The 537956-nt window shown below is 39.5% G+C and overlaps 14 protein-coding genes and 1 long non-coding RNA gene across 24 annotated transcripts; 7 read left to right on the top strand and 8 right to left on the bottom strand.

The window, feature by feature from the left end:
* The first annotated feature begins 61229 nt into the window (after positions 1-61229).
* mchr1a (melanin-concentrating hormone receptor 1a) lies at positions 61230-67648 on the top strand. The gene is made up of 2 exons (XM_034688305.1): positions 61230-61562; positions 62305-67648. Exons 1-2 carry the CDS (start codon positions 61454-61456, stop codon positions 63324-63326), a joined length of 1131 nt encoding a protein of 376 aa, XP_034544196.1. The 5' UTR covers positions 61230-61453; the 3' UTR covers positions 63327-67648.
* A 19337-nt stretch (positions 67649-86985) lies between these two features.
* Positions 86986-224471, bottom strand: usp43a (ubiquitin specific peptidase 43a). The gene is made up of 16 exons (XM_034689029.1): positions 223558-224471; positions 206873-207043; positions 167509-167612; positions 151408-151500; positions 146616-146751; positions 144944-145085; positions 132588-132756; positions 127835-127946; positions 116745-116848; positions 112511-112588; positions 112176-112305; positions 107118-107237; positions 99127-99376; positions 96933-97091; positions 90493-90654; positions 86986-90398 (listed from the first exon to the last, which is right to left on the bottom strand). The coding sequence occupies exons 1-16, from the start codon at positions 224173-224175 to the stop codon at positions 89218-89220; spliced, it is 3729 nt and encodes a 1242-aa protein (XP_034544920.1). The 5' UTR covers positions 224176-224471; the 3' UTR covers positions 86986-89217.
* A 2876-nt stretch (positions 224472-227347) lies between these two features.
* Positions 227348-239195, bottom strand: cfap52 (cilia and flagella associated protein 52). The gene is made up of 14 exons (XM_034688897.1): positions 238971-239195; positions 238461-238660; positions 238226-238362; positions 237992-238120; positions 237724-237823; positions 237383-237499; positions 236067-236167; positions 235702-235872; positions 234903-235051; positions 234504-234649; positions 234082-234233; positions 233256-233358; positions 228038-228149; positions 227348-227698 (listed from the first exon to the last, which is right to left on the bottom strand). The coding sequence occupies exons 1-14, from the start codon at positions 239029-239031 to the stop codon at positions 227514-227516; spliced, it is 1863 nt and encodes a 620-aa protein (XP_034544788.1). The 5' UTR covers positions 239032-239195; the 3' UTR covers positions 227348-227513.
* A 2447-nt stretch (positions 239196-241642) lies between these two features.
* Positions 241643-245101, bottom strand: LOC117816503 (zinc finger protein 501-like). Its single transcript, XM_034688797.1, has 3 exons — positions 244939-245101; positions 244129-244186; positions 241643-242870 (listed from the first exon to the last, which is right to left on the bottom strand). Exons 2-3 carry the CDS (start codon positions 244175-244177, stop codon positions 241750-241752), a joined length of 1170 nt encoding a protein of 389 aa, XP_034544688.1. The 5' UTR covers positions 244178-244186; positions 244939-245101; the 3' UTR covers positions 241643-241749.
* Positions 245102-245766: 665 nt separating this feature from the next.
* LOC117816168 (TBC1 domain family member 24-like) lies at positions 245767-251619 on the bottom strand. The gene is made up of 11 exons (XM_034688329.1): positions 251189-251619; positions 250491-250663; positions 250106-250367; positions 249848-249964; positions 249320-249736; positions 248952-249191; positions 248682-248837; positions 247255-247318; positions 247033-247131; positions 246583-246892; positions 245767-246503 (listed from the first exon to the last, which is right to left on the bottom strand). The coding sequence occupies exons 1-11, from the start codon at positions 251386-251388 to the stop codon at positions 246307-246309; spliced, it is 2235 nt and encodes a 744-aa protein (XP_034544220.1). The 5' UTR covers positions 251389-251619; the 3' UTR covers positions 245767-246306.
* A 1255-nt stretch (positions 251620-252874) lies between these two features.
* stx8 (syntaxin 8) lies at positions 252875-308032 on the top strand. The gene is made up of 8 exons (XM_034689048.1): positions 252875-253006; positions 253768-253867; positions 253977-254071; positions 254337-254447; positions 260736-260866; positions 262614-262706; positions 295863-295964; positions 307311-308032. The coding sequence occupies exons 1-8, from the start codon at positions 252990-252992 to the stop codon at positions 307373-307375; spliced, it is 714 nt and encodes a 237-aa protein (XP_034544939.1). The 5' UTR covers positions 252875-252989; the 3' UTR covers positions 307376-308032.
* A 2354-nt stretch (positions 308033-310386) lies between these two features.
* LOC117815328 (netrin-1-like) lies at positions 310387-382423 on the bottom strand. The gene is made up of 9 exons (XM_034686980.1): positions 382315-382423; positions 382131-382155; positions 381381-381478; positions 380148-381207; positions 343055-343243; positions 333004-333153; positions 330725-330778; positions 320827-320901; positions 310387-313550 (listed from the first exon to the last, which is right to left on the bottom strand). The coding sequence occupies exons 2-9, from the start codon at positions 382153-382155 to the stop codon at positions 313222-313224; spliced, it is 1980 nt and encodes a 659-aa protein (XP_034542871.1). The 5' UTR covers positions 382315-382423; the 3' UTR covers positions 310387-313221.
* Positions 382424-385157: 2734 nt separating this feature from the next.
* Positions 385158-406430, top strand: pik3r5 (phosphoinositide-3-kinase, regulatory subunit 5). Of its 2 annotated transcripts, none has more exons than XM_034686911.1 (18): positions 385158-385432; positions 393256-393371; positions 396921-397036; positions 397241-397309; positions 397794-397932; positions 398648-398717; positions 399140-399314; positions 399506-399674; positions 399788-399856; positions 400289-401148; positions 401296-401421; positions 401614-401745; positions 401854-401947; positions 402495-402571; positions 402896-402989; positions 403145-403227; positions 403752-403867; positions 404743-406430. In XM_034686911.1, the coding sequence occupies exons 2-18, from the start codon at positions 393272-393274 to the stop codon at positions 404891-404893; spliced, it is 2640 nt and encodes an 879-aa protein (XP_034542802.1). In that variant the 5' UTR covers positions 385158-385432; positions 393256-393271; the 3' UTR covers positions 404894-406430. The 2 variants fall into 2 exon arrangements, with proteins under 2 accessions (XP_034542802.1, XP_034542803.1); XM_034686912.1 differs by having other exon boundaries at positions 385192-385432; positions 403755-403867.
* Positions 406431-406616: 186 nt separating this feature from the next.
* On the top strand, positions 406617-429642 carry LOC117816589 (phosphoinositide 3-kinase regulatory subunit 6). 3 transcript variants are annotated; one of them, XM_034688928.1, is made up of 23 exons: positions 406617-406752; positions 412713-412736; positions 415423-415508; positions 416166-416250; positions 416416-416520; positions 417164-417255; positions 417512-417580; positions 418081-418213; positions 418708-418777; positions 418918-419116; positions 420309-420456; positions 421584-421673; positions 423503-423746; positions 423893-424177; positions 424495-424594; positions 425519-425641; positions 426250-426357; positions 426469-426571; positions 426698-426759; positions 426976-427066; positions 427161-427222; positions 427345-427448; positions 427779-429360. In XM_034688928.1, exons 4-23 carry the CDS (start codon positions 416193-416195, stop codon positions 427933-427935), a joined length of 2403 nt encoding a protein of 800 aa, XP_034544819.1. In that variant the 5' UTR covers positions 406617-406752; positions 412713-412736; positions 415423-415508; positions 416166-416192; the 3' UTR covers positions 427936-429360. The 3 variants fall into 3 exon arrangements, with proteins under 3 accessions (XP_034544819.1, XP_034544818.1, XP_034544817.1); XM_034688927.1 differs by having other exon boundaries at positions 412713-412745; XM_034688926.1 differs by lacking the exons at positions 412713-412736; positions 415423-415508 and having other exon boundaries at positions 427779-429642.
* A 1733-nt stretch (positions 429643-431375) lies between these two features.
* LOC117815414 (bMERB domain-containing protein 1-like) lies at positions 431376-444817 on the top strand. Its single transcript, XM_034687115.1, has 6 exons — positions 431376-431808; positions 437386-437506; positions 438964-439037; positions 440492-440606; positions 443294-443364; positions 443781-444817. The coding sequence occupies exons 1-6, from the start codon at positions 431730-431732 to the stop codon at positions 443891-443893; spliced, it is 573 nt and encodes a 190-aa protein (XP_034543006.1). The 5' UTR covers positions 431376-431729; the 3' UTR covers positions 443894-444817.
* A 10740-nt stretch (positions 444818-455557) lies between these two features.
* Positions 455558-459921, top strand: si:dkey-45d16.4 (trichohyalin). 3 transcript variants are annotated; one of them, XM_034687991.1, is made up of 7 exons: positions 455558-455733; positions 456584-456706; positions 456791-456932; positions 457019-457127; positions 457236-457353; positions 457842-458027; positions 458814-459921. In XM_034687991.1, the coding sequence occupies exons 1-7, from the start codon at positions 455697-455699 to the stop codon at positions 458939-458941; spliced, it is 843 nt and encodes a 280-aa protein (XP_034543882.1). In that variant the 5' UTR covers positions 455558-455696; the 3' UTR covers positions 458942-459921. The 3 variants fall into 3 exon arrangements, with proteins under 3 accessions (XP_034543882.1, XP_034543884.1, XP_034543883.1); XM_034687993.1 differs by having other exon boundaries at positions 455561-455733; positions 457269-457353; XM_034687992.1 differs by lacking the exon at positions 455558-455733 and adding an exon at positions 455793-455982.
* A 282-nt stretch (positions 459922-460203) lies between these two features.
* LOC117815879 (phosphoribosyl pyrophosphate synthase-associated protein 1-like) lies at positions 460204-475168 on the top strand. 3 transcript variants are annotated; one of them, XM_034687875.1, is made up of 11 exons: positions 460205-460550; positions 460851-460934; positions 464389-464441; positions 464585-464651; positions 466328-466500; positions 468537-468652; positions 468798-468853; positions 469114-469259; positions 471961-472031; positions 472605-472751; positions 474663-475168. In XM_034687875.1, coding segments are annotated over exons 1-11 (1074 nt in total). In that variant the 5' UTR covers positions 460205-460548; the 3' UTR covers positions 474822-475168. The 3 variants fall into 3 exon arrangements, with proteins under 3 accessions (XP_034543765.1, XP_034543766.1, XP_034543767.1); XM_034687876.1 differs by having other exon boundaries at positions 460831-460934; XM_034687874.1 differs by having other exon boundaries at positions 460204-460934.
* A 2513-nt stretch (positions 475169-477681) lies between these two features.
* rasd4 (rasd family member 4) lies at positions 477682-479227 on the bottom strand. Its single transcript, XM_034687877.1, has one exon. It carries the CDS (start codon positions 478914-478916, stop codon positions 478290-478292), a length of 627 nt encoding a protein of 208 aa, XP_034543768.1. The 5' UTR covers positions 478917-479227; the 3' UTR covers positions 477682-478289.
* Positions 479228-510059: 30832 nt separating this feature from the next.
* Positions 510060-515615, bottom strand: LOC117816512. Of its 2 annotated transcripts, none has more exons than XR_004631970.1 (3): positions 515514-515615; positions 510516-510699; positions 510060-510415 (listed from the first exon to the last, which is right to left on the bottom strand). It is a non-coding gene; the product is annotated as an uncharacterized LOC117816512 (long non-coding RNA). The 2 variants fall into 2 exon arrangements; XR_004631971.1 differs by having other exon boundaries at positions 510060-510410.
* A 7270-nt stretch (positions 515616-522885) lies between these two features.
* LOC117816219 lies at positions 522886-537531 on the bottom strand. Of its 2 annotated transcripts, XM_034688399.1 has the most exons (6): positions 537464-537531; positions 537262-537346; positions 536746-537078; positions 534491-534570; positions 525400-525507; positions 522886-523576 (listed from the first exon to the last, which is right to left on the bottom strand). In XM_034688399.1, the coding sequence occupies exons 2-6, from the start codon at positions 537323-537325 to the stop codon at positions 523568-523570; spliced, it is 594 nt and encodes a 197-aa protein (XP_034544290.1). In that variant the 5' UTR covers positions 537326-537346; positions 537464-537531; the 3' UTR covers positions 522886-523567. The 2 variants fall into 2 exon arrangements, with proteins under 2 accessions (XP_034544290.1, XP_034544289.1); XM_034688398.1 differs by lacking the exons at positions 522886-523576; positions 525400-525507 and having other exon boundaries at positions 531515-534570.
* Between the last annotated feature and the right edge of the window lie 425 nt (positions 537532-537956).

Here is a 537956-nt window from a genome sequence, read left to right as displayed (position 1 = left end):
AAAAAAGGTGGATCAACCGCTCCTGCTGTAACAAGTTTATACAAAAACTTAAGTGTTGATTGGATCTTGAAGTACTCTAAAAAGTCTATGAATTTCCACTGGGTTATGCAAACTACAAATATTCTCCCAGGGCGCTGTTCAGGTGCACTCCATCTGCACTATGATTGTATGCAACCCCCAGAGGACAAATCTGAAACAGTAGTTAATTTTATTGAAAAATTGTAGATAATGTCTTCTCTGTAATTGTTTCACTTTGGGAATTCATCCATGGGCTGGATTGGAACCTCTTGCGGGCCGGTTTTGGCCCGCGGGCCGTGTTTTTGACACCCCTGCTTTAGACATTATTCCTAAAAGCAACTGGAGTTGCTTGGAGCTGTAAAGGTGTTTAAATTCCTACATAAAAATAGATTTGATAACCCTCGGGCTAATATGAGAAACCAGCTAACCTTAGCATTTCACTGTTTTGTTGCAGGAGAGTAAAAAAGAAACAACATCAATTCTTGGCCTAAGATAATATTAGCTTATAAGAGGCAATTAGGTAAATATCGGTAGGCATTTCAAGGTAATACAAAACTTGTAGTCACTTGTGAGCTACTAATGGAATTGCTACAACACTCACTGTAAATCAACAAAATTACTGTTAGCTAGCTGACATTATTCTTTTGCCAGAAACTGCCTTTTCTATTGTATTATATTGAACACAAATGGTAACACTAAATAATAATTGAATGCTAACTTTAGCCATTGTAGGACTTAGATAGGGCTTTTCTGGGTATTCAAAGTCGCTTTACATAAAGTGGGAAAAATAAAATAAATAAATAAACAGAACAAAGACAGAGGTGGGGAGGGGAGGGAGTAGAGGTGGAGGGAGAGAGTTCCAAAAATGTGGGCAGTGATGGCAAAGGCTCTGTCCCCCATGGTGCAGTGCTTAGTCTTGGTGATAGGAGACAAGAGATTAGCATCAGATGATCTGAGGCTGGTGTTTGAGGAGGTTGGTCAGGTATGAGGGGCAAGGTTATTGAGGGCTTTGTAAGTGATGAGCTGGATCTTGAAGGTGATTATGTGCTGTATGGGGAACCAGTGGAGGTGCTGAAGGATAGGTGTGATGTGAGCTCTGGAGCAGAAGTGGGTGAGTAACTGGGCAGCTGAGTTTTGGACGCATTGTAGTTTTTGGAGTACAGTGGAGGGAAGGCCGTAGAGAATGCTGTTGCAGTAGCCCAGTCTGGAGGTCATGAAGGCGTGGATGAGGGTTTCAGCAACAGAGGAGGAGAGAGAGGATCTGAGGCGTGCAATGTTACAGAGTTGGAAGAAGGATGTTTTGGTTATGTTTCTGATTTGTGGTTTGAAGGATAGAGTGGGGTCGAGGATGATACCAAGGTTAAGGACTGCTGGGGAGGGTGTGACTGTATGGTTATCGCTGCTCAGTGAAAAGTTCTGGGTGCAAAGGAGGAGCGATATGGGGCAGATGAGAAAGATTTAGGAAAGAATAGCAGGAGTGATGGTTTTTTGGAGATGCACAGCTGAGTATCATCGGCGTAACAGTGAAAAAATTGAAATTGAAATTGAAATTGTAGTCCATGGTGGTGTACTGTATGTATGTATGTATGTATGTATGTATGTATGTATGTATGTATGTATGTATGTATGTATGTATGTATGTATGTATGTGTGTATGTGTGTATGTACAGTATATATATGTACAGTATATATATGTAAACACACTACCAGTCAAAAGTTTGGAAACACCTTCTCATTCAAGGGTTTGTATTTATTTATTATTATCATTTTTATTTAAGGTTATCAAGTATGCTCCTCATATCATCAGTCATCAAGCAGGATCTAAAAACGAAGTATTTGGAGATTAAAAACACCTTCATTGATACAGTCACTAAAAACTGTGAATCTTATTTCAGAAATAAGCTTGGACTTAAAAGGTGACACACGCTGCAGGCTGGTGGTTGAAACAGGCAGTAAGTGGAAAAAAAACACACTTTCACTCACACCTTTTTTCACTCAGTTAACCACTGTTATTAACACAACCTACTTTTTTATTTTGAATGATAAACATTGTGAAGTTACTTTAAATCTTACAGGAATGAAGAGGAAAGACATTAGCAGTTTTTTCTCACCAAAGACAAAGGTGAAAAAAATAAAGTCTGAGCAACTGGGCAAGGTAGATGGAGAAGATGACCAGGGATAGGACCAGGTGGATGGAGAAGAGGAGGAGCAGAGAAGTGTCAGTGACAACGTGGAAGGCCAAGGTGATCAGAGACAGGAAGAGATGGAAGGAGAAAAACACAGCAATGAAGAGATGGAAGAGGGACAGCATTGTTAGAGAGACAAGAAGACAACATACAGATTCCAGACACTGAGAGGGAAGACAGTGCCAGAGTCATCACAAATGATCTGCAGTCGAGCTGGTCCACAGGGTATAAAAGTTACAACTAAATAAGAACCACAAATGACACAATTTAACACAGTCTGATCTTTAAACACATAGCAAATCAATAACAGACAGTGTTTCCCCTACCTATACTGTTCATTACATTTGCGTTTACATCTGAACATTTAAGGAAAAATATTTAAAGTCTTATGATTTATTTATATATCTTATACTTCAAAATATTTTTACCCATATCACATATATATGTTTTGGCATTTCTTAAAACTGAATTGTCTGTTAACTAGATTTTTAGGGAGGGGGGGGATAAATCGACTCAAAATGACATCCAGAAAACAGAACAATCATTGTAAAAAGAAATATCAAGCCTTGACCAAAGTATACGTTTTTAAATTAATTCAGCACATAGACGTCTGCCATGTTGCCACCACTCAAAAATGTACTCTTGCCACCCCATTAATATTTTTCTAGATCCGCCCCTGCATGAGCCTTGTCAAGATTTAATTTGTGGAATTACTTGCCTTCTTAATGTGTTTGAGACCATCAATTGTGTTGTTCAGAGGTAGGGTTAGTACACAATGGATAGCCCTATTTGACTACTGTTGTAATCCGTATTATGGAAAAACCATATTATTTCATAGTTTTGATGTCTTCAGTATTAATCTATCTAATCTATCTAATCTATTAATCTAATATCGAAAATAATTCAAATAAATAAAAACCATTGAATGAGAAGGTGTTTCCAAACTTTTGACTGGTAGTGTATATATATATATTTACCAACCAGCTCCTATAAAACATGTTTGAGTTAATGTCCAAGCGTTTCCTGCAAGGTATGGGGGCATGTTTCTGTGATTGCAGCCCTTCGTCACAGAGGCAGCATCTTTTAGAGTCTGGTCTGTTGTCAGATGAGCTCAGCTTTCCTGCTGTGATTCCACTCAGGCCCTGGCACTCAGCTTTCTGCACCAATCCTCAACAAAGGTAACTGGAGCAAGTCCTGATTTCCAACACTGATACTGCTTTTCTCAGGCCAGCTTTTCAATCAACTGTGGAACAAACGGACGTGTGCTGCCTGAATCTACTCTTTTATTTTTCCTGAGACAGGGCACCTCCTGAATAAACCCTTTGAGAGTGGTTGGGTCATCTCCACAAGTTTTTTAAAGTTTCTGGGCTTTATCTAATAAACGTCAAAGCTGTCTCTCACCCATTTCACACATGCACTGCACTTACGAAATTTTCTCGGCATTGTCAAGGTGGCTGGCATGTGTGAATGCAATCTCCTGAATCAGATCACCCAAACTGTCAGCACACTTTTCTTGAAAGCCCCTTGGTGAAAAAATCAGCACAAAGTTGAAGTGAGCTTATGTGTGAATGCAGCAGATATGTTTGATTGCTCACCACAAGAGGACAGGGTAATGATGTCATTCATGAGTGGATCTTTTGCTTTAAGCTATTTACTGCTCTCTTCAGCATGTCTGCACTTGACCCAATTAGCTTAATAATGGCCTCATTTTAACTCTTCCTCAGAGCTTCTCTTTCTTTCTGGCCACATGGCGGCGATAACAGCCCAGACAGGATCAACACTGTTGACTGTGTTTCTATAATTAGGAGTGATGTAAAGCAGCATTTTGTTGTGCAACTGATTTGTATGCTTTGTGTGAGGACTGTCACATTACTGAAGTTCCAGCTTTTAAAATATAAGACAGAATATGAGACAGGGACAGTAAAGCCTTAAGTCCACAGGATGCGTTGCGTTACAGCTGTACTGCACTGCGCAGCTGATACGTTCCCATTCTAGTCAGAGCTCTAGGGTCTCTCTCTGGTCTCTGATTGGGACTCTGCAAAGGAGATGCTGATTCTCACTTAGCAATCAAGTGCTATTTAACTTATTCTATGTTTCAAATAGACACTTAATAATTTCAAATATGGTCTTCAGACACAAAAATAGAGTCTGTATTGGGAGCAGCGTGAATAGACTTGATATTAAGTTCATCAGGCAGAGTACCACGTGACAAAGCAAGACTTAACGCATGGAATTTTTTTCTTAGCATCCAGATTTATGCAAGGTAATCCAGTTGATTGGTATTTGTCTTTTCTTTTGTTCTTCACAATGAAATTGGTTTGAGGCTGAATCTCAGCAGCTTGAGTCAATAGAACTGAATCAGCACAAGACTCTACCAAAGCATTCACTGAATCTTCTGCAAGATTCACACCAAAAATCAATTGTGGAAGAACGCATTATAATCGTTGTTTGTTAAGAGTGGGTGGACGTATTGTAAATTAGCTTTCATCCTTGTTACAATAGCCCAGGGGGATGATGCAAATAAAGCACAATACCAAGACTGTGTAAAGGCCTTTCAAAGGCATCTTGTTGCTCCTGCTTGTACACACTTTTTGATAGACATATTAATTCCCTACAAATGTCAAGCAATATGTAATTGCTTAACGGAGCTTTGAGTGTAACACACTTAAGCAGAGTATGGCCTGAAATAACACGTGTCTAAGCCATGTGTTTGACTTCATTTCAGCAGAAGAGATTTCTTATAATTCACTTCCAAGAAGGATCAGAGACTGCCAGCTCTGGGGCAACACGTTAGCTCCTTGTCACATGGTGCATTAGGGTCCATGACTTGGAATATAGATGTTGCTCTCATCTCTTTAACAGTCTCTCCCCATAACAAACATGAGCGGGAACACTAGAACAGGAACACTGTGCTGACACTTTATATCTGTTGGAAATTATTGAGACGATGAAACAAAAAGAGGGAAATGATGATAGTTAAATTCAAAAGGCACACTACACAGAAAAGTAAAGGACTAAGTGCATGAGAAGGAGAAGAACAATCTTGCAATGAGTGAGTGAACAGGAGTGGCTTATATTGGCTTGATTGCTGTCGGGTGAGTGGACAATCCATTACAATTTTCACAACGTTTTTTTTTCTTTGAAAGAAAAGAGCCTAAAGTTATCAGGTTGATAATAAAGTCAATACACAAAATGATGAAGGTCATGTAATAAAATTTGATGTGGCATACCAAGGTAGAGATCATAAAATAAATCTAGTATCCTAAAGCAAGATTATATTCACATAAAAATCCTTGCTTCCTTTCATGGACATATCGTTCTTGAATGTTTTAATTTGTTTGTTGCAGACAAGATGACATCTTCAATGACATGTTTCAAGGTTACATTGAGAATTAATGCAACAGGTGGTTTTACTGCCACTAACAGCAGTGAAAAGAACCCTCTTTATTTTTTCATGTCCAAGAGTGGAAGAATAACAGCCAGCTGTTCGGTGTTCACTGATTTGTCAAAAAACATCACATATATCTATTGCCTTTTATTTCATCATGTATGGTTACTTTTCAGGGTTGAAAGATGTAACATAATTCGGAAGAAAAAAGCTGGACTTCTTGTTACACATTCCTTTCCAGCAGCTGGCATCAGACTCCCCATCTTCAAATTCAGCTCGCCCTCTTCCTCTGCTTCAAAGTCAAATAGCATGTCTGTATGAGATCAAAATACAAGTGTCACAGTTTTCTGAAAGTATATAATTATCTGAATTAACCATCATCTAAATATAAAACTTATAAAGTGAAAATTTATATCACTCTTTAAATTACAGTTTCATGTTTTTCAATTGAATTAGTGGTCCCCCTTTCTTGGAACAAGAAAAATTGCATTTGAATATGCCATGGTATCATGCTTCTCACTGGCAGGTTATATTTGAATACCATAAGGTTGGAAGTGAAGTTATGCTTAGAGCAACATCGACTGGGAAACAGCGCCACATCCATAAATAGACCTTTGATCAGGAGCAATCCAGCTCCAGTCTATGCAGGAATGCATATTTCAAGGAGCTTTTGCAGGACACTAAAAGGTAAAACTAATAAAAGCAAAAGTAAAAAATAATCTTTCATGTTGGGAATTGAAAGCTTCATGAAAAACATTGAAATATACAGAGCCCCTAGAGTCCATAAAGGTGATTATTTTATTCTGTGCCCAAGCTGTACAAAATTCGAAGAAACGCAACAACCAAACCTTAGAGGGCAGGTAGGAGTGTCTCTGAAAAAAACAAACAAAGAGTCAGCTCACAAACTGCAGGGCTCCAATGTTCCTGACAATTTATTTCACCAGGTTACAGGCTACCTGTAATTTAAGTTTGATAGGCAGTGATGAGGCACAAGATAATAAGTTGTGCAGACAAGAGAAACATTCTCACAGACGCAGGAATTCAGGGGCTCCATATGATTATGAAACTTTGTTTGCTCATAAAATTGGTTGAAAAAGATTTTCACTTTTGCAGAGCTGCTTCTCTTATCTGGAAAATGTTACCTTTAAGTAATCAATCTTAAATGTCACTTTCCGTTTTCTGAGAAAGTGACAGACCTTTCTCAGGAAAATCAACTTAGTATTTGAGCACATCCAAACCAACAAGACATTTAAAGTTCATTTAAACCTTGGCAGCAGCTGTTGACACTAAAATCTCAGTAGAACTTTTAATGCAGTAGCTGTTTTGAGTCACATCACACAAGCCCCATCAATAGATGTGATGACACAGTTGTGAAATGCTATGAAGGGCTATGTTTCAACACAAACACCAACTCATGAGGAATATGGTTTGATGTCACCAGAAGTTCCCGAGCAGCTACGTAATGGACCATTTCAAACTACATGCCTTATGTACATTTTCTTGAAGGCCTTTCTGTGCATGTCTTCTGGCTTTGTGGAAGCACTAAAAGTGTTCATGAGCTGTTTTAGGTCAAATTGTACCATGGCAGATAGATTATCCCATTACTTATGGATATTATATGGTTGAAGCTATTATTAAGTTAAAAACAGCATACATGGAGCACCATTGGCCTAGCAGTGTAAGCATGCGTCACACGTACAGATAGCTATAGCCTTTGTCGCAGAGGTCACAGGCTCGATTTCCAGCCTTGACCATATGCATGTCCTCCCCACGCTCTGCTCCCCACATTTCCTGTCTCTCTTCAACTGTCCTGTGGCGGCTGTGGCTCAGTGGGTAGAGTTAAATTGTCTATCAATCGGAAGGTTTGCGTTTCGATCCCAGCTCTGGCAGACCCATGCAGAAGTGTCCTTGAGCAAGACACTTAACCCCAAATTGTTCCCGCTGTTGTTCAGTGGTGTGAGAATGTGTATGAATGAGATTAGCTGATGGTCCCTCACTATAAAGCAGCGTCTACCATCAGACAAAGAGGCAAGTGAGTACAACCCTAATCCCAGACAAAGCCTGTATGCATACTAGCCAACACTGGACTTTGAAAAATAGGGATGTTTCCTGGAGTATCAGCCTATACCCAGGATATATAAGCCAAACTGCAGATTAATACATTTATTAAACGGATATGTAAGTATAATAATTTAAATGTCTCTTAATTTCAAGGTTTGCAGTAAACTATAGCAATGAAAACATACAAAATAAAAAAAAATCCATACAAAAAATTCATAAACATGTTTAAGAGTGAGAGTAGAGTGAGCCACTGCAGTGAGGAGTAATGCACACAAATTTCAGGTACAGTGGTTTGTGCTGACACCATATTTTGATATTAATACCATTATAGAATTATTTCAATACAGCTTTGAATGCAGGAGTCTCTGTAACATTAATCTACATCTCTATGTGCTTTTTAAAGTAATTTATCTGGGTCCTTTAAATCATATTTGTTACCTACAGCTAAATGTTATCTGACCTCTGCATCATCAACCTCTGCTGCTTTCTGCTCTTTACTTCAAGAAGGAAGAGATTTCCTCTGCATCTCCACCTGAGGTTATCAGGTAGAGTTTAGTGTTTTAATAACTTCACCTGTAATATTGTGATAGTTACACTGTCGGCACTCTCACTGGCATAAGATTCACACAGTTCTAAACTCTCCTTATGAACTTTAAAGAGGATGCTGGGTTATTACATTTCACAACTTCAGTTAGCTAGCAAGGAGACGGCTAAACCACTTTAATGAGGGATGGATAAAATCTTTAAACAGTGCAGAAGTTTGTTGAACTCATAACAATTCGTCTAATAAACACTTCAGCTATCGGTGTCACAGACCTACCTGTAGCTTGATGTCTGTGGGTCTGTGTTTACCTGCTGTCAGAAACGATGTCATGCAAAATCTTTTGGATCAAACCATCTACAGGGAGAGGAGGGGTGGATATTTTTTTAAGTTTGAATCAAGCGGCAACCTCCGGTCTCAAAATATGAAGCATCAATAAACACGTTTACAGGCTGGTTAAAAAAACGGCTTAGGTCTACGTAGCCAATTTCTCTATCTGCACACACTGGGTCTCATTCATAAACCGTGAGTAAATATGTGTGTAGATTTGCTCATAAAAGCTCACGCTACTAAAACTGTACTACGGCTTCATGAACGGTGCGGGAAACTCAGAAATGAACGTAAATACGCGTGTAAGATCATGAATGCCAAACCAATGTAAATTGACAGCGCGCTCCTGGTGATAATCAATTAGCATAAATCCCTGCCCCTGGATAGCAAATAACCACCATATAAGGACACAGACCTGTGCATCTGGTCAGCCTGCCCTGCAATCAATGCGCAAGGAAAGAAGGATAGTGAGTGAAAAAAGAACTTCTTCGAGGCGGAGAGTATGGTCTTACTTGTTTTGACAGAGAATTCAAAACAGCATTGTATGTAGAAGACAAATGGTGTCTTAGTCCACTATCTCTGTTAAGAGGAGGGAGTTCAAGCTTAACATATACTTAACACCCTTCACCCAACACACAGCTGACCCATCACCCTAATGACTATCAGGAACTAGGCTAACGACTGCCAGGAGGTACTGAACGACTGTCAGGAACTAGACTTCATACTTAGGACCCTTTGTGACTCCTGGACACACCCACGACTGTTAGTGGCTTATATCTTCGAGCTCTTCCCCAGTCTGGTCAGAACTGAAGAAGCCTTTCGGAGTAGAGGTGAAACGTCTTCAAGAATTTCTACCAGTCTAGTTGCCTTACGGATCCCCCGTAAGAAGTTGAGGGACACTCATTTGATTGATATCAACGTGAAATAGGGAGATTGTTGAGAGAAATAACAACTCAGGAGTACACCCGGAGAATAAGTTAGAAAAGTGGTTGACTCCCGCCTAAATCAGGAGTGTTGGCAGTATGTTTATATGCATTAGGCATTTCTGACCTGCTGCATGATCTCCTCCTTATCCTGGGAACTGACTGTTTGCCTGCGAGACACTGACGATGTCAGCTCTGTCAAGTGTGATCCTGAGGTCCTGTTCATCATTGTCACACCTGAGGTGAATGACACCTAAGTTTAAGTGCCGACTTCATTCAGTGAAGAGTGAGTAAGCAAGTTTCAGGGAACAAGTGTCTGAACTTTTCTGTTTTAATCTCAGAAAGAGAAACTTGAGAAGTTGAGGGTAAATGTTAATAGTGTTTGAAAAATTTCAAAGCACCACCCAAGATATGAGAGACTGTCAGATCTAATATGAACCTTTGGGTGTGACAGATGATTCACCAGAAGAAATATGATCATTGACGCTCTATGCAAAAAGGCACCTGTTGCATGGACTACAAAATTAGGAGAGACTCAGTGTTCAATCCTGTTATTTTGATATCTTGATAGATTTGAAAAACTATATTTTAATATGCAGGTCTAATTAAGATTGTAATGCCATTTTTAACCATAATGCATGAAATGATTCCTTAAACAAATACTATTAAAAAACAATTGGCATATCAGATTTATTATTAATTGGGAACAGTAGAATATAAAAAAAGGAGGTAGGTATACAAAAAGCACAAAATTATAAAATACTCACTGAAAAACTGGCAGTAAATGCAGAAGGCAGGTTTCAAACTCAAAGTATTTCCTTGGTACAAAAGAGACAGTTACCATGACATCCAGACCACACGCGTTTCATCAAGTTGCATCACAAGTGACAATGGGACCAAGGGAGGTGGAAACTCAGCTTTAACATTCTGCCATTGTATAAATGTAGAAGAAAGTGTCATCCAGCTTTGACAAGATGTTGAAAGGCCAGTTATCATGCTTTCAGATTGAGAGATGACTTGTTTTTTCAAAGAAGTCACCTTGGATGTGACAGGCAATTTAAGAAAACCAACACTGTCATAACAGACAACAATCTGTGCAGCATAATGAGATGATTCAGAGGGGTTATCCATGGTGAGTTTGTTGTTTTTCTCTGGTTCTAACAGTCAAATACATTTTTCTGCAATGGTGATACAACACAGATATAAGTTACAGGAACACTTCTGACTCAGTGAAGCAAGGTTTGAAAAATCAAGAAATAACAGCTATGGCTTAACCCAAGTTACAGCGTCTTAACTGTATCTGCCAAAACTAGAATTTTGCACAGTATATTTACAACCTTTTGCTGTTGGATTGTGAGCTGTTAGAGACTCAATGTCAGGATAAAAATGTGTTTCTATGACTTCAATGCCACATAACATAACCTGCCGTCACATATAAATATCTAAACCTTCCAAGTAGAAAATGCGGCAACACTTTTGGTGAGCTTTTTGTTCTTCTTTTCTTTCAGTTTTGGGACTCTTTCCAACATAAACTGGACTCCTAAAGCTTTCCTTAAATTATCCATGAGAGCTGCAAGTGTTAAATCAAACAACAAAAGTCACTGACCCTGGCTTTCTGTGAAACTTTTTCCTGGCAGGCCTTTTATGAAAAGTCTGTTGAAAAGATGTCTGGGTGAGCCAATATGTGAATGCAGAAGGTAATAATCTGAGTTTTCACAGCAACTGAGTGGGCAGGTGGTTATTATCATTCACAGTAAGGGCAGTTTAGCTGCTTTATTCTCTCACCTCAGTTTTTACCGTAGCATGATGCTTTCTTCTTTAAAAATGTTGCAAGTGGCCTGTGCACGGGCTGCATTTGGCGAAATTAGAAGGCAGCTGCGAGGCATGGAAGGGGTACGATACAGTCTTTTCCCCCTGACTCCGATCAGCTACAAAGGTACTGAAAAAGACTTTAATACAGCAGAGGATGCCAAGGCTTACATTAGGAAGATGAACAATGGGTGATGTTTCATGCTACACAATGTGCTGTTGCCACCACACTTAAATGGTTAAATTTACATAATGATGCTTTTCCAGCAGTCGTTCACATTTTTCTGCATGTGGATGTTGTATTGTTTTGATTTTGGAGATTGAACTTCTGATTGTTTAATCTTGCATTGTACACCTCTTAAGATACAAGTAGCAAGACATTTATTTTTTGATTTCTTTATAAATATTTATATATATTATTTAAATAGACGTGTACACTTTAAACACTATTATGAGTAATTGCATTGTATTATGAAGCCAACTGTCATGGAGAAGTTAGGCCTATTGCAGCATGCTCTGGATTCTGTTGGAGCTCTTGCTTTTCTTTTTTTCTTCGTAGCGCTTAGGATTGGATTAGTTTTCTCTCCGAGTTGTTGCCACTCTTTTAGGGCAACAATTAGTTTTCACACTGCTGTCTCCCTTTTGGAGACTTTTTGGTGTGTGCGTTCTTTATGGTTATATGTTCTATGGGGTATGTATGGTGGTGGGGGGAGGGGGGTACCCAGCTCTTTTTGTTTATTTTATATGCTCATAAATGTCTTCTACTAATTTAAGTTCTGGCACTCCGTTTCCTCAGTTGGAATATAAGTGGGATCGGCAACCCAACTAAAAGAAATAAGGTTTTCAGCCACTTAAAGCGACTTAACTCTGACAGTATTTTTGCAGGAGACACATCTTAGACTTAAAGACCACCATAGACTTAAAGTTCCCTGGATAGGACAAGTTTACCATTCAAATTTCAATTCAAAATCTAGAGGGGTTGCTAATCTAATCAATAAAACAATCCAGTTTTCATCCTATGATGTAATTTCTGATAAGAATGGCAGGTACCTTATAGTTATCGGTACAATAATGCAGATCAAGGTTTTGTTAGTCAATGTATATGCACCAAACTTTGATGATGTTGAATTTTCTAATAGACTACTTAATAATATACCTAATTTAAATACCCATTTGTTAATCTTTGAGGTGATCTTAACAGTGTTTGAGACCCAGTGTTGGATCGTTCTAGCCCACCAAGGTTCTACCAAACAGTCATGGCCAAATCCTTTTTTGAATTTATGGCTTAAAATGGTTTGATGGACCCCTGGAGGGTCCGTAACCCCTCATTAAAAAAGTTTTCTTTCTTTTCACCGGTGCATCGATCTTATTCAAAAATTTATCATTTTTTCATTTTTTTTTTTCATTTTTTCACAACAGCCTTGACTTATGTGTTGTTTCCTCTGACTATTCAAGCGTTGTAATATCAGATCATGCACCCTTATTTATGGACATTAAGTTATCTATCCTTTGCTCTTGTTGAGCAGCCATCATTCCAAAACTTTGTCCTACACCAAACTAAACCAAATTGCAATTTCATGTCTTAAACCACAGTGCGGCACAAGATTGATAATGCTACAGTAGTCATGAAAAAGCAGGTCAAAGAAGCAATGAGGAAGACAGCGTACATAGCCACAACAGCTGATTGCTGGAGTGCAAGGAGAAAAGGTTCCATTGGTGTTATAGCGCATTGGCTGGATCCTGCCATTCCGTTGGTCTTGGATGCAAGCAGTTGAGGTGTGCGCATACTTTTTAAGCCTTGGCATGTGCGCTGAATGACATACACTCAGAGTATGACATCCGTGAGAAAATAGTCAGAACAACTGATAATGGCTTGAATTTCATTAAAGCCTTTCGTGTCTATAGAGAAGATGAAAACAACAATGTTGTGGCTGAAGAAGTTGTAGAGGGAGAGGCAACTCAAGATCAAGGGACATACTACAGGGATAATCCTGTCACTGAATAGTCACTGAGATTCTACAAGGCACTAGTTGATGCCCTGCTGGATGGTCTGAAGAAATGATTTGGGAAAATGATGTCTGACAAAGAGCTGGATGCTGCAGTCATTCTTCTTCCAAAGTTCAAAACACCCTGGACCAGTGATGAAGATGTCCTCAAACAAGGTAAAGAAAAGCTATGACTACCTATTCTATTGTCCATTTCTCATTTCCAAGTTTTTACACACTAAAATTGTATTCTTGCTTTCTTACTTGCTTAATTTAGATGATGAAGAAAAGGGAACAATTTAAAAACTTTAATCACTCCAATTTAGGCTTCAGTTACACCAAGGAACATCTTCCCAACCACGATGGCTCTCTGCTGCAGCTCCTGACAACTCCTCCAGCGCTTCTGATGAAGATGACTTCTTTTCTAACACGACACACAGAGGAAACAACCAAACAACTGGATGCATATCTGACATGTACATGGCTTTTCCTATCACTGCTATGCAGATGATACACAGCTTTTCCTGTCTTTTTCACCTGACAACACAATTGTCTCAGCTCGGATCTCATCCTGCCTTGCTGACATTTCTAAATGGATGAGGGAATGTTACCTACAGCTCAACCTGTCCAAGACTGAGCTTATTATCTTTCAAGCCAGTCCCACTGTTGACCCACAGATCAATATACAGTTTGGATCTCAAAACCTCATGCCCACTAAGTCTGCCCTAAATCTGGGTGTCATGATCGATGACCAGCTAACCTTCAAGGTTCATGTTGCCTCGATTGCTCAGTCCTGCCGTTTTTCCCTCTATAACATCAAGAGGATCAGACCCTACCTAACAGAACATGCGACACAGCTTCTGGTTCAGGCTCTTGTAATGTCACGCATTGACTACTGCAACTCTCTACTGGCAGGCCTCCCTGCATTCACAGTTAAACCTCTGCAAATAATCCAAAACGCAGCAGCACGTTTGGTCTTCAACCAGCCTAAGACAGCTCATGTCACTCCCCTGCTCATTTCGCAACACTGGCTTCCAGTTGCAGCTCGCATTAGATACAAAACTCTAATCATGACTTACAAAGCAGTAACCAAAACCGCTCTAGTTTACCTGGAACCCCTCATCCAGGTCTACAGCCCTTCTCGCCCGCTACTCTTAGCCTCTGAAAAGCGCCTAGTGCTTCAAGAACATAAGGCCTCAAAATCACTAGCTCAACTCTTCTCTTCTGTTGCCCCTAAATGGTGGAATGAATTGGCCAACTGCATTCAATCTGCAGAGTCCCTCTCTACTTTCAAAAGACAGCTAAATACCCAGCTCTTTAGGAAGGACTATGCACTTAGCTAGACTGTTCTCCACTGTTGTCCCCAGTGGCAGACAATGTCGTCGAGCTACAATTGACTCGCACTGTCCTGCTCTACTCTGGGAATCTGTGTTCAGCTCTTGAGTGACCCAGCACTTGGTACTTTGGTCATTATTGTGGTGATGTTGATTGTTGATGATGATAATGGAAGGTCTTAAATGGTTTGGTCGCTTCATTGTAGATGTTCCTTATTTTATTAAGAAAAAAAAGAAGAAAAAAAAACGTATTTACTTTTGTGCATTGCCTTCACACTGCTTGGCAGTACCTGCACCCAAATTGACTTGAAGCACTTACTGTTACTCTTACTGATCTTTTTCCTCTTGTCTAGATCTTTGTTTGTGTTGTTCTTGTTCTCGTATGTACGTCTCTTTGGATAAAAGCGTCTGCTAAATGACATTGTAACATTGTAATCGTTCAGCCCTAGTGATCAGTCCAACACAAAGACAGGACTGGCTTGGCAGGCAGAGTTGGGACTTCATCTAAATGAGGAGTGGTGGGAGGATGTTGTTACGGTGCGTTCACACCAAACGCGAACGATCGCGCTATTCGCTTGAATACAGACCAAAGAGTGTTTAATGTTTACTCGCTCAATTCGCGCGTCAAAATTGCATGTACACGAGTGCTCAAGACGTGAATTTTTCGCGAAAGGCAGGGGGGTTCCCACACCACACTAGTCTGTTGTCATCAAACAAGGTTGAGCTTGGGAACATTTGAATGGGGAGCCGGTTATACTAAAGGGGCAGAGCTAACTTCCTACTACAACCGACAGACAAAGTTTATCACAACTCACCAGATAATCCTCCTCCCTCTCTGTCCTCACAGAGAGCTCCTGTTTATTCCTGATCCCATAAAAAAGTAGGAAGAGTCACAGAGTTTGGGGAATCGGGACGTAGAGAAATAGAATCAAAGTGTCCCATATATTCCAGATGAGGGAATCTCTGCTGGTCCATACGTCACACCTCACGTCACCGGGTGATCTGCACGCTGATTGGCTATCGTGATGCGATGGATTTGCTGGAGTTCAGATATTTCAACTCGTGCAAATGATTTGCATCATTTGTGCGAATCGCGCCATTCGTGCCATTCGCACCATTCGCACCGCTAGACCACTACTCGCATCTCTACATTGACTTTTTTTTTTTTGGAAAGTTATTTTTGGCCTTTTTGCCTTTATTTGATAGGACAGCTGAAGAGAGACAGGAACTGTGGGGAGTAGAGAGAGGGGAAGACGTGCAGGAGATCGTTGACCGGCCGGGAATTGAACCGGCGACCCCTTCGACGAGGACTGTAGCCTCTGTATGTGGGGTGCTTAGACCGCTAGGCCATCAGCGCCCCTCTTCATTGACTTAACATGTAATTATTTCGCGTGAATGATTTTATTTGCGTTTCTTGTGAAGGCACCATAAGAGGGATGCCTACTGTTCTCCGTCCACACTTATGAATCTTTTGGTCTTGGTACTTTAACACTATGTCAGTCATCCTGGGTTAACGCTTACAACCTTGCCCACTAATAGCTAGGATTCAAGTTGAGTCATGTCACTTCAATTCTGTTCAAAAGAAAATCATTAAATTTATGTCACTGCTGGCTAGACGCCGTTTACTTTTACATTAGAAGTCTCCCAACCCTCCATCTGTTGACTTTACGTCAATGCAATGTGTCATTTGACATATTCACAATTTCAGCACGACTGGAAAAGCTATTACTGGCATAAAAGAGTATGAAGCAGCTTCATTATGAGCACAGGGATCGCATTGGTTACATGAAATAAACATGGTAATTTATCTGTTGTGACTTCAACCTGCTGTATTCACACATCAGTTCACCTCAACGTCTTGCAGTAATTTTACCGAGGGGTGGGCAGGAAAATTCAATTCAATTCAAAATCTTTATTTATTCTGGAAAATACATTGATGTTTCCTTCATTTCCAATGTCATCGAGATAACAGGCACATTAGAAACAAAAAACAAACACACATTGGAACACAAAACAATAGATTAATTAAAACAGACAGAAAAGGTCCAGGTAAAGTTGAGATGAAAAATTCAGCCATTTGTGCTCACACATGCAGCCTACCCTGAAAATGTCAGAAAGTTTTCTACAGCCAAGTACATGTGTGAAAACAATGTGAGCGAGGAAAGGGGAATGAAATGTAAGATAGTGTCACGAGTTGATTAGTTTGTTTTTTCCTTGTGTTTCTTACCTTGGTTCCCCATGTTTATTCTGTATTGTCCTTTGTCTCCCTTGTGTGGTTAGTGATCCATGTCTCTCCTTGTACTTTCTTGTGTTTTTCAGTCTTGTCATGTGTTTCCTGTTTTGTTTTGTAGTTTGTGATCCTTGTGTTTCCAGTTTAGTTTTACTTCCTACCCTTGTGTGTTTCCCTCCTTTTTTGATTACCCTCATTAGTTTCACCAGTGTCTTGTGCTCCACACCTGTGTCAATTACTCTTGTGTATTTAGTTTCTCTGTTTCCCTTGTCCTGTGTTGGATCATTGTATGTCTCTCCTGTGTTCTCTGTGCGTTTCTTATGTTCCCTGTGTTTTATTTGGGTTTCATTCTTGGATGTTTTTAGTGAGTTTTGTTGGTACCTTTTGTTTATTTAAACCTTTTATTTTAAATCTGTACTTGGTCCACCTTCACCATTTTTACCCCATGTGACAGATAAGTCCTGGCAGGACTTGTGATCTCATCTTAAGAGCCTACAGGGTGTCAAGGGGTTTCAGAGAGGGTTTTATTTCCCAACTCTGATTGTGATTTCCTGGACTATATGTCGATACCAAGAACCCCTTCTGATACTGGAAAATAAATTACACAACATTGGAGGAAAGACTGACTGCTGACATTTTCTAGTTTTGACCACGATCACAATCTCTGCACCACACACTGTAGATTGTAATTTTCAAAGGGTAATTCATTCACCTGAAACCAGACAGTTGCTTTTTCAGGGGTTCACTGTCTATGGTATTGGTTTAATGCACAGACTGGTGTACTCAAAGAGACTGACATCCCATTTTACTCAGAATCTACTCAAGTCAACAATAGTATTAACAGTGGCTCTCTAGTTTCACTATAAATGATCACTATGTGACGCAGAGCCAGCATGAAAAATACAAAGTCCCCAAGTAAACTGAATTTTGCAAACCGATTAAATAAATGGCCCTGATCTTGTTTTTTCCATTATTGCAGATGTGTTGGTTAAGAAATTGTTCAATCTGAAACTTGAGGCCTGTTCCCATGCAGCCCGCTGTGAAAGTCATCAACAAAGTAAATAACACCTGAACACCTTGATACTGTTTACCCCAAAAGCACCATCATTTAGAATAAGAGAGTTGATGTGCTATTGAGAAAATAATTACTAATTTTTTTTTTGCCATGTTTGCTGCCTAAGTTCATCTGGAAACCGATAAATACTGAAGCCCATATAAAGTCCCATTTCACAAACAGGGATTTTTTTATTATTCGAACTGTTCTCATGAGCTGAACTGAATTCATTCAGTAATGTCTCTCATACATGAACTTCTGTTGCTGATCTTAGTCATGGATAATGTTTAGTGAACAGTTGGATATGCAAATTAGAATCCCATCCGGGTGAGCAGGACTCTGACACGAAGCAGTGGGGTCATGGTCCTGCTTATAAACTGGCTACCAAGTGAAGACATGACCAAGATACCACAAAGATGATTTTAATCATTTAAAAATAAATTATCTATACAGCTCAAAATAGTCCCACAAGTTGCGCAGTCAGTAACACTTCCATGGCAACAGATCCTTGTCAGCCTTCTTGCAGGACAAATTAACATTTAAATTCAAGGCTAGGTTAGATAAATAGTCTGCTTACTTCTTTAATTAATTTCAAACTGAACATTTCCACTGAAGATAACATTAGATATTTATTTATGTTGACTTGCATGTCCTCATTCAGCCCTCTTTCTCCTTGGGGCTTTGCTGTTGTCACACCTTTAACATAAATGAGGCAAATGTAAACCATTGTTGCCATTGTCACTTTCTATGGTTTAAGTTTGTGTCACCTGCTCTGCTGCTGTTGCCTGGATTGCAGGACAGGATCTTGGTGGTTGATGTTTTTTGTCTAGTAGCTCCTCAGGCTGCCCTCACATCTCTGTTCAGTATCTGTCATCATTTCCTGACCCTTAAGACCAGCCTGAGTCAGGAGCTAACTTTTTTTTTGATAACAAAAAAAGAATGTTTCTTCCACGGTATCAGCAGGCAGAGGTTAAATGTGCCAGTGTTGCTGCCCATGGATCGATTTGATACTATGACAAATCAGAACCAAGTATTTGTATTTATACATACATAAGTTGTATTTGTGCTGTTTTCAGGCAATGGGTTGTAAAAAAAATACAGAAGAGACATGTTATCAGTAAGCAGCATATTTAAAATTTTAATTAAGAAAATGACATGGAAACAGGCTTTCAAATGGTCATTAATTACACTTACAGTCTGGGGAAGTATGAAAGCACTGTCTTGTTAATACTAGTATGTGACCAAGCTTTGAGAAAAAAGCTTCAAGAGCTGTTATGTTTGCAGTCTTTATCTGAGGCTGCATTTCACTTTGAGTCCTAACAGTCCCTCTTGTTTTGGGCTTTCATTTCTTTTGGCAGTTTACACTACGAATCAACATTTAGTTCATGGCCTGATACTTTACAACACCAGTTTGCAATGTGAATGAAGTTTTGGTTCATGGTCTTACACCAAACCCTCCAATAATGCTCACAAGCAAAACTTTTCAAGAAAGATTTGTTGACAAATAACCTTATCAATCTTTGTTAAATTATTTAAGCTCTTATAAAACTGAATGATGATGTAAAACCACAGCAGAAGCAGCAAGTAATACATCATCCTGTTCTTGGATACATATTTAATATGACATTTTGTAGCATTGTCCTCCAGTTGGTCACTCTGAGCTCTTAGTGATTGATGGCATTTCATGACGCACAGATGGCTCCCTAGTTACTTTAAGCTAGTCTGCTCAGTATGGACCTGCTCTAAAAGTTCAGAGCACTGCAGGAGTGTTAATGCTAACCTTACTGGCAAAGACGCTTTGTAATGCCAGGAGGTGAATAGTGGTTGGGATTGGCTGCATGGTGAGCACCAGAGCTGGGGACTGAATGAGGCCAGGCACGGGATGGATGGATGGGCGCCAGTATGACCATAGGGAGCACATTAAAAGATATTTTGAGACTTTACAGAACACTCTGACTACAGGGATGAGACATTTTTCAGCATGATAGTAACAAGAGGGAGGTCATGCACTAAGAGCCCACCATCTGAGTGAGGCCTGAAGAGTGTTTTTTCAACTGAATTCTGTTTTTTTTTTTTTTTTGTTAAATCAATATTTGACACAGTGTCACAAGATTTTTGGATTTGGGGTGGTTCCTCAGTTTTACTGATTATTTTCATCATATGTTAGCAACAAAAAGCAGAGACCACACCAAAGCCCTCTTACTGACATGGCAAAAAAAAATAGAAAGTAGTAGAGGAACAATGGTCTTTACCTTAATCATAGATAACTATCCCTGTTATAGAAAACAATTATTTGGTTCTGTTTTGCTGCTCCTCACACCAAAACTATTTTTATTGAAACAATGGGAACTTTGCCATCGCCATTGAGCCTCTCGCTGTCGCATTTCGTTCCAAGCCTCGTATCAGCGGTGTGATGAGGGACGGCACTGAGCAGAGGGTTTCTTTGTATGCTGACGACCTGCTTCTTTATGTTTCCAGACTTGACACATCTATGCCAACTCTGTTTAACACCCTCAGCCATTTTGGTGTCATTTCTGGCTATAAACTCAACCGAAGCAAAAGTGAACTATTCCCGTTAAATGTTGCTGCCCGTAAATACCCACTTCATACACTACCATTTAGAATAGTCTTGGACAGTTCCATATACTTGGGAATTAAAGTTACTGACAAATTCATGCATCTTTTTAAATATAATTTTACCCCTCTTCTCACCAAAATACAGCAGGACTTGGAGAGATGGTCATTACTCCATCTGGACGTATTAATACGGTCAAAATGAGTATCTTGCCTAAATTTTCTTTTCTCTTTCAATGTGTTCCTGTCTTCATCCCACAGTCCATCTTTCAAAAATTAGATGGGATCATTTCAGGGTTTATTTGGGATAAGAAGATTCCCAGGATCCGAAAACTCTTATCTGCAGTGGCCGAAGAGGTTGGGTGGCATGGCTCTACCAAATTTCAGTTTTTATTATTGGGCAGCCAACTTCCGTATACTTCAATACTGGTTGAAGGTAGACAGGATGAGTGGCATTCCTGCTTGGTTAGGGTTGGAGGCTCGTTCTTGTGCACCGTCCTCTTTGGCTGCCCTGATTTACACCCCTGCAGGTTTACCTTGTCCTGAATATTGCAAAAACACACTGGTCAAATCAACTTTAAAAATCTGGAATCAATTTAGACGCTACTTTAGGTTGCAAACTTTTTCATTACAAGCCCCCATATTTATGAATCATGTTTTCCCTCCCTCCCTAGCTGACAAAGCCTTTTCTGTCTGGTCTGAGCGTGGTATAAGATCGTTCAATGATCTATATATTGAAGGTGTTTTCCCTTCCTTTCAACAGATTTCTTCTAAATTCAACATCCCTAACAGTCATTTTTTCCGGTATTTACAGATTTGCAGCTTTATACATAAAACAACATCTGATTTTCCTTCTCAACCCTCAAGCCATGCTATTGATACCTTTTTACTACCTCCGCCACAATCTAAAGGTATGATCTCTTTTCTATATGAGAAAATCCTCTCTCTTAAAATCACTCCAATGTCAGATCTCAGATTATCATGGGAGCAGGATATAGGTGAGGAATTAAATGAGGACACGTGGGACAAAATCCTCTCTATGGGGCACTCTTCTTCCCTCTGTGCGAGAAATGGTTTAATCCAGTGCAAAATTATACATCACACTTACTGGACCAAGCTCAGACTTTCCCGAATTTACCCTGATATAAATCCTTTGTGTGACAGATGTAAGCAACAACCTGCCTCACTGATACATATGCTCTGGTCCTGCTCAGCTCTACAGAATTACTGGTCTCATGTTTTTGATGTCCTTTCAAAAGCACTTAAAGTGTCCCTGCAACCAACTCCACTATTTGCACTCTTTGGGGTACTTCCTCATGCGATGGTCCTCCCAAAAACCAAAACTGTCTTTATAGCCTTCCTCCCTTTGTTGGCCAGACGTCGGATCTTGTTTTGCTGGAAATCTGCCTCTCCTCCATCCTATGAGGGTTGGGTCAGGGAGGCCCTTCATTTTAGCAGACTTGAAAAGATCAAACATACTCTGCGCGGATCCACAAATATTTTTTTTAAAGTATGGCAGCCTTTCTTTGAACTAGTAAAAACCCTGCAGTTCAAGGACGCACCTCAATGAAGCTGGTTGTAGTTCTTGAGATCTTTTCTTAATTTTCCTTCCTCATAGACTGTTTCTTTATTTAATACTTTGAGGCCTTGAGTCCCTTCGAGAGCACAACTATATTCAATGAAGAACATGTTCTGTTGTTCCTATTTGACATTGCCATATGTGGTGTTTTTTGTTTGTTTGCTTTTTTGTTTGTTTGTTTTTGTTTGTTTTGTTTATTATACTTCTTAACTTGTTTTTGGTACTTCCTTTTATTATTATTTGTTTGTTTATTTATTAATTTATTCAGGGTTTTTTTCTTGTATGATTATATTATTTTTTTTTTGTGTGTATGTGCATGTATGTATGTATATGTATGTATATGTATGTATGTATGTAGGTGTATCTGGATATATATGGATGTATATTTGTTTTTTTATACTTATTGCTCTTTTATCTTTTTCAATTATTTATTTTTTGATATTCACCTACTCATCGTATTATAGTTTCACTATTCTTTATTTTCCTGCTTGAGTAGTTATCAGTCTTTTATTTTAAGTTATTATCACATATTATTGGCTTTTAATTTTTTTTTTTTTTTTTTTATTCATTTACTTAATGTGTTTCTTATACAAAAACGTCACTTCCTTGAATTGTTTGCATTGATCTTTTTTTGTAATGTGTCAACATCTAAATAAAAAGATCTTTGAAAATAAAAAGAAACAATGGGAACATATGTGAGAGGACTTGCATTATTTTTTTGCCAGGATCTGCCTATTGAAGTATCTGATATAAGTAACTGACGTAAAATAAGTCAAGGAGAGACCTATGCTGTCCGAGACTCTCAAGGAAATTAGATTGAGATCCCCTTCCTGTTTAGTGACTTGCATGGGCAAGTTCTGTGACCCTTAGGCCAGCAGAGCCCAGGAGAGTATAATAAATAACTAGAGGTTAAGATAAGTTTGGGCTTGGTAGTAGGCTATGTCATTGGTTCGCAGACCTGTAAAAGGTGTTGGTCAACAGCATTCTGGGAGTCAGCAGATTTGCAGAGCTGTTCTCCCAAGCATTCCGGGTGCTTGTTCGATACTGGTTTTGATTCTAGTAATAAACATATTACTATGCAAGCAAGCCAGTGTCACGAAGATTCCTTCTGCATCTACACATCACGGGCGGTCAAGATACAACACTATCTAACATATTGAGGCAACAGCATGTCCACTTATTTACACACAAAGATTCAATACCTGCAGGCAAGGTGTGACAGGTGGCCATCTTTGAGCAGTCCAGAGAGCTGCTTAACTTTTTCTATTTATTTATTTATTTTATTTGGAAAGGGTAAAATCACAAAATCTACAACCCTTGGATATTTGTGGTTATCCTTTTCCAGTCTTTTATATGCGTAAGCACAGAAAGAAGTAGTATGGCCAATCAGGGCCGTAACCAGGATTTGACAAATACCGAGGTCAAAATTTGATACAGATGGCACAAAATTTTGCATACAGATGGCACAGTATGCATTATCTTCTGACACTGAATACCTCAACCATGGATATTTATCCTCCCATTTATTGCTGTATCGTAAAAGCCTCTGACCAAACTTCCTTTGGGGGTAACTGTGGCTTTGATTAATCCACTTGTTGTTCAGAAGGCTGTACTTCTCATCATTTAGTTTTTTATTTTTATACCTGGCAGAATCCAATTCATGTAGACAGACTCTCCCCTCTTCTGTCATCTCTCTTCCATCTTTGTCTCCCTCGGTGCTGCTCTCCCTCTCTTGTCCCTGTGAGTCTGCTTCACTCTTTCCCTCAGCCTCCCTTTCTATGTCTCTCTGCTGTTGAGCTGCGTTATCAACACTTCTGCCTCCATGCTGTTCTCTTTCTGTTCCTTCATCCACTGTATGTCCCTGTCTGTCCTCACTTGCCTCTCCTGCTAAATTGTAAGGAGGATCATGAAGTTAAATAAAATACACCTCCTTCAAATCAACACTGAGACACATTTAAATAATTCATATACTAAATAGTGACACAACAGTAAAAGTAAAATTTTGTTTATACAATGATCCTATTACTCTTACAGTTGGTGTGTTGTTAAATTCAGGTTATATAAGTTCCATTATGATTGCCACAGAAAAACTCTATGGCCATTACATTGTTTGAACTGGATGAGGACAGTATTGTTTGTTTAACATCAGTGTGTGTGTACAGTATATGGTACAAGGATAATCCTGTTCTTCACTTTTTCAAATAACATTACAAAAAGGCCATGTGCAGAAGTTAACTAGCTGCAAGTCCGGTTGCACTTTAAACTTGACCAAACAGCACTTTTCCTATTGTGCTGCTTTGCCTTGTAACAAAGAAGTTTCATTCAAAATCATCAAAAATCGAATTTATATACTGAAGAGAATATGTTACAAAATGAAAAAAATATCACATTATCATCTTTTTCAAACTCCCACAAAAAAATCCCTGTTATAAAAAAAAAGAAATCAGTTTTAGAGAGACATAATTGCCCACCACACTGCCTTGCTGGAGTTTCATCATTTCTGGGCCTGGATGTGTTATTTAAGTTGAGTGTGTCTATGGCTGAATGAAGACCAAACCCTCAACTGGGACTACTCTAGATTCTTGTTTAAGTAACAGTGTGGGATTTATCACATGGTTCAACTAACAGACACCACCAGGCAAACTCTTATGGTCCTAACATGTAGTTGAAGAGTACCTGACCTGGAGGAGACTATGTACTTTACTTTCTTTTAGTTCAGAGGTTAATAGTTTGCTTCAGGCTTGGTGGTATGACACTTCCTTCTGTGATATTCAAAAAGTGATTCAGAGAGTTGCTGCTTTGATATTCAGCTGCAACATCCAGGTTGTGACAGCTTGAAGAAAAGTTGACAAAACAGCCTGCTACATACTGCCTACGAATGTAGTAGGCAGTAGATACTGCATACGGCATAATGCATACTGCATACTGCGTTTGAATTTAGCGTGTAGTATGACTGCTCTGTTGGATATGATCTGCAGTATGCTGAGCCAGACCTCACGGAATTTCTGGTTTTGGAAAGCAGAAGTAAACAACGGCCAAGCTGATAGAGAAACTGCTTCTTTAGCATCACCTATGATTTAAAAAGTTAAGAAGATGTTTAAATGGAATTTAATAATTTTCACAGCACCTAAAAATGGAGTTCCCCCCATCAAAATAAGAAAAAAGAAAAAGGGGAATGAGCGCTGTGTATTGTGGGAAACAGTACCCGAGGGAGACTGGTCCGACTCATACTGTGAAATTTTCCTGAATCAGTAGACATCTGAGGAGTTTTGGCATACTGCAGATTTTGCTCTTTTTCAAATACTACATACTAGCAGAAAATCTAATCAAATATCATGTTTGCTTTTTCACAATTAAGCAAGAGAAAAATGTCATTATATTAATTTATATCACAATAAAACTAGTAAGTAGTCTACGCTGCATGCCAAAACTCTACATAATCTTTTTGTCTTTGAGAGTCACCAATTTAACATCCTAATGAACCAAATGAATCATAGCCCAGGTGTTCACTCATGAGAGGGAGAGTAAGTGCTCTATCCCTTGCTGTGATGATAATTAAAGTCACAGTGAGTTATTTCAACCTAGACTTTGCTGGAGTTACCAACAGTGGCAGTTCTATGATCAGGAGTTACAAAAAATATGAGCATTAAACAAGTTAGGTGTTAACTGTCGGTGAACCACAAGTATTTAAGTCCGCCTCACCAGCTCCCTGAAACAAACTTGTAATTAAACAAAAAACTTTATCTTGTCTTTTTCTGTGTGTAGTTCTGCCCCTTTTTTGTTATATTAATTATTATTCCCCAAAACTCCCAAACTGGACAAGCTAGCTAGCTGGTTACTGAGTCCTCTTCTGCTGCTGTTTCTGTTTCTCCTTTGTCTTTCCGCCGTTTTTATGGTGGGTGGTAACCAGCATAAAGAAAAATAACTTACCTGCCTATATTTATATTTATCTCTCTCTCTCTCTCTCTCTCTCTCTCTCTCTCTCTCTCTCTCTCTCTGTCCCTCTCTCTCTGAAGATAAAAACTCATTAGGTTAGTGTAAGTGTTGTACTTAATGATAATCCTAATTACTAATTTTACTGTTTTTTCACAGTAAATCATGCTCTCTGTATACATGCAACTTATGATCCCACTTTTGTTCTTTAATTTTTGTCTCATAGTGAACCATTTTGAAGACCGCTTTGTTGAATTTCAGCCTTCTGATTAGGTCATCTTCCTTTGATTTCCCCCCCCCCCCCCCCCGCCTTTGTGTGTTTCCCAGGTTTGTGATTGAACATATTTATGATAGAGTGAATAAAGGAGGGGGAGGACCCAGGTGCAGATTCAAAATAAAAAGGATTTAATAAACTTAAACTGGGATAAAACAAAACTTACTACAAACAACAAATACTATGGAAACTTTGGAAACACAGGCAACAACATTGCAAAACACAGACAAACACACGTCACAAGCACAATGAACAGAAACAGAAGGGAGGGAACACAGACTGAATAGACACACTGGGAAACGAGTAAGGACACACAGGTGAGGACAACAAGGCACGGGTGAAGACAATCACAAAGGCGGAAAACACAGGTAGTAACAGTAAACTTAACACATAAGATTATTCTGAAAACCAACTCAAGACCGCAGGAAATCACACAGGGAGTAACAAGACAAAATACTAAATAAACAAGAACACAAAAAAGGTAAGAAATAAAACACAGGACATGAATCACTGAAGTACAAGGATAACTATAAAACCAGAAATCAAAGTCAGGATATTACAAAGAAAATACAAATCTAAAGTAACCCATGTCAATTTAAATCAGGATGGAAAGATACAATGTTTTACTGCCTTATTCCAAGTCTGTTACAATATAAATGTATGTACAATGTACTGCTTCTTAGTGGATTGATGACTGGAAATAAAATGCACAGCAAAAAATCCATTTAGCATTTTGTCTTATTTTAAGTTAAAACATGCAACAAACAACCAGATAAGAGATGAATGTGTAGTTTTATAACAGCAATGTTTTATTTGATGGACACTGGAGTGTTGATATCATTTATGCTAAATGTATTATCATAACTATCATACATCATAAATAATCATAACCCCAAACTCCTGATTTGTTTTCCAGTCATGATCTAAGTTTTGCTTCGATTTGCTCTGATGCCAAGAGGAGCAAACAGCTTAATCTTAAAGCACATGTTTCCAGTAAAATAAATTCTGTGTTTGCTGAGTGACCCAGTTTCTGTCAACAAACACTCTTGGAGAAGGATCAACATTAGGCACCACCATGAAAGACAATAAACGTCTGTGATATTCTTATGCCTCAGTGGGAGGAGGGAAATGATCAATCATACATTAACAGTAAGTGTTTCAGGAAACATGAAACTTTTGTTTACCTATGTCTGAATTTACTTGGTGTATACCATTGTTTTTTGTTTTCTGTGTATTCTTTACTTGCTGCAGTTTTGAGCTGACGTAGTAATGTCTTACAATGTAACAGGTCTGTAGATTTTACAGTGTGAGATATTGTTTTATTAAAATTATTTCATCTTTTCCTCTGAACATGTCTTTGCATCTGCTGCTGCATGTGCCACCCATCAGCTCTGTTTAGCCTCTCTTTGTATCCACTATGTATCAAAGCCTGTCTTCCTCAGTGAAACATTGTTATTTTTAAGAACCTCATCCTGAAAGGCCGACTGGCCTTGGTGCCAAAAACAAGCTCCATGAGATGATTAATTAATGCCTTAAAATGGGTCATATCCCTTGAGATTTTGTAATGATTCGGGCTTGCCCTAATAAATACTTCAGTGTCTGCAAGAGTGTTTGTGTGGTGCCTTAAGAATGTGTGTATGTGTTTGTGTTTGTGTATGTGTGTCTCTGTCTGTGGGTGTGTGCGTGTGTGTGTGTGTGTGTGTGTGTGTGTGTGTGTGTGTGTGTGTGTGTGTGTGTGTGTGTGTGTGTGTGTGTGTGTGCGTGCATGTGTTTTCAGCTTGCTCTCACAGATTGTCTGAGGGGAAAGCAAAACGCACTTAGCTCACAACAACCTATTTCAAATTGTAAATCAAAATGACTGATATGGCAGCACAGACACAATCGCACGCTCTACGCTCTACCGACGTGTCTTCCTGTTCACAATTGATCACAGTTCTCTCTCTCATCAACACACACAGACAGTTACCCACAGCATCTACCACTTCACATACATACACTGACATCTATAAATGGTGACTCAACATGTCAGTTTCCTGTGTGGTAGCTCTTATGAGCTCATTGGTGTCTTTCAGCTGACACCTTAGGCTTTAACTGGTGAATCAGTCAGGATGTCCCATGTCCAAGGCTGTTTCCGAAACCGTCTACTATACAAGCAGTACGTACTGATCTGGCCAAAATCCAGTATGTAGTATGTAGTATGTAGTATGTGAACAAGAGCAAAATCTGCAGTATGCCAAAACTCCCCGGATGTCTAATGATTCGGGAAAATTTCACAGCATGCATCGGACCAGTCTTCCTTGCGTAGTTTCCCACAATGCACAGCGCATTGTAAATATAAGTAAATATAATTTTTATAAATTTTAATATATTTGCTATCAGTAATTTATTTTAAAGCAGACAGAAATACAGTTGTGAGTTGGCTAACCTTATCGAAACATCTGTAAAGCTGATTAACCAGATGTCATTAATTAAGTTGACAGTTCAATCAATATCACAGTTCAATAACGTAACATGAATTCTAGGGACGGAGCAGAACACGGAGAACCTCATCCATTGGTGGACTGCCAACAACCATTTTTTTAGTGGCCGCCGGAATGCAAGCCAAAGAGGTTTCGAGTAAGTTAATGTTAGTGTTATTACTGGTGAAAAATAGCTTCTCCGTTAGGTGGGATAAATTATGTAGAAACACACACACACACACACACACACACACACACACACACACACACACACACACACACACACACATGTATGTATGTATGCATATTTGATGTATGTCTGTATGTATGTATGTATGTAAACTACAACAAGTTGTTCAGTAAAGTTAATATTCAAAGCAATGTCAGATTCAACTTTTTTGTGTGTCATTGGTTAGGTCATGTAAACACCATCTACAGTTTGAGTGATTTTAAAAAGCTGATAATTATAAAACATTTATTTGTGCACTTAAAATCTAAAGGAAATATCAAGGTGCTGCTGGACATATCATAGAAGCAACAGAGTAGAAAGGCAAGTTAAAATAAATATAATTCAACCAATTAAAATTGGAGAAAATGGATTTTAATAGAATGCAATTTAACACAGGAATTCAAAGAATATATGAAACTTCAAAAGAAACACATTAAATCAATAGTTGTGGTCCTGCAGTTAGATGAAACCATGGCACTTTCTCTCACCTCCAGGGCCTTGAGGAAGATGCTCCGCCACCGCGTCTTTATCATTTCAATTGCCCTCTCCACCACACACCTGGCCTTGGAATGATGCCGGTTGTACCTGGCCTGAACAGTGTTTTGCACCGGCTCCCTGTATGGGGTCAATAGGCTGATTGGTGCAGCAAGGCAGGGATACCCCCCATCCCCAAGGATGCACCAGCCACGTGGGGGGTACAGTTTCTCCACATAAATGGAGCTCCACCGCAGGACCCTGGCATCATGTACAGAACCAGGAAGCCCTGTGAACAAAGGTGATGTATTGTGAATGTTTCATTGTAGTTTACATTGTTTAGAATATATTCTGTTAAAAGAACGATGTACAAACTCTTCTGAGATGTGTTATTGAAAAGTTTCTACTGATGTGAAGTAAGTTCACAGTTGACAAATAAACGGTCTGTACAAATTCAACACAAAGCTAATATGAGGTTACAACTGTGCTTGGGTGACAAAAACACTTTAAATTTTACAGGGATTGTTCATCTAAAAATACAAATTCATGCATTATCTCCTCAGTCATGCTGATGGAAGATGGGGTGAAGATTAGAGTACATAATGACTAATTGTTTTTAAAGAACTATCCCTTCAGGAGAGTAAGCTATATTGCTGTAACATGTTAATCTAATGTTGAGTTTCATTTATACCTGTAAATATATTCAGGAAGCGGCCTTTGTGATCGCAGACCACCTGCAGCTGAATAGAGTAGAAAAGCTTCCTATAGAAAACACAAAATGTAATCTGCAGTTGGTGACATTGATATGAAACAAAAGCAATTATTTAATATGAAGTGGCATTGTTTATTCAGGTTCACCTGTTAAGGTAGTCTTCTTTGTTTTCCACAGGTGGCTTAGTCCTGATGTGTGTCCCATCAGTGCTGCCAGCCACTCTGCGGAAGGCACGGGAGCCAGCCAGTTGGGCAAAGCCGTCCCCTATGCCCTCTAGCTCATCAGAATCAGGGAGATGGACCCCCTATTGATGATGCTGATGATGTGTCCAGCGACCAGATGAACAACATCATGTACTGTGGAGGTGGGGATATCAAAGGCCTCTGACACCACTCGATATGAGGTGGCACTGGCCAGCCAATATAAATAAATCCCCACCTCCAAGTTTTTCCCCCAGACAGCTCACCAAGTTATTGACCGTCTGCCTTGACAGACGGAAATTCCTTTTCAGCTCTGCATTGCCAAGGTAGAGACGGACAATGGCACTATGGTTCAGGTGCTGATATGATCCTCGTATCAGCCCATGCTGCAAGAGTAGGGACAGTTGTTTAAATTAGTGCTACATTTAGAATGAAATAAGTAGTACTGTAAGTGTAAGTACTGTTTCTGAATTGTTTTTTTCCTTGATGTTATGTTACTGTTCTCTTAAATCACTGTAAAATTATTTTTTTAGTGTTTAGTTCAGCTTTCAGAAAACAATAAAGTGGCTCCCCAGAAAAATATTTGTCAAAGAAAATTATTTATCTGACAGTTTCAAACTAATGTGACAGGTCAGGTGCCAACCTAAATTTCCTTGATTGACCTGAGAGAACACTTAAACTTAGACATGGGCTACTTACATCATATTCATTTTGCAGTAGGATGGTCAGAAGGTCCCTCCTTCTGGCAGCTTGCAGTCTTCTTCTTCTTGCCACATTATGAGCATGGATCACCAACAACAAGGACATTTTGACTCTCCAGTTATCTACCATCCCAACACCACATTCCCTGCTTCTCCTCCTGTTTATATAGCACGTTCAATCAGCACAATTCACATCACACAGCTGGACAGTCATCTGCAATCAGTTGGGTCCCTATTGAATTATTACTATAGTATTCAAAGCTAAGTAAATGATTGCCCTTAATGTTTCAAAATTAAGATACATCACATTATCAAGTCGATAACCACTCAGGTTGTTGGAAAAAACATGACAGGAGACGAGAACATTCGTGACTATTTTTTATTTTAATTATGCGGCAATCATTACAGGGGACGTAATGACTACAACACCAAACAACAGAAAAATACATTCAAACACTAACATTTAAGAAAAGGCACATACTTTAATTAAGGCAGGATAACAATGATAACGTAATGTGATTCCAAATTAATGCATGGAAACAACCTCCAACTCTGTTACATATAAAGTGCCGTGATGTGAATCAAACACTGCCTAATTTAGTTCCTTATAGGCATTGCACATTTCACAGGTTCATTTTCATCCCTTTGACACTAACGAAAATCTTAATGAAACACTTCATTTTTCTCTCAGACCGTAACTGTATGCTGCGGCATAGCGGTGTCACCAGCTGGTCTATTGTTTACTTCCGCATTCCAGACTGGACACCGATGAGACGGGTCCAGCATACTACAAAATAAAAGCTAACTGGCAGGCATACTACATGCTACTATCGCACGCAGTATGTAGTAGGCAGTACTTACTACATACTACATCAGTAAGTAGTATGTAGCAGGCGGTTTTGGAAACAGCCAAAGTGTGACACAGTTCTTAGTAAGAGTGCCACAGATTCTGATGCATGTTTCCAACACATACACTTTACCTGGGTGGACTACCCATTTAAAATTGCTCTATCCCTCTCGAACTGTGATGGTCTACACAAATGTTCTGAAGAGAAACATACTAATGTATAAAGAGATACCTCCTTTGGTACGTGCCTACAGCAAATGCATTGCTTGAGGTACAGCGTCTCGTGTTTCATACAGTGATTTGTGTTTTTAAAAGTACTTAGGGTGGTCTTGATATGTTGATATGTTGTTATGTTGTCATTAACAAGACTCTACATACAGCTAACCTGCCAGGTAAGAATGGAGTCCTGGGTTGAAAAAAAATCACAACGCAAGTCGTTAAAAAGTCATCAACATCACCTTCAATCGTAAACAAGCTTGTATAGATATTAGCTTATATACCTGCCAAAGGTACAGCATTATTCTATGAGAAACACTGCTGTGACTTCAAGCTCTGGGTGAACCAGACATTTCCTGAATTGTTCTGTGGCCAGGTTGTATTATTATGATGGTGCATGGTGTGCAGGAAATGGGCAGAGCATAATTTGAGTTCAGTCATCTGCTGTAACAGGTGATTCAAGCTTAGTCTGGCATGAGGCAGACAGAAAGATGGTAAAAAAGAGAAACTGAAGGAAAAATTCTGTGTAACGAAAACAACAAATGAGTCCCAGTTTCACAATTTAAAAAGGAATTGTTCAGGAACTTTTAACAGTTGAATCTCTGGACACTCTTAGTCATGGCCAACCCCCACAGAAACACTTATGACTAAGTACAGCTCAGAACAATAACTCTTTATTCCTAACGCAGTTCAATGTATTGACAAACTAGGAGAAATCAAGTTTTGACATGGATAAACAGTAATGGTGGCTGTGGACGTGCTTGACTCCAACTGACACAACTATTAAGATCAGGTCTTACATGTTTTGTTGTATGGCATCTCATCATCAGCATAAAAAAAACCTTAAATAGTATTTAAAGTAACCACATTGCTTCACTTGGGAATATCCTGGTTAAGCCACAGACACAGCCAGTAAACAGGGGATGCCACATGCACACCAAATGAGGAGATGTAACATTAGGGGACATGGATTCTTAAGTGTGTCTTCTTAAGTGAAACTAATGAAGAAGTTAGTTTATGATTACTGAAGGAAGTGTTCTTTTATAAGCTTGACTCTGAAAATCAAAGAGCTGGAAGATCAGCACTTTTATGATGTGATTGGACTATTGTAAATTGCCTGATCCATTCATGTAAAGTAAATAACCTTGTAGCTGTTGAGTGCCGTTTTCAAAGCCAAATCAATCATCCTTATGGTACTGTGTAGCTGTTTACAGAAAATGTTACCATGAGGTTCTTTTACTTATTTATTATTTGTGACAGCTTTGCCTCAATATTCACTTCATTTTTTGATACACATTTAGTAGTTTGGTGTAACATCCGTTATTGAACTTTTAATTTTGAATTTAATTGTATTCTTCATTTTAAGCGTCTTTCGGTGTGTTTTTCTTATTCTAAAAATACAAATAATGAGAATGAGGTATATTGTCTGCAAACCAAACCAAAACATTACGTGAAATTAGGATGAGTAGCACTTCACTGTAAACATGAGTAAGTTATGCAAAAATTCAGCAAAATAACCATTAATGTTGAAATCAGGATGTTTGTAAGAATATCTTGGCTGCCAAAAAAAACAATCTGCCCACTTACACAATCATCTCCAGACAGAAGTTTCCTGCTCTCTGATAGAACATTTGGTTGTCACACAGCAGAGCAGACTTTTTCAGGTAAGTGAACAAATGAAAGTATGAAACACCTCCACTATTTTTATTGTGCCTGAAAATAAAGGTACATGGCATAGGGTCCTTGTGGAGCCTGTTTTTACACCTCTAATGTACACACAAAAAAGCAAGATGTTAGAGGTAATTTATAATGCCTCCCTATTATACTTCAGAACTTTTTGGCAGATGAGGGGAGTATGGGATGAAAAAGGGGAGAGATGATTAAGCTAGAAAAGGTTAAAACACATCACGCTGCAGGCTGCCATTTAGCAATGGTTTTGAAAATCCTAAGTTTAAAATGAAATCAATATAAAAAAGCAGGTGGTTTAAGAATTTTCTGGTATGTCACTCAGCAGAAAACAGACACTGAGTAATGCAGGTGTCAGAGATATAATGTGAAGCCATTTTTTGCACAGGTACATGCAATAATAGTCATGATAACAACAATACTGCCATAAATAATACTTATATTAATGACAATAATATCAACAGTGATTATTATAATCATCATTATTATTATTATTATTATTATTATTATTATTATTATTATTATTATTTGTTTATCCTCTTAACTGCGTGCCAAGTATTGTAACCAATTAAGCTCTGTCTTTGCCTTACATACATTTTTTAACCAAAACATGATCTTTCCTTTTCCAATTCCATATCCAATCTTTCCACTTGCACTCATCATGAAAGGGATTTTTTTGCATTTAAACATTTTCGGGTAGGCATAGAATAGTGATGAAATTTGGCCGAGCAAACCAATGCAACAGAAAATACTTCCATGTTTCACTGCTGAAGGCTTCAACAAACTTTATATTTTATATTGCATGATGTTAGGTAAAGTCAGTGGCTTTTCTCAAGCTGGATGTTACTTTCACTCACTAGTATAATTTCCAAACTCCAATCTAGAAGAAAGCAATATACAAGAGATAATGAACTGTATAGTACGCAAGTGGTCATCCAAAATACAATCCAACACGAAGTGAAGGGGTCTTGTCTCACCCTGAAGCAGCTACTAAAGCTGCTACCAACTAAACACACAAACAAGTTGACCCAGAAGTGTTGTTTTAAAGATGATTTTATTCATTTAAAAGTGATTTACTATAGGGTCCCTCAGATTTGACGATAGGTAGTGCCTCTATGGCAAAAGTATCCATTTCATCTTACTAGCTGAATTTACAATGAAACTTAACATTTTCATTCATGTTAAAGTCTTCAAATATGCTCATATAGCGTATTGTGATATATCTCAAATAATAATAATAATAATAATAATAATAATAATAATAATAATAATAATAATAATAATGATTTATAGGACGTTCTGGGTACTCAAAGTCCCTTTACAGAAGTTGCGACAAATAAAGTAAATAAATAAAACAGAACAAAGACAGAGGTAGGGCGGGAGCAGAGGTTATGTGTTGTAGGCTTTTTTGAACAGGAAGGTCTTGAGTTGGTTTTCAAATAATTGAAGAGAGTCAGAGTTGCGAATGTGTGGAAGGAGAGAGTTCCAGAGAGTTGGGGCAGCAATGGCAAAGGCTCTGTCCCCCAAGATGCAGTGCTTTGTCTTGGTGAAAGGGGACAGAAGATTGGCATCTGATGATCTAAGGCGTCGAGATGGGGAGTGGCGTTTGAGGAGGTCAGTCAGGTATGAGGGGGCGAGGTTATTGGGCTTTATGGGTGATGAGCAGGATCTTGAACTTGATTCGGTGCTGTATGGGAAGCCAGTGGAGGTGCTGAAGGATTGGTGTGATGTAAGCTCTGGAGCGGGAGGGGGTGAGCAAACGGGCAGCTGAGTTCTGGACATATTGGAGTTTTTGGAGGTCAGTGGAGGGCTGTCGAGAATGCTGTTGCAGTAGTCCAACCTGGAGGTTATAAAGGCGTGGATGTATCACAACAACAAAAAAACAATCAAATTCATGGGAAAGTCTAACCATTATAAATTTTTAGTTGATGTGTATAACAGATGCAGAAAATAATAGCAGCACCTGAATTAGATCCTCTGCCCCTCAACGTTTCTGTTGGCATTTTTTTTGCTCAACCAGACCTATACTGTCAAAGCCCATACTGTATTTCCCAGTTTGCAGATACAAGGGTAATAATTAGCATTTCTTTTGTAATGTACTCTATTTTCACTCATCTGTTGTTCCACTTTTACTCAAAGTAAGTTTAATAAATGCGCGGCAATAATAAAAAAAGATCATGATTAACCCTAAAACCCTGTATACGTAGCTGTCATTGTATTCACTGCATGTGCCAGTTAGTAAAGACTTTATGTGAGGGTAACATTTGCCAGAAAATTCAGTACCATAAATCGGTCAGCAGTGGTTGCAATAGTAGGTAAAAGTTGTGTACTGCATTCTCAAGTCTTAACAGAGTTGCCATAAATTATTACAGTGGCCAAACAATCAATAAAATATTGATCACCACAGGCCAACGGACTTGATATAAGGCAGTACTCGAGGAGAAGGAAACTCATTAATTGCAAAGTAAACAAAACTCAAGACACTTAAAAAAGTAAGGGCAAACCACAGTAGAATGAAACAAAATGATGGTGATGAAACAGCAGCTGCAGCAGAGGAGAAGATGCTGGAGTGGCTCTTGTTCCCAGAGACCAGGGCTTCATGCTTGGAGAGGCAATACAGTGCTCAGCTGAATACTAGATCTAGACGAGGTGCAATGAGTGTGAAACAGCAGCCTCGTGTTCACAAACAGAAGATAAACTGCACATCAGTCATATCATTATTGGATGTGTTTAGGTGTATTGTACCCTAAACAAACCCCATCTGGACTGAGCAACTGTGTAAATTATAATTTTGCACGTGCTATAAGTGGGCGTGTTGCGGGTGATCTACTATGATTTTTTGAGCAATTGATAACAAGTGCAAAAGTGGTACGGACCACCCTATTTTAATGAGGATTTTGGGTGTGCTAACGGCTGTCCTCATGGAGAGTTTGAGAGAGCAGATTGGCCGTAAACGAAAATGGCCATGGAGTTGGAGGTCTTGGTGGAGGAGGCAAATAAGCACATTGGTGAACTCCAGCAGAGACATCTCAGTGTTGCCAGAAGAAACACGAGGGTTGGGAGGTCATCTGTGAAAAGTTGAATGCTGTGAGAAAAAAAAAGTCTAATAAGTCTTTAAGTCTAAACAACTCCAATTCAGGGTAAAGTGTGAACATTGGCATTTTGAACTGATGCGCAAAATGACTGCAGCATCTGACTAAGAAGCTCTACCCTGTAATTTTAAGTCTATTGACCTTTTCTTGATACTCAAACAAGTCTATCAACACTGCTAAAGACAAAATGCTCTGTCTTGAGTTTGCTTCGTGTCTGTCTCTTTCAGTTTTGTCGACTTCTCATTTCACTCTGTTTTTCTTTGCTGCTGACTGTTTATCACAAATAAACAGTCTGGTGCTCTCTAAATAAAGAGAGAAGAGTAATGGAAAAAAATCCTGAGTGTTGTTTGCTGATTGTGCTGCCATGCCAGCAGGTGTCGCTATTGGTTTCTTTTTGTGTCATGTGATGTATTCTATAGCCAATCAGGCTCAGGCTGGTTTGAGGCTATCCAACAAAATCTGGGGAATTGGCCAACTTCCTGCAGAGTGGAAGCAGGCAATTATTATGCACGTTCTGAAACCAAGGAAAGACCCATCAGACCCGTCAAATTATAGACCTATTGCTTTAACTTCCCATTTATGCAAGATAATGGAAAGAAATATAGTAGAAAGAGTGACATATTATCTAGGTCAGAAATGTGCCTTATCTCCATATCAAAGTGGGTTCAGTAGAGGTCGAAATATGATGGATTCACTATTATGTTTGGAATCCGACATCAGGAAAGCGCAAACAAATAATGAAGTATGTACAGTCTAAAATGCAGAATATAATAATAAAAGTGGAAGACTGGCCCACAAGTGGGGATTCAAGTTGTCTGTTTCAAAGACGCAAATTATTTGTTTCTCAAAACGCCGCAGAGTTGTAAATGTTTCTTTAAAGGTGACATATCATGCAAAATGGACTTTTTAATGGTTCTCTACCTGAAATATGTGTCCCTGGCATGTCTACAAACCCCCTGAGAATGAAAAAAATCCATTCGGCCCCTGTTTTGATTTCTACACCTTTCTGTAATGTGTGTGAAAAGAGCCGTTTCAGACTTCCATGTTTTTGTTACGTAACAACAATGTCTGGTCTGTCATGGAGTCAGAGCTCGGAGCTTGTTCAGTCCATAGACTGTATAAAATAATACTGAATCCCCCCTCTGTTTTTCATTACCTGCACAAATGTGTGGTAACAAGGAGCTTAGGAGGGAGGCATGCTAGTTGTAGGCTGTCTTAATAAACACAAAGGTCGGTTTTACTCCCCACGTCTGCAGATTTGAAGATCTAGTGGATGATTTTTATTTACCATGGATAAGTGCTAGCGCTAATTAGCATAGCTACATAGCTACATGTCGTAGCTGTAGCTGTGTACCAAGACACACGTCTACATACTGACAAATAAAACAACAAGAAACACAGAATCTGTGACCAATCGTTCAGAAAAGGTCCTGCTGCCTTTCTGGCAGAGGTCGGTTTTACTCCCCACGTCTGCAGATTTGAAGATCTAGTGGATGATTTTTATTTGTCATGGATAAGTGCTAGCGCTAATTAGCATAGCCACATAGCTACATCTTCATAGCTGTAGCTGTAGCTGTGTACCAAGACACACGTCGACATACTGACAAATAAAACAACAAGAAACACTAAATCTGTGACCAATCCTTCAGAAAGGTCCTGCTACAGGCGCCTCTCCGTCAGGATCAGATTCTGGATCAGATTCAGAGGGTTGAAGTAACGTGATCTCTGAGCAGCCGTGTATATTCAGCCAACATGTAAACATTAGATCAACGTGCTGGACAGCCGAGGCACATCCACTTCCTGAGGGGGCGTGGTCAGAGAGAAAACAGAGTGTTCTGAGGAGGACTGAAGAAGAGGGCTTTTCAGGCATGCCAAAATCTGATTTCAAAGTGTTTCTTTGAGCAAAAACTTTAAAGACAGCTAAACAAAGACATTTTATTGCTATTGGGTGGTTGGGGTTGTTGAGACTGTGCTACACAAAGAAACTGTCAAGAGAAAACTGTTTATTTTGTTTGTCAGTCCAAACATAGATTTTGAAATAACAAATCATTTTATGATGTGACAGAGCAATTACTTATTTTCCCTCTAAACATGATGGAACAGACAAACTGGCATTGCTGTGCTAGTCTTTGTGGTTTACTTTGACACAAACATTGTTTGATTTGTTGCCCCCAACCACCACAAAGAATGACAAACTTGGTCTCACTGAATGTGACATAATATTTTCACAAGTATTAGTCACAGGTTGGGTTTTTATTTGAATGTGATGTGGTGCAGTTTTTCTTCTGTCAAAAGACACTAGCTAAGATGCCATCACCACTCCCGAGGGGAGCTCAGACCTACAATCTCTTCACTAAAGCTGTGGCTGTGGCCACCTCTTTCCCGTGTTTAGTGTGCTCAGGCCTCTCCCTATCACTGGCTGCATCCACCAATCACAAGCTGTCCAATCCATCACTCGAAAAGACAAAACCTACACAGTCAAAATGTCAGGGATTTATCATTCAGTCACAGCAGTCTGTTACATAAGCAGTCTCTTCCCTCTTATCACACACAGTAAATGGATATTTCTAAAAAACTTTTTTTTTCTCATGGTTTTCAAAAAAATGCTGATGCTGTCCACACCAGAGCAGCTTTCGAATATTTCTATGCCAAAAAAACAATGCAGAAAATCCTTGCATAAGCAGTATTGCTGCCTTTTTAAGCAGCTCATCAAGATGAAGGAGTACAAATATTGAAAAGTTGAAGACAGCATTAACAGTAAACTTAAATGCAATCTTCAGGGCTTTTACTAAAAGCTTGAGTAAATCTTTCCTGCAACCTCCTGTAAGTATGTTGTTTACCTTCTATGTCAGTGAACCCAGAACAGCTCTTCCATACAGAGCCTTAAGTACCTCCTACAACCCACTTAAAAAAAAAAACACGAGTAGTTCTTTAAGTGAATACATGGATAATAAACATTGTAGGGGACATGGGGATTATTTAATTGCAAGGTCTTACAAAAGCATTTCATTCAGGTTCCTTCTTCTTTTGATTACAGGCACAATGGAACATTAACAATGGCAGAGCCCACACACCTGAGAGAGATTTAACTCGTTATGTTCTTCCTAACTCTCACTTTTATTTTAAAGGGTTACTTTGATTGACTACATTTCATTATTATATTTATTTGAATATCATTTATACAGATTATCTCATTTCTAAGAGAGACTTTAAAATTATTGAAGTTATAATGAGTGAGCTTTTCTTTATGGCTCTACACATTATGTGACACGTGTTGCCCTTGGTAGACGCTAGTCCCACTTACTCCCAGCAAGCTGAACAAAGAGGCAAATGTATGATGTTGCACTTGCAGGACAGCTTGTACTGATGAAAATCAGGTTGTAGCTCCTGATTTACCACAGTATGGTGAGAAAGAGGTGTTTTTCATGGCACTTCTACAGGCTCTGTAGAAGAATTCCACGGATTCTGATAGACAAAATGACAGCTTCCTCACTGTCAAACATACAGTATCTCTGTTATCATGGCTATGTATTTTGCAGTAGATTGGGGTGCCTGCACATTATAGGTCTCACAGAAAATGATACTTTTCCCTTTTCAAGTATCACTGTGATTTTAATCTCATCTGAGGCGGATCTCTCCTGCTTCCCCACTCTGCATCTGACTCTATATAAGATGATTGCCTATGATGTGAAATGCATAAATAAATAGATACAAAACATTTTCAAAACTAGGTTAAAACGTTCACAAACGTTCTATATTCTGCTTCTCTTACACAAACACAGTCCCATCCCCAACAGTAACACCTCAAGACACACTGTGTCAAGTTTCATGACTTAGCAAAAATGGGCTGCAATGTCTGGTTATCCCTCGAAACACTCTTTGTAGCAATGTGTAGCAATCAGTACAATTAAGGTACATGCACAACAACCTCAAATTACTGATATCTACAGAAAAACAAAGCTCTGGTTGGTCTCTAAAACCTGCAATGCTTCCTTCCTTCAATTATTTTTCCAGTCATTGAGGCTGTCCCTGTACTACTCAGAGCTTAAGTTCCGTATTTGATGTATCATTCCTTTTTCTTTTTTTTGTGATCAAAATTTTTATTTATTTTTTTCACAGCAGACGACATTGCCGTCAAACTTTTTACATATCACCAATGCAGTGTTATAAAGATAATATAAATCAAAAATAATGACAGAGATCAAGTAGGTAAATTAAAGAGAAGTGACACAAGGCCACACCATCATCCATACATTAGGAATAAAAAAATAATAAATATAAATAACAAATAAAATAGAAGAGGGAGAGGATTGAAAGGACATATCCATCAATTAGATAGCTCATATGTGTAGGTTTCATGTTCTATATATTAATAAAAAATAAAAATAAAAAAACACATCAGTCATAGCTTTACCTTTAAAAGAGAAGTAATAAGGAGATCCCAAGACTCAACAGTAGATGCTCGTGCCTTATGAATTACAGCCAGTGACCTTTCTATGAGAGCGATATCTCTAAAGTAATTAAACCATTGTTTTAAGGATGGAGGGTTAGTAGAGAACCAGGAATGTTTTATGGTCTTCTTAGCAGCAGTTGAACTTGCAAATATGATTTTCCTTAAGGTCAATCTGGTTGTATCTCTGAAAGCAGAGTCATCATTAAATAAAAGTAATGATGGTTGTATAGGGATTGGACATTTTAAGATATTTTCAAGGAACTTAACCACCTTAGACCAAAGATTAAATACCATGGGACATTCCCAAAAGACATGGACATATGTGCCAACAGTACCTTGATTACATTTAGTACAGTTTGGACTATCAACAAGCTTAATTTGGAAATGTCTGTAAGGTGTTGCATAGTATTTATGGACAAACTTATAATGAATTAGTTGGTGGGCAGGATTCCTTGATGAGATAAATATATCGGTCCAAATAATGTCCCAATGAAGTTCGAGGTTTTGTCCTTCTAGATCACCGGTCCAGGATAATCATTCCTTTCTATAAGCATGCAGCAAATCGCTATTCAGTCTACGCTCACAGAGCACACAACAGGAAAAAAAAAAACCACAATCTTACAACTACCTTCCAAGCAAAGCCACTCTGATGTCCCCGACAGTCACAAAACAAATAATGTTGTGCATCTATGTGTTTATATTACTAGAGTTAGCATCTAGCATCTTTAGATTTAGTTAGATTGATTTTAGGGTGAAAATGACCCACTGATTATCTCAAGAGGGGAAGTAGGATAAGCTCAATTTCTGCTAACCCTCTTACAACACTAGGTTGTCAGACTCATACAGCAGGTTGCTGTTGTTGTGTCATGCTTTTAAAAAAGTCTTCAGCACCTCAGGCTGTGACAACTAGCTTGATTAAAAACACAAATAAAAGATTTGAGTAAGAAAAGACTGAACAGGGAGTCACGTGGTGCGGTTGGTGAAGATGGCTGCCTGAACCGAAGCGCCGACTAGCATCAGTTAATTAATCCTGTAGTTTGTGGTTACATAAGTTACATACACATTGTTTTTGCATCAGAAGACTCCTTTGGTTGCATAGATGGCAAAGCAGCTCAAAAGCAGGGACATTGAGGTGCATTTGCAATCCAAGAACATGAATCGAGATGGCGACGGTAGCAACTCGGAAGCCCCAGAGGCGATGCACGTTGGGCAAGATATTGCTAATATATTTGCCACACTGAAAAAAATATCCAGTTAACCAGCCTCGAGGACATACGCCGAACCACAGCGTCGGTTGAGGGTAAACTGTTGTCACTGATTTCCAGAAGGGTGGATGTGGAAAAGAGAGTGGACTGGCTGTAGGAAGCAGAAAGGGAAATGAAAGTGACTCTGGAGGCTAACCCACTTGCTACTAAAGCTGAGGTAGATGACCTCCAAGACAAGTTGGAGGATATGGAAAACCGCAACCAATGCAACAATCTACGATTTGTGGGTGTCCCAGAAGGTAAGGAAAACGGGGATATGATGGTGTTTATGCAGGAACTACTGGCATCAGTCCTCGACTTGGATGAAAGTGCACAGCCACCTGAGATCGATCGAGTTCACAGGGCCCCGATACCACGGCCAAATCCGGGGGAGCGACCGCGCACCATCCTAGTCCACTTTCTCCGCTCAGCTGAGAGGGAGTTGGTTTTACACGCTGCACAAAGTGAACCTGAGCTGAAGTGGGAAGGGAACTGCATCATGATATTCCCTGATTTCTCACGAGCCACGCAGCTGAAATGGGATAAATTAAGGGAATGCAAGAAAGCTCTGCGGGAACACAACACAAGTTCGCCCTCATCTACCCTGCTATCCTAAGGATTGATCACAACGGAGGACAGAACTGATTTGATGATCCGAAAATAGCGATGGAGCATATTCGGAAGATTCCAGTATGAGGACCAAATGAGTGCTTCAGGATTATTTACACCATAAAGCAGGGTAATTAGTAAGAGGTGACTGGTTTATGGAGACAGGGAGTGAATAGGGAGTTATATAGCCTTTCATAGGCTACTTTTATTTATCTGCTTATTTTTTGACTTGTATGGTAGTTTTATTACCATTATTATTATTTTTTTCTCCCTCCTCCTTCTCTTATTGGACTTTAAAATGAGACATCTTGTGAAACTATAGTTCAGTTAATAGAATGTCATTTGCAGTGAACTCCTCAATGTGTGTTTTTGATGTTTATGTTTTGTTCTTTGATATAACTATCTAACCACAATGGATAAGGATGCTGTCGGTCTGTAACATAAGTGCATAATGGAGAGGTGGCAAGCGATCATGTATATATTTCCAATTGTAGTCTATGACTGCTAAATTTGATAATTTCCGCATATCCACTTGGAATGTGAAGGGCCTAGGACATCCAATTAAGAGAAAAAAGATTTTGTCTATTCTGAAATCGAATCAGCATGATGTAGTGTTTTTACAGGAGACGCATTTGTCTGCTGAAGAATCAGATAAAATGTGTAGAGACTGGGTGAGCCATGTCTATTACAGTGTAGGATCTAGCCAAAGCCGTGGAGTTTTAACACTTATTAACAAAAGATTACAATTTAAATGCATCAGCCAAATTAAAGATATATTGGGCAGGGTCCTTATAGTAGTTGCTGAAATACAAGGTCACACGATTATTTTGGCAAATATCTATGCCCCAAACGGAGATGATCCAAAAAATTTTGACAACCTTGAAGCAAAAATACAGCAGGCAGGAGATCATAATGTCATTCTAGGTGGAGATTTTAATCTGGTGTTGGATTCCCTGCTGGATCGGAGTAGCTCTAGCTCAGTAAGGAGAATGCCTAAGGCCTCAATTGCAGTGAGACATATGGCTGTCTTTAGGTTATATAGACGTGTGGAGGATCTTGCATCCAATAGGAAGGGATTATACTTTCTTCTCAGCTCCACACACAACATTCTCCCGAATAGATTTTTTTCTAATTTTCAAAAGCCTTATGCACTCTGTAATTTCTTGCTCTATTGGAAGCATTTTAGTTTCAGACCATGCTCAAGATCCAAATGACCCGATGGAGATTTAATTCATCTCTTTTGCAAGAAACTGAGTTCAAGGAAATGTTAAGAAATCAAATTAAGATCTACGTTGAGTTGAATGAACCAACATCGCCCTTTGCAGGAATAAGTTGGGAAGCCCTTAAGGCGGTACTGAGAGGCTTTATAATACAATACGCTTCCCATAAGAAAAAAGGGCAAAAGCAAAACAGGCTGAAATAGAAGAAAAAGTTAAGAAGGTTGAGAAAAGGTTAAAAAGACACTTTAATGTTGAGGACCATAGGGTGCTGACACAACTTAAATATGAATATAACAGCATTCTGTCACGGAAAGTGGAGTTCTCACTCTTTCGAATGAGACAAAAATATTATGAATCAGGAGATAAAGCAGGTAAACTATTGGCAAATAGCTTAAAACAGAAAGAGCTTTTGTCGACGATCTCCTCCATTAGATCAGAGGGGGGAGAATTAAAAACCAATTATGTTGAAATAAATAATATCTTTGGAGAGTTCTATGTAAAGTTATATACAGCAAACACTCAACACAATGAAGAGGGTATGGAAACATTTTTTCAAGGATTGGCTCTTCCCAAATTGACTGAGTCATGCAAGACAGAACTTACCACCTGATAACCAGTGAAGAAACTCTTAGGGTTATTAAAGGTCTCCCAAATGGGAACGCCCCAGAGCCAGATGGCTTCACGGCCTCTGAACTGACACCTCTACTACTCGGTATGTACAATGAAGCATTTGAAAGGGGGAAACTACCATCTACATTGACTAAAGCACTATTCACACTTATTCTTAAAAACGATAAGGACCCATGTGATTGTAAGAACTATCGACCAATCTCCCTTATTCCATTAGATACTAAGATTCTCTCTAAAGTTCTTGCAAATAGATTGGAGAAGATTATGACATCTTTGATACATGAAGATCCGGTGGGTTTCATTCACAAACGTAGCTCAGCAGATAACATAAGGCGATTTATTAATATTATGTGGACAGTCTCAAAGTCTAATTCACCAATTGCCGCTGTTTCGCTTGACGCTGAAAAAGCGTTTGATAGGGTGGAATGGAGATTTTTGTTTAGGACTTTTGAAATGTTCGTTTTTGGAGAAAATTTTATTAAGTGGGTGCGTCTCTTATATAATCGACCAGAAGCAGCAGTTCAGACAAATGGGTATGCAAAAGCTCTTTTGGTCAAGTATACAATCTCCAAAGTCAGCGGATAAGTTAAATAAAATTATAAAGGTATTGGGGGAAGGTCATGAAGCCACTAAATATTATAGGATGCTCTAGATTGTGGAGGAGATGACATGGTCGCAGCCCTTAACATTTCCTGGGAAAGAGATTTAGGGGTATCATATGATGAGCAAGAGTGGCATAAGATTGTCGGTAATTTTCAAATAATGTCAAGGGATTTGAGGGGGAAGCTTATCCAATTCAAAATTCTGCAATGGTTTTATTGGACCCCAAGTAGGCTCTTGGCTTAAAGGATTCGCCTACTTGCTAGAAGTGTGGCGTAGGTGAGGGAACCCTGGTCCATGTACTTTGGTCGTGCCCCATGATTAATCAGTAGTGGAAGAAGATTCATTGTTATATTGTTAATGTTGTAAAAGGGCAATTTGTACTGTGTCCTAAGCTCTACAGTTTTATCTGCTTTTTCAAAACCACTGATCAAATGGACACAAACTGCAATTATGCCTGGACGACAGATTACCCTCAGGAATTGGAAGACCCCGGGAGAGCCTCCTTTTCTGAACTGGTTGGCTGAACTGGGCACAGTAGCTGCATACGAATGGATGGAGGACAGAACAGAAAAATATCCTCTGAAGTGGGGCGTGTATCTTGATGGGATTAACAGACCAGAATGAAGATCAAGTGTGAGAACTAGAAATGGTCTTGTATTGTTTTTTTATTTCTATGTCAATTGGATCATATTATTTTTATATGTCATAAGCTGAGTAAGTGACACCTTATGGTGTAAATTCAAAGGGACTTTATGACTCAAGATGGAGGTGACTGTTATTCCACGACTGAGGTGTTTGAAGCTCCTCTTTTGCTGTTTGATCGTTTACCAAAAATAAATGAAGTCTCTGATCAAATTAAAGCTTCAAATATTCAAATATCCGGATTCTAGGTTTCCATAAGAGAAAAAAAGCTAGCTCAGAAAACTGGTCTGTCAGAAGCAGACGCCTTCATCACCTTTTTTCGCTCTCGCCATAAGCAACAGCAGTAGTAGTGTGGCTGAAAGTCTTGCAGCTGCAGAGCAGGATTAGATACTGCGTTAACCTGTGACCTATAGGATCGCTTGGATATAATATCTGCCTGTCTGCAGCCAGACCTGTCACAGCACTGAAAATCGGCTTCACCTCATGAAAGTGGAGCATGTACATCACATTACCTTGCAGCTGAGCGCAAGGCAAAGCAGTGCATATAAATGTCAGCTTCCATTTATTGCATAGCACTTGATGAAAACTGATGGGATTTGTCTTCCATGTATTTGATTGTACATTTATCATGAATCATTATACAAACAAAGTCATGTATGAATGATGTCATCTAACCTCTTAACATTGACATTTTCTGTTTTTTTTCCCAGCCAATATGTCACACTATGCATTTTTAAATGCAGACCCTTGTTTTTCTCATTGCCTCTTTCGATTTTACAACACCGCTTGATTTCTTTAGATACCATCAGTGATTAGACTGTTTGGCAGAATCAAAGTCTGCAGCATCAAACATTGAACATGGCCATACTATTCACAGACAAAAAATGAGGAGGCCACGTCTCTGTTACTACGTACACACAACTGTTAACCAGCAGTCACTTCTTTCCTTACAAAAAGACCAGACAACAAGTGAGGTGCACCAGAGACTACATTTCTTGATACCTGGAAAATATTTGGCATTAAAGACGGAAAGAACCAAAGTTAACCTTGAAGAGAGACTCTGCTTTGATCTTCAATTACTTTAAAAGTCGTGGAGAAATAATTCTTGTCTTTTCTGATCAATTTGATAAATCTGAATGACGTGAATGTGAAATGTTTGATTCTTCATTCAGAACATATTATAAAAGTGACCCACCTGATCACTGCATATTTGACTGACTTGAATCTTAAGAGAACTCTGAAGTATTAAAACACTAGCTGCACACGTACAGGACAAAATCGACAAAGATGTCCACTTGGCAAAAATAAAAACACACTGAACATTTTTTACAGGAGCTTTAAATTTAAAGGACTTAGTATTACCAATAGTGAAAAACTAATGGACAGATGGCTTTGCTAGAAGTTTCATGTTTTGGTCTGTTCTTTGTTATCTTTTAGTGATTTTTGGTTATTCTCTTCCCTGATTCAGTGTATTTAGTTTCTAGGGTCTTTTGTTTCATGTGTTGATTTACCTTTTGTTACAAGTTTTCCTTTTTTGTATACTCACGTGTATTCCTTGTCTGTGTTTTTTTATCCTGTGCTTCCTGTTGTACCTGTGTGTTAAGTTTTGCTTCCTGCGTTTTCTGTCCTTTATGATTGTCTTCACCTGTGCCTTGTTGGTCTCACCTGTGCCTTGTTGGTCTCACCTGTGTCCCCTTACTCGTTACCCAGTGTGTGTGTGTGGTCTCTTGTTGTTTTCGAAACTGCCTGCTACATAGTACGTACGAATGTAGCATGCAGTACATACAGCATACTGCATACTGTGTTTGAAGGTAGTCTGTAGTATGACTGTTCTGTTGGATCTCTTCTGCAGTATGCTGGGCCAGGAGTCACTGGATTTAAGGTGTCAGAAAGCGGAACTATACAACGGCCAAGCTGATAGATAAACTGCTTCGTTAGCATCACTTATAATTCGAAAAGTTAAGTGGTTTATATGGAATTTAATAATTTTCACTGCACCTAAAAACATAGTGCCTCCCGTCAAAAATAAGCATAACATTAGTGCTGTGCATCGTGGGAAACAGTACGTGAAGGAGACTGGTCCGATGCATACTTAGAAATCTTCCCGAATCAATACGACATCCGGCTAGTTTTGGCATAGTGCAGTTTTTACTCCTCTTAATGTGGCAAGGTGGGGGACACTAAGGGTTGCCGTATAATAAACAAAAAACAACAAGCTAACTGACCTGACAATGCCATCTGGGGAATATCACCCCAGGAAATATGTAAACACCTTAATCAGTCAAAGGCAACACAGGTTCAACAACTGAATTAAGACAGAGATGTGGTTCCAAAACAAATTTTTATTTTATTTATTATTTAGACTGGAAGTATCTGTGAAGCGATGGGGGTTAGTTATTGCTGTAAGGAGGTAAATTATTCAATTTAGGAAGATGTATCAAAGTTTATTACAATATAATTAGTTGCTTTTTTTCTAAAAGGACACTTCCAATCGAAGGTTATGTAAAAATAGCAAAATGGGGGGGTGGGGGGGGGTGGTAAGGGGTGCCAGCAGAGGGGAGGCAGCCTAACATCAAAGAGTGTGTTCCAGGAGTGCAGCTTACTCAATACTCATGAACTCACAACAAACAGCAACCACGGCAAACAGGTGCAAACTATTGTGTCCTGGTGCGCTTACCACTACAAACGGTGCAGGGAACCACCTAGAGCTGACAACCACTTCACTACAGGGGAAATAACAAAAGTATTAAACAAAGAAAAGCAAATAAAACAGTTGGTTCAGTTGAAAAGGCATTAAGGCAAATACATTCACATAGGCAAATAGCAGCCAATAAAAGGGCTGAAATACACAAAATAAGTACATTACATGTTAAAACTTCTTTACAACAATGTAATAAATATGTAGTCAACCTTCAAGTTATGTTGCCCTGCTTACCAGTTAATTGGCTTCAATATTACACTGACACAAGGTGACAGCTACCCAGACTTCTAAGTCTTTACGCCTCAAGTAAAATACCCATAGGAAAACAGACACTAAATACAAGTGAAAAAATGGGTCCTTTAAATATATCCACATCTCAGCAATGAATTAATAATCTTATAAAACAAACCTTAGCAGACCAGACACCAGTTCACATGAGGCAGAGAGGCAGACTAGCCAACAGGGTGCTATTTCAAGACCAATTAAACTTTGTTAGTTTTAAGTAAATGCAAAATTACTTAGAACAAGCTTGGAATAATGTTTAATTATTAAATAATGTTTCCCTATCACTTCCAATGTCTTATTTAACGCACAATGCCCTAACCTTAGTCATTACTATCTCCTCTCTCCTGAGTCCACTCTTCTGTAATTTGTGTAGATGCCTTCCTCTTCCTTTATGTCCCACCTTCCTTGCCATACTTGGTAGATTTTGCTCCATACCTCACACTTGACCTCTGCTTTACTAATGTTAATGTGCATTTCAATGTTTCCTTTTTTCAACACCCTTTTTGCCAGTTCATCCACCCTCTCATTCCCCCTCACACCTACATGAGCTGGCACCCACATACATTTTACCTGACCTCCCTGATGTAGTTGTCTTGCAACTGTCTGAAGGACTTCAAATAAAATATCCTGACAGCTGTCTGAACTGAAAGATTTTAAACTCGCCAGGACTAAGGCTCCCTTTGTTTAGTTACTTCCACCCCCCTTAGTGTAACCAACACTGCCACCATCTCCACTGTGTAAACCCCTAACTTATCCAATATTCTACTACCAATCCCAATCCCTATTTCTGGCAAAAAGGCAGCCATCTTCTTCTTCTTTTTTGTGTTTCACAGCAGCTGGCATCCAGCTTAATGGTGCATTACTGCCCTTTTCTGCTCTGGAGTGTGGATCAAACAGTGAGCTGCATTCAAGGCCAACAATGAAAAACCAAGACTAGAACCACTGCTGCCACTACATTAACATACTGCGTTGGATTTTGGCCAAATCAGTATTTATTACAAGTATAGCAGGCAGTTTCGAAAACATCCTCTGTGTTTCCTCCCTTCTGTGTTGGTTAATATTTTTTGTTATTGCATGGATTTTTAGTTCAGTCAGACAACTCATGTTTGAATTGTTTATTGTAGCAGCAAATACATATTCATGTTCGGCGCCCAGGCTCCGGCCTCATCACTCCCTGCAGAAAAGTTTACATGCAGACATTAAGGAGTAATAAGCAAAACATAATGAACACCCCCAAAACAACAGATTTAGAGCCTGGCGCAGCCGATGTGGGATCTACTATTTGTAGGCCTTGGCTCCAGCCGCCATGTGGCCATTCCCCGTGAGCACCTTGGCTGCAAGGGAATATTCTAACTCGACAATGCAGACTTAATGCATGCTGAATTGGACAAGTACCATGACCCAGCGAACCACCTGATATGCAATGACAGAATTAGGCAGCGAAGTAGATGCAATATTTATTAAGCATTAGGTTCAGGAACTCATGAGCTTTTGTGCAGACAAGATCTCTTTTTTGTGAAAGCTGACATAGCGTTGGTATGCAGAAGATGACCAGCGACCCAGGGATTTGAGTGTCTAGGTGGAGAGCTGCAGTTGTAGCTGCGCCAGTTGTCAGGGAGTGAGGGGAATGGTGTTCGGGTTGCAGGCCACAGCTCAGGCGAATGTGAAACTGAATCCCTGCCAGCATGGCTTTAGTACTTTGCATTTGGAGATTGCGTGATTTAAAAGGAAAATACGATAAATACACAGACTACAGAAGTGTTTATTGGAAAAGGGCTAAGGAGAAGACTGCAACAAAAGGAAGAAAAGAAAAAACAAGCTGAATCATATGCTTTAATGGTGCTTTTGGCTAACCCAAGTCTCATATAATTGGAAGCTGATGACAGGAGATCCTCAATCTAGTGTCATCTGAGTGAAAGGAGGGCATGGCAGGCTGGAAGGCTTGGCTTGGGGACACAGTTTTGAACTCCTGAAATTTGAAGTGAGAGAGAGCATCAGCAATGTGATTTGTATGACTAGGAATAAAACAGAGAAATAAAACTTTGAACGCCATTTTACACAGAAAAGATGCCATTGTGAGGGGTGAAGCGGTGTGACCTTGAAGGTGTCAGAAATGTCTGCTTTCCCCAGCCACACACCAGTCCCCGCAGATTTAATCATTTGCACAGTGTTATCGACAGAAGTGTAGTACAAAGAGAATGGTTCACAGGGAATCAAGCTGTTTATACTCAGGATTGAGGAGTCGCGAGGAGCTGAGAGATCTATAATGAGACGTTTTTTGAGAGAGTATTTCCTCATGGCAACACCCATAGGGCTCACTCTGAAAATGGAGAAGGGAGATCTTGAGAATGGACCCACCATGTAGCCCTTTGAAACTTCCCTTGACAGAAGCCCATCTACTACTTCTGGCTCAGTAAGTGCTGACTGAAGATTTCTACACACATGGGTTACTTTCGGGAGCCAGCACATTCCTGCTAGGAATCCTTGAACTAGACCAGTGATCAGATACTTAACAAAACATATTGGGGTGATTAGACAGAGCTTTGGAAAGAGCTGAAACATTTACTGGAGTCAAAGGATGCTTTGCATTTACTTCCCTGATTTTGCAGGATGGAGCCTCCTGGGACACACAGAGCAGGGGTGGCTGTCCCTACACCAACTACACACATGCATAAATCTACAATTAGGAAATGTACAAACATTCTCATTGAAATTAATGCAAATAGGAGTGTTACGGCTTGAGCAAAGGACCAGGACCCAAATGCAGAGTACAGGGAAAAAATTATTTATTAAGCAAAAAACCAAGGTTCAACTAAAGCGCCTTGAGGGTAAAAACAACTGAGAAAAAGTACAAAACTAGGAGTAACACAAAATCACCCAAAAAGGGGGAAAAAGGTTCTATCAAAAAACTCACAAACAAAAAACTAGGAATCAATCCTCTGGAAAACACTCGAGATAAGTACACAGAAAGCGTGGCTTGAATCTCCTCAGGAGCAAGGCTACAATGGGACATGGAGCATGCGGCTAGAGGAAAATAATCTGGCACTGGAGGAGTGTTTGGTGGCAGCTTAAGAAGCCAGTGCTGATGAGAAAATCAGGGACAGGTGTGCCTGATGAGCCTCACTCCTGAGGAGACCGGCCCCGCCCCTACCCATGCAACCTGCAGGCAGAGAGAGAGAGGGTTAGGGCAAATAACAAAAAAATCAGGACCATAACAAGGAGACTTGTATCCCGAAGAATTAGGTACCTGACGCTTTGAAGGATGGCCTACAGAGCTAGACAAAGGATGTGCCTGAGATTTCGGGGCCAACAGTTGTTGCAAAGCAGTCTTTGGATAGAGAGAGGTCGTGTGGGAGAAGGAACCACAGATGGAGCCGGCCAGAGTTTTATGCCCAGTAAAATGTCTGCTTATGAGGGCAAGGTCGAGTACAGACCAATCCAGCGTCTGATTGAATTTCTGGATGTACATGGCAGCTTTAGCAGAAAAAGATTTGTGGTACTCATAAAAGAGAGAGCCACCATAGGTGAGTGCGAGGTCCGATACAATGGCCAAGTAGGTATCAAGCTCCTCTCTGCATTGGTGTCTTGAAAAACGCCGAAGGCCACATTGAATTCCAGGTTTTCGACAGTCTTGGATCACTATCCTTAAGAACCACAGGAAAGTCCCCACAATCCACAAATCTTTTGTCAGCAGATTCAGAACTAAACAACAGAATCTTCACCAAAATAATGTCAAGGCCTGTCGAAATAAGAGCAGAGTTTAATGTGCATATCAGATAATTATGCAATTAAGTCTAGTCACAAAGAAGTAAAATAAAACAATAATGAATGAAGTTGCCTCTCCCTCTAAAACTTTTTCAACTCTTTGTTTTCATCTTCTCTATAGACACGAAAGGCTTTAAAGAAATTCAAGCCATTATCAGTTGTTCTGACCATGTTGCAAGATGTTTAATTCTGTTTTAGAAGTCACTTTAACAATTAGAGACACACACTTCAGTCTAGTGGCTCTTAGCTGGAAATTGCTTTGTAAGTATAACTGGTCCATATATGCATCTGAATGCTGCACAGGCTTTAATGACAGCAAAGCAATCTCTGGTAACAGCCACACCAGATGAATGAGGTTTAAAGTTTAATGGACAGATGGATTGTCACTTTGACAGGCTGAATTTCTGACATGAGTTTGAAGAGTACTTCTAACAGATCCTCATAGTGGGCATCGGAGTCGTGACTGCCAGATTAAAACCCACACACCCAGAACTTGGAGTTCCTTCCAGTGGAAGACTTAAGCAAGAGAAAACTCCTGACTTTTTTAAAGGTTTTTTTTCCGATGCTATATTTAAATTATATAATGCAAAATCTTTGCAACTGCCTTCGTGGAGCAAAATCCTGTGAAGATGAGCAAAGTGGGAGAGGACGGTCCCTTCAGAGTATGGACGTTGCTCTTGCAGGAATAAAGACTCTATGACTGTATTATGTATTGCTTGTGACTATGACAACCTCTTCCTAAGGAAGAAAAAAGGGAATAGGGCTGCTGAAAGGAACCTCTGTGTTCTCTGATGATACAGTTAAATTAGCTAAAAAGGACAGGCTACTCATTTGAACATGCGGCCATAGCTAAACAATTCCACAGAAACAGGATTGGCTGATTGTCTCTTTCTTTGGCAAATTATAGCGCACTTTCATTAATTAACCAATAGCATAAGAGGGGAATGACAAATTTAATAGAATATATGACATTTGTGAATTTCAAATACTTTAAAGTCACATACAGAGACGAAAAATTAAAAAAAAGAGCACAATTGTGAAAATAACAATTTGAAGATTAAATTGCTCTGATTCTGTTCTTATAGTTAAAAAGGAACTGTTCAGTATTTCACGTAGAGCAGCCTATGACCCTGCATTGTTTTTTCATACACTGGTAAGACAATCATACATCTTGTTTTAATCTTGATTGGTGTGTTAAAGGTGTTCTTAAGAAGGCACTTTTATCTACTGTTTTGACACTGAGTGTCAATTTGTATGCATTGCCCACCCTGTGATATCAGAAACTCTCATACCAAAGATATTTTGTAGAAGCTCTAAAATTTGAGCAACAAGGTCATTTAATAATGATGCAATCAAAAAGTTATTTTTTTTTTTAAAACTTGTTTTTATTGGTTGAGAAACCCAGCACCAATATTTTGTACACAAAGAAATAGGGAGAGAGAGAGAAAAAAACTTTGGAGAATCAATATCATCCATCTCATTCATTCACTTCCACATTATATTATAAAAATGTTTGCACTCTGGAGGAAATATATTTTTCTTTCTCTTATCCTTTATGAAACTCTGCAATATGTAGGTCTCAAAGGGATGCTATGCATTCCTTATAGTTAATAATTTATCATCCAGTCAGACACAATTCTTCAATGTCTGTAGAAGGAGACATGTAAATACATATTTAACAGAATACAAAGAGCAGGCTAATGAAGTTTTCAATATTACAGTGATTCATCTTTAAGAGCTGATCAGTTTTTGTGTCTGCCAAACACACACGCCAGCTGCAGAGAGTTTAAACCCATGACCAACTATGACATTTGGGATCAAGTAGTTACTGTTTAACATTTTAAGAAAACATTTCTTAGACTTTTTTTTATATATATTGTATGTAGTATATTTTATACAGTATGAGATACACTTTATTTTTGTCCAAATAGTGCTTCAGAATTTCTCCCACCATGTCATGACAGTAGACACCCAAATGGCATTGCTTTCTTCAGTTTGTTGTGGAGGTGTGAAAGGTTTTGGGTAAGCATGTTGTCAACAAGAGAGGTAAAAGAAAATGTATCGGAGCAAAAACGGCCCCTTGTCAAACTTGTCGCTGGCTGGCTGATTCTCCAAACTCCTGGTGACAAGTTTGTACGTCTCTTGCGGGTACTCCAGCTTTCTCCCAAAGTCTAAAGTTAGTCTAAATTGCCCATAGGAATAAGTATGAATGGATGTCTACCTGTGTGTGTCAGCCATGTGATTGACTGATGACCTGGCTAGAGTTTGCCCAGCCTCTCGCTCCAATACCAGACAAAATCAGCTCCAGCCCACATAACCCTCCAAGGAAAGATAATTCAATGTATTGAAATAAACAGAGCGTTTTTAAATCAATATTTCATACTGATGGCAATCTGGCTGTTCTGGAGCTTAGTGTCCCTGATCTTTTATCATAAGTAGCAGACAGAAGAATCTGTAAAAAGCTCTACACTTCTTTTAGTTTCTTTTTAGTGGCTATACGACTCTGATTGAGCCACTAAAATAAGCGTTTGATGGCTGCACAGCACAAAACAACGCAGCAAATAACTGACTTGTAAGAAAAGGAACAAAGCTTTGAACCCGTCGTACCCCTGAGAGGTTGCCAAAGTGTCTCTATTCTTCTATTGCCTTGTGTCTGCAAGAGACTACCTGACAGAAATTGCCTAACAATGAGAAACATATATTTATCACAGATACTAACTTATACTAAAATCCCTCATTCAATGCACACTTAATCATATCTCTTGTTCCATGGCTCTGCAGTTGCTTTCAGCTGCTACTCAGATGCACTCTTTACAAATGATAGAATTGCTTATTTAGTTAGATTTATCATCTCCCAACAGCTGCAATGGTCGCTTCACTCGACAGCACATGTTTTGTACTGGCTGGCCAAATGAATAGTGGTTTTCCTCATGGCTTGCAATCAGTCAAGCGCAGTGATGGCACTGCTGAATAGAAAATTGATAACTGCCCTCTTTCTCCTATGTGTGCCTAAAAAGTGAAGTCTTTCCAATAACACTATCTATCCCACATAACATAAAGGAGACAACAGACCCTCTTCACACGACATCTTAGAAAAAGTAGTTATCACAGACCTATCAGCTCATGAAACATTGAAGGGTGCAGCTGAAGTTTCCTGTTGTTATCTGGCTGGCTTTGTAAGCAATAGAATGACTACAGAAAAAAGTACCAATATTTCCTGCTCTTGGCTTTTGCATGAGGAGCAATTAACTTGCTTTTATTGTGAAGCAATCACCAAATATAATGTCCTTGTCAGAGGGAAAGCACAAACCCATCATTGTTTATTTGAGAAGCTTACTCAAAAAAGGAGAATTAGTTTTGTCATTTTTAAATGACAGACTCAGGAACAGTCAATTTGTACAAAAAATTAGCTGCCACAGGGAGCTGTTGTTAGAGGAAAAGCTGCAGGCAACATGCTGCTCCTCCAAACACTTTCTCAATACGGAAGTCAACTTTTTTCGCTTCCATTGTGTTTTTAATTTCAAAGTTATATTTTTTTTTGACATTTTTGCCTTTATTGAGAGGACAGCTGAAGAGAGACAGGAAATGTGGGGAGAGTGGGGGAAGACATGAGGCAAATGGTTGAGGCCGGGAGTCGAACCAGCGACATCTGCGACAAGGACAATAGCCTCTGTATGTTTGGCCAACTGCGCGCGTCACTTTCATTCTTTAGTATAAAAAACAGATCTTTGCTGTTCAGGAATATTTACCAATATCTTTATATTAACAAAATATATGTTTATTTGGTTGCACTGTTAAAACATTCACCAAATGTTAACCTTTTTATTCCTGACAATGAATCTGTATTTGCTTTTCATAGCATATTGGGACCTGTTACATAAACAAGGGAACTATAGGTGTTACTAAACCACCCAGAAGTTAAAACTGTAAGATTCCTTTCAGAGGGCTTTTTTCCTTCCTTTATTTTCTGGTAGGGAGTGAGGAGTTCAGAATTTCATATATTTTTTCAATAATTTCCTGACAACCTTGAATAGCAGAGATAGGAAGTAAATGCTCAATGGTTATTAACTGCAATTTGGACTAGGGCTGTGACTCCATTGACTAAAGCCTGAGAGGAATCTTTGATACAAGCCTGCACTGAACTCAAGATGCCTGGGCTACTATTTCATTGGAATCACCACTTGATTGCCAAACCCTACCAACAACCAATTTCAGTGTTATAAATATCCTCCAACTGAATTTACAGTGGAGTCACTACTTTTACATACCACATACTAGATCAAGAATCTGGTTGCCAGTTTAATAGATTCTGTCTGACACAACCCTATTATCTGTTTGGCTGGACAGGGGCCTTCAGGGTTGTAATCATCTGTGACTGCTATATAACTTTATTATAGGGGTTGACACTCGCAACCAAATGCTCAACTGAAAAATTCTACTGAAAATAACATGATATTGAAAAATCAGGACTGAGGTTATCTCAGTCTGAACTAATTAACATACATTCTAAAATTAAAGTACCCATTGACAATAGTGAATCATTTTATGATGAACACACGTATAATCTAAACTGAATGCAAAGCAAGTTATTCTGAACTGTAATGACAAAATGATGTACAGCAGGGCAGCACAAAGTGCTCCAGCTGTGCTCATCCTTCTTCTCCCTCTGAGACTTCAGCAGAAAATCTACACAGGGAGGCTTCTCTGGAAGAACACTGATAAAATGCCTGAAACTAGCAAGCAAAAAAGCTGTCACAAGGAAATGGTTTAAACCTGATCCCCCTACTATTGATGACTGGATTGAAATAATATATCAAATTTATATTCTAGAAAGGCTTTCATTCTCCCTCAAGGTTCAAAAAGAAAGATTTTACTGAATCTGGTCCAAATGAACAGAATATGTTAAACCTGTAAGGCCAGATTTCATCTGACTGAATGTAGTGAAGGAGTGAAGATATGGTTCATTTCTATTTTATCTTTGGCTTGCTCTTTATTTGATCTTTGCAATCTCTTCAATCTATACCTTTAAAATGTAATCTTCCCATGTTCTGTTGTATGTCTTAAATTCCCTAAAAAAAATAATAATCAAAGAGCTAAATTGCTGCAGAACTATCAAGTATAAAAAGAAAACAGGGTACCTTCTTGAACTTTTGCTTCAACAATATTTAACAGGGCATGGCATGATCTTAAATAAATATAGGGTGTAAACATGCCATAATAACTTTATTTATATATAAAAAAATGTTACAACTTGCTTAACAAAAGACAAAAAAAAATTAAATGAAATAAAGATGCAAACAAGGCAGATAACAGTGAAGCAGTAGTGTAACAGTGAGAAGTCAATACTGTGCCTATGCAGGATTTGTCCTAGGGAAATAGAAGTAAATAAGAGGGGATCCAAAATAGATCCCTGTGGGACCCCACAAGAGCTAGGAGCACAGGAGGGCGATGCATTTCCAGATAAATACCTGTTTGACAGGTAGGAAATTAACCAGTCCAACACCACATCACAAATTCCAATAGAGGATTGCAGATAGCTGATAAGACATTGTGGTCTATTGTATAAAAGTCTGAGCTGAGGTGAAGGAGAATTAGATTGAGTACAAGCCAAAACCAGCAATGAATTATGGAGACCTTGGCCAAAGCTGTCAAAGTTCTATGGTGAGAGCAGGAGAGGATCTGATTGTCATTCATGAAAGAATCAGGTGAGTAAACAAAAGTTTTTGTAAGATCCTAGGTAAAAACAGCAGCTTAGAAATGGGTCTAAAATGACTAGGGGGTTTCTTTAAAAGGGGTTATACTGTGCATGTTTAAAGTAGGAGGGCAAAACCCCAGGCAACAGTAATGAGGTAGGACTAACCCCCTTCGGAGCTCGCAGGTGGATGCCGGGGAGGAAGTAAGGACGAACTTTCACACAGCACTAAGCAGGACAGCAGGAACACTGGCAAAGCAGCGGCAGAGACAGGGGGACTTGCAGCTTCAATAGACCGCCGAATGAGGATGTTGAGATCAGCTGATAGAGAAGGTGATGACGTGTCAGTAGGAATGAGCGCAGCTCGAGTTGTCTGCCTCAACTAGCTTGCAGGCGGCGCTCCATTTTTGAATAAGAGCACGCTGAAGCACGCTGGTATACGTTGTAGCACAGCGAGTAAGTCAAAAAATGTTGTGCATGCACACATTTTTTTGAAATATGGAGTGTATGGATCATTCGTCCAGCATACGCCTGCCATAAGTTATGGGTAAGTTATGCGATCGTTGACACACGTTCACACACGCAGAGCTGTGTGTCTGACGTATTCTGATGAAACATCTAATGAATTCTGATGAGGAAATAATGTTGCTGCAATTAAGAAGTGACTAAGATGGAGCAGCAGTTGGCCTAGCCAGCGGTTCATGCCTGCTCCCCATATGCGTACCCAGTAGCTGATTTGATCCCCTGCCATGACCCTTTGCTGAATGTCTTACCCCACTCTCTACTTCCCATATGTTCTGCTTCTCTTCAGCTTTTGTTTCTATGAAATGTTCAATATTAGAAATGGGGCAGGACAAGTCTTTCCTTTTTTTCTTCTGCGGGTATCTTGCCATCGTCTTTTTATTTCATTGGCAGATCTTCTGTTTTTTCTCACAGCATTCACATTTTCACAGATGGCCTCCCAAATCGTGTTTCTTCTGGCAACGCTGAGATGTCTCTGCTGGAGTTCACCGATATGTTTATTTGCCTCCTCCACCAAGACCTCCAACTCCATGACTTCAAACTTCATTTTTCGTTTACGACCACTCTGCTCTCTCAAATTCTCCATGGTGACAGCCTGTAGCACACGCAAAATCCTCATTTAAATAGGGCGGTCTGCACCACTTTTGCACTTGTTATCAATTACGCATGCAATCATAGTAGATCACCCGCAACACGCCCATTTATAGCATGTGCAATATTATAGTTTGCACATGCAAATTAGAGCTCGTTATTTGGGATCTTAGTAGATTAGGCCCAAAGAGTTCAAAGTGCCTTTTCACCCCTAAAGACAATTATGCTAACAGAATACAGGCCCTCTTTGTGATGCCCTATCTCCTTAAAAGTAGTATTTGAGATACGTTTTAACAAATCTTTGGGAATCATCTACCAATCATGGTGAGGGAGGAGGACACTTGTGCAATTTTGAGAGTAGACTTGATCCCTAAACTTTGCTTGGGGATCTGTTACATTGAGCTCCATTCTCTCCCTCTGTCCTCCTCCATTAGTATCATTTATGTTACTGATGACATAACTGCATGTCACTAACTTTAAATGTTCATGTTCCATGAACATTACTACCTCATAGGTACCCATGGATTGATGCTGCGAACACACTTCTGCCTTGGACCTGACTGACTCCAACTGCTTCAACTGTTGGTCGGGCTTCTCTGATGTTACTGCTTACATTATTTCTCTGAAAATAACATAACAAAGAGTACAGTACAGATCTGCTTCTTTGCAAAGTTCCTATGGAGGGAAGTTTTGCTATGACCTGATCCTAAACAAATCAAAGCTGATTGACTGATTCAATCAAAGATTAATTGAAGGAAAACCAAAAGTAAAACCAAGCTGCTTGTACAACAAAGGAGACATAGAAAAAAACGTTTTAGGGAAATTGTCGTCCTCAAACTTCAGCCAAAAAATCCCACTTTTGGAGTTAGGCTGGGTCTTAACTCAGAATAGACCATATAATCTTGTGAAATGTTTACAAACCCACCACTAGCCTACACTTGTGCATAAACGCCTAAGGCCTAAGGACACAAAATGATGCGCAACAGAGCCCTCTTGTGGTTAAAACTGGATGCGTACTCGTTGTGCAGTTGAAAGAGAACGAACCTGACAGTTAATAACTGAGACATGGATTCGTTTAAGCAAAGTGGAAACACCTTTTGATTGATAGCTACACCTTGTAACGCCGTTAACAAGCGGTGAATGCGGTCAATTGAGAGGGGACATGGCAGTAAAGAGTGATAACTTCAAAAATGAAAACGGCTGTGCAAAGAAGTACACATTTAAAAAATATTAAACCATACTCTTCATTACGAGTGCTGTTTTTCTCTCCCCATTTGTCACTGGCTGATTGATGCGGTGATGTTTAATCTTATACAAAACCTGTCCAACCATATCTTGGCACAGCAACACAATAAATAAATTATTTTTTATCCGTGCGCTCGCTTTTACGCACACACCAGCTCTTCCTAGAGGCAGACCAACAAGTCTTCTAACTTCAGAACGCTGACACCTGCAGCTGCAGTCGCAACTCCGCAGAGAGTGAAGATGCTCACAATTGCTCCTCATCCACCGAGAACGCAGGTCGTACTGCTCCAAGTCCTGTTCACAGAGTCAAACACTGTGCTTTGTGTGCATAGGATTCAACTATTTCAACAAGGATATCACTCAGAGATTAAGAGGATTTTTCGTCATCACGCAGCCTCTGGTGCATTTCTGGGGGCATGCGATTCTTGGTAATACCTCTTAACTTGGATTTACTTTTGATTATCCCCATGGATTTTTTAAACCTTTCCAATTTTTCTCTCGTCGACTCAAATTCAACAACAACAGGTAGGTAGAGCAAACATCCCACAGTAATTTATTCCAGCCTAGTTTCCCCTTGCTTTCAGGCATGATAAGGAATGCAAAAAAACGCAGCTTTTTCTAGTTATATTATTATCAGTCCTTCAAAGTTATCTCATAGTCTATCCATTTTTTTTAATCTCACAACGTCCATTCATTTCATCAAATTTAGTATTCAGGGAAATAAATGAACTTCCTCATAAGCTGATGAAAAATTTGATATATGAATGTTTTGATGTATCAGCTTCAACTTTCCAAACAAATAAATATTTAAAGGAGCTCTGTTTAGGTTTTGATGCACATAAGTTGAGACAAAATGTCAGATTTTAAGTTTCAAATGTTGCCATCAAGAGTAACATTAAAAATACATTATAGTTCTCTCCTCTTCCATTATCATCTTCTCTTGCATTATCATTTGGACTGTCAGAGCAGAGACGCATTGAAGAAGGCACTCGCACACATGCACACGAATAAATTATTTCTGAAATGAAACTGCAAGACCCAAATGGAAGACATTTCAAAGAGTTGACTGGCATTAGACTCGCCCACATAATAATCCCCTGACAGAACTAAAAATATTATGCTGCCCTGGTCATTAAACTCTGACATGAGGACTGCATTATACACTGTGTATACTTCAACAATATATGATGTTATATCAGCATGATTACATACAATGTGCAAAACAGAATACTGTCACTAAATATTGTTATTTTCCCCTTGTCTCCAGCTGTAGATGGAACCCTTCACTGCAGCTCTATCCTTCATGTAATTTCTGGCATCATCTGCTTCCTGGGTATTATGGGCAACTGTATTGTTATCTACACCATCATGAAGAAGACAAAGTGTCGCGCCAAACAAACTGTTCCGGATATCTTTATCTTAAATTTGTCACTTGTGGATCTCCTGTTCCTACTTGGAATGCCATTCCTCCTCCACCAGTTGCTGGGCAACGGTACCTGGCACTTTGGAGCTGCGATGTGTACGGTCATCACCGCACTGGACTCCAATAGTCAAATTGTTAGTACTTACATCCTCACAGCTATGACACTTGATCGTTACTTGGCCACAGTCCATCCCATCCGCTTCAATTACATCCGCACACCTTGTGTGGCAGCACTGGTGATTGGCTTAGTGTGGGGTCTGTCATTACTCACAATCATCCCTGTGTGGATGTACGCTGGCCTGATGACTCTCCCCGACGGCATGGTGGCCTGTGCTCTTCTCCTGCCCGACCCTGTCACTGACACATACTGGTTTACACTCTACCAGTTCTTCTTGGCGTTTGCCATACCTCTGGTTATCATCTGCTTGGTGTTCTTCAAGATCCTGCAGCACATGTCCACAAGCGTGGCCCCCCTCCCTCCTCGGAGTTTGAGGGTGCGAACCCGGAAGGTGACCCGGATGGCGGTAGCCATATGCTTGGCTTTCTTCATCTGCTGGGCCCCTTACTACATCCTTCAGCTGGTCCACCTCGGGGTGCAGAAGCCGAGCTTAGCCTTCTCCTATGCTTACAACATTGCTATTAGCATGGGCTACGCCAACAGCTGCATCAACCCGTTCCTCTATATTATCCTTAGTGAGACCTTCAAGAGGCAGTTTTACAGGGCTGTTCGGCCAATTAACAGGAAATTCAGAGTGAACCCAAGCACAACAGATGGTGGAAGTGTGAGTGTGAGGATGATACCTGAAGGGGCTCAGCAGGAGCCGGCCTCTGAGGAGTTAATACCATCCAATGGGGCACCACAGTGAATAAGAAACAGGGAAGAATAGATATCCATGCAAATCCCACAATGAATGGAAGAGGAGCTAAAAAAAAAAAAAAAAAAAATAGAGACAGAGGCAGTAGTTTGAATGTGTTATGCAGCTCAGAAAACAATCAAAGGACTGGATAGTTTTGGAGATAATATGTAATGTCTGACTTTACAATGTTCTTCATCCACAAAAAAGAATGGTACAAAAAAATAGGGGGATAAATCTTTGGCTTGATGCAAGTTAATAATTGAATCCCAAGTTACTTTATTTTAAAAAAATTGACAGAGTGTATTGTAAAACAGAAGAGTGGGGATGTCTCCTTAAAACTGCAATGGTGAAAATATTTCCAGACATTGTTTCTCTTTCCCCATAGTGTCTCTCTCAGTCTTACATATGAATTATAGATGACATTTGACATATAAACATTTCTGTCAAACTCAGTGAATGTTGTCTTGTAAGAGTCATCACTTCAAACATCACTGTAATGTTGTCAACTTCAGTAATAAAACAGGCTGTAGATATCATGATAACCATACCGTCACCACGTAGTAGCTGGGAAGAGAATGTAATATTTAAGGCTGTTCGCTTATGCTAGCATTGTGGCTCAGGTTTTGTCATGGGGTCTTGTGAGGTGAAATTAGTTTTGCAGCCAATGCACCTAATTGCTTCTCCACAAAGAGACTGGCAGACTTTTATAGAATTTTCAGTCTTTCATATTAAGTCCCCATGACTTGATTTTTGAGGTGGAGACTGTAAATGTACACCTTCGCTGATCACTGTATTGGTTTCCTTGACATGAGCTGATGAACTCTATCTGACCTGTCACCTAAATGAATTACTCTTAAGAAATGTAAGAGGTCAACATCCAAGTCCTGCAAGATTGAAGCACTGAGCACATTAGGCCTATGCAGAGAAAAACACGCAAAACCTCAGTCAACTGGATTATACCTTTAAAATCCCGGACCATCGACTGGTTTGTATGAAAGCTTTAACGATCCAGGATGCCGCTGAACGGTGCAATCGGACCTTTAACTATAAGTTTGGTTATAGATTACGGATCAGTGAATCTTTACACCCCTAGAAAAAAAGCCTTTCCCTACTGGAATGTGTTCACAACTTGTTACAGGGTGTTGTTCAGACATCAGAGTGTCTCTATGCTTCATTATCTGCTGGATATCAGACAAAATTCTCATGTTACTCTCTGTTTCAACTTTTATCAACTCCTGATGGGGAGTTGGATACATTGATGCTAAACCAGCAACCAGAGACAAACACATCCCCCTGATGTCGGAGCTGCTCCTGCCTGCTCATTGGCTTACCGGTCAACCCGGCAGTGTGGACAGAATTATGGCTATGACTCAGACAAGACAGAAGAGCACAAGATGTGCATTGACTCAGAGAACTCCTGTTGTTTCAGTTATGCTCCTCAAGGTTTTTTTTTTGTCTATGCTCAAGTCTCTCAAAATTATGTTGTACCTTTGTTCAGCTTCGGTGACATCATATTGATGTAAAAGGAGAAAATATGAATTCTTACACCAGTTAAATTAATTGCACATAATTTTGTGACTGTGTGCAATCTCTCTAATGTGCAGTCTGAACATGACTAAATACTACTAAGGCTGCAATACTGTGTAATTAAATGACTGTTAATGACTGATCTGGGAGGAAGTCTTTGAGGAACATGTTCCTCAAGGCAGGAATCATTGTTTTGTCCAAATCTTAAAGAAAAAAGTGCACTCAGTAACTGAGGGTTACATCTATGTTAAATAATTTATGTTGATAATGAGGAGAACGGGATGGATACAAAGTTTACAAAATACAATATAAAAGGTGACTCATCATTACTGCACACATTCGATATAAGAGCAGTGTGTGCATCCATGCAGCACCCAGCATGTACTTCCAGGCAGAGCAGTGATTTCAGCTGTGTAATGGAAATTTTGCAGCAGACAGTAGGCTGTCACACTCGATGATGGCAGACACGTGGGTTGTGAGCTTTTGGGACTTATAGAGTTTGCAGTAAAATACTTGCATAGATGTTGTTGAGGTTGTAATTATCTGTCAACTTGTTTCTTCATGTGTCTTTGTGTGATTCTGTGATTTGTGTGAATATGTAACTTCAGTATGGAACAGAGACAAAACTGTCAAGGTACCACATGCCATGGGTATTAGGAATTTAAAGTTCTAATTCGTCTACTTTGTAAAGAAAAAGATAAAAGGACATTGTACGTTTCAAAAAACCTAATTTTATCTCTCCACACTGTGCAAGAGCAGCTGGAGAACATAATGATTGTATTACATGAAGCACTTTACATTAACATTCACTCTGTATAATCGCTTTGAGGAGGCTGGCTTTAAATCAGAGACCATTAAATTAATCATTCAATTCAAGTCAGACTTCTTCACATTTTATGAAATATGAGGTTCAAAATACAATATTTTTATGTTAAATATGAAACTTGAGCATATATGAAATGCGAAGTAGAAAATTCGAGAGACTGAAAAGATGTTGTCTTTTATATTTGATGTCCTGTGTTTCTTTTAGCTGTGCTTTTACTCATTTAAGCATTTATATATTTTTGTACACTTTCTGTCCTGCTTTCTTGTCTATTACCAGGTGATATAAAAATGATTAACAGATTTTAATTAAAAAAAATGGATACAGTTATGTGCTCAGGCGCAAAGAAATATTTTGAAAAGCTTAATTTTGCAGCTCTGTGACAGTGTGGTGTAATAATCAACACAATGATTATTAAAAATATATCAATAATAAATTCCTGCATATGAGTTACGAGAGCTCAGGCTTTGGTCCAGTGAAATCAACTAATCAGAATAGTTCTTGGTAATGTCATGCCAAGCACACAAATTATTATTCCTCAGAAAATTTGTACAGGCCACCCCAAAAAGAAAAAACTTTTTTTTTTCTCCTCCTGACATGTATTGTTTCCTCCAGAGAGACCACCATAGTCTCCTCCTAATGAAACATGACAACACTTCAAGCAGGAACAGTGGTTATTTGTTCGTTTTTCAATGTGGCAAAAGAAATGTACTGCTGTGTTCTGAATGTACCGATCTCCTGAAGTACCAAAAAGTGATAATTTTATCACACAAGTTCATTATCTTGTGCACACAAATCATAAAGCTTGGCAAATGCAGCAGTGGTAAAAAAAATCTACTTGAAATCAATTGCCAATATTTGTCATTAAATAGAGTGATATATGCGAGCTAGTTCAGGCGGCCATTCAAGTTTAATTGATTTCACATTTGCCATTCATCAGTCTCAAAATCCCTTGACAAACATATCCTTCCAGTTAGGCAGTCTATTCAAGCTGGCAGATTCCTGATCTCTGCCTCTGCTTTGCCAATGCCACGATTACACTGCACTTGTGCTGGGCTCAAACTTTCAGCTACACATCCACCCCAGCATCCACCTGCAGGCTCCAACTATAAGGGTTTAACATGTTGTCTCATCCTCCTTAATTTTTGCATGTAAAGATAACCTACAAAAGTGATGAGGATCTGAAACATTATTTCTACAAAGGCAACCTGGAGAGACAGTGAATGCTTCTGTTATTATCAGAATAAACTGCCAGTTGGATCTGAAAGTAGGGATATCTTGATCCCAATCTCAATTATCAGATTAGGGTTTTTCACAACCACCTCACAAACAACGTAGCTTTTGTTTGCAAAATAATTTTCTTGTGTGCACAAGATAAAATCTATAATCTATGCAGGACTTCAGGGGCTCCGTATGGTTGATTTCACATGTCAAAACTTTAAAAAGGGGCCGGTAAAGGTGTTGTTAAGTTTGTATTGATGCTAAGTGCTTCTGTATGTTTGTACAATAAAAACAATCAAATGTAAATACAACATTTATATCTGTATTTCGTTGCTTTGTACTTGTGCTATGCGCAATGACAATGAGTTTGAATCTAATCTATTCATCACAGAATAGGAAACACAAAGTTTCTCATCTTTTCCTGGACTTTAACTTACTTAAACAGACAAAAAACTTTTAAAAGTGAAATAATCACGGTGGTCAAGTTCCCATCCAAATGTTTTACTTGGGGTCACACAGAATCTATGACATAGTTTAGAAATTTCCCATGAACCCACTTACTTATAAAACTACACCCTGTGCTGTTCCAACACAAAAGATGAGAAACTGCTGTATCTGTTGTTCTTGTTCTGTTGTTTTGGAGCAAAAGAGAAAAGGCCTGGGTTCAAACATGCCTAATTGTTGAGTAAACAAATCAAATGTGAGACTCTTTCTCTCTCTACTGTGCATTTACAGTCTAATAAAAAATGCGTATGAAACCATCCTATTACTGTCTGCCATGTGATTTCACCTAAAGTACATTCAAGGTAGGCTTAGCGAAGCCCCCGCACCACTGCACGCCGCCATCTTCTCTCTTTGATGACTTAAAGTGTTTCCCTTAAAAGGGTTTGAAGAGCAGCCACAGTACATTTTCCTGTCTCCAGGTATATACTGTAAGTGTACCATAAAGGTCATGAAATGTTTTTCAAACCAGGACAAGTCCAACGTGTAATGGAAATGTATGAGTTATTTGATAGCTTGAAAGAGAGAAGAGTGACAGAGTGAGAAAGGGCAGTGAATCCATACCAAGCTGCATGAGGTTATGTAACAGACATTATTACCCGGGTCTCTTAGTGATCTTCCGGTTGTGTAAGATGCTTGATTCTGATTGGTCCAAATCCTTTGACAACCCCTTAACAACTGTTAAGCAACTTTCACTAACATGAGCAACACCAGAGGTAAACTGATCACACGTCATATCAAATCAATCCACAGAAACCGTTTCCATTAGCATCAAGCAGGTAAGCAATGTGGCTTAAACGTTAGCTTCAGTTAGCATGCTAAATCGGCAGGCTACGGACCGGACAAACATATTGGATCCTGTCCAGAAATATTAGCAACGGCAGCAGAGCAGGTGAGAGCCACTTTATGTTACCGTTCTCTACAAAGAAACTTAACCCATGACCGGTGGTGATGATAGCAGAAGGTTTCAAAGTTGTGACATTTACCTTGTTTATCTTTAAAGGTAATATAATATAATAATATATAATATATAATATAAGGTAATAAGAGGGGCACCGACAGGGTGAGACAAGAACCCTGTCGGGATTCTTTTTCCCATAACAACCTGCTAACCATACATTATCCCTAACTTAAAGCAACTTCTGTTGTTTCATTACCATTCTAAATACAGAGTGCAGATGAAAGGCCTCGCTGTGTCTCTCCACCGCTTGGTATGACTACAGCTTCTAATGAACTATGGCCTTATTTATAGAAAAATAAAAAAAGTTGATTACAAGATGCTACAATGAGGTCCATAGATTAAAGTTAATAGGGGACAGTTTGCTAAATGTTAAATAGCATCATAGTGACCATTAGAATAATAACTGTGATATATGTATACATATGTATATATGTAGCCTGCAGAAAGGGAACAAATCAGTCCTATGACATGCAGCCAAAACAAAAACAAAATTGTTGTAGCTGAAAATACTAGGTGTCAGCATGTCAGAGGATAATTTTAGCACACAGTGCAGCAGAGAGGCCAAAGAATATCAACACACTTAATATTGTCACTCTGTCCCAGTGCCTTTTCCCTTTACCTTGACTTCTGGAGAGAGGATCCTACTGAATGTCAAGAGAAGAACTACTCAGCTGTTTCTGTTCTGTTTCACCACATCACCTGGTGAGATTCATACCATTAGAATTTAGTTTAAATGTTTTTTTATTGAGGTAGCAATAATAGAACAGTCAATGTTACAGATATTTCCTCCTTTTCAATTAAATGAAGAAAAACATAAACAACAAACAAACATACAAGTCGACATATGTAGTGAGTAACACTAAAAGAAAAACAACAACAACAACATAGAGGAAAAATAATACTCAAAACCACCCACCCCTCCCCACCTCCACCATACCCACCCACCCTGTCGGGACTGTACTTCCAGCCACTCCAAAGGAGGCCATTAATGTTATGTCATAATAAGTTTAGCTTTTTTTTCCGATACATTCAATATATTGAAGAAGGGGAACCCAAGTCTTGCCATATTGCCCTAGATTGTTTAAAAGTGAGAGCCGAATTCTCTCCATATGAGAGAGTTTTACCATTTCTTCTAACCATACTTTGACAGGTGGAGCCGCTGCTTTCTTCCAAAACATCAAGATAAGTTTTTTAGCTATTTTGAGTCCATAGGACAGCAGTTGCTGTTGACTTTTATCCAACTGGAGAGTCTGGTCAGAAATTCCAAATAGCACAAGAAGGGGGTCAGGTTTCAGAATTACATGCAACATTTCAGAAAGAGTATTAAATATACTAGACCAAAACAGAGTTAATTTTGGGCAGTTGAAAGAACTATGCAGAAAGTTTGCTTCTCTGCTATGGCATTTGTCAAAGAGTGGGGAAACATCTGGAAAAAATGTATGTAACTTTCTTTTAGTATAGTGAAGTCTGTGAACTATCTTAAATTGAATAAGGCGGTGTCTAGAGTTGGCAGAGTGTTTATGTATGTTCTCTAGAGCTTTGTCCCAGATAACATTTTCAATCTCTACACCCAACTCCACTTCCCAATGAGCTTGTATACCCTGTGTAGATGCTGATGTTCCAGATAACAGTGAGTTATAAAGTAAGGATAACAAATGTCTGTCCCTGCCCCTCCTCTGAAAAAAACTATCAAACTTTGCTGATTCAATATTCTCCAATGTCGGTAAATATTTTTTAACATAGTTCCTGACCTGCAAGTATCTAAAGAAGTTATTCTTATGGAGACCATATCAGAGCTGAAGGTGGTTGAAGGAGGCAAAGCTCCTGTTTTCAAGCAGGTCTCCAACCTTCCTGATGCCCAGACCTTTCCATTGTGTGAAAGCTGAATCCAAAGTAGATGGGATAAAAGAGGGATTACCCTCAATTGGTAAACATCTGGATAAGGGTTCAACATTAAAATGAGATTTAATCTGTTTCCAGGTACAGATAATGCTGTGGATCATATTACTGCTGTTATATAATGACTCATCTACTTTAATTGGTGATAGGACCAATGCACCAATCTCATAAGGTATACATTCCTCTCGTTCCATTTTAATCCAAGTAGGTTGCGTAAAAGTGTGATCCAGCCACATTATTATGTTACAAAGAGCACAAGCGTAATAGTAATACAACAAATTGGGAAGGGACAGACCCCCCTTTGATTTTGATTTGCATAGGTGAACATTACTAATTCTATGTCCTATGACTTCCACTTTAGTGGTTTGTAGGTCCATGAGCACGCAGCGAGCAAGTTAAAGCTGGGGTTGGTAATCAGATTTAGATACACTTTTTGTCATACTGGTTAAAATGATCTTTATGTCCTGATGGCAATCATTACATGATGTGTTCCTAAAAAAGAGTGAAAAAAAACTGCTATCTACAGCCAGAGTAAACCTGAGAAAACACCAACCAATCACCGTTTTTTGGCTCCCCAAATTTTAAACCAATCAAATCCCGTCCAGCCATTCTGCCCTCCTCCTGCGCGTAGATTTCCCCTGCGTGCACTCCTCCCAGTCCCCGTCTCCTGCCTCTACTTCCCCTGACTCTATTTACTGCCCCTCTCGCTCGTCCTTGGGCCTGTCCCCTCTGACCTGATGAGGTGCTTTGCTCAGGACTGTAGTCCGGATCAGAGTCTAAAAAGCTCTCACCAACAAGCAGAATAATTAATGACGTTCAGTAAGTCCTACAGAAAATATATATGTACTGTAGCGCTGTAGGGATGACGAGCCGATTGGTGAACACGTTGAGTTTTAATAACCGCTCACTATCGGCCGTGATCACGCCAACCAACAAAGCAACAATCAATGTTTGAATGAATGAAAAACTGCTCCTCTCCTCTCTCCCACTCGCACACTCTACACCTCTCCTGATGCCTTCACTGACCGTCAACACTGTAGGAATTAAGAACATCTACACTGAACCCGTTTAACAAACAGTAGATCTGTTACAGTATTATATGTGTTATAACTTTTCTCCTGATATCGTGTCACCGGTACAACTGGGTAATGCTAGCATGATAGTTGTGAGTACTAACAGCAGCCATGTTTGTTTGTGTTTTTCACTTTCACTATGATAATGTTTTGGTGAGGACCGGTTTTGAATCAGTCACCATCATATGGTCGAGAATCAGCGGCGCTCGTGCATGTGAGTGGGGGGGCGTCGTTTTGGAGGAGCTCCGAGGGAGGAGGGGAGGGGTTAGACGGAGTCATGAGGAAAAGCTACATTTAAATTCGTACTGGTTTTCCGAGACTACCAACCCTAGCTTTAATAGTTTCCAGAATAGTGGCATCCGCCGACCGATGACCTGTTTCAGGCAAGTCCGGGGCGGCAGGGCCCTTTTCCTTCTGTTTCTTGTCTTTCGGACTGCATCCTCAAGTTCGACTTCATGTTCTCTTACTGTGTAAATGTAAAGCACAGGCTTGTTCCTTTCCACTACGGTAACTTATCACGTTGTTTGGAGCATCAAAATATGAATTTAGTGCAAAAGGATTTTTTAGATGCAGGAGCTACCTGGGAAAGCTGCTTATCGAACCATGGCTCTCTAGCGCCCCCGATATTCCACCATTAGAATTTATAAACAAAAAAAGATCAAACCCAGCTGGGCTGGAATACAACAAATACATTTGCTCTTCATTCCTTAAAAACATAAGGTTTTGCAAATGAGTCAAACAAGTTTTACAGGAAAATAGTTAGAATGGTAAAATCTAATATTCGACAAATCAATCTCAAAGCTTATCCTTTCAGAGCTTTTCTTTCCTTTTCTTTTTTTTTTTTTTTTTCCTTTTTCTCTTGTCTGCATATATATTTCTGGTTTGGGTATAATTTATTCTTGCAGCAAAAGAAAAGAGAGAAAACCTTTTTCTTCTGTGCTTGTGACTGTGCATGCGACCATCACCATCCCTCTTAGAACTCTGGCCTATCTTTTATTGACAGATAATATCATGTTCTGTAAAAGAGGGCGTGAACACCTCGGTGGACCAAAACAAATTAAATTTAATTAAATTAAAAAAAGAATACACAAAGATGTACAAAAGGACAGGGAAAGAGATGGAGAGAGAGACCTAAGACACTTAGATGGGGAGGGACCATCTCACCATGACGCCAAAAACACCGTGCGGTGATACAAATGATTAACCAACCCTTAGTGCCCACAATCATTACTGAAGCTTGGGTCACAGAGGGTTGCCGCCGTGCTGTGTTCTATTTGTGTAACAAGACCAACACTGGTGCATATGATACCATTTGGGTCAGATCAGCCGGGTGGTTCAGGGCCGAGGGGGCCCAGCACCAATAGCAGACAGCCAGGCAGCCGGGCAGGACCTGGATCATAGCCCGCCCCCCCCCCCCCCCAAGAGGACCACAAGGGAACCATCGGGAAACCCGGCCCCGAGGGCAACCGCGGACCAGGCCCCCGCAGCGGAGGGGACAGCAGAGGGACGGAGGGTGAGCCAAGCCACACACACCTAATCTGTATTTGTGTCATATAATTTGTGTCAATTTTATTTATTTATTTATTTTTTTGTATGTATATTTTCTAGTGAGGTGGATTAAAATAGGGGGGGGCAGGAAGGGAGGCGGGAGAGAGGGGTGTGAGCCGTAGTGCACTACTGCAGCACACTCTGCCCCCCCCCCGTATAAAGCCCGCCCACCCAACCTGCACCCCCAACCCTATGTCTTTACATCAGTATCTAGGTGCATTAAAATAGGGGGGTGGAAGGGAGGCGGGAGAGAGGGGGGACAGCCGTAGAGCTTTTCTTTCCTGGTAAGTCTCTTTGTTAATAAAGTTAAATACTAAAAATGTTAGTAGTGCAAGCTGAAATAAACCATGTCAGTTCTAAAGGAAGAAACCAAAGCAAGCCCGGGATGAATAGAGGATTGATGTTAATAATCACATTTGAGTGGAGGCATTGCATTAGCATTATCTTCTAGAATACTGTGGGGATTTTTTTTCCCTCAAAATTACAGAAAACATTTTTTTTTGTGGTGCTCAGTTGGCATCAAGGACATGCATGTAGTGGCTCTGAGTGAAAGTTGAATAGATTTTCCAATTTCCCAAGTTATTTAGTCGGTGGGGTGTGTAGTACTGAGAGGCGAGTGAGTAACGAATACAACTTATCTTCACAACATCTTCATTCATGATATGAACACCAACAGTTGGACTCAAAGACAAACAGAGCCTTAATTTTAGAGGACATTTTGCCTTCCACAAAGATAGATTTTTTCAGATACAAAGTTCCATGTGTCCCCTCCCTAAGAGCCCTGCTGATAGAAAAGAAGTGGATCTGTAAACAGAGAAATGAAGAGGCTATGAATGGCATTTTAAAAGAAAATAAGTGAAGGCAAGGTCAGGGTTAAGATATGAAGGAGCTCTTACTACAGAACAGTACACCAGAGATCTAAAGATGACTTTAAACAATCTCAGGCTTTGATGTCATTTACAAAATGCATGCTGGTCTCACAAACAAACATCAGGGCACTAACCAGGAAGTACCAATCACACCCATTCTGCTCTCTGTCCCGCAGGAGTATAAAGCAGAAGCTTTCCTCTGTGCACTTCAGCCAGAAACCAATCTTGTGATTTCCTTGCAGTTAGCAGATCTTGTGTCTGCTAAGATAACGGCATCATATTGCAGATGCAGACAATTTAAAAATGCAAACAGGTCTGTCCTCTTGAGAAGAACAAAACAACTTTTAATTGCTAGTTTGTTGAATGAAGGTGGGATCCATTATTTCTTATGCAGTTCAGGACTCAGAAAATCTCAACGCTGGTTGAACTTTCTGACACAGTGACAAAGCGTTTCAGTTGCTATATTTGATCCAGAACAGATTGTTAGCTGCAGCATGAAAAGGTCTGTTTACTCAGATAACTTGAAATCCTGGTACTTTGCCCATCCAAGGCAGTTGCAATCTTGTTTGAAGTTGTTTTGCCTGGGAGATGGCAGCATGGAGACAGATTGATAAGAAAAAGCAAATAATGGATGAATTAGAGAAGAGGGCTAGTTCTGCCTCTGGCTTTCATGAAGAAGGAGGGAAAGAGGGAGATGTTTGCCAAACTGAGATTGATCAATGTTAACACTTACCCCCTGCTTTAGCCCTAACAGCAGTCAGACTTTTTAGCATCAGCTTTATACAATCTTACATTGGTGTTGTCAGAACCATCAAAGACAACTGACAAAATCATGACTGTACATGGGTGGTCATGCCCCCCCTCCAGCTATTCTACTGGTTCAGCAGCAAAATAGCTTGGTATGGATGAGAAAGCATGTGTAGCATTGTCAGACACACTTGTACAGCGACTTAATCCCACATCTTCTTGGTTGGTTTCTAATAGTTTTAGTTTTGGGGCTTTTAAAATAGAAAACAATCTAATACTTTCTACTGTGACATTGTTCAGCCCCTCCTGCTACTGCAATATAACTCCAAGAAACTGAGACACCAAATCGACCCTTTTACCTTTGACCTGACGTGATGACCGAAGTCAGAAAAAATATATTTTCACTTATCAAAAATACTTAAGGCTGATTTATACTTCTGCGTCGCCCATACGCAGCAGGGGCTAATGCGGACATGAGCATTACATACTTGTGCATCAATGTGTCCGTGTCTCGCAGCAATTCTCTGCCGAAACTCCTGAGGGCAGTGTGGTCTCTCTGATAGCCGGTTGCCTGCTTCCGGCCCCACGTCGATCTCTGTTTACATTTCCAAAGCGATTCAGAGCGATTTATGTTAATCTACAGCTGATACATGTTGTTGTTTATCATACAGACATGATTACAGGGAAGAATAGAGAGGAGGAGATGAAATACACGGCTGATGTGCGGCCGATGAGCGGGGATTCCGGTGTTGTAAATACGGGAAATACAATGCTGCCGAGCGGACCAATCACAGGGCTTGTGGTCCGCGTCGATTTTACGTGTAGTTACATTTTGGAGGAGGTGCACATCAGCTACGTGAATAGGCCTCTGCGTAGGTACAGGAGCTACGCGTACCCTCATCGTAGGCTACGCCGTCGATTCGACGCAGAAGTACAAATCAGGCCTAATACTAACTAATAATAAGTACCCACCTCACTCCCATGGCTCCGCCCCTGTCAGGCAAACTAGTGATTTGCTTACTTTTTCTGAAGTATATGAGGATGAGATAGTGTGCAGCTACAAAGATGTTGCAGGGTTCTTTTCTAAAAACTCATAAAAAGTGTAAAAAAAAAAAACAGGTGTTGTCGAAAAATTATGTGATGGTGGAATTTATTTATTGCTGGCCTCCCAAAATGCAATGTAAAACTATTTACAAAAAAGTGCAAAAGGGTGAAAAAAGTACTTACAAAAAAGTGCAAAGAAAGAGTTCCACAGTAACTCATATCTATCTACAGAGGGCAAAAATGGCAGTCATGAAGAACTTGACTGCACAGCTACCTTCCCTGCAACCAAACCAAACCAAGGCTGAATAGAGAGTCCTGAGTGGACCACTTTAAACTCCTGGAGACCCTCCCACTGGGAGTCAATGATTACATAACTTGTAGCCAAAAATATTTTCATATTGTTTTAAAGCATATAAAACTTTTACACCTTAATGGCTACATTTTACAGTAATATTTTGAACATTTTAGGTGGCATTTTATTTCAATCCAAAATACATATTTATGAGATAAATGTCAACAAAACCAAAATTTCATCAATCATGTCATCACTTTTGCGCACCATATTCACCTATTTACTCTTTACCTATTAACGCAGAAATGTTGTGTTCTGTTTCCTTGTTCGGAAAAACGAGCGGGACATGGCAGTGCATATACAACGTACCTGAAGCAGGTAAGTGGACTGAAGGTTTGGGAAAAGGAATGTTTCAGATAAAAATATAGTTCTTATGCGGCCTTAATTACTCTATACAACGGAGAATGACAGTGGAATGCTGGCAGTGTTTAGGCTACTTGGTGATTCAAGACACAGGCAGAGAGGGGGAACATCGGTGTGTATATGCGTGCGTCGGTGTGTGTATGTGTGTCAGTGATGGTGCCACTCAGTCATGTAGAGTTTTAAAACCAGCAGCTGAATTCAAAATCAACTCTCAGCAGGATTGATCAGCATTTTGAACGAATGTGGGAATGGTCAATCTCAGGCACAAGAAATGTGTAAGACTGGTGAGCTATGATTTATTTCTGCAGTTACAAAAATCTTCAGCATGTCAGAATTTGCAAAAGAGATTTCACTTGTCAGCCTTCATAACCAAAAACCCATGCAGAATTTCATAAGAGCTTGACAGAGCTACTTATTGACAGAGTGGATCCTCTCAGGCTATGGTTTCAGTTGACCCCTTCTGTTTTCTCATCACTAAATGAACACAGGAACTGCAGCTGTCGGGCTCTGAGAAGTAGTACTTTGGAATAGATGCAGAAGGCTCCTTTGTGTTTGTTCAGCCTCTGATCACTATACCCAGATGCCAGTGCTGTCAGAATACTTTAAATATCCCAAGTGATGGATCCAGATCCAACCCAGATGCCCCAGAAGATTAACAAATTCATATATATGAAGTCAATATTCAACAGCTGGGATGTGCTTATCCAGGGAGAAAAAAATAATTTCTCATTTTCCTGAGCATAAATATGCAGCAGTTACCCAACATTACCCTCAAAGTTTTCTATTGCAGAAGTTTTGGAAAAGCCTTTAACAGCCTTCAGTGTAAAATATAGCAGCCAAAAAGTTCTAATATTGCCAGTTATTGGGGTAATGAAAGGCTCAAATTGGATAATACTCCTGATAGCAACTAAATTGCAAAATTACCCTGATTCAGAATTCTCACTCATCATTTGGGGCATTGTATTTCAGCAAGGCAGTTATTAATTATTTGTATGAATACAAACGATATGCAAGATATTTCCGTGGAAGCTTTGAGTTTCTTTCTGTATGTTAGCTGTGCAAATGTTTTATGTTGAGAAGCGGCTTCATAAAATGGCAACAGTGAAAAGACATTCAAAACTAGTTTAACATTAAACCTTTCTTTACTGACTTATCGAAAACAATGATTTAACATTTAAAGCATTTTTCACAAAGATTGCATGTATGTGATTTTAATAACTCTTTATAACGGCTAACTTCCAATAGATCCCCATTTGATTTAGCTAAGTGTATATGAATAATGTATCCGTTGTCTAGTCATATATTTAACTTGCCTCCAACTTTATGGTTATCTTTGAAGACAAAGACCACCCCGAAGGGATGGGCAGACAGAACTGTCTCGGCATTGAACTGCACTCACCTGCCTGTGTATTGTTGATTTCACTTCTCCTTTATCAAGTTCTACATACACTATTTCAAAGTTGTCAATAAATTCCTCCACTTTTTCCCCTCAGTTACGATTTTGCTCTTTCCCAGCTCCAGCAATCCGAAGCCCTCCAAAGTAGATACGCTAGACTTTTTTGTCTGATGGCGAAGAATGGTGCATTAATCAGCACAGGGCAGATTGAGTGGAACAGGAAGTCAGACACTGAAACAACATTAAAATATCTGTTTGATTTTTAGAGTAAAACACTCGGGAATGAAGCCAAATTGTGTTTCACTTAACTACCACAACAAACTGTCAAAATGAGCTCAGCCAGGCCTATAGTCAACAGGTCAGAGGTTCTCAGAGGCCATTGACGACAACATGGATGAGGAGATGGTGGTAGAAATCCTCTGTCTTGTGACTCCAGCTGACTAAGCTAAAAAAAAAAAAAAATCAGCTGTTGTTGACTGAAGAAAGAGCACCAACCTATACTGCAATGGAGTGGAGTCAGGAAGTCAGTAATTCCGAGACGACCATCTGATACGTCACCCATAACGCATCCTGAAGTCAGTAATCCTGAGCTCGAAATCCAAGATGTCCTCTCCCTGCATCAACAGTAAAAATTGTACTGTTAGAAACATTTATTTGCAATTTAAACCTGTTCTGTTTAATTTAATGCAATCAATCACACGGATAGTCTTGTTTAAGTTCTATCTGTGGACATGTTGTCATTTTGCTTTTGCCCACAAACTACCACATTGTGTGTTGTCATTGCCTGGGATTGGCAAAATACAATGGCACCAGTTGTAACTGAGATATTTAACATAAAACTGCTTGGTAATATTTGCAATACATTCCTGTAATTGGGTTGAGTTTATGAATTTGCAGATTTGGAACAGTCCATTCAATGGTGAATTTTTGAACAAAATTAGTGAAACCCCTAACCTTGTGGTGGTGTTAGAGGACAGGTGACTGGGTTTCCAAAGCCATTTAAATGTGTCCTCTGCAGAATTTGCAATGTAAGAACAAAAATGTATGGAAATGCATGACCTTTTCATGAGATATGATTTGTTTTTGTCTGTATAATGGTGATGGAGTTAAGACAGTACACCGCTTGAAAGCATTTCATTTGTATTGTCTCTGGGATTACTGGCTGAACATAAGCAAACAACTGCAGAAAAAGAAGAAACAAAGTTTTCTGCCCTTGTGACCCATACATCTATCAGGAAATTACACAATAGCTTGGAGCACTGGCCAAGGAATATTTATGGGCATATCTATTGATCCGTGAATGTTGGGGCTATCACTGAATCTTTCATGCCCATGCTCTGCTGAATAATAAAACATTGGGTATATGTAGGAAATAGATATTTTATGTTTCTGTGTATGAGTAAAACACAAGCGGCAACCTCTCTGGTCTCAAACTATGAAGCCCATGCAGAAGTGTTATAAACTGCAATTCATTGAGAATCCGCTTGAGGCTGGCTGCAGAAACACCGGAAACCACATAGACATGAATAGGTAAAAGACGCTCTTACAAGTTTTTGCCCAAATAAGGACATGACTGACTTGACTCCCGGTCAGGAACACATAGCTGTTGGCCAAGAGGCTCAAACTCCAGCCCTTTACGTCACATTATGCCTGGTTGAGTTCCGCATTTCCAATATGGCTGCCACCATCAATTGGATTCAAAACAGCGCTCAGGAACAGATGGGTGACGTCACGGATACTGCGTCCATATTTTATACAGTCTATGGTAATAAAGTACTTAATTTGCTCTGAATATTTTACTGAAAGATTGTTGCTCAACTGGAAAGCAGGGGAAAGTCACATCTGGGATGTGTCTGACAGAACAGAAGGATAAAGCTGCTAATGTATTTTAATATGAAGTTTTTACTGGTGAAGTTGTGTATAATTGAAATGCACTAAGTGTATGATTAAAACAAAAGTGTTTTCTGTCTGGACAATCTGCACTATCACAACTGGATATTCCTGTGATGGTTTCTGACTAAAAACAGATTCTGCAGGGCTGACTGTCAGAATTAAATTAGGTTATAAAGAACACTGTCTTCTAAAAAAGTACAAGTAAATTGTGCAGCTTATATAAGCTCTCGCACACCATCATTACCTAAAGCCTCCCGCACATCTGTTACTTTTTGGGTGATTTAGGGGAAAATATGTTAAAAAATTATCGGAACATATGATTTCACCTGAGGGATATGTGCTCTCTGTAATCTCTATAATAAGATTTTCCACATATCTTCCCTTCAGAATGTTCCTCCTTTTTTCTGGAATTGAAAATGTGTTGTTAAAATAGATTTTTTTAATATGAGTTTTTCAACTGAAATTTTCCCCTACAAACTGGAAATTGTCACAATGGGGGAAAATGGTGGAAGGAGGACCCAAGTTAAGATTAAAAATAAAGTATTTAAATAAACACAAGAACAAAAGGTACAATCAAAACTTATTTAAGATGTCCGAAAAACTAAATCCAACTTGAAAGACTGGGAAAACACAATGTACAAATAAACAGACAGAAAACACAGGAGAGACATACAATGATCCAACTAGGACAGGGGAACAGAGAAACTAAATACACAGAGTAATTGACACAGTTGTGGAACACAGGACACAGGTGAAACTAATGAGGGTAATCGAAAAAGGAGGGAAACGCACAAGGGAAGGAAGTAAAACTAAACTGGAAACACAGGGATCACAAACTACGAAATAAAAACAGGAAAGACAAGGCTAAGAAACACAAGAGACATGGATCAATAAACACACAAGGGAGACAAAGGAGAACTAATACAGAATAAACATGAGGGCAAGAAAAAAAAGGAAAAAAATCAACCTAAACATCAAGTCATGACAGACTTACCTCATTGGTTTACAACTAACACCTGTTTAATAAGTGTAGTAATCACATAATGAAAACACTTAGTTTAATTTGACCTGAGATAGATGTCCCCTCATAGCTTTAAGACTTGCTTGCAATAGGATAGGAGTGGGGTGCATCTCAGGAGGCTATGTACATTTATATCATATATAAGATAAATAACAACTGACCCACTTGTTCCCCTCTGTCAGCAGGGCTGTTCAGGTGTACAATCTTTCAAGTACGCTAACAAGCACCTTCTATAAAGGCTGTATAAACTGGTACAAAGACAGCACCAACTTATATGTCAATCTCAAAATCAATGTTTCCCTAACATGTAAAAACCATAATCACCACTTGTTAGAGATTGAGTAGAATCACATTATCTGCAAAAAATTGATGCATTCTTCAGCTTCCCGAACTGTTCTCTGTTCAGTTCACCAAATTCTAGGTACAGAAGGCTTGAGTCATGGTATGCTTTTTTGAGCCTTATATTTTCATGTAAAGGTACCATTAATACAATAGAAAGGACATTTTTATATTGTTTTGTTGTTTCCACTGGTATACTTCAGAGAACCAGCAGACCATTCTTGGTAATCAGACTAATGCTTCTTTATCCACAACTGAGACCACATCCTGTATTTATGAGTCTAGTTGCTTATCTATATTTTTATTGAGTCTGTACTAGGGAGACTGATGACCTTTTCAAGTTGTGCCATGCCTCTGGATGCCACAATATTAACTCCAAACAATCACCTGTACCTTTTGACAAAAAAGCCCAGCTCCAAGGGATTCTTTTTAACAATCCAATCACTGATAAAACTACCATGGAACAGATGAAAATGACTTCTGTTTTCTTTATCACCACTTTTTGTCTTCAAATAGTAAATTGATTTTTAAACTGCCTATAGAACTGTAAAAGTAAACTCTTATTATCCTTTAGCACAAGTCGATATCTGAGTTGAACTAAATGAGCAATATCATTAAAGTAATAACTAGATTTTTATATTCAGCCCTGTGTTTGCCTGTAGAAAAAATGCTATCCTTCAAAGTAATAGTGGTTATGCCCTTTTAAGAAAGCTCCACTTTTTGCATTCATGTTCTGGCTCCTTGAGATTGTCTGTCTTTGTAACTTCATTATTCAACAAGTATAAAAGAGAAGTAATAACTAGGGGATATGGAAGTAAAGAACCAATAATCCTAGTATTCGCTTTATCGGCTACAGAAATATATGAGTAAGCAAGTGAACTTCCACTCTTGTTGCTGCCCATCAGTTGTGACATTTGTTTCATTTATGTTTGAAGGTGTGTAAACTGCAGAGCCCTGACAATGAGAGCTGATTAAGTAGAGAAATGCATCTTTTCTAAGGTTACATCAATTGACTAGATATTATGCCTACCATAAAATAGCATTATGAAGAAAAATAAATACAGTCTGCAGGCACTTTCAATTTATAAGCAATGATGAAATGCAGCAGGGCATCCGGGAAAAATATCAACTCATTCTTTATCTAAAAAGTATTAACTGAGGCCATAGTCATAAATAATACTTTTTTATTTGTATTGAAAAATAAACAATATACCATTATATACAGAAGATAGAACAGGCAGAAGCTGTTGCTGTACAATGGAATTGAACCCCTTTGTACAAAATGTTGAATACAATTCATACGAGTTCAGATGGATACCTTTGCATCTTAATTCCAATTCAGTACTCTGCACAGGTGTATTGTCAATGATACTAAGGGTACTTATTCACCTTTTGTTACTCCATTATAAGCACACACGCACACACACAGATTGGTCTACGTGTATCCCAAATATATTCATTGATTCATTTTTGATACAAAATGTAGAAAAATTGCATACAAAACATCTGTAACCCACATGTCCTAAAAATGTGTGAACACAGAAGTGCTCAGTTTGGCAGAGTAAACTTTGTGTGTATGTGGCAACAAGTGAATTGAGCCATGCAAACATAAACAACCTTATGGATTTATTAAGTAACACAGACCTTGTGTACCTATACAAAACTGGTGATCCTGTTCACACAGCGCCAACCTCGAAAAAAAATTGCAATCCAGTGCTTTGTCCTCAGAGACAAGCAAAATATAACATGAATCAGTTATTTCTGTATGAATGATTATTTGCTGCTTCTTAATAACAGGGTACAGGCTGCACTCAGATCTAAAGTTTCAATTTTGATGTAGGTGGTAATCTTCACTGAGAGGATGGAAAGAGTGATTTGGCCAGTGAATATAGTGATAAAGTGATTTTTCATTATTTATTTGTTCTAAGTCATCATTACTGTCAACATATTCAGAAAAAGAGCAGCAGAGATGCAACGATGTGAAGTGTCTGTTCTGTCTAGACTGTGTTATCGGGTATAAGCAAGTATGCCATTCAATGCACAAATCCAATACCATAACCACTGAGTCCTTGGCAAATTACTGTGCTACATTAATAAACAACAGAGCGGTGCTAGCAGAGCATATAACCCCAACAAGGCCGGCAAAATTTCAGCAACCAGTGTTTTTCTAGGCACCAAAGTGGCTATCAAAGAATCTTAACATAGCAGAGACATTTCCAAAGGGAAGTTCAGATGTAGATGAAGGATACCGATTGGAAGGTGACATGTTGTGTTATGACAGGAGGTCCTGCACTACAATTTTCAATTCAGGTGTGAATGTTTGAATGGATAAATCATTTTGAGTATAGCACTATTGATATCGATTCAAAGGGGCTTGCCCACTTGGAACATGATTCTCCTTGGTATAGTGTTGTATTTCAACAGCAGTGATAGCAGACGTCTGTTTTTGTATAATTTACTACTCTTGTTTTTAAAGAGGGGGGCTGTCTTTGTGGATCCAGTCAAAAGTTTCTTTTTAAAGCAGACAGCTGGGGTAAGGAAAATAACAGCTGCAGCATTAACAAAGCCACTAAGATAAAATAACTAAGTTAAATTGTGTATTGACTGTTAAGTTTTTATTCAGATGACAAGAGATGCTGAGATTTATTTTCTGCTTCAATTTTCTGCTCTGCATGTGTCCACTAACAGAACGAACAAGTTTCATTAACAGCACTACTGAGAGAGGGCTCGTACAAGGACCAAGAATTATGATTAAAGTCTGGCCCACACGAAAAGATTTCTAAATTTGTCTTCAACAAATAATAAAAGGTTTAACAGTTTGTTTTTATATAGTGTGTTGAGAGTAATGAGATGGCCAGCACAGCACAGCACAGCACACCTGATTCTGACCTCTGTTCACCAACAACCAGAATCAAGACACCCAAAACAGGAAATTAAACATGACTTAAGAGTAAACAAATGTGGCAGACAACAGAACGGTCGTCAAGCCAAATGCTGCCAACTACTTAGTCATCTGGTATTTTTTCAGAAGCAATGTCTGTTCAACTCCTCTCCTCATCACTTTGCTGTATGTTTAATACAACACTTAGTATAAACACTTACGATATTGCCACAAATCAAAGAGTTGGTTCTGTATTTCTGACTTTAAGCTTTGTGTTTACTACTATCTTCATGGCTCTTTCTATATATTTCTAATATTGACTACATCTGAGTTGAGAGCAACTTTTAACAAATCTCAGGCGAGTTTTAACAACACTCCACTGATGTTGATAGGTTTTGTACACTGTTGTTTCTGACAATAAAACTAAATGCAATAGAAATCCACACTTGTAGACATTTTGATGGTCTCTAGTTAAGTACTCTAGATGATGAGTTTCATTGTAAAACACAGAAACATTATTAAGATCCCATTTAGAGACATTTTTTTGGTAGGTGATAATTAATATAATCTTTTCAAGACATCTCTTAAGACTAACTATTTAGAGCTCCACAGTACGATACCCTCATGTAATATTTTTGTATTTGGACTAGAAAGTGCTCTGTATTGCTGTCTGAAACACAAGCTTGTATCTTTGGTGTAAAAAAATTTGATTTAAGGGTTAAATGTGTACAAAGAACAATGTCAACAGGAGCTACATCATCTGATCATCTGTATAGAAACTTCCCTCAGCAACAGTTTGTTTTCATCATCTGATTTTTATCCTATCCTTAACAACTCCTGAACAAAATAAACACCATCCTTCTTTGACATTGAAGGGCAAATGTGATACTTCTTTGAGTTTTTATCGGATGTGTTTGATGTGAGATCAAAGGGAGGCATGTAGAAAAGCTTGGGCTAAAAAATAACATATGCAGCACATGACACTTCTAACTCTGGTTCATTATGTACGTCAGTGTTGGGTCACTCCATATTTATACCAGTACTGAGGATTTCTATGGCTGATCCGTATCTTAAGAAATAGAAAATAAAAGCATGACCAACTCATATTCAGATCGGAATTTCTGGTTGGGATTGCGGATGTGGTCGTTCATGGTCTGAAAAGAAAAAACAAAGAAACAGAGAAAACAGCCTTTGTTTTCCTTATGAAGTAACCCGCTCACATAAGTAAATTGGTGTTTCAGGTTTCTGATACAGATTGAAATAAAGATGCAAGGACAGAACAAATTAGAAAAATGGTACAAGGTCAATGCTACCACAGAATTTAGGTCATTACAAGAAACTTCCTGTCATTGAAAGTGTTAGCTCTATCTTGAAAATTTTCAGCTGAGATTGAAATAAAGATGCAAGGACAGAACAAATTAGAAAAATGGTACAAGGTCAATGCTACCACAGAATTTAGGTCATTACAAGAAACTTCCTGTCATTGAAAGTGTTAGCTCTATCTTGAAAATTTTCAGCTGAGCGGTCAGCTAAATTTAAAGACACACCTACAGTATGTTCTGCTTTCCTGCTTCTGAAAACTTCAGAAAGTCAGTAAAACAGCAGCATGTAGTAAAGCCTGGTTTGTACTTCTGCATTGAATCAATGTTGTTGCATGTCATAGGTTTGCTTAGCCCTGTATCTATCCAGAAGTCTACAAACGTAAGCAGAAATGCATGTACTCAAAAATGTAACTACATGTTGAAATAACATAGACAGTAAGCCCTGTGATTTGTCCACTGGGTAGTTATTCACTGATATTACTGAGTTACTGATCTTCCGGTTATGTAAGATGTTTTATTCTGATTGGTCAAACCCCCTTGACCACCCCTTGACAACAGTGATTAACATTCATTAACATGAGCAACACCAGAGGCAAACTGATCACACGTCATGTCAAATCAATCTACGGAAAAGAGTTTTGACACATTTAGCTTCTGTATGTTGACACCATAGCCCGTATGGTGAGGTAAAACTGTAAGCTTCTGTTGGCGTCCTATTGGTAAACAATGTGGCTAAAACGTAATTGCAGTATGATCAACTGCTGCTCATCATTAATAAGCTCAAACTCAAAAAATAATTTGCTCAGATTCAGTCTTCAGGGTTTCATGTGCACAACCAGGTAGAAAACTAGCATTTTGACAGAGTTTCTATGCTCATGACAGCATATTGTGCAACGGTGTGGCTACGGTGTGGAGTCAACGCAGAGGCATAAACCAGGCTTAGGGAACCGTAGATGGCAAGCTATGCAGACGGCAGCTGTATTTGTGTGTGGTATGTGGTATGCTCTGACTCAAACAGGTCTTGAAGTATCATTGTTACCAAGTCCCACTTGTGACCTCAGTAATTATCTGGCTTTGTGTACATAAGCTTACAGTTAACATGTCTGCACCACCAGGCAACTTGGAATCTCCCCTGCTTGCCAGTTGGCACAGAAGTGTCTCCCATCTCTCTGCCAGTCCTTCAAGTCTCCATCTTCAAAGATACTGAACTATCCCTTTCAGATAACAGATAAACTGTAAAGAGATGGTTTTCAGGTGTCAAGGTCAGTTTACAGTAACACATTTCTAAACAGTAAATGGCTCTTTGTTAATTTAAAAAATATATATATAGCTCTAGCAGACAATGAAGAGTATTTGTTTTTATAGATTATTTTCACAGAGGAGAAGTTTATAAAATGACATCTACTTCTTGCATGTTCAAGGGCATTATGTTTACTACTCTCAATGCAAGATACATGAAGATTCTGAAGAGTTTGTTTTTTACTGTTGACCTCCTCAGACTATTGAAATTTAAGAAGCCTCTTCTAAGTTTGTGAGGGTCAATGTTAAATTGTTTTTAATATGGTGAGAAGTGAAAATAAGAAGCTTCCCGCAATGAAGTTCTAATAGAAAATCCTATTTAGCTTTAGATAAGTGTTGTTTGAGGTCAATCCTTGTGAAAAAATCAAAATCTCAGGACTGTGCAAATATTAATGAAGGGTCATAACGGTGACTTTATCCTAGCAGTTCTAGCTGAGGGTGCAACATGGCCAAAGAAAGAGGAGTGTAACATTATGTATTCCAACTTAACCTTAAAAGCTAAACACATAAACCTGGAAAATAGAAGAAGGGTGAAACTGGGCCTCCCAAAAATAACACTTTTTGCAAAGTAAATCATGCTCAGAGGACATAAACTCCATCATAATTTATCAAAATACTCAAGACAGTGTGCACCACAATCCTTCATTCAAGCCTGATTCATAGAATGACCCCTAAATTAGAGCTGATGAAAAGGAAGTTTAACAATGCTACAATCAATTATTCAAATTCAGAATTGGAATACAATATTCATCACTACATGTATTTCCTTTGTTGCTTACATTTACTGTCTGAATTGAATCAAAACATAGTTTCATAAATGAAATGTATCATTTCTATTGTTTCTACATAATGGTTTTCCATAGTACCATAATTACATGTCTGCCATATGGAAATAAATTGTTAAATGTCATGGATGTCTTACAGTAAACACACAGTAAATGCACTCATAAATGGAAATACATACAATGTTATTTGTATTTCAATCATTTTGGGATTTTTATGACATTTTAATAATCCTTCAAATAACACTGGTCAAACTCAGAATAATTGACGGAAAAGTTACATCCCACATCACTAACACATATGGCACCTCAGGTTCAGTGGATGATTTCCCTTTTTAGTAACTGGCTGAAAATGTCTTTTTTTTTTAAAGTCTACAACCTTTCCGGATCTCTTACAGTGAAGCATGATTGCAGCAGTAATCATCAGTGGATGCCAGGGTTTTGTGCAAGTTCCTCATTTTCACTGGACAGGGAGTGCTTTTCAAATGTCCTTTCAATGGATGTACATTCAACAAAATGAGGCTCAACATTTTAGAAAGAGGTTATTTTTTCAGTAAAAAACAACTGATTCAAAAGAACAGCATGTTATTTAAAGTGAGCAGCTTATCTCACACTATGTGCTGTGGTGATTATAGTTATATCCTTCATATAAGCCAAACCTTTATGCAACTGTTCTCTGACAGCTGCATGACAAAGGAAACATAAATTAATAAAATTACAGTGGTTATGCCAAAATAGTACATTAAATACAATGAAAAAAACATTGAATGCATTCAACATTGTTAATCTGTGTCATTTAAAGGTGTAGAACATTTTCTTCAGGTTGAATTTGCATCAGCATAACACTTCACAGCAGACAGATGTACTTTTCAAATTCTCTCCTGCTACAGGGAGATTAGTGAGGCTCAGCTAGGAAGTGCTAATGGTCCTCGAAGGGATTCTTTGATTTGGCCAAACAGATTTAGAGACCAAGTGATCCTGCAGAGTACCACTTATATTTAAGGTGTCATGTGTAATTTCCATTGTAAGTTTAAATTCAACAAACAAGAACCCCAGCCAGGTTTAAACGGGGACAAATCAAAGCTGTATAAACCCACAGTTTTGTGTTCAAAGCCATCATGTATTTTCAAAACATACCAAAGCTCCTGTGAGGTGTTTTGAGTCTAATACACAGTAATACAGACGGAACAGCTACTCAAGCAAACAAGACAGCAGGATTGTGTATTTCTAGACATATCTTTATGCTGGAACCTCTGCTGCATTGTAGAAGTCAGACAAAGTGACTGTCAGCACCATGCACAAATAAACTTTATATTTTTATGGCAAAGACTGTTGATGCATAACACATATGATTAAAAAAAAAGAAAATTTGATTTTTTTGTTAAAAAATGCTACTTACACGTTGTACGGGACAAAGTCTATGAAGAGATAAAAGGTAGTGCTTTGTCCCAAATTTTGGGAAATTGGAAAATTTCACAGAAGCTTCAAAAAGAGGAGAAAGTGAAAAAAAAACAAAACTTTTGCACTTCAGACACCACTGCCTCCTAACACTACCATTAATCAAGTGAAAACCATACATTCCTGTAAAGGACACAATCACTGTGTCTTCAATGTAAGCAAACCATCATTAGAATTTCACCACCCATACTACAGTAATAAGACACAAACGTGGATTATGCTTGTATGTGTGTGTAGGTGTAAGAGATTTCCAGTGCTAAACAGACAAGTTCATTGGTCTAGACTGCATATTAGTTGCTCAGGCACTTGTTTAAAGTCATAGAAAAAAACAAAATAAAAATTGACGTCCTCCGACGTTCCAAAGACAGGTCACATGTTATCCTGCTCTTCATATCCCAGCAGTGAAGAACCCTTCATTTACTCCGTGGTGCAAACAGCTTAAGTCAGTGAATTTTCTGGGAACGAAAAGGCAAACCATTGTGAGTGGAGCTCTATTGCTTTGATCTCAGGGATTGGACGTCATTCACTTTATGACATATAAAAGGCTTTGTGTGATGATGGGTTGAGTAACTCTATTTGTGTCAAAAGCTTGATTCAGGGACTCTCTTTTTGCGTCCCAGCGAGGTAGTGCTGTACCGAGCTCTCTGCAGGGTTCCATAAGATGGTTTGTCCGTTGTGAGGCTACGTGATGGTGCTGGGGCCGTAGACATCCCGTTACGATGCAAAGATGCCGTCCTTCGCATGCTCTGCTCTGCTTTGGTGGGGATGTTGGAGGAGCTCTGAGAGCGCTTAATGTCAGCTGGGTTTCGCCCATGCATCTTCCCATTTGCCAGATCCTCACCCAAATGGCTTGAACTTTTGGCCTTGCCTCCCTCGACTCCAGATACTCCCCCAGCTGCCCCATTGGACGAGGACAGTCTAGGGAGGGTTCTACTTCGACCTATTTCCTCACCTCCATCTCTTGCTGAATTGCCCTCCTTGGATTTCCTCGAGTCTCTATCCTTCTTCAGGAAGTTACCTTTGAGGAATGAGAGCAGTCCTTCGTGGGGAGAACTCTTGGGTACTTCTCCTTTCTTACTCTTAGAGTTTCCTTCATATACACTGTGGTTTTCTCGTTCAGGTGTCCCTCCTTTTTGCCTTCTAAGAGTCCCATCATTTAGGATGGGGGTGCTGTAGCTGGATTTCACTCCTGCACTGGAACTCTGTTTGGTCTCAGTATCCTGGGAAGCTTTGGAGGAGCTCTGCTTCTGGGCATCTTTTCTCCTGGTGAGGGTGTTACTGCTAGAGCTACTGCTGATATTCGTGCTGCTCTCATTTCTTGCCTTGTTCTCTTTGCTTCGTCTCAAGCTGGTTGTTTTATCTGATGACCTCCTCTGACCCTCTGGAACCTGTGGAGGCTCAGGTGGTAGGTCATCTTCTGCCTTCCCCATGCAACTCATGCCCCCAACACTGGGAGATCGTGCATTTGTTGAAGTACGGCCATCAACAAATTCCTTGCTGCGTGGTTCACCCATCAATGTTACGATCGGATCCTTTGTGCACCGAGGCCGTCGGCCAGATTCCAGGTACTGTACCAGCTCAACAGGGGCAGGATCTTGGACAGGTGGAGGCATTGGGTCAGGTTTACGTCTGTCCTTCGAACCAAAGGACCAACGCAGGGGGAGCATTTTGCTCAGGGTGTCCTTGGTTTTGCTGGGTGCTCTCATGCTTACACTGCGTCCCTGAAGACCCCTAATAAATGGCCTGGTCTCGAAACCCCCTGCTATTAAGCAGAGCAAACATGCATTAGTTTTTACATTAAAATAAAAGACTTTTGAAGTTACTGAATCTTCCAAATCTTAGCTGTGGCCTCTTACCCTTTTCCTCTTTTTCACCATCATCAAGGAAGACCGGAGACTCAGGCGAGTCAGGTAAGGACGATGGGCAAGTTGTGGAGGATCGAGAGACCAGACTGCCTCTTTTGCTGTCTCCTGTAAGCCGAATAAGCCAGTGGTCTGACATCGATGAACTTGTGGAACCTGGCAGACACACAGAGTGAAGAGGCAGAGAATAAATAAAAAAAACACAAAACGGACTGAGCATCAGACTCATCGTTAATATTTAGAAACAAATATGATGAATATTGGTTTCAGCAGAACCTGAGTTACAACCTTCATCACCCATAATGCAACTTGACTGCCAACTGTTTGTTTTGATATTTGGGTATGTTATGATAGTTAAAGCTAACATAGCCTCAAACCCTTAAGCAGAGAGGTGGAATGGACTACAGATATCTGACAAAATGTCTTCTTTTGACCTACACATCCCCTTATCTCATTTATTTATTCCACTTGTAGTTTTCAACCCCAACAAAATGCTGACATTTGTGGGCAAGATTTTTACTTTGAAGAATTCCCTCCAAGGCTTTACAGGATCTAACATTTCTGTCTGTGCAGAATTACTCCCAAACAGTCCCATACACTGGCAATGTTATGGCCATGGACAGGAATTAGGTTATTTGCTTTGTGTTTCTGTCTAGCCCTTTAGATATCTAACAGTGTGTGTGTTTGTGATTGTCTGGGCAGAAAAGTCAGTGCAGAGATCACAGTAAATCAACTGGCTGCATATCATCCTTTAATCAAGATTACAAAGGCTCTGCTCTGTAACTTCTACTTTGCCAGGGTGTTTTACCTGCTGTTCATGACCTCGTTTCCTGGCAACTTGATTTGCTTTTTACCCATTGACCCATGGCTAATCTAGTTCCTTCCCTTGCTGCAGTTCTATCTGCTTTGCTCCCTTCATCTATGTCTGCCCTGCACTCCTGCAAAGGATCTCTGCTGGGCTCAGATAGTCCACAGATTCCACTCCAGATTTTCTCAGCTCATCTGTCCTCTGCCAGGGCTGTTGGCTCGGCTCAGCCCTGGCTTGTTTGTGAGTGACCAAATACTTATTTTCCAACATAATTTACAAATAAATTATTTAAAAATCCTACAATGTGATTTCCTGGATTTTTTTCTCATTTTGTCTCTCATAGTTGAAGTGTACCTCTGATGAAAATTACAGACCTCTCTCATCTTTCTAAGTAGGATAACTTGCAAAATCAGTGGCTGACTAAATACTTTTTTGCCCCACTGTATATACTAAAACGTTTCAAAAAACTATGTTCAAATTTTGACAGTTCAGTGCGGACAGCAATGAAGATACAGAAAGTAAAGCAGCATAATGAGTCATAGACAACTGACTTTAGCCTGAGGACATATATTGTATCAGTGTATAGCTTGCTGAAGATGAGGGGATATACTGCACTACATGCTAAAGCCTGGTACACATTAAAATGTGATAGACCCTACACATGATGGAAATGCAGAGAGCACACTCGTCTGCCCTTGGTCCCTACTCACACAACAGGATTTCTGATTGAACATGTTTAATAAATTAGGATCTGCAAGTTCCTGATCATCTTTCAACCAGATCTTGGAGGGTAAATCACTTTTAGCATACAACACACCACAGGAAAATCTGACAAGATAACTTTTCAAGACATCACATAATCAGGCCTTCGCTGACTTTGGTTGGAAGGTGGAAATTTGGCCATAAATTAGTGTGTACCCTGCTTAAGCTATGAATAGTCTGTTGTGCACTCCAGCCTGGAGCCTCCGCCAGCTGTGTAACTCACTGAAGGGTGGGTGCACAAGCATGATGGTGTAGAGCAATGGGTAGCTTGGTCAGTTCATCATATTTGTGTGTAATAAATCAGAATACGCTTGATATATAAGTGCAAATGGTTCATCAGTGGTCGGTGACCTTGGTTTTGTTGTCTCCAAGGAGAGGGGTCAGATAGAGCATAAAGAAGAAACTGAGAAGTAAAGATAGTTGGGTTTGGGATGCTAACTTCAGTTTGTTGCTCTTGTGATGGAGAAACACAATACATTAATTTGTGCCTGTCTCCAGGGAAATCTTGACATGTTTTTGTTATTGTCCTAGTTTATTCTTTAGTTTTGTATGTCAGACATGTTTCCTGATCTATTGTGTAGTACAGTCCTTTTGTGTCATGCCTTTTTTTACCCCCTGCTTTTGTGTTTCCATCCAGTTTGATTAGACACATCACTTTCACCTGTGTTGTGTTCACAGCTGTGATTGATTACCTTTCATGTATTTCTTGTTTGTGTGCCTTCCCTTTTGTACCAGTGTGGTGACTAACCTTAAATAGATTTGTGTCAATCTAACTGTGTATCTGTGTGCATGTTTCCTCTTGGCTTTTCTGTGTTTGTGTATGTCCTGGGTCTGTTTGAATTGGTGAGTTGATATATGAACTGGAGAAAACAAGGGGGCATAGGCATAGACAAAAATTCTAGTTTGAATGTGGATATGATAAAAAAAAGTATACTTGGGAAACACGGAGAACATTTAGGAAATTTTAGACAGCAGAACAAAAAAAACTGTCCTGACATTTACTGCAAAGTTACTGAAAAAACACTGTTGTTTTGATTATTTAGATTGAGGAAAAAAATGTTTTTTTCAATGTTTGTAAAAACCACAGCCTCATAAGAGTCTTTCAGACATTTGTGGTATGAATTACCTTGTTATGAGACCTGAACAGATCTGAGGTATAAATCCTGTGGACAGTCCACAAATAAGCACAGGCAGGTTTTTTATTTGTTAAGAGCAGTTTTAAGGCCAAGGGTTGAAGACCTTTGGAAATGTAATTATGTTACACATTTGTTGACCTTTACTTCACTTCACCTCACTTCATTTCACTATACAGGCTTACTTTTGAGCATAATCTCTTAAATCATCCACTCTATACTGAGAACACCTCCACACACTTTCTTCTTTGTAGTCTGCCTTTTCATCTGGTTACAAGGTTGGTATGCCTACAATAACAGACTGTAGGGTAGAGCGGGGACTCCAGGACCCCTGCAACCTCACACATGATAAATAGGGTATTCAACATTTCTTTTCAAGATTTCTCTAAGTATTTCTTTGATGCTGACAAAGCTCACAACAGGCTTATTTAGTATTGTCCGTGAAGACAAAAAGCTGCTAATCAATCTGTCACCTGTATGGAAGCAACAGTGTCCACTGAAGAACCTCAATCACATGTTCAATAATCTCATACTTTGATTTTTACACCTTGTTGTTTGCAATGGATGACTTTGTTCCACAACCAGTGTTGTGTGGAGTTGTGGCAGATTATCCCGACTTGCAGATGTCTTTGTGGGTGTTCAAGGTTATACAATTGTATGAGTTTGAACACAGCTAATATAGAAACAAATGTTATGTAATCACGCCTCTGCAGACACACAATATTTAACTAGTTCTCAGTTCTGCCACTGTGTCTTCAATCAGCTATTTTACATGACAGGGTCATGATAAATGAGCTTCACAGGGGTGCCATTGGCTCATTATATACTGCTGTTAGAGTTCTTATCAAACGAGCTCTTGAGGGGTACCTATGCCTTTGAAGCTATGATTTCTATCACAGATGCCAAAATGAAATTTGCAAGTGACATAACAACCTTTCTGTCGGTGTTCATTTGCACCTGCAAGTTCACTGTAACCCCGGTACCCACGCAAATGTCTCATTTTGGAAAGATGAAAGAGAAAAATCTCCACTCTGCTCTCCAAGGCAGACTACAGCATATAATGGTCTCCCTATTATTCATCGTTCAGTACAATGGAGGAACCACGGCTGTGACTTACAACTATTTCCACAAGCGATTCATCTGCAGGTTGTATTATAAATTTTGAACCAAAAAAGGAAACAGAAAAGACTCATAGTTTGTCCCATATTCTGTTGGCCTGTTTCAATGTACTTAATTTGTCTAATCATTTATAGAAAGCTAAGCAGCAAACCCTTAAATGTAAAGAGCTAGAACCAGCAAATGCGAGACACCTACCTGCAGCTTTGCTATTCACGTCTCCAAGCCTTGTAGGTTGAACTGAGGACATTCCAGTGATAACACTACTGCTGTCAACAGCGTTGGTATTTTGCTACTATGATAAAGGAGATAAAAAACTGCTCTGCCGCAGTTATAGAATGTTGAACTTGTGTTTCATGAAAATGATGGTGTTACCCCCCTCAAGACACAATTACCTCTCTACATGAACTGCAGAAGAACTCAATTAACCTTGTAACCTTGCTCAATTAAAAAAAAATAATACTTGAACTTCTGCTTGGAGACGTGCCACTCAATGTCTGGTTTGAGGTTTGCACATTGAGTTAAGGCACAAAAAGGTGACAAATGTCAACTCTGTCATTGGTTTGAAAAATGATGACACAGCTGTTGACCATTACTCTTTTTCAAATTGAACAGTTTAGTGAGTAAAAAGGCCCCAAAATGTTTGGTGGCACTTAGAAACTTCAACCAACTTTTCTTCAGCATGTGCAGGGGAAGATAATGACTGAAATTTCCTTTTTGGGTAAACTATTTTAAGGTGCATTTTGTAATTTTGTGTACCTTGTGTTAACATTTTTCGTATTGTTAATTATCTAGGTTTTGAGAGATTATTTTTCAACTTTAATTCATCAATTTAGGCAAAAAGAAAAATATAATTATAGGAGAAAAACTGAGAATTTCATTTTAAACTTTACAAGTCAGGAGGACAGTGTTATTGGTCATGTTACTGTAACTAAGGGTGGTCAGCTCTTTTACACTTGTTAACCCTGTTACCAGTGTTGACTCCATTTTTTTAATTTTTAATTTTTATTTATGTATTTATTTTATATTTTATTGTTTTTAATACTATTGTTGCATTCATTGAGTTCTTAACCTTAGGATTGTGGGGTGGGTTTGGGGTCTGCACTGGGGGTGGAATAAGGATGGGGGTCTTGTTTATATATTTTTCTTAATTTATTCTATTTTAAGTTGTTTTAATGTACAGCACTTTGTGTTACAATGTCACTGTATGAAAAGCGCTTTATAAATAAAGTCTGATTGATTGATTGATGTGACAAAGTTACTTACCTCCATCACTGTCTGGTTTGGATCTGCAACCAAACTAGACAAACACAGACTGCAACGGACTATGAGGACTGCAGAAAAAATCATCAGCGTTGACCTGCCCCCCATCCAGGACTTGTACCAGTCCCAGGCCAGAAAACGGGCAGCTAGCATCACCACTGACCCCTCACACCCTAGACACAAATTCTTCAAAATCCTCCCCTCCGGCAGGCGCTACAAATCACTGTGCGCCAAAACAACCCGCCATAAGAACAGTTTCTTCCCCCAGGCTGTCACTCTGATGAACACTAAACCAGAACAGTGTCATACCTGTTGGATCAATACTCTCTGTAAACATACATGTAAATATACAATGCAACAATTCTCCAAGCAGAATTCCATATTTCTATTTTTTGTTGTATTTAACTACTATTTTTTTAATGTAAAAACTACCCCTGCTACTCACTACTGCACTTTTATCATATTATTTTAGCCTGTACATATTAGTCATGCCTATTTGTTGTTCTTTTGTATTTATAGCTGATGTTATTGTTATTATTTTATTTTATTTTTATTTGTAGGTCCCATTCTTATGCCGTGTACAAAGAGAGCACAGTTTACCAAGTCAAATTCCTTGTGTGTTCAAGCATACCTGGCCAGTAAAGCTGATTCTGATTCTGATTCTGAAAGTTTGGTTTGGTTGATAAAATTAGTTTCATTGTTAACTATTTTGCCAGAAGCAGTGTCAAGCTGCCATGGAAGACATAAAACTTCCAGTATGTATTTTCATTAATTTCAATTATATGTTTAGAGGAATTGTGCATTATCTTGACAGCTGTTCAAAAAATACATGGATATTCTTACTTTAAAATCAAAAGTTTGTATGAAGATAACTTTAAATTTTGTACCAATTACATTTTAGGAAACATATAGAAAACCAAATATGTTCATGAAAAAGCTAAACCGTTTTTTCTCTCATTCGCAAAAAAAGAAGAAAAAAGGTTACATAAAGTGCCGTAAAAAAAAAAAAGGCTTTAAATGTTCTCGTTATTCTGGAATAAGCCATGGGCCTACTGAACTTCCATACGCATTAGACCACAACAGCATTGTCACCTGACGCCACCACATCACCAGAAGCTGGATGACAACTATGTTTTTTTGTTTGTTTCTTAATTCCAGCATGTTTTTAAAAGAAAATTATGTAATGAAACATTTGGATGTTCATGACATTAAGTAAGAGGACACGTTCAGATTAAACACCAATAGTCACATTGTTTGTCCATGAACTGATCTTTACTTTGTTATGGATCATTCATGTAACAGTATTAAAACTAATGGTTCTTGATACCAATCCAACTTGCTATATAGCTTACCTCTGACGGAGCAGCTGGCTGACCATGGAGGGATGATGTTGCGTCTCTGGTAGAAGAGGATATAGGCTCCTCTGGTGCATACTTCCTCCTCTGGCACCAAGTCTACGCTGCTGTCATCATAGCTATACCACTGTGCGTCCACCGAGTTCCTACAGTAAGCTGTGGGACACAAAATGACCACAAAAATGAACCATGGGAACCTGTATGCCTGTAATGTTAGTAAGGGATTCAATTCTCCAGCAGGATCCTTTGTAGGCTCAAGACTGAATATGAGACAGTGAATAGCCAAAGGAAATAAAAGTTATTCAGTTCATCAAAAGCATCTAAAAAATATCTAATTAAAACATCTCTTCCAACAATTACTTGGGTTTCAGCATCCACCAAAAATGCCAAGAGCTTAACTTTCTGTGGTATTGAGACCATGGCTCTGTTTAGATCTGATACTAACATGCGTACTGGGTGATCTAATAAAAAGTGGACAGCTCTAATTACTAGTATTGACACCTGACTCTATCCTGCATCCCCTCAGGGACCTCTTACAATCAGATCTTACTTTCCTGCTGTGTATGGAAACAAACACTTTGCCTCTATCACCCTCTATAGCTGATAAAAACATCACTGTTTAAAACAATTAAATGTAGATTTGAAGTGCAGAAGGAAATCTTCATTAATTTGAAGAAAGATAGAGAGTGGGTCATTACCGCATGTTGCTCTTGGGTTCTGTGGTTTATTCATTCAAGTGGGAACTGCACTGCTCATTAGAGTCTCAGTCCCTTGTAAATATTGGCCACGATATGTCCCACATTTCCAAGCATGATACAGGTGTATCTCAAGAAATTAGAGTATCATGAAAAAGTTACATAAATCCCATCGCCAAATATAACATAAAAATCACAGAAAGTGATTTGTGGTAAAGGAGCCACAACCAAGTACAAAATTATTAATGAATGTCATTTTTAGAAGTTGGACATTTCTGTATCTAAATCCTTTTTTGTTCTTGGGACATATTCTAATCATTTTAAGATGCTGGATTTCTGATTTATATGAGCAATAAGCCATAGTCATCAATTTTGAACAAAAATGGGTTCTTCACATGTCATGGATATATGATAGTTTACCTTTATAGAAGTCTGGTAAGTCTGAACCTGAATACAAACTATTGGCTGTCCATCAATTTGGCTTAGGGCACATGAGCATATACTGCCAAATGAGTCTAGATGACTGTGCCCAGATATGGCCTAGCCCTAGGTGACTTGATTCAATTTGGTCCTAAATGCGTCCTCCTAGCGTTTACACCACCTTAATGTAATGAATTGATTGCTATTACAGACTTATAACAACTGCAGATATCAACATCCCCTTTCTCTGATTTATAGATTGTTGTGAAGATTAAGAATTTCAGAAAGTATAACAGTATATTTGTGCTAAATGCTCTCTGATTAATGGTGGCACCCAATTCACTGTACCCACCACATCCAAGTTGTGTTCAAAGTTGGCTGTTGTTAAAGCTTTTCTTCCTGAATAATTGCTTGTGTGCTGGCTCTGGATTGTGTGTGTCCTTTAGTAACAAGTACATTTGATTCCACTGATGCTTTGTGTTAAGTTGTTAAGAGTGATTAGCTACTAGCTGTAAGCAGTAGCATAGGCACGCAAGCTGTTAGGGCACTAACTAGCTCAATGGACAATATATGCACTTGTACTGCTATGATGTATTGTTAACAATTGTTATGATTGCACCCTCATACAGTTATGTTGTATGAATATTCATTAAGTTTACACAATGTTGTGATTCTAGTTGTATGAATAAACATGCTAATCATGTTAACAGGGTGGTGCTACAGGACACTACTATAAATGTATGCACTGGTTAAATAACAGGATAGCAGAATACTAATGAAGACATTTTTCTTCCTCATCTGTTGCAGATCACATTCACATACACACCCCTGCACGCCCACTCAGCTGTGTTTCACAATGTAAATGAATGAGGCTAAATCAAGGATGAACACTGCTTTACAAATGTTCTTACTGATGCTTCCTGAGCAACACTTATCATCCAGCTACACTGTTACCTTTTTTCTGCTTATTGTATTCATTGACGAAATGCCTACTCTGGCTTCACCAATGTAGTATTGCACACCCATAACTAAATTATTATGTTGAACATAAAATATTGTATCACATAGCTCCATACCAGTATAATGTCCTCCATGCATTCCTCCATGGTGGTTGCAGACAGCGTACAGATCGTAGAGATAGTCGTGGGGGAGGGTCAAGTCAGCAGGCTGGTGGTGTTGGTTTGAAGGCTGCTTCCAGGAAGGTGGCCAGGCTCCTAAGCTCACATTCCTCATACTCTGACTCCTCTTCACTACATGGGGGGCCATGTCCAAACCAGTGAGGGGGAAGCGCACAAGGGTTGATAATTTGTTCCTACGCTCGCCAACCTGTTGAAATAATGATTCTTGGTCATAAATGGTACATGAATGACAAAAAACCACAATTTCTTAAAGAAAAATCTATTAGGAATGGATTTGACAGGAATGAAACCAACAATGATGGATTTCTACACCTTTCAAAATAAAGCTACAGACAATAAAATTCTAATCAAACCAACACAATTATATACAATAATAATTATAAGATCATATAAAAACTACTGGAGTACAAAAATATTTTTATGGGATCCTTTGAGTTTATACATTTGTGAAAGTTTGACCATTGCCCTGTTTGCATTTTCACAGCAGGCTTTTAGTTTTAATGAGAAAAAAAATCTGCCTCTGTTCTGTTGTATCTCTGGTTGTTATTAGAGGCCAGGGACCAGACTTGGTAGAGTGTTTGAAGAGAAGTTCAGCAGCAGCAGTTCTCTGCACTAACAAATCAAAACTTGAAAACTGCCATGAACCTGAAAAGTTTGCATGCAAATCAGTGGCTTTTCTTGTGCAACAAAGGCCCTTGGCACAAGTTCAGAATAAGTGATAGACCGAGGTCCCACAGAGACTGAGTGTAATCACATTTGCCAGAGGGGGGCATGGCATGGAATGTAAGCATGCAGCAGAGCACCTTCGGGTGATTGCTAGGGTTGGACAGGTGGAGACTCCTGGGCAGGTGCCATAATCAGTGGGGAGGAAGCAAGGTGGTGTCAGTTAAGCAAGGTGCAAAAAGAAGAGGCATAGCTGAACCTTACCTTGGCTACAAATTTTTTTTTGCTACATTCACTGTGACCTTTCTGACGGCAAAAGGCCAGAAGTTGGGTGGGAGATGCCAGTTACATAAAGTCTGTATACTCTTGTAGGCAGAGGCAGAGGTGATATGGGTTTTTAATATGAGACTGTCTAGTTTTCCAGACCTAGCTGAGGCAAACAGTGCCGTCAGGCAGGTATGTGCACAGACATTTTGATGGGGTATAATTACAATGAAAAGGAAACAACTGTTTAGTAAGCACTTTCACTTGTACAGTTAATCAACTTTACTCAGTTTATTATCTGTAAAAATGCAGACTAAGCAATGAGCAATTTAAGTCTTATAGACTGATAGACCAATTGACTAAGTTGTCCTTAGATGAGATACACTGTTTAATCAAGTGAAATAATTTGAACTAAATACAAATGGAAATAAATACACACTCACCTACATTTTTAAGCACATCAATCATACTCTCTAAGCAAATTCTGCAAACTATGACAGAACACAGCTTACATAATTAATTTACAACTAAAGACACAAATCTTTAGCAAGAAAAAAGTTGCTACAAATAATTTCTGCAAAGATAAAATTCAGGCTGGATGATCCCAGCTACAGCAAGATCAACATGACTTCTAGAAATACCAAAATAATTATTTTTATATCTGGTCTAGAAATGGGAACAAGACACAGAACATCAGTTTGAGTAATGCAGCAATGTGCATGAGAGTTGTCATGGCATTCGTAGCTATACTAATGAGTCACCTGTTGATACTGCTGTGCTGGAGTTTATCCCAGAAAATGAGAGGGTTGTCTGTGTGTGACTGTGTGATGCTCTGTTTTTTCTCTTTACCCAGCAGACAATCAACCTGTCATAATGGGAAACTAAAGGTGTAATCAATAACATGAACTAATCTTATAAGTATAGTGTATTTGCATTTGTACACAAGTAAGTGTCTCATGCCAGATGTACTTGGGCATGGCAGTGAGTCTAACTTAATTATTACAGTTACCAGCCTGGCAGCATGCAAACAATAGCAATGCTAAATGCTAATGTTAAAGGGATGTACTGTGTTTTTTAAACTGGGCTTGAATGAAACTTGACAATAGTAAGTACACTACCAGTCAAAAGTTTGGAAACACCTTCTCATTTAAGGGTTTGTATTTATTTATTTAAAACTATGAAAGAACATATATGGATTAATTTAATTAACAAAAAGTGTTAAACAAAGCAGAATATGTTTTATATTTTAGATTCTGTAAAGTAGCCCCCTTTTTCCTTCATGACCGCTTTGCACACTCTTGGTATTCTCTCAGTCTGCTTCATGAAGTGGTCTCCTGGAATTGTTTCTAATTAACATGAGCCTTGTCAAGAGTTCATTTGTAGAATTACTTGCCTTCTTAATGTGTTTGACACCATCAGTTGTGTTGTTCAGAGGTAAGGTTAGTACACAAAGGTTAGTCCTATTTGACTACTGCTGTATCCACATTATGGCAAAACCATATTATTTCATAGTTTTGATATCTTCAGTATTAATCTACAATGTGGAAAATAATTAAAACAAATAAAAACCCTTGGATGAAAAGGTGTGTCCAAACTTTTGACTGGTGTATATTACTCAGAGGGGATGCTGGTCCCTTTGTTGAGTAACTGGCTGTAGAACTGGCACAGAAGCTAGGCTATCAATCTCTGCAGACAGGGTCATTTTTACCACATAATAAACAGCATAATTAACTTTAAGAAGTTTTAACTTAACACTAGTGTTAGTTTATATGTACGCTATATTTGAAAATGTTAAGTTCCTTTTGCCAACAGAGAGCTATTTTGTTTTAGCACTATCTACTGCTGCAGGGCGCTGATTAAGTTGACCCTGTCTGCAGCCTTTGTAGTCAAGTCTGTGCTTGCCGATGAGTGCCCTGTGGTTAATAACTTACTATTGACAAGTAACACATACAACCCCATGTAAAGAATAATTTAAAAAACATTCCCTTTAACTAGTTTGATGAGATCATGTTTTTAAGTTTGGTTTGTTAAGATGCTAACATTGGTCATTTGGAACAAACTATAAGTCAGCTGAGCCCCACATACTGTAAATATCTTTATGTTTCAAAATCAAGCTACATATTTGACATCAAAATGGTGGTAATTTACATGTCAGAAGATCATGAAATTGCTTTTTTTTTTAAAGTAACCCTGAGGTTACATGAACATCCATTCAAAATGTAAAGTCAGTTTTTTGAATAGATGCTAAGTCCGTTAGGTCTGGTCTGTTAGGTCCGTTTCCGACGGACTTTTATTTATTTATTTTTGTTTAAAAAAATTAATAATTGCGAGTACTCGAGTAATCGTTCATTAGGAAATTTGAGTAATCGATTACAAGGATTACGGTAAATCCCCATCCCTAATTTATAGCAGAGCCATTAAGATCTGAACAATGGATCCAACCCCTCTGAGGATGATGCAGCACCGTGACAAGCATTAGACATGTATACCTTGTCTTGAAAAGTTATCAGTGGCTGATATACTTGTTTTACTTTACTTTCCTGCAGTGTGACAGGAGCTCTCCACTCGAAAATGGGCAGCAACCAAGCCCCTTTACTAGTCATGGAGGATCTTATTTTTAGAAAATGCTCCAATGTTTTTCCTTCATCTCAGGTGTTCTCAGTGGTGCAGCAGCCTCAACAGCCCAAGGCTAATGTGTTACCTGTAAAGATGGGGTCGACTCTTTTCCTTGAATCTACCTGTCTGAGGTCACAGGGCTTGTTTAAAAGCTTTGCATTGAAATAAGGCTCACCCTGATAAAAAATTTCAAGGTGGCTGGTTGTTGACAGGCTGTTGTTACGACACAGGTTTAAAATAATGCATGGGGATAAGAATGTCTGAACAGTGGACGAGGGAGTATGTTTAGATGATTGGGGTATTATAACAAGAAAGAGGGAATGCTTAGGAGTTGACCGGCTGTCTACACTTACATTGATTAAGAACAATTTAATGGATTTGTTTTGTAGTGGACATTTCCTTCAGACTGGGCAGGAGTGTGTCCTGCATTTTGAATGTTACCCCTCTGTCATTGATTCACTCTTTACTCTGCATCTCCTTCACTAAAACCCTATATCTACCAAACATTTAACGCAATCAGAGCATAACAGAGCATATCCTTCAAATTGGTTTGATGTAGTTGTTGATAATGCCATCACGCAAATATAAACTCTGCAGGGAGTACAGTTATGATAGGAGTGACAGTCTTAAATAATAGGGCCAACAAGCTGCCACCTTAATTAGGTTTTAAATACATTTGGATTGATTGATTGATATTACGGCTTACAGAACCTACTATCCTGTCTGGAGGGCTTAAGGGACCTGTGAGGCTGGCATAAAAGTTCAAGGGTTGATAAAAATTTCAATTGAGATAACTTTTTGATACACTTGGGTCACCTGAAACTACCAATAGCAAGCAACCAAGAAACAGACCAGCTCAGTTCCAAAGTCTATGTTATAAGTCACTTCTAGACCTCAACTTCATTCATCTGTTACTTAAACCAATAAGTCAACAAATACTTTCTCAATGCTAGCTCTGTGAGCTATAAAGTAATGACTAATAATTAATAACACAGTTATAACATGACAGCTAATTAGCTGATTCAAATCAAATAGATTAAACATACCATGAAACATGTACTATATCACAAGACAGTTCCACCAAACCAGCTGTGTTACAGTGAAGTAAAGACAGGCAAATTGGCACAGCAGTCATATAAGCATCAAGATTGATAGCAACAGAGCACTGACCAGCCAACATATTTTTGTGAAACCAAACTCATGCATGTTCACCACTGCAAAGTAAGTTAACCCAAAATAAGCACTTTAATTACTTGTTGTCAGCCAACTTCGTGCACTTTAAAAGATTTTCCTTTCAGTATAACAGATAGACATGCATGTATTTTTCAGGCAGCCATCCAACTAGAGGTCGATTTAAGATTCAGCACAACTCCCCTGACCTTAAAATAAGAAGGACTTACAAAGTTAGTCTGTCGGGAGTTCTCTTGAGGACGACCCCTTGTATCTCCATATTTCATTATTTATAATTTTTCAAAAATTTATGATTTTGGTAACTATTAGTGCCTGTCAGTGGGCCTTACAAAATTGCAGCCAATGAAAAGCATTAAAAAGAGATTGTGACTGAATCCTTTTCAGTGTTTTGTTATTTAAAAAAAAAAACGATTGTTTGCGCAAAACTTGTTTAATAATTAATTATATTTGGCAAATTTAATGTAAAAAATATTGTACATGAACTGAAATGTGGTTGGAGCTACAGTATCTCACAAAAGTGAGTACACCCCTCACATTTCTTCTAAAGATGATGCACAAGAAAGTCTGCAAACAATCTGCTAAAGACAAGCAGACTAAGGACATGGATTACTGGAACCATGTCTTGTGGTCTGATGAAACCAAGATACACTTTTTTGGATCAGATGGTGTCAAGCGTGGTGCCCAGATAAGGAGTACAAAGACAAGTGTGTCTTGCCTACTGTCAAGCATGGTGGTGGGAGTGTCATGGTCTGGGGCTGCATGAGTGATGCCGGCACTGGGGAGCTACAGTTCATTGAGGGAACCATGAATGCAAACATGTACTGTGACATACTGAAGCAGAGCATGATCCCCTCCCTTCAAAAACTGGGCCGCAGGGTGGTATTCCAACATGATATCGACCCCAAGCACACCTCCAAGACGGCCACTGCCTTGCTAAAAGAGCTGAGGGTGAAGGTGATGGAGTGGCCAAGCATGTCTCCAGACCTAAACCTATTGAGCATCTGTGGGGCATCCTCAGATGGAAGGTGGAGAAGCGCAAGGTCTCTTAACATCCATCAGCTCCGTGATGTCATCATGGAGGAGTGGAAGAGGATTCCAGTGGCAAGCTTCAAAGCTCTGGTGAACTCCATGCCCAAGAGGGTTAAGGCAGTGCTAGAAAATAATGGTGGCCACACAAAATATTGATACTTTGGGCCCAATTTGGACATTTTCACTTAGGGGTGTACTCAATTTTGTTGCCGGTGGTTTAGACATTAATGGCTGTGTGTTGAGTTACTTTGAGGGGACAGTAAATGTCCACTGTCATACATATTGTGCTCAGGGATGGAAGTTCAAATACTGTCACAGTTTCTTAATACTTAGTTTCAAATTCTTAGTAGTAGATATATCAAGTCATGTCAAGCTTTATTTATAAAGCACATTTAAAACAACCTCAGTTGACCAAAGTGCTGTACAGTTATTAAATACAATATAAGAGAATAGTAAGAGCTCAATTTAGGAAATAAAAAGAGTAAAAAAGTAAAAAGCCAATGATTCTTGCTTAGCTGGGACTGAACACCAAGGAAAAAAGATGGGTTTTCAGTAGTGTTTTAAAGTGCTCAACAAACTCAACAGATATATCATTATCATTAACAGATTAATATGCCACTGATATTCAATGAAAAGTCAGCATTCTGAGAGAAGTACTTAAAGTTGATTCAATGTCCAATAACTATCATTGGACAACAGCTTGTTTTAGCAATCTGCTACTTCCAAGCTAATTATGCTGTAAGCTAGCAAGCTAGATTGTAGAGGCTACAATTATTGCTTCATAGTGTTACAATCAATGATGAGAAATGCGTACTAGAATGTTAAAACAAGGGATTAAATGCTGACATTCAATGTTGTATAATTGCGGCTGATAGGTGATCTAACATGTTATGTTAACACTCAAGTATGGCCTGATGTTAAACCAGCATTTGAGCTTCCCTCTCAAGAAAAGTTGAAACTACAGCAAGTTTAAAACTGGACTCATGTACAACAGAAGCAAAATGTTAGCATCTCAGACTGCCAAGTTTTCATGAAACGTCACATCTGCTGCTTTAAATTTAAAAATATGCCAGAATATTGGCTCAACATGACTGCTCTAGCTTGGAACTGTTACTTGCATTTTCCAAAGCAGCCTGCTTACCAAGTTGGGGGTTCTTGGCTGAATATATCATCAACTTGCACCTTTAATGGCTGTGTAGCTAATGTGTGCATCTTTAATGGGACACACAGGCACAGTTATGAGCTTCATATAACATAATATAGTAAATTAAAGTGGCAGTAACCTTTTAGAACCTTTTGCCTCTCACTACTGCCTTGTACCACACCGCTGTCTTTTGTCCCCTTCCATAAAAACATACAATAGAAACCCTAAAAAAAAGCTAGGTTACTAGACAACTTAACATTCAGTGATGGTCATCTCTCAATCCTAGGTCCCACTGCCCACATGCAAAGGGGTTTTTGAGCAAGACCCTAAACCCCGAACTACCCTCAGTGGCTGTGTGGTCAGAAGATGAGAGAAAGTTAATACAACCAGCTTCCAAGCTCTGCGTTATTTCCATATTATAACTAAACATGTTGTGTCTAGACTAGTTTAAATCAATTTTCACAATTTAAAAATGTGTCTGTTATTTGTCTGACTGTTATTCTTCTCCTCCTTATACTTTACAAGGGCTGTACATTGGTAAAACCAATACTAAAGGGAATGGATGTCATTTTTTGAAAATGAACTACAACATAAATACTTAATTTGACATGGCCCCTACCTTACTCTACCCTAACCTTTTGTGCTAGACTCCTCACAGAAAGAAAGCGCACGAGGAATAGTCATACAGAATGCAATCCAATTTTAGGGCCAATTAAGAGCAACAAAGACAAGAGGTGAATGCAATATTGGACCATGCATTGTTACAATGCTATGATAAATGTGCTGACTTGCAAATATAGAAAACCAATACTTGTGAAAAATTAGTCTGAATCAAAACAATGAAGTTTTATTCCCAACTCTGTGCTGACAGTGGCCAAGAGGTCATAATTAAATCCTTGAGAGGTACCAAGAGACTGAAAGTCATTTGATGCTTGGTTAACTGAGAAATATTAAGTATAGGCCCTTGAACAGAAAAATAATTGAAGTACGACAACAGCAGTCCATGTCAAAGCTCACCTACCTGGCGAAACCGCTTGAGATGGAGTATCAGGATGTCAGGGAGTGTCCACAGGCTCATTTTCACCATGCCCTGCTGCAACTGCTTACAGTGTGGACACTTCCAGGCATCATCTGGGGCAAGCTGGAATCAGTCAATGAAGATACCAATTACATGGTTATAAAAAAACACCAATATTATTTCAACAATGTTTCAACCTATTTGTGGTCATTGTATTTTGTAATGCAATGTGAATCTTGTCCTTATATGAAAGATAGTGTTCAAACCTGACGATAGATTGTGCAAAACATGGATGTAAATGGTAATAGGAACGTACTGATGGTAGAGGATGGATGGGCTTTAAAGTGTAGCACTTAAAGATAAAGGATTCCCATACTTCCTTTTCCCTACTTTCTCACCGTCTCCGGTCCAACTTGCAACTTGAGTGGCGAGACTGTATGTGAAGCTTTGAAGCAAGAGTAGGAGAATATTGTACATGCCTACATGTGTCGATTTATAGCTAATCTATAGCATTTTTATTGTCAGATAACTGCAGATTGGTCTTTGAGCTGTATAATGCTTTCTGCCATTTTTGCCCTCTGCAGGTATTGCCCTCAAAAGCCAGCTGAAATGCAAGTGGACAATTATGGTCATACCACGGGTGGAAACCAGAAAACTTCTGATTGTATCCTTTGCCAACAGACTCCAACAACTTCCAGCCTTATTCTAGTTACTAGGAGTTGTGAGTTATAATTTTTTCTTTAATCGCCCACCTCCCCTCCTTTGAGGCCTTAGTCTTAATGAAACTCAGAGTAGATATTGTCTTTTCTCATGGTTTTTATTCGGAGTTGGTGATGTGGACAAGTACACATTTAAAGCTACCTTTTCTACTTCCTTTATTGTACTAGAGGCTTCAAACTGCAGGTAGAGGAATTAGAAGATTAAGTGCCATGTTTACCCGGGTGTGACTGACACATTGAAGGCACCTTTTAATAACGTGCTTTTGACAGAGGAGAAATCTTTCTGACCACTGCTTGTCAGTTCGTGGAGCTACTCAAAGCCCTGCCAAAAGTAACTGTCTGTTAACCTCAGTCTACACCTCTTCACTTGGCCGGTCATGACAGTAAACAAACCCTAACATTTACTGGTGCTATGGTTACAGGCACTGTTTAATAAGCTCATTATACTCCTTTAACTCCTCCAACCTATTTCCATTCAGTACTGCTCAAGATTTGCAGACTGTGTTTCATAAAATAAGATCAGGAAATGAAATCATCTTATCTCCCGTCAGTGCTTTGTTTAGGAAAACAAGATCTATTGAATCACATGCTCTAAACTTTTAATCCTGACAGGCAGAATCAAAGTGCTGGATCTGTAAGCTGATCTCAGTGCTTTGAAACTGTTGTGCGGTAACATATTGTCAATAGTTGGCACAAGTACACACAATCCATCCACCTGCATTTAGAAAGACTACAGGACAGATGGATCATTATCAGCTTGTTAATTGCTGTTTACATGGAAATTAAACTAAATTTGTATTTCATCAGCTGGTGATAGTAAATGGACTGTTTTTTAGTAGTGCTTTCTCTCATCTTCTGATCACTGGGGTCAAGGGTTTTGCACAAAAGTACGAGGACGGCATGAACTGGGATCCAAGCCCTGAGATTGAAAGACGTGAGTGTAGCACTGAGCCTCAACAACGTGTATAGTAATGTCCAACCAGCAGGCTTTGTTTAGAGAGCTCAGCACTGAAGCATGGAACAAAAGGGGAGTGTAATTATAGAGTACCATCATGTAATTAAATCCGTTCATATTACATGAGGACTGATGAACACATCTACACTGAAATCCACACAATTATATGAGCAGCAAGATTTCAAATGCAGCTTTTGTAATTCTTCCGTATGATTTTCATGCCTTTCAACTTATACCTGTTAATTTGAAACAGTTTAATAGTTTTGGTTCAGAGTTTAATGATTAAACTGGCCCATTTTTAAATTAAAAGCCACCTTTCTACTGAGCCAAAGAAGGTCAATGAGCAAAGAGGCTCTTTTCAAGGAATACCATGCTGAATATTCAGGGTTAAGAGACATTTAGAGAAGCACTTCATCCTTACACTTTTAGCTCTAAGATTTATTCTACTTTCTTCAGAAAATAATCTGATGTGGATGTTAACTGGCTTTCCAAACTCTGTTGGGTGAATTACACAGTTTTTATTTGGCTGTGTGATATCATTCAAATAAAGATGTTTCATTGGAGCATTTAACGCAGAACATTTTTTTTGTTTAATTGCTTTTTATACAGATTACAATAAACATAAGTATCACATTAGTAAGTGCATTCCACCATTGTCAGTAAATTATTATATATTTTGTTTACCTTTTAACAGAGTCAGTACAGTGGTTTGTATTTTAGCTTACCAGTTGATTGTAAATTCGTATTCACAGACATGCGTTCAATAACAACCTCGTCCTCCAACTGCAAATGAAAAATACTTTTCTAGCTTTCTTTTGAGGTGGAAGTTTGGCAGAGCCTGATTCAGAGAAACAGTGTTGAGACTGACTGTGGCGACAAAATAGTTTAAAACGAAAGCATCATTTGGAAGATATCGGACTTTTAGGACTGCCAACTTATTTGAGAGAAATCAAATGTGTGCAATAAGCAACAGGAAAGCCAAGGCAAGAAAACAGATTGGTGATTGTTATTGGCTGTCATGTTTGTCCTTGATGAATGGTGTAGTGGTATAAGCACAGGGCCATAGAGGGAATTGCTTTCATCTGATATTTCAACAGAATAATTATGATAAGGCCTTTGTTTCTCCTTGACTTACTGTCAGAGGTTTTTATTCTTTGCTCAGTGTCTGAAAGTTGCTGTTGAAATTGAAAGTTGTGAGAAGGCAGAATGCATTACAGAAAAAAAGAGACAACTTGATTCATTTTCCCTGAGCTTTAACAGGTGATTTAAACGTCTTTGTCTTGTGGAGTCCTCTACTAACTGAGGGAACCTTCACCCAGCTTTTTTAATAATCTGTGAAGCTTTGTGTTGAAAAGCTATTTTTTTTACATCTACTAAGTAAGCAGCATCCAATACACAACTTCAACCAACATCTAACAATTTGGCTTCAAGATAGAAAAAATACAAATGGTCTGCATGGACAAACACTGAACATGGTAAGTAACTTGCAAGAATGTAGGATACAAATATGCCTTTTTCACACTTAAATGTTTCAGATCATCAAACACATTTTAATATTAGACAAAGATAACAAGATTAAACACCAAATGCAGTTTTTAAATGATGATTTTATTTTTTAAGGGAAAAAATGTCTAAACCTACCTGACCCTGTGTGAAAAAGTATTTACCCCCTAAATCTATGAACCCGTTTGGCCACCCTAGGAGGCAAAAACTGCAATCAAGCGTATGGGATAACTGGCGATGAGTCTTTTACATCGCTCTAGATGAATTTTGGTCCAATCTTCTTTACAGAATTGTTTTAATTCAGCCACACTGGAGGGTTTTCGAGCATGAATGGCTTGTTTAGGGTCATACCACAGCATCCCAATTGGATTCAAGTCCAGACTTTGACCAGGCCACTCCAAAACATTATTTTGTTTTTTTTAAGCCATTCAGAGGTGGACTTGGTGGTGTGTTTTGGATCATTGTCCTACTGCATAACCCAAGTCCAAAAAGTTAAACAGAATATTTTCCCATAAGTCTTGGGGATCATCAAGATGTTTTCTGGTGAATGTGAGACGAGCCTTTGTGATCTTTTTGGTCAGCAGTGGTTTTCGCCTTGCAACTCTCCCATGGATGCTGTTTCTGCCTGGTCTCTTTCTTATTGTGGAATCATGGACACTGACTTGAACTGAGGCAAGTGAGGCCTGCAGTTCTTTAGAAGGGGTTCTGGGTTCTTTTGTGACCTCCTGGATGAGTCGTCACTGTGTTTTTGGAGTAATTTTGGAAGGCCAGCCACTACTGGGAAGGTTCACCACTGTTCCAAGCCTTCTCCATTTGTGGATCATGGCTCTCACTGGGGTTCTCTGGAGTCCCAAAGCCTTAGAAATGGCTGTGTAACCCTTTCCAGACTGATAGATGTCAATGACTTTGTTTCTCATCTGTTCTTGAATTTATTTGGATCGTGGCATGATGTGTTGCTTTTTGAGATCTTTTAGCCCACTTCACTTTGTCAGAGAGGCTCTATTTAAGTGATTTCTTGATTCAACAGGTCTGGCAGTAATCAGGCCAGGATGTGGCTACTGAATTTGAGCTCAGCTTTCGAAAAAATCAGGTTTATCACAATTCATTTGTGATTTCACAAGGGGGGGCAAATACTTTTTCACATACGGTCAGGTGGGTTTGGATAACTTTTTTTCCTTAATAAATGAAATCTTCATTTAAAAACTGCTTTTAATGTTTACTCTGGTTATCTTTGTCTTATATTAAAATGTGTTTGATGATCTGAAACATTTAAGTGTGAAAAATGTGCAATAATTTGATACATCAGTAAGGGGGCAAATACTTTTTCACAGCACTGTAAGTGTTAAATGCAGAAAGGGTAATCATTTTTCTTTATTTGGGTTTGAAAAAGATCTAGAAAAAAAGTCTTAAATTTGATTTAAAAAAATGTGCTTCAAAATTGTTTAAATGCATTAAAGTACAACAACTGCAGATAACCTGTCTCAGGTTGGGATGCCATATCAGTTGCCAAGAGTAATGTTGTGATGACGCCTGGAGAAACTAACCTCAAGAGAAGTTGAGGGAAAGGTAACACATATCAGGCAGGTTATTTTTTTATACTAAAACCTTGTTTGTTTTTTTGTTTTTATAAATATCATTGTAAAACTTGAAATCTAGACACTGAATCAAGTTAAATGACTTGAGGTTATGTATACAATGCCATGCAACCTTCCTAGGATTCTAAAAAAGCTATACAAAACTGCTAACAACCTTTTGCAAAACTTTTTTCCCAACACATGCATCCCTTCCCAAAAGAAGTCCTGAGCCTGGGGCAGGAGAAAAGTCCAAGACAAACAGATGGTGGTACTTACTGTGGGGAATAGGTTGTGTTACTGTGAGTCTTACCTGCTCTTCTTTGGTATACAGCTGAAAACATTCATCCAGTGTACAGCTGTGCTGCTGCAGATGCTGCTGTTGTTGGTTCCTAACACTCTCTGCATCCTTCACCACCTCTTCCTGAATGCTGCCAAACAGACTGAACACATGCACACACAAGAAAGCTTTATAAGTTTGAGTTGGCTACTGAAAGTGTGTTTCCCTCTTCAGATCAGTGGGTGTGTATGCTGTTGTCACTGTTGATTGACAAAACTGAATCTCTGTTCTTTAAATGATACATTTTCTGTATGTGTGTGTATCACCTACATAATTGAGCGTATACAAAGAAAGAACTTGATGCTCACCATTCTTTAGTCTTGTGCTCCCACTCAATGACAAGCTTCACATGCGGAGGTCCTCCTGGACCACAGAACTTAAGAGCTCTGAAATACAGCAAAAGCAGAAAATGTCAAGATTAAACCTAAGATGAACAGAACACAACTTACGGTAGAAGTTCTGTAAGAGCTTGAAAGTCTTGCCTCATTTCAAGGCTGAAATGATAAAACCACCAGTTTGATTTTCCTTTCACAAAACAAAATAAAAACCTTCTTTGGGGAAAATGAAACTTCTTTGAAATGTTTTTGCTTTGTATTTTCACATCAGTTTATTTTCCCTTTCACACAGACAACAGCTTGAGCTCACAGGCTGATACCTGATGAGACCAGGTTCCACTTAATGGATTCATATGCAATAAGGCATGATGAGTCGTTGTGTAGTGGGGTAAGTTGCATGTGTATAACAGAGATAAGTTTGACGCTTTGATGTCAGGGAAGCAAAGATAAAAAGCATCAGTACTCTCTCATAGAAAGGTAAGATTTAACAAACACTGAATGTTAATTTCAAAAGTAATGTTTTTTTCTGTCAAGGATGTTTGGATATGTTTCAAAGTTCAGGCAAGGCAAGGCAAGGTAGCTTTATTTGTATAGCGCATTTCATACATGAGGGCAACTCAATGTGCACACGAGGACAACTCAAAGTTTAAACCTCTTTGATTTCAATAAGAAATAAGCCTGAGTTTCCAGCAAGATATTGACTGAATGTGACTGTGAGTGTTTTCACTCTGTCCTCAAAGCACACATAATGCTGGTATTTGTATAGTTAGCTAGTCAAAGACCAACATGACGAAATTAAATTCTTTCAATAAAGAAAAGTGTGCACACTTTACTGCTTGTTGCTTCAAATGTTGCACCTTTATTTCTAACCTTGATTATGGCGTGTTTGATGCTTTATATGTGTACCCCGATCAGCTGTAGCATTATGACCACTGACAGGTGAGGTGGATATTATTATCACTTTATAGTAGCACTTGTGGTGGTCAGTCAGTGGTCAATGGGAGGAATACGTTTGGCTCCAAGCAAATGTTTTGTCCTCTAAGTTTATATGTTGGAAGCATGGGAAATGGGCGAGCCAAAGGAGGTGAACTTTGGGAAAATGGGCGAGCCACAGAACCTGAACTTTGACGAGGGCCAAGTTGTCATGGCTGGATGACTGGGTCAGAGCATCTCAAACACTGCAGCTCTTGTGGGGCTTTTCCTACCAAGAGTGGTAAACTGGGGACAAGGTCATGGGTAGTCAGAGCTTTCTGATGTGTGTGAGTGAGGCGAAGATTGGCCCAAGTGGTCCAGTTCAACAGTAGAGCTACAAGAGCGATAATAGCTGAAGTGGTTCTGAAAGAAATATGTCAGAACATACAGTTGTACACAATTTTTTGCATAATATAGAGCTGAGTATTGGGACATGAACATCAGAGCAATCAAAAGAGATGGCCTTGAGGAACATGAAGGCGCCCAAAGTCCCAAAATCGCAATTCAATCAAGAATCAAGAGTCTAATCCATGGAGGCCCCACCTCATAATTTACAGGACTTCAACAACCTCTTAATGCAAAACACCACAGCACACAGAGGTCCAGTGGGGCCCATGTTTTGTCAAGTCAAGGCTGTTTTGGTCCCATCCTAATGAGAGAGGGCCCTACATAAGGGGTGGAGTTAAATCAAGAACAACAGTTTGTTTGAACTTTGTATCACTGCCCTCCATATTTTATTTTCCTTTACACTATCTATGCTCACTGGTATGAATTGTGTGGAGAAAGTTTTCAATGTCAACTTTCTGTTAATTGCATTTGCAGAGGGGGGGGGGGGGGGGGGGGGGGGGGATTAGCAGAACGAGGTATAAACACAATCCGCATATTAAGGAAGAACTTTGTGTGTCAGCACTAAACATAATTCTACGCATGAGCCGCTCTAATTGACACAAGACAAGCCAACCGATTAATAAAGGCTCCTTCAAGGGAGCGTTTGGAGAGGGTTTTTTCTCAGTACAGAGGATCATTATGTGATTCTTCTAACTAAAGCTACTTCACGGAATTATGTGTGCGATTTTTCTAATGCACAGTTATTGCTGACCGGAGCCTCCAGTAACTGCTATGGTAAAGACTTCATGCTTCAAATAGAATAAAAAAATAAATCAACTATTGTTAAGAAGTGAGCGCTGCGCTGACTGAGGGCCTGTGAGACTTAATGAGTTTTAATAATAATGTTGTTTTATGGGTATGTCAAGTAAGAATATTATTGTTGTGATACATCTGTTAAATAACACATGCATTAGTAGAGACAGCTGTAGCAGATGAGGAAAACAGAAACTGCATTTATTACAAGGACATAACACACGCACGCATGCTCTCACGCACACACACACACATCAATTGAAAGCGGCATATACTTTCATTTCCTCACTCCTTTGTGGAAGATCTGACCTTCAGTGCAGCTCAGTGGAACAACAGGGGAGGTTCAAACTAAGCTCCTCAGCTGTAAAGAGACCACTTGATTCTCTTTATCTTCCTGCAAAAATGGCTTTATCTTCCCACCTTGAAACTTAGATCATTATCTCTGTTCCCCGTAATCCTCTTATGGGCCATTCCTTTTTTGAAGGGTGCTGTAGCCTTTTTTGTCAAGAGCACTTGAAAGCCTGTTTGCCAAGGTTCTCAAAATGAGTCCATCACACTTCAGTTGCAGCCCTAATTAGAAGCTATGTGCATGTTTCCCTGTAAGCAGTGGTTCATCGCTGTGGACTAGCCATTGAAAAGGCTTGTTTATGCTGTTTCTAAAGTACAGTAAATATTGGATTCTTCCTTACTTCACCATCCCAACTTATAGGCTGCATGGAAAAATAAGTGCACTTTCAAGTGTTAACTCTAACTACCTTGAACATTCAAAGACAAACTGTTGTACAGTACTCATGTTCCCTATGTATGAGCGTGTCCACATTGCTGTTAAGCAAAGTTCATAATGTTGTTGTCCTTTGTAGAAGCAGAAATTTGTCCATCATCAGTGAAAGTGTGTTTCTATAGGCATTCCTTCTGATTAAATACTAACAGTTAACTGTTTAAAGGTGACATATTATGCTTTTTTCATCAAAATATATTGGTCTAAGAGGTCCCCAAAACATGTCTTTAACGTTTATGCTCAAAAAAACACTTTGAAATCAGATTTTGGCATGCCTGAAAAGCCCTCTTCTTCAGTCCTGTTCAGAACGGTCTGTTTTCCCTCTGACTACGCCCCCTCAGGAAGTGGATGTGGCCTCGGCTCTCCAGCACGTTGATCTATTGTTTACGTGTTGGCTGAATATACACTCTGCTCACAGACCGCGTTACTTCAACCCTCTGAATTTGATCCAGAATCTGATCCTGATGGAGAGGCACCTGTAGCAGGACCTTTCTGAACGATTGGTCACAGATTTAGTGTTTCTTGTTGTTTTATTTATCAGTATGTAGACGTGTGTCTTGGTACACAGCTACGAAAATGTAGCTATGTGGCTATGCTTACTAGCGCCAGCACTTATCCATGATAAATAAAAATGTTCCACTAGATCTTCAAATCTGCAGACGTGGGGAGTAAAACCTCGGTGTTTATTAAGTCAGCCTACAACTAGCATGCCTCCCTCCTAAGCTCCTTGTCAGCACACATTTGTGCAGGGAATGAAAAACGGAGGAGAAGTTGAGTTGTATTTTATACAGTCTATGGGCTGAACAAGCTACGAGCTCTGACTCCGTGACAGACCGGATATTGTTGTGACGTAACAAAAACACTGCAGTCTGAAACGGCTTGTTTCAGCACACATTTACAGAAAGATGTAGAAATCAAAACAGGGGCAGAATGGATTTTTTCCATTTTCGGGGGGTCTGTAGACATGCCAGGGAAACATATTTCAGGTAGAGAACCATTAAAAAGTCGATTTTGCATGATATGTCACCTTAAATGTTACAACATTTGTAAAGTACTTTTGGATATTTATGAAACAGTTCCCAGTGACCATCTAAAACTATTTTTGCTTGAAACGTCAATCTTTACAAGAAGGTGCAGCGTCTTCCTTTAATTAGGGCCTCTTCTTTGTAGGGTAGCACAAGTTCTGAGAGTGTGAAAATACCATCAACTATGGTCACAAGTGTCCAAAGTCTCTTTTGTAAGAGGAATGTTCAGGAGATCCTGCTGCAGACCTAGCACAGTCAGAATAATACATTTTGAGTCTTGTGTGTGTCCTACCTGTCAACAGCTGGATGGTACAGTGGTCGGCTGTCCTGTGGGGAGAGGTAGCTGGAGGCTGCTGATCCCCCAACCACTCTGATCCTGAACAGCACCCCAGCATTCTGCCGGGAGATGAACACATTTAAGGACTTATGTGTGCTTAGACTGCAGATTTAAAGAGCTGTTTATTCACCTTAAACAATTGATTAGTATCTACAGAGAGAGTGCGACCCATGGCTGTTGAAAAGATGATCCCTCTTGCAAAGATAATACAGAAATTACGTTTTTCATTTTTGAAAAGATAAAATAAACAAAACAAATTGCAGACAGGTGCAGTCAGTGATGCCTATCTTCAGAAATCTGACAGGAATAAAACTCAAGGAAAAGCCTTGCAGCATTTAACATTGATTTTTAAACAGCAAACACAACAGCAAGGTAATGATTAGGGTGTGAAGTCTGCTATCCTGATTTATAAATCAATGACAGATGTTTTCTGTAGAATGTGAGAAACCATTAAGAAACAACAGACAATACTGAGGTGTATTCTCCTCAAACAAAAGTTAAAAAATGTGTTACTCTGTCCAGAAAAAATAGTTATGCATTTCAACTTATTCACACACAAACAAAAAAAATGCTGGGGGAAAAACAAGCATTTTTATAAGGACAGCTACTTTAAATATCCCAGTGTTTTCTCTGAGGAAAAGCAAAGATGAATGCTCACAGTGGAGATAACACTTGCACATTATGTGAGACAGTCTCGCTTTGAATAGTGTCACCTCATATTCAAGAGTTCAGAGAGGCAATGATGCAAGAGATGTCATTGCAATTTTCTGATGGGGGACGGATAACACAAATGGTTTCTTAATTTAGCAGCAGTACCAATCAGTTAATTAATCTTTACTTGTATGGCGCCAAATCACAACAAACATTATCTCAAGACACTTTTACAAACATAGCAGGTCTAGCCTATGTTAAATTATTAACAAAGACCCAAAATCAAGACAGGGTAAGACTCAGTCTTTGTCATCTTAATCCAACATGAGTAGAGCACTTTTCAGCATTTAGCAAGTTACAGTTGCAAGGAAAATGTTCCTTTTAACAGGCAGAAACCTCGAGCAGAACCAGACTCATGTTAGACGGCCATCTTCCCTGACCGACATATACTGAAAAGATATTTGAAAAAAAAGTTTTTAAGTTTATTTTCCTTTGCATAGTCATACGCATGCACGGCACTAAGCACGGAGGATTACAATAGCAAAAAGGCAACTGAGAATAAATCAGTAGGGATTTGCAAGACAGTCCAGCTGCAGACCTCCACTCTGAGCTCACCTCCACCGTCAGATGGAAGTGACGTCAGGATTAAGAGAATGGAGGTCTGCAGCTGGACCCCTCTCGGTTTTTCTGCGTTTTGATTACCTTGGTTAACCTGATTCCTCAATAGTGTTACATTGAAAAAACATAAACTCGTGGGCACGACCTTTTGGTCTATTGATCTCGACCCCTTTCATTTCCTCATGAGAGACACAATTGTTTCATTTGCACTACAGTCCTATCACAACCTCTGTGTTTACATTCATTGTTGTTTCAACCGTAAAAGGGGGATAGAGGTAGGATAAATTCAAGGTTTAAAGATTCACAGCAGTATGATTAACTTCATATTATATGCAACACATGAAGGCAAGATATGTTCATTTAATTTTGTTTCATGTTAACTATTTTATGGTTATTTTGTTATAGTTTGGTGTAGTTTGTGTTATATGTGGACCCTCCTGTATTAAGACACTGAGATGAGACTTCCGGTAGCCGTTGTCCTTTAGTGGTAGTCATGGCAACAGCAAACAATCCCGAGCCCACATCTGATTACAACAGACAAACACAATCGAGCACCGAGCACTCGATCAAAATACATCACAGTTATTTTTTTTTTTTATGCTGATTAAAGTGATTCCAACAGTTCATAGCTAATTGCCTTATGCTAAACTTTCGAGACGTTGTTTTACGTTAGGCAGGCATATTTTATCATGTACAATTTATGTTAATGTTTTATGCATTCTCTTATCATAAAAATAGTGCTGTCACCCTGTTCAATGGGAATTACAAAGACAAGAGTTTCTGTCTGACGATAGAGGAGGAGGAGCTGGAGGAGCCAAAAGACGGCTGAGACTGCAAAGGAGGATTAGATTTACATTTACAGTATAAAGCACCATTCATACAAAGAGCAATTCAAAGTGCGTTACATAGTTGAAAACAAAAACCAGAACAGTAACAATCAACAAAAACACACAGCAAACACTTAGGACATTTACATTTTATATGCAGCCAGTTATGTTTGATCTACTCTCTCTATATCTCTGTACTTATGTAGCTTAACGTACATAGTAAATAGTGTTGGTTATTATCATTTATTTAAATTAGGAGGTATTATTCTAAATAATCTGGCCTCCTTCACTGCTCTGAAGTCCGTAACTTGCAGAGTTTTAAGGCTGATTTATACTTCTGCTTTGAATCAACGGCGTACCCTACGCCGGGGATCTGTGTAGCTCCCGTACCTACGCCGAGGCCTACGCACGTAGCTGACATGCACCTTCTCCAAAATGTAACTACAAGTAGAATCGACGCGGACTGCATTCCCTGTGATTGGTCCGCTCGGCGGCTTTGTCTCTCCGGCATTCACAGCACTTCTGTGTATTTCATCTCCTCCTCTCTATTCTTCATGTAATAATGTCTGTATGATAAACAGCAACATGTATCAGCTGTAGATTAACATAACACGCTCTGAATCTCTGTGGAAAAGTAAACAGAGATCGTAGCTGGGCCAGAAGCAGGTGACCGGCTATCAGAGAGACCGCAACGCCCTCATGCGTTTCGGCGGAGAATTGCTGCGTGACACGGACACATCAATGCACAAGTATGTGGGGCTCATGTCCGCGTCAGCCCCTGCTGCGTAGGGGAGACGCAGAAGTATAAATCAGCCTTTACTGTCCCGCCCGGACACAGAATCACAACTGATCTTGTCTTAACCGAAATGAACCCTTTAATCATTTCATTCATCTCAGAGCTTCTTCACAAGGATTAAAACTCACACATTCTCAAAGATTAAGATTCACACAATCTTAGTCATGTTTAGAGAACAACATGTGTCCAAGACTACTTCTAGAGGCTTTAAATTTATACCAATTGATGTTGTGGCCTCAGTTGCAAAACCCTGATGTTACCAATCACCTAATGAGCAGGACAGGCCAAAGAATCACTCAGCTGTGTCTTAAGACTCTTACATCCCCATCAATTTAACCACGATCACACCTGACAATGATTACACAAGTTATTTGGCTTCTTCTGTGAAGGAACATGCAATAAAACCGAGAAATAGACACTCTTCTGTTGTCTGCCCTCAGGTTGCGAGATATTACCACATCATAAAGCCTTTCATTGGTAATAATAATAATAATAATAATAATAATAATAATAATAATAATAATAATAATTTTATTTGTAGAGCACCTTTAAAAACCAGGTTACTAAGTGCTTTACATTGTCAGCAAAATAAAACAGGCAGATCATAAAAACACACAAGTCAAGATAAAGAAATAAAACATATTTTAAAAGACATAAAATTCCCCTAAAATAAATCTAAAGGAATACAATTATTTTAAAATATATTTCTTAGTATTTGGAATGCACAGTAAACCTCTGCCCGAGGATCTCAGTGTATGTGTCGGCTCATATATAGGGTATTAAAAGGTCTGCTATATAGCTCGGAGCAAGACCATGCAGGGCTTTAAAAGTAATCAGTAAAATTTTAAAATCAATTCTAAAACATACAGGTAGCCATTGCAAGGAAGCTAAAACCAGAGAGATGTGGTCGAATTTTTGGGTTCTAGTTAAAACCCTGGCAGCTGAGTTCTGTTCAGTCTGGAGAAGATGTAAAATCGTCTGTGTCTTCAAAGTTAAGGTGGTAAAAACACGACTGTGCAAGATTTGTTATATGATGTTCAAACATTAAATTGCCGTCAAACCAGACGCCAAGAGTCTTTGCAACAGGTTTTATGTGATTCACCATTTGACCAGCAGATGGCAGTAACTGCTTGGTCATGTGTGGTGGTCCGATTAAAATGATCTCTGTCTTGTTTGAGTTTAATTGTGAAAAGTTTCTTGACATCCAGCTCTTTATTTCTGACAAGCAATTGTTCAGTGAACTCAGCATGCCTGGGTCTGTGTGTCTGATGGGCAGGTATAACTGTGAATCATCTGCATAAAAATGAAATAAAATACCATGCTTGCTTATGATGTACCCCAGGGGCAGCATATACAAGGAAAAAATTTAATCTGACCTAAAACCGACCCCTGAGGCACACAATACTTCACCTCAGTAAAACCAGAAACACACTTATTTACAGACACACAGAACCTTCTATTATTAAAATAACATTTGAACCATTCTAAAACCGTACAAGAAACCCCTACCCAATGCTCTAATCTGTCGGATAAAATGTTGTGGTCTATAGTGTCAAAGGCTGCACTCAGATCCAGGAGCACAAGGACTGAGCACATGCCTTTATCTGCAGCCATTAAAAGGTCATTAGTGACTTTAAGTAGTGCCGTCTCTGTGCTGTGATGCTTGCGAAAGCCAGACTGGAATTTTTCAAAAGTCTTGTTATTTCCCAGAAAAGAGAGGAGTTGTTTGGACACTACTCTTTCTAAAATCTTTAAAATAAAAGGTAACTTAGAAATGGGCCTATAATTCTCGGGAAGGGAAGGATCCAGTCCAGGTTTTTTTTAACAAGGGTTGGACACAGGCATTTTTAAAATAATCAGAGACACAACCATTAGACATGGAGCAATTAAAAATGGAAAGCAGCCAAGGCCCCACAGAATCCATTACTTTCAGTAAAAACCTTGTAGATATCACATCAAGAGGGCTGGAGGACACTCTCATACGTGATACTATTTCTAAAAGTTCATCTAAAGTAACTGGATAAAACTGATAGAAGGGATTAAAACCGTCGTGTATAGTAGGGACGTCAGAGTAATTAAAATCAAGAGTGATAAAGGCTCTGATAAAATCCACTTTCTCAGTAAAATATGATAAAAACTTCTCACAGTCAGTGTTACTAAAAACCTGGGCAGGAGGGGGCTCTAGATTTACAAGTTGATCGACCATTTTAAATAAAAAATGTGGGTTGTGTTGATGAGTAAAAATCAATTCAGAGAAATACTGTGCTCTTGCACTCTTAACCAAGGTGTTGTATTGAGATAAAAGGTCTTTCATGATGTTGTAGGGTACTTGTAAGCCAGTTTTCTTCCATTTGTGCTCTGCCCTTCTGCAGTTCCTTTTGTTATTATGGATATTTTTATTAATCCAAGGCTGCTTCCTTTTGGCTGACTTACACCTTACTTTAAAAGGTGCGATGGTATTTCAAAAGGACAAACACGTCAAGTTAAAAAGATGGGTTAAGTCATTGGTGGGTGAATGTACGGGTTGGTGAGGGCATTGGCTTTCAAATACTTGGCAGAATTTTGCCGCACTATGTTCGTGAAAGATGCAGCACAGTGAGTGGGGTGGAACAGTGTCTACAGCTGGTGAATCACAGTAAAAAACTACACATTGGTGGTCAGATATAGTAAAATTAAGTAATGATATGGAAGATATTGTCATTCCCAGGGTAAAAACATGGTGCAGAGTATGACCACGATTACGTGTTTGTCTGTTCACATGCTGTTCGAAGTTAAAAGGCGTAGTGATGTTTAAAAAATCTGCTGCGTAATGATTATTTGGGTCATCATCATGAATATGAAAATCCCCACATAAAACAACTCTGTCATAATTTAAAGCAAGAGTGGATACAAATTCTGGGAGTTCTGCTAAAAAGCTGCCAATAGGTTTTGGAGGACGGCATATTAATACAAATACAACTGTATGAGGACCACACAGTTTAAAAGTGAGCGCTTCAAAGGAAGAAAATTCATCAAGGGCGATTTGATGACATTTAAAACCTTTTCTAAAGATGCAAACTATACCAGCACCACGACCAGTGGCCCTGGGTTGGTTAAAACAACTATAGTGAGGGGGACACAGTTCAACAAGGTGGCTAAAATCATTGGTTTGCAACCAGGATTCAGTTAAAAAACTAAATTCCAAGCTGTTAGAAGAAATAAAATCATTCATAATAAAACTTTTGTTTGATAGGGATCTCACATTAAAAAGGGCCATTTTTAGTGAGCCTGTGTTGGGAGTTGGAGGTGATTGATTTTCAATGGTCTGCAATAAATTATACGGGTTTCTGCATGATGAGACTGTGTTTCTTCTGGTAGTGGGTCTGTTCGTTATGATCACCGGGATTTGAGAGACGGCACTAGTGGGAGGCGGGGTTTTACATCTGTAGTGCAAAGTGCTGGATGACAGTGGCACTGAAGGGGTCTGTTCTGTGACAGGTGCGGTGTCCAGGTGTGCGGTATGAGTGATTAGTCAGGGGTGTTTGAGAGTGGAGGAGGCATGAAAAATGTTTGCTGCAAGGGTGCGGGAGCCAAGTGGACTGGGGTGAATGCCATCCCTTATAAAAAGTGCACAGCTATTTTCAGGTCTTTCCAGAGATGTTCAATCTGGTTTAAGTCCAGGCCCTGGCTGGGCCACTCAAGGACATTCAGAGACTTGTCCTGAAGCCCCTCCTTTGGTATCATGCCTGTGTGCTAAGGATTGTTGTCCAGTTTGTATGTGAAACTTTGCTGCAGTCTGAGGTCCGGAGCGCTCTGGAGCAGGTTTGCGTCAAGATTCTCTCTGTACTTTGCTGTGTTCATCTATCTCTCGATCCTGACTAGTCTCCCAGTTCCTGCAGATGAAAAACATCCCTACAGCATGATGCTGCCACCACCATGCTTCACTGTAGGGATGGTATTGTCCAGATGATGAGCTGTGCCTGATTTCCTCAAGAAATTCAGGAGTTCAATCTTGGTTTCATTAGACTAGAGAGTGCGGTTTCTCATGGTCTGAGAGTCCTTTAGGTGCCTATTGGCAAACTTTCATGTGCTTTATGCTGAGGAGTGGCCTTCTGGAAGGTTCTCCCATCTCCACAGAGGAACGCTGAAGCTCTGTCAGAGTGACCGTTGGGTTCTTGGTCACCTCCCTGAACAAGACCCTTCTCTCCCGATCGCTCATTTTGGCTGGCCCGCAAGCCCTAGAGAGAGTCCTGGTGGTTGCAAACTTCTTCCATTATGTATGATGGACACCACTGTGCTCTTTGGGCCCTTTAATGCAGCAGACATTTGTCTGTACCCTTCCCCAGATCTGTGCCTCGATACAATCCTGTCTCTGAGGTCTACAGACAATTCCTTTGACTTCATGGCTTTGGTTTGTGCTCTGACATGCACTGTTAACTGTAGGATCTTATATAGACAGGTGTGTGCCTTTCCAGATTGGAGTCAATCAATTGAATTTACCACAGGTAGACTCCAATCACGTTGTAGAAACATTTCAAGGATGTCAGTGGAAATAGGATGCACCTGAGCTCAATTTTGAGTTTCAAAGCAAAGGGTGTGAATACTTATGTAGATGCAATATTAGAGTGTTTTATCTTTAATTAAATTGCAAAAATTTCTACAAAACCTTTTTCACTTTGTCATTATGGGGTATTGTGTTTAGATTGTTGAGGGAAAAAAATAATTTAATCAATTTTGGAATAAGGCTGTAACATAACAAAATGTAGAAAAAGTGAAGGGGTATGAATACTTTCCATACCCACTGTATATCCTGCAGACTCATTGCATAATATCACTACAGCAGTGACACGCAAAAAAAATCACAGTCCCCCTGATTCACTGTACATCTAGGAACAAGTATTTGCTACATCCTCCCCTCAACCCCTCAGAAAAGCATTTGAACTCCTCTGAAGCCTCAGCAGCAAAGAAAACAGGCCTGAGTTATTGGGGAGAGGAAACGGTGCAGAATCGGGTAGCTAACGCACTCTGCTGGTTGCAGAAGAGCATTAAGAGAAACAAATGAGTTGGTTTGTAGCAGCTTCAAGCACGAAATGGAAAGAGAACAGTATGATGGTCTTATCTGTCAAGTGGACTATTAAAGGTGGAACTGAGCAGAAACTCCATACGTCTGAGTCATTGAGAGACTTTGAGATTCTTAAATAAAATAAGACAGTGAAGCATCCAGAAGCCTTTACTGGATGATGAATAGGAGCTGTCGAACTGCTGGGTAGAGATGAAAAAACTAAGTCCAGTTGTATCAGAAACAGTAATGAAAATTCACAACCATACAATGCCAAATTGATTCAGCCGCCTATGAAGCAAATGACTGAAGCAAAACCAATATTAAAAAACAGAAAGATTGTCTAGAACTATGGATGAATCACAGTGAAGTAAAAGACAGAGGGAAAGTTTAAACCCCTTACAAATGTACCTGTTTGGTCTGGGAAAAAAATACAACAAAAAAACAAACAACTCGGGCACTCTTTTGCCAGAGAGGCTGGGAGTCCAGGCGGGAGTTGAGCTAGGAGTCAAGCTGAGAGTTGAAGCAAGAGTCTAGATGGGAAATGAGCCAGGAATCAAGGTAGGACTCCAGCTGGGGGTCTAACTAGGAGTCAGCCTGTTGGCAAGATCCTCTGCAATAACATAATAATACAGCTAATGTTTCATTAATTTCATGTATTGAACTTGAAAGTGTAAAACTTACATTAATTCAATTAACTCATTTATCTTGTTTGCTTATGAAAAACACTGATTTAGCTGAAAGTTATGTCTTGTAGACACTTCACCTTGAATGCTGGATATTACTTCCTTAAGAGCTCTTCAATCTTAAACTGTTCTTCAACCCAATGTGTAACATTCTTGAGAAGTATGTCATCTCCTTTAAGTCAATTAAGCAACCATTGTCATTACAGAGCAAAAATAGAAGTCTTCTGACACATTTCCCAACATTTTATACATTTTCTTTCTGCCTTACCGCACTTCACTGATCATTTTGCACAACACACAATACATAATACACTATTTTCTTTGGACAGAACAGCAGGGCTGAGAAGTAAGAGCTACATTTTGAAATACAGTCATGTTTTCCTTCTTTTCCCAGCCTGAACTGGATCTTGTAATTTGCTAACCAAACCTCTGGGTGGTGCCAAAACATCACTGAGTGGAAAAGGATAGACAAGCAGCACACTGACAGTAATATATCCTCACAATTCATGTCTGTTACGTTATATTGATTTGCAGTACAAACCACAAACCACCCTCTTACTTTTACATCAGACGAAAAAGAGCTACTTTTTTAAACATTTTTCCTTTTAATTATGATTATTATTGGTAAGAATGACGCCCATCAGGCCTGAGAAGTAGCATTTTTAGATAAAACAGTATGTGTACAATTAACCAAAAGGATCTATTGATTGTTATAGAAAAGCACATGAGGAGGGCAATAGGAGGTTAAGTGAATTTGTATCTGGTCGGACCAGCATCTCAATAAACTGAGATAGTGATCAGTAAGCAGGCTGATATTCCTCCTTCTCTTCCTCTGTAGTTCTTTCCTTGTACACTTCAGAGCTGCTTGCTCTGGATAAGACCACCTCAAATATTGCTTGTCATCATGGTGTTGCCTGTGGCAACTCAGCCACCGGCAGAGAGGACAGTGTGTGTGTGCGCAAATGTGCTTGTGAGTGTCTGTGTAATCCAGAGTAAGGCTGTGGTTTGTGGCTTGTGGTGTACAAACACTTGAACTGTGGCTAAACAAACAGGTAAAACTGAAGAGGATGTTTGTTGGGGATCACTGTCACAGTCTGTGGTACAAAGTGAGAGGAGGAGAGGTTGGGATAGAGCTGGTCTTTAACATGTAATATGTGATGACACTTCACAACCATGCAGGTAATGTTTAATGAGCAGGTTGTTCTGGTGAACTGGAGGCATCTTGTGTCCTTTTCAAGGGGTTCCCCCACTCCTTTTTCACACAATTTTAATTTGGGTACTGATTTGTGAAATCCTTAATTGATTATATTTCCTCAATTGAAAATAATCTGTAACACTCACAGTTCGAGCTGCATCAGTAGTAATGGTTCACTGTATAGCCTTCTTGAAATTAGCAAACTTTAGCTAGCATTATCTGAACTTTTCAAATTGAGACAAGGTGAACAGAACTACATGAACATGTGCTGCAACTGTTTTAGTGTTTCTGCCACATCACTGTCAAAGCCTGTGACATTTCCTTTTCAATTAAACATTCCTTAAACACAACCATATGAAATACTGTTTTCTGTTAGCTGTGTACTTCATGTGTCATCTTCAGTTTTGGAGATATATCTGTATAGCCTAGAGTTTTTGTGTCTCTTACCTTTCTTGCTTAGTATAAGTAGTTTGACATCAGAAAACTTCAACAAACTTCTTGTTGGGTACGGATAAAAATTGCATCTTGCCTGCTTAAGTCTGTGATTATAGTAGTAATGTGTCCTCTGTAATCACTTAAGTGAATATGTGGATTCAATACATTTCAAATCAAATCAGTGATTTCCTTCTTTCCCCCATAAAATAAAGAACACATTCTTACGATGGGGATTCATATAATTTGGCTGTAGATTGACAATGCTGTGATTAACTGTAATCATCACGTAACTACTCTCTTATGAAGGACTTGAACTGTGTTTTAGTGTGTTTGTATATCTGGGAGTATATGGTTTGCTCCGATGGAACTCACAGCATTTTATCTTTGAACAGAAGTCGTTTCACTGTATAAATGATACAAGGAATTAAAACAGGCTAAAACTAGGATATCTATTTTGCTGTCTCTGCAAAGCAATGAGCTCTTACTGATTAACCTTAAAAATGTTAAACAAACAAGAATCTGAAAGACATTTTGAAAAGCTATGTGTGGTTCAACCTTTGTCTTTGGTTTAAAATGAGAGAAAGAGAAATAGAACAATTGCAAAGAACAGACAAGCAATTTAAACAGAACCTTATCTTAATGAAAATTGATCAAGCTCTGAGGTTACTTCTGCTCCATGCTACTATTTTAATTTGGTTCACAGGTGTCAAGAGGGTTTAAGGCACTGCAGAGTTGAAGTGTTCGAGCCTCTGAACTGAGTGGCTGACATGTTATTGGTTGTATGGGGTGCGGGCATTACCTGAGCCTGAGATCCATTCAGCATCAGATAATAGAGCTTGCTGAGGATGCTCTGCTGCAGCTGGTCCCAGGAGACGCTCCTGTCCTCACACATGAGAAAGGGGGGTCCAAACCTGAGAGGGGAGGAGAGGAAAGGTAACCAATGATGGCAAATTCAAGCACTAAAAAATGTAAATACCATTCTGTAGATTTAAGGTGCTGCACTTTTCCAAATGGCAAATACCTAATGCATTTTATTCAGCGTAACCCTGTACTGGTGTTTCACAATTAAAATCAATGCATTCCTCAGCCCTGTCTTTTCAGATTGATCAACTCGGTAAGACATCCACTCTCCAAAGCAGGATGAATTAGTTTCCAAGAGGGTTGAGCTTGTTGAAAGTGCAGAAGGTACCTGTGTAAAGGTCAGTGGAACTTATTTTGACATCACCACATCTGTCAAGCTGTCAGGTGTCTAGTGCATCAAGGATTTACCTGCAGAGCTGTGTCCTGTACTGACAGCTAAAAGTGACTTTGTGTGGGGTCAGAGAAATCTGTCTGTATAGCAGCAATGCATTAATGCCTTATGAGTATGCAGTCTGTCTGTCCATAGGTTAACCTATGGCTTATGCTCACCCTAGAGGTTATTATATGTGAGGGCTATGAGGAGAAGTAACTGAGGAAGCATTGATGAGTAAAAGATAGGGGTACTTCATACACATAAATCAGCATGGAAGGAACTAACTATTATAACAGAAAGCATGCAAGGCATCACACACAGCATTTCCCCAATCACCAGAAATGCTCATTATATAAAGAGAACAAAGTCAAACAGGTACCGTCAAACGCAGAGTGAGCATCAATAACAACTGATTCTGAGCATCGTGATTAACATTATTATATTTTCTAACACAACAGAATTGTTCTCCTGTCTGAGCAGACACAGAGTGCTGTCATGTAGCGTTTTTTTCTGTCTCCTTTAATAGTTTGATTGGCTTTAATTTGTTCTTTGGGGGAATTAAATGTTTTAAGTGTTTACAAGGCTTTGTAAAGAGACAGAAGAGCTAAGACTTCAGTGTTGTAGCAAATTTTCATATTTCACCACCAAACTAACTGTCGAAGTGAGACTCTCCCTGTGTGGGTGTGTTCAGGTTCCAATTCATATACAGTATGTAATGTCAAATATTTGTGTGTACAGTTGGTCTTTCTGTTGCATTCTGGAAAAGTAATAAAGACAGGGAAATGTTATTTCTGGAAATATTTCTCAGTTTTATAAAGTAAAAATGTACTTTATTCAGTCAACAATTTGCATAAGACTGAATCAAAAATAATCAGATCAGATTAGATCAGATCAGATTGGATTGTTCGGTGTACTTGTCCCTAAATCCCTTCATTACCATCATGACTTGGATCGGGTCTTCTTGTAAAGGAAAGATGCACACCATTAAAATTTCCCTAGGAAGTAGTAGGATTTAACAAAACAGGGTCAACCAACTAAGATTTGATACATTCTGGTTATTTATGGCAGCAGTACGTTAACTACAATCAGTGTAACTGGGCCTTGTGGCGGGTAAATCAATGACACATCAAACATAACAAGATTTTTTGAATGCCTGTCTTTGTAATGTCTGTTGACCACTGTGCACTTAGCAGCAATGTAAGCTCAGTCTTACTGCTGTCAGCTGAGAGTAAAAAGTCAGTTTTTTTATGCCAATAATAGTGTAAGAAAATCTGAGCCCCCCTTGATAAGTTAAGAGCACTAACAATGGAAGCGGGAACACTTTCTTTGTACACAATAAGCCCCTTAGCATGAGAGGATTACTGTCTGCCCTCGGTGAATGAATACTTTCATTAAATAATGCTTTGTGTTGCAAAGCACAAATGACTTATAATGGGTTCAGGACCATTACAGTTACTTAATTATACAGCAATTTCCTGAAGTCTTTGAACAAACCTGTCAGAGTACTGTGGGGATGAGGAATAAAATGTAAGAAATGTGTTTCTAAAACAGGATAAAAAAACACAGACCAGGTAAGCATGCACCAGGTTTAACCTTCCTGCACAAATGAAGGGATGGCTAAGCTTAACCTAAAGTAGACACACTATACTAAACTAGAAAGTCTACCAATGAATTCATACAGAGTGGAGGTAGTCATTGGTAAATTGGTTTGTGGGCTAGCATTTTAAGGTCAAGTGCTTGGAGTTGGTTGTCCCTAACTTGTTTTTGGATCCAATGTTTAAGTTTTCAAAGCCTCTGCAAGTAATTTTAATTAACACCTTTACCAAGCCTTAATATGACCTGCTTAACAAACAAGATCATCAGTGACAAGACTGAATACTATACAGTATATTGTTATTTCTAATGCATGAAACTGCTGCTGTGGTGCAGGTGTCAGTGATTAACAGCACACAGCTGAAACAACCTTCATTTTTTTTACATTCATCACTGAATAGATTCACAGTGAGAGATACATGTAACATTTAACACTACTTATTGATGTACAGGAAAATATTAGCATGAAGATCAGAGTTGATAACCTTAGTTAGTTAATATCCTAAAGTTGTCCACAGGGGGGCACCAGAATAGACACATACTTAAAATTCCTCTTAGTAGCTTTAAGTTGTCAACTAAATCTAGTGCTAGCTTCTTCATTTAGCAAGTAGTGTTCAAATTAGTGGTAATTGTGATAACTTAAGTGGTTAATTTTATAATAAATTAGGTTATGTCACTTAATCAGTACCTCAAGTGTTCAATTGTTTAAGGCTTGTTGATACATGACCCTCCTCCTTAGTCTTCATATTTCACCATAAAAAATGTAATCACACAAAATGCAACGATAATTCTCACCATACAAGAAATCAAAACTACATGAAAGACTGGATTAAAAGCCATGACCCAACATGTTATCAATAGAAAGAAAGTACTCTATAGAACATTTACTTCTTTATCAGTACTGAATGATCCCACTAAACCCTGCTCTTGCTATAATGTCAAGTGGAATAAATTGTAAAGTCAATGGCAGATAATCATGCATTTCTATGGATTGTGTGCAAAAGACAGTAACATCATTGGCTTACCTCCGACAAGACATGAGGATTATTATCTTTGGATATCTTGGATGAGATCAGAGAATTTCATCTCTGTTTTGTGTGTGATTCAGCTCCCTGGGGAACATTTTTTTCTGACAGCTCATGTGTGAGCAACAAACAAAAATTCTCAAATCAGCAGTAGCTGGAATACAGCTGTTTTATGCTGTTTGGTCCCGCTGTGTTGTTTCTGTTCAGAACAGGCAGTCTAAGTGCTTTGTGAAGTAATGGTGCTGCTTTTTTTTGTTTGGGTAATATGTGCCAACTGATATGACTATGCCTTTGCAAGTTGAGTGTTGAGTGGTCGCAATACCAGTTTTGAACTTTGTTACAATGTAAGAACAAATCAAACAGTACAGATACCTGTTTTGATATAATGCCAACAAATAAATGAACTCCTAGGCATCAAAATTTGTTAATTTTGTTGAATTACAAGTCACTGAACACAGACCAACATTTGATACACATTGATTCATAATTAAAGATTACATTGACAAGATTTTCTTAAAAATAATATTGAGTCTTAATAAAATATTTCCAGAGAGTTATCTGTAATAATCCAGAGGAGGTGTAGTGGTGTGTGTGACTGCAGACAGTGTATTCTCTGTCTGTATTTCCTCATATCTCTTTCAAATGTAGTTATTTTATGGGCGTTAATTATTGTGTTATAACATGAATCTTCTTGTAAACAGTCTGCAGGTTAGAACTAATAGAAAACCTACAGGGACGAGGGCTCTACTCTCTTCTTTGTCTGTCTGCAACAGACATATAGGTAACATGCTTGTCTATATCAGTAGCTAAAGGAGCTCACAAAATGCCTGTAATTGTCGACCTGTGAATGATAACAGCTAGCGGTAAAGTGGCTGTGATGGAGGGCGGAGCAGAGAGACATACAGCAGGCCAGAAGAAGCGCAACTTTAGCAGCAAATTATTCAGTACCTTATTGCATGTTTGTGCAGAGGCTACTGGACGTTTGTGGCGTGTCCTTTGAATCATAACCGCCAGGGAAATCTCTCTCTCTCTCTCTCTCATTTGCTCATGGCAGCCTCTGGTTGAAAATATGACTAGAGACCTGTTTTTGTCATAGGCCTTTGAGATATTTGATATTATCGGGCATAAAAAGAACTGATACTGTTTCGTTCAGTAGCACATGGTATTTAAAAGTACCAAAAATGTTGACAACCTTAGTTAAGTGCTTCTATTTGAGCAAAGTGCTTCATTCAGTCTCACGTTTCTGCACTTTCAGCTTTTATCTCCAGCTGAACAGGAACTCAAGCTGCACATGCTAATTAAAGCTGCCTCGGTTTTGGCATTCTTGCAGAAGATATACAGGTCAAAGTCAAACAGAAGTTGGGAGTTGACATTGAGATAGCACTGGATTATGAAATTGGAAAAGAATAAACATGATTTATACATATAAAAAAGTATTCAGAAGAGCAGGAGGAAGAATGTCTCTACATCTCTAAAAAGTGTCACAGAAAAATAAAAAAAAGTCTCAAACCTCAAAAAGAAATTCCAAGTGAACTGAATTTGCTGCAATGTGCAAAAACATCTCTATACAAGAATAGATTCTTGTAACTCTACGACTGAATTAACTGAGTCTGAACTCGATCTTAAATCAAATCCAAACCATCAATAAAAACTGAACCTACAACAGTAACAGTCTGAGAATCCATCAGACCACAGCTCACCTGACAGCCTGCTGGCCACTTCCAGCTGTGTTACAGATGAGGAAAAGGACCTTGGAGAAGCCTCCCTGGTTCAGGTATTCAGAGGAGAGAGTGCCAGATGAGAGCAATCTCTGACCATCAGGTCCAGCCGAGGAGGAGTAGGGGGAGGAGGGGAGGCTGTGGTGATACCCTGAGCAGAGCAGAGGGGAGGAGAAGAGAGGTTTAATAAAATAATTTCACATTGATTCTCCCTTAGGAGCAGCAGGAGAATTACGTCATTGACCACTTGGAACATTTACACACAAACAAGCCATGATTAATCGGAGGTAATAGCTTAGGGGGTACAGACCGCACAACCTCATCTCCATGGAAACATAAACTCTGACATTATCAAAGGATTTAATGAACCAATGCTTGTTTCAACCATACTGTGCAATTAATCATTGCCACCTTCAAACATCACACACAAACAGAATAAACACAGCAAGTGAGTGAGAAAAGATATAAAGCTGAGGAGTTGGTCAAATCCATACACAAGCAAGCATACCAGTGTTAAGACACATACGTACACGACAAATACTCCAGTAGACACACAGTGAGTGTTTGTTTGAGAGTGTTTATTTTTGCATACAAGGTGAGGGCAGAAAAGGCTGCTGATGAGTGACTGGAATTTCTATAAGTAAATATAACTATACATCCAAAAATAACAGGTGCTGAGTAAGAAAATTAAAATGATGACCTTTAAACAAGCTGACAGAACCCAGAGGCTTTGACTACTGTGTTTGTTGAAACTTCAATCAAATCAAACAGAAAAAACAGACAGGAGACACTTGCGGTGGAATTTTTTGCGTATCGGCTGCCCTTTAGACGGACAATTTATCTGCTGTCTGGTTATGTCAGTCATCCATCCCTCTATCTTCTCTGTCACTCCCAACTAACAGACACACACTTTCACACTTGAGAAAAAACCCCACTGTTTTTGTTTCAACTGCATGCTACCATCAACCCTTTGAGAAACTAATAGAGCACCTACGCATAAATTACCTTGAAACCAACTCTGGCTTGTATTTTAAAAGATGCGTCACTCAATAGTAGGTTTTTTATTTACCTTCATTACATTTCTTTTTAGTTAAAAACCTCTTTACTGATGGAAAACAAGCAGACACTTGAAGAAAAGAACACATTCACTTACTATGAATATAACTATACAACCCTGACTCCCTCAGATGACATGTGTGCTTTGAGTGTTTTTACTATTCAGCTTTCAGGAAAAAATGATGACGACCAGGTTTATTTCCAACATTATGCTTGTAGTAAAGAGGCTTTTTAATTACTTTTTCAATATTTGTTAAAGACCAATTATTTCACGAAACCCTGACAAGAATAGTTTGTTCTCTAACTAGAGTCCAACTGATTGAGATTTTGAAATGATGCCAATATATAACAGCAAAATATGAAACTTAAGGCTGCTGTTGGTAGGAATGGTGTAAAAAGGTGACTTTTTTTTTCTAGTGGGTTTGGAGAAAAGGTCCTAATACCATTCGGTACTCATCGGTATGTGAAGTCATTTGAGATTTATGGCAAAATCTCTGTGTTTTCGGTTGCCTTTGTATCGAGCAATGTTATTATTCCCCTCTTTCCCGTTATCACGAACCAATCAGAGCTACTCCCCGACCCTCTGTCACCCTGATTGGCTGGGAAACCACTTTTTCATCACAGAACGCGCAGAACGATCTTTTGTGGGCAGGGTTACAGGAGCAGAGAGGGGAGGGGGAGGTGAATGAGAGGAAATCTGGTGGGAAGGGGTAGTGTTGGCATTCAAAATCTCTCTCCGAAACTGATGTTTATATCACGACTACCAACAGCAGCTTTAAAAAATGTGGCAGCTGTCAGAGCTGGAATGAGACACACCTTTTCTATATGTGTTGTGCACTTTTTAGGTCTTTGCAAAGGTATCTTTTCAAGAATAAGTGAGATTTATATGCATTGCAATTAGTGCTAGTGCTGCAGACAGTGCTGAGACTCTCATGAACATTGTGATTGAGTCTTCTCTGCTGGATTAACTATTCAATGATACGGTTTCTAAGTTATTCAAAGAACTGTTTTCTGCAATAAATGTTTGAACAAAAAGGTTTAATTTCAGCTGACACTGGCAAACATCAATGTCGACAGCACCATATATTTTTGTTCAGCCCTCTTGAGGCCCAATTCACAGTGAGTCTGTAGTCGCTATCAGCAGATATTGTTTTGTAAAAGCAGGTATTGTTTGAAAGAACGTAACATGTTGTCGGTTAAATTCTACACACTCATTTTTAATGGATTTGTAAACAATAATTTTGTCCAGGAGTTAAAAAAATCACTTTATCTGCACTATTTTAATGCCAGTATTTCAGTAGGTAGATACAAACCAGAAAGTAAATCTTGGAAGGCAAAGAGTGTGATCCTGCCTACATGTCCCAAGTGTGCTTGGCAAACCTTCTGCTAGACTCTCATTCTCACCTCCTCTTCCCTGAGACAGAAAGAGTGAAGCCACTGATGGAGAGGTGTTGCGGTTGGTTAGATAGGAGAGGGAGAAATGAATGAGGGAGGAGACCAGAACAGATAGAAAGGGAGAGAGTTTGAGAGTGAGAAGTTCTCCCAGGGCAACAAGGAGAGAGAAGTGGTGGCTTATTTAAAGAAAAATGTTTCTCAATGGATAAAAAAGAAATACATTCAGACATTGCTACTGGATGATTTTCAATAAGGACAGCACTCAGTAAGAAAAAAAGATCCATATATCATTTCCTCCCATGAATGCAAACAATTGATGACAGATAAGCATGGTATTGTTAGTTGTTGGTACTGCCACGATGTCAAGGCTGCCTCTATGATACGCTCATTTTACACATTTTTATCACTAGATAAACACAGGAACTGAATTGAATGCAAGCGAGCACATGAGGAGGTAGAAATGCAGAAAGATATCCTTTAGATACGTTTTTGAAGTCTGTTAATCAGCTGCTTCTTGTGCTCCCTAAAACCATGAATTATGAATGAATTACATATAAAGTCAATGTAGAGACGCGAATAGACGCGAATAGTGGTCTGGCGGCGCAAATCGGGCGAATGGGGAATGGTGCGATTCGCGAATGATTCGCAAGAGTTGAAATATTTGAACTCCAGAAAATCCATTGCGCCGCGATAGCCAATCAGTGTGCAGATCACCCGGGGACGCGAGGTGAGGACCAGCAGAGATTTACTAATCTAGAATATATGGGAAACTTTGATTCTATCTCTGTTTGGCTTCCCCAAACTCTGTGACTCTTCCTAATTTTTATGGGATCAAGAAGGAACAGCAGCTCACTGTGAGGACAGAGAGTGAGGAAGATTATCTGGTGCATTGTGAATAACTTTGTCTGTCACTTGAATCCAGCTATCCGTTGTAGTAGGAAGTTGGCTCTGCCCCCTTTAGCATAACCGGCTTCCCCATTCAATGTCCGCGAGCTCAACCTTGTTTGATAACAACAGACTAGTGTGGCGTGGGAACCCCCCCCTCGCTCTCACGAATATTCGCGTCTTGAGCACTCGTGTACAGGTGTTTTTGACGTGTCTGTATTCGCAAATAATGCGATCATTCGCATCTGATGGGAACTCAACAAAAGTGTTTACACTAAGCCACCTCCTAGATAACAGCATTATTAGCTTGAAAGTAGAATATGTCACCGGTAGTTTGGGCTGCAGTTTTGGCTGCAGCAACGGCTGTAAAATATTATTATTTAACCTGATAAATTGTCTTATGTCTCTCAAACTGTCTACAATCAAAATACTAACAATGAAGTGATAATAATCTGTCAGATAACCTTAATTTATTCACCTTTATGTAACACAGCTGTGCCACACTACAGTAGTAGCCAATTTGAGCTTCTCAACCCTGAGCATGATACCAAGGGTCTATTCTTACATATCTATTGCACTACAGCAAGCTTTCATGGGTGACAGTCTTTTCTTTCATTGGGACTCTAAGATCCGTTAACTTCATGATCAAAGACAACTTCTTTCTTGTGAGACTTGTAAGGAAAATGTCTGTTGACTGAAAGTTGAATATGACTTGAGGCTAATGAATAAGAACCCTCTTAGACTGTCAGTGTTAAAAGGTTACATCCTGCAGTGTCTCTACTTATATGAACAGATGATGAGTGTCTGCATGAGTCAGAACTGAGTTCTTGATGGTCCCATCACTCTGAAGGAATACACACACACACACACACACACACACTCACACACACGCACACACATGCACGCATGCACACACGCACACACACACACTTTATTTTAAGCAGATAATCATGTGTATTGTAGGACCAGAGGCAATGAGTCAACACTTATTTCATACTTGCACAAACAGTTATTTTGGTAATTGACATTTGTGTTTAAATAAAATAAAAGCTCTGTAACACAGAAACAAACACAGACCTTAGAGAAGACTTCGGCCACACACTGACAACAATTGAAGCTCTTCCCAAGTTGCTCAATACCAAATGAGTGACCCTTGTCAGAGCAATCCACACACCTGACTAAAAATACCCAGGGGGGCCTTGGGCTTAGCCCCAGACACAGACACATCACAGGTCCTGGCAGTGAGCAGCCATCTGACCACAAGTGCCCCCACTGTCAGCAAAGCACCTGAGCTTTCTGCCAACAGCGAAATGACAGATTAAGGAGACAGCAGGGGAGTATCACACACCTGATACTCCCACCACCCTCCTTCTTTTTTCTTTCTTTTTCAGCATCCCTCTTAACAGGGCTCTCTTCTTCTGCAGTCCTGTTTTGTAATGAAAAGTCACAAATTGTTCCAAAACCCCTGCTGCCTGCTCACATTAAACGCAATAAGATACACAAAGATGCTATCACTGAAATTGCCTATTGTATTTTGCACTACAGCACACTGTGGAATAACTGTATAACATGGAGAAGGGCAGACAAACTCAGGGTTGTTTGGTATTTATATAGGGCTATCTTTTTCAAAACAAGTATGTTTCTGGCTTATTTTTCAACATTAATATATAACCCCTAGATAAAAATGATCACAGCACTTGGGCCTGTCTGATGAAACATGAAAACACTGGGCATGGAGTGTTGAGTTTAACTCTCAGTGCAGCTAACCAAAGCTGTTGGTAGCCATTAACACTTAAAAAAAAACTGTTTGGGGGGTGCTGGTTTGCCTAGCAGTATAAGCTTGCGCCCCATCTAAAGAAGCTATAGTCCTCAAAATAACTTTCCATTTGAAAGGTACAGTGGGGCAAAAAAGTATTTAGTCAGCCACTGATTTTGCAAGTTCTCCCACTTAAAAAGATGAGAGAGGTCTGTAATTTTCATCAGAGGTACACTTCAACTATGAGAGACAAAATGAGAAAAAAATCCAGGAAATCACATTGTAGGATTTTTAAAGAATTATTTGTAAATTATGGTGGAAAATAAGTATTTGGTCAATAACAAAAGTTCAACTCAATACTTTGTAACATAACCTTTGTTGGCAATGACAGAGGTCCAATGTTTCCTGTAAGTCTTCACCAGGTTTGCACACACTAGCTGGTATTTTGGCCCATTCCTCCATGCAGATCTCCTCTAGAGCAGTGATGTTTTGGGGCTGTCGCTGGGCAACACAGAGTTTCAACTCCCTCCACAAATTGTCTATGGGGTTGAGGTCTGGAGACTGGCTAGGCCACTCCAGGACCTTGAAATGCTTTTTACGGAGCCACTCCTTCGTTGCCCGAGCGGTGTGTTTGGGATCATTGTCATGCTGGAAGACCCAGCCACGTTCCATCTTCAATGCTCTCACTGATGGAAGGAGGTTTTGGCTTAAAATCTAACAATATATGGCCCCGTTCATTCTTCCCTTAACACGGATCAGTCGTCCTGTCCCCTTTGCAGAAAAACAGCCCCAAAGCATGAGGTTTCCACCCCCATGCTTCACAGTAGGTATGGTGTTCTTGGGATGCAACTCAGCATTCTTCTTCCTCAAAACACGACGAGTGAGTAAAGCTTATTTTGCTACAACCTTGTACACCGCGATACATTGCCCAGCTTCCATGTCAGTACTTTCATCAGCCCCCGAAACAAGGTTTTTCTGACCGCCTGCTTCTCTAGGTGATAAGCTGACTATTAATAAGCAACCTATACAATCCCACCTGTTCCTTTTCATACTATCAGTTTAGTTTTTACAGGCTGGTTGGCAGAGGACGTTTTTTTGTTGGCAATCATACACACATTTTCCATCATTCGTGTTCTTCATAAGACAGCTGAGGTGAGTGTTCTTATTTCCCTGATGATTTGAGAACAAGTTCCAGAGGCAGTGATGATGATCAGCACACCGAGTGTAGACACATCAAATTTCTTTCTGTCTCTAAACTCTTCAGGTTATTTTAAATGATGAATACCACTGGAAGGGTGGGAGCTCCCCTGTGAACGTTGCTGGAGTATTTTTGCTTTACTGCTCTGAGTTTGCTTTAGGCGGCCTATAATTGCCTAAATGTAGCAGCACAGGAAGTGTACTTATCAAGGTTTTATTTGCATGTTGTCTCATTTAAGTCAATCCTACAGGTTCATGAGCACAGAAATACCAGAATTTATAAACGTCTATCACACTGTGTCATAACAAAACGCCCTCTACTCTAAGATATGATCAGTTATCTTTAATTTTCCAACTGTTTAAAAATGAAAAATGTTTTCCTTTTTTGTTCATGTTGATTTTGAGGCCCCTGTGAACAAAATGTGCATTTTATCTCTATGCTGATTGTGTCCTGTGTATGCCAATGCTGTCATTTCACAGAGAATGCTTTCTTTCAGTGGTCAAACATACCATTTGCGGCAAATATTTGCTTTTGAAAACGCAAAAAACGTCCGTCTCTTCAGTGTGCTGTCAATCATCTAGTCTAACAGCCCTCTCACAGCTGTTACATTACAGGCATTCAAAATTATACAATCAAATTGTCAGTCATTAAGTTGATTTGATGACCAAATTTGTTGGTCATCAAGAAGCATCAATATTAACTTAAATTTGTTTCACTACCAGATAGAAACTCCTCACAGTGGCTTTAACTAACAAGCATGCAAGTATTCATCATCTTTACTCTGATGGCCCTTTTTAGTACTGATTTACCACCACAGCAGGAACCAGATGCTCAGTTATGAGAACTCTCTGTACAATACCTGTACTGTAAGTAAGAGGTTCCTACAGATAAAAAGAAACAAAAAAAAAAAAAAATGGTGGCACTGAAAATGTGCCAGTTCACAATGTGACATGCTAAAGTAAAAATAGTAAGGTTTTCAGGTTATTTCCTATTTGCAGATCACCCAATCCACTCCATAATTATGTATATAAGAACCACAAGGGTAAAAAAAGTCAACCACACTGACCATGAAGGACTACGTCAAATAGTCTTTACTTCTGTCCACATAAAATAGAACTCTGTGTTGGTCTGTGTGTTTTAAGAGATAATACTTCAACTGTAATAGGTAGTTGGAAAATGTGACTACCCCACTTAGTGTAATGTTCAAGCCCTGGCTACCCAGTACAAAGCCCTCAGCAGTTAGAAGCACCACAAAGTAAGGTTAGTGTGTGTAGGGAGGGTAGAGAATGAAAAATGACTCTGCTTACTGCATTTTTCTCAGAGAGAAGATAGTAGTCGTGTGAGTCAATCTTTCTCAGGTCCCTCAGATGTCCACTGAGAAATCCTCTTTTTTTCAAGCACACACATTCTCTCTTTTTGCCGTACTCTGAATAGGCAACTCCCACAATCCACTCTTCTCCATCTTGATTATATTCTCCATTATTCAAGAGGCATGTAGCTAAGCTTAACCTGTACGTCTTTATTCAAGGGCACCAAGTAAACATCGCACAAAGTTTACACGCTAAGCTTCCCTGAGCCTCTATGCATCACAAATTCTTCTTCTTTCTGCACTATTAGGGAGCTTTAACACTCTATCTATGTGCAAATTGCTCCGATTGTTGGGGGTGAAATAGGATGTTATTGTAGCGCTTTGGACCTAATTGATTTTTCAGTGTTTTCAATCTTGAGACCTCCTGCTGCCATTTCCTCTAAATGCAAATCCTCATTATTGTACCTTTGAAGCGGCGCTGGTTCAATATTCAATATTCAGAGCCTTCAGTGACAACGAAATTGGTAAGGAGCATCTCCCACCCGCTAGAACACACAGTAGGTTGTGATGACAGAGGGAATCCCTACATATGATACAGCATCTCCATGCTATTTGTTTGTGTTTGTATTATACTGCCACAAGGCGTTCGGGTTTTACAGCTCTGATAAGTAGTCTGCACTTTTTTTTTTGCAGTATGCTACCTATGTTGTTATTATGGGCTTAGAGTGAGGTCCATCTCCTGATTTTAGAAAGCACTCTGACACGTTGTGAATATGTGTGTGTTTCAACAGCACTCTCTTTTACATCCTCTAATACTCCAGCAGCTATAACATGCTGGCAGAAATATCATTTTCAGGATCACAGAGGAAAATATAGAGAGGTAGAGCAAGCACGAAGGTGTTATGATGAGCCCCATATCACATAGAAAATCATCTGTTCTTGTTCGTATTCTGTAAATGTAAATTGACTTTTCTCTGTTTCAGTGTTCCCTGTCATCTCATGCTGTTTGAGCACACTTCTCCCATGTATTCTCACCCTTCCACCAGTGCAGACAGCCATGACTGCATGTCTTGTACTGATTTAAGTCACCACCAAGTTGCGAAGTGACCTTCAAAATGGCAAGATGTTGTGACTTGACAGAGATAAAAAAAACAGCCCTGGGATGACATCAGTCCTGTCTGCTGCCGACTGCTTTCAAAATCAGAAAACTTTCATTCCTTGCCACATGCCGATCTAACCTCTCTGAGAATCTATTAAGCTAAAATCCTGTTTCGGTAACAAGCTTTATTACACAATTTCAACCCTGTTGTTTTTCTCATTAGTGTGCTCACTCCAGGTAAATCTGAAGACCTCACAGATTCTACTGTATTCAAATGCTAGTTCATTGCAGAGTATCACCTGGCTGTGTTAAATACTTGATTCTTACTGGTCAGAACCCCATGACAACCTTGAGTGGTGCTCAACAGCAAAAGTGATGTGAGTGAGAACCTGATCACACACATCATATCGAATGAACCTGCAGGAAAGAGACAAGCACATTTCACTTGTGCCTGTTGACACTGTGGCAAAACTTTCAGCTTCCATCTTGAGAGATGGGAAATACTGACAGTTACTGGGCAAATATGTGACAGCAGCCTAAGGAGCAACTGGGCCTCAACAACCTCTGATGGGGAAAAGCAAGAACCTGACCGGCAAACCACTCACTCACTCACTATACAATACACCCAGGCAGCAACCTCTGCTTCAGAGACCAGTCTCAACTCCACCTCTTGCAGGGTTGACCTTTGCATTGACCCCAGTGGACAAATTACGTTTTTTGAATTGAGTTGATTTGAATTGCGTTGAATTGAAATGACCAAAATTTAAGTCAAGTTGTCATTTCTAATATGGTGACCACCATCGTTGCACTTTAAAACTCTGCCTCAGAAACCAATGAGTGATGTCACTGGGATTAGGTCCACGTTTTAATATCCCTATCACAGCAGGCTGATACACTGGATCGACATTTTGAGGCCTCCTTAAGCACAAGAGTAACTATGGCCTTACATGAACTCAGTATCCATAGCAACACATAGATTTGTTTCCACATTACTATGGCTTATTTGTGTTTTGCCTTTGAAAGCTTTGATTAAAGACCAAAAACAGACTATCTTCAGAGTCTGCTTTTGAACTCCAATTATTGAAACAGTCTTTATACAGTGAAGACAAAGTAAAAAAACACAAGTATGCTTGACAGGTGAGTGTAAATATGTACTCTTCTACTATAAGATATACAAATTCAAAGTTTTATTACTGTCTATATTTAAATGCTCTTTTTGTTGGATCTTCCATGTGCTCTTTCAAACAACTGTCCCCCCATCAGAATGAAATAATGCACTGATTGTTGTTACACATCATCTGTAACCGCCACTGTGCTGTGATGTGGTCTGAGCAGTAATGCTTGTGTAAATTCTGTTTGCTACACAACGTAAATCCACTCCAATGGAGTTATGATATCCTGGAAGCTGCTCTGCTTTGATCTCATGAATTATTCTGAGTTGAGGACCATTCATCATTTTCATCAGGTTGCTCAAGATTGGAAGTCACATTTCCCAACGTGCACTTAAGTGTGATTCATTACAGGGACATTTTCGTGCGTGAGAGAGAGAGAGAGAGAGAGAGAGAGAGAGAGAGAGAGAGAGAGAGAGAGAGAGAGAGAGAGAGAGAGAGAGAGAGAGAGAGAGAGAGAGAGAGAGAGAGAGAGAGGGTGCATGGTTCCCTCTGGGTATTTCTGAGAAACTCCAGTTTAAGTTTAATGGATTTGCAGTAACCAGAGGTGGATGTGTTTTATGAGATCGTGTAAGCACATATAAAAACATATTTTATGTGTCTGCTCCCCTTCCCTCCTGTTCTCTTTTGTTTTCCGAATTGCTAACTTTTTGTTTTTGGCTTCAGTCCACAATGAAGCTGTCGTCATAAAGTGTGTAGTGTGCATAGTGATGATGACAAACACAAGTCATGTTGCCAATGTTCAATCTCAAAGCTTCACAGGATGACCCCGTGTCCACTTGTAACCTTGCTGATAATTTTTTCTCATAGATTTTGTGTCTTAAAATCAGATGGCATGGTTTCTTCTATTTATACTTCCCCAATGTGTTACATTTAAAAATACAAAAATGTCATGAAAGAAAGATAACTTTCTTTAATAGTATTAGCTTGCTGTAGACTTTGTGGGTAAAGAATCTCTGTGGGTGTTGGTCCAGTATGTTGCTGATATAAATACTGTAGAGCTGATAATGAACAGCCACAAGTTAGAAAATATGTTCACTTGTTGACATAGCAACATCATTACTTAAACTAGAATAGGCTCGATTTCAGTTATATTTTAGTGTTTATGCTGATGGGACTTATGCGTGTTGTAAAAAGTTATATTTACATAAATATTAAAAACGTGGAAACCAGCTGGGAGGATATGGCCCATGATTCTTCATTCATTTTTTTAAAAGTTATTCTAAGCAGAATATAAAAGTTATTCTCAATGGCATTATTATTATTAAATTGCAACCTGGAACAAGAGAAGAAGCAGAAATTGAATGGATGGATTAAGCAATGAAAAAGAAACTACCTATTTTGGTTTATTTACATTTTTGCAAATGTCCAAAGTCAACATTTATGACATTGCCAAGACATTTCTAACTACTTAAGCTAGTAAAAAAAACATGTCTGCAAACAGTTTGATGGTGCTGCTGACTTAAACTGGGTTCAATGCTAAAAGGTTCCTTTGAGGCCATTCATAGAGGATTTTTAAGACCTACAGATCTACTGTGCTAAAACCTACTCTTATCTTTCAGTGTGGGTCAGACTTTGAAAACAATCATCCCACATTTCCCATAAGAAAACGAAAGCTTTTATTTTCATTGTGTTCAACAAAACCTGTCTTGTAAACACTCAATATCTCCACCACCTGAGCTGTAACTCAGGCTTTCGTTAGAGAAGTGTGGTGTTACATGGAGATAATCCGAAGATCATATAACACATCATTTACCAGTTTTCTCAATGTCCCAGATCAGATTTTTTAACCACAATACTGTATTCACTAGGGAAGTTTTAAAGTAATGCAAAAAGACCTGTGGAGATGTTTTGTTCAAAGAATAAGTCATGTTTAAAAAGATTTACACATGCTGATTTAGCAAAACATTTACAGACACAAGCAAACAACTCAAAGCAGCTTAGTCAGCCAGTTTGCTCTTGAAAGCAGCAAGTGTGTGTGAGTATGTCATTACATTCATCCATAGTCTCAGCTCAGTGAAGCAGCTAGGAGTGCCCAACATGGAGAAAAAGGGTTTCTAAATTGTTTTAATGGTTCAAGGCTGAATAAACCTCAAAGCTTTTTCTTCACTTAATGAGTCTAAGGAGACAAAATTCTCGTGCTGCTGCTCAAGCTAATGAACAAACTATAAAAGGGTGCATTTGACCTTTGACATGTGGTGTTATATCAAGGGTGACATCGAGCCTCATTCACAAACTGTTCTCATCAGGAAATAGCCTTTTAAAGCCACCTATGCAGTTTACAAGAGGATTATATCATCAACTAAAGTTTCCTTAACAGGGTTTGTTCCCAAATCTGCAAACACTCAAGGATGTACTTACTTACTTACTTACTTACTTACTTACTTACTTACTTATAAGTAAGAGCTGATATTCCAGTGTAGAATTACAGGTTACTGTGTTCTGGTTACCTCCTGTTATCTCTCACCCACCTGAGTGCTGTGTGCCTCCACGACTGTAGAGGGGAGGAGCCTGAAAGGCGTAGACGACGTCACTGTCAGCAATAGCTGTCAGGTCGTCTTCATCGGAAAAGGAACGCTGGAAACCCGTCGAGTAGAGCTCTGAGAGGATGACCTTAAATGAGAGAGAGAGAGAGAGAGAGAGAGAGAGAGAGAGAGAGAGAGAGAGAGAGAGAGAGAGAGAGAGAGAGAGGGAGGGAGGGAGGGAGGGAGGGAGGGAGAGTGACTGTGAAATCAAACACAGCTCTTAAAATCCTCCCAACTTAAAAGACTTGTTTTGGAAAATGCAGCAAACTAAATTAAGAATGAATAAAGAATCAATTTGTCTGAAGCAAAAGCAAAAACAACATTGAGCCTTAGAGGCACAAGGACTTACTCTCTGTGATAACTTGGGAAGATGCATAACACAAAGAATAGGCTGACATGTGTTCTGTTTGATTCAGATAGAAAATAAAACTCCATATTTGTGTAATCACATCAAATAAGTACAAAATCTAAAGGTTGTTGATTTAGAGATAAATCCTATAAAGCAGCTTATACAAGACGAAAATTGTTTTTTTTCCAAACAATCCATAAACCAGTTTGAGAACTCAGATACATCAAGATTTATAATCAAAACATGAACATCTGCAAAGAGAAATATATCAAGAAACAGTTTCTTTTTCAAATGTCTCATTTCTTTATACTTTACAGATTTGTTCCTCCTCTCATTTTCAAGTCAAGATCACCGCAGCCCTTAGAGTGAAACCCAAAAAACAGTACCAAGGACTCAGACTGCGGAGTATTCTGTTCTTGAAGTGCAGACAGAAGTCTTTTTTATTCTGTTGTGTTTTAAAACATGACCATGGGAAAGTACAAGACTTTTGATAGGTGTACTTTTAAATTGTTTCACCCTGCCAAATCTATGAGAGATGATAAAAGAACTACAGGTGAGCACAACAAGCACCTGTGACTCTCACTGGGGAAACAGATCAAGCCTTTTCAAACTAATTATAATAGATCATTTAATGACTAAGAAGAAGAAAAAAAGAAGACATGTTTTATTAATCCCGGAGGGGAAATTCAGTTTTTTCACTTTCTATGAACAGGCTACACACAGTTGTACTGACATATACACACAGATGCATTAATGGGATAATATGGACATGCATTTACAGAGAGATGTCAGAGTGAGGGGGCTACAATCCCATAAACACTACCATGCTAAAGTGGCATCTCAGCAGTGCCAAGGAGGTGAACCGCCACCTCTCACATTTGATGTAATTTTGTCACAATCTTTGTTTAACAGAGCCTGCTAACTTTTGGATGTTTTCTCTGTTTGGACTGAACATAAAACTCTGTTTTGACACACCTGCCCTCATGTGAGTTGTGCATTTTTGGTCCGTCACTCTGTTTCCATTGGTTGTTATTAGTCTGTAGATACGTGTGTTTTTTGTGGATTGCTTTTGTTTTCACTTTCATTAGTCTAGTTTTTCCTTAGTTGTTGTAATGGCTTTTGTTTGTTTGTTTGTTTGCTTGTGTTTGTGTGTGTTCGTGTGTGTGTGTGTGTGTGTGTGTGTGTGTGTGTGTGTGTGTGTGTGTGTGTGTGTGTGTTTGCGTGCGTGCGTGCGTGCGTGCGTGTGTATATATACATATATATATATACCTGTTCTGGGGAGATGTTGCCCTCCTCTGCCACCATGGATCTCAGACCAGACATGGAACCAAAGAGAGGAACAGCCAGCCCCACCCGCAAGTACCTCTGACCCTTTGTACTGAAAACTAGCGTCGCATACATCGGTCTGTGGGGTAAACAAAAAAGAGGTAGGAAGAGAGACAGAGAGGGAGAAGAGGGGAGCAAGATAAATTACATGTAGGAACAAAGTGCCATGTTGTTTAGCAATTCTGATTATGCAGATTTACATTAGATAAGATTTTAAACACATCTTTCTTCTTTCTTCGTTCTTTTTAAGATAAAGATAATTATGTAGCCACCAGTGTTACGCTTACGCAGATACTGTCTTTAGTCACATCAACTGAAGCAAAAGAAAGAGAAAGAACAATGCACATATGAATTCAGCTATGCCAGGGGCAACTGAGATCATGCTGTCAGTTTGTTCAAGAGACACATTTTGAGCAATCTTGATGTGTTTTTTCAGTGCTAAACAGCAAAACAAAACCTACATTAATTGAGGCTTTGACGGCTCTGCTGTGAACAATCTGAATTCATGAGCATCTGATTGTCTGTGTCTGATTTAAGAAAATGAATTAAGTGTAGGGTTTTATTTCTCCCTCATGTGTGTTTGTTGATTTAGGTGTGACTGAACAAGCACATTGGTGATGGTCCCTCAGGAAGCTGCTGTGTGCTGAGTTATGTTTGATTCCCAACAATCTGAACAGCTCCTATAAGGGATGAAAATGATGAAAGGATCATAGAAAGATAGAAAAAATAAGAGATGAGATGTGTTACTACAGACTGAGTGAGATAAAAAGATGAGAGAAGGTAGTGAAGAAAGAGAGATGGAAAAAAAGTCTTCAAAGAAATGACAGAGCCGGTGGGACAGAGTGAGGTCACGCCTTCTCATTTGGGATAATCGCTGACACCTCCACTTCCTGTTTCCCATCATGCATTATTCAGGTGAGTAATGTGTTAGCAGTGGGGTGGCTGACAGGGCAGACGGCAGAGGATCTGAGCAGCTGTTTTATTTACGCTGTTAGATACGCCGAGATGAGACACTGAGATGTGATATGAAACAGGATGAGAGGCATGGGATGATCCTCTAGAGGAACAGGAAATAGAGATGTCATCTTAAGAAGCCCCCCACTGGTTTGAAGCCTGATAGTCTCTATTTTACAAAAAGCTCTCATATGTTTCCTTCAGGAGTATAGAAACTGGATATACAGTAGTTCTCCAGGTCTATGAAATTGTTCTTGAAAAATCCATGTCAGAGCTAAAATCATGCTGTAATATTATCTTTTTTATCAACCCTACAAGTGTTTCTGCATGTTTGAGAGCTTTTGCTACACATCATGTCTACCTCACATCTCTGTTGGCTGTTTCATTGGGCAATTTCTCCTAAAATCTTCCCATACTTCACAGGAATCCATTTGTTCCACTTGATACCATGAGGCATGGAGTATGAGTGAAGATGTGGAGCTTATTGGAAAGAGATAAAGTTTAAAAGAAAGGCTGTGATCATCGTGGGATAATTTGTCATTTCTGCTGTGACGGTATTATCACGTGCTGAATGAAAAACTCACTCTGAAGAGAATTGTAGGCACAGTGCAGTGAATGAAATTGCGCTCCACTAACAAGGTACACTTTTGGACCAGAAATGTGCTCTCAGCAGGATGTAAATCTCTGCTGCATGTCTTGTGGGACACTGTCGGCCTTATTCAAAGGGAAATCATGCCGCTTTGCAGCAGCTAAACCAGTGCAAATAAGACAAAAAGGCCGCCTAGTGTTCAAAGGGGGACATGCGCCCCTACTGTGCTACAGAAGAAACAGCATATTTGTGCTCTGGTACTGTTTGTCCCTTTTTTTCCATGTTTACAAAACCAGCACCTGTAGACACACGCACAGAGTAAAAATTAGAACCATCCACTGAGAGTTGGTTGTACCAGCAGTAAATTATTTATGCAGGGTAACATGCTCAGACTTTCTGGTTATCATGGCAGCAGTTCAATTTCTTGATGACCTGAAATAAATGTCTGTAAATAAATGTCTGTTTTTAAAACTTTAACATTACTTTTGTTATCATAATGCGTGGAATCATTAAATATGACAAGAACAAGCCAGTGTGTACTGGACCAGCTGCTCTTGCTGGCTTGTTCCAGGGAGGAAGCTCTTTGAAATAGTGACTGATATCATATCTGTAATGTTTTTAATTCACACTAAGCAGGAATATATATATATATATATTTAATAAAAGACCTCTTCTCCCCTCCCTGCTCATCAGCTGTTTGTATATGATAGCAGTAGGAGTGTAGATGCAGACAGTTCTTCTCTTCAATCAGATGGAACAAACTGCACGGAGCTACAAAGCTTTCTGGACTTGCAGTGGTAAATGACACATAACTCACGGTGATATCAGCAGGTGCAAAACATTCTTTGTGACTCATTGGTAACATTTTCACGGCTCCTTTAGTTCCACATGGGGATTAATTTCAGCACATATGCAGGAGTACTTCCAAAAACTGAAAACCTAGCTCCATTAGACTTTAAGATCCTCTTTCATATGATTAACCATCATGCATCACTTCAACATAACATGATCTTTGAGGTTATAAATGTTCCTACCATTCAGTAACATCATGTAAGGAGACTGATGGAATGTAATGCAACATTTGGCTTGTTCAGGAAGTATTTGGCTTGTTCAGTGAAAAGATCGAAACAGTACAATTGATAAATACAGAGCCAACTGTATGATGCATCAACATGAGTCATTTAAGTAGTGATGATGTATCAGGCAACTGTGTGATCAAAATTTTGAGACAAAAACGTGCATCTTTGAAAGTTATGCATGCCATCATTTAATCAACAATACTTTGGAAAGTTTGGGTTTTTACTCTTTTTTTTTTTACTTTTGCAGCTTAGTTTCAGAAATAAAAAACACCTCTTGAGACAGATTGTGCAAGGAGAAACACAGTCAGAGACACTGTGCACTTTTCTCAGCAACAGAGGCAGTATCTGCTGCACCCAGACCTCAATGCCCAACTGCTAGCCAGACCCTGCTGTGTCCCCGAGGGCCTCAGACTTTTCAGGTATTCTGCAGGGATACTGCTACAGCAGGACCATGCAAAAGGCTACTATGTGTGTATGTGTGTGTGTGTGTCTGTGTGTGTAAGCTTTGGAGTGCATGTGTGTGAAGTCAGTGTGGGTCCAGCAGTGAGTCCACCCCAAATGTGAATGCATTTTTTGCCCTGTGCTGGGCCGAGGCAAATGCAGGGACAGACCACACACTGCCAGAGAATTGCAGTGCTGAGTTTGGGGTTAGAACATGCAGAGAGGATGCAGAGCATAGGCTTCTGCATGTTTGAAGATAGGAGGATTCCCTGAACACTAAACGGGCGGGCAAACCATCTGGATGGAGTTTAAATGATATTTTTTGTTTTTGTTATCTTTAAAGATATTTGAAGTCATGCTGCACACATGAGCTGAGAGAAAGCGAAAGAGAGAGGTAACATAACACAAAACCAAGAATGTTAGGCAAGTATTTCCCCACATCTCGATAAAGGTATTTAAGTTCTTCTGCCTGATTTGATCTTTGTTCAGTTGTGATTTAAATAAGCTAAATTCACGGGATTCCATCCAGAGGTAAGAATAATAAGATGTAATCTGAATTATGCAACAAATTGAGATTCATCAACAGATCTTCATCAACAGTAGTCTATAGATCTCATGGTCCTGAGAACCATCAAATCAAGCAAAACAATCCAAATCACATGAGTGCGAAAGGCCAATTAGGTTAATTGTCCTCTCAGTTGTAGTCCTTCCTTGTTCTCTTTTTGCCTCTTCCTTCATGTGTCAAAGTCACTCTGTCCTACAGTGAGACCTTGCTGATGTACAGCTTCTGGTGCAGTTAAGAGTGGAGACAACACAGAAAGTGTTTTGTCAGGGACTTTTGATAGGCAACATTTATCACTGCCATATAACCATGGTCAGTAGCTGTTGACATGAAGCATATGCCTGAGAAAATACCATTGGTGTTGAAGGTAGAGTGTGGAGACATGAGAATATTTAGCGATATCTAGCGGCTAAGTTCTAGATTCAATGCTCACCTTCCCATCGGTAAAGTGTGGGTGGCCTTTGAGGATAAGAAGCTGGTGTGATGCATGATAAGCATGATTGTCCATTTGTTGAGTTTTTTGCATCAAACATTTCTGTCAATACAAATTATTTTGACAACAACCACTTTCTTATTTTTTCCATAACACATGAACAAACAATTTTTATATTCGGGTTAGGCTAGACATGGTTGTGATCTCTGAAGGCTCCAAGCAGGTCAGTCTCTAGGAACAAACCATATCTTGAGAAAACATAATCATCATGAAGGCCAACAAAAGGAAGAGGGACAGGTTAGAAACAGGTACCTAGGAAGGTGTGAACTAGGTCAGTAACCCCTGAGTAACACAAAAGCCAGCCGATGAGGAGCCGTCAAGTTGACCAGTGAGGCAGCGGAAGTTGCTGTGTGGTTGCATTGAGATGGCTGAGAATCAGGCGAGGAGAGCTGTGGGTCAGGTAAAGCTTCCTTTATCATCTCGACTAGGTCACCTCAGCAAGGCTGTCTAATGTTCCCCTGATGAAGCCATGGTAACATCTCTCATGTAAGGTCCGGGTGCATCCGGGTGAGTCTTTTACGGTGTAATCTGGTAGTTTTCCCAGCTTTAACCTGCTAATCAAATTTTAGCGAATGTCCACAAAAAAGTGTCCACATTTAATGTACATCATACGTTACCTTGTTTGCCGAAGAGGGATGGGCAAGGAGATACAGGAAAATGGGTCGAAGGTGTTGCTCTGCTTAAGGCAATGAGGGCATGTCAGAGAGGACCTGGAGACAGACAGACAGACAGACAGACAGACAGACAGACAGACAGACAGACAGACAGACAGAGAGAGAGAGAGAGAGAGAGAGAGAGAGAGAGACAGACATTTTTTATCATTTTTGCAAGATATGACCTCAGCTAACAATATCATCTTGTAAATCTTGTAATATCCTGTTCTTAATTTCAGTTCATTGGAGTCATAATGTCTCTCCCTAAAATATTCAGAGACAACAGGCACTGGAGTTGAAGGCTCTTTCAACTTAGGATGAGTTCACTCAGTGTTGGACAGATAGATGTACAGTTAACGCCCTCCCTATACTCTCCAAATGCTTTCATTTTCTCTTTAGTGTGGAGTAAAAATGCAACAGATATTTTATTGTTTTGAGCAACATGAAGTTGAAACCTCTATGGCACTTAAATGTGCATACTCCATGTGGACGTTTATTAATACTAAATGATGGCACAGCACAGCACAGCAGACACAGGGGGAGCTGGAGAGGCAGGTAATACTAGAGTGAAACAGGAAAGATGACACAGTACAGATATTGGGACTCAGTGGGACAACAGATTGAAATTGAACAGAAGGCTGGCAGCAGGACAATCAAGTTGACAAAATTACAAAGCAAAGCGGAGAGAGAAAAAAGACATGGACAGGAATTGTCAAGGTCTCTGAATCTACGGGAGTGCAGCTGATAATAATAGAAGAATGACATCAGGACAGAAAAACAGGGGATACTAACCATCTGCTGGCAACAGCAAAAGTCTTCAGCCAACAAGTTAAAAGAAAAAAGGAGGGAAAAAAAACGCTGTCATGAAAACACTGCTATAATTAATCTGTCCTTGCTGAGAACAGATCAGAAAATTGATTTCTTTAACATCTGTGTAAAGTTAAACCCAAAGGTTAGTTCTGGTGTGCTAAGCTGAGAGATTACAAAGAAGAGTCAAGGTTTGACAGTGTGAATTAACATAGAAATAACCAGTCCTGTTGTAGATTTCTGTTTGTTTTAGCAGGTCATATTGAGGCATCAAGAGTCATGCTTGAACATAAGAGTGAAATCTAGTTTCAAGTCAAATCTAATCCTGGCAAGTGGTGGCTATTGAGGCGTTTAACAACTCTTACTTATTTGAATAAGAATTGTTTAATTGAGTTTTTTAGTCTTGAAATTTCTAGTTACATTTTCAATACGTCGTTATAGCAGGTTATACCAGCAACTCCTCCAAGGTTTGGATTGATGCTCAGTTTGAGCATATTTAAGGAGACATAATAAAAAATCAGCTCTGACATCAGCGCTCCCCATGTTTTGTAAGTTTTCTCTTTGGTAAGTAATGCTTTTGCTTTATCTGGAAACAAATCTATGGCAAAGCCTCAAATAACCTGCTGTGCCTCCTTAAATGTAATCTACCCTTTATAAAAGAACAAAGGGACCAAAGTGTACACTTTGTTCCTGCACTATATAGTCATCATTTGTTCTGCTTCTTCATAAGAGGTCATTAAATGCAATTCAGTTGCTGCATTGCATTTTGTGTACTGGCACTGTTGAGGGTATACTTTATAATAGGGTATGTTTTCTATATAAACTATATCTTAAGGTAACTTGACAAACACAGATGAATTACCCATTTTACTCCATCTGAGGAAAATCTATTATCTTTTAGAGGATAATGAACTTTAAAGAAGCTTGCTGATGTAGCATTTCTCACTGCTGTCTTAATGCAGTTATATTAAGTTGTGCAAGGGTAGATAGCTGAAGTTTTAGAAGGAAGGTACAAGTTTCTAGTGTGCTCTCCTTGATGTACTAAAAACTTTCTCTATACCTGGGCTGATTTCAAGTTTTGGTGTCATTAATGTACGTGGGAAAATTATTGCAATTTTGCTGCATAAAGCTCCATTTCACCGAGAGCATACAGAGTGCCTGCACGATTGTCTGTGTGTGTTTGTGTGTGTGCGTGTGTGTGCGTGTGTGTGTGTGTGGTGTGTGTGTGTGTGTGTGTGTGTGTGTGTGTGTGTGTGTGTGTGTGTGTGTGTGTGTGTGTGTGTGTGTTGCAAAATGCTCCTTTCATCTCCCAGTGTTACATCATCATTTCTGCCAGTTGAGCTGTATCCAAGTTTGAGGAGATACTAACATGTCAGATGTACAAATATGTTGGAAATAATACAAGCTTTTTCAGGCTCTGCATTTCCCGGCTGTCAGTGTTATTAAGCGGTGTGCCGTGGCAGCCAGTCACAGGCTTGCTAATGATGCCAGTTTGTACTCAGTAAAGCAGACTGACGGGCAGTCATCACACACACACACACACACACACACACACACACACACACACACACACACACACACACACACACACACACACACACACACACACACACACACACACACACATATACACAGTAGCGTGCACATCCAAAACTCTACACTGACTCACACTGAACATACACACACAAAAACTGTGGTGGCGGAACTGTCTCTGTTTCCTGTCTGGTGCACAATATGAGATCAATATTGCTGCTCATGCTTTGTCTGTTGGTGTATGAACGGTTGTGTGTTTCTGACAGAGAGAGCAAGGGGTGGACTGTGTATACATCATTGATATGTTAAACAGAAAGACCACAATCCTTTGGTGAGGACCAGATACCTGGAGCCGCACCACACACACCAACAAACTGCAGCAGGCCGCCACAGCAGCAGCTGCTCGTATTTATCAGAATGAAAGTTGGGCTGCTCAGCATCCCTCTGTTGTGCTTGGAACTAAATAAATAGCAGTCCACTAACAGAATCTCCAAGCATTATGCACAATCACGCTGCTTGATTCCAGCATTTTCATCCTGTTATTCTAAATTGGAGAGCTGTGCAGCACAACAGGAGGGTGTGATATAGGTGATGTGGATAATGCAATGTATGCAGCTCGAAATAGGTCAGGGTGTTGGTACATGGCACTGTATAAAATATCATGTGATTTATACATTAATGATTTAAGTGATGAGTTAGAAAGAGAAAGTCTTGCTCACACCAGAATGCAGTGGAACGGGTTCAAATGTACATTCTTTTTTGTCATGATCACCTAGTATTCATTTAATGATGTATGAGGACAGAAATGTCAACATAAATATTCCTGCAGAAGTCTTGTCAATTTAAATGTTTAGTAAAGTAAATTATGGAGGGAGATTTTTTAACAGGACCTAGTTAAAATATATAGTTTAAAATGAATTAATCCCGCAAGGAGGGTGATCGTAATCTGTTGCCACAGAAGTGTTACTGACCACAGAACAAGAGGGACTGTTTATTTTTGGCTCTATAAATACATTATTGTCAAATCAATCAAATCCTTTTTAGATCAATATTTCGTTTCAATTTGTTTATGTCTTCAGTTGGTAGCCGGGTAAAAAAACATGATACTATTTACTGAGCAGGCCATTATGCTAGATAGAAATTGGACAGGGTGAGAAAGGACCGTGACAAAAAGTAAGGAGCCTTGTCTCATCTTGAGGGGCATATTGCCGAGTAGAAGTCTACAGGGTTTAAGTAACTTAAAGGTCAGAATTGTTCATTATTAAATAAAAACAATATCTTGTCTCTCTTTTGCAAGCAGATATACATGAACAATCTGCAACATGGTGTGTGCTTAATGATTGTGACTTTTAATGTTATTCTTCAGCATGCCAACCTTTAACTTAAAGTGTCTACTCTGTGTATAACATTGTGCTGCATTTCATCACCTTTTTTTTCTTTTGTTCAGAACAGGTTCCCTGTTTTAATTAAAGGACAAAAAAATGATATATGACAAACCTTTTTTTCACTCAAAAGTTTCATATTCATCCAAAGTAATAACCCTTAAAGCCATGCTTAAATGTACTTGTAAGAGAGAATTGTTATTGTAGTCACCATGCAGTCTTGATCCTATTTAATGTGTAAACCATGTCAGCCAACAGTGTTGGATGAAAGCCCTGGCTCAGCCTAAAAACAGAAAAACACTTTGTTGTTGCCGTTATTTACACTTTGATGACGCGGAGATATCAAAACTACATGGCTGAGGCTGAGGACAACACATGGTAAACTATAGCACCAGATGCACTGCATTGGTGAGTTGAAAAATACATATTTTCTTATCTTACCAAATCCCCCCAGGCTGGTTATGAATGATAAATGATCAAGTTTTGAGTGCAGAATACATATTTATAGCACCTGGCTAGACTGTTACGTGCAAAGCGTCAGTGCACATTCATGACTCAGCTGCCTCAGGCGTGTACTGCATTAGATGCAAAAGTACACATAATGACTGTATTTCAGAGGTTTTCATCAATTATCAATACTTCAGATCTGCAGCAATGTTTCCTGGGTAAATAATAAGCGCAAAAAAAAATCTGAGCCCTCTTCCCAGTGAGTGAAATTATTTTTTAGTTTTTAGACAATCCCTACCTCAAAGAAACGTCCTTCAGCATTCTCTTGCCACTTGTTGATTCACTAATTAAGTGAGCGTGCTGCGCAGGTACAACACACTAAATCACTTCATACATTTTTATCACAGGTGACATTAAACTTCACTTTAAAGCCCCTGTTGGGAATTTTCAACTGGTTGTGAAACAGATTAAAAATCATAGCAGTGTCTCCTTATGACCCCAAAAAAGCAAAGGGGACTATCAGAACCACTCTAAAGCATTTTTATGTTGTAATATTTAATGCCTTTGACTAGTGCAAGGAGGGAGGTGTCAGGCCAGATGATTGATAGCACACTGGAAAAACAGCATTTTTCTACAACTTCAACTGCAAATATTCAAAATGTGTGATTTATTTGACTCTCAAAAGAAAGCAGGACGAGCTTTTGTCAGAAATTACTCCCATGGCATGTACAGGACAAAATCAGCAAAGTAATTAAGTTTGCATCTTTGTCTACAGGGGGCGCCAAAATCAACACAAACTGAAAGTTCCTCATAGCAGCTTTAGCTCAACTTTAAAGAACTGTATATATCTGTTAGGAACTTCATTTAAGTAAAAGCATCAGTGCAAACGCAACAGAAGGGCAAGCATACTTAAAACAAATGTAGAAAACACGTGTAGCTTTTAAAGGAGAGCAGTTCAAAAAGTCACTACTAAGAATAAGTTAGACTAAAAATACTGATGAATGAGGAATGAATTGATTAATAAATAATGACACTTAAAAGTGCATGTCTAAACAGAAGGCTACTCTTTGTTACACATATTTATACAGCAAACATTAATACACCACTGAGCAAGCACTTGGCAGCAGTGGCATGTCAAAACGTATTTTAACAGGTAGAAACCACAATCAAAACAATACCCGTTGGTAGACAGCCATCTGTTGTGACCTGTTATTAGAGGAATAAAACATTTATACAACCTATTGTAGGTCTGAGCCTGAAATACCTAGACAATGTATAATAAAAGGGTATGAGGTGACAAGACAAGACAGTGACAATATTACAATAATATCAGGACACAACAGTTCTACTGTAATTACTAAGAGCACAGTATAACTTTTTATTTTAAATGATAAATATTTGGTGGCAGGGGTTTAGTTAATTTATTTTTGTAATTGCATGAGCAGGGGCGACAGTATATCACTGAACTGATATTTTGTACAAACCCAACCAATGGTGATTGTTTTGAAGATTCGTTTCATGCTTCATATTTCCAAGAGAGCTAAGAAAAGGTACTAAGAGGTCTGACATGTTAATGTTTGATATTGTAAATAATGCATTCACTTTTGAGGGAATAAGGATCAAAAACACAACAACAGAAAACACATGAGTGAATTACACTGTTGTCTATAGTTCAGTGCTCCCGTGAGGTCTGAAGGAGAGAGAGATTCTGGAGTTAATTTTCTTCTGTTCGCCTGTCAGTCAGTCAGTCATGTGTCACTGGTTGAGGATTGGAGGGCACTCATCTCTCTCTGTGCAAGAGCAAAAGAAGAGACCTCCCGTCAGGGGAAATTAACTCAGTTAAAGGGGCTGTCAAGACACACACACAGACACACAACACAGACTTTCTCTCACAACTTCACTTTTATTAACTCTCCCTCCTTGATTTGAAGAGATAAGAGAAGAGAATATTTGAATTGTCTGCTCTCAACATCCCCTTCATACAAATTACTTTTTCCCTCTCCATGCTCTGACTAACCGATCAAAGGACAAGAGGAGAAACTTCAGCAACCATGCAAGCTCTTCAACATTAACAGTTTGGGACTAAACTGGGAAAAGTGTACGAATATAAACTTTTGTGAGGCCAAGGAATCACAGACACATGACACACACACACACACACACACACACACACACACACACCAAACTCCACACAGACAGAGTCATGGAATCAAACTAGTAGTTTTCCTGTAAGACATTAACCTTTTTATCTAAAAATCTTCAGAAAACAGCAACAACTATTCATCACATTAGCCCCGGCGATGTCCCTTAATGTCTTGTGCAATAAAAAGTCCAGAAACAAGTTTTTTTTAGCTGTAATTCCTGATCTTATCTGGTGACGACACTGTCTATAGTCTCAGGATCAGAGTCAGGTACTCTGGTGTTTATTGTGTGCTGTAACTCCATGAATTTCCCAGTTGTGGGACGAATAAAGGAGTATCTTATCTTATCTTATATTCTAAATAATGTCTAGAGGTTATTTCACACCCTAATCACCAATGATTAATCTGTTATGTGCTTGCTAAAGTTGACTTTTTGATTTTTTTTAAAGACAAAAAAGGAAAACAAAAACATCAAAGACTTTCTTCCATTGGATATTGACCCGGACTAACTGGCCAACACCCACTTCAAAGTGTAGCAGGTTGGTATCAGCAGGGTGCTGCGTGAGGCTGGACTCCAAGAAAGCTCTGTGGGTGGTGAAATTTTCCAAAATCAAAGTACTGAGGGTCAACGTCAGGTCATGTTTTGAGCAGCCACTCAGCTGTGCGCCATGGAATCACCAGACAGAGGCTTCAGAGCGGTCAACGTGAGCACATCCAAACCTGAGTGCATTGTTGTGCAGAAGTGAAGCCCCCACGGACATCTTTGAAGAGGAGAGAAAGTTTAGAAAGTTTTCAGTCTTCAAAGGATCTGGTTGAGAAATAAGTGAATGGGTGGGCATAAAAAGGATACTGAGCTGGTATCAGTTTGCTTAGCTGCATGAATGGCTTTTAAAAGTTAGGCTTTGAGGATCAATAATTGTTAAAGGCTCTGCATTTAACCTCTACCTGAATAAGAAAGAAATTATGAATGTTCTATTAATAATTTATCGACCACTAATTAAATTTGGGTATCCCTGTTTACTGCATTGTTATCAGTATCAATTACAGTACAGTATCAATTACAGTACTGTTAATTTTGTGAATGAAAATTATGGTGATTTTTCTGTCTAGGATCTAGACAAGCACAACATGTTAGCGGTGAACTGCCATATGACACATATGAAATCTACGATATTTTCCCCAACTGTGCGTCTAATTTGTCTATCGGAATAACTTAAATTGCATTCCTGTAACTGGCCGAATTGGTTGAGGGGCACAATACAAATTTTGTTACTTTCATGCAACCAGTGTGCCCCAGGTAAAAATTCTCCCTGCCTGTCCTTGTCATATCTCTCATTGTCATTGATGATTTTCCAGACAATTGTCAGCGATAAGGTCAAAACCAGTAACCAGGGTGATATTAGTTTAATGTTAGACAATTGTCATTTTTTGCTGCTGTTAGCTTTAATTGCTCTGTGTCAAAGCCTCATTTTATCCTATATCCTGTATATATACTAGGGGTCGACTAATAGTGTTTTTTTTCAGGGCCGATACTGATAGCGATGATAAGTAGCTGATGAGAACCATAACCAACATTTGGATAACAGATACAGTAGAACTGTTAAACTTGCCGAATTTGGAATTTGGAATATTACAAACTCCAACTCAAGACTTTTTAAAAATGCCTTCAGCAAAGGTTATAGGACTGAACCTTCGAGCCAGTTAGATAGTGTTGTGAGCGGGATGTTAGGTTAGACAAAGTGGTGAGTGCAAACAGACCCAGAGAGAAAGACACACAAGCAGCAGAGCCAAATAAGTGCATTTTAATTAATATATTTCATTGTCAATCAGTAAAATTAACAGTGATATAAAAAATTCAGAATATCTGCCCTGATAATCTGCCAAGACCAAAAATCCACCCCTGATATTTACCGAGAGGTTTTACCGTTTTGATCCGCTTCTTATCATCAGAGATGTCAACACAATGCACTAATACCAGGATATCTCTGGATCTATCATCCTATTGCACACCCCAAAGTCCAAGAAATCTGATATAATTATAGTAGCCAAAGAAAATGTGTTTTGTTTCTTGACTTGGAGTAAGTAAATTTCTCTTCTTTTTTTTTTACCATTATTATCTGTATGTAACCCACTTTCCTTATCTAAGCAGATCAGCGTGGACGTTGTGATATTGCACTATGACTAGATTATCTAACAAAGACAGCAAATCTAGATACCACACATGTAAAAAAGAGCTCATTGAATGAAATGTTGCTTTACAGATTGAAAAACTTGGTACAACCCTGATAGCAATTTCTGACAAGCAAATAAATTAGTTTAAAGAGAGAAAACACTGAGTAAAAGTACACTATAACTTCAGAGGTCAAAGACCAAAATGTGAGGGGAACTAATGGGCACTTAGTCCAAAAACTAAAACTAAATTCAAATCTAAAACAGCTTTCCAAATAAAGCAAACTTCTCTTATTTCAGTGCCTCTCCTGACCTGGAAATCCCAGAAACTAGAGCATCTTTTTGAAAACATTTATTTTACAAATTGTAGAATTTCCCAAATGATTTCACATCAAATCTGCATCATAATAAATGCTGCTGTGATATGGAAAAAAGTACCCATCCCTGTCTATCTTGTTTGCTCAGATGCAGACAGAGGCTGAGGCCTACTGCACGTCTCCCAGGCCATTAAAAATAGATGCAACAAACTCAGAGTGACAAACCGAGGAGGAGGGAGAGCCTTTGACAAAGACTCATTTAAACGCCTCGGCACGATGGAGTGACTCGAGCACCAACTCCCACACTGGCAGCCCAAACCACAAGACAGCCCCGGCTCTAATCGCAAACATTTATTCAGATCAGACAACTGCACTGAATGCCTCTGAGGAGCTTCTCAGTGAGATATAAAAAGATTCAGCGAAAGAAGAGGAGTGAAGAAAGAGATCGAACAAGTGATACAGACAGAGAGAAAGAATGGAAGGTCAGAGAAAGAAGAAAAAAAGGGAGAAGACAAAGACCCAGCCAGAAACAAAGAAACAAAAATTAGACACAGCAAGACTGAAGGGGAGTGAAAGCTCTTTTGTTAGCCTGCATTTAGAGACAAAGTGACTCCAATCCCCCAGTGATTACATGGAGTAAAGAGGGGTGAAAAAAAGGAGTAGATTAGGAAATAAGTCTCCTGACTCGGCAGACTAAATCCAGCTCAGACTGAGACGGACTAATGAGACGAGAATACAAATTTATAAGAGGCATATCCACACAACAGAAGTCTTGATGGAATCCGCGCAGATATCTTGGTTGATTATTTATTAAATTAAACTGGGTCACCAGGAAGAATATCACCTCAGAGTTTGGAAACCAGCAAACACTCAGTGGTTTCAGATTGAGGATAAATTGATCATGTGATGCATTCTTTTTTGGAGTGACCAGTTTTTCACAAAGGTCTAATACTAAGGTTTAATTAACGTAATGTGGAGTGAGGGGATTACAGTCAGACAAGGTGAACTTCTTGAGTACTGTATGTACTCACCATGAAGTTAAATGGAATTTGCACATTCATGGATATCACTGTACTGCAGGAATGTGCCAACTGAAGCAAAATGCATATCTAAGGCTATGGTATGATACAGTTAAGTTTTTTGATTTGATCATTCTTTGACATCTGCTGACCAAGCTTCATTCACAGTGATACTGCAAAAAAAAGTACAGTTTGTATGTCTTGAAAAATCTATATATACAGAACTTTTGATTACACATAAATGATGGTGAATAAGATATTTTTGTATCAATTTAAAATCAAGTATACAATTATTTAAACTCCGTAATGTGAAATCTCCTACAGCCTTTAGAAAGATCTTTATTTTTTGAACATTTGACGATTTGCTGTGTATTATAATATTACAAACTTGGTGTTAAAGACTCATATGCAGCTCCAGAGCAGGCTTTAAGAGAACAGCATACCATGATTGTGTCTGATTCAGTCAAATTCACCTGCTTTGACTTCATATGTGTTTTGCTGACAATAAAATACAGTTAAAATTCCAGCTGTAACAGTGTTGACGAGACTGGAGTGAAGGAAGTCAATACTTGAGGCTGACACTAGAGCAAAATGTTCTCTTCTCTCTGTCTCGTTTTATTGCCTTTTGAACCTGAAATGTGTTATTACTACAGCTGCCCTGTCCTGAGTACTTACTTTTACAGTTCTGTTTGTATCAGTACTACAGGAATGTGGCTTGAGCTTAGAGCAATAGGTCATGTTTTATATATTAAGCTTCATTGAAAACAAAAAAATGATTTTGTCTTATGGAAAATTGTTTTGTAAAAAAAAAAACAAAGACAAAAACTGGTGGAGTGTACCAATACAATGTGTGTATGCTCAATGACAATACTATTAACATCTATTACCATACATTAGCACTGTGTTATTCTGCTGTCCCGCAGAAATACATTTCCCCAAGCTAATCTAATTAGCTAATGAATTGGCAGCTAATCAGATAATGTCTGATAAACACGAGTATGTGTGTTTGTGTTATCGTGTGTGTGTGTGTGTGTGTGTGTGTGTGTGTGTGTGTGTGTGTGTGTGTGTGTGTGTGTGTGTGTGTGTGTTTGTGTGTGTCTGAGTGTCTGTGTGAATGTGTGTGTGTGAATAAATGGTGAAGAGAGTAAAGTGAAAGTGTTCATTCAGTGAGGCAGTGAGCATCATGGGACACAAGGCTCCATGAGGATACAGGCCGACTATAATTGTTCAATCCATCATCTGCCAAAGAGGGAGTGGAATAATCTCATGGATAAACGGATGGTTAAAAACACATACTGTTGTCTAAACTGGAAGAGTTTCAAGGGTTGACCATTTCGCTAGGGGTCGACTGTGCGTGAAACGTGACAGGACTATTTACTTTTGGCTGTGAATCAAGAGATCACACTCTGACTCCTGGATTTCTCATCTTGGAGAAGGACAATTGTAAAACTGTAGATTTGTGGTCACATATTCAGATTGATACACTGTGTTCCAAATTATTATGCAAGTTGCATTTTTGTGAATATTTTCAAAGCTATGTTAACAGTCATGGTAAAAATGGTCAGATAGTTAATATATTTCTTTAAGTGTGTGGTTAAAATGGGGCTGTTCAAAGTAAGTTGGCTGTATTTTCAAATAAATGCAGAATCTGCAGAAATGAGTGTGCCAAATACATAACTTCGTGAAAATTAAAAACTAAGCACCATTTTAAACATTCTATTGATTGAAAATAATATTTACTTCAAATGTATTCAAACTTCAACAAAAAACAACATTTTTTTTTACTATTGTGTACAAAATAAAACTGTTAATGTCTTTTAACATCTCAAATCTAAAGTGTCCCTGTTAATGAGGGTCAGAAGTCGCTGGTAAACAGATTTAGTTAGGTTTCTGATGACTTCTCTGCTGACACTGTGTGCTGCACCTTGTATGGCTTTCCAAAGAGGCTCTTTGAGCTGTATTTCTTGCCATCACTGTAAATTATCTTCTTTATTATTGACCACAAGTTCTCAATTCGATTGAGATCAGGTGAGCAGGCCGGCCAGTTCATGAGGCGATCCTCTTTAAGCCCTGAGATGTCAACCAGTCTTGGGAATAACATTAGGCATGTGACGGTGCATTGTCATGCATGAACACTAGCATCTTCTTCACCGGAGCTGATCTCTTTTCCACCATGGAAGGAAACTTTTACACCATCGTGAACCCGGAAAGGACCGATAGGTTCATCATTAACAATGACAGCCCTGAATATAACACCACCACCACCTTGTACACGTCGTAGTCGAGTTGGAGCAGAGACTAAAATCCAATCAGATGCCCACCCCTCTGGTCCATCTAGGGTTGCCCGGCACTCATCAGTGAATATAACTTTGGAGAAGTCGGCCTTCATGTATTGATTAGTCCATTCCAGTCGTTATTCCCAATCCATTTTCTTCAGCAGAGGTCTTGTCTTAGCCTTTTGGACCATTGTCACTTGTCTTAGCATCCTACATCGAGTAGATCAGGGTACATCATCGAGCCCCACAGCTTAATAATAAGGCCGGACTGGTAGCTAAGGGTCTTTTAGTAATCTCACATTTGATTCTTGACCGTTATTGGCTTGATAATGTACGACAAGCTTTTTCTACTCGAGGTTTTCTCCCATCCTGACTATTTTAAATATATCTTTTATGGTTCGGTGGTCACGCTGTAATTTCTTGGCTATATCATTGGTAGATTCCCCCTTGCTCAGACTCTTGACAATTTGACTCTTTTCCTCTTTGGTCAGATCATTTCTCTTGCCCATGGTCAAGTTGAATAGGACTTGCATAATAATGTGGCACACCTATATACACGTGTTCTGTGATAAAAGATATTAGAAAGTGTTGTAGATTCAAACTAAAAAAATTTTTTTAAAGCACAAGGCCTTAAATAAATCATACTAAAACAATATTTTGTTCTGAACATCAGTCTTCCAGATTTTTTCAAGAAAAGGTTACCTGCATTATAATTTGGAACGCAGTGTAATCTTAGTTACACGCAATACAGCATAACAAAGAAAAAAAAGCAAAAACAGCTTTTCTCAATTTATCTACAAAATACAGAAGAGAAACCACATGGTAATCCATTTACATGACAGAATGCAGAAAACACAAAATGATAATCACAAGTCTTCAAAATTAATGTCAGACCTGATTATATAAAACCATGTATGTACACATAGTATGAATGTCATTAATCCATGATCATTAGTCCTAAGGGCTGATGCAGTGCGTCAAACTGGGAGAGTAATCTGCTTAGAGTGTATTATTATTAAAGTAGAGTATTATCTTTACTGTAAGCATTTACCCTCTAGATGCTTACAGTAAGGGTTAGTAACAGTAGAAGGGTGTGCAACTGGCTCCCAAAAAAATCCATTCATTTTCCACAGAGCTGAGCAGAACTCAATACAATTTTCATCCTTGTCAAATTTCTGAGAACTCTCATCAGCAGTCATCAACTGATAAATTCACCACTTCCATGGATCCCTGCTGACTGCAGTACAATCCCTGAACAGTAGCTCAAACTGAAGACTGCAAAATTGATATCATGACAGCCCTCCTAAGATCCAAAGTTAACTTTTACAGAAAAACTCTAGGCCAATCAATCTTAAAATGCACCCAGGAGAGCTGTTAAGTTCCAAGTATATAATTTGGGAGTTGTAACTAAAATGTAATAAGCATATTTTTTTCACAACACAATAACCTTTTCAGTTTCAACATTTGTTAAGTTGTCTTTGCACTATTTTCTATTAATAATAATTAAATACAGGATTTAAATTACTTGCTAACCATCAAAATCTGTTTTCATCAACATTAAACACAACGTCCTAACTTCTTTGGCATTGTGGTTGTATGATATAATATAATCTTCCCTATGTTAAGTTACTTTTTAACGCTAGTGTCACAGTAGTACAGTTTGTGCAGGAAAGGAAGTAAGACTCTCATAGGAAAAGGCAAAGTGGCAGAATAAAGTGCACGATTACACCGAGGCAGCCATCAGCAGAGCTATCTTGGGATGAGAAATGTTTTCACCATCTTATCTCACATTGTTCAGAAGACAAGTGAGAAGTAATGGTAAGTGGTTGAGGTAAATGCGCACCACCACGTGTGGAGAAAAAGGTTACAGAAGGTCTACAGTCTCTTCCATTAGAGGGTCTATTTGACGACAGAAGTTTAGTTTTAGACTCTTCACTGTGAATAAAGCAGTGCTGAAGATAGATCTGCTGAATCTTTCACAGGTCTGTCTGACCTATTTTCTCCAGGCACTGATTCTTATCCGCAGGAGAGAAAACACTTTCTCACCTGTGCTACCTTTTCTCTTTAATGGCATGTATTGCACTCAGTTTATTCAAACACCACCGCAGGACATTAGAAGTGGTGCCTGGGAGAATCCTGTCTGCATATTGCATTATTGATAAGTGACTGTAGATAGTTTCCAAAATTAGTTCTTGTCCTACTTGAGCTTCGAGTTAAATGATTTTGAAAGAAACGTTGTACAACTTTTTGATCAAATTCACCATCATTTGTCTTTCTAAATAATCAGCATAATTAGTCTGCAGGTCCTTGTCTCCACAAATATGCTCTTAATTGTCATTTATTGTCTTATTTGGAACAAGAGCATCAAAGAGTTTAACCAAAATGAGCATATGACTGGCTCTGTGGTCTGAACAAACAACGGGGGGCAGTGAGTCCTTCTAATGCAGATAAGGAAAATGTATGCCCCCTCAGGAACACAGGGATTAACTGGGAAGCAAAGCAAGTACATTATGTCCTCATGCAACCCATGCAGGAAGTTGGTTGGTTGTAAGAATTTTCTTTTCAGGATACCCATGCATAGTATGATTCCTAAACATTTTCTCATTTGAGCTGAAACTTTGTTGTCCTACGGTGGTATTTAATAAAAAAGAAACATCAAACAAAGTTGGGAGTCAAAATAAGTGATGATATTAAAATAGAAATTGCCTTTTTGATGGTATCACTCAAAGTTGCAGGAAGACTTGACTTTCTTTATTCTTTGGTCTGGCATATATTGTTTAGGCATCAGGTTTTATTTTTAGTCAGTGTCTGACACTAGAGTTTTATCTGGGCTACTTCTCAGTTATATATGATTTAGTATAGGTACATAGAAGTTGAAGATGAACATTTCCACACATCAGATTCTTTGGCCAGCTGTGGCTGAATGGTAGGGTCGGTCATCTTTGAGATGGAAGGTTGAGGGTTTGAACTCAGGTAAAGTGTCCTTGGACAAGACACTTAATCCAGAACTGCCCCTTGTGGCTGTGCCATTGGTGCCTGAAAGGGATTGGATAAAACTGATGGGCTCTTTGCATAGCAGCCTCTGCCATGAGTGTGTGAATGGGTAAATGTGACTTGTAATGTAAAACTGCTTTAAGTGGTCAGAAGACCAAAGAAAGCGCTATATAAACACAGTCCATTTACCATTTAGTTACAAAGCCTAAAAAATGAATCAACAAACAACATACCACTGACTGTTTATGGATGACGCGCCTCTACCATCTCTTACTCTCACGAGTCGGCACCAATATTTTTATTAATGTAGGCCAGAAATGCTAGTCCTGTGCTGTGTCTAAGCTCTAGTGCAAAAACCTGCCAGAGGGGGCTGTAGATTGGGTTACTGGTTACTGCCATAATACTATAAAACCAAAGTGCCAGGATGCAGAGAAGCACAGCTGGCATCTCGTAGTGCAGCACAGTTTGGCAGTATTGCTATCTAGAAAATACATAGAAGATAAGAGTTTTGTGAAGGCTGTGTTGGTTAAACTGGCATATAACAACTATGCTAACGTCAGCCACAATTGAGGAAGACTCTGTGATCCCATGTTGAACAATTTGCTCTGAATTTACACTTTATGAGTGTTTCTTGACTTTAGACTAGACTTTGAACCGATCGAAAGTCGGTTCGCTTCAGAATATCCTTGTCTATGAGTTCAATGACTCTTGTGCAACTGTTTGTAGTCTCTTCCTGTCCCTCCTCAAGATTTCCTATTAAAACAAAGACTTCTCTGAAAAATAGACACTTGGGCATTCATAAGCAGGATGAATGTCTGACCCATGTCCCATTTGTTCTGTCTGGTTTAGCTTTACTTTTGGGGAGATGTCATGTCAGCCATCTTTTTATAAAGTCCATGCAACAGACCATCTGCCACATTAAGTGTAACCAACAGGCTTTTGTAATACCTGAGCACACTGCTCATATCTCTGCCTCTCACCTGTACTGAGCCTGGAAGTGTTCCTGGACAAAACTGTGTCGACTTCGAGGCTGCTGTGTGTTGGCTGAACTGGGACTGGAAGGCTCCTCCAGTGAACCGGGTCCCTGCAGACAAAGAAAAAGAGGTATGCTGAAGAGAAAACTTTTTCACTTTAAGGAAACTTTGCAGGCAGAGACACTCACAAAAATTCCCATCACCAACATTGTCTTCAGAATTCTTTAAATAAGACAGTTTAAACACTTGTTTCCACCATGCTGTCAAATAAATGCACTTAAGCTGCAGAGAAGAGATTTTCTTTCACAAATTAGTTGTCATATCTGAATAACAAATGGAGGCTGTATGCAACATAAGGTATCCCATCTGTGTTTTACTGGTTTTGACAATTTTGTTGCACAAAAAGAGATTAAGAAAAGCTCTTTCAACAAGACCCAATGAGCACTCTATGCACAGCTCAACTTCTGCACCATCTGCAGCATCTGTTTTTTGTAAACTGAAGCTGTAAGTTGACTTGATGTCAGATATAGACAGAATGAAGGATAAAACAATAACTTGACCTTATGGATGTAACCCTTTTCCTGCATTATTCACAGACAAACCTGAAATCCTGAGTGTCAAGGTGGTTGTCCTGAGAATGTAGTGTCAGGGATGAATCACTTTCTTTGCACATTGAAATGGACTTGTCCAATAAATTACAGACTGATAGAGAAATAGAGGATGAGTCAAAAAGAAAAATGAAACACACAGAGAGAAGTTTTACTTTTAACTTGTTTAGTACAGTTACTACAATGGCTGTGATACCCTGCATGGTGTGTCAGACTCAGCAGGAGACGAGAACAACTTCAAAGGCAAATGTAGAAATAAAAAAATGGGGGTTATGAATTAAATATGGACAACTATGACTCGAGGAAACAGAGCAACTGGTTGCTCAGTCTCTGTCTGCTGCGACTGATTTAAAAAGCTGAGAGTGAACACGAAGTGGTAATGACTAATTTAACACAATGGCTGACATACACTAGCAGTTTAGTCCAAGTCTGTTGCTACTATATTCATGCTGTCAGGTCATGCACCACAGCGGTTGTTCGTTAGTCTCTGTTAGTTGCTGTAATTTCATAAATTATAAATGTTTAGTTGTTGCATGCTACTTTTGATAAGGTATGAACAAAAGCAGAAATGTTAGTTTGTCGTCTCAAAGCACACTGCAAAATGTTCTGTATCAATAATGCATAATTAGCATGAAATAAAAAAGCAGGATGTAAGATGTTCTTTTTGACTTGGTGAAATAAAATAATATATTTTTTAAAAGAGTACAAAAAAAGTTAGGGTTTTTTTGTTGTTGATTTTTTTAGCTGTTTTGCCTTTATTGGAAAGAAAATCCTCTAGAGAAGAGGAGACATGGGGAGAAGAGATTTGGGGGTAACATCCAAAAAACGGAATAGCTAAATTCTCTATCCACAAATGTAGAGGGGATGTTTTTTTTTTAACTCATTAGTTATAAAGATATTAAGGTTAAGAGTTTTGCATTGTTAGGAGCATGGTTAATTCGATTGACAAGCAGGCACACTGTCGCTGTTAGCGAGAGGCGTGGCAGTGGTTAAAGACTTCGAAACTACCTAAATGTCAATCTTAATGCTGATGTGTGTGAGCAAATTGCCTCTATTTTTTTGTGAACATTTCTCTCCTATGCACCTGTTGATAGGGATGTAAAAAGTATTTTTCTAATAACATTGACTGTTAATTAGCCGCAGGATGAATATGTTGGTGGTTAAAAAACACTGTTTACACTTACACAGGAGAAGAGTAGCAAAGAGAAATGTGACATTTATCAAAAGTAGGCTTCAAAATTGACACAATTGAAAGTTCTTAACGGGAGCTTGAGGTTTCTCTACTTTTTTTGCACGTAACAGTGGCTTAGGCCAAAAAGCATGTCCTGCTGAATCGTTTAAAGCTTTGAACACGTCCCACACTTGTTTTCAATTACTCTGCCTAATTAGACCTGTAGCCAGGTGAGTGAAGGTGATTTAAATGAAGCACAGCGTGTGCTAATCCACACAGTCCTGACATCTAATCAGGTGGTAAAAGTGAAAACGCCTGTGCCTTCCTATCGTGTTCACAATTCCTGAAGTACTACTTTTCTTAAGATCAAAGTTTAGAAGCTATGGTGGAGTTTCTGTTTTCAAAAATTGCAGGACCTTAAAGTTATTTTTGCCGTGTGTAGATATTTAGAATTCTTAATTATCGATTATTATTATTGATTCTTACAAAAAACAGCCTGAACTGCCTGTTGGTGAACAAGAACTTCAAATAAAACTTTAATTTTTATCTGGATGAAATGTTAAAATCTGCTGGCTGTGCTGCAGTCCCATTAACTGTTCTGAGAATAACAGAAAATTTTAAAGCACAACTCAGTCTCCAAACTGCATCTTCAAAGGGTAATACTGTACTGAAAATATACATTACAAAGTTATACTTTATATCATCTTTGAAGTTATGAAAGGTTTCTTTTCTCAGCTGAGACAACAATTACAACCAAGCCAGCTTAATCGTAAATGAAGACTTTTATGGACAATAGTTTGATATTTTGTGGTTCAGTCCAGCCCCACAGCTGTGGAATGAACTGCCTGAGGAAATTAGGTTGGCGGACTTTGTGTTGTGTTTTAAGTCATGGCTCATAACATACTTTATCGGGGAGCATTCCTGATTTTATTTGACCAAAGTGTCTTGCACAGGGTTCTGTTTTTATGTTTTTATTTTGTTTCTATGATTTTATGTTTTTTTAAAAGTAATGATACTTGCACTAATTGACTGGTCTTTTAAAATGTTCTTTATTTTGCACATGTCATTTGAGGCATTGTAAAGCACTTTGTAACATAGATTTTGAAAAGTGCTCTATAAATAAAGATTATTATTACAGCCCTCAGATTAAATACAGCCTCTATTAATTTGTTGCAGTATTTACAAAAGCTCAAACCATAGCCATTTCTATAGATAGACTGAAGAAAAAAAATTGACATGGCCTTTAAGATAAGACACATAAAAAACATATAATATTAAAGCAGAATTAAGCTATGAGATGAACTAGAAGAAGACACCTCAGCCTCAGAGCTAACCCTGAGCAGCTTATCTCCTGTAATGGACAGTTAAGGAGGCCTGTGTGAGCTACAGAGATGAAAATGGATTCATATGCACCTGGGGACCATGCAATGCTGCTGGGGAAATTTAAACTTGACTCAAATTTCCATTTTGTGCTACTGAGCCTCAGTTTTATTTAAAGGTGCAGAGAGTTGGGTGACAAAGAAACAAGAAAGTCACCAAAAAGTTTTCCTGGAAACTTGAAATACAGAGCCTCTGAATTTTAGATAGACTGCGCATTAAAAAATCCCTGGCAATCATCTAATTCTTGAGCTCCATTTTGCAGAAGAATGCAAGAAGAATTATGTTTTTCACCTATTTTTATCTACATACATTTGACAACATGTCATACAAAGGGTAAATGACAGTGTGTTATTTAAACATCAACGGTCTGTATTCCACGTATCATCTCTTGTTATCACATCACATGCCAAGCTATTATTGGTTCTCTGTCTCTCAAATGTTGCCCCCTTTTCTTCATCTCTCCACTGAAGGACAATGGAGAACAATCCTCCGACCCTCAGAGACAGACTGGGTTACAAGCATTGCTATGGAAACTCTGGCCTCATTCCCCAATGAACATGTGGGAACTTTTTCATTAGCCACAGCGTGGTCTAAAAATAAAGAAAAAGGCTAACTGCCAGAGACATTCATGTTTGACTGAAGACATTATGCATACTGAAAGCTTCATGTCAACATCCAGTATACATACTTTTCTATCAAACCACAAAAATATACCAACCCTACATGATTAGTGAAAAAACTTGTTGAATGTTTCGATTGTAAAATTATTGTCCTAAAAAGAGAGGAAGGACGGCACTAAGAAGGATTGGAGATCTTTCAAGATTAATCAATACCAGGATATTCATGCCTAGTTTATTTCCTCAGTCCAAGCTTCTATGAAGAACATTCACTTTGTGTTGATCTTAGCGCCCCTGTGGAGAAAGTGGAACCTCTTAGCTCATCCTGTCCAGCACACGTGTGAGAAATCTGGAACTTATTGGCAATCACTTGATGGCAGTATATGCTAAGAAGAATAGCAGACTTAATTTTTTATATGCTGCATTGTTTGCCATCCAATCTGAACACTGATTGTGTGTTCAGATCCCAATCAAAGCTAAACTTGTGCCCAGTCATTTCTTGGCTCATGAACAGTTGAATTTTGTTCATGGTACTATGTACAGATTTTATTCTTATTTGAGGATGCAGCAACAGCAATGAGTTGTGTACTAAGGGACATAATTCTAAAATTGTCAAACTATTTGCTCACACAGTCTCTCACACAGTTGTGAACCTCTTCCAAACTTCTGAGACACTTTTTTGCTCCTTTTATAGCCATGTTACTGTTAGGCTAATTAGTTTGGGTTGTTCTTCCATGTGTGTTTTTTTAGCTGTACATAACCTCTCAGTGTTTTTTTGTTCCTGTCCTGGCAGTTTTAAAACATGTTGCTAGCATCAAATGCAAAACAAGCATATATATATATATATATATATATATATCATTTCACAAAATAATTTTTTGGTTTCAACATTTGATATCTTGTCTTTGCACTGTTTTCCTTCAAATATAGGTTTTAATTTATTTGGAACCATAACAATCTGCTTTATCAACATTTTAAACAACATCCCAACATTTATGGAATTGGGAGTCATAGGATTCAGACCTACACCAACAGACCCTGGAGCTTTAAATAGAATCCAGAAATCCAGTTGAATGCATGGTTGTACAGTTCATCATGCATTCTTTCAACAAAGTTATCAGCCGTTGTCAATGTTTTTTGGGGGGGAAATTCAAATAAAGGTACTTATTGTCCGAGTATTGCTTGGTGGTAGCAATTACAGGCATTAAAACGTACTATATAAAAAATAAATCTTATTTCTGGTTGTCTGGATTGGTTTTGTAGGTCATATAGGTATCAGTATACATGTTCTTTTAAATCTTTACTTAGGTCAACCATACTCACCATGTCGTATTATTATTATTTTTTTTTTTCTCTCAACTCTGTTTAGACTTTATTTGTGTTTTTCTCAAATTCAAAGTTACATATTATACTCAATTGAGTGGTCGTGGAATAATTGGAAAAACATTGCAGTGTCAACACAATATTACGAGAAGATGAATAAACCATGTCGTAGTCTTGAGTTCACGAAATGCCATGCAAAATCGGGACCAGTTCGAACTTCTTACTGACCTCAGTAAGTTGTATCAGTACTGACACTAAGTTGCAACAGGGAGTACATCACAGTAAAGAAAGACATGAGTAGGACACACAGGCAGGCTTTGATACCTAATTGTCTATGCATAATAAATCAAAAAGAGCTCTTTAACTGCCTACTTGAAAATTCATATTTCCCTATAAGGAGATCAACAACCTCAGAGCCAACCTGAACACAATTGACTGAACTGGGCCTGAATTATGGCAAAGAAACACACACTGAATTCTGCAAACACACACATTTAAGACACAGGCAGAGACAGAAACCCTGAGTGTTCTCTGCGTCTTTATTTAGCAACCAGGGAATAATGAACACTAGCACAATGTTGTTCCAGCTCTGCTATCGTCTGCCAAAAATAGCTGCGTGGGGCAAGCAGCAGCAATAACAAGTGAATACTAACATAGAGAAGCACAAAGCTGCTCAATTGTCACTCTGGGTGCAATCCAAAAAAAAATAAAAATAAATAAAATACCAACAGATGTAGGACATTTTCAGCTGCCTCCTGTTGCTCAGGGACAGAGTTACTGGCAGCATCTACACACCCCTGGTGATGTGTTGCATTTTGTGTCTGGTCTCAGAACTCAGCATGCTTCAGCTGAAATAGCTTTATACTTGTCTTGTTATCTCAATAACTGTAGTGTTAATGTGTGAACGAGCAACAGAAAAAGGTAGGAGAAAACTGTGTAGGTGCATGGAGACTTGAAATCAGAAAAGATAAGGAGGCATTTAAGAATAGACTGGAGGAAATATCTGCTTATGAATAAATGAATAATTTCTTCTCATTTTTGGAGCCAGTTTGACATCTTCTTTTTGTTCACTTAACCACGTTTTGGTCAGTTATAAAGACTCAAAAAAACTGGATGTCATGTCTCTATATCTCTTCCTCTTGTTGTACAAAAGTGATGTCAAAATACCACCTGTGAAATGTGTGCTGGTGACGATTCCGGGGCCAGTCTGCAGTCTGTAGGTAGCAGCTCATGGAGCCAGGACATTTACATACCACCCCTTCAACTAACCAAATCACACATTTAGCTTAGTGATTTAACCAGATAGATCCCTCAAATGTGCCCTCAAGTTGGCAGAGTTTCCAGCAAAACATATTTTTTGGGTCAATTGGAAAATTAATCTCACAGTTAAACAAAGTTTAAAGTGTCTTGTGTCAGTGTTTGTAACATCATCTCTTTACACTCCTCCTTGGATAATCCTAATGCACAGGACAACATGGGAGCCGGACATATTGGCCTTCACTTCTGAGAAGCTGTCACTGCGCTCTTTTGATAGTGTATTAAGGCAAAAGCCTGTGGTACTTGAAGCAAAGTGCTCTGAGATTGGGACGCAAGTTCCTCTAAGAATAAGAACTGGATTATTTGTGACAAATGTTGATTGGAAATTTGATTATCTCTTTTCTTCACAGAACACTGGTGCTCTTAAAATATCTACTTCTTAGCTCTGTGCGGAGACACTATTCCCAGCATGGTGAACAAATATTGAGTGTTATCTGGAGTGAATTAGGTCGCTTGGAAAAGAATACTTAGTTCTCTTACTTCTCTGTTCTTTCTTTTAATAAAATCCTCTTCTGCGTGATGGGAGGTCAAACGGGTTCGTATTACCACCATCAGCAGAGCTTGCCATCACTGCATCACAGCAAACCAACAAGGACTTGTGTATCACTGAGAACAATTTGCTAAATCCATAGACACTCACACAAGCAAACCCCATTCACAAACAAATTCAAGCATGAGAACACAAAAACACAGAAGTCAAGGGCACACAGCTTCAACCATTGCAACTTGACAAAAGAGACAGGTCATGCTGCCCTTTCAATTGGCCCCAGTCGGCTCGTCTATGTACTGACTGTACTGGTGATGTAATACAAACAACAGAGTCACTGGATAATCTTTCAAATTGGTTTCATTTATTTTACAGCTGAACTAAATACTCTATGCCGATTGGTCAACTACAGCAGTCCGTGGCTTTATAGCAGAATATTACCACTAGGAACAGACCATTGCTACAACTCCAATCACAGAATTAGGTTGCTTAAAAGTGTAATTAAATAAATGTGCAGGAAGAAGTCAGCTGCATTTCCCTCCTCGGGCTGCTCACACACTTGTGCCCAGTAGCTGACATTATCTGCAGACTCTCAAGACATGTGCCCATAATTTTTCCACAGTGTCAACAGGTAGAGCTGACCTGTGTCGGACTCCTTTCTGTCCCAGATGGCACTTTTGTTGATGAGAAATAATTACAGTTGTTATGGGGGTTTTGACCAATCAGAATCAAGTACTTAACACAGCTGGGTCATGCAGTGTAATAGAACCCCTTCAGTACAAGAATATACCTGGTGCTCTGTATGTGGTTTTGTGTGTGTGTGTGTGTGTGTGTGTGTGTGTGTGTGTGCGCATGCATGCATGCATGCATGCTTGCGCGCGTGCATGCGTGCGTGCGTGCGTACGTGTGTGTGTGTTTCATTGCCAGCAGTCTATGTGCACAGTTAAGCTAAAATTATAAACAATTAGCTAAACTGACTGTGTTTGCACCGTTCGTTGCAGCATAATACTTTTGTCCGCACCTACAGGTCTCCTACTCTGCCGTCTTTGTGGGAACTCAGCTGCAACTTCTAGAAAGACGACCGGATCCCTTTGCATGTTTACTTAATTTTTAATGGGAACTTTGCAGCGTTACATCAACAATGCATGGCATGAACAATTTTGTTTCTGACTCACTCTCTTTCTTTCACTCTAAGGTAGCTATGTCATTTTTACGTCACTGTTTTACGTTACTTCTTTACGGCACTTGAACAACAACATAAACAGGGGGAATGCTACCATCTTGTGGACTGCATAAAGAACTGTTTTACCATCGGTTAACATTAACTGGAGTTATTATCTGTAACAAACCATCGTCACTACGTAAAGTAAATAATATTATATCGCATCAATGAACTAAAGATACAACATCCTTCTCATTCACCCTTCCTGTGTCTCTTCCTACTGCTTACCCCCACAGGAAATTACCACATGTAGGATTTGGCAAAGCCACCAAGACACTGCTGCACAATAGTTTAGCACATACATAATAATAAAAAAAAAAAAGCCTATGCCTCTTGAATTTCTGGCATGTAAGTCTTGTTTCTTTATCCCACCATGGCTCCCCTACAAGTCAGTGTAAGACACGATTACAATGCCAATGCTTTGCTTTTCTGGTCAGTTCTGATACTCTTGGGTGTCCCTCCAACACATAGTATTGGTTTTGAAATACTGATTGGTGGCAAGTTCCTCACTATGATAACATTACGCTCTCCGCTAGCATTGACCTGATGTTATTTTGCTATCATCACATGATAAATTATCTGAAAACCGTTGAGTTTTTGGGCGGCGAATACATTTTGTTATCTTATTAGTATAGTAGCTGGCACAATCATAAATTCCCAAAGCTGTGTTGTAAGTTGTATCAGAGGCCAATATTAACACCATACCATCAGAATTGATCAAACCATGGCAGATGTGTAAAGACATTGGAAGATATGATTTGCATCCCTGGAAGTAAATACATGTGACAACTAGTTGAATGACTAAATATAAATTTTCAATAGCCTAGTCCATTGCTAAATCCCATTGTTGTTGACAGGCACTCAGTATGGCAGTCCAAATGTTGCCACACCTGAGTGGCCAAAACATAAATCAACCTCCATGAGAGGAAGCCCTTGTTAAAGCATTTGTAAAAAAAGAGTAGGACCTGGTCTCTGCTTTTACCTGAGATATTTCATTCTCCTTCCAGAGCTCCCTCCTCTGAGTCCTCACCTCAGTTTAGGACTTAATTCAGCGTGATCAGTGGAACATTTCTCCAGTGCAGCTACTGTAAATCTCTTTGGCCCTGAGCCTCTGGCAGAGACACAGCTCTCCTCATGAGATCTTCACACTCCAATCCCTACATGAAAACATATGCTGTTATCAAAGCACGGCTGATTCCCTGCGGCATGCATTCATGTGAGACGTTACTGAGACGCTCCTCTGCAGCGTGCTGCGGAGATAGTGGGAGTTTGGCTCGCTACGTGTGGTTGTATTTTTGAAGGCCTGAGTTTATGTACGTGTTTTTGGGTATAGTTGTAGTTTAAAGCTAGTGGAAGAGTCTGAAATCACTGTTACAGTAGGAAAGCGTTGGTGTGAGGTGTTTGTGGATGGGTGAGTTGTTGCAGCTGCAAAACATCCAAAAACAAACCAGCAGAGGCAGCTTGGCCTGGAGGGAGTGAGACAGACTGATAAACTAAAGATACAGAGCTCTGAGAAGGGGTGGGATCTAATAAGTATTACTTCTTCCCACTCCATTTCGGACATGTTACAAAATTCATATTATTTTTTTTGCATTGTTTGTGATGTTTACTTTTGGGGGGGGATGTGTTTTTGTTTATTTGTATTTATCTTTTTTTGACATGTTCGAAATAAACACTTAGAAAGAAAGAAAGAAAGAAAGAAAGAAAGAAAGAAAGAAAGAAAGAAAGAAAGAAAGAAAGAAAGAAAGAAAGAAAGAAAGAAAGAAAGAAAGAAAGAAAGAAAGAGTACACCACTGCAGAGCCTCAACACTGGTCGATACCTACTTTAAATTACTCTGTGATTAATAAACATCACGATAAAGACACATTATCATTTATGGGAATGTAACTGACAGCAAAACAGATGACATGGTCTACTTGGAGGTTTTGTCCCTCTATCATTACTGAAGTCGCATCGTGTTTGTATGCTTTGTTTGTTTTCTGCAGTGAGTTTCAATGTTTGCATTTCTTTTGGACCTTTGCATGTGCTTTTAAATTGACCGTCTTTCTGAAATTGCAGCCTGTTTCCTCAGATGTAAATCGCTTGTGGCCATTGCGGATCATGATGAAAATAGATGTCTAATTACTGTAATGGCGACATTTTTTACCCCAATTGTATTATGGCCAATTTCCACCAGATACGTGTTCGGTTCGTCAGGCAGGGGTAGAGAATACATTTCAATACAAGAGCAGCAAGAATACCTGCACGTCTGTCTGTTTACTCATAACATTGATATAAATGCAAAAACTGTCATAATAACGTGAGTCTGTGTTGTTGATTTGTCCTGCCATCCTCGTCTATCAGGGAAGACTCCACACTTTGGGTTACATGTAGGAAAGAGCAACTTTAGAAAAATCTCTGGGGCTGAGCATGTGAAGAAGAGGCTAATGATGCTCTAGTTTTTAGGACAGTTATGAGGCATATAACAAGCTGAGCAGGGCGGTGGCAACAGCTGAACTTATGACAGCTTCACTCCAGAGACGGTCACTGTTGATTTTTGCCATGCATGCAAAGAGTACGGTCAAAATGAACAAAGGTAAACTATGACAAACAAGTCCACTGAAGCGGGTGGGGAATTTGCACAAACAGGAAATAGTACCTTGAATTTGTTTGACAACTTAGCTCGAGAATAAATTAACACGGCTCAGGTAAATATTTGGAGGGCATCAGTGAAGTGTGAGCACACAGCCTGAGGAACAAGAAAAAGTTGTGTTTTAGTTTTGTGTTTATTATGTACTAGCATTCAAACATACTCCATTTGTTGCTTTTTTCAGTCTTGTAAACCCACTACTTAAAAGCAGCAGGTACAGAGTGTCATCTTCACACACTCTTACTGCAGATTCATTTTTCAACAATGTCCAATTTTGCATTAAACGTCAGCGGGCAAGAGTAGAAGTTCTGCACTGAACTAAAGTGATTTCAGTAAAACAACCTGAGTAACTGTCATGTTTAATGATGACAGTGTCAGTGCCACTGTGTCAGTGTGCTCAGCTGCAGTTAGGTAGAAACCACGTCTTCTTTGTGGAGTTTAAAAATAATCCCTAAAAAATAAATGGTGTTGGACTGAGGAGGGCAATGATCCAGTTATCGGCTCAAACCACATTTTTAATCAACTGACTGGCTGGAGGAGCTCAACACATTCACCTTGACTGCCAGAAACTGCTCTGAGTCATCCCTATACACATACAAACAGAAATAAGCTCACACACACATTCCCAGAAACATGTTTATGTATAAATGTGAATTCACATGTACCTACACACTGTCATTCCCTTTGTCTTTGATTATCTCACACACAAACACAAGCATTCCGATTGAAATCCATATTCAGATAGGCTCATATCACCGCCCACTTCCTTCAAAGAGACTGCCATTTACCAAGGTGACGAAGCAAAAACTGTGTCAGAAACATGAATTAGTGGAAATGAATTTTGAGCTGCCGCCATGGTTCTTCTCCAAAATGTGTCCTCACCAAAGTGAAGCCGGGCTTTGTAATTCTAAAGGGCCAAATTCAGCCAGAGCTACCGAACATGTTATCTTACACAGCCATACCCACAGCTCAAACGATGAAGGCTGAAAACATTTCCTATGAAAAAAAATTGGAAGTCCAGAGCTGAGCCAAAGGCAGCAGAGAAACTCTGTGTAGTTCTGACACAACTCTTTTCCTGTCGGATTTTTGGGGAGCAAAACAAGTAAGCGCTGGAAACATGTAACTGAAGCAGTAACATTTTATCTTGCAAAGGACATGATCCCCCAGCAAGTGTGCACCTTACTTTAATGTTGTGTTTAAGTTGTTTTTCATTTTCAGTCAAGAAAAGAAAAAGACTATGACTAAAAGAACTTGAAGTTATGCATGTCAATATTTTTGTTTGATGTTAATTGTTGTTAAAAGTTTTCTAAATTGCTTAACTAAATTAAAAAAGTGTTCTAACAGTATCCTGTCTTAAATTATCTTTTATCCTTTTATCTGTATAAGCTATGATTTTAAATAGGTAAATTGGTTTGTTTTACTGGTAAATGACTTGTAAAATTGTCTGAATAATCTAAATGAAAGAATCGTGATAAAATTATGATCTTGATTTTGCAAAAGAAATTGTGATATGATTTATTTTTCATATCGCACACCCCTAATGTCACCAACATAATATGTCAGCACCTGTTGATGGGGGTATTTTAGCCTCACTTTTGTTCAGCAGGAGGGGTTGGAGTCACATTGTACATCTTCATACACATTCAATGTGCCGGTCACTGGATCTCTTTGGTTCAAATCCCAGATAAGAAGATAGGAGTAGAGATAGTGGGAGAAGAGAGCGAAAGAGAGATAGAGGGTGACTCCCTGTCAGAGAGACAGAGACCAACTCAGAGGGAGGAATGAGAGAAGCGCTGCCTGTGCAGTAAAGTGGCTGACTCACCTCTATTCTTTCAGCTCTGGACCACTGCCGCTAATTCAGCCCATTCAGGCCCGGCTTACGCTAACAAGGCAGTCAGGGAGACAACAAGGGAAATTGCAGGCTTTTTTAACTACCCCCACTTCCCCAAATTGCCCGTCTGTAATAGCCCTTGTGCTTAAATTGGAGATATTGATCAGACTTGTTTCACTTTTGTCAACAATCATGAAAACCAAAAGCATATACCTCCACTGTGCCATTCACTAATTTTAAGCCTATTGCTATCTGAAGAGCACTGCATGTACCCACTCCATTTCACACAGTGCCCGGTCCAGCCAGGCCCGCCACTCTATGGCTGTTACCATGGAGACACCAGCCGAGCCAAAACAAAGGCAAAACACAAACTAAGCAGCCTCAGACAAGAGGCCCTGGCAGAGCATGTACAGCCAAATCTGGCTTGGCTAACACCATCTCTCTCTCTCTCTCTCTCTCTCTCTCTCTCTCTCTCTCTCTCTCTCTCTCTCTCTTTCTCTCTCTCTCTCTCTCTCTCTCTCTCTCTCTCTCTCTTTCTCTCTCTCTCTCTCATCTCACACTGGAGGAGTTCATTCCCAAGCAAATATTGACTCAGAGAAACAAACAAATCGACGTGACTAATCGAGATGAAAGGGGGGGAGAATTCATTAGCCTCTAAAGAGTGTGGGTCCCGTGAGGGTGTTTTCCCTTGCTTTGATGGGAGCTGAGCTTTGAGATAGCCGGTGCCAGATCTTCCAGAGCTAGCAGAGAGAGGGAGAGAGAAAAAAAAAGGCCTGTATTGTACTTAGCATTCTGGGAACTGCAGGGAGAGATCTTGTACCAGGCAACATGCTGAGAACTTAAAAACTGAAATGTGATCACATGTTAGACTGATTAGTTTCCCCATGGACCCTTTCTTAAATGTCACAAAACACACTAATGTAGAATTTCCACTCAGAGGTAACCTTTATGACAGTCCCTAAATACAAGCAACTGAGAAGGCAACACCGCTGCTATAGCGCTTTACTGTTTTGAGGGCTTCTGGTTAGAGCTGAGCAAGGTCTGTCTGTTTTTTTAAATCCTTTATCCTTCTGCAAAATCTGCCACGCTGGCATATTAAAGCTAAAGCCTCACTAAAACCAAGAGAAAACACACAAACGCCCACAGAGTCAACCACAATCTGCTATGTCACACTGCGAAAAAAAAAAAAACAGCAAACAAGCTGTTAATTCAACACTGAGAGCCTGGATATTCAAATTTTAGCAAATAGTCTACAGTTATCTATATTTGCAGGAAGAATATCAATTAGTTTGATACAAGAATGCAAACCACATGAGCTCACATTTTTGTTTATCACACTTTTGGACATAAAACTAAATGACCTGGACTAGAGTGAGACATCAATATTTTCTTTTCAGTTCCTGCTCCTAAGGATAATAATGCTCAATGAAGAACAGGTCAGACTGCATCGGCGTTACCAGGCCTGCAGGTGCCAGGAAGGTGTGACCATATAAGGCAGACCATTACGTAAAGGGTGTGTTCGAAGGAACACAAAGCAATGAACCTGCAGGACAAACTGTTAACCTGCAAAGGACCAACAAAGCACCAGCAGGACCTGTTCTCAACACCAAACACTAAGACACAGAAGAAGGATCATAATGAGTGTGAAACTGTGTGAGAGATTCCTCAGGGGTTTGAAGAAAGATTGGTTATTTTTCCACTCTGCTCTATTGTGACAGCTAATAGCTAACAGGTATCTTTAATTAATCTCTGCATTTTTTACTGCAAAAAAGCACAAGCTGGATGTCATACCTGATCTGCAGAGCTTATTTCACAGCTTCCATCTACAGTGTGTTATCATATAAACCTGATGTGTATACCCCAAAGCCATTAGGGATAATAACAAGCTGATAAAAGTGTATGCAGTTCAAGGAACAACTAAATATCTAGAGAAAAATGGACATTTTAACTTCAAAATTTAACTTGTTGCAATCAATCGAATAACATGACAGATGAACTTCTGTTACTTTAAATCATTTAAATTAACAAGAACTCCCAGTCTTAAAAGAACGCTCACATGGGTTAAATTTCATTGCATCAAAGGATAAACAGGGTTCCCACTCTTTTCCAGAGATCATTTTCCAGGACATTTCCAGGACATTTTCATTGATGATCAAGCTGGTATGACAGTCTAAATTTAGTTCCTAATTTAGTTCCTAAATAGTCTAATATGTTCCTCTCAGTGGAAGTCTACATTGAAAGACATGTAGTCTAGGAGTCTAGGAGTTTCTGTGCAGCTGTGTCGCTCTTTTTGTTCCGTTTGTTTTCACTATCGGGAGTTTGCACTCCTACTAGCTAGAGCAGGGGTTCTCAAACTTTTTGGAGCCAGGGACCCCTTACAGGTGAGAAAATTGTCCAAGGACCCCCTCATAATTCTAACACAGATTAAGCACATTAGTGATGTGTCATGTTCAAAAGCTGCGGCTCTGAGAGCCGATGCTTTATAGTGAATCAGAAGACCCGGCTCGCATCCAGACAGAGCCGGCTCCCAGTTTTTTCCTTTCGTTTTTTTCTCACAGTGCTCAACCCCAGCTCTGCTCACAGCAGAACTTTGTGTTGATTGGTCAGCTTGGCAGCCATGCAGCCAAATCACATGTGAGGATATAGGATACAGGTGATGGAGGGGAGGCTGTGTATCCTGGCTTCATCTGTTCCTTCAGAGAGTCTTCTTGAAGACCGGGCAAATACTCACTGAGAGGAGAAATCAGATCAGCCCATCCAAGCTGAGGCATCGGATTTTTCTCAATGCCAACATGAGGACATTAATAATGTTTGCTTGAGTTTGGTTCTGGTTCTGTTTGCTTAAGTTCGGTTCTGGTTCTGCTTCTGGTTCGGTTCTGATTCAGTTCTGGTTCGGTTCTGGTTCGGTTCTGGTTCGGTTCTTGTAAGGTTCTGGCTGGGTTCTGGTTTGATTCGGTTTGTTTCTTGTTCTGGTTCGGTTCTGGTTCGGTTCTGGTTCGGTTCTGGCACGGTTCTGGTTAAGTTCGGTGCGGTTCTGGTTCGGTTCTGGTTCGGGTTCAGTTCTGGTTAAGTTCTGGTTCAGTTCTGGTTCGATTCTGGCACAGTTCTGGTTCGGTTCGGTTCTGGTTCGGTTCTGGCACGGTTCTGGTTAAGTTCGGTGCGGTTCTGGTTCGGTTCTGGTTCGGGTTCAGTTCTGGTTAAGTTCTGGTTAAGTTCTGGTTCAGTTCTGGTTAGATTCTGGCACAGTTCTGGTTCGGTTCGGTTCTGGTTCGGTTCTGGCTGAGTTTGGTTCGGTTCTGGTTTGGTTCTGGCATGGTTCTGGTTCGGTTCGCTTCGGTTCTGGTTCAGTTCTAGTACGTTCTGGCTCGGGTCTGGTTCGGTTCTGGTTGTGTTTGCTTGAGTTTGGCTCTGGTTCTGGTTCGGTTCTGGTTCGGTTCTTTTAAGGTTCTGGTTCGGATCGGTTCTTGTTCGGTTCGGTTCTGGTTCGGTTCTGGTTCGGTTCTGGCAGGGTTCTGGTTCGGTTCGGTGCGGTTCTTTTCGGTTCTGGTTCGGGTTCAGTTCTGGTTAAGTTTTTGTTCAGTTCTGGTTCGATTCTGGTTCGGTTCTGGTTCGGTTCTTGTGCGGTTCTGGCACAGTTCTGGTTCAGTTCGGTTCTGGTTCGGTTATAGTTAAGTTCTGGAACGTTCTGGTTTGGATCTGGCTGAATTTGGTTCGATTCTGGTTTGGTTCTGGCACGGTTCGCTTCGGTTCGGTTCGGTTCTGGTTTAGTTCTGGTACGTTCTGGCTCGGGTCTGGTTCGGTTCTGGTTGTGTTTGCTTGAGTTTGGTTCTGGTTCTGTTTGCATGAGTTTGGTTCTGGTTCTGTTTACTTAAGTTTAGTTCTGGTTCAAACCCTTACCCTAATCCGAACCCTAACCCGAACCCTAACCCTAACCCTAATCTGAACCCTAATCCTAACCCTAACCCTAACCCTAACCCCAACCCTAATCCGAACCCTAACCCTAACCCTAATCCTAACCCTAACCCTAATCTGAACCCTAACCCTAACCCTAATCACAACCCTAACCCTAATCACAACCCTAACCCTAATCCTAACCCTAACCCTAATCTGAACCCTAACCCTAACCCTAATCTGAACCCTAACCCTAACCCTAATCTTAACCCTAACCCTAATCTGAACCCTAACCCCAACCCAAATCTGAACCCTAACCCTAACCCTAACCCTAATCTTAACCCTAACCCTAATCTGAACCCTAACCCTAATCTGAACCCTAACCCTAATCTGAACCCTAACCCTAACCCCAACCCTAATCCGAACCCTAACCCTAACCCTAATCCTAACCCTAACCCTAATCTGAACCCCAACCCTAACCCTTATCTGAACCCTAACCCCAACCCTAATCTTAACCCTAACCCTAATCTTAACCCTAACCCTAATCCTAACCCTAACCCTAATCTGAACCCTAACCCGAACCCTAACCCTAGCCCTAACCCTAATCTTAACCCTAACCCTAATCTGAACCCTAACCCTAATCCTAACCCTAACCCTAATCTGAACCCTAACCCTAACCCTAACCCTAATCACAACCCTAACCCTAATCCTAACCCTAATCTGAACCCTAACCCTAACCCTAATCTTAACCCTAACCCTAATCCTAATCCTAACCCTAACCCTTATCCTAACCCTAACCCTAATCCTAACCCTAATCTGAACCCTAACCCTAACCCTAATCTTAACCCTAACCCTAATCCTAACCCTAACCCTAACCCTAATCACAACCCTAACCCTAATCCTAACCCTAATCTGAACCCTAATCCTAACCCTAATCTGAACCCTAACTCTAACCCTAATCTAAACCCTAACCCTAATCTGAACCCTAACCCTAATCTGAACCCTAACCCTAACCCTAATCACAACCCTAACCCTAATCCTAACCCTAACCACAACCCTAACCCTAATCATAACCTTAAGCCTATCCCTATCCCTAACCCTAATCACAACCCTAACCCTAATCCTAACCCTAACCACAACCCTAACCCTATCCCTTATCACAACCCTAACCCTAATCGTAACCTTAAGCCTATCCCTATCCCTAACCCTAATCACAACCCTAACGGTAATCCTAACCCTAATCACAACCCTAACCGTAATCCTAACCCTAACCCTAACCCTAATCCGAACCCTAACCCTAACCCTAATCCTAACCCTAATCTGAACCCTAACCCTAACCCTAACCCCAACCCTAATCCGAACCCTAACCCTAACCCTAATCCTAACCCTAACCCTAATCTGAACCCTAACCCTAACCCTAATCACAACTCTAACCCTAATCACAACCCTAACCCTAATCCTAACCCTAACCCTAATCTGAACCCTAACCCTAACCCTAATCTGAACCCTAACCCTAACCCTAACCCTAATCCTAACCCTAACCCCAACCCAAATCTGAACCCTAACCCTAACCCTAACCCTAATCTTAACCCTAACCCTAATCTGAACCCTAACCCTAATCTGAACCCTAACCCTAATCTGAACCCTAACCCCAACCCTAATCCGAACCCTAACCCTAACCCTAATCCTAACCCTAACCCTAATCTGAACCCCAACCCTAACCCTTATCTGAACCCTAACCCCAACCCTAATCTTAACCCTAACCCTAATCTTAACCCTAACCCTAATCCTAACCCTAACCCTAATCTGAACCCTAACCCTAACCCTAACCCTAGCCCTAACCCTAATCTTAACCCTAACCCTAATCTGAACCCTAACCCTAATCCTAACCCTAACCCTAATCTGAACCCTAACCCTAACCCTAACCCTAATCACAACCCTAACCCTAATCCTAACCCTAATCTGAACCCTAACCCTAACCCTAATCTTAACCCTAATCCTAATCCTAACCCTAACCCTTATCCTAACCCTAACCCTAATCCTAACCCTAATCTGAACCCTAACCCTAACCCTAATCTTAACCCTAACCCTAATCCTAACCCTAACCCTAACCCTAATCACAACCCTAACCCTAATCCTAACCCTAATCTGAACCCTAATCCTAACCCTAATCTGAACCCTAACTCTAACCCTAATCTAAACCCTAACCCTAATCTGAACCCTAACCCTAACCCTAATCTGAACCCTAACCCTAACCCTAATCACAACCCTAACCCTAATCCTAACCCTAACCACAACCCTAACCCTAATCATAACCTTAAGCCTATCCCTATCCCTAACCCTAATCACAACCCTAACCCTAATCCTAACCCTAACCACAACCCTAACCCTATCCCTTATCACAACCCTAACCCTAATCGTAACCTTAAGCCTATCCCTATCCCTAACCCTAATCACAACCCTAACGGTAATCCTAACCCTAATCACAACCCTAACCGTAATCCTAACCCTAACCCTAACCCTAATCCGAACCCTAACCCTAACCCTAATCCTAACCCTAACCCTAATCTGAACCCTAACCCTAACCCTAATCTTAACCCTAACCCTAATCCTAATCCTAACCCTAACCCTAACCCTTATCCTAATCTGAACCCTAACCCTAACCCTAATCTTAACCCTAACCCTAATCCTAACCCTAACCCTAACCCTAATCTGAACCCTAACCCTAACCCTAATCTTAACCCTAACCCTAATCTGAACCCTAATCTGAACCCTAACCCTAACCCTAATCACAACCCTAACCCTAATCCTAACCCTAACCACAACCCTAACCCTATCCCTTATCACAACCCTAACCCTAATCGTAACCTTAAGCCTATCCCTATCCCTAACCCTAATCACAACCCTAACGGTAATCCTAACCCTAATCACAACCCTAACCGTAATCCTAACCCTAACCCTAACCCTAATCCGAACCCTAACCCTAACCCTAATCCTAACCCTAACCCTAATCTGAACCCTAACCCTAACCCTAGTCTTAACCCTAACCCTAATCCTAATCCTAACCCTAACCCTAACCCTTATCCTAATCTGAACCCTAACCCTAACCCTAATCTTAACCCTAACCCTAATCCTAACCCTAACCCTAACCCTAATCTGAACCCTAACCCTAACCCTAATCTTAACCCTAACCCTAATCTGAACCCTAATCTGAACCCTAACCCTAACCCTAATCACAACCCTAACCCTAATCCTAACCCTAACCACAACCCTAACCCTATCCCTTATCACAACCCTAACCCTAATCGTAACCATATGCCTATTTATTATCCCTAACCCTAATCACAACCCTAACCCTAATCACAACCCTAACCGTAATCCTAACCCTAATCACAACCCTAACCCTAATCCTAACCCTAACCCTAACCACAACCCTAACCCTAATCATAACCTTAAGCCTATCCCTATCCCTAACCCTAACCCTAATCCTAACCCTAACCACAACCCTAACCCTAACCCTAATCGTAACCTTAAGCCTATCCCTATCCCTAACCCTAATCACAACCCTAACCCTAATCACAACCCTAACCGTAATCCTAACCCTAATCACAACCCTAACCGTAATCCTAACCCTAATCACAACCCTAACCCTAATCCTAACCCCAACCCTAATCCTAACCCTAACCCTAATCACAACCCTAACCCTGATTACAACCCTAACCCTAGGATCAGGGTGAGAATGGTTTTGTAACAGAAATGCACAAAATTGGGCAATTATAAGGCTGCTCATAAAAACACGCTACGTTAAAGGGTTTTCAACACAAACCATTAGTTTTTTCAAAGTTAAGGTAAAATATACGGCAACAAAAGATCCTATATTAAGAGCCGTTCGGGAGTCGAAAGAGCCAGCTCTTCTTTGGGAGCTGAGTTAAAAGAGATGGCTCTCTGAAAAGAGCCGAAGTTCCCATCACTCAAGCACATGCTTACTACCATTTGCACTCTTAGTTGCCCTTGGAACTATTTGTATTGTAAAACGTATCAATGTAAATACTTCAGACCTGTACCATAGTGATAAACAGATAACACTTCAATTTGAATCAAGTCAATACCACTTGGATACTTTAAAACAGAGGGTCATTTCATTCCTTGTGGACTCAACATGACAGCATTTATACTTTTCAAGTAATTGATCTTAAACGCTTTCAGAAAATTAACAGTAGCAAGACTCACATATCCCTTCGAGCCACCAAATGGTATAACAATGGTGTATGCTGTTTTGTAATGACACAGCACAATTTTATAATTTATTACAAATGTATTCAAATTATTTCACGGACCCCCACGCTATGGTTCACGGACCCCCAGGGGTCCCAAGACCCCACTTTGAGAACAACTGAGCTAGAGTACGGTAAATGAGCTCTCAGCCTGCAGAGAAAGTTGTGAGGCACAGACCCCCAAGCTCTCTGCCCGACTCCACTGGTCACACTATAACTTAAATATAAGACTCTTTGAATCAATAGAGCACTCTACAAGGTTAATGTACCATAAAACATAAACAATATACCCCCGTTTTCTGTGAATGCATGATTATGAAGTGAAGGAGAAAAGATGTGAAAAAAGTTGCACAGTGTCGCTATCTTTTCCAGCACAGCGTGCACTCAACTTTCAATGAATGGGGATGTGTTTTGTTAATAGGGTCAGGTCGCACGCAGCCATGTTGGAATAATTTTCCAGAACTATAAGTGCTTTTCCAGGACATTTTACTTTTTCTCCCATTTTCCAGGTATTTTCCAGTACTGGAAAACTGGTCAACTGTTTTCCAGGTTTTCCAGGACGCATGGGAACCCTGCCTAATCCTAATCTCCCTTATTACCCTAGTTGGTTCTGTTTCTGTTTACCTGAGTTGGTTCTGGTTCTGTTTGCTTGAGTTTGGTTCTGGTTTTGGTTCAGTTTGCTTGAGTTCTGTTCTGGTTCGGTTCTGGTTCTGTTTTGGTATGGTTCTGGTTCTGTTCTGTTATGGTTAGATTCTGGTTCACCTCTGGTTCGGTTCTGGTTCAGTTCTGGTACGGTTCGGTTCTGGTTCTGGTTCAGTTCTGGTTCAGTTCTGGTTCGGTTCTGGTTCGGTACTGGTTCAGTTCTGGTTCGGTTCTGGTTCGGTTCTGATTCGGTTCTGATTCGGTTCTGGTTCGGTTCTGATTCGGTTCTGGTTGAGTTTGATCCTGGTTCTGTTTGCATGAGTTTGGTTCTGGTTCTGTATGCTTAAATTTAGTTCTGGTTCTAAACCTAACCCTAATCCTAACCCTAACCCTAATCCTTACCCTAACCCTAACCCTAATCCTAGTCCAAACCCTAATCCTAACCCTAATCCTAACCCTAATCTTAATCATAATCCTAACCAAAACCCTAATCATAATCATAACCCTAATCACAAACCTAACACTAACCCCAACCCTAACCCTAACCCCAACCCTAATCACAACCCTAACCCTAATCACAAACCTAAACCTAATCCTAACCCTAACCCTAACCCTAACCCTAACCCTATCCCTAATCACAACCCTAACCCTGATCACAACCCAAACCCTAACCCCAATCCTAAACCTAATTACAACCTTAACCCTAACCCTAATCACAACCCTAACCCTAATCATAACCCTAATCACCACCCTAACCCTAGCCCTAATCAAAACCCTAATCACAACCCTAAGCCTAATCCTAACCCTAACCCTAATCGTAACCATGACCCTAATCACAATCCTAACCCTAACCCTAATCCTAATCACAATCCTAACCCTAATCAAAACCTTTACCCTAACCCTAATCACAACCCTAACCCTAATCATAACCCTAATCATAACTCTAATCACCACCCTAACCCTAACCCTAATCACAACCCTAATCACAACCCTAACCCTAACCCTAATCACAACCCTAACACTAACCCTAACCCAAATCACAACCCTAACCCTAACCCCAACCCTAATGACAACCCTAACACTAACCCTAACCCAAATCACAACCCTAACCCTAATCACAACCCTAATCCTAACCCTAACCCTAATCTGAACCCTAACCCTAACCCTAATCATAACCCTAACCCTAATCACAATCCTAACCCTAACCCTAATCCTAATCACAATCCTAACCCTAACCCTAACCCAAATCACAACCCTAACCCTAATCACAACCCTAATCACAACCCTAACCCTAATCCTAACCCTAACCCTAATCGTAACCCTAACCCTAATCACAATCCTAACCCTAACCCTAATCCTAATCACAATCCTAACCCTAATCAAAACCTTTACCCTAACCCTAATCACAACCCTAACCCTAATCATAACCCTAATCACCACCCTAACCCTAGCCCTAATCAAAACCCTAATCACAACCCTTAGCCTAATCCTAACCCTAACCCTAATCCTAATCACAATCCTAACCCTAATCAAAACCTTTACCCTAACCCTAATCACAACCCTAACCCTAATCATAACCCTAATCACCACCCTAACCCTAACCCTAACCCTAATCACAACCCTAACACTAACCCTAACCCAAATCACAACCCTAACCCTAATCACAACCCTAACCCTAATCACAACCCTAATGACAACCCTAACACTAACCCTAACCCTAATCACAACCTTAACCCTAATCACAACCCTAACCCTAATCCTAATCACTCTAATTACCCTAGTTGGTTCTGTTTCTGTTTACCTGAGTTGGTTCTGGTTCTGTTTGCTTGAGTTTGGTTCTGGTTTTGGTTCAGTTTGCTTGAGTTCAGTTCTGTTTCTGTTCTGGTTCTGTTCTGGTATGGTTCTTGTTCGGTTCTGTTCTGTTCTGGTTCGATTCTGGTTCACCTCTGGTTCGGTTCTGGTACGGTTCTGGTACGGTTCTAGTTCGGTTCTGGTTCGGTTCTGGTATGTTTCTGGTTCGGTTCTGTTTCCGTTCTGGTTCAGTTCTGGTACGGTTATGGTTCGGTTATGGTTCGGGTGTGGTTCGGTTCTGGTTTGGTTCTGGTTCAAGTCTGGTTCGGTTCTGGTACGGTTCTGGTACGGACTCAACATGACAGCATTTATACTTTTCAAGTAATTGATCTTAAACGCTTTCAGAAAATTAACAGTAACAAGACTCACATATCCCTTCGAGCCACCAAATGGTATCATAACAACGGTGTATATGCTGTTTTGTAATGACACAGCACAATTTTATGATTTACTAGAAATATATTCTAATTATTTCACGGACCCCCACACTATGGTTCGCAGACCCCCAGGGGTCCCAGGACCCCACTTTGAGAATAACTGAGCTAGAGTACGGTAATTGAGCCAAATGTACCATAAAACATAAACAATATACCCCCGTTTTCTGTGAATGCATGATTATGAAGTGAAGGATAAAAGATGTGAAAAAAGTTGCGCAGTGTTGCTGTCTTTTCCAGCACAGCGTGCACTCAACGCTGTTGAACTTTCAATGAATGGGGATGTGTTTTGTTAATAGGGTCAGGTCAAACGCAGCCATGTTGGAATAATTTTCCAGGACTTTATGTGATTTTCCAGGACATTTTACTTTTTCTCCCATTTTCCAGGTGTTGGTCAACTGTTTTCCAGGTTTTCCAGGACGCGTGGGAACCCTGATAAATCTGGTAATCCATTCATCCAGAGGAGAGGGGGCAGCTGGCAATCATAGCTGCAGGGGCATTTACTCCCAAAAGCCAAGAAAAAGCCAGGCTTCCTCCTGGTTTTCTAAGTCTGAGGTTGTCATTTTTGTAAAACAATTTTTTTTGGCAGTTTAGGTGATTGTGTCATGCTGTTGCTGACATCCCAAGTCTTGCTCATTTCTCATGAAGCAATATTAACAACAGCATCCCTCTGAATTCCATGTGGTAGATGTAGAAATGAATTGATTCACTTCTGAAACGCTTCTGAGGAAGCAAGGCAAAGATGTTGCCAAAGAAAGCAAAAGCAAATCTTTTCGAAATTGGTTATACATCTCAACATTAAAGGTCTGATTGCACTGTTCCATGGAGCCGTGGATTGGTATACACGTTCCATGTAAAGGATGATGGTCTTGGTCTGAGTTTGACGTGTTGAACAGAGTTGTGCAAGTTCACACTAAAAGAGAGCTTGCTCAAAGTTCAGCTTACACAAACGAATTAACTAGTTCACATTCACTGTTTTTAGCTGCATCTAAATTATTTTGCAGCAGAGCCGCCTGTGACTCAATCCCTAGCCCTCAATCACTGACATTTCCTAAAATAAATGAAGTACTGTACTCTAAATGATAAATGGACTTGTACATTCTCCATCAGCACAATGTTTCATTTAACCCCCTTTAAAACTCCAAGTTTTCACCTATTATCTGTTTATACAACAGCTGAGCATTCATCAGTGTACAGTGACATTCACATTATGCTTGTATGTATCAACACAGAGAAGTTAAGACATGCAGACAGCATAGGAGCAAAAAATGGAAGCTGTAGGTAACCCAAAACTCAAAAGTTATTATTTTTATTACACTACTATTATGGCACGAACATTTACTCGCCAAAAGTAAAATCTAGTTGTATTTAGTGCATTGTTTGTGTTAATTAATGACACTAAATGCTGGTTATTCCCAGTGACAGGCCTCAGCCACAGTTTTAATTTGGTGTCCCCCAGCCTCTTGTCAGATAACTTACATTTCTTCATCACATTTTGTTAGTTGAATTAGTAAATCTAGTTAAGGGTAGTTTTTCAAGCAGACAGAAGTCAGTCAGTGAAATGGAGGTGTATCAGTAGGGTGAAAAATGTTTGATCTTTTCAGATGATGTCAAATTTCAGGATTTCACTTGGCGCAGCTCTATGACGACTAGACAGACAATGACTCTTCAGGGGCCTGAGAGTCAAACATTTTTTTCAATATCAATTGAAAAGAAAAAAAGAAATCACTTTCACCTCTGCAAATCACATCCTAATGAAAATTATTATTTTCTTAAACTGTTGCAGAGTGAAGGTCATTAACTTTCACTTTCATACAGAGCTCAATCTGAAAATGTCAAATCCTTCAACATTAATAATACAAGCCAAACTTCCATTAACTTCCCATAGACCTCAATTCAACCTGCTCTTTATTAGTGAGACCTCTCCACCAGCCCCCCTCATCTCTCTCTCTCTCTCTCTCTCTCTCTCTCTCTCTCTCTCTCTCCCTCTCTCTCTCCCTCTCTCTCTCTCTATAGACTGAAGTTTATCTTTCAGATGTTCTTGAACTATTTAAAGCAGGACATCTTTTGAAACATTCATGTACTTAATTAAATGATTCTGGAGAAATTTCGTGAATATTTCATTCACATAGTAGGATCCATTAAAAGCCTCTCACTGAGAATGTCCACCTGCACGCTGGTGGAAGTGTTTCTTATGCCCACCTGGAGAAACTGCAGTCAACTGTGAGTGAGTGAGTGAGTGAGTGAGTGAGTGAGTGAGTGAGTGAGTGAGTGAGTGAGTGAGTGAGTGAGTGAGTGAGCGAGTGAGTACTGTTCAAAAAAATGGACAAAGTGTGGACGAAAAATCCATCCAAGGCCTAAAAGAAAATCACACAAAAAGAGGGAGCAAATAAGGGCATTTCTGTCTGCCCTTGTCAAACATGCAAGAGAGGGTTTTAAAAGCTCATCCTGAAAACTCCTTCACACACGCAAACACACATACAAATACACACAGAAAGGACACTTGTAGAATGTGAAGGAGCTACAGAGGACAAGAGGAGGTCTGAAGGATGTACCTGCTGGCATCTCCTGAACATGAATCAATCTCTGGACTCATGTTGCTGCAGCTGCATATGGATCTCCTGTGTGTATGTATTTGTGTCTTTCTCTCTCTCTGTGCAACTGTTTTGCCCCCTGAGAGGACATATTTAATTTTTCATAACCTCCTGCTGAATGGCATTTCAATCATGGCGCTCCTCTGCAGGGTGGCTCCACAGCTGGTTGGGGGGTCCCTACTCTAGATCCCTCTGCTTACCAACACTCTGGCACTCTGCTTCTCTCTGTGCTGAAATGTCATGCATGATTTCTGTGATTTCTACTGCGGGGTCAAACAGGTCTCTCTAGGCTTTTAGCAGCTGTTCACAAAACTGTCAACACCTTTAATATTAGAGTTGTTGTTTTTTCAGCTCTGTGGTGGTTTATATCTAAACAGGGTTGCAGTGAAACAACCGCAATATACTTGGGCTGAGACAATTGTCAGTACTTCTCTGACTGGAAGAACGAGGACCCAGCATGATGGTTATCAAGAGACCCATTAGGGATGGGCAAGGATTTTTGAATATTCGAATACTTATTTCACTTAGCAAAAACTGAAGAGTTACTGCGGACATTTTATCATTTTAAAAGTACAATTTTTCATCATTTTTACCATTGCCTTGTTGTAATACGGTATTCCCACCAGATGGTAGCTATAGAGTGTCTTAAAGCTGTTTGCTACCTACATTAAGTAACAGAAGAAGAAGAATGCTAACTGCTTTATATAGCAAAAGAAGAAGAACACATTAGCGAGGGTCGCAGCTAGGGATGGGTACCTTTCACATTTGAACCAATACGGTATCGATACCCGGTACCTGGGAATCGGTACCGGGTACTCAATGGTACCAATTTTCGGTACTTTTGTGTGTTTATGTGGTAATAAATGTTAATTTAAAAAAAAAAATTAAAATTTGTTTAATTTGACATATTTATCTAATTTAACATGAAATGAACAGAAACACGATTATATAGGTGATTAGATATATTAGCTGACACGTGCTCATGGCGTCTAATTGCTCTTTCGGGAGTTTATCAATGAACACACGTGAACGCCTGTGAATGGGGAGAGTCAGTTCTCCGTCTCTTTATAATAACAGGACACACAACTTACTTGTTGGGCATTCACGCACACAGCAACGGTTATAAACAGGGCAGGTAGTCGGAGCGAGAGAGACCCTCTCAACCATAGACTGTATGAAATAAACGTAATCCTCCTGCAGCTCTGCCTCGCTGTGAGTGCGCGCACTTGTCAGCTGCAGGCTCCGTTTGGCGCGCTCACGTGCAGATGCAGAGAGCAGAGACGTCCACCCGATCAGTCTCTGACTTTATTACAGGGCGAAAGTATGGAAACTCGCCTCCTCTTCCACTCCCTCACAGTCACAGGGATGCATTCAGGTACCGAAACATGGTACCGTTTGATTTTACGTGGGTCGGTACTCGGTAGTACCAACGGAATTCGGTCGGTACCTATAAAAGTACCGAATTCGGTACCCATCGTTAGTCGCAGCGATTTTCTCAGTTTTTGAATCTCACACTATTACAGACGTATTTCCAGAGACTGAGCTGTTAAATGTAAACATAAACGCCATGCCGCATCACAGATACACTGACATAAAGATCAAGACAGACGCTGTCAGTGCCTGCTACTAGCAGTACCTCTTCCTGCTGCTGGTTAACGCAACTGCCACACAAATGGGCCATGGTACAGGTCTGTGTGCATGTGTTCGGCGGATTATTCAAATAATTGTTGAATAGATGCAATGATTATCAAATAGTATTTTGGCTTGAAATGCCCATCCCTAAGACCCATACCAAACCTAGTTTTACAATCTAGCAAGGGAGTGATTTCTGACAGGGAATGGATTGACTGATATAATGGTTGGGGGTGAAGATGTTCATACTGCAGTGGTTCCATGTAGGGGCGATCGCACAAGATCGCCGTCTGCAATCCATGATCTAGACATCCCCTCTAACCCTTCTTATCTCATAACCTGCAGCACTCGACTCAAGCTCTGCAGGTAATCAGGATTAAGATTAAGGTGTAACATCTCTTTTTGAATATAAACCCCTCTCTTGTCACTGCCTAAAAATTAGGTGTAAATGGTAGCTGCCCATGTCACTCTGCACTTAACAAGACTTGACTTAACACAGACCACCTGTTGCTATAACGTAATAACAAGTCAGATTTAAAAACGTGAGTTGTGTTATTTGGGTGTCGTTATAAATGATTATTGTCAAAAGATCAGACACATACAGAAGAGAGGAGGCAGAAAGGGGTAAACCACTGTGTGTATAAAGACAGCAAAGTTGTAGTGAGTCATCCACTTAGAGAGGCTCCCCACCAAGACCACTCTCTGATATCTGAATGTAGCTGCATAATCATGCTTAATTTTCACGAGAACACCTGCTGTGGTTTTATGCCCAGTCCATGACTGGTGCATTTTAATGCCACAGGTTGTACACATCAAGGTTTGTTTACAGGTATTGGGGAATGCCTCTGTGCATGTAAAATAGCTGTATAAAAACTATTGGGGCTCCAAGGAGGAGCTGTGAGTCTGAGAGATTGACTTAAGTGATGTCACTTGTTGGGGCTGAAAAGTTCAAGTTGTTTTACCTTCTTAGGTTGCTGAGGGTTCCCGAGTCAGAAATAAGTATGCTTACTTATGTAGACCTCTGCAGCCCGCTCCTCGTCTTTGCTTGAAGCTAGTGGCCTGAGGCTACAACAAACCTGGATCCCTGGCTGTATTTTTTATTTTTTTGACTAGGGACTCAAGTTTGGAATAAGAAATGCTATATGTAAGTTATGTAAAAATGCTCAAAGGAAAAATTTGCAAATTTGAACTGATGCTCCCTAAGTCCTTGGTAAACTCCTGGTGACCTTAGGACTGGTATCTTAACTTTGTCTTTTCATTTATACTCCTGCTGTGCCAGTTTAGACCATGGTAGCTCCGAGCATGTGCACAACCAGAGTGAGAAAATTTCAGCTTGCATTCTTTTAGAAAGTGCTGATGTGATCAACCTTGATACTGCACATTCTTGGGGCTTTGCTGAGACAAACTTTAAGAGTTAAGTCGATCGGTAACAGTACTCAGATGCCGTCACAGCGCCACCTATAGGGCAAATGTCACCAAATTTTTGATGCACACTCAGACATCAGCCAACGTTCTGTCTTAGAAAGCTATGATTTGTGAGTTTAGACACAAAAAGTTAAGTCCTAGGGTTAGGCACTAGAGTCAGAACTGAATGCTACAAATTCAGCCTCTTTCAGTCCCTTGGATCTTCAACAATGGACCTGGGGCACCAGTTGGCCTAGTGGCTTAAACCTGCGTCCCATGTCCTGAGCGAGGCTACTGCCCTTGTTGCAGTGGTTGCTGGTTTGACTCCAAGCCTCAGCCCTTGGTTGCATGTCCCCGAGGGCTGAGGTGTATCAATCCAATCAATGTTAAGTTAAAAAATTGAAGGTCCTGGGGCACCAGTTGGCCTAGCGGTTTAAGCCTGCGTCCCATGTACTGAGCGAGGCTACTGCCATTGTTGTAGTGGTTGCTGGTTCGACTCCCGACCTCAGCCCTTGGTTGCATGTCGTCCCCCAAAGAAATTATTAAAACAAACAAACTTGAAGGACAAATGCACAGACAGCCCTTCCTTTTGGGAAAGAGAGTTGCTTAAGTAGGTTTGGCACAGTCACAACAGTAACCTGTATCTAATGTTCCATGATGCCGTGCAGGCAGTAGCCTATTCTCCAGCATCAACATACAGGTATCACATAAATCACACCAATTCAGAGATGACAGTGTAAAACCAAGAAGCTGTCAGCCTTTAGAAACTTCTTTCACAGGTCAAAGAAAAACGCCAACTCAGCCCTTTTGTTTCATCCCAATTCAACCCTAGCCAAATCCAAATTCCAAGTCTGACAAGGTTACAGGAGTGGGAAGGGGCAGGGGATTTGTCGGCCTACTCAGTCATTCAACCCTAACTTGCTGATAGATCGAGACATTACGTCAGAAAAGAGGCTTTAAAAAGACACTTGAACAGTCGGAGTGAATAATGGATGAAGCCATGGCGAAAAAGTCAAGGCAGAAATATGGGAAATATATATAAAAAAAATAAGTTTTCATCTCCCCTGTGTAAATCCTATTAGAGGGGTAGGGTAGCACAGGGGGATTAGCTGACCCTGCTCACTCTGTCCAGACTGTTATGTACTGATAAAATGTATAACTCTCAGATTCACTCCAAACTGGTATCTATATCTTCCCTACATATTAAAGCAGGGTAATAACTTCTAACAGGATTACTGTTACACAGGTCTTTACAAGTCAGAGTCAATCAAAGTAGCAACAACATGCTTCAACGTTTATTTTTCAATGTGAAACATTTCCCATCCATATTTCTGAACACTTTCTGAGAAAAGTTTAAAGAATGAAAATACACAGGGGTATCTCCAAGACACCCCGTTCTCCCTTTCTGTCAGCAGGAATTTGTGGCATCTCACAAATGTCACTCTCAGTTTAAATCAAGTTGCTGGCCGAGTCTGTGGAGGTTGGGTGGGTGGGTGGCTGTGGCAAGGGTTATGCTGTTTTGAAGTAACCTGTTTGAGACTTAGAGCAGGAGCTAAGCAGTGAAGGGAACGAGCAGCCAGAAGGTGACTGAAGGCTTCAAAAAAGAACAGCTTCACCTGGACGTGACACAAACACCAGGGGGAGGACAGGAAATGTTTTCTGGTGGTCGCTCCTCTGTCATCTTATGTTACAGCCACAGACACTCTATGAAAGTTCAAATCTAAAAGACTTTGTCAGTTTCCCAGACCATGATATCAATCTCAGAATTGGCTCAATTCGACAGGTGTCTGAAATGAGAAAAAGTGTCAAACACACTGCTACGGGGGTGAAAGTGGGCCGTTACGGTAAGGTACTTCTCATACCACTAAAAGATTCCATGGTGGTACACAGTACTGGAAAGAAAAGGCATGCCAAAACCCACAGTCAAAACCATTCATGGTCACATTTCCAGTGAGAAAACACATCTGCCACAGCTGCATACAGCACATGTAGAGTGTATATTAATCTGATGCTATAAGTGTTCACTGACTATGAAGGCAAAAGATTTAGAGCTCCCCCTGCTGACTAGCTGTAGTATAGGTCATAAACCCCGCCTCCCCCATGCCAAAAGACAGAACAGAGGTCAAACTGTAAAAATTGCATGTCAAATACATTTCTCAAATATTTGTGTGTCCCTATAGTCGGTTCTCCTCATGCTGATTCATGTCAAAGTGTTATTTGTTATAAGTTTTAATGATTGATGGACAGCTCTGTTAAGAATGCAGGGTCCTGCAGCAATCTGTCATCTGTGCTTGTTTGCATCATGGCAAAGGACTTTAGCAATATGGCAAATGGTAAATGAACTTGTACTTATGTAGCACTTTTCTAGTCTTTCTGACCACTCAAAGCGCTTTTACATACTACTCTTCACATTCACCCATTCACACCCATTCATTCACTGATGGTAGAGGCTGCTTTATAGTAAGGGACCATCAGTATTAGCTAATCTCATTCGTACACATTCACACACCGCTAAACAACAGCAGGAGCAATTTGGGGTTCAGTGTCTTTCCTAAGGACACTATGGCATGTGACTGCTCTGATAACTTCTTTATATTTTCTACCAATACTTAAAACAATCAAGGGATTATTAAATAACAGAGATATAAATACATATAATACATACACCACCACACCTCTTTTCTAATAATTTAGCACAGAAAATGGAATGACACTTCGTAGTGTCACCATTACACATTGGATGTGATGTCACCTTCCGAACAGTACAGGATGTAAGCTGCATTCCAGCACACACACACCCTCCAATCATCTTATCAATGTTTAAGTCCACTTTTCTTGATAAAACTGTTGGTATCGGGAAAACATTCTTTACTGGCGCTGTACAGGGGAAAACAGTCCTTGGCAACACACCTCACAGTTCTGAATAACACAGAATCATAAAGTTGGAGGTAGAGTTACGACTCATTAATGACTTAATCTGAAACCTAAAAGAGAAATGACTGTCTGATTCCAGTTTAAGGTGTTCTGTTGTTGTCATTTTGTCTAATATTTATTTGCTCTGAAGTATCAGTTCAATAAGTTATTTTTAACTTCTGCACAAGTTCAAAGCTGTTTTTAAAATTTGATAAATGCTCTGATTTATGTTTTAAATATTTACAAATGCTTTTTGACTCTCAACAACTATACTCCCGCAGGGGCAAATAAGTTATTTAATAACTCATTAAAACTTGAAATATTTATGGGACATTTGCATTTTTTATTTACAAGAGTGTGTTACTGTCACTCAGCAACAGCAGTGAGATCCTTCAAGCAGTTATGCAGTTAGTTTAGTCTCTCTCTATCTTCCATGGTACAGCACACCCTGCAAAAGAAAACCTGTCACCAGATTCTGTCACAGGGTTTCTTGGAGTCATTTTAAAACTTTATCTCAAACTGCGATGTTTTTGATTGAAACCAGGGAGGTGGATGTCATATCAGAGCATTAATGCCCTGATGACTGACAGAGGAACAGGGGACTCCAGATCAAGGACCCATCAGCTTCGCCCTGTCAACCCACCTGTCAGCTGATTCATCTCATTCATCGACATTTGCTCTCCTACTCCCTTGAGAACACAAGCCAAAAGCTATCAAACTCACTATTTCAGTCCCTGTCGATAAGAGGGCTTGCTCGCTTTACAGTATCCACTGACCTGATTTCAAAGTCTACACAGTCGGCTCAGGGGCCAAGGGGATTTTTTTCTCTCTCCCGCCACAGTCTACCCTCAAGGGTAAGAGAGGCCGACCACTATCGACGCTTGAAATTGAATAATGCATACATAATGCTCTGGCAACCCTTGTGTCCCACTACTGTCCATAGGGGTAAGACAGATGAGTTTTTAAACACACTCGCTCTAAATCTTACTCACGGGGGGCCTGAGGCTAAATGTAGTGCGATGCAGGAGCCCACTCACAGAACGCTGAGAAACGTATGTCGCTGTTTGACAATACCAAGCTGGAGTTTGCTGTCTTTTTCTCACCATATACACAGGGACAGTTCAGTCAATCTTAATAATTAATTAAGAATTGTTGAGCTTAAGAGGAGAGCATGATACACAATAGTAAGTGTGGATCTGACCTTTGATATAACATTGTCTGCCATGTTTCAGGGGAAGCTGTGTTGCGTAAAGCAACATTAAGGTTAGGAAAAGCCTCTTTCTCTTGTCGTTCACCATCCATACCAATGGGTTAGAAAAAAGCTATTACTTTGCACAACATGAAACATTAGGGCTGGGCCATATGATGTAGAATTAATCACTTGTTCTTTTTTAGTAACAGTAATGTATCGCGGCAGAGACAGATGATTTTATAATCCACAAGTGTTCAGTTCTCAATAAATTGTATTTTATAACTGAATCTGTATGATCTGAATTTTAATTTATCTCCAGCTCCTCCTGTTTGTATTTTCAGACATCTCATTTACTTTACTGTTTGACTTGTGTTACCCTTCTGCCGAAAACATGCCATTTCCTGACATGGCTGTTTCAGAATTAAAGGTATGTCAATAACATACAAATTGGGGACTTTTATTGTGAATAATTTGTGGGAAACTAATTGTGCTTTTCATTGAATTAGCTGAGATTTGTCGGACCTACAATTAGCGGCAATTGTTTGGTGTTACAGTTTCTGCAGTCACTTCTTTGACCATGAGTTTACACAATTTTTTATGATTTTGGACTTCAGACAACAGTGATACCGGTTTAAATTCCCCCCCTTACAGGGGAAGCTTTTCTGATGAGAGAGGAAAACCCAGCAGTGCTGTTACTTTCCAGCAGACTTGGATCACAAGTGTACCTGATCACTGTGGCACAAGTCACTATCACTGCTAACACTGGGGCCCACCTTTGATGCAACAAAGAGACGATGGTGCTCCCCAGTTAGCAAACGTAGCTCTGCTTTCAAGTGTCAGAGGAGAACAGGAAATAGGCCAGGATTTAATCTATGTTGCACTTCTTTCTTTTTACTCACCATCGTGGCTCTATCTGTGTTGAGGGAAGCAAATCTTGGTCATGTGTGCACTAAAACCAGAATATGTGTTAAAAACCCAAACGCAGGTTTAAACCTGTGATGACAGTATAGCAATATTCAATTCTTGGTAGAACATTACACTAGTGATGGTATTGAGACTGGTGCACTGCTCAACATCGCTCAACCCTACTCTGACCTGGCTGTGGTCTTCAGTTAGCCATTGAGAAATGCTGCTGATGTGACTCCAGTGAGGCGAGGAAGAAACCGAGCAAGTTGAGCGAGGCCCCATTGGAAGGAGGATTAACATTACTGAGCTGCCTTCATGTGTGTCCACAGTTATGTAATGTGTGTGAAGCTGCAGAACTACTCCCACTGCTCGTTCACCAGGCGCGCTGCATTCAACATGAGACATTGTTACACAAATCAGCTTCTTTACAAAGGCATACACTGTATCATGTACATGAACATAAAGTACTTGTAGTTCGTACACAGACTTACCAGAACGTTAGGTCCACACGTACAATCTCATGCAATCAGATTTGTAGTTAAATCCAAGCTTTTAGTCAGAGCAAACAAGGAAACAGTTGGACACTCTTCCTGAACAGAAAAAAAAGAAGTCATGCTATGCTGGGGTGAAGACACACATCTCCATTCACCAGGAAACCACTTCTTTTTTTTGTTCCTGACAAACTGTGTCAAGTCGTCAGCAGCATGACACTGTGAAAAACCCTGATATGTGCTTGTTTAGGGGAAGTCATTACACTCGTTCCTTGAGAATTTCTTCTCCAGAGAATAAATCGTGACTGGAATAACAATGAAGTAAAAAATATATCACAACATGAGGAGGCTTTCAAAAAAATATGAAACTGAAGCAGGTAATGCACAGGATGTAGTGATAGCTACTACACCGTAAAGAGCTGGGAGTGCTGCTGAGGTGATGCTTGAGTATGTAGCAGCAGACTGCTTGACTGGAGTGCTGCTGTTAAGGTTAACTCAGCTGAACAGGTCTTCAATACACTGGACAAAATGAAGAAGTGACATGTTTGGGGAGTTCTGGAGGTCCTCCCATGTGAAAACAATTACACATCATAAAAATGTATACAGAATTGTTTTGTTTTTTTAATGATGAACTAATGTGAAAAATTAAAATGGCCTTATTTATGAAAGTTGTACAGTAGGTTCAGAAGAGGACTGAGGGTGAACTACAGGTCAAGGTGTGAGTCAGTAAATGTCTGTGACAGTGACAGGGACAACACTGGGGCTGTCAAGCTTCTGTCAGCTCAGCATGACCTGTATCATCCTACATGTCTGTTTCCCAGGCTCAGGTGACGGACAGAGCAGTCAAAGACACTTTACTGACTTCCTTTCCCTCAACTCAGCCATAACTTCATCTCTCTCTTTGTCTCTCTGTCCATTTGCCCTCATTCAGAATGAAAATACTAAGTAGGATGTATACTCTCATTCATACTACAATGAGTTAAGAAAGAAAGAAAGGAAGAAAGAAAGAAAGACAGAAAGAAAGAAGTTCTAAATTTTTTTTAACATGAACAGCAGTGTAAGCCTGCGCACAGTACTGTACATGAATGAAATAAATTTTTGGGACAAGCTCAGTTTACAAGCTTTCACTTCAAAGAATCAGACATGTTCCCTCCTGGTGAGAAAATACCAGGGATTCTCTTCTTCTTCTCTCTCTTATAGCAGTAGCGGGGGAAAGCCAGCTTTATGATACCGTGATTCACTGGCAGCCCTAATGAGAGCTACAGCCCTAAGCAGTTTATGTGGCACAAAGGCTGGTTCTATTAGTGCTGCTGTCAGAGGAAGGGAGCTGGGCATTGGGTGGCAGCGCAGCAACAGTTCAGCTCACAACAGTTTTCATTTTACAAACAGGACTGGAGGTTGTCCACTGGCAGCACAGAAAGGCCCAGAGAGGAAGTAGAACCAGCAGAGGTGCTGCCAAACTCCACACCGACCCAGAAAACAGGATGCTTAACAAACGTAATTAACACTAGGGGTTTGTCACAGTGAGTGGTGATCACAGGAGGTCTGCTTATCCTGTATTTAATACCATAATAAGCATGCAAGCACACACGCTCAGAATCACACAGTTTCTCTATCCTGAACTTTATGCAGCTTTAACAGACTTACTCAAGGGTACAAAAAGACTACTACTTTAATATTTCAAAAACAAATGCTAATATGATGTGGTCTACTTCTCGTGTCCCCTAGACTCATAAACTGAAATTACTTTTTGTGATAGCCTGCAGAGAACTGGTAGGAAATATCTGTGCAGATCAATTCAAATAAATGTAAATATTCAGAGAACCAATGCTTCACCAAACCTAATTTCACAGCTGTATAGAGACATGTGAAATAGATAGACCAAGGTAGATTAAGTGTAATTTTTACAACTTAATCATGGGCGTTTTATCTTCACTTATTTGGAAACAGAAATTGGGATAATCATTCAGACACCAGTAAAGCACACATTTAGATACTATAGCATTGTTTAGAGACAGCATAAGAGGTATGGGGACAGCATGAAAGCATTTTAACTGCACTTGACTGCATCCTGCACCTTTTCTCTTGTCTCGGCAGAAAGGACTGGAAAATCTTTCTTCTTACTTTCTTCTTTTTGGTCTCTAAAGTCGCTAGCCTATCTCTTGACTTCTTTTCACTATTATCTGAGGATATCCCGCTGTTTTCTTTCTTTGCTATTTTGCTGTCGCCAACTTCTTCTTTAGCCAATTAACTGCTGTCCATATTACGCTCATTTATGACATTGGCACCACCACAAGGAGTCACGAAGTAGCAACACGGAGTCAGACTGGTACAGTGTCTTGCTGAGTCACTTCTTTTTACAGTGGCACATTTTTTCTATTATAAATATCAACATTGAGCACAGGCATATCAGTAATTGGATCATACAAGTCAGGATTAGGAAATATTGCCACATCAATATTTAGTCCCACCCTGTAATCAGTAGCCAGAGGATTGCAAACTCCATATAATAACAGATGGTACTTGGACACAGCTGCACAGATACTGCACGTTGTGGACCCTCTAAGAGACCCCCAAAACAGACAGCGTCTTTTATATCCAGGGACTTATACTTCAGACGGCAATAGCTATAATCTGTATGCCCAGTATCAGTTACTACAGCTGTTTGTAACAGCCATAAATTGTACTATGTAATTTGCACTGTCCCTATCAAATATACTATGTAATAATAATAATAATAATAATAATAATAACAATTTTACTGTGTATTGTATCATACCTTAATAATGTGTTTGTTTCCATCTAGATTAAGACAAATCTCAGAGAAATTATTCACTTTGATTCTGTCCAATAAATCTTTATGCCAAAGGACGACAAATTGTAAGTCTTTTGGTGCTTGGCAAGCGACAGCACAAAAATCCAATCCTGATAAAAAGTCATCAAGTCAGTCATGATGTGTCTGCCCTTCATTTCCCTTCACCACATCAACTCCAGTTCTGGCTCCCCTCCAAGTGCAAAGCTCCAAGGTGAACGTCTCACAATAGAGACACAGACAGACAGACAGACAGACAGACAGACAGACAGACAGACAGACAGACAGACAGACAGACAGACAGACAGACAGACAGACAGACAGACAGACAAGGAACAGATCCCTGCTTCCTCCTTGTACGTCTCACAAAGAAAGAGTCAGCATACACACAGGGTTCATTTCAGGACAAAGCTCAGTGAATTTAACTCTACTGTAGGTGTCAAAACCACAAAGCCAGTCAGAGCACTGCAAAACTGACTCTTCACAGAACAAGCACCATTCTGGGATCTGTAGGGTATCTGGGATTGAAAAGACAGACTCTCTCTGAAAAAATATTTTCTGTTTGAACATGTGTGAAGTGATTCATTTTGCTCAAATCAAACAAGCATGTTGCTGTGTAGGAATGATTTCACAGCAGGGTGACTAGATAGTGGACCTGTGATGTGCAAGGTTGTTTGAAATAACAAGGTAAATCGTGCAACTGTAGCCCAAACTGATGCAATACTCTAAACTGATCAAACAATCCTCTCGGTGTTGTATGCAACATGATTCTGCAGTTAAAGACGGACCATAATAGTACTCGGCAGTCTACAAACACAAATGTGAAACTTGATGGGTTTTATACATGCCAGATGGTGCTTGACTTGGAGCAGCAGGTTGCTGTGTTTTTGCAGCCTTTGAAATCGTTTGTGGATAAAAAATGAAACCAGAGAGAAAACCCATGGAATAAAAATCAAACCAAATTTCTCATGTTCTGTTTGTGTGGAGCTAGTCATAGCTCATTCAAAATGGTCACATAGATTAGTTAACTTGATAAGTCAGTTGTCTGAAATGCAGGCGCATGACCAGATTTTGGTATTTGAGGTGCTGTGGCCTCAGTTTGTAGTCTGAGTAGTAACATCCACTAGTGTTACAGCGGGCTTTGGCTAAATGAAAATAGTTTGTGTGGAAATCAAAAGGGTTGGAATGCAATCTGCCAAAATGTAATGCCAGTACCAACTGACCATATTTACATAGATTTAGCTTTAATTAACGTCTATAAACAGACATCTGCATGCAAGCTCAAATGTCCTTATCAACACCTACTCAACAAAGAGTGTGCACTGGAAATGGAAGTCTTACTTAGAAATCTTTTATTGCTAATTGCTGGTTGCACTCAGAAGCCCTGGGAAGTTGCTTCGTGCTTCCAGAGGCTATAGGGTCTTTAAGACCTGGTATTAATATCCCTCCTGGGTAATCTCAATGCAAGTAGACAACTCTGGTCAACTACTCCAGTTACACAACTGATAATGACACCAATTTTTACAGATAATACCATTAAAAAATCTTTGTTAACAAAAATTATATCTTATCTTATCTTCTCCCATAGCTCCAGTGCAAAGGCTTGCTAAGAGCAGTGTGTTAAGTGTTGGAAGACACTGGAGCTTTGTATGTTTGTGTTTTATATGTGTGTGGGTGTGAGACAGCAGTAACAGAGACCAACTCACTGCTATACAGCCTCTGGCTGTTGCTTGATGATGTGGACTTACCTTGGTGTTGGCTTTGGTCTTGTTGTTGCTGCTGCTGCTGCTGCTGCTGTTGTTGTTGTTTGGGCTAGAATTAGCATCTTCATGAACTCTGTCCAGAAGCCAGAGGAGGAACTCGAGGGCATCGTGCTGGGAATTTCCCCGAAACTGAGAGCCGTACTTGGCCACTATGCTCTGAAAGAGAGGAGAGATATGGTTATTTATCTGTCACTGCAGGTGATTACAGATGTCATTGAGAACAGCCCTCCTGACAAAACAAGACAAATTGTATGAGGAGTACTATTAGGCTATACTGTATTTATTGTATTATACGTCAACATTTATTACAGTTTACTAATGATATGAATGTCTGATCCTAGAGAGAATTACATTGAGAAAAGGTGTCCAACATATAAGGTACACTGAGAACAGTAAATCAAACGCACCCCTCTGCGTGTTTAGGAAGTGGCTAACAGCTACCACTGGATTAGTCTGTCAACAAACACTGGCTGGCTTTTGTTAGAATTTCACTAAATACTGCAGGAAAAGCCACCATCAAAAACTCCACAGCACACAACGCTGTGGACGACAGTATCAGTTTTGGCCGGCTAGCGTAAGCAATCTCTAGCAGATGACCTTGCGAATGCAAATCAATCTCAGTTATGTCACGTTTATGCTAGTCTAAGTGAGAGCTACCATTCACTCACACTGTCACTGGCTCAGTAGCAGGAGTGCATTAGCTTTAGGGTGAGCGCAAGCACGAGCAGTCAGAGAAGAAAGAGTGACTTGACGGACAACGGCATTCTTTCAAACTTGTATGAAGAGTCAACACGTCCCTGCCAAGCAGCAACCTCCTGTCTTAAAATATAAAACCCATGTGAAAGTGCTAAAAACTTCAGTTCATCAAGTGTCCACTTGAGCCTGGCTGCAGAAACACCAGAAACCACACCCATTCAAAAAAAGACAATCTTTGCAGCAATAATAAACATGTTTACAGCCTGGTTAAAAAAATGGTTTGGGTCTGAGTAGCTAATTTCTGTATCGGCATACACTGTACAGGGGGGGTGAACATTTTTATAACTCGGTATTACTGAAGATATTAAACTTCAAGTTTTGCTCGAATAAGGACATGACTGACTAGACTGACAGATGGGCAAAAAGGCTAAAGGCCCACCTCTTTACCTCACACTAGTGCGGATGAAGTTTTTCCATTTTTTATATGGTCTATGGTCCCTACACAGCACACCAGCCCTGATGTGTGTGGGGGAGAGAGCAAGCTACTGTACATCACAGGTGATCAAGACGGATGCAGTCTCTTTGGCTGGTCTGTCCTACACAACCGTGCAATCATTTGCTGTATGTCATACAGTGTCCTTATAAAGCAAATAATTCAATAAATACAATTTCAGGATAGGAAAACACAATTAGAGCATTTTAATTTTTAGTAAAAAAGTTAGTAGTTAAACCTAAATCCCAGAAAGCATCCTTAAACATATAAGAATAAAACAGCGTATTCCTAAAATGATGTTCTATTTTAACACTAGAAGAAATAACTTCATACTGTGTTTTTGTTTTATTTGCAATAATGTGCTCAGGTTACTATTTTTGCTGCATCAGTGAACATTACACACCACATGGGCATTTATATTTGTAGTATTTTCTGTGCTCAGAAAAATTTCAAAACACTTTCACAGCTGCATACCAGAGAATGAGTCATTCAAAGGAGCTCCAAAACCTGACAGGTGTTACTAGAGTGAGAAAAAAAAAAACAGCCAGGCTGTCTAATTCAATTACGAGGAAGGAGTTGTGAGTTTATGAGTCAGACTGAGAAAAGTGACACCAAATACTAATGACTGCATTATCACTTCACTTGGTGGATACCTGTCTGTCTGTCTCTCTCTCTCTTCATCTCTCTGTGTGACTGACAGGATCCAGGCTCTGCTCCACACCTCATTAAGAATCACCACATCATACCTATGGTGTCCCTGTGTCTAAATATAAACACAGGAGGGACACACACAAACACAGATGCACACACACATACACAAAAACTCTATCTGATGGAGGCAGCCCACTAATGAGCTTCATCCCTGTGAGAGAGCACTGACAGGGGATGGAGGGATGAGGGACAGATGGAGAGAGGGATAAATTGAGTTACAGAGGAGGGGGGAGGGCCACTGGTGGAGTTTCAACAGACCTGCTGTGAGGGTTTTTTTGTTTGTTTATTGATAAGGACAGAGCAGTTGTGGCTATTCCAAAGATGTAAAGTGAGAAAAGGAGGAAAGGATAACATTTTTAAATGTTAATAGACAAATACAAAGTGTAGTTAGGTTACATTGAAGGCAGGCTTGCTACACCTCTGTTATACTCTGTCTTTTTGTAGGTAGAATGGGAAGGCTTAGTGGTTCTGCTGCTGAGCAGGCATCCAAGCAAGTTACTGAGGTGAAGAAGAGGTATGGAGGAAGAGCAGAAGAGGTAAGAGGAGCGAGCAGGAATAGCGCTCACATAAAAATATATATTGTTAAAATGTTTATATAACCCATGAAGGATATATGCCAGACAGTGTGCTTGTGCCTTATGAAATACACTGGCAAAGATGAAAACTGTAGGCTTTTACCCAGGTAGAAACTGCTTCAGAGTAAAGCCTATTCTAAGTTAACTAAAATGCTTTATGAAATCATGAGATTATGATATTATTAAGATGAGGGGAAGACTACTAGACTAGCCCAAACTCTAACCTCAAACCTCTGTATAATTTTGAGAGCTTGTGTGTGCATGTCTGTGTGTTTGTGTGTGAAAAAGCAACAATGGTAATATTGCACACTCTTTGATATCTGTTTCCAGTGCTGTCTCTCTAAGTGTCCCTGGATAAAACTACCACAGTGCCTAAAAGCTCTTAAAAGGGGACAACTTTTTATTCTCAGGCATCAATCCTTTTTTTTTTTTTTTTTATTTAATTTGTGTACAGGAGGAAATAAAAGTGGGAAACAAAAAACAGGGTCAGGGAGGAATTGCAGGAGAGACAAAAACAAGAGTTACAGGTTAGCTGAAATGTCAAGCTGCTGTGCAAACACTGTGTGGTGTTTAAAGCTGACCTGAGCAGAGCTGAAGTGTTTGTTGAGAAAACACTTCAGAGCAAGTCAAGGAGAGTATGAAGGTGGGCGTCAGGGTCAACTTCAGAGAGAGTTTAGCTTTTTGTGTAGAACTATTGATTAGTCTGGACGGAGGATCTGATTCTCAGCCCACACCTGATTGGCTCTGACCCAGCGTGGTGGTTTCACTTAATTCTCTCCAGCTTTATTTCAAATATTGATTTTGTTCATTAGTTTTTCTTTATAAAACAGAGCTTATGGGAACACGGCTGTGGGGTCTTTATTTAGCAGCTACTATTTTTTTAGAGAAATGTACTTGTTTTCACCTTAGAAAATCAGTAGTTCCTTTGGTGGTATGCTTTTAATTAGAAGGACTTCTTTAATGGAGTTTTTTAAATTAAAGATTACCTTGGATACCTCACTATCTCCTGTAAGTATCAAAGTGAAACCCCACTTCACCAAAATCGCAAATTATGTTATAAACACATAGCAGTACAGTCTTTTGGGGGGGGCTTTAATTGAGTTCAGTTTCAGGTCATATAAACAAAGAAATCTCAGTTCAGGGGCTCGAAAAAAAGTTTAATTCCACCAAGTGCAGGTACAAATGAACATCAGAGTCCAAGTTGTGATTTATGTGACAGCAAATTCCTTTTTTCCTCTTCTTTTGCAAAGAGAATAATGCAAAAAGATCAAGGGCAGCCTCTTTTTTTCTTACAACAAGGAAGCAACAAAGACAAAGACAGCAAAGAAGGAGGATAACAGATAAGAGACAGCCATAAACCTGTGCAGTCTCCACAGCAGGGGTCACAACCTCTCAGTCGTCTGCATGAGGGAGGTCTGCACTCTGCTCTCCCTTGCTTCCACACTCTGATGTCTGTTTGCTCCCTCTGCTCCACCTTACACCATTATCCCTCATACCATCCCCACATCCATCCTCTTCCTCTGTAAACAATGACAGATTGTGATAGTCGCAAGGGTGGGAATTTACTTTAACTACACAGCAAGCAAAATAACCATCCTCCCTCTCTCCCTAAAAAGCCCATTTACAACCCAACACCTCGTCGCTGTCCAACCTGAAATACAGGCCTGCTTGGATTTCCTGGTGACAGACAGAGAACGATGCTGACAAATTATGACAGGGGCATATTTAACCTAAACAAAAACTGCACACACTGTGTTTTTCAGGACATACTCCTCTAAAGGCGTGGCTTGTTTAAGGCCGGATAGAATCTGTCATTGCAGGCTGCTTGCAGTTTGTTTTTCTCAGCCACCTGGAGGCAAAACCTGCAAAACTGGCAGTCATCCCTTACATATTGTATACTACTCTCACTCGCTCTTTAATAACCAGGGACCAACACATACTTTTTGGTCAATATTTAATTAATGGATGAGTCAAAAAGTTACCAGCCAAAATGATTTGTTACTGGGCATTAAAACTATTGTTGGATAATCATTCCAAAATGAATCACCTAACAGTAGCAGAGATAAACTAATACACTTTATTTCTTAGCAAATGTAGTTGTGTAAATATATGATTGATACAAAAGCTGTTGCAATAAAAAATGGAACAAAAAGTATGTTTTGATCTAATCAAAATATCTGCCAAAAGTGCCTTACTTCACTTGTTGTATTCGCAATATGACAACTTATCTATCAACTGTCACCCGATAAAGGTAAAAGTATTGTTACTAGCTGATGGAAATCCAAAAAAACTCTCAAAAAGGTGAGGAAACAATTTTTTGGTACAGGTAGAGTACCTCGCTTTCATCTGTCATCTCTTCTGACAAGATATGCACAGCAGTAGTAGCCACAGCACTAAAGACTAGCTAGCTAACTGGTTACTGAGTCTTCTTCATCTGCTGCTCTTATTCAACTTCCCTCTGTTTTATGGTGGGTGGCAACCAGTGTAAATAACCACTACAGCTTTCTAACCAATTGGTTACACATTAGTTATCTATTACCATGTGTTTATCAATATTACGTTGTTGTTGTTTTTTTACAATACATTGGTAATGGCATTGGTTTTGGCCAGTATCTACATTTCTTGTTTCTGTCAACTTCTCTTCTTATCAACTTTCTCCTCATTCTGACACTAATATTAGTATCAATTGATGGCAGTATCTTTATCTGCTAGTCTCAGTTTTGGTACTAGTCAGTAAAGCAAAAGTAAAAATTCATGCCAGTCAATGCATCAATTCAATACCACAGCAATTAGCCCAACAAATGATCTAGATACAATAATAACCAAAAAAGTATGTTGCTAACACAGAGATTTATGTTAGTCAAAGCTATAGTAAAATGTAAACAAACCATGCTTTACATCAATATTACATATTTTTAAACGCACTGGCATCAAAGAGATATCAAGTATACGACAATACTCATGCTTATGTATCAAACTCAGAAATTGGAAGAAAAAATGCTATTTCAACATCTTTTCTGTTTTTGTTATGTTAAAACAATCCCATCTGCTTGAGAGTCATGGCTGAGCTCCCACGAAAACACACACACACACACACACACACACACACACACACACACCACACACACACACACACACACACAAGCGTCTCTTGTGTAGTCTTGCATCTGTCCTTCCCTGCCTCCCCTTCCTTCCATCCCTCCAAATCCAAGCTAATACCACCTGCTACTTCCTGTGTCATTCAAGGCCACACTGGATTTCACCTCAAGATCAAGTGTTTTTATCACAAATCTTAAGCCTAAATCTTGGAATGAGACCCTAAATTTCCTACATAACACTGAGAAGCTTGGAAAATCCTTCGATAAGGGTGCCAGTGAGTCAAGACTGAACAAAGCTTGCGTGTCTGCGGACGTCCCCAGTGTGGGATTTGCAGGCGATCAGTAAGAAATAAAAAAGGATGAGATGCGGTGGGAATAATCTCCTCTGAATGGTTTACAGCCCAGGAAAGGCTCCCTTGGCTCTGCTGAAACTGAGAAATTGATACTCTCAGCTGAAGCTGTAAATATACATCACTGTGGTAGTATCTGTCATGTCGTCATTAGTTTATATGGCTTTTCCATGTGCTTCCTATCACTAAGATAAAGTAGAAGAAAGCCATCCCAGACTCTTCTCCATGATTCAGCGATCGCAGCATCTCACCCCACAATAGTTAAGATTGATTTATTCCCACGGCTTCTTGCAACCTTGTCCACAAACCCTGGTACATAAATCACAGCAGGTATAATAAACCTGATGGAAATGGTCTCATATTGTAGTGCTTACACAGACACACTCCTCCTTGTGTTTCTTTATTGCCTTTTGTCACAGCGGTGTAGGTATAATGGAGTGGTGCTCACTGAGTCGTGGGAACACATGCTGGTTCCAAACAGCATATGGCGGCTCTGTAACGTTACTTGTAAGTGGTCTAGTTTTTGTGTTTACAAGTGTGAAGGGCAGTTTTGAAGCATTACAACTTCCTTGCTCACTCTAAAAGCTCAGAGAGTATCCTGCTATGGTATATCTAAATAGATGAAAAAAATGTATACATATTTTCATTAAATTGTTGACTTATTTTTACTCTTGTTATTTAAAAAAAAAAAGGTTTCAAGACCTGCCCCTTTTGCAAACTGTCCTGAAATAACTTGACTGAATGACTTTTTGTTTAATAAGTAGGAATTGATTGATTGAATTAATAATCTATCGATTACTTTTGTTACAACTAGTGCTGTCAATCAATTTAAAAAATGTAATTGTCAATCTCAAGGTTGCATTTAGTCACAATTACTACAATCATAATTATTACGTTTGGCTTGGCACCTGGTGTGGCCAATCAAGGCCACCCTGGCCCCCCAGTCAAAATTAACTGAGCCCATCCAGGTTATTACACACATCACTACGCCTGCAGAGGTGTCTGTTACGCAGCATACAGATGCAAACACAGGACTACTCAGACAACTCTATTAGCACTTTGCACAGTTTCAGCCAGATTATGCCAAACACCCCAATTACAGCACACCAGCGCGTATTTAGTCAAGTATTACTGCCTGAGATTTAAAGACAATAAACTGCTAACCTAATGCAAAATGTCTTCCTCTTTTGTAGTCTGGCATAGATATTGACTATCAATATAAATCAGATTACCTCATAGTAAGATTTGTTGTAATGTGTTCACCACATGCTGTGAATTACTCAAATAGTAGACCCCTAAAGTCATTAACACAGTTGTGTTAATGACTTCTGCTTGTTTTTTTTCAATAGTAAAAGAGACTCTTCTCTGCAATGCAGTTCTATGGATACCTCATAGAACTGCAGCGACACATCAGGCTTCATGATAAAGCAAAGTTTTCTATCAAGTCATCACAGAGATCCATCACAATCCGGTCACATGAGGTCTCCTCTCTGTGCTGCTTTGTGCAGCAGCTTCACAGCTTGTTATCAACATTTTATCTTTTTTTCTGTTAAGATCTCTGATTAATCGCATGCATCAATATGTTAACATTGACAACCCTAGTGGCTGTCTCTTTTCGTTACAAATATTCTTATTTTTGTAGTTGTGTGCTATAAATGGAGACCAAAGACTGTTAGATTGTTAGGGGGATAAAAACAAACAAGTTTGCAGGTCTAATGTTTATAAAAATATGAAATGAAAAAAAAAAAAGTACCGCGCCACAATGTTTAAACTACTAAAATATAAAGTCCCCCATCTGCCTCTGTGACAAACTGCTGCAATCAACATGAAATGAGAACCGGTCCCAGTGTGCAAATTCAGCACAGAGTCCAGGTGGTGTGTGTGTGTGTGTGTGTGTGCGTGTGTGTGTGTGGGGGGGGGGGGGGGGGGTCTATCTACAAACATACACATCTCCAGCTCTAAGACTGAGAGCGCTCCTTGACGGAGAGCAGAGACAAGAAAAGACAAACAAACCATCAGTCTGGCTGCCCTGCCTAGCTGTCACACACTGGCTGCTCTCTCTGAACAAACACAACTACTTAAAAACACCAGGCTTCATCTTCTCCGGCTGAGCTCCACCGGCCTCACAGAGTTACATCATGTCAAGCGTAAAAAGATGAGTCCAGGCTGGAGCTCATCCCCATAACTTCTAAAAGTAGTGCCTGTGTTGTTAAAGCCTTTAGGTCTGGAGTGAAAAAAACACTCAACCTGTCATCTAGTTAAACTGATGTGAACAACTCTAAAGTGAAACTAATGAACAGACAATTCATCCGTCTAGAGTTCATAAACGTCAAATGTGTAGTGAAGCAGTTATGAAATGCTGACTTTTGAATACAGCACCTCATTTAAAAGCAGAGCAGCATTTGGTTACGCAGTACATGTCAATCAATGAGACTCATGGTGTTTAATGAGTCTGGTGTTTTTTAAATGCAGATTTTGTTCCTATGATGTCAGTAAAAAAAAAAAATAGGATTCCGATTAATCTGCTGGATTCTGTCTTAGCTGAAAGAAACAACAGGAACAAAAAGTAGTCCCTTTTCCCAATGTAAATTTTTTTTAATGATAGCCTCCTTTTTCTCGTCAATTATATTGTTAAAGATAAGATGAGTCAAAGTCTAAGATGCTAAGAAGCCACCCCCTGTTAACAATATTCAACTACAAGCAATCTCAGCAAAGATCAAAAAGTGATTAATAAGTGGCCTATACATGCCACTAAGTAGCCACGCCATATACAGCAATTTAGCGGCTTGTCATTCTCCAGACTGCTATGGTAGTCTTCTCAGTGCCATTAGTATGCCACTTTTTTGTATTTTTTTTCTATAATGATAATGATGTAAAAGTAAAATAGTGACGTAAAAAAAGAAATGTATACTTTTCTCTTGTACGACTTTCATGTCTAAATTATGGTTGCTTGGTGCCTCTGTGATGCCATCAAAGTAATTTAGCTGGTTGAGTGATCTATGACATGCTGCAGAACTACAAGCATTTAGCATGGCTACTTTGTGCTAATCTAGTAATTACACTGAACAAAAATATAAACGCAATACTTTTGTTTTTGCTCCCATTTTTCAATTTGTCTAAATCTGTTAGTGTGAGGCATGATGGTGGTCACATCAGATACTGACTGGTTTTCTTATCCCCCCCCAAGACCCCCCACATTTTAGAGTGGCCTTTGATTGTGGCCAGCCTAAGGCACACCTGTGCAATAATCATGCTGTCTAATCAGCATCTTGATATGCTACACCTGTGAGGTGGATGGATTATCTCGGCAAAGGAGAAGGGCTATCTAACACAGATTTAGACAAATTTGTGGACAATATTTGAGAGAAATAGGCCTTTTGTGTACATAGAAAAAGTCTTCAATCTTTGAGTTCAGCTCATGAAAAATGGGAGTTTTATTAAGAAATATGGACCTAATATTGGACCCATCATGGATGTTTTCTGTGTTATGTTTTCAGTTGTGTGCTGACAAGTTATTTTTATGAACTTTTACTCCAAAAAGCAAAGCTGTAAATAATTTAGTTGTTTTGCCATCACCCACTTTTTCCAGCAGAGCAACTTTAGACCCCATTATTTACCCTATAATAATAATAATAATAATAATAATAATAATAATAATAATAATAATAATAATAATACATTTTATTAATAACACACTTTACGTTCAGAAAACCTAATCTTAGTATGATACGCAGCACATGCAGCAGAGCATCACAGCATCACAAACTCAAGTTAGAAATTCTTTTTAAAAGTAACTTGCTTAAAAAGGCAGCCATTGAAGTGCATCTGCAAAGTCAAACTGGTGCAAGACTAGCGTGCATTCACATAAATCCAGATCAAATATTTAACATATTGCTTATCCTATCGATGAGTTTCTCTCCTCAAAAATTGGTGTTGGTCTTAGATTTCCCATGCATTGTACTGTTTTATTTATTAATTTCTACATACTCAAATGTATTGTTGTTTGGGACATTGTCTGAAATATTTTGGAAAAACACTGCGAGTTTTAGATGATTTTATTCTTAAAATGTCTGTATTAAGAAGTGTAAATGAGCCAGATCATTGCAGTTTCATTGGTCAAAGTCAGCCCTCCAGCTTAAAGTCAAACTTTTTCGTGAGGATGTGCCCAACATACTAATGCCGACCTCAATCTCTGCTGTATCTTTGTAAAAACACTGAGGTCATTCTGTTTTTTACAGTTGGGACATTGTGATTCTTTCTGACAGTCTCATAACTCCAACTCACTCCTAATACCAATCCCAAAACTAAAGAAGTTACAAAAAGTACAGAGAGAGCCCTCATCTAAGAGAAAAGTTTCTTTTTCCACTTCTTTGCGGGCCAGTGCCCATCTTTTAGTGGCAATAATGACCCGTTGTCAAAGTTGTCCCTTGTCCCGATTACAGACGAGAAGGGTTTCATGAGAATCACAGGAGGGGAGGATAGTGTTGTTTACCAGAAATGTCTCTCCCTCCCACTTTCTCTCTTCCTCTGAGTGCTCTCCATCAGAGGCATCCCAGCAGGGGGGCATCCTCCTTTTCCAGGCTGAATGCACTTGCTACAGTAAACACCATCTTCATGGGAGGATGAGCAGACAGACACAAATCACTGCGTCGATGTGATGTGCAAGGAGAGAGAAAGGAAAGTGAAGGGTGATCTTTTTTCAACTGCAGCAAGCATCATGAGAGGTATCAGAGCTAAAAAGATAAAAATGAACACCAAATTCAGACATGAAGATCAATGGCCGATATTTAGTATTTCCTCCATATACAGAGACTGAATCTGGCCTATCATTTCAACCCATTTTAATCTGACAGGCCCAAATGAGAGTCACTGAGACTGAAAACATCTTTTTTGATGAACAATCACCTGCAGAGTAAGAGAGGAAATACTGTAAGTTTGACCATCGACTGTATGCATAATAAACATGGCCACTATGATATCACCCACTGGTTTCGAGACTACATGTATGAAGCCTGGAGTTCAGCAACTTGCATCCATGTTTGGTTTTCTGTAGCGAGAAGTGACCATATTTAGAGAAGAGGGTGCAGCTGGAGAGAAGCAAGGGGTTGGCAAACACAAGCACTTAACAGTGAATGGTACCCCACCTTAATCCACCATGAGCATTGCTGCTCGCAATATTCAGCTATAGTTACAGTGGCGAGGAAAAACTTCCTTTTAACTGGCAGAAACCTCCAGCAGAACCAGACTCATGTTAGACAGCCATCTGCCTCGACCGAGTTGGGCCTGGAAAGAGGGATAGAGGAGAATAAAAGACAGAGGGTGCGGTGATAGTGATGAGACAAGTAGTAGAAGCTGTTGCCGCTGGAGTCCAGCACGTCTGTATCAGCTGGAGTCTGGAATGTCCACAGCAGGACAACGTCTACGGCAGCTCAGAGGAAACTACGAGACAATGGAGCTCAGGGACTCCAGAAAAGTCTATCTATGGTTAGTAACTTTAATGGGACAGGAAGAGTTAAAGCAAGTGATGAGGGGGTTGGGGGGAAGGGGTGAGATAGGATCCCAGTGTGTCAGTGTGCCAGTTCCCCCGGCAGTCTAAGCCTGTTGCAGCATAACTAAGAGCTGGTCCAAGCCTGAGCCAGCTCTAACTATAAAATTTATCAGAAACAGTGAATGAGCTACCAAGCCCAGTATGATGAGCACAGTATACCTGTTGCTTGGTGCAAAAATATCAACACAATAATACTTTAACCTTAAAGGGGAGTGCACAACTCAAAAAATACTATACTAAACTAATACACAGAATACAATATGATGTATCATTGTTGTAAATTCAAATCAAATTATGCAAATAAGCTCAACCTGAGGAAAATAAGAATCTACAAACTAAAACCAAAAAAAATCTCACTTTACACAAAAAACTTGCTTCCTGTTAGCCCCGTCAGAAATGATGGATTCAAGAAGCTCATCAGAAAAGATAATTTATAATCATCAGAAATATGCATTCATATGGCACAACCCCAAAATAACAATAGGTAAACAGACAATATACTGGGGTCAGTGGCTAAGACAAGGTATCAGAACACTAAATGATATATTTAAAGAAGGAAATGTTATTACGTATAACAGAATGAAGGAGAAATTTAATTTGGAAGGACTTAGCCATTTCTGGAAAAATTTACAAATTAGACACTGTATAAAAGAGAAAATTAGTTTTTCAAAAACCCAATAGAAGATTTCTTCAAACTATCAACAAGGTATAAAAAAGCATGCAAATTGTATATATGTCTTTGGTTAAATAAGAGTGGATGTAAAAGCCTCAGCAAGATATGGGAAACAGATATTGGTTGATCATTTGTCGAAGAAACATGGCAGAGAATTCTTTTCAATAATGGGAAATACATCAGAGAAGCTAGAGGCAAATATCTTCAATACAAAATACTTCATAGGTACTATTACACACCAACAAGGCTCTATAGTATGGGCTTAATCAAAGACAGTAAGTGTTGGAAATGTAAAACAGAATGTGGTACATACATGCACGCACTATGGCAATGCCCTATGGTATCCCCATTATGGAAGAGTGTTCTGAGATATATGGATGAATGGTTAGGCTGTGAACTGCAGATCACCCCAGCTGTGTCTCCTCGGGGACAGAAGTTTGGTGCCACGGCTGAGTAAATCTAGATTTTGAATATTAACAACTGGCTTCATAACCTGTTCTAGATTAATTCTAAGATTCTGAAAGGAGATTCAAACTCCTACACTGAAAATGTGGAGGGAGCAGATGACAAGAATTGCTGCATGTGAGAAGATGTTGGGGAAATTAAACTCCAGAAACGATGTGATTAAAGAACAATGGGACAGCTTCAGTGACTTTAAGACTGGGGGAAGCAACATAACTCTGTGAAGAATGTATGGTAATTGCCCTTAATATGTAAATGCCAACAGAAATGTAAATGAAAACATAAATGTAAATGCCCACTGTTTCCTGCCAACCTCTTTCATTTATTTATCTATTTCTTTTAATTATTTTTTTTATTAGTATTATTTTTTGTTAGTTTTACTTATTTTATCTGATGTTATCATAGTCCATTTTGTTTGTTTTGTCTTTGTTGTTCATTATTCTTGTTAAAAAAATAAAAATAAATAAAACTCAATAAAATTACTAATTATATAAAAAAAAAATCTCATCAGAAAACTAAATCCAGATACAAGCTAACAAACCATCTGCTTTCTTCAACTTTCACTCAGGAACAAAAGCCTGACTTACATTTAAATTAAATAATGATTTGATATTTATCGTGATAATTATTGATATCGACTGATGAAATATTTTATTGTGACATCATTTTCAATATCACCCAGCACTACCCCACTCACTGAAAAGCCTTAGCCCATGCTTCTTGGATGCCATAAACCACAGAGAGCAAATATTGGGAGGTTAAGTTCAGTGGTTGACTTGGCTTTGTTGATGTCTAGCTAAAAGCCACAGAGATCCCATTGTCACTCACAGTAACCAAGTTCTTTCTTACTTGAAGGTTCAGTATAACTAAAATAAGTTTAGTTTAATTTGTTAATTTATTTGACAGGGACCATTCACAACACAGCTACTGAGCCAGAGTTAGCTAAAAAAAAAGCTCATTTACATCTGTGTTCCATGGGCAGGAAGATCTTAAAACATATAATACAAACTATCTAAAAAAAATAGCATCAAAGGTGAACATAGAAAATTCACCATGCTTCCACCTCCTTTTTTTGGGCGAGGTTGTAAAACCTTTATTCCTACTTTCAAAATGGGGTTTTTATATGGGGCAACATGAGGATTTGCAACTTTTGGGGCCAAACCTCAAATGGACACTTCAGGAACTGCAACTTTTTACACTTTTCTCAGCAGTGGGGGTTCCCTCTTGGGTTAAACCTGATTTAGGACATGGAATCAGTAAGATAGCTAACCTGAAGCCACAGTGTGAAGTAATCACGCCAGTATCATTTTGTGTACACTACAGCCGTGAGTCAATTTCAAAAAAGTAAGTTCCCTGAATACAGCTTCAGGTTTCTACCCTTAAGGCTGTTTATTCATCCAAAGTGTGTTTTTCTTGATCTTGCGAGCTTCTGTTATGTCACAGATCTATAGAGGGTCAAGTTTGTTAATCTAAGCAGGGCATGACATGGGTTTAGAATCTGCTTTTGAAATCTTACCCAAAATTAATGATCTGTATCCCGAAGACTTGTAACTTCAAAGATCAAAACAGCATCAAACTCCTCATCTTTATAACCACTGCTTTTTTCTTCAGCTTTGGAACAGACCGCACTCTCACTTTACTACATGTTATTAATTCATACTTAACTTGCATTTGTGGTTACATTTCTGGCTACATCCAAAGTCAGTACTGTGGAAAATCCACCTTTTCCATTATGGATAACACCACACTCTTGCTGCCTCCCCATGTCTGTCAAATTGTGTGATTTTATTTGTGAGCATGTTGCATTACTCCCTTCCCTTTAACCTCCTCCGGGCTGTTGATTGCAACAGAGCCATTTTTACTTGGTGAGCCCCTCAGTCAGAGAGAAAGCTGGGGGGCCTGCAGCACTTGCTTAGAACAGCCATGGGTGAGTGCAACTGCAAAAAGCCTTCTGTACTTCTGTCAGCTCCTGTTGATCTTTTGACACAAGGACAGGTATTAAAAAGTCATGCACAGTGTATTTGAGATATGTGCCCTTCAAGATTCCAGTAGTTTACACATAATGTTGCAATGTAGTCTTTACATTCACATGTATTTCAGACTTTCTGTAAATGTGAAAGGAATGCTCGACTCCCCCGCACTCAACAGTCAGAGAATGCAGACAAACCACCCGAAGAGCTGGATTGCTGGGCAGGTGAGTCAAGTGGAATAACCACAAATCTGTTACCGCACACACACACACACACACACACACACACACACACACACACACACACACACACACACACACACACACACGCACACACAAAACTACCACTAGCTCAACAAACAACAATAAAATGTTGGAACCGTAAGGCAAAGTACATGGGTGTGTAACACTGAAACATGACCCGCATACCTTTATTCACGGAAATGGGTCACACAGGTTGACCGTTGAACTGCACTCAATCAAGTGCTCACCTAACGTGCTCATTCCAATAGTTGTTTTGCCAATACAGACTGTTATAGTAGGTAATATAGCTTACAAATCCCTCTAAGTGCTCTTGATATATGCCTGCTGTTCTGTCTGTAACAGCTTGCTGCTGAGTGGCGGCAGGGCACAGGACGCACAAGTTAACACTCAAGCCGAGGAAAATAAACTCTCAGGCTGGTAGCTGGGGAAATTCCAGGAGAAGAATGTGTAGAAGTAATCTGGCCTGAAGGTAATGGAATCTCTTTATACATTGCTGGAGTGGCCCACAGGGGGACCCAGGGCATGAATTTCCCCACTGAGCCCCTATTGACCCCCTCTCTCTGTGCAATATGCACCCTGTCCTCTCCAAATACCCATTGAGTGCATCACGCAGGAAAGCGGACAGCTCAAAGCTGCTTTTTTATATTATATTTTGAGACACAAAAAAGCACAAGTACCCTTGTGCAGGAGAATAACCTGATCACAGGTTTGCTTCGTGTCAATATAGTTTGTGGTAATCTCAACTTGAAATGCCTCAAAGCCCTATGTATTATTATTTTACTGCAAAAAATGGAGTTAATGCAATAACCACAAACCAATTTATTAGGTTTAACATTGTGGTTTAAGGCCCCTATGTGGTTAGGGGAGCATACATGCTTTAGCCGGGTAGAAGTCTAATTTGATTTACTTTAAAACTTACATTTCCAGAAATATACAATCATTTTCAAGTTACTTTTACCATACCATGCAGCTTTTTTTTTTTGTAGTTCGAAGCGTGGCTGCATTTCCAAGACACAAGAAGTTATGAAATTGTGGAAAAGACATCGAAAATCTCTCACTGTTCATCTTCTCAATAGCATGGCAGGTGAACTTAAGAGCTGATTATTTGCACCAATTTATTCTTGATTTTTATTCTGTTTTGAGGATACTTAAATGGGAATTCTTTTGGAATGTTGTAATGTCGTTCTTTATTAATGTTGACATTTACTTTTGATCTTTTTTTAATGTTAATTTCTATTCTAACTTTTTTGTCTTGTTTATTATTATCATGTTTCTTAACACTGATTCATTTTATTATGGACAAAGCAGTGATACCAGAGGCCACCAAGAAAAACACCTTTTTCCCTCTCTGTCCTCATTTAGGGGGTTTAAGGGCCTCTGGGAGTCTTGGGTTCATAGAGCCTACGCTTTCAGGCGGGAATATGGTCTACTACACTTTGCTGTTGATACTGTAAAAGATACAAAAAGTTATGGTCACTAAAATATTCAGCTGAAATGTAGTGTTATTATAACAGATTATATACAATATAATTGGATATATTTTTTCAGAAGTGAACATCTCTCTGTAGAGTCCATTCATCTCCTCAGTAACATGTCAGGTGGATTTGCAGTGCAGACTTAACACACTGCAACTTTTTAGGTGCTAAACTGTGCCTTAAAAGTTATGAAAATAATGAATTATTGGAGTCAAGAGTAACAGGGAGTACTGGAGTATGTAACTTAATGAGATGTCAATAAACAAACAAAAATACATACGTACAAAATAAATAAATACATACATAAAACAGATAAATCAGCCTCACATAGCACCCACTGCCCTCCCTGTCCTTACCTTGAACTCCACAGACAGCTGAGGCGTGTATTCAAACGTCCACAGGGCTCGAACCAGCGAAGCCAGCTGCTCGGTCACCTCTCCCCTGTTGGTCTGGTGCTCGTCGCCCCTCACAGACTCCCCATTCAGCCTCCTGTGGCTTACTATATCCGACTTGTACTGCTCCAGCCCGAGGTACTCTGCCAGCAGGTCCGTGTTGCTGAGGCACTGAACCACGGCGTTCATGAAACAGGTGTTGCCGTGGTTCTTCAGCCCCAGCACCCCGGGGGTCTTGTCTCCGTAGCACCACGACAGCCTGTCTTTCACCGAACCGTGAGAAGAGGACACCGTGGAGCTCTTCTTCACGGTGCCCTCCCTGCAGACCTGTGGACAATCGTCTTTGAAACCCCCTGAAGCGCTCTGCCCGAAGCCGCCATCGTCGTCCTCCGGGTCCGGTGGTTCCGCGTCCCCAAAGTGCGCCAAAGTGCCCAAAGTTTTTATGATCCTTCCCATGAAATCTCCGAAAGATCGCAGCGATTTCCTCCTGATGAACCTACCCGTTTTGTATTTCTTCCCTTTCCGCTTCGTCGTTTTGGGTTTCATGGCTTTTCTTACCTTGCTTTCCTTGCGGGGATCCATGGCTGGCAAAGGACCGAGAGAAAATGAAACAGGCAGTGGAGTCGCACCTGTCTGCCAGGCTGTCTACCCCTCCTCCTCCTCTCTCTTTCCCTCCACAAACCTCACCGCTGAGACGGCACCGACTCGGTGCCAATAAGGCACATAATCACTGATAATATTCCCTCGACATCATTACAATTCCCAGTACTGAGTGGTCATCAGTCACGCTCTCTGCAGGAACTACAGAGATGAGCTGCTTCCCTCCCTTCACATCGCAGCCTCAGTTACACTTCCTCATCGATGGATCTCAGCGGTGGATCGTGTGCCGCCGGGCTGACTCCCTCCCCCCCTCCCTCCCTGCTGTCTACAATGGACAACTTTCTATTTGGATCCAGTCTACTGCCCGCCCCTCAGACATGAATTTAATTAACCTGGATTACTTGTAGTTTAATACAACAGAAAGGTTGATTCAAACTGCACACTGTGCTGGAAAAAAATCAAAAACTCAACAAGTCTTGTTTATCATTACACAAGGAACAAGGAATTGCTGCTGTGTTTAAAAGGTGACAAGCTCTGTTGCTTTCAACTGCCCCCTGTAGGACCAATTACAACATCACCTGTCTGAGTCCTGAAGAGGGTGTCACTGAAAACATCACAGACAATCACAGCATGATCCTAGGGAGCACTTCAACCTAACCCTGTAGCCAACCTCAATGGAGACAAATCAGCTCCTGAGAGCTGTTTAAATAGTGCATTCTTAAAACTTAATAGTGTAATATGGACTCAATATAGCATGGCTAGTAACAGTAAAACTGTTGTAAAATACAAGTTTATTAGACCAATATCAACCTCTAATGCTGCCTAAAATGAGTACAGGGTATTAGCAGCCATACTAGTCAGGATAATCCATTGACAGTCAGTGGCATACTCAGGCTGTTGAGGGGCAGGGGCGAAATCCCCCCCCAAAAAGGCACCTCCTTTCAAAACCCATGGTACTCACAGTTTAGGGTGAATTTAAATGTATTGATGCAGCAATAACAAGAGGGGGGTCTTGGGGACCTCCCCCAGAAAATTTTGAGCAGCCAACAATGAATTCCCTGCATTCTGGTGATTACTTATGTGACCATTTGTGCCAGAAATTGAATTATGAAAAAGGAAAACACAAAACTATGTATTCATTTCTTTATAATTGATTGTGGTACATTACTAACATAACGCAACATAATTGACTATATAGGTATCCAGAGGGCCCTTTTTTTTAAAAAATTTTATACATTTTAGGGATATCCAGAGGGCACTTTTTATGTTTTGTGCAAGGGCACCAGAGAAGACAATTTTTAATATTCTACCTACTACAGTGGAATCCAAGAGGGCACTTTAGCGCATTATTATGGGGCACCGTTTGTAAAGTTGTGCACACCAAAAATAACAGCAACATTTCTCCACATTTACTGTAGCTCCAAAACGTCATAAAAAATATAGAGTCAAAACAGCACCCCATACGTTTTCTTTCGGACATGATGGCACCATTTTCCTCCCAAGTCATTACTTTCATGACATTAGTTAAGGCTAACCATTTAACTTTACAGATGCTGAAAAAGAATGCAGAACATGCAGGTGCAGCCCTGGATTTCAGTATTTGATAGTATATATCTGGTCTATTTTCCGAGCAGTATTGACCATTCAGCAGGTTATGGAAGCATCAGCAGCTGTTATATAAATACAGAACCTAACACACAAGCCCCATATGACGACAAGCTTCAGCTTTATATGAGCCTCCATAAACACAAAAAATACATTCAAGTGCAGCTGAACAGCTGGTAATTTTAAATTTGCTTATCAGACTGAAACCAATGGCACAGAAGAGGGGGTTACAGCAGGTACTACTTTATCACTATCAGTTGGAAGAACCTAAAAGTTGAATGTCAGTCACAAAGGCTGAATTAACATTATGTAATAGCTAATTTAATTTTTGATTGTGGTATCGAAACAGGCATTGGGAAGGAATTAATCACTTTCAGGACATCTCTGAAGTTTTGGTAATTTCTCAATGTAGATGGATACTGAGATGCATCCATTAAATCAGCAAATGGAGTTCCTGCTTCTATTTTGACACACTTTGTCTTTAACACACCAGCATTCACATGTACGGTTTCTTAGAATTAGCCCTTCAACGGACCTCAAATACATCTACTACAGCAAAATTTATGTGTGAGACTGTGTGGAGCATTCTGGAGGCTCCACAAAGAAAGTAAAATGGATGTTAGAGAATCATTCAGCCAGACACTTAATATGTAGCCCTGGTTTACAATGGGGATCCAGCATCTTTTGGGCTACATTCCCATTCTAATCATCTGCAGCTTAATTTCACAGCTCACCAGTACTAAAGATTGAATTTAGCGGGCCAGATGTGCTGATTTATGTTATATAGTCAGAGCAGTATCCAGTATTTTCATAAATTCTCAAATGCTCCCTTCCTGCATTGTTAGGAAACATGTGTTGAAAAAAAAAAAATCACAAATTATGTTTCCAATTGTTTCTGTCATATGTGCAGGAAAGGACATACACCTGTTCACATGCATGGTAGAGAAAGGGAAAAAAAAGAGATGATCCAGGGATTATTTTTTTTAGCTCTTCTGGAGAGCAGGGGTGAGTTATTAATAATTTAGATAAACCATTTTAAACAAAAGTGGGTGGAATGGGCCCAGATCAGAGACAGTCATAGAAGCTTTCTGCTGTACTCTACCTCCCTCTTTAACCAGAATCCTTCAGGGAATCGCTGTTGATAGATTAGCTGACAGCAGCCGTGCACTTAGGCGGCAAAGAATCTGAGCCTCCTCCTTTTCTCTACAGTAGCAGAGCGAGGAATCAGATCTGATTCAGTTTAATGTACTGTATCATATAGCCATGTTTTTACATATCCTTGTGGTTTCATCTACACCGAGAAAATGTGTGGCATGCCATTAATTCTGTTTAGAAAAAAAAAGTCTGAAGAAGCATAGTGCAGACACTTTGAAGTGAAGCATATCTTCTTGTGCCTTGAAGTGTAATTTTAAATCCAAGCTCTGTGAATTCCCACCTAAATTCAGTCCCTGAGGGGAATCACCACTTAAGAGACTACACTGCATAAGATATGTAATCTTCCACTTTCACTTATGTCATTCATGCTCTGTTAAAAAAAGGACAAAAAATGTATACATCCATCAACCAAATTACATTTATTTCTTCAGAGTAAATTCTGCATGTTTATTGAAATATTGTTACGTTTTCATCCTGCTACGAAAGATCCAGAATAATCTTCAGATAAATTTGAATATGCATGTAGTGTTGCTGGATTTCTGAAGACTCATTAAGTCACATTAAGAGGAAGAAGGAGGGTGGGGGAACCTCCAACGCAGAATTGCGCCATCTGCACTGGTACTGATTAAGGTGCTGTTGTTGCAGCAGAGCTTGATGCTGGTGATGCTGCTGCCGTGAACTATTCCTACGTGGGTAACTTCCCCTTCTATGTAGTCCCACACCTTCACCATCTTGTCATCTCCACCTGTCAGGAAAAGGTGAAAAATATGTCAGTAACTTGAGAGGAGTCTGAGGTAAGGATGCATTGTAGTGTTAGCAGAGGAGATGAAAAGAAAAGCTCTGGAGAGATGAAAACACACTCAGCAATAACCAAGAGTATAAAAAAAGAAGAAGCAAACACTAACTTAACTCGAGTGATAATATAAGAAAGTCCATCTTTGATCTGCACTTGAGCATACAGGCTAAGTCAGATCAAGTGTAAAATGGACTTAATTGTTTTCAGTTGAATTACATTGATAGAAAAATCACTAAAAGCAGCAAAGCCACAACCCAACAAGCAGCAAATGTGTCTGATGGACCATACCTGTCACAAAATGTCCACCATCCTGCGAAATGTGCATTCCATTGATGGCTCCCAACTGCGAGCCCTCCAGTTCTCTGATGGCAGTGCCGTCAAACATGTCCCAGTAGACAATCTGAGGAAGCAATGAGCACACATAACAAACATTTGTTCCGGGCTGAAATTATTCATGGTGGATATAAAACCATTGACTGTATATAAAGATGGACGGCACATCTCTACTTACTCCTGTTATACAAAATGGAAACAAAAAGTCTTTGCAGTAAGGATCACCACATGGAACCAAAGTTCTATTGCCTGCCCGCTCTGTTAAAATGCACATTTAACTTCCTGATAAAATAATAAAGATCTCTCATGTTAGTATAGTTCATGGCGTAACAGCTTTTAGTGTCAGTTTGAGATTTTATGGAAAGTTGAATGACTCTTGTGATGGACTCTTATATTACCTTTTACTGTGCCTCCTCTACTTTGCTAATGCGGTGTGCACAGCTCCACAGGAGTGATATTTGTCAACAGAGCTGTCATTCATGTCTAGACATATCAAATAAGTAATTGAAACAAAACTAACTTAGGACATAATTCAGTATGATATGATCTAACTATAATTGCAGAAACAATGTTTGAGAAAAAAATCATTTGAAATGTACTATGATATTATAGTTTGACTCACGTCCCATCTGTTAACATAGAGGTGGTGGGATTTATGACCTATACTGCTGCCCATCAGCAGAGGGAGCTTCAAATGTTTTGGCTTCACTTTTGAAGAGCTGTTACGTCAACCATCTATATACGACCTTTTATACCAACACATGTTAAAGTCGTGTACTAAGGACTTGAGGTTTTTTTTTTAAATGACAATAGTTAAGGGGACAAAAAGTTTGTATCATGGATGACCAATAACATTTGATCCCATTTCTTCAGTTAGATAATGATATTATTGAAAATGATTGATGAATCTTGGGGCAGCCAACTGGCTTACGATACAGATGATACAGATTATATCATCTCATCGTATTGCTTTGCTATTCCTTTAAGGCAACATCATAAACCCAATTATATCCTATTTTGGTAATATATGACCTCAAGCTCCCCTCTCTGCTTTATCATTGTTTATCTGTATGGAAATCAGTACATCTGTGGTTGGATTCTATCAACCTCTTCCTCACACACACCTATGTTTGCTGATCCAAATGAGATTTAATCATCCCCAGAGCTTTATAGCTGTCAAAGTATCGAGTCTCACAAAAGGCAATTGTGAACTGAAGTTATTTATAGCGCAGTCAGCGGAACATCACAGTGCTTGAACACCAACAACTATGCTTTCTTATTATTTATATGACCAATATGATTGTAACTAAAAAGTTTGTTGTTGTAAATGAAGAGCCACATGGTTTTGATAATAAGAAACAGTTTTCTGTGAAATCCTGTATGAGTGAGCTTCACACAATGGCACTGAATTCAGTCCATGTGTGTGCTCAAATGTCCAAAACACATCTGTCAGTGGAAAAACACAGGCTTAACTGATCACAACTCAAGGACATCAAGTGTTTAAATGAACTGAATATCAACCTAAAATAATTACTGTGTATACCCTGACTGTTGTGCAGAAGTTTACTACTTCACTAAATCATATGATATCCTACACAGCATTGCATAACATTGGTATTTTGAAGTAAAAGCTCAAGGCTGATAAGAATATTCATGTATAAGAATAGCCTCCAAAACAGGTTTTCTTTTCTCTGCACAAAACACATTAAAGAAGGGGAGATGTAATCTAACACAGACGTATCAAATGCTGATGTTATTACGCCATGAAAGAGGAACAAAAGGCTCAGTGAATAAAAGGATTTGTATTTATAGTTTCAGAACTGCAGAGTAATTCTCACTGGCCCTTACAAGCAGCATGAACATTCCCATGGGGGATGTTTGAAACTGCATTGTATCTGAAACAGACTGGCTTATTAAGATGGATTTGCTTGCTGATATCAATTCCACAAAATAACTTTGCCAAACATAATTTAAGAAAACATAGCTACAAGCAGAGAGGGGAAATTATTCATAATAAACACCAAAAACAAAGTTCTGAAAATATTTCTCAGTATGAAATCCGAGGGTTTACAGCGGAAAAGAAGATGCAAATTCATCCAGCTCAGATGTGTTTCAAACATGTAAATTAACATCACATCATAACAACAAACAACAACAGTATTCTACAGCTGGATAGATATGTGCTGGTAATCCTTGTATGACCTGAGTTACATCTTCTCTTACTCCTCTCTGGGTCACAACCTCCCTCCCCTGCCTCATCTCATTTCAGCAGCTTATTAGAGACTCCCACCTGTGTGAGTTGTCCAGAACCATCTGTGATCCCCCAACCTTAGCCTTGGTAACTGGCCCAACGCCACAACATGGGCCACCAAGAAATTAATTACATGCAGCTAGCTAGTAAGACTGAGTCCAAAACATCAGGCAGACTGTTGGTACTACTCACCTTCTACACAGAAAGACCTAAGTCCCAACCAAGAGAACTTTCACCTTATTTACAGAAAAGGTTAGCATCATAAAGTCCTTATTGCTCATCTGTCTTTTAAAATATGCATAAATGAGCCAGAGCTAATGGGAATAAATGACAGACCAGCCTATTTTGCTTACAATATACTCATGTGAGCAATTTCCTTTGTTTCCATGCTGCCCTGTAACCCTCATTGTTACACTTCTATGAGAAAATAGATAAACATAGCCATGTGTATTGAGTTTATATATCATCTCAAAGAGCATGTACAATGTGTTATTTATGTAAGCCATAAAGATCAAAGATTGTATTTGCCTTTTTACTAACATGACCATTAACTGCATACAATGAAAACCCTGCTTTCAACTACATGTCCATCTTTCTTGGTCAGACTTCAGAAAATGGGGAGACTGTCAGCACCATATTGTCTCCACTAAATGCACCATCAACATGCATCATCTTCCTCATCCTTCATGCTATTCTACCTCATTAATACAGCCTCTGCCTGACCCCCCTGTATCTCTCTTTTCCTTCACCCCCTCCCTTAGTTGGTTTTATTCGCTCTGAATTTACTCCTAGAGGCATGCCGGGATGTGATGGAGGGTGGGAGAGAGGAGAGGAGAGGAGAGGAGAGGAGATAGAGAGCGAGCGAGCAGAGTGTTGGTATTTGTTTTCCCAGACAGAGCGCCTGTGTCCTGGGATGAGCAGATGGTGGATCTGGCTGGCACTTGGGTGGCATAGGCACATCCGCAGGAAGGCACGAACACCACAGCACACTCCTCTTCTCTGCCCTTTCCTGAATCCCTCCTTCTTTCTCTTTCTCTCTCTCTCTCTCTCTCGTCTCACTCAGCACATCCACAGCGCTTCTTTAATCAGCACAACTTGTCCTCACTTCTCAGCATGCAGGGGAGGCTACAGTATGGGTTTAGTGTGCGGCCAGGGTTCAAGAGGTGTGCATGAAGAGTACAATCAAGCAAACAAGTATTTCATTCTGCCACTGTGAACTTCTGACCTTAAGTTAATAAGTCGAGCCAGTAATCAGAACTACCCACTAAATAACAAACTCACAGGGGCAAGTTTTTTTCCTTCAGCAACTAGCAGCCCCCACAATGGTATAATTATGTTGAGCTGAGGAACAAATTGCGAGCCTTTCAAACTCAATTGTGGACATGGAAGTGTGTATTGAATGTGCAAGTGTTCACTGTATTCCTGCATGTTGATCTTACCAGAGCAGCAGGCTTTTCTCTAATGTACACCGAGGGAAGATTGTAATGAGAATAACAGCATAATGAGACATCAAGATTATGTTAACAGTGGAGTGCCAGTCTCTGCACCCTGAGGAATTTTTAATTACTAGAGTCATTAAACTTTTTTTCCACTGCTGAATTCTCAGTCTCAGGACATTCAAATCAAATTTTACACACATGTGCCTAAAAACAACAAAGTCTTGAGGTACAGGTTATTTGGCAGATTTGTAATACCTCAGTGATCAGATATAATAGTAGAGATAAGTAAACCTAGACCCAGCTGTGTTAAATACTTGATTCTGATTGGTCAAAAACATAGACTGTATAAAATATGGATGTAGTATTCGTGATGTCACCCATCTGTTTCTGAAGTGCTGTTTTGAGGCAAACCGTCGGCAAGAGCCATATTGCTGCCGTCGAGTGATTGTGACGTAAAGAGGCGGGCTTTGAGCCTCCTCGCCAACAGCTGCAGTGTTCCCACCTGTCAATCAAGTCAGCTGTGCCTCTCATTGGAAGACTCGTGATCTTAATACCTCCGAAATTGCCACGTTAGAAAAAATATTCACACCCCTTACAGTGTGTGCGGATCGAGAAATTAGTTAAGTTATCCAGACTACACTGATCTTTTGTACCAGGCTGTAAACATGCTTACTTCTGCTGTAAAGATCGGCTTTTTTGAATTGGTGTAATTTCCGGTACTTCCGGAGCCAGCCTCAAGCGAATCCACGATTAACTTCAGTTTTTAGCACTTCCCGGCATTGGAGTCATATTTTTAGACCGAAGGTTGCCACTTGGTCAAAACCAATCAACAATAGTGATAAATTCTCAACAGCAAAAGCAATTCCAGGGACAACCTAATCACAAACGTCACATCAAATCAGTTCATGTGAAAGGTGTCAAGCTCATTTCACCTCTGCCTGTTAACACTGTGGCAAAAACGTTGTGTTCTGTCTCAGACCGGTCTTGAGAGTTGGGGAAATAATGACAATTACTTGGAACAGTTGTGAGAGCAGTATGAGGAGCTACTGCACCCCAACTATTTCTAAGGGACAATGGGAGTAAGATCCTGTCCTGCAATCCTGGCAACGGCAGCAGAGCTGGTGAGTGTATCTCTAAGTTAACATAACAAAGTGACTTAAACCACAAGCAATTGTAATAATAGAAAAAATGCTAAAACTTTTCTGGATTAAAGGGTCTGCCTACATTATGTTTAAATGTGTGTCAACTGCAAAGCTCCAAGAGGAAGGAGAGCTTAATGAGGACAGAAATGTCAACATAAATATTCCTATAGAAGTTCCAAAGAAGAGAAGTCCCACAAGCAAGACACCTCTACTTCCTGTCAGGGTCTTGTCTCACCCTGTCAGGAGTCTATTTGGCATAACTACAAGCTAACTATACATTATCCCGTCCTTATCAACTAGTAGCTTACCTTGAGCTGAGTTTCTGAATTCCCAAAACTTACCTTTCTGTCAGTGCCGCTGGTGATGAACTGGTATTCCTCTGGGTGGTAGCACACAGTGCGAAACAATGTGTTGGCGATCACCATAGTTAGACTTGTAAACCGCCTACAGAAAAAGATGCAGAAGAGAAGAAGAGATAAAATGGAGAGAGAAAAGTTACTTTCACCTCGAGAGCGATAAATAATCAAACATAGTAAAACCCATTATGCAATGTCAATGACTGTTGAATTTGATAAAGTGCTTAGTTCTTTCCGACAAGCGAATGAATACAAGCCAATTTGTATAGTTGCAACACTCATTAAAGCTTCTCTGCCTGATACACTTTAACTTTAGGCTTTGACTATAAATACAAAAGCTGTAAATCCATACTATACTTGATGAATACAGTCTGGGAGTCATTAATCCACAGAACTATTCACTGAAAAAAAAGAATGGAGTATAAAAAAGGACAGCCATCACAAGAGTTTTTACAGGTTTTACTCTCATCAATGAAGAAGCCAGCGGATTAAAGGATTTAAAGCTTTCTTAATAAAGAACACACTTGATTTCTTATTATTCCTCCTGCACCAGCCAGGCACCAATGAAAATATGAGCTTTTCTCTCTTTCTTTGAGAGCCATCTACATCTTTTGGATGTATAGTCTGTTTTTTTTTCTTGGCCTTGTAGTTGAAACATGTAATTCAGACTTTCGAGGAGTGTAAGGGATTTCACTACTACTATAAATCAAGAGGAAATTCCTTGGAGGCTGTTTCATGCACTTCCAATGGGGTATAGGATACACACTGTATTTACGAGATGTGCATTGCTGTCTAAATTTGGGCTACTCACACAATGTCCCAAACGATGCAGGCACCGTCAGCGCTGGCAGTGACGCATTCTCTGTCGTTACTCTTCATTTTGATACAGGTAACTGTGGCTTTGTGCTCCTTCATGGTCTCAAGCAGCTTATGGCCACGGGGCTGCAGCTCCCAAACACGAACCTACAACAGATGGACAGAAACTATTACAAATTTACCTTGTCCCTGACATCACTATTTTGTCCTTGTTTCAACAATGAGTAATTCATTAGGGAGATAATTATTCCATTTGAAACCATGTACTTAATTGATTTAGACAATAACTATTCAAAACAGTACTAGTAAGGTATATTATACAACCAACTGTTGTTCATTTACTACAAATGGAGCGAGCTGCAAGAAATAAAGTTGTCTTCTATGTCACTCTGTCATGATGCTTGTTAACCTACTGACCTGCCCCTCTCCTCCACCACTGACAATTCTCTTACAGTCCCTGGTTCCTGCGATGGCTGTCACACCCATTCTGTGTGCATTGTGAATGATGATCATGAGCTGGCCACTTTCCGGAGCAAACACACGAATCTTACCATCATTCCACGCTAAAAGACAAAGACAAAAAAATCAGTGATAAACAAGATTAATGTGATTACACATTTGAAATAGTTTCATTTTAGTTGATATACATCAGATATGTGGGGGACAAGATTTGCAGGTACCCTTACTCGTAACTGAAACACTTACTGTATGTTAATATTAATGACCTACAGTTTAAACTAAGTGACAAAAGTTGAAGATCAAATGCTGTACAAAGCTTTAAGTAACAAGAAATGTCTTGTTTGCAGTTATTCCCACCACTGATGATGCTATGTCCATCAATCATAAAATCCACAGAGTTGCAGGTCATGTTGGGAACAGTGATGCGCAGCAGCTCTTTGGGCTTGTTTATATGCCACAACCTGATGTCCTCTAAAGAGCACGTTGCAAACAATTCAGATGTTCCACTAGAAGAAGAAAAAAAGAGATTTGGGATTTCAGTTTGTGCATGTGATATAACTAGCTTTAAGATTAAGGCATAAAGACTTAATGTTAAATAAGGGATTCACAAAATGATATGACATAACCCTCGGATTTCTTCAGATATCTATAACCAGTGCTGTTTTTCTAAGCTTAGTTAACAGAAACAGAGGACAGCAAATGTTGCCCTCTAGTGAGAGCAATGGGGTACTGAATTCAGGCATTACAAGAGATATGGGATTGATGCTGTCTGCTGAGAAAGATCAGTTACCACTTGAAATGCCCATCCACATGAGAACCAATCACTAAACCACACCAACCTTATGGTTGTTTTTGTATTATAAATAGACTATAGACACTTTTTTTTATAATACTTCTGTTCAAGAGAAAATTTCTAACTGTGAACCTGACTGATTTTTAACTTTGCATCTTTTCTATTTTGACAAGCTAAGTGATAGTTTCCCAGCATGACTTGTCTTATTCTTCAATCTGATTGCTTCAAATGAGATGAGAAATTTCAAATCTGAAAAAGCCCTTCTGCCTTTATTCTGTCCATCGGGTCTCTATTGGGGGTTTGAACCATTTTCAGATTGTTAACTTTGACTCTTTTTCCCTGAATTGTCCGTATGTCACTTACAAACATATGGCGACATCATTGACAGCACTGCTGTGGCTGGTGGAAATGAGTTCACTATTGAAGTCATCATAACTGAAGCGGTACATCTGACCAGCCTCTGTACCAACAAAGAACTGCTGCCCCTCTCCTCTCAGAGCGATGGAGGTCACCCCCTTTTCAAGCTGGACTTCCCTAATGAGGGACAAGAGCAACAAAGAGCTGGTAATGAGCACTGCAAAATAAACTCTAGATAACTTGTCTAATGTAAAAAAAATGTAAAAAAATGTAGACAAAAACTACTGTAAATACTGCTTGCCATTTATTATCACCAACTGTAAGTATTTTCCCACCAGGTTTGATTCAAGCAATTCAGTTACAGGACTTACTTGTGAATTTTGAAGTTGGTCCTGGAACACAGAGTGAAGGTGCCTGATCCAGAGCCTACAAGCAGGTCCCCAGTCTTCAGTGCCCTGAGAACATTAACCCCCTGCACAAAAACACTATAAATGAGCATTGAGTATTAAAGCTCTCAGTAAGACTTTTCAGACCGTTAGAAAATAGACTGAAATTGGTGCTGATGCATCTATGTTAATTACAATTACATAAGAGTACGAGAAAAAAATGGACAAGATTGATGATCTCTACTTTTTTTTTTTTAATGCTCCTACTTATATTTCTTAGGGCCCCTTTCAGTCATCATCCTTTGGGGAAACATCCTTATTCTTCTCCTTAATATGATGCCCCTGGGTATCAGATTGTCCACAGCAAAGACTCATACAGACTGATATCTTTTGACTGTTAAAATATATCTTTTTTGTTTGTCTTTTTTTTGTTGTTGACAAAATCAGCAAAGAAATAAGAGGTATCATTTTGTCCACAGGGATATGTCAAAATACACAGAAACAGAAAGTTCCTCACCAGAGTCTTAAGAAATTGTCCTAAAATTGAAATCTATATTGACGAGCACTTTTCAAGTTGTATTTTCGTTAATATCAGCAGAGCCATAAATAAATTATTAAATATACTATCCAGAGTGCTTTGGGTTGTCTTTTCTGCCTGAGTTAGTTTGGAGATCTAGACTGAAAGCTCCAACATTCTAGCTTACACTGTACCATATCTCTAAGCTAATACACATATAAGTTAGGTACCAGGAGCAAAGGAAACTTACAGAAGTCATTTCTCAATACATTTCAGGGGCACCAAATTCTAGAATATTTATTCCAATATGGCGAAAAACTGGTGGTTATAAAAGATTCTTGAAAAAACATTTAACCACTGTTATTTAATTATACTCATTATGCTCGACATACTCATAGACAGGTTTCCATACACATCATATTCATATGTTCTACTTTTCTACTGAATTCTGTTGATGTAATAACTGTATTTATATAACTTGTTAATTTTGTATATTTTTGTGTTATTTTATTTACAGTATTTATAGTTATTTATTTGATAGTATCAAATATTGTCTTTATGTGAGTGTCAGTTTAGTCCCTTTTCATTAATAAGATTTCTGAGTTTTCTGCCTCTTCCTGCAATGTATATTATTTATCTTTGTTCTTTGTTTTTATGTATTTTTTAAATTGTGCAAATAAATAAACAGAAACAGAAAAGACGCTAAAATAAATATATAATCAATAATAATTACCTTGCACAGAGCCACATTAGAAATGCCATGACTTATTCTACGATGACCTACCAGGCTGTATTTTGTTTTGACTGGACCACAGTTAGTCAGAAGCCCCGTCTTCATGTTGATCTTCATTATGTCTCCACTGGTGGTGCCACAGAAAATGAACTGATCATCCTCTGAAATCTGTGCAGTACAAACATGTTTACATGACCCATAAAATATCTGGTGTACTATGCATGTTTTTGGATAAGACAGAAAGGATAAATAACTGTATCAAATTACATTGAGTTGTGTCCTTGTGTATCCACAAGCGCACAATAAATAGTCATGTTCATCACTAATCATTTGTTGACTCTTGGAAATGCTTGTCATTTTGTTCTAAGATGGACGTCAAAATGGCATCATACCTCGACACATTTCACAATCCTCTTCAGCTTGCCAGTCTGGCATTCCATGGGCCTGATTTTCGTGTTGGGGAGGTCCAGCTCCCAGATTCGCAATGTTCCACTGCCAAAACAAAAAACGAAAAACGGTGATGTTAAAATAATTTTAAAATTATGATGAAAATGAGGTTATCAATATCTAGGGGGAGCTTAAATGATTTTGGAATTTATAAATCTATGGGGGGACAAAAAAGATGTCTGTGATGTTGTAAACAAAGCAGATGAAGCTCACCGTCCAGCAGAAACAAACACATTGTCATTTGTGTTGGAGAACTGAACAGTGATGCATTTATCAGAACTATGCACAAAAGCTGGGCTCCCACAGATGGCCTGTTTGGTTTCAATATTCCATACCACTATGCTGAAAACACAGAAAAAAATGTCATCTGTAAGGCATTGTCTGGACTCTGAATGTTATGTGATGTGTTACATACATTTAAACTTAAACTCTAAACTGAATGTTTACCTGCCATCATCCTTCCCACCTATGGACACGAGGTACTTGTCATTTGGAGAGAAGGCCAGTGCTTTCACTTTTGTCATGTGAAGCAACAGCCGGGCATATTCTGTTTGCTGTTCATAGTCCCAGATAATAATTGGAGCCTGAGAAAATATGTTTAAAAAGCCACATAATTGAACACTTGTGATGTCAACCCTACCTACAGAAGGATTCAAAAATGTACTGTAACTGCTGTTGCTACCTTAAAACCACTAAAGTTGTTTTGTCCGGAGGCAATATAAGATCCACTTTTGGACACTGAAATACAGGATACATTGTTTGTGTGTCCTTGCAGGAACTCCTGCTTGTCATCTTTGATTCTCTTTATGATGACTGTACTCCCCAGTGGATAGATCAGGTGCTCTCTGTCTGGATGGACTCTCAGGCCAGAAACCACATGCCCTGATGAAACAAAGTAAAATGTAACATGATATCCTACACACTTTAATACAGAGAAGAACACAACAATAATGAGAAGACCTGACCTGTACTCCATTAGGGTTTATGTTGTTTTACTTGAATTGTTTCCAAAGTAGAAAGCAGAGAAAAATCTCTTCTGGTATACTTTTGCCATGTCCTTGGGTTGTCAATTTGAAATCTAAGAACTGTTTGTTTAGTTGGGCAAATTAGCGTGCTACCCTGCTCCTGTTCATTTACATTTTAATTGTTGACTCAAATAGACTTTCACCATAGTGTTCGAGGTACAACTTACCGTTAAATCCAATAACAGCCTCCAGTTCAAGTTGGGAAACAACCCGTGGTTCAAGAGCCATGGCGTAAAATTATATATTTGTCCCAGTCTTAAAATGTTGAGAAAGAGCTTATTTCCTTCAACTTTTGCTAACGCAATTTCTCAAACAACTAATACCAAACAAACGTTGCCTAGCAATAGCTGGGGTTCCTTTGACCACTGTCATTGGCCGGTGAACGTCCTCGGTGCCTTCATGTGCTGTCGGAAATGTTTGATCCCCAAAGCTGTAAACATGGAGAGACATGAAGTCTGCCTTTTTATAACACTTTTACTTCTGTCTGAAAACGTCATTTTTGATTTAAAAAAAAAAAGTTAGTTACAAGTTAGCTAACAGATAACGTCGACCATGCCCTGGCGAAAATTATTATTTTGATATATATCGTACAAAACTAGGAGATATAGGGCGCCGTTTGTAAAGTGGTGCACACCGAAAATAACAGTAACATTTCTCCACATTTAGCTCCAAAACGTTATAAAAATGTAGAGGGAATTTTTAAGTCACTTTATCACATTTAGAGGGATATTTGTGATCTTCTTCACATTGAATTTTGTTCTGAAAAATATATTAAGTTAAAATAATTGTTAAATCCAAATGCTAAATCTAAATCTAAATGTTAAATATAAATATAAATTGAAATGTTAAATTTAAATCTAAATATTAAATATAAATATAAATATAAATCTAAATATTAAATCTAAATCTAAATGCTAAATATAAATCTTAAATATAAATCAAAATGCTAAATATAAATATAAATGTTAAAATGTGTTTGTGTAGTTCTGTTTGTCTCGGTGGTTTAGCCGTAACTGTATACCGTGGGTCTCCACGGTTGAACGTGGAGCAAACACAGAGCAAATTTCACTCAGACCAGGCCATTCATGTAGAGGTGGTAATGATGGCTATAATTCTCCACCTATGCACCCATGGTCATATCTTCAGCCTGTGTTAGAGGTTTTTGAAATGAAGAATGATACGTATCATTTGAAATGTTTTCCCCATTTCCCACTCTCCACCCTGAGAAAGCGTTTTGAGCTACGTAACATTTGTTTAATTCCGGATGAACTTTTCAAACTAAGTTGTCTGTGCTTAGAGTAACTTAGTTGCTGTTTTTATTCCATAGGTATACTCTTGACTGCTTTGTGAAAATACAATGTTTTGAGATTTTCTCAAAAGTACTTTGAATACTGAAGTATTTTTCAAAAGCAAGTACTTCAGTACTTTAACTCAAGTAATAATTTGACTGAACAACTTTCACTTATATTGGAGTAATATTTGACCAGGAGGTTAGCCACCTTGTTAAGAGCTACAGTCTGCCTGCCTGTCAGTCATGTCAGATTGTGCCTCCAATTATGAAAATTTCATTATCTTAATATCTTCTAAACTACTTATAAATATAACCTAATGCACGCCCGTACAGAGTATGGGATTAGAGAAATAATTTGTTTATTGTAAATGGCTGGAAACACGTTTACTTTTGCTGTGCAGAGTCAGATGTTGTAGTTTTTTGAATAGGTGTGCATGTGGCTTCCAGTACTCAAGCTGCAGTTTTTAGCACTTCTGTATGTGACATTTTTTTGTAATGGTGGAGACTGATGACTGAAAAACTACTTTTACAATGAAAACCTGAGAAAATCAAAACATTGAACAGTGTTTAAGGCTATATAATTCAAAAAGCTCTTATTGCAAAAGCTGCTGTGTGACGACTGTACTGGTGTTACTTTTATGTTCGTATATTGTATCACAAAGACAATTACTGAATTTAAAAAGTAATTATCCAACTTTAACTGTTAATTGTAGAGTAAAAAGGAAAGTATTTCCTTACAGCTGTAAAGGATTAACGCAAATCCAAAACAGGAGTTTTGCCATTGGACAATACGTCACAAAGCATTGCTGAACATACTCTCACAATGTCAGGTGCATTTCTTGTATGGAGACTTTTGTGACAGTATATATATATCTGCTCCAAGTCTGTATGACACAAGCAAATCTGCCAGGCTAGAATAATAGGAAATATAGATATAACAATTTTAAAAATTCTGTTCTGGGCATTTTAATGATTATGATGGAAAATTGCTGGAAAAATGTGGACAAAAAAACTTTAAATCTCAAAAACTGCAGCAAGAAAATATCTGAGCTACCTCCAGAAATTAACTGTGCAAAATTATTGTGCTATTTAATATTTGTGTTTCTTCTTTTCTACTATTATAGTGAGGTAGCAGATTACATCAGATCACAATTGTAAAAATGCACTGTAATTTGGCATATCCATTAATCGTACAGGTGCAGAGTCTCATTAATTTGTTATGATGAATTTAGTCGCATGTAAAAAAAAAATAATGGAAAAAGCGTTTTAGGGGTTCTGGGGGATCAACTCTTTTTTGGTTGTAATTAAATTTTTGGTTTATTAAAAATTGGAATCTGTTCCAAGAAAAAGGTTTTCTTCACACTTTTGGAAGGTAAATACATACATAAATAAAAAGGAGATGTAAAAAGAGCTTTCTCACGTACAGGCATGTGATGTCAGAAAATGAACCTTTTGACTGATCAGTGAGAGTATAAAAAAGGTTGAAAGCAGCACTCTAAAAATGTCGTATTGATAGTGTGGGGACAATTGAACAAACAATCAGGAGGGTTGATCTTGACAAAGCTTTGCAATTCCTTTTTAATGTAATATAAATTAAAACATTTTAGCTTGACTTCAGCTCCAGGAAAACTATCATCGATAAGGATTTTGCTTCTTCAAGAGTTACAAAGATTCTCAGAGGGTGCTTCAAAACTTGACGTGTCTTTGGGTGTGTCCGGAGACATCTGTCTGTGTGCATGTGTCCTGCGGTGTCTGCTCAGAGAATGACTCCATGAAAACCTGCGCCCGCATGTTAGGCACAGATAGGGTCTTTCTCCTGTGTGTGTCCGCTGATGTTTTGTCAGGGACTTGTACCGTGTGAATGTAGCTCCACATTCATTGCAAATATATTTCTCCGACTTAATGTGGACGTTTTGTTCGTGTTCTTTCATGTTGCCCAGCTGTGAGAAACCTTTACCGCACACGGGGCAGAGATGTGGTTTCTCTCCTGAGTGGGTGAGTCCGTGAATATTCAAATCATGACGAGAGTAAAATCCCTTTGCGCAGATTAGACATTTGTAAGGTCTTTCCCCTGTGTGGCTCCTCATATGTCTTTTGAGCCCTTCTGAGCGGGAGAAGCAGCTCTCACACAGGCTGCATCTGAAAGGTTTCTCTCCTGTGTGAGAGCGGAAGTGTCGACGGAGCTCAGACGCTTTGAAGAAGCACATCCCACAGTCGGCACAGCTGTGAGGTTTCTCCGGCTGTTCCTCGTGTGTCTTCTCGTGTGCTTTGCAGTGTCCTGACTCAGAGAATCCTTTCCCGCAGACCGAGCAGGTAAAAGGCTTCTCCCCGGTGTGCATTCTCTTATGACGGACAAGTTTATTAAGTTTACTGAAAGTCTTCATGCAGTATGAACACTGATGAGGCACCTTTGGTTTCTTAGAGTGTGTGCGCTTATGCCTCTCTAACTTTGAAGGCCTGTTAAACACTTTCCCACAGTCAGGACAGGGGTGCTTGTTAGTCCTATTGTGGCAGTTCTGGTGTCGCGTCAGCTTCTCCTGTTGTGTGAAAGTCTTCTCACAGTGCTGACACTGATGAAGTGCCTTAGGCTTCCTTTGGTGGATAGGTCTATGCCTTTCTAGCTTGGATGGTCTATCAAATACCTTCCCGCAGACGGAGCAGGGGTAACTCCTGTCTGCTGTGTTACTCCCTGCCTGTTTGGAGTTCTCAGGCTCAGTGGAGGTTGATGCATCATTGGAGTCTGAATCTGAAACCTTAACAGTGATTTCTCCTGGACCTGGGGAACAAGCACATCATAGTCTTTATAAATGCTTTCTAAACATCTACAGCATGATATGCCTGATATGAGAAAAACACATGCAGTCATATTGTTCAATATTGGGATAATTATATGCATTATGACAGAAATACAAATATTAAAGAGTGCATATAAGCTATACATCAAGGTTTCTGTATCTATCTTCTGTTCCTTATGTTTTAAACAATACCTGTGTCTATATTGTCTTTCCTTGATCCATGATAAATCCAATAACCTGTTCTTGTCACTGATAAATGAGCAGCAGTAAATCTTGAGAATTATGACAGTAGGCTTGAACACACCTGACTGCATCAAAATTATGTGAAAGCATGGTCATTTTACCCAGGCCTCTCTCAAAGTCCGATCAAGACGATGTGTTCATTCCAAATGTTCATAGTGAGAGATAATGATGCACTGATATGATCCTGGTATCGGATATTGGCTAGATCGGACTCAAAAAGCTAGATCGGATATTGGTAACAAGGGGCCGATATATAGTGCAGATCCATATGGCAGATCTATTCATCTCAGCTCTATGCTTATCTGTGTTGACAACAGCCATGTGTGTCTCCTACATCTGTGCATTTTTGCCCGGTGGAGCATGATGGAGGATAACTACAGAGGCTCTGCAGTTTAGGTGCATGTCATGCTTCTCTTGCTAACAACTCCGCCAGAAACCTGCAACATATGCAGCTGTAATGTTTCCACGGATGGCGGTCACTCTGAAAAATATAATGGAACCCCAAAGGAGGAAGTTTACGTCAGCTGTAGCCTACTTCGTTTAATGAATTCAAAGTGTGAAAACCTTCTTGAAATTAAGGGATTCCAGCCTCTGGTTTAGCACTTGGAACCCAGGTACAGCTCACTATCAAGTCAGAAAAGCCTGAAGTTGCCAAAACATGATTCCATCCTCACATTAAGGAATAGAGATGTTAAATCAATACCAGGATCAGATCAGCTAGTATCGGCCGATACCAAAGCCCAGGTATCGATATCGGTATCAGGACCTAAAAAGTGGGATCGGTGCATCTCTAGTGTGAGGACTATGAAATTGTGATTTTTGTAGCCCCAGTTGGAGGGTCATTTTACTTTGATTCAGGTCTTTAGTCCATCCGCACTTCTAGGCTTTCAACATTTTCTAATTTGTAGCTGACTGTTGGTTATGCATCAGATACGTAATAGTTTCTTGAGTACTGACCAAAAGAAAAAGGAAATATAAAGAGTCATCAGTACTTACTTTCTTCTGAAGAGGCTGTTTTAGGGACAGATTCAGATTCTGGGCCCATGACTGCAACCTATTAATATACGACACAGAAGCAGACACAAAGTTAGGACATGATAGCTTAAATTAGTGTTGTGGAGCTGGTATTAAGTGGCTGACAGTGGGGTTTTTTATGCTTGAAAATTAAGAGTTCAAATGTTATTCAGATAAATGGGCCGTTAGAATATCTATACCTACTCAAATATTGTGACGGGGATCAACGAGACACGATTTACAAGCTATTTTATACAGTCTATGTTTACAAGACTATAAAATACAATGTAACGCAAAAAGGGGCGGGGTCGCATCTCAAAGGCAAAGAACCCGGATAGTGTTTCAAAAATATGCGTTATAAATTCCCAGGTATTAAATCGGGTTGCTGTGTTAGGACCAAGCATCTACAAAGTAGGTTTAAACAGTCTCAAAGTCCCCACTGTGAGGTCTTCTTTCAGCTTCCTTACATGTTGAGATAGATGCTATTTCTGATACTCACACAGCTGTTTGGTTAAACCATTTACATTTGAATGTAACATCTGTAAATGGGCAGGACTGCTACGCAAATAACATTTGATTCAAGTTTCTCACAACATAGAAACCGCGTTCGTTTCATGGTTATACTAACATATGATGCTACTGAGGTGCCTTTAAAAAGTTGGGTAGGATGATTGTTTATCTGGGACACATGCATACAGAGAGAGCTAGGTAAGCTAACCAAGCTAAAGCTAACGTTGTTGTCGGGTTAGCTTGAGAAGCAGACAAAGCAGTCCACATAATAGTGACTCCCACCTCTCTACAGATCCTTAAAAGAAGGTTGCCACATCTTTTGTCCAAGACGTTGTGTGTTGTCTACATCGTGTTTAGAGATGATAGTCGCAGCAGCTTGGTGTGTGAACAGCTACATGGCACGTCCCTTTCACGCTACCTTCAAGTGCCCCTCGTAAAGTCGGACTTCTTGTCGAATAATTTGATTGTCATAGAATTTCAATCGGCCACATACCTACTTCTTTTCAGTAGGGACACTGAGAATAACTTCCAGCTATCTACAGCATAATTTTAACGACCACGTTAAATATCGACCTTAGGTCAATAGACTCAAAAAAAATCCTCCACTGACTTAAAACCAGAGACCTACATGTGTCTTCATTGTTGACTTTTACTCTGTTATCCAGTAGTTGAAACCAGGGGTTCCCAAATTTTTCATCCCACGACCCCCAAAATACAAGTTCCAAAGACTTGTGACCCCCACTGTCCCTCAGTGTTTTATTGTGGCTTCATTTACCTGGTCTGAAGAAAATTAACCTACCTATACGAGAATGTCTTAAAGGTATCTTTTTGCTAGATGACTGTCATATAGTCATCTGGCAAAAAAAATGGCAGAAAACTCATCACATTTTCTATTTTCAAGGTTTTATTTCAAGGTTAGCTACTATTTTTTCAATATTTTTTACTATAATGGGTTCAATGTAATATATTAGATAACTTTAAAAAAAAAAACATTCTAGAGGACATCTAATTTGTGTCCTTCTACCCCTCAGGGGGTCCCAACCCCCATGTTTGGGAACCCCTGGTTTAAACAATAATAAACACAGCAAAGTCTTATTAAATTTAGTAGCCATAATGAATTTATTTGGTAGCAAGGACTGTGCCAGTGCTTTTGACAAGATACAAAACATTTTCAAAAGCTATCTTATCATTGTAACAACAAAAAAATAGCTGCTTATATTTATTGACCTATACGCACTTTATTAAAAAACACCTATATGTATTTAAATTTTGAGATTCTGAGCTCATCATTTTTCCAGTCAGACAGTAAGTTACAATATAACCCATTAGATACACAGTATAAAAATATTATCCTTAAAGTTACATATCTAAATAAGTTTTAAGACATTTAGCTGACATTATATAATTCAAGCTGCATGACACTTTATTTTGTACAAGATACAGATAAACCTAAAAAGTTAGGAAAACAATAAAGTAAATAGATTCATCTGATAAGGTAGTTTCCAAATGATAAAAAAGACAAGATGACACTTAAACAAGTCATATCTCACGCAATATCAGCTTCACAGTGTATGCATGCATTTCACAGAATAATCAAGCCAATTAAAATCCCGCGCAGAAAATCTTCAGCCGGTCTAAAAGACACAAGTCTCATTTTAGTTCTCCCACTGTGTCACCAGAGGGAACACTGTGAGAAAAGGAAATGGAGTTCTGGATGCCCCACACTTCTAGTGCCTGGATCTTGAAATGTCCCTTGAACAGTGAGTTGCTCTTGAATGTGTCACAAGGCTCTGAGTATCCTCCCATTAGATCCTCCTGTAGGCATAGTGCATGGCCACCATCACCACCTAAGAGAGGACACATTTATTAGTACGTTTCTAAAATTCAAACTCTATATTCTTCTCAGAATGTGTCAAACTGACATACCAATAACAAGCTGACTGTCACTGCCTGCTATGAACATGGAGGCTTCCTGTTCCTTGGGTCTCTTTGGCTCCTTGGCAGTCATGGGTTCCTCTGAGGGGGCAGTAAAGGGGACTGTCAGGTAACTGGGATCCTGGGGGGTACCAGCGGGACAGGTTAGAGTCGTGGTGCTTGTAGTTAAGTTTGTGTGGCACCAACCAGTAATGGGTACCTCAGAGGAGGCACCATTGCTGGCTTGAATCTGCTGAGGGGAAGCTCTCCTGGTCATGATGTTAACCATGGCCTGCTGGTAGCGCTCCATGCTGGGACGAAGCTGAAAGAGGAAGGCAGATTTCTAGTTTAGATGCGCACTGCAGTTTAGATGACAAAGATGCTCTGACAGTATTTCACAGTGAACTTGAGAATGATTTTCAGTGGTTTCCTTTCAAGAAGATAAATCAGGAAATGTCTCACCGTGAAAACAAAACATTCCCCAGTTCCAAAATATGTGAGTCCAACGGAATCATGCTTTCTTCTTTCAATCATATCTGTTGAGAGGAAGGCCCCAAAGACCTGAGGAATGGAAATATTTCAGTACCACGGTTTAATTTTCAACACACGTTATTATATTCTTTGCAAAAGGACATATTAGCTTCAATCACCAAATGTATCGTTATACATTTGGTTTCATAGTACCTCTTCATCCACTGTTTTGATAATCAAGACTGCAGGCTCGTGTCCCTCCACATGTGAGTAGAATCTATAAGAGAGAAAAGTAATGTATTTAAAAGAGAATGCTTGTCTTTGGCTTCACAGAACTAAACATTGACATGGATCATAAACAAGTCAACATTTTAAAACAGCAAGAGATTAAGAGAGCACTTGAAGTCCTTTGCATCATCAGCCAACATGGTTCATCAGTGAAATACAGTACTTAAATGCACTGAGGAACTTTCATGTTGTGTCGATTCTAGAAGCCCCTTTGGACAAAATTTGTATTAAATAAGTGGTTCTTGCTAAAGCATGCACTTGTTGTGCAAGCAAATTAATTAACACGGATCTTGTTTTTAACCCTACTTTTCTTTGTTTGAGACAACCTTTGCAAGATGCAGAGTGATGAGGTAATATATTGATTTGTAGTTATATAAAGTTATTCACTGAAATGTAACAACGACAAAACTTTGTAAACTCTGATTTATAAACATTAAGTAGTTTATTAACCAGAGGTACCAGTTTAACATTACTTGTCACAGACTGCATCAGTAAATGTCCAAACAACCTAATAATCCACACTGCTTAACTTTTTTGTCCTCAAAGAGCAGTGAAGCATTCACATGCCAGCATGAACATTACATCTTGTTCAAAGCCTTTTTGGTCTTTTACCCAGCAAGTCCCTGGTTGTAGATTTTCTAAGTTAAAAGCAATACTTCAACAGAGAAAATATGTTTTTGCTAATTCTGCTCCAGTTAAATTAATGGGTTTGTTACTTTGAGAATTTAGTATTCTAAATGAGCTCGGGCACTGATTATTTTTTATGAACATTTTTTATGGCACTTGGCCATCAAAAGCTCAGAACTGATGGGAGCACTTTAAATGGGGCATAAGTCACCATTTATATTTGACATCCACGTGTCTGCATTCTACCATGCAGCCATGTTAAAAGACAAAATATTTTCTACCAGATTCTTGTAAACCATTTCAAGTCATTTGCCATTTAGCTTCCTGAGCAGATGTAAATACTGTGAACGTTTTAACCTTGTGCGATAAAATCAACGTATTTTTCTGCATGAGAAATATTCGTGACAGGCCAGCAAACTGTAAGTCACTTGACTTTCACGCTCGGTGCAAACATGTTGACAGTGAAAACACGCAGTCTGTTTCTGTTATGTAATAAGACCTGAGAATGCTTTGCACTGCTGGTACAAGGGGTTCAGCAGTAACTGAACCACAATGCCCTGACCTCGTTTAAAAATGCACTTTCTGAAACATCAACAAAAATATGTGTTTTTGATTAATGAAAGAAAAGGTTCTTTTCATAATTCATGCCTCTGAAGTTATAAGTTCTTGCTTTTTGTCTCACAGATGGTTTTTAAATTGGTCTCTAGTGAACAAAGGCTACTTACGAAGCAAGACTCCTTTTTTGTTCCGCAGTACTGAAGAGCCTAATTGGGCTGAAAAGTGCAAAGCGCTCAGGTATCCAGGCCCAGACCACTCTCATCTCAGTTGCTGTCACTACATTGGAGGTGATGTTGTTGAAGTCCACGGTCTCGACTGACTGCCTTTTGGAACATAAAAGAGCTACAGTGAGAAAACATGAAACTGAAAAAAGGCACATTTCACCAGTTTTTACAGCCCTTATACTCACTGTTCTACTAATTTGTTCATTCACTCACCTCTTCTGATGTATGCTGACCCCTTTTTGCATTAGAGAGTCTTTGTTGGCGTTGAACAGGAGGTTGAGCTCTCTGCGTGTGGCCATTGGAATCATGAAACCCATTTCCAAAAGCTTCTCAGCTGTGCAGTGGCGAGCTATGTTCTGCACAAACCTCTTCATATCTGTTCTGAAGTCCTCCACGTCTGCCACCCTGGATGAAACAGATACTTTGTAGAGGCCGAGCAAAGCCAGAGCCGACCTACGAAAAGTGATTGAGAATTCATCAAACTGTTCTGTTCTGTTTCTCCTTTGTGAAAAGAAATGGTGATGTCATGGGTAACTGCATATATAGATGAAAGATTTGTTGAAAATGCAGCAATTACGAACCTGTAGAGCACCTTGTAGCCCTCTAGTAGATAGACATCCAGCACTCTGATGGCGTACGTGAAAGGAAGGTCAGCAAATATCCACATGATCCAGTCAGAGTAGAACTCAAAGAGGTTCTGGTGAGAGCTGGCAATCAGTTTTCGGATGCCTCTGCAGCACTTATTCGCAAGGTCACCAAAAGTCATACAGGAGGCGCGGTAGGTGAGGAAGGTCTGGTCGATGTAGCGCTTGTTGGGATCTTTGTAGCAGATAAGTCGGGACACACTGTGGAAGCACTCAGCTTCGTCTTGGCTGAAGTGGAGGAGGAGTGAGACCAGCTCAGGCAGGATGGGGCAGAAGTTCATGGCTGGGAAGTATTTACCGAGGCAGAGGAGGATCTTTTTGACGGAATTCAGGCCTACTTTGTTGAGACAGTATCTGAGCAAGAGAAAAATGTTTACACTTACAGAACATTCATGTTTCTAACATTCTACCTCCATTTACATATGTGTGTGTGATACATGGACCAATGTTATCCTCTAAATGTACCTGGGTATTTCTCCTGCCTCCATGTACTCAGGCACAGGATGGTTGCTGATTTTCTGCTCTCCAAAGAGATTTTTGGACAATTCATAGTAGACCTCTCTGTCCGGAGCGACTGTCCCTCTGCAATAACAGCAGCAATACACATCAGGATCATTTGGTGTGATAGATCTAGATGAAAACATATATGCTGATTCACAATTAAACTCATGATTAAATTCATAATTTCTGAACATTTCCACTCACAAAATAGACATTTCTTACATGGAATTGATGCTGTGGATGATGTGATAGTAAGCTTTGGCTCTGAGTGTATGGGGCATTTCCCAGAAACCTTCTCTGCCCATAGTTTTCATCTGCTGGTGATCACTCTTTAGGATCTGCTGATATCTAGTAGCCGCTTCGGGATCAATCTTCTCCCAGTCCACAAACTGTCCGTACTTCATCCCTGAGCTGGAGCTTATTTCCCAGTTGTCTGACTCAGAAATGGTGATCATGGACACAGACTTCAGATTGCCTTTACTGCCTTAAAAAAATGTGCATACATTGATTTCATTATTATTATTATTATTTTACCAAACAATATAACTGAAAAAACAAAGCACAGTTTTATTTGAAGACAAGCTTCATAAAATAAGTATTTCAGTACCACTGAGTTCTCTTGATGGAGAGGGCTTATTCGTTTTCGGCCTGGACTTCTTGTTTTCCTTTTTGTTCACTTGATACTGCAGTAGGGAGTTTGCCTTCTGCTTTAGAGGACTGGAGGAGTTTGCTGTATCATGGTTGGAGTCAAGGTCTGATGTATCCACACTGTAAAAGGACCTAGAACGCAGTGAATTCAGCCATGTTAACATACAGTGTGTAGTAATACTGTTAAACCTCTCTTTTACCATCATAAGATGAGCTTTTATACGGCCCTTGGCATAAGAAGTAAGATCTGACTCTGTGTGGTGCGCTGCAAACTGACTCTTACATATTACGCCTCAATTTTTCAGGACAGCTGGGGATGGAGGGAGGGGATGGGAGGGTGGGAAGGGCTATTGCACTATGTCAGGTATTACTATCACTGCCGCAGAGACCTGTTCGTCTTCCTTGTTTTGCACAATACAGTACCATCTGTGGCAATGTAGAACATTACCGCCCAACCCCGGTGTTTTCTGTCTTTTTTTTTTGTTTTTTTTTTTTGTATTTGTGTGTGCTGTGTTTTGTATTGTCATATGTGTTGAAAACTCAATAAAAAATATTTGAAATTAAAAAAAACCTCTCTTTTGTCTTTTTTGTGCAAAAAATAAAATAAGCATGATTTCTTATATTAATACTAATAATAATATTGAAGGTAAAACATACCTGGAGCGAGGTCTTAAAAAGGTTTCCTCTGCCTGCATCTGCACACCATAGTTCTTACAGTCCTCCCGACTGTAATAGGAGTGGGACCGCTGCCTGCTTCTACCTCCAGCCAGGGCGCCCAGGTCCTGATCAGTGTGGAACGAGACTGAATTCATATTTCCGCAATTGGAGAACTCAGGAGATCTTGAAACTTGAATCATCTCAAATCTTATTCTTTGATAAAAATTCAAATCACCTGCGATGTGTTGCCTGTTACTGTCTGCACATTCTCAGGAACAAGGCTTTATATCAGCCCGTGTGGGCTGTGCTCACGTGAGGTAAGCTATGGTAGTATGGCTTGTTTGTGGTTACTTTGGCCAATCAGAGTGAAGAAAAATTAACTGCTCTACCTGTTTTTACTTTGACAACATGCAGTGGCCCATTCTGAGAAGTAAGAGGTCACAAACATTAAACCTTGAATATCACATGATAAAATATGGACATTTTAAAAGAAGATTTTTCTATTCGTATAAAGTATCCTTCAAATAACACGCCTCACTCCAATATGTACAATTGTTATTTAAGTGTATGTAGTAAAACTTTCTATAATGTATTCCATAATTTAAAAATAATTAAAAGATTTGTTTAATGTTAATACTCATGCCTATAAATAACTGTGCAGAATAAGGTCATAAGAGAGGAAATTGGTACATGTTGTTTTTTCTCTGAAACTACTTCATGCGTAGCATCAAAATGCCAAATGAACCCATTCCAAGAAGTCTTCCAAAGGTTATTATTCCATACAACAGATATATGTTTTTATCTAAACACAACTACTGTTTGCTCATGAAACATGAAACGTCTACAAGTACGCATCTTAGATGGGGGCTCCACATGTAATGAAGTTGAAAAACAACCTCGTTAGCCTCGTAAGAGAAGAAGGAAAGCTGCTGTTCCTTGGTCATTTTCCATAAAGGCTGGGAAAAATAGTTACTTTTGTACTTTTAAGGAAGATGTAAGATGTAAATGCAATTAAAAGCAGATACAACATTTTGAATCATAAGGTCTGTGATGATTTTGAGAAATGTCCTGATGTTTGGATCTTCTGTTTTTTTCTCACTCTTATGGAAGAGGATGAGGGCCACTGGAAAAAGAAATTAAGGTCAAATTTTTTTTAAATTATTATTCTGAGAAAAGAGTCAGAATTCTGATATTAAAGTCAGAATTCCTGAGATTAAAGTCAGAATTGAATAAAGTCAGAATTCTGAGATTAAAGTCAGAATTCGGACTTTAATCTCAGAATAATAATAATAAAAAAAAATTGACCTTAATTTTTTTTCAGTGGCCCTTATCCTCTTCCGTAAAAAATGACAAAAAAAAGAAAAAATCCGGAAAAATATTGTTCGAATAAAATTAACTTTGAATGCCAAAAAAACAGTGTTATAATGATGCATACTTGTCAATGTGATCTAAAACGACAAGAGATTTGGATATATTCAGGATATATTTTAAATTTACTCATTGTTATAATCTTTACTGAGTAGTATACATTTTGGTTTACCATACACTTCAATAATAAGCCTTTTTTCCACCGACATAACGTAAGATTAATTCTGACACGGTTGTTTCTTAGATCCGGTAAGTATTTCCAACTGTGTCGGAAAAAAACAATATTGCGGTATTCATGCAAAACTCGTAACACGCCTTTTTGTCCCTCTTCGTCTGCTGTAGTGACGTCACACACAAACAAGGAACTGTTTGCTGATGATTACAGCTGGATGGTTCAAACTAAGTAGATTTTCTGTACCGAACTTTTATCGTAATGTCTCAAGATCCCTGGTAAGTAATGCAGTCGAATGTTATATATACTGTTTCCACTGTATTATCAACTTTAACCACGTTGATTACCTGATAGGTTTACTAATCTCTCTTTATCCTGCTTGCTAAGGGCTAGAGCTCTTACCTACAAAAATAAAGAGGGACATGCTAACCCTAATACGCTAAGACGCATTTTTTATATAATTTACACCATTCAGAATAAAAGCTAGATGTATACATCATGTCTTACATGTCTACCAAAAAGGCTGTGGCGTTGTAACGTTAGAAGAATTGAAACAGGAAAAAGGCAATGCTAAAAATGTCACATGATGAATGTGAAACTTCATCTCATTCTTTGTCGTGTAATGCAACGAAAACACAAACATCCATCAATACAGGAGCGTAGTGCTGTCGAAAAGTAACAAATGTTAGCGTCTTTCAGCCAAATAACCAACGAGTTATTATAAGCTTTTCTGCAGTCGAAGCTCTGAACATGTTGAGCTAGACAAGGAAAATAACCGAGTGTATACTGCATTCTAAAGTGGGCTATTAGTACAATACAATAATTTTATTTTTGAGAGCTGGCAGTTCAAAATTAGGAATTGATAATTGTACTACAACTCTTGAAATCAGAGATTTTCTTCTGTTGTGTTCAAGTTAATCTGAAAACTAAGCAGGGATCCTTCTTTTTTGCTCCATGATCTGTTTAAGGCTACTGTTCCCTACACTTCAGTAATGATGAGTTCATTTACAAAACCTCTCTTTCTTGTTCATTCATATAGGGTACAGGATTATGATGCCACTTGTCGCTTGGCACAGGAAGTTGCAGAGAACATTCATGAACGCAACAGGCAGCAGAGAACAGGGGGGAACCCTGCAAAGGTAAGAGATGCTCACAAGTCAAGTGGCATTGCCTACACATTTGAACTAAAAAAGTCATGTTTTTCTGTCTCTGTTTTGTGATGCAAACATCTCTCCTTTTTTCTTTCAGATCAATATGACACTGCGTGCATCGCTGCAGAAGCTCAAACAGAACATAGCCCAGCTCAAAGATGGTGTTTTGCGAGCATCATCATCTCGGCGCATGTATCCTTCCTTCTAATAATGTGTCATGCATGGGCAGTCATGAGGTGTTGATTAAAATAATTTGGCAAGAGGGGTTCCTGTGTTTGTAGTAGCAGTTGGCTTCCTAAAGAGGGCGCCAGAATGTTTTGAAAATCTCTGCCCAGTCTTCCAAATCTTTCTGTTGGAAAGGTGCCAACAAACGAGAAACCCAGGAGCATCTTCTTTCCTCATCCTCACACTTTGCATTGTAAAGTAAGTTATATTGACCTTAACATGGCATGATCAGCATGCAGGCAGAAGCTGACAGGAGGCAGAACCTCATTGATGATCTGCTGACCAGAGAGAGGCAGCTCAATGCTGCCTTCAAGGGGGATGTCACAGAGCCTGAACCTTCAAGGTAATCAAAAGTAGTCTCATCATTTAATACAAATTTTAGAAAAGGTTTAAAACTCAGTGTTTTAAACTCTTGAAAGACAGTCTCCATGTGAATCTTAGGATTAAATGCTGACTATTAGACTATTTGTTGGAAACTTTGTACGTTTCATGTAATTCCACATACTCGTGATCAATGATTGATAAGGATTTAGTGACGTTTCTATGAAAATTAAAGAAATGATCATCAGCACAAAGCATGACACTTTCTCATGTGAGCATAAAAATGTTAGTCCCTTAGCAGTTTTTCTATGGTGAATGTCAAAGAGACCGTTTTCATAATTTCTATAACAGCAGGTTTGTTCCATCATCTACCGAAAAAGGTTGTGTGGTATACACGCTCTTTTTCCATCACCGTCAGAAAACCCAAAACAAGCAACGCCACTTGATTTTCAGAACATGCCACTTTTCATTTGGTGAATTTAATCTCTAAGATTTTTGTGCGTCAAAATATCGAACACTGGCTGCCCAATTAAAAATAATGAATCCTCGTTCTCCTGTCCTTGACCTCAGAGGTCACAGGCCTTTTTTTTGTTCTTTGATGGTATGTCAGCAGTCACTAACTTTCTCTGAAAGTCTTTGTACATCCGTAACAACCTGTGGGCTGTGACCTCTTCACTCAAGAGGAAGTCTGTCTGTCTGCCAGTTTGACAGGGCGCTCAGCTTCATGGCTAATTCTTCTTCTTCATTAAGAGATGTGCTGGTTTTGCTCTGGTGATCACACATTTGGCACCTCCTGAAATGAAAACACACACACACAACACAGACGCACACATACACACACAAAACCTCATGTGAATGTATGTGTATGTGTATCTTGATGATCAAAGATGGAAGGTGTGACTTTTCAGGGCAATTATTCTTGTGCTTGTGTATCTGATCACAGAGCTGCTTGTCACAGCTTATATCCTCTTCTTCATCTGATTTTACGTCGATGTGACAGCTTTGAAAACGCAACAGCAGCATACAGTCATTACTGTGTGAAAGTTTGACCTGGTCCTACTCAGGTGATGTTTGTTTGGACAGGAAGAGGAAATGGGGTCATGTTGTTACCTTTTAAAGGTTACAGTGTGTTTATTATGGCTCCTCTGTGTTGTTTTTACATTATAGAGGCCCTGTATTAATTGAAAAACACACTTCCTGGTCAGTTTTGAATGTTGGTTTTATAATCCATACTTTTTCTAAGTCAGTGAAATGACAGAAGAAAGAAAATACATAAAAGTGTTTCAGTCATATCAGTAAAAAGGCACTGGACTTTTTTGATGCCTTGATATAAGACTACCTCTCTCTGGTATCTTTCACAGGCTTCAGTTTGGAGACTGATCTACTTAGTGGTGCTTTGCACAGGCTTTCATCTTTTTACAGACCACACACCCAATTACATAAAAGGCCCTGTAAAAAAAACTCTAATGACATTTTCTAATACATTAGCTCTGCAAACTGTAATCATGTGGTCACAGGGTTTTAAGTTTGCTCAGTGAGACCTAAATTTAATAGTGATATGTGGTGGGTAATTTGGATTTCTGGGTACCCACTGTGTGGTCTCTGAGGGCAGAATGTGGGAGGGGGTGGATTGGCCATGCCTGGATAATCTAAGCCGCTCTTATTTTTTTCAGCTTTTTTTTTTGTGAGAACTTTTGGATAGAAGAAAAGGGACAGAGGTTACAGAGGCGACTTGAATCTATCCCTCAAACAATACATTCTAAGCATCTCCATTTCTGACTAAGTAAAGACGGACATGGCGCCTACATTTAAAGGCTCAGTTCACCCTCCTGCCCCTCAAACTCACCTTTCTTTTATTCACTAACCTCTCCTTTGTGTCTGATTGTGCTGGAAATAGTTGTAATTAGTTAAATCTCGCCTGTCTGAGTCATTCAGTCAGGACATGGGCACTCAGGCCACGATGGCGGCAGTCTAGTTCAAGAGATGTGCCTGACTGGTTTTGGCGCTCCCCACTGACTGGTTAATTGGATCTTCACACAACGGGCAACGGCACGGAGGAAGTGGAGGGCTGGCACACGGTCTCATAGTAATCAAACATGTCAGAGAGATTAGAGCGAATGCCTTGTCTCACCTACTTCTTCTGATGGTAACAGACACAGCTTGCCAGCTTTGTGAGTGGTCTCACAATGCTTAAGTTACCACTTCAAAAACAGCTTGAAGCAGTCATCACACTGGGATGCATGAGTTGGGCCGAGATTAAAGTAGCTTGGTGTGTTCATCATGCAGAAACAAATTCACTCATAGTTTCAAAGTTTTACTTTTGCATGTAAAATATCTGAAATTTCAAATGTAGTTAAAATTAAGTGAGTTATTAGCTATAACTATGCTAAGGAATCTGGGATTTCAGGAATAAAGATGTGATATTACATGATATAATTGCAATATTATTACATTAAACCTCTAATGTTGCAGGAATTAAGTCATGATTTTTTGAGAATGTGCTAGAATATTGAGATCTGGCTACTTGTATAACCTACTACACTTAAACATAGTTTCAAAAGGAGCTCCATGTTACTAATTTTAGCACAGGGCGCTGGCTGCTCTTCATGTTCTCCCCTTCAGAATAGTGTCTAACCCATAGACTGTATAAATAATGGACGTAGTATAAATGACGTCACACATCTGTTTTGAAGCCAATTGTTGGCAGGAACCATGTCGGATATGCTGAAGTCAACCTACAGTTGCAAGAAAAAGTATGTGAGCCCTTTAGAATTACCTGGATTTCTGCATAAATTGGTCATAAAATGTGTTCTGATCTTCATCTAAGTCACAACAATTGACAAACACAGTCTGCTTAAACTAATACCACAACATTTTTTTATTTGTTTTCATGTTTTTATTGACCACACCATGTAAACATTCACAGTGCAGGGTGGAAAAAGTATGTGAACCCTTGGATTTAATAACTGGTTCACCCTTCTTTGGCAGCAAAAACCTTAACCAAAAGTTTTCTGTAGATGCATATCAGACCTGCACAATGGTCAAGAGGGATTTTGGACCATTACTCTTTACAAAACGTTTCAGTTCAGCAATATTCTTGGGATGTCTGGTGTGAATCGCTCTCTTGAGGTCATGCCACAGCATCTCAACCGGGTTGAGGTCAGGACTCTAACTGGGCCACTCCATAAGGTGTATTTTTAGCCATTCTGATCTTGGTTTACTTCTGTGCTTTGAGTCATTGTCCTGTTGCATCACCCATCTTCTGTTGAGCATCAATTGATGGATCTATGGCTTTAAGTTCTCTTGCAAAATGTCTTGATAAACTTGGGAATTCATTTTTCCGTTGATGAAGGCAATCTGTCGAGGCCCTGAGGCAGCAAAGCAGCCCCAAACAATGATGCCCCCTTCACCATACTTCACAGTTGGGATGGGATTTTGATGTTGGTGTGCTGTGCATTTATTTCTCCACACATAGTGTTGTGTGTTCCTTCCAAACAACTCCACTTTGGTATCATCTGTCAACAGAATATTTTGCCAGTAGTGCTGTGGAACATCCAGGTGCTCTTTTGCAAACTTCAAACCTGCAGTAATAATCCTTTTGGACAGCAGTGGCTTCCTCTGTGTCCTCCCATAAACTCCATCTTTGTTCAGTGTTTTACGTATCGTTGATTCGTCAACAGAGATGTTGGCATGTGCCAGAGATTTGTGTAAGTCTTTAGCTAACACTCTAGGATTCTTCGTCACCTCATTGAGCATTCTGTGCTGTGCTCTTGCAGTCATCTTTACCGGATGGCCACTCCTTGGGAGAGTAGCAACAGTGCTGAACTGTCTCCATTTATAGACAATTTGTCTTACCGTGGATGATGAACATTGAGGCTTTTAGAAATACTTTTGTAACCCTTTCCAGCTTCATACAAGTCAACAAATCAAAGGTCTATCGAGAGCTCTTTTGTGCGAGGCATGGTTCACATCAGGCAATGCTTCTTGAAAATAGCAAACTCAAAACTGGTATGTGTTTCTTATAGCGCAGGGCAGCTTTAACCAACACCACCAATCTCTTCTTATTGATTGGACACCAGGAAGGCAGACTCAAACTAGCTCTTAGAGAAGTCATTAGCCTAGGGGTTCACATACCTTTTACCCCCTGCACTGTGAATACTTACATGGTGTGGTCAATAAAAACATGAAAACTTATATATTTTTGAGTGGTATTAGTTTAAGCAGACTGTGTTTGTCTATTGTTGTGACTTAGATGACAATCCGAACACATCTCATGACCAATTTATGCAGAAATCCAGGTAATTCCAAAGGGTTCACATACTTTTTCTTGCAACTGTAACTGCTGTTGAGCTAGTGTGAGGTAAAGAGGCGGGCTTTGAGCCTCCTAGCCAACAGCTTCAAAGTTCCCGCCTGTCAATCAAGTCAGCTGTGCCTCTCATGATGGAAAACTTGTCATCTTAATATCTTTGAAATTGACGCTTTATCAAAAAATTCACCCTCTGTACAGTGTGTGCCGATCAAGAAATTAGCCATCCAGACTACACTTGTTTTTTGTACCAGGCTGTAAACATGTTTATTTCTGCTGTAAAGATCGGCTTTTTTGAGTTTGTGTGTATGTGGTTTCCGGTACTTCCGGAGCCAGCCTCAAGCGGACACTCGAGGAACTGCAGTTTTTAACACTTCCACATGGCTTCAAATCTCGCGGCTTGATCTAGCCAAAGCTTCAAATTGTGACTTTTTTTCAAAAAAGTCTTTATTCTTAAAAAGTGCTTCTTTTCGGAAAATTACACTATGTTCTTGTGTAATTCCAACTGTAAGGGCCAAGTTACGTTTAGGCATATTAAAGGTAAAATAAATAATTAACAATTTTGGGTTTGCAGTAAATCTTCATATTTGTGATTTTATTGTATAAGTTAAGTGATAAAATATGTTCGAGTCAGCTAAAAGTAATTTCATTTAATTCATGTGGATGTTTTGTAAAGTTAAAAGGCAGAATGGTACTGTTGTCAGCAGTGAGTATGTTACTGTCCCTTTAAGAGAAAGAGATCTCTTGCGTGTGTCCGTAGGGTGAGACTGGGGCAGACAGTTGAGGATCAATCAAGGACTGAGCCACATGGTTTCTTTACCGTAGTATTACAATTCTTTGTTTAGGAAAACTTGACTTTGAACATCCAGTAAGATTGGTTAACAAAACTGTGGAATAAAGGAATTTGTTTTATCAGTTTTACTTCGGAGTCCTGTGGGAGTTTTTTCCTCTTCAAATGAACGTACACGAGTAATTCCAAGGCCTTTTTGATCTTCAACCCACCACACCAACTTTTTTCTTGTTGGTCATACTAATATGGTTCTTATACAGCTTTCATCTTGTGATACTACTCTGAAAATATGACAATTTTCTTCTTGTACTGTCACAATTCACAAATGTTATTCTTGCGAAATTACAACTTTTGTTTCTTGGGACTTTTCCCTTTCACTACTTTCTTCTTTTAAAATTACGACTTTATTCTCAGAACATCATTTTATTTTCATCCCTCAATATGGCTCTAATACCCCTATCATAAATAGCAGTTTAATGTGCTATTATTTTTATTGCCTCAGTCCAAGAACATCAGATCATTTCTCTCGACTGTGCTTGACCAGCACACAATTTACTAACAGCAGACATGAGTAAATCTAACCTCACACGGAGATTCTGGATCCGTCACCTAAAAATCCGCCATGTGGGGGTCAGAAACACAGCTTTAAGCTATTAGCAGAGGAATAGCTTTCAAACCACACAGCAGTGTTGAGCACAGCAGAAAACAGTACAGCACAGTGCGTAGAGGTCTCTGCTCTGTCAGTTCGTCAGACCAAAACCTCCCCAGCAGCCTGCAGTCCTGTTCCAGATTAACACACTGTTTGCACTCTGCACAAGCTGACCTGGTACTTTTCAGCTGTCACAAAACTTAAAAGACAGATTGAGTAAATAAGACTTTTGATGTGAAGAGTTTTGTGTCTTAAGTGTTCAAAATAAGGACAGCACTGAAAAGGTGCAGATTTGTTTGAAATGCTAAAGGTACAGATTCTGTGAGCGATGTTCCACTCCTCTTCAAGCCAGTTTTGATTGTGTTAACTTATACAGCTGAAAGTACTGAAGCATGGTGGGCGTTGTATTGTGGACCTGCGTGCTAGAACACTGATTGGCACTATTTTGCCTTTGCTTTTAGTTGTAGTACACTGTTTCCTCAGTTTTGCCCTTACTTTTCTCAGCGTGTCATGATTTTTAAATTTCTATTTCTTTGTAAAGTGAATGCTGTAATCATTTTGACAGGTCGACATTGATGGCTGAAGGGGCAGGAGGAAGTCGAGGAGCAGCTAACCCTTGGCTGATCAATGAGACGGATGAGACCAGAGGGCTGGGCTTTGGGGAGATCAAACATCAGCAGCAAAGAATCATTGAAGGTAATTGCACATAATTGAATAAATGGTAACAGTTATATTCTGTTTTTTTTTTTTACCTTTGCAGTTAAAGCCCACAGCTGCAGCTGCCCTACATGACAGTCAACAACAGACACATGATTTTAGATACACTTCTTGTCCTTCTGAACGAACTTATTCTAGTACAAGAGTGAGCAAATTTAGAATTTTTTAAGGATGTGGTTTTAATCTTGTATGATGAAATGAGCATATAGTTCATTTTGGATTTCGACAACCATCCATGGCATTAAAAATGTCCCACATCCTGTGATTTTTGTACTCAAATATGTTTTACGTCACATACACATACACGTAGAAATAACAGGTTACTTGCAGTGTGTTTGGTGCACATATGCAGTAAATCCATTCCATTTTCTTCCTGTTATCTGGGGCCTGCTTATGGTGGCAGCATGCTACTTTAGTCAACCCAGACATCCTTCTCTCCAGCAGTATATCTTAGGTCCTCCAGGGAAATTCTCCAGATTGGATGTGTAATTCCTTCAGTGAGATCTGGCTCTACCATGAGGTCTCCTTCCAGTTGCATATGCCCGGAAAACCTCCAATGAGAGTCGCTCTGGAGGCATCCTTATCGGACTAACTCAACTGTCTCTTTTCAATGCGAGGGGCTAGCAGATCTACTCCGAGCTCTTCACACTGCCTATCAGACTGAGTCTTGCCTCTCTTCAGAGGAAACTCATTTCAGCTGCTTGTGTCTGTGATCGTAATCTTTCAACCACTTTCCAAAGTTTCTGACCGTAGGTAAGAGTTAGAGTGTAGATCAATTAGTAAATCAGTAGCTTTACCTTCAAGCTTAGCTTCTTCTTCACTGCAACAGTCCAGTGCAATGCTCATATTACTGCTGATGCTGCACCAACCTGCTAATGCAGTAAAACAAACCACTATTCATTGTTCACTGTATGCATTGGAAGGTGCAAATGATAGAAAGGAAGAATGTCCAGGACCCAGTATGAAAATGCCTGTCCTTGCCAGCATATAAAAGTAATAGTATATCCAGTTTTAAAAAAAAATAAGCTTCTGTTTCCTGAGAGGCGCCGTCATGACACGACGAACTCTCAAACCATAATTCTGCTGACTCCATCTGACACTTCCCTGCTGTGTCTCTATTACTGCTCTGGTTATTGTCAGATTGGGATCAGAGATTCCTGCTTGGACAGTAAAAACCAAACCACATGGAGGTTTCTACTCTCTCCTGGGATATCTGGTTGAGTGGGGTAATGGTGAGCGTCTGAACCTGCGGTCGTAAAAAAAATCCTGCGGTAGAGAGTGTGTGTAAACTCAGAAAACCAAGAAAAGAACAAATCTTTGCTTCTATTTTTTCAATTTATTTAATTCCTTCTCTTTTTTCAGCTTCTCTATTTAGCTTCACTGTTTTCTTTCTCACCCTTGGCCTGCTGCACTTATAATAACAGGAGTAGGGCTGAGTGGGGTAAAGTACTGAATGACTCACATGCGGCACTGTGGGCTATGAGCTGGACCCCAACAGCCTGTCATTCCTTTTTCCCGAAAAGTTGCCTCACTATATCACAAGTTCACTTCACTGTGACTACTTCCTTCTTCTTCACAAAGGAGGTTTCAGGATTGTTTATTGTTCATCCTACCACCATACTCAAACTGACATACAGGGGCATTGCATAATCTCAGTGCTCTCTGACAGTCTCTCTTTTTTGTCTCATGTTCAAGTATAATAATGTTCTCTCCACTCTCTTCACAGCCCAGGATGCTGGCTTGGATGCGCTAGCAGCCGTCATCAGCCGACAGAAGATGATGGGCCAGGAGATCGGCAACGAGTTGGATGAACAGAACGGTAAATTTGAATTTTACATGTGTGTCCGTCCGTATTCGTCACTGAAAATTCCAGACACATTACACGCACCGCAATGGGAAAGCAGTCACACATACTTGTTCTGCAGTGGAACGACTTGCCTCATGTAAGCCGCTGGATCCTGCTACTCCCTCACACCAATACAACTCATACACACACGTGAACACTAAAACACACGCCCTCACACTTCCACTGTCAGAGAAACTGACCTCACATTCAGGTCAGGATGTCTGCGACCTCTCTCTTCTTGTTACTTAAAAATGAGTAAAAGCAAAGAGTTTTGGTTTCTGGAATCAGATCTGCTCAGAGATAATGGTGTTTTGGGGTTATTTTTGTCTAAATGCCTCTCTTCGGTGCATTAGGTAGAACATGCCTCACAGACCAGGGTGCATTGCACCAGACAGATTTTAAGCGCTACTTGAGACCCAAGATTTTGGGATGATCATCTGTCAACTGGTGAACAATTAGATCCATTAATGCATCACTTTCACAACAATAGAGCAGTGACGACACCAAGGCCTGAGAGTGTTATCTTACAAAGAGGATGCATACATGTAGCTCTATCCTTTTTTTAATTAATTCAAGACTGCTATCAGCAATGTTCACACTAAGGACATGTATATGTTTTTCTCTGTCTGGGTAGGAAATTCCAGTTAAGACGTCAACAGAGGAGAAGAGTAGGTTGTTCAGCCCACAGTAATAATGAGTGTTGAGGCCAATTGATAGTACTGGTTGCAGGTTTGTGTCTTTGTTAAAAACACTTCGACAAGTGTAGGTAAACACTAGACAGGATATTTTTTCTCTGGACAACTTAGACTCAAGCACACAGTTTCAGACCCTCAGTAATTAGTTGGCTATTTCGAATGTTACAGTTGGAAAAAAACATGTATGAAAATTATCAGAGGAATTTAGTTTAATAACAAGTTTGAATCAATATTTCTGAATGTTCTCCATGCAAGTGGTAACCACAAAGAGGATAGCAGAGTTGTGATTTTATCATATTGCCAGTTCAGGGCACAATACATACACCCTTGTAATGTCTCACCTTTAATAACCACAACTCCAACTCTAGCCGGCGTAATGGTGAGACTAAGTAGTGCAACGGCTGTGCTGGCATCATAGCCACAGGCGTTACCAGGGTGAGATGGGATTGCTGTGAGCCGACAATGGCTGTGTGTGTGTGTGTGTGTGTGTGTGTGTGTGTGTGTGTGTGTGTGTGTGTGTGTGTGTGTGTGTGTGTGTGTGTGTGTGTGTGTGTGTGTGTGTGTGTGTGTGTGTGTGTGTGTGTGTGTGTGTGTATTTACACGTTGTGCTAATCCTGCTTCCGCAACACTGTAAAATCACACACTGGGACACCAAAATGACACTATAGCTGGATAAGTGTCCTGTTATAGCTAGCCTAAGATAATGTTCCCAAACAAGTCCATATTGTATAACTGGGTGATCTCTGCATGGAAACAAATGACCTTCCCTCTCTGCTGTTAAGGCATTGCAGATGTTTGGTTGACACCGATGGGAAAGGGAAGTGAAAGAAAGAAAAAATGACTGTCCCAGGCTGCTCTTCTGTCATTGTATTGAAGTAGTATTGGATCATTGCTCCAATGCTGCAACTGGTGTGTTTTTTCCAAATTTTTCCCTGCTTGATGTCATTTTTTCCCTTAATACAAATCTGAATAGCTGATGAGAGAAATGTGACCATGCAGTATTGCACCAAAGAAACAAATTATTTTAGCCCTGGAAACAATTGCTTATTACAACACCCGAGTTATGACCTAACCGATGCACAATCATCACACTATTTCCTAAATAGCAAAACAATGTGTATCTCTTGTACAAGTATTTCACTTTTTTTTTGAAACCATCAGATTTGTTGAAATCAGAGCCAAGAAGTCCACACAGATTTATTTTCTTGTTTCAAGACAAGCTCTTTTTTTGTATAATGATCTAAGACATTCATGTCTACAATCATATGTACTTCAATCTATATCTTTATGAACTACCTAGAAGATAAAAGAACAGCATTTCTTTTTTAACAAAAATATATAATACATCAAGTGTAACAGGTCCCAGTGTGCATGCATACATTATTAAAAGTGCAGAAATAGAATTTCCACATGGGTCGCTCCCCGCAATTTACGGCCGGGTTTGAGGTTCATATGACTTGCTGACACCACAAAATGATTCACAGGGCCTGCTGGGCTCAGGCCTCTGACAGCTTTTCTTTACCTACCTGTGTTTCTTTCCTCTGTGGGGCCTGCGCTGCTCGTCCATCTCTCATCACACTCCCTGTTCTCTTTTTCCTCTTTTCAACAGTCCTTTATTTTACAACCTACTTCTTCCATTTCTGTGTTCTCGTCTGTATCCTCTCATGCTGAGTAATGCGGGTTTCCCTAATTCTTATTATCTGGCAGGCTGGGGACTAGGGAAACATCATACGTGCAGATGTCGATGATTCTTGCATTGCATATACATTATGCCCTGAAAACATTTAACTAGTGCCTTCTGGTTAAATATTTATGTTGACATGTCAGTCCACATTCAGCGACTTCCTTTCTGTGCTTTGTGGTTGACACACCTTTAAACGTAAATGATGCAAATGTCACAACTTTGAACACTGTTGCTTTTATCACTACTGCTTATGATTTAAGTTACTTGGTAGTGATCGCCAACTTAGAGATGCACTTACCAGCTCTGCTGTCGTAACCTGGATTGCAGGACAGGATCGTGTTTCACTTTTCATTATCAGAGATGGTTCGGGTTTAGTAGCTCCTCAAGCTGCTCTCACAACTGTGCTCAGTAACTGTCATTATTTTCCAACTCTCCAGACCAGGCTGAGACAGCAACTATGGTTTTTGCCACAGGGTAAACAGGCAGAAACCCAAATGAATAGAATATGTAATATCAAGGTAGTTGATCTAATTTTGTGTTCCTACAAAAAAGTTTTCAAAATATTAACATTTTTGAGATAACTAACGCTTTTGCCACATTGTCAATAGGAGATAAAATGTGCCATACTCCCTTCTGCTGATTTATTTGCTGAGAGTGTGTGACCAGGTTGTCCATGGTGTCACTTTTGCTACATAGAATGAATCCTCCTTGTGATGAGGTTTTGACTGGTCACACTCAAGACTTCAACACAGCTGCTGCAACAAGGACTGTAGCCTCTGTATATGGGGCTCGCACTTAAACTGATGGGCCAACGGCGCCCCTAAATCTTGATAAATCTTGACTATATTTAAAATAGCATGTCCTAGTGCTGCTTGACTTGATACAATTAAATGTTTTGCATTAAACACAGAAATACTAACTATTATTCAGACTTGTACATAAGTTCACCGGTTTATAACATCAGCCGGGTTTGTAAGTGCTGAATTTCCTACTGGAATTGAATCTCAAAATCGAAAGTATTAAAAGTAATGGGATAGTTTAATGTGTCTTTGGGGTGAAATGGTCAGAAAGCTGGAGAACTGAAAGACTTCTGCTTGATCTTGACAGTTGGTGAGTAACCTTGGCGTCCGTCTGTCTTTCTGCTTTGTAGGGTTCCTTTTCCCCCTGATCACCGTACTGAAACTGTGTTTTACTATAAATAGATTAAGCTCTTTGTAGTTTGGCTGCTTCAGTCTAGCTCATGACCCAAGTGCAGTGGAGGTTGCAGTCATTTCCTTTAAGGGAAACAATTCCGGCTGAGGTCAGCAAGGAAGGCGACCCTATTCAGAGGTTTGAAGATGAACCCAAGGCCCCCAGTTCCTCCCCTCCCATGCAGTCTTAACTGGATCTAAACAGACTGAACGTAGAAATGAGTAAGCAGACGGATTACCTCAATTCCAGTCGGTGCTTTATGGCTCATAACATTAATCCATTGCATACTGAACACTTTTCCTTCTTCCTTGCCAGTCATAACAAGAAGAGAAATTCAATCGTTATTTTTAGTGTGTTAAAATTAGTTAAATGATGTGCTGTCATCACGTGTTTTCATATTTCTTACATGACGTTAGCAAAGTGTGGTATATATTTTCATTTCCAAACTAAATGTTGCAGAAAATAGTCTCACACATACCAACTGGAACGACTTGCATCAGCACAGCAGCAGTCTCCCTTCCCAACGAGAAACATCAACATTAATTTTGCTTTATTAGTGTTGATATTTCTCAGAGTGTGGCCTGGAACAATGACATCAGTCTAAGTCAATGTCTTGAATTTGAGTGACAGACAGTGGCTACCTCGTTAAAGTTAATCCTTTTCAAAGGAGCATAAAAAGAGATTGAATGTGCTTCATTTGTTTGCTTTTAAGGCTTCCTTCTGGATCAGATTTCTCTTGTGGTTAGATAATGCAACTATCACATAACATTTGCTGTAAAAGCTCCAGTTTAGGGTAAGTGTGACTGAACACCATGTAATGGTAGACAGACATAGAGACACAATGACATCTGTGTGAAAAAAAGGGCAGACACATTTTAGTGCATCTCTGTTGAAAAAAACATTATATATCAAAGCTTGACTAATCGAAATTAACAAATGATAAATAAATAAATCAAGCCATGGCCATTTGTGTCGTAATGTCTTAACTACCAGAGACAACTTTGACTAAACCTCAGACAGCTCATGATTATTTATTCTAACATGAACCAACTGAATCAATGTCTTCTTGTGTGTTGGCCTGTTTTCTCTACTTTCTTATCATTATCTTTAGGGATGCTTAATAATGGCATTTAGCTCCTATCTCCACTGAGAACTCCCAAAGTGTACAGTATACCCGGAACCTGAGAGAAACAGACCATCATCATTTTTGATTGAGACCTTCTGGAACACATTTCAGAGAGATCCAAGAGATTTTTTTTTCTCTCAGGCAGCACAGCAAGTTATACCAAATGTGTGCTCTTTATTTCGTGTGAAACTTTGAGATAAGAAACTGCGTAGGCCCCATTGACTGTAACAGTAGCAGCTTTGCCCAGGTTCTATGTTTTGTTTTTTTGAGTAACAAGTATCTACTGATTCAACAACGGCTTCACTTTATCTAGAATTATTCATTTAGCATAGAGTGAACTTTTACCATAATGGGGAAATCACTACAAATACATAACAATAAGTCTTTATGCCTTGTAAAGAGAGCTGTAGCAATGTTAAAAAAAAAAAAAAAGATTTGGATTGGTCCTTGTTGGAAGAACAATTAACCTTAATTTTTCCCCATTAGTGCAGAGTTGTTTTAGTTATACAAGTTGCCACCTTTATGCTATTGTTTAGGAAGGTATTGATTGTCAGATGATGATACTTGCATGTATATTATTTACAAGAAAAGTTCCAAGGTATGCCACAGCATCGTCATGAAGACCTTCCAAGTATTGCCAATGCTTTTGGCCTCAAGCCTACATCATGGAAACCAATGTCAGAGACTCGGACAAAGATACGATCATGCCATTGGCTTCTTGAGTCTAGCAGGCACAAGTAAATAAAGTTACCATCAATAACTTTAAGATTTAGATGTTTGCCACAGCCCTTGTGCTACCAGCAGGAAAAAAACTGTTTCTTCAATAAGCAACATTTCATCTAGGTCTTTCATTTTTCATATGTTGCTCCCATTATCATGCCCTTCCCACTCAGGATTTGATGTATCATTCACGGATCTCTTTAGCAGAGCACATGTGTAGCTGTTGCACTGACTCAGCTATGACCTTTTGGTAATGGGAGTGTTTTTTAAAGCACTTTGTCACCCAGCCTGATTTTTCTTGAGCCTATGTTCCAAGATTTCTGTCTATTAGTTCGCCAGCCGCTAAAGCAATAGAATCGGCTGCACTCAAATGATGGACTGGCTAATAATAAGATCACTGATGGGATTTTGCGTCAGTATGCACAGGGCTCAGGTTGGACAGCACTAATGACTTCCAAATAAACAGTAGAGTGAAAGGAGAGAGGCACTAACCGCTGCAGCACGGTGACATCAGCTGCTGCCACACAAAATACAGCCTGCTGCCTGTTTCTGCTTTTAGAAACAGCTCGGTGAGCAAATAAACCATGCTAATGATGGTACTCGGCACAAAGTCAGTGTGGTGAGAGTTGTAGACTGATTTCGTTTCGCTCTGTTGAACAGTTAGGCTGGTGGTAGTGAGTGGTGTTTTCCAGACAGCATGGATATGCAGAGAGACATGATGTGATGTTCAGAAGAGTTTTGTCATCAGAGGAATGTCAAACTTGCAATGAGCCGCTAAAGAGAGCATCAGATTGGCTGACTGATGATTGACCTCATGAATTACTGAAAAATAAAAAGATGGAGGGATAACATGCCCATGCTGAAATATCACTTGGTCCTATTCTTCATAAGAAAATGCAGCTTTAGGCTGCACTAAAATTGTCTGTTCATCTTTCAGTGTGTGTGCAGAATATCAGAATTTCACCTTATGATTATCCTGGCCAAAATTGTCCAGGATAACACTATTATCACAATATGGATGGACAAAAGAACATTATGTCACTGATTGCCTGTCAATAAAATTAAGGAAAGGCACGACAAGAGTAAGTGACATGTTACATCTTAAACTTTACCATTAACACAATTTACTTATTTACATGGCATCATTATAAAGTATCTTGAGATAGCATTTGCTATGAATTGGCACTATATAAATCAAGATTGATGTATTAAGTGATTGATAGAATCATCAAATCATCTATCTCCAATGATGTTGAAAGTTACGTGTCTTGTGCGTCACCAGCCACCAGAAAACTTGCCTTCTTCTTCTGTGAGAGACTCTGGATCACACTTGTCCACAAACACCTTGTCTTTTTCATGAAATCCAAAACACTCCCAAACTGTCTGCTGGAGAACCTCGCTTTCATCTGTCTTCTCCTCATGATTTGCGCTGTGGTAAAGGCTGGAAGCTGAAGTCTTCTTCTGCTGCCTCCTCTCTCTTTTTAATGGAAGACGGTTATTTTCAGTACTACAGTATCTCTCTTTTTTTTAAAAAAGATGGTTATCACGCCAGTCCTTACATGCATTATATTAAAAAGGGCTGTAACAGTTGCATAGAGTAAACTGTGTTCAGTTTCTACTTGTTCAGGGTTTTGTTCTGTATAAGAAGGTTTTCTTCATGGATGGGAGTTGTGTTACAGAATAACAAAAAATGGGCAAAAAGTCGCACCACAAGTCACCATGCCAGACTCATCTGTAATGCATCCATAAAACAATCAATCAAGAGTTCTTGTGTCCTTATTTCTCAATCTATCCATCCCAGCATCCATCTCTGTCTGAACTCTGTTGATGTCAAATTGATAGAGCTGTGGAGAAGTGGGGCTAATAATGACATGTGGGACTCGGGTCACATCAATCTCCACCAAGTGATGAATAATCCAGTTTAGAAGGAGCTGGGAAATTAACATTTTGGGACACCAAAGAAAAAGATCTCTAGACGCTTCATCAATCACCCCTTGTTTTGATTCCCTCACTGACTTAATACCGCTGTTTATCACTCAGAAGTGTCCGTGTGGACTTTGCCTTTCTTCACAGTGTTGAATTGCAACCTGTTGTGGCTTTTTGATAGCACTTTTCATGCCCATTCTTGGATTTTATGTGTCCTTTCTTTGGAGTTGCAGATTGGTGTCAGACAAAAGGTGCAGAAGTGATTTTTCAGTGACTCCAATGGCTTTCATTGTGTAACATTTCTTCATGGTCGTGTAATGGCACAGTAATCATTGATTAAGTGTGAAAGTCCTGGGAAGTCTTTAGGTGTTGGATTCAATGAAAAACTCAAGCTTTAGAGGTTGTATGAGCGTTTCCTTATGTGCTTTTCTGACTGAGTGGTCCAGTGCCATTAGCTGATCATCTACAGCATATATACTTTAGTATAGTAGTAGAGTAGTAGAGTAATTTGAAGATGGATGGATCTGCAAATCCTGCCTAATTATTTCCCAGTGGATGACAGATAGGATAAAGCAGGCAGTTTTGAAAGTATGCAGAGCTAAAGAATTCATTGGATTAGATTATTGTTAATGGTCACGAGAATAATGCACTTAAGTTCACCACAACTCTTTGGATCCTTTGACAAATGGTGGATGTTTCTCAGAAATGTTGTGTAAAAGACACTGTTGTACATTAAGAACTATCTATCCGTAAGCTCGTTGGATCAAATTATCCTGACTCAGCATAGTTTCAAGGAACTGATCTTTTGTTGGGGTGATTGGGTGATAGGAGAAATCTCTTGGTTGAGTCAACCATTGTCTGTTTGTTGTAACATTGGTGTCGACACATTTCTCTTGCCTAAATTGTAGAAAACAGTCCATTTTGCTGACATGTCATTTCAACACCTCAATTGAGAAATGATAGCTGTACTATTTCATGTGTGATTTTCAAAAAGCTTTAATTTTCTATTTTTTCATGAACAGGGAGCTTTGAGTTTGAATTGTTGGCCGTTTAGGGCTTGGCAAAATATTTGTGAATCACTTGTTGGCAGTTGAACAGCTGCAAATCCACTCAGAGTCACACTCAAGGTGTCCAAATGAATGCAACAAATTATTTCCAGGACAAACTATTGTCAAGTGTCCACCATTGTCCCCATCCTCTGTACTTCCAGCCTGCTTAATGTTCTTAAGGTACTGGCTGAGGTCAGAGATTAACCCTTTTTTACCTTGAGATGGTCTTATGGTCCTACCTCTACACATTATTAAAGTCATTCTTTACATATTGAGCGGGAAGAAGCCCAGTGTACAGTATGCAGCAACAATGAGGTGTGGTCAGTCCTGCTCAGCTCATCTGCAGACCCGGATCACATCCAGATGTCCAACAACACGTCTGTGCAGAGACAGGGCGAGGTTGTTTCCCTTCCACTCCCAACTTCATCCATCCTCAACGTCACGCACAGCCACCATGCTGGCAGCAGCAAGCTTTTTCACAAACTATCAATCGTGCGTTATCCATGAAGACACACACACACGATAATAAGAAAGGGAAAAAAAAGTAGGGAGGGAGGATTTCACTGGTCCTTTCCAGAATGCCATCTTTAAGCAGAGAATGACAAAACACTTGGAAACAAACTCTTATTGAGTAGAGAGTGTTCTTGAAAGGGTTTGGTTTTATTACTATGACTTTAGGTATGTGTCTTTTTAATACTGTCTAAGTGGACATCAGAGAGTCGTAGCTGGCTAGGACTCAAACACTTTCAAATTTACTACAATCTAGAAAATATTTTCTTTTAATGTAAATCTAATTAATATTAATTATTTGAATAACTATTGTTTATTTTTATAACCAAGTATAATCAGTTGGACTAAATAATGTATCAACTTTTACATCTAAACTATTCTCCAGATGATGTGGCCTTATTTTCTTCTTTCTTCACAGAGATATTGAATATCACTTGTTTTTAGCTTCTCCTACTTAATAATATTACAACTACCCATACCATACTTTGTGTACTAGAATACAATACAGACTGTACTAGAATACACTACAGACTGTACTAGAATACACTACAGAGTGTATAAAACATGGACAGAACAACAGCCATAATGAACACATTTTTAGAGCTCCCCCTGGTGACTGGTTGCATACTGTCTTAGAGCCCGCCCCCTCCATTAAAACAGATGGAACATAGAAAATTAAAATATAAGTCAAATACATTTCCCTCAAACATGCTTTCTGTCATCAAATTTGGTTCGAATCATGCTGATTTATGTCTAAGTGTTCATTATTTGGAGACATTTAGTTTGAAATTGTTTGGCTTTAAAAAGATGAATGATTGAACGCTCTGTTGAGAAATACAGGTTCCTGCAGTGCTCAGAGAAGCAAAGGAGGAAAAGTGAGAAAGAACATAACAAACATTTACTACAGACTTATTCACCTTTCCATATTCTTTTGTGTCTGCTTTAGACCAGTACAAGAATCCGATCTGCTGTGGACTTTACCAAACTTAGGAATCTTGGACGTTTAAGCAGTGAGTTGAACGCATGTCTCGGTCACCAGAGGGGCATTGCGTCAGTCCCATAAATCCAAAAGTACAATGTGTAGGCACTCATGGAGACTGTATTATGGCTTCACTTCTCACAATATACAGTCAATGTTATAGACATACACATACTCATAACAATCACTGCCACCATAGCAAATCGTTTTTGGAGTTATAAAACATAAAATGTAATTTTTGACACGTTTGTACAAGTTCTGAATGATTCTTTTTACCTGCTCTTCAGTTAGCTTTTAATGGTAAAACCTGATAACATGTGTTGATAATGTGCTGGTTTGTTAGTTGTATGTAATTTATTAGTTGGTCTAAATGACTGATTATCATATCTTTTGAAAGAGCCCTTATAAAATTACACATGGAGGCACATGGGCTTTTACTGCTGGCTCTTAGCTGTCAATGGCATTTAGACTGACTAAAACAACAAAAAGCCAGTGCTCACCGTCATTCAGCTTATATTTTGGTTGTACAACTTCTCTCTCTCTCTCGCTCACACAAAGACACACATGCACACACACACTCACTGCTCAGCATAACCTCCCTGGATTACCTGCTCAAGATGAGGATGTTATGATTTCATTGCATTTTGTTTGCACAGCTAAGCCACAGTTATGTTGTGTTTTTCTGCAGAGCGTTGCCTAATACATGTGGTATGTTTACAATTTAACGGCAAACTGATGTTGATACTGTGTCGTAATTCCTCCCTAGAGAGTTCTTGCGGGCAGATTGTCCAGGGGTAACACATTAGCTGCATGTGTTGGTGGTATTGGTGGTTGGGAACCTCTACAATTCGAGCTGCCAGTTCCTTTGGCTCTGGGCGAAGGATTCCCTGCCATTTAATGGTACCTTACGCTGACTCCGGCTTGGCTCAGCAGGTTCTTTTTTGGCTAACACAAGTGACAGCGGGAACAAATCTCCTCCTCTGTTTATTTAATTGCTAACCGCTCTGGTTTGGAGGCCGCGTTCAAAGACCCGGTGAGCAGAGAGCTGCCTTGCGCTCCCCTCAGCCTAGGGGTACCACGGGTCATCCCACATAATGAGTGGAAGGACTTACTTTATCCAGTCTGCCCCAAACCAAAAGCAGCACGTGGTTCCCATTTAAGCACAGGGGGGAGATTGCACCTTCATCTGCTGGGCATTTTTATGTGTTTATGTATGTGTGCAAGTGCACATTTTTACATCTGTTCTTCACAGCCTGCCCTCACTGTGTGTTTTTGTGTGTACTTTGGATAGTGTAAGTGCCTTGTCTGAGTGTGAGGTCATTGTGTTTGCTCTGAAAGTCTACACCACATGTCCAGCACATGTAGTCAGGTTGTGACTGGCACACATGCCTTTTTATATCTGCATGAGGAGCTCAGAGGCCACCAGTCAGCCTGAAACAGAATTGAGTTCATGTTAGCCCTAACTAAGGGACTATACACACACAGAGGCGCAAAGAACATGTATACACACACAGACACAGACACAGACACAGACACAGACACACACACACACACACACACACACACACACACACACACACACACACACACACACACACACACACACACACACACACACACACACACACACACACTGAGTGCAGTAGAGAGCAGGGTGGGCTTGTCCTACAGATGCACTTGGTAAAACACAGTGAGGCAGGGGAGTATGGGATTATTTTGGAGGGAAAGTGAGGGGGCTAGATGGTTATAGAGTGAGGAAGAAAAAACAAGGAGAGGAAAAGAAGTGATGAGAGTAAAAAGAAAGAATGATAAGATGAAAACTCAATCTTATAAGACTGAACTCAATATTTGAAATTTGATTAGTGATTAGTTTTATCAAAGCTGGTGCAAAGAAAGGTCTGACCAAGGTTATTATAACATTTACACTTCGAGCTAAAGGAGCACACAAAACAACTAATTAAAGTGTGTACAGGTTTTGTGAATCACGCAGAGAGTAGGAGGAGAGAAAGCTTGTGCATTGTCAGATTACATACATTTGTTTGTTCATTCACTACAAGGTGACAAAGGACGATTATATTTTGTATTTAATTTAAGAGTTATGTTTTCAGAGTTTTTTATCTTGCATCTTGTACAACCTTAATTTTTTATAAATAAAGAAACATTTTAAACAATCACATACAATTCACAGGCCAAACTAAGAAATTGGACCCCCATCAGGCAAATGAGGAAAAGTGTTTCAGAAACCTTGGTTTGCTAACAATTCCAATAAGAAACCCTTTTTTAGCCTCTTGTTTTTGTGCAAAATGTTGTCATCCTTTTAATGATAGGTGTACTACACACATATCTCGGCTCCTTGAATAAACACCTTCCCATAAAAAAGTGGCTTTTCTAATCACTCTCGCTTGTTTCATTCATGGCCCAGCCTCCTGTTTTGTTACACTTGTTTTACTGTGGACACAAACCTGTGTTAGCCAGACTAAAGATAGCGAACAGAGAAGTAAGCTTACGCACAAATAGAGGCGTAAAGAAAATATTTAACCTTTTTTGGAAAATTAAGAAATACAATTGAAATAATGTAACATTTTTGTTTTGGAGGGAGGGGCTTCTAATATTTGCTTTTATTCCACAGTAACATTTAAATGAAAATAGGAACTTAAATAGTATATTTAATGGCAAGGCCATGAACCCATTCATGACATGAAATCCTCCACATGGTGTTCAATATTTTACTTCAGGACAGATAAATTTATTTCCCTTTTTACCAATATGTAAGATTTCCATGCAGAACCATATGATCTCTTGAGCTCAAGTAACAATGTGTTCTTAGAGCTTTGGGACTTCTGGTAATGTTCTCCTTTGATACCAGCAACTTAAGAACACACTACACCTAAACACACTGTTATTTAGGAAAAATGCATTACACAAGCAAAAAAAACCCCATTGTTTTTAATGATTGAAATTATTTTAAAACTGATTCTGAAGGTAGGCCTTTGAGTCATTGTTTTAGTTAACTTATTCATTTGATTATAATATGTAGTGTCATAAAATAAAGTCCAGAGCCATTTCCCTCCTCTCCCTCATGCAGCACACACCTGACCCCACTAGTGGGCACTAGAGGCAGTAGCAGCACACCAGTGAAATGCTCCACCATCCTCCGAGAAACTTTTTCTGTTTACACCTTCCAACTTCAATGATATACTGTGTGCTGTGTGCTCTCTCTTCCGTGGGATGGATGTGTTATGGTGATGGAGCGATCCAAGTTTGGGGCGGATAAAGAGGAAGTCACAGGATCTCACTCAGGATTTGTTAATTTGTTTAATTCCTCAGAGGAGATTTATTCTTCTCCTCCATTAATCAGCACCTCCTCCTTTTTTTAGTCATCAGCTGAAGGAGCTGGGTAATTACACGACAGCTGTAGGTGCAGCTGTTTCAGTGGCTGCAGCTTGTAGTGCACCGTATGATGAAGGGACTGTAGATCTGGTGTGTGTGTCTTTCATTCATGGGCCCTCTCTCTGTGTGTGTGTGTGTGTGTGTGTGTGTCTGTGTGGGTGTCTGTGTGGGTGTATTTGAGTAGTACTAGAACTACAGTCACATGTGCAACTGAGCGTATGCATGTGGTTTGAGTCTAACTGTCTGTGCATCCAGCCCTGTTTTTCAGTGCATGAAGCCAACAGCAGAGCATGCCGTCTGGTTGCATCATAGTCTTGCTGTTTGCCTAGTGCCCTGCACAACTCTTAGTTGCCCACAAACTATGTGGGAGGCTGTGTCCTCTCAGGATGGGAAGTTGTTTCAGCCACACTGTTGGCCAAACATTGGTCTTGGCCTCAATGAGTACAGTGCAATTACCATAAATTGACCACATATTAACTATGATTTTCAGCGATTATGTGAATCTCGTTTGCCACACTGGTTTGCCAAGTGGTTTAAAATCTGCCTTCATTGACATTACTTATTATCATCAGGAATTAGGGTATTCAAACAATATTCCAGCAGGAAATGTAATCAGCATCAGGCACAGACAACTGAACACAACTCATGGAGATAATTGTTGCTACTGTAGTCGGACAAAAGGCTATGGAAACTTTGGGTATTTGTGTAGTTAATTCAAAGCCCGTTTGAAGTAAAGTCTTGATAATAAAACATGTTTCTGTCAGCTGCTAATATCACAATCTCTTTGGAAATGCGCATACAATTGTGCTGTAATGGCTTCTTGTAATAACATTCAAAAACAAAATCACAGTTTAATATTTAAAATGGTATGCTGTAGGAGGTTTTTGCCATCTTCCTTTATTACCAGGCTTTCTGTCTTATTGCCAAGCTGTGTGTAAAACTTGACTCTAATTGGACAAACCCCCATAACAACAGTGATTAATACGCAGCAACAAATACAAACAATGCCAGGGACAATTCGTTCACACACATATCAAATCAATCTACGGAAAGACGTTTCGGCACATTTAACCTTTGCCTGTTGACACTGTCGAAGAAACATTAGTTTCCATCTCAGGCTGGCCTTGAGAGTCAGGAAATAATGACAGTTACCAGGCAAAGATGTGAGCGCAGTCTGAGAAACTGCTGGTCCCAACCCTCTCTGGTAGGGAAAAGTAGAGCAGTTGCAGGACAGGATCTTGTTTGCCAGTTGCTACAAACTAACTGAAAGCATAAGATGTAGTAATTTGAAATGTTCAGTTCACTGGCAATTTGACCTTACTCTATGTTAAATTATTAACAAAGACCCAACACCACGACAGGATAAGATCCAGTCCCCTCTTACCGACAGGACTCGATCTTATCCACTCATCTTAATCCACCATGACCATCGCACCTCGCAGCATCTAGCTAGTTACAGCGGCAAGGAAAAAATCCTTTTAACAGGCAGAAACCTTCAGCAGAACCAGACTCATGTTAGACAGCCATCTGCTTTGAACGAGTTGGGGTTGGAAAGAGGGATGCAGGTGAATAAGAGAGAAAGAGAACGATCATAGTAATGAAGAGCAATGATAGTGATGTTTTATTAAACTTATTGATGTTTTTTAGTTCCTAGCTGCATTATACAGTCCCTGACAAAAGTCCTGTTGCTTATCCAAGTTATAGGAACAGCAAATAACAACTTTACTTGTAGTTGATCGGTTGGAATCAGAAAATGCTTGTATGAAAAGCAAAGCCCTCTAAATTTTTCGTATAATACCAAAATAACTTTTTATTTTTATAACTCATTGAGTTTTTTCATTTAATTAGGACAGAAAGGTCAGATTTTGCTTGAATAAAAGTCTTGTCGCATACAAAAAATATTTAGAAATATACTTTATTTTGAATACACAAACATGACAAATAACATTGGAACATAAAGTCATGGTACCTTGGAAAAAATAATTAATATCTTGTATGACTCCCATGAGCTTGGAGGACTGCCTCCATACATCTCGGCAATGACTCAAATAACTTATTGACAAAGTCCTCTGGAATGGCCAAGAAAATAATCTTGCAGGACTCCCAGAGTTCATGAAGATTCTTAGGTTTCATCTTCAAAACCTCCTCCCTCATCTTACCCTAGACATGCTCAATAATGTTCATATCTGGTGACTGGGCTGGTCAATCCTGGAGCACCTTGACCTTCTTTGCTTTCAGGAACTTCAATGTGGAGGCTGAAGTATGAGAAGGAGTGCCATCCTGCTGCAGAATTTGCCCTCTCGTGGTTTGGAATGTAATGGACAGAAAGAATTTCTTGATTTTTCATGCTGTTGATGTTGCCATCCACTCTGCAGATCTCTCGCACACCACCATACTGGATGTAGCCCCAAATCATGATATTTCCTCCACCAAACTTGACTGGTTTCTGGGTGAATCTTGGATCCATGCGGGTTCCAACAGGTCTTCTGTAGTATTTGCGGCGATTGGGATGCAGTTCAATGGATGATTCAGCAATTTGGTCTGCGGTTGAATCTTTGGCATGTTGTCAGAGGTCAGGTTGCACTTCACATGAAGGTCTGGTGTGCTAGGGTTCTTTTTATACACAACTGGGAATGTGTTAATTACAGTATTTGTCACAGGTGATGCTCTAATCTGTAATTGGTTGAATCATTTAAAAACACAACAAGACTTTTGTCCATGGAAAACATGTTATGGGCTTTACCAAGCTGTGAACATCAGGACACTTTTGGACAGTTTAATGTTGCACTCAGTTATTAATGTGAAAGCCCTTGACATTAAAATTAACCATTTATTGTAACAATTGATTGATTGGAAATCAATTATATGCCATTTTAAGATACTATATCCTTATGCGACAAGACTTTTGTCAATGACTGTAAGTGGGATACTGTATAGTGAACAGGTGGTTAAGCAAATTAGAATCCCCTCAGAGCGGGACAACAGCCCTCCCATTCACTTCGGGGTCCAGCTTGCCCTGTTGGGTTTCTAACATGCCTAATCATCCTAACCTAGGCATTATTTCTTACAAAAACTACTTCTTACTGATAACAAGCTCAAGCTCACTATCAGAAGTTAGAACTTGAAATTCATCTGGAAGGAGCTTTCAAAAATGACGCTCATGCATAGTTCACTATCCAAAGTAAACTCCTCTGACAGCCACAAACCTAGATTGGATCACACTTTATCTGATATTTTTCTCCTGGCTGAGCAACAACAACTCTGAAGTTTCATGTTCTGCATCCCGCTGATCTCTCTGGCAGATAAATATCAGCTGGCTCTGAACTCTCTTTTCCACCATAAAACATATCAATAGTTGTAAAGCTCCATTCTGCCCACTGCCCCTGATCTCCCTCAGATCGGCTCTCTGGGTTAACTTCAGAAAGATGATTCCTCTTCAGAGTAGGACACAAATGTTGGTTGGAAGCGTATCATATCCGGGAAGTGTGTGTGCGTGGGTGACTTCCTCTATTTGTGAGCCTGTTAGGGTGTGCCTGTTTGTGTGATGCTCATAGATGTGTGTATGCACGTGGGCTTGTATCAGCGTCTGTGCATGGGAGCATATTTCTCCCCATGCGTGAGTCTTTTATGAGTGAAACACATTCTGGCATGAAGATCAAAGTCCCTTCATAACTCCTCAGTCAGTCAGTCAGTCATTTATTTAGCCAGCCAGCATACTGCCAGGAAGCTCCACTCAGTACGGGAATGATGAGTTATTAGACTCAGATCATTTCAATTAGACATATTTGTTCAGTTAGTTAGAACTTTGTATCACTGTATTATTTTCTTAAAAGAAAACTAGTATGTTACTGAAAAATATGTGTGGAGGAAAATGTAACCGTGACATGATATCTGTTTAAGACCTGCCAAACCAGCATGATGGACAATGGGGACAATAGGAAAACAGCTTTGTTGTAAATTTTCCCTCAATTCTTACAGTGTCCAGTTTTCTGTCTACTCGTTCTTATTGAGAAAAATTTGCATGTATACGAGGTCAGGTGTCAGCCGCGAGTGCAACCGGGCCATAATCAGTCCAGCTGCAGAAAAGCCCAGACAGCTCTGATGTTGCTGGTCTGCAAACATAGCATACTAGCAATTCCCACCAGTCTGTTGGCTTTGTATCCAAAGGTGGGGAAATGTCCTGTTTAAAGCTGTCAACCTTCCTCCTCTTTAAAAAGTGTGGAGACCTGGCACTAGGCCGCAGCCGCTAGCTGAGCATTTCTGCTGTGTGCACCACCTTTAACCAGCTGATTCACATCAAACCATGCTTTAAACTTAAAACACCTACCTGATAGATGAGTGTAATATGAGGCCACATGCTGTTTGTTCCACATGACGGAAAATTGAAAACAAAAATGCGTGTTTCGAGTAAGTTCTTAACAATCAATTAATTGTTTACATCCCTAATTGAAATATATTTTCACAATGCCTGAGTGCAGTTGAGAGTACATGGGTACATTCTCTTACATTATATTTATGTAGAAAACATTTACATTTTTGAATGTCACATGCTACAGATTTCCAGATTTGCAGATCCAGAATTATAGTAACATACCAACATGCTTTCTCAGGTTGGACGGCAAATTTTTGTAGGTCTTAATGAAGTTTGTGAATATTAAATAGAGCATTAAGTCAACCATGGAGACTTGCAATATACAGATGTAGCAACACCATTTAGATGAACCACACATAGAACTATATAAACATAGTCTATAGTCTTTCCTTTCCTTTCCTTTCCTTTCCTTTCCTTTCCTTTCCTTTCCTTTCCTTTCCTTTCCTTTCCTTTCCTTTCCTTTCCTTGGACAGGACAGCTTACCTTAGCGTCATGGAGGATGGGTGCTGTTTTGATAACTGAAGAGACTCACCTGTGCTCACCTTGAACTCATCTCATCAGTCTGTTCCTTTTCTGTGTTTGTCATCTGCTGTCTCATATTAACAGTTAGCTATCCTTTCAATAAGAGTCAACAACCAAAATTCCTTCTGTATGTCTTTGTTAATATTGATACTTAGCATCATAACTTAATGGGCAGCACAGTGATCAGATGGTACCGAAGTTAAACAGGTAAATGTGTCAAAAAAACAGTGAAAGATGCTTTCATGTCTTACAAAATAAATCTCATTGTATCAAATCCATTCTGTTTCATTGTTCAATACCTTCACCCCCAACCTCCCGGGTGTCCTTGCTAATGAAGTGTGATTGTAGTGATGAAGTGTAACAGCGGCTGGTTTTTAGGTGCCATGCCAGTGACAGGGTGGTCCCTGCCTCACGCTGCCTCTGCTGCTGCTGCCGCTGCTGCTGCTGCGGGTGCTGGCACCCTCATGCTCATCACGCACACATTGTTCAGTGGCACCTGGCCATAAGAAGGGTGATGGTGAAAAGCCTGGTAAAGATCAGACTTCTCCTCACTGCTGTTGGTCTTTGCACTTTTCCGTTCTTGTTTTTATTAATCCTTAAATGATAGATTGCTTGCGTGTTGTTTTCACTGTAAGCGATGCCCTTACAAGTAGGATAACTGACGCTGCTGAATCTGGTAGCCCAGCACAGATACAGTTGCAGCTAGTCTGAAAAGCAGATAACATTGACAGAATTTCTACATATTGCTTTTTCTCCTTTCTTTCTAAATGTTTTCTTCTTAATTCCCTGACGGTATTATAGATGGTTTGATGGTTTGCAGCTGTTTTAAATGGCTCATATTTGTTAAAGCCCCTTAAGGTAAACACTTCAGTCGAGCTGAAGTTTTTGTCTGCTGAATCGCTTTTGTTTTTATACAGCCAGTATCAAAAGATAATAGCGTGACTCACTTGTTTTTATTGTTGTGTGCACATTCTGATCATTTCCAGTTTTTGCAGGCTCAAACTACTCAGGTTGTTTAATAAAGCTTCACTGGTACTTTAGTCACGCTATACTCCTGAAAGGCCCCAGATTTCCTCTGTCCAAGGATAGCTTGAATGGTTCTATCTCAGCTTTGTATGGGATGGGTTGCTGTGGAATGAATATAGAAATAGATACTTGAAGAATGAATGAAGAAAGAATGTGAAACGTAATGTCATTGTTCATTTGCAACAAAGTTATCCAGTAGAAACAGGAGTGTGTAGCAGAGTTGTCACAATACCAGGATTTTGATACTATACAAGTAAAAATGAAATGATGATGATACCTGTTTTAAAAATGTAACTCCTGGACACCCAAAATGGTTAATTTTGTTATGTTTGATTTCCAACATTCGTAGTGGCTGTGACAGAAGGCAGAGTAGAGAGACACATGGCAGACAGGAAGAAGTGCGACTTTAGTGGCATAGCTAATTAAAATGACAGAAACCATGTTTGAGAAAAAAAATTGAGGTTTACTTAACTTTTTTTTTTGGCCAACTTTCCCTATGTTACCATTAAGGAGACAGGGTTTATGACCTAGGTAGTCAGCAAGGCGAGCTCTAAATTTCTTAGCCTCCCAGGAAAAAGAACTATCACATCCATTCTAATATACATTCTATGATTTATACATTTTTTAGAGCATAACTTCTGTAAAATGATCAGAAAATAACCTTTTAAGCTGAACCAGGCAGCTTTAGGATGATTATATGATAGTGGGTCTGTTTTTTCACAAGATTTGGTGCTTATGGATACTATGGAACATAAACATAACAAGGATTGTATTGGTTTAAAGCACCTGGCATTGAAAAGTATCAAGGTATCGTACATTTTGACAACCGTAGTATGAACAAGCATAAAGTCAGGATGAAAGACCAAAGGTTATGTTATTGGCAAGTCTTGGCTCTTGCTTGCTGAACCTGTTTGGGTTATGCTGAACCAGCTAGCTATTCCCAAAAGCAATGATGAAGAACTTAGTTAAAGCATGTGCCTCTCTCCTTTCCCCAACACTCCCTCATGAGCTTGTCCTTTGGCATTCTTTCAGTTTGATAAAACCTCACCTGCCACTGCTGGTTTCTCTAAATCACTCTCCTCAGCTTTAAAATAACAAAGTATCTGCTGAATCCAAGTCTGCCCTTTCTTCCAGTGACATATCTACTTCTGTGCATGTATTATGAGTGTTGAAAAGAAACCCAATGGACTACCCCAACATACTACCTCTCCATAACTCACATGGAGTCAAGTGAATAGAAATCCAATGGCCTGTATGTTAAAACCGAACTAGCTTGGAGGGTTCTCTAAATGTATGTGCTTTTACTTTGAAGTATGTTCTTTTGGGTGGAGGTTCAACTTTTGGAAATGCATTCATCAGCCGCTCATTCTTATTGGTGTCTGCCGTATGATGATTGATCTCAGGGTAAACGCAGCAGGGTTAGGGAGGTGAAACTATCCATGGACACACAGCCGGTTTCAGTTTCAAATTGGCACACAATGGTTAGGATTAAGCCCAGAAATTTGAAGGGTCAAGGCTTATTAGTCTATTTTATACCCATACAGGTCCTTTAAGGTCAGTTATACTTGTCATTATTTTCTATTGTTTGTCATCTCATTTTGGGAAACCAATTACAAGTACCCACATAAGGACTGTCACATGTGTTCTGTCCTCTGTGTGACACTCTTCATGCACCTTATGGTCACTATGATTAATAACCATTGTCAAGGGGATACCTTGGTTCTCCTTGAGTTTTTACAGACTCCAGATTTAAAGCAAAAATACTGTGACATTAATATTCAGAGATGAAGTCTACTTCTAACAGCTGTCATTGGGCTACAACGTGTCCTGCTGGACTAGTATTGATACTTTTATTCCAAGGTTCACAACAATGTTGCCATCACAAAGTTTTTATTGAAAGACTGTGCTATTCCACAATGTGAATAAACAAAACTTATTTTCATCGTTGGCAAGTTTAGACCATGGTGTAAGCTGCATCAAGCAAGACATCTATCAACACTCAGCAAGACGCTACCCTAGGGGGAAAAATTGTCCAGTGATGGAATAAAAGAGACCCCTAACGTGTTGACCAGGGGAGCCTGCCAGTCCATTTTTTAGGGGGTCAGTGATTCATTGGGGGTGGTGGGGGGCTGATGGTGTCCAACAGTGAGACTAATCTGTGCACATGTGGCCGTCCACTTCAGAAGGCCACATGTTGAAATGGGTGAATTGTGTGTATGGAGATGCACTGACATATCCTACCAGAACATGTGCAAACGTTTGGTCAGAAAGACACAGAAGTTGGGTAACTGCTTACAACACATACTTTAAACATATGCATCTAATTAATCCAATCATTTAGGTCTGTTCTAACATCTTCACTGCCCTAGGTCAAATGTGTTCCAAATTTTGGGGTTTGATTTAGGTGGCAAGAAGCTATTTCCCAATTTTCCAATCTTGTTTTCTTGAGAGGGAGGCTCTTTGTATCAAACTCCTGATATAGTTCAGGGAAATTATACAGCTGTGTATCAATTCAGGGATTGCATCCTTCGAAGGGGGCAATTCAATACCAATTGCGGTGCACTAAAGGCTTTTCCAATCCGATAGCTACCCCAAATATGGCGGTCAAATGGGACCATCTTTTTCCAGGTCATCACCGAAGCATTTGGGGCCTCTTTCATGTCCCAAGATTAATTGGATGCCAATTGACACGACAAGGTGGACTCCAAGGCGGCCAAAAAATACACTTTGATGCAAGTTAATGGTTTCAAATCCATAATTGTTGCCATAATGGCTACCGATATTAATAATAATCTTGTTGCTATCTCTAAGTTCACCTGTTGAGGTTACTAGTTGAGTCCCATTTCAGTTTGGTAAGCGCGGTCTGCGCAGACTAAAACGATTGGGTCCTTTAAAGTATGCTACCCAAATCAGGACACAGCTAATGAGTTTTTATACCCAGGGTAAAACATTTAGTGGCTTTTCCTGAAATGTTAGTGTTAGACACCAAGCAGAAATTAAATCAATAAATATTAATCTCCTTTAGGAATATGTAAGCAAGAATAATAATGCCATTTTGAACGAACATCTTTAGTGCCATGCTATAGTGTTGTAAGAAAGGAAAGAGTTTGTGTTTATATATCCTAACTCTTTACAGATTGGCTGAACACATATATAGGATTATTTCTCTGCAAGGGTGCATCTTCCGCAGACAGAAATTGCTTGCCTTAGGAACTAATCTTTTTGGCGAACATTCAAATGATTTGTTTGGTTTTGCACACTTTCAAAACTGGTAAAGCTCTGAGGTTTTGAGTAAAACTTCTCCTAATCCCTCACTCACCGCAGACCCTCAGGCTGAGTTTGTTTACAATAAGCAGTCAAGAGCAGAAAAAAAAGAAAGAATTTGAAAGAAACTCTTCCAAGACTGTGCAACTTCTTGTAAATACTATAATTGCCTTGAGTTGTATCATCACGCTGAGTGCCTGAGTGTGTGCCAAGTGAAGTTCCAGTTACATCCAGAGATGTGTGTGTTTTGGTTGGCAACACGGCATTACCCTCTATACACACTCAGTCACACCAGGGCCAATTGGTAACAGTTGTGGTGAGACCCCCCCTGCATTACAACAAGATGATACAAGAGGAGGGTTGATTGAAAAAAACGGTCTCCCTATCCTCAGGAGAAATCATCTCCTGAATAAAATCAACAGAATTTGCCCCACTGAGTCAGATTCTGTTTAAAACAGAGAGAGAAAACAAGCATTTTCTCTCTGCGCTGTGCCCGCTCCAGGAATGAGTCCTACAATAACACACCAAGTTAATGCAGCACATCCTGGAGCCGTGCTGGGGTGTCACTGTTTATGGCAGTGCCTACACCACATGCACACACACTCACACACAAAACCCGAACCACCACTGCTGTAGCCTCTCTGAAGATGAGTCAGCGAACTGAGGCTTGGAGCGGATATAGATCTGGGATGTGGGAATTTAATCATTAAAGTAGGGACTGTCTCCCAAACATCTCTCCTTGCTCCTGCGTGTGAGTGTCATATTTGCTGTCTGACTTGAATTAGGGTTTACAATGTGATGATTTGCTTTGAAATGGGTGTTAAGGCCTCAAGCTAGGATTGTATTTATCCATTGTGGTACCCAGAATTATCTGTGAAGAAATCCTTTATTGTACTTATAGTATTCTTAACAGTCTTACAAGCTATGAGTTTTCCCTCATCTCTGCTTCTTCTTGTGTCTTTGCATTCCTCTGCCTCTCTGTTCAGTAAACAATACTGAAAAACTAATGAGCAACATACTCAGATGAGTGTTATCATGGCCTGCTAGTTTCCCGCTCTTTGGCTTGATCATTCTTTTTCCGTTTTCTAGTCTCCCTCTGCCCTAGATGGTCTAGATAATGTATCGTAGCCCTGCAGTTCTTGCATGGCCATGGATCTGGTTTTCTTGTCTTAGCTTTAGTTGACTCAAATCATCCATTGGTTGCTATGTGAGCCAAGTTATTAAAATCTATCATTAAAATCTGTCCAGAAACAAGAAGGGTTTTCCTAATGAAAACAAAAGTAGATTGCTACCTTTGGGATAAAAAGTAGAATCTGCGACAAGATAAGAGGTTCAGGTATCTCGTCGTAATAACAAGAAAGGGCATGATGGACTATGAGAATGACAGGAAGGCTGGTTCCATGTCAGAACAAATGCAGACATTGTAATGTACAGTAATAATTAGTGTTATCTGCTTTTGATCTACTCGTTTTTCTACATTCAACACTTATGTATGGTCATATCTTTGACTCATACAAGTGTTTGAAATGAGCTCAGACAACTCTGAGTGGAACCACTGGTACCTTGCCTCAAAGTAGGACTAAAAATTGCGACTATTTTGCCCGTATGTGCTCCCGAAATGTAATTTCTGTGACCTTAATATATCATTTGTGCAAGTAAAAATAATTGTTGGGGTATGAACTTTTTTCCATTTCTCTTTAAAAGATTTGTGAATAGAGTGAGAAGTGGTTGATAAGTAATGCTAGCTAAGTAGGGTTGTGCTCCAAAATCAATACGGCAATATATCCTCATGTCCTCCTTGTCAATGTGTGCATCAATGCCCAGGTTACAGAAATTCATACAGCAGCAAATGCTTTAATGTGATGGCAGTTTTGAAAGACACATGATGCAGTGCAAAAAAAATGCCAATTGGTGGTAGTCGAAGCCAAACCACATGATGCACGGCTTAATAAAAACAATACACCCAATTCTGCATTGCTAACTAAGCCAATTATGTATATATGTGATGGAAGTGAAGTGGCAGGTAAACATAATAGCGTAGCAGAGTAATATGTGACAGACAACAATGTTGATCGGACCCCCTCCTCTCTGTGTTACCCTGTGACACTTCAGAGCAGAGTAATGTTCATCAAACAGCAGCAGCTGCAGCTCATGATGCAGGGATTTTCATCACTGCTGCAACGGCTCTACCCGCTTAAAAGTGTGAAAAAACTTGGTCGTGTAAATTATAAAATGTGAAGGATCGATGACTGTAGCTGTGACTTGAGGACAAATGAACAGCTGTAAATATTATAACCCCAGACGGCCACCGTTAATCGTAGTTCAGCTACTTCAACTATCACAGAGAGGTCTAGCTAATGCTATGGTAACACAATGTAACAGAGACACTTCATAGCTGTGGTCCAAATTGTGAATGACAGAGTTTTGTCCACGTTCCAGCTTTCTTACATGGGAAGATGTCGATCTTGGAAGATTAGCCAAGGAGCTCGTAAATAGCAGCTCTCATGTCTATGTGCATGAGATGGACGATAACAACAAACACAGTGAAAAGAAAAAAAAAACTGTCCCATCAGAAAACACAAAGACTCTGTCCCTGCAGCCAATCACACTCAGACACCATCGTGACTGGGCACGCCCACTGGGCACGCCCACTGTGCCCGTCCCGCGACTGACAAAACTAAATATACTGGAGCAAGAGCAGCTCTGTTCCCTGCGAGCAGGAGAGGCACAGCACGTAGTGGAAACAACTGTGTGCGCAGACTAAATCTGTAAGCGCTCAGTTCACTTCTGCCCGCACTCTAAAGGTAGTTTTCCTCTCACAGGCTGAAAATGTGCTCTCTTGAGCAGAGAAATGTTGCATGTAAGTGATATGTAAGCACTCAAAAGGACAATTTTTCTGCATGGTCTCTATGATTTGCATGCTGGTTCCACTTCTCGTGCGAGGATCTCGTTTGTTTGCGCGATTATTTTGTCAGCGATTTGACGCCATACATGTGGGTCTTATTTATTTTTCTCCCAGCTAATACTATTGCCACATAATAATTATTTAGTCCAATGGTTCAGCCAATCCTGTGGATGTTTGGTTCTTTCTTTGGTTCCAGATGATGCTGACAGCAGGGATGGAAACAGACCTGTGAACTAGTCACCCCCTAGAGAACAGGATGGCCAACAAGAGAGGATGTTTTAGCTGCAAGAGCTGGAATAGCAGTAAGATTGTGCAGGGAGTCAGCAGCAGAGGGTGACGTTATAGGAGAGCAACATCTGTCTCTTATTGGTGTGTGAGCTCCGGAGCCCTTAGCCTCTCCACACAAGGGCCATGCTTTATGTACATCAGGTTTTGTATCAATAAAAGGCCCTGTTGGTAGCAGAGAAACAAAATAGCGAGCTGGCATTCATTTCTCTTCAAGCCTCAGGTTTACATGCTCTGCAAGCATCCTGTTACAGGAAAAATAACTAGAGGCTTTACTGTTATTCTGAATTTGTCCATCTAAGGAAATCCCTCCATTTTCAGACATGATCATCAGACTTGGTTAACATGGACATATGTATTCAATTTTTGGATGATCAGAGTACAATTTATGAAGTCTCATTTTATGTGCAAGTATCTGAGTGGCCTTTGCCCAGCTCTCTGAAAATATTTCTGGATGTCTGATTTAAATGCATAAAAGGAAGTAACCAAAAGGGAAAGACAGCAGTACCATTTATGGATTGCATTGTATTGTTTGGAGCTGCACAAATACTGTCAGTCATCATTATATTGACAGCCTTGCCCTTTGGCTACCAATAGTTCATCAAACTTTTACAATGACCTTCGACAAATCCACCCTCTGATTTGCATTGCTTTGTTTTTTTTCTAGGCAGGCTATGGTAATATGGGACATTAGAGATCTAGCAAATAGACCCAGTGTTTAACATGAATGCCAAAATTAAATAGTTATCTCAAGAAAACAGATAAAATTAAATGTATCTAATCATGCCTTTTTAGGGCTTCCGTAAAAGAAAGAACTCTGAGAAGACTTCAATTTTATTCAGTTTGCTGAATAAGATCTTAGACATTCCTTTTTATTGGGTTCTTGCTCACAGTAAGGACAAGTTAGCATAAAGAAAGCAAACAAAGCATCTAGCTTGGTAGCATGTTGGTGCAACAACTCAGTCAAGTAAGATGAAAAAACAAGATCTTACACTTGATCCTGAAACTGGCACGAAGCCAGTAAAGTGAAGCCAGTTCAGGCGGTCAGTAGAAGTGCAGCTGCATATTGAATCAGCTGCATATTGAACCAGCTGCATATTGAACCAGCTGCAAGGGACGCTGAGACGACTGATCAACACCAAAACACACACAGTTGCAACGACCCAAATGAGAAGTAATGAACATGCTTATGACCTTCTCAAATTAGTTTGGAGGAAGATAGACCTTTACCTTCTCATGAAGTCTCAGCTGGAAGATGCTTGTCCTCCCATCTGTCCGCCAAATTTTGAAACATTGTCCAAAACCACAGCCAGATACTTTACAGGAGGGTGACTGTGAGAAGCTAAAGGACCAAGAACACTATTAATGCCATACAGCAGATCTGGTTTACCAAATATGCAGTGTGCGATTGCGCAGGTTCCCTACACTTCCACAGTGTGGCTTTGGAGGTTTATCCAGTGTAATAGTATTTTAAACAAACAATCCTTGCTTGAGTAAAGCCTTCTTTGTGGTCTGGCAGATCCAGTCCAGGCCAGCAGCTGTCCCACACTGAGGCAACAGTTCCAAAAGGAAACTGAGAATTATGTTGTTAGAAACCTGACTGGTTGACAGGGTGAACCAAAGGAAAATGCACAAGAAAAAAAAGGACCTTGTGCCCTACAAGTTACTGGTGGGGACGACCTTTCCAAATAGTTCCTCTACATTGTATTGTAGCTTTAGTTAAAGGTCATGTCTCTACTGCCCATGTTGGGGAATCATCAGTTAATTGAGATGTTGTTGTTAATAGAAGAAACTTGGCAGCAACAGGCTAAAAACATCCCATTTGAGCTGCACGCTCACAAAAGGTTCAGTGTCCACACATCTTCCCTGCCAGTAAAGGAAGAGTTTCTTCCTTCCAAATTGTTGCCTGATGCTTAGGTGATGATGTGGGAGTCTCCAGAGATCCTGTACATACGGCACAGTCACGTCTTGAATCACCCTGTCCTTTCCCCTTCAATGCCCGGCCCTTAAATCTGACAGGCTTTGCTTTCCTTCCTTGAATTATTTGTGCAACTTAATTATCCGATGAAGACTGTCTTTGCAAGCGGTGACAAATCCCATTTGATGAGGCATTTTCCTGAAAGACAGTTGTGCTCACGGGCAAATGGGAATGCTGCTTACAACCCTGAGCACTTACCAGAGGGAACTTGGTGACTTTCTTTTTTTTACATAGAAAAACACAGGGTTCCCACGTGTCCTGGAAAACCTGGAAAACCTGGAAAACAGTTGACCAGTTTTCCAGTACTGGAAAATACCTGGAAAATGGGAGAAAAAGTAAAATGTCCTGGAAAAGCACATATAGTCCTGGAAAATTATTCCAACATGGCTGCGTGCGACCTGACCCTATTAACAAAACACATCCCCATTCATTGAAAGTTGAGTGCACGCTATGCTGGAAGAGACAGCGACACTGCGCAACTTTTTTCACATCTTTTCTCCTTCACTTCATAATCATGCATTCACAGAAAACGGGGGTATATTGTTTATGTTTTATGGTACATTAACCTTGTAGAGTGCTCTATTGATTCAAAGAGTCTTATATTTAAGTTATAGTGTGACCAGTGGAGTCGGGCAGAGAGCTTGGGGGTCTGTGCCTCACAACTTTCTCTGCAAGCTGAGAGCTCAATTACCATACTCTAGCTCAGTTGTTCTCAAAGTGGGGTCCTGGGACCCCTGGGGGTCCGTGAACCATAGCGTGGGGGTCCGTGAAATAATTTGAATACATTTCTAATAAATTATAAAATTGTGCTGTGTCATTACAAAACAGCATACACCATTGTTATGATACCATTTGGTGGCTCGCAGGGATATGTAAGTCTTGCTACTGTTACTTTTCTGAAAGCGTTTAAGATCAATTACTTGAAAAGTATAAATGCTGTCATGTTGAGTCCACAAGGAATGAAATGACCCTCTGTTTTAAAGTATCCAAGTGGTATTGACTTGATTCAAATTGAAGTGTTATCTGTTTATCACTATGGTACAGGTCTGAAGTATTTACATTGATACGTTTTAAAATACAAATAGTTCCAAGGGCAACTAAGAGTGCAAATGGTAGTAAGCATGTGCTTGAGTGATGGGAACTTCGGCTCTTTTCAGAGAGCCACCTCTTTTAACTCAGCTCCCAAAGAAGAGCCGGCTCTTTCGACTCCCGAACGGCTCTTAATATAGGATCTTTTGTTGCCGTATATTTTACCTTAACTTTGAAAAAACTAATGGTTTGTGTTGAAAACCCTTTAACGTAGCGTGTTTTTATGAGCAGCCTTATAATTGCCCAATTTTGTGCATTTCTGTTACAAAACCATTCTCACCCTGATCCTAGGGTTAGGGTTGTAATCAGGGTTAGGGTTGTGATTAGGGTTAGGGTTAGGATTAGGGTTAGGGTTGTGATTAGGGTTAGGGATAGGGATAGGCTTAAGGTTACGATTAGGGTTAGGGTTGTGATAAGGGATAGGGTTAGGGTTGTGGTTAGAGTTAGGATTAGGGTTAGGGTTGTGATAAGGGTTAGGGTTGTGATTAGGGTTAGTGATAAAGATAGGCTTAAGGTTACGATTAGGGTTAGGGTTGTGATTAGGGTTAGGGTTAGGGTTCAGATTAGGGTTAGGGTTCAGATTAGGGTTAGGGTTAGGGTTAGGTTTCAGATTAGGGTTAGGGTTAGGGTTCAGATTAGGGTTAGGGTTCAGATTAGGGTTAGGGTTAGGGTTCAGATTAGGGTTAGGGTTAGGGTTCAGATTAGGGTTAGGGTTACGATTAGGGTTAGGGTTGTGATAAGGGATAGGGTTAGGGTTGTGGTTAGAGTAAGGATTAGGGTTAGGGTTGTGATTAGGGTTAGGGTTAGGGTTCAGATTAGGGTTAGGGTTAGGGTTCAGATTAGGGTTAGGGTTCAGATAAGGGTTAGGGTTAAGATTAGGGTTAGGGTTCAGATTAGGGTTAGGGATAGGGTTAGGGTTCAGATTAGGGTTAGGGTTCAGATTAGGGTTAGGGTTCAGATTAGGGTTAGGGTTAGGGTTGTGATTAGGGTTAAGGTTCAGATTAGGGTTAGGATTAGGGTTAGGGTTAAGATTAGGGTTAGGGTTAGGGTTAGGGTTCAGATTAGGGTTAGGGTTGGGGTTCAGATTAGGGTTAGGATTAGGGTTAGGGTTAGGGTTCGGATTAGGGTTGGGGTTAGGGTTAGGGTTAAGATTAGGGTTAGGGCTAGGGTTCAGATTAGGGTTAGGGTTCGGAGTAGGGTTGGGGTTAGGATTAGGGTTAGGGTTAGGGTTAGGGTTCAGATTAGGGTTAGGGTTCAGATTAGGGTTAGGGTTAGGATTAGGGTTAGGGTTAGGATTAGGATTAGGGTTAGGGTTAGGGTTCAGATTAGGGTTAGGGTTAGGGTTAGGGTTCAGATTAGGGTTAGGGTTGGGGTTCAGATTAGGGTTAGGGTTAGGATTAGGGTTAGGGTTAGGGTTAGGGTTCGGATTAGGGTTAGGGTTAGAACCAGAACTAAACTTAAGTAAACAGAACCAGAACCAAACTCATGCAAACAGAACCAGAACCAAACTCAAGCAAACACAACCAGAACCGAACCAGACCCGAGCCAGAACGTACCAGAACTAAACCAGAACCGAAGCGAACTGAAGCGAACCGAACCGTGCCAGAACCAAACCAGAACCGAACCAAACTCAGCCAGAACCAAACCAGAACGTTCCAGAACTAAACTAGAACCGAACCAGAACGGAACCGAACCAGAACTGTGCCAGAACCGCACAAGAACCGAACCAGAATCAAACCAGATCTGAACCAGAACTTAACCAGAACTGAACCCGAACCAGAACCGAACCAGAACCGCACCGAACCGAACCAGAACCATGCCAGAACCGAACCAGAACCAAGCCAGAACCGAACCAAACAAGAACCGAACCGAACCAGAACCGTGCCAGAACCGTAAAAGAACCAAACCAGAACCGAACAAGAACTGAACAAGAACCGAACCAGAACCAGAACCGAACTCAAGCAAACAGAACCAGAACCAAACTCAAGCAAACACAACCAGAACCGAACCAGACCTGAGCCAGAACGTACCAGAACTGAACCAGAACCGAAGCGAACCGAACCAGAACTGTGCCAGAACCAAACCAGAACCGAACCAAACTCAGCCAGAACCGAACCAGAACGTTCCAGAACTAAACCAGAACCGAACCAGAACCGAACCGAACCAGAACTGTGCCAGCACCGTACAAGACCCGAACCAGAATCGAACCAGAACCGAACCAGAACTTAACCAGAACTGAACCCGAACCAGAACCGAACCGAACCAGAAACGCACCAAACCGAACCAGAACTCTGCCAGAACTCTGCCAGAACTCTGCCAGAACCGAACCAGAACCGAACCAGAACTTAACCAGAACCGAACCGAACAAGATCCAAACTGAATCGAACCAGAACCGTGCCAGAACCGTACAAGAACCGAACCAGAACCGAACCAGAACCGAACCAGAACTGAACCAGAACCGAACCAGAACCAGAACCGAACTCAAGCAAACAGAACCAGAACCAAACTCAAGCAAACATTATTAATGTCCTCAGGTTGGCATTGAGAAAAATCCGATGCTTCAGCTTGGATGGGCTGATCTGATTTCTCCTCTCAGTGAGTATTTGCCCGGTCTTCAAGAAGACTCTCTGAAGGAACAGATGAAGCCAGGATACACAGCCTCCCCTCCATCACCTGTATCCTATATCCTCACATGTGATTTGGCTGCATGGCTGCCATGCTGACCAATCAACACAAAGTTCTGCTGTGAGCAGAGCTGGGGCTGAGCACTGTGAGAAAAAAACGAAAGGAAAAAACTGGGAGCCGGCTCTCTCTCGATGCGAGCGGGGTCTTCTGATTCACTATAAAGCATCGGCTCTCAGAGCCGCAGCTTTTGAACATGACACATCACTAACGTGCTTAATCTGTGTTAGAATTATGAGGGGGTCCTTGGACAATTTTCTCACCTGTAAGGGGTCCATGGCTCCAAAAAGTGCAAACTCCCGATAGTGAAAACAAACGGAACAAAAAGAGCGACACAGCTGCACAGAAACTCCTAGACTCCTAGACTACATGTCTTTCAATGTAGACTTCCACTGAGAGGAACATATTAGACTATTTAGGAACTAAATTAGGAACTAAATTTAGACTGTCATACCAGCTTGATCATCAATGAAAATGTCCTGGAAATGTCCTGGAAATGTCCTGGAAAATTATCTCTGGAAAAGAGTGGGAACCCTGAAAACAGCTCAAACTATTTACCATTGGTACCATCATCATAAAAGTTTGATCCTTTGTGGACAAGGCAGTCTGTTTGACTTGGCACAAAGCTGTGGTTTGTGGATGAGTGAAGCTTCCCACTCCTGTAAAACTTCCATTTATCAGAGGATGATGGGAGTTTGTGAACAACTTCCCTTTCCTTGACTCGACCTTGGATGTCTTGAAGTGGCGTCTTTGTTGTTTGGCAGTTTTTAAATGTGCCTGGACAGGACTTATCGTCACAGTGGGAGTAGACATAAAACAACAGGCTTTGAAAAGGCAGGTTTGAGATGAAATTGTGAGTTGATTTATATTTTGAAGATTGTTTGTGCTGTTTTCTTATGTTGGAAAGAACAGCAGAAGTTAAATAAGAAATATGACCAGAAGAGTTTGGGGGATGACATGCTCAGAAAGGGCTAAGCGTCACAGTTAAACCATTACTAAGTACATTTTGCATGCTTACACACACCTGTACGTACCTTTGCAGATGGGGAGAGTACTCCATTGAATGCCATTGAACCACAGCCCTAAGTTAGCAGTATATTGTTGTTGATGTTAACCTCATAACCCTATCAGTTCAAGAGTTTGGGATTCTCCCAGCAGTTATCTGTTTTTGTTGCTATGCCAAACCTCTGAAGATGCCATGTCAACACACTGTTTAACTCAAACAAATCAAACAGGCTTCCATCTGGATGGCCTTCAAGTCAGGAACCCTTACTCAAGGACCTTAGCCACCGAGCCAAACACACACTCATACACAAATCACACGCTCTGTCTTTGGACGCCCAGGCACAGTCCCTGAAGTCTGGGCTCACGTCTTTGAAAGCCATGAACAATAAGGGCCTGATTAAATCCAGAATGGATTCAGGAAGTAGTGAAACCATTTGAAAGCGCAAGGACTGCTTTCACACAACCCTCTCCTTCAGTGACACCACTCATGTGCTGGCAGCCTCTGTCTTTTGAAGTTGTTGACTTCTGAAAAATCCTGCAGAACCTGTCACTATTTCATGTCTTTTACTACACTAAACATACTGGGAGGTCCAAGAAAATGTTAATATAAAGTCTGTTTGATGGCTGATAGCAGCATTAGACAGAGTCGAGGTACATTTTATTGTAATGCGTGAAAGACCTCCCAGCTTGATCAGACTTGTAACTTCTCTATCTCTCTCTTTGTCTTTCAGAAATCATTGATGACCTTTCACACCTTGTGGACAAGACAGACGACAGGATTCGAAATGAGACACGAAGGGTGAAGCTGGTAGAGACAAAGTCAGCCTCCTGTGGTGAGTTTCACTTGTTTTCCTTCACGTCGGAGTACCTTGGTCTATTATAAGGGACACAGACATGCTTAATATCTGATATGAGACATTAAAAATAACTGCAATTGATAAGTGTATTTGATAGACAGTATCAAACATAGTCTCAGTGTCGTTAGCCATCAGTTTATAAGGAGATGAAGCCCAATGACGGTGGTTGCCATATTGGAAATACTTCCTATTAACTTACAAAGACTTGGCAAACCACTGCAATGCTCCCTCCTTAGCCAAATCAACCATGCTTTTTATTATGCCTGCTTATACATACGTTTTACCCTTATTAAAATCAAAACAGATGAGTTTTAGACAAATCCTCCCTACAGTTGTCATGAATAGGAAAATGAGGTTCAGAGGCCAGAATCTTGTTGTTTTTTGCACCAGACTATTAACATGTTGGCTTAATTTTGCAACCCCAAACGTTGCTTCCTAGTTTACTAATAAGAATGAATACTGAGCATCAGGCTTCTTTACTTTTCACAGAGCATGTGTCTAACAGCTTATCACTTTTATAGAGGAAGTTATCCCAGCTGGTGTGAGACAAAGAGTTTGAAATAAGAATAGCACTTTACTTTGACAATATTTTATGAGACAAACATTATCTTTGAACAGTTCAAAGTTTTTATCCTTACCGTTCAGTGGTAGTGTTGCTATTTCTGCTTTGTAGCCTTCCATCTGCAGACACTTTAATACAAAAGAAAAACAACTGTGCTGAATGCTACATGCCCTCTGAGCACAGAGGATGTGGGTGAACAGACCGTTTGTTCACAGCTGCTAACAGTGTACTGGGTTCCTCGAAAGCTAGTCCCTGTTAGAATCAAAAGTAGAGCATACATTAGGTCTGCATTGTATGGGAAAAATATGTAATACGTGATTAGGTTATTCATTATTGTGATAATATATTGAAGTTTAAAAATGTATTAGATATTAAAGAGTCCACATTAGCTTCCAGTCAAAGTTGCTATGTCTATCTGCTCTTTTCATGTTTTACAAAACAGCTATGTTTGCTGCTTGTCTCTCATGAATCCAAAATAAATCCCATAAATTATAATTTTTTAGGTATGTATGATATAATCTGCATAATAATGGTATCGGACGATAAAAGCATAAGAAGGTTACCAGCAGTATCGGTAGATATGAATTTTTTTCCGACATGGTAGACCGATAAGGTGATGCAATAATTCCATCCTAGTCGGTGTGCAGTTCTTAGCATCAAGAAAGGTGGGCTTAATGTTAACGTTTACATCACAGTGAATACTCATGATGGACAACTTAGTGTTGCTCATGAGCAGGAGTTTCCTCATCTTGCTTAGACCTATAAATCAGCACCATACTGGAAACATTATATGAGGGGAGACGATGGACACAAAAGCTTACAGTTTCCCGGCCCTCTGATCCATAGACTACCTCATTTAACTTTATCAGCAAATGTGCTGATTTTTCCTTATCAATAGGAGTGCTGTGCACTGTTACCCACCTGTGTGTAACAGACATAGGAATGCCCTTTGCGCCAGGTGTAGGAAAAGGAACTATTTGTTTTAGGTCAAAAGACAAACCTGTGTTTCAGCGTGCCTGCTAAATCCGTCTCACTGGAGGTATTCCAGCTGTGGCATTCCCATCATTCATGTCACAGATATGTTTTAACCTATCTATTGATCCCAACCCATCTGTACAGTAGCTGACAAGTGCACACACGCTGCAATGCCCAAAATGTTTTCCTTTGGAGAAACTGGCTGCAAGTTCAGAAAATAATGCAAGAAAACATTCAAAAGTTGGAAAATGAAGAACAGAAACCTGTTGCAAATAATAGAAAAAATGCTGCAAAAAGCCGATGAAAAATACAATGACTAAAAACATGCAGTAAATCCATTAAAATTGCAAAATCCCAAATTCACAAAACAAGAAAGCACATCAAGTCAGGCTTTCAGCGGTTTCGCCTTTGTCTCAGAGTGTTTTCATGTGTTCGACGATTGTTTTGTCATGAAAGGGTTAGTTTCTCTTCTTCCCTTTGTGGATAACACTTTTGAAAGAAAACCAGCTGCTATGAGAAGTGTGTTAGCGTCCAAAGCCAGTCTTTGGAATGTGAGAGCCTGAGCCAGCCTCAGTTTGTCCAGCGAAACACCAGACAGCATCACTATGGCAAAGGCTGCATTGTTGTGCTAGGAGACCTGGCTAACAGGCGGTCACTGACTGAAGCAGAGGAGGCAACAGGAAGGTCAGCCCTCAGAATGTTTCATTCTGTCAGCTGGGTCCCCATGGTGCCCGAGCGTGAGTTTGTTTGAAGATCCCAGAGCTGTTAGAATCAGGACTCTTTTCTCTCTTTTTTTGTTGAACTCATTCTTTAACTGTCCCGACTTCCTCCTTTCTCTGCTCAGCTCTAAGTTGAAGAAGATTCATGGAGCATGTGAATTGTGCATGTTTTTGCAGTGCACGATTCTCCACCTAACTGTATTTGCAAAGTGTGATCTTGTGCACGCTTGTGTTGGTGTGTATGTCCTCAACTTTTTCTGTGAATGGAAATTTCTCCCATGGTCTTCTTCACTCTCCCCTCAATGCTCTCTGTCTTTTTTTCCATTCCTCTCCGTCATCCCCCTGTTTGTATCCTCGGTTGTTTGACACTCGTCTTTGTGTCAAGTAGAGAAAGAATTGAAAATACTACATGCCACAAATTGTTCTGAGGGCTCTCCCCCCTTTCTCCATGTCAGTGTGTTTATAATTCCTCAGCTCTAAGGCTTTATTTGTTTTTGAAGCCACCTCTCATCCGAAGCATGCGTTTGGTGTTATGTCTCAGCCGAGTCCTTGTAAAGCTATAAACGTCTGGTTCTGACAGGCAACAGCATACTTAGCATAACTATCCGGAGCTGCCTTATTGTAAACGAGGCATAGGGGATTTTTAAACACAAGCTAAATGTAAAAAAAATAAAATACAACTTGTTCACTTAAGAGTTTATATTAATCACATGTCGCGTGTTGCATGTTTTAACAAGGGACAGAACTGTTCAACAGTTAGAGCTGAGCTCGGAGAAGAATCATCTAATCTGAAGAGAAGAAACTTCATACTGCCAGATCAAGGTTCCTGTATGGAACCATGCAAGACTGGGGCCTCAAGAGTTGGGAAACATCCTTTGCAATGAAACACACTCAGCACTGACTTGCGGAGACACAGCATCAGACCAGATTCAAAAGGGTTAAAACAGTCCCCATGTTCATATTTCCTCATAATGTTATACATATAGAAGTTAAAAAATTTTTATGGAGTTTTAAGAAGACAAACCAACTGAAAAGTATTATAAATAAGTAATGCTATTTGAGTTTCAAATTTGTCCATATTATTACCTAATTAAACATACTGAGGACATGATTCACAATAAGATTGCTTGGCTTTTGCGGCGCTAAACCTGGGCAAATGAACCAAACGACATTGTCTGATTCACAAAGCACACGCAAAGGGTTTAATGCAACACAAACTGCCCTCCCTAACAAATAGCATCTCTGTGTCCCTGTATTGTTTGCATACATTTAAACGAGCAATTATGGATGTATGTGGAGCAAAACAGCAAATGAGTCTCATTGCAAATGACACCCAATTCACTAACACTGGTGCTAACAGCCCCGCAAAGATGGAGTGAAATATTTACCCTCTGCTGAGAGCTATAAGCATTATTGTTACCCTTTTCAGTCTTTAAAACATCAATTTCACCTCTAGATGACCTAATAATAACACACCTGTACATAAAGTCTGTTATTTTTACTTTGATGTTACTATTGTTATAATAATCAGGGGTTAAATCAGTCTGGGGCTGACTGAGGCTCAACACCTGTACCATTACATTCAACAGACTTTTTTCTGATAATGAAATTGATGTCACATATGTCATGAATTGAATCCACAATATAAAACTAAGGACTTCCCTCTCCATCCAGCTCAACATATGTGTGACAGGATGAGAGCACACAGTGTAGCTCATCTCAGTCACAATCTGCCGCACAACATGAATTAATTTAAAACACAAAAATCAACCTCTGAAAAGCCTGTTTTTATATAAACTCGATACTTGGTTGGGACTCTGGTATCATGAATTACTACTTCAATGGGGTGTGGCTAGTTGGTGATCAGCCTAGGGCACTGCTGAGCTGTTTTTGAAGCCCAGGTTGCTTTGAAAGGGGCCTTCCGCTTGTCTGTATCTTTGGATTGAATGTTTCTCATCTCCCTCTTGACAATACCCCACAGATACCTTGTGGTACTTTAAGTCAGGCCAGTTGGCTTGCCAATCAAGCACAGTAATATCATAGTCAGCAAACCATTTGGTAATAGTTTTGGCTCTGCACAGGTGTTAAATCCTGCTGGAAAAGGAAATCAGCATCTCTATAAAGCTTGTCAGCAGATGGAAGCATAAAGTGCCCTAAAATTACCTGGTAGACAGCTGTGTTGACTTTGGACTTGATAAAACATAGTGGACCAACACCAGCAGATGATATGACATCCCAAATTATCACACCCTGCAGACATTTCACACTGGACTTGAAAAATCCTTGGATTCTGTGCCTCTACACTCTTCCTCATAATTTCTAGGACCTTTATCTCCGAATGAAATGCAAAATTGACTTTTATCTGACAAAAGTACTTCCACCAAGCAACAGCCAACTTCGTTTCCTCCTTAGCCCAGCTGAGACGCCTCTGACGTTGTCTGGGTTCAGGCTTGATATTAGGCATTTAACAGTTGTTGACCCTTTCCTGAAGACATCTGTGCATAGTGGCTCTTGATGCACTGACACCAGCCTCAGTCAACTCCTTGGAAAGCTCCCCAAAGTTCTCAAATCAACTTATCTTGACAAATTTCTCAAGGCTGCAGTCAACCCTGACTAATGTTTAGCTTTTCCTACCACACTTTTCTCTTCTGGTCAACTTTCCATTGATAAGCTTCAACATAGTGCTCTACAAACAGCCAGCCTTTTCAGCAAGTTTCTCCTCTACCCTGTTGATCCAACAAGATTTGCTGCAGGAGCTTGCATTTGTCAACAGAGCTATCAATCATCATGTTACTTAATCACTCCAAAAAATGAGTGCTTGCACATAAATCAACATAAGAATTTTGGTTTTCTATTTGACTTATATTTGATCTGTTATAATAGAGTTGGGCTTTTAGACCTATACTGCAGCCAGTCACCAGGGGGAGTTCTAAAAGCTTTGGCTTCACCAGCGATAGCCATCATGCTGTTTTTCTCTTGTTGAGAGAATATTAAACTTAAACAGTTTTCAGAGGCCAGTCTTATTTTGCTTAATAGATCAAATTTATATCGGACAGATTCAAAGTGAGTTTGTAAGACTTTAATCAGAACTATAACTTTGATACGCTATTGGCAGTTATATGGATAAACTAGACCCAGCATTAAATACTGCTTTTTTTCCTCCCACTTGTCAGATTCTGTCGCTTAAACAAGCTAAGCCTGATTCACAGAGTCATTACCACTTGTTTTAGGTGGTGTTGGTGGGAATTTAGGAGCGGAGGCTTTGACTTTGGTTGGATTAGTGTGGCAGATTAGTTTACAGCACCAAAGGGTCTTTTGGAGAGTAGTGCGAGTCTCTGAGCTTAGGCGTCACTAGCAGGCTACACCAGTGCTTGACCGGCCTCTCTCAACAGAGCTAATCCTCGGTTTGTAGAGGACCACTTTTGCGACCCCAAGGATTCTGCAAATGGCTCGCATCTCAAGTAGGTTTGTACTGTAAGGACTGGAGGGGGGGGTCTAAGGAGACTGTGAGTGAGGGGCAGCTTTTGACAGTACTGGAAGAGGAACATTCAGGGTGAGGGTGAGGAACCACACTTAGTGAGTAGCTGCGAGTTGGAGATTTAAAGGAAAGACTCATTTCAGCCCATAGGATACCGAACTATAAAGACGTCGGTTTAAATCAGTCATCTTTATGGTCAGCTCTCATTCATCTTAATGCCTTCACATGCTTTAATGTTGGAAACCATAATAAATTCATAATAAAACATTGTGCTAATGATATTCCCACATCTGAAATTCCTCTGAAGGCGTGACAAGTTCAATTAAGCTTTTCTTGAAAAATCTATAAATGTATAAACCTTTTTCACATCTCGTGTCTGCCAGGGTTTCTGTGAGATCAATTTAGTTTGAGTGAATGTGCTCACACCCTAAAAATGGCACCATAGTACATATGGTTCCTTCTACCAGCTTAATATCAGACCTTTAAACCTGTACATATTACCTCAACATGCTAAAATGTTCAGTGTTCAGTCAAGCCAAGACTAAGATTATTGTGCATTATTAAGATTTCTGATGGCATGTTTTGAGTTTAAAAGAGTGAGGTTAAATTTCAAAGCTGATGGCTAAATTAGGCAATACATTTTCCGATTAGTTGATTAACTGTTACAATAATCAGTGACAAGTCGACCATCAAAATAACCGTTAGTTGCTGCCCTGTTGTAGAATTTTGCCCAGGAGAATACTCACTATTTTTCAGTTTTCAGTGAAACATACTTCGGGGATTAAATATTTGTGTTGTAAATCAAAAAAATTGGAACCGAAAACCATCCTTGTAGTTTTTTTTGTCCTCCTCAGTTTTGCCATTAGAAATAAACGATGAGCTTCACACTAACCTTGTTAACATAAAATGTGTCCCTTTTCCTTAGAGGTCATCCTCGCCTTTTGTGGTCCTAAAGGATCTTTGAACCATAAGCAGGGGGGCTGGGATAGAGCAGAGAGGGCGGTTCAGAGGTTGTCTCAGCTTGTCCAGGGCTCTCACCAATTATTCGTTTTCTCTCTGCGATTTGTCTTATTGATGTGTCTGGAAATTGCCTAGATGGGATGAACCCACACTCTGGCCCCCAAAAAACTTCTGGGTGGTCATTCTATCAGCAGACACCAACTATCTCTCTCCGCATCAGTGTCACCCCACAGACCTAATCTATTTGGCAAGCAAGCGACATTATTGTCATTAGTCTCTGGAGGGAATCTGACGGTCAGGAGAGGCTTGTTTAGTTATTGAGGCAGGCAGGAGGGTGAGGGTCAGTGGGGCGGTCTAATGTGGCTTCATGACTGACTGTTATTTGACATTAGAGAGTGTGAGAGACTTTTGCTCCACATTAACATGTGCATATGTTTTACAGCTTAGCTTTTTATGCTATTGTTGCTATGGCATTGTAAAGTAAAGTTGTTGGCAGATGTTTGAATAATATTCCGATGTTTGAATGTGATGAGGGCTGGGTGCTGCTTTGGTATCTTTTACACCCAAACAAAGATAATTAATGGAAACTTGTGTTTTGGTGTGTTTGCTTTAAGCACAAGGCTTTCAAAGAGCCATCAAAAAGCTGTTTAAGCGTATATTTCTACTATAACGAGGAATTGCCTTGTTTAGATAAGGCTTTAAACTCAAGGCTGAGAAATGGACCCATGGGGAAGCGATTAAAAACTTCAGTTCCAAGAGTAGCCACTGAAGGACCGCTTGAAAGGCACTCAATCCCCATCAGACCTTATATTAAAATGCCCAGAGCATAATTAGGGCCTGTGTCCACTGATGCTGTTTTTTGTTGTTGTTGTGCTGGCATCACCCATGACCCCAACTTTGAGGAGCTTCTAATCAGTGCTTGTGAAAGTCTGAAAAGAAAATGTAAAACAAATTGATGGGCACATCTTAGAATTAGCAGCAGCTCAGACATGGAAATTGTACCCTTGGTAAAACAATTGTGGTTAGTTTCTCCTCCATTCTACCCCTAATTGTTTAAAAAAAAAATGGAATCAGAAGTTGAGCCCCTTCTTGATTTTGATTTGTCTATGATGGAGAATTGGTATTGACAAGTTTAAAAAGTGGAACTATTTTCAGCTTGGAGAACTGTGAGTACAGTGACAAAACACAGTTGTAGAAGGGGGCGTTGTTGAGCATAGACTGCTGAGCACTGAAAATACTGAACTACATTGAGTTTTTTATTATAAACAATAGATACAGCCAAAGCAACAACAAAAAAGCTTTAAGTGGACACAGGCCCTCAATATGTTTCCAGGTTGGAACAAAAAATGTTTTTTTGCCGCTATGACAAATTTTTGGGGTGAATTTTAAGTTACGCATTACATTTCCCTTCACCTGCCAGTCTGTCATCAGAAAACTGTTTAACTCTTTACACACTCTTTTAGCTACTTTGGTCTGATGAAACATCTCTGGTCAGCTACCACCACCAATATGCTTTTAATGTTGTTGTGCGTGCCAACATCGCTCCTCTCCAACTCCACCCTATAAAGTCCAAATATGATCACTTCTGGCTCCAGAAAAAATGCAGTAAACAACTCAAACCAGCATGTGCTGCAGACCTATAGCTTTACTTGCATAATTAAAAAATATGCAGAAAAAGATTTATTTTGCCATAAATACCAAGACAAAACAAAAGCAAAGGATGACAGTTGTGACACAAAGAGCTACAGCAGTGAAAAAGAGACATCTGGACTCTTTAAAACTGTATCTTGGCAGAGAGAACCAGCATCAGCTCCACATTTCATCAGACGGCCGCTCCACCACGACCACCGCAAGCAATTAGTTCAGCATGGCTTCTATCTCGGCCCGTCTCTTCTCCTGTGGGAAAGACAACCAATTAGGCGGCGGAGAAGAAGAACGCAGGCGGGGAGAGCTAAAGAATGAGAGAAATGTAAACCCAAAGTGAAAGGCTGGGGAAAATACCAGCCCACGCTAAATAACAATGGACATCTTGAGTCAGTGAAGGGACCGTGGACAGCTATTAGACCAGCCAGATATGCAGTTGTTTGAAATCATCATTCCTAGAAGAAATGGAATGGGGGAAGTAGTGTATGAGTTTGCCCTTGGAGAAAGTCTTTATCTCCCTTGTGTGTGTGTGGCATGTTTGGTGGTATAGGTCATAGAATATATACACTCTACTGAGGGAGAGGCCACATCCTAAAGCCGTTGGAGTGTTTATGATGTGCTGGATGTGCTGTTGCCCTTATTGTATGAATAATTTTTAGCAGCTGAACCTGACATGAGCATCAGAAATTAATGTATTCAACAAACAGTTTTTTAAATCTTTCATAGTGTTATCCCTTTGAGAGATGTCTCCATCAATTCGTAATCAGTTCAAGTTTTGTTCAGTCATAGCTGAACTTATCCTGTATTATATAGGCCAATACTACAACTACAAAAGTGTTAATAGGCCATATCGATGACCTAATACATACAAAAAAAAAATCAAGATAAACATCTTGATTGTCTTCTGGTGTGCGAGTACATTGTTAGTACAGTCTGACAGTCAGGCATCAAGCTCGTACTAGATCTGTCAGGTCGATTATTCAGGAAATACCCTAAGAAGTAAGTTATTTGTGGCTTTTGTTAACAAGCAACATCAAACAGGATTCAGTAAGGTATCCAAAATGATTCATATTCAGTAAAATGTGATTGTAAAGTTCCTTAAAGATGTTCGTGTTTTTACGAAGGATTAAAATCCCTGAAGTGGGTTTTACACACTTTTTTCCCTGGGTGGTGGCTATAATAAAAACTGTAATATTTTCAGGTCCTGGGGGTTTAGCGCTTTGATGAAGTGTGAGTGAGCGTTTGCACATTTTTCTCTGCTTCCATGGTATCAGTGAAAAACAATGATTATCCTCTCAAGGCACAATCAGAAACATATGCCTATCACAGTGTGCAATCTGCTGCAATAAAGCTTTTGTGGCTGTTGAACGCATGTAAATTGCATTAAGTCATCAAGAGAGAGAATGATGATATGCTGTGAGGGCATACTCAGTCGGGACTCGCGTTAGATCAAGGCCTTAGAAAATTAGTAGTGAGGTATGCAGGCTTCTTACCTCTTCCAAGTGTATTCCCCTGTGTCCGCTTGGAGCCCCGCCCCCTCTGTGAGTCTGTCTCACATCACGTTTGGACTCCTCAACTGCTTAACATTTGAATTTCCAACATTAAAGTAAGAGGGAGTTTGTTGTACCTCAAAGGACTATTAAGGAATATTTGAATATTTAGATAATCAGACTTTAAGCCAACACTCTCTGTTCTTTGACAGCCCATAGAATTACGCTGCTTTCCCAAATAGCTTGTGAGTATTTCTCCCTGCACACTGATCTCATTTTCAAACACAACTTGGACTTTGCAAGGTTATAAAATACAGTGAAATACATAAACTTAAATGCATAATCGTTCTCCCAAACAGGCACATGAAGAGTGCTTAGATCAAAGTAAATTCTTCTAAAACAGTTTTTACTACGTACCAAGTGAACACCATGACCTGGTGTTAGCAGACACTAGCTAGTAGAAAACCCAATAAAAAGGATTAAAACCAATAATGTTTCTTACATATCTCTACAATTACTCAATGTTTTTTTTGTTTGCAACAGGTGGACTGTCTTTTTAAGCAAATGTGACTTAAACACCAGAACAATGTACGCGTTTAGAAACTTGGTTCAGCTTAAGATGAATGCATAGATACACATTGCTCTGCAAAATATTTTAAAAAGTACTTGATGGAACAACCTTTTAAAAAAAATGTTTTGAAAAAAAATTCTCCTCATTGCAAAAGTGTGTAGTTTTATTTACATGTTCACAGTGCCTCAAAAAGTGATTTTCCATTGGGTAGAATGGATAAACGCCAATATTTTTTCTTTTTTTCTGAGGTCTGACCTTTTTCTCAGAATTTTGAGATTAAGGTCAGAGTGTTTTTTGTCAATATTAGTATTATGAGAGAAAAGTTGGTAAGAGTTCTTTCTTTATTCCCAGAATTGAAATCGAAGTCCGAATTTTCAAGTCCGAAAAGACATTAATCCTCTTCCGTACATTTTTCTGCCAGGCACCTAGTAAAGTTTCTAAAAGAAGCCTTGGTGAGTTGTCAGGGAATGCAGAGGGAAACGCTCAGGAAAATACACTTTAAACAAGTAGGCGGGGATGATGGTGTTTATTTCATGTGACCAGTGCGAAACCAGGAAAGAGACGTGCAACAGGATGAATAAAAACATCTGAGGTTGAAGACAGAGTGTCAGATGAGAATCACAAAAATGTCTGCACATCTGTTTATTTGCACTCAACATTGATATCTGATTTCAAACTGTCATTATAGCATGGGCTGTGACTAGGGACATGTATGAATGAGCACCGTAGGAACATTTCAGGGGCAGAGTTCAGATTCCAAAGAGGCTTAGAATCATTTTTTGACAGTAGAAGGGATGTAAGGCCCTGAGGAAACAGTCTACTCATTTGCTGGTTAGGATTAGTCCATTGTTTCTTCTGTGCTAATATTTGTTTAAAACAAACTTTTCTGACTGCTATGTGTATTTTCTTCTCTCCTCCCTCAGGGATGATGGTGGTGATCGTTCTGCTCCTTATAGCCATCATAGTGGTCGCTGTGTGGCCGGTGTAGCTGAAGAGGACACAGGTGCCGGACGACTTCTACGACAGTCTGATGAAGACTATAAGTTTTAAACTTTTTGCATCCACAGTGTGCACATGTACAGTCATTCATTTAAACCTTCATTCTCATATGATTTTATTTCTTATTCTTTCTCTTCATGTTGGGACAAAAGTTATTTGAGGCTTTCCAACCAAGGCAATGTTACAACTCTTGGTTTGATAACGGGCAAGTGTATTTCTTGTGTGTAAATTATCCTCTTACGCTGGTGTATTGCTCATTAACCTGACAGTGAATGAAATAGTTAAATTATATGAAGGTTTCTTGAACCTTTTGAAACATTTGAAACTGGACTGTGGCAATTGTTGACCCAGCAGTAGGACCTCCCGCAGGCAGCAGGATCTTTCCTCTCATAAGTCTCTCTGTGGTCTGGCTGTGGTTCCCACTTCATACGCTCATTCCACAAGCTCTGCGATATTCACACTTGCTCACCCATGCATTACTGTAGCAGCTGTAATGTTATCATTTGTCTTGGGATTTTATAATGTTTATAGAGTAGCTTTCAGCCAAAACAAGCAGCTCAGCTGTGTTACTAACATGGCTCTTTTCCGTTCTTGTAAATCAATTCAACTTGTAATTTCTAATAAATGACATTTACAGTTAACAGTCCCTGGGCTCCTGTTTATCTGCAGTCATGCTCAGGTCTCTCTCTGTAGGTCTGTAGTGTTTTGTATATTGACCTTCAGCTGAGGGTTAGCCTTTGCCCAAGCTTCAACAAACAGGTACCACTTCCACATTTCCATTATAAAATATACTTTATTTTTTTGCTCACTCTTCTCTGATTGGTCTAACTCTTCATTCTAAGGTCTGCTATTTCACTATAGCATACAGCTTGAAAGAGTGTTTGGTAGATTTGAAGTTGGTCTGTTTCCTGTGGGTAAAAAAAGAAAAAACAGCAGGAAAAGCAAGAGATGTTACAAAAAGGGCTGAAGCTGACAACACAGAAAACAACAAGTGGAAGTAAACATCAGAAGGATGTGGATGAGGAATTAAAGGACAACGAAAGATGATTAATAGAAATTAAAGTGTAAAAAAAACTTGAACATTAATAAGGCAGAAAACCTCAGTCAGGACTTGTAATTATTTGTGTGAATCTTTTCACCATGTCTCATTTCATCATCAGTTGAAATTTGAACTTAGTTTAGTTAATGTTAGTAAAATCTGCTAATTGCTGTTCACATTGAAGCGATTCCAACAGTCAAATTTTAGGGACTATTTCTTCAGCGAAAGTCATCAAAACAATTAAAGAGGTGGTATTACGCTTTGTCGTATTCAAACAAACATATAACAACTCAAAATACTCAACACAGATGCAGATACTAATTGTGGACTAAGTTTCAAATTGTGACGTAGTGTTTTGGAGTAACCCCAGATGAGACTGCAGGCTTCTCAGAACAATGTGTTCAAATGTCACAAAAGGATTAAGCGAGAGGGACATGAATTCTCCATTGGATCAATACTGTCTCTCCACACAGTTACATATTCCATGTATATGGCAGCCCGAGAAGCAAGGTTACCTTGTATCCAAACACTTTGCTCAGAATGTGACGTCATCAATCTGTGAGTCTTCAAATCTAAAGAGCATAATAAACGCAACATGTATCAAACTGATACATCCTACTCTGTTCTTTGTTGCTGGGGATTTTCTTGATGTTCCCTTTCCACACTTTGTGGGTCAGGTTCAGATTTCAAAACCTATTGCCTTATTTCAGGGTTAACCCTCAGACTGTGACATTATAGCATGGCATTTGGGGGGGAGACTTCTTGAGAGCTGGCCAATCAGAAGGTTGAAAGGCTCGTAGGGAGTTCATGTGGTGGCGGAAGAAGGAATTTCTGAGTTAGAATATACACATGAACGCCTATTCTGGTCAGAACCACAACTCAGTAACTCAGGAAAAAATTTGGTCCCTGACTTATCGTTTTGTCATCAATGTGGCAAGCAAACAACGTTTTGTTAATGATTAGAACATTTTTAATAAATACATGTATCGCACATCAACTTAACTCTCTTTACAGTGACATTCCACACATCTTCTTCAAAGCATCCACGCTGCTTGTTGTTCTTGTTACAACATTACATTTTGGATTTGAATGCTTATGAACATACCAAAGTTGGAAGAATGACATTATCACTCAGAACTGGGACTAACCAGGGACTTCTACCAGATCCTGGTCTGGCTCCGTGCTCTCTTCTCCATCAACACCCACCGGTTGCGTTTCAGAACGCAGCACGGAGCAGGACCGCCAAACAGCTGGGGTCATGTGAGGTTTCCCCGCAGTAATTACTGTATTAATGAATATCCAACTCTTCTCCTCATCCATGTTGTCTTCACTGGCCTTCTGAAAACCTCTGACCTCATGACTCCAAGCCTGGCTTTGCTCATTATGACAGTCTGTTATTGTATTTAAGTGAAAAACTACCTGCCAATAATACGGAGTGTTTTATTCTGAAAATTAACCAGATATTGTTATTTTATGTTGGTGCCTGACTTCCTGTCCTGCTCGATCTCCTCTGTTGAGATTTATGCGTCGTGCTCAGGCATCTGGCAAAAATAGAAGTCTTGCGTATCTGATCAGGAGGGCTCCGGCCTGCGTGATCAGAGACTAGAATTGAAACCTATCAGATCTGGTGCTGTGACAAGTCTGAAAGAGACAGGACACGGATCCAGTGGAATTTGGTCATGAGGAGTACATGCGTGCAGCATTATAGAGACAGTAGTTAAAACGAAGACACTATGAAACCTGAAACTGAATATAATACCCCCTCTTTATAATCAATAAAATCACTTTGGTAGATGGAGAACAATAAGCAGAATAATGTATAGTCAGAAGGTTGTTTTAGAGGAGGAACATTATCCCTGACATAATATACTGCAGAACAGAAAATCAAGACAGGATTGACTACATGCAGTTAACCAGATAAGTCAACAAAAAATAAAGATATAAATCAACAGAGGCAAATGTATTTTCAATGTAACAAGAGTTTATTTCAACCGAAAGTCTGAATTTAGTTCTACCAGGTTGGTGTGTTCAGTAGTTATTATTTCCTTCTTTAATGGCAACAATCTAAACGACCACAAATAAAGTACAAAAAAAAAGTTGTAAAAGACAATAAAATCCACAATGTCTTGTGTCATTAAATATATTCATATATAAGAACCATAATATATTAGTACGCATTGTAAAACAACATTGCAAAAAGTCTTGGCAATGGTGACAACTAAACAACATTTACAATTCATAGTATGAACACAAAGCAATGCTTTGACAGGTGTATGTGTGTAGCGATTCAACAGGAAGCTTGTCAAACCATTGCTCAGGAGACGGATGTAAAATTTACAGCATGAGGCTACACAGATTATAGAGGTGAGATTACAGATTACATTGTGGCAAACACAGAAACACTGTCATGGAGAGTTGCGTTTCAGATTTCAAAATGAAACAGAGGAACATTGAAAACGTGTGATGTCATCAGTGATACTGGAGAAGCAGGGAGAATTATGGTGGAAATAAAACATTTTATTAATTTTAATCAATTTAAATTTGATGGTTTATTTTCATCATCAATGAGGCGATTCAGTCCATTTAGAAAATTCCTGGAAATTATTGTCATCTAAACAAAGGAAGTCAAGCGTCCACGAGATGAAAACCATGTGTCTTGAGCAGATCTTAAAACTCTTTCAAGTGTTTTTTTTCTACTTGCACTCAAAGGTGTTAAATATAATCTTGTAAAACAGCAAACACCATCAACGGCAAACATGTGCTCCAGGATGGACTGAATGGAACCCCGCTTTATGATACATTACACACACTGAGTTTTCACAAACCTGAGCTGTGTTTTTACCACGCATTCCTCTGAGAAATCCAACTTGAACTGCACACAAATGAAATGAGCAGTGTGGTTTGAGTCAAGCAGCACCAAGTGATTGCAATTCAGCACATTTCTTCCTGTGCAAGTGTGGAAGTGAAGAGAATTAACGTGACAGGTCAATGGGACACTGCAGCTCCTGAGTGTCCTTTTTTTAGAGAATGTACAGTCATGCATTGTATTTGCAAACAGAGTATGTGTGGACTCTGACGGTATTTAACTGCTTCCTCAAAGGACTGTAGGTTTTATTCTAGATGAAAATGAGCCGGTGTGAGGTGGAACTCGAGAAATACACCAACTTAACTATTTGTTTGTGATGAAGTTTACATTTAGGATTCACTGCTGTACCCCATGAGGTAAGGAAATACTTTTCTTTTCTCTTCTATGGTTTAACATTTTCAGGTTTCAGAGTTTACCAGAACATCTTCAATATGTCGCTCCACATTAAAACTGCAGCCATCTAACCCAACGGCACTGCAGTGACACACAGAGGTCCAATTAAAGGATGTGTCTTTGTCTTTAAGATACATTTTGACACACTATACAAAGTAGAGCTTTTTCATTGCTGGTGTAAAAGTATACATTTGTAATAACACAAAAATCTGCATTGTTGCACTTGTGAAATATTTATATGCACACATCTTTGTCAGTGTCATCTGAGAACATGACGTTCCTACCGCACTTCAACCTACACGGCACTAATGTTGCATTTCACTCTCCACAGTAATCTACGATGGGTGATTTTACAGATCTTATCATTTTGTGGTGGAAAGAGTAAATTAAGTCAAACATGTAGCTCAAATCAAATAAAGCTAGATAACATTCATAATTTATTTTTTTAGCCATTACCAAATCCATGTTAGTTTTTAAATTTTAACCTTGATCCCTGTAAATCTTATGATTTTTTTTAATCGCTCCAAAGTATTCCCATAATAATCACTAATACTATTAGCGTGTCCTTAAGTGAGTTGGTGGTAACCTCCTGGTGGAGTTGTGGAATTAAAAAAATCGCAAGTGTAAGCACTGAAGGTGAAGTAAAGCGTTTTTTAAATGCTGTCTGTCCTCCTCAAAAACACAATAGTTTTAACTGCAGCCGCACCAGATAGTGAACTGAATACGTCAGTCTCCAATGAAAAGAGTTCACATGCAGGTTTGTTCAAATACTGAAGCACCAAAATGTAATCAGTAAAGATAGGAGGGCTATGACGAGGATTAAAAACATTGTTCAGGCCAAAATGTTTCAGTCAATATTTCGTTTTATCCACCACGATATTTTAAATATGTAAAAGCTATTATTGTAGGATAACACATTTCATGTTTTTCCAAAGTCGCAGATCAACCTGAATTTGTCAACTACATTGACAGATAAATGTCCTATGAATTCCTGTAACCAAAAAAAAAGAAGAAGAAGTTTTTATGGCACATTTCTTAACAGAGGAAACATTTCTGCCTCAAATCAGATCAGTGAAGACTTTTGATGAAACAAGCCCGCTTCTACGCTCTGAAAACAAAAAGAAAATCCATGCAGAGAAAAAACTGCAGTGGTTATTAAGTGGCTTTATCTGTGTCATTTTTGAACCAGCAGTAAATGTCCATAAAATTAAATCATAAAAATATAATGATGTCATACTGAGATAAAGAAACACAAATAACTTTATATGCTGGTAATAGGTGCAAATTCGGCAAATCCACAAGAGAGACAAAAAAGTAAAATAAACCATAAAACCAAATCTGCAAGGTGAGCTCCTTCAACAAAAGTTCACTAAAAACAAGTCATCCTAAATAATTCTCTTCATGCTTCTACACAAAAAAGCAGCGACATAAACAGTCTCTTGTCTGTCCGTGGTCCTCCATCGGCCTCACTTTCTCTCTCTTTTTTTTAAAATGACCCGCTCAGCTTTTCCTCTCCCTCTCCGGTCTGCTTCCCCTCCTATGGCTTCTTGCACTTGCCTTTCTTCTCGCGCTGCTGGAACTTCCTGAGCCTGCGTGCCCATGTGTCCCTCCACTGGATAACCAGGCTGCCTTTGTCTGCCACCACCCCGCTCTGCCCGGGGGAGTCCTCGTCGTTCCCCAGCAGCAGGTACTTCTTCCCCGGCTTGATCTTGGGACACTTGCAGGCCACGTCTTTAGCACGCACCCACAGGAACTGGTCCCCGCGACGGATGCGGCTCTCCCCCTGCTTGTAGACGGAGATGATGTTGACGGTGAACTTCCACCACTCGCCAGCTTTGTCTGCCTTCAGGATGTGCACCTGGACAGCTGCAATAGAGATGACACATTATCACTTAATGAGATATTTATTACATTCCACTGACATGCAATCAGCATCTCAGCAAATAGGTTATTTTCTTAACAAGACCATGAGTTTGTAGTCATTTTAACAACTTTACGAGGCTGTAATTATACCCAGCAGTCTTTTGAGCTAAATGCTAACATTGGCATGCTAACATGCTACCAATGAAAACTCGAAATGACGCACACATTTAACAGTCCGCAAAGTACTAGAAGATCAAAACAATCAACACTCCACATGGACACAGAGTTGCACATGGCTGTAAAGGCTCAAACAACACATCCTCACTGTACATGTTCCACAACACAATATTTCAGAGCTTTTAATCATTAAATGATATAAGAACACCATGACCCCACTATGGCCCAAAGAACAAAATATTTGATTGAGATTAGAAGATTATTTTTAACATCATCAGAGTGTGTTAGCATGATAACATTTTTTCTACTTAGCAAAAGGAACAGAGGACAGGTGCAACTTATATCAATGCTGTTTGAACAAATTTAAGTCTTAAATCCAAGTTTTGTAAAAAATAAAAATAATAAGCTTCATGACGGTGCAACCCCAAAAGTCAGAAAACACAGTACTTCATTACTTTTTAAAATCAAGAAGCTACCTGGAACCAAAAACATGAGAGAAACATGAGAGTACCTGTGGTTCTAATTATTGCCCAGGGTTTCTTCATTATTTATATTTAAACTAAATCAATTCTTTCACATCATGCTGGGGCAAACTGACAGAGTGCTAATCTTTAGAACTTAAATTAAGAGTCATCCTAAGGTTAGCATCAATGCATGCCCATTCATTTGTCTTACAAACCTAACAATTGTTGTCAAGATATCTTCTTTTAAAAAACGGAACAACCTGCTAGTGGGGTTTTAGGAGTGATGGAATCACTTAGAAACCAAAGTCCTTAAGAGTCCTCTCGTGGTGGATTCCTTTGAACAGCTTTTGAAAAATTCAATGAAAAAGTGCTGACATATTCAAGTCTGGGCCAAGCTGTGGGAAGACCTAGAGAGTGGGCTACATTTGTATTCCCAGAGCTTTTCTTGCAGCATGAAATCTGTGCATTTACCTTTCATTAGAGTCTTTGCTTGCCCTCCTTCTGCTGTTCTAACCCAAAGTTTTCACTTTTAGTAATTTCATATCCACTGAAACCTTCCTGTCAATGTATATTTACTGGTGTAATTAAGATATGTTAGCTCAGCCAGCTGCTGTTCTCCAGTATGAAGATATGCAGATATTTTTATTGTTTTAATGAGAGCTCATACTTTGTTCCAATTTGCTGCATCAGCTTTTCATTGAAGTAGTAGTCACCACATTCAAACATCTCTGTCACAATGGAAGGAAAGGCTTGTTTTTCTGCCAAGCACACTGTCTCTTTTTCCAGCTGTGGCCATCATTCAAACTTTAGGATACTCCGTCCTCAGAAACCATAAGTGTAGAGTTGGCAATTAAAATCTGACAGGCACAGTGTGGAAAGAGGCTTGAAGTGAGTTCTGACCCCTACTGAGGCCACGAGGGATCATTACGCAGTATGAAAAATTTTAAGGATTGGCTGATTGGCCTCTGTACCCCAAAAGGGTTCTTTATTTAAGAATTTTTTGGCTTCACTGCATAGTTGCAAAAGAGAGTCAGTTTGCTCAATCCAAATGCCCGTCAGAGGGTGAAACAGCTTCTTTAAGACCCAATCTGAACTGGGCAATTTGGACAAATTGACTACCAACCAAGCTTGAGTATGTAACACATTGATTGTCTAGGTGTGTTCAGGTAAGAAAGCATACTGGATTTCTTCAGTCAGGTTCTTTTTTATCAGTCTTCAAAAGGCTACTTCTGTCAATGTTTGACTGAAGCTGCGCACAGCACTGAGACCGTTACTGAGTAGAGGATAATCTGCCTTTGCTGTGTGTGTCATTGTATCTATCCATCACTACTGTACGACCCCATATCATGGCCATTACAAAAAGCTGTCTAAAACTTTTGTCTGTAAACTTGGTCAGAAAACAGTGTAAGAACTAATTTTCCACAAGCATAACCCTAGTTTTAAGTCTTTTAAAAAGCAGTTTTAAAGCCCAGCTTTCCAGTCTCACTAACTTTGCTCTACATCACAGTGCTACTTTCCAAAGATGGTTCCCTTGAAACTCTAAATTTTTATAGAGCTATGACATTATGTACCTTTGATTTACACACAAAACACGCAGGTTTCAGTTATCTCTAAATGTTGTTCTCTCCCTTTCAAATGCAAAACATCACCTGCAGCAGATCAGATCAGCTATTACTTTTTATCAAAATTTGAGTTTAGGGATGTCCCAAAGTGACTTCTTTTCTAGTCGCTTAAATGTAAATTCAAATTCTGACTAAACAGAAGAAAACACTCAGAATACAGATTGACTTTAGCACATTTTGATTATTACAGCTAAATAAGGGATCACATAATCTGTGGGTAAACTATGTTAAATTGTGGCTAACTTTAGCAGAGCTGGCACCACCAGCCTTTGGTTCTCCCTAATGGTTAACTTTCACATGCTGTGCTGGTTACTGCACATCCTGCAAAAACTGCACAGTGCTTCCATATACTATCTGTTATCTGTGATTGTTTACATCTGGGTCGTAAAGCATCATAGCATTAGGCCCATGACAGAAGGCCCTAACCAGAGCTAAGGTGGGAATCTGCACTGGAGCTTAGATACAACACATGACCAGCATTTCAAGCCTTTAATAAAAAAAAAAAAAAAAAATTGTAAGACAACTATGATGTGCGAACTACAGAGTGTGACAACATTTGATAATTTTGTCAACACATCCATATTTAAATTCAATAATATAAATAGTTCAAGTTGATTAACTTAATATCTTTTTTTAACTTGGACCTTTGACCTTTTTTAACAAGGTGTCAGATGAAGTTGCCTACAGCTGTGGTGTCTGACTCATATTCAATTAACATTTGATAAAAACTTGATTGCAGAGATATCATGCTCAAGCACCAAGATCTGTGCTGGAACCAAAACCCTGTTCATGGCATACAAACAAGGTGGAAATAAACAAAACAGGAATACCTCTGAAAGGATTCATTATGGTGTAGGTGCATATACTGGCTCTATGGTCATCTTTCTTTTAAGTTACTGTCAGCAGCAGATTAAACTGACAGAGCTAATGACTGTAAAAAACAAAGTAATGAATACAGTAAAAAGAGTGATAAGTGATTGCATTACTTAAAAAAGTTTGTTAAAAAATATTTATCATTATTCTCCTGTGGTATGGACTCTGTTTTATTCTCCATGAGAAAGGCTTGAATATGATCTGGCAGCGATATAAAGCCCCACATGCATTATGTCCATTACCACTGACAGAGCTCAATGATTCATAATGTGATTTAGAGGGTAGTAAGGGCTAATAGAGACATTAGCTGGGAGACTCTTGGTGATATAACATGATGAATCAGCTGGTTTGGTCCTTCAGAGAGTTTCCTCTCATTGATCCAAACCTAGCATGTATCAATACGTATTATATTAATCTGATCTGTATTAAGTTCCTTTATACTTCCTTTGTACATACAGGACTGCTTTTGAAATGAGCCACTGTGTTAGAGGTTTGCAGGTTTCACTTTCAGTGTAGAGCAAATGGAGCGATGAAGTATTGAAATATATTCTTTAGATACCATACATGTTTGATCACTGCCCTATAGTGACACTTGCTGCTGAAAAACATCTCTTTGCTTCTCCTTTGGGTCTTGCTCACAGAATTCTTATTTACATAGCTACCTGTTCACTATACTGTGCATTATCCCTTCCATCTTGTACCATTGTTGATGTAGATGATTTTAACTCTACACGTACAGTATTGGGTTTCCATTCATGGTATACTTTACTTATGCTGGTGCTTGTGAATTTTCACCCCTGCCTGATGTCCCCTGAAGTGTCAACAGGGACTCATTGAGTGACCTTGTCCAACCTCATGGTGGCCCCTTTAGCTTAAACTAGCCACCTGCCACCTGTTTCTGTTCTGTCTGCTTCAGTTTAGTCAACACTCACTGTACCCTGAATTGCATGCAGTAGTTATAACCAGGGATTATTATGAGATCAGACACTTCCACCCTCCTCCCTGCACCCTGCTCCCTCCTGTGATTCTTTATGTGCGTCTGTATGTCGACCACAGAGGCTTGTAGCATCGTTTTTCTACGCAGCATGGAGCCCCGCTCCCCTGCTGATCTTTTCACAACAATCCAAAGCTATGGCTTGCTCTACTTATTCTGTAGATTCGTATTGTGTTTGACTTTTCGATCCACTTGGCTGAGCTCTTGTGTGGTTTTTACTCTACAGGAGTCTTGTTCTAGTCTGTTATGAATTTTGAATGTGCTGTTGGATATGACAAGGAGCTGAATGGTTCTTGTGTTCAAAGGCATCCTGTTGAAGGCGAGAGGAAAGCGGATTACACAGAGGATGAGGTAGCAAGTAAAATATTCTTGGGCGGATAGCAAAATTATATGTTTGAACCTGGCTGTAAAATAATGTGTAAAGGGTTAAAACCGTCGGTGTGTATACAGAATCAGTTTGACACCATTTTTAACAACAACAAAAAAGGTTAATGTACTTAATAACTGAACTCCAATGAACCCCAAATTTTTCGAGGAAAAAAAAGTGTTACTTTTTTCATTAGTCCCAAGTATGATCTCTGACCCCCCAAATTAAATTATCCTCCCTCTAAAAGCAAAAACTGTGGGGCAAAAAGAAACATATTTTACATGGTATTATCACATCCATCAGTACCAGCAGATCCCCTATCCCTCTGGCACACACCCACATACAAAGTACACAGTTGGGAGGCTCCCCTTGCTTCACTCTTTGGTAAATGTACATCCATGAGGGTACTCAGTAATGTGTTGAATGATGGTTTCTCCACCACAACATCCTGATGTCTCTTTTTATCTCTGCAACCTTGAACCTATGCTGCCTGCGGTTATCGCTACGTTGTTACATAAATATTCTGCTGATAAAATTGTCTGTCATCTATCACAACGGATTTGAACTTAAGTATGAACCTGCTAATGAAAGATTAACAATATTGACTTCAAATCTTACGCTGGTTGCCACCTGCCATAAAACAAAGGGTAGATGAAGAAGCAGCAGTAGAAGAAGAAAACTTAGTAACCAGCTAGCTAGCCAGCCTTCACTGCTGTGTGCTGCTACTACTGCAGCGCAAATCATGTCAGAGGAGATGACAGATGCAAGCTGTTTCCATGCCATTTTCGTAAACAGCTATAATATTATTATAGCTCTTTTTTTTAACATTATAGCTGTCTACATAACAGCAAAAAACAATAAGTCTGTGGCATGCATTGTGACAAAGTGGTAAAAGAGACTGTAGTAGCACTGGGATGTTATAAATTATAAAGCCAACCTAACAGGATTTGCATTTTAACGTGATATGAGTGAGCCTGGTCATGTGTGTGACAATAGCGACGGGAGAATAGTGTAATTGCAGAAAAGACGTGTTGATTGTACAAAGTGGCATACTTGTGCAGAAAGTATTGGAAAAGATCAACTTACATTAATTGTTCAGCTAAAGGATCAGGGTCTCACTTATAACACAGTGGATAGAGTACATATGAAGTTTAGGTATCACGGTGGATTACAGTAACAACCATGAGGAATACAGAAAAAATGCATGAGTGTCCCTTCAGTGTTTATATGTTTACAGGGCCCTCATTGTTTCACCGTAAACTTTAGTACTCATGTCAGTCAGCGACCCCCTCTTCACCGTTCCACCCTCTGAATCGCCAATTTCCCCTGTCAATGGGTCAGTGCTCGCTTACTGGTGTTAACATTTTACCTTTAGCTTTGTATATAAAGATCGTGAACTTAGAAAACGCCACTTTCAGGCCCTGTTTTGTTCGTATGCAACGTTTATGTATGAGACCCCTGATGTTTTTTCTGTGCCTTGAGTACATTAAGTTTACAATTAGAAGAAGAAACAGCATCCTTTTTAAAAGGGTATTTGTCCTGACCCCATAATTGCAATTAGCTGCTCCTCTTCTTTACCTGCTGTACTGCAATCTTAATATAAAAATGCACTTAGTTGATCATTAAGGCTACCTGGGTGAGTTTTTGTTTGTTTTTATGGCAATATTTTTATTGTCTTGTCTGGTTATTATTGTTGTTTTTTTATTGATGGCTTGTCTGTTATTTTGATTAACTACGACTTGTTCATAGAAACTAGAAACACTGGACTGTTTCATCATGTATAAGACTGTATGAAAAATCCACCAATATATATACATTTTTGCAATACTGGAATTTTAACATTCGGGAGGGACTGATGACTAATACATTCATGCTTAAAATGATAGATATTTCCATTACGAGGCTCTTCTCACAACATCAGCAGTGAGGTAGGCCCTGCTGGAAGAGGAGGTGTCAATAAGCTGACCTCCTAACTCCTCCAAATCCCTGCACAACAAAGCCCACGCCTGTCTGTCAAGCCGCTGAGGTATGCTGCAGGATGCCGCTGATCGGTTGACCGGTTCAGCAGCTTGACTTCAATCAGGGGAGGAGACTAAGAGAGGGACAGAGGGGAGAGGTCATACGTCTTATCCACACCTTGAATGGCGTGGCGGACGGACGCTCACAGGAATGCAGCAGTTGTGTGTGTGTGTGTGTGTGTGTGTGTGTGTGTGTGTGTGTGTGTGTGTGTGTGTGTGTGGGGTGGGGGTGGGGGGTAGGGTCCAGCTTAATGAGGATCTCTCAGAGAGCACCCACTGTCCGTCACACTGTCTGTGCTTTATCCGTCCGGGCCTTAAATGCAAACTCAAAGACCCTTCCCCCGACACACCTCTGCCTAATTCTTTATCCTGCCCTTTCTCTCTTTCTGTTTGTCGGCTTCTCTCTTCCTCCTTGAAGATCTTCTGTCATCCGTTTGATGCTTTGTCTCTGGCCACAGAAAGCTGGAGTAAGCCATCAGTAAGATCAGCCTCATCTGTGAACTATGGCATCTCCCCAGCAACAAGCTGCACTGGGCTGGGAAGCTTTCTGGGGAGTTCTGTTGCACAGTGACTTTAATGATCCTGAAAACTTGATACATTATTTGTTCTGTTAGAATAAGAAACTTATTTTTCATCTACAGCCAAGACAGAGAAAAGGAAACGGTGTGTTTCTCCCATCAGACCACATGTTTTTAAGCTCTTCTGTAGAAACAAATATTAGTCCAAGTCATAAAAAAGGGATTGTGTGTTGTCCATTGACTCACCATAATCTTTCTTGCAGTACTTCTTCATGTTGATCTTCAATTTGCCTTTAGATGCCTTGCAGTAAGAGTCACAGTCTGGAAAAATGAGAAGAGACAAAATACAGGAAAGAGGTTAGAAGAGAAAAAAGGATGAATTACATTTGTGAAACAAGACAAAGGTTAAATTGGTTCCATTGTTTGTAGGCAAAAATCTCTTTAATACCTAACAATTTCCTAACATGAAAGAAAAAAACTTTTTAGTTCCACATGCCAGATGGATGTTGCAAAGCCATAGCATGCATGGCTTATCTTAAAGAAGTGTAAGTAAAAATCTGTAAACTTGTTCCCACAACTGTAATTGAAAACTGAAAATAAATTAGATCACTTCAGACTTTTGGCTTTGTAAATAATTTGACAATAATGTTAAATTGCTTAACTTATAGATTTTAAAAATTACTGTAAATTTATAAACACACTAAAAGAATTATCTCCTTTGTCCTCTGTCATGAAAAAAAACGTGTCCACCTGCTACAATCTCCCTAAAATATTTATATATGAAGATGATATTATAGCTGAAGTTTCTTTCTTGCTTCTTAATATTTTAGTTTTTTAACACCTTGATTTGTATTCTCGTCAAAATTAGAAAATCTTCAAAATTCTATACCTTTTTTATTATTTACTGTATCAATTGTATTATTATTATTGTTATTTTTAAATTTATTAGTATTATTATTTCTATTATAAGTCTAATTTTATTAGCAGTAGTAGTAGTCATAGTAGTAGTAGTAGTTGTACTTTTCCCCCTGAAAGTTTGTTAGCCAAAACTGACTTTTGTAAATTTTTGCTCAAACCCATGAAGTCCAAATTTTGAATGTATTGAATTGAATGTTTGTATTGAAAGTGGCTGTAAATAAAATTGAGTTGAGATTAGCTATAATGCAAATTATGAGTGAAATTATGGGTATTTTTGATACAGTGGAAAAAAAAGATTTGGGACACGTGAAAGCTTGTGAAATTGCAATGCAGTATATTTAGCAAACTTTTTTTCACTTGTACTTAAAAGATATATATATCCTTTTCTGATTAGTACATAAAACTATTTTCATGCTTAACCTGTTCTATAATGATTTTATGCTTTTTTATGTGACTTCACAGGATTTCTCCTCTGTACTTCTATTAAAGGGTTTATTTTTTCTTTCTCTCAGAACAGGGACTGATAGCTGACAAAGACAAAACAATGCTCACTCAAACAATTTCCAAGAACAATATGGTTACACATTTTATGGCTGACTGGTTGACACGCACATCTGTCTGGTTTCATTGTGCTGTCTGACTGGTCCACTGTTAGTTTTATTAAAAGTGCTTGTTTTGTTTGTGGTAGTGGCCCTTTAAACTCTTACAACCTCCTATGTGATGATGAGGACCTCCAAAAGAAGCTGATGGTACCAGCAGCAGTTCAGCAGAACCACAAATCACCTCTGCCATCTACCCACTCACTCCCTGTCAGACTGTGGGAATGAGTCAGGCCTCTGCAGACCACCCTCCACCCACTTCAAACCCTCCTACCCTTCTACCCTTCCTCCAAATCTCACCTCCCTTGTCACCTCAGCCCCCCAACCTCCAGAAAAAAATAACCCTGGGATCACTTCGAGGCCTGGCGAGGACCATGTTGAGAGTTTGCATTTATTGCAGTGTGGATGAGGGGGGAAAAAGCGTGGAGGGCTGGCAGCTTTTCGAGGGAGTAGAAGGCGGGAGTGTGAAGGGGGTCAATGCCACACAAAGGGAGGTCAGGAAGGGAAAATTAGCCATCCATGAAGCGTTAGGCAGAGGACCCTTTTTGTGGAGGGAGGGCCATGAACAAATAAATACCTCACGCAGGCAGAGGGGTCACCCAAATTGCCTCACAGCTCTCTGCTGTAGGAAATTCACGCATACAAACCCATATATGTTTGTTCATTCAAGCTAAACTTTAAACTGTGGGAATCTTACCTGGTAAGAAATAAATTCAGAGACAGCTGTCTATTGGCCATATTCACATGGGTACTATTTTACATCATCCTCAGGGGGAAGCTCAAATGCTAGTTTAATGCTGTGCTATAAATTAAGTATATCTAACATTTGTTATCATTCACATGTTCCTTACTCATGGACAGCTGAAAAGACAACTGGTAGTGATATCCTGAAGGGGCACTAGGCCGTATTTCAAAGGAAGAAAAATGTTTGCTAACACATAAGTCGCTGGTTTTAGACAGCAACTAATGTTAGCTATTAAGCTAGTATCAGAAAACAGCTACTGTTAGCATTTAACCACCTTCTTGCTAAGCATACCAGCATCCAGGAGTTTAGGCCTTTATTTTTGTGTCATACTACACATTTCACAAGTAATATTAGCATTTAGCAACTTTCTAGAAAACATTAATATTAGGTAGGTAGTAGTAGAATGCTAACATGAGTTACTGTCTGAGGGCAGCTCTGACTGTAGCTAGGTTAGCTTGGTTAGTTTATTCCCTTTTCTTAATGTGAAAGATGGCTCTTTGGCAATTCCTTGATCAACTGACAGTCAGTGAAAAAATGACCGTTTTTATGATTACCAATAAAGCCCACGGCCTGGAACACAGCAGGATGACGTCTGAGCTACCCACAATAGAAATGGCCACCATGGGAATATGGTAAATTGAAGACATGCTGGTACAAAAATACTTCTCCTCTATAGCCTACTGTGTTTCATCACCATTTGTTGATGTGTTTAAAGGGGCAAAAAAATTCTGTTACGCGCTGAAAACACATGCTTTGCAGATTCAAACTAACCCTGCAATGTGTCCAAATAGATCCATGAAGAAATGCATATGCCTCCACTTTTTATGATAGATTACCAGGAGGTGAAGGAGGCAACCATATATCCCTCCCTCCACTTTGCAAGGCCCCTGCAATCCACAGAGTTCATAGCTACAATGATTGCCCCATGCTATGCTGTCATGCTGCCAGACACTTAAAGAAAGACGTGACGTGAGGTCATATCATGAAAAAGAAAAAAAAAAAATCTTCTTTTTTCTGCACCTATAGCATTCTGCGCAACTGGCATAAATTGGTTCCAGAGTCCTTATATGGTTTACACTTCAGGGGTGCAAGTTGTAATGAGTGAAGTAAAAGAAAGGAAGGAGGAAAAAAGGGAGCGAGAGATGGATGGACGGACAGCGAGTTGTAGTGGAGGAGAGTGATGGGCTGGTGGAAGAAGGATTGGAGCTTTCAGGCAGCCTGAATATGAACAAACTTCATTGTTGTTCGCAGATCTTTGCTCCATGCCTTTACTCTCTTTTATACTCTGTGTGAATGAGGTTGCCTGGGGAACACCAGGACAAGAAAAAATGCAGGGAAAGGAGGCGGGAGAATGGATACTGGTAGAGAGTGAAGGGGTGGAGAGGTTGACACAAAAAAGAAGATGGGAGTGAAGTTTATCAGGGGGGTGGGAGGAAGAAGAAGAAGAGGAGGATCAGGATTTTAAGTAAAATCAGCAAAAAAACAAAGATGCAAGGCCACAAAGCTGGAGCTGGTGGTAGTAAATAGAGTGAGTAACATAAATAGACAAAGTAAAGAAACAGAGGAGTCTATATGAGCTGTGCCTGATTACCATGTAAATGATGGAAGGGGGAGCTGAGGAAAGGAAGCTTTGTTTTCTCATAACCCCCCTTGATGCCATCATGATACTTCCCTTTGATAGCCTTTCGTTCCCCATTAGTGTACCCCTGAGACACAGCTCCGGGCCCCGCTGAGAGCACCCCGAGATCCCCATTTAGGCCCAGGCAGTCCCCTACCGTGAGGACAAATGTTCCCTTTGTGCGCGTGTTACAGGCAGGGGAAGTGGGAGCAGTCCTCTAGCACTGAGCTAAAATGTGCTTTGGGTGTTCTGAGTAGATGTAGTTACTACAGCGCTTTGTTTCCTGCCTTTCAGAGCACTGAGGAGTGCGTAACTGAGAGGTGGACCTTTGCCCCTTCTATCAAAGTGCTGTACAGCTCTTACAGCTAATCGTTTTCATTTGGGATGCTTCGAACTAAAGATGCTTCAAGGCAGAATACAGGATTGCACAGTTTCATGCATTTGAGCCAAAGCCTTGCTTAGAAAGAAGCCAAAGTAGGCTAAAGTAGCCAAAGTAGTGTCTGATACATTGTACAGTATTATATTGTAAGACATGCCAAAAAGACCAAAATTCCTCAACATCATTTGGGATAACGTGAGCTGCAACCTAAAAAAGCTGACATAGTAAAAGGATGACTGTGCCAGTTTCCTGACCTATTTAGAAACCAGTTCAGTGATGCGATGGGGGTAGGGGGGGTCAACCTTAGTCAACCCATCCTCAGCAATAGTGCTGTTGCTTAAAAAGTGCTGTTGGTGATAAAGTCAGGAGACTAATAACATCCGGTAAGGCGGCAGTAAGGGGCAATGGATAAGCAAAACAACACAGGACTCACGCCTGGAAGACTAGAGTTAGAGTCAAAAGATAAACAAGAAGAAAGGGACATATTGTATCCATCAATTCTCGTTGCAGGCCAGACATAGAGACTGTTCACAAGTCAGTGTCATAATTGTTGACAAAAAAAATGAATGATAAGTGCTCATCAACCATCTTTTTTAATTTTTTTTTACCATGTTTACAATATGAGACAAAATTAGATGGTATAGGGCTAAAATGTCAGACATTCCAATCCCACAATTGTTTCCCAAATGGGAGTCTATTTGTTCATTCTGTCACTTATCCGTAATAAGTGCACCACGGGTTCCCTGCTTCCATGCATTTCTCTTTTTTTCATTGTTGATTTTTTTCCTCATTTCATGTCGGTTGCAAAGCCACACACACGGCCAGTTACTTGATGTCGGTTGAATCAGCTGTTTAAAGTTTGAAGTTTTTTTGCTTCCATTAACTTTATAGCTCTGTGTTGATGCCTTAACTTATTTATTCAGCGAGGGGATATTTTTGCATATTTAGTAAGACATTACACGTTTGATCATTTCTAAATCATCAAAAATGACAATTCAACACTGACAACTGGATCATCTAGGTCAATCTGATCAGAAGTCTGAAAAATGAACCCTTTTGCCCTAAATCAATTTAAATTTGTGAATGACAAGATAATTATGGTTGAGGTTAACCGACGTCATGGATACTGTCACCAGATGGAGAATAACAGCAAGTCTTTGAGAGGACACTGCTGTCTTGAATGGAAGTCAGACAAGCTACACACTAATCAATCAATCATAACTGTTTAACTATTCAACTTGGCAGCTCAAGGTCACACAGATTCCTGCATTTTAATTTCACCTTGATACAAAATTTATATAAAAAGTTCAAGGATCATGCAGTATATCTTATTGAGGACACTTAGGCAATAGATCATTCAGGGTTGCTTATGAAAGTGTGTGAGCTCATATACACTTTGACCTCAATGCAGCCAGCCCATTAAAAGGGGGCTCTCATTGGCTTACCTATGTAAGGTGGGCTACAAATGGGCATGGGCTTAAAGTTGGCTTTTAAGTGAGTTGGTGGTCCAGCCAAGAAGAATATAATATACAACTACAAATGGGCGTACCATTTAAACAGTAACCATGAATACTGTCTCAATGGGTTACATTTAGGTTGTATGAACCCTCATCAAGGGCCCTTCATTAAACTATCTGTGGTCAACCCCAAGGTTGGCCCCAAGGTTTTAAGTGTTTGGGCCCTTCTTGGGTGAGTTGGCTGAGGAGGAAACTTATCAAACATTATCAAGTCAAGTCAGATGTAGACAGATATCTATATCAAGTGAATCTAGACAAATTCTCAATACAAGTAAATCACTGTGAACAAGGCCTCAGAGACAGTGCAGGGCTTATCAGAGTTGCTAGCGCGCCGATGACAAGGAGGTGTAAATGACGGCTCAGGAGGAGGGCTTTCTCCCTGAAGCAGACTGATTGAGAAACAAATTGAGGCAAATAAAGCATGTAATTAGATTATGGAGCCCAGTGTGGTGCCCTGCTCTGCGCTGGGCTGATCAGGGCAGTGGGTTTGGATCGTGTCCAGAAAAAGACACAGAGAGAAAGAAACCTTGTCTCTTTTCTTATCGTATTGTCAGAAGATGAAGAAGATGGTCTGTTTTTGGTCAGACAGCAGCTGGTGAAGAGGCTGTTTGAGTTCTTGACCTGATTTGAGATTTTACTTTTGGGTGGTTTGTGACCACTTCTGATGGTTCGGGTTGACCTCTTTCACTGTAATTAATGAGTTTCAGATGAGTCAGGGGAGACGCCAGTTTAATTTCACTCAAATTATAGACACAGAGAAGATCCCAGCCAAGATTTTAGTTCCTCAGAGTAAATTGGAGATCCAAAATGTAAAATGTAAGCAACCGTTTTATCCCAATAGTAAGAATTTGATACAATGTTCTTTTACATTTGGCCCAGTATTTTGAAAACTGTCTTTTGAAATTACTGTATTTCTTCTCTCACTCTTTTACAATTAAGTGGCGTAACAAGATCCCACGTTGACATGACTGTACGGTGCGATTGAGTCGAAAACAGGGTGTGTGAAGCAAGACTCATGTCCAAAAAATCCAAGGAGGGGTCCAACACAGATTCTGATCACTTCCAGCCCCACACACACACACACACACACACACACACACGAGCGCACACACACGCACGCACACTCACACACACACACACACACACACACACACACACACACACACACACACACACACACACACACACACACACACACACACACAAAAGCAGGACTGAATCTTGTTACCCTTATGAGCCTCATCACCACCCCTGCAATTCTCCTTGTCCTCATCATCATCAGTTACTTTCACATCCTGTGTATCCTTACAGACCGGGGCGACCATTGCGGGTCATCAGCGGTTAATCTCCTCCATATTTTCATTTGCAGCGCAGACGTCTCTGTCACGACCCGTGGGAGTGGCGACTCACACCATCCGTGACCTACCAGCACAATGTGTGTTTTGTCTGGGCCACACCATCAGAGGTATTCTCCATGCATTCCAGCCCTCCGTGTGGTCGAGAGGGGGAGAGCCTCTGCTGCAGGAGACAAATTAATATCCACTCCATTTTCCCCCCCTCAAGCCTTCCATTCCCCCCTTCCTAAAAATATGTCCCCCCTCATCGTTCAAGTGAGGCGCAACAAGGCACCTGCCTCACAGCTGTCTGCCTAGCACCCCCACACAAATGAACACATAAGGGTATATTCTTATAAGCTATTTCCATTTCCAAATTTCCATATAAATTCAACCCATCTCTTCTTCTGTTCATTTCTCTCTTTGCTTTTATTCATTATTTTCGTTCACACTGTAAACCTGAAATCTTACCAAGTCAATTTGTCTAAATTCTAGTCAGATATCTAGTCAGATATCTCAGTATAAGAGTCGATGATATGTGATATATGACAAGTCCAGAAGTGAATCTTATGTCAAGATACAACAAGCCAAAATAGGGACTTAAGGTTGCAATTAGTAGAAATGGCTGCTGGTCATTTTCTAAAAATGAGCTTTACATTTTGTTTTAAGAAACTAATCAACAAAAGGTCACTTGCTGCATTCATTGTAAATGTTTTTACTCATCATAATCAATTAAGTCCTTCTTTTTGGCTCATTTTAAAATAAGACATATGTATCTGGACTTGTCAGGTCAGTGTGGCTTGTATTTAGTTTATTTTGACAGGAAACTAGACAAATTAGACAATACGATTGTAGTTTTTGCAGTGTACAATTAGAATATTAGCAAAATTAGAATAATTTATTTAGAAATTTGAAAATAGAATTAACTAGCAAGAGTAAACCCAGATTTTTGCAGTGTAGCCTTCTGATTTACAATTCATTTTTTCTTTTTGTCTGTCCAATGTTTGTTCTTCAACTTAGCCTTGAGTATGTTTCAAAACCCACCATTGCTGCTTTTTAACTGTAGTGCTACCGCTAGTGTAACAGTAATAGACTTGTAAAAAATGTACAAAACAGGTACTGTTTGAGGGTTTGAAAATCCAGTCTGATCCTCTGATCAAACCCTCACATCTGTTTGCGATCACAAATAAGATGATATCATCGCTGCTGAACGATACCGGGCTGAAGAGGAGGAGGAGGAGGTGCATTTTCCTTTCAACCTTCAGTGAATGTGAAGGTAATGTATGCATCCTTTGGGTTTTGAGCCCTTGTGTTCTAAGGTGACCCTTTAGGCTACTTGTGATTCCCACATGGCAGACACTGGACCTCCTTTGAGTTATTAAACCGTGCAATCTGCTTGATTTCACCTCTCTTGTCCCATAATGGTACATCTGAGGGAATCCCCAGAGCTCTCTTGTGATTAGATTATTTGAAGGACTCCATAATCAGAGTTGTTACAGAGGCTCCTTCAGGTTGTGCTTCCATTAATTCAATGACATGGTCTGATGAATAGTGTTATTGAGCCTGAGAGCAGCATGTTATGTTGCTATATGCTAACAAATTGTATAAACAGTGAATTAAGGTTAAGGTATAGCTTTCAAAAACACAGGTGTCAAAAAAATGTTTCCTCTTTTTCAATGTTTCATTACAAGAAGCAGAAATCAACAAATAAGCTAACCATTATGTGAGGTTGATAAAGCAATACAGGCCTTTCTCCTCACTTATCCAGTAATCCTTGAATGAGGTGAGGAAAATCTCCCCTACCCCAAAACTGGACAGATTCATGACAAGGGGGCCCAGAGAAACCCCAGATATTCCAGCTTGACACCACCCACAGTGCTATGTGAAGACAAAGCGTGAAACAGAGGGAGACGAAGGAAGTGGAGGAGAGCGCACAGAGACCGAAAGAGAAAAGAATAGAGGTGGAGGATGGTTGGGGGTGGGTGAGTATCCCTGACTGTGCTGTCAATCGAAGCTGTCCGGGGAATGTAAGGGAGCTCAGAGGGCCCAACAACAGCTGCAGGAGCCTCTTACTCACACTCAAATACTCAGAATATGTATACCATGGGCCTCCTGCAACTTCATGGGTGAGACGGAACAAACATGCGGTGCCAGATGACTCAATTTTTTCCACCATGAGGTCAAAAAACAAAATGTGGAAGTTATTTTGATGTAGTTCATAAATTAATGTCTGTTTATGTCACATTTGTCGCATTCTTAGTATGACTGTATATGAACGTGAGTATGTTACATACAGGCGGATATGTGAGTAAATAGATATTGCCCTTTTCTTTTCAAATAGAAAGAAAATAAAATAAACAATTATGTATCTCTCTTTCCTCTGAGTTTGACCAATTTTAAAAATGTTGTTGAAAAGATCTCAAAATATTAAACTGGAAATAGCAACTAAACATCTTCAATGTCTTGCTTTGAATAAGCCTGTAGTTTAGCCAATGAGGCACTCCAATCTAACACTGCTTTAATATTAATTTCCAATATTTCAATGCTGTATCCCATCCTCAATGATAGGGCAGTGTAATAGTATCATTTCAAACATGACTCATTTGCTGAATTAGTGAATAAGAGTACAGTAGTATCCCAGGATGAGGTACAACTTCCAGATTCCTCCACATCACTGCCTCAGAATGAGACTGAAGGAGTTTGGTGAGATGAAATCAAACAAACTGTCGAGCCCCCATGCTGTAAGCCAGACCAACACCCCACTGTGCCGCAGTTAGACTGATTAATTGTGAAAGTGTGAGAGATTAAAGGAGGCACATCCCAGGGCTGCTGCTAATGTGTTTAATATTCATGAACCACTAATAAGAAGGAGGAAGGCATGAGGGATCCAATTTATCCAGCGGTCTGTTTTTACACTGGTGGAAAAATTTCACGGTAAGGCGGGGAAAAAAAAATTCCCCTTAGTTTGCAGCAGCATGGCGACGACAATAAGACACAAAAATGAAGTTAATGTTTGACTCTTATCTGTACTCACCTGTTGGCTCCTCTGTACTGCTTGACGGGGTTGTAGGAGGTGCAACAGGAATCTCTACTTGCAGAGAAAACAGAACATAGACACAAGGAAAGATCAGTTTCATTATAACATGCATCTATATAACATGATGAGAAAGTAAAAGGTCAAAACAGTCCAAAGAAATAAAATCTTGAGTGCTGAAGACATGAGTAACCCACAACTGTTTGATTTTTCAACAGACAAACTCTAGGGTGAATGAAAAGTTGAATTTAGCTGCTCAAATGGGATACTCTAGTTGCTTCTGTTGTGTATGTGTTTTAATTTATGTCAGTTTTACGCATCCTCTTCTCTAATAAGGGCTTTAAGTGCTACAAACATACTTTTCTTGTGACTTTTTGTCCTTTCCAATCTTCTCCGATCCATCTAAAGTCTATTTGTCCAAGTTTTTCTTGCTTTCATTTTTACTTTGCAATAACAGCAGACTTTCTTCTTTTCCTTATTGTACAGCCAATCGTGTGGGATGTGCTAACAATGGCCTCTTGGTTACACAAGTAAAAGTGAAATCTCTACTATTAATTTGTTTCATGTCTGTCTTCCATTGTCAATCTAACTAAAGTTCAAATTTTTCTGAAAATACTTTAAATAACTTGAAAAGGGATCTATCATTTTCTGCAAGCTCTTACATTTCTACACTCACTGTGTGATTCCTGTTAAAAAATGTTGCCCTATGTAATTTAAATTTTTTTTATAACAATGCTTGACATCCTTTAACGAATTCTCCATTACTGAGAAGATTTTCTGTCTCTTATCCTCCTCCCTTGTATCATTCTGCTGTGGAAAAAACTAAACGAGCTGTGTGATCGTCCAAAGACTTGATTCTCTCGGCCCTCCTTCATACTCTGTGGGTAGGAAGTTGACACTCAGAGAAATCATGCGTGAAGAACTGCTGCCTTATCTCCAAAGGAGCAGGATGGCAACAGAAGATATCAAACTCACAAAATGGCTTTTTGTGTTACTGTGGGCAGGAGAGAGGGGGCTCATCGAAAAAGGGAACAAAATACAAGGACATAAAGTAAAACTGCAGGGGTGTATCAAAGACATGCAAAGAAAGAGGTCGAGGAAAGAGGTGCACAACAGTGGTGGTTTCAGCTGTGCAGAGTTGAACACAGTAAGGATGGACAGAAAGAATCAAGTCTTTTGATCGAGTACAATCAGACTTTCTTAGTTGGGACAGAGCGAACCTGCTCCCTTCTGAATGTATACATCATTTATTGTGCAATGGAATGAAGTGCACGCCTTGTAGACATAATGAGGCCTTCTCCCATGACAAATTGGTCCATATCATGACAAGAAAAACAATTACTGCCAAAACAATGGCGCCTTAAGCCCAGAGGTCGCTCTGCTGATGTTGTTGTTGATCAGAATCTTCCATCAGTATTCAGTCGCCACGCGTGCCAGTTTAAATAATGAGCCTGTTTCTCATTATGCTCAAGTGTAGATTTATTTCTGACAGACCTTGGAGGTATACACAAATCAAAGATAAAGCAAAATGAAAGCTGGCAAGCGCTACCGCTAAATCTAAAAGACGGCTGTTAAAGATTTAAGTTGATTACATAGTTATCATCAGGGAGAGATTTGATTTCCATCTCACAGGGATCAGTGCTTTGACACCTTAGCTTTCACTCACATTCCCACGTATAAACGATATCTGATTAGTTGATTTAATGTATTCCTGTATTGGATCTCAGCCCAACATGTCCATGTGGAGGTTTATTCCTTATAAGCATATAATTCCTAGTATCTAATTACGACGGCAACAGAACTGATAAAATTGTGTTAAAGAGTGAGAAAAAAATGCCAATAAATATAAAATACTGACATCTGCTGAGGAGCTTTAAGCCCTCAGTCATCCCTCTGGTGACTGCAATAGACAAGATCATGTTTACAAGATCATGTTCGGCTTATACATGGTCATAGGATGCTGAGAAGAAGATTGATTTTTAGACTTTTATCCAGGATACTTTGGGGTTAAGAAATGCTAGTGTTAACAGCTTTGGGTCTATACTCAGATCAATGGAGTCCAACTACCTGAGAAGGCTACACTTCCATAACCTTGAGGTTCACTTTAATGGTGTGTTTATTTAAGCTGGGTGATTTACCGACAGTCAGACACAAAGCGCTTGTCTGAAGAAAAAGATGAAAGGCTGTTTCTGTGTTAAATGTGTGCGATATACATGTGTCTGAAATATTATAGTATCTGGTATGTCCGTCCCATTGTGGTGAGGACTGAATCCACGTACTTATGCAGGGGGCAATGGGCGAGCGGCTCTGCTGGTAGCCTTTAGCGCAGCGGTTGCACGTGATACCAGTCACGCCGTCTTTACAGGGACATTGTCCTGTGGTTTGGTTACAGGTTTTGCCAGCAGCACCCACGGGATGGCAATCACATGCTGTGAGGAAAAAGAGGAAGAAAGAGAGGCACAGTGAGTGGTCACACACAGAGACACACATGTGAGGAGATACAAACATCTACTATCTACAGGAGAGTGCAGGTGGGTACACAGCAGCAAAGATAGCGGTGGTGGCAACAATTCAACATATTCACACAGCAGCTACGTTCCTTAGTAACGTCACACTCAGGGAGAGAAGCTTTAATGCTGGAAAAAACAAACTTCCAAGTCCCAGAATTCAAGCCATATCAAGGTAGGAAATCTAACAAATTTGTTTATTTTCACTACTTTTCGATTGATCATGAACTGAAAATACAGTGGAAACCTGGCAGCCATATATTTAATGTTAAAACAACATTATTGATACACCTTTAGCCACTACAGTCAACAGCCAACACTAACATTAGCTATGAGTTAAAGCCTTTCCTACTGTAAGGTACAAACTGCCCAACTGTAATGTTAGCATTCAACCATTACTAGCTCACATAGCTATTAGCTTAAAATTCAAGCCTTTCCTGCGGCAAGGTATAAAACAGTCAAAGTGCATTAAGTGCAAGTTCATTATGTCAGATAACAGTTATAATTTTTAAGTTTCCGAAAAAATTATTCAAACAGTATCATATTTTTGCTCAAAACGAAACAAGCTAGGAAGCTGTTGGATGCTAAAGCTAGCTGTTGTGTTAACTTGACATATGGCTCCATGTCCCTCTGGATTTACACAATTTAGTGTCTTACAATTTTGGTTGTAAATCAATCAGGAAATTGAACAGATTAGAACACAGCATTACAATATTTAAACTGCATTTAAGCTTCCCACCCTGAGCAGAACATCAGAGAAAATGGCAACTGTGTGAATGTGGTCAGTGAACCAGTGGTGAGAAACAAGTGGAGGCGTGCACAGAGAGACAGGACATGTTCACATCCAGACTTAACAGCAACACATCCTCTTAAGTCTAGAAACATTTCTTGACACTTTCTACTGTTTGCTAGTTGGGTATTTTATATTAAACATTCATATCCACCATCACCAAAAGATGCTATAATACCATTTCACAATGACAACTGTGTGTGTTCTGTGCATGAGAGTCTGGGTATTTGGCCTTGGTGTGTGAGCTAAAGAGAAAGGGTTGCTCATGTTTATCAAATGATAAAATAATGGAGGATAATCCTAATTGCCTGTTCCTGATTTTTGCTGGGCTTTGAAGACAAGCCCAAAACGTCTGTCACACTTCCTCCCAAAGTGGGGGGTCTATCAAACACATGTGCCTCAGGAATGTAATCATTTTCCAGTTGCTCTCCCCCCAATCCAAGCCCTTAATTTGTTTTACAGCCAAACCCTTGACAGGTTTGAAATCACTGCTGATTAACATTGTCTGAGAGTTGTTTCTTTTCATCTATTTTTGGATGTAAATAGTTTTGAAGAGAGGTGGTTGAATTAATTGTCTTACGAACAGACAGTACTGTAAATCCTGACAATCTAATCCAGACCAGACAGCCTTCGTAATTTATCATCAGTTTCCACTTCTTCACTCCAAAGCCAGAAACGCTGTTTTTCAGCAAACTCTCATCACTTTATTCCTCACCCTATGACTGTTATATTTTCTGTTTATTTCCAAGCAATGATGCCGACTTTCAGTCTCATTGGCTGCCCCGCCTAAAAGATTATTTTCTGTCTTGTGTCACTTGTCAGTCTGAAATCCTTCAAAGGCGAAGCTGAATTATGTGCTTTGAGGTTTGAGGGGTATTTAGTGGTTTGGCCTGTTTTGTTTTTAACCACACTGACTGTTCAGCACAGAGTGAAAAATTACAGCCTCAAAGGAGTCTGTTCATTTCGGCTCATTGCATCCAAATGAGTGTTTAATGTGTTTTAATGTCAAAGCAAATTTTGATGAATAAATGATAGAAATATGATCACAATGCAGGTTTCTACTGTGTATCAATTCAATACATTGAGCAATGAAGGAACACGTTGTTTGATTGATTTTTGGGTTTAATGTCAATTGTGTAATATGTTCTGTATCTTTACTTTGGTGAGTGAGGAGCTGAGACAACTCTATTCAAGTCTACAGTTTGAGGTTTCAGCAAACACACCCTTCCAGGGGCATGTCTAGGGGGTGGCATGTGGTGGCATGGCCCCTCGCTGATTAACCACCCGTGGTGCCACTCTATAATCCGAGATTCTGACTGGCTTTTATTGCCATTTATAGATTAAACATGATCTATAAATGAAAATGTCACTGTGACTTTTGCTGATATCACATCTTTTTGAGTCCTCTTACAATTAAGCAAGTATGATTTTTAGGTTACCACTTGATTGTGTTATAACTAAGGTAAAAATACTGATACACTAGAATGCAACAACTACATGATATTTTTCTGTTAATATTTGAAGATGATAAATGTTAATTTGACATGTTTGTTTAGCACATTTTTATGCCAACCTTGGGGTTGGGACACCCCCTTAAAATAGTCTGCACACACCCCTGCCTCTCTCCTCACACACTAACACACAAACTTCTCCTCCCTGTTATCTGCATTGCCCTCTTCCTGTGATTCAGCTTCTGTTACCACTCTTATCTCTACGTTGTGTGAATGCTTTTGCTGTTGTTAACCCCTCTTATCAGACAAAGAGAAGCCTCCTTTAAAGTGTGTGTATCTATTAGTACCTTTATCAGACCGATCCGTCAACGCTTTCATTGCTTAGTTGTGTCTAGCTGAGTGGGAGGAAAAGTGCAGACACACACACACACACACACACACACACACACACACACACACACACACACACACACACACACACACACACACACACATACACACACATACACACACACACACACACACACACAAAGACAAGCAACCAAGCACGGTTTCAGGAAGCTCAATAAACAGCGTGGAGGCCAGTGCGGCACGTCTTCAGGCCTGTAAATTTAGTAGCATGTCAGAGGAGTTTGAGGCTCAGGAGGGCAAAGAGCATTTCTGGTTGGAGCTTCAGAGAGTTCAGTTTATATATTTAAGAGCGCCTGCCTGGTAACCACAGTTCTGAGTCTAAAGCCTGCCAGTAAATCAAGGTGCACAGCAGCACATGGTCTACAGGTGCGAAACACTAAGAAGCCTTCCCCTCTTTTACATTTTTCCCTCTGCTTCGACTCAAAGGCTGACTGAACCTGACCCGCTGTCCTGCTGGATGACAAATCGTCTGACTCCCTGGCTGGATGTCCCACCTGTTGGGTGAAGGGCTGAGTCACTGTGGAGGCTGTGAGTGAGAGTCTCTGGTTTAAGTGTGTGTCCACTTAGAGGTTAAGTGGCTACTACAGATGTCTCCAGAAGATACAGGGACGGCAAAAGAAGAAATTGAGGTGGTCTTTACACAGCATTGAGGAACAAAATCTAAGGGATTAGTCCTATATTACTGTCATGTTTCACAATAAAGACAGAACTCCTCATGATTAAAAGCACATAGCGCCCATTGCTCCATATAAAAAAAGAAAAAATGTCTTGGTTAATGAGGAGGGGTGGAGAGAAGGCGGGCCTCAGTCTGAGATTGCACAATGTGAGAATTTCCAACTCTGCCAATCGTTTACCATAAAGCTGTTGTTTGAAGTCTGTAGCCTGCTCCCCCCTTCATTCATTTGGTTTGTGTGTTCTGTGCCAATAAGAATAATTTGTTGGCCCTGAAGTGAAGCCAAGCTACCCAAGTCTGTCTTCCATTATTATTAGGTTTCTGCTCCACCACAAGTATCTTTGGAGAGCAGTAAGAGATGGTGTTGTTGGGTTGTTCCAGTGTGCATGAACAGCTTTCTAAAAGATGTGTTGATTTATTAGAGGGTGGGTCTTGCTTGTGATGCTATTTGGTGCTTTATTGATCGGAATAATAGGTTCAAATTGGCCGAAGAGTCAAGGCAAGACTTATTTTTTGAGCATACAAGCAGAGGATCCGAGCTTTTCTTGAACAATAATAGCTTCATGCATAATACAGCATGTGTGTTGATGTGATTAAAAACACACAGATAGCAGTGCACCGGAAAGAAATAAAAAAACAAACATATAATCAGGAAAATGTATACTTTTCAAATCCTGAGCGGAAAACTTATTTTAAGCAGCCAATAAAAACCCTGTAAAGTCAATGGAAGGCATATGTTAAAGTAGGGAGATCTTTTTTAGGTTGTTGCTATAATTGAAACAGACCATCCCTCTACCAAAGCCTCATTTTCCTCTTAATGCAAAATATGTTTCAAATCAGCCCACTGACCGATGTAATTACATGATGGTTGATGTTCAGATTCCAATGAGGATGCCTGAATTATATCACTTGGTCATAGAAATGAATGCCAACTGCCCAGGTTCAATTCTATTTGGTTTTGATGGAGGCTTTCTATTTATGTCGATTTTGGCACCCTCTGTACAAAGTGATCACCCTTTGCTGATCATTCGTAAGTAGTTATTTATGAAGGTTGCATGCTCACAAATGTCCACAGAAAACAGGACTTAAAAGTGGCAAGTTTGTATTATATAAAAACAAACTTGACAAGACAATGTCAGACCCATGCGTATGCACATTTTGGAGGCAGGGGAAATTGGGGATGCAGGTGGTGAAAGTGTTAAGTCAGATTGCATTTTGATGCCTTTAACACATTCAGTTCTATTAAATATAATTTTATTGACGAACCCATGTAATCATAATCACTAAAATCAGCATATTCTATTTGCTCGTGTGACTACTATATTGTTTCCATTATGTCATATGAAGATAAAAGCATTTTAAAGTCTACCAAATATTTAATCAGGTCAGTTTCACTTTCACATTTCTTCAAAGCACCGAGGAGAAAACTGGACCGTATTCCAACTAAACTGTCGGGTGTTAAAATCCCAAGAACATCAAAAGGCATGAAACAATTGCGGAGCACAGTAGTCAAAACTGTGCATTTTCACGAAGAGTGACACAAAGAACGCAGAGACACAGTGATGGCTGATCAAACACTGCCTTCTCGTCTCATATTCATCACCAAAAGATATTTATTGTGTTCATGGGCAAAGTGTGGAAGTCACATCCTCCAAATCCATTATAGCATTAAGACAAGTTAGCCATGATAAAACCAACACGTCAAAACTTTCATTCACTGCTCAAACTTATATCAAATATTATCTGAGAGCAGAGGTGGAGACAGACTTTTTTGACTGGGGTGGCCAAACTGGGAGCAGACTTTCTTAGGGGGGGCAGGAGTGATAAATATCAGAAGCGTACCCAGAACTCAGGAGGGTTATCCTCACTTCTTGTGTATATTTTTTCACTTTAAAGGGTAAGTCAACAGAGCAGCAGCATTTAAATCCTCTGAACTTAATTTATTGTCAAGCGTCACCATTTAAAGTACCAACTAAAAAAAAAGTTCAACATTTCAGTGTAATGAAGCTAAGAGGAAGCATGTTGAAACACATGCCGAAATGTTGATCTCGATGTCAGTACCGCCTCTGACAAAGCTAATAGCTAATCATTTTTCAAATTTCAGGATGGTCATTGGTGTGGTCAATCAGATTCCAGGTGAGGCCAACTGCTGGCTCTGCCACTGTCCGAGAGAAATCGAGGGACAGTTGATTCACGTGGACATGGCTTTCGTTTGGCAAAGACCTCTCATGTTGTTACCATTGTAAACCCATGTTCTGTAGACTGCTTATCAACAAGGGCTCTGTAGAGGAATCACCAATGTTTAACTTTTCCATATTAAGTTTAGATAATGTATCAAAGTCAGAATCAGTGCGACAACACAGCTGATCAAACTTGACGTGAAGTTTTCACCTAAAAGCTACAGTTCTTATCTCAATTATAAGTCAGAGGCATTCAAAGACCACCCAGATTGTTGCTTCTCTTTGTCTTTTCCAAATCTCGCTATCACTGTTTAAAGTTAATACCCTCTCTTTTTTTGTTTCAGATACGCACTAACAGTTTTACAGCAAAGCTTTGAGGTTCCAAACTGTCAAAGATACAAACAAGAACTGCTTGAATCTGTGTTCTGTGTTTACACTCTCACTCAGTGAGGGCTGAAGTTGTAAATTTTAGCATGTAAATGTGGTCACCAGGCACAGCTCACTCCTCTATGGAAATGAGCAGGGTTTTTTTTTTTAAAGAGGAGTGGATTGTGTTTCGCATATAAAAGCAAACTTTGTTGCTCTTCGACCTGCCTGCTTTCTTACTACAGCAAAATAGCCCCCCCCCCCCCCCCCCCCGCCCTCTCTCTCTCTCTCTCTCTCTCTCTCTCTCTCTCTCTCTCTCTCTCTCCCTCTCTCTCTGAGCTCAATAAATAACCAAACCTCTTAATTGCTGTCACTTCAATGAGTGGACAGAAATTAGTTCTGCAGTTTGAGTTTCATTGAATTATCTTGAGTTATGATGTGGTCAACAAGAGAAATACTTTGACAGAGGTGTTTGACATAGGGGAATAAAAGCTGTGTGTGGCAACTTTGTTAACAGAGAGACTTTGTTACCCAGTTCCACACATCTGAAAAGTTTTCAAACTTTCCAAATATAGTTAGCAAAAATGTTTAAATTGGCAAAAGAGGGAGTTCATGCTTGGTATCATTTGTCAGCTTGGGGTAATTACCACACATCCTTTATTGTAGGCCTGTTTTGATGTAACTGGATACCTCAGTAGAGCTTGGACAGTGTTTGCTTATAATTACGCAGGTCTGGGAGAAGTGGGACGTGTACAAACTCTGGTGAATTTCATGGATTAAATTGAACAAAACGGTTTGGGTAAGCTGACAATGTTGTAAATAATGATGAAATGTGTTTATGTTGTAGCACGATGAGAAGTAGCACAGAATGAAGGAGTCAGGAGAGAGTCTGAAGTGTGAGAGATGATGGAGACTCTGATGTAATGAGAATATGACATGACTGTACTTCTGCTTTGAGCCTGTGGGGCTGTGATCAACTTAATAAAAAAGTACTATCATAGATGTTATCCTCAGATTCCACTCAGGATCTATGAAACTAGCATAGTCTTGTCCTTGTTTTCACAATGTGTAGATGAAGTGATTCTGTTTTGTCAGGGCTGATGTGAGGCAACAAATCTATTTAAGTTTTAATAAAGGACTATATTTAATTCTGATTCATCCATCACTTCTCGGTTAGAATTAATTCATACTTTGATGAAACAACAGATCCTTACTTGTTAGTATCTGAAAGCAGAGTGTTTTAAATTTTTCCTTTTTTAAATAACAGATTAAAACAATTTGTTGTACAAATTTGAATGATTTCAAACTTTGAGAACAGTAAAAAAAAGTATTCAAGTTTTACCAACATTATCTAATCTTTTTCAAGCAGCAGCTCAGCAAACGATTGACTCTTAAAAGAAAATCCCTCATTGAAGTGTGATGACAGATACTTCTCTAATTCTTCTAACAATTTGCATATACTGCAGAGTAATCCTGGAAAGAAACTGCATGTTGCATATTGTTCAAAATGCACTGGCAGCATACTTCCCTCAGTTCGAGCAAGAAAGTAGAGTCAGAGAAGATGGGGAAGTTAGTATGCTCATGCCAAGTCCATGCAAAGAGGACAGATGAAGGTGGAGATTTCATCAGACTTCAAATCAGTCACACTGGTTATCAAAAATCTCAGTACATTAGATTCAGTTTCATCGAGACACCAAAGGTCCACACCAGGTGCATTTTTCACAGCTTTCAGCACACTGTTTGGACTTTCCTTTCATGACTCATTTATCCAAAGTTTCCTCACATTAGATTAGTCATCATCATCATCATCATCCCCTTGTGAGAACACATTTCCACATCAGTGGAAACTTTTTTTATGTTCTGCCAAGCAGGCTGCATTCTAACTTCTGGTAAGAATATTTTATCATTTCATGAACTGAGTTTTTTTCAGTTTTATTTTGCTTTTGTTTAGTTTAACGACAGAGAAGATTTTGTTCTCTTCAAATGTTGCATGCTCGCTTAAAAAAGACTCTCAATTCTGTGGCAATAAAAAAAGGATTGAAAAACAGTCTGTAATCATTAAACATTTATATGATACTCTTTGTTTGCTGATTTAAAATGGGTAAGTCTCCATTTTCTTAAAAGTGTAAAGCACCAGAGAAATTATTGGTACAAATAAATGACTCAGCCAATTCCTAATTCCAATGTGATTAAGCTAATTATCAAACAATGATGATAAAATACTATTTGGGCATGCATCTTGGTAATTAGCAGAACTAATTGTGCTTCTATGATCTTCATAAAATATTTGCGAACTGTATCTACAATTGCAAAAACAGATTATTCAGCCTTTTTTAAAGCACAACATGTCTCTGAGGCCTCCAACTTCTGCCGTTAGGAGAAACAAACCCTCATGAAAGTGAGTTATGGGACGCTGAAAGAATCAAGTCTGGGACACATGAGAAGGGGTGTAAAAACAACAACTAAAAAAAAAAAGAGAGCTTAAATCTGCACAATTAGCCTGGCTGGCAGACACAGCCGAGGATAGGGGTTAATGATACACAACGCCCCGTCTTGATGAATGTGTGTTTGCATTCCTGCTCGACAGGAGAATGGGCCCAAAGCCACGGAAGGTGTTAATGTCGGTGCAGGAATATCACTCATGAGCGGATGAGGAGGGGTGAAAACTGAATGGATGTATTTGTCGAAGAGCTTTGGTATGAGATGAGTTCTTGCTCATGCAGAGGATGTTTGATATGGTTGCTTCAATGAGAGTTAATGCAACAGTAGTGATGTTGTTTTGCATCAGAATGATTTGGTTTTGTAACAGCAGCATGAAACATGTCTTCATGACAAGTGAGGAGAAGAAATATGGAACAAATATGTAAGAGATCAGATTTTAGGAAATATATTTTTTATCTGCTGATGAGGCATCATTGCGAATCATTTCTTTCTCCTCTGCAGATGTTTTACCTTTCAGACATGCCTTCTGTCAAGCTGACTGATTGGTTGGTTTATTTATTTACCTCTTGGTGACTGATGTGAGAAAACTCTGGCTTAAACTGTCAGCAGGCGGCTAATATTTCCTCACAGACCGCCTTTAGAAGTGGCGCTTAAAAAACTTCAAACTATGCATGTGTTGCTGTGTGTGCATGCTGCATGTATACAGAGACACTGTGAGGTGTCTGTGGGCTTGTTTGCACAGAGATTCAGCTCCTGTTATCTTTCCCTGCAGCTATAGAAAGAGGTGAGAAAACATGCCCTCTCCTTTTTCAACCCTCACCCTCCTCTTCTTCTTCCTCCTCCTCCTCCTCCTCTCTTTCTTTGACCCTTATTAGCTACGCTGAGGGCTGATGGCTGATGGCAGCCGATTCATCCAACACTTAATAGTGAGCACACCTGCGTGGGGGTGTCTTCCTCTACTCGTTTTCTCTTCCTCCTCTCTCCCCCCTTCTCTCCCATCTTTCAATGTCTTGACAACCTCTTTTTTTTGCTTTGTGTCCTCCTTATTTTTTTCTTGCGCGTTCCTCCGATCTTCCCTGTTTCTCATTTGTCTCTGACCTGCACCGGGGATCACTTCACACCTCAGCTTTGTTTGTTTTGCTTGTCCTGTCATCCCCTTACTCACTCCCCCTCCCCTCTCCCTGAACGAAGCCAAATAACTCAACTGTCAATGAGGGGAACACCCAGCCCGACATGCCCATACCTCCACAACCTCCACAGTCCCAACAGACCCCCAACTCATCTCTGCTGACAGAACAAGAGGAGGGCAATACGGAGTCAGGAATGGAGGCACTGCTGGCTTCCACAGACTTCCTGTAACTCATCTTAAATTATTGCATATCAGACCTTAAGAATCCCAGGAAGGTTCTGGTATTGAATCTGTAATTGCTGCTCCAGATGTTTTTGTTAATATTTAATAAATCAGAACAACAGCAACAAAAAAACAAACTAAAGAAGAAGATCTCTGTACCTTTGCAGGCCTTTCTGTGTGAGATGGGTTTGGACAGGTCTCTGTAGTAGCCCTCCTTGCAGTAGTGGCAGTGCCGTCCGGCTGTGTTGTGGCGACAGTTGAGGCAGACTCCTCCACTCTTCCTTCCCGACAGCTTGTACAGCTCCATGTTGAAGCGACACCGTCGGGCATGCAGGTTACAGTTGCAGGCTGTGGATGAAACAAAAGAGGGTTCAAAAATTGAAGTGTGAAATAAATATTACGACACAAACTGATTGAGTATTTACAAGCTAAGCAAACTAAGCAAAACTGATGAAAACTGTAGCCTTTCTGTGAAACATAGAATTCTAATTAAAAAACAAGAGCTTTTTGTGAAGAATTTGTTGGGATTATACAAGTAACAGATTTTTACAAATAATTGCAAAAGCGTGTAATAAGGAAAGCTTGTGTTTCGATGATGATCAATAATGAAATCAACTGACACAAACTAAAATTATCCATTCATGTCAGTAAGTAATAATAATACTATCACTGTATAAATGGCATCAGATACAACTATTACCTGAAATAGATATCTTAGGTAACATCTTCTAATAGCAGACCCGGTGTGTTACACTACATGTTAAATTTTATGAGGTGGGATAATTATTTTTGCATTGATTGTGATTAATGGAAGTCTGTCTTATATTAAATGAAAAACAGCCATTCACTGTTACTTTAAACAATAAATAAAACAAGTTTCAAAATACTCCTTAGTCTAATTTTTGCTAATTTTAAAGTTTTTTTTTATAGTTAGTTAAGGTCATGATGGGGATAATCATCAGACAGTTTATTAAACCCAACAAAAGTTTTAGTGCCAGCTTGCTTCAAAATTACAGTGCAAAATTTGTGTCAAAAAATCCCATGTATGTGAAAAACAAAAATGTTTAGTGTATTGTAAAAATTACATTGGCTTCAAAAAAACAGTTCCTAAAACAGAAAAGCAACAGTGTTTGCAATGTTCTACACGATACGAAGCGATTATGATGATGGAACGGTACGGTATGGTACGGTACGGTAAGGTATCACTACACATCACTACACTACACATTACAGTACGACACAATATGATACAATAGGATTTGATTCAGTATGTTAAAACAGGATTAGACAGGATATGATACAATTTGTCCAACTTAAGTGCTACATATGAACAGAGAAGCACTAATGAAATCCACAAGCAACAAATACTACTACTTATGAGAGTTAACCAGTAACTTAAAGTGAAACTGCTCAACATAAGTTGTCAACCTAATGTGTCCCTTATTGTGTCATGTAATTAACCCTGTATTCATACTTATAACTGCTGTTACTTTCTGCAGTAGTTATTTTCTGTACACCATTACAATTTTTTTACTTGTGATATGTTATCGTGCTGTTCAGGATTGTTTGTTTTATTTGTTTCTCTGACTGGATGCAGAGTCACCACAGACACTGAGGGTCAGTAAGATACATTAAACTACTCTGATAATAAAGCCAAACATTGCATTTTTCAGTCTCTGACTCTTCTCCTCATGGTCCTTCCTGTTCTCTGGAGAGGAAGCTGTACTGAACAGAAAGTAGAGGCCTGGTTTTATCATTTCCTCTGCTCCCTGTGAATCCAAGTGAGTGGGTGTGAGACCCCTCACCACCACTTGTTTACTGATCAGTACAGTTGCCCTTGCTGAGTTTAATTAGCCGGCTGATGTTTATTCATGACTCTCTGGCAGTCGAGTGAGGCCGGCGTGCCCAACTTCATTAAGACCGCCCGTCCGAGACACCGGTCCTCCACAAGCACCACAGACACACTCATACATTATTTACAGCAACACTTCTGATACAGTTTGTGGCTCTGCTATGTGAGGGAACATACTGTACTTTATGTGTTAATGCGTGTATCTGTGTGTGTGCATCGGAATGGGGGTTATCTGGGTCCAAACGGGGTCCCTTGGTTGGTTTGTGTGTCAGCTCATCATCCTCTCATCATTACGAGGAAGACGGAGGGAAGCTCTAGCATCCCACAGCATTCTTCAACCTGACATTTCATTGGTGTGTGTGCTTAAGTGTGTGCTCTTCTAAGTGCAGTTGTGTACTTTTTTGTGTGTGTATCTGAGAATATTTCCTCTGGATGTGTGCTTGAGACTCCTGGGATTTCCCCTCTCCACTCTGAGGACCTAATTACAATATCACACACTCACACACACACATTAGCAGCTCTGTGTTTTATCAGCCCATTCAGGACAGCAGGAGTTTAATTAGTGAAATGTCTCTGCTGCAGACTGGTTGTCTTAAGCCTTAGTATTTAATGCAAAGTAAATAAAGTAAGAATTTTAATGGTATGAGACCACAGACTGATGATACCTTTATTACAGTGTCTTTCTGCAGTTTGAACTATAGCTTTAAAGCTAAACTGAAGCCAAACTAAAGACTCTAAAATTTGTATTTGTAATAATCTTGAACATCATCACCCTTCACCCAAACAAAATAATTTCAGTGTTATTTTTCTTTTTTAATCATGTAAAACCCTATATAATCAATTTTTATTTGCAGTTATGTGGTTAAGAAAAAAGAAAGGGGGTAGATTCTTATGCAAGCACTGTATTTTCAGGATATATGGCACTGGAGTGAATTCGGGTTAAACTGATCTTCCTTACTCCTGTGTCCTGTGAACTCACCTCTTTTCTTTCAAGTGACACAGATCTGAAGTTTGCATTGTTGTCTTAAGCTACATTTACACCTATGTACTACTCATGTTGGTGGCCTTTCACACTGCAGAGCGGATGCTTTTCTTCTCCTGGCTCCACTGGAAAACCCCTAAAGCCCGCTGACTCCTACAACCTTCATAGAGTTTCTCGAGGCACAAATGTGTTGAAGTTTCAGGAATAAGGGCACCTCATTTTTTTTTTTTAACCGGCAAGGATATTTCATCTCTAAAACGTCATTTATAGTAGCCACAGAGATGTTGTGATTTCACAGTTGTTAAAACTATATGACCGCTTTGAAGAGATGTGTGTCACTGCTAAAAAACCTGAGCCGGCTGTCAATCAAGCCTAAAGGAGCAAGTGCAGTCTATCTGTGTTTAAATGAAATCGATCCCTCAACAGCTAACAAGGATCAGTGTGCGAGGAGTCCAGTGAGCCTCAGACCTGCAGACACGTCTCGGTGACACAACAAAGATAGCTTCATGCCCTCCCTCTATGAACACAGGGAAACTCTAGACCATAGGACTACACTGAGAATAAAGCTACAGTCCTTCAAGGCATACTGGATATTTCAGTCTGGAGACGAGGTGGATGTGAAGGTGTGGGGCAGGAGGCCACATTGTGTTTGACAGTATCATGCTTCATAAGGTATTATGTCAGATAAAGGGGACGAGTGAGAGGCACTTTATCTAAACTCACTGACACCAGGCATGATGCAAGACGTCTCACACTACATACCTTTTATAAAAATAACTCTGAAACACTGTTATCATTGTCTCAATTCCAAGCGTCATTTTCATACATGCTCTTTTAAGAAGTACATCATCACCACCTTGTCAAAATAAGGGACATTTAATTAAAACAACTGACGCAAAAAATCTTGAGTGATCTTATCAGGTTTCCTGTGCCTTTATAATACAGTGTTATCTATTTATAGGTGGTTACCTGTTTCCATTCATAATCCCATATCAAACATATAATTAATGGATAATGGAGATGATATGAGAGATAACATTGCGTCGTCAGTCAAGATCAAATCTCTATGATCCTTTTCTTTCAACAGTAGTCCTTTACAACTGCTATGTATTCTGTTTTTAAGTTGCACACAGTGATGTGATGTTATTATGGTGATTTTCAGTCAACGTCAAGCATATACAGTATACATTCCTTCCTTTTTGTGCATATAAATGTAATTTATTATTTTTGATGATTTTGATAGGAATCCAAAAGCAGGAGATCTGTCAGAGATCAGTCTGAGCTTTGACAATCGATCAAAACAAAAGCATCTGTTAATTTCAACAGCCCCATATCCTCTCCATTTCATTGAATAAATACATGCACAACCCTGTAAGTAGTCATCAGAATTTTAATGATGAGAAGCAGGGTGAAATCAGGTCCAAATCTAGTCTCAACCAGCCGGCTTAATACGGATACAACAATAATGTGTCTGAAAACACAGACACAGTTTATACCATTTTTTTTCTTATTTAGTTTTAATAAATTGTTAAATTTAGAGGTTAAAGGAGGATAGAAATTATTATTGTGATGTAATTTCTTCAAAGTAATCTACTCTATACAAAGACATAAATTCAAAAGTTGTATTTTTCATCCAAAAACTCAAAATACAGGGCCTTATGTGCTGTGCGATGCTAAGAAGATACTAGCAAGGTTTGGAAATAGGGACCTGAACGGATTATTTTTAACTTTTCCTCCAGTAAAAAGAAAAAGAAGACCATTTGTGCTCAGGCCCTTAGGCTGTGACGCTCCAACAGTGAAGGTAAAGACCCCTGGATGTTCTGGATATTGATATATTTCACTGATACCTGACAGGACTGTAAAACTCTACAAGCTCATGGCAAACGTAAAGAAACAAACATGAATGGACAAGGTTGTTGCTTGGATGGGATGGAAACTAGCTCCAATCCATCAATTATTTTCGTAAAGGACTATGATGCACGGACATAAAGTTACTTTAGGTATAACATATATGAAATGTGATTTGAAATTAAAACTGTGACAAACGTAGTAACAGAGGCAGATTTTCTGGTGACATCAGGTCTAAATATAGACGTTTGATCTACATCTTCAAAAGATGCTGAATGAATTTACACTTTTGAAACAGTTTTTAATTTTTTTTCAACTGTGTTCTTCAACGCCTTTAAACATTATACAAATGAAAAATGCATTTTGTATACTTCAGTTATTTCCAATTTTCTGAATCATGCTGAAAATCCCTGCCACTCGCTCACAGCTAAGAACTATGGAAACAATTTAAGGTACAACTCTTTGTATACAATTTTTTAAAACTAATTTATATCCGAGAGCAAACACTGTGCATCGACACAAAATGTATCAAAGGACAGGAAGCATTTCTCTTCTTGGAAATGTCATCTCTTAAAACGCACCCGGACTCGTCCAGACCGACCACCACAGGGAACACTCACTGCTGCTGCTGAAATACCTGCCATCTCTTTTCAGACGGACCGCTGTGATAACTTTGCCAAATAATAGACCAAAAAGCACCACTGCTGAACAGGCACACAAACACACAAGCACACAAGCACACAGCATTCCTCACGCTTGCTTTTTACAAGCAGCAGGATTCAAGGTCTCTGCCTTCAATAGAGACACAAAAGCTGAGCTGTGGTTTATTTCAGCCAAGCGATCAGCTCACACACCTTCACAGCAAACAAAAGCTACAGCTGCTATTCACACCAACTCACACAAATACACACACACACACACACACACGCACGCACGCACGCACACACACACACACACACACACACACACACACACACACACACACACACACACACACACACACACACACACAAAAACACACACACACACGCACAAGCTTGCTGCAACCAGGTGCAGTTTGAGGACGTTTGTTCCTAGCTGTGGGAGAATCAACACTTCCTCAACATGACTATATTTCAGCATCAAAGCAATAAATGGTGTCAGACGTCTGTTAAAGTAACTAAATGACTCAAACTACAAAAAAAGAGAGACACATGTTTGTTCACTTAAGTATGATTCCTGCCAAATTTGTTGTTTAACTGAGTAGCTTTGTAAATATTAAGATACAAAAGTTCTGGATGTGTTAATTCGTGTCAACAAAGACTACATTTCCCTCAAAGTAAGGCCTAAAATGTTTGGCCTGTTTTCACTCAGGTTAACTGCTCTAGGCTGGATTAGCGGCTCGCAGGGGGTCTGTAACCACCCCCAGGTGAGCAGTAAAAAGAAGTGTGAAGTGATACTTTTAGCTTGGGAGTAATTGAATTAGCTGGATGAAGCTAAGCCTTTCAACACCTTCTGTAACGAGGAACACATCCGTCTGAAATGACAAAAAGCTGCACTGGCATCTCTTTTAACTTCAAGCTGCTGAATTTAACAGGAAGATGATTTGTTTATCGGGCATTGCGGTTTCCCGCACATCCCTCTGCAGGACACACAGGGCCTCAGCTCAGATCTGTGTCTGTGTGTGTGTGTGTGTGTGTGTGTGTGTGTGTGTGTGTGTGTGTGTGTGTGTGTGTGTGTGTGTGTGTGTGTGTGTGTCTTTGAAACACGGCTAATTAGTTTCTCTGAGTGGTTCCCAGCCTCTATCTCCTGACCTCGACCATGTAGCGGTGGCTGTGGCAGAGCAGAGGTTTGGCTAATTAGAGGGAAAACTCAAGAACAGAGTGAGAGGTTGAGGTTAAGCTCATTGTACTTGTGATAAGCCGGGTAATTGAGTGATGTCGGTCACAGCCTCGATTTGTTCTGAAGAGACACTCAAGAAACTCATCTCTGCCACTTTCACGCTAAATCCACACGCTGCATTGAGCTTGTTGTTGTAGCTGCTGGCTGCTCATTAACAGAACACACTGGATATCTAAGTATCCACATAATATAACAAACTACTGTCTGTTCTGTTATCAACACTTTCCAAAAATAGACCTTTCCATTCTATTTGTGAGTCCTCCAGAATTTTCCTCTCAGCTCTTTGGATATCCAGCCTCCCTGCTGCCGTCATCTGTACCGCTCACCCAAACAGGACAGAAAACCAGAACCCAACACCAGCGCCTTCAAGCAAGGGAGCAGCAGGAGCTCAGCTAGACTGTCTCCTGCTTTTAAACAAACACCAAGGGGAGTCTACAAACCAATACTTTAATTTTAACCCTATGGGTGCTCCCAAAAGTAATCAGATTAACTTCTGAAACCCCCTCAGGAGAAAATTCAAACAGATATTACGTGTCCTTTCCTTAGGTTCATTGTGACTTATTTTGCAAATGTTTTCACACACTGTGCCCTAAAATATGTGGAAAAACTTGATACCGCTGTGTAGCATATGGTGCACAAATTAAATCATGGCAGCCTGTAAAGCATCCTTCTTTCTACAAACACACTGACAGCCTGCTGCTCGCTATCTCTGCCTCTCTCTCTCTCTGGGGGTAGATGGGGGGAGCATAACACAAATGCTGAGAGGTTTGCCTGTTTGACATTACCAATCATTAGTTCAGATGTGTTCAAACACTAAACTTCCACCCGAGACGGATTCAATGCAGAGATCCAGTGACCATGATTATACAACATTAATGCAGCTAATGCAACTAACTGTGATTCCAAATGAAGTTTTAGTGTGTTTTCTGCAGATAAAAGTACCATACGGACATCAAACTGCTCACATCATCTCATTTTTTATTATCTAAGGCAAACACTGTTTAATTTTACTGCACCTTTCAAAAACATGGCATACCAGCTCCAAAAAGACAAAAAAGACAGATATATATATATTAAATGTTGTCAGCAACAGAAATCCCACTCTCTTACACAATGTAGTTTCATTGACTGAAAATTTGGGACTGTATTGTTGTGACAGACTATTTTCTTGCAGAGGCTTTTATTTCCTAAAAGCACAAAATCTCATTAACAGTCCCAAAGAAAAGTCCTCATTGGAAAATACTCCTTTACGGCTCTTCTTGGTAGTTTGGTAGACTCCAGGTAAAGGCAAGGTGCTCTAAAAGCATTACAGTCAATAGGAGGAAGCCACAGAGACTGTCCTCAGGCAGAATCGCTAGAAACTTTATCCTTCACTCAAGCGATTGTACCGAAAGACAGCCTCTGTGGCTTCACCCTTTATGCAAAACGTTTACTTAATTATCAAAGGCACTCCATGTGGAGAAACAGCCACTGTAAATGTACAATTATAATTCATAAGATTATTATTGATCATATATTGTAGAACTGAGCATTTGGGGGAGCTTATGTGACTTTATGTTACAGTGTTTGGTAGCATAATGTAAAATATATTCATCTTGCATGCACCAATCAGAAGTTTTGTATGGAAAATCTTAACTGGACAGTACCTTTCATATTGAGTTGAAAAAGTTAAGTTCAAGGCCCTAAAGTTTATACTTCAGAGATAACACTGGGTTGTGCTACTGTCCTCAGAGGCTGTTGATTCATACTTTGAGTTTGATCAAATTATGTCTGTGTTTCATATCATACAGGAATGACTGTTGGTAAACGAGCTCAAATATTTATATAACGATACGCTGACTGTAAACAGACTGCACCCGGGAAAATTAGAGGAGCAACTTAAAAACTGACACAAAGTGCCAAAAAAATAACAGTGGTATTATCATCCTTTAATGTCAGGGATTTTTTCCCGAGCGCAGACATACCAAACAATCACTCTGTGGCCGGGTTAATTCAGAGTTGATATTTTCCTAGGGAGGAGTGATTTAAAACATCACCTTGGTTACAGGTAACACTAATGCCTCCTGTCAAGAAGACGTCAGACCACACGAATAAAGAAAATGTGATTCACCGACAGTGGAATTTCAATAATCGCCTGTTCCTGATAATGACTGTTTCTCCCAAAACAGATGGACTTCTTTAAGCCGCTGTAATAACTGTTGAACCAAAACATCAAGTGATGTGAAATGAAAGAAATATTTATCTACTGGAACAGTCTGGTCTCTGTTTAATATCAACTTATAAATCATGGATACTGTTTATTTAGACTCTTATAAACTAGAACAATACTTGGTTTTGTTTTGTGTTTTATTAAGGCAGACAGTGACAAGATACAGGAGGGGATTTCCACATCTGATGAGTGCTCATTTGAGGGATTGAGGTGATAGATGAGATGTTTTGGGTTGAACGCACTCCGTGGAGACGAATAAAGTTTGGTACAAACTGGTTGGTTCATTTAACATTAACAGCTCAATTAAGCCATAACATTACCTAATTATTGATTTATTTTAAATGGCTTACCATATCATGTTTAACTGATTGACAAAATAATAAAAAAGGAAACATCACCTTTTTTTTCATTTTATATATTTTTTGTTACTGTCAAGAGTCATCCGCATCCTTCTGGTGTTTATTTACCGTTAATTTGAGTAAATAAAATCCATGTGTGAAAAAAAACTAAGATCTGGGAATAAAACAGGGAAGAACAGGGTAAAGAATCAGCTTCAATTGATTTTGCAAGATTTTTAAAACCAAACTCCTCTATGACAGAGAGGACGGTTTTGTTCTAACATTTTCAAATTTTATGAGATAAGCAAGAATTATGGATCATAACAACAGTTTCTTCATCCACAATTATCCTTCAATTTTATTTTCACTCCTTCCTTGTTGCTGCAACACATTGTGGTACATTGCACGTCACGAACCAGTAAAATTTCAGAGAAATTCACTGAGAAGACGAAGCAAAGAGTGTGAGAGAGAGAAACACTTCTAAGTGAGATGACCTGGTCAGCATGTATTGGGGGATGGCACCCTGGGAATGCCGTCAAACCACAGAGTGTTGTGGAGGGAGATGTGGGTGAGTGTGGAAAGGGAGGAAAGAGAGAGAGCGAGAGACTGCTGCGGAGATTATATCAGTCTAATTTAATTCCTTTATTGCAGCCAATTAGCCGCAGCACTTTAGCCCCCTGTGAGTCCTCTCGCCCCCTTCACCATGTCTCTAATGACCCCGACTAAACTCTGGATCTCAGCCGCTCCCAAAGAAGGCAAAGAAGTCTCTCTGCTGCTCTATTTTTAATAAGCACTTTGACAGTGCACAGAGGATGGGGGGAAACTGGGAGGATAGAGATAAGGGGAGAAAAATGATAGCATGAGGTGCTTTTTCAGTCCCAGGTCTGACTGGAGGAGACTTGGCAAACTGAGCTGGAGTCACAGAGAATATTCATCAGTCCTGTAGGGTTATCGAAGACACACTCAACATGGGATAACGGAGGTTTCCAGTGGATGGATTCTGTTTGTTGTCAGGCAGCCTTCCTTTACACACTTATTTATTTCTCCTCTCTGTATTTCATAATTCAACCCGCTGATGTTTTCTCATATTTGCTCAAATGATGCATTTCCCAGTGAAGACAGATGGGCTCTATATTTACAGTGCACATCCTGTCAGCGGGTGATAAAATGCTGTCTGATTATGTGACCGCTGCAATTAAAGAGTTGTGAGAACTGCTCTGCCTCAGCGTGAGCGGGGATCCCTCCTGACGCTATTAGTGGTGGAGCCAAGGTTAATGTTAAGCAGCGGATTTACAGTAGACTGCAGAGTAAACAGCAAAGCACATAACGAGGCTGCAAGCACAAGCATATAGTATTTCAGTAAGTAGGGTACTGTGTGCAGAAACATATCAGGGAAATGGAAGAGCTTTCTTTGCATGAAATTTGCTGCTCTTAGACTGAATTAGCAACAGGGCCTGCATGAAAAACATTTGAGAGGATAGAAATTTTCATAATACAAATGTTATCTCTTCTTTTAATTGTAATTTTCAATTGAATTCCTGCTCTGTAGGCTGGGATTTTTTAAATCTAAAACACATGGTGTAATTTCCATCTTTCTCTTTGTGTTACAGGCCTTGAATATATTGTAGAGGTTATTTTCATCCACCAAATGAGCGGGAGATTCTAAACATCTTGTTCTAAATCCATAAACTATTAATTCAACCCTTTACTTGCTGGTATTTGATTGTAACATTTTTTATATCTTTGAATGCAGATCTAGCTCAGCAGTTATGGCTTGCGCTCCAGATATAGAGGCTGAAGTTCTCCAGGTTGAAGTGTATGATTTATTTATTATTCTGGTGTCTTTTTTATTCTTGTTATTGTTCTATTGTCTTTGTATAGGGAAGTACAAAACTGAGATGTGATCTCCCCCATGTTTCTGTCACATGTCTCATAGACCTCCCTTTTGATCATCTATGACCAATTGGTCTGTTTTGAGTATCAGAAAAGTTCAATCAAATTCTAAGGGAAAGAAAAAATTTAGTCCTCATTGCAGCAACTGCTAGTTTAACTTCTGGCCTTGACCCTTAACTGCATGCAAATTTTATGTTTCAAGATCACAACAGTGCCAAAATGAAGATCTGCCGTGATCACGCCTTTGTACTTTCTCATCGATGGACTATTGGCATCCCAGATTTCAGTTTTCAGTTAATTTCAGTTTACTGCTTTACAAAAGCACGAGTGATAACACTTCACATCCACTCATTAACACACACAGCTCTGCCTGCTCTGCCGGCCTGTGATTCTTTTTCAACTTTGTTAGTACTTCCACAGCTGGCACAGTGATGGAAGTATTGCACATTTAACTTGCAGTATGAAAAGGGCTTCTGGCTTTCCTTTTAAAGGCAAAACTGACCCAAAAAATAACAAAAAAATGAGATCTCACAACATAAGATGACCATGTGTCATTGGCTGCATAAAGCTGTCCACAGTGCCAGTGTCAAGAGTTGGTACAAAAGAGAAGAAAGAATATTGCTCTTATCAGAGCCTTTGACAAATTAACACTGCCCCAAATGTACATTACACTTGTGTGCACACAGCCTTACAATCTGCTGCAGCCCTCAGCAGCAGGCCGGCCTGCTCCATGCTGAGCTAAATGGCCCATATATTCTCTTTCTGTCTCCATGTGAGGGCTAATAAGGCCTTTCCTTTTTCAAGAGTCTAACCAGCCACACAGAGGCACAACAACAAAGACAGGCCTAATGGCCTCCAATTTCCCGCATTAGCGCCCATTTAACGGCTGACCTGCCCTCTCGTTAGGCAGCGCAGCATGGGAGCACTTCTCAGCCTTAGTGCGTGTGCACCCACACACATACATTCACACACACACTCCTTCAGCCACACTGCCTTGGGCCCCTGCAACACTTCCACCCCACGCTGAGATCGCATAATAGGCCAGTTTGTAAGAGGGCCGGCCTGTGATCAGTGGTGCATCCATTTGCTGAGTAATCAAGGCTCTTTTGTCTGAGTGGTGTGTGTGTGTGTGTGTGTGTGTGTGTGTGTGTGTGTGTGTGTGTGTGTGTGTGTGTGTGTGTGTGTGTGTGTGTGTGTTAGAAGGTGTGTGTGAAAGCACCTGTGTAAAAGAGAAAGAGAGAGAGAAGGGAGGAGGTCGATTCACTCTCTACCCATCCGTCTTTATTTGTGCGCCCCCTGCTCTGAGAGTGTGCGTCTCCTTGTGTGATTTGCGTGAGTAATTCTGAGATAAAGTGTTCCTGCCTGGAAAAGATCTCCTCCAATCCATGTCTATGGGAAAACACCAGCTGACATACAGTGAGGAGAATAAAGGGAGCCCGACTGGAGCCACAGAGGGGCTGACGAGAGTGCGTTGTGCTTATGTCAGCTATGCCATAAAAATGCCATGGGTGGAAGATGACATTGGCAGGTCCTATTCAGGGTGTTAAGAGTGAAAAGGCCTTTAGGTTGAAAAAAAAAGATTCCGTGGGCCTGTCAGGTCCCCATAGCTCCTCGCTGAACAATACACACTGAGAGCAGCTGTCTTAATAGCGTGAGGGACTGACACACAGCATCCACGCAAACTTTTCAAACCACGCTGCGCTGTGACAACATAATACGATCTAACAGGAGAGCTGCCAGACACTGAACGCATCCTGTACATTTCTATTAGACACAAGCCTCTAAGGGAGAGGTCTCTGACAGTATTGGCAGAGATGCATCACATTCAGAAAACTTTACGTGTGAATGGATGCAGGAAGATCCATCCCGAGCGTGATGAAGATTGGAACGAACTGGATTTAAAGTTTCTGTTGCATGAAAACCAAAACTTTTTCACTTGGATGAGTTGTCTGGATTTGATTGAAGAGCTATGTGTGGGAAAGCTGTGTTAAATGTATTGTGTTTTAAGTGATGCAGCGATATTCCTTTTCAAAATAAAGGCGGATTACTGAAACGAGTGCTTGACATTTCTCTCTGCCAGCAGTGTCTGATCTGATAATCACAGTGTGGACTATCTGAGATGAACGTAGTGTAAATCAGTTGTGCAACACTTTGGAACCATATTACAGACCCAATGTAGCTGTCAACTTAAGTCTAAAGAGGTTCCTCTGCAGTCTGAGCTCTCTATTATTTTACATCCAGCCATTACCTTCCCTGTCTCCTCCATCTCGACCCTCACATATCCACCAACACCGTGGAGACATCGGAAGCAAGACTCATCTCCAAATCTTTCCCCAAACAAAAGGTCTCCCTGCTCATGTCAAACATCACCTCCAGTCTGTTTACTCGCTGAGTTTGGTTTCTATGGGGCCGGAGCTTTCTCAGTGTTTTGGGTTCAGATATCTCCTGGCAGGTTGTCTGGTTGCGTTGCTGGCCCCAGGGCTGACAGGGACAGGCCGGTGCTGTCAGCGTTCGACAAAGAGATGGAGCTTACTCTCACGCTGCTCCGTAAGCTACAGCCGCCGCAATTAAGACTATCACTCCATGCCAGTGATGTTAGCTAAAGATTTTAAATACACTCTTATTATAACAGAACACAGAAAGCCAACACTGATTGGCAGCTTTGAGCTGAGAAAATAAACAGTGTTTGAAGATTAGATAGTTAGAAGATTAGAAGGGTTAATTTGGCCCTTCAGGCAGAGAGCGTTTCCTCATTTCAGGATTCTGAGAAAGCGAAGAAGAGACACTGGATATCGTCATCATCATCATCCTCAACTGTCTTCCTCCTTCTTTTTTTTCTACCTACAGTACGGGAAGTGGAGTCCTTTGGGAAAAGGCGCTCCCTACCTTGTCTTGGAAAGATTTCCCATAACGGACTGAGTCAGCCTTAAGGATAAGCAGATGAGATAGGAATGCTCTCTTAGATTTCTTACTTCTGGGTAAATATTTACGGTTTCTGCTCCCCAATAAAATAAATTCTGCATGAACCGATTCCTCTCAGAAGTGTCTAAAATATGACAGGATTATTGAAACAGGAAGTTTCCTGAGAATATTTTCCTAAAGTTCCTTTATGTCTAAAACTGCTGCCAGGGGTAGTTGTCAGATGAAGTGATTGGCTGCACAGTAATAATCCTCGATGATACATTTAAACCAACTGTATGGAGTTTTTAGCTGGTTGCGAAACATACTGAAATTCAAACTGATGACTGAGTTTGACAAAAGAAAAAGAGACTGTCAACATTAAGATTGACTTTTTCCATATGGTAGTTTTTAATGTCTGAGACCATTGCTGGGGGTAGGTGTCAGACAAAGTGGTTAACTGCTAGCTGACGAAACATACTTTATTTTAAAACATCAACGCAAGGATTGCTAATGAGTGATACATTTGTCTTTACAGTTAAGTAGACTGAGATTTTGTTTAGGAAAATACACTACTTCACATTTTTACACAAAATTATTAAAGTGAAAATGGACCCAAACTGAAACTTCTTCACTGAAGCTTTACATTTCCATGTGCTTTACGTGTTTAAAGGACGTTTTTTAATCATTTAGGGCCTACATTAGCTGAAACAAGTGCTCAGCAAAAAATTATTAAGTTTTGGATCTACATTGGACCAAAACCCTTGGTCTTCCTCAGCAGATGCCTTGCTTGATTGTGCTTGAAAAGCTGTATTCTCATCATTTAAGCTACAAAAATCCGGAAGTTCTCAGTCAAAAATATATTAACTTAAGTGAGTGATTTAATCTGCTGATGAAGATCCTGTAGAAAGGTTTAAATAACTGCCATGCTCGACACTGTTTTACTGTACGCTCATTAGCAACCACAGCACCGTGGCCATGCATAGCAGGTGGGAAACCTTTGACCCTCGCACACACCCCCTACATTCCTTTGTCAAGTCCCCATCACTGAGTTAGCACTCCTCCGAAATGGGCCATGACCCTCCTCCTCCTCCTATAGCTCTTCCCCACTCCTCAGTGGTGTTCTCTGCTGCAGATGTCATTAGAGATGCTTCTCTGACCGTTAAGACAAATTTCTCTATAAAATTTATAAGCCATGAAACCGGCTTCAGTTGGGCGATCAGGGGGAGAGGAGAGGAGAGGAGAGTTGAATTATTGGCAACACAAGCTAATCCAGTGACAAAAAGGAATGGAGGAGTGGTGGGATGGAACGGAAAAGTAATGAATCTGAACTAGATGGGGGTTTTTTTAACAAGAAAAGAAAAAAAAGTCACTCCTTCCCATCCCTCTCATCCCTCTAGGTCTTTCCCACTTGGTGAAACTCACAATGAATTCAATTTCTACAACGCTACTTACCTTTTTGTGGCTCTTTTACAACCTACTAACAAACTAACACACAGGGGGCAAGACCAGGTTGCAATAAAAGTCTTTTTAAGAGCTTGTTTGGTTACTGTGAGTGTTTTGGCACTCAGAGCAGTGTTTATGCATGTGGGTTTTTTGTGCATCACTCTGCAGGACTTCTCCAAACTGTCTTTATGGATTTAGATCGGACAACAATGAGCTCATAACCAAAACTGACTCGTATGACAAAGTCTCTGCAAATAATACCCGGCTGCTCCAAAGGAAGTCAAACTATCCTGCGCAGGATATTCAGAAAATAGATTAATACAAGAGAAAAAACTTTCCCCAAAATGTAGTATAGGATAAGAGGCAGATACTCCAGCTATTTAAGTGAGACTTGGTTGTCAATGTGTGCTATCAGAAAGACTTTTTACAGTAACAGTCAAGATAAATCAAATCTAGGATCACAAATCATCATCTACATGTCATACTCCTTTACTGCTTCTGGCCTCAAAGGCAGACTTCATGCAGACAGCCATATGCAGAGGAATGATGAGCTGAGCGCAGCTGAAGATGTCTGTGTTTTTTCATTTCATGTGTGTGAGTGTGTGTGTGTCTGCACTGTACATTTCTGACTTCTTGCCGCCAAGTCAAGCAGTCTCCTCTCCAGAGCAGGGCCGTAAATCACAAACCCCACTGCACAGTTTCTTCACTCCTGTGACACATTTATTGTCCTCATTTTATTTTCCCCATCTCCTGATATCATCCTCAGCTCTCATCCATTTCTAAAACCTGAATTACTCAATGTCCTGCAGTCATTTTTTTCCATGAGTGTGCGCACCTCTGAGCATGTGTAAGCAGGGGGGAATCATTTGTCGCTGATCTGTCGCTTGTGTTTTCTCCCACCCCTGTTTCTGGGTAGTCTATATGCCTTAGTCGCAAATGGAGTGTGGAGCCAGCAGCAGGCGTTGCATCAGTCAAAGTTCAGGCATTTTTCTTGGAAAGAGGCGTCAGAGAGAGGAGCTGCATGAAAGGAGAGGAGCTCACACAAATAGGTTTTTGATGTAGCAGAAAAGCTAATGTTGAAGTACTTTCTTGGGTAGAGGGACGCAGGCATGACAATTTGCAGTAAAGTGTGAATCTATGATGGACAGGGAACACCAGTGACCTACAAGAACTCTACAATTAGTGTTTGCAGAACATATTTCAAATGATGGACCATTAGCAATGATCAGCAACTGTGAGCCTTGACCACAATCCTTTACTGATCCTTGAGACACACTGGAACAGCCAACTTTAAACTGAAAGTTAAACAGATAAGGTTGTGTTATGAGACCATGGGGAGTGTATTCGCAGTAACAGAAAGTTCCAGAGAGCAAAGAGGCCAAACAGTTCAAAGAGATGGAGAGGATCAAAAGGATCAAAATGTGGCAAGACTGTGCGCATGCATATGCATCACTTTTTAGAGCTCATGTTGTCTTTGGGTTTTAAAAATAATCCTTTCTGTGTATTAGGCTCCAACATCATGAGTCATAATTCAGGAGTTTGTTGTTTTCAAAGACTTGTTTGATCCTTTGACTCAGTGAAATGGTCTTCAGAAATAAAGTCAGAAAGATAATGACTTTCTGTCTTGAGCACCTTAATTGATCACTGTTTAGAGGCAACAAGTCAAATAGCACTAGGTAGAGGAAACTGGGGTGGAAGAAATGGTCTCTCTCAATCATAAATATTCGGGATGCAGGATACAGTATCAGTGCGATAAATTCTCGTCTTATAAAGGAAATATTTTATAGAATTTATTATGCTGATAGGACGATTTCATGGAACAAGACGAGATAAAAAATGCTTGTATTTGGTTGTTAACAGAGAAACAGAACAAGAACAAGCAGTATCAATAAGCTAATGAGAGTAAAAATGGTGTCACTTGTGTGGATGTTTTTCACTCTCTCAAAGGAGGATAACACAATTGCAACATGCAAAACGTGCTGCGAGGAAGAAAATAAGTCATTCAACTAAATTAATCTTTTGAGGCACCTAAAAAGTCATCATTGCAACTAAGATGTATTGAAGTTTGATATCAAAGTTGTCACAGTTAGCATTAGCACCAAAAAATACCAAGCGTGCCGATTTGAGAACTTCAAAAAGTTTACCAGAAACAACCCTAAGAGAATGACAGAATCACTGAATCCACAGCACTTGATGACCTTTCTTTGTCCAAGGATTTCATGCCAGCTAATGGAGTATATGAAGCAGTATTCAAGACACTGCCACTTTGCAGAAGTATTCCTACCTGCTATATTTGATGCAATCTCTATTTACATTTACAACCTGATACACAAAAACGTCAGTAATGAAGCTGCAACATTTCTATTATTTCTGTTATTTTTGCTTACAGTATAGTGTCGGTACTTTAACTTTTACTTTAGCTCAACAGGTTTCATTATTTTGCAGCCAAGTAAAAAATAGGAATCTGCTTTGGTAATGTTTAAAAACAGGAGTAAGCTGCCATCCTGCAGCACCTCTGGTCGACTGTTTCTTTGCGCTGCTGCAGCTGGTTTGGTCCATGAAGATTGTTTTTGACAGAGATGGAGCAGATATGTTTTTAATGCACAGACTCCAGAACTACACTCACTTGCACTTCCCTGCTGTTGAACAATGCCAACTGCTCTGTGCAGATCAGGAACTCACAAAAGCATCAAGCATGCAGGCTGCACTAATTACACTGTAGAAACAGTAGCGATTCAAGGTTGTTGTTTTTTTCTCTGGGGTGACTGTTTTTTTGCAAAAAAATCACAGCAGTTCATATCCTCTGTAACCAAATGTGACATTTGTGACTCAGACAGGAAGGATACAGTTGTGGAAGTAGAGAAGAAGGAAAAGAGATCCACATGATCCAGAAACTCAAACCCTCATAGTAATTTAGTCATCGGCAGAAGGCAATTAGTGAAGGAAGGACTGGTCTTTGCCAGAGCAAGCAAACAGCTGACACTTGGTGAGGGTAGACTCTGAGTTCAGCAATGACAGCCTTATTCTGCTGCAGTCATAATGTCACAACAGACAACGCTTGTTTTCTTTAAGATAATGGCAGTTGCAAGTTCAGACTTAGACAGAAAGAACAAAGAAAGTTTTATCTTTGTCAAAGGAAAAGCAAACAGGCGCTTAGGAGCATTTTTTGAGTGGAAAAAACTTTGACACTTGTCTAACAGGGAGGGAAACAACCTGAAAATGCCCCATACTGATGCCCCATCTCACCGGGAAAGAAAGAGAGAGAGAGAGAGAGAGAGAGAGAGAGAGAGAGAGAGAGAGAGAGAGAGAGAGAGAGAGAGAGAGAGAGAGAGAGAGAGAGTAAATTATTCTCCCGCTTTGTTGTTTATAAAAAGTCTTCAGCGCAATTTGGCTCAAGGGTCTGCTGTATGAACTGTTGAAGAGTGGAAAATCAATGTTCACAAACAACAAATGAACAACAAACAAAGATTTCCAAAAAACATGCAGACTTCTTCAGGCTAAGCCAGGGGGTTAGACGGGAGGCAGTTTAAGTCTAGCCCTCATCAATTAACTGGCAAGGGCATTCAATCAGTCTGCAGCACCTGGCATCACCATGTCAGACCCTGAAGTCAAATGCCTTCTGTTTGCACATGACCTGGTGCTCCTCTCTCCAACAAAGGAAGGGCTATGACAGCACCGTCATCTCCTACACAGTTTCTCCTAGACCTGGGATTTGACAGTAAATCTAAACTCTATGTTCAGACTCAGTGAGCACAGCCTTGCCATCGAGAGAGAGGACATAACAAGCAGACCTTAAGACTCTGCACCCATTGCACTGTAAAGTGGGTGGAAACAGAGCTACACTTCTCGCTGCAAACTGTATCAGGATGTCAGAGACACATACCTCCCTCTGATCACAAACAAACACCCAAAAAGGATTCAACAACATGAACAATCAGCAGAAAGGTGAAGGTGAGGTACAGCAGTGTGTGAACACAGCAGCTATATTTGTGAGCTGCTGTGACAGGAAAAGAGCATCCCACAACACAAACCACTTTGAGCAAGACTGATACACACCCATGTAATTCAACACTGATCACCCAGACTGATAACATGGGTATAAACCATAGACTGTTGAATTTTTTCAGACAAGAGGAGGCCAAAGTTAAATTTTGGAGAAAGATGCAGCAGTAAAATGCAACAATACAGACAAATGTAACTCTCAGGAGATCAGAGAGGCAGCGTAACACCTTTTGGTCCAGCTGATCACAGACTGAATACTCAATATGACGGGGATGTTTGGCAATGGGGATAAAAGTGAATGATATCCAAAATGAACCTGCATGCAACTTCAAATGAAACAAATTACAATCAAGAGATCATAAAATGGCCATAAAAATGACACAGGATGCATCAATGCATGATGCTCCATTATATTTAATGTTTTAGTATATTGAGCAACAGAAAACAAATGTTAAAACTGAAAGAAATGTTTGAAAAGTCTTTGCTTTCTGTTCAATCTGTTTGTTGTAACACAGGTACTGCATGTTTGATTTGTCAGGAAACTATTTTGAATTGCAAATAAATGACAGTCAAGTGTGTTGTTCAGGGCTGAGCAACTGGACCTGGATTCTGGACCTATAGCACTGACTGCAGATAAAGATGGAGTATGCGTCTTTACCTCCTCCTGTCGTACAAAATAAACACAAAAATTCCCCTGAAATGCTGACATTATTTAGAGCCAGATTACAATCCACTCGGGATCAGCTGGTGGAGCAACAGATCCTTTCACTAACCAGAACACGGCTTGTTCTAGCATCAAACATCTATAAAAAAATAAACTTCTCAGAAAAATGAACACACAGAAATAACTCTGTAAGATACAAACTACATCTTATAACCAAAACTATGTTTCAGAAAAATGTATTAGACTTGTATTTTAATTTTACAGTTTGACCCATTTCCCATTGGTTAAAATAGAGGGAGGTTTTATGACCTATATTGGTGTCGGTCTGCAGGGGGGGTGGGGGTGGGGGTCTTAATGTTTTGGCTTCTGTTTTGGGAAGCTGCATGCCAGCCATGTTTTTTAACAGTCTAATTTTAACTTTTATGGTCAGGTTGATTGGATGTTAATGGAAGGAACACACAAAGGTTTTCTGCATGACAGATACCATCCACACTTCTCTGACTGTAATACTGATACAATTTTCTCCAGTACACCACCATACTTAATGCATGGTTTACTCTTTAACATAAATTGAGTGAATCACAAGGAAATGGGGCTTGAGGAGGATGGCTCGGGAAGATGAACAATCTGTGCTTTCTCATTAAATGGAAATTAATTGTAACTTTTGATTGGAACAATAATACTTGGACTTTGTTAATGAACATGTAAATATTTCTTTATTCTTGCTCTGGCAGGAGGTCAAACTGCACAACAGTATGATTGCTCTGCTTAGAATGCCAGGACAATTGCCTATAATTATCAAATAGGCCACTTAAAGCTAATCTAATGAAAATTACTTTGGAAAAGAGTATGACCCTCTTCCAGCAGCTTTTTTGCCTTGACATGTGCAGCTGATAAATTAGTGAAACCCCATTACATTGGATTTGAACTTCATCATGCTGTCAAGATTTCTCAACTTTCTATAGTCCTGTATTTCTGAAAGCACCTGTTCCAAAACCTCCCATCTGCGCAAATACCCTCTTGTCAACACTTTCACAATTTGCCCATTGTGCTGTAATTTAAACTGTTGTGTCTAAAATACAAAATTGTCTGTGCTGGCAAAAGAGGTGTCATTTCCGATGAAGTCAGGAGCCCAAGCACTATCCACATTAAACTGTGTTATTCTTTTCCTTGAATCCCCATCTTCTGTTTCTTTTTTTTCTCCCTATCTTTGTTTGTCATCGCCACATGCTTTATTTTTTCACTGACCTTGTTTGTTATTGGGGCTCAGAGTTTAATTTAATTTCCCGCCCCCACTGCTATGGAAACCGCTCACGGAAACCCAATACTGTCTTTCTTTCTAAAAGTAGAAACTGTGCAGCTCCATGTTCCCGGGTAATAAAACAGTGGCTGCCACAGGAGGTGGGACAAAACCTAAGGCTTTAAAGACTAATGGTTGAAGTGGTTGTTATTTTCATTTAGCCATCAAAGCCTCTAGACATTTATCTGCAAAGAAGAATACTAGTAGATGCTATCAAAATGGAGACTCCCATTAGGGATCCAATACAATATCGAGGAAAAAAACAGGATAACTATTAGAAAACCTTGTTTCATAAACAGTGCATTATGCTGCAATTTCTCAGGACTGTGTGGGTGTGGCAGATCACACTCTGACATCTCCTTGGCTCTTCATTTTTTAATATTGAAGGTCTGCAAAAGCACTGTGATGAAGCTCCACTTTTGTATTGACCCCACCATGATGAAATATTGGTTTCCCACTGTGTCATTTCTTGTAGCGGAAGCTGGCGTCTCACCTTCTCTACTGACCAAACCACACATTGAAAAAAATGAACTACTCTTACCAATAAATATTTGTGAAAAGAACCAATTGGCAATCAGAGAGCATCTAGCAAAAAAAAGACCTTGTGTTTCAGTATTTTAGTTTGACCCATGTTCCATCGGATATAATGGAGAAAGTGGGTTCAAAGCATAGACTGTATAAATAATGGACGTAGTATCCGTGACATCACCCATCTGTTCCTGAGCGCTGTTTTGAAGCCAATAAACGGCGGCAGCCATATTGGAAATGTGGAACTCAACCAGGCATAGTTTGACGTAAAGAGGCGGAGTTTGAGCCTCCTAGCCAACAGCTACGTGTTCCCGTCCGGGAGTCAGTCATGTCCTTATTTCGGCAAAAACTCGTAATCTTAATAACTTCTGAACCGTCGCATTAGAAAATAATTTGTCCCTCGTACAGTGTGTGCGGATAGAGAAATTAGCTACATAGAGCCACGCCGTTTTTTGAACCAGGCTGTAAACATGTGTATTAATGCTGCAAAGATCGTCTTTTTTGAATTGGTGTCTATGTGGTTTCCGGTGTTTCTGCAGCCAGCCTCAAGCGGATTCTCAATGCATTGCACTTCCGAATGGGCTTCATAGTTAGAGACCGGAGGTTGCCGCTTGGTTCAAAGACCTGTACTTTAATTCCACTTTAATTCCAGCACAATATCAGAAAAACTACAGAAACTTAGACTAATATATAAAAAAGATAAGATTAAATATTTTGACAAAGCCACAAATTACTGACATAAACCAGGTCTGCACTGGCTACTGTTAATAAACCCACAGTCCGGTGACAGACCATGCAGCAGAGGGATGATGCAGAACCTCAATTAGGTGCTTGGAGCAAGTCACCCCCTCATGTCCACCTCTGGCTGAGCTCCGTCTCTTTATCCATCTATCTATCTACCCTTTTCTAGCTTCCCAAGAGACTCCTGGAAACAAGAGAATCGTCTCCGTGCCGTTATATATTCAACTTTCATCTCCAGCCAACGACCTGTCCTGGCCGTACAGTAGAGGAAATATGATGAGGAAAAATACATTCAAACTAAGGGGGGAGAGAATGTAAGGACGCAAAATGCATTCCCCAGGTTCTTATTGTTCATCAGCTGGACATCTGGATATCTAGAGAGACCTGGTACATAATCATTTCAGTATCTGCATGTGTCTCTTGAGGTAAGGGAGCGGGAGATAGAGAGAACGAGCCTGGGCCAATTTTTTCTCCCTGTGTCATACAGATCCAGGTCTGAGCTTCAGAGAAAACACAGGGGGGGCCCTTTTGGAAAGGAATTTTAGCCATGAACTATCATCTCATAACACAAATATTACCATTAATGACTCAATTTCCTTATAATTTCCTTATCTACCCCCCTAATTAGGCCCATTTGTTTGCTTTGTCATCCTCCAGTGATATGGGTCTTTTGTTATGAGAAGAGAGAGGGGGGTGGGGGCATGTGGGAACCTGATGACTTATTCTGCAAAGGGAGGAGGGGGCCCATACTACTGCTCAGGACCCTGTTTTGCACACACAGACACACACACTTGCCCTCATATTACACAGTGGTAACTCTCATCCAGCAGCACCACTCGCAGCAGTGGAAGCTCTTTAAATAGCTCAGAGTCAAAAGCCCCTCTCTCTATCTTTAACTTTGTCCTCTTTCTTTCTCTCTCTCTGTCTGTGTCCCTATATGTCCCTCTTTCTCTTTCCTCTCTCTTTCCACAATAGGCCTTCTACAGGGGACCTAAATCAGCTGAGGTTGGCTCTTTTCTGAGGGTTTCTCTGCTCTTGGCTGGACACCAAGCCTAGTTAATTGGCTGTATTGTAGCATAGAGAACAGAGCTGGCTTGAAGAAGGGGTTAATAAGGAGGAAAAGGAGAGAGAGCATGGCTTTTAGTCAATGAGATTCTCTCAGTTTCTTTTGTTTTGTCTTCTCTGAAAGTCAGTGAGGGAGAATATTTTGTATTCTCAAGTAGGGGCTCGAGTCTGAGAGAGAAAGTGTTATCTCGCAGCCCCTCACCCCTCTGTGAGTGTGTGTGTGTGTGTGTGTGTTATCTGTGGGAGCTAATGAGTGATGGATTAACCCGGGATCACCCCTGGCAAATTGAGATGACCCTGCAAACTTACCCTATAATCACACTTCCAGAAGTCTGCATTCAACCTCACACAACCAGCAAACAAACAGGATAAAACTACAATACTCATTTTTAGAGGAAGATGATGTCATCTTCCTTAAAGGTGGTGTTACTTCAGGAGATCTGGCTCAACTATAAGGCAAAAAAACATAGTATATTCAATTTTTCCAAAGATCCTAATTTCCTAATACTATCTCCAGGTTGGTGAGGATGCATGAAACACAAAATATCTTCAGATTTTGAACAGTGAGTGGTTAAAAACCAATACATCATTTGCCTTTAAGATATTATTTTCCTCCAATTTGTTGCAAATCAGTCTACTTTGTGCTGACCTCTACTGACAGAGATATCTTTGTGCAACCATGTCAACCTGCTGTCTGCCCACACACAAAGCTCTTTACCAGTTGTTTGATCCAACAACAGGCTGCCATCGTCTGAGATAAAAAGCTGACATATGACTCCCAGCTGCCTGTATTACTACTGGTTACTGGTTACACAGATAACCCCCCCCCCCACACACACACACACACACACACAGAAGACTGTGACTTGCAGGCATCCTTGACAACTGGGTGCAACAAACCTCTGGTGACCTGTTAGCTGCCACACACATACAAACACACACACAGACACCCACATCAATACACAGCCTGCACCATGACTTATATGGGAAAGACAAAGACATCAGTGATAAATCTCAGTCAGCTATTCAACAATACTCACACACACACACACACACACACACACACACACACACACACACACACACACACACACACACACACACACACACACACACACACACACACACACGTATACACATGGAATTCCAGGGAAAGTTTTCTAGCAGCATGTGAGCATGTTTGACGCACAATGAAATTGTTTAACTCTGCTTGATCTGTCACAGGTGCCTTTTTCTGGCTCTATGTGTGTATGTGTGGGTGTGAGAGAGACAGACAGAGAGGTAGAGGGAGAAAGAGAAACAGAAACAGAAAGAGAGAGCTAGATAAACGGTCTAAAAATCCATAAAAGGACAACATCACACAGGGAAACAAACTTCAACCATGAACTTTTCAAAGCCCAATGTACTGATAAAGTCTCAATTTTAACATCATAATTGACACATTAAGCTGAAAACACAGGTTTGACCTGTTTGTATGTCACTCACATGACAACAGCAGTGTATTCCTGTAACAGCAGGGGACGCTCTGATCTACACAACAGGCTGCTGTGTCATGGTGAAGCTGCGTCCAGCCGTTAATCATCTTTAGCTGCAAGTGTTAAAGACCCCTGCTTCAGGCCTGATGTGCTCACGCTCGCGCTAGGTGGTCCTGTCGGCGAGAGGCGCGACTGTTGCCAGAGAAGTTTGTGCCAGGACTTTCACCTTGAATCAAACACTGAGCTGCTGCAAACACAAAAGCCTCCTTCTCTTTTATTTCTCGCTCTCTCTCCCACACTCACACACACACTTACACACACACACAAGCAAGTATCTGTTTTTGTATTCTTGTTGTTGGTGCTGTTAGAGCTCCATCAGCAACAAGGAGATTTGTGGAGGAGTTGTAACAAGCTGTGCCAAGGCTTTCATTTTAAGTGTGAACAGACTTGGGTAATTGTAGCATAATGAAACAACACATGCTGCACCAGCGTCACTACTTGTTGTGGTGTGTTTAATCTACCTGGAGGTGCAAGAGGTAATGCAGTGTGCATGGATATTACTTCAACTTTCATTCATATTGCATTAGCAAATCCCTGCAAGGCACAGCCCAGGGCACAGTGAAGGAGAACTTCTTGCTTCATTTCTTGCACTCTGTGTCGATGCTACCAGTCCACATTATATATTTATTTTGGCTTCAAACCCTCTCCATCCTCTTGGTAACTGTGCAGTAACCTGTTGCCACACAGAGCTGCTGAGGTCATCAGTCCTGGTCTTCTACAGCACTGCTGGCCCTGCTTTCGGGATCAGGTCTCACATTTACGCACACACTCATCGCTTTTTAACTCTTAGAAGCTGCCAATTTCTATGAATACATCATCCCACACACATGCACAGAACCAGGCCCTCTCACAGACACTCACTTAGTGTTTTCTTACACTGTTTACTGGGCTCTTTATGACCCCGTTTTAACAAGTATGGCTGCTCTGGTCCGTCTCTTCTGATGGCAATGAATCATAAAGGTACTACCACTGTGTTTCAAAGTTGATGACTGCATGAATCACTTATGCTGGCCTCTGCATAAACCAGCACGCTGAAAAAAAGGTACCCCACCAGGGGCGTGTCCAGATAGGTATCCAGGCATGGCATGGGACCCCCTTTAAATCTGATTGGCCATCCCTAATCAGCCCAAAAAAATGTATTATGATTGGCTATTTGCCTTTTCAGATAGCACATTTAAACAACTCAAAATGACCAAAGTGAAAAAAAAATGAAATATATATATCCCAATTAAAATACTGGATGAAATATGAGAGTAAAACATTTAACAGCCAAGATAAAACCAAAGACATAGCAATAAAAGTCCTGCTTGACAATAACAATACAAAACAGATAAATTGAGAAAAGGTCAACTTGAGGACTAATGAGAAGAGATGGGTCTTTAGCAGTGACTTCAAAATGTCAAGCGACTCAGCAGATCTTATTCAGATAGGTAGATTGTTCCATAGCATGGGAGCAGCCCCCTGCAAAGGTCTTGATCTCAGGGTTTCTAAGAGCTAAGTGGTTAGTTGATCTCAGCGATACAACTGGTGAAAGACAGTGCAAGATATCAGCAAGACAAGAAGGTATCAATCCAGTTAAGTCATAATAACAATCTATACGATTTTAAAATCAGTCCTAAAAAGGACAGGAAGCCAATGCAGAGTGGCTAGAATCAGTGTAATGTTGTTATCTTTTTTGTTTCACAGTTAGCAGAAGAGCAGCAGCATTTTGCACTAAATGGAGATGCTGCAGAAACAATTGATCCAAACTGATATACAGAGAATTACTGTGAACAAGTCTTGATGTAGTAAAGGCATGGATTACTCTTAAACTATTTGAACACTGATGGAGTGTATCCTTAACTGAAAGACTGAAAACAGGGAGGTAAATCTGCCTATATTTCAATTTAAAACAACATATTTCATGTTCCATTAGCGCTCAAGTCAGACAACAGCTAGCATTAGCATTTAACTACTAACTAGCTAATATAACTTTTTGCTAGGAAAGCTAGTTAGGAGGTACAAAAGTACGAGAGCGTTAATTCCTAGTTAACACAATGTTAGATGATAACTCCCTTCCCAGCTATGTAATGTTTGGTAGGAGGTAACTGAATGCTAACATTAGCTGCTGTCTATATATAGCTCAGGGGTTATCAGATACCTTGCTCCTCCTTTGAATTATGTTCTGAAATCCTACAGGATTTTCACTCTAAATGCTAAAAAGAATTTCTACTTTTAGTGGATCATTTTGTCTTTTTTTATAAACATAAAAGAGCTGCAGTAGCTGTGTGTAACTGTATCATTAACATCATGTCTGACTTTATTTGTACCCATAAGGACAAGAGTGGCTCTTAGTTCCTTCCGTGTAAAAGAAAGTGGAGACAATAAGCTCTTCTTTTCTTTTTCTTTTAGTTATGTTTTTGGGGCTTTTTTGCCTTTATGATAGGACAGCTGAAGAGAGACAGGAAATGTGGGGAGTAGAGTGCGGAGGAAGACGTGCAGCAAATGGTAGCGACCAGGAGTCAAACCAGCGACCTCTGTGACGAGGAATAAAGCTTTTATGTGGGGCCCTTAGACAGCTAGGCCACCAGCGCCCCAAAGCTCTTCTTTTCTGATTCATCAGATTGCAAAAGTCTCCTTTGTGCCTTCAAATTGAGGCAATATTTGAGTGTCCCAAACAGTTCCTCTGAGGATGAATCACAAACTGTCCCATGAGATCTGTAAAGTCTTTCTCATTTATTGTAATAATGAGTAAACTCTACATGTTGTTTATGTGCAGATTGTGTCCAGCTGTTGGTTAGCTGGCCAACTAAACCCAATAAAATAAGAACAAAGTTTTTTTTCCTCTTTTTATAACACAACTTCAAATCCCAGTCAGGGAGTTAAAACAATGTCAGAACATTTCCTACTATTAATTTCCAGTAAAAGCAGCTGAGATTTTATCCTGCCTGATTAGCATCTGTCATCTCTTGTAGGCGACAGTTACAGTGGTGTAAAAGCGGTTGACTGATACGAGAGCCCTGCAGGGGCTGTGATTCACAGAGACACCGGTGAGTCTTCTGTCTAATGTGTGATCACATGCTGATGCTGTCTGCTGTTGGTTTTGATTATCCTTAATCATGTTGTACCTGCTCCAAACAAACCTTTCCATTACACATAAACCCCACTGTCTCCCATTCGCTCATTCTACTTTAGTTATTCCTTTCTCTCTCTCTTTTATACACACACACACACACACACACACACACCAGCGGTTTCTGCCAAACCCACAACACACACATATCCTCCCTTGACAGAGACAAGCTTTCACTATGGCATCAAGTCACCAATTAATTCATTAACAGATGCCTCCACAGGCGCTGAAGAGCCATTCACATCCCTGACAGAATTACAGCTAGTGTAAACACCCACTGGCAGACAACACAGATTAAGAGACTCTCTCGCACAAGTTGTGCAATCCTTTCGCTCTCTCACACACACTGACACACACTATAGCAAAATAAATACACTGTATAATGTCAAGGCGTACTGGCAGTGAAGACAGACACATGGAAACGCTCACACAAGCATGCGCACACAAATATAAACAGATAACAGGCAGGCAGCAGAGGCAGGTATCAACAGCATCATGTGTCTGTCGCTGCAGGGATTAAAGATGAGGGCGACTTGTTGAGTACTGTGTATAAACAGAAGTGTGTATGTTTGTGTGGCTGTGTGTGAAAATCTTGGAGTTGCCTCCTTCTTTCATGTCCTCCAAACACCTTTTTTTCACAGACTTTTTCAAGCTTGTGAGCCAACCTGATCATGTTCTAACACCGTTTTGGTGAATTTGTAATGCATTTAACTTTTGCCCTCAAGGAAGGCAGCTCGGTTCGAACACTATGCACCGTCAAAGAGCACGCCGTCCAATGAAAATAATGAAACAGCTGTCATCGCTGTAAAAGGAAACCTGCTTCATGTCTGTGGTTTGAAAAAGATTAATAAGATTGCTGAAAATCTTTAGTGTGCAGTATGCCAAGATTTCTCTCTGGAGACTCTACCTGACAGCGTAAAAACAAAGTGCGGAAGTGAGTTACTCCTGCAGTTGATACTGATTGAGTGGAGTTCTGGGTTGCAAGGATGGAGGGAAGAGGAAAAGATCCGCTTTGGATCTCATAGGACGGACCAATTATCACCAGCTGCTGGAAGAGTTCGACGGAGATTGGATGGAAACATTCTGAATGGGAGGCACACAAAGAGAACGTGTTTTCACCCACAGGTGTGCAGCAGTGATATTTCTGATTGAAACAAATCGCAGAATGAAAACAAGGATTATGACAATCTGACATTCTGGCCTTGTTGGATGTTGTGATAAACCAGCCACAGTCCACGGTAAGTTCAAGCACCAGTGATGGTGACAAGAGGAAGTGAGTCCAGGCCAAGAGCCAGCAGAGTAACACAATATGATTTTCCTTTAGAGTCAATATGGCTTCCGACCAAGCTGTTCCTCAAAAACAGGGTTGAGTACGAGTGTGCATACAGGGGCCCAGTGTGCACTACCTCCCTCATACACACTGGCTGTAAATGTGGACTCACACTGTGAGCTGGGTCTGTGTTGCATTAAGTGTCGTGGCCAAAGCAATGAAACAAAAACGCGGCCGCAGAAATGCTCACTTTGCCCAGAGGAGTCTGAATTCAACAACAGACACAGAGGCTGTGAAATTTCAGAGCAGGTTTTGTCTTTTCTGACAAGCGAACACATTCCTTCACCCCCCGAGCAGTGCAACCTGGGCTTTGTCAGAGGCAGTAAAACTGACCGCAGTGGAAATGATCTCTTTCCACTTGAGACTAATACAAAGCAACATGCAGATAGCTCCAAAAAAACACACTTACAGATGTATTTGGATTTAATTTTTACATTTATGATTAGTGGCAGCCTTCCTTGTAGTTCTCTCAGCACAAACACTTTCCAATTGATGCTTTGTGTGCTAACTGCCTGTCCAATCTGTATATTATTCTCAAACCCCTTTTATATAAACTCATTTCTTCTCTTCAAAGGCCTGTCAGAGTGTATTATCTGTGAAAATGTGGAGCTCCATCAAAATGTAATTGTTTCTTGAACAGGCCTCATGACAAGCATCAACTAGCTCCAAAAATTCCAACTCGAAAGGGCTGCAGCCAAAAACACAGACATTAATAGCTTCAAGATCCTCCATACTTCAACATACTCCACAGAATCGGCATCATGTGTAACAGCTACAGCTTCCAGCTGAGCCTAAATCATTGTGATTATGAAAGCTCTTATGCCTGGGATTGTATGGTCTCTTACCAAAGTCTTTAAAACAGTTACAAAGACATCTCTCTGGAACCAGAAATCCAAAACCTATGACCCAGGCCTGGTGGCTATCTGCAGTCCATAAACAGATACAAGGGCCAGGAACAGCATTTATCTACTGTCATAGACCTCACTGCAAAAAATCTACTGTCAGTGAGGGGAAAACTATGGACTGTATATCCATGAATGACATGCCTCAACTTCCTCCCTTTGCGCAATGTTGAAGCAAAAACATCTCACATGTTCTAATGATGCTTTTAGAGCAAGAGTCTGCGTGAATGGGATCAGCAGTAGTTCGGGGGCGGTACTGAAATCCTTCCCCCTTCAATTTACCAAAACACACACATGTAACTCACCGATAAAATGGCACAGATCCCACATATCCGACTGGTACAATTACCTCTGCATCGTTAACCTGTTGCACATGGATGATGGGGACCATTTTTGTATTTTGATTTTATAGTTTGAAGCCTATCCTAACTGTTAAAATAAGGGTGGCAGGCTTTGTCTCCTACACTGTGGCCTGCCTGCAGGGGAGCTCCAAATGTTTTGCCTTCACTTTTAGAGAGCTGACATGTCGTCCATCTTTTTAGGCCATCTATGATAGAACTACATACATTTTTTTACATTTTCAATCGTCAATGAACAACCAAAAGATAGAAGTAGCAGTATTCATTTCAATAGTCAGACAAAGCTGCAGCATTTTCTCCCATCCATTTTCTTAAAGGCTCAGTAGTATAATAAACTGCAGGTGAGATTTTATCAATGTTTGTACATTTGCACTTAATGGAATGAAAGGCACCTTCCCTTCAAATACAGTTCAAAGATTCTAAACAAAATTAGCAACAGGCAGTGTATCTGACCTTTTACCTGAAATCCCCTCTCGGACTCACAGAAACTAACACACTCCCAGTATGCGTAATTAAGAAGGAGCATTGGCAACACATTTGAACACACATGCAGGTCTATAGAATCTTCTGTATACAGAAAATGCTACAAAGAGTTTTTCATTATTACTGCCTCCTTGCTGCATGCTTATATAGCTGAGTATGTCTGTGTTTGTGTGTGTGTCTGTGTGTGTGTGTGTGTGTGTGTGTGTGTGTGTGTGTGTATGTGTGTGTGTGTGTGTGTGTGTGTGTGCGTGCGTGCGTGCGTGTATGTGTGTGTGTGTGTGTGTGTGTGTGTGTGTGTGTGTGTGTGTATCTTTTCTGGCTGTCTCTTCCTGTCTTTGGTTGCAGCACTTGATATACTGTACCGTCAGCTTTGCTTACAGTGTGTGCTGGCTCAGTGGCCATGTTTCTGTCTGTTTGAGAGATACAACAGGTCCCAAAAATGTAAAACAGAAGGCCAAGCCAGTCTTCTGGAGCAAGAGCGACTTATTTTTTGCAGCGCGTTTACACGATGACTAATAAACAGTGATAAGAGCTCAGTCTTGAAGTGAGAGAGAGGCCATTCCTCTCCTGTTTGAACTAGCGGCTAAAGACCTGAAAAAAAAAAACCTGTGTGCATTTGTGTATGTATATGTTGTTAGACAGAGATGAGAGCTGTCTGAAGAAGAGAAGGTAGTGATAGTAAGGCTGCAAAGCTTCTTATTCGCCTTATTCCCAGCTTTGTTTGCTGCTGTAAGCGAGACCAACAACACATCCTGCCTGCACCTTTGAAGATGAAGCATGCAAGGTTTATAAAAGCAGGGTGAGATTCTGAAACATTAAGCAGGTCTTCAGCAGTGTCTGACAGGTACCAAACAGACATGAAAGCTAGGAAACACCTGAGGAAATGCCTGCATTAAATCTTTGTTCCAAAACTGGCTTGATTGATGCTAAATGAAAAGCACACTTCTTTGTGCAGAGCTTAAAAGATACATGCTTAGCTGGAAAAATTACATCAATTTCACCACCCACTTTTCTTTCAGATTACCTGACTGTTTTGAATACTTGATTTTGATTGGCCTAAACCGCTTAACCCCAAGTCTGGATAACAAGGGTAACACCAGGAACAGCCTCATCACACTCATATCAAATCAATCCACTGTAAAAAGCCCAGCACATTTATACATGTTATGATTTCACCTCTTCCTGTTGACAATGTGGCAAAAACAATAATTGGTAAGTAGGTGGAGGATATTTTGGACATCACTCTCAATTGATTTGGGGAGCAGAAAACTTAAGATTTGTGGTCCATGGCTGATCAGTCTTCAGCAGAGATAAGAAAATGAAGAATGAAGAAAACAGACACAAAGCAACCACAAACTGCAACACGGTAAGCGCTGTGTCACTGTTATGGGACCAGTTGAATGAGGAGAAACTGTAAACAGAAAAGTTACAAGGAGGAGGACCTCATAATGGTGCTGCTGTTATTTTCTGCAACTGTTAAAAGTGCCAAATGAAAAGCGCGGATGTTTAGACTTTGCCGTGAGTGAAAATGTGAAGTTTAATGTTAATATTGTTGTAGGTTTTGTATGACGATAAAGAATCTTCTCTTAATTTAACCCCAAAGTGGGCTGATAAGAATACTGTTGCAGTGGAAGAATACCAACCGAGAAATTTGATGGACTACTTTTTAAGTTACATGAATAAATCATTCTTCTATCAAAATAATCATCTTTATATCAATACTAAGTGTCACCTTGTTTTTAGTTGGTAGCCAGGTAATAAGCAGGATAATGTACGGCTTTACGTTGGGGTCTCGTCCCACCTTACCGGAATTCTATTTTGCATAACAACCCTCTCATTATACATCTTCCCTCACATTATGCAGGAAATTGCCCTTTGTTTCGAACACAGCTGATTGTCCTTAACTGGTATGTAAGGGATCTCTCAGTGAAAAAAATCCACCATTTAATATTATGATTGCAATTCTTCTTATAATAAAACATGAAACTAAAAGTTCATTCACACCAAATTTGAAGATTATGAGCATGAACCTTTTCTCAATAAAAAGATGAGAAAACAGACACAAAATGTGACCCTTCTTACTTTCAATTTGTTTTGATACACAGTTCTTCATCTCTAAACGTTCCATGTTAGTGAAAAAGGTTGACCCTTTTCTCTATTCATTCACTGAAACTGCACAAAATCCTGAAACTAACTATTGCTGACACTGCTGATTGAACAATGTTCTGTTATCAAACTCCTCTGGAGCTCTTTCTGGAATAATCTCAATCCTTATACAGATTTGGAAGGTTAATCCATGAAAATATGACAATATTTCCTGCCAAACAACTGCAGGGGCACAGTTGTTATTAAATGTCTACATATGTTTGCTTGATTTTTATATATAAGTAAACTTTGACATCCTGTCAAGACACTGTCAATGATGTTTTTGTATGGTTTTTTTTAACAAGTATTCAAGGTGAATACACACCCACATTTCACAAGTTATGGAAGCAAACTTTTCTCTACACAAGGGGTTTTGGCTTCAGAATGCAGTTACTCTAATGGGTGTCAAATCAATCATGTCAACTTTTCTGAACTCCTGTCAGCACCTGGGAACATCTAAGCACTTTGTGATTTCTACAGCATAGGTTTTACAACAGGGAGTCAAAAATTGTTCAGCAGGTCTGTTCAAATCAGGCAGCTGACACTTTGCTTTGGAAGTGAAAAACTCTTCATGTGCAAACAGGCATAGACGAGTAATTGCAGCAAATCTGAGAGGACAGTAACAGCGAGTCAAGCACCTACTGTGTATGTTACAGCATCAATGCATGGACTCAAATCATCGAAACAGGAGAATAAAGGAAAAGTTTCATCCTGTACCCTCACATTCTCATTCCCCAGATGAGGGGCACAAGGAAAATTAAGCAAATTGTTAAGATGTTCTTCTTGCCCACAGGCCATGGAAATGTCACCTTTATTTCCCTGCTCCTCTCTTTTATACATTTCCCTCATCCCTCTCTCGTTTACATCTCTTTCATTTTCGCCACTGTCGTCTTCCACCCCTCCCTGCGGCCCTGCTCTTCTCTGTGCAACAGAGCCGGTCCCCTCATTCTGCATGCCTCCAAGCTCCCATGCTAATCTCCCTGAATTATTCAAGACACCCTCTCTCTTTCTTCTTTTTCTTCTTTTTCTTCTCTTTCACTCATCACGTCAAGTAAACTGCACAAACCTGAAAACTGGGGGATAAAAAAAATAACATTTACAGTAAATTTGAACTAAAAGAATATATCTGCGGAGAGGTCCTCTCTGACTGCAGCCGGTTCTCATCATGCAGCTAATAGCCTACATAGTTTCACCTTCCTGACTGTCTGTATGGAGAAGCATTCTGATGAGCCATGATATCCACAAAGTTCCATGCAGATGACTGTCTCTACCTTTTCTACAAACCTGGATTAACATCCTCTGAAAGGAGACTGTTTTACCTGTGATGCTGCTTTAAAGCTTGTTGCATTTGAAGTTTGTCTTTGCTCTGAGTCAATAACTCAAATGGATGGAGGTGCACTCTCAGGAGAATACTAGCGACCTCTGAGGTCCTGATGGGAGTAATAAGTAAAGTGCACATAAAGGGAAACACACATACACACCTGTGTGTTCAATGTGCTTTGATATTTTTTTCTCTCTTTCCAGACTTTTCTGGAGGATCAGGAAATATCAGAGGTCCCACAAGCTTACAACACTTCCATCCCCACACACAGCTCCAGACCTTTTACTGCATGCAGAAACACAACCCATTTTGACTGGATACACATAGATGAAACACACACTTCCTTCCTTTGTTCATTGTCCTGAGTGTGGTGTTATTTTTTGCATGATTCTGCATTTCACAAACATATCACATCTCTTAGATAATCAAAACCTCCTTCCGATTTTTTTAACCAAGGCAATGCTTAGAAATATAATACATTTATCCTTCTGTTGGTTTTTTTATCGCAACATATAATTTTTTTTTAGTTAAAAAGATACGTATTAAGACTGTGTCAATGATTATTGACACCCACAGCTGAGAAGAAAAACTAAATAAACTTCATTGGACTCTTTTATGCATTCTGATTGTTTAAGTGTCTCACAGTCAGTGTAAACAGATGGTAGCTATTTCAACAAAACTACATCACTGGATTTAAGAGAATCATAACGCTAGTAAGAAAAAAAAGTCCAAACTTCAGAAACAAACAGCAGCTTACAAAAAGCTTTCAGCCAGCTGCTATGTGTCATACTGTGTGATGTGCCATAACTGTAACAGCAGTCTAGATGCTTTCTTTCTGCAGACTTGCAGCGGAGTGGAATATGCTCATGATGCTTGATGTGAATTTTTTGAAGTCACACTAAGGTTTAAGTCTCTATCAACATCTCTCCGTTTCTCTGGCCGACTCTTGTCACCCTCCTCACTGCAACCCTCAAGGTCAGAAGCAGCCTCACGAACATGAGACCAACAAGTCATTGCAAGCCTCTTGTTTCACTATTCAAACACTCCTCAAATCATATATTGAAAGTAGATGAAACTAATTGATATGCCTTTGAGAAAGACATATCACAGAACGACCAACAAAATCAGATTAATGCTCAAGATATCATAAAATCAACAAACACTAAAACTAAAAGCACATTTTGCAAAATAGGATCTCTTACAGATGCTTAATAGTCCCACTATTTTGTGATGGATACTTTACTTGGACGACAACAGTCATTTCATAAACCTGTCCAATCCTCCACAACTTCAAGGTTATTCTATTCTCTCAGAATCTCCAGGACTACATTTCAAATGACACAAACCTGCCGGATTATCCAGGATTATTATTTGTAATCTAATGAGTTCTAATAAAAAAATACTATTGAACTGTGACTTTGATCACAGTTGTTTATCAGCAACATGTAGCACTTGCTTTTTTCTTGGGCGTCTGTTGCCATTTTTGAGTTAAATCTAATGTGTTAAGAAAAGATAGGTCTAAATGTCAATTTTCTCAGGTTGTTTGACCATTCAAACGAGTAAATAATGCACAAAATATTAATAAAATTTCTTAATTTTTTCCATGGCATTTAGAAAACATAGCCTTCATAGAATTAAAACTGCTTGTGAACCTAAATTAGATTAACAAATTATTTACATATTACATTGCATTTGTGGAAAAAAAAACATAATTTACTATGAGTTATAAAATCGAACATTTAGATACATGCCATCGCAGCTCTTTTAAAGTGAATAATAACTAAGTATAATGATAACAAAATTACGTCTCTGTGTTTAATTAGCACTGTGGTGTGTTTGTTGCAGAGTTCTTCCAATGAATTAAATGCATCGCTTTATTACAGCGGTGAAGAAACGTTCCTGACTGTGGATGACTGGGCTCTGTGGTTTCGTTTGAGGTGGTTTAAAAGATCCATTATGGCCTGTAGCAAGCTTACGGAACTGTCAAATTACATTTACTTATTGCATGTGACTTCAACGCGTTTATATGCTGGTGGATGTGCTCCAAAATATGTGGGGGAAAAATGTGTCTCTGCTGCGGTTTATTCTAAGGGAACATGATATTTTTTAAAAGAAGCTTAAGCTGCAAAATTGTGCGCCGATTTTTGTCATGAAAATGTTATAATAATAATATTAATCATTATTATTATTATTATTATTATTATTATTATTAATATTTATTTTACACATCTTTATGAACGATTTTGAGGGGCAAAATGTCACTAATATCACTGATTTAGCAATGCCTGAACCTTTCCTCTTTCAATATTTCAACCATGGCCGACAGTTAATCTTACATACATTATTTTTTTTCCCTAAATGAAAAGCAGTTCAGAAGCAAAGGATAACCTACACCGAGGACAGTGAGGATGTACTTACCCACGCATTCGTTGGCCTCCCGCGCAGTAGCTCTCTGCCATGGTCTGTCGTAGTGGAAAGGTTTGCACCTGTCGCATTCGGGTCCGGCAGTGTTGTGCTTGCACTCACACACCAAGCTCCCATCCCGGTCCTTTACGCACCGGGACGCGTGTCCATTGCATTTGCATCTCCCCCCCACCTGTAGGTCTGACACGGCGTAGAAGTACGAGTCCCGGGCCAGCTCCGAGTCGTCTTCATTCTCATCTCCGAAAGTGTGCAACCTGCTGAAGATGACTTTGATGTCCGTGGCTGTGACCCAGTCCTGCAGCACCGGAGAGTTATCGAAGTCGTGCGCGGAGGGTCTTCCATCCAGCGTGCTGAAGGCGATGAGGCCGCCGGTCAGAGGATACATGTCGGTGTGCGAGTCCGTGCACACGGCCTCCTGCTCGTTCTGCTTGGTTATCACGGCCCTGTTCGGCTTGTTGTACATCTTTCTGCACTGTGTGGAGTAGAACTGAAAGGGGACCCACGTTTTCCCATAGTCCATGGACTTATAAATCACCATGGATTCAGGCCGAGGAGAGCAGAATTGCAGGCTCACATAAGTCACCTCAAACTTTTTCCCAAGGGACAGAGTCAGGGTGACGTTTTGCGGGTACTGGATGAAGTTCTCGGACTGCCAGCACGTGAGGTTGTGCGGGTTGTTGAGGTCCGTAAGGTAGGCGGGAGGGTGGTACTTCTTGGGGTCCGAGGCGTCGCAGGTGTGACAGTTCCTGGTCCTCTCGTCTCCTTTCTCCGCTGAGGTGACCACGCAGTAGCGGCTGGGCACTTTGCCGCAGGTGCTGGACACCTTCACCTCCTTCCCGAAGGCGGAGTTGACGAAGTCCGGGATGCAGCGCCGCGGGTTGCCGTGCTCGTCGTAGCAGGGGTCCGGGGGGGAGGTCTGCGCCGCAAACAGGCTCATCCCGTAACCGCCGAGGACGCTCGGGCACGAGAGGGACACGGCGAGCAGAACAGTCAGAGCAGCATCCACAGCCCGTGTCATGGTAAAGGTCCTGCTGGTCCCCGAGTGTGTCTGCCGCTGAGGAGGAGAGGAGGGAGCATGGGGGAGAAAGAGAAATAAGTTTGGTGATGAAGGATCAGAAATCTAAAATCTTTAGGAAGGAATCATTACTTAACAAAGATTTCAAAGTAACTGACACAACACATCGTTTTTTAAATTGAAACATGAAATGTCTTTAAAGCTCACTGTACCTGAAAATGACTTAGAAAGATATCCAAATAGCGGCGATGTACGTTGAGACTTTCCTTCAGTCCCAGCTCCTCCTGTTTAGATGTTTGTTTCTTCAAATCTGATGCGTAAAAACAGAACAGCGGCTGGATTTTAAGAGACGTTAGTGTCCTTATAGCAAGTCCCACTCCTCCTGCCGGTCTTTACACCATCTCTCTCTCTCTCTCTCTCTCTCTCTCTCTCTCTCTCTCTCTCCCTCTCCCTCTCCCTCTCTCTGATTCCTGCTTGGCACAGCTTTAGACCAGCTCATCTTGAATCTTGAGGGGTGGGCGAGGTGTCACCAGGGGGGAACAACGACATCCACTGGTGGCGCGTTTGATGATTTGTCTCACGCTGGACGCAAATTAAAGAGAAACAGCTGGAAGTGATGATTGATTCATGTCTACGATGCTGCACCTTGACTCTTACCATTACCATATGCAGGTACAGCAATTGACTAACATGTTGCATGGCCTACCAATTAAATAAGAATAATATCTTTATTGTCATTTTCATCGTTTATCTACTTTTGTCTTCCTGCTCCTTGCGACAAAACCTGTATAATAGGCAAAACATTTTCCACAGCTGAACAGGGGTTATAATATGTGGTATTGGCTTCTATAGTATACAACTAATGTAATAAGAAAATATAGCTTTACTTTGAATCTTAGGCTATACAATTAAAAAGTAGAGACCTCTCTGTGAAGCACATGGCGAGGTTTTGTCATAGTTACCGTAATGGCATTGGTGATGGCGCATCTGTAAATATGAGAACAATTGTCCAATGTAAAGTGCGTCACTTTGAAAAAGGATAGCTTAATAACAGATTCAAGGTATTTTTAAATGACTGGTAAATATATGCTAATTAGGGAAGCAGACGTCAACATAACTGTGTAGATACTGAAGGCTTCGACTCACACAGCAACTGCATGTTCTTCAGCTGTAAAAGGCCAGTTATTGATACACTGATACTACTGTCTGGCTCATCTTTGGCGTCTGTGGACCTGTTGAATGTGGTCAGCAGAGGTACCAGCGCCATCTTGTGGCCATAGACACAAACTTTAGCCTAGCACGTGTTGCGAGCAGTGTTATGTAGTAATCCCAGGCGGTGGAGGCATAACACCGTTTATTCGACGAGCAGGAACACGTTTGGACAGGCTTGCTGTACACTATTGAGCCCTTCGCTTCAAATTTAGATGTCGCAGTCATACAACCCTAAACCCTGAAAAGTATACAAAATATTTGAAAAATATAAATCCTATAATATAAGTCATATTTGAAAACAGAAGACACAACAACAAATATTCAATGAAATGGTGTTGGCTATTTTTTTCTCACACTAAAACGATTACTTTAAAAAATAGATTTATCAGAAAACCAAAGAAACTTTATCCCCATGAAAGTCATCAGCTACAACAAGGGTTAACATTTTAGACAAAGAAGGACATAGGCTAACCAAATCTGATTTCAATTGGAAACATACACTGTATATAGAATTTATTATTTTATTTACAGTCTGGCCATGTGAAAGCAGCTAGAAAACATACAACTAACAAATCGCAAAATCAATACAACCAATTTGCAGAGTGAAACGTGTTTAACCTTTTAATGTTTGATCAAACAACTTCTATTTTTCTTAAATTCACACCTCGTGAAATTGTGTTAAAAGGTAGTCATTTTTATTTTTTATGTATTTATGTATTTAAAGGGACAGTGCATATTAATGAACTTTTCAGCGTAGCATCCATGTAAATATGCCAGAGTTAGCCATGAGGCTTATTTTCATCTGTCCTTAGCAGGTCAAAACAGAGTTCACAACAATTGATAAAGATAAATAACAGATGGAAACAGCACATGATAGCATGACAATGAAAACAACAATAAACCACAAGAGCATAATAGTTATACAAAAAGTAAGCACATTAAAGTGCCATTCAGCATGAGAGGTGTGTCCGGAGTTGGACTAAGTAAACATGGACCAACATATCAGTATCACATAAAGAACAATCCACTAAAAATATCCTCAATGTCATTGAGGAAGAGGGATTTAGAGATATTTTATTTAGAAAATATCTTTTTTTAAGGTAAAGCTGTAATTTATCATTTTCATTGAATTTTTCATCAACTCCTTTAAGCTTTCATTGAAATAAAATACTGAGCCGCATTAACTGTAATTGGTTGGGCTTTTGTTCATGTTCAAACTCACAATGCAAGCCCACTCAGTTCTGTTAGTTACTAACGAACAAATGCATCTAAAATTAGATGGTAACATGAATAATCCAAATACAAATTATTGTCACCACATGAAGTTTCTGTGGATTTACAAGAATTCAGCTGTAAGCAGGAACTATTGTCACACTGACTAGAGCTATATAAAGTAGAATCTTCTAACATTAAAAACAGAAACATACGATTTTGTCTATTGCAGCTGCCAGCTAGTTGTAGCTGTGTTTTATATTTGAAGCACAGTATTCATTATGATAAAGGTGCATTGCAATTTAATTCCATTCAGATGTTAATTGTATCCTTCACTTAGAAATTGTGGAGAGCTACATGGATACTTTTGTTGCTTACTGCTACTGTTTTGTTGGTTTGTCACCACATCCTCTGCCCTTTATGAGAAGGGGAATTCTCTGTTCCAAATATTAATATTTGAAATGTTAATGATATTCAAAGTAGGACAGGGAAGTTACATTTGTTTCCCTGCTTCCAGACAGCATCGTTGAAAGAGAAACACTTGGAATATTTAGGCTTTAAATACAAAAAGACAGCTTTATTCTTAGCTGTACAATTTGATGAATACATACAAAGATTCTGTTAGATTGATGTCTTTAATTTTATGCTATGGAGGCTTTACATTTTTCGTTTGTTCATAATGCCCTGCCTCATGGAAAAAACTGTCATTCACACTAAAAGACCCAATTTGGTAGTATTACAACACCACATTTAGTTTGACATAGACTTTGTTGGACCTCGAAGTTGTGATGAACATAAAACGTAGCTGAAACCTACAGAGACAGGGTGAACCACAAATAAAGAGAGATACAACTTACCACTTATAGTTTTATTTCCTTGTAAACATCACACAACAACATGAAATAATCTCTGATATGTATATCTATGTATCTGTGATTTCTGAGGGAAAACATTAACCAGGATGTGGCTGAATGCTGATGTTAGCTGTGTTCTAATGTTAGCTAATGGGATGTCAAAAACATTGTTTAACTTAAAACATGGCCCAATCCCTTAAGATAAGGAGAATTCACTGTAACGAGTATTAATACATAAAATGTAAATAAAATGTAAATGACATTCAAAGCAGGAGGAGGAAGTCATGTTAGTGTTTTCTTGTCTGACAGTTGTTGAAATAGAAACACCAGGAATACTTAGGCTATGGTAGTTAATATTTGATAAATCCAGAAAAACATTATTGTGTAAGATTGATGTTACACACACACATACACTTTTGTGTTCATTGTATTTAGACAATTAAGTACAGTGCAACAAATAATTGCCTTGCTCTTGAAAATAATGAACAAAGCCACAAGACCCAAACAAAGACACTCAGCTCCCAAGCATGAAAATAGCATGAAAACAAACACGTCAAACAGATCACTTCCTCTCCTGGGGCCAACATCCCCTCAAAATCCACAAGCAACCTTAGAGACACACATGTAGAAATACACGCGCGCACACACAACGACACCACCCACCTTCACACATCAGCAGGCTCTTTCATTGTGCTCACATGCACCCCTGTCAGATACTTCCTGTTTGCTCTGTTTGTGAGTCGCAGTGTGTTGTGTGTCAAGTGCAGAGGTCTGCGAGCGCAGTAGAACGATACAACAGGATACCAGCGGCTGGGTTTCTCTCGTCTCACTACGCTGCTACCTGGTGCCCAGGATGTGGGTTTGTGTGTTTAACCATGTTGTGCATGGTGAATGAATGGCAGAGGTGTTGAGTCTTAGACGCATTTTTTGGACCTTGGATTCTTAAGGACAAACACAAGTGATGGATGTCGGACAGTAAACTGCAGGTAAGATAACAGTAACATTAATTTGTGTATTTTATTTTGAAGGGCATCTTCTTCCAGCTCTTGGGGCTTGGATGGATCAATATCATATCTCTTAAAATATAATTTCACAAAGTACAGTCTAGCGTGCTGTTAATACTGATAATGATTGATGGTGATCATATAGTACAATGACTCCACTCCACATATTAGCATCTAAAAATGCACAAATCTAAATATCCAAAGATACAGTGATTTTTGATAATAATAAATAGTTTCATCTCATGTCAGACTTGCTTATTTTGTCAAAGTCATCTTGTTTCAACTCATTTTAACGTGCCTTATAATACCAGAATAAGAAAACCCTCACATGGCTTGTTTTCTGTCAGTGAGAGGAGCTTATGGGCAGTGTCATTCACACTGATGGGAAAAGCAGATCATGTCATGTTAACAGCCTTCCTCTGTGATCTAACAGACCCTCAGTGTGAGACCATTTTGAGGACTTCTGCTTTTAAGATGCTCGGTATGATTCATGCTTTTAATAAACGCTGAGGAAGTAGCGAGGCAGAACCACGTGCTAAGCGCCTGGACGTTATCTGGCTTTGAACGTCTGTGGCTGTATTTGTGTCTGTAAATGGAAACACATGTAAGCTGTTGTGGTCAGACATCTGTGTTAGCATCCTACACTAGATGATAAAGTCATGTCAGTTCATATTACAGGGTACACTCTAGTAGCTGTGGTCTGTTATGCAGTTAAAATTCAACTTCATACAAAGGCAAATCATGAACTGATACAAAAACTGCAAAGTGACAATGCAGGATGCAAAAAAGTATTCCTGTGAACTGTCATTATTTCACAAGTTCAATCTGACACACATAGTCACTCAGTGGTCTTTAATAACTCCACCCTGTAGAATCACAACTGAGCCAACGCCTGAACTCAACATCCTCCATAAACCAACCACCTGTCAGCCACTGTATGAAGCTGCTCTGCAACAATGCTGACAGTAACTCAGGCTAGATGGATCACCTAAGATAACAAACCACTGACAGTGAACTGTATTTTGAAACAGATCACAGATCAAATCAAGACTGTGAATAAATATTCTCTCAAGCAGTTCAAATGATGACAGACTGTTTCTGCACAACCCAAAGGAAGGGGTCAACTGTTCTTAGAAATTCTTCAATTACACAATCCCCTTTGAGCACATATAACTCCTCCTGTTTGGAAATAAAAACTGCCACAGCTCGTAATTTTTCAGGCATGCCAAAAAAGGAACACAGATTAATGACGTTGATTGGAGGTGGCAGATATTGACACCCTTTGTTGTTTACCACACATCAGAAGTGAAGAGCGAGGGCTGTCACAATGTGGTGTTTTTTTTCTTCACATTTTGCAGAGTTTCATTGCAATATCCCAGTGCAGAGCTTTGTGTTATTCACAACAGTGCTTCCTGTTTGTCTCCTTTTGCCTCTGGCATCACGAGAATCTTCTATTTCATCTCTACATCACACACTTTGTGGTCAACAGCCCCGTCTGTGAGTGCGTATATGCACCTGTGCATATGCTCAACCCACCTGTTACAAAGAAGTATTCAGCGGTTGAAGGCTCAAATCACACTTAACGTGCATCCTTATTAATTCATAATAAAACACAACACTTCTTATTGGGTAGCTTAGCAGACAAGGACTCACTCAGTCCTGTTTGTGGAGTAGAGTCAAGCTAATATTATACAGCACCACATATTTGCATGATGGCTAATTTCAGCACCTGTTTATCAGTTTATATTGAGGAAGTATATACCAAAGTTTATACGAAGGGGCTCTGTTGTCTACGTGACAAACAATTATAAACACTGCAGGAGTTAGATGTACCAGTGTTAGATTTTTGCATCTCATTTGATTTTAAAGCCAGTTTTCTCATTCCAGTCATGACTATAGAGTTTCACATTCTGCAGTTTTACTTGAGTTTTAATGAGCTAGTTTATTTGCCGAAAGATGTTGCCATAAAAAAATGCAAAGATTCATCTCCAATCCTCATTAGATCAAGGAATATTTCACAAAATTGGTGGCAGAAACTTCAAGCCTTAAAGTTGATCCTTGACAAAAACAATCTCACACCTTATGTCAAATATGAACAAGGAATTTTTTTTTTTAAATGACATAAAATCATGAATACACAGGTAATTGTGTGAACTCAGTCTCTAAGATTTAAAACGTATCTTTGAAAATAATTTATGTTAATGGCAGACAATGACAAATAATCTTTCAATCAGCAGCCGCCTGCTGTCGGGTTTCACAAACTGGACCTTTTTTTTTTTTACTATAGCTAGGTGGATTCTCACCGGTAACAGTTGTTTGAACTAAAAGGAAGCACTTAGTAACAGACCAGCTTTGGAGTTGGACCGCTGTTGTTTCCTAAAGCCATAAGAGACCCATTCACATCCAGTAGGTCAGTGGAGAAAAGAGGGTGTGGAGAGGGGATTGCAGCTCTGTGGGCCAACAGAGAAAGACTGGATGTGAATATCAGACTCTATTAATCATAAGGGGTCTGTAAATATGACAGACACGTACACTGTATACACACAGAAACACAGAAACTTACACGCCAGCTTTTGTGGTCTCTGGTCTGTGGGAGTGTATCTGCAGGACTGATCACACAGCAACAATAGGGAGGCACCTGCTTCCTCAGCTGTGCAGGGAGGCCTTCTTCCTTTTAGGAAGCAGTTGGTAATGGGATCAGTGGGAGAGATGGGAAGTAGCCCGTGAGGATGGTGGAAGGAGAGGAAGAGGAGGACAGCATGAGAAAGAGACACAGGTGGAGGTGCAGTGCTGGCACTGTTCGCTTTGTCTGAGATCTGCTTGGGAGACATAGAGAGATGCTGATACAAAGAAGAAAATGAGGGAAGAGAAATACTTACAATGTGCCATCTAGTAAAAAAAAACCTCAAATTTGTGGAAACTGGAAGATATTGCAACAATGAAAACAGTTCTTTTTGTGGCAAAATCATGGCTCATGGGGAGTTTATTTCTTCTCTGTTCAGCTGTTCAAAATGCATCAAGGATGAACTGCCAACCATTGAAAACACTGTTATACAATGAATGTCTGAGGATTTAGTTATCACATTGTTTTTGTTGTCGTTTTCATGATCACTAGTTCTTCTGTTTTTTGACATCAGCTGACAGAGCTATTGTCCTTTTAGTGTTACATAACAGATGTTATTTTTCCTCATATCATCCTATTGTTATCAGAAGAGCTGTCAGTTTATCTGTTAATATAGCTTTTAGTGTTTTGACATGGTCATCTCCCTGTAAAGGAGACTTTGATGGTTGTAACATCATCAAGATTTTTTTAAGAAATCTTGTCTGTTATTTTTTTCTTTTAATAATCTGATAAATCAATCTCCTTGGATGTGTGATTTACTTTTGGAGCTAGTTTCTTCTTCCACCACGCCACTTGTTATTGTCTGCCTGTTATGAGCTGTAACCCACGAAAAAGTGGAAGTGACCTTGTTGACTCGTAGGGATGTGCTTCATACATCCTCTTAGGAAACACCACACACTCATGCATTTGCAACACAACTTGCAAACTCTACGGAAACAAGTATGTTGACACTCTGGAGTTGGGATATTACTTGAAAAATCCAAGTATTTTGTTTTTTTGAATTACTGTAGCTCTGGAAATTTTTACCATATTTGATGCACGTTGATAAAACATTTGGATTGTTAACTCACCCAGACTGTAATTCTAAGACACCCAGCTCTACATTGATGCTGTTGTTCTTGAAAAACAGAACAGTAACCTAATTTCATCATTGCTGCTGTTTGGTGTTAATAAACTCACTTTTACTGCATGGTTGCAACCTTTTAAAGTCTTGATTTCATTTATTACCCCTGCACTTCTCCATTGAGCCTCATCCTGGATGCAGTGGCCATCACGGCTCTGACATAATAGTTCCTTCCACTCTCACCGGGCTCTCCTCCAGCTCTGTCCGACCCTCACAATGACCGGAGTCCTCAGCTCAAGGGTTCAGCATGCTCAGCAGTATCCCCCTCCGCTCTGGGAGACTCGGGACACTTCTTAGACACAATATGTCTCTTGGGAAGAGGGACTGCTGAGAAAAAAAAGGGGCTACTTTGACACGTTTGCGTATGTACCTGCAGGTATTGTTCCTTCAGGGTAAAGAAAGGAAAAGGGTGTGAATGGTGGGGGGCAATTGAACTAATCCCTCTGGACTCGTCACCTCGAGGTTCCATGGACTTCCTGTTTCACCTCTTCACAGCTGTTAGTGGGTCAGGGGCTTGTGTTGAAACCTGTATGTGTAGGCTACATTAGGGTGACCATATTTTCAAACCTCCTGATGAGGAACACTTTAATTGTACCGCAAACCCACATGTGTGAGCTCATGTTACAATTTGGATTTTTCCAAAAGTCACAATGCCCCCTCTGAGCAGTCAATTTATATTGGCTGTCAACGAAATTTGCCTCACCAAAGTACGTAAGTAGCAACAGGGCTACTTCCAGCCTTTACTAACTATTTGGGTTTGCTCATTTTAATATGGCTTTGAATGTTGGTGTGTCCATTGTAGACGATTGAAAACTTGCACTGTGTGCAGAATGAGGCACATTCGTTGCCTGGTACTTTCTGATTCCGAAGGAAAGTCTACATACAAACAAGATAGTGGGAAAGCTATGTGCTGGAAGTCTTATTGTAGGCCTCTACCTTCCTGTCTTTAGTTTATATCTCAAATTAAGCTAAGTCCGCTGGTTGTGGCTGCACAAGTGACAGATATGGGATCAGTATCCTATGATGTAACCCCCAGAACTAGGTAAATAAGCACATTTCAGAGAGTCAATCTTGTGTATACCATGTGTTTGTCAGGTAGGGTTTGTATGTGAGTGAGTGAGTGCTAGTGAGTCATTTATTAACTGCCTATCTGACATTTTCAGTTATTTCTAGCTTTCATGTCATATGTGAAATTTGTCACTGTCACTGGGGAATTTTTGAGAAGATGTGATCAGACAGGACACAGTTATTGATGTCATTGCCTGTTTCTGTTCCTCTACTGACAATTAATTTACTGTTTTTCAAAAACACAAAAGCTCATGAAATATGTTGACAGTAGCTGGATTGATATTTAGTGCAATTATGATGTTCAGAATATGGCTACACATGTCAAGAGCTCAGGGTCTAAAACAGCAGATTTATAAAAGGCTGTACCATCTTTACTTAGGGGAAGTGCACTATTTGTTCTGTGTTTGACAGTCTACTAATAGACGTACTTTTCCCCCTGAAAAAAAAGTCTAGGATGAGGTAAGAGAAGCTTTAAAAATATTTTTAGTAGCAACATTTCAATGAATTCCAGTTTCCTGTCTTTTTGGGGTATTTGTCCAAAATAGAAACATACATGGTTTCATAACTGTATTTATGACATTTTTTTTTTCAGATACATGTCATTTGGGAATTTCAACATTCATGTCCATGTCTACATTTAATGTCTACTCTCTCAATATATCTGATATATATCCCATTCAGATGTGTTTTTAGACTAGCTAATTTCTAAAACTCCAAACCACCATGTTCAAGACAGAAAAAGCAAAAAGTGTATTTTTTCTATCATCGTTTTTAAACGTTTACAGCTCACTATGTAGAAACAATCGTCAATGTCTGGTCTAAAAAAATGAGTCCAATGCGGAAGTGTTAAAAACTGCAGTTCATCGAGGATCCGCTTGAGGGTGGCCGTGGAAGTACCGGACACCACATACACAACAATTCAAAAAAGCTGATCTTTACAGCAGAAATAAACATGTTTACAGCCTGGTACAAAAGACAAGTGTAGTCTGAATAGCTCATGTCTCGATCCATACACACTGTACGGGGGGTGAATTTTTTTCTAACACTGCAATTTTGAAGATATTGAGATTACGAGTCTTCCAATGGGAGGCACAGCTGATTTGATTGAAAGGCGGGAACACTGTAGCTGTTGGCTAGGAGGCTCAAAGCCCGCCTTTTTACATCACAATCGCTCGACACCAGCAATATGGCTGCCGCTGACGATTGGCCTCAAAACAGTGCTTCAGAAACAGATGGGTGACGTCACGGATAAGACATTCTAGGACTTTATTGAATGTTTCATGTTTCTTTTAAATTCCTCTTGAAAAAAGATGAAATACATTAAAAGGTTGCAAATCAAACTACTTGGTAAATATAATTTTTGAGAAAAACGAATGAAGTGTTTTAAAAATGCTTTGTTAGGAATTTGGTTATTATTGTTGATGTTTTTCTTAGTTGTAGTCATTTAGTGTCAACCTTGGTCACTGTACTTCTTAACAGGAGTTTGTAAGAAATCAAAGTCTCACTGAATATTTAGATACTTTAATCTGTAGATTTAAAATTGAAATGGTTGAATGGTGATAATTATAGTGGAGTGCCTTTTCAACCTCAAAGATCTTGACAGGATAGGGTTTCCCCTGATCAGAGAGACAGAGCAGGAACACACTGTGAGGTCAATTTGTGATTGTATCTGTATGAAGCAGTGTCTCCACGAAAACATCTATGAAAGGGGAATTTAAAAGTCTTGCAATGCTGTAGTTACCACTGAAGAGGTGTTTACCTGCAATATGGCTTTTGGTTTTTGATGTCTACTTTCAAAGTGTGTCACTGGGCACCTGTCACTTTAAATGTTGTTTATCACCTCTAAAAGGATTTATAAATCTATCACTCAACTCTTTTCAGTCAGTGACGGGACATCCCCTGTATTTTGTTATGCATGCTGTCTCTGATGAGACTTGTTAATAACAGAACTGAAACATCTCACCACACCTGGGTTATCCTCACATGCTGCAAGAAAAACAGCCAAATGTACTAATAAACTAAGAGTGAAAGAAGTTCAGCGTGTACCCTGAGTCAGAGGTGATGTGTTGTACTGATATCAATCTGAAATCACAGGGCTGTTTTCCTTACACCCTATCATAAATGCATAGTGTGAAAACTGTTGGCTTATCTTGGTTGCCTTTGATGTTGCTGATAATGTTTAAATGTTATAAAATCTTCACTTGAACCCACTTTAAATGTTTTCTGTTTTTGGAAGCATCTGTAGAGACATAACTGACATAAAGCTATAGGTTGTTTGATTTTGTATGATTTCAACTTTAACGTGTAACTTTGAATATTTAAGCTGATTTGGCTCTTCTCAGCATTCTCAAGAGCTTTCATAAACTTTAATTTTTGATGCAGTACAGGTTTCAATCAATTAACCAATCTTTGTAGCACCCAATCAGAACAAATTGTATCTCAAGACACTTAGAGCAACAAACAGAGCAGGTCTAGACTAAATTCTATGTGATAATATGAACGAAGACCCAACATCAACACAGACATAGGATCCAGTCCCATCTTACAAGCAGGACTCTGTCGTATCTCATCTGAATCCACCATATGTAGAACACTTTGCAGCATTAAGCAAGTTACAATGGCAAAGAAAAGCTTATTTTTAACAGGCGGAAACTTCGCGCAGAACCAACCACAAATGTTGCCCTGCATTTAACATTTCAGCCACCATGGCAACAAAACAGGAATACGCGCAACACCCTGTGTGTTTCTTGTCCCTTTAAAAGTCCCTTTATGGTTTGTGTATCTTCTCTGACTATTTTTCATACGTAGCGGATGATTGGCCTTCATGCAAAACAGAAATGATAACACATGTTCAATAAAAGACAGGAACATGTTTGTGTGTGCATGTGAATATTATGTAAGCATAAAAAAGATTCCAGGGAATAAGTGGGATCACTGTTATCTGATATGTTTTGATATGTAGTATCCACTCTGTCTCTCGTCCCTACTCAGATCGTGAGTGGTGAAGATGCAGCACACATCGTGCACAGAGGACAGGATCAAGCACGCTCTGGACAGGTGTCTGGACGGGCTGAGACACAGTCCCACAGCTGCACATCACTGGAACGGTAAGAATCAAAGAGCTTTGGGAGTGATAATGACAGCAGCTGAGAATTGTACTAAGTAGATTTTTATTTATGCGTGAAGCAGAGAAACATGAAGGAACTAACAAGTATTTTTGCACTTCTACATTGAGGATGATAAACTTACTGTAAGAGGTCTGATGTGCTTTTTTTAAGTTCAAAATTTGAGATCTGAAACAGGCTTGTATTAGAGATGCTTAAAACACCTGTTTGAAAACTACAGCTACATTTTTAAAGCTCCTGTGAGGAGTTTTTTCACGGGTTATGAAATACACTGAAATTAAAAGTGCCTTTTTATGACTTACTTACCATCAAGAACAAGATTGGTATGTGTCAGATGAATTAAATTAGACCACACTGAAGAAACTGCCTTGTTTTGACATTTTGAACCAGGTATATTCAAAGTGAGTGACACCTTTGATTATCAATAGAAGCCAGGATGCCATTTTTGTTAGAAAACATGACTTACACATGTACAGGATAAAATCAGCAAAGATGTAAGGGGTACTGCTTTGTCCATAAGGTTGCTAAAATCAACACAAGCTGAAAGTTCTTTAAAGAAGCTTTAAGTATAAAATATTTGTTTTACCTTTTGCAGTAAGAAAGCATCTCTTTGAAGCTCTTATAACATTTTTTTTTATTACTGAGACTTTTGTATGATCAACAAAAGAAAGAAAGACCAGAGGGAGGAGGATTGATTACTTTTAGGCCGTAAATTTGAATGCCTGTTGGCGTGGAAACAAGGAGATTTACAGCAATCTGCAGATAGAGCCTTTGCTTACATTTTCAGCGGGAAAGATTCACAATGAGCAACATATTAGGTTGTTAAAATATAGTGAGATGTGATACTTTTTTATCAGAAAACCAGCAGGCCACTTATCGGAATAGCCACTGAATCTCCATCTTGGATCTCTGTCTTAGATGTCAAAGAAACCAGAATTTCACATAGGTGAAGGGTTTTAATCACCGTTTTTCAGATTAACGATCATTTTAAAAATTAATTAAAAAAGTAACACTGATAATTAATGATTAACTGATTAATGGTGTTACAGACTAATGGGTGTGCCCAGCTCTGGTTTCTGAAGAGACAAATGGAGGCAAAAGATGGCAGTCGCCACATTGAAAATACTTATGCTTCCACCATCTTACTTTTGACTAATCTAGAAACCAGCAGTTGAAGGCTGCCTGGCAAGGAGCTACAACATGCCTACTTGTCAGTCAAATCAGACACACCCTTGGTTAAGCCTAATTATGCATAATTCTTGGTCTTAGTATTATCAAATAGAAGAGTTTTCAAAAACTTGACCCCTCATGCAGTCATTACTAATAAAGAAATGGAATATTGGGACCAAAACCATCTTTTGCACCAGGCTTTTAACATGTTTAAATTATGTTGTAAAAATCCACTTGTCCCATGTTGCTGCATAGTTGGTGTTTTTTCTCAAGTTCTCTGCTTTGACCAAAGGATGACTTTCTCAAAGTCTTGTGGCTGTTCTGTGTGGTCAAACCTGTTTTCTTCAGCTTCTAGGGAAAAGCAGCACATCTTCTCAGTAATAAAAACCCCAGTTCATATATTTGGATGTGGTATGTGTTGTTTACAGTGTTGCCTGTATCTGTCATTTGTTCTCACCCTCTCCAAACAAGGTCAGACACTCAGCAGTCAGTATACAGAATACATGTGCTTATAGGCATGTTGAGCTTTTTGTTGGTAACGCTATTGCTGTGAGATCATTAGAGGACGTGTTATTGGGTGCTGCAGGAAGCTGTGTGAATGTACAGCTGGGAGGAAGTGGTGGCAGAGACCGCAGTGTGTGAGGGAGGCATTACCAGGCAGGGATGATCCAATCGGCATCAGCATGACACCCACTTATAGTACAAACGTGATGTTTGTGTTGTGATATTTGAGTGGAGTTTTCTTTTTGTTTTTTGTGGATTTGTAACCCTATATGACTCTTATGTCATGAAAACTCAAAGGCTAGAAGGCTAAAATTGATGTGAATGTTGTTGCATTCATGTGTCATGATGCAAATACACCTCTGACCTTTAAATCACACCCAGCAAACTGTTTTTTTGAGGTTTTGGACAAACAGAGACGTAATTACTGAAACATTTCTTGGAAAACCTTTCTCAATAACCTGAATAGCTGCTGATGTGCTACTTTCTTGGAACTTGAGCTCCTCAGAGATGCACTCGGGGTGGTTAATACTGAGGGCTTAAATGGAAAATAAGGTGCTTGTGAGGAGTCAGCATTCACATTCACTTTTTTGGGTGTGATTGAGCTGAGATTGGATTGAGATACTCTATGAGCAACTTCCAGTTGTTGTTTTTATCTTGTGTTACTTTTTCAGTCTATGGTAGAAAATCAGATATTGGTGAAGTAACACATCTCCCTTCTGTTTATTCCTAAGCTGTGACTTCCAAGTTGCTTTTTGGGAAAGATACGTCAAGTCTTCTTTCTTGCTACAGAAAAACCAAATTTATGAAAAGCCCTGTTTGACACAGAGCAAAAAGTGATAAAACACACACTCTAAAAGCATTGACAGGCATGGTAGCCTTGCTGTGGGTCGCTGTAAACCTGCCTTTCTTCATACCAGACCCAAGTGTCTTTAGTTCAGACACTTACAAACATGGATTGATTATCAAAGATTATATATTGGTGGAGTAATAGTCTCTCCCTGAATACGTCTGCATAGACGCAGACTTATTTGGCCTGTGCTTTCGAACTGTCTGACAAATGTTGCTTTTTAATAGTGCGACTGGGGATACGATTATTATTTACAGTGTCTCTTCCACAATACAAAATAATTAGAAACTGTAAAGTATCATTATTGGTACCTTTGCTCTTTTTTGAAAGCAGTGCAAAATTAGTGCCCCATATTGATGTTTTTATCCCTTGCCTATTTGAAAAGTTTTTCAAGACTCATGTGATATATGTGCTTATTTGTAGTGTGTTCTATAGCTTGGTGGTTTAGATAGCCTTCAAGTCTTCTCCCTACCTACCTACCTACCTACCTACCTACTCACCTTTCTACCTTCTTACCTACCTTTCTGATCCCTTCCCTCCCTATCCTCCTACCCACCAACCTAACTGCTTAACTCTCTACTTACTTAGGCCTACAGAGTTATCTAACTAACAAGCTACCCAGATACTTTCTTGCCTAGCTACCTAGCTTGCTTCTCATCTACCTACCTACTGATCCGCCCTACCTTGCCAGCTAACTACCTATCTGTCCTCCCACACACTTGCCTAGCTTTCTCGCTTCTAGACGAGCCAACAACCCACCTAGTTTCCTATCACTTTCCTACCCTCTTGCCTTCCTGCCTACCTACTTCCCTATTTTTAAAGTCCCAGATCACAAAAAAAGGTTTGGTCATTAAACTTTAGGCAGGGATAGATTTTACTTTCTTTTTAACTGAAGACACCCAAATAAGATATTGCACTGAACTTTAGTTTAAAACATGTGATAACACTTGATCTCTGTGTTACCACAACTAATTGTGTAGGTAAATGAGTCTACACGTTTTGTGTTTCAGTGCTGATGTGCTCAGCAGGTCAGTCCATGAACCGCTGGAGCCTTGAGGAGTTGGTGAAGAGGGACCCTGAGAACTTCCTCATCCTCTTACAACAAATCATCAGGAAGACCAAAGAGGTGAGACAAAGGTCAAAAGGAAAACATATGTATTGTTGAGAGCCTCTCCAAGTTGTGAAGGGCCCAACTTGACTAAACATTGGTTTCGATTGGTGCCAACTTAATAACCCTGTGATGTACTGGCTCTCTTTGACTGATGTGAAAAAGTATTGTTGTCTCTAAATGTTTATACTGATCACTCTGTTTTTATTCATGTGTGTTAAGGCTCAGGAGCAGTGTCAGTATGAGCTGGTGGCTCCCCTGGCAATCATGTTCTCCTCCACGCTGCTTCAGGTATCGTCCCTATTAAGAAGTCCATTAAAACCTCTAACCTTCATCATCTCCCAGTATTAACAGTTGCTGTGAGGCACACTTCTTATTTTCAATAGACCAGAGTGGTTGAATAACAATGGTTTGCTACCTTTGCTACCTATTTTATTCAGTAAGAATGTTTTTTGACTGTTGGTAAAAATTTAACTTTGCAATGGGCTCTTGGAGATTGTTATAATTTTGACACTCCCACCACAATTTATGTACAAATGCAAAGCAAAAATCATTGATAAGTTGATCAACACTGAACTTCTGCTATTTGGGCTTTGAACTAGCTTCACACACATATCTGTAAAGCAAACCACATACAGCGTCCCTTGAATATGTATATGATATAAGCCAAACAAAAGAGAAGCCATTTCTCTTCAAAGTAATTTTACATGACCCTAAGACAGGTCTTCCTGCTCCTCAAAAGAACCCTGGAAACTAAATTTTTATTTGGTTTCAGACGCCGTACTGTCCTCCTGGCACAGAGCTACTAGAGGAAGCTATTGCTGTGTTTCGCTGCTTCATCACCTGGCCTGAGCCATACAGTAGTGTGTGTAGAAACCTCCTGTCTACCCTGCAGCTAGAGATCAAGGCCCCAGGTAAGCATAGATACTGTATGTTCATTCAATTCAATGCCACATGTACATGTGAACGTTCCCCCCTAGTTCAACTTTGTTTCTACTTCAGTCTTTCAAACTTTGTGATTGTCTGCCCCCTGGTGACAGGTCAGATAAATGCTTGTAGTGTCACACTGCTTCTACTGTACAAAAACACCAACATCTCTTACTGCAATGACAGGAAGATGAGATGGCTCCAGGCTATACTCTGAACTTCCTCTTAAGAACGTGAAATTGTTTGAAAGAGGATGAAGCTTCAGCATTTGCAAAACAAAAAAAGAGAAGCTGTGAACACCTACACACCAATTCACAGGAGCTAGAAAGGAAATGATTAAAATACAACATCAGACTGAATGACACATTAAATCTTACTGAATGAAAATTGTTGCTTCATGTTTTCATACATATCAGATACCTAACTTTATTTTTAACAATGTTTTTAACACTTTCATTAATCTTATGGCCGCTTCTGACCTATATTCATAGAAAAGAGCTGCTTGTAGTAGTAGTATTATGAAAGCTGACCAAAAAACAGCTTTGTGTGTGACCTTTAGGGACTGAAACATTGTCTGCTTGTGCACAGTCCCTCAATGGCCAAAAGCGGTACTCAGGCTTATAAAGAACATTGAGTTCTTTACTATTTGTGAGGTTGAACATCATCAACAGAAAACATAAAATCTGACTTTTCTCCTCCCAGGGATTTCCTTTCAGAGGCTGGTGAGAGAAGAACAGAGTTTGATCAACCCCAGCCAGTGCTCCAAGATCATGTAAGTCCACATTATTGGAAAATGTACTGTCTTTACAACTATATAAGATACTGCATTTACTCAAAGTGTACACAATCTACAACATATTTTCAGTCCAGTTCTGAGGGGGTTACTTTTGCAATCTGGCACCTTTTGCTTTCTGGTTAAAATAGCTTATTTTCCCATTATCAGAAGTTCTCAGTAAGTTTATCTGATTTGACACCATTTAAAAAACAGAAGAAAAAAAGAAAACATTGCTCAGGTTCATAACTTCACTAAAGTGTTGCTCTGTAACTTAATGTAGTGGAAAGTCCCTTTCTGCTCCCTTCTCTACCATCACCACCACCAACACCACTATAGCACTCTGTTGCATCTTTCCCTGATATTAATTCATAAAACATATCCTCATATTATCTCTGACACCACCTGTGTGCTTTCTGTAGGACTGTGCTACTGATGAATCCAGGCGAGGTGCCCCAGGACTTTGTCTCAGTGGCTGAACAGCTCAGTAGCATTCGGCACTCGGAAAAGGAGACTTACATCACCTTGATCAAACACGCCTTCCAGTCCACACTAGGCACCAAGTATCCTCTCCATAGTATCCACAGAGTCCTGCAGGTAAGTGTACAGGGCGGTGGTTCGGATTCTCAATGTGATAACGATACATTAGAGTTTAAAGATAATATTGGTAATTTAATTCCCCTTTAAACCCTTTTTGCATTCAGTTGAATTAATATTTATGAAGAAGAATTTAGGGCAAACCATAAGAGATCTTTTACTAATCAGCTTGTCATAAATACTTTTTCCAGGAAAAAACTGTGGATGAACTTGGGGGGATCTACTCTGTGGTAAGTGATCTGTTAGACACTGCCGCTGCCATGGATGACCCTCTGAAGGGCCGCAGTCATGTGATCCAGGGACTTGAACAGCTAAGGGATAGGATGAGAATCCCAGCATCCAATGGAAGGAAGTCTGATGGTAAGAGAACAGGCTTTATGCACTTGAATATATTTACACTGTAGATCACATGATGATAATGAGATTTCAATTTCTGGTCATATTGTTCTAATCAGGTCGCTTTCATCTTTCAGGAATGTTACAAACTCTCCCACTGCCTACAGCCAAGTGTCACATGTTTCACTGGGAAAATGACAATTTTGGTAAGGTATTCAACAGGATGATTCGCTGATTTAATCACTGGAATGATATTTCTGCTTTTAGCAAATTAAGATTATATCAGTTAAGACTGTTTCTACTGTTTTTCAGGCAGGCACAACAACTATAGTTTTGTCAGGGCTAAACTGCTGGCAACTTCTGGTAATTCGGAAATTAAGGGGTACTTAAGGTTTATTATAAATATAATGGAGTATCATCTGCATACAATCACAATTCACAGAATATGAAGTTTGTGAAAGGTAACTGGCCTTGATTCTGGAGGTTGTTTTGCCTCTTCAGTTCAGTTGTGAAGGAGTTCATCAGAGAAGAGGCAAAGTCTTCAAGAACTCTCTCATACCATGTTCAGTTGTCTGTTGGATTAAAGCATGGTTTCATCCTAACATTTGGTTGATATTTGTCTATCTTGATTCCTGCAGATGTTCTCAACACCCTTTTGGAGCATGACCCAGATGACTTGTCAACCAATGGGCACGCTGATGAGGAAGAGGAGATAGGCAGTGATGAGGAGGGGGGAGATGTGATAGGGATTGGCTTACGAGAGGAAGAGGACGATGAAGTGCATGGAGTAGAATTGCCTTCATTATCTACTCATCGTGCCTCCACCTTCTCCACCATCTCCTCCCTGTCCACTACATCCAAAGACTCAATGTTCTCCACTTTATCTGTAACCTCAGGGTCCTACGCTCCGTCACTCTTCTCCGTCACTTCAGGAGTAGATAGCGACTTCTTTGATGATTTCGATGATTCTCCAATCTCTGAAAAATGTTCGCCAAAGTCTGGCTACAAAGCTTCTGCTCGGCTCAGCCAGCACCTCTACCGGCTCTTCATAAAACCTAAGGCGTCCCGGGCGCTGATCCGGGCAAAAAGCTTAGGAAATGCTGAATCAAAGGACCTTTTAATGGTGCCAGATAGACGCTCAAACTCTCTACCCCAGCAGGTTAAATTACGAAGTCCTGAGCCTCTGCAACAGTCGCAAAATCAGACTCTCAGACATGTCTGCTTCCGGAGGAGGCCGATTCTTAGTAGTAACGAGGACATCAAGAACACTACGCTGAGGATGGTGGTGTTCGGTGCTGATCATGTTGTGGGGAAGGTGGCTCGGGCTTACAACAGTCTGAGGAGAAAAGAGAGTGAATGTCCTCGTCTCAGCAGGGCTTTCAAACTTCGGTTCTACTTTATGCCAGTGAGGAGGGACTTGGCTGCAGGGCTGGGGAGTCTGAAGTCTCCCAGTCCTTTGGTCCAAACTGGAACCTCAAAGGGAGCAGCCTTGTCAAATGTAAGCAGAAGTTTGTTTACAAAGTCTCATTTTCTAAACTAACAAGGAACTAACTTGCACATTACAGAGTTAGAGAGCCAGCTGGCTACAATACATGCATGCACATATACATGAGAATTCCTCATAATGTGACTTTTGCTTGAACAGGAGCTCTCCCACTCTGGCACAGGGGACAGTACTAATGACATTGCCAATCTTCTCGGAATGTTGGACCCTTGGTACGAAAGGAACACCCTCAGCCTTCTTAATTTGCCTTCCAACATCGTCTGCCAGGTACAGCTGGAATCAAACTTAACTCTCTCAACTATATTTCTCCACTAATACCGAGAATTTTGTCATAAAAACAGATAAATCCTGGAGTATTAGAAGCTTCAACATTGTCTAATACCTTATTAAGGCCACATCTACATAAATCATTCCTCTAGGCAATTACATAAAGTGTGACATTTTTGTATCACCTCGCAGCAAACCTCAAAGACTGAGTCAGAATCATACGATGGTTCGTATGAACAGCGGTTGCCCATCCTGGCAGACTTGGTCCTGTACTACTGCCGCTATGCAACCAGGCCAGCTCTGATCCAGCTCTACCAAGCTGATGTAAGACACGAACACACACACACACACACAACAAATACTTAAAGCTGCATCACAGTGGTTCATTTCATCCAAAATTAAATAATTTCTTAATGATAAATTGTGTTGCAGTTGACATTAGCTTGCGGAGAGAAGAGGACTGAGGTGTTTATCCACTCCCTGGAGTTGGGTCACACTGCAGGAACACGAGCCATCAAGGCCATGGGTGAGCATGACTCACACACCACCACAAATACACGTATCCAAGCAACGGTGCCACAAAAAAATAAAACCCTCTGCATTTTCCGTGCTATGAAGTGCATCATCATCATCATCATCATCATCGTCAATGTTTTTTAGAGGTTGAGTCTGTACCAATTTATGGAAGAGGAACATCTGCTATTTCCATGTAACCATTCAGTCTACTTCTACTTTTTGAGTTTCACACATCACCACTTGAGTTGCACTTCTGATTTTTTATTTCCTTTGAAAGGTCAAAATTCAGGGAAATTCTTATGTCTGACTTCTGATTATTTCTATACAAATAACTTTGCCTTCATCCACTGACATCAAATATTATCTTTTACGGTGAGGAGGTCTGTAAAGCATCTTCAAAGCAAAAGAGGGCTGAACTTTGCTTCATCTGTTCTTTATTTTATATGTTAGGAGTCAAATAAAACAGTATTAGAGGTTTGAATTAAACTGTGTAACCGTTGACTAGCCTTTTTATGGATCACTAATATGTGTGTTTGTGTGTGTCTCCTGTTACATAGGTGCTGCCAGTAAACGGTTTGGCATTGACGGTGACAGAGAGGCAGTGCCACTAACGTTGGAAGTGGTGTACAATAGAGTAAGGTTTTGCATTTTATTTTAGTCAATGTAAAAAAAATTTAATGAACAGGAACCATTGTTATAGACGCATCTTCACAAATGCACTTTTATCATAGTCCCTTTTATACCAGTGGTACATGACAGCACTCCTATAGCGCTGACATTCATACTGTATGTCCTTATCTTTGAGTGGATGCATTTCCTCAGTTTGAATTATTGCTTCCAGTTCTTAATTCCCTTGTTAGTCAGGAGAAAGCTATTATTTTTCATGTTTTTCTTCAGCCTGTATGTTGTATTTTTCCAAAACAGCAACAATCTGATTCTTTCTTTCTGTCCCATCCAGGTGGTAATAAGTGGGAGAAGTCAGTGGAAAAAAGACACCAAAGTCTGTACTTCTGTAAACTTGACCAAAGCCTGCAAGAATCCTGAGGAGCTAGGTACATTGCTGCCACTGGCAATCATAATACTTGGTTAAGTGCTTGATTGAGTCTCCAGCTAATGCTAATGGATTCCTTATTTTCCTTTTTGATATGTGCACCACACAATAATTAAGTAATTTCTATTCATAATTAATTGAATGTATCCCTGCCAGACTCAAAGATGGAGTATCTGCTGCTCACAATGACTGAGGTCCTGAAAAGACAGAGTGGTAAAAGCAAGAAAGGCTACAACCAGGTGAGTTGTACGTGACTAAAAACCTCAGCTCAAGTGACTTGTGGTTAAAACTGTGTCGTAGAGGCACGTTCATTCAAACAACTCAGCAACACATTTACAATGTAAAACAGAGACCTACATGCATTCTTGATAGCATCTTCAATTCAGCTGAATCTCACGTAAAGTCTATGAGAACAAAGTTTTCAAGCAGGTGCTAAATGGAACAAAAAACCACAACACAAGCAAGACTCGCGTGCTGTTTTGCTTGTAGGTGTTTCAGCTGTGATAGATTTCCCTCAACACTGCAGCTTAATCTCTAGATTTGGAGCTTAGATTTGAGAAAGTCGTCACACACTAGACTGTGGAGTAAACAATGGCTTTTTATCTGAAGTCTCTTTTCCCATCACAGAGACAGAGCTTAAGAGAGCAAATTAGAGCCTAAGAACAAAAACATCCTCTTTGTCTCTGTGTGAATATATCTTCACTTTTTTATTCATGATGTATAATGCATTGACTTTCCTCTCTTCCTCCCTCCCTCCCTGTAGCAGCTGAGTGTGACAGAGGTGAAGGTGGACAAAGTACAGATCAGTGGTACTGGAGACACAACCTTTGCTGTTTGTCTGGACCAGGACGAGAAAAAAATACTGCAAAGTGTCACCAGGTGTGCAGTGAAAATGAACACACACACACATAAATGTTTTTGTTTCTTTGTGAGGGCCATCATAATGCATGCTCTAGCCTCATACCCTTACCTTATCCCTATTAACTCATCCTTACCCTTTTCTCTTAAAGAGAGATCAAATAATCTGCACGTGAGAGACTATATTTTGGTATCAGGTTTTCTTGTTTCTGTTTATTTTGTGTTTGAAGTTAGCAGTATTGACAATAACCATTGAGAGGGCTTTGGTTGCTAGCAGGAAAAGCTGCAGGTCACACTGCCATTGCTACATAATACTGTTGTTGCCAACCAAGGTTAAATTATTGTCAGAAAATCAGTTTTCAGCCTGCCCATGATATTAAACTAAAGCTTACTTTAACTAAATCAGGTTTTAATTATCATACAGTTTCTTGAAGTAGTAAGGATTAAAATGTCCCCACAATGACAGATGTCCTTGCAACAATTATTAAAAACTGCAATGGGTCCCCACAAGTATGGCAATACAAGTCACACATACACACACACTACTGAGCGTCTTTAAAGAAGCTGTACTTTTACATGTTTTTTGTTTCTCCGGTGAGTCAGATTGATCTGTCAAGTGGTAACACCTCCTTTGAATATGCTTTCAGAGGTCTAACAAGTCAAATGTACAAATTCTCATCCAAGTGAAAGATCTCAATGGTTTGATTTTTCCGTGGTGAAATCTCAGTAGTTTCTTTCTCACCTGAATCTTCTGCAAAACCCACTTCCCCTCTGAGAACATGCATTACCAACAACAACAATCGAAAAGACTTGAATTTGTACACCATTCACTCACAACCCCACAACATCTTGAATCTGTGTAATTTTTCTAATACGTCTCCCTCTGTCCCTTACAGATGTGACATATCAGTGTGCTATAAACCTGACAGCTCTACTGACTGGAAGTTAAGAGAATCCCTGGCCTCAGCACAAATCCATCCCCTGCACCCCACCTTCTGCTCTCTCCTCTGCCTACCCATTGTCACTTTCAGCGGGGCACTCCCCTGAAACTGCTGACCATGTGTTTGAGTGGCTTTAAAAAAAAAATCTCTGCACTGGACTGACATTTATATGCTGTGAAAAACAGGCACTGAATTCAGAAAGAGGTGGTCAAGTTTCCATGATAGTAGCCTCAGTGGGGCAGAGCTGTTGGAATCAAAAGGACTTAGGTAGAAGGACCGATCAGAAAACTCCAGACCTGAGTGGCTTGTAAACATGGACACAAGCACATGCCAAAGAACTTGAGAAACAAAGAATGATTAGACATACAACAGTATAAATGATGTTCAAGCATCTATATCGTAAAGCAAACTGCTCAAGTTTCGATCCATGGGTTTCAGTTTCTCATTCCAAGTATGTAGAGAAGTGACCCTTACCCACAGTAGCTTGTGAATATAATTTGGTCAAAGAAGGTGAATCTACAGTATGAGATCTCAGGTAAGACGGCAATCAAGCTTGTTAAAACTATATATTGCAGAAGCCAGGGTGCTACCAAGAAATCATCTCTGAAAATGTCAACTCCACCTTTGGAACTTTGTCTTAGATCATGTATAACATGGAGTAACACAAAGACATTTCCCCTCTTCTGAGCAAACTGAACCATGTAATGTCTTATTTGGGGATGAATACTGAGCTAAGGGCTCTATCTACAATTAGACACTATGGACTTTCACTGTGTGTAAATATGTTTGAAAATATGAATTGTCTGAAATGACGAAAGCCACATCATAATTATTTTTTTTTGCATTTTTTTTTTAAAAAACTTGGCGTCTTGTGATAACACTCCTAGGGAGTTACTATGAAGTCACTGCTGTAACTGGTAAATTTGGCCAGCAGGGGGGTCTGTTGATCTTTTCACTTCTGTTGAAGTACAGGTTACCTCAACATTCCAGTGATGGTTGCATATTTGCAGTCAAGTCTCTGTCCACTGTAATGGACCATGGGGCCAGCACTTTTTAACCTTCTAACCTGTGCAGATAGAACATGTACATTTGATATATTGGTGCTAAAAACATCTGGATTCACATAATACTTTATAGTATATAATATTATAAAGTAACTAATTCATAGCACTGTGCATACTGTAAACTAGGATATTTCAAAGAATATCTCTAGTGTTGTTGAGGGAGTATATCTTTATCACCTGGCTGAGACTGAAATAGTAGCACTGTACAGAAAAGTTTTTATGCAATTATAGCACTTCATGATGACATAATATAAAATAAGGTACTTAAGTTTCAGATGAATACCTTACTTCACTGCCCTATCCTGACATTTCTGTTTATTTTATTTGATTGTTGTGTTAATATATTTCAAATGCAATATTGTTTTTATGTGTATCATGGTGATATTGATGTGTAGGGATGTATATAAATTGAGTTCCATTTTCATTAAAATACATCCCTCCAATATAACATTTTTGTTATAGCCAACCTGACTTCCTGTAAAGGGATTGTTCTGTTTTACTAACTTGTTTATTTGGCATATCTGGCGAATCTGTACGGGGTTTCATGCAACTAAATACAATCACATTATTCACACTGCACTATTCACACGTTCTTTTTTTAATCCGTCTGTCTGTCTGTTAGTTATCTGTTTATCGAGGTAAAAGCAAAGATGGATGGATAGATGGATAAATGCAGTATATGAGCAAAACCATAGAGTAAAACACAAGTTCCAATGCATACGTGTTCCGATTGCTCACTAACGCGCTCCCTACCTGACACACCATTGGCCAATTTTCGTGATGGGCGTGGTCTGAAAGCTGCACTCGGCTGACAGATGATTGCAGCCGACACAAGTGCAAGTGACAAGTGGCGGAGACGAGATTGTAAGCAAATGGAGTCATTTGTTTCACTTAAATTCAGGTAAGTTTGTTCTAAATAGAGAAATAGGGAATGTTTCAGAGTTTATAGATACTTTGCGGCTGTGCTTTGCAGTCAACTGTCTCATAACTCGCGAGAAGTCTGTGGATCAGTAATATTGTAAGTACGCATAAGTGAACTTAAGTGCTGGTGTCGCTTTTATTAATTTTGTCATAAATCTGTTATTGTATTTGAATTGAAAATATTCGAATTTCTTATGCTTAGTTTATCTATGAATATTGCAGGAATGCTTTTTGTTGTTGTTTTGCGTAAAGCATGCGTCTTCAGTTTTAAGACAGCTCATAGGTTAACTCTCCATCGCATGAATTGCTCTTTTTAGGTTGTTTTTGAATGAACTTTTTTAGCTACAACTGAGTCAGGCTATAAAAAAACCTCCCAGCATGATATCCTCTGACACGGGAAATCAGGGCGGTGTATTTTCCCCCCTCTGAGATAATAACAGAGGTTTGATCACAGTGCTTGCTCTTATTGAAGCTCTGTCTCTTTGTTGTGTCTGTTTGGAGTCTAAGAGCACAGATGTATTTTCTCCAGCTTCCGTGTTTAACTTCTGAACTTCCTGGTACTGATCTGGAGTTAAGGGGATGCTTAGTGGTTACATTCTGTGTGTACTTTTGTAAATAAAAAGTTTGTTCACTTACAAATAAACAATTATTTTGAAGTACAACATCCAAAGATTAGTGACATTGCCCTCAGCAATAGGGTGCAATGTTAATGAATATTTATGCACATCTCATATTTTACAAATAATGTTATTATTAACCCTCCTGTTACCCTCAAATTTACTAACATCTTATATCCCTGGGGTCAATTTGACTTTAAATCTCCAGAAACTGATTGTTACCCAGGTTTATGTGTCAGGTACTTTATGCTTCTTTGTTGACTACCTAATTAGCCCTTTAAATGTTATATATTTCAAGCATAAACACAATTTAAAGCATTCAGAAGGACTTTATTTGTAAAATATAACATAAAACTGCTGCGAGTTTGTCATGCTCTCGTTGGCCCTGCTTTGTTTCGATGTTATCAAAACGTATGAGACAGGACACATCATTGAATGTCTTCAGAGACATGGGGGCTGGAAATATTATAACTCAATCTAAAGGTTGGCAGTTCAATCCCATTTCCTGCAATCACAAGTGTCCTTGGTTACAGTGACCTCAATATCATCCAAAACAACCAAAACAAATGTGTGTAAAATGTTGATATTTCCTATGTTATATACAGTTAAAAGGGCCTGGGGTCAAATTGACCCCAATGAACAACGATGAGTAAAACATTTTTTCAGGATTGTGGAACATATCAACATTTAAATTTTCCCATTAAATTAGGAAAAGTCATGAAATTTGAAGCCAAAAAAATGATGGAAATGATGTTAGTCATTAATTTAGATACGTTAAACTTTGAATGGATAATAGGAAGGTTAACGCTGCATATAACTCCCTGTTAAAAAACACTATCTCTAATCTGGATCTAAATCAGTGATGTTAACTTATGGGTGAGGTCACTAAAAATAGTGACAGTTTTTTTTGTTATTAGCTTCATGTCATGATAGTTCAAGGGGTGATAACTTGTTTATGAGGAAACTAAACATCATAACTAATGTTCACGATAAGAAGGTGTCATCATTTGGTCAAAATCTAAACTGTACTTAACACATAGCTCACGCAAGTCGCAGGATGATACAAACAGTAACTGTTTGTTGTGTTGTTGAGGTTTGGTAATGACAGCAGGCGGTGAGCAATAAAACACAGGGCTGCAGAAAAACAGCATTACGGTGTCAATAGAAATAGAAAGGCCCTATTTGTTCATAGACTCAACCCAATAACCTTGAACACAACACAACAGAAACAGCATAGGTCATAAGTCATTGTACTTTTTTAAACTTGATTTTAAAGAGCAATAGTCAAAAAACCTATTGTTGGATAATTGGATAATATTTAATCTTGTATGTTTTTCTTTTTTACTTGAGCTGCTTTTGCCCCAAACATTTGATCACAAATGAATTGGTACCATGTTATCAGTTTTATGGAACTTGAAAATCTAAGTTTGGAATCAGGCTGGAGCTCTGGAGGTTTTTAAATGATGGAAGATTTTGAAAAGATGAACTGCTGCATATCACTGGAAGCGATCAAACTCCAAAACAAAACTTGTTTGGCTTTGATAATTCAAAGTAAAAGATGTTGTGCTGAATACGTTTTGTTGGATTTGTAACCAAGTGGCAACCTCCAGCTGATGTGGAAATGCTAAAACGATCAGTTCCTGGAGTGTCAGAAGTTTGAAAGATATTAGGATAACAAGTTTTGCATAATTAGAGGCACACCTGACCTGACTGACAGGTGGGCAAGGAGGCTAAAGGCCTGCCCATAGACTGTATTAAGTAATGGACGTAGTATCCGGGACGTCACCCATCTGTTTCCGAAGCCCTGTTTTGAAGCCGATCATCAGCGGCACATGGCGTCCATCAACAATAAGATTCCCAGAGTCCGAGTTTATCATCTCCTTAATGCTCTGTCAAAACAGACTTATGGAAGGATATGGCGAGACTTGTGGTGCCAGTTATACCATGAGGGATAACATCATGAGACTGCAAACTTTGTATACAAAGGCCTTTCAGTCCTCTATAAAAGGTCACTCACTTAAAAGAGATTGGACATATGTTTGGAGTGGTATCCTTGAGGCATCTTGACACTGAAATTATCTTTAACCTATTGTTTGTTCATAGATACAAAACTGATGCCAGTGCATTAATTATTACTGATGAAAGTGAGTGAATGCTGATGGGAGCCTGCTTTATCATTTCAACCAGAGCAGAATCTCAGCTTTGACATGTAGTCATTTTCAACCTTGAGTATTTCCTCTGCTGCAGGGGAAACCTCAATAAACCCTTTTGTAGTCTTTTTACCCTGTGGTGTCTAGCAAGGACTGTAGCTTACATTTATCAGGTCAGACAGACTCCACCATGTCCTCGAGCAAAAGACATGTTAACAGATTTGAAGCGTTGATCCTTACAGATCAGCTGGATGACCTCATTCATTCAAGCTACAATTCAGTCAAATTTAGTGTTTGTGTAAAAAATCTGAATATCAGTATGCGGTCATGGGACACAGTGCCTTCATTGCACTGGGAATCAGTCAGTTTGTTGACACTAACATGTTGTGGTAAAGAGATTTGCAGAGACAAGCATTTAACTCTCATATGTACCTGCAACTGTTCCAATGATCAGTTGGTAGTGTAAGTCAAATTATAGAGAAATACACCCAGCTTTAATTCTGAGAGGTTGCTGCTTCTGCAAACCTTAGTTCATGGTAACATATCTCTGTGCTGCATTTTCCAGAAGTTGCCCTGTAGTACACTTTCCTGTAAACTTGACACAGCATTTTAAAGGACAATTTCACCCATAGTCATTACAAAACACTCTTAATTCCACACACAACACAGCACTTAAAACGCAGACAGCCACAGACTGTCTCCAGTGGTACTGCCAGCATGTTTGTCCTGCGAGGGATAAGGAAACAAATAGCAACATTTTTTGGCACAGTCGTGTGCCTGTGGGCTCCTTGGAAGGGAGACTCCAGTGGGTAAAGCTATTTTATGCCACTTGTTTGTTTGAGTGTTTGTTAGTAAATCTATTTGTGTCAGTGATCATGTTTTTGTGACGCACTTTGAACATCCTGTGCTTTCAGCAGTTGGGTCATTTTACAGTAAGTGACCTACTTCAACCTCCTGTGATCTTTTAATTATACCCATGGTGTTTAAATAAGATCCACTTCTCAGTGAGACTGACCATCCTTACAATTTTAGCCTTCTCGCTGACATGTCTGGCGACAATGTCTTTCCACACTTCAGTTTCAGAATATCCAGAATATTTGGTTAGAGCCTTAAACAGCCTGTTACAGATGTCATGGGTGATGTGACTTCAAGTGTTACTGTAAAACAAGACTCATGTAATGCACTTTATTGAATAGGTATATTGAAAGCAGATATCCCCCAAAGAGCAGAGGTTGAAGTCAGCCCCTGTTTGCACACCACAAGGCACTTTATTGAAGAGAGAAACGGTAGCTTTTTGCCTAAACCATGCACTCATTAATACATGGACGCAGTCTCTGTGACGTTCCCCGCTGGTTTCTGATTAGGGATGGGACATGATTTTCGAATGTTTTCAAATATTTGTTCACTTAGTAAAAACCTAAGAGTTACTGCAAATATTTTCTCTTTTTAAAAGTACAATTTTTCCATTGTTTTCACCAGTGCCTGGTTGTAATACAGTAATGCTATATGCTTTAAATCACAAAAGTAGAAGAAAACATTAGCGACAAAATGTAAACACACAGGTGTAAAGATCAAGACGGACGGTCTAGACCATACTCTGTTATATTATTACAAAGACCCAACATTAAGACAGGGTATGATCCAGTCCCCTCTTACTGACAGGACTTGACCTTATCTCATCTTAATCCACATTGAGCATTGCACCTCATAGTATTTAGCTAGTTACAGCAGCAAGGAAAAACGTCCTTTGAACAGGCAGAAACCTTGAGCAGAACCAGACTCATGTTTGAGTCTCATAGTTTTTTTGAATCAGGATGTATACATGTTTAGTTTTGCTATAAAGATGGGCTTTATTTGAATGGGTGTGTATGTGGTTCTCTGTGCTTCTGGAGCCAGCCTCAAGCGGACACTCACAGAACTGCAGTTTTTTAGCACATTGGCTGCTTACTTCACTTGACTGGATTTGCTAAACAAGCTAATAAGATATCCGATTAAAACAGTGACTAGCAGCCTCTTCCCTTAAATATCCTCACATACTTTCAGGCTCTGAGATGAAAAGCTCCAAAAGCAGTACACTAGTATATCTACAACTCTCCCTTTATGTGAGACTTTATTAAGAGTTTGAATAAAAAAAAAAATCCATCATGCTAATTTTTTCCACCAACAGTTCTCTGCCTGAGACCACAGCTGTGTTCACTACGCATTCACTGTTTGATGATTTTATCCTCTGCAAAAATAGATTTAGAACTATTTCAAGAATGAACATTGGATCTTACTGTTATTGCAAACACTTGTGTAACAATCAGCTATACGAGTGGTCATAACTTAGATCATGTAAGGCTTAATACATGCTAAATAGTAACAACAAGATGACCAGAAGCTAAGTAAGTGTACACTTAAACCAACATAAAGGTTTGGTACAAGCTAAACTATGTGGTAGAGCTGACCCCATCTGCTGAGGTTGGTAGCAAAGCTTCTATTCTGCTTCTCTGGCTAGTTTCTCAACATAGAGGCTCAGCTGACATGCGATCCTTTGTGGGTAATACATTTCCTATTGACAAGTGCCTCATACAACCCCTCTTAAACAAGAAAAACACAACTATCCCTTTAAGATTTGGTATTGTGTAAATCAGTGGGAATTGCATGGTCACCAAATTGCATGCATCTTTTGCGTTAATACATCTAGCATGCATGTTTGTGTGTCGGTTCGCACAGTGTTTGTACAAAATGCTTAAACTTACCCATACGTCTAAAACCAAACCCAATCACATATCCTAAACTGACCTCTTACGGACCAATTGACCCAGTTCTCACCATCAGACCCCACAGAAGGGACCATAAAACACACACACACACACACACACACACACACACACACACACACACACACACACACACACACACACACACTCTCTCTCTCTTTCTCCCTCACACACACTTTCTCAGGAAACCCCTTTTTTAACCCCTATTTATTTTCCTATCTGCTATTCTCTTGCCTGATGAATTTAGCACACTACCTCCCAGTGGCATAAATTTTCCCTCTGTCCAATCAGACCTGGTTATGGTTGAATGTCATATCAACCCACAAACCTCTCTAACCAGCTTTGTCTTATTAATGACATATGTGTCTGTTTGTTTCAGAAGTTTTGCATGATTTTCTAATGTTTTTGCAGGCCCCTGGGAGGAAATAATCCAAGGTCAGTCAGGTCAGGCAGGTTCACACACACACACACACACACACACACACACACACACACACACACACACACACACACACACACACACACACACACACACACACACACACACACACACACACACACACACACACACACTTAACCGGTCCAAGAGGACTTCCTCATATTGTCTTGCATGTTGATACAGGAAATCACTTTGATTGATATCCCCCATGGCTCTCACTGAATGAAACACTGGCTGTTTTTGGAGTGTCTTTGCAACTTTTAACTACATGCGTGTTTCTGCATGTTAGTACTTTCTACCACTAAGTTTGTCTGTTGACTATGTAGCAGGTCGACAAGCTGTGTGGCCTCTTAAAGACAGATATAAGCTCTTCTGCAGATGCATCATGGATAGATGAGGACAGCAGCCATTCACCTTTCTTTTTCTCTCAACATTCTCACAGTGCCATGTTCATTCTCCTCTAGAGGAAGACTGTCGCTCCGTACTGTACTCTGTACTCACACTGTATAGAGAACAAACTGCAGGAGCTTGCCTTTCTTTTGATATCAATATATGTCTATATGTGACGATGAGAGACCCATCTGTGCAAGTAGACGCCACGCTATACAGGGTTGGGGATTTCCAATCGCGCAAACCCACACACATGTGCACGCATGTACAACCCCACCCCCACTGCAGCACCTTAGCACCACCTCTCTCTTGCTCTATGAAAGCACTTCCACACATCTCCGTCAGGTCCTTCCTGTTTTCTGAGACGTCTGCAGTGTGCCTGAACGGAAGCGAGAGCTCCTGTTTTCTGTTTGGCCGCAATGTGTAAAGCTTCAGCTGCCCACTGTGACGCGTGTTGATGGCTGCCCTCAAAGGGGAGTTGTAAAGCAATGTGCTATGTAGTCATAATTTGGATCAGGAACTAATTCACATTAACCTTAAATGGTGAGGAAGTTTTTCTCACTGCCATGGGGCAGGGGCAGCATTTGAGCTTGAGCCCTGGTAGGACTTTACTTGGTCATGTGATACTGATGGCAGTAGAAACAGTGTGTGCTGATAAAAGAATGTTTGGTGGGGATGAGAATCTAGTCAAGAATGATAAGATTGTAATATTTGCCCTGATTTGTGACATTTTGAGCTGTGATTTCACATTTTATGTAACATGCAGCAGTGCTTGCATCACTATGACAACACAGGGTTGAAACAGAAACAGTTGGGTCTATTTTTGCATAATTGATTCTGCTTGCATCTGCAGAATCAGACACATTGTACTTCTACAGTATATCACTTCTTTAGAAGCTTTAATGCTACTATTTTTTGCTTAGTTCATACACAGAATAGAAATCCAATGAAATGCATGTGTTATCAAAGAATTTAGTTAATCTTTTACTTGGATATTGAGTTTTACATAAGCTTCCAACATAATCCCAGTTGTAAGCTGATGTTTCTTTTTTTTTTTTTGTAAGACTAACCATTTTTTCAGACTTTCTGTAGACTGCGGTATTTCAAAACTAGTGATTTGGTAAGTTTTTGAATGATGGGGGGAATCTCTTTTTAAGCTTTAATTTAACTCCTTTTCCTAGTGTCTGATTTTATACCAGCATATGTGTCTAAATATAGAATGTCGTCTGCCCACTCATTCTGACAGAGAGGAAGTGTGGCGTATGCGTTTGCACCTACACTGCAATGACAGTTCCTGTTACGTGAGTTTGTGCATTTGAGTAGGGTGCACATGATTTTTTTTTTGCATGCATACATTCATGCACAATGGCTTGTTTTGAAAAGGCATGTTTTTGTGTCTGGAAAAAAAAGACAAAGAAAGGGAAAAGAAAAAAAATATTTGAGACATGTGATGTGCACTACTGACACAAGAGGCATAGCTGAAGATGTAAACACATGGAGGAAAGAGAGAGGGGGGGTTATGAAGATAGACAGCATGTTCACCAGATGCAGCCGGAAGCTTGTGGTTAAACAACTAGCTTTTAGCTGTTGAGTCAACAGTTAAGGCAACAGTTTTTCAAAGACCCGCTTTTCTTAGAGGGATCAAGGCTAAATCACATCACACAAAATCCTTTAATTGAAAAAGATCCCAGTGGATTGACTGCTGCACACTGTGTTTGTGTGTGTGTTTGTGTGTTTTTAAGGGACAGTAAGAGGGAGAGTGAGAAATGGGTTAAATGTGAGAGAAATTAGCATGAACAATATTTGGAAATAGTGGGTAGACCTGTCGTGAGTCAGAGATCCAATAATAGAAACAAATCAACACACCTTCAGACCACAGCATAAATAAACATAATTCTAACAGGCTATGACTCTTAAACCTACTCCAACACCTGCACACACAAACACACTCTTTCATACTTTTTTCCACCTTGTCCATGAACTTTGTGTGACACATGCACACACACACACACACACACACACACACACACACACACACACACACACACACACACACACACACACACACACACACACACACACACACACACACTCACATGGTGCTTGTCCCTCATACATACCTAATACATCTACTTTCACAGGAGGAAACGCGCTCAGCAAAATGTCCTAACTTGACTCTATGTCTCTCTGTGTCTCTCTCTCTCTCTGTGTCTCTCTCTCTCTCTGTGTCTCTCTCTCTCTCTCTCTCTCTCTCTCCTTCTCTCTCTCTCCTTGCATGTGTCACAAACTTAGTTGTTAGTTTCAGTACAGACAGAGCAGTGTGGTGTGTGGATGTGAGAGACCTGCAGTGTGCTTGGTTTGTGCCTATAAAGAACAGGGTGAGTTTTTGTTTCGTTCTCTCTACATTGAACCTGCGAAACTTTGACTGGTTCGCTACAGGTAATAGAAGTGGATTGGTTCAGCAGTGTTATTGCCTGTAAGTGGTGTGCATTCAAAATCTTTGGCATCATTTAACTGGTGGCTGAGGTTTTTGGTGTCCTGTTTATCAAGATGGTGATCATCTTCGTGAACTCTCTGTGAGTGTGAGTTATTTTTAGGGCATCATATATTTAGAACAAATTTAAACTTCACAGACAAGTGCCACAGGTCTTGATTTGGCAATGTTTCAATGTTTTACTATGAATGATGTGTTGAGGGGGTTGCAGAGATGACTCATAAACTTGTGGGCATTATAGGAACACTTTTTACATCGTTAGGTGGACAAGTGTGGGACCTCTGCACCGTCCGATGCCTGTTAGCCACAGATATATGTGTAGGTGTTTGTAGAGTTAGACTTTAAAAACCACACTTTTGATATAAGTCACCAGCAGTACCTGCACTTGTCAAATGTGTGTGAGGCATTTCATTTCTTCAGCCTGACTGTGAGCAGAGAAAGTTTCATTCCTTGTAGCTGTGTAGCAAGAAAACTGAAACAAAAAAGTTATCTTTGCTTAAAACTTGACTTACTGTTCCTGACTGTGTCTTCTTCACCACAGCTGATGAACCAACGATGCATGTGAGACATGACCAACAAGGCCCCCTGGGATAACTCAAGCAGAATGTGCAGCATGGAGCCAACAGGTATATACATAAACCACACTCACTGCGCTCAGTTGAATATATATATATATTTTCATTTTGGATATTGACTTGATAACCTTTGCTCGTTTGATGCTTGTCTTTTTTAAAGCAAAACCATATTGAGACCAACATTAAAACCAAACCTCTTGATTTTACTATTATTAGCTGGCAGCTTCCCCACAGTCTCAGAGGCTGAGCTCTACCGCAGCATCCAGGCTGTGCTGCCCAGGGAAACGGACAAACAGCAGCTACCAGACTGTTTCAACAAAGGTATGAAATTATTTGACACTGATATAAAGAGAGGAATTTGTTTTTTAAGCTCTGCTAGAGTTTTTTTTTATCTGTCCTTGCTGTTGGCTCTTCTCACACAAGCGTCTCATTATATCAGTAGTTTCTTAACTGCATCATAATACAAAGTGGTTATATCCAAAAAATTACTTTATGATCACCATGCAAATCAGAACTTCACTTCACAATGGTTCAGTGTTTCTAAAACCTTACATACGACGTCACAACACTGACTCAATTCTGTGTTTATTTGTTTCTATGTTTTTCATATCCAAAACTATTCTGCCCTATAAACCTTTCCAGCTTGAACACATACTTATTATAACCTGCCTGCTAGTGTTTATGACACAGTAGAATAGTTAGACTTGTTAGCAGTGTGAGGGCAGTTCAGCTGTTAGTCATCAGAAATATTTTAGATTAGCAATGCTCAGGAGAAAAGTGTGACACATTTTGCAGGTCTGTGTTAGTCCTGTGGAAATCTTACATCCGTCAGTGACTTGTGTGTATGTGTGTGTGTGTGTGTGTGTGTGTGTGTGTGTGTGTGTGTGTGTGTGTGTGTGTGTGTGTGTGTGTGTGTGTGTGTGTGTGTGTGTGTGTGTGTGTGTGTGTGTGTGTGTGTGTGCAGGCATGCTGAGATGGACGCTTCATAAGAAGGTTCAAAACAACCCTGCTAACAGCTTATCTTTGGTGTGGGTGCTGATAAAAGAGCTGGAGAAGGTAGGAGATCTCAGCTGTGGCACTTGTTACACACATACTTTTTCTATGTATTTTCAACTACTTGAAATTGAATATACTGACCATGATCAGACTTTTTTTTTAGTCCACCAACTTCTTATTTAATAAATGGAATATTATTTTAAAAATTGCAGACCAGTCCAATGATTAGTCATTTGATAAGGCTCTGATACTTTATTATAGTCCCCTCTCTGAGCTGGAGGAGATCTCTGACATTGTGAGTGTGTATACTCTGCAGGCTGAGAGATGGGACTCCCGCAACTGCCTCATCCCCCTGCTCCACACACTGATGTGGGCCATCATTCAGGTACTGTCCCCCTCACTCACTTTTTCACTCTAATGATTATGTACAAGTAGGTTTAGCATCAGAGCCATACTTTACAGATCATTTATTTGTGTCCTTTTGAAACAGAATTATAGACATGACTGAATCTATCTAGCAACAGAGGCATAGCCACAGTGTCCCAAAATACATCTCCTATTACTTGATTGATTGAAAAATCCCAACCATGACAGAAAACTACTTGTGTACTGTCTTTAAGTGTGCTGTAAGAAGTTAATGGCACCAAACAGGATGGGGTGTTTTTAATGCAGGAACATTAATCAACAATGAAACAGACAACTAAAAGGAAACACTGAGAAACAAGATTCTCCTAATAATTGAGTATCTTGTTAATTATGATTGGCTAGCCACAAAAAAACAGACAATGTATGGCAGCAGCTCTAACCTGTGTGTGTGTGTGTGTGTGTGTGTGTGTGTGTGTGTGTGTGTGTGTGTGCGTGTGCGTGTGTGTATTGATATTCCAGACAGCCTTCATTCCAGACGAGCTGTACAAGCGGGTTTATGAGTTCTGCAAGAGACTCCTGACCTTCCCTAATCCCTATGGCACTGTAGGCCTCAGCTACGCCAGACAGATCAGAACTGAACGGGCTGTTCCAGGTATTATTTAACTTTCAACCTGACACTTCAGACGATATCTAAAACAAGTGGTTGATTGTACATTCCCATCAAGGCTGCAGAAAAATGGCTTAAGGAGCTTTAGCCTCTTGATCAGTGACATCTTCCCATCAGCTAACTTTAATAGGTTGTAACTATTCCAAGTTTTCTATTAAGTGTACGGTTGTAGCAACCCTATTTATGAGCTGATCAACTTTGTTTTCCGTCGTCTTTACTATTAATTTTTCTCTGAACACTCATGCAATTGACTCGAAGACCAAATTTAAGACAGGGAGATAGAAACTTTAACTATCTAATAAAGATATTTTTGACATGGGAGTATGTCCAATGGACAAACTAAACAAAGAAACACAAAACTTGACTTCAGACATCAGTCCAGCAGACTTCAATGGACAGTCCATCATTCAAGCATGCGTCAGCTAATCTGTAGGAGAATTTAAGTCATATACTGTCACTGAACACAGTTTGATCCACAGGTCTGATGTATCAGAGGATGATTATAGCAGAGCAGGGACTAAAAAATGAGCACTATCCCTTCCAGGAGAGGTGAGTCATACATTAATGACGTATTACATGACTGAAGGTACAATCATTGCCTCAGGTTATTAGAGTTTAAGTTTATTTCCTTGAACTAATGCCTGTAGTCAGACTGCCTTCACTTGTGTCTGTAATGTGAATCCGTGCAGGGTCTTTGTACTCGCTGACCCAGAAGTCTTCTCTGGTTCTTTGGGTGAAGTCTTCATGGGGGATATCGAGGCGTCTGCTTCAGCTTTGGGTGAATGTCCCAGTCCTCTGGATCACATGCGCAACGTGGTTCAACACTCCATCCAGTCTGCTTTAGGAGCAGATAAGTGTGACGGGCAGAAACTGGATCAAGCCCTGAGGGTCAGTTGGACTTCGTTGTACAGTTCAGTTGTAATTACTTGTTTCTTCTAATGTCAGTCCTTAGATGTCTTTTGCGATCTTTGCAGAGTAAATCAACAAGTTGTGTTTTTCTTTCTAACACAATTCCCTGTTATAATATTTGACTCATTATTCAAATCACCCTATCAATAGTTGATCATCCTTACTGGACATGGGCTGGATACCACTAGTCCTCTCCTCCACTAAAACCACAGTGTGATTCATTCACCTGATGGGACAAATCGCACAGTTTTGGATCCCTCTTCAGCTTTATGCCTCTGATATAGCAGTTTATCTGAAGAAACCAGTGTAATTGGGAAGAAAATATATCTAAGGCAGCATGTTTTACAAGCAAGTAGCAACTTTAGTTCAATTCAAACAGTAATCTGATCTCAGTTTATTGGCTTAATTCAAAATAAGCTATGCTGCTGACCTAATCATGGCCAAAGAGATGCTGAAATAAAAGTCTGGACACGTTGTGTACATTTTTTCATATTCTGCTTTAGGACATATTCAGAGAACAATAATTGTTTGGTCAACCTGCTGCATGTGCTTCACAGATAATGCACAAAGTTATTCATTTATAATGGAGCCTGTTTAGTCAGTCAGTAGCTCAATATCTATTAATAATTTCGGCAACGCTGTCCATATTTTTTCATGTGAATGCACAATTAGAAATGCTGACAGTTGCTACTCAGGGGGGAAGTTAGTGACTTCTATTTGCAGACTTTCTTGTCCCTACATGTAGCGCATGTGTGGAGGTTTTAACTGCTTGCAATGCTAACAGAATGAGTCACGTTGTTTTTGGTGATGGCAGCAAAGTTTTCTGCTTTTCTGTCTTGATTAAAAATAGTTCAAAAGTCCCCCACTACATCTGAACATGACATGTGAAACATCCTGAATGAAGGTCTGTCATCTTTGAGCTGTACAGTGGAAGTGTCTCTTGGCACTGAGCCTAAAGTAACACCTCAGCAGGATGCACACGTAGGCAGACACGCGCGGGACCGACCCCTCACCTCTTTGCTAATAATACAGAATCTGTGTGTATTTATTTTCCTGTGTGCATGAGTGTTGTTCATCCACATGTGTTTGTGTGTGTGTGTGTGTGTGTGTGTGTGTGTGTGTGTGTGTGTGTGTGTGTGTGTGTGTGTGTGTGTGTGTGTGTCTCAAACAGGACATGGGCCAAGACATTGAGGCGTACTTTCAGGAAGTGCTGGCGACTGTAGAGCAGAGCGCTGAGGAGGGCGGCAGAGGGGACGGGGGAGTACTGAGGAGCCGTCTACTGCATTTGTACAAAGAGATTGTCTCTGATGCAGACTCAGGTAGGAGATCTCTGTAAAGGAAGAGCAGCGGAGGTTTTTTTTAGACACGGCTGCCCTAACTTGGTTTTAATCACATGACTATTTCAGCTTACATAGGTGAAGACAGGGCGACCACAGTAACCGCACTCTCATCTACTTGTGTACCAATCTGAAAACAGTGGCTGATTCATAATTGACAGATGAACACTTGCAAAAGGAAGATAAAAGAGTCCATCTTGGACTGTCTCAGAGGCAATTAGGAGTGCACAAAAAAAGATTTATGGCACTTTGCAATATGAGAACCACCCAGAAGCACATCCCAAATGACTGGCTTTCATTGCAGGGATTAAGAAAAATGCTTTTATGTACACACACCATAAATATTGTATACATCAGGATGCAAATATTCCACCTACTACATGGAGCCCATGCATTTATTCCATTATACCACCAGCTAGCTGACAGCTTCCCTCAGATTAGTCAATTCGGTGGCAACTGAGAGGCTAGCTAGCATGATGGCTGGGAAAATTGGGTTGGTGAAGACCTTCTGGTGAAAACAAAGAACTTTTGCTGTTTGGGAACATTTAAGACTCAGGAAATATAACTTGTTGCAACTGCAGTAACTGTATAAAACATGTTGACTTTGGGAAAACAAAAGAACTCTTTAAGTTGGCTCATTGGAATGATTAGTGAGATGAATCGTCACAATTTTATCACAAACAGTTTTAAAGTACTTTGCAAATATATCTCATAAGCATCACAAGCTGGCCTTCTCCACTGTGAGCAAGCTCAGTGCTGTTCAGTCTTCTGCATTGCCTGTGATGGACATGTTTTCTGTGTCCAAACAGGCTCAAGAGATCAAACATGTGACCTCCATAAAAACAGTTTCCTCTATGGCCAATTCCACCAAGTCAGTCGTCTGTATTTTTATAATTTTCCGGATATCTTTTTCAATAACATGCACAAAACGATCATGTCAGCGACCCATCTGATGAACCTGCTCTTTCTTTCTCCCGGCTGGGAGCTTAAGGGATAGAGAGCATGGCCCACAGAGAGGAAGTTATATAGGTTGTTTTGTTATTAGTGTCATTGTGACAGTTTTGGTCTCTTCCTCTCTTTCTTCCTCCCTGTGTGTATGTGTGTTGCAGAGCCATTGTCTGTTGGTGGACAACTGTGTGACTGCCCTCTTCCTAACCCTGAGATGAGCTTCCACCTGTGGACAGAGGATCTGGATATCTGTGAGTGTCTTTACTGGGGGGTCTCAAGGAAGTTGTTGCAACCGGTCAGCTGAACTTAATTATTTTTAGACTATACTTGTTTTTTGCCTATAAATTAGCTGAGTTATGTGAAGAAACCCTGTAAAACACCTTCAGGATGCTTAAACCAGGGTTGATTCCTCCCTACATGTTAATGCAACCACAAACACAATGATTTACATTTTGTATTTGGTACAAAAATAGTTCCTTTTAGTATAAAAAAAAATGACCTGCTGATGCCAAGACTTGTATTCCCAGATAGAAGTTCACTGAGAATAAATCTACAAGGGGTAATCTGGTATAATTCACAGTTTTAACAGACAGCTTCAATAGATAATAAGCCTGGATTAGACTGTGTTAAGCTCTGAAGCATCACAGAGCTTTAAAAAGCCATTTTGACAAATCTTTGGTTTAGTTAAATTATTTTAAATTCTTACGTGTGCAAATGACAACACTCAGCCCCAGCATGAGAATATGTGAGACTGTAGATTTAGCCTTCAAGCAAAGTGTGCAAAATGTAAGTAACTGATTTTAAACCGAACCAATCTGATTTAAAGACATGTGAACATCGACAGTATGGTTGTCATATTCTTAGACAAATCACGGAAGCTGTAATTTCAGTGAAAGCGATAGCTCCATGTGATCTCTGAATGAAAAGGATACATACTATCTTTCACTTCCGTACATTTTCAAAGAGATCACTGTATTCAATTCACACATTTTACTGGAAATAAGGACAGCATTTACAGTCCATGTACTGTGAGCAGTTCAGTTATCACCAATCATTCAACGCTCAGGGGTTAGAAGGAAGTTGCTGACTACATGTGTGTACTCTGTGTGCCTGATGGACTGAAAGTACATACTTCCGATTAAAGCAGTAAAGTTCCCAGTAACCTTTAGATGTATATGTGTAATAATGATATATACTGTATTTTCTCTTTTAACAAAATTAAACATGTTTTACAGATGTATTATATTTTACTTCATGTCAGCACTCTGCTATAATACAAGAGTGACTGGCAGATGCTTCGTCCCCAGCTAGCTCTGTGTCTGATCAGACATTCAATAATAGAGCATCACTCTGCTTAAGCAAGTTGTGACACCTCTTTTATTTTCCCCCTCATGGTCAAATAGCTTTATGTGCATTTAAAAGTTTTTCTTTAGCCATTGAAAGCAGAAAGACTGTTGGTTTCGCCAACTATAAGAGTTTCCCTTCTCTATCCTAACCCCTTTGCTTTTATTTTAAGAGGAACTTGACAGTTGAACAATTCATAACTCATGCATGGCTTTGAAATTGTCATGCTGAAGTTCTGTTCTGGTATTATCTGATTTACAAATGACACAAAAAAACTGTTACGGTGGCAGTATGGAAATGTAATCAGTGCCAACGTGTAGCCTAACAAGAGAAAAAACACAACATTAACCACCGTCACCTTCTCCCACTCTATTTTATACTGGAAAAACAATACTTGTAGACATTTATGGACCAAATTAATTACTTAAAAATAGTAGGCACAGCATGGAAAGCTCAATTGGGTGATATCATCTGATGCTGTATACATAAATGAGTCAATATTAGATCAAGAGCCTCTTGACTGTAGATAATTTTGAAGGAAGGGTGTGTTTGTGTGTCTTGAAGCTACACAACAAAACAAGCACACACTGCAGGAAACTCATGTCAGTACTCTCTGTATAATCAAGCTTAAGTCTTTAAGATTATTGACAATTAAATGTTGTTCTCTGCTCTGCTTTGGGCTGTTTTGCTCCATGCGGCTGTTGCATATAAATGATGAATGTTTAATTATTAACAGGGCGAGTGCTGGCCAAGTGGTTTCGATCCAGCTCCATGTCAGAGCAGTTCTCCCTCGGTCAGGAATCTGAGGACTTCGTCCTCGGTGAGTCTCCAAGCGACCTGACACCATCAGACATGACTCGCTTCTCCGTCATGTCCAACGACAGTGGCATTGAAAGAGATCTGCCTCCCAACGCTGATTCCTTCCCATCTTCTACCCTGGACTCCACCAGCACGAGTGCATCATGGGAGCAATGCAAAAGGTAAATATATGAACTGGTTTTCTGCATCCATTGCAGGCCTACTGCCTATAATTCAAGAAAGGTCTAATAAAAGTTGGAAACAAGTTTTTTGATGCTCATCTTGATTAGGACTTTAAATATGACAGTTAACGCTCTTTCTCTCCCAGTGAGCAAGATTCATCGAGGCTGTCGCGGCGTAGAGCCATCAAGATGAAACCGTCAGTGAAGGACAACATGCTGCTGATGCAGGACACGCTAGAAGACCAAGCAAGCCTTGGAGGAGGAAATGGAGATAGAGGAGGACGGAAAGGAGTAACTCTGCAGAGGAGGGCAGGAAGCAGCACGTTACAGAACCCCTTCAACAAGCAGCAGAAACAATTCACTGCCAGGATAGTTGCCATGGGAGACGACAGGGTACTTGGACACCTGGCCAAGGCTTACTACTTCTTCAGGTGAGTGTTCCTTCATTTTATTGAATTCAAACACAAGAAGCGTGACAGCAGAGATTTTTGTGTGAATTATCCAATATAAGACATTCAGTTGTAAGACTTCTTTGCCTTGTTTGTATAATGATCAGTTTGATAACCTCAACTGAACTGTTAAATCACAGCCTTACATTTTTCTGTCTTGGGTTTGGAAGCTTAACAGTACTTCTCCTTTTGAAAATGTCATAGGTTGAGGTCTAAACCTTGTTGCAGGGATGCTCAAAGTTCTCGGTGGAAGGTTTCACACTTTTCGCTTGTAACGTATTTTTGGTTTGTCTTTGCAGGAAAAGGGAAGCAAGGAGACTTTTTCTTACCATGAAAGTCAACCTCCAGTTTTACTACATCCCTGTTTGCAGGCCTACGACTCCCATCTCCCCAAGCAACGTAAGCCAACTTCCTCTTGTCAACACATCTCCAGCCTGTTACTGTGTGAAAGTCCCCACACCTCTTAGAAACAAGCCAAATGACCTATTGTTATTACTTTATTTTCGTGGCTTGTTTATTTTAAGTATCAATGTTGTGATGCGTCATGGGAAACACCCTGGGGGAATTCACTAAGAATGGATGGTGACCACTAGTAGCATCAAGATCTGCTCATCGTTTGCCCCCACTATCTGCTACATGAGGTCCAAGTTACAAAGTATATTACACAAATTGCATACAAGAGCAATAACACCAAATGGGTTATGCAGCTAGTTAAGTTTGCTCTTATTTTACGTATGACTGAGGAGACTAGCTGTTAGCATCTCGGCTCTCTGTGCTATGGGCTCTCATCTTGACAGAGCTCAATTCTGTCCAGATATAGATGATGAAGCTGAATGGGAAGTGGACACTTAATAAACAACTATAACATTGACTTATTTTATGCACTGACATATTATTTTTAGGTCATCCAGACATGGAATTGTCATGATCACTGGATAGTCAAAGCACGCCATACCTTATAGAAACTGATAGGCAATTATTATCAACTCTTAGCTGTTGATAAAAAATGTATTCTTCTACTCTAACTACACATGGCTGTCAGTGCTGGTGTGTTTGCTTTTTAGCATTTTAATAAATAATAAACTTAGCAAAATGTTTTAACCAGTGTATTACTCAACCTGTCAAAGAACAAATTGATTATTTTAAGGCCATCCTGCCATTTGATTATAAATCAACTCCCATGATGGTTTTTACTGAATACTTAAAGGAATGAAATAATGGAACACAAGGGTTTTGGTTGTAGGTGTATGTTGTTCCTTCTCTGCTGTCTATGGCTGAATTTATCACATTTGTTGTTCCACTCTCATGTTCCTTTTTTTCTAGGAAAACCTCAACAAATCCAAGGAAAATCTCTGTGCTCTCGGCTCTTATTTGAGCATGGTGGACCCGTGGTACAACTCTAACATCCGGGGTTTAGGCTGCATGATCCCTAAAATTGCAGAGATGGTACAGTGCAATGCAAAATCCAGTCTGAATGAAGAAAATGTTTATATCATTTTTATGTTAGAATTGCTCATGAGGAAGCAAAACGTTAAGATTATTTTTAGTTTACTTGCTTTATCTTTCCATGTGCTGTAGCTTGTCTCTGAATGATTTGGACTCTGAAAATGTCATCACATTACCTCATCCCATTTAGTCAATGTAGCCACTGTTCTCTGCATAAGTTGAACACAGGAAGTTGCATAACATCTTGGGCTTTGAGAAAAATAAATACGTTGATTTCATGAAACCACAGCCACAGCGAGCTGAAGGGAAAGACAGCTTCACACTGAACTGACTGTGGGAGCTCTTAAACAGGAAACACTGCATGCAGAGTACCATATTGAAATCGAAATCTAAGTTATTACGAGGAAAATGTACAAATGTGTTTCATGCAATGTGAAGTCACTGTAAAGATTCAGCAGAGTTATCTTTGTAACTGAAATGACTCTGAAAACAGACACATTATGGAGCACAGCTGCAGTACCTGACACACAACTGACCAATGTGTGACTTCCTATTTGTCTGTGGTTACTGCTTACAGTTAACTTCACAAGGCTTTTTATCTTCTTCAGCAAAAAGCAAACCCAGGGAGGCCAAAAGAACCCTTTGTGTCTGATGCCATCTCCTACTATGTTCGTACCGGTCAGCAGCCTGTCTACTTCCACATCTACTTTGTGAAGGTTGTGTGATACACTTCATGTGTAGATTTCTTTTTCTTAACATTGAATACAAAAATGTCCACATTTTTTTGAATGACTGTTGGTTTTTAATTGTTGTGCTTTTGCCATTAGATCACATTCAACAGAGTTACAAAGGATCCAGTTGAAGATGTGTTTCTTACACACGTTGAAGTGGAGTTCCCTGAGTTCAGACAGGTCATGGTGTCGATGAAAGGTGAATACAGCATTCATATACGAAACTTTTCTTTTCTTTCCTGTGATATTTGTGTCTGTTTGTGCAAAGATATGTATGTGCGCATATGTAAAACCAAGTTTAAGAACAGATCTGTGTCTCCTTTAGAGAAACAGAAGAAGAGTTCGGGGGAGGTCTGTGGAGCTGTTGTCTCAATAAATTACAAAAGGGTAAATTGTTATTTATTTACTGTTTTTTATTTAAACTCTGTTTGTTTTAATGTTGTAAGGTGACCTTGAGTATCAAGAAAGGCGCCTATAGATAAAATGCATTTTTATTATTATCACTCTGTATTCCTGTGTGTGTGTGTGTGTGTGTGTGTGTGTGTTTGTGTGTTTGTGTGTTTGTGTGTGTGTGTGTGTGCGTGTGCGTGTGTGTGTGTTTAGGTATTACTAAGTGGCCGAGATGTTGACAAAGGACTTTCACTCAGGACGTCAGGCGCTCAGATCAGTGCCATTACCACCAATGAAGCAGAAGGTTCAGCACGGCCCTTTAACACTCTCAGTTTCTTGCTCCTTTTTATCTCTTTGTGAAATCTTTATAACCCTTTATCTTGTTTTATTTTTCTCAGATCTGAACTGTTTGACAATGACGCTAAATGAACCTCCAACTAAATCTAAAAACAATGTTGGGGTGAGTCTAAACATTACACTGAGCAAATGTTGAGGGAATTGTACCTTTAAACATCTTTTATATCATGTCATGAAAAAGTTGTTCATTTTTACATCAATCATTTTTTTTCTCTGGAAATTCAGCAAAGTTTTCGGACCAACAACATAAAGTTTCGTTCTTTGGAGAATCGATCTTTCACTGTCACACTGGACAGGGATAATCGCAGGACTTACAAAGATGTGCAGAGGTAAGGGAGCCTGGCCTCAGCTGTACTTTCCATGAAGTGTATCACTTCTTTAAAAAGGTGAATCATTGGGAAGAGAAACAAGCTTTTGGATTGAACAGTTCCCTCAAAGACGTGTTTTAAACTGGAACTCTGCAGTTTTTATGAAGTTAATTTCTAGTCCTGAGGTTCAGCAGTCTCAGTTAGAATTAGGGATATCTGCAAATTTAGAAAATTGACCTCTTTGTCACTTTGTCTGCAATTTTGTAAATTACACAATTACACAGCATGTTATTCACTCTGTTTTTTCCCCAACCCAAACTGAAAGCTCTTTTTTGAATGTCTGTGTTGCAGCATTGAGATCTCCCCTTGTCTCGATCCTGGATACTGCGTCCAGAAAACCATGATGTCCAAATTAAAGTTGGGTAATAACAAAGACAGTGGACTGAGCCAATACATGAACAAAGGACTTCCTCTACCAATCAACACATTTGCTGGTATCATCACCTGACATGGAATAACCTCACATAGAAAAAAACGTGACACTGGAGACTGCATTACATGTTTGAGTGTGGAAGCGATTCTTGCTTCCATGACAACAGAGGTCCTGTCAGACACATGGAACGATTAAAGGAATTACCTGGGAGTCACGCTGAGCTGCTCCTGAAACCAACATGTTTCTCTTCTGTCACTAAGGACAGTGCAGAAGGAGACATCTGTATTTTCAACATGTAGTGAAATGCAACACAAACAGTATTGCTGAGACTCTGTACAGTCAGTGGAATAACCTTCCCTTTACAGTAACAAGAACAAAATGGCACCACTCAGAAGGGAGGGCGAGCATATTTGAAGACAATTAAAAATATGCAGATTGCAATTATGCCAAAGAACAATACTGCCTGTAACACTGAAGAGACTACCTGGAAGAAGAAGAAATAAGAAGGAATATTATCTGTGGACAAGAGGATCACTACTAATGTGACTTTATTCTTGAAAATCTGTTGTCTGAAAGTCTGATGTGAAGGGAATTCATGTCATAGACACACTACCTTTCCACTGCCTCCCTACACATACATACGTATACAGTACACACAAAAATAAAGCAGACAGACTTGTCAGGTCAATCAGCTGTTGCCGGTGAAAGATTGGTAACTCTTTTAAGTTCAGAAATGCCTTTCCAAAATACTCAGATAACTTGTTATACTTGTATCTGTCTAATAATGCAGGCTGTTATGAAAGTAATAATGATACAATCTTTGGCCACATGCACAGTGAGGGATGACTACAGGACAGAAGTACCTCTGTGTTTTACTGCAACACACTGTAATGTGGATCGTGCAAAGACTGAGCTGGAAAAATTCGCAGAAAGACTTCGGTCTTCTCAACCGATAAGTTGCATCGTCAATAAGAGCTTAGACTTGTGGACACTCAGGAGTGGGACTTGCAAACATTCTGGTGAATGTTGAATATACCTTAATAGAGGTGTGAAAATCCCCTTTCATATGGCTCTGTGTTACAGCAGGGAATGATTAATAATAAACTGCTGTTACTAATCTGTTTGCACTAAAACAGCAGGCTTTTAAATGTTTTACTTTTTAAATAGAAGCAAAAACATGCTCTGTCACTTGTAGTTATATGTGAAATTATGTCACTGCTTTACATGACAATACACTTATAATAACTTAATTTTTAAGGGCAGTTTAAGACACAACAAAACTAATCAGATTAAAAAATAAAAGTCTGGTCTGAGGCAGTATTGGGTGCTTGGTATAAAAATTAAGGAAGGCGTGTGTGTGTATGTGTCTGCTTGTCTGGCAGAGTAAAATCATGAGATCAAAACTTGTGATGTATTTTGCACAATATTTTTATCTCACGTCATGTGAAGTGGATGCTATTAGAATATAAATGTGTAAATAAATTATTTGTTGTTTTTTAAGTGTTTTTTTTTTTTTATTGTTATCTTTCACTTTGTGTCAATTTTGGCACTCTTCTTACATCTTGGCTGATTTTGTCCTGAACATGCACATTGTAGTGTAGTTTTGTTTTCAGACAACAGATTCATTCTGCTTTCTTTAACACTAAAATACTACTGTGAATATTTCCAGGTGAAAATGTTAAAAAAGGCTTCTTCTTCATTGTGCTGTCAACTGGCTGGTACCAACTCTCAGCAGTTACAGGCATTAGTTGAAAATGACAATACAGACATTGTTGGTCTAGTCGTTCACTGTGTTGTTTGCTTTGGCAGTGTGTTTTTCCCACCAGCTAAAAGCTACTTACAGCACCTTGAAAGGTACGTTGTGTAGAACAAGAAATATTTAGCAGTATTGAGCAGTCAAGTGCTAGATTGAAATGCTCCCTTGCTGGTGAAGCGTTTGTGGCCTTTTAGAACAAGAAGCTGCTGGGATGCATGATAACTATAATCCTCAATTTGTCAGGTTTTTACTGTCAAAAACTGTCAGAGGAAATTATTTTGCACACAACAACCAGTCTTCTTCTTTGTCTTCCAAACAATGCATTTCAGGCAGTCTCTCAGTGCATTAAAACGGCCACTATGGCCTTACTCAGTTGGCCGCCCATGGTGCCCTCTTGGATTCCACTGTAGTAAATAAGACATTAAAAATTGCCTTCTCTGGTGCCCCTTCAGTGGATAACAAATGACAAAGTGCCCTCTGGATGCCCATCAAATGTACGAAACGTAAAAAAGTGCTCTCTTAGATGCACGATTGAACCTAATGTGGAAATATATGCTCCGGATGCCTTACAGTCAATTGCTGAGTGTCCTTTTTGTTGGATTGAATGCACAAAGAGTGCCCTTTGGATGCCCATCCAGTGAACTAAATGTAAAAAGTTGCCCTTGAAGTTAATTATGTTATGTAATCAATAATATAGAAATATATCAATCGTTTTGTGTTTTCATTTTTCATAATTCTATTTCCACCACAATTAGTAATAAAATATTCACCACAATGCAGGGAATTAAATGTTAGATGCCCCAAATTTTCCAGGACCCCAAGTCCCCCTTTTGTTGCCACTGCATCGATACATTTAAATTCACCCTAAACAGTGAGTACCAGGGGTTGAAAGGAGCAGCACTTTTTTTCTGTTTTCGCTCCTGGTACGCAACTGGCCTTACTAGTTAAGGCCGATTTATACTTCTGCATATCCCCTACGCAGCAGGAGCTGACGTGGAAATGAGCACCACATACTTGTGCGTCGGTGTGTCTGTGTCGCGCAGCAATTCTCCACCGAAACCCTTGAGGGCAGTGCGGTCTCTCTGATAGCCGGCCGCCTGCTTCCGGTCCCGCTACGATCTCTGTTTACTTTTCCATAGAGTTTCAGAGCGTGTTATGTTAATCTACAGCTGATACATGTTGCTGTTTATCATACAGACATGATTACATGAAGAATAGAGAGGAGGAGATGAAATACACGGCCGATGTGCTGCCGATGTGCTGCCGATGTGCTGCCGATGTGCGGCCGATGTGCGGCCGATGTGCGGCCGATGTGCGGCCGATGTGCGGCCGATGTGCGGCCGATGTGCGGGATCCCGGAATTGCTGTAAATGTGGGAAAGACAATGCTGCTGAGCGGACGAATTACAGGGATTGCGGTCCTCGTCGGCTCTACGGGGAGTTACATTTTGGAGGAGGTGCACGTCAGCTACGTGTGTAGGCCTCGGCGTAGGTAGAAGAGCTACGCGGACCCCCGGCGTAGGGTATGCCGTTGATTCGACGCAGAAGTATAAATCAGCCTTTAGTCAGTTCTATACTAATCCAGGGTCATGAATGTGCAAGATGGCGACCTCCATGGAAGGGGACCCGCTCGTGTAGATGTAAAAGGCTTATTTTAACAAAATAAAGTAATTTTACATTGAGGTGATTAAACACTCATTCTAAAAAAAGAATATGAATGTTACATTCCATCTCTATCAAGTCTATTCTGCTCAATCCCTCCATATGCTACACAACCTTTAATGTGTTCTGACGTTTAAAGTGAGGTACGTAGCCACTAGATGGTGGTGGTTAACTACCATCAAGCGTGCTTCAGCATCAGTTGATACCAGGGTTGATACAGAAGAAAGGGTCTCGCGCGCTGTGCACAGCACACACACCACACCTGCTGGAGCTGGTGGGGTGGGGGGCTGCACACGCGTCTCTCCTCTCTATTTCTACAGGTTGGTGACTGAGAGGTGATGACTCAATGAATCACAGCAGCAAACTGACATCGCAGGACCCTCCCCTATAGTTTCCACACTCACTGCAGCTGGAAGCGTGGATAGAGGAGAAGAGCAGCAGCTGTCGGACCGATGGAGAGGAAGGAAGGATCCCCTCAACAATACGGATCACTGGAGCGCACTGAACGGAGCAAAGACACCAACAAGCCAGGTTAACTAACAAACACCGAAATATCATTACCTGTTTAAGTTGTTCAAAATTAATATCTTTGCATGTTTTCAATCTCCTAGATAAATTAGGCTCAATCGCTTTATGTGTGTCTGTAGCCTACCAAATGTTCTTTAACTGTAAAATGGCGTAAACAGAGAAACAGTTTATTTCTGCATACTGTAGGAATTTAAAGAGACCTCAGTCTATTTCTGCTCCAGTTATTTTCGTATTACCATAGTTCAAGTCTTCATAGGTTTAAATAGATTAAGGTGTAGCCTATAACTGTAGTTTTTATATGTAGTCTTAAGTTCCATATCTGGGCCATATTATCGTTAATGTATCCAATCAATGTGTTTTTCTAGTTGCAGCACAGGCAGCTGCCCTGAAAATGTCAAGAATCCACAGGTGTCTGATCTGCTTGTGTGTGTGTATGTGTGTGTTTGTGTGTATGTGTGTGTGTGTGTGTGTGTGTTTGGTGTGTGTGACTAACACATTTCAGAACAGTTAATTAGAGATGGCTTGTCCAATTAGTGACAGACTCTGTGTTACCAGTTGGGTAAACACTGATTGTATTGTTATGATTGGGCAAGGAGTAGTAACAGATGGAATACGTCTATTAAGTAAAATAGTGTTCTTCTCTGTTATGTCAGGAAAAGTGACTTTAAAACGTTTGTGTATAAATGTAAAAAAAATGTCCATTTCTCAGTCACATGCTACTCAAATGATGGATAATGACTGACGTGGTACCTCAGCATCAAATCTAGGGGTTACTGGAACTTTTCATTGTGTTTTCCTTTCAACTGTAATTTCCCTTCAAATGACAAGATCTAAAGGTTGCATCCATTATTAACAGAACTGTGTTTCCTCTATGAATGTTTTCTCTATAAAAGCTTTAAAACAAAAGGAAAAATGTCCATTAAAATGTCTTCAGCCCAAGCAAATGTCTTGAGGTGTGTCAGATTGTGTCAGAAATTCAGCCATATAAAATAGGAACACAGTATCTTCTGATTTGGCTTAATGAAACCAAAATATTTGACATTTTTAAGTTTCATAAAGTTGCTTATTCATTTTCTAAACTGCTAATGGTCATTGTTTTTCCACTTAGAACTGCAAGAAGTTTTGCTCATAACAGCAGTGTTAGGTTTCTTTGATTCACTATCCAAAAATGTGGATAGCTATTAGGAAGTTTTGCAAAGTTCTTTATTCATTATATCTGTCACACTTCTCACATGTCATGTCCTCCTCATCACCCCTTATCCTCCTCCTCCTTTGCCTCCTGCTCTGTAATCAGGCTGATCTGTCTGTCTGTCAGTGTGCTGTTCCACCTCATTACTGCACATCGTGGCAATGCGAAAAAGAGAGGGATTGAATCAGAGCAAAGACTGTAAACTGAGCTCATTTCATCTCCAGGGGTTTGGATAAAGTGAGGGGTCATGTTGGGGAGATGTGGAGTGAAATGAGGGAAAACAAGGACCCCCAGCTGTGTGTGGAGGAAGCAGGGGAGATAGTGAAAAGAAGGGAGCCCTCAGAGAGGTCTGGTGATGAGTCATAACTGCACAGTGGGAAAACAACCTGTCCGTGAGAGCCTCTGCAGCACAACACGGTGTCTCTAACAATGAAGAGAATACTTAGCAAAGCCTCATGTTCTATGTCTTTAACCAACCCCACCTGACAGTCCACTGTTGCAGTCAGTTATATGGGAATCCCTAGTCATAGTCAATCAAGCTCAATGAATGAACAATGATGATGATCTGCTTGCTGCTGGAGTCAAACACATGTCTGTGCTAATGAATTATCATTCAATATCTTTACACCTGTGATGCAAAGACTTATAAAGAAGCTCTTCCTGTCTTTCACTCTAATTGTTTATCTCACATGTATACACACACATATTAAAAACATTATTATCATTCAGCAGATCATATGATGATGCACTGCATAATATTAAAAGCCAGTATTAACTGTTATATAGTTATACCTGATTTAATTTACAGCGCTTCTGTTCGAACTACGGTCTTAATAACATTTAGCTTGAAAAATGAAACACTGTATTAGTTTAAGATTTGCAGATGTGACAATGGCATTAATCTAAACACACAGTTGTAGCTAACGCCATTAACAAAGGCTCCCTCCCAGCACCTTACACCTGGGCTGGTTCAGTAAGAGTGTATGGTGTGAAAAATCTATTTGACTGTTTGTGAAGTCCATTCAGTAATGGACTTGACTTTGACATTTTCAGGGACCAGATGAGGATAACTGTAAGGTAAAATAAACACTTAGACTTAACTGGTTGTCTCACAAACCATTTCTCTACAAATCATTACAGAGATCAATATGTATTATAAGCTGTTACTTTACTTGAGAGACAGCAGTGTAAGTGTTTAATCTTTTGTTGGACCTTCTATAACCAACCACCAGCTGTGTGTTGACAAAAGTGTAGTTTTACATTTGAGAAATACACTTATTTCCTTATTGCTCAGAGTTAGTTGAGAGTTGGCGCTGTTTTCAGGTCCAAAAAATCAAATTCAGAGCTATAGCAGGAGGGTAGTTTAACCTTGTTAAACATCAAGAAGCATAAGTTAGAAGTAAACTGAACAGCATGGGGGTAGATTATTTTTTTATCTTTGGACTGATGATGAGATTGTTTGAATTTAATCATATTGTATGGTATATTATTAACCCGATACCGTACCCATTATAAGCTGCGTTGCCATCAAGCCACCTGCTCAAAATTTGGAGATGGCACCAAAATAATCGATCTGTCTTACATTTTTGCCACCCTTCTGTTGGGGTACCAAGTGCAGCAATCCAACCCTAAACATGTAGGTAGACACACTGAAATCAATTGGTTGAGAGGGATAAAGGGGGAGGAGGGATTGGACTGGATTAAATCTTTCCTAACCCGATGTTATTTGATAAGTAAAATGTGAAACACCAAAGGGTACAGTTGGCTGTGGAAAAGCAAGCAAGATCAGTGTTTACGGTACCAAACCATACAGAACCAAACCGGACCACTTAGTGGAAGCGCACCAATAAACTCTATCGTATTGTATTGTACTGAACCATACCATACCATACCATACCATACCATACCATACCATACCATACCTTTCATTAGCATTTCACTTAGCATTCCGTGGCACTGTATCCTATTGTACCACATAAAATCATAATGCATCATGTCAAATCATATCATACAGTATGTTTTCAACTGATGGCAACTGATATCAACTTTAAACTTCAACAAACATTAAGATCTGTTGGTTGTTCAATGTACAATCCATCATTCAACACATTACGTCTCATTAACAGTCACATAGTCACTTGTTTTCCTTTTTACAGATGTCAGGGTTGTGCTGATGCTTTACTGACGTCAGCCATATTTGTCATAGAAAAGCATACAAAGTGTCTGTGTATGCTTTAGGATCCTTTTTTGTCTGTCACATAAAGTAGAAACTAGATTCAAGTGCCCCAGCAAAGATGTGAGTGTATGTAAAATCGCAGTTATCACCACGCATGGTTGATGCCCCAGTTTGAATTATTTTTCACTTTATCTCTGTCCTGCTTTTTCTTATGCTATAGAAAACATGTCTTTACAGCACTGTGAACCCGGATAGCTCTTCCCTAAGGCTAAATATGACTAGAACACAAGAGATATGCAATTTAGCTAGTCCAAGTGATGGTGTTTGTGTATGTAGAGAGGATTTAAAAGCCACCAGGAGGAGACAGGGGGCAAACGTTAGTGTTGGTATTGGTCCTTTCCTGGGTATCTCTGTCCCAGCCCCATGGTGTGCAGCTCTTGGCAGGGAGGTCATAGAAATCCAATGGAACAGTTTAAGGACAGGTAGTGGTTATTTTCCTTCAGTTGTCGTGTCAGTTGTGTTAGGTATGTCAAAGCATTAATCAAGCTTGTATATTGTTGTAAATTAAACATAGTTGTAATACAACTATGCTTTACAAGAAGGTGGGTGCATTTGAATTGTTGATATGTTGCATTTGTTTGTCGTGCAGCTGCTGCCTCTTTCTACAGTGTACAGCAGCTAACACTGTGGGAGGAACTTTGATTTCCTTTAACACCACAGAGATGTTGTCAAGGAGTGAGAGACAACTAAAATTAAATGATTGCAAATGATTTCTGAGACTCATTCAGTAAACACTGTGCAGACTTGTGGATTTGCCTCACTTTACATTCTTCAGACTCCCCCTTTTATTTTGACAGGATACAATTTAAAGAAGAAACACAGGGATTGGTGTGTGAGTAACATACATAATGAATCAGCCTTCAGCATTGTGTTTGATGTCGCTCTTCACTAAACCATCCTCGGCAGATTATTTTAACGTTGAAAAGCAGGGCTGAAGTGTGAGAGAGAATAATTCTACAGGGATCATTTAATATCATCGTCCTCTTTTGTGAAAAGAGTTATAAACAATTCTGATGTTGAACATTTAATGTGCTAAACTTAACGAAGGAAGGTACTTCAGTTTATTTAATGCAATTTGATTACTCTTGAGATGAGTATGAGCTGCAGTTAAGAGATTCTTATTGTAACAAAAGAAGAACATTACACATTCAAGCAGGCATCTGCTCGGTCCATATTGTGAATATAATAATAACGCACTTCTAGGATAACTAAAATGCAGTTGACTAAAGTGACAGTATTCTTCAATGATTTATCATTGTGGCAGGAATAATGTGTGTCTTTTTCCTTTAGAAAGAACAGAGCACTGTTGCAAGGCTGTTTTCTTTTTGCTTAACGTTTTCCTATCCTGGCAAGGTTTGTGACCAGAGTGAATCAAAACAGGGCTAGCAATTTATCCTTCAAGTTATCACATTTTAGGCTAAATTGTCAGTGAAAATGTATCTCAGTTCCCAACAACCAAATGTGTTCTTTCAACTTTCTTATGTTTTATAGACCAACCAACAGATCAAACTGAGAGAGAAGACCAGAAAAACCATACCCCTTTCGAGAGGATTCATTTATTATGTGACCAGCCATTTTGACCTTATTTGGAAAAATGTGTGGATCACATTCTGTCTATACTGTGAGGTCACTAACCCAAAGAAATACATTTTGCCGAAAGACTGACCCTGAGGGTGCGCTGTGCTGTAATGTAATAGCCCTACTACAGTAAAGGCTTATTTCCTGTACTGACCCACAATCCTGGGATGACTCAGTAAATCTGTGTGTGTGTGTGTGTGTATGAGAGAGAGAGACACAGAGGGAAAGGGTTGCCAGCCCCTGACACACAGTAATGTGGGTTGTGATGTCCTGTTTCAAAGTAGCATCAGCTGCAGCTGTTTATTCAGTTTGAAATGCAGATCCATATGCAGCTCTTGTTCTGTGATGGTAAATGATAACATTTTAGATTGCTCCTGTGCATTTGTCTGCCTGTCTCTGTCCAGTCTCTGACAGCTGAAGTAGCATAAACTTCTTTTGAAAACACTTAGATGTTTTTCTTCATCTCATTTGTATCTTTTACAAAATAAAGAATGACTAAAAGCTCTCTCTCTCTCTCTCTCTCTCTCTCTCTCTCTCTCTCTCTCTCTCTCTCTCTCTCTCTCTCTCTCTCTCTCAGAGGATGATGTGGTGTCCATGGCAGACTCTACGACAACTGTGGATGACATTGAAGGGGAGCTTTTCAAGATTGAGAGGATCAGAGATGTGTTGGTCAGGAGGGAGTCAGAGCTCAGATACATGTGAGTGGAACCTTGCTTTTATTTTTGTGTTTTGGCTGCCACACTACAAAATCTCAAACTAAGCGAGTGTTTTTTTGTGTTATTTCAAGTTTTAAAAATGTCTTATTAAACTTAATATAAGCCACATTTCCCTGACAAGTGTAGAAAGATGTTTGACTTGGTAAGTTTCTTGGATTAAGACATTATTCTTACTTCAAGAAACTAAAAGAAACTTCGCAAGTAAATTTGTCTTACTCCATTGGTACATTTTTTTACTCATTACAAGCAACTCCGGCTACATTTTTGGCTTGTAATATCTTAACATAAGACATTATTCCGGACTTGTCAGCTGAATTTGTTTCACTTTAAATCTAATAAGACATTCTTACTAGAAATAAGACACCAGTTTTGAGTTTTTGTAGTGCATCTACACTCAATGGGATACTGCAGACAAAAAAGGATTAAGAACAACAACCAGACTCCTCCAGTTTCCACATTGCACTACAGAGTATGATGTAAATACATCATTTGCAATTTGTTAGAGTCCCCCCCCCCCCCCCCAAAAAAATGTGTTGGACCGGCAGACTGACATCCCTAAAAAAAATGGTTATAGGAGGATGTAGTGATTGTAGCTGAGTCTGAGTGTGTCTGATACTCACCTCAGTATCAGACACACATCTCTTTGCAGCATTGCCCTCTATTACCCGCCCGTCACTTCTCTCCATTCACGTCCTAACCTGGCTCCCATTCAAATTACAATGGCTCTACCCCTGCTTCCACAAAGCAGGCTAATGCATGGATATTTATTCATCTACTCCTCTGAAAGATGAGCGGTGCCACTACGCAGACAGCTGGGGGAAATGTGCGTAAGAATGTGTGTGTGGAGTAGCAAGCAAGCATTGGGCAGATAATGTGAGTGAATAAGAGGGGGACTGCAGTAGGAAGAGAGAGAGGAGGGAAAGAGGAGGGCGATGGAGTCACGATTCTTCAGCATCTTTTCCTCCCAGTTGTCCACAAACAAACAGACCCCGAGGGCTTTACTCTCCTACTGAGTTAAGTGTTTCGTATTCCAGAGCCACCTGTGTGTGTATGTGTGTGTGTGTATGTGCGTGTGTTTAGTTGTGTGTGTTCAGTTGCTGTGAAACAGGGTCACGTGAGGGCCTCTACTCTAGCAGGTGAGGAAGGCTCTTCTGAGGGTCCTCACCCCCACCTCAGAGTCAGTAATGATCCACTGACTCGAGGGCCATCGACAGAGAAACAGTGACAAAGATGGAGGCAGAGTGAGAGTTATCTGTTGCCTCTGCAGGGAGTTTTTCCCAGAAAAGATTGTATCATCTCCTGTGTGAAATATAAGCTCAGAATCAATCTCCCTGTGTTTGATTTTCATTTTCACAGAATCAAGATTTCACCTCTCACTACCCTTTAAATCAGAAACTGTGAGTGTGCATTTATGTTGTGTGTTTCTTTCGCCTGAGCAGGATGGATGACATTCAGCTGTGCAAAGAGATCACACGTCTGAAGAAGGAGCTGCACAAATTGGTGTCCATACCAGGTACAAGTCCTCCAGATTTTGGCATCACGGATATCATGTTGGATTTCATTAACAGGTTTGAAGGTTGCGAAATGAGTAATGTTAAGTGAGAATGATAATTACAACGAATAATTTGTTTTTACTGAAGTTACATATTATTGGTATGTCAAAGGAAAAAAAATACAGAGCAACCCTGCAGCTCTACTGTCCTTAAATATTATGCAGTATTATTACACGTTTCACCTTTATCATCACCTTTGCAATGTGAAAATTACACATTGCAGTACTATGGCAATGACAATATTTGGATACATTTTTCAGTTCTAGTCTGGATGTTGATTTGTTTGTGAGTTGAGACTAAGTTCAAAGAGAAAATGTCACATATTGGGATACAAGCTTAACTGCTTTGTTATAAAAAATCTAGACGCTAGCCTTGTCGCCAGCTCCAATCAATATGACGCTATCTCTATGCTAGCTCATTTAACCCTCCTGTTATGTTGTGAGTTAAATTGACCCTTTTTAAGGTTAAAAAAAAAAAATTTCCAGCATTTTTTCAGTATTAAACGTTTTTGCTTGGCTAAATAGGTGAAATCAACATATAAAAACAAAATGGTTCATTTCACATTTTAGGCAATAAATGCCTTCCAAACCAGCTAAAAACAGCCTAAAAATCTGGGCAGCATGTGACAGAAGAGGTGTCTCGTGTTCATTTATCAACATCACTTCATAAAAAAAATATAATTCAAAATTCTAAATAAAATAAAACAAAATTTATGTCATGTGTAACTATTGTATTTATATTTAGGTATTTCCAATTATGTACATTTAAAAAAGTTTTAATAAGAATTTTCATTGAAAACGAGTGAATTTGCATTTTTCAATGGACGGAATTCTCTCCTATGCCCTGTCTGATGAAATATATACGTGAAGTATTTTTATGTGGAAACAACCAAAATTGCAGATCTGGCAAGGAAAATATCCAATCTATGTTTAGGATTTTTGTGGAGGCACCAGAAGGACGCCGATCAGTGTAAGTTAAAGGGGGGCCCATGTCACCCCTGACCACTCTTGTGGGTAGAGTCGGTCGTCTGTCAATTGGAAGGTTGGCTGTTCAATCCCAGCCCCTGCAGTCACAAGCCGAAGTGTCCCTGAACAAGACACTGAACCCCAAATTGCTCCTGCTGTTGTTCAGTGGTGTGTGAATATGTATGAATGACATTAGCTACTACTGATGGTCCCTTACTATAGCAATCAGTGAGTGAATGTTGTGTGAATGGGTGAATGTGAAAAGTACCACCTGTAAATTCCTCTGCATGTAATAATTGCTTTTCCAAAAATGTTGAACCAGTGCTTTTTAAAAGTCATTGGAAATGTACACATTTGTTCTCTTGACCTGTATGTGTTTAACATTGAGTTAAATATGTAATGTGTTAATTCTGGAATCACAAAATAAAGTCAGATACGTTGTGCTGCAGATAAGGACAAGTCAAACGATGACCGGCAGAAGGAAGAAGAGCTGCTGCAGCAGATCCACAAGCTGGTGGAGACCAGAGATTTCCTGGTGGACGACGTGGAGTTTGAGCGGCTCAGGTGTGTTTCTGCCTGTGGTTTCATTATAGCCAGGCAGGAGTCCTTTGGTGTCTGTCACTATAGTCTGCCGATGAATAATTTAAAATGATAGAGAGCCAGTATGCTACCCATGCAGTCTTGCAGAAAAAGCTTCAGATCTTAGATAATGCAGATTCATGAGTATGGTTCATTAACATTCTGGTGATAGCTGAAAGGTCTTAGGTTGGAGCCTGATTGTCAGTCATGGTGTAGAGCTGTGTTTAGTATCAGTGTATCATCCATTTGCTTCCACTGAGCTACCCCAATGTGCTCCATTAAAACATTGAAACATCTCCTGAGGCTCTGTGCAGTGACACAGCGTACCGCATAGCAGGCAGCAAAGAGACATTTCAATTAAAGATGTGTCAGCGTGTGTCAGTCAGTACTCATTTGTGGAGGAGCTGCTGTTGGTTTAAGTAAACTGTTTGCATTTCTTCTGCCAGTAGTGGGTCCATTTCTATATCAGACTGTTTCATTGCTTTGCAGAAAATGTTCACGTCTCTGCTTACTTTCTTACTCTGATGTAGCACACAATTCCTACCTGATTCTTTGAGCTAAATCCCACCTTTTAATCTAATTTAAGTGTATAACTGGACTCAACCTTCTAATCGCACCAGTTCTCCGGCATTATCAGGCGCTGTTACTTTTTGTGGTCCATGCTTTGTGTTGGCACCTGACAGCCTGCTGTGAAAACGCTGAAGGGCTGATGGGAAGGTGAGAAGCAGGAATAGGGGAACAACAGAGTGGTAATGGATCGGGGAGAGGAGAGGATGTGATGGTGCTCAAGGCCATGTTGTTCTGGCTGATAAATATAGAGATCTTTCTCACTCTTTTTTTCCTCTAGCTGTCCTTCACAACAAAGTTCTGTCTGTTTCTTAGTTTTTATTTTCAAGGAAAGGCAAATAGACTACTACTACTACAGCTCAATGCCTTTACTCATATACAATTCCACTAGACACTGCAATCAAACAAATATGCATAGATACAAACTATGTTTAACCTAACCAAAAGCCTCCTTTGGGTTAAATAGTGGCTGCTTGTTATAACAAATCTATCTGTAGAACCTAATCTAATCCTCTTGAAAAGCCAGAACTGCATCAAGGTTTTTTATCCAGTTGGTATTTAAGTGAGCTTAATTTCTTTGCCTTAGTAAAATCAGCCTTCTCTGAAATGCTCATACAATGTGGAGTATTTTTCAGTTTACAGAAAAAATTAGACTTGAGTTTGACATCATAGAACAAGGCATTCTTTTCAATATAGAATATTCATGTTGTATTATTATGTGATGTAAGGTTTTATGTTTTATATCATGTTTACTACTAACAAAAAAATGAATGATACAGGGGTGACAAAGGATTCACAAAAAAGACCTGACAATCAGGAAAGTCTTGGATCCTTTCAGGGAGATTGTGATTAACTCAGAGGCAGGCAGGTCTGACTGTAGATGTTCTTCCTGATATATGTATGATTGTTTTCATCTCTTGATAAACATTTACAGGTTTTTATGTCATTTTGTGTTGAATGTACAATAGTTTTGTATTTGTTCCTACCCATGGCTGCTCATTGTTCACTGGAGACTTTAACTGTACTGCTGCCTGTAAAGGAACTGCTTGAAATAGAGATTTCAAAATTCAGTTAGCTTTTTTCTTGTTGAATAAAGGTTAGATATAAAACATTTAGAATGAGATAAATAGACAAGAAAAAGGAAGAGGTACATATAAGAGAATACCCTCCCAAAATGCAAAACACATATAATTAGCAGCCCCATGAAAATGAAAATAAACAAATATCCTGGCACTGCAATATTGCTTACAGTATTTCCAATAACACTATCTATCCATCAGTATCTTATTCCGTCTCAAGATGTCACACTCCTAATAAAAGCCATAAAGTCTAACCATTGGCGGCCAAACATTGCCTGGTCAAGACAGGATATCTATGCCTCTCTGCAATGTGTGATGGGGAACGCACCGTTGTTACGCCTCTGATCCGCCATCAGAGGTAGTTACAGAGGCCTTATGGGGGGAGACAGTGGCAATGTGCAGTGCTGGAGCTCGCAGGGCAATACAGTGTTGTGTGTGAGATTGAGGCAGCATTTCCATAGTTGGGCTTCAAAACTGCTTCAGAAACCCTTCAACCTATGTCACAGAGGCTGAGTCCATGTTTTAAACAGTCGGTGGTAATGACTGCAGAACTTTGTCATTGAATTGTGTTACTGGCCAATTTTTGGCTGTTTTAGCTTTGGACTTTGGTCTGGTTTTCAAAGTCTCTGTCACGAGTTTAAGCCACCTTTTAAACCCTGGTTCATGTAGGCCATTCCATTGACCAAGAAAAAGCATAGCTGCTACAAAGCAACATGTTGTTAACTCTCCAGATTCTTCTTCCGTTATACAAAAGAAATGTTACCTTTGCAAACATAATTGTGGTAATTCTGGAAAAGCCAGCCTTAGGGACTCTTCAGTGTAAGAGGAACTTCCTTGTCCAAGAAAGTACCATGGGGCATCCCCATAGAGCATGCTAAAATGAGCCCATTTCTTTAATTTCTTTAAAACATTTGTTCTCCTTAGTGAAGCAAAACCGTTTCAGAGGTTTAGAAGACTAATCTGTTTGAAAAGTGGCTTATGAATCTTTGTATTTCCATGTGGTTTACATCAGTCTTTATTCTATAGGGAGAACGAAGAAGACAAAGAAATGGCAGATTTTCTGAAGTCCAAATTCCCAAGACAACTGAAGAAGAAAGGTATTTAACTATAAAGAGATACGCTACTTTGTGTTCCATCAAAGTTTTAGTATCTGAGAAGGAAATAAGCTGTGGAAAGAATTTTCTTTGTTCCAAATGTTTCTCTTGCTCAAGGTGCTTTTTCCCTGAGTGCTTTGAAAGATGAAGTTTCACATGTACACTGACTGATACTTTGAATAAAAATGGTAGTTTCCTGGCTGTGCTTTAGACCTGTGTTATAAAATATGTTTCTTACTGCTCCTCTTAGTCAAGTCATAAATCATCTTAGACATTCCTTATACATTGGCAGTTACTGCTGCAGACCTTAGCATCACTGCTGTGTGTTGGAGTGTATGTGAGAAAAAGACAGAACGCAACAAAATTAAAGACATAGTTCACTTTGCTTGGTCCTCACGGAGTTATTTCTCATGCTCCAGGCTTACCAACCAGACGGGTGCCACCCAGAGCTCAGCAGACCACCTCCCCTTTCACCAAGACAGGCCTCACCCTGCTGAAGGAGTGTTGTGGTTTCACCTGCTCCATCATGTAGACTGAAACCAAACTAGAGTGTCCATCTGCACAAAAAAGCAGCCATTTCACAGGAGTCCACATTCTCAGTTACAGCTCTTCAGTCTGACAAAGACTTTGAGGCATGGATGGAGCAGAAGAGATGCTGAAGTTGACATTCCCCAGAGGAAGGGGCAAGGACTTGGCAAAGATCATGTGGTGTGTTTTTTTCAAGCCAGGCGTGAACTTTGTCTTGTGTTGGATCTGTTTGTCTTTTTCACTGGATTTCAGTTCTGATTGTGTTTCTATCCCTTGTGTCTCTCGTCATACTAATTATCACTGCTCAGCCAACTTCTTCTGAGTTCCCAGTAACCTAACATACTGTATATATTTCTCTCTTTGAGGCAGACAGGAGGAGGTGTGAAGCACAGAAACAGCACAGCACATGTCAGGCATGGAGAGTGCACACACTAATTGGATTCAGCTACCATGGCATGTGTACACGTTTTTTTTTATATTTAAAGATCTAACCAAACTGAACTGTCAACTCCTCATTAGGAAAAGTAGCTGTTTTGCTGGAGTCACAAGGCCAGTCTAGACACAGCTGGATCTTAATAAGCAGCATAGAGGAGACAACACTAATCAAAGTGACATTAATCAAAATGTGTTAGGATGACGGTGCGTCTGGTTTGATATAAAAAGGGACAACCATTTTAAAGTAAAAACGTAACGGGTGTCTCTTCATGCTATAATTTCCTTTAGTTATACTATATATCAATACCTGTTTGTTGTAGATAATCAGCAGTTTTTCCATCAATGATGATATGAAACTCTTTACTTTTAACTGCTTGTATTTGTTTCATTGAGGTTGTGTATCTCTCCTTTACAAGATGATCTGATCTGAATCTCAACATATAGGTCACGACCCAATTCAGGAATGTTTAATTAAAACATTGAAAGACTCATAGCAGTTTGATTTGGTACACTGCAATCTGATTCAACGCAAATTGATTCCCAGTCCTCTTTTTTCCCTTCTCATTAATTTTCCATGATTGTTCCATATGAATGGTACATCACATTCAAGCATTGGTTGTTATCGCTGCTCACTCTGCGTTTGACAGTTCTTGTTTATACTGTAGCTCTTGTGAGGAACTTTTTGTTTGTGTCAATTTTGGCACCCCCAGTGGACATAGTGATACATCCTATCGCTTTGCTGATCTTGTCCTTAACATGCACAAGTTCTTTCCTTTGACACAAATGAATCACTCTTTGAATATTTGCTGTAGAAAATGTAAGAAAGACAAACTTTTTCTCATCTGACCTGGCACCCTACCCCTCGCAGCAGGTTCAGGTAATAAAATTGACAATAAAGAAATTATAAATCTCTTACTTTTTATTTCAGTCTGTTTCATACCCAGCTAAAAACTTCTAACTTCTAAATTGATAAACATTTCAGGCACACACCTAATCACGAACAAAAGGTGGTCTGCTTGGTATCCTGTTAAGCGGCTCACATATATTAATCTTATCACCAAGAAAGCTGAATCCTGCCTTCACAGTAATATAATAAGCTTCAGGATTACAACAGGCTATGCCACAATATGCATAAACTTTGCTAAGTTGTGGCTTGGAGGAAATGTTATAGCTCCTGAGAGGAGTTTTAAAGCTGGTTATAAAACAGACTGAAATTAACAGGGATGTCTCTTTATGACTAACAAAAGCACACTAGAACATCCGCAAGGCATACTATTTCTATAATATAATTTCAAATTCTTGTCACATCTGTGAGAGGGCATGTGTCAAACCTGATGAATGACGGCGCACTGAAGAAAAATAGATTTTCCACAGCAAATATTCAAAATGAGTGACACATTCACTGTCCAAAGTCCACAATGTGAGATTTTTTTACAGAACACTACTTGTACATCCATAGAAAGATATAAGCAAAAAAATAATAGGTACAGCTCTGTCAAGAGGGGGCGCCAAATTCAACACAAACAGAGAGTACTGACAGGCAGAGTTCTGGAAGGTTTTGCTTCCTTAAGTCCACATGAATTTATGTTTAAGTTAATTAATTATTTATTGCTTTTGCAAATTCAGGGATGTTATCGTTTTTCACTTAACACCAACACTACTCTCGTCAAATGTAGAGACCAAGTCTCAACATGTAACATAAAGTTAATTACAGGGGAAGTGAGTGTAATATTTTAAGTAATTGCAGTAATATGAAGGGACTCATACAGCACTAAGACGTATGCGGTGGATGTAATTTAGAATACTTTTAGTTGAATAAGTGCTTCTTTGTGCTCACTTTTGTATCATTCATACAGGTCTCATCAAATGATATGTATGGGCACACAACAGCAGACAACTAGACCTAATACATAAACCACTCATGCCATTGTGGCATTCATCATACAGCTCACTAATGCGCACCTGACAGTGTTTGAAGAGGCACTTTAGGCTTCCTACTAATCTCTTGGCCTTAGCAAAGCCTCTTCAGTCTATTTCCACCATGAAAGAACATTGTATATGTTTTTACCACAACCTTCTCTGATTATAGGCTCAATGTGCATCTATAGGTGATGTCCCCCTGCCCATAACACTCGGCCAATCAAACTATGGAGCAGATCTCTGTGTTGCCAAGAAGAATAGTCGCCATAGCAACCTCATGTCTTTACCATGAAATAAGAAGGCGGGCTGGATGGATCAGAGAGGTTCATCGATGTGTCAAAAGCAGATACCAAAGTGCTGTGATGGTGCTGTGATAGTGAAAAATAAACAGGAAACAGAAAAACAGTGCAGCCGTAAATTGGATTTTAATCTTTCAGATTCCTTGCGAGAATAACACACCTAACTCAGCATTGAAAATAAATGGCATAACTCTTCATCTTTAGCTAAACAAACAGTTCCTTGGAGGTCTAATAAAGACACACTTAATGCTTGATGTGACGTAAACATGTTTGAGATACACAGATTTGACATAAGGTGCTAATTGGAAGTTTCTTTTTCAACATTCATTTCTCACTCAATCTTCCCATTTGTTTTTGTTTTTACATTTGAAAAACTGTTCTCTTTCATGGTGTATTTCCAACTAGTCTTTTGGATGCATAAATGAAGCTGATCATAGCTGTCATAGAGGCTATTGGTTAGATAACACCCAGAAAACATGCCTGTAGTTGTCAGTGAGGCTCACAGGAGAATGAAATGTGTTCAGATAATGTTGAAATGCTTAATGTAACAGCCTTGACAGAACAACAAGGAGATATGTGAAAATGACTCCAGAGAAGAAGAGGTAAAGAGGTAGATACTCTGTCCTAGAAACTTAGGACAGTGAAAACCAATGTGCCACACAGAACAGTTTCTTAATCAGAAATACCTTACAAAATGTATCTTACAGCTCCTGTGAGTATTTTTTTGATAGTTATGAAACAGACCAAAATTCATACTGACTCCTCTATGTGAGCTACAAAAGCAACAGAAAACTATCATAGAGAAAATGCATTTATACTACATAGCTACTTTTTATGTCTCCCCTGCAGCAGGGTATGTGTCAGACAGCACCCTGCCAAACAGGCACACTATGACATTTGCCCCCCCCCCCCAAGCATTCATTGTAAGTTGCATGTTCAAAATGAAGCAGAAGAAGTTTTTAATATTGAAATCACTACTAGTGCAAGAAAATGATCATTAAAGACATAAATTGTTGAAAGTTCCTAACAGGATATTTAAATGAGAAAGTAATTTAGCTGCCCAGTGAATATTCTTTGCCCTGTGTAAGACCTTCATCTTATTAGGAATATTTATTTTCATGTGGGGTCTGGGGACCATACCTGACACCTCTCTGCACCTCAGTTTCACATTAACTCATAGAGTCAGCTGGGAGTGTGTTACATCATCTCCCAGTGCTCTGCACAAGTCATAAGAGGACCCAAGGACTATGTGAGACCATGTAGCCTCTTAGGACAGACAGGGTGTCACAGGATGGGGAGTCAGAGGGAGAGAATGATGTTAGAAGAGATAAATGAAGTGGGCAAAGGTAGGGTAGGAAGAGAGAGAGAGAAGGAGGGGTTTTTATCTTCAGTGTGAGTCATCCTCAGTTAAAACACTTTGAGTTCCCACGAGGCTGGCTCTAAGTGTACGCTGTGCGGTGAAAAGGGCAGGACTGTCATTCATGCAGCGTAATACTGTACACCTTCTGTACAGCTTACTATGACTGGAGACAGTAGAAATGTTTTGTACGTGTGTGAGTGAAACAAGTTAATGAAAAGAAAAAAGGCTGTGTGTGAGCGTGACCTGTGCTTGTTTGAGTACCTTGGTGCATTATGGTCATAAGAGGTACAATAGTTGTCATTGCTTTGTTACTATGGTTACTGTGACTGTATGTGATCCCTCACCTCTTATCTCATTGGTTCGTGCCGTGTTATAAACTGCTGGATTTAAAGGCTGCAGTAGTTAAAAGAGGAAGATTGTGTGGACCTGCTTTCAGAATGTACAGGGTTCTTTAGACGTTCACAGCTGCAAATGTAATAAATTACAACTTATATCAAGACTCTGTCTTATTTCAGTCTTTAACACAATCATACATATTTCAACTCTGAATATATGAACCCAAACACATGCTCAACATGCCTCTGTCTGTGTTTCTTGTGACCTGAAGGTGCAGCACAATATGAGACAGCCTTACTCTCCCCATACTTCATAATTACTCTCATTCAGTCACCTCTTAGCTTACTAATTAACACGTCAAGTTGCCTCTGGTTGCCTGGCAACGTCACAGTGATTAGACCCAGGAAGTCAAGATGCCATGCTCATTGGTGTTTTAAGAGAGATAGATGTAAATGTGAAGCCAACCAATTCCTTTTTTGTTTTTTTTAATTGTGCAATAAATGTGCTTTACAAGAAAGGTTGACCAAGTGATATTAGACAGAGTAACAAGTAAACAAGGCACGAATATGGACAACAATAAAACTAACGAAACAGACAAACAAAGAAATGATAATAATAGTAATAGGAAAAACAGAGGCAAAAACAAAACAGCAACACCAACAAAGACAAAACAAAAAACAACAACAGAGAAAATCAATTGATGTTTATAAAAAACAACCACAAAAAATAGAGCAGAAATAATCTGTGAAAAGTAAGCAATGAAAGAGGGAGAAAACAAAACAAAACAAAATATATAGGAATGTAAATCAATATATTATATCAATAATGATAATGAGATAAGGCTGGATGACAGTTACCCGAATAATAATAATAATAATAATAATAATAATAATAATAACAATAATAACAATAATAATAATAATAACAATAATAACAATAATATATATATATATATATATATATATATATATATATATATATATATATATATATATATATATAAACACGTGTAAAAATAAATAAATAAACAAGCAGTTTGTTTTGTGAGGGTTAATGTTTGCTTGGGAAGGTTAAAGGTATGATGGTTATTGAATATCTTCCAATGCATGCCAAATATGAGAAACGGAAAGTGGAGAGATTGATAAGATTATAAGGAGTAAAGCATAATTTTTTGTTACTTTGTTTTTATTTTTTTATTATTATTTTTTCCCCATATTTATCAGTGCAAACAGTAATAAAAGCTTGGTATGTGAGCTTTGCAGAAAGGAGGGAGAGAGAGGGGGAAGGAGAGCAAAGTAGATGGAGAAAGTAAGACAGGAAACAAACAAACAAAAAAACAAAAAAAAACAAGTTTAAAAAAAGATGAATCAATTATATAAAAGTGTATATATTCACATACATACATATATGTAGACATAAAATAAATATAAAAACTACATGAATAACAAATTAATTTTATAATAATAATACAAAGATGGAAGGAGGGGGGCTGATGTCTAAATAATGATTGTTTAAGCGGGCAGTTGGTGCAGTGCTGAGGCTATGGGGCACAAGGTAGTTAAAGGCAAGCAGGACATAGGGCAGCAGCACAAGGGGTGAAAAGTAGGAAGCCAACATTTTCCTGCATTCACTCTAGAGGCCATTCTTAGTATCGCCGAAAAATATCTGCTGCAGCCCAAAAAGTATGACAGGATACCTTCCAGTGGAGAACATTCAGACTACTCTTCATAGAGTTTACTTTATCCACTATTACTTTGCATTATGACATGGTCTTTGCAAACTATGATTTTTAAGTTTGAAATTAAATATAATTTTCAGAGGTAGAACTCAAGAAAACTCATCTCTTATCAAACTGTGGTACAACTTCTTCTCACTTTTCTGATTTGTCTGCATTTGCCATGATTTAACAGAGTAAAATGTCCCTGTCAATCTGAAGAGTATAATTAAGCCACTTGTTGGCTATCACATTTTTTAAGACACTTGAAGGCTTCATAATTTGTAATTACTGATGTATTTGTATCATTGATAAAAAAAATCTCTTTTACTTTTTGGATGAAATGTGGTTAAAGTGATTACATCCATCAGGCTTTGCAATATGACCATGGACATAAAATCAATCCGCAAGTGATCCTCAGAACTGCTGACTATACTAACTTTTTTCCTCGCTACACGTATTCACAGTTCCTGACAGAAACCTTTGGTTTGGTGCCCCCTGTTGAGAGATTGGTAGCCCCCAGCTCTATGCCAATTCAGTCCTGTAAAGTAATGCTTTCTGATTAAAAAATCGGAATAATCACATCATGCTGTTAAAAGTCAAGTGCCAAACTCCCCATGAATATATAACATTGAAAAGGTAAACAAAGGTTGTTTTCTGCAGCCTGCTGTTGTTAACTTTGTCTGACACCTATCCCGCAACAGCTGTTTTTAGACATTTAAAATAACTGGACAGAAATAAATCATTATTTTGACTAATAGTTAAATTTGCTTTTGTAGGTCATTTACATGCATCTGTTCAAATCTCAGTCTGTTTCGTTGACATTTAAAAACTCCCCACAGGAGCTTTAAACTGTGCTAAGCTAGTCTTCTGCAAGCACCATAGCTTCTTATGGGTATGAGTTTGGTTCCTTTTTAACTTTTAATAATACATTTTAGAAATGCACATTTACCCATATGCTGAGCTAAAGCTTTTGAAATAAACGTAAATCAAGCTTTCCTTCTTTAAACCAAATTACTTGTCTTAAAGTATTGCAAGTATATTTCACATTATATCCGATATGGGCACTATGTAGATGTTTTTTATTCTGTCCATCAAAACATCTCTGTACTGATACAAATTTATTTATGCATGTTACCATAACTACAAGACCTGTGACAGAGTAAACTTTAGATATTTCCGCTGTTAAACCATGAGCCAAGCTGCTAAGAGTTAGTTGAGCAGTCATATCTTCTGAAGACACACTGAATGAAAAAAACACAAACAAGGAAAAAAGAAAAAAGCTATAAATAAGACAGAGAAGTAAGAGGGACGAAGGTATGTTTGTCAGGATAAGAGTCCTCTGGTCACAAACAGTCAAAATCATCTTTCCTGAAAAACTCCCAGGCGCCTGCAGGTGTTCACACACTCACACTCTGTCTGTGGTACTTTGGCATTTCTCTGAGCAAATCCACATTAGCATGATGTTGCTGCTGACATAATGAGAAGGAGATAAGAAGAGAAACAGAGCCTGGACCTGGCAACCTGCGGCATTGTAATGATTTGATTATTGGTAAAGAGATGCTGGGGAATCGTTTTGAGGACGAATAGGGGGAGGAGGGTGGACAGAAATGGAAGCAGAAGGAGAGAGGGAGAAGCCGGTGTGGCGGGTGAGTGACTGGAGGATGAGTCACAGCTGCTTTTTTAATAAAAAAAAGAGAGAAAATTAGTTTTGTTTCCTGTGTTGGTGACTTTAGAGAGAGTGAATGGACCTGACAACCTTAAAAATAGGGTGATAGTACTGCTCACACTCACATTACCGGTGTCTGTGACGTTGTGGGTAGCTGTTATTCAGACTGAAGAGACACAAGGGACAGGAATAAAGCAGAGCAGGCAAAAGAAAGCCACAAAACATGGGCTGAAAGGTTGTTAGTTCTATACAAAACTGCAGTACACTGGGTGTAAATTAAAACAATTACTACGCAGATACACTTTAGAGAATAGAGAGCGGGCAGGCTCCAGCTGTAGGCTCACCAGCAGCTGGCAGCAGCAGAGCTTAGATGTCACTGGGTTGTTAATGAGACAGGACACACAGTCCTAGTCCAACTAGGATCAAAGAACTCCCACAGTCAAGCTTCAGAGCAGATCGACCTCCACGACAGAATCATGAAGAGTTTTCCTCTTTGTACAGTCCTTTCAAATAACCTCCTCTTCTCTGTGTAGCTGCAGTTGTAAAGAAGCAAGCATTTGGAATCATTTCACACATTTCACATCATAATTATTGTTTATATTGTGATCAGCTGCAGTCAGGCCACCCCTGCTGTTACACATCTTTGTTCATCAAAGCTTTATCAGATCTTGATCTATAATTAAACAAAGCTTTAGTGATGCATTATCACTATTTTGTTCGTTGAAAGGTTCAAAATGCTTTCTACAAATTGAAAATGTAATTCATAGAAGATATAGAAGAATAGTATAGGGAAATGGTATAAACCTGAAGCTCCAAACCTCAGCAAACAGATGGAAATAGTTAAAGACAACTTCGTAGTCAAAATATTACTTTATTTCTATGACTCAAAGCAGAAACCTTGGCGAAGATGTGAGAGAGAGAGATACTCATTTGATGCAGAGGAGGTGAACACCAACTTCTTGTGCCTCTCAATGGACAATATCAGATGTTTGCAGTTCTTAACAATGTAAAAGTAGCTCTTAAGTTTCCAAATGAACTGATTACACTGTATTACTTATTATCACAGAACAACATTAAAATTCAGTTCATCTCATAATAAAGTAATTAAAGATTAATTATTAGAAAAAAAGAGATGATTTTCATTTTAAAAAATGGAGCCAACAGAGCCAGAAATCTATTCCTGATAGGTAAAAAGACATTACAATAAGGAGCAACATTTTCTTGACAAAAGACAAATGCTGAAATAATATAATTAAACATATAAAACAAAGAGAGCTGTGTCTGTATGGTCAGTTAGTTTTGTTTTTTAAGGCAAAGGACTACTTTCTTAAGATCTTACATCAAAAACTGAGGGGCCCTCAGATTCCCTCAGTATAATATATGTTTCAGAGACATTATGTTTGAAATTTGGCCACAGTGATTGTGTCCTTATTACAGTATGAATCAGGCTGCATGAGGTTCCAGAGTCACACTGAGTTGTGTAAAATGTATCCTTACTTGCTCTTAGCCTAATGATGTGATAATTAGCAGGCATTAACTGAAGAAGACCAGAGAGGAAATGATGAAAAATAATCTGCAGCTAGAATGAAATTGAAAAAACCCACCTCTATTAAAAATTAGAATTAAAAAACAAACATTGTGCAGTTAAGGAGGGGGATATATTAAAATGGTCCCACAAATGATCTTGTGTAATTTGTGGTTGAAAAAAATCTATATTTCTACACGTGGTTATTTTTGTATGTTAAGCTTCTGGTACCTATGCCATACGTTGGTTTGTGGTACCTATGGCAACAAGCTATATGAGAAACCATTTCTCTCTTTGCATTTGTATTTACTCCAAATCCTCTGCTTCCTTGCCTGCAAATATAAACAGCACTTCAGACTATGTCACACTGAGTGGATTTACAGTGTGGAGGCTGAGGTTACAAATGAGGATGTAACGAATGTTTCCTTTCTCTGGATTGCATCAGAAAGGAAGCCTTTCTCACCGTTACAGGTAGGAGAGACAGAACGATGTCAGATCCAAAGTCAAGTTGAAAGGAGATTGTTTGTGTCTTTTTGGCAGGACTTTCGAAGTTAACTTTCCTGTGTCTTACACTGTTAGGTTCAACGTAAGAAAAAACATGTTCAATGAGGAAATTATTCTCAACTCTTCTCAGCTTTACCTGGACACTGGTCATGTGCAGATTCACATCAGAACCAACAAGTACTTTAAACACATGAATTGAAATTATTTGAGTTTGAGCTATATGAATCTATGTAAGGTCCTATCACAGATTTATACAGTATGTTGTGTGGATAGTGTTTAAAATGTACCCTTATCAGCTCTACACTGTGGTGTCTTATGGGTAACATGACCGCCTTCTGCTGAACAGTCTTTAGGGATGCGCCCCATGTTGTGTTGATATGTAATAAGCTTGGCTAAAATCATAATATCAGTTCATTTTTCAGTGTGAGAGTGCTTTTATCCATCTGTTATTTTTAAGAGAACCTCTGAATTTGACACCAAACACTGTTATGATATCAATTTGCTTTTGAATAATTTGGGCTCACCGCGTTATGCTTGCTATGGTAGCTAGATCATAGCTTCATCATTGATCTTGATCGTGCAACTAACTAACCTACAGTTAGCAAAATATTGCTCCCCCGTGCCCAAGCGTATTCTTTAGCTTATCACAACAACCAAGGTGGCTGTGAAAGACTTGATATGCTTCTGTTATCAGAAGAAGTCACAAGTAATGATTTGCTCAGCTTGCAATGCAAGGGTCAGAGTATACAAGCACAGTACAAAAAGTTAACAACTGCTGCAAGATTTCCTTGTGTGCTCAGGATAATAACTTTTTCCCACCAGATAATTATCTTGTGGGCGAGAGAGAAAAATATATTTTAACGGACTTCTGGGGCTCGTAACTTTCAGATACAACACTGATAAGAAAACTTTTCAATGCACGACAACACTTGGGCTGATCTGGATGAACTCATCATATCACTTGTCCAAAGTAAATTATATTTCTAGCTGCTGTCTGCTGCAATATCAGCAAATGTATTTTAATGTTAAGTGCTTACAAATACATAATAAAGTCGTCTTTTAATTACCTTGGTCATATTGGTAAAAAAAAAAATCATTTCACAATCTACGGAGAAAAGGGTCCATGTTCATAAAAAACTCACTCTCATAACATTTAACTATAACATTTAAGAAATCAGTGAATGTGAATCATAACTGGTTCAATATCAGTCAGCATCTATACTTACAAGAAGTCATTTTCAAGCAAAGCTATGGACCCACTAGTTCACTTTATTTGTTGGAACAGGTAGCAGTACAGCATGTTCTAAATTTATACTTCAGCTTGTAACACCTGTTTGGCCTTTACACAACACTGACCCTGAAGATAAGGGGGTAAAATGTCAAACAGATTAAATGATTTGGTGAGAAGAAAAGTTTTGTAGTAACTGAGATCCAAAGTGGCCGAACAGATGCAGAGGCATGTCTGCGTTGAGGGAAGAATAGGTTTTATTATTATTTCACAAAATCAACTAGACTTGGCAGAAAATGAGTTCATGACATACATCTGAATGTCAATTATGTATTTATTTTACTTTTTTCTGTCTTTAAATTTACACAAAAGAATATTCCAATATGAATGCAAAGACTGGATTATGTCAAGACATGGACTGTTAGCTTCTTGTATGTGTTTATTTTGTCGAAGAATGAAGGAAATCTATTAAATCAACCCCCATTTTATAAGACAATGACTGCGGAGCTGAAAGTATAAAATTATGTTATTAGGTTTTTATTCAATATACACTCCTTGCTCCTCTACAAACAATAGAGGCACAGTAGATGTGGTTTCATCCTAACATCATGCTCCTCCATATTTAGATTTAGTAGTGGATGTCTGGCTCCATCGTGTGGTATTTAAGAGTAAGTGCAACTAAAAAGTGAAAGCGATACCCCCGTTCTGCCGGATTCTGATTCTCCGCCAAGTTGAGTCACACGTCAGTGTTGAACCTGTACTGGTGCGGGGACGTGTACGGCACGTCAGCCGGTTCCCGGATGCACCGGACACAAACATGGACCGGGTGGTGGTGGAAGTACCGATCAACAACGGTGAGATACACAACCACTTGCACGTCTTACGCGCGTTTCAGGCACTTTTACTCACATTTCCCGGACCGTATTTGGTGTTTCTCCAATCCTGCCCATTTACTTCCCCTCCTCCTTTGGCGCAGGACCCGGCTTTGAATGTCCTGTAGCCTCTTATGGGGATTTCAGTGAATTACTGGCTATTTTGGCTCGTGTCTGCACGTCAGATCTTGTAGCTGCAGGATATGGCTGCTCTTACACGTGCAGTGTCAGGTCAGATGCTCCTTGCATCAGAACATAGGCCTGTTTCATACCCATCTTAAACCTCAAGACTTATCTAACAAGGATCACGTTAAGGTCAATTGGAATCTTATACGAGGATGTAGCATTGATTTAATGTAGCCTACTAGTTGGTTCTGAACACAGCCTTACCAAATACCCTAGTTTTACTTGGCTTCAATGCTTATAGAGATGATGATAAAACATAACTAATAACAGTAAGTTGTGTTGTTTCTTTCTAAAAAAAAAAAGATAGAAGAAATTGTAGTCTCATACAAATACAAAAAACTTCATTGTAAATAGCTTCCCTACTCTTCATCTCTCTGCTCTTTAATAAAAAAAATTAAAGTTGTTTTTTTTTTTTTGGCATTTTTGCCTTTGATGACATGACAGCTGAACAGAGACAGCAAATGTGGAAGAGAGTGGGGGAAGACATGCAGCAAATGGTCAAGCAGCCGGGAGTCGAACTGGCAACCTCTGCGATAAGGACTGTAGCCTTTATATGTGGGGCGCTTAGACCACTAGGCCATCAGTGCCCCTCTTTTTAGTCTTAATCTGAGTAATTAATTGTTTTATTTTCTCCTCCCACCTTCAGGTTTCTCGCTTGCTGGCCCCTCCACCACCCCACGGAAGCGTCAGGTGCGTTTTTCAGCGCGGCATGACATCATCCTACTGAAGGAAGTTATCACCCAAAACCCCTTCTCCTCCAAAGAACCAGGCAAGTCCTTCTCGCAAAGGATTGGCTGTAAACGGGAATCCAAATTCAGTTTTATATGTGTGTGTGTGCATTTGTTTTCCTTAGGACGGATCTGGGCTCGCATTGGAGAGATCATAACTGCTGCTCTCCAAGATGAAAACTTTGAGGTGGATGCCAGAAGATGTAGAGAGAGGACCATGCTGCTGCTAGACTACTACAAGAAACAAGACTTTCCCAGTCTGCGCAGGTAAAGGCAAACTACTTTTCTGTGCTTTAAGTACTGGCTGCATAAACAGACTCATATGGTGTTGTCTTTACTTTTGGTGTCATCAGATTTGGAACAGAGAGGTTATATGCCCAGAAGGAGGATCTGCTACACGAGGTGTTGGAGCTGGAGGCTGAGAAGGGGCTCCTGGTCAGCGGGGAAAGCACAAAATACCAGGTGGCTATCAGACTGTAACAACTTCTTCCGCTGCCATTACACCTGCTGTTACATTGAAACATTTGCTTATGTATCACAGTTCTCATTTTCCATCTTATTTTGGTGGAGGTGTCAACATATAACCGCCCTCATCTTTTTAAGGATGATGAGCTGAGAAAGAGAGCTATAGAAGAACTAACTCTGCCAGAACAAGACAAACCCAACATCACAATCACAGCCACTGCAGGTAATATCATTGTTGTTCATTTAAAGGTGTATTCACTATAGATCCAATTATGCTGTCAAAACTCAAATCAAGGCTTGTGTAATCGTGGGGGTTTGGGTCTACTGCCATGAATAAGGGGTGGTGGTATCACATATACAACTGCATGACAGAAAATATATGGCACTGAGAATCATTGTTAGCCTTTCTCTTATTCTCTTGGGGAAAGTTGAGATCTAGTGTGATTTGGTCACCTTAATCAGTTCATTTTTTTAGCCAGCTGGGTTTTGTTTGAGATATATTAGTGAGACATTTAGCCCATTGAAGAGTGAATGTTTCCTACTCAAGTAAGAGACTCTGGTGGAGATTAACTAAGGAAATCCTTCACTTTGAGTTCAAGCAACTGCAAGTCTATTCAGCAAGTGTCCTTCAGCAAACCATCCTTCCTGGCTCTGTGGATGTTTCTCTGCAGCAGACTTTTTTTCATTTTTACATATCTTCTGTCCAAGCAGAACCAGAAGAAGAGCGTGAGGTGATGACAGAGCTTTCAGCGGCTCCGATGGCCAAACGCCCCTGCCAGTGCTGCTGTCAGACTTACTCTGAGATTCTCAGTTTCCTGGAGAAACGCTCAGAGGCAGAGCAGCGGCTGCGAGAGGAGGAGCTCGCCCTACGCAGAGAGGAGCTGGAGATTCAAAGGAGTAAGAATTTATTCTTTTAGGAGAGCAGGGAAATGTGATTTAAATATGTGTGTATATATATATATATGTTTGGTTTTAAGTTATATTTTTGGGCATTTTAGCCTTTAATGGAAAGGACAGCTGAAAAGAGACAGGAAATGTGGGGAGTAGAGAGTGGGGGAGGACATGCAGCAAATGATCAAGGCTCGAATCGAACCTGTGACCTCTGTGACGAGGGCTATGGCCTCTGTGTATTGCTTAGATCGCAAGGCCAACGGCGCCGCGTGACTCAAAAATCAACCCTGTATAAAAAAGGAGGGGGAGTTAGGAATATTTATGAAGATATGTCAGTTGGTTTTGTTAGATGTAAATATTTTCTTTCTTGCTATTACCTTTTTTTTTTTTGGTCACTATTGTAAATAGCTTCAGATCCAGTCAGAATATGGTTGTAGTTTCACTCTACATTATATGTCCTGTCTGTTGATGTAATGCCTGTCAAATTTAGTAAGCAGGCCCTGGAAAAATAAATGTATTATTATCTTACTTTCTTTTCCTGAATTAAAGAAAACAGGACAAACATTTGTTAGGAAACAAAATAAAAAAGGGTACATTAACATAAGAATTCCATCACATTTTACAATCATATCAAATAATAGTGCCATCAAAATTAAAACGTATATTAATTCACCAATGTCTGCTGAGAGGAACACATTTTTTTTCAAAGTATGGAGTAGAAAACAAGTACTTATGGTGACTATTGTTATAATCCTCAGAGGTTATTAATCACAGATCTCTTTTAATTCTCAGGTAAGATCACTCTGGAGAGGGAACGTCTGGGAGCTGACAGGAAAGAAAGGGAGCGGAGATTTGAGCTGGAGAGCCAGGAGAGGCAGGTCATCTTGGACCTGCTGAAAGAGAAGGTGCTGAAAGGCTGACAGAGCAGAAGTAGACCATGTGCTTTTAAATACAGTTTTCACAAAAACTCACAACATTTTGGAAAAGAACGCTGGTGACTTTTCTAAAAAGGAGGAGAAAACAAGGAAAACGTGACGTGAAAGTTCAACAGTTGTTTCTTGCAGGGCAGTGCACACTGACTGTCATCCTCTGATGTTCTGAACAGCTGAATGAGTTCACAAATGTGTCTGGAGCACAAAGTACTCAAAAAGATCTGTATATAACACAACTGCTGAAAGTGTTTAGGCAATTTATGCCTATACCAGCCATGCAAGGCAGATCCATGTTGTTTCTAACAGACAACCTCAGCATTTAATTCCTAATAGCACAGTCTGCATGAAGGATTAAAAGCACTGTAGTTCCTGCGGTGCTACAGTAGAGATGGAATGCAGAAAAGGGTGTGGTTCCATGAAAGGTGTGGTGATCAACTGAGCCAAAAATGGCAGACAGGTTCATCATGTACCAGGATGACCTGCAGCACAAAGGCAGATACATACTCGTAGGATTTTATTTTTCTATTAGCCTAAAAGAAACTATTCTTATTGATTTAAGGTAGTGAGGGATGCTGTGTTTTTACTACAATTAAAATTCAGGTGCATCTTTAACTTTTAAAAATCCTGTAGCAGTGATACACTAAAGTCTTTATACATTCTTTACTTTTTTCATTCACTTTTACCAAGAATAAAAATATGATCAAACTTTATTTTCCCACCTGTAAATGGACTGTCCATTGACTTAATAAGCATTTTTGTGCTACAAACTGATAAGCCATTGAGTGTGTCCCTTATTTTATAGATTATATAGAATTAATTTTGATACTTAAAATATGATGAATACTTACTGTGATATCTTGTGTACTTCTTCTGAAGCACTCACAAAATAGCCTTTGCTCTTCAAAGTAAGAATACATTGACCGATAGAATAATCTGTTTTATGCTTCAAAATAAAAAAGTAATCTGTGTTTGTGTGATTTGCAAGGTGGTTTTTGTAGACATGAGGATACCAGGGAAGCAATCCCCCCCCCCCTTGTTCCCCCTCTGTGTACACCAGTGTAGTGATGCCTGTGTGAGTTTAGTCTCAGTTTGGCAAAAATGTTTATCCTCACATTTTTTTTGCCGTTGCGCTTTAAATTTACGTCAATGAAATCTCGCATCCTGGTTGGACAAATCACATTATCACACGCCCCCTTTTATGTTTATTCAGTCTCTGATTGGTTCTCTTCAACATCACTCCTTCTCTTTCTGCACCCAATGAACGACGTCTCCTGGCGTTTTTCCCCCAGCTCTGGGACCGCATTGCTACAAAGTTTACTGAAGCTACATTTGAGTGCTATCGGCAGAGATTTGATTTTATGACATATTTGTAGCGCTTGAGAAGTTTGTTTTCCAATTCAAACCACCTTAATGACTTTATAATCCGCTGTGCGCATGCTCTGGAGGCGAGAAAGGCTCAGTGACTTGTTCGGAAACACAAAGCTCAGTGTTTTTTCTGCTGTCGTTGTAGTGGTTCACGGTTTTTTCTTCTGTTGCTGATCGATGAGGAGGTTTTTGACTCGCTAACAGCAGCACGAGTGTTGCTCCTACGTTGCATGTATGGCATGTGCTCTCATTTACTCAAACTTTTACAGCGTTACATTACACAGCTACTTTAAAGTTTTCAGCTTCTTACCAAAACAATGCGTGTAGTGTTGGGGGTTGAAGTGTAGCCTACCCATAGTGTTGAATTTAACACAGAAACTAAGGATAAAACGCACGATTCTGACGTTATTTTGGAGAAACGTAACCCACAACCACATTGTCTTCATAGCAACATGCCCATTAGGCGTTTTGGGGGTCACAGGTCTCTTGTCTCTCACTCTCAAATTTCTAAGCTGTCGTATGGTTACACCAGGATGAATGTTTCAAGGACTGGATACCGTGTTTTCTCTGCCAACTCCACTACCGCCTGCACAGAGCTGGCTAAGAAGATAACGGAGTAAGTGAGCTTCAGATACATTCATTTCATGTCTGTAATACAGAGGATTAACCTGTCTTTGTTACCTGTCAGTACACCTGGGACTCAGTCTGCAGGCTGCAGGTAACCTCAGGCTAATGGGTGTGTTATGTGTTAAGATAAATACAGTTCTGGAAGACAACACAAAGTAGTACACGTAGATCAGGGGTGTCAAACTCATGTCAGTTCAGGGGCCACATACAGCCCAAGTTGGCCGGACCAGTAAAATCATAACATAATAACCTATAAATAACAAAAACTCCAAATTGCTCCCTGTGTTTTACTGCAAAAAAGTACATTCTGAAAATGTGCACATTTAATTAACTATCTTTTTACAAAAACAGTTGTATTTTTCGCCATAGTGAGTCTCATTGTGGGGCCAAATACTATATTCGTTAAGCACTGAAACCTGCTGCGAACACACCAAACACACAGGTTTACCAGTCACCTGACACGTTTACAGCACAAGATCAGATAGGTTATAATAATGAAGAAGGTAAAGTTGACTATTATGGACCCCCCTCCTCCAGCATGAACAGTTGGCTTGCTGAACAGTGTTGTATGCAGGGGTCCAAAAAGTCTGAATTTTTACCGGATTGTGCAAACTGCAAATATTATTTTTCCTCACTTTGAGAAAAAACAGTCACAGAGCGGAGTTCAGGTGCCCTCTGTCAGCTGTTTGATTGTAGGATAAATTTGAAATAGTAGTTACTTTAATTGATAAACTGCAGTTTATGACTTCTCTGTAATTTTTTCACTTTGCAAAGTCATCCCTAGGGGCCGGATTGGAACCTCTGGTGGGCCTGTTTTGGCCTGCGGGCTGTATGTTTGACACCCCTGTAGATAAACAATATTAATGAAAAATGAACACCATGTGATACACTGGCCATGTAGTAATCATAATGCAACTACAGACTGGATGACACAAGCACTGGAGTTTGGTTTGTCTGTACTAAGGAAAGAAAAAAGCCATCCTTTGGTATTGCATGACATTTTTATTCAACATTGCAAAAAAACAAACTACAATGTGGGTTGTTGTGAACTTCATTGTTTGTACAACTTGTTTAGGATCAGATGTGACATACAGCCAGACTCTTACCTTGTCACTTGCAACCTTACTAACACAAGCATTGATCAATACTTTAGAGGGGATACACTTTGGCAAAGCTCATTATAATCAGGGTTTTATTTTTTGTCATTGATTTGGCGCAGTTTAATTTATTGAATATTACACTCAGATTTGACTATTTTTAAATGGGACCCTTCTTTTAGCTTTGCAAGTCGTCATAGTTAACTCAACTCATTTTTATTTATAAAGCACCTTTCATGCACTCAATCATGCAGCCCAAAGTGCTTCACAAAAGTACACAGACAGAAAACAACAACAACAGATAAAAATGATACAAGGCTAAATCCAGATAGAGGAATGTGATAAGAAATGCTTAAAAATTGAAATAAATGTGTGCATACTTGAGCATTAGATTTGAGCTAGAAACAGATGGTGAAGAACACAAAAAGCGAAAAAACTAAAGGGGAAAATATATATAATAAATCAATTTCCAGGCCCTAAATAAAGTCAGCTTTATGACCTTATTTTTATATTTATTTGTGTAGTTGTTGTAGCTATTTCTCTTTGTACATTTTCCTTTAAGTTTGTTTCTGCATGAGTTATCAAATTCTATACTCATGGATGTGTTAAAAATGAATTGTTTGTATAGAAGATAATCTTAAACAAATAAGATGCAAACTCATCCATGCTAATGCTGACATGCTGTTACGTCTTTTTGTTTTTGTCTTTTTTTGTGTTTGTGTATTTTTTTTCTTTACTCTATTTCTTGAAAACCATTACATAAAAAGTATTTAAAAAATTTATAATAATAACACAAATAATAACTAAATAAAATAAAATCAATCAGTTTAATAAAATCAAATAAATACCAGCAAATAAAAGAATATAAAATAATTAAAAGAGAAGAAGATATAATAAAAATGGTACTAAAACAATGGTCATCAAAGTAATATTGCAGGCAAGGGCTAAAAGGAAACCACTCCAAGTTAAATGCCAGATTAAAAAGGTAAACACTGTCCACAATCCCCCATTCCCCTCATAGAATAAATGCATAAATAGTTATCGTACCATGTAGGTGTAAGATTTGTTCCATTAGATCACAACTAACCCAGAGTTTTTGTTTTATCTATAAAGTGAACATGAAAGATTTGGCGTATTAGATTAAGAGTACTGCACAGGTTTTTGTCTCCGCCTGTGACATTCAAAGGGCCTGTCAGTGAGAATCCTTGTGATCAAAGGAGAGTACAGTGCAGACACTGCTGTGAGAGTAAGCAGATTACACATACTACACACTGGATGTTATTATCCCAGCCAGACATTATTAGATGGACGATGACTCATGAAGCATTAAAATAGCTATAAATGAGGTAGAAAAAACAGTGAAACCAGGTGGCACGCAGCCAAACTTCATCTGTTTTGTTGTCCTTCTGAAACCCATAACTTGCCGACCCAGTATCCTCATCTGTGGTTGGCTTACTGCATTCAAGGAGCAGCCTTGTTTCTGTCTGCCCTGCGGACTTGTCCGACAGCCAGGAAGAAGCTGCTCGCAGAGTGAGAAACAGCTCAGCTCTCACTGTGTTTGGCAACGCTGCAGAACATTTATTGGGTAGATTGCTGCTGTTCTGTCAAGAGTATATATTTTGTGGAGCAAAGGTTGAAAAACATTCTGAGCATGTGGAACATGTTAATGAATAATCTGAATATTTACTCTGAGGTGCACGTGTTGTCTTGACTGTGTGTAAACAACCCTGGAACTCATGTCATCTTTGTTTTCTTCATTTTTTTTTTGAGTGTGCCCAAAAGGAAGCATGTCTGTTTCACAACTTTGAAAAAGCACTGTGTGTGCTTTGAACAACCATCAAGTTCCCTTCATTGTAATTGGTGCTGATATGTGGCTATTTAGTATTCAAATTAACAGTGTGATTTTCTGCCCAAGGCAAGGCTGTGTTCATGGCGCCTGGGCCTGTCTCGTCTGACTTTGTGCAACAAGACCATTCTCCTCTGAGTTACAATCTCAACTTTGTTTTTGCCAAATACTTTTAGAGGACTTGCAGTTTATCCTGTTTGAGGGTGTTGACTGAAATAAAGGCAAATGAAATACCTTCATGATTAAACCTTGGCAACTGGGCATGGTGTTTGAGAAGTTTTGGCAAAAGCGTATGATCATATCATAGCTTGCAAAGTTATATGGCAGTTAAATTAATTTTTATTTGATTGCACATTGTCATTTTCAAAAATAGGAACCACTTATATTGTGCAAAGTATTTATAAACATCAATTAATTTAACTCATAAAGGTGTGTTAGTGTGTGTGTTTTGGTGTTTTCAACTCTCTGCGGTCTGTAACCTCTAACACTGTTTTTCCTAGACGTCTAGGCGTGGAGTTGGGCAAGTCAGTGGTTTTCCAAGAGTCAAACAAAGGTACATCGGATGAATTTCATTAAAACACTCATTAAAATTCATTAATTCATTGAAATGACTGCCTCTCATAAAGAACTGTGCTATACATTCCTCACACTCAACTTTGTATTTGATCGTGTTTTCTTTGTCTGATTTATTTTCAGAGACTAGAGTGGACGTGAAAGAGTCAGTCCGTGGACAAGACATCTTCATCATTCAGACCATTCCCAGGTAAGACAGAGGGATGGTCATGACAAACTACCAGAAAAATGTCCTGAAACTCTGGGACTGTTCTTAGTTCTTATGACCAGATTCACTCTAAGGATGGGCATTTCAAGCCAAAAATACTATTCAATAATCACTGGCATTTATTCAGCAATTATTTCTAATGGAGCTCTCTGACAGCAGGTTTGAAACATCACGTTGAGACAACAGCTACTAACACAACATTTGTTGTGCTGCAGGTGTAGACCAAGCGACAACCCCCGGTCTAAAAATATGAGTCCAAGTGCTAAAAACTGCAGTTCATCAAGGATGCACTTGAGGCTGGTTCCGAAAGTACCGGAAACCACATACACACCAATTCAGGAAAGCCAGTCTTTACAGCAGAAATAAACATGTTTACAGCCTGGTCCAAAGACGAGTGTAGTCTGATTAGCTCACCTCTCGATTGGCACACACTGTACGGGGCTGAATTTTTTTTCTAACGCAGCAATTTCGAAGATATTTAGATTACGAGTCTTCCAATGAGAGGCACAGCTGACTTGACTGACAGGCGGGAACACTGTAGCTGTTGGCTAGGAGGCTCAAAGCCCGCCTCTTTACGTCACAATCGACAGCAGCAATATGGCTGCCGCCGAGGATTGGCTTCAAAAACAGTGCTTCAGAAACAGATGGGTGACGTCACGGATACACTTCTGAAAATGAAGTGTTGGGCCCTGCCAGTGCAAAAAATCAGCAAAATTGAGACATGTCCTTGATGTGATAAAAGAAAGGAGTGTTATCACATTGTTGACAAAAATATATGGATTTAATTCCGAAAACCTCTTTACTTGTGTAATTATTAAACAGCACAAGTGTATACATAATTGAATGACGTATCAAAATATCTCCTCATGTGCTTTTACCCTAAGTTTGTCTTATTCTGTGACATATCAGATTCCCATCACATTAATGTGCACTGGAAATCTGAGTCTAAATGCAGCCTATCATTTACATGAAGTTAAACAAGCAACATAACACTACAGCAACTTCACTTCATAATGCCTAGTCTCCTCCTAATTAATTATTAGCTAGACAGAGAAGCGCTTTCTTAAAGATAACTTAGAGTTCACAGAGTAGACATCACATGTTTGAGCTTCCAGTATTGAGTGTGTGCAGATCCAGCAGCCATTGACCTGGCTGTGTGGGATCTCTGGTTTCAACAAGCCGTCAAAGCCCAAGTGTCTTTTACAGTTTCGTGTTACATCAACAACTCCTCGTCTGTCTAAAGTAGAGAAACTGGCCAAGTCATCAAAATAAACCATCACTATTGGATATTATTTTTTTAATTTAATTATTCAAAAAAGTTCTATGATGTATCTTGTCTTACTTGCAAGTGCTTATTTCTGACCAGATCTTCATATTAATGTCATGTGAGGGAGAAGATGAAGTTGTGTTTTATTTGTTGATGACCCAGTAATTTTGGAAGTTATTCTTTGCTTTAGGCTCAAAGGAAAAGACAGTTAAGGTGGAGTCCAATAACAGGCCACATTACGAATAGATAATCTTGTGAGCAAACATTAACCTACAGGCTCATTAGCCCACATGAACATATCTATCTGTACCTCCTGAATCTACCTTAAGTACTTACTATTGAACACCAGCACAGTGCCTCTGCAATCTTTTAAACTGAATGTGTTTCTCAGAGATGTCAACACGGCCATCATGGAGCTGCTGGTCATGGCGTACGCCCTGAAGACCTCCTGTGCCAAGAACATCATCGGGGTCATTCCTTACTTTCCTTACAGCAAGCAGTGCAAGATGAGAAAGAGAGGATCCATCGTCTGCAAACTGCTTGCATCCATGTTAGCTAAAGCTGGTACGGACTGTGTTTTTTGTTTGTCATTACTAAATTGGATGAAATCAGAGGTAAATTCTGAATATATTATGAATAGGGGTGTTACGATTCATCTACTACATCGATGTATCAATTTACATTCCTATGATCCGATTACATCGACCAGTGCTCGGCAAGTTGGCCTTCCGAACGACAAATACCGATCTAACATCGTTTTAAAAGGTAATAAATCGATTGTATCGATACTAGGAAATAATGCATTGGATTTAAGCATGGCAGACTTTACATGGATGTGTTTTTTTTGCACTTTTAATGATAAAGACGTTAAATGTTACTCAATTCAGGCTGCCTGTCTTTGACAACGCCACGCGCCAGAAGACAAAAAAACATAGCATGGTGGATGGCATTGGAGAAGCCGGCGAGCGAGAAATTATCAAGCCACCATTGCGGTCTAGTGTGTGGAAACACATGTTCTAAATAAGTTGCTCGCTGTTTGTAGGATATGTTAAGGTCAAGTAAAGAAGTACAACGGCAACACCACAAATCTAACCAACCACCTACTAAGGCGCCATGGGATTTCACACAACGCTTATATCCATAAATAATTTATACCTGATTCCTTTACAAGAAACAACAGGAATCTAGGACTGCCCAGTATCAAGGTATTTATTTCACAGTCACGCTGGTTGAATTTTTGGCCAAAAGGGTACTGAATAGATTTCAAATCACTGAATCGTTTCAGATCGTATCATTCTAAATGAACCAAGATCATCCTTTAATTGTATCGGGAACCACAAATCATGATACGTATTGAATCGTTGTTTAAAAGAATCGTTATACCCCTAATTATGAATTAGATTTTAGTGTGCTGATTTAAGGGACCAGAGGAGATACTAGGTTCCTTGACATTCGCAGTAGGCTGATCATTATTCAGTGCATGAATGTACATGTACAAGTCCTGTACTTTTATGAAATTTTGGAAGTCTACTGCCAGAGCTTCTATTAATTCTGATGTTGTTTTTTTATTAATGTCAAGCACTAACATTTTTACAAGTTAGTGGAAATGAACTTGAGGTGTATCCAGCCTTTGAAGCTTATAGCTCCTCTTAAAGTATATCCCAAGCCTTAGATGCACATAACAGTGCATTAAGCTATGTATAGATTATACTTTGTGCACTAACTTACGTGTTGGCCACAAGCCAGAGAATATACTGCTTTTCATCCTGCTAAACTTTACACATACAATTTTTCCCTTTCTCATTCAATCTCTGTATTCCCACTACAAAAGAGATGTTTCAGTTACAAAATGTACTAAATCTTGTATTCAGTGTAGCATAGGACGAGTTGGACTAGTTGATAGAGGTGTAACGGATCACAGTTGATGTGTGGTTAGTGTGTGAGTGAGAGGGGGCGTGAGAGCAGGCCTCCATGTTTAATAGATATTAGCAAGATAGTAAAAAGATTGCATTTTGCTGCACGGAGAAGGTGATCGTCTTAACGGTCTCCTTCAGAAAACACCATAAGTGACACCTGCACAGCAAGCATTCAAAGTTTTCCTAATACAGACAGTTTTGGATGAAGAAATTAAACAGACCTGATGTAAACATATATTGCTCTATGTTTGCCATTTCTTCCTCCAAGCTGCTGGTTAGAGACAAAAAATCACTCCACTCACTGAAACACTAATGATGCACTGTACAAGGACAATAATTATGTCCTGTGGAAGTCCAAAAACGTGAGCAGAGTGGGGATACAGAGGAATTTACTTAACTGAGACACAGTCAGGTCTTTTCAGGCTTTTGTTGAATAATGAGAGTCTTGTTATTGAAATGCATGGAGACACATTGGGATTTGTTTGTGCCTTGAAATGCACAGTTAGAGTTGGGTCAGGTGAGGAAGAGAAATGTTATAAATATCTCTCTTTCTTTTTCTTGACTAATCTGAAAAATGATCTGAACCCTTAATCCATGAACCGAATTGAACCATGGCATCAGTGATCTGTTACACTCGTACAAATCAATGACCAAGGATGCACTGTGCTTCTTGTGATATTGCAGGTCTAACCCACATCATCACCGTGGACCTCCACCAGAAAGAAATCCAGGGATTCTTCAGCTTCCCTGTCGACAACCTGAGAGCTTCCCCCTTCCTCATTCAGTACATTCAGGAGGAGGTGAGGCGTCATTTCACTGCATGGTGAAAAAACAGGCATTGTGTTGCATTTATAATGTTTTGCTTCACCTCAAAGAATTAATTTTGGAACCACTTTACACCACTTGTTTAAAATCAACGGTTTAATTCCCTTTCTCTTTCCTTAGATCCCAGACTACAGGAACGCTATAATTGTTGCAAAGTCCCCTTCAGCTGCCAAGAGGTAATGAGAAAGCCTGATGCCCTTAGAATTGCAAGTCTTAAATGTCTTCTGCTGTCGTAGTGACCGCTTTCTTATCTCCGCTTCACATTAGATTGTGTATTTTCCTATTACTACTTCCTGTCTTTTTCAAGTCTGTCAAGGCTTCTGTCCAAACCTCTTTCTTCTCTCTTTTTTTCTGCCTATGTATTTGTATTTGTTTGTTTGTGTTTAGTTTGTCAGTTTCTTTGACTCTTGTGTGACTGCATGTCTGTCTGTCTCAGAGCTCAGTCCTACGCTGAAAGGCTGCGGCTGGGCCTGGCAGTGATGCACGGGGAGGCCAACCATGCGGAGTCAGACATGGCCGACGGGCGACAGTCTCCACCCTTGTCCCGCACCACCACAGGACACACAGGCCTGGAGCTGCCATGTAAGACACACATCACAGTTTTATGTAGCCTCTCACATTCATTTAGAGAGATTTGTTAACACCGACAGAACTGATTCTGTTCTGTTGGGTGGAGCTAGGATTACAGATAGCTATATAATGGTCAGTAGCTGTATTTGCAGAATTCCTTGTATGTGTTGTTCACAATTTACTCTGTAGATGAGTCCTTTAAAATATCCTGCGTTATTTCTAGGTTTCTTCGCACCTATAAACCTCTCATGGATTGACTAAATTAAGGCAAAGTCTCAATGCTGGCAGTCCGTTAGTTTGTTTTTTGGTGTTTGGATTTGTGCGGTCATCAGAATGTGTGAATCAGAAGTATGCCATGTGCAGCTTATGTCTGTAGCTTTACAGATATCTTCAAGCCGAATTATTCCCCCCTTAAAATGGTTATCAAAAGCACTCAGAAACATTCTTTGTAAGATCCAGATACCTCTGATTTAGGACTAGTAACAGAATTTACCCTCACTGGGATACAATTTTCTCAGAAACTGCTTAAAATAGACATCTATGACCATGCCGACCTTGATGTTTCACTCACACACTCACATGCACTCAGTCCCCACAGCATGTGGCAGGTCAGCCCTGCCTCAGGCCTTGTGTTAGCCTACTGTGAAACACTGCAAGTGCTGACTGCCATGACTGACCCCTTTTTCTTCCACAGCCACATTTATTTCATCCTGTTCTCATGTTGCCCTTTTTGCTCTCTTTTCAGCTCACTTCATCATTTCTCCCCCTTCAGCCTCTTCAACTTGAAAATGTGTTTTTTCTTTTTGTCAGCCTTATCTTTTTCTCCCCAGCTGGAGCTGAATTGATTCCTTTCCAGCTTTTTCCCCTCTGCGTCTCTACATGTGCATTGATTACCTGAAATGTCAATTTCTTGTATAGAAATGCTTCTCACAACTGACTGCTCCCTACCTGTGATGTAGAAGGTCCTCCTCAGAAAATCAGTGGAAGAGTTAGCTGTGGATTTCACTCTCGCCCTGTGATGTTTTGTCTGATGTTGACTATTTTTTGTTCCCTCCTTTCTTTTGCCAACGCAGGCAGCAGACCTCATGTCCCATTCCCTGGGATAGAGCTCCCAAGTATGATCAGAACATTTGAATGGTTTCGTGCTTCTTGTTTATTCTTTGTCTCACTGCATGGAGTGACAGAATGTGTTACTGAGGACTTCCACTTACATTTACATCCAGAAATGTATGATATTTATAATTAAAAATGACTGGTTGACTCTGCCGGAGCCACATCAAAGCTGTCTTAAATGTTGGTGCATCCTCACTGATGAAAGGTATTTCACACACTCAGCCCAGCTCACTGCAGAGCAGACGTTACAAAATAATTTCAGACGTGTGAATTTGTTCTGCTCTGTTCTCTGAAAAAGCACCTCGTCTCCTGCACAACGGAAATTAAAAGCCTATTTTTATATTTATCAATCGTTAATTTGGAATCTGTGTGTCACAGACTTGTCCGCCCTAAACATGAGACTTTAGATATTAAGATAATTGAAATACTGTCCGTATTAATTAAAACACACTGGGTTGAATATGGGCCTTTTCTCCCCAAAAGTTTTAATTACAGTTGTAGGAAGCCCTCAGTCTCACATTGTCTCAGTTGGAATACATTTCTTTTCTGTTATAAGAATTATTACTTGACTGTGACATGAATAATATAGCTAACAGTGTTGTGGTTGCCACAGTTGTCAAAACTTCAGGCATCCAAAGATGAACATTTAAGGGGTTAAAAAAGAGTCAGTGGAGACAGATAGTATCTTGTTGAACAAAGCTATTTATGACTCATGCTTCTTAATTTGTCTACTAAATTATGCAAAAGCAATATACTTGGCACTCCACTGATGATGATTAAATAGGGCTTTTAGGTAACTAATTGATTTGCATTTATTACCTAAAGCCAAGTAATAATTTTCTTTGCCTGACATTTATGATATTTTGAAAAACTCACCTCATGTTTTCCATTTGCATCTTTTTTGACAAGTCCTGAGCTCAGAAGCTGCTTGATTTATTCATATAAAAAAACAACTGAGTTTAGGTTGTCAGTGTTAGGTTTTGAACAGATTCTTTGCTGAATGGTTGTGTGATTGATGGGAAAAGACCTCTGTGTGTGCCTTGCTGATGTTTGGAAAAGGGTTCTATGTATAATCAGGGCCTGAGTGCAGGTTCTAGACCAGGATCAGTCATTACTTGAGAACTTTTCATTCCTGTTGGAGTTTTGAGGGCCTCGATTACGGGGCATGTAGAGATAAGGTCCAATTGAATTGGTTATTTTTGTAACCTCAATATTGCAATGTGAAAAAGGGGTTTGGTAAGTCTTCAGATAATGATCTTTCCTGGTCTGTGGTTCCTCAAAGAGTCTCAGTTCCACACCCTCTCCATCTACCACTAAACCCAATCATAAGCAGTAGCGGCATGTAAACTCTTCAAAAGAATTAGCAGCTGCACAAATGGATTTCAACCAGAGTTACTCGTGGTTGTCTCTTTTTTGATTGGTGCTTCGGTAGATGGAAGCTTGTTGGTGCAGAGAGTTTGCATGATGTTTGCAAGTGTTTCAAATCCCTTCTCATAAGGTTTTCCTTTCATTTCTACCTTCCTTGAAGAATCTGATTGGGGCACAGGATAAATCTGGCTCTTTGTCCACAAAGTAATTTCTCTCTAATTGTGTCTTTCAGTAATGATGGCCAAGGAGAAACCACCAATCACTGTTGTCGGAGATGTAGGAGGCAGAATCGCCATCATTATTGTAAGACCTTCAAGCTATTATACCATTTATTTTCTGTTATAGCAAGTTAGTGTTTCATTGAACAAATTATTTGCATGAAGTATTAGTACTTGAGAGAAACAAAAATCATGGATTCAATTTCCAGGCGGTCTTTAATTATACTTTTAGAGTAAGATGTTCACATATTAATCAGTGATTAAATTATATCGGGGAGGCTTCACATGAGCAGTTACGTGTGACAGTGTATCTTCATGCGTTATAAGTATTATAAATATGTTATGTGCAGTTTTTTGGGGGGTTCACCAATTTCACTATTTGATTTTGTCATAAGGAGGGAAATACCAAAAATTACCATAGCAATGGAAACTAGTTCTGGTGATGTATAAACTCAAATCATATTTATGTAAATAGACCAGTCAAATATGTTTTGAAAATCTCTCCTTGAAATGCCAAAATCTTAAAATTAAAATGATATGTTTACCTCCCCCCTCCATCATATTGTCATTACATTTTCCAGAACCTAGATTGGGTTATTTTCCTTTTGACTCTGTTCCCTGTGTCATGTCATTTTTAACCATGTGGTCACTTTCTCAGGACGACATCATAGACGATGTGGAGGACTTTGTGGCAGCAGCAGAGATCTTGAAGGAAAGAGGAGCCTACAAAATTTACATCATGGCCACACATGGTCTGCTGTCTGCGGAGGCACCCAGACTAATAGAGGAGTCTGCCATCGACGAGGTAAAACCATGTGTTGGTGGCAAACTTGTCTTCTTATCTTCTTCCTCAAATTAAATTTCAATGATCAACATAGGAAACGAGATGAATTATACCTCTTTTAACTTAAAAATAGATAACCAAGTCATCTTGAAATAATGAACATGCGATAAGCAAAGGGGGCATCATTAAGGACACAATTAGATCAGCCTTTTACCTCCCCAAAATGTGAAAAAACACAATTCATTATTCCTGCAAATACCTTTGACTTTTCTCTGTTAATAATTCATTTCTAATTTTTGTTAATTTTTTGTAATTCCTCAAAGTTTCAAGCTACACATGCAAGACAATTGATATGATTTAATTTATACGTCAAGAAACACATACCAATCCAACAAATCAACAGCAGAAATATTAAGACGCTTGAAAAGGACACCCCAGATAAGCTTCAAAAAGCTTCTGGTTGGGGGCCCAACATAAATCAAATAATAAAAAGTGAATACACAAAATACAACAAATAAGACAACAAACAACACAACAGTCACTAAACACCACATTAGTCCAATATAGTTCCATGGTGTAGTGTTTTTAGCACCATACTGTACCACCCGAAACAGAGACAGCTCTCTACAGTATATACCAGCATCAGGTTTTTCAAATACATAGGTTAAATTTAAAAATGCGAAACAAGGAGAAAAGGGCAACAGAATACCCTGACAGACATGAGTACACACAGTAACACCAGTTAATCATATAACTTGGATGATGCACATCTATGATTATTGCACTCAATAATTATTGAGTGCTTAGATTCATGTCTCTGGGATATGTAAAGCTAGGAAAGAGGTGAAGATGGGCCATCATCCAAAACACTATTAACATTTTTGAATATTTAGTATTTTTTACTGATTACAAGCAGACAAACTAATGCCCAATCCTTAACTTGAGTCTGTGTGTATTAATTATAAACCTTGTGTAATGATTTTTATTTATGTATTTATTTTAATTGACTTGAGCCTCTCAATATCTGTATTTGTAAGACACGGTGTGACAAATGTCTTTAATCATTAGGGAATCCTATGTCATGGTAGTGACATTATGAGGTGAGATTAATAACATTAAAATAGTATACTGAAATATGTAATATACTGTTTAATTTATTGTGGCATTAGTTATACTTAAATAATTCTTTGGGTGCACAACCTCACACTGCCTCACCAATGACACTCATGTTTTAGCTGCAGACTTCTTAAGTATAGATGGTAAGGTTGTGAAAGAAGCTCCATGATTTTTCTATGTATTTTCCTTAATTTTAGTTTAGTAAGAATATGTAGTTCTATCTTTAAGCACTTTAAGAGTTATACTGTGTGTCTCAGTTTCCTAAAATCAAGTCTCATTGGTCCTCAGTCAAACCGGGAGTAGTTACAGAATAGCCATGTTAAGGACTATCTCAAAGCTTTAACTGCGGCTCGGAGGAGAGAGGATTGCTGAGAGAGGAGGGAAATTGGAGGAAACAGATCAGATCACATCGTGAGCATAAATTAAAAAGCGTTTCACATCTGTGTTAACAAAATATTGAGCATTAATCTCCTAAAATCAGTAAAAGAGTATCACTTCTGAGTTTTATATCTGATTTGTTTTCTGATTCACCATCTATCATGAGACTATCTTTCCTCCGTAGGCTCACATGAAGCGATGTCAGTTTGTGATGATGCTGCGAGCGGATCAAAGCTGATCAGCTGTCCGTTGGCTTTAACAGATGTTTGTGTCTGCACACATGCACTGTTAAAATTCATATTAAATACACAGTAACAATGTTTTATCTCTGTGTGTCAGCTGTTGAACAAAATCCTTCACATGAAGAAAAATGCTTGAATGCAACTTACAAGAACTGAGAGTTGTCTGTATACTGAAGCTGTCATATTGCGCCCTCAGGTGGTGGTGACCAACACTGTTCCTCATGAGGTGCAGAAGCTGCAGTGTCCAAAGATCAAGACTGTGGATGTCAGTATGATCCTGGCCGAGGCCATCAGACGCATCCACAATGGAGAGTCCATGGCCTATCTGTTCCGCAACATCGCTGTAGATGACTGAGGCAACACACACACATAAATTCACATTCCTGCTTTACCAACATTACCAAGAACACACACTCTGATGACCAAGATCCAGGTTAACTCCGGCACGAGCTTTATTTTGTTGCTCCTGTTTGCTGATAAACATGTTAACAGAAATTGGCTGTTTTATGTGTTTGCTGTACACTTGAAGCAAATGCTTAATTTCTCTGTTACATAGTGGGACTGCACTAACAATACAAACTGTTACACTTCACTAATATATGCTTCCTTTCATTTGAATACATAAACAGCACAACTAACTGTATCGTGCAGCCTCTCAGTAAGCTGCAGAATTTGGCAAATAAAATGATTATTTTGTGGTGAGTAATTGTCCGTCGTTATTCTAATGTGGATGTTTGAAGTGACAATACCAGGCTGTACTAACGTTAACAATTGAATGAATGTAATGCAGCACTACATTTGGCAGCAGTGAGTACTGGGTTTGCATTTCAAGTGTGAAGACATTTCTATAACTGTCAAAAATGTGTGCAGTACACCAGCCTCATGCCTGAAACTAGATTCTCAGTAGCGGTTTCAGTTGAAGCTGAGGCTGCTTGCTTTGTGAAGCATGAATGTTACAGTTCAGTGTTTAGCTGCAGTTTGATCGATGAGATCAAGTTTTTTAGTCGTTTATTGATTTTGACTTATTATAGAGGACAGCACTTGTCAGAAAATACAGTACAGTGTTAGAGAAAATGAGGAAAGCTAGAGCTGGGTGTTGGAATTCAATTGCTGCAATGTGCCCCTATTTGAATGTGTGTGTGTACATCCTGATACATGTGTTTCACAACCAGGAGAAACGGTCAAACTAAATATTTTGTATGCCAGGTAAAGTAACTAGACAGCTCAAATGATCAAAATACGGCAATCAGTAATTATAATTTTTTGGATGTATTATAATAGTGGTTGAATCTAGTCTAAAATGTATTGATTCCTTAAAAAAAAAAGAAAGAAAAAAAAAAGCATGTTATAAATAGGTGCTCATTCACAAGTTATTCTTAAACATTGACGCATGACCAGAGCAGTCAGATTAAATTTAAACATGACAAATCATAGTTATTTTTGCTCTTCCACAAAAATAAATGTATGTGTAAAACCTGCTTCTGAATGGACCAAAATACTTTCCAGTTTCCTTCCAAACATTACACAGACTGACATTTTACCAAACTCTACCTAAAACTCTTGCCGTGTTCTGCCAAAGACCCTGAACTTGTTCTAAACGCCTCAGAGCTGCTTTAATCTGCTGAGGAGCTTTGACCAAGTCCAGGGGCAAAGACGTAGAAAAAAATGAGTCCAAACTGTACAAGTGGCCACCCTCTCTGCGGGTGAAACGTAACAAATCAATGCTCATAAAAGTTGTTTAGTCAAAAAAATGTACGCAAAATGTAAAAAAATCTTCAAATATCCTTCTCGGATGGAAATCAAAGTAGACTTCTGTGTAATGAGATGACAAATCCACACACCTGCATGACTGTGAAGCTGCAAGGCCCCCTTCTCTTCACAAATGATCAAGAGTGGAGGCGGAAGAATGTTTAAATGTGGACTGAAAGAGGAACTGTCTGCAAACGTTAAGCTGGCTACTTCCTCAAATTAAAACAGGAAACTTAGTTCAGCCTAATCTGATGGACTGGAGAGTGTGCGTGTGCGTGTGTGTGTGTGTGTGTGCGTGCGTGTGTGCGTGTGTGTGCGTGCGTGTGTGCGCGTGCGTGCGTGTGGGCGTGGGGAGGGTCTTAAAACCTGGGCTGTAACATGTCACTGCTCTGCAGGTTGCATTAAGGGGAACTGTGCACAGCTATATTGGGAACTTAACAATGATCCATGCTGTGAACCAGTTTAACAGGAGTTTAGTTTTTAGATTTTGTGATGCTCTGAGAGAGTTAATGTCAGTGTACTTACAGGATGGAACCTAGTTAGCAAAGTTCACACTTATTCATTGATTTGCATGTCACACTTACCCTCAGCTTAAAATGGAATAATTTCCAGTGATGTGAAACTGTTTATGATATAACCAAAGCTGTTTAAGTTGTCTACCTAAGTTTAAAGGTGTTTAAAAGTTCAAAGAGCCTGCTCTGATTGACTCCAGACAAATCCCATCACTTCAGTGATGATGGGGAGTCACATAAACCCATATTTCTTTGGTTGTCAGAAAACTGAGGTTACTTAAGAGTGAGGAACACAACAGATTTAATTCTATGTCAACACTGACACCTCACTTTAGGTTGAGATTTCATAACAGGAGACATGAACTCCCACTAATGTGACCAGTTCAAGTAGATGTAATGTGTGCTTTTCATTCACAGATGGCAGCAGAGATCCAACTCTGAGGACACTAAGGGCAGAAGGCACTTAGGTTGTGCTATAAAACTATGTAATTCAAGTAGTGCTCTGGCTTCAAAAGGAAAAAATTAACATGCTGAAACTCTACTATAATATTAAGTATTTATATTGCATCAACACTTTAAGACTTCTAATGTTAAGAGTGAAATCCTCCTTAGTTTTCTGTTTATCTTCTGTATGTCTGTACCCTCTTTGTTTTACAAGCATTGCACTAAATGTATGTGAGATAATTAAGTGCAGCGCTGTTATTTTTCTTTGAAATATCTAATATCTAATTTTCTATGATCATATTAACTTTGTCCGACATATTTGTAGCTTCATTAACAACAAAAAGTTCACACAACACATATCACTTTTATATATTTCTATATTTTATTGCACTGTTCAATCCACATTCAGTTTAAATATGAAAAACAAACTGCAAAATAATAAACGTTAATAAACGTGGCATGTTTCCATTGTTAAAAAAGATCAGATTCATAAAAAAAGATGGTTTCACAACATTTTTATGCTCATTAAAAAATGAAAAGTACACCTAGAGTTAACTTTTGCATTTCAACACTTCTTTAAAAACACAAGGGTTATGTCATGCCTATTAGAAAATTTGACTTGGATACAAAATAATTGTAAACATAATATGATGTGCTACAGCTGAATCATTAAATAAGATCAAACATACAACCTTGGCACAAACCACAACACAGATACACACTTTTCTGTAAGTTGACAGTTTGTTGGAAACAGCCTAATATGGTGATGCTATTGAACATTTTGATGTTATACATTGATCGAAACACAAGCAGCATGTCACCAAATAAGCAGCAACAACATTACATTGAGTAAACAACTGAGTAGTAATTTTTTCTTTCTTCTTCCACTGGCTCTCTCTCAAAGTCCAGCATTATCACCCTCCTCTTCCTCAGTTTCCCACATGTGTGCTCTGAAGTTTCTCTGTTGGTCCAGACTCATTAATCTCAGTCAGGCAGTTCTTCAATTCTCACATTCTGACAGAGACAGTCAGGACTTTGTCTTGACACAACACAATCCTCAGTCCTCTCATCTTATGTCCTCTCTGGGAAGCAAAACAGTTCAACTGCTCCGTCTCCCATTATGACAAAATACAGCTGTTGGTTTTGTTCATGGGTGGCCGGAAGTTGGTGTCTTTTGGGAAGGTCTCCCTACGTCTGCGTAATGCGGGGCTGAGGCGACTGGGCAGGTTCGCCTGCTGCAGCAGCTCCTTGAACACCTCCACCACGTTTTCATTCTCCTTCGCTGAAGCCTCCAGGTAACTGTTGTTCCAGTCCAGCTCCACGGTTGACAGCACGTCCTCATTGGACACCTGACGCTCTTCCTCCCGGTCCATTTTGTTCCCTACCACCACGATTGGAGTGTATTTGTCCTCCTTGATTTCCAGGATCTCATCCCTGAGGCTCTTCACAGCTTCCAGGGACTCTGGGTCATCCACGGCGTACACCAAAGCGAAGGCATCGCTGTTTTGGATGGAGAGCTTTCGCATGGCTGGGAAGGAGTAGCTGCCACTGGTGTCAAGAATCTCCACTGTGATCTTGACCCCTCCAATGTCGTACTCCTTGCTGTGCATCTCCTCCACTGTGCGCCGGTGTTTGGGCTCAAATTTGTCTTGGAGGAAGCGTTGGATCAGGGCTGTCTTGCCCACTCCTGCTGCCCCAAGAAAAACCAAACGCACCTGTGTTTTCTCCTTCACCTCCAGAGACATGCTGCTCTTTTGTTTTGAGGAAAAAGTGAGAGATAAAAATATCCAAACACTGTCTCAGTCTACTCACTTCCTCTACAGTGGTTACAGCACCTGCTGCAAATTACAACACCTGCCACTGACTTCTACTTTTCTAAATTGCTTCCTTGTAATCTTTTCTGCAGTTTCTCCTGAGTCTTCTCCTTGAGCTTCTTGCCTTGATTTTTTTCAGCTTCCAGTTTGGTTTAAGCTGGCAGAGGTTCTCTGTTGAAGCTGCTCAAAGTTGCAAAGTGAGTGCTTCTTCTGTGTCTGATCCCACACACCGCATTTTATGCCTGTTTTGGTGAGCGAGTGTTCATGCCCTCCTGCTGCTGCAGCCAATCAGCAGACGGCAGCATGACAAAGTGCAACAGCCAGGCAACCAATGAAGACAGAGCATGTAAATCAGTACACAGGGACAGGGGAGGTGCTTTCTGAAAGCAAATGAGCAGCTTATAGAGAACTGAAAATACTGAGGTGGGTTTTAGTTATAATGTCCAGTGGTCATAGAAGACCTCAGAGAAAAAACATCATCTGTGGATCAATGCTTGACAACGAAGAGACAAATAATCAGCACCTCCAGGATTTTGATGCTTTTTTCGGGGAATGTTGCTGGCTAAAATGCTTGATTTAGTAAGTTGCATGCAAGCTTTCACACATCAAAAACAATGAAAATGCAAAAGGATATAAATATTGAAAAATAATTGCATAAGAAATGAGTCATCCATATAGGTTTACCACAAAAACTCTAGATTTACAAAAGTACAAGAAAAACATTTTCTTTATAAATTAAAACAGTGCTTCTTAGAGGCATTCCTCAAAGCACAGAAATTTAAAATACCAGACACAAATCAATGAATGTGAAAACTGCACGGTTCATGAATGAGAATCAGAAACGAAGAAAAAACTTTTGTTCAAAGGTGAGTCAATGCTGTATTGATTAAACTGATTTACTTGATATTTTCTGCTACAGTGGAATGAATGGCTTAATAAGTGAGTTCAGATATACTTTCTCATTCCTTCTCATAATATAAAATGTTCAGTCTAGTGTCAGTAACACTAGTGCAACAGTAGGTCAAAATTATTGCTTGTTCATTCATCAGATCCTTTCCAAAATCCAACTGAGTCCTCATTCATCATTGCTGAATGTTCCAATGAGCTTGATGAAAAGTAAAGAAAGGGCCACTAGTTTTTGTGAAAATCAACACAAAATCAAACAAACTACAAATTAGCAGGAGGTAAGTACTTTAGGTTGTAGACAAATTTTTTTAAGGCTAATTTATTATCAAGTATACATGATGGTAGAGCTGGGCGATATTAAAAAAAATGTTGTGTTATAACATTTTTCATATCAGTTGATATTGAGAATTGTCTGGATAAATATCAGATTATCATTTTATTTAAATTTAAAGGCAGATTTGTGGTCCCGAGTGAAAGTTGAAGAAACCAGACAGTTTGTTAGCTTGTATTTGGAATTTAGTTTTCAGATAAGCTTCTTAAAATCCATCATTTCTGACGGTGCTAACAGAAGAAGGTCTTTTCTGTAAGATGAGATTTTTGTGAAGTTTTAAGGTTGTAGGGTCATATTTTTCTCAGGTTGAGATCATTTGCATAATTTGATTTCAATTTACAAAAAAGAAATATCAAATTGTATGCTATCTATCAGTTTAGTAGAGTATTGTTTTGAGTAGTGCACTATCCTTTAAGATTACAAAGAGTTACGGGCAGAGTGATAATTTTTCCCACAGTACATTGAAAGCATCACGGTCATTCAGTGTTCAGTTGTACTACGGTCGCGGTGGACATTAAACGTGTTTGAAATGCACAGCAGAAGTTGTCTTCCTGCTCTTCCTTTACCCACATCATGAACGTGTATATAATTAAGTGTATTAAGTAAGAATGTCATCCTTTCTAGTGGTGGGGAGGTGAATAACAAGTTTGAATATATCAAATATTTATCGAACATTTGTTATATTTATATCGAGAAAAACTATCACGATAATTATCGTTATTGATTTATCGCTCAGTCCTACATGGTGGTGACCAGCAAGGGCAGAAAATCTGCAAAGGTCAAATGATCTTAAATGGGAGAAACATGCTGCAAATACTCAAATTATGCAAATTCAAAAAGCACATACAGATTTCCAAACAAACACAACAATGGGAACATACTGCAAATGAAAGACCCATCCTGCAAAAGTAAAAAATAACTATTACCTGCAAATGTGCTGTAAATACACATATGTCAAAAACACACAAAACATGAAAACATCTGCAAAAGATAAACGCTGCAAATACAGACTTTTTAACAGAAGTGCTCCAGGAAGTGGGGGCACTGAAGTTTTCTTGTCATTTTACCATGCAATGATAAACACTGCAAGGGCAGAGTGTGTCTGATGACAATGTCCTCATGTCTACTGTGCCAAAACACAGCTTTATAAACATGTAAATAAATCCTTCTACCTGTCTTTGCTAGTATGACTGGAGAACCTGCAGATAGTCAGCCCATTGCAACACTATAGTCACTCACACAGGTTCTTCTCAAGTATAAGTTAGTGGTATCATTCCTCCAGTAGTGAGAAGGAAGTCAAAAAACAGGGAAACTTACAACTTCCATTCAAAGAGCTTTTCTGTCGATGCATGACTCTGTGCTAGTCACCTTCAGCTTCCCTTTGGGTCCAATTAGAAGTGCTGCATTGTTTGTTAATGTCTAAGAACAAATCTGTCCTGCTTTAAGTTTCTCAGAGTCTGTTCTGGAGGACTAAGTCTGACTCGTGATCCTCCTAAATTTCCCCCAGGACTTCAGTTATCTCACAGACTGCGACTCTGTGTGCCTTGTTAGCTTCGCCAACAGCGTGGAACCAAGATAACCCCTGGGGAAAAATGTAACCTCTCCCAATGTGTACCCCCAACATTCACTTTTAATACCCTCTCATACAGCGTATCCTCAGGGGGGGCTGCTGTAACTGCTGGGTGGTGGAGCAGAGCTAAGTGTGCTGGGAATATTAACTGTGGATTTCCTTGTCCTGACACACAGTGTGAGATTCGCTAATGGCTACTGTATCACGCCTGTGGAATTTACATCAGGGTTTCTGAACAGCTGATAGTTGTAATCATGTTGTACTCACTCCAGAAGTAACACATCTTCACATATCCAATGCTTTTTAAATAGGAAATCGTACAGAACTAAACTTTGTGTGGTAACTGTTCATGTGTATTTGTGAATCTGTGGCAGAGCACAATTCCTCTAGATATGGCTTTGAGCCAGATACTTTACTATTCATACAATTCTGCTCCATCTGCTTCAGTACATTTAAGAAGGCAGGACTGTTCAGATTCTAGTACATTTGATGATTTGTGGTATTCATACTTACTAATTATTCAGCGTTAACTTGCGTTTCTGCAGCTTTTTACATTAACACAGGAAAACAGTCTGGGTGGAGAGCAAAAGAGGTGGATTGCAATGCAGCTGTTATAAAATCTCAAACCCTTCAGCTGTAATCTAACGACCATTTAGCTTTAACAAGTGTCTTTCAACTGATACCTGCATGCAAGTGCAGCCGACAATCTATCCTTCAGCTTAACTCTATCTCCATTCCTACTTCCCATATTTCAGGTCAAACTTTCAACAAAGACCCAGAAAAGGATGTCTTGACCCCAAATCACTTATTGCTAACTGCTGGCAGCAATACAAACCTCAAAGAGTAGGCTGGGACTGATACTGTCATTACAAAATAGCCAGGAGGTTCTTTATTGTCGTTTTTATCTAACCTTTTCAAGGTAAGAGTACATTTACTCCTTCTGGTTCACTGCAAAAAGCAAGGTTTTTAATAGATCTCTCATGCATCAATAAGGGAATTCTCTGTGTAAATGCACCAGAGGTTCAAGTTTATCCTTTGTCATATGTCATGCCAACGCATTAGATTATGCATAGCATATAATAAAGTGTGAAAAACAGAGGCAATTCATAACACTTCCACATGGGCTTCATATTTTGAGATCCGAGGGTTGCGGCTTGCTCGACGTAAAAGTGATGTGTTTTACATTTGTTTTATGCCTTCAAAGTACTTATTTCCCTACTTGTAAGTACCAACAGATGTATAACAATATCTTCATTTATATTTATTTTACCAGTGACGCATTGCACAATATTATTGAATCTTAATCCTGCCATAATCTAAAATAGTACAAACTCACGATGACTCTAGCCTTCTGTGTCTTCATACGCACACACGTGAAGCATTAATAAACTATTTATACAGCTGCTTGTCTGGAACACATGCAAAATGGTGAAAACACAAAAAAATGATATGATCCCCTTTATCTTGACTTCGGGTTTAATATTTAAACATATGATAGAATCTTGGATGACACAACCTGTTGACAAATTATCTTGTTTTTCTGTATTAGACAAGCCAAAGTGTCTGCTGTCAAATACGGTCTACTCTGCCCCACTGTAAATCCACGAACCCAAATTTAATTTAAGAATGCTGCAAACTTGTATGTGTTAAATAAAAAGTGTAAACACATTGCCAAAGAACACTGTCGTTAAGAGCGTAATATTAAATAAATGAGGTCCTTCCATCTGTGGCTACAGGGTGATTCCATGTGTTTTTCAAATGTCATTATATCTCATATCCTCAGCTCTTATTTTATATTTCTATTTACAGACATGGTGCCTGTGGTGATGATAATTAACAGATGGCATTGCTTGTTAGACTGAAACAAATGTTCAGCTCTGATGTGTGTAAAGAAAAGAGACGCCGTTCTGGGCCATTACACAGACTGTCACAGAAGAAACAAACACTCCAATCATCTCAGGGAATTTATTTTTACCCAAAGATCTTTATTGTGCTGTATATTCTTGTGATAGCATTTCTAGTTCATGTGTCTTAAAACAGGATCTCTATCTGTTTTGTCCTTTGTTCATTTTTTTCTGTTTTTCAATCATCAGTTTGCCCGTTTACTGCCTATTCAACAGGGTGTCCACATGACCTGTGTCGTGCTGCATTTACCATCGTGCTTCTGTGAGTGTGTGTTTATCTTTTGGGCTCCTGTTGCCATAGTGCTGCTGTTTTCTCTTTATGTCTACACCTGAGTTCAGTTCTTCAAATCGCACAATGCTCCTTCATTTAAAACAAAGGATCTAATAACATCTGTTTTAGGAACAACTTTTCACACTGAAAAGTGAGACTTTAAAAATCAGTCATTAGCTGTGTGTCTTTAATTAAAATAGATTTCACAGCGGTCATGAGCCCCTTGTGTTTTAGAGAGGAGAAATGTCTCTGGGTCTGTTTATTGATGGAATGCAGCCTGTGTCTTGGCCCCCAGGCCTGAACCTCAGCATCCTCACTTACTGTGGCAAACATGCGAAATGCACTGTCAACGTGTCAAGATGATGCTACAAGATGATGGTGTTTAAATCTGACAGAAGCCAAATATAAATGTTGCCCAACGTGTGAATTAACCTTCACTTCTACTTGAATTTCCTTCCCCTCTTTCTGTGCCTCGGAGAAAAGGCAGAGGGACAATTGATGTTTGATGTGGGTTTGACAGAGCATTTGTGTTTTGTCTATACATTTATTTTTTTATTGTCGGATGTTTTCAGCTTCAAGGAATTGTGCACAGATCCTTGCAACATGGGGCCGTGTATTATCATGCTGCAACATTAGGTGATGGTCGTGGATGAATGACACAACAATGGGCCTCAGTATCTCGTCACAGTATCTCTGTGCATTCAAAATACCATCAATAAAAGGCACCTGTGTTCGTTGTCAATAATATATGCCTGCCCATACCACAACCCCACCGCCACTATTGGCCACTCGATTCACAACGCTGTCATCAGCAAACCGCTCACCCACACGATGCCATACACGTTGTCTGCCATCTGCCCTGTACAGTAAAAACCGGGATTCATCCGTGAAGAGAACACCTCTCCAAAGTGCCATATGCCATCGAATGTGAGCATTTGCCCACTCAAGTCGGTTACCATGACAAACTGCAGTCAGGTCGAGACCCGATGAGGACGACGAGCATGCCGATGAGCTTCCCTGAGAAGGTTTCTGACAGTTTGTGCAGAAATTCTATGGTTATGCAAACCGATTGTTGCAGCAGCTGTCTGGGTGGCTGGTCCCAGATGATATTGGAGGTGAAGATGTGGACACGTGGTCCACGGTTGTGAGGCTGATTGGATGTACTGCCAAATTTTCTGAAACGCCTTTGGAGATGGCTTATGGTAGAGAAATGAACATTTAATACACGGGCAACAGCTCTGGTGGACATTCCTGCAGTCAGCATGCCAATTGCACGCTCCCTCAAAACTTACAAAAGTTGTGGCATTGTGATAAAACTGCACATTTTAGAGTGGCCTTTTATTGTGGCCAGCCTAAGGCACACCTGTGCAATAATCATGCTGTCTAATCAGCATCTTGATATGCCACACCTGTGAGGTGGATGGATTAGGCAAAGGAGAAGTGCTCACTAACACAGATTTAGACACATTTGTGAAAAATATTTGAGAGAAATAGGCCTTTTGTGTACATAGAAAAAGTCTTAGATCTTTGAGTTCAGCTCATGACAAATGGGAGCAAAAACAAAAGTATTGCATTTATATTTTTGTTCAGTGTAGTTTGGCAATTTCACAATAATGCAATTATTGTGTAAAAATGCAAAGAATTTGAGAATTTCTTCATCTATACATCACAATATCATTAAAAGATTCAGAGAAATCTTTGTACAGAAGGGACAAGGCACCAAAACCAATGCTGTGTGGCCGTGATCTTCGTGTCCACAGGCGACACTGGATTAAATTATTTGTAATCCATCAAACTTTGTTTTCATCAACACTTTACACACCATCCCAACTCTTATGGTATTAGGTTCGTACATTTGGTCCACGCAAATTGAAATTTTGTTTACTTGCTTATAGTGTAGGGAAGTGAGATCCAATCACAAATAGACACTGGAGATGCTCTTATGTAAAGAGTCTGGTGTAAGGCTTGTGTTACACACTTTAAGGGTACTGATGTACTCAAACTAGAAGCATTTTCCCAGATGTAAATATGTCTATACTTGAGCTTCTACATAAAGCTGGTTCTTCACAATTTACCCATCTACACCTTTAATGATGCCCTAATGGTTTTCTGATTATAGAAGGATTTTGGGGTAATAAGGTATGTCAGGCTTTGGAGACGCAGGTACTTCTTTTCGTTTGGCTATATTAATTGATGTTTTGTTGTCACCATAACATTTTGGAATATAACACAGAACATTTTTTTAATACTTAAAAGATTTTAACCATTGTACTCTGACTCCATGAATTCATCTTTGTGCCCTGTTAATTATGGCCCAGGTAATTAAGCTGACATGGGATATGTTGCTGAACAGCTGGTGTACCTGCACTCACTTATCATCGTTGTGCAATATTGCCATACAGTTCAGTCCAGGCTTTACTTTTTGGGATTGGTTGTGTGTTGGCACAGTACTGCTGAGCAAATAGCTTGTGGTAGGTTTGTATTGGCAAGCATTCCCATTACACTCATTGGTGCTGAGTAGCTGTTAAAATGACCTACATCTAAAATAAAATCCAGTGGGACTAACACATACTTGAAACCTACTCTACATCCCTTAACTGCTATATGATGACTATGTGAAATATGTCTTCATGAAAATGTTGTGTTTGTTTGAGAATATACTCCTCTTGTCTATCAGAAACTGTGAAAAAAATGCATTGTGCGTCAGAGCTTGAATTGCATGCTTTAAATGCAAAAATATCCATGTCCGGTATTTGCCGCCCCAATGCATTGCATAACAGTCCTCCGTCACCACAGTAAAATCATAATCTAAATGGCCTCCCAGTCTGCCAGCGCCAGTTATTCACCTCATCTTGTTGAAACAAATGGAGTCATGCATATATTGTAGATGGGTAAATAGTGAGTGGTAAATTTTAATGGAAAGTGATACCTTTATATGGTTGCATTTTGGCTTTATGGTTGCACAGCTGCCTTCGGTGCCCCTGGCAATTATTAAATGACTTCCTTATTGAGAAACCAATCATATATTTATATTCCTTGCACTTTTTTGGGATGGAGATACCAATTACATGCGCAAGCAGCTGATAAAACAAACATCCATGCTATCATCATATTTAAGAATGAAGCTCTGTCAAAACACTGCACTGCACCTCTTATTGATGGACTGACAGGATGTCTGCCAGGATATCATGTGCAACAGTCAGATCAAATGTCTGACTTAGCAACAACTATCTGTGTCCTCAAATCATTGTCAACAGATAGACATACAGACATTGAAAGAATCTTGAGTTATCCTTGTAAAATATAATCACTATAGTTAAAAAATTAATTCATTGATTCATTTATGTAGGATGCCCATTTTTTCGTGGGCCATCAAAAAAGATTATGCATTAAAATATCATATAATAGAAATACTACGATATAAAAAAGAATTATAATAAAAAGGAGAAAGAGTGTTCTGTTTATTCTAACTATTTTACAGACAATGACCAAGCTAACATTGGTGCTAACACAAAAAATTATAATCAATCAATCCATCTTTAATTGTAAAGCGCCAAATCACAACAAATGTTTTTTATCAAGACGCTTTTACAAACATAGCAGGTCTAGACCATACTCTATGTTAAATTATTAACAAAGGCCCAACATCGAGACAGGGTAAGATCCAGTCCCCTCTTACTGACAAGACTCAATCTTATCTCATCTTAATCCACCATGAGCATTGCACCTCGCAGTATTTAGCTAGTTACAGCAGCAAAGAAAAACTTCCTTTAAACAGGCAGAAACCTCGAGCAGAACCAGACTCATGTTAGACAGTGATCTACTTTGACCGAGTTGGGGTGGGAAAGAGGGATAGAGGAGAATAAAAGAGAGAGAGAGAGAGAGAGAGAGAGAGAGAGAGAGAGAGAGAGAGAGAGAGAGAGAGAGAGAGAGAGAGAGCGATGATAGTGAACAGCATTCATGCTCATTGTAGTTTGTTTGTTCTTTGTTTTTTTGTTTGTTTGTTTGTAAAGTATCACAAGAGCACCAAATATTCACCTGAATAGTTTCTACATATTTACCCCTGTTTGATTGTCTGAGGCAAAGTGGAAATCTGATCTGTGGTCTGATGAATCAAAATATGCCATTCTTTTTGGAAATCATGGATACGACATCTTCCGTTTTTAAAGATGAGAGGGGCTTCTTCACTGATTGACCCTGAGTGGTCTCACTTGAAGGTTAACAACTTAACAATTGTCATGTCCAAAGCCATGCAAGGCCCATCTGCTTCTTTTTTTTTACACTGTGACTAGTTCAGATCAGTCCAAGACAAGTTTAAGAAAACTATATAGCAAAACAAATAAAAGAACGCTTAAAATAGAAAGCCTTCATATTCGTTGCCATCATGTGCCAGATATTACCTATCTCTCTATATATAGAGCTTCATTTTGACCTGTGCATCTGAACTGCATTGTGATTCTGGACAGCAAAGCACAATATCACATCTGGAGCAATTCTCAAAACACAGTGATCATTGCTATTACTCCTTTCTTTAAATCTTACTCCAACAGCATAGCTATGTTTCCTGAGGCCATGCACACATATTCAGCCCCAGCATACATCTGTCATCATTTTTGGTAGCACACAATCGCAACAATCTTAGCCTCAATGTGCATAGGACATAAATGACCTTTGCAATCAATATGTTATTTGTCTGCATTGCCCTGCGATGCATTTCCATCTCAAAGCAAAACCTTATTGAAATAATGTATTGCTTCAAACAAAATGTTCTACACATCAAGTTCAAGGTTACATCAGTTTATTGTGACCGTGCTCCTTTAAATATAAGCTTGTGCCGCACTGAGATGCTAACGCCGCTGTAATTAACTGGCCCATCTTGATTAGCATCTCAGCAGAAGGGTTAAGTAGGCTGACAACTAATCACCAGGGAGTTTCACTTGACAAACAGCCCCCTGTTCTGCAAATGTGCCACTTATTAATGTGTCTAAATTATGCACCATGCTATTAGACATGAGCTGCACTTGCTGTAACAGTGTGTAAGCCTCAACACTTGGAAAAATGACTCATGGGCATTATGTTAATATCAGGTTTGAATGTGCGACCTCTTCAGAATACTGATTTCTAGTGAAACGTGATAAAGTGATGAATAGATGGAGATCATGGTGGAGGATGGGGATTCAGACAAAAAAGGGAAAAGCTGCAAAGAGAAAGAAATGATAAATTATTCAAACCATCAATAATATGCCTATCACTGATGATGCTAGAATATTTCTGTTATTGGAGAACAGTCCAAGAGAGAAAAACAACAAGTTCTCTTACCAGTCTTTCACACAGATGTTTGGTCATACTAGTGTCTGATGCTGGTCTGTGTTGCATAGAGATAGGATTTATTTTCTTTCCTATATGTTAAATGGCTTGTTTGTTTTTTAGAATTGAGGATTGGGGCCATATTAAGGTCTGACAAAAATTGTAATAAAATCAGAATATTATGAGAACAAAGGTATACATGTACAAGAATAAAGTTAAAAAAGAAGAAAGCTGCAAATGTATGAGAATAGGATTGGATTATTGGAATAGTTCAGTCATAAATGTATGGGAGTGAACTTGCAAGAGACAAAAAGTTGGAAAAATACAAAATTACATTTGTAATGTTAGGAGAATAACGTAGTAAGTAAAAACAATTCACAATAGTAATGTTGAAATATTGTGAGAACAAAGTTGTGAATTCAAAAGAACAAAGCTGTAAAATAAAAATAAGTGAATTGCAAATACAATATAGGGTTATACGAGAAAATACTGAGAAATATAAAAGAACATAGTTGTAACGATGCAAGAATTAATTTATAAATTTAAGAGGAAAAAGCCGGGACATTATGAGAATAAAGTCTTGATTTCGTCTATAGTTATTCTATATGTTAGTTAAAGGAAAGAGCAGCCAGTGGCCTATGCTAAATTGAGGAACTTGAAGCATCTTGTGAACTTATGCTTTTGCATAGATTTCACAAATAACCAAATACTTAATTTTGAGTGAAGGTGGCCAACCACTCTGAAGATATTGCCCTTAAAAATAAGATATAGACAAAAATCCATTATTCTAGTCTCCTTATATTCCGACTATATTCTTGTACATTTAAATGTTTATTCTGGGAATATCTTTTTTCCTTTTTGATGTGGCCATAAACTTTTCAGTAGGTTTTGTGTGGACACAAATAATATATCTGGTTAGGTTTAAAAAAACAAGCATCTTTTCATTGCTTCAAATATTGACATGAATTACTCAATATTGACCTTTACTGTGTAACAAGTCTCGGGGTGGTCTCCTGTATGAACATCCTACATTATTGACTTGGCCGTTGCCTCCTATTGTAACCCCAAGCAGGCTTATTGACAATGTCACTCTGAAAAAATGCATTAAGAGTGTTGTAGAAGGGGTTAAATTTGGATTTGTAGGAAAACCTGCCGTGTCTCATGCAGGCTGCCAAAGACACCCTGTGCATCTGCATCAGACCCTGACAGCCATTATGCAGCATTTATATTTGACGACATGAGCAGTCTGGCACAGCATATGAGTAATTTAATTTAATCAAAAAACATAATCACTTGGATGAGTCATGAGTGATTAAGGTATCCCTGATGAGAAACATGAGTCATCACTTTCGAGCCAGTTGGGTTTTAGAGGATTAAAATGGATCGTTTCAACACATGCGTATGTCCATAAAGAAAAAGTGTACATCCCATAGGAATAGGAATATTCCATATTCTTGTAAAATGTTCCTGTTGGTATATTCTTGCAAATAAACAATTTTGCGTGTCTTTATCTAAACAGAAAGTTGGTACTTGTTGTGTGTTGTTTTTGAAATGAGTCATCTGGGGTTACAAGTGTCTCCACATTCTCAAGACTCACCATGATTTGTTGGAACTGCTGTCAGGTCATGTTATACTGAGAGCCCACTGTGAAATAAAACCTAGAACAGCAACATTATTGAATAATATTTCAGTTTGAAATAGTAAAAGTAGCTGGCTGCCATTAAATATTTGAAGTGTTGGTACTTCTCTATCTCTGGGTCTTTTTCAAAACATGGACGAAGTGAATGGAGGCAGATATTTGGTGAACCCAGCACTCAATTGAGCTAGATTTTGATATGATACAACCGGGAAAAAAAAGCCCATCCTCTTCTTTCTGGCCTTGTTCTGAAGCCACACCTACAAAATGCAGGAATGGGCTTTGGCAGACAACAGTTTGAGGTCGAGGTGACCTGAGGTAGTGGTGGAAAGAGGGTTGTGTAGCATTGTTCATATTTGTATCCAAGAAACTCATGTCCCACTCTCAGGTACAAAAACGTCTTATGCTACCATATTGAACGTAATCAACAAATGTGGCTATTGTTATGTTCCGTTCACACCAGAGGCAAACGATCGCACTCTTCGTGAACACAATTTCATATATAATTTCAGCTCGTTTAATATAAACAGAGTATAGATTCTGGTTGCTTGCAGAACGTACACAAATAGAATACTTAAAGGCAGCAGCTTGATTGGCAGTAAGTTAGTTGTCCAATCATTTCACTTGTACCTTAAGAAGACTTTGACAAATGTATCACTGCCCTGCAGCTGCCAGAGACACTGGAGTTTTGTTGGTACTACATGCAATGGGAATGAAAAAGACTTGCCAACAATTCTGGCTAAAAATGTTCTTCAATAAATAACCTACTCCAGCCTTAATGTTGTCGGCTCCATAATCCATTTGTTGTTGTATCAGATGTCCTGGCAACCTGGTGATATAATTGCATGTGTTTGAATGTGTGTGCCTGAGAGTGTTGGTGTGCATGTTTCAGAGAGGCAAAAGGAGGAAGTAATAATACAAAAGGTAAGGTAGGTCTTTCTTGAAATTCATGTTTTTCAGACACTCAAATGATGTTTTGACAAGCTGTACTGGGTAAAAGGTTGTTTTTGTGTTTGTTTAGTGGTATTATGTTGACCTAGTGAACCTTTCACACCTTGCATAGTTGGTGCCCTTGATTAAATCAAGAGCAAAGTGAGACCAAACCTGATATGTCATGTTTTCTTTCAAAGTCTTTCTTCTCTGTCCCAAGCACTCATCCCAGTATGCTGTACTGAGAAACTTTTAAGCACTGTGCAAACACAGGACCAGACAACTACCGTATGTTAACATTTCACCCCATTTTAGCCAGATGACACCTCAACTCCTGCACATCAGTATATGTTTAGCTGCCCATTACTGCCATGGAGCTGAAGGCAATTAATTGCTTACCTAGTGCAGGAGATGCATTTTTGACTGCTGGCATAGATGTCCCTATCTTATTAAGTGACAGTTTTAAACTATGCCTCCTCTATATGACTCGATCAGGAGACTGTCCCATGAGCAGTTCATCAAATTTAATGAGTGCAGCAAGTAGACAGATGTTTCATAACGACATCTGTCATGATGCTGATTCTTTTTTTTCTATTTTCTTTCTTAATCTTTATGGTTAAACAGACTTGGGTCTGCAATTCAGTTGTTGTTTTTCATAGATAATCTGCAGGACTGCAGGCTTCATAATGTAAGTTATGGTGATGAGTGATTGTGATTAGAGCTGTTTACTTGTGAGCAGATCAGCCAGACCACATCGCTATACCAGATGTAAATAAAAAACATGTAGGAGGGCCAGATATTAATATTTCCGCTTCGACTCCGGTTCCTGCCACCTCCAGTTCCGCCTCGACTCTGGTTCCTGCCACCTCCAGAAGTTTTCCGACGACTCCTCCATCGTTGGACGCATCAGTGAAGATGACGAGGAGGAGTACAGAGGACTGATAGAGAGCTTCATCGCATGGTGCGACAGCAATCACCTGAAGCTCAACATCAGCAAGACTAAGGGGCTGGTGGTGAACTACCGGAGGAACAGGAGGCCCCCAGCCCCAGTCCTCATCCAGGGGGAGGAAGTGGAGAGGGTGGAATCATACAAGTACCTTGGGGTCCAAATAAACAATAAATTGGACTGGTCCACCAACACTGATGCCATCTATAGGAAGGGACAGAGCAGACTGTTCTTCCTGAGGAGACTCAGGTCCTTCAGTGTCTGCAGCAGGCTTCTGAAGACCTTCTATCAGTCTGTGGTGGCCAGTGCTCTCTTCTTTGCAGTGCCGTGTTGGGGGGGAGTTATCAAGATGGGTGAGGCCAGCAAGCTCAACAAGCTGGTAAAGAAGGCCCGCTCTGTGGTTGGCCTAGAACTGGACAGTCTGGAGTCAGTGGCTGAGAGGAGGTTGATGGACAAACTGTGAGCTATCCTGGACAACCCCTCACCCTCTCCATGATGAGCTGTGCCTGATGGGGAGCTTGTTCAGTCAGCGCATCATTCCACCACGGTGCAAGACTGAACGCTTCAGGCGCTCCTTTGTGCCCACCGCCATCAGACAGTAACGGAGGCCACAGACTGCACCATGCTGACCACTGATTATTATAATTATCTTGCCATATTATTATTTATTATTATTATATTATGTTATATTACATTATTATTCTAGCTACAACTCATGGTCATATTCTACAACTCATGGCCATATTACATACCATATTATTTTTATTTATTGCTTAATTTGTCATTACTAACCATAATCACACCATGTCAAACTGTCACTACTGAATTTATTTTTTTTTTATTTTTATTTTTTTAATACTGCCTGTAATTACTTCTATTTAATTGAAATTCCATTTGTAACATTGTAATTATCTAAATTGTATTCTAGCTTTATTTATCTATTGTTATTTTTACTTATTTTATTTTATTTTTATTTTTATTTTAATTTTTACTTATTTTTACTTATTTAAACTTCTTTCTTGATTGTACTTATGTCTGGGTTACTGTAACAACTGAATGTCCCCCCCAGGGGATCAATAAAGTAATATCTTATCTTATCTTATCTTATCTTATTTCTTCATTGTAGATCTCAGCCTCAACTCTGCCTATGACTGTAAATCTGAAAGACATTGTCGAAAGCTTTTTGTGGGTTTAGTGGTAGAGCACTGCTTCAGGTAGTGTGGTTTGGTTGGGTCAGGTTTGTGAATTGAAAAAATGACCTGAGTACAATAGTACACCTGGATAAAACTGATCAAACTGTCTACAGGATAAGTGCAGTTTTGCTAATTGAAGCCATAGACTTTTAATATGTGAGAAAATAGACTGGAAAAGGAAGAGATGATATCTCAGGGTTTTGCAGCAGGTCATTTATGTCTTGTAATCTGTCAAAGAAAATGCATCTGCATATCTCTTCCTTAGTGACACAGTGTCTACAGAGTTTTGCGCTTTTGGCTTGCATAAACTTCAGTATCAGTGACCTAAATCATTTCCTGTTATCTCTAAAATGGGTGAAGAATGTAGTAGGTCCAGCTACTTCCCACTCTCTGTGAGAGTCTACATGCTTGTGTGCACGTGTGAGTTAGCAGCGGTCAGATTGCTTGTCTCTCTGCATTGGGCTCAATAGTGTAACAGCTTGGTGATCAGTCATGCCACATCCTGCCGGATTTATCACAGCAGCGGCCCCAAGGACCTGAGATTCCAGAGATAAATAAATGACAATGTGGTACAAAGATGTTTTTTGAAAATCCAAATTTAATTTATGTTCTTGCTACTTAATAGACTATTAAGAGAGTATATAAGTGGGTTTGCATGTACCTACATTTCCATCTCCACATGCGAACTTTCTCATAGTTCCGCTGAAGCGCATGACCATTAACCTAAAATCTGTCCCTTAATCTAGAAGTCCGTCACGCTTTTGTGGTTTGGGGGTCCATGCAACTAGTGCCAAATCCACCCATCTGGCTCATATGACACAAATAGAGAAGGACAGCCAAATCACGTTGAGCCTATTTGTAAGTGATACAGATTCACTGGCTTTGCTTTGTCAGCCTGTGCCAAATTGGCTAAAACTTACACAGAGTTTAGTTGGAGACGCGACTAATATTATGTCGTAGATTTTGTCACTGGAGTTCTGCTTTGTCACGAAGGCTGAAACTCGAAGCACACTATGATAACTCCCCTAGGCCATCATGACTATGACTTTGGATGGAACAGTTAATTGTATTAATAAAGGCCATGCTGATTAGTAATTTGTTCCCCTTGGGGTGAGTTTAATGTGATTGGATTGAGAGAAAAGTTGTAGTGTAGTCTGAGGTGAGGACAACAGATGAATGATTCAGTAAAAGAAATAGAACAAAACCTATTGAGTAAACTTTTGTTCAAGAAATCTGACTTAAATATGAAAGCTGTGTTTACATAGAAAGTAAGTCAGTCATTTGCTTGCTCTCAAATGAAACCTTCCTGACCCTACAGGCCCTCATAAGGCATGGCATTATCACCAAGTTACTTAACGTCCCACCTGCAGTGTTGATGCTGACTGATAAAACTGTGTCCCTGTTTTGCAGGCACTGAGAGGAGTCTTCTTGTAGGTGTGAGTGTGTATGAAGTGTGTGTTGAGTGACACCGTTAGTCACTGAGTAGGAACCTGTTGTGCAACTTGATGACCTACATATTATGCCTCCCTCTGTGCCCATTTCATTGGCCTCTATTCAAATTTGACACCTGGCTCTACTACCGTAGGTGAAGGTCCCTGAAGTAATCATATTAACACAATTCATACTCACTTGTATACACCACCATTGAATTGATGCTAAATTTTTGATGCTAATTAACGTTTCAATTGGTCCACTAAAAAGTGGCATACATCTAATAAGTCACTCAGGGAAACATACAGCTGGAGTATTTTTATAAACCCCCAACTAGATTTGTTTTATTGCTTAGCTTCCCTTCCCAGGGCTGATAGCAGGGAGGTTAAAAGCCCACCTAAGCTCCAGCTCTTTGCCTCTTGCTTGGTGACAGAAAGTTAAAGTTAGTTACTTCTTTATGTCAACCATAGGCACCTAACTTGTCATTAGAAGATAATGTTTGTTGTGTTTTGTGATTTGTCGTAGTGTTTTGTATTTTAGGGCTACCGCAGATGAGGTGGGAAGTAGAGAGCGGGGGAAGGCATGCAGGAAATGGTTGCGGGCAGGAGTCAAATTGGCGATCTCTGCGACAAGGACTATAGCTTCTGTGGGGCGCTTAGACCGCTAGGCCACCAACGCCCCGGGTTTGGCTCTTTCGACGTGCCATCTCAGCTCTCTCCTCAAATTTGTCTTATGCTCCTGCAGTTGTCATATCTAAATAAAGGCACACTGTCAAAATGAATCATTTTTGGATGAGAGGATGATTTAATGACTTATGTCAATGTAACTGTAGTTTTCTCCTGATATTTGTGTCAAAACATTTTAAGCAAACCCCAAAAGTATCCCTGTATTTGTCAAAAGGCTGGGGGCAGTTTATATCAAAGTTACAACCAATGAGAATCTTATGCTTTGTACCATAAAGTCCTGCCTTACTCAGGTTTGTCATGAGTTTACTTTATGTCTTGCACCCATAGTTCAGATTCTTACATATCATCCTTTCTACCACAGTTTTTTGCTGTTTAATTGACGATGGGAAAAAGAGTTACCACTTTTTTGCTCACAGAGCATTTGATCATGACTTGCAAAATAAATACTCGGGTCATTACTTTGTGTCCAAGATAAATTTTCTTTAAAACTAAAAATGCAGAAGACCATGCTTTTACATTTGCATAGTAACAGATACTGTTATCAGTGACCCATATATTTCCAGTCTCAAGTGTATGATAAGTTTATATCACGCACATGCTGTTCTGAAGCTCTGACCCAGAAACTGAGTAGAGCTCTTATCCGCCTCCATTATCACATAGAAATTAGTTTTTGCTTTATGCAGCCTGTTATGGAGGCTGATGGTGGATGACTGGAGTTCACTGCCTTGATATTATGCTGTTATTATTATGTTAATGGTGTATAATTGCAGGTTAATTGTGAGTGTCATTTAGTGGACTCAACTATGGAGACATATCTAGGGCACTATGGTGCTGTTTTATATCAGGGAAATTTACGGTCTTCATTCAGTGATAATTAAGTTAACCTGAATAATTACCACACATTTTCGTCATTAACAATTGTTTAAAACAGGATAGGTTTTTATTGTTTCTTATACAGTCGTTGTTTTTTTTAGCTTTCATTATTTGTTTTTATTGATTCTTTTTTTTTTTTTTTTTTGCCATAATGGTGCATGGGATTGATGTTTCTTAAGCATCTATGCATGCATTGCGTGCTCAAGGCATAGGTTACATATGGCATTTAAGTCCAGTTGGAGATTAAACAACTCAATCTATTCTGATTATGAAAAAAAGGAGAAAGGGGGGATAGTGTAAGTGGTATCTTTCATTAATTGTTGATTTATGGTATGCAGCCTTCATTTCTCATTTTAGTGACAGTGGGGAGATGTTGTTTAAGTAACAACAAGCCATATTCTTCTAATCAAACGACATAATAACATGAAGTTAATATAACGCAAGTTCAGGAACAGGACCACACCTCCAAAACCCAATCTAAACACCTGCAGATTGTTTTCTCATTCACCTGTGCAATTATCAGCACCGTTGTGTATATAAACCTGCCTAACTCATTCTCCCTTGTTCACCTCAGTTCTCACTACCCTCCCCCGGTCCCTTCTACTTCCCCCTGTCTACTTTCCTCTTAATACAGGAACTACAGGGGGTTGCTGAACCAGAGGCGTATCCCCACCCTGAGTCTTGACCCTCTATATTTTCCATATTCTTTTCTTTGATGTTCAATGTTGTGGTTTTATTTACATTCTACAACATGTCTTGTTACAAATAATTACAACAAACAAACAAGGACGTGGTCTTGTTAGTGAAACCTGCAACCTTTCTGCAAATTTGACCAGAGAGCCTGTTGTCACACACACACACACACACACACACACACACACACACACACACACACACACACACACACACACACACACACACACACACACACACACACATTGTCACATGTCTCTAAACTCACTTCTATTGATCCGTAGGTTTGCTATGTTGCACAAGAGTTAACTGTGTATTTGATATCTCTACAAGGCTGCAGGCTCAAGACCTCTCTTTCTTTGCCATGAAACAGTTTTAACAAGGACTCCAGTGACACTCTCTGTCTTTCATGAGCACCCTAATTCAGCCTCGAACTCCAGAGTCACACTGCTATTGATTAAATCTAAACCAGGATGACAATCTTTGAGATCTATCTACTTGGATGCATAAAATCTACACCAGCAAGTTTGCAACATGCAGTGCATCTGGCTAGACTACTTATATTAAATCATATAAAAACACTTCAACACACATGCTGCCATCTTCCACCCGTCTGTGTGCTCCTCCATCCATCTGAAGTGGGCAACGTGGAGTGTAATCCATCCATCTTTTTGCCACCTGCCGAAGTCCTCCTGGAGGTATTCACTGACCCAGTTTTTAGAGGACATCAAAGTCCTCCCTGTCTCTCATCTGCTTCTCTCCATTAATGTCACTCACTTCATACACCTGTTTATTACAGCAGAGACTGAAATGACTTCATATCACATTATGAGGAGACTGATTCCAACTTATTAACCTGACACTTTTTTCATTGTGTGTTTTTGGTGCTGAAGTTAACTTGATTTTGGTATGCTGAGTTACATTATGTTCACTTGTGATTTGCTTGATGTTTGAAAGCACCTGTACAATTTTTGTGCATTTATTTGTCATAAGATTAAAGGAGTCTAACAGATACTATGAGGCATCTTCTGGATCTTAAGCATACAGCGTTCAGCCACGCTAAGCAACTGTTCTTGTGATCCTCTTTTTCCAGGTCAGCAAGTGATAAAACTTCAGAATAAAATCATGACATTGATATTTATTAACTTCCTTTTTTTTTTTAACTTTTTGAAGTGCCACATTAACCCTTTGCAAATTTAAAAGCCAAAAGCATAATCTATATGAAAGCCTACTGCTGTAATGATCCAAAGAACACAGGAGACAGGACTCAAACAAACAACAGAACACAGTGATGCAGTGAACAAAAGTTCACTATTTTACAGCCAACACAGGCAACTGAATCCAACCAGGGAGAGGCAAAAAGAACACCAAAAGGAGTAAGTGTCACAAGGAGAGACAAAGACCCTCTGGCACAGAAGACTGGGAAGACTCAAACTAAATACTGAAGTGGAGGGAAGACAATGAGACACAGCTGCAGACAAGCATGGCAGGGAAGACAATCAACAGGTGGGAAACACATGAAAAAACTTTTTTCTTCTTAATTAACAAGATAGTTATCCCTGAAACCGTGTTTGTGAAAAAAGAAAATCTTATAATAAATCCAAAATCACCACCATTTCAAATGAATCATTTTACATCAGCATATTTCAGCCGATCCTGGAGAAACACTGCTAGAAATACTGAATACTGGATTATCAGGTACCTGTATTTCAGCAATTCAGAAAAAACAGAGGATGTGATGTGATTTCAGTCATTGATATGTATAATTAGCTGGTTGCCAAACCATGTCAACAGTTTTTCTGTGGGAAAGATGTACTTTTGGCTCCAAGAATGAAAGAAAGGACTCTCTTATCAGTAATGACTGTACATGGACAAGACTACCTGCTAAGCAGTTTCCAGAAGATATTTTGGTTAGGACCAACATTTTTGATAAATGGTTGGCTGGACTGAGCAATGGAAAACTTACAAAACCACTTAAAGCTTGGGTTGGTAATCAGATTTAGATTCACTTTTTGTCATAATGGTTAAAATGATCTGTATGTCCCCGTGACAATCAATACATAATGTGTTCTTGAAAAAAGAGTGAAAAAAAGCTGCTATCTACAGCTGGAGTAAACCTGGGAAAACACCAACCAATCCCCGTTTTTGGGGTCCAAAATTTTAAACCAATCAAATCCTGTCCTGCCGTTCTGCCCGCCTCCTGCGTGTACCTTCCCCCGGCGTGCACTCCCTGTCCCCTGCCTTTGCTTCCCCTGACTCTACTAACTGCGCCTCTCGCTCAACCTTAGACGGAGTCCTGAAGAAATACTAGATTCAAATTCATGCTAGTTTTCCGTGATTACCAACCCCAGCTTTAACAGCCACAAAAGTGTTTGGTCTCAGATTCACCAACCTCCAAATTGATGCCAAAAAAACTAAGGTTACTTTTCAGAAAAAAAGAGTGATTTTCACTCAGAAAGCGTGTTGCGACTAGGTTTTGTTTGAAACCTAATGCTCAACAATCAAAATAAAGCTAAAAACATTTCACCACCAATGGCTGTTTAGTAATACTAGCAATGTTACTGTACAAATAGATGCTCCATCCACCACTTTGGTAAAACTAAACATCTTTACAAGTGTTGTTTTTATTTCAATTTCACTTTTGTACATTGGTGGATCTACGGTTATGCAAAAAATTGCACATACATATGAGGTGCAATTTACAGTAAATGCATTACACATATGGTCACCTAATATTTTCCCGAAAATGTTCCATAACATTTGATCTTTTCATCTATTTTTCCATTTCCTGTTTTGCGCTGATCCTTTTTGTCATATGCAGTATTGCACTACATTCTGTAGCAGAAGAAAACAACCCAGATGAGTCACAGTTCAGCTTCGGTAAGTAATTCCTCTAAACTGCAGAATTCTTTGGATGTTTAACGAGCAATTCTCTTGTTCTCTATGTATGAGGTTTCAGGTTTTGGTATGACATGCAATGAAATTAGAATACAATAGATGACAGCTTCCACTAAGAGAACACCGTCTTTTGGCCTGCAGGCTTCGATTTCATGCTCTCTTCATGAATCACAGAGTTTAGTTTTCCTCTGTCTGTCTCACTGTCCTTCATTTAGCCTCTTCGCCCTCGCTGTGCCAGTGACCCAGCCTCAGCGGGGCGCTCACAAACACAAAGCTCCCTCTGCATGCTTGTCAGGGATATTTAAGTTGGCTCGTAAAATGTCAAAAACATTAACAATGAATGGTTCATATCAATTAATAAGAACAGTGAGGGCTGAGAATAGCTCCTTTTAATCAACGTAAAAAACAAGCTTCCTCATGTTTTCCTCACACTTCCTCCCATGTCATTATGTGATGGATGAACTGATGAATGTCACTTGAGTGCATGTGCATCAGTCTGCAGGAAATCCTCCTCCAGAGTAGGTCTGTGGTGTAGTGCGACTGTTAGTTCACCAGGCCAGATTAGTGAATCACTGATCTACTGAGCTGTAATAGATGTGCACAAGTGCAGTGAAGTAATCATTAACCAGTTACACTGTGTATATTTCTCCTAATGAGTACAATGTTCCAATACACTTCGCTTTACGAGAAAAAAACGATTCCACTACTTGGAATTCCCTTCACGTCTTTTCGGGAAAGTCCACCTGGTTAATCATAATCAATAATGTCTATCATAACATACTGAGCTGACTGCATTTTGAAGTGTTTGTTAAACTGAATGTTGTGAGGACAGAAGATGACTAAAGACTATCAGCCATGAAGATACAAATGACAGTCTTGACACAGCAGCTATTGGCAGCCCTAAATGACTGTGTGCTTGAATGAGTGACTGTTCAGTGTGACGGACTCCAGATGTACCAGTGTAACAGGTGGGCTTCAGCAATGTGATGTGAATTGGAATTAATGATGCTGTGACAGCAGGACTCTCTGTCTTTCTGCACATACATTTATTTCTGGCACGGATACGGGCAGACAGAACCTCCATGTAAATGTCAAGGCCAGCTCCATCTTTTACGTGGCTAAAAAAACCCAAACATATGCAACTTGTAAAATAACTGTTCTTTAAAGCAGTGGTTCTCAAAGTGGGGTCCTGGGACCCCTAGTTCCAAGGGCACCTAAGAGTGCAAATGGTAGTAAGCATGTGCTTAATCTGTGTGACAATTATGAGGGGGTCCTTGGACAACTTTCTCACCTGTACGGAGTCCCTGGCTCCAAAAAGTTTGAGAACCCCTGCTTTAAAGCATATTAACATCAAATCCATAAATTAAGTGGGTGATAGTGGCATAGGCGGCGCCAGGCAGGGGCTTTGGTGTGCTTAAGCTATCCCTGTAATAGGCATAGCACCCTCCCAGCACCCCTAAGACATTTCTGATGTTTAATTCAATGTTTAATATAGGTCACTTTACATGTGAGTCCAATATATTACAATTTAAGTAATCAGAAATACCTTTTTTCCCCCCCAGAAAAAATATAATGAAAAGCCAAATCTTGGAATCAAGGGCTCAGTGGGTGTTGTGCATCTATCAATTGGAAGGTTGGTGGTTCTATCCCAGCTCCTGCAGTCACATGCCAAAGTGCCCCTGTGCAAGACGCTGAACCCCAAATTGTTATTCAGCTGTGTTTGAATGTGTATGAAAGAGAATAGTTCATATTGATGGTCCCTCACTGTACAGCAGCCTCTTCCATCAGTGAGTGAATGAGTAAATGCAACAAGTTGTGTAAAAGCGCTTTGAGTGGTCAGACAGACCAGGAAAGCACTTTATAGGTATACGAATAAGTCCATTTACCGTATTACCACTAACACTTGTGGTTTCAGTGACTTTGGATGGAATGGCATCTTAGATATGAACAGGATGTTTCTTCACTTTTACCTATTAGAGTTGGTTGGGGCCCAGTGACTCCTCAGGCTGCTTTCACATCTGTGCCCGAATCTTAAGACCAGTCATGTACATAAAAAAACAGGTACATTTTGTGTAATTGAACAAAAAGAACTATGAAAAATACTGCAGCGTATTTGACCAATAGAATAGGAGCGACAATTTTTAAAGAAAATTAGTTTCCCTCCAGCTGCTTCTCTTTTTTTAAGTCAGAAAATAAGAACAAATTGTGCCACCATCCAGTCGTGGTAGTTTTTTCTCAGTGGGGCAGAATACATTTCTTTGCCTGTTTTTCCACTGTTTATCAGTATGAACCTTGCCTTCACATCACATCCTCTGATATTCAGAAAATAATGGGTTTGTGAACACTGAAAGAAGCTATGGACGTATGTTATTGTCATAGGACATCTCTGATTATAGACATTTTCTTCCCTCAATTTCTGATGGAATTTCTGTGATGTATCTCTTCTCAGATGGATTTCCGCAGATGTTTAAGTGTTGGTAAAGGGAGCTACATAAAAGTTCAAATATCAGGAAAATTTATGCTGTAATCAGTCTTATCTTCATTCTTTTTCTTCCAGATGTCCGTTATTTTCCAAAAAGCCAGCCAGAGAACACACAATGTGTGAACATTTTATAAATCCAAACAGTATGCAAATGCATAAAATAAGCAGTGTTTTCACCCTGTATTAGTCCCCTTTCTAGGCACAGTGTTGCTGACAGGTAAGCTGTCAGTAGCAGCAGAGGGAAACAGCCTGCTGGGCATCTGTGTGCTAACAAGTCACAATTGGTTGTGTAACACTGTCAGCCATGTAAAGTCTAAACTGAAGTCTGTCCCTGCCTCTCGTTAACAGCTGCATGCTGCCTGAGGACACACAGAGACAGAAGAAGAAGGGGACATGTGTAAACTGACCATGTACAGTTTTCCATTAGAACATTAACTGCACTGAACTGCCTTACTGTGCATTTTAGGGACAATATTTTAAGTTTTATTTAACTATAAAAAATAAATGCATGATTTTAAGAGAGAGCTATTATCAGGCTATTACAGCTGTATGTTTGTTATTTCCCCCTCCCCCCTCTGTCACCATCTTCCCTGCAAGTTCCTCTTAATTAAGTGAATACGGTTTATTTGGCATTGATCCTTCAAAGGTCCAATGCTGGCTGCAGTAGAAAAGAGGCATTTGAGTTGGGGACTGCTGCCTGTCTGCCTCTCCTTCAGGGGATTTTGCTTTTTTGCTTTTGTTTTTGTTATGCTAGAACTTAGTTGATCTTTGTTGAATAGCTAATCCTTTCTCATATGGGTCATGTTTAGTATTATTGTTAGCCCTATAGGGCTGCCTTTGGGTGGGGCGTAAAACAGGCATACTGTTTTTTGAACACAGCAGAGATAATTTGGTAAAAGAAGAATAATCATGGTTATTGTGAATTAATTTTACATTCTTTGGCAAAAAGCTGTTTGGTGGGATAGTTCGTGTTTTTTCTAAGTAGGGCTGTATGAGAAACTTATCAGTCGTAAGTGATCCACATACAGTAAATGACAGTCAGGACAGCTTTTTTTTTTAAAAACAGGTCACCAGTCCTTCTTGGAAGCTAAGCTATGCACCGCTACAGAGGAGGTTATGAGTAATTCTATCTTCATTAAAAATAATAATAAATGAATGAATGTAAGTAGACCTGTGGATTGTCAACTACGTATGAGGATGCTATTTTCCTCTGTACTGTGTGAAACTCAGCACATGTAGAGCCCAGTATTAGATCAGCTGTTGGGTCCGACAACAACAATAACCAACAATAGTTCTGTAAATACCATTCATTGGGGACCGATTGTAGAGGTACACTTATCAACCAGCTGGTCACCAGTATTGCAGATTTTCAGCCTGTGTGGCCTTTAACAGCAACATGATCGGGACACTCACGCATAAGCTAACAAGTTTGTACTGAGGACTTGAGGCACCTATCAGCTAGGTGAATAAACACTGACCGACTGGATAATAAACAAAGACTGTTTCACAATTAGTCATTCAATTGAATATGCTTTTAAAAAGAACTCCAGATGATATCTTGTTACAGTATCTGTGTTGACTGTCATTTACTTTCTCTAGTACACTAATTGTTGATGGGTACCTCTTACAACCACACTTCAAAGTTCCCAAACTATTCCTTTAAACTCCTACAATCAAATATCCAACAATGGATCATATTTTTGTTGTATGGACAGGATCACCTGCTGTGACACCCCCCGATAAATGTCTATGTCCACCAAGATATCTATGCCCTTTGTAGTGTCTTTCAGCTCATCGTTTTGGTTGTCTGTCCTGTACTGAACTGTTCTGCTTGAGTCTCATTGGCATTTCCTCTGAAATACTCTTCAAATATATGGAAAGCAAACTGAGAGTCACGATAAGCCAAGTGTGTCAACAGCATTGGTATCAGTCTGTTTGAACTATTTCTGATTAAGTGCTCTAACGTCTGAAACACGTGAGATGTTAACATTACTGTCACTGGGTCACTCGTCACAAGGAGAATCTTGCCTGTTATTCTCAGCCCAGGCACACTGTAACATTTCATTAGTGAAATGTGAAGATGGACATTTTTTCCTGTCAGGTCAATTGAATGTCATATCAATCACCTCTTCAGAGTGTTCTTCTTTTCTTGGAACTTATTTTGTGAAAAGAAGACAGCAAACTCAGACAAAAGACTTTTGGTAAGCCCTTGGAGAGGAATCATCAACAAATATTTGCCATCCCTGATTACTCTTCTCTGATTTTAATAGAGAAACTATTAGGTTATAAAAAATATTACAATATAACCTTTCTGTGCTGCAGAAAATAACAAAGACATGAGATTGAATATGGTGGCCTTTAAAAAAAGAATGGCTGCCTTTAAATAGTCTGTGCTCTATCTTAAATATTTTTCTTCTTACAGTTTTTAATTAAAGATATGAGATTTGTTTTAAAGGACGCAGCAAAATATAATCAGCTGTGTTTGTGGCCTCATGTCAACTAAGCAAAAGGATAAGCTTCTCGTCTCATACTATGCAGAAGTGTGTCAGACAGAAAAAAAAATAACTGCACTCTTATCAGTTTATGCATTCATGTAAGCAGACAGGCTAAGGCTCGAGCCTAATCTTAGTTATGAATGCTAATGAGAATGTTGTGCTGACTGCATGCAGCTGTATGCTTTAATACTCCCACATGGGATTTGTCATATTTACTTGCTCTGTGCCAAGTAAATATGTATGTATGTATGTATGTATGTATGTATGTATGTATGTATGTATGTATGTATGTATGTATGTATGTATGTATGTATGTATGTATGTATGTATGATTTGTGCATTTTTTTTCCAATGATTTTTAAAGAATGTTTTTCATCACTGAAAAGCATCTCCTCTTTCTTATCCTTTTAAGAAAACTTGTTTATGCTCCACAAACTGCACATCATTAAGTCTAACTGTTGACTTCCACAAAATGGATGTAAGAAATAAAGTTAAAAGAACATTTCTTTATGGTGTTTATGGTGTATTGCATAAACATGATTAGTAGACATGTGCTTACATAATGGTAAAAATCCTGTCAACAGTCTCTGTCATCTTTGTATAATAACTATCATAAAAACATCTGCTCTTCTGAACACTCCTGATCCAGGCTCAGGGTTTAGGTGCAGAGAGGAACCTGTGAAGCTTAAAGTGAACGATAAGATGTTTGCATTCAGGGAAGATTAGAATTTTTCTTGATGCAAAAAGAGGTAATTCCTACAATGTTTTCTGTGTTTCAAATGTTTTACCACAGTGGGCTTCCCATCTGTGGGGCATGTTGTTGTCCTTGACAACAAGCCGCCCTGCTGGGCCTCTTTACACCTCACTCGCAGAAAGATTGCAGATCCTTACAGCATTCTGAGAGATTGAACAGCAGGTGTGTCTGTAAAGGGTAGAGAATGTCTCAATATCAGAAGAAATGTGCTCCTGATTTTTGCATTTACACACTCACGTGTAAGGAATGGTGGAGGGGTTCCAGTCTGCTGTCACTATATGCATTATCCCACTGAATACCCGGCTATCGACTATAGAAATAAACAAATTGACACAAAATATTAATTCATCAAAGATTTTGTTGATGTAAAAATGATTGACATAAAAAATGTCCCTCCTTTTCCTCAGTCGGTGGAGTTCCCATGGTAACAGTAAATCTTATCAGACTACCTGCGGGTTGAATTAACATCAAACTTCACATTTTCATTCAGGGTAATATCAACACATTAGCATTAACATCAGTCCTTCAACAATGTCAAAGCCCATTACGTGTTCCATTTTGTTTTCACGTCATGTCAGTCTTATTCAATTAGGTTTAAGTCTCTTTCATTTAGCTCCTTGTGTCTTTCAATGTCCCTCAATGCTTCATTTCAACCTCCTCTTCTTCTTTATCTTAGTTGGTGACTGCTCAGCCATAAACATTTAACCTTTTGTGCTCTCCAAATAAATTGAAAGTACTATTACATATTTATTGCCAATTGAGAAAGCTAACGGAAGCAAACGTTTTTACCACAGTGTGAAGAAGCAGAGGGGAAATGTGCCTCCAATAACATCCGATTGCTTTGACATGTGGGATCTATTTGTCCCTTGCAACAAGTAACTGTTGAGAAATAACACACTGTTACCATGGAGTATTGACCAATCAGACTCAAGCATTTAGCGCAGCCAAGTTGTGAGCAGAGTTAACATACACATGGTACCTTCACCTTAAATCCAATCTGTTCTCTCCCACAGTCTGCCCCAACCTTGTGCTATCACTCCATCTGCTCCTCTATATTTTGAAATCCCTTTGTTTCTCTCTTCTTCTCTCTTCTGAAGAATGGAAGCTATGCCTACCTCACTCATAATAAGCTGTACTCTCTTCAGAGATGGGAAAGAGGTAGGAGAGTGACAAGTTGACAGCTCCATCCTGCCCTCTCTGCTCTATCTCAGAGGTTATTACACTGTATTGCTATTCATCATCTATCATTTTCTTAGGGCTCCTGCAGACGTTTGTGCAAAACAGAGGTCCCTGCCAACACAATTACACCAACATATCTCAATTGTGTAACTTGAGCTCAAAGTGTAATGAAAGCCTTCTCTGTAGCACCTCAGTGATTGGGTAAAAGGTTCCTCATTTCACTGTCCAGGCACTAGTCCCTAAATTGGCCCCAAGGGCAAAAAGAAGCAATCAAGCCCATATGACAGTTTCGGGGATATGGACGGGACTCACTCTTTCTGAGATAAATTGCTGCTCCTCTTGGTGTGATGCTGGCACTGGAATTACATTTTTTTCCTGCTTTGGTGGAGAATAGAAATGGGAGTCTTTGCTGGAAATTGAGGCCATTCTTGTGAGGGCAGGGAAACTTACTAAAGCTCCAACATCAATTACATTTATACATATTTCTATGGGTTACTCCTGGAAATGAGTGATTCAATTTCAAGGGCAAATACTGGCTGATGTTAATTATGTGTTCATGGGTGTTCACTTGCAGCTTTCAGTCTCTTGATATCCTACTCATGCTCTGTGGCAAGCCAGCTAAGGTTGTGTCCGAGAAGCTTTTGTGGTCTATGCATCAGCCTGCTTAATCCACATCCATGTCCACGCCTACTCTGCAGAGTTGGTGGTCTTCTTCATGGCTCTTCGGCTATATTGAACCCATAGTCCCCAAGAACTGGAGAACCCTACAGAAATTAGTTGATTAGTTCAGTGAGTTTTTCTTGTGTTTCATGCCTTGGTTCCTCCCCGTGTTTATTCTGTATTAGTTATCCTTTGTCTCCCTTGAGTGTTTTGTGATCCATGTCTTTTGTTGTGTTTTCTTAGCCTAGTCTTGTGTTTACTGTTTTATTTTGTAGTTCTGAATCCTTGTGTCTCCAGTTTAGTCTTACGTCATGCCCTTGTGTGTTTCCCCTCCTTTTGTGATTACCTTCATTAGTTTCACCTGTGTCCTGTGTTGATTACGCTGTGTATTTAGTTCGTCGGTTTCCCCTGTCCCTTGTTGGGTCGCTGTTCGTCTGCACTGTACCGGTACAGTGGTTTGGCATTGTCTTTCCTTGTTACTTGCCGCTTCCCGAAGCACAGCCATTGTGGTTTTTCAAGTGTTTGAAGACTTACGTGGTGACGTTGATGACCTCATACGCAGCATCCCTCTGTAAACCCAAAAGCTGTTATTTGGACATGGATATTAATTCAATAAAATTGATCCACATATAATTAAAACAACATTTAGCCTGAACTAAAACACATGAAGTAACCCAAATTCCGAATCAACTTTCCTGTCAAAGCTTACATTACTTTACATTGGGGGTAAAAAACGATAAATACAAGAATTAACAAACACAGAAACAGTCATAAATAAATTACTGAAATTAAATCTATAAGCATGCATCTAACATTCATATACAGATACATCAATAACAGTACTGGTCCAAATCTGAGACAATCCTAATTATGAGACATCCCCCTTTCTTTAAGTTTGTTTTTTGGAAAAATAATTATGGAAGACCAAATCCTGTTTTATTGAAGAAAACATAAGAAATAGGGTTTGGTACAGTAAACCTTGATCCTGCTTGTGTTTCCACCACCAACAGTTCCCTGTTGCTCCATGCAGGAAGTGTGTCAGCTCCATGATGGCTCCAGAACAGCTTGATTTTTATTGTGGTGTGTATGTTAACAGATCAGACTGTTCAGACAACCAGCGTGAGCAGCGCATCTTGCGTGAGTCTCTCAGGGCAAATTCTGGGGGGAATAAAGGTGTGTTTGTGAAAGCAGATGCAACCACAAAGCTGAATTACTAACACCATTATTTGTAGTGTAGTGTTCTTGCCCAAGAATGCATACACACAATGAATAATTCCTCTTGTGCATAATCATCCACATCCGATAGCATGCTGTGTTTCCAAGCCGTGTTTCATATCCTTCCCCGTGTGTAAGCTGACTGCTTCAGAGGGAATATTAATCATATAGTCCCTCAACTTACCCTGCTACCCATTCTTTTGACTTTCTCTATCATGTCCCTCTATCTCCTCACCCCTTTCACATTCACTCATCTCTGCCTCCTCATCATCCTGTCTCCCACCTTGTGTTCTAGCTGACCCCCACCTCCTCCTCTCTTCCAAGGCTGATGATGAGACCCAGTGAGCAGTGAGCAGTTTCCATGGCATTTCCAGAGTGTTTTCTATGCATTTACATCCAGACATTCATGCATTTTATCACAGGACTTTCTCAAGAGTCTGTCTTTGAAAGAAAAAAGGAAAAAGCATAGGTCCCTGGGTTTATGGGTAGGGGGAGGGTATTTCTATGTGTTGAGAAGGAACAGGAGGAACAGTTACATAAAAAATGATATTTGAATCTTGAATTGTCAAACGTGACAACCACAGAGTGACAATGCAATATCAATACTATATTAGTTTTTAATAACCTGAGGAAATGTTGCCTTCTATGGACATTTAAACATTTTTTCCATTAAAATTCTGTCAAAACCTTCAACTTATATTACTACATGAACAAGAAACACAGAATATATATCAAATCTGCAACATCAGAGAATAAAAGTTATTTAAGAAGCTTATTGCAGATTGAAAACTGAGTGCACACAGCTATTTTTACTAATGTACCCAATCTTTCGAGGAGGGAACATCATGGTTCATATTACAGAACAAAGGAGGGATTCAAAAAGGGGCCTAGTGAACCAGAAAAAATGATACATCTATTTACAGTGAGCTCAAGATGGGAAAAAACCTGGTGTGCCTCTAAAAGCCTGTCAGTCTAAGATTGGCGATGCATCATCCTGAAGCATGTGCAGTCCTTCATCCATAGGAATTCATAGCTGAGACCAGCATTGGATACAGAATGTCCTTGCTGTGCTTAAATGGTAAAAAAAAATTAAAAAAATACAACAACAACAGAGTAACAATGATGTCATATGAAAATTGCATTTCAGCATACATAACACTTTGTACTTACACAGGAAGGGACAAGGAGATGGAGGAGAGGAATGAAGAGACAGTTGAACCACTGACACACTGACTGACTGGTGGGAAGTTGAGGGCTGGACACTGGAGACGGCTTTAATCTTTTAAAGACCGTCCCACTGTGGAGCACTTCAGTGGCCTCAATGAGGTTCTCACGACTCTAGCCCACTCAGACTCTTGGATTAGAAACACAAACAAAATGCCCAGAGGTATAGCAAACACACACATCCCTGTGAACCTACCTACACACTCATAGTGTTGAAACTGCCACGTTTAAACAAACACAACAGCACAAAATACCTACTCCCACTGCTACACCATGAACTATTGATTTAGTTTTTGTGTTAATGTATAGAGCATCTCAAGGGTTGTTGTGTAACTGAGATAAAAAAAAGTCTGACTCATCCTTGGCTTTTTAGAGTCAAAGCCCTCCTGACAGTACACTTAAAGTGCCCTCTTCAGAGTTAGCTGGATTTATACCGTGGCTGAATATTATGCTGCACACAGAGGAATCATGCATTTAGACTTATTTTAAAATAATGTTGAAGTAGAAAACCGATGTTGAAAACTCATCCACTGCACTCAAAAACAAAAAAATGTCTCACTCCTGTGTGCAACATACAGATGCATCCAATGCACATGTTCTTTTTCACAAGTTCCCACTGATACATTATTCATTCAAAACACACTTTCAAAGTGACGCAAATGCATGCATATAGTTGAACGGAATGATTCATACTAAAGCAAAAGCACAAGGATGAATTCTCACTGATTAAGGCTTGTTGATTGCAATCACTAACTGTGTAATTTGCGACAAATCACCAAGACCTCATCCAGCTAAAAAACATGTGTGTGTTGCAAGTGAAGCTGGGAAAAACAGGTGAACCCTGCTCTGCAAAGAGCTCACATGATTTGAAGCAGCAAGCAGCAGAGGGACTATAGAAGTATAGTAGAGGCTGGATTGCAGACGGTAAAGGACATCCAATTAGAAGGGGAAACAGCATGAGAACATTCTACTAATGTCCCGTATTACCATAAGAAGCTCACGTGTTTTCAGTCAAGATTGAAACAGCTAATTTGACTCAAAGGTGGAGATTCTTGGTCAAGGAGATCTAGTACATGCTAGCGCAATTGTCTGCACGGTAGTTTCATCTACCAATCCTTGAAAAAAAAAAAACACAAGTCTTGAAGGTCACAGCTTGGTTCAGTACACTGGATTGAATTCTAATATGAAGACATACTGCCACAAACAGAGTGCTATCAGTCACACATTGAGCACTATAAAAGGATCAAGGTGAGCTCATCCATCTATAAAGGCTCTAAGGGAATTCAGTCTGATAACACAGATTTCCCCACTATGATGAGACTCTCTGCAATAACTGACATTTAGAAATCATTGAGGTGTTATGACAGAAGATGAGTGCACACCATAGCCATTGAGATTCTTCTTGTAGATGATGGATAGATAAAGAAATTAATTTATCTGATGTCTTTTCGCAGAAGTCTTCTGTGTCTATCCAAATGTCTTTTATTTACTAATACTAATATTTATATTATATATTACTTTACTAATATTTTTTATATAGATGGAGTGTGCAGAACTGTTCTGCATATTTAACTCTGTGCAACCATGTTTATTCTTCTCCCTCTTGCACCACTCTCTCACTCTCTTAGTTGCCACCACTATTGATGATGCCTGCTCTGGCTATCACTTGCCATGGAAACCTAGCAGCAGCCTGATAAATGGGATAATGAAGTGAAACACAGCTCACACAGACAGATACAGAGGACAGTGTGCTCTTATAAGACTGCAGTTATAGTATCAGATACAACCAATACAACAATACAAAAGATATAAAGACATTTTAGCTGATTGGTTCAGCCTTATCTCTGTGTTGTTGTAACCTTTTATCTTACATCTTGTCTTGAAATTGCAAGTAGCAATTCAGTTTTTCAAATTTTACTGAGTTTCCTAGGTCGTCTATTTCAAATTATACAACACAACACAACACTGTTAGTAATTTAAAATATTAACTGTGAACTGGCCATAACATAGTCTCTATCTGGTCAAGGTGTTCCAGCTGAGGTTAAACTCATCAACAAAGCCCATCCAGCCATCGATTTCCTTCCGCCTATCTGAGGCTAGGTTGTTGTGGTAGTTGGACATGTCGTGAATACCTTCTAATGAAGTTGCCAGGAACCATCCTTTCAGATGCCATGACAACCCCAACTGACTCCTTTTAATGGGAGTGTTACAACAAGCTCTCTCCAGATCTCTCAGCTCTATGCCGCATCGCTGCGGTAGAACCTTGTGAAAGCAACTCATTCATCTGCTTGTATACACAATCTCATCCTTTGGATAGTTACCTGTAAAGTGCAATGAAAGCTTTGTCAGCCCTCTTCCCCCTGATGGTACACTGCCTACATCACCACTGGTGCTGCATCAACCTATACAGCAATCTTATGATCTATTTACCCTTACTTTTCATTAAGACCTTGAGGTATTTTAAGTTCTTTGCTTGAGGCCCAAATTCAATCACCAACTGGCCTCAGATTTGGAGTTGATGATTAATCCCAATCCCTTCAAACTCAGAGACAAACCACCTCCATGCCTGCTAGAGGTTGGAATATGACCACACAAACATAACCCTATCTTAATAGAGATGTATTTCTGGGGTCCCCAAAGTTAGACACTCTCTCACCTCTAGCTGTGCTTTCGGATCTTGCCAGTGAAAATTGGGAATAGAATCGGCAACAGGGGACAAACCTTGTTGAGGCTAACACCCATTCCCAACATGTGAATTTGTAAAAAGCTCCCAGTTTGGTTGTAAAAGGAGTGGATGGATCCCAAAGGGGCAAGACCATAGGTCTTCTCCTGCCCTACAAAACACATGTAGACTGAGCAAACTCACATTGTTAGGATAAAGAGCTGGTCCACTGTTATCATAACACTGAGGAGACATTTCTGCAAAAACAGCCCAAAAATGATCTTCACTCTTCACATCTCAAGGAAAATCTTATCCATGTTGGGTGTGCTGGTTCTTGAGAAGCTCTATGATTTCTGTGAGGGTGACAGCTATAAGAAAAACTAGTAACAAAGAGAAATGACTCTGGTGATCCCCTGACTTTTCCTAAAGCTCCACCATAAGTTCAAACAAGTCCATTCAATATCTGCAAACCACCAAATCCCATACTGCACTTGTGTGTTAAGTGCCTGTAATGAATGATAGTATGCTAAAGTTGACAGTACGCTTGGTACAGCCTCAAACTGCTTCTAGCAACTAAGTAGATTCTTAGAAGTTCATCAAGGTTAAAATTCACTTTCAGAGTTTTCGTGACCTGCCATTCTGCCACTTAAGGGGTCTTGGCAGTCAAGGAGGTGAGGGTGTCAAAGTAAATCAAATTTTCTGTCCCTGTGTACACAGCTAATCATGATTGACTTGCCTGCCCTCTTCACTGAGGTTATCCGCTCTACTGCCATGCCGGTTAACGGCAGCATGTAGAAACAGCTGAATAAAAGAGTCAATGAAGGCAACAGTTGGTGTCAGTCCATTTTCTGCTTGTATACATGTAGAATCATCAGTTACATGGCTACAACTTGTAATATGTGTACTCCTGCCATATGGTGAACACTTGAAAAACACAACACATTCATATGTATTTGTGACTAAAAAGTTAACTATACCACATTGCTCCCCATCACTTTTTTCTGCAGCAGTTAACCTGTAATTGGGATCATAAAATGATATAAAAACAAATATTTAAATTAAGTATTGCAAGTGTGACAGAAGAAGAGCTAAAAATGAACAAAACCTTAAAAACTCATTTTGCATGTATTTTCAAATCAGTCATTCATAAATATATATATATATTTTAAAGAAATCAGATGTCATAGCATCCCTATATTCCAACCCTGTATGCTTTTTGTGCGTTTCAAAGAAAGGCAGGCCTGTCAGTGAGATTATTTGTTGTGTACACTGTGTGGTGTTCATGCCTATGACAAGTCGTCTCTAAAGCTTACTGTAAATGTGTCAGTAGTTTCACTTTAAAGTGACATATGCACAGCTAAAATGCAGCTCTGGAAAACAAGGGGAAACCTTGAAATATAGGGGATGTCTGATTTCAAATGGACAAAATCACCTGCCAACAAAAGAGTAAATTTCTCTTGCAAAGACATAAAAAAGTAAAAGATTAATCAAAAAAATCACCAGAGTATAAGTGTAAAAATGCTGTATCTTTCAGACTGTAGGCATTGATTTAGGCTAAGTAGAGGATGAAACATTCAGTATTCAGTAATCTCTTTCACTATTTCAAACTTTCATTTCTGAAACTGTTTTAGTGCCTTAAAAATGTAATTTCAACAACAACAACAACAAAAAAATCTCACTGGGTTATTTCAGTCCAGGTCCTTGGTTGGCAATATGACAACTTGCCTGTATGCTGCTGAGGTTTTGTCACCTTCCCCTGTAAATAAATCCTTAAGCTACACCAGTTTTCTATTGTTTATTTGTCCAAGGGTCCATTTCCTGATTTCCAGGTCACACCATCTGTGTCAAGACCTATTTCCAGCTGTTATGTTTGTGTTTCCCCTTTTACCAGGAGAAGAACATATTGTACCTGTACTCATGTTCTGACTCCACTTAAGACAGGAAGGATATTTACATCCAACCCAATGTAATGTATATTCTATGGAGGAGGATTAGGGCCAATGAAAAAAAATAGTTTTGGAGGTCAGACCAGTACAAAAAAATTTACCTTTTTTTCTGATATATATATTTTTAAAATTAATTTTGACATTAAAATCAGAATGAGAAGTCTTACTTCTATGTCAGATTTCTGGAAAAAAAAGTTGGTCATCATTTATACTTGGAGTGGCCTGCTCCTGTAACGTTTGTGTGGGAAACTGTCATGATGGGGAAAACTGAGGAGGCCCCATGTGCAGAAAATAAAGATTTAATAATAAAAGAACAAAAGGTACCAACAAACTTACCTAAATGTCCAAGAAACTGAAATCAAAAGAAAAAAAGAAAACACTGGGATAAGGAAACACTAGGAACACAAGGAAGACTTACAAACAGAACACAAGAAATACATACAATGATCCAACCTAGGACAGGGGAAACAGAGAATCTAAATACACAGAGTAATCAACACAGGTGTGGAACCCAGGACACACATGAAGCAAATCAGGTTAATCAAAAAGGAGAGAAACACACAAGGACAAGAAGTAAACCTAAACTGAAAACACAGGGGGTCAAGAACTACGAAATAAAATACAAAAGAGACACGGGTCACCAAACACACAAGAGAGATAAAGGATAACTAATACAGAATAAATGACAGGAAATACTGCATTAAAATACAATTATCAAAAGTATTAAGAGTGACAACGGTTAAACATCAGAGCTCTAGATATCTTGATGAAGCTAATAACTGTAAAATTGTCTAACTGTTGATAAATGTTCTTATAGAGTTGAGGCAGAGCAGTGCTAGACATGTTTTACTTGATGGTAAACTGTGGTTTTAAGGAAAGTGTTCCCAAGGTATATGACATAAAAAGCAATAACTGAAGTAAAGACACACACAAAGTCTTAAGCATTGGCACATCTTCTTTCCCCATCAGTCTGCATGTCCTTAAACAACCATCAAACTTAAATGTCAAAGGGAAACTTTGACAGCCGCACACAACCATTAGTTGTGTATCTGTGTTTGTGTGTATTTAGATGTGTTTACATCCTGGCATGTGGGAGAGAAGATGGTCTATGGTTCTGAGGTCTTAATCCATCTGGAAAGCTCTGCAGGGCTCCCGCAGAAAGAGGCAGGCCTCATTGATTGTGTCCTGGAGATTTTACTTTGATTAGAGGTCAGGATAACCTCAGGCCTCCTCAGCCTCATTTACCCTGCTGCTGCTAACTCTCAAGATGGGCTTTTACCTCTGGTTTGTTATCTTTGTGTTATTTGGGGGGTTATACTGACATTGTTTTTTTCTTCTTCTCTGCCTTAGTATGACAGCCGTGACATTTAACTGAAACTCCATTTTACCTGATGTTATATTCATAGAGCAATAAATCTACATCCCATCCAGCTTCTTTGCTTTCCTAAAACCTTTTGTTAACTGACACAAAGACTTGAAGAATAATGAAAAAAATGTCTGCATGAAGCTACCTCTTAAATGGAAAATTAACTATATTAAATATCAATGTTCACTTAGTAACAGCGGTCTGTTAAGAAAATGATTAGCTCTTAAACACTGAAATAGAAAGGCCTTTCAATTCAAGGGGAGTGTTCCCGAAGGCAACTGCTTGAGTGCACTGCTGTGCACACATTGTCATTTAGCTTACTTACACTTCTAACCTGTCTACCATTTTTACTTCTGTATTGTCATAAAAGTCTTAAAATGTAGGTTATTATATTGAAATGATAGGGCTGTCAATATTAATGCATTTATCTTTTAATTGTGTGCCTTTTTGGTCTCTTTTGACACACCATAGTTAAGCACCCACTCCTACTGCCACTGTAATGGAATATGACACCACTGTGCTCTTGAAAAGAACATTTCACTCTAAAAGAAACTCCTAGATGGCACAGGTTACTAAAGTGAAATGCATGTAACCCTTTCTGCACCCTTTACTATAGGGAGTGCCAAAAGTTCACAAACTTATTTCCCTTATGCGAGCTAGTAAACCCTTTATTTATGCGTTCATGTTCTATTAATGAACTTTTCCTCCAAAATACCATAATAAGTATCAAATACACCAAAATAACTGTCATAGTTGTAAGGAATATTTAAAAACCTTGTTCATACACACTCACACTAGCTGGCAGCTAAGGAAATCAAAAAGAGAAATCCGCCCAAAAACCTACAATGCAGTTCTGATCAATGCTGGGGAGCGTGGTGCCTGTATGCAATTGGAGCCAGTTTACTTTGACTATGAAGAAACAACAGGTGAGTACTTGCAGTGGCAGAGTTCAAGTCACAAGAGTCCCAGGAGACACCTCAAAGCTGGGAGGATACACTCGGGGGTAGGTGACAACCTGGGAGTGTATGGACTGACTGTTGAGGACCCTCGTCACAGGAAATCTCCTTTCTCACCTAGTGGTGTTGGAGTTCAGCTAGCTGCTGGTCTCTCTCTCAGAAGACACAAAGGCAAACGGCAACAAAACAATTTTGCTCCTCAGAGCTGGAAGTGTAATTGGGCAGACTAAGACCAGTTATGGCAGAGTAGTACAAATCTCCCATCTCTCTCATGGTCTCGTAGTCTCTGTGAATCTCACACCCAAGCTCTCTTAAAACAGGTCTCAGCTTTGCATACGTCCACAGTATCATCTCACATCTTCCTTAAAGTTACAGCACACATTTGCTATTCTGTCTTATTTCCGTTGTTTGGACATAGTTTGACTTCATACTCCATGCTTCAGCATATCGCCAAAAATCGTGAGAAACAAGGGTAGAAATATTAATTCTGGTGTTATATTGATTCCTATCCAAGTACTGCACATGTCTTTGTTTGAATGTCTTGTTCTTTCTGTGGTTGGGTGACAAATTTGTTTCTGTGACTCATAGACTGTCAGAGGATGTAGAAGTGATTCAAATTCATCACGCTGCTCAATGGCCCATTTTGATGCATGTGGAGAGTCATCCAAAAAAACAATACAGGATGCATTGTCGTGATATGACACGACAGATTTGGTACATGCCTAATCTACTTCAAAATCTCCCCATGAATAAGAGTGAATAAAATCAGACAATGTTTTCATGAAAACACTAAACAGCAAATTCCATCTTGCTAGCATTATCACCAGAAACAGCTTTGTTGTTGTGAAACGTGTTTGTTTGGATTTTTGACTTTATATTGAGTGTGCTTCTGTGCTTGCATGTGTCTGTCTGCTTGTATGTCTGTGTGCAAGTGCGTGCATAGGCTGCGAGTGTTCTCCTTGTATTTTTTTCTGAGAGAGTACATTTTGTGTGGCATGCTGTATTTTGCTTTCACGCAATCTCCTGCATTGGATGTATTTTTGCTGAATGCCATGCATGCGTTTATTTCAAAGTGACCCAAGGAGTAATCCTTAGTGTGTGTTGTGACCACTTTATAAGACTTAAAGAGCTACAAAGGTTACTTAATTGAAAATTTAAGAAATAAAGAGGCAAATCAGTTGAATCTAAAGGAGGAAAACACAATCTTAAATTAATATATCTGTTGATATGTATTGTACTTAAACCACATATGAAACATCTGTAGAAGGGAACTGCTTAGTGAAACAGTCAAGTTAAGAGACATTGGGCCTCATTCACTAACAGTGTGTACGCACAAATATGTGCTTAAACAATGCGTACGAACGTTTGAAGCACAAATCTGGGATTCATCAAAATACTCTTGATTGAATTTATTCGTACTCTGCGAACAAAAATAGACCTTCCTTAGACCATGCGTACCCACAAATGATGATGACCAACTATCTCAAAAAATGTAAACACACTCTTTGAACTAAATGCATAACATATTTAAAATACTTTCAGTAAAAGAAAAAAGCCTTTAATAGAATAATAAAAAACGTTGAATTGACTAAATGTATTAAATAACCATGAAATTTACGCCTTTTCACCCTTATCATACTTAGAATATTGAATCTTTAATTAAATACTTAGTTTACAATCAAAAATATGATGACATGTACACAAATGATCGATTACTCCCACCAACAGTGCCATGAATTAGCGCATCGGTTGCCAAAATCAGTTAGTTGATTAGTTGGAGTCTATTTAAGCCTTAATACTTTTTTTTTTTTTTTTTCCTTGAAGACATTCATTTTGAACAACAGCACTGTGGGGATGCGTTTTGGAGGCAGGAAATTAAAAAAAATGGAGGGCTTGTTCTTAAGTCTCTATCCTGTTTGTGCTACAAAATTGTTGTTTTTAGGTGACCGCGAATATGGCCTTAAAACCTGGCTTATGACTCCATTTGTGAATCCTGAAACCCCAAGAGGTGCGCTATAACAACATCCATGCTCACACACGTGCCGTAGTAGAGCGCACATTTGGGCTGCTGAATGCTCGTTGGATGTGTTTGGACACAGCTGGTGGCAAGTTACTCTACGCCCCTGAGAAAGTGTGAAAGATAATTATGCTGTGTTCATTAAAATAAATGAATTACCATTAGGTGACGGTTGAATATCATCACTTTATCCCTCATTTCGGGAACATATTCCTGATATGGAGGTGTCTCCAACGATCGCAGGCATTCTTTAATCCTGAATTGTCAGATCAGGTGGTTCCTGTCCTCTCCAGTTTCCTTCCTTTTTTCTGTTCTAGTCTTCTTCTTTTTTTGCATCCACTTTAATATCAAACCATTTTTTCTTAACCTGAGCCACAGTGCAAACCTCAGGAGACACAGCATTAACAGCCTCAGTAATTGAAACCCAGGCTTCATTTTTATTTTTTTTGTCATGGTGACTCCTGCTGACACGCTTCGGAAAAGTGTTGGTTTTCTTGCCTCAACCTCCGTAACAATCACCTCTACCCCTCTTGTCTTGATGCGCCAAACAGATGTCCTTATATAGATGAATTGGGGCGTGGTAGTATGCTGATTGCAGGTTGCGGGCACGCGCCTCTCAATTTAGAATTATTCTGATTCACTAATACGCAAGATGGTGAGAACAAAATTGGCTGGTACGCACATGTCATGAATCTGGCGGTGATTTTGCGCATGCACTTATTTTATGCCCAGAGTAAGAACATTTCTACGCATTTATTAGTGAATGAGAACCAATGGTTTGATGGATTAGAAGGAATTGATTCCAATTCCTGAATCTATGAAATAAATAATTGCACTTCTTGTCTTTGTTTTTAGGTCCATATTATCTGTCATGTTTTAGTCTGTACTTTGTTTTCTTTTAGTGATTTTTGGTTATTCTCATCCCAGTTAAGGTTTATTTACTTTTTAGGGTCTTTTGTTATATGTATTGATTTCCCTTTTGTTAAATGTTGTCCTTTTTTGTATATTCTCATGTCTGTGTATTCCTTGTCTGTGTTTTTGTCTAGTGCTTCCTGTTTTATTTTGTTGAATCTCCCTGTGTGTTATGTTTAGTTTTACTTCCTGTGTTTTCCCTCTTCATGTTTGTCTTCACCTGTGCCTTTTTGATCTCACCTGTGTCCCCTTGCTTGTTACCCAGGCTGTTTCCGAAATCGCCTACTATACTAGCAGTACGTACTGATATGTCCAAAATTCAGTATGTAGTAAGTAGTGTGTGAACAAGAGCAAAATCTGCAGTAAGCCAAAACTCCCCGGATGTCTACTGATTCGGGAAAATATCTCAGTATGCATCAGACCAGTCTGCCTCGCGTACTGTTTCCCATAATGCACAGCGCTCGTTCTGCTTTTGTTTTTTCCTCATTTTCTGACGGGAAGAAATCCGTTTTTTGGTGCTGTGAAAGTTATCAAATTACATATAAACTACTTCCTAACTTTTTAAATCATAAATGGATGCTAAATAAGCATTTTATTTATCGGCTTCGCCGTTGTTTACTTCCGCTTTCTGAAACCGGAAATCCAGCGAAGTCTGGCTCAGCATGCTGCATGACAGATCGAACAGAACAGTCATACTACATACTAAATTCAAACGCAGTATGTAGTAGGCAATACCTACTGCCTACTACATTAGTAAGTAGTATGTAGCAGGCCGTTTCGGAAACAGCCCCAGTGTGTGTATTTAGTCCCTGTGTTTCCTCCTTTCTGTGTCTGTTCATTGTGATGTGTCATGTCAAGTCTTACCCTGCGTTCCTGTGTTCCTGTTTCCAGTGGTTTTTGTTTGAAGTAAGATTTGTTTTATCTCAGTTTTAGTTTATTAAATCCTATATGTTTTGAATCTGCATTTTGGGTCTTTTTCCTGAATCTGGAGATAATTAACTGACACGGAAGGGAGGAAACACAGGGACTAAATACACACACTGGGTATCAAGTAAGGGGACACAGATGAGACCAACTAGGCACAGGTGAAGACAATCAAAAAAGAGGGAAAACACAGGAAGTAAAACTAAACATAACACACAGGGATATTCAACAAAATAAAACCGGAAGCACTAGACAAAAATACAGGCAAGGAATACACAGACATGAGAGTATACAAAAAGAAAAAAATATAACACAAGGTTCATCAGTACATGAAACTAAATAATCCTGAACAGGGACACGAATAACCGAAAATCACTGAAAGAAAACAAAGAACAGACCAAACATGACATTAACGACGTAAAGCAGTTTTTACAAGTGTCTTGATTTGATTTCATCCACAGGTCTGTGCTAATTTGCACACCGACCGCTGACATCAGTCTGATTAGCTGCATCTGTATGCTTAGCTCTTAGGCGACAACTCAAACTCAAAGTACTTTGATGATATTATCTTATTTACACACAGTGCATAATACTTTTGACTGGTCATCTGAGCTGACTGAGTTTTTTTAAGTCAATTATATCATTCAAAAGGGCTGCGGTGGTGTTATTTCTAATCACAACGGCAGCAGGAAGAAGCTACGGAAGCATAACATACAGTGCTCTGAAGGGACAAAATACCACACAATATTAAAAATAACCCATTGTGATTAAAACCTTAACACCAACAGCCTGAGTTATTTTATGTGTTCAGACTGTTACATGACATTTCTGTGAAAGAGGAACCCAGATGACAGTTGATAGTTATAATGCCATAAGTGAAATGTTTCACTAATTGTTTGGTTTTCGGCGGCAGAAAAAAAAATCACAACCTAATATCTATCTACGCTGGTCTTCTTGAATACATTTCACATACTAGTATCAGTAAAAAAAATAATCCTTGAAAATCTCAAGTTGTTTTTTTCTGCACTGTGAAATGTCACATTATTTCCAGGTTGAATAGGCTCTGTCACGAGGATGATCTCCTTTGAGGAGAAAGTCCCTACCATTTAAGGTCCTCGAAGGAGACCCTCCAATTATCCTTTCATCATAATTGGGAAACAAACCAGACTTGCTCACCAAGCAGTTTCATCTCTCAGTCCTACAGCCTCAGACACTTCGAAATCATTTTTCTTTTCTAATGGCTTCATCTATCTCTATAAAACAAAAGAGCCACCATGCTCTCCAACCTTTTAGGTAGTAACTTGAATTATAATGTATACAAATCTAGTGCTTGTAAGAGCTTAAAAAGTAAGCTAATTGGGGCATGCATGACACTAACACTCACTCCTTCTCAGAAAGTCACGTAGTATATAAATTTGTTGACATCAAGTCTTGTCTCAGGTAACTAAATTGGCATTAGATTCTGCTGTGGCTTCCTGAGTTAGCAGCAAGTCTCATAATGTAAACAAACTGTGATACATTTTGGGATTTAAATATCTGTTTAATCAGCCAGAAAATGTGTCACTTTGGAACATCCCCAGTTATAAGAGGGTCCATCAGTCTCTTTATGTGTTGCTCGAGAGAAAATTTGCTTTGTTGTGGAAATGTTCTTCAAGTAACAAAATGTTTTTTTCATGTAACACAGCACACATACAGCCAAAACTTCAATGGCCTTCAACTTCATGCCTGTTTGTTTCTACTTTACCCCAGTGTTGACATCAGACAAGAGACATGCACAAATAATATTTTTCCAAAGACGGCAATGGGAAGATGTGGCAGCACTGATTTTACAATCTTTCAATATTTTGTATCACTTTAAATTCTTGGGACTTAACATATGTCATAAGTAATGTATTCATGAGACAGAAAGACTTCCCTTGCAGTTCTTGCGAGATCATGTCTTGAAGTGTCTGTACTATATAGAAAATACAATGAAGAGTGGCAGATCAATAGTCAGGCTGGAAAAGTGTTACATAAATCACTACAGTTACATAACTACACTTACACAAAACCAGAGGCAGGAATCTGAAGCAGTAGAACATAACATAAAGCTGTTGCGGTCTCGGAGTAATGACGACAATCTGAGCGATTTTCTCAGTGAGCTCTGTCAATCAGAAGCTAGTTTTGCCTCTGGTCTATTCTGACCCCTCCGCTCATGCAGAGAATGGATGGTGGGCTATAAAACCTGTAGATTAAAGGAAAGCACAAATTACCTGGGGCTTGAAGATAAATGGAAAGGTAATGAAAATGGAGAACAGTCAGAAATGACTTTTTGACTTGAACTAATCAACATCCATTGATGCAAGACCTGGAGGAGATTGCAATATTCCAGAAAGGCGGTTTTATGTAACAATATGTAAGATGAAGCTGTATTGACAGTATATGATTCAAAGAGGCTTGATTTAAGGTCACCTCATTCTGCTCTCTTACAGTTTACCTCCTCAAAAATGTTCTACCATTAGTGTATTTGTGGTAAGATACTGACCATTGGTTTGCTTGCTTTCACATGAACATTGAAAGATTGATGGTATATTGAAGTGGTATTACCCAGAATGGTTCAATAAGCTATGCATATTTCATAGATTGGCTCCTGGAAATACCAATACTTGCTCCATATGAGGGTAAAATAGAAGATGCAGTCAATTTTGAGTCTAATAATTGGTTTGCTTGCACTAATGAAATATGCTGTGTACTACAAGATCCAGACAGTCTCTCAATAATATCTCTTTATTTGGACTTTGATCAAGAAATGGAGCAGTTTTGCTTTGATAATGTGAGTAAGAGCCTCCAGGGAACAGAGAATCACTGAGGCCATGCTAATAGATGCCAGAGTGGTTCCCTGTTACTGCTTTTCTGTCATGTTTTTTCTCTGACTGTAGACTATGATAATTTTCAACAGCATTATATGTAAAGTAAATGTTGACCTAACTATCTCCTTATATATCTCCTAAAATACATATGTCTAGTATTTTATCAAACATCTGTTTTACTCATCTTTTTTCTCTGTTCCTGTATTCACTGGGTTTCACAAAGCCACTCCCTCTATTCTTCTGTATGTTTGCCTCAAGGATTCAGTTATTTAAGCAAGGATAAGGCAACAATCAATACTTGCCCTCAGGGTCAATCTATGTCTTCAACAAGACTTCAGCCAACTTCAATGAATAGGGAAGGATGGTCAGTGTTTCAGTATTATCCCAATTATACCTCAAAATACAGACAAATGAGGGATCGTTCAAAAAGCCTACTAAAAAAACATTTTGACAAAGCAAATGATTCGATGTTTCAAAATGTCTTCTATGACTCTTTCTGTACTTTAAATAGTTTTGAAGATTTCAGTTACTAATGTTATTATTAGTGTGTTTTATGGGGACTGACACTTTGGTTAACAGATGTGTCTCTGACCACCTTGTAGTTGAAAGTCTTAGTTATGACACTGCAAAAAGTTAACACTGTTGTGTTACAGAAACATTTATCAAGCAACTACATACTGCCTACCAGCAGAGCTGCCAAAGGAGCCAGATATTAACAAAAATACTAAGACAGAATGAGTAACGTGATGTTTTAAGTGTTTAGAGTGCTAACACTAGAAGTTTACCAATAAAGATATGCTGTGTGGCTGCAATTCCACAAATGATGTCACTTTTAAATAGCCATGACAATTCTTTGAAGCAAAATGGAGATGTGTAGAAACTAAGCTAATTTACATCTCTCTAAAGTCCAATTGACTGTAGGTTATAATGCATGGGGCACTATTTCTAAAGTTGTACACACTGAAAATAACAGCAATTTATGAAGCTTTTATTTAGCAACATTTAACATTTAGCATTAAGATTTAACAATCAACATTTAGCATTAAGATTTAACAATCAAAATTTATATTTAACATTTATATTTACATTTGACATTAATATTTATGTTTATATTTAAATAAGAAACTCCTAATTCTGCAACATAGACTGATTAAAAGAAGATTAAAGCAAGTTCCTCGTACTTGTTGTACTTACTTACCTTGTTCAAACATTTTTTTAGATGACAAATAGACATCCTTGATATGCGTAATTCCTCTGAAATACAGGAACAGGGTATCTTCCAATCAATCATGCAGTCACAAACCACCTGTGTGGGTACACAGGAATTTAAGTAAGTACAGTGGAAAGAATATTTTCCTATATACAATGGAATAGCAGTGCCTCAGTAAAGCATGTGGTTTCAAACCAGGAACAGAAATCTACAGTATCACGTCCTGTGTAAAAAAAAAACTAAACCCTGTTTCCTTGGAAATGATGACATAGAAATCCATAATCACATATTGGCTACACACAGAAGGTATCATATTTTGATTTCAAATGGAAAACCTCATAATCCATAGTTTGGATTTTTGTGTGTTTTATTTTTTAGATATACGTCGACCAAATGATTACGACATGACATAAATGTTGCATGTAAGTAATGGGAAACACCATCATTATTTATTTTTTCCTTAAACCTGTATTTCTCTAGAATGGATTGGTATAAGTTAAAGCATGTAGCTGTAAATGTGGTATTTCAACACACATCATAACAACTTTGGCACCACTGTGTTTCCTGTTTGTATTGTATTGTATTGTATGTGTTTATTTCAGGCCTTCGTATGTGACATACAGAGGGTGCACTTTTCTCTTCAGAGATTAATAAAGGAGGCATTCCTCTTAGTAGTTGTTTTCTTCAGTTTCAACACTATATGATGCAGATGTGAGTGGATGTAAATAGTTGCACAATACTGGTAGCAGAGTCTGAGGAAAAACATTATTTTAATGGCTAGATTTGCATGCAGTTACAAAAAATACTCTCCTCACGACACACACGACTAAACAAAAACACCTGCCTGCTGTTTGTTAGCTGTGTGTGAATGCAGCAGCTCATCCTGAAATGTCCTGTGAGAACAAAGCCTGACAGACTGAATGAACAATGTGGAGGGTAACTGGGGCATCAAGGCTTTCCAGTGTTGTTGAGAAACTGCTTTTCACATGCACAGAGACATGCAAAGCAAAACATACAGTGCAACAACATTGATCATAATTTACTGGAAGAGGCACGAACATACATGAACCCGTGTTTGCACTTAGACAAATGGGCTCCATTACTTGGACAAATAATTACTGAGGTGCCATATGCCACTTTAATCTGTAACTGCATTGGAGATCATAAATGAGGCAAGAGGAGAGGGAAAGTAAGGATTCAATGTGGACAGATTTGCACCAGTTTCCAGCTTTGTAAAAAAGTGGGAAAACTTGAACCAATACCTCATCATAGCTCTCACATTTGGAAGGAAGATGTGATGAATACAGTGCGTATTCAGCAGCTCTACCTTTACACTCTGATGTCTTACTTTGGCACTCAGAAGTGTGTCTTGTTGTTGGACTTTCATTCTCATAACAGCTATTTTCACTGGTCTGCAGCTCCTTAGAATGCTTGAGGCACATAAAGGAAGCATAGATAAGTATTTTCTTACTCCCATCTTTCAGCACTCCTTCTCCTGCTGTAACCTTAAAGACACCACATCTCCTGAGTCCAGTTGTGAAAGCAGCTCAGTCTCCCCATTGAGTTATTGATATCTATAAAGCTACAGCTGTTACATAAAGCAGCCTATAAGAAGTCTGAATGAACACAACATTTTGAATTTGTCCTCTAACTTGTGAAAAGGTACAGAGAAGAAAAACAACAGAGGTTACTTAAGTCATTGTTGGCAGCGGGGGAAATGTTTGGTCACTGAAGCTCTAGCGTTATTCTGTTTATGATATGTAGGAAAGGCTTCATAAAATCTCCTACGCAGTCACCTGAGATATTTGCAGACTGTATACTGTCTGGACTTTCTTTATTTAAGCTACCGTGTGTGTGGCTTTCACCTACAAACACGTACTGTGTAAACTGGAGCAGTTTGTGCAAGTTGCTTCTTTACGTAATGCCAAGGCAATACTTTTCATTATACTTTACCATAGTAATAAATCATAATTACAGTCGCACTTGGTTTCTGCTTTGGATTGTTCATTAAAAACACACATCATCCACTTTTAACTAAACCATTAAACATTGTGCAATTAACATGATCAACATTTGATCAAGTACCTTGAAGTACTGCTGTCCATATAAAGGTGTGTTTTCTTTTCATACTTATGGTTTGTGTTGATTTAAATCTCCTGTACTCTCACTGAAAGGTATGTTTGTAGTATAATCACCTGAATGTAAGAATCTAGTATTTGTTAACGTATAATTAACCTTCTTTGTCTGCACTTGAACCACCATTTTCCAAAGTATTCCTCTTTGTTGCGTTCTGCTGGTCTGGACTGACCTGTTGGCTAAACTGCTTGGCACTGCCTCCATGTGGCAGTGCAAAGTTTGGTCTGTATCTATGGTGTGAAATCGCTGACAAAATTATGGCACGAACAGATGAGATCCTCGCACAAGAAGTGGAACTCGCACGCAAATCATAGAGAACATGCAGAAAATGTGTCCTTGTGAGCGCTTACACATCACTCACATGCAACATTTCTCTGCTCAAGAGGGCACATTTTCAGCCTGTGAGAGTAAAACTACCTTTAGAGCGTGAGCAGAAGTGAACTGAGCGCTTACAGATTTAAAATGCGCGTGCAGCTGTTTCCCCTGCACGCTGTGCCCCTCATGCTCGCAGGGAACAGAGCTGCTCACTCTCATGTGTTAGTTTTGTCAGTTGCGGGAAGGGCACAGTGGGCGTACCCAGTCACGATGGTGTCTGAGTGTGATTGGCTGCAGTGACACAGCCCTTTGTTTTCTGATTCATCAATCAATCAATCAATCTTTATTTGTATAGCGCCAAATCACATGATTGGACAGTTTTTTTTTTCTTTTCACCGCTTTTGTTGTTATCGTCCGTCTCATGCACATAGACATGAGAGCTGCTATTTACGAGCTCCTTGGCTAATCTTACAAGGTCAAAATCTTCCATGCAAGTCTCTAAAGTGGAGACACTGTATTTGTTAGTCCCCCCCAAAGCTGGAACGTGGACAAAACTCTGTTATCCACACTTTGGACCGCAGCTATGAAGTGTCTCTGTTACATTGTTAGTAATGATTAGTTAGCGCTAAAGGTAGTTTTCCTCTCACAGGCTGAATATGTGCTCTCTTGAGCAGAAAAATGTTGCATGTGAGTGATTTGTAAGAGCTCTCAAGGAAAAATGTTCTGCATGGTCTCTATGATTTGCATGCGATAATTATGTCAGTGACTTCACGCCATAGTATCTTTGAGCTTCCTGACCATGTGCAGACGCAGGGAGAAGTGAATGCAGAAGTGAAGCAGAGTATGTACAAAAAGGTCTATCTGTACCCATATGTGCATCAGCTGCAGCGTGTAAATGTGCCTTGAAAGTGACCCCTTTGTACTTATTTTAAAATTATCATTTAAACTTCTTTACTTCAGCATATAAATTATGGCTGCTTTTAAGTTGCAGTCTACTACTTAGTTTGTGTTGGTCAAAGCGTTCAAGGGAAGCCCCCATGACTGTGGCGAAAATGAAAGTAAATATTTGAAGATTTACTCTATTTTTACAATTACACAAGAGTTAACATGAATAACTGCCTTGCTCCGAGGTAAAAAAAATAGCTTTAATTTTTTTTTTTTCAGTCTGGTTAATTCTGTGGTGTGAAAGCTTGCAAAGGTATTCTCACATCCTGTCCATGACAGCCAAAGACGACAAGTTACACCCATCACCAGCTCACCACCATTGTATCTAAAAGTGACTTTTTGCAGTGGTATACTATTGATATACACAATTTCTTAAGTGTAAAAAACAGCTGCGCAACCCAGGCTGAGAAAACTAAGTTAAAATACTCTAGTGAGAATACTGCAATCACTGGACCAGTATGTCTAATTAAAGATAACCCATTTCATGTGGTCAAAGCTCCTGTGATGAGTTTCAGTCAGGATGTGAAACAGACTGACATTATAACTGATGCCTCTCTGTGACCTGTTAAAACAAACAAGACCTTCAGTGACCAGACAGAATATCTATAAACAGTAGTGACAGGAAAAATTCAACATTGCTAATTTCACATAAAAGAAGTCCTTGCTGCAAACACTTTGTTTTCTCTTGATGAACACCCAACTTCAGAGATCAAACTGAGCCTGTGCTGCTTACATTGTCAGACAATGTGAAGTTGAAAAGTAATGATAATAGTTAAAAATAAAACAGCAAGCTCTTTGTCTGATATGAGGTTAAAAAATCTAGTTCGTTGATAAAAAATATTGTGAATTTATACGACTTTTTAAATAAAGAATGGTTAAAATAATTTAAAAAATCTAAACTCAGTTAAAAGTGTTTGAAGCACATTTTCTTTGTTCTGTGTTGTTGTAAGGAGATCCAGTTATATTGAGCTGTGATCTGCTAAGTAGTCTGAGTGAGACTTTTCTGTGATTGGCTGCTTTTGTCTCTGCTGGCGTCATTGGGAGATGGCGTTGTTTTTCCCGTACTAAACGTTGTTGATGAGGTAATGCCACCGAATTCATCTACGATCAGCAAAAAAAATTGTGTTCAATATGCAAACTTTACTGTGGAAAACATGACTAAAAGAAAGTAACTGCTATCTTCATAGCAGCGGACTATACAAGAAAATTTAAGGAAATTATTTAAACGACCATAGGAGGGTAGCAATCAAGCACCAACCTCCAGCTGCAAGAGTTGAAGCCAATGTAGAAGTGTTAAATACTGCAGTTTCTCCATTGACCACTTGAGGCTGGCTCAAAAAAGATCTTTACACCATTGGTGTGTCTAGCCGAAGAAGACGAAGAAGAATGCCACCAAAAACCTGGTTATTTCCTTCCTCCTTCTCAGGTATTTTCATGCTCAAAAATGGAGCAAAGGTGAGAAATACTTTGTTAATATGTGAAGACTTACAGGAAAGTGTTATTATAATTTTCAAATTAGAAAGAACCAAGTTTTGTGAACAGTTAAAATTAGCATGTGAGCTAGCCTTTGCTCTGCTACAGGAGCACCTGTTGAGTGCACCGTGTGTTGCCATTATTATGCCTCACTGTAAATTGGCACACAAACATTTTAAAATGTGTTTTACAGTTATCTTTGAGTTTGATTCATGCACCTTAACGAACTTGTGAGAATTTAAGCTTTAGCTATGTCGGTCTTACAGAAATGCATTAGTAAGTGATATAGACTATTTCAGTTACATAAGGTAACAGTAGTGTACAAAAATATAAGCTCAGAAGTGCTTTATACTATAAAGTGGTTAAGTCATGGACAAATGATTCTTGTATACATCAGCTCTGGGTGCAATAAATCCCCTGCCAACTGCCATTTACCGTAATGTTAGGTAACATGTTATCAATGGTCCATGTCTTCTCTGTTTGTTGACCGAAACCAGCTTTTATCTCCTTCCATGCCTCCATTCCTCCGTCTTCTCTCTCTGTCTCATCTACCCATCCTGTCTGGCTGTTTGTCGGTCAGTCAGTCAGCGTCTTATCTTGTCTCTTTAGATCAGTCCACTCCCCCATACCCTCCCCCCTTTCCCAAACCGCTGCTGTTGTATATGATATAACAGCTCACCTGACCAATGACCAGCAGGCTGTCAGGGTGATAATGTAAACCCCTCTGAGCAGAGATAACAGGCCACCAGGATAATTGGCCACACACACACACACACACACACACACACACACACACACACACACACACACACACACACACACACACGGAGCCTGGGGCACACAGTAAGACACCTCTCAGTTACCATGGGAACTTCACCTGAAGCCCCCTGTTTACACACACACACACACATCCACATCTCAGTGAATAGAGCGACCTCCCCCCTCGTGTACTTTGCCCAGATGAGATGCTCGCTGGAGAAGCAAACTTCAAACATTAGGAGGTGATGTAACAAGCAGCAGGGCCACTGTTAGCAACATGACCTGTAATAGCTGAGGTAACAATAAAAACCCTGCTGGTCTGTTTCAACACATAAACATGAAGCTGCCTGATTCTTATGTAAAGAGACTTAGAGACCCTGTATGTAGGTATTCCTCTAAAGAAAAAAATATGTAGCCACAGATATGTATGTTTATTTGTGACTTTAAGAGCATACAAGTCTAGCAGGACATTCTGTTGTTTGTATTCACTTTATTTATTCATCAGCTTTAATGCAGCAAACATTTGTTAAATGTTCTATGATCACACTCATAAATCATTTGATTCTGTAAAACCCAGCCTCCTCTCAACCTTGGGGAACAGTTAGAAATCATTGTTCGTTCAGAGCAGAGCTGTAGTGTGTGTTACTTGCTCCCTTTTGTGGTTGGAAGTGTACACTACAAGCAGACAGAGGAATTGATAGGGTTTGCTGTTAAAGTAATAACTAACACTAAGACTCTCTGATGGACCCAAGATAATAATCATTTTATACTGTAATTATGGGGCTGAAATAACCCGCTCAGTTGTATTAACAGTTCCACTTTTAGCTCAGTTCAGCGGCAGTTGTTTTGATCGTCCAGATTCTTGGAACATCTGCAAACTTCAGCTGTACAAAGACCCTGTCAGAATTAGTAAAATCTCACAAACGAAAAATAAATCACACTTGGGGTGATTTTTGTATTCCTTTTCTGATCAAGCATTAAACTTAAAGCTTGATTACATAAATTTAGCTCCATTCTTACTTTACAGACTAACTAAGAATGTCCTAAGATACATATATTTTTCGGCTTAAATATCTCAGCTGGATTTGTGATAGGATAATACCACTTTAAGCAGAATCTAAAGCTTGAATTAACACACTTATTTTACACAGTCATTCACATTAATCATGTTGCGGGACTCGTCGACAAAGATAAGTCCAAATTAAGTAAACTCAAGCCTCAGTTGATCCGAAGAAGTCTTAGAAGAAAGTCTGTTATTTACACAGACAAAACCACCCTTGACTCAGGAAAACTCTCATCATAGATTTGACTATTTAAGGCTGAATATGTGGTGCTAGTGGCTCAGCTTTTTAGGATGCTCCCTGGGTTAGCCAAGCAGCATACATGGCTTTCCAGGAAGCACATTGCAATATCCCTGGCAAGGGAAGAAACAAGGCTTTCAGACTTGAAAAGAGGAAGCTGGGGTTGTGGAGGCAAAGCTTTGCCAGAAGCAATAGCAGAGTGTGAGCAGCACTGGGGTAGCAGGATCAGTGAGAAGGAAGGCATGTTTAAATGGACTCTCCTTGTGGTGAGTATATGAGCTGTGATTGGATTTAAGTGACTGGAAACAAAGATTCGATCAGCAGCCTGTCAGCTGCAGCTGGGATGTACAATGTCCGTGTCCTGCATTAAGTAACTCAAAGCTTCATTCATGAAAAATCACATTGATCACACATTGTGAAGGACAATCTTATAACTTAAAGTGGTTCTTGTGAGTCTGAATTGCAAGCTATAGCATAATTTTTTTTTCAAATGTTCATGCAACATTCCTCAGTCTTTGACAGCATTATGTACACAGCAATGTAAAGGGGCTGCCAGATGTTTTAGGCTCCATGAATGACTATCAAATGGGTCCAACAGCTTCACTATCACAAGTGTTCCAATATTTACGAAGACCCCTGTCAGTTTTAAAAGAAAATTGCTCAACAAAACATGTTACATAAAGCAGACATTCAAATTATCCACCTTTTTGCACCAGTTTATCCTCATAAGTGTAGATATGTGTGGATGTGATCGTGTGTGTATGTTTATGTGAGTGTTTTTGTCATCTCCCTATCTGGATGCATCCATGTGCACTGAACTAGTCAAGGTGACCTTGTATTTGTTTATACAGTGAGCTCTCAGTTGCAGCAAGATCCTGCTCAGAGTTCAAACTGTCCTTGCATGGCACCGATTTAGTGGCACCATTAGCACAGAGTCAATCTGACTTTAAAAGCTCTCAAATGTCCTGTCAGAAGAACAGACATGGAGACATTAAGAGGCAGAGTTGTAGCCTTCTGATTCAAACTTAACAGTATATTGGATGGTTTTACTGGAAATTATTTAGGGATGAAGAAATGTATAATTATTAAAGCAATTCCCGGCACCACATACTTTTCACCTCAGGTGTTGTGGAAATCTCACAAGGTAAAAAACCTAGGTGTATGCATGCATGAGCAAACACCACTGGAGCTTAATAAGCATTTTTCTAGTTTATAATAAATCCACCCTTTATAAGCACCAACTTTTATGCCTCTATCTATTGCCTCTGAAACTGTTACTTTTGTAGCATCAACATCAGTCTGATCACATCCTGTTCACCAGAGGGCAGCATATGCCAACAAACCACACACAGTCATTGCATGACTGAGGTTTCCTGTGACCAGCTGTTTGATATTTTGCACACAAAGACCTCAGTATTTCCTGAAGGAAATTCAAAGAAAAGAGCTATTTTGTTCTAGAGGGGCAGATTTTTCCTTCAGTTGTACTTGGACAGAAAACATGCATCTACACAGCTTTTTCTTTTCTATTTTTGGTGGCTATTTCTTCTCACTTTCTCAGAACACTTCTGAATTTAGTCTGTGTGGAAGTTTTAGGGTGCGTGCCCATGTTTCAGTGTATATTTGTTACAGTGAAGCCATTACACCCTGCTCATTTGGGAAACTATGAAATTAAATAACTGTATTTTTTTTTTTTTTACATTCGAGTGATTCTTAGCTTTTTAGTAGTCTGTGATTTCCCTGTTTATTTCCACTTGACAGCTAAACTGATGTATGGCCCTAAAGATAACATAAATGTCAGTACCTCATGGTTCCGAGGTGCTCACACTCCATGATGTGGTTTGACTTTGATAAATTCCTTATATCAGGGTGACAACAAGTAACACTGTGACAATTAAATCTATCAATGTGCGTCCCTGTGATCCTGCTCCATTCCCCAAAGGGCTTCGGCTTACTGATGAATTGTCAAGATCAGTAACCAAAGTGCTGGTGATGTATCTGTCTGTTTCAGTGCTCCACAAGGAACAGTTGTAAGGCAACCCTGTTTTTTTTTCCTCCAGGTAGCTTTGGATTGTCAGCCAACCCCCATCTTCAACATTTTTAAGGGTGATTTGTCCTAGTTTTTGATGGTGGGAGCCTTGAAACCAGCGTACCTCTCCATCTGGGTAGACATGGGTGAAGGTACAGGTTGGGCGGCCATGTTCCATAACACCCTCAACTTGTCCACAGCACTCTGTAGGAAAGACCATAGGAGGAGTTTTTAAGTTTACTTTAATCAAATTCTTGGTCCAAAGCATTTTAAGGCACTCAATGTTCTCATGTAAAATGAGATACCATCAAATGCCAGCACTACCATGATTTTATATAACGAACATAAAGCACAAGACAGGGGTGGTGGATAGTAGCTTTTGCAAATGTTGCTATAGTTGTTAAACTCACTTGTATTTCTTAATGTGTAAATGTTTGAATTCAATTTTATTTTGACTTAAACATTTAATTTTTACGTAAAAGTGTATGATGCTATGTGGTATTGCTTATTTTACTTAAAGGCACCCTGCAGAGTTCAGGAGTAAATTACGACCAAAGTTTAGGAGTAGTATGCTATTGAACATGCTTAAAAGACATAGTAGTATTGCCTATGGTTTACTCTGCACAACTGATTGATAGGCAGCAGTAGCCAGAATATATATATATATATATATATATATATGTATATATATATATATATATATATATATATATATATATACAGTGTTGCCTGAGCATGGGTGTTATGGCTGTCGAGCTGCAGATTGGCGGGCCTTCCTGGTCACGTGACCAATTGGCCAATGAGACGGGAATGCTATGGTCTTGATTAGCTCAGACAGACACCTGTTGAGGAGGCGAGAAGAATAGAGACGCCGTTGTCGGAAGCCGGGGAAGACATTGTTGAGAAATTCTCCCCCTTTTCCCATTGCGTTGAGTTTTGTCGTGTTATATTATCTTAAAATGAACTGTCATCTGAAACCCTGAGGGGTAACAAGAAGGAAGCAGCGTGAGCTAGTCCAGGAACCGTACATGGTGGCCTGGAAAGAAGTCGCTACAGATAAGATCTGCCTTTTGCTCGACAGCCACCTGTTTCTTTCCTTTATTATGGCCACGGGCAGCCAACGCTTGGATGCCCTAGATCACGCTCGTGCCAGGGTTGTGTTGCCGTGACAATATACTGTATATACATATATATGTATATATAATTTTAAAAAATTAAATGATATACGATTTTTTTTTCTTTTGTATTTATGATGGCTATTCATGCTCTCTCTCTCGGGTATGAAAACTTCAGAACTTAATCTGTATTGAAATGTATATTTGTATAGTTACAGTGAAGCCATTACACCCTGCACATTCAGGAAATTATGAAAGGAAAATAACAGGTTTTATTTTACGTTCCTAGCTTTTTAGTAGTCTTTGATTTCCCTGTTTATTTCCATATGACAGCTCAAAGGATGTATAATAAACCTTTGGACTTAAAGATAACATGAAACTTGGTGCCTCATCATTCCTAGGTGCTTATTATAGCTTCACCCTGCTCACGCCACATTATGTGGTTTGACTTTGATAAATTCCTTATATCAGTGTGACAAAAAGTACGAAAAACAGGATAATCGGCAACACAATTGAAAATTATTTTTAATTTCTGCAACCGCTGCAAGGCCTTTTTTATTATATAAAAAAAAAATGTTCACAATAAATTATTCGTCTGTTGAAGGAAAGGATTATGAGATTTACTGCTTCAGCGTGTATAGAACAAAAAGCAGAGAGATAAGATTAAATCTTTGTCTACAGGGGGCGTCAAAATTGTCTCAATTGAGAGTTCCTCACTGGATCTTTAAATAAGATATTTTTTAACCAAAAGGGAAACTAGAGTTGAGAGTTGCTTTTTCAATCAGGTTAGGAAGTTTTGTTTTAGTACAGAATACATAGTAAAGCCCAGCACCCAGAAACACCTATCACTATATGTCAGCAGTGAAACAGTTAATTTACAATTTATAATGGCTGCTGCACCTGTTTCAAAAATATCTTTGGCCTTTACAGCATTTTGGCTCTCTCCTGTAGATTTGTGCTATAAATCACAGCAAAGAGGCAAACATAAAGAGTGGAAGAGGAATTCTTAATAATTAAAGATGAATATAAACACTGCAGGGTTGTAAAAAAAAAAAAAAACGACACATAAAGTAATATAGTCAGTAACATGACCTTTGATTGTTTAATATCAAAACTCCAATTGGCCCCTTTAATAAAAAAAACAGAAACTCCAGGGATCACGACTATTAAGGTAAACAGCCAAAGAAAACCAGCCATTCACTACAGCAGGTAAACACACAGTAATCTTTTTGTTTGCTTAAGTGAAATAGAAGTGGACTCTGACCTTGTAACTCCACCGTAGTGCTTTTGACTCGAGTTCCTTTGTTAGACCGTAGTTTACAGCCGAAGTCTCCAGTGTCCATTGGTTGCAGTTTTTTAAAAATGAGTGTGAGTTTTCCCTGGTGATACTTGCAATCAAAGTCACTTACAGTGAACCCCGGGTTTATTATTGGATTCTTGTCTTCACTGTTCATCGTACATAAGGAGGTATTATTGTGATACCACTCCATATGTTTGATTGACAGCCCATGTTGAGATGAGGACACCTCGCAGTGAAGGCTAACCGGCTGGCCACACACTGCAGAAATCTTGGGACTCACACGTAGGCTCAACAACTCTGCAAACAAAGACACAGATATTTTACTTAGTATTAATGTAAGAATTATTTTCAGTACAATCACCCACACGGTCTATCTGTAATATCCTAATCTTATCAAGATGGAGCCTATTTAAAATACTAAAAATACAGTATTTGTGGCCAACTTTCCTAAGGACAAGTCAATTTAAAAGTGTGACATACCTTGTGCAGTAGACGTGAATGCAACCATGAACCAGAGAAGTAAATGCAGGGCTGTTAACTCCATTGTCAATTTTTTTACATTTCACTGTAACACAGAGAGCCATCGAATCAAAACAGAGCTCAGTTGTTGAAGTTTAAATTTTCATCTCAGCAGGCTTACACATCTTGTATATTTGAAAAAGTCTCTTTGATTGGAACTCACCTCAGAAGGACTTCTGCTCAGCTCTCCTTCAGCGCTTGTACTCTGCTCTCTTAGGGCTTTTAGTGCACTTAAATCGTTCTTCAGACTTGTACCTACATAAAGACGTTAATGATTAAAAAATCATGAAGGCTATTAGCTTATCACTGCTTACAGTGTTTGGGAAACAGAGCCACAAGGAAAGGGAGGACACATGTCTTGTGAGTGTGTGAAAGGGAGAGAGAGAAAGTAAAAGAAGGAGAAGAAGGGCAAGTAAAAGCCTGTTCAGAAAAAACAGGAACTGTACAAGTGGAGACTTGTATGAGTGTCTTTCATGTGTCGAAAGAGCCTTCAGTATCCTCATTATACTGCAGTTCACTTTTGTATAGATTTTTCCATGAGTGTTGGATATTGTTCAGACTGAAAGGCAGTAGCCACAGGGTAAATGTTGTAATCCACTATGATCCAAAGCATGTCTTTCTCAAGTTTAGGATCACAATGCATCTTTTTAAATGAG

Source organism: Notolabrus celidotus, chromosome 7 (assembly GCF_009762535.1).
Source record: "Notolabrus celidotus isolate fNotCel1 chromosome 7, fNotCel1.pri, whole genome shotgun sequence".
Classification (NCBI taxonomy): domain Eukaryota; kingdom Metazoa; phylum Chordata; class Actinopteri; order Labriformes; family Labridae; genus Notolabrus; species Notolabrus celidotus.
The sequence above is the reverse complement of the archived record's forward strand: the minus strand, read 5'-3'. Positions and strand labels throughout refer to the sequence as shown.

Excerpts from the sequence above, each read along its gene's own strand:
- mchr1a (XM_034688305.1), top strand. The coding sequence starts at position 61,454 with ATGCGATTCTTGGTAATACCTCTTAACTTGGATTTACTTTTGATTATC. Across the intron at positions 61,563-62,304 it reads CTCAAATTCAACAACAACAG|CTGTAGATGGAACCCTTCAC; the intron begins GTAGGTAGAGCA and ends CCTTGTCTCCAG.
- usp43a (XM_034689029.1), bottom strand. The coding sequence starts at position 224,175 with ATGGATCCCCGCAAGGAAAGCAAGGTAAGAAAAGCCATGAAACCCAAA. Across the intron at positions 90,655-96,932 it reads AGCCAGCTGCTCCGTCAGAG|GTTCCACAAGTTCATCGATG; the intron begins GTAAGCTATATA and ends TGTGTCTGCCAG. Across the intron at positions 90,399-90,492 it reads TGGTGAAAAAGAGGAAAAGG|CAGGGGGTTTCGAGACCAGG; the intron begins GTAAGAGGCCAC and ends TCTGCTTAATAG.
- cfap52 (XM_034688897.1), bottom strand. The coding sequence starts at position 239,031 with ATGGCTCTTGAACCACGGGTTGTTTCCCAACTTGAACTGGAGGCTGTT. Across the intron at positions 236,168-237,382 it reads TCAAAACAAAATACAGCCTG|GGGGTTAATGTTCTCAGGGC; the intron begins GTAGGTCATCGT and ends GTTTTTGTGCAG. Across the intron at positions 234,650-234,902 it reads TGGACATAGCATCATCAGTG|CGTGGAATGATGGTAAGATT; the intron begins GTGGGAATAACT and ends TTTGTCTTTTAG.
- LOC117816503 (XM_034688797.1), bottom strand. The coding sequence starts at position 244,177 with ATGGGCCCAGAATCTGAATCTGTCCCTAAAACAGCCTCTTCAGAAGAA. Across the intron at positions 242,871-244,128 it reads AACAGCCTCTTCAGAAGAAA|GTCCAGGAGAAATCACTGTT; the intron begins GTAAGTACTGAT and ends CTTGTTCCCCAG.
- LOC117816168 (XM_034688329.1), bottom strand. The coding sequence starts at position 251,388 with ATGATTCAAGTTTCAAGATCTCCTGAGTTCTCCAATTGCGGAAATATG. Across the intron at positions 248,838-248,951 it reads GTCAGCATACATCAGAAGAG|GCAGTCAGTCGAGACCGTGG; the intron begins GTGAGTGAATGA and ends ATGTTCCAAAAG. Across the intron at positions 247,132-247,254 it reads TCAAAACAGTGGATGAAGAG|GTCTTTGGGGCCTTCCTCTC; the intron begins GTACTATGAAAC and ends TCCATTCCTCAG.
- stx8 (XM_034689048.1), top strand. Across the intron at positions 262,707-295,862 it reads CGAGTTGGATGAACAGAACG|AAATCATTGATGACCTTTCA; the intron begins GTAAATTTGAAT and ends TTTGTCTTTCAG. Across the intron at positions 295,965-307,310 it reads GACAAAGTCAGCCTCCTGTG|GGATGATGGTGGTGATCGTT; the intron begins GTGAGTTTCACT and ends CTCCTCCCTCAG.
- LOC117815328 (XM_034686980.1), bottom strand. The coding sequence starts at position 382,155 with ATGCGCCATCACCAATGCCATTACG. Across the intron at positions 381,208-381,380 it reads TCTTTCTAAGTCATTTTCAG|CGGCAGACACACTCGGGGAC; the intron begins GTACAGTGAGCT and ends TCTCCTCCTCAG. Across the intron at positions 333,154-343,054 it reads ACACAGAAAGGCCTGCAAAG|CATGTGATTGCCATCCCGTG; the intron begins GTACAGAGATCT and ends TTTTCCTCACAG.
- pik3r5 (XM_034686911.1), top strand. The coding sequence starts at position 393,272 with ATGCAGCACACATCGTGCACAGAGGACAGGATCAAGCACGCTCTGGAC. Across the intron at positions 393,372-396,920 it reads AGCTGCACATCACTGGAACG|TGCTGATGTGCTCAGCAGGT; the intron begins GTAAGAATCAAA and ends TTTGTGTTTCAG. Across the intron at positions 399,315-399,505 it reads GTATCCACAGAGTCCTGCAG|GAAAAAACTGTGGATGAACT; the intron begins GTAAGTGTACAG and ends TACTTTTTCCAG.
- LOC117816589 (XM_034688926.1), top strand. The coding sequence starts at position 416,193 with ATGACCAACAAGGCCCCCTGGGATAACTCAAGCAGAATGTGCAGCATG. Across the intron at positions 417,581-418,080 it reads TGATGTGGGCCATCATTCAG|ACAGCCTTCATTCCAGACGA; the intron begins GTACTGTCCCCC and ends TTGATATTCCAG. Across the intron at positions 427,223-427,344 it reads AATCTAAAAACAATGTTGGG|CAAAGTTTTCGGACCAACAA; the intron begins GTGAGTCTAAAC and ends CTGGAAATTCAG.
- LOC117815414 (XM_034687115.1), top strand. The coding sequence starts at position 431,730 with ATGGAGAGGAAGGAAGGATCCCCTCAACAATACGGATCACTGGAGCGC. Across the intron at positions 431,809-437,385 it reads CAAAGACACCAACAAGCCAG|AGGATGATGTGGTGTCCATG; the intron begins GTTAACTAACAA and ends TCTCTCTCTCAG. Across the intron at positions 439,038-440,491 it reads CAAATTGGTGTCCATACCAG|ATAAGGACAAGTCAAACGAT; the intron begins GTACAAGTCCTC and ends GTTGTGCTGCAG.
- si:dkey-45d16.4 (XM_034687991.1), top strand. The coding sequence starts at position 455,697 with ATGGACCGGGTGGTGGTGGAAGTACCGATCAACAACG. Across the intron at positions 456,933-457,018 it reads GACTTTCCCAGTCTGCGCAG|ATTTGGAACAGAGAGGTTAT; the intron begins GTAAAGGCAAAC and ends TGGTGTCATCAG. Across the intron at positions 457,128-457,235 it reads GGGAAAGCACAAAATACCAG|GTGTCAACATATAACCGCCC; the intron begins GTGGCTATCAGA and ends ATTTTGGTGGAG.
- LOC117815879 (XM_034687874.1), top strand. The coding sequence starts at position 460,771 with ATGCCCATTAGGCGTTTTGGGGGTCACAGGTCTCTTGTCTCTCACTCT. Across the intron at positions 460,935-464,388 it reads CTGGCTAAGAAGATAACGGA|ACGTCTAGGCGTGGAGTTGG; the intron begins GTAAGTGAGCTT and ends TGTTTTTCCTAG. Across the intron at positions 472,032-472,604 it reads GCAGAATCGCCATCATTATT|GACGACATCATAGACGATGT; the intron begins GTAAGACCTTCA and ends TCACTTTCTCAG.
- rasd4 (XM_034687877.1), bottom strand. The coding sequence starts at position 478,916 with ATGTCTCTGGAGGTGAAGGAGAAAACACAGGTGCGTTTGGTTTTTCTT.
- LOC117816219 (XM_034688398.1), bottom strand. The coding sequence starts at position 537,325 with ATGGAGTTAACAGCCCTGCATTTACTTCTCTGGTTCATGGTTGCATTC. Across the intron at positions 537,079-537,261 it reads ATTCACGTCTACTGCACAAG|AGTTGTTGAGCCTACGTGTG; the intron begins GTATGTCACACT and ends CTTTGTTTGCAG. Across the intron at positions 534,571-536,745 it reads CACTACGGTGGAGTTACAAG|AGTGCTGTGGACAAGTTGAG; the intron begins GTCAGAGTCCAC and ends TCTTTCCTACAG.